Source organism: Camelina sativa, chromosome 4, assembly GCF_030686135.1.
Source record: "Camelina sativa cultivar CO46 ecotype springtype chromosome 4, ASM3068613v1".
Lineage (NCBI taxonomy): Eukaryota > Viridiplantae > Streptophyta > Magnoliopsida > Brassicales > Brassicaceae > Camelina > Camelina sativa.
The window spans coordinates 21,788,206-22,213,331 of NC_141883.1; the positions used below are offsets into that span (position 1 = coordinate 21,788,206).

Consider the following 425,126-nt stretch of genomic DNA (forward strand, 5'->3'; position numbering starts at 1 on the left):
AATGCATGTTTTCTTGTAGTGAAACACATATTGAGATGCATGAGTATTTGATAAACACTCAGTGAGGCAATCCTCCCATCTACTGGGCTATACACACAAGCAACAATGATTCCAATGTTCCAAACAAACAAAAAACAAAACATACAAACCAGAAAATCAAACATCATCTCGCTGGAAGGGAGGTGTCGACCGACACCAGGCAAGTGTCGACCGACACTGGCCTTGGTGTCGACCGACACTACCCCACAGTGTCGATCGATGCCTAATTTGCTGGGCAACAATCTCAAAGCACCGATCTCTCCTACCAGAGACTCCATCTCCTGCTCCTGAGCCGAAGCTACCCTCTTCCGGCTCAGAGCATTTGCAACCGAGTTAGCCTTACCAGGGTGGTAGGCTATCTCCAAATCATAATCCGCCACCAACTCCATCCACCGCCTCTGCCTCAAGTTCAGCTCGGGCTGAGTGAATATATACTTCAGGCTCTTATGATCTGTAAACACCTGCACCTTTGCACCATAGAGATAAAATCTCCAAATCTTCAGGGCAAAAACTACAGCACCCATTTCCAAATCATGAGTAGGATAGTTGCCTTCATGCTTCTGCAACTGCCGCAAAGCGTAGGCAATCACCTTCCCATGCTGTATCAACACACATCCCAAACCAACTCTAGATGCATCTGTATAAACTACATAGGGTTCTCCCTGCTCAGGCAAAGCCAACACTGGCGCATTAGTCAACATCTCCTTCAGGCTTGCAAAGCCCTCCTCATACTCTTGTGACCAAACAAAAGGAACATCCTTCCCTGTCAACTTAGTCATAAGACGTGCTCTGCTCGCAAACCCCTGCACAAACCTCCTGTAGTAACCTGCCAACCCAAGGAAACTCCTAACCTCTGTGGCATTTTGTAGTCTAGGCAATCTCTGATAACCTGAAACTTCTTCGGATCTACAGAATCCCCATCTGTAGACACAATATGACCCAGAAAACCCATCTCACGCTACCAAAAACTATACTTGCTCAACTTAGCAAACAACTTCCGCTCCCGCAGCTTCTCCAGAACTGCTCTCAAATGCACTACATGCTCCTCATGACTCTTAAAGGAAACCAGGATGTCGTTAATGAAAATGATGACATACACGTCTGGAAACTCCTGAAACACGCTGTTCATCAATCTCATAGACGTTGCTGGCGTGTTAGTCAACCCAAACGGCAACACCACAAACTCATAAACCCATATCTCGTCAATCTACTTGACGAACACCACCGACGCCCCCCACGGTGGAGTGATAAGACGAAAGAATCCTCTATTTACTTCCTCAGCTCTACTAGACTAATAATCAAGTATGCTGACATCAACTCACCACCATATGAAAATCAACCCCTCTTGCCAGTCCAAGAACCTCTAGTAACTTGCCTCTAAGGGAAACTTCCTCAAGATGGCTTAATCAAAAATTAACTTTCTGCTTAGCAATTCTCCACAGCAAATCATCAATATGAGCGTAATAAAACAAACAAGTACCATACGTTCGCATATTCTGATTCACTGCATCAAATGCTTTGCAGGCCGCTAACTCAAACCACTTGACTTATTCCCTCCAACAAGCTTACCAAAACCTTGAATCTAGCAACCCTTTCCATCTCCAATGAACTTCATCCAACATGGTCGCAATGATTAATTTATCCTGCCATGAAGGCTTCTCGTGAACTTATGTATCTGGCAAACATGCCTTTCCCGGCACATACTTGCTGTAACTCCCCTTCCCGAGACTCCAGCACCACCGGCCGCACAATCTTGGCGCAACAGCCACACATACGTGACCGCTCCAGTCATAAAACCCTGACCCACTGGTCAACACATCCAAAACCCGAGATTAAACCACCATCACTCTCTCGAGGCCTACCTTCAGTCATTATGTTTATACTCACGTCCTAGGCATAGCTTGCTCCCAACTCTTCCACCCTTAGGTCGCAACCTTCGAGTCATACCGATCTCACTCTCAGACCACCGTCTTCGAGTTATACCATCTCACTCTTGGACCATAATCCTCAAGATCTCGGTGTCAGAGGACTAATCATCCCCTCAGGAGAACATCATCCCCTCTGCCACTCTCGGAGCCCACAGCCCCTCGAGCTATCGGTATTCTGGGAAAACCACCATCCCTTTAGGAGAAACAATCCTTAAAGACTATAAACATCTTTCGACAAAAGGTACTTCCTGTGGTACAAGTATAACATTACAATGTTACACCTACCCACACAACTTCTAATATCCAACTGGATTACCCACGAAATAGAGAAATATCTGCTCCAACTACATATGTCCATCTATCCGCTTCTCTAGGCTCGATACCTCTCACGAAGAATCTCGCATCGGTCATCTACCAATGCTCCATCCTCCTAACATAAGATGGAAAGTCCTCAACATCCGCAGCCCTCGGCTGCACCCCGCCACATGCGGCACAACTGGAGCCTGCACTAGTACCTCTCTCGGTAACCGCTCCGACAGTACACCAACAGATCCGCCAAGCGATCATCTCGACCCTGGGCTCCACCTGCTGCAACCCCACACCTTGGTTCCCAGCACCCCCGACACGCTCACCAATTAACCCCCTCTGGTCCATCCTGATATGCTTGCGACCCTCAGACGTACCTCCTCATGGAACTTTTGACCACATACTAGCTGGCCTCGGGATCCGTCCGACCATGACCACAACCACGTCCCCGTCCACGACCAACAACTCAAACACCTTTAGCCACTGCACTTCCAAGAACAGAGGCTAACAAGCAATCTTAACATAATACAAAAACACAAAAACCAAAACTCACCGTGGAATCACATTGTAGGCTCAAAGAAGATTTTCTAGGAGTCCATGACACACACAATTGACTAACTCACATAATCAATCAAGACATGCAATCCCAAACATCTACAGCACAAAGCCTAGTGAACCCAAACCTAGAACCGTAAAGGCTCTGATACCAAATTGAAACGACCCGACCCGTTTTTTTTTTTAAATAATAAATAATAAATATATAAATATAACATAATAATAAACAACTAAGCTAGTGGTCCCATACCCACTAGCCACCTAACCACAATCACATCAAACAGCAGAAATAATAAAACCAACAAATAAACAATAAACCAATAACAAATATCAAATAAACCGTAATAATTCTAATATCATAAACTAAAGATTCAATCAACATAAACCAGAGAACCAACAATCCTAAACAACATTCTAGGACTCAACTCTAGCAACATCCTCCTCTTCATTGCCATGATCCCACAGTCACACTTTGCCTCTATCTGCACCACAAACACGATGAGATGCGTGAGTATTACCAGAAATACCCAGTGAGGCGATCCTCTCATCTACGAGCTATACACACAAGCAAATCAAGAGTACAACTCCAAATAAAATAAAACAAACCAACCATTAAACTGAACTACTAATAACACTTTCATCACACCTACACATCATCACACAAAATAAATCATACAACCCAATCGCTTAGATAAGCTCATGGTCACGCACTCACCTTAACAAGTGATTCAAAAAAATAACAACAACCAAATGAGAGGCTCTCCAATATCCAAGAACAACAAAACTCGCTCCTACAACCGATCACAACAATAAACAAACATTGAAAACAATCTGCCAGAAAAATCAGAAAAGAACAACCTCACAAGTGAAACCACGAAATCAAAACGAACCGTTAACTTTCTAATCCCTCCGGTGGAAAGCAAGGTCTATACGTCCCGAATCTGCCCACAAAATTTCAGCATGATCGGATCTCAGATGGAGCCGCAATCGATCCCGAAGCATCTGCTGGTCTCAATCCGCGACTGAAACGAAACGCCCCACGAAACTGCCAATATCTCTTAGAATATTAACTCAAATTCACTTCTGTAAAAAAGAGAGTGTACGAAAATCTCTTAGCTACAACCCTACCAAAAATCAATACCTTTCGAAACGTTTTGAGTAATCGGATATTCGTTCTCCCAAAACTTGACAGTTCTGTTGCTCTCATTACTCTAAAGAAAAAGCTTCATCTCCTTCTCTTCCTCCTTTACACTAAACAACCAAGAGTTCTCTCTCTTTCTCTCCTTCTCTCTCATAACAATGTCTACAATAGCAAAAACAGGAGAGGAAGCCTGACTTTGAGAAAGAGATTAGGGATTTTTGGTTTAATTAGATGAAACCAGAATTTAATTAAACCAAAATCAATTAAAATTCTTTCCATTAGTTTACTCAACACATCCTAAACTCTAATCCCGGAACACGGATGTTACAATATGTGTGGATGGTTACACAAATCTACTATACAATTATATTAAGTAGAATCAATCACTTCAGAATTATATTCTTGATAATTAAAGTCCTTTGTCAATACTCCTTCATGTTTCACCTTAAATGTTTTTTCTCCTTGACACCATATGTAGTAACAACATTTGTTCTTTTTACCGCCTGCAAACATATATATACATATAAATATTAAAATCATGTGTGACAAAAAAATATTAAAATCATGCGTGACAAAAAATATTAAAATCATTTATACATTAGCATTTTCACGTATTTTTTTGGTAGGAAGTACCTCCAGGTATCTATATTTGTATCTTTATGTATCATTAATAATATATAAAATGAAAATATCAATTTAAAATTTCAAATCTTAATTAAAGATATTACTATTTTTCATAGTTATGATAGTCTTAAGATATAATTTCATAAAGATAAACAAGACATTTTGTTGTTAAATGGTTAGGATTTTGTCAATGATGTAAATGAGAACCCTTTTTAAGGATGAAAAATATTAGAATACTAAAAGCATAAAAACCTTAAAAGAGTAGTTCAAAATAGAACAAAAACGCCTCACATATATTTTCTTGAGTTAAACATGAATTTTTGAACTCTGTAAAAAAATAGAATTCAACATAAATTAGTTTCATATTAAAAAAAGACTTGGAAAAGAAGTATGCATACTAAATACTTTATAAATTCAAACAATTGATAATAATTGATGATTTTTCATTATTTTATCTGATAAAACGACCTTCAGTATATCCCCACTGGTTTGAAAAAGCTTGACATCATGATTCGGATCTGTCATCGTTGGTAGCCATTTTGATATACAAAATTAGATATTTCAAGTAGGATCGGGTACAAAGCTCTTTGTCTAACGATGCTTATATTTATAGTGGAGGTCAGCGGTTCCATTAATAGGATAAATGCAATTGATACCATATATTTTCATAACAAAATTGTTATTTTTGTTCCTATATTTACAATTATTTGAATTGAAAATGTCTATAATTTAGGTGATAGTAATTAATATTGTGTGCACATTTGGTAAGTAGATATATATTTCTAAAGATTTTGAATTTGATCCTAATGACTCATATCCTAAACAATTCAAATATGGTTGATATTTAAATTCGTAACTGTTAAGATTCGGATTTTGGAAATTTTGAATGCTAATTATTGTTGTTTACTTGTTTGAATGCTAATTATTTTTGTATGTTGTAAATGTTGTTTACTTGTTTCCCCTTTTGTGCTATTTGGATACATGTTTATCTTATACAGTTATTCTATTAATTGTATATGTTTGGCTCTGAGTTATATATATCTTTATTCTATTTTAAATGACATTTCATGAAATAATCTCTTAATCTATGTCTACTTATTAAAAATGCTTCCCCTTTAATATTATAGATTAGGTAGTAACCCGTGCTATAGCACGGGACAAATGTTATGAATTTTAAGATTTTGTCGCCATTTTCAACATATTATGAATTAGTGTGTTCTTATTTTTTACATTTGATTTCAGTGAGAATGATATTGACTCTGACACATACCCCCTTTCATTCTTATCTAATTAACTCTGGCCTATAACCTCTCCTCCTGGGTATCTAATAATCTTGGTACTGTATTCTCCTGTAGTAGCTGTATTCTTTATGTTTAGTTTTTATAAATGTGTATATATTTTTTTATTTTTTTTAGATTTGCTATATTTATAAATTGTGAAATATTAGATAAAATATTATTGCTTATGTTATGGAGGAAACCAAATTTGTAAGCTCTGAAATCAATTAGTATAAATCCTATTTAGTCTTAGGATATTTTTGTTTCTATTTTTGAAAATAATTGAATTTTATTTTATTTGATTGCATAAGAATCAAATAAACTCGTAATCAAGGGGATGAAATATTAGAAGAATACCTAACATTTAAAACGAAAGCCCATCTTTTCAGTGAAGAACTAGAGTTACGAAGCCCAATAAGGATATCAAATAACTATTGAAGAATTGTCGGGTTATCGATCAGATGCGCGGAGCTCCATCTAATTTGGATCGAGTAATCGATTCCAGCTTTTTTAATCACGAAATTACCCCTTCCAATTTTAATTAATATTTTCCTTTTTGCATAATTGAGTAGCAATTTAAATAATAAAATCAGAAATTTTGGAAGATTGACTTCCCTCTCTCCTTTTCTTACACATGTACGCTCACCTACACCTATGTGTGTATGTTCTTTTTTTTTTTTCTTTTAATTATTTCTCTTCCTTATCATATATAATTTACAAAAACTAAATCAAATTTACAAATTCTATTATAAAAACATAGATCTTCCACACATACCATGGTTCACATTATGAAAAATAGATCCAACTAAATTTTTGAAAATATTAAATAGAATGCAATAGTAATTTATATTATATCATTCAGTATATAAACTGTAGCTATATTACATGTAATTAATAAATACTATTCTAAAAATAATTTGATTAGAATTTATCAGAGTTTGCATGCTTTTGTAAATGTTGGTTCGTTGCTTTGTACGGAAACACAATATAGATGAACATTAGATCATGGATGAGCAGTCGGTGCAGTTACAGAAAAATGCAGATTATAATGAGAAAATTTAGTGTTAAACTAAACAGTACAAGATTTTTTTGTTCTTCTGCATAGAATGCAAATAATTATTTTCAACTACAGTCTATAGTGATATAACGTATCGTACAAAGGGTTTGTGTTGCAGTCGATCATTCGGCGTATTTATGTTCATCTCACAGTGTCCAAATTGATCTTTAGTGGGACTGTGGGGGTGGGGTGCCTGAAAAGAACATGTTCGACTAATATTTTTATTATCCCATGATATAAATCTAAGCATTAATATCATATGATAAAATAAAGCAAAAATACAGATGATGTCTTTTAGTTGTCTGCGGGAAAATGTTTAAAAGATGTTGTAAAAATTTGATATTGCGATTTAAATATTAGTTTAAAAAAAAAATTGACACTCATTATTAGGCTCATTATAAACAACCTCTACGCATATCTTTAAGGCTTTAAGGGCAACCCGAATGGGGGATTTATTTTAGGGGCTCTTAAATTGTTTATTCATATATTTTGTAGTTTGAAATGATTAAGAACTTTGGATTTGTTAATTAAAAATTTTTCTCCTAATGGTGGGTTATTATTTGAGTTTCTTAATTAAATTTTTTTCTTTTGAAAATAAAAAATTTAAATTAGAATATGAAATGATTGTATTTGAGATATATGTTTATAAAATTATTGCATTTCATAAAATTTAAAACATATGAAACATTAAAATATAATAAATGACAAGTAAGTCGGCGACGAGGGTAGCTTAATATCGCCGGCGTTTGATGATTCAGTGGCCAGATCCTCCGATTGAATCTCCTCCTAATCGCCTCCGCCGATTCAATCTCCTCCGCTTCGCATCTCCTCCGATGCCCAAATCATCTGATTCCATATCTTTGATTCTATCTCCTTCATTGTCAATTCGCGTCTTCCATCGAGAGAGAGAGGGAGAGAAAGAAAAAAAAACTATCGACCATCAAATTTTTTTTTTATCTTCTATTAATCGGTTGCCCAACAAAAATGTAACATGTATGGTCTCTTATATCAAAATCGAGTCTTATTTATATCAAAATCGAGTCTACTAAATAAGAGATTCTCTTATTTTTTTTTCTTTTATCTGATTTATTTTTTTTCTTCTTCTTAGTTAAAACTCCTCTTACAACTCCCCGTTGGGGATAACCTAAGGTATGCAACATATGTAGTGTTGTTGAAAATTAGTAAGTTGCAATTATGTTATGTGACATAATGTATGTAGTGTTGTTGAAAAACTAGTGAAAACTGATATGTATTTAAATAAATTAGGTAGCGTAGCTAATTGTGTTAACAATTTGGGAAATTCTCTATATTATAATATGCTTCGTCCTTGGTTAGATGAGATGCAGAAACACAAAATATTGTCACTGTAACAGAAAAAAACATGAGAACAACCAAGTTAAGTTATCATACCTTGGTCATCTTACTTTCATCCCTGATCTTATTTAGGCTTCCACTTTCCTGTTCATTGTCCACAGGAGAAAATCGAACCATTTCAGCCAACGAGACGATCGTGTCTCCTGGAAATGTTTTTGAGCTAGGTCTTTTTCGCTCTGCCTCTGAGCATACTCCACATTGGTATTTGGGTATATGGTACAAGAACGATCCTAAGAAAACACGTATATGGGTCGCCAACAGATATAAGCCTTTCTACTTATCAGTAGGAACACTCCAATTCTCCGACGATGATCTCGTTCTTTCAGATGAGAATAATTCTCATTCTCATGTCTGGTCGACCACTATTAACAGAGGAGGCGTGAGATCTCCAATGGTGGCACAGCTTCTTGATAACGGAAACTTCGTGGTGAAAGACTCCAATAACGACGAGCCGGATGGGTTTTTGTGGCAGAGCTTCGATTTTCCCACGGATACATTAGTACCGGGGATGAAATTGGGAATGGATCTAAAAACTGGAACCAAGGAAGCCCTTACATCCTGGGATCCTGATATTCCGTCAAACACTGGTTATTCCTTCCAACTTGAAAACCAAGCAGGGCTCTATGAGCTTTTTCTAGTGGTGCAAGAAACTTCGAAGCATTTTTACCGGAGCGATCTGTGGGATGGAATACGCTTTGGTGACATACCGCTTGAGTTTTCACCTACCTACGTAAGCTCAGTTTGGGGGAACGTCTCCTACGTCGGTTTCGTAATGACAGGCAAAAACAACAACTCAAGATTGACATTGGCAGGAGATTCACTTGAGCTATTCACGTGGATACCTGAAACAATGCAATGGATCTCGTCTTGGTATCATAATTATGAAAAACATATATATCAAAGATGTGGGCCTAATAGTTACTCTTCGAAAAATACGACGTCGGGCCTGCAATGTAATTGTATAAAAGGGTTCGATCCAGCTTTGAATGAGAACTGGGCGTTAATGGAGGTGGGTGTCAAAGGAAGACGCGACTGAACTGCACCGGAGATCAGTTTTTACAGCTAAAGAATATGAAGTTGCCGGATACTAGAGGTGTAACTGTGGCTGTAGGAATTGAAAAGCAAAATTGCGAGATCCGTTGTCTTTCGAATTGTGTTTGTATCGCGTACGCTTATGTCGGTAGAAGAAAAGGCCAGGTCGGTTGTGTCATGTGGACCGGAACACTCGACGACTTCCAAAACTACGGTGTCGGTGGTCGAGACCTGTATGTGAAAGTGGCTGCTATAGATCACGGTGAGTCCATCAAACCTTTTGAAATTTAAAAATACAGTTTATATCTAGTTACTGATGAGTAAACTATTTTGTAAATCCCATGATCAGATTCAGATCTCTTGAAACCTTGTTCGGTAATTTCATAACTAGATATATTGATCTAATACTAATAATAATAATAATAGTAATAATAACACCACGAAGTTAGTCGACCACAACCTGTTAGATGAACGAGAGAGCAAGAAAGTTTGTTAACAAACGAATATCAAAAACTCATTCTCATTCAACTTAATCTCAACATTTTACATTTACTTCTTATATATGCATTACATTGACTAAACCGGGATTAGCAACATAAACCAGTTTCATCTATACTCTAATACAACCCTCTCATAAATTGGTTTGGGCCTAAAGTATAATTATACAATTTGGTAAGGCTTATAATAGAACAAATTTCGATTATTATTTTTGTTCATTTGTAGTATAGAACAAATTTCGATTAATTTTTTTGGTTAATTTGTATTTTTTATTAGGTGATGATGAGTCGAAGACGAACAACAGTACAAAAAGTAAAGGTATGGACGCGTTGAAGGTTACATTCATCACTATTATTGGACTCGTTGGAGTGGCACTAGCTACATTCGCCACATACTACTGTTGGAAACGGCACAAGCGAACCATAATAACTCATCATGGTACAGTATATATATTTTTAAAAACTTTTTTTTTTGTTGTAACTTTATTATTATTTTTTTCTTTGATTGTTTTCATGTTTTTTTAATGCTTAGGATCAACTAATACAACGGTAATGAACGAGGTAGCAGGTCAAACCAAATTTGACTTAATGAGTTTTACTGATGTTGCTGAAGCAACCAATCATTTCTCCGAAGCTAATAAGCTTGGAGAAGGTGGTTTCGGTGTAGTTTACAAGGTTAGAAAAACCAATTATAATGGATGACTCGAATCTTTCCATCAATAATTCTGATTAAAATTATGTGATAATAGGGAACATTGCCTAACAAGACTACTGTGGCGGTGAAAAGATTAGCTATTACATCGTCACAAGGAATCAACGAATTCAAAACCGAGGTACAAACTATATCGAACGTAATACACAAAAACTTAGTGCGCTTGCAGGGGTGCTGCTTGGAGGATCGAGAACAACTTTTAGTCTACGAATATTTGAAAAACTCCAGCCTCAATTACTATATTTTCGGTTAGTATTTATATATATACTTTTTTATTTTAAATGAATTTAAAATACCCTATCCACTTTGAAAACTAACCTATTTCTTGTTGTGATCGAAAGACAAGTATATATTTAATAAAAAATAATATATATATATATATATATATATATATTAATTAACATTTTTGGCTAAACATGAGACATTTAGCTATATAAAATTTTAATCAACATTTGAATAAGCTCAGCTCAAAAGTACTATGGCCCATGTGGCATTTTTTTTAGTCCTATCCTATACATTAAAACAACTTGAAAAGTTGGACTATATTTAAATATGTTAGGCCTTGAACAAGAAATAAAATAGAAATATTATATAAGAGCAATGTTCTCATGCACCTTCCTGCACAGCCCATAAAACCGCGCCTGAATTTTATGTTTCTTAGAAGCATTGAACTTGAACCAAATAAATTAATGTAATATGTTTTGTGATGGATAGATAAAACTCAAAGCTCGTTACTTAATTGGGAGAAAAGATACTTCGTCATCAAGGGTATTGTCTGTGGGCTATCCTATCTCCACAATTATGTGACACCGGCGATAATTCATAGGGACATCAAACCGAGTAATATCTTACTCGGTAAAGATATGATCCCAAAAATATCAGATTTTGGGATGGCCAAACTTCTTGATTCTGGTGACACGAAAGCTACGACCAATAGAGCAGTTGGTACACGGTTAGTAATCAAAACTAACTCATTATGATATATACTGTATTGTCTTTGAAAATATAAAGTCTTTGTCGTAGATAATATTTCTTTTAGAAAATAAGAAGACACTCATAATTTCGAATTTTCATATCCATACTACATTAGCGGTTATATGTCCGAAGAGTACGCGTTACATGGAAAAATGTCGGAGAGATCAGATATATTTAGCTTTGGGGTCACCCTTCTTGAAATCGTAACTGGGAAGCGGAACATCGAGTTTTGCAACTATTACCATGGTGATAGTATGCTTGACTACGTAAGTAAGACTCAACCTTATACAGTATGTTTTAATACCAAAAAGGTTACAAAAATTTTAAATATGTGGTTTGTTATCTTGTAAAAGGTATGGAGGCACTTTGATGAGGGGAACAGTTTACAGGTTGTTGATCCGAACTTTGTAGATTGTTCACTGGTTGAAGAGGAGGTCGTGAGATGTATACAAGTTGCTCTACTCTGTGTTCAACAAGATGTAGACGACAGACCAAGCACAGAATCCGTCGCTTTAATGCTCGCAACCACGATGATGGAAATTCCTATACCAAAGAAGCCAAACTATTTTTATGCTAGATTTCTCAGCGACATGGCTTCCTCGTCGACGGTCAAGGAGTCTACATCCATAAATCAAGTTACCTTATCGTCCATCATAAGTCGGTGATGTGATATAAACAAGATATTGAAATAATATTATTTTGTAATGTCTGTATCACAGATATATATTATTCCGAATTTTATAAATTATGTCATATGTTATCGTGTGATGCATAGATTCTATTTACTAGCTTAAATAGTTTAAACAAATAATTAAGTTTTTGGTAAGAGACTTGTCAAGCTTGGAAACAAAATAATATATATATATATATATATATATATATATATCGAGTTTTATTTTAGAAAATCATGTAACATCAGATGTATAACGAATCCATTCTAGTCTTATTGAGTTTTTTTGCTCTGTCTTCTATTATATGAAGGGTTTTCAAACAATTTGCTAGTTTCATCTTTTACTTGTCACTTTTGTTATTCACAAGACTGATTCAAAGGAAGCTGGGAAACTATTACCAAATGATGCCTTAATTATGATTGGCACAGTAGTGATGATGGTGCAATAAACCTTTAGTCCCCAAGGGAAATGCACAACTAGCCAATCTTGTCAAGATCCTCTTAATTAATTAATGAGTATTGTTCTTTCCGCGGAAGAACCAGATATTGCTTGCATCCGTTCTCAGGTAACTCTGTTTAGGCCACTTGACTCTGATCATTGATCCCAAGGTACTTGTTTCTGAATTTGTTTGAACAACCAGTTGTCTTTCATTAGCATGACATTAACTAATTTTCCAGTAAGAGCCTACACCAACTTTAGCTACAAAATAACATTTCCAGGCGTCCAATTATACAAGAGCTAGAGATGTGTGCACGTTTACAATTATCTCACAATCAAACCTCAGGATAGAGCTTTCAATTCTGTAAGCTGTAAAGAAGAAGTAAAAAACATTTTGTGTGAGAAATCTCAATTGCATCCACAAAAACCAAAACGGAAAAAGAGTATGAACTACACTCATGTATGTCTCTCACCAGTCCTGTAAACCATCGGTGTTTCACTAGTTTATTAATGATTTCCCGAAGAAAAGGCAAAAAGCAAGAACACATGCCACACCAATATACAATGTCCCTCTCTATCTTGACGTCAAACACACAAGTAAGCTTGCTTTTGGACCCCTTCAAATCTCTAAGAGGGCAGTATATTATTGGTCTTACATAAACAAGCTTAACTACGAATGAGGTGAACACATGGTCTGACTGTATTTGGCCAACAATCATCTACACCACAGTTTAGTGCTATTTATGGCAGCAATTGGACAAGTAAACAAAATCAAAAACCTACCAACGGAGATTTTCTACCAGAGAAGCCTTAAAATAAAACATAAAACCTAATCTCTAAGAAATACTATATACCCCTAGAATTAAGATGAAGATAGAAAAATAATAAATTTTAAGAAACTGGTGGAATTGATTTAATAGTAATGTATATATATATTAACATTTTCACAGCAGTTTTAATAAAGAAGGCTTGAAGTTTAAAATTATTTACAAAGAATGTCATTGTAATTAAAACCTAAAAAAAATTGAATAAAGCAAAAATTAGGATAATCTTTCCATATCCATCCGAAAATCTTAAATCGGGTATTATGTTTCTAAAATTATCTCGATCTTCAATACTATTTAAACAAAACAAACCACATTTAATATTTTAAGATTATAGAAACTAGAATATCTTAATTACATCTTCGATTTTGATTATATGGGAACTGGAAATTATAGAATTATTAGCAACTGGAAACCAATATATTCACTTATTCTTAATCACTGGTATATTACTCGCATATTCTATATAAGCTTTCTAAATCTTACTCAAACATTCCGAAATTGTGAGATCTTGAAAATATTATCTACTTTCTCGACAAGTTTATCTCTAATCACTCACCTACAACCCTAAGATCTCCTTATAAGTTTATAAACACTGCTCATTCACCACAGCTCATAACACCAAAAAAAGAAACACACAAGCAGAAAATCTTAACTATTATCATTACTGCTTTGTTTACCTTTCTAATAGACGTTCGCTTATTCAAACTATGTTTTTGTAAGGATTATTCATTTCATTACTTAAGTTATTGATTTACGCTATACTCTCCTATATCCAAACCACATTGTTATATATGAGTTATTTTATTCAGCAACAATCAATTTTTTGTTTTTTTTTCCATTAACAATCAGTTTACATTTCTGAAATTTAGACGTTTTTATACAACTTAGGCAATGAAAATTGGTTACTAATTACCATTGCATCCCTAGCTTGATCAAAATTATTGAGCTATTACGGCTGATTTTGTTGTGTATTACCAGCCACCTATCAAATAAATGCATCTTATTAAAAAGTGTATTAATGATAGAAGTGCATATTATCTAGGGTAGTTCAACATCTAATTGTAATCGAATAAGTACATCAAAGCTGAAGCTGAAAGATTGAGTGGAAAATATAAAAGAAAATCATATATAAGACCATATCAACCATTCCAGTCACATTCAAATCCAGGTCTAACACTAGACACTCTCAACATATAATTCTATTACATCAAGTGTATATTCTCTTACGTACCTATGTGACTTCCAATTTAGAGCTTCTGTTCTGAGACAAAATCAAGTCTAGAATTTGTCATTTCGTAGTGTACAATCTATCTCCCATTGTCTTCGATGAATATACAAATAACAACATCTCTTCCGTAATTGCTCATTCTATACATTATATTTTTTTTTGGACAAACTAAGCTTTATATTAATCTCTTATAACAAACTAAGCTTTATATTAGTCAAAATAGGAGCAAACACAACACTTAATCCACAAGCGGATTACGACAAAATATTAAACCCCTTAAAAAATTGTCCTCACGGTTAAAGTCTATGCGGATTACAGGTTTTAGCAGGGTACGTCTGCGGTTTGGCATGTCGTCCAAAAGACCACAAATATATGATTAAAATTAATATATTATATATAAATAATATTTTTACATAGTTATGTAAATATAATAGGTGAAATATGTGATAATGTGAGAAATTTTAATTTATAACAATTAAGATATTTACAAAATATCATTATTATAAGTTATTTTTTTGTCGTTGCCACTAAATTTTTAAAGAATACTTAATATAAATTTAGGCAAATTTAGGCCGGGAACATGCTTGGTAATAACTTTAACAACCGCGGTTTTAGTGGGTTGACTCGCTGCAGTCCAAGAAAAAAATATGGATCAACCTGTTTGACACCTCTAAATACATAATTATTATAAACAAACAAGTACAACTTAATAATATAAAATGATATTAATACCAGTTCTATAACAAAAATAAATCTTCATGCGATATACCATAAATTAAATCGGAGAATTAACAATCAAAATACAATTATACAATCTTAAACATCAAATAAAACGTATAAAATTAACTAATATTTACAACTTGAAATTTAATGATTTTAGTAAAAATATAATTTCGCGGTGTACCACGGTTTAAAATCTACTTATTATTTGATGTATACAGTATGCAACCACTATGTGCATAAACACTATTAACCGTTATTGGATTAAATGAGTGGAAGTGACACGGTTTCTTTCTGCTACACTAACATTTTCTCTAAAACTACTTTTACAAGAATTGAGTGATCCACACGTTAAGTCAGTCTTTGTTTACTAATTCTTTTATTGTTTTCGTTCGACGCATGGATCGGATCATTCATTTGTTTACTAAGTCAAATAAACCTCATGAACAAGTCATTGGAGCCCATTAAAACTCTTTTACTTTTCTTCTTCTTTTTTATTTGTTATTGTATAACTTAGCAACTTCCACGTTGTAGGCAATGGGAAGGATCCTCGCTACTTCCTTGCGTCCATTAGTCTTCCGTTCCCACTTCCCACCAATCATACATAAATTCTGAATGTGTTTTTTTGGGGGTTAATTAAAGACAACTCAAAAACTAGAGACAGACACACCCAAAACTAAAGATGAGCTCCTCTGACTCTTCTTCCGCGGAATCCCGTCTGGCCACGGCTAAGACGGTTCTCACCACCGCGGCTTCGGTGGCTGCAACCGCAATGCTGGCTCGATCGCTAGTCCAAGATTATTTGCCTGACGAGGTGCACAACTACATTTCCTATGGCTTCCGCAGCATCTTTAGTTACTTCTCCTCCCAAATGACGATAATCATCGAAGAATTTGAAGGTTTTGCTCACAATGAAGTCTTTGAGGCTGCAGAGGCCTATCTAGCCACCAAGATCTCTCCTTCAAACAAAAGAATCAAAGTGAGTAAACACGAGAAAGAAAACAACTACAATGTCACCGTGGAGCGTGACGAGGAAGTTGTGGACACCTACAACGGCGTCAAATTCCAGTGGATCCTCCATTGTCGCCATGTCGAGTCCAAGCACTTCCACAACCCACGGGATCTAAACTCCACGCTGAGATCTGAGGTCCGATCATTCGAGCTTAACTTCCACAAGAAGTTCAAAGACATAGCTCTTGAATCTTACCTGCCATTCATGGTGAAAAGAGCCACGTCGTTGAAGCAAGAGAAGAAAACACTCAAGATCTTCACTCTCTCCCCTGAAAACATGTATGGGAATTACTCTGACGCGTGGACCTCTGTTACTCTTGACCATCCTTCTACCTTCAAAACTCTAGCAATGGATTCAGATGTCAAGAGAAATGTGATGGACGATCTAGACCAATTTGTGCAGCGGAGAGACTACTATAAGAGAGTTGGTAAAGCTTGGAAGAGAGGTTACTTGCTGTACGGTCCACCGGGTACTGGGAAATCAAGTTTAATCGCAGCCATGGCCAATCACCTCAACTTTGATATCTACGACCTAGAGTTGACTGCGGTTAACAACAACTCTGAGCTCCGGCGGTTATTGATTGCCACTGCTAACCGTTCGATTCTTATTGTAGAAGATATCGATTGTTCACTAGAACTCAAAGATAGGACTAGTGACGAACCTGACGAAATGGAGGATCCACGGTACAAAAAGGTGACGCTCTCTGGATTGTTAAATTTCATAGATGGTCTATGGTCAAGCTGCGGTGACGAAAGGATCATAATATTCACAACCAATTACAAAGAGAAACTCGACCCAGCGTTGTTGAGGCCAGGGCGTATGGACATGCACATTCACATGTCCTACTGCACACCGAGTACTTTCAAAGCTCTTGCTTCAAACTATCTAGAGATCAAAGAGCACCACCTTTTCAGCAAGGTCGAGGAAGGTATTGAGGCGACAGAGGTTACCCCAGCAGAGGTGGCTGAACAGCTTATGAGGAATGACACTGTTGATAAGGTTCTTGAGGGTCTGATCGAGTTCTTGAAAGTCAAGAAGATCGAAAACGAACAAGATAAGGCCAAGAAAGAAAAGCAAGAGTTGGAGAACAAGACAAAGACCACCGAGGGAAAAGATCATTCGGTAGTCAAGAAAACCGAAGAGGTTGATGAACAGCAAGTGAGGAACGACCGTGTTGATAAGGTTCTTGAAGGTTTGGTCGAGTTATTAAAAGCCAAGAAGATGGAGAACGACCAAGATAAAAGCCAAACATGAGGAGCGACATGAACTTGGCAGAATATATCAATACCTTAATTATTAAAATCGCCTGAGAAGAATCGTTGATTTGTCTCTCTATTTTGGGATGATCCAACATTACAAAGGAGCTAAATTAATAGCCAAAAACACAAGGATTAAGTCATATAATGAATGAAGTTCATATGATTTTATTCCACTAAATTAAGTCGATCATTCAGTAATAAGAATTTCTCACTAATCAGAAAGAGATGTCTTTTTATTCCAACTCCAAAGACTTGCAGTTTCTGGAAAATACATAATCGACTAAAGTTACTGTCTACCAACACTCTACAGTTTCAGATTTAGACCTAAGATTTCAAGAATCGGTCTGATAAACCAAGAAATCAGAAAGTAAAATTCAAAGCATAAACCCCCTTGATTAGAGATCTAGCAAGTAGGCAAGAATAAGGAAAACACAGAGTAAGAAGAACCAATAATGCAGACAAGGAGACAAAAAATTGACTTAATACTTAACCTACCGCGGAGTCCGAGTGGAATCCCATTTGTTATCAAGTCTGCAAAATCAACCACTCATAGCTCCTCGGATCCATATGATCCAAGACGGCTTTGATTTCTAAGGTACCGAGTTTTCTTCCACTTTTTCTTGATATTAAAAGGGCTATAATTTTAGCACACTACACAATACGTTGACTAATACTTTCTTTATTAAATGGGCCGTACATGTTTTAATTGTTCTTCTTTTTTCTCTATATATTACTAGGTAGGACTGAGACCTCCTGCGAGTATTTTAAAAAAATAAAATTAAAATTAAAATTATACATTATGAAATTATTTAAATGAAATAGAATAGTTTGAATACATAAACTTTTACTAAAAACACAATCATCAAAATGAAAACTTATAACAAAAAATATTATGTAGAATAGACGCAACTTTGCAAAACATATTGTTTAAATTATTATAAATATAAGATATTTTTACAAAGAATTATGGTATAGAGCTAAAATTAAAAAAAAATCTATACTAACAAAAAGTATGAGCTAAAATCTCATAAGACCGTCCACATAAGATTTTAAACAACCAATAGAAATTTGACGTATCACTTATTAATATTTTATACAATTTCCAGAATTTTCTATATTAAAAATTATTTTAAACAACCTATCATGATTTGACATATCATTCATTAACATTTTTTAAATTTACAGAATTTTTTAGAAAAAGGAAAATTTTAAATTTATGGAAATCAAAAAACTAAGCACAATATCCCACATCGGCTAGAAATTTTTTAGACAATAGTTCAGAACCAGTATAAATAAGATTAATATGCTTCCAACAACGAATGAGCAGGAAAGCTTGATTTATCATGTGTCCAAGTTTAAAAGTTTTATTTGGTTTGATCTGGTTTTTTATTTGATCAAATTAAAACTTTAAACAGTTTCAAAAAAAAATTATAATATTTAAAAATTTTAAAAGTTGAAATATTATAAATATTGAAACTTTTAAAAGTTCTTAGCTTTTCAAAAGTTTTTAAATATTATAAGTTTTAAATTTTAAAAGTTTAAAATATTATAAATATTGAAAATTTTTAAAAGGTTCAAATTTTATATTTCGCAACCTTTTAAAAGTTTAAAATATTATAAATATTGATGCAAAACATAAATTATCTTATTTATCTACATTTGTGCTTTTGATTTCTTATGAGCTGTAAAACATATTTTTGTGTATGATTTTATAGATGAGTTGATATTCTTTCATTAATTTTTTATTTTTGGGTCTAAAGAAGAAGGATTGACATTGCAAGACCTTAATTTGATGTTTGAGTCAAATTTTGAGGTTTAAAGAAGAAAGATGGACGACAAACACACATGTTTTATTAGCTATACATAGGCATGACCAGAGTTACGGTTGTCACAGTTAAGGTTTATTAACCATCGGTTATGGTTTTGTAACCTTATACTAATAAAAAGTATGAGCTATAAGCTCCTAATGCCGTCCACATAGGATTTTAAACAACCAATAGAAATTTGACATATCACTTATTAACATTTTATACAATTTCCAGAATTTTCTATATTAAGAATTATTTTAAACAACCTATCATGATTTGACATGTCATTCATTAATATTTTTTAAATTTACTGAATTTTTTAGAAAAAGGAAAATTTTAAATTTATGGAAATCAAAGAACTAAGCACAATATCCCACATCGGCTATAAATTTTTTAGACAATGGTTCAGAACCAGTATAAATAAGATTAATATGCTTCCAACAACGACTGAGCAGGAAAGCTTGATTTATCAGGCATCCAAGTTTAAAAAATTTATTTGGTTTGATCTGGTTTTTTATTTGATCAAATTAAAACTTTAAACATTTTCAGAAAAATATTATAATATTTAAAAATTTTAAAAGTTTAAATATTATAAATATTGAAATTTTTTAAAAGGTTCAAATTTTATATTTCGAAACCTTTTAAAAGTTTATAATATTATAAATATTGATGCAAAACATAAAGGGGCATTCTTAAAAATGTCACTTTTTTCATGTGCCCTTTTTAAAAATACCCCTCCATATTGGCCATTTTGAAAACTACCCCTCTTTATGTACAAAATGATCAAATTACCCTTTTTTGAGTGACAGCAAGAATCTACAGTCATCAAAATCGAAAATATTTTCCTGCCAAAAATTTTAAAATTTATACCTTATAAAAACATTGTAAACGCTATTAAAAACCTTTCAAAAGTGTTTACAAGGTGTTTAAAAACCTTTTAAAAACCTTGTAAATGCATTTAAAAACCTTGTAAATGCTTTTTAAAAGCTTTTACAAGGTGTTTAACAACCTTTTAAACCCTTTTAAAAACCTTATAAAAACCTTGTAACTGCTTTTAAAAAACCTTGTAAATGCTTTTAAAAAAGCCTTATAAAAACCTTGTAAATGCTTTTAAAAACCTTATAAAAAGCGTTTACAAGGTGTTTAAAAATCTTTTTAAAAACCATTTGAAAACCTTTTAAAAACCTTATTAAAACCTGGTAAAATCGTTTACAAGGTGTTTAAAAAACCTTTTAAAACTCTTTAAAAAATCTTGTAAAACCTTTACAAGGTGTTTATAAGGCTTTTATAAGGTTTCTACCTTATAAAACCTTTTAAAAACCTTGTAAATTTTTTTTGGCGGGAATTTTTTTTGTCAAAAATTTTACAAAAAAACTTTTGGCGGGAAAATATGTCGGAAATGTTTTTGGCGGGAAAATTTTGTTTTGCTTTTTATTGATTAAAATATTTTTCATCTAAGGATAAAATGGTCATTAAAAATTAAAGGAGGGCAAAAATAAAAATGGCTAAAAAAGGGATATTTTTGAAAAAGGGGTAGATCAGAAAGGGTATTTTTAACAAAAAGGGTATTTTATCTTATTTATCTACATTTGTGCTTTTTATTTTTTATGAGCTGTAAAACATATTTTTGTGTATGATTTTATAGATGAGTTGATATTCTTTCATTAATTTTTTATTTTTGGGTCTAAGGAAGAAGGATTGACATCGCAAGACCTTAATTTGATGTTTGAGTCAAATTTTGAGGTTTAAAGAAGAAAGATGGATGACAAACACTCATGTTTTATTAGCTATACATAGGCATGACCAGGGTTACGTTTGTCACGGTTACGTTTAAATACGGTTACGGTTCAAGCGGGAACTGTTATATACGGTTATAGTTATTTGATAATATGATACAGTTGATATTATTTGATGATATAATATAATTGATATTATATATTTATAATTAATATGTTCTTATAGTGTACTCATATTTCTATATATCATATGATTCATATTAATTAAAAATTATTAGTATGTTTTATTATGTTTCTAAAATATTATAAACCAAGTAAGGATTTTGGTTTGAGAAGTTTCTAAACGCGTGGATCTAAAACAAAATAAGTATATGGATAAAATTGTCAATAATTGGGTGCATGTGTTGACTATGTTGGTAATCATGAATTTCACAAATTTTATGAGAAAAGAAATGATTTTGTTCTTGAGTTTGATGGGTTAACAAGTTGTGTAGTAGTCTAAAAAATGGTTTTCAGTGGAAGAATGTGAAGAAGTTGACGAGGAAGAAGAAGAAAAAGAGTATAACGAATAACCAAACAGTAAAAGTTACAATGACAATAAACACAAAATTTGACAATGAAAATGACAAGAAAGAATATGAAGAATAAGAAAACATTGAATAAAAAACACGAAAACATAGGTGGTAGCGATCAATTAAATATGAAAACGAGTTAAATTCATGATTATAAAATTGTTTCATTTTTTGTGGTGGTCAAAGAAAATGGTTTAGGATATGTGAGGTCATCAGTTTGATTTGCCTCGTGTGGACGTCAAGTTAACTTTATGATTTTTTTTTATCAGATTTGATTTTATAACACAACTGATTTTTATATTTTTAAAAATTGTGTATCTGAAATTTATTTTTTTCTATAGTACTAATTTTTTTTATGAGATAATATTTTATTACCGCAATTAATCATATATAATTTTTATCAAAATATATCAAATAAACCCACGCGTAGCGTCGGTTCAAAACCTAGTCATTATGAAAAAGTGATCCTTAATGAGAATATTGAACTAATGGTTATAATGAGTAATGTAATTTTCTATTAAAGAACTATAATTAAAAATATATTTAATAATGAGTGAAACAGTATCAACAAAAAATTAAAATTAAAATACACTACTCTTAAGAACAAAATAAAATAAATTTTAAATATTAAAATAGTTTTTAACGAAAAGTTACGTTTAATAGACGCAACTGTAAATTCTATATTAAGTTTTATTGAATATCTATATTACTATAATCATTTCTAAAATTTTAGTTAGATTATAGAATAACATTAAATATTAGATATTAATATTCAAATTATTTAGATTTAACATAAGATGAAAAAATTGTTTAAAATAAAATGAAAAAATTGTTTCAAAGAACAATGAATTGTAAGTTATTGATGAATAGACAAATATATAGAGAGTTCAAAAGATATGACTATTTAAATAGACACACCTATTAGAACGAAAAATTGTGATGAAAAAATATGAATAAAATATAGTGAAAAGACACAACTATACAATGAACAAATACAACTGTTTGAGTTTTTAAGAAAGAACAAATAAAACGAATTTTTTTTATAAAAATGTACTACGAAAAGTCGCAACTGTTGTTTTTATTTATTCAGATTGTTATTATATTTTTTAAACGGAAAGTTAAGATAAATAGACACAACTGTAAATTCAATATTAAGTTGAAACAAATTTTTCATTTTATGTTGAATCTAGATAATTGAATATATTTTATAATCCAGCTAAAATTTTAGAAATGATTATAGCAATAGAGATAAAGAGACAAATATAAGGATTTAATTCTCTTGTGCCCCTATCCCAAGAATTCTTTTCTACGTATCCACTTTAATTCTACATACCACTCTTCTTTAATGAAAGGACGAAACTACCCCTCTAACAATTTTTAAATAAAAATCAAACATCTTAATTATACCAGTTGTACCCGTTGCACCCTAGTTGTACACGGTACACTCTAGTTGTACTCGGTACACCCTAGTTGTACCCAGTTGTACCCCGCATAGTGGGATTCGAATCCTGGGCGCGCGCACGTGCGCATGGAGCTCGCAACCACTGAGCTACTATGTTTTCGTTGAATACTTACTCGTTTAATTATATTAAACCTTTAACAACATTCATTAAGGGTAATATTATCTTTTTAGCATTGAGGGGTTTTTGAGAAATTGTTTTGATGAAAAGGGGGTATGAGATTGTAAGAGTTCAAAAAGCATGACTATTTAAATAGACACACCTATTAGAAAGAAAAGTTGTGATGAAAAAATATAAATAAAATATAGTGAAAAGACACAACTCTACAATGAACATATACAACCGTTTGAATTATAAAAAAAGCAAAGAAAAATATTTTTTACGAAAAGGTACTACGAAAAATCGTAACTGTTGTGTCTGCATTTGATTATACCTACAAACTCATATAAACTGCTTTTAAATAAAATGCATCTTTACTACCATATTCAAAAGTCAAATCCAAAAGCTCATTATATAATCTATCAAACTCTTGGAAAAAGATTCTAGGTATAAAATTAACTAAAAGTTGTAAATTAGATTCATCATTCTAAAAATCTTTTGTTAAATCAAGAATTGGAGGAATCTCTTTACTTTTAAAAGAATGAATGCTAGAGAATAATTTAGAGGGCTGTAAAAACCGTTGAGATTGAAAATTTTTATTATTTGGTGTCATGGCAAAAAAAAACAGTTCAAAATGACAAACATATATAGATTTCAAAAGATATAAATATTCAAATAGACACAACTCTACAATGAACAGTTGCAACTTTACAAAAAAACCGTTACAATGAACAATCATAACTTTTTGTAAAATATACAATTTATTTTTCTACAGATTTTTTTTGAAAATTATCCAAAAAGTATGATTGAAAAAACACAACTTTTGGTGACATTTATTCAGATTACTATTATATATAGGTATTTTCATTAAAATTATATATATGAAAGCATATTTATTACCATATTGAAAAGTCAAATCCAAAAACTCACTATGTAATCCATCTAACTTTTGGAAAAACACTCTAGGTATTTTCATTAAACTTTTATATTTAAAATTAACTAAAAGATGTAAATTAGTTTCATCATTCCAAAAATCTTTTGTTAAAAGAATGAATGCTATAAAATAATTTAGAAAAATGTATAAACCATTGAAATTGAAATTTTAGTTGATTTTGTGTCATGGCAAAAAAATGAAAACAGTTCAAACAAACAAATATATATAGATTTCAAAAGATATGAATGTTCCAATCAACACAACTTTACAATGAACAGTTGTAACTTTTCATAAATAACCGTTTTAATGATCTATCATGACTTTTCAGAAAATATCCAAAATGTACGATTGAAAAAACACGATTGTTGGTCGCATTTATTTGGATTGTTATTATTATATAGATTTTTATCATCTTCCTTTTTTCCTTAATTTTCTTTTTGTGTTATTTCCTTTTCGTGTTTATATTCATCTTTTTTTTGTTGTCAATTCCTAGCTATTATATAAAGAGTTTTTAGAAGTTCCTCCTCGTTGAGAGAAGACGTTCTAGTTCACGGTTCACTGAAGAAAACCTTTTCTTCTCACCCAAGGAACTTGGCAAATTAACCTAAGAGAGATACGATCGATCGAACTGGTTCGTAATTAGTTTTAGAGATCAGGTCTCAATGGCACTAACATCCCCGACTTGTCCACCTCGTGTGCATGTGGGTATGGGTATCGGTAGACACAAGACACTTGGAATGTCAAAACGACCTCGAATTGTTTCGGTTTACGCTGCAAATTATCCAGATATATTTGCACAAATCCTAGAAAAAACCAAGTCGGTACAAGTTTCGAAAGTTCTCACCACCGCAACTTCGGTGGCCAAAACCGCGGTGATGGCTCGATCGTTAGTCCAAAACTATGTGCCTCACGAGGTGCGACACTACATCTCAGATGAATTCCGCCGCCGCTTCGTTCTTGACTTTTCCTCTCAAATGACAATAACCATGAAGAATATGAAGGATACGTTCGCAATGAAGTCTTTGAGGCTGCCAAGGCCTATCTAGCCACCAAGATCTCTCCTTCCAACAAGAAAATCAAAGTGAGCAAACACGCCAAAGAAAAAAGCTACGACGTCACCGTGGAACGTGACGAGGAAGTTGTGGACACTTTCAACGGCGTCCAGTTCCGTTGGGTCCTCCGTTGCCGCCATGTTGAGTCAAACAAAGTCAGATCTGAGGTCAGATCGTTCCAGCTCAACTTCCCTAAGAAATTCAAAGACATAGCCCTTGAATCTTACTTGCCATTCATAGTGAAAAGAGCCACGTTAATGAAGCAAGAGAAGAAAAAGCTCAAGATCTTCACTCTCGACAGAGGCTGGTACTCAGGCACGTGGTCCTCTGTTACCCTTGACCATAAGTGTGATGGACGATCTAGACAAGTTCGTAAAGCGGAGCGACTACTATAAGAGGGTTGGTAAAGCTTGGAAGAGAGGATACTTGTTATACGGTCCACCAGGCACAGGGAAGTCAAGCTTGATCGCAGCCATGGCCAATTATCTCAACTTTGATATTTATGACTTAGAGTTAACTGCGGTTCGCGACAATTGTGAGCTCCGACAGTTGTTGATTGCCACTGCTAATCGTTCGATTATTATTGTGGAAGATATTGACTGCTCGCTCAAACTGAATAATAGGACAGCTGATGAATCTGATGATGAAGAAGAAGCTCCTGTGAAATCACGAAAGAAGAAGGTGACACTCTCTGGACTGCTAAATTTCATTGATGGTCTATGGTCAAGCTGCGGGGAAGAACGAATCATAATATTCACACCAAACTACAAAGAGAAACTCGACCCGGCCTTGTTAAGGCCTGGACGTATGGATATGCACATTCACATGTCGTACTGCACGCCGAGTGCTTTCAAGGTTCTTGCTTCAAACTATCTAGAGATCCAAGAGCACCCGCTTTTCACCAAGGTCGAGGAATATATTGAGGCCATAGAGGTTACTCCAGCAGATGTGGCGGAACAACTTATGAGGAATAATGACTCTGTTGATAAGATTCTTGAGGGTTTGGTCGAGTTTTTGGAAGCCAAGAAGATCAAAATGGAACAAGATAAGGCCAAAAAGGAACAAGATAAGGCTAAAAAGGAAGAGCAAGAATTGGAGGAGCAACTAGCGAAGGACAAGGAAACCAAAAACAAGAAAAAAGATTCGGTTGTGAAGAAAAAACGAAAAGGTTGATGAATAAGCTAATTCTCTGTTTTTTTTACTTGGAACATTTTTTTTTCTTTTATTTTTTAAATAAACCTTTCCTATTTATATGCGTACTCTTTATTTCATGAAAAAAAAAAAAGTTTCTAGCTTTTTTCTAAATATTAATGGTTTATATGTTCTATACATTTTTATATATTAATTAGTATCAATAAGTTTTGAATGAGAGACATTTTTATTAATATACTATTGGGATTAGGAAAGAAAAAAATGGTATTTTGGAAAAATAAAACTAATAATAGTGTGTTTGAAAATTTAACTTATTTTAGTGGTATTGATAAAGAAGAATTGCCCTTAGAAGAATTTGAGCCTATTAATTTACTCTATAACCATTCTAACCATTAAAAGGTTATATAGTTTGTATTTTGTTTATTAATGGCTAATTTATCCCTACCACCAATTCCTATCATCACAATCCGCTACCACCAGCAGCCACTGCCCACCGTCAGTCGTTAGATTCCGGCCAACTCCTCCGGCCACCTTTGGCTCCCACCCACCGCCAATTGTCGGATTCTCGGCCAACTCCTCTGACCACCTTCAACCACCACCCCTCCATCTACCGCCGGCCACTATTATCTTCCACTAACACCAAAATTGTCATTTTCTCTACCCTTCCTCCTATTTTTCTAATTTATTTGAAAATTATGCTATATTCTTAATTAGTTTATTAATTTTGGTTATACACCGAATTGACTCTTGCCTTAACCAAACAGTGAATTTCTTTTTTTGAAAAAAGAGAGTTAATTTGTCCAAAAAAAAATAGCTTACGTATTTTAAGAAATTATAAAGTCATTGCGACTATACTTACTAAATGGGCCGTAGATGTTGGCCCACTATACACAATTCGATTCACAAAATTGTAAATAATCATCTTCATCCCTAATTTTCTGAGAGGTATCGTGAAAGTTCGTTCAGTGATCGCAGAAGTGCTGCTGGTATCAATTTTTTCTTTTTGAATTGCTAGAATTTCAATTTTAGTTATCATCATAGCATCGTTTGATCAATCGAATCAGATTTATTTACCTCGTAAACCTTTAAGTTTAATCCTTCCTTAACCCTTTGTTTTTTTTAGGTTAGTTGTTCTGGTTTAGTGGCTCTGATTTTTTTTTTTTGTTTTCTTATTAAACTTAGTTATAAAGAGAGATTGAAAGGGAAATGAGTTCCTCTGCTTCATCCTCTAGTGAATCTCACTTAGCCACCGCCAAAACAGCTCTCACGGCGGTTGTATCAGTGGCTGCAGCCGCGATGCTAGCTCGATCAGTGGTTCAAGAATACATGCCAGGCGAGGTTCATGAGTTTATCTCTTACGGCTTCCGCAGATTCTTCAGCTACTTTTCTTTTGATATGACTGCTGTGATTGAAGAGTTCGGAGGTTATGAACACAACCAAGTGTTTGAGTCTGCGGAGGCTTACCTCGCCACCAAGATATCTAATTCCACTAGAAGAATCAAAGTGAACAAGCATGAGAAACAGAGCCATTATAGTGTCTCCGTCGAACGTGATGAGCAAGTTGTGGATACTTTTGACGGCGTCAAGCTCAGTTGGATCCTTGTTTGTCGCCATGTCGACAAAAAAGATTTTCGTAACCCGCGGGATCTAAACTCCACTTTGAGATCTGAAGTGCGTAGTTACGAGCTCAGTTTCCGAAAGAAGTTCAAGAACGTGGTTCTTGAATCCTACTTGCCGTTCGTGGTGGAACAAGCTGCTTTGATGAAACAAAACCGTAAGACTTTGAAGATCTTCACCCTTGATTCTTACTCGGTGGAGTGGACCTCTGTGACTCTCGACCATCCTTCCACGTTTCGCACTCTCGCCATGGATCCAGAGGTGAAGAGAAACTTGGTGGAGGATCTCGATAGATTCGTGCAGCGGAAAGGCTTTTACGGGAGGGTTGGAAAAGCTTGGAAGAGAGGGTATTTGTTGTATGGTCCACCCGGTACTGGCAAATCAAGCTTGATCGCTGCCATAGCTAATCACCTTAACTTTGATATCTATGACTTAGACTTCACATCGCTTAAAAGCAATGCTGAGCTTCGGACGTTACTTATGTCTACTGCAAATCGTTCCATTCTAGTTGTGGAAGATATTGATTGTTCAATCGAGTTCAAAAATCGCACTACTGATGAGGACAACGACGATACCTTGTATAAAGCGGTGATGCATTTTTTGGATATTCACTATCACTTTAATGTTTGTATGTCTTGCTTCTTAGCCTAAACTCATAATTAACTAATGTTGTGGTTGGTCGTTTTTCAGGTCACACTCTCTGGTCTATTGAATTTTGTAGACGGACTATGGTCAAGTTGTGGTAACGAGCGGATCATAGTGTTCACAACTAACTACAAAGAAAGATTGGATCCAGCATTGTTGAGGCCAGGGCGTATGGACATGCACATTCACATGTCGTATTGCACACCAGCTGCTTTTAAGGTTTTGGCTTCAAATTATCTCGAGATTGAAGATCATATAACTTTCGAACAGATTGAGGAATTGATCCGAGAAACACAAGTTACACCAGCTGAAGTAGCTGAACAGTTGATGAGGAGTGACTCTGTGGATAAGGTACTCCAAGGACTAGTTGAGTTCTTAAAAGCTAAGAAAAGTTGTAAATGACGAAGCTAAAGGCCAAAATCATCAATTTAAAATTTTTGAGTAGTTAATTTAGTTTTTTTCGATGTTAAAAACAATTTTTACTATTGTCTTCTTACGGATTTTATGAAGTCAGAGATTTATTGAATTTATCAACTATAAATCCTATCTCCGACAAAAGTATAAAGAAAACGAGTTCGGTTGACTCTTGACTTAAAATTGTGAAACCGTTGACTTTCAAATTCGATAAAGTTTCTTGTAAGCTCATTCCTGAAACCAAAGTTTGCAAAAGATCCAAAGATCAGGAGCTTCAGATCCTAAACGGCTAAGTCACTTCCTTGTAAGTGTTCTCTTACCATGAGATAGACTTTACTTTGGTTAGATTCATTTCAATTTTCTAAGGATTCTACATGGTTCTTGAGAAACTACGGAATAGTTAAAGACTAATCCAGTACTGAGATTCTATTAGTCGTTGGTGGATTGATTTTTTAGAAAGTTCGATCTAATGAAACACATAACCGATTATATTATTGTTTGGAAATATTTCTGAAAGTTGCAGGTGTCTGAGAAAATGGTGGACGCTGTTGTAACAGTGTGTCTAGAGAAAGCCTTGAACATCCTCGAAGAAAAAGGCCGAACCGTATCTGAATACGGAAAACAGTTAAAAGTTTTGCAAGTTGAGTTGAAATATATGCTGTCTTTTCTCAAGGATGCAGAGAGGAAGAAGAGAACTAATGACGTGCTGCGTGACTTCGTGGTGGAATTACGAGAGTTGGTTTATGAAGCTGAGGACATACTCGCGGATTGTCAGCTTGCGGCTGGTGATGGTGATGGTGTTGATGACGGGAACGAGCAAAGGCCCTCCAACGCGTGGCTTTCGCGGTTTTATCCTGCCAGGGTTTCGTTGCAGTACAAGAAAAGCAAACGTTTGAAAGAGATCAATGAGAGGATAAAGTCGATGAAGAAGCAAGTGAAGCCTTATTTCGAATTCATAACGCCGAGCAATGTTGGAAGAGATAATGGAACTGATCGGTGGAGCTCTCCGGTTTATGATCATACTCAAGTGGTTGGTTTGGAAGGAGATAAAAGAAAAATCAAGGAATGGCTCTTTCGATCAAACGAGAGCGAGCTATTGGTAATGGCCTTTGTTGGGATGGGAGGGTTAGGTAAAACTACCATTGCTCAAGAAGTGTTCAATGACAAAGAGATTGAACATCGTTTCGAAAGAAGGATATGGGTGTCTGTGTCCCAGACTTTTACTGAAGAACAGATCATGAGAAGCATATTGCGGAACTTGGGGGACGCGAGTGTTGGTGATGATCTTGGAACATTGCTGAGAAAGATCCAGCAGTATCTCTTGGGGAAAAGGTACTTGATCGTCATGGACGATGTATGGGACAAGAATTTGAGTTGGTGGGACAAGATCTACCAAGGACTGCCTAGAGGACAAGGTGGTAGCGTCATTGTGACAACAAGGTCAGAGTCTGTTGCGTTAAAGGTTCAGGCCAGAGACAAGACTCACCGTCCACAGCTCCTCAGTTCTGATAACAGTTGGCTGCTGTTTTGTAAGGTGGCATTTGCAGCAAATAACGGTACTTGTGAGCGTCCCGAGCTAGAGGATGTTGGCAAGGAGATTGTGACAAAATGCAAAGGCTTGCCTTTGACAATCAAAGCGGTTGGTGGGTTGCTTCTGTGCAAAGACCATGTCTATCATGAATGGAGACGAATAGCAGAACATTTTCAAGATGAGCTAAGAGGAAACAGTTCTGAAACTGACAATGTGATGTCTTCTCTGCAATTGAGTTACGACGAACTCCCTTCCCACCTTAAAGCATGCTTTCTCACGCTCTCTCTCTATCCGGAAGACTGTGTTATACCGAAACAGCAGCTTGTACACGGATGGATTGGAGAAGGTTTTGTCATGTGGAGAAATGGAAGATCTGCAACTGAATCTGGAGAAGACTGCTTTTCCGGGCTCACAAACAGGTGTTTGGTAGAAGTTGTTGACAAAACCTATAGCGGAACCATCATCACTTGCAAGATTCATGACATGGTTCGTGATTTGGTGATCGAGATAGCGAAGAATGATTCCTTCTCTAACCAGGAAGGCCTCAACTGTCGTCACCTTGGGATTAGTGGAAACTTTAATGAGAAGCAGATCAAAGTTAATCATAAGATGAGAGGCGTAGTGTCAACAACTAAAACAGGTGAGGTGAACAAGCTCAACTCAGACCTAGCCAAAAAATTCACAGATTGCAAATATCTTCGGGTTCTTGATATCTCAAAATCGATATTTGATGCTCCTCTGTCTGAGATTTTGGATGAGATTGCGAGCCTTCAACACTTGGCATGTCTTAGTTTGAGCAACACACATCCGTTGATCCAGTTTCCTCGTTCCATGGAAGATCTCCGCAATCTACAGATTCTAGACGCAAGCTACTGTCAGAATCTGAAACAACTTCAACCTTGCATTGTTATTTTCAAGAAACTCCTTGTACTTGACATGACGAATAGTGGATCACTTGAGTGCTTCCCCAAGGGCATTGGAAGTCTCGTGAACCTCGAGGTACTGTTGGGATTTAAGCCAGCCAGGTCCAACAATGGGTGCAAGCTCAGTGAAGTGAGAAATCTCACAAACCTCAGAAAACTTGGTCTTTCTCTGAGTCATGGCGATCAGATCGAAGATGAGGAGCTTGATTCTTTGATAAACCTTAGCAAGCTTATGTTCATTTCGATCAACTGCTACGATAGCTACGGCGATGATCTCATAACCAAAATAGATGCGCTCACTCCTCCACACCAGCTCCATGAGCTTTCTCTACAGTTCTATCCTGGAAAATCGAGTCCATCGTGGTTGAGTCCTCACAAGCTTCCGATGTTGAGGTACATGTCAATATGCTCAGGCAATTTGGTGAAAATGCATGAACGGTTTTGGGGAATTGAGAATAATACTCACTGGAGAATCGAAGGTTTGATGTTAAGTTCATTGTCGGACCTAGACATGGACTGGGAAGTGCTGCAACGGTCAATGCCCTACCTCAGGAGCGTTAACGCAAACTGGTGTCCAGAGCTAGAGTCTTTCCCGATCGAAGATGTCGGCTTTAGAGGCGGAGTGTGGACGAAAACACCAACGCACAGAACCTGATGGCACATTTCAAGCAACTAGATCAATGTTTTATTAATCAGCGAAAATAAGTTGGTGTATTACATACCTTAATACAATGTAATGTAGCATTTGACCGTTTGGATTTCATATCAAAGTTTTCTTTTCTAATAAAACATATAACAAAAGAGCAAAACGGCAAAACAGAGACTAGCAGCAATGGCAACTGCTTGCTCAGTCAGAATCAGAGTCCAGATTCTCTGAGGACCTGACAGACCGCCGTATGCTCTCTTGGTACTCGGCATCTTCATCATCTTCCTCTTTCTTCTTCATGCTGAGCATTCCTGTTAAAGATTTGCATAAGCAACAGTTCTCTAACTGAGCTGTAATTATAAAAGAAAAGTGGGTGTGAGGTTCTGCATACCCTTTTTAACCAGAACGTTCTCTAGTTTATTCGTGGTGAAATCGTCCTTGGTGCCCAGATCCTGGAACCCAACTAGCCTATCCATCGCGACACCCTTGCTAATAATGATAAAGAAACACATACTTTATCAGCTACACACCTAACAACAAACCCTGCATGTAAGAATGAATAGAAGAAAGAGGCGAGACCTGAAAAGCACAACGCAAGGCAAAGTCTTTATAGCAAGCTTCGTGACAAAGAAAGGAGCATTCTGCATTTATTTCAACCAAGCATTAGCTTCACAAAGGATTCGTCAAAAGCCATTTCCTTTTCTCTAACTTTAATCAAGTGGCTCACACTAACCTCTGCGTCTACTTTAATGAACTTTGTGTCCACATGTCTAGGCGCAAGAGTTTTCAGATGCTTGTCCATAATCCTACAATGATGCAGTGAGTGAATATCTTATGCTTACAAGCTCACATATTAGAAGACGAACAAAAAAAAATAAGCTGATGGGAGATCTTACTTGCACCGGTAAAATTCCTTGTGGTAGAAATGACATATCACCTTTTCACTCCTGGTGACTTCACCCAAGAAATCTCCTTCGCTTACCTCTCGATATTCACCATGTCCTTGTCTTTTAAACGCTTCTCTCTTCTCAACTTCTCTCTGTCAAGTTAGAATCTTAGAAGATTTAGTTCATACAGATACCTACACAACTAATTATACAGTGCGATGCCAAAGTTATAACCTTTAGTGCTGCAATCCTATCAGCGTGCAATCTTTCTAGCTCTGGATCCTACAGAACATAATAAACAAGTAAGTCTACTATAGAAGCTTAAAAAACTCAATACACCCAAAACAAAATAAAACAACCCAACAAGCAAACTTTGCACTTACATCCATAAGTTCATCAAGATCAACCTCTTCATTAACAGGTTTTGATCCTTGCGCCTTCTCATTTGCAAGAACTTCCTACAAATCCGTATGAATAAATCATCAAAAATATACAAGTACTCTACTCACAGGTTATCTACACAGCCATAACTCATCAAAGTCTATCACTTTGACAGACATCAAACAAACACCATTTCAACAATGAATTTGCTTTCAACATAGATGAATCAATTCTGTGAATATCATATACGTAATGAAATAAACTTACCAAAAGCATATATAATTGAACAATCTCCAAAAAAAAAATGAGAAAAAGGTCACTACGAAATTGCATTTGATGGATTTAAACCAAAAACTCAAAAGATAAAAATTATTTACCTTTTGATAATTTCTAGCAGCTGCCGCCATTACATTTCCGAATGCTAGATTCGAAAGGGTCGATTTGACTGCATCCGGATCCATCTTTTAGCCCCCAAAAAATTCTGGAAACTCACAACACGAATAGCATCACCAACAATAACAGAAAAAAAGATTAGGATTCAGAGAGATAGAAGAAAACTAAAAGATCCAAAGACCATACCTTTTTCAATTCCTTCCTGATGAGAAGATGAAAGAAACACAGCTTGAGAAATCAAAAGCAAAGCTTTTTTAGTTTTTTTTTTTCTAACAATTTCAAATCTGGAGCGGAAAAAAAAAATCCCAAAATCTAAAGATGAACACAATAACAAAGGTAAGTTACAAGAACCAAACGACTGAATTTCGTTAAGGATGATAAAATGTGAATTAATGGGCCTTCCATATCTAAAGGCCCATAAGGCCTAGCTAAGCTAGTATTTTTCTATGTCGGTCGCTAACCACTACAACGCTACGCCGAGTCGCCGACGTCTTTTACATGCCATGTGTCGCACTCTTAATCAATACGGATTTAATTAATGACACTTTTTATGTCGGCCAACACAGATGGGAGTCAAATATCTATAATGAATCGGATGATCGGTTCCTATCCAAAATGAAAATTGCGGTTCTATAAAAGTATCATACAAGAGCTCATTAATCTTCATCCATCAAAAAAACAAAGTTTTCTATATATCTAAGAAAAGAGTTACAAGTTTATATTTTAAGAGAGTCGAGGAAAGAAAATGGATTCTTACCAGAACCAATCCGGAGTGCCAAAGAAGGGAATGACTGAGAAAATCATGGAGAAACTCCCAGGTCATCATGCACCTCATCACACCGGAGGAGCCAACACTGCTTATGGTGCTACTAGCGCTGGCGGTGTTCACCACCAGAAGCAAGGTATGACGGAGAAGATTATAGATCAGGTGACCCCAGGCCATCATGGAACTCATCAGACTGGTTACGGTGCTACACACACTGGCGGTGGTGTTCACCACGAGAAGCAAGGGATGACGGAGAAGATTATGGATCAGGTGACGCCAGGCCATCATGGTGGATCACACCAGACTGGAACCCACACGGGTTATGGTAACACTGGCGGTGTTCACCACGAGAGGAAAGGGATGACAGAGAAGATTATGGATCAGGTGACGCCAGGTCAGCATGGTGGATCACACCAAACTGGAACCCACACGGGTTATGGTAACACTGGCGGTGTTCACCACGAGAAGCAAGGGATGACGGAGAAGATCATGGAGAAACTTCCAGGTCATCAGGGGTCTCACCAAACTGGTACTCACACGGGTCATGGTGCTACACACACTGGTGTAGTTCACCACGAGAAAAAAGGTATAGCTGAAAAAATTAAAGAGCAGTTGCCTGGTCATCATGGAACCCATCAAACTGGAACCACTACGAGTTATGGTAATACTGGAGTTGTTCACCACGAGAAAAAGAGTACGATGGATAAGATCAAGGAGAAGCTTCCTGGTAGTCACTAACTAGAATCATTTTAAGTTTTAACAAGTTGTTTAATTTGAGAATAATATTTAAGTATCTGTATTGTATTGTTTTTTAATATGATGGTTTTAAATAAAGCGCGTTTATGCGTATATGTAAGTGATTCGGTCGTTGATTAATATGGAGTTTCCACTTTTGATTTCGTTTATATATAGTTGGTTTTTATGTTTTGATGATATGTGAATTATTTTATCGAAATTGAACATTGTGATCAGGGGGAATGAGCTACTCTGTGACCCAAAAAAACTAAAAAGCCGAAGATACTTCAGCAACTAAAGCTGAAAGGAACTTAGAAGAAACTAGACATGTGTAAAAAAACCATTGAGAGAGCAGACAACCACAACCTTTTACTTTAAAAGTGGATACAAAGTAGAGTAATCATTTTGGTAATAATGGTAAGTATGTATGAGGAGTTAAAAGTACCAAATTTATCCATTGACTTGTATATCTCTCTTACTCTACTACTCTAGTACTCTCTTTTGTTTTCTCCCACAGGTAACAAACACAAATTACTAATTAGTTTAACTCAATTAAAAACAAAGATGAATTTAACAAAACTTATTCGTTGTTCTTATTGTTACATGTATGTGTAAATGTGTTAAAATCTCAAAATTTAAAGATTGAACATCAAAGGTGGAACAAGAAACACAAAACGAAACGATGGCGTTAGCAATATGGAGTGTTGTTTTATTGCAGGACCATATAGTCCAAAACAAGCTATTTATTAAAGGGATTAATTAAACGAGGTGGGTGGATTAGTAGTAACGGACATGTGTCATACCAACCACAATTGACAATACCAACGTCTTACGTAATCGCCATGTGTCTCGCTCGTAATCAACACAGATTATTTTAAATATGTGTGATTATGATCCCTATCCAAAGTTGCGGTTCTATAAAAAAAAATCATTCAAAAGAGTCTGAATCTCGTCAAGAATAGTTTTGTTCTATAGCTAAAAAAGAAAGTTGAATTTTCAATTGTAACTTGTAAGAGGAAAATGGAGGCTTACCAAAACCAGTCCGGAGCTCAGCAGACTCACCAACAGCTTGACCAATTCGGTAATCCAGTTTCAGCCACCACTGCAGCTCCGGTCATCGCTGAAGGTGGTGGTTTGAGTGGCATGCTTCACCGTTCAGGAAGTAGCTCTAGCTCTAGCTCGGTACGTATACTTCTATTTTCCGCAATTGCTTTTGCAATATTTAGTGTACTTTTCCTATATCACCAAAATATAATAAGCTGTTTCATTTAATTCGACTTCACCTAATTGTTTCCAAGAATATCTATTCTAAAAAAGTAATTTTCAAGAAGGAGCGAGAGTACTTTTGCTTTGCTTATATCAAATACATACGTGTAAAAATTAAAATTTTATAATATTCGCAACCTTCCAACATGAGTATTTCGAATTTCAAATATGGGAAGTGTTGCAAAAACGTTTTACTTTTTTTGTTGTTGTTGATGTTCTACTAATTAACACGTGTGTGTGCATGCATGCATGAAGGAGGACGATGGACTAGGTGGAAGGAGGAGGAAGAAGAAGGGAATAACGGAGAAGATTAAAGACAAGCTGCCGGGTCATCATGAGTCCAACAAGACTTCTTTAGGTTCCACCACGACGGCCTATGATACCGGCACCACCGTTCACCACGAGAAGAAAGGCATGATGGAAAAGATCAAAGAGAAGCTTCCGGGTGGTCATCATTAGATGCATATGGTATATGGTACTATTTTCATTTCACAATAATGTTTTAGTGTGGCTCTTAGTAAGAACAATGCATATGACGTACTCTTTTAACCCAAGGGTCGTTACGCCTCTATATGGTTGTTGAATGGAATAAATATAAGCCTCTCTTTTTCGAATCATTTATGGCTCAAGCCTTCTATTGTTTCAAGTGATACAAATTTAGGTAATGTTAGCACACGGGCCGATTCACGATTCTTATCGACATATTTCCATTTAAAATAACAAAAGTGATATTAAAACACGAAATATATCTTGGAAGTATGGAAACTATATAGATGTAACGAACATAATATGTGTGTTGTACGTAACATTCATACCTGTCACACCTTCCTCTATAAATTATTCAACCATGCAATCATCACTTCCCAATCATCCTTAAGAGTCCCATTGAATACAGAAATGGTGAAGTCAATGGTGTGCATTGTTCTCGCTCAATTCTTACTTGCTGCGCTCTTACCTCTTTCTATGTGTTATCGAACACATGAATGCACAAGCGCGGCCTCTCTCTCCCCTTGGTTTTACGACAACTCCTGCCCGAAAGCACAAGCCATCGTTCAATTTTTCGTCGCCAAAGCATACTCCATTGATCCTCGCATGGCTGCCTCACTGCTTAGGCTCCATTTCCATGATTGTTTCGTCAATGTTTACAAAATCTGCTTTATATTCTTCATATATAAAATGTTTGACGTAAATAAGGAGAAATGTTCAGTCTTAATATATACATAATTTGGTAATTGGTGCAGGGATGTGATGCTTCCGTCCTTTTGGACAGTAGTGGAACCATAGAAAGCGAGAAACGATCAACTTCAAATCGAGACTCTGCTCGAGGTTTCGAAGTCATTGACGAGATTAAGTCTGCCTTGGAATATGAATGTCCTGAGACAGTTTCTTGCGCCGATATCTTGGCTCTCGTTGCTAGAGACTCCGTTGTAATTGTAAGTCAATCCTCCTAACACAATCATTACGATTTATAATTGTAGCGTGCGTAATTGTAACAAACACTCGTTGATTTTGTAATAATCTACACTAGTCTGGTGGACCGACTTGGGAAGTATATCTTGGAAGAAGAGATGCAAGAGAAGCAAGCTTGAGTGGTTCCATGGAGAATATTCCTTTTCCCGACTCCACGTTACAGACAATTGTCAACATGTTCAACCTTCAAGGACTCGATCTCACTGATCTTGTTGCCCTCTTAGGTATAATTCTCGTAATTTTTTTTTTTTAATCGTTGTTGCTTTAAGTATATTGAGTTAGTATATATATGTTTCATGAAGCCATTGATTTTAATAATTGAAAGAATAAATAAATGATTAAAATAACGATATGTGTGATTGTTATTGGATATTTAAAATTTTAACTTATCTAAAGAGAAAAACTAATACATTATATTATTGATAAATTATTATTTCTCAGACTTATAAGTATGATTCAAATTAAATGTAGGGAGTCACACGATAGGAAACTCGAGGTGCTTGAATTTCCGACAAAGGTTATACAACCATTCTGGAAACAACGACCCCGACCAGACTTTGAATCAAAACTACGCGTATATGTTGCAGCAGGGATGTCCGATTTCGGGGGAGGACCAGAAACTCTTTAATCTTGACTACGTGACGCCTACTAAGTTTGACAATTACTACTTCAAGAATCTGGTGGACTTTAGAGGACTCTTAAACTCTGATGAGGTTTTGTTCACGCAAAGCAGTGAGTCCATGGAGATGGTCAAGCTTTACGCGGAGAATGAGGAAGCCTTCTTTGAGCAGTTCGCCAAGTCGATCGTGAAGATGGGGAACATCTCACCGTTGTCGGGGACGGATGGTGAGATCCGGAAGATCTGCCGGAGGGTTAACCATGATGTTTGAGTGAGTTTCGTTATTTGATAGTTTAAATCATATGGGTAAGGGGTCAATTAACATTAGTCTTGATTTGTGTAGTTTTATTCTAAATTTTTAATTAACTTATGAGTTTGGTGCATGGTTTACCCAATAACATATTGATTTTTATTGCAACTGAATTTGCTAATGAATTTTGGAATGTTCCTATTCTCAACAATGAAATTTTGACGTTACAACTCCATTAGGTACCATTTCTTATCTCGAATTTATGGGTGTATAACTAAAATCTAACTAAAGTATCGGGTTGTATTTAAGAGGTCTTCAAAACTTAAGGGGGTGCTGTTGTACTAAGAACTACGTTTTGATTTAATTGGGCCTTTTTAGATTTGGTGGGTCTTAGCCCGAGAATAATCCTTACTGACGACCGCAATCCTTTTTTCTTTTTGGTTACAAAAGCTCAGATGAATGAACCAATTCATTTTTTATTTTTACAAATGGAGTTGGAGTAAATGTAACACTCTTGCTTCATGTTATTCATAAGAAAGACTTACGAGCTTTTTATACTTTAAGAACCATTATTATTGATGAGATCACACTCAGGTTTCAATCTTGGATACACATTATAAGTAGTTTACTTAAGAGTAGAGCATCATGGTTCTTCTATAAGGGGCCATAAGAACGGCCTGAGTTTACTCTGTTTTGCTTAATTTGTTTAAGAAGGAGAGAATCTCTTGAGACACTTGTTGAGACTTCTCCTGCTGGATGAAATGATGACCATCCTCAATAACAACAATCTCAAGGTTAGGTACAACACTCTTGAACATCTCTCCTTTTACATACTCTATTGTTCCATTGGGTCCTTCATTTCCTATATCTTTGTCTCCCGCTATAAACTTAGTAGGAACTAGGATTTTGGAGTCTTGCCACGGCGCCAATATCTCCCAGTTCCTGTAATTAAACATTCTCAATACTTGTTTTTGTAACATAAAGACTGTAGATAAAGTGAGAGAAAGAGAGGGAGAAGTGAACAACTTACAGATCCATGGCTCTGTAGTAATTCAAAGGGCCTGTGAATCCAGATCTTTGAAACTTGTCTGCATACACTTGAATCTCTTCTTCAGTTATCCAATCTGGTATAGTCGATGGTATCTCAAGATGATCTATGATCTCTGTACCAGGAGGAGCAACTACGTAGTCTGTTCTTGTCATCAGTAAGAACTTCTTCATTACCGTCAAGCAATCATGCTTGGCAAATGCAGCCTCAGCTCTTCCTGGTTTCTTTTATAAACGAAACCAGAGAAGTCGAATCAACGATGACAATTGAGTACCATAATAGTAACACTATAACATCATAAATCTTGGAAGTAAAATTTGGGTTTTACCTGAAACTGAGAGATGTATAACCCATCTCCAAAACTTTTGAAAAAATCTGAAGGTTTGAGTTTTGGATCTCTTGGAGTATATGGAACAGAGAGACTTATGTAACCTTTGACTCTGTCTGGTCTAAACAAGCACATACACCAACCTATGATCGCTCCCCAGTCATGCCCAGCTACAAAAGCCTACAAAAGTAAACAATAACATGTAAGCTTTTCTTTTCCTGAGATCTATCTATCTAAATCTAAAAGTTGGATTCTCAAGAAGATGATCACTTATCACCTGAGCAGTGCCGTAGTGGTCGAGCAAACCGATGACATCAGCGACGAGGTGGCTCACTGTGTAAGACTCGTGGCTAGGAGGAGAATCGGAGTCAGCGTAGCCTCTGAGATCTGGAGCGACCACGTGGTAACCTTTGCTCGACAAGAAATCGATTTGGTGACGCCACGAGTACCATGTCTCAGGGAAACCATGGAGTAACAGAACCAAAGGCCCTTCTTTGTCTCCTTTCTCAGCAACGTTTAACCAAATCCCGTTGGTCTTGATCTTCTTCTCTCGAACAGAGCTCGTCATGTTTCTTGTCGTGATCGTTGTAAGAGAGAGAAGAAAAATCAGCGACCAAACTGAAGACTTTATTACAAGAGTTGATAAATCGATGTACACGTGTCGTGGCGGCGAGTGAGACCAGGCCTCTAGATATGTTACACGTGGATTTCGTACGTCCTGAAACTGAAATCCTTGCGTTTTAGTTTCATGAGTTGCCTTAAGTAAAAAGGATGTCTACCAACGAGAAACACATGACTGAATATAAAGAACAGAAACGTCAAGTAACTCTCAGTTCTTCAGACAAAATGAGGAGTTAACTAACTCTTAAAAGAACACACGCCAAACACAACAAAGAAGAGTAATTCTAACTCAAGACAAGAAAAAGAGATTGTCATTTGGGATTATTTCTGTGTTTGATTCAATGAAAGCAATCTCAAGAAGACATTGACTTCTTCTTCTCTTCTTCGAGCTGCTGAAGTTCAGTCAGTCTTTCAGCCCAAGCTCGGTCTCTTGCAACAGCAGCCATCTTACGTTCCACTTGCTTGATTCTCTTCTTCCTCTTTGCCTCTTGCACCAGCGCTTGCCTCTTCTTTTTCTCAGACTGTGAAAACATTAACGACAACTCAAACTTATCAGTAAACGAAATCTCTCTCTTAGAAGAAAACCTAAAAAATAAGGACAATTGCAGATTTTTTTTGCCAAGAAATGGAAACAAAACAGAGATACACCCTTTTATTTTCCCCCTAGGCTACTTATGATTTCTCAGCTTTTTCTCGTGTGCACAATCTATGGATTCTCAACATTCCAAGAGATATTTCATCTAACAATAAGTAGAAATAACAGCCTAATAATATCAAACTATGTAACAATCATAAAGCTATCAAATTTCTAAAATTAAATAAAAGAAAGAAATCAAACCTACCAGTATAAAGGCACGACGCTGCCCTATGCGCTTCTTCGCATTCCTTCTCTTTACACTGCCCTTATTAGGATTGCTTGAAGAAATTGGCTCGCCAGGTGTATATTGAACATATGCATAAGGACCTGCAATGTCCTCAAATCTTGTAATTTATCTATACAATCCCAACCACAGATCCTCTCTCTAGCTATATCAATTTTATCAGTAACAACACAAGTTGAGCTTTTAACACAATCACAATCCACTAAAACCACACCAGATCAACACTAAACCCACGAAATACTAATCTCTAAACAGCATAAACAAAACACGCCTATGAAGATTACACTAACTCCGTTCTGAATCACACAACACAACAACACTCAATCCCAATTTCACAAACAAAGCATCAATTTTTGCATCCCCAGACTAAAAATGAACAAATACAAACCATAAAAATTCGATTTTTATGGTACAAAGCTAGTCATCAAAGACAAAAAATGACAAACCTAGAGGTTTCAATTTGGATCTTTTCCTCTTGGGATGAGTCATGGGTCGTCTCTTGGGAAGCCGAGTATCAGTTAAGCTTAAGCTATGGAAATGGTTGGTCAATGGAAACCATGGTAACCTCAAATGAGTCGTCGATCCACCGAAGAAGGAATATAACTCAGGCTTCGCAGCTGGAATCGACGCAGACGAGTAGTTAGCGGCGGCGACACGCGAAACTAAGGTTCTCGACAATGGTCGAAGTATCGATCTGATTGCTCCGAAACCCATTTTCACCAAAGCATCAGCGAACAGATTCCGATCCGAAAAGCTGATGAATTTAACCGATCAAGCTTCGCAAATTTCACCGAACGGAGAAGAAGAACTCTTCGCTGAACCCTGAATAGCCTACTCAAAACACTAATGGGCCTTATGGGCCTATAAAGTCTGATTGGGCTCACAGTATGTCACGCACATCAAATTAGTGATTTTGTATTCGATTACTGTCTATAATAATTGATTTTAAATCAATAAATAGTAGAGACTAGATATTCACCCGCGGTACACCGCGAGTCTATATTTTTTCATAAATAAATAATATAATTTATTCATTATATAATCTATAAATGTAATTATAATCTTTTATAATTTTAAAATATACTATAGCTTGAATAAATTAATTATGGATTGTATAGTTTCATGTAAATTTTTTGCTTTATTCTATAAGGAGAATATCCTTTTAATTTACTTGAGTCAACAAATATAGTGTTATGTGATTAGTTACTTTTGTTTACAATATAGGAGTAATAGTTTTTTTTTATTAAATATTTTATAATTATATGTTTATACTATAATTTTATTTGGTAATTTAGGTTGTTTAATCCATATATCATTTTAACAAAGTTGTATTTATAGTTGTGCAATTTGATTGAAGTGGTGGAGTATTTTTTGTTTGTATAGTTGTATACTTGTATTTATATCAATTGTTTTTTATTAGTATTGATCAGAAATATATAAAATAAAATATTATATCATTGTTGTATGGTCAGGCTAATATTTTGGACTCCTGTCTTTTTGTACGAAAGGCACAATTTTTTTTTTTTTTTTGTCTCCACCGAGTGAAGCAAAAGGTCTCCGTCAAAAATTATGTCTGAATTTTTTAAACCTTATCATCTTCCTCTATCTGGTTTTGGTGGATCTGAGAAATAAGTCAACAATTATGTCTGTATTTTTTTTTCCTTATCATCTTCTTCTATCTGGTTATTGTAAATCTGAGAAATCAGAACTTCGTTGATACTATTAATCTGTTATTCGAAGCTTTCATCTCCATAATTTCATATCGGTTTCATCACCAGAATTCAAGAACTGAGCAAATTATCAAATAGTTCCAGGTTAATTAATCTGTTCTCTCTGTCGTTTTTGTAAAAAATTGTTTGCGAATTTTATGTTGGGTATCACATGTCAATAAGATTGGTTGTTAATCAGATTGTAGATCTGCAAATTTGGAAAGTTGCTAGGTGAGGTTTGCGGCATCGACGATTCAACTATTATAATGTGTTCCAGGTAAATTAATTTGTTATTTCATATCATAAATAAATTTCTTTGTTTCCGATCAAGGTTTTGTTTTTCCCATGTCATATCATATTGATTGTTTATAAGTCAGTATCTATGGCGTAAATTGTAACCTGAATTCTAGCCTTTCCAATCTAAAAACCACGGTATTCAGTGATTAGTTTCTATAAAATTCATTGCAATTTAGAAGACTTAAATATAAAGATACCTCAAGAGAGTTTTTCAACTCTTGAATGTTTTTCCTTGGCAAAGCATAATAATCTTCATTTTGAACAGGTACAATCTCCAAATTAGGTACTCTCGCACGGTACGTGAGAGTAAGGCCATCACTTGGCAGACTATTAAAATAAACAGTTATTAATATATATAGGTAATGATAAACCAAAATAAGTAACACTATTGTTAGAAACAAATTGGCATACGCTTGTTTGAGAATGTTAACTTCATGTATCTCAGGATTAAGATGGACTTGAGAAGCATCAAAGGAATTAGATAAATTTCTAACACCTGTTTGAAAATAAGATCTTATCATCGTATTGCTATTTGACTTAGATGAGTTTAAATAATGATGAAGTCTTTACCCTTGTAGGATTTTATCTTCACAAAGCGGAGAACACAAATGATGATGCTTCCATCAGAATGTTGACATGATCTGAAAACCCTCTCGGCAAAGGAACCCCATAAGGTACATGTCATCCTCTCATCTCTATACAATAGAAGAAGTATATCGATTAGATAATATATTTATGTATAGATAGTATAAGTATCAATATATATAACTTCATTGTGTAAGACATAATTACGTTTCATCTCTAAGCTCGAAGTCAAGCCTTGTGTTTGGCTTATTGTTGGCTTCCAGATTCTCCAACTCACCAACGCTTACAATTTGGCCAATAGCATCTGAAAATTATAATATGGTTAGTAAATCATTTTTACTGGAAAGTTGTAATGAAATATAAATCTATATATACTTACCAACCAAAATATTGGGATTAGCTTCCCCACTTTGGATCTTCCGAAACTTTGTTAATGACAGGAAGGTAGAGTCAGATACAGGATCACTCTGCAACACCAAAGTTCCGGTGATGAAGGCCATCTTGTACAGATGGGTAGTTGGTCTGAACTGACCAGTTGCGTAGCTAAGTCCGAAAGTCTCAATGAAAACCCAGTTACCAACAGGGAGCCTATTCGCATACTTGGTAACCAACTCCTTCTTAACTGATGCATGAATTTTTTTGCCCTACAATGTGTAGATATAAAGTAATGTATTAGTTGAACCAAGGGAGAATATGTGGATTTGTTTCATTAGCAAAAGAATTAGAGAATTTGTTCTTACCAGAGAATCTGAGACAACCAACTCAAGAGATTCACCAGTACTTTGACACCATGCATGGAGTACCTTCACTTGTACCCTCCAGGCGGTCTTGTAGGGTCTAACATCTTTTAGGAAGGCAAAAGTAGCAGCCATCGGTTGAAGAAAAGTGTTTATGGTTTCTTGCGAGTATTGTATGAATGTGGTTGCTTATGTTAAGTCGGTTTGGCAAAGAAGTCATATTTATAGGATTATGATTAGGTCGAGTAAATGAGATTCGTTTAAGGAGATGAAATATTAGAGTTAGCGAATAATCAGGGAGATAATGAGTACAATTTCGATTTGATAGAATATTAGTGGAATATGAGATATTTTGGTTGTAAATGTTGTTTCTTTGTTTTGATATTGAAGATATGTTGGATGTCAAAATATTTCCAAATCAAGAAGATCAAACGGAAATCTCGACGTCCATCAAATCGAAGGCGAGTTAAACTGTTTCGTGCAGTTTTATGGAAAGATAAGATTGAAATTAAGTATCCGAATTTGATTTCATTTATTTTGTAATTAGTTAATTCAAAAAATTTAATATAATGGCAATTTTGTAAATAGGTGGCAAGTTCAGGATTTATTTGTTAAATGTACTTGCAAAATGTATATATAGATATATAGATATTATTGTCTCCAAGTCTCATTAAAAAAATATTGCGAGAATTTATGTGTATATTCCTTAAAAATAGTAGTGTAAAAATATGTAGCTGGAGGAGGAGACTTGAATTGTAATTTTCATAACCATTTTAGAATTTGGGTTTATACGTATACTACATAAGGAAATAAAATATTATACCAGTAACGACATTAACTCGACATATGGAACCATTTTAGTAATATATAGATATAGTTACCTTATAACAACAGATTAAAAATCCAAATGAAAATCTTCAATCCATTATAAATATACACCACTAGCTCTCGTTCATTTTAGCATAAACAGCTTCATTTTTTTTATTTTTTTTTGTCACGAGTTTACAAGAAGGTGACCAAACATGTTTTCGTCAAGTCGTACAAAAAACCTGGTCCGTTTTCAATCTATCATTCGATAATCATATCATTATGTCTCATATTATCATTTGCTAGTTCGGTTCGTTACATATTCGAACGTTTACTTGCAGACTTGTGGGTTTAAAGTGAACACCAACTCCCCTGAATGGCACAAGAGCATGACGAAAATCCTTAAGAAAATCAGAGGTTAATTTGGTTCTTTCTTCTATCTATAAGCATATATCGTATGTTTTTGGTCGACTCAATTCTCTTTTTGATCATAATGGTTTAGGAGGGAATTTTTGGATAGACGTGGATGAAGGAATGGCATACGTAACGGGTCAAGGAGATCCAAACAAGCTACTAAAACTTATGGGTTCGAAGAGAGGCAAAGATGCTGAAATGGCGTTTGTGAAAACCGGAACACATCATCATCGACCTCATCATGATCCTAACTTTTGCAACAACTATCCAAGTTCTTTCTTTGGTGGGCAATCAGCAACGCCATATTGGCCAGGGTACTATCCACAAGGGCAGGGAATGGTACCTTTTCAACAATACCCATTCGGATATAGTAACTACGGTTATTATTAAACCTTTTGCAGAGGATTTTTTTTCTATTACATCGAGATGGAGCAAAACCCTTTATTTATTTTTTACTAAATTAGGGTTTTAATTCTGCTTGTATCCGAAAATCAATAGTTTTTTGTTTTCGTTTTTTGAAACTTTAGATGCATGGATATTCTCTCTGCGTTTTATTATTATCAGCGGAAGAGAATCTAGGAGAATTGATTTTCTCTTTTTCTTTTTTGTTTTGGTGTTTTAGTTTATTGTATGAATCCGATGATATTCATTGATGTTAAGGTTCTTCGTATAAACTTTTAAAGAATGGTATGTTTCTGTTTCAAGTTTTTGCATTTTTTCCTTCAAGCTTTATGGATATATTAATTACGGATTTGCTAGGTGTATTTGCGGATGCAATTTCTCGTCTTTCCTTAGATGAAACGAATTCATCAGACTAAAGTTTCCCGGTAACATTATCTTATTTATTAATTAGTACCAAAAGATACGAACAAAGTTCCTATATACTATTCACTGTTAATTAGTGGATATATACTTATTGTCATTCGTGTAGATCTTTGGTAATTTATTACCATAGGGAAAAAAAATCCAATCTTGAGTCATAAGGGAACTTCAATGATGTTGCCCAAAAAAAAGCCTTCGATGGTCTTACTGTCTTGGAACCCACATGTTTTCAGGTTACTCGGTATCCAAACATTTTCCTCATCTTCATTGCTCAAAGTCATCTTACCAACATGAGAAGTTACATTCTCTTTGGGAGAAAGCTCTCTTCTTATTTACGCAAATTGCTAGAAATAGATTTCAAGGACAGGTGTAGCGGGTATAGTTTTCTAATACACATTAAAGTATAAAACCAGTAAAAGCAAAGAGATTTGCAGATTCAAATATTTCACTAGGCACAATATTATTAGATGAGTTTAGACCAGGATCATAAGAAAGGGCGAACGACTTATAACATCTCAATACTAGTAAAGCAATTAATTCAACATCTTAAGATATAAAGACTGGTTAAAGCTATAAATAAATGCTTAAGAAAATGTTAAGCCAAGTGTTTGGTAATGGTAGACTGAAGCTCATCTTTCCTGGCCCCAACAACCTTGTCCAGAATATTCCCTTCCTTCAAGAACATGAAGGTTGGCATCGCCTCTATCGCCCAGTCACTCGCCACCGACTGTTCCAACAAAAACATAAAGGATTGTGATAGAAGAAACCAAATTTTTCTCAAGAAAAAGGGAATTTTGTTTGGTGAATATACCTTCAATTCATCAATATCAACCTTGAGAAAAAGCACATTGGGGAGCTTCTTAGCCAAATCAGCAAAGAATGGAGCAATGAAACGACATGGTCCACACCAAGAAGCCGTGAAATCAACCACCACCTTCAACAATTTACCATTTCATGAATCATATCATAAAAATTGAAAACATTACATGTATCTACAGGTAACATATTTCTGGGGGTCCCTAAGTTTCACAGAAACATGTATAGTGACTTGTACTCTAGTCATTATGATCTATCCATTACATAGCGTCAATATGAGAGAGATCAAAGACTCATAAAGCAAATCCAAACAATCAAAATCTCAAGTCCATACCTCAACAAAAAAAAAAAACTCAAAATATTTGGGAGAAGGAAAATTACAAGAGTTTTGGAGTCGTTAGCCTTCTGGAGTTGCTCGTTCCATGACTCAACGGTGTGGCACGCGATCACTTGTCCCTCTTCCGAAGCCATCTTCTCTCCGTCTCTCTTTCTCTGCTCTGTTCTGTTCTGTTTACAATTATACTTAGCAAGCGCTCGCTCACTTTTCACATATGTATCTCGTAGAGTCGCCTTACAAATCATAGTTTTTGCCATCAATATTTTTCTCTTTCTCCTTTATTCGACGCGTGATTTTGTTTCCCATAATTACACCCACCAAATTTTTGCTACTTTCTTTTTTTATCCAAATCAAATATTCACACTTTACTCCTTAGATTTATACTTTGTAACAAATTAACACACAAAAACGAAAATTGCAAGTAAAAAAATATTCTGTAGACATGAGTTGTCTGTACACAACCAGCCTTGGTCAGTCCCATTCCGACAAAAAGTTCACACATTCAAACCCAATTTCTTCAACATCATTCATAACTCTCTAACCAGATACTTAGATAAATCCAAAGCTACAGCTGGATTAGTTTCTTGAAACAATAGGTTCCCATGATGAACCAACCAATAAGCAAAACCGATACAATAGAGCAGGAAGCTATGAAAGTCCAACCACCAAGAAAGATTCCTAAAGTATAGACTATGACTGGAGGCAACAAGGACTTTGCTATAGCCGCTTTGCTCACCCAACGTCCCTTAAAGAACACAAGTGCCGCGAGATTCACCACGTTCCACCCGCCTGACCTTACCCCTAGACGGTTCAGGTTGTTGGCTACGAAAGAATGACAGTTGCATGTGAATATGTTATATGCGTGGTGTTGGTACTCTTGTGTGGCTTTTCTCAGTGCACCATCCCATGTTGGCTCTTTCTCATCATGACTCTCTTCTTCTTGCCCATATCTGCTCTCACCATTGAACATACATGAGCCGGAAGAACAAGAAGGATCCTGGTAATGTTACTACAGTTGTTAGTTTGCATCAAAAGTGGAAAAAAATGAAAAGCCAGCTTCTTGCAAAAACGAACCTTTTCGGTTTTGATTAGAATATATCGAGAAACAGATCCAAATGCGAAATTATCAACACAAACAAAATTAGGTCCTGCAAAGTCGAGGATGACACCGTCTTCTCTGCAAATACCCACATGGCCAATGAAGGGAACAAACCACGAAATGAAGGGGAGAGGTGTCCAGACAATGCAGCATGGGAACCTGTCCCTTCTGGGATCAATTTTCATGGAATCTGCAAAACCAATCATCATCATCCGATGTTCTGAGTCTGCAGCTGCAGCTGTCTCTCCTCCCATTTATCAAACTCCAGGTAAGGTCTATTAATTTGATTCTCTGTTCACAAAACAACATGTCCAGTGATCACCAGGTAAGTAAGTGTAAGTAAGTAAGTAAGACTCAATACTGGGATAGGGAATCATCATCATCTTGGCCTATAACAAGATACACACAAGTGAACTCTATTAGAGTTATAAACCAGAAGAACGATTTCCCAATAGTTGCACAACCTAGTAGAAGTCAAGATATTGTACCAAAATCAATTCATTCTTCTATCAACACATTGAGCTAATACCACATCTTCTACACTATATGATGAATCCATAGAAAACACCATTGAAGATGCAAACGAGTCAACAACATCGAAGCATCTCATAGACCTGGATTACGAAACTTAATTCATACTAAAGAATAGATCAAAAACGTACCAGTTCAAGCGATAACAACGAAGATAAATCGGATCCAAAACACTGCCTTCTCGTTTAGAAGAGTGATTCGTCACTGCCTTTTTTTTTTCTGGGAATTTTGTTTTGTTTGTTCTTCTCTCGTTCATACGAAGATTACGAACGATGGGTAAACTAAAAGAAAGAATGTGTTTGGCTACTTGTTTAAAGTAATTCTCTTGGGAGGATATCTTTAACCTGTTACAAGGATAGGAATATCTCGACTCTCTCTCGTCGCGAGAAAATAAAACGACATAACGTTTTCGTCAACTATTAAATAAAAAACGGCAGGCTGTTTAGCTATGTTAAAAAAACGTCTGATATTAGAATACGACGTAGTTTTCGAACCTCCCGACTCATCATCATCGCTCTCTTTAGGCTTCTTACCAACTGATGCAAATCTGCCATTGATATATACACACATCTGCTCGTGGAGGTTAGGCAAAGAAAGATGAGGAAACGCGATTTGGCAATTTTGATGCTCTCTGGGTTTGCAATATTCTTCACTCTTCAGGTGATTTACACATTAAAATCGTCTTCTTCTTACTCTTTCTTAATCCACAATTATAGCATGATAACTTCGAGAACCCTTGATCTATCTGTTTACTAGAGAAAGCTTTGAATTTTCCTCTGTGGGTATAATTTTAAAAGTCCCAATTCAACCCATAAGTGATGGTTTTGTTTAGCCTAGGTTGTACAATTTTTTTCAGATGGAATCATCTATTGAGTTTGATTGTTGATTATTGCAGCACGAGGGTGATTTTGCGTTCAAAGAAGCATGGTTTCATTTGTATGATGAGTACCCAGTCAAATACGAAGCTGATCGTCTCCCACCACCTATTGTTGCTGATCTTAATGGTGATGGTAAGAAGGAGATCCTCGTTGCTACTAACGATGCTAAAATTCAGGTAAATTACTATTTGTTTAAAGTAAACATTTTTTTTTTTCTGATTTCAATCAATGATGTGAGGTAAGCTTTAAGTGCTTATGCGTTTCTCTTTTTTTATGTGTTTGATTTAGGTCCTGGAGCCTCATTTCAGGCGTGTGGACGAAAGTTTTAGTGAAGCGCGAGTTCTTGCGGATATCTCTCTTTTGCCTGATAAGATCCGTGTTGCGTCAGGGAGACGTGCTGTGGCCATGGCCACTGGTGTTATTGATAGGTACTATAAAGATGGAACTCCTCAAAAGCAGGTTGTGGTCGTTGTTACCGCAGGTTGGTCTGTGCTTTGCTTTGATCACAACCTGAATAAGCTCTGGGAAACGAATCTGCAGGTTTTTTTCTTTTTTCCTTTAATCTTCTTCATTCTTTGTCTAACGTTCCGCATAAATGTTTACCTCTGTTCAGTATTATTAGTTCTCCGTTTACTTATCTTTGCTCGTGGAATGACAGGAGGATTTCCCTCATAATGCACACCATAGAGAGATAGCGATTTCGATAAGCAATTACACATTGAAGCATGGTGATACGGGTTTGGTTATTGTTGGTGGACGGATGGAGATGCAGCCATATGTATGTTGGAGGAAAAAAATTCTTCTGTTGATTACCTTTCTATCTTCCATATATTTATTATCCATTGATTATTCTTTTCGTTTTAGAATCACATGGACCTGTTTGAGGAACTTGGCATGACAGCAAAAAATGCTGAGCAACACAGAAGAAGTGCTACTGAGAATCAGGTACGACTACGTGATAGCTTCCTTGGACTGTTTCTTAGCTGTGTATATCTGTGGTTTCTGTACGCATTTTCTCTAGAACTGAACATTTATGAAGAAAGAGCTACTCATTTGTAGTTATGCATATTCTGATATTCCACTGTGCATAAGAACTGTGTTTGGACTGTTTAGAAGAACTTTAAGCTTCCTTTCAGGCCTCTGAAGATACTGGAGCGATAAACTTGCGTCACTTTTCTGTCTATGCATTCGCTGGCAAGACTGGCGTTCTTCGATGGAGTAAAAAGACTGATGTTAGTTATTTATTCTTTTTGGCTAACTTCTTTCTCTACAGATTTCTTAACTATATTCTTACCTGCAACAAATTTGGTTGTCAGATTGATAGTATATTTTCTTTCTTCTCATCTAGGATGTTGAAGCTCACACCTCAGATGCATCACAGTTAATTCCACAACACAATTACAAGCTCGATGTGCATGCTCTAAATAGCCGTCATCCAGGAGAGGTAAACTCGTTTTCCATTGATCATTGAGCGATATAGTTAACCGTATCGTAGTTCTTTCTTAAGAGATTTCTATTGCAATATCATAATATGAAAGCTTTGCTGGACTGAAGTTTGAGTGCAGGGAATTTAGAGAATCAATTCTTAGTGTCATGCCCCATCACTGGGTAAGTCTTATGCCTCAAACTATGTACTTCGTTAGTGTAATATGCTTAGAAAAATTGTTTCAAAGTACATCGTTGTCTTTGCATCAGGACCGACGTGAAGATACATTATTGGAGCTTGCTCATTTCAGGCGACACAAGAGGAAAACATTGAAGAAGCAGGCTGGTAAGTCCACGGCTTATCCGTTTCACAAACCTGAGGAACACACACCCGCTGGAAAAGACTTGTCGAAAAAAATTCCAAAATTGATTGGGAAGGCTGCACGCTATGCTGGCTCGGCAAAACCCAAGAAGGTGCAGCTCTTGTAAAACATAAACTACCCACATGAAGAATACCAATATTTGTTTATGATAGCAAAGCAACATATTGATGCAGGGTATGCAATACATTCCGACTATAACTAACTACACGAAGCTTTGGTGGGTACCTAATGTTGTTGTGGCTCATCAAAAGGAAGGGATTGAAGCTATTCATTTGCCTACTGGTCGAACTCTTTGCAAGGTAGGTCCTAGTAGCTATGCCTTTAGATCATGAACAAACTTATTATTTCACATACCCATGATTTACGTTGTCAACTTATTTAAATTCGTCCTGTCTCCAGCTTTCTCTACTTGAAGGTGGACTTCACGCTGACATAAACGGAGATGGTGTACTCGATCATGTCCAGGTACACACATCAAACCTACTACCGCTTTCGGTTCATTGACCTTCTTATGGATCTTCAGTTTAACGAACATAAATTCTGTATGTCCACCTTAGACTGTCGGAGGCAATGCTGGAGAGAGAACTGTAGTGAGCGGATCAATGGAAGTGTTGAAGCCTTGCTGGGCTGTGGCAACCTCAGGCGTTCCCGTCCGCGAACAGCTCTTCAACGTGTCCATCTGCCATCACTCCCCATTCAACTTCTTGCACTACGGAGATTATTCACGACACTTTGCCCAGGCAAGAGACACATCTACTCTCGAGATTGCAACTCCCATTCTCATCCCTAGAGATGACGGACATAGACACCGCAGAGGAAGTCACGGAGATGTAATCTTCTTGACAAACCGTGGAGAGGTACTTTTTTACTTTCTATATATGACGACCCAATCTCTTAATTTCTTGAACTTTGAATTTCGTTTGATGAGCGCTCATCGCTGCTCCATATCAGGTGACATCATACACGCCTGATGTGCATGGCCACGACGCAGTCTGGCAATGGCAGCTTCAGACAGAAGCCACATGGTCGAATCTCCCGTCTCCATCAGGTTTAACTGAATCAGGGACCGTGGTCCCAACTCTGAAACCGTTCTCGTTGCGCATTCATGATAACCAGCCTATGATCCTTGCGGGAGGAGATCAAGCAGCGGTCATCATCTCTCCGGGAGGAAGTGTATTGGCTTCCATTGAGTTACCGTCTCAGCCGACTCATGCACTTGTCACTGATGACTTCTCGAACGACGGTCTAACGGATGTGATTGTGATGACATCAAATGGGATTTACGGGTTCGTTCAAACCAGACAGCCAGGGGCTCTGTTCTTCAGTTCGTTGGTGGGATGTCTCTTAGTAGTTATGGCAGTTATTTTCGTTACACAGCACTTAAACTCCATTCAAGGGAAGCCTCGACCTTCCTCTAGCTTTTGATAGACACCTACCTCCTCATAGAGTTTTCTTCCTCTGGACAGAAGTTAAACCGGCCGGTCCGATTAGCAGCGCTTCACCCTAACCGGTTTTGGTAAACCAAACAGGGAACTGTTGTACCGGTGTAGATACAGTGCCTTATTTCCTCCTGGTTTCGGCTGTATAACTTTATACTATGTAGAATTCGGAGTAAACATGGTAGAGACGAGTGTAGGACTTAATTTTTCTTTCAGTTTTGATGAATTGTTGTGACATTTTTAAATTAAAAGAAAACTTCAAAACGAAACAGATTTACCGTTTACGTTTCTTTCGAAATATATCGTAGTTAATTTTTCATGGGACTCATCGTACAATTCGATATTTTAAAACAAAAGAAAACGAAATAGGTTAAGTAAAAATAAATAAGTAGGCTTAGCTTGGCAGTAATAATTGATGCAGCGATGTGGTTAAAAGTTATAGATTTTTGGACCACGCTAGTGGTAACAATATACTACTCAATTCTCAAATGGGAATGTGGGAGGCATGAGTGGCGTAATGATTTACATAAATAATACTCCAAGCTACGAGAAGCCATCGTTCGTTATACAGCAAAATAATGTATCAGATATTAAAGAAAAGGCATACATTTGCCAAATTGCTTATTTTAAGAAAAATGTAAGAACCTCACCCAGAGTAAATTAATATACTAGATGGTTACCTATACGATACGATACGTAGATGATATGTATTTTTAATTATTTATATATTTATATTATTTTGTGACTATGATAAAATCATATATATATACATATATAAATTATTTGATTGTTTAATACAGTAAGTATAGTTTACATTAAATTCTATATAAATATAAATTGTAGGTGTGATTGTTTATATATGGCAGAAATTAGTTATTTTTTTGTTTTTTGAAACGTTGAATAAATATTAACAAAAATAAGCAAAACATATGTAAAATATGAACAAAACATATGCAAAATATGAACTAAACATAAGTAAAATATTTTTACGTATGTGTTTTTATAACATATAAAATAAACTTTCATATATCATATCATCTATTTTTTATTGTCGCATTAACATTTTGTTAGTTCATTAAAAATATATTCTCGTATAAAATTTAAAACAAGTTTTCAATTTTCATGTGGTTTTTCATTTTACTTTCAAACATCTAATACATTATATAATATTCTATTAATACAAATAAAAGATTAAAAATATAAAATAAGAAGAATTAATAATTAATAAAATATCATGAATTTTTAAAATAATTAGCTTAAACATATTTTCAAACCAAATACATAATCTAACTAAAAAGATATATGATCTTATAATTTTTCTTATTTTGTGGCCTTGGGCAAATGCCCTTTTCATTATACATGAGGCACGTCACTGTGTAAATAGCCTGTGGATATTTGGATATATATTTATAGATAAACTAATTGTGAAAAATATGTAATGAGGAACGAAGAAGGTGACGGGAAAAGCATATTTCTAATAAAAGCATGTAAAGAGGTTCACGAGATCACTTTATATGGGCACTACTCTATTTCTGTTCTCTTTTATGGCCCTTTTTATCATCCCTTCATTTACTTATGAACTCTATTACGTTTTCCTAATAATTAAACTCACTTTTCGCCAGAAAAAAAAAACCCCCCTCAATTGTCATATAGATGGAGAGTTCATGAAAATATTCAACCCACTCCCAAAATTAATCAATAATACAAGCCTCTGTTTACCAACGTTTGTATGTATGCATCATGCATGTGTACGTATTGTAAAACGAAATCTTAAAACATAATTTACCATAGTTTTATATAGATTTGGAAATTAATCTTCGAACCCATTACTCCCATATAGTAACGTACGTAGCTACGTACTAATACTATAGAAGTCTAACTGAAGAAAAAATAATCGTAGAGTTCTGATCAGGAACAGTTAAATAAACAACATGTGTTTGATTTATATATGCCCTAACGAATGATCTAGCTAGGGTTTGAATTTCTTTAGAAAGTACAATAATATAATATGAAGATAATTAGTGGTCCTTTTTTTTGCAGCCTCTATGTGTGTTTCTTTTCAACTTTGATCCACACCCTTGGTTTCTAGTGTGGGGACTTGTTATCAGCCACGATCACAACCGATCCGATCCACTGTCTGGCCATCTTTTTCCACATTCCATGGTCCAGCCCCTTCAGGTCGATCTTACTGGTTGGTTAGCCAATGTTGACCAAGTTGATTTGGTTTGGGTTGGCTCGGTGTTTCCTAACATAGACGAGTAACCATCACTATTGAGCGTGTATATATTTCACAGCATGTATGATACCTAACAACAAGATGCAAACAAACATTGCCGTAAATGCTCTGAAAAGATACTGTCAAATTAAGAAGCAAACTCGTGTTTTGATTTGAATCATGAACATAACAGGATATGATAAATTCATCATGCTTAATATCGTTGTAACAGAAAAGTGTACATTCAAATATGTCTGAAATGTCATCCATCAACTATTTATTATATAGACTATGATTGATGAGCCGCTAAATCACATAATTACCGAATTATTTTTTTCCAATCACAATTTTTAGAATCACGATCAACATTTAAAGACAAAAAAAGGTTATGTCAATTTGAAATTTTTTAGTTAAATCAATGTTTGTTTTTTTCTCTATATATCATTTCATTGGTATATGTTTTTTTTTCTTTGATGATTTCATAGTGTTACTAATCAAATATACTCTCTCCGTTTCATAATATAGGATGTTTAGTGAAGTGACCTTGGTGCAGTGGCCAAAGGTAAGTCCTTAATGCACAAGGCACCATCACACCCGGGATCGAGTCCCGGCTCTTACGAATGTAGGAATTTGGCTAATGGGCCGGCCAGTTGTGGCCCATAATGCAGAAATGTTGAAAAAAAAAAAAAAAAAATATAGGATGTTTAGAGAAGTTTTTTTGTTTCATAATATATGATGTTTTCAAGTTTCTGTGTAACTTTTAGATTAGTTTAATACTTTCTATAATGCAGTATTGTTTGTGATTGACTAAACTTTTTTAAAGTGTTGATTTCTTAATTTGCGTGCTTTACTCAAAATATCTTATATTTTGAAACGGAGGGAGTAATATTGACTTTAACAATGAAAAGTTTGGAAACTGATAAGGTGGGTCTAGTAATGCGAGTTGAAAAAAACCACGATACCTTTAATTATACCAATAACAAGCTATCAAGTATTTGTTATTGGTTAAAGAGAAGTTGATAAATAAGTTTGGTTTAATGAAACGTAAAATCAAATGACACAACAGTTTATAACGAGTGTATACGTGTATGCATGTGCATGACATGGTGCATGACATGGTAAGACGCCATAACTTCAAATCTTGGGGACCCAAAAAGAATTCGATTGGTTGTTTACTTTTTTTAAGTTCTTAAATGAAGAAAATATACGATATTATACATAGAGAGATACATGTAAATATATTTATAAATGTATGTATACGAAGTGAAAGTGAAGTGGGGGCCAAATGGAAACACAATCCATGTGAAGAAGTTTCAGCTTCTGATTAGATATGGAATTGAAACGAAAGCGAGAGAGAGAGAGAGACTAGACAGAGAAACAGAACATAACAGAAACTAAACCAAGTTCGCAACTTTACATTCTCCATCTTCTCACTCTCTGTCTACAATAACTACTCTTGCACCAAAGAGAATGTAAGAAACTAAAAGCTCATTTTTATGTATTGGCTTTTGCCTTGGAAACAAAATATGAAAAAAGTAACCCACCTAATATTTTTCTTCTTTTATTTTTTTCTGTTTGTTTCTTTGGGTTTATAAAAGGAATAGAAAATAGATATGTGGGAGCAATAAATGAGATGACAGTGAAAGCATGGCTCATTGTAGAAACACTGTTCTCTCCCTGTCTCTGTAAGAAGGATCTGTTAAGTAGCAGTGATGAGAAGCCACCAAACACTATACTCCAAAATCTCTCTCTACACTTAAAATAAATGCTTCAAACCAAAACAATGATGTTTAATTACATATAAATTATCTACAAAAGCAAATGTGTGCATGCCACTTTATATTGGTTAAAATATTTTATACAAATAGGTCGGTATAACTTTTTGAATAATATACGTTCCAAACGAAACCCTAACTTGGTTTCACGAAGATCTCTCAAGTGCTTAAATGCTTAAGTTAATTAACTCTTGCGAGTGAAGTTTATGGTCAATTGTGGTAAAAGTCCTCGGATGGTTTATACATACGTCGTATAAATGTCATAGTATACGTATGTTTGTGAGAATTAAATAGGGAACTAAGGATTAAAAGACAAAGAAAAAAAAGAATTAAAAGACAAAAAAAAAAAAGAGGAAGACAAGTTACACAACACAGGGCTCGAGAAGAGACAAGACTCTGCGGCTTCTACCCTTTTTTTGGGGACTCACTATTCTTATCATTCACTCCCTCTCCTTTTCTCCTCCACGTCAACTCTGATTCCCACCCATCCTACTATATATTTTCTTAAATTATTTTCTTTTCTTCTCAAATCAAAGAAACTTTGAGTAATTCTCTTCGTTTTTTTTTGTTTATTACTACTATTATATATGTAGAATTAAGAAACCAATTATCAATATTTTTAGAATGGAATTATGTTCGAAACCCCTTATCTCGTTATCTTTGATTTTAGGTCGAGTATCACTCATTCCTTTTTTTTTGTAAAAATGAAATTTAATTTTAACTTCTTTTTGAACATCTTTGTAGGTTATTTTCGCACGTATATATATAGTCAAATGTCAAATTTACATTTAACTAACTAATTAATTTTGCTCTCTAGTTACTAGACGTAATATTTCATATAGTACAAGAAAAGCTGGTTCTAACTCCATGGAATTTGAAACTTATTTGAGGGAAGAAAAAGTTTTGTTGGCGATTTTGGAGTAACTGATGATTGACAGAAAGGGCCTGGAGAATTGAATGATAAGCAATTTTGTTTTATATAAACACTTGTATCCCCAAATAAATTGATAATAATATATATAACGACTTTGAAAAAAGAGAATGTTATGGAGAGAAGAAAAAAAAAAGAGTGGTTAGACTGAAAACGCGTGCAGAGAAGCCACGGCACAGTCTTATAATCCCTTCTCTTCTTAATTAGGGTATCCCAAATTGTTCTCTGTTCTACACAGTATTACAGTATTGCTTATATATTAATTATACAAATACTTTGTTATGCATACGTGCAATGTTGACAGGTATAATATAGTAGTATGTGTTAAGTGCTGTTTTGATAAGATCCTAAGTTTTGTCATAGTCCAAATCTACTACACACGATCACAGATGCATAGGCTTCTCATATAAAATTTTATACAATTAAAAATCTTTTTTGTGAAACTCCGTTGTGGAGTATATTTTGTGTGTTGGGTGCTGGTTGGTTCTTCTGCCTGAAACTATTATTCGGAAATGATGTTTATAATTATTTGACATTTATAGATTTGTAATGTAGCAAATGAAGAATAATACACTACGAGAGAGAGAGAGAGGAAAAAGGTCATTGTCTCGATTGTAATGTATCATACATTACGTATCCATCACAACCCCTTGAATTAATTGAACCCCTCTCTATTTATCTTAAAAACTATATCGATTACAGGTTCATACATCCATGAATAAACGTAACCGTAATCTTCAAATCAAAAAGCAATAAACACCATTCGATTATTACCTTAAAATTATTGGATTTAGAATTAAAATCGAGAAGCGGTACGGAAGGAAGCATAGGGCGGCGAGACGGTGCTTTTAGCCTGTCTCAAAACTATTCACTATTCCCATTTTTGATCTTAAATATCTTGAAATGTCTAGTTTAACCTCTTCTACATTAGTCAACTCTCTCCACCCTTTTGGCAAATCCCTTCATAAACGTCCCCATCTTTAATTTAACTTTTCTTTATGTCCTAACTTTTTTTTAAAGAATTCGTATGACACCCATCTTCGCTAGATTTCGGATTTATCGTGACATAATTTTTCGTGCCGTTATTCTCAGGCAATTCAAGGATATAAGTATAAAAAGACTCTGGTAATTATAATAATTAGGATCCATGATGCTCACGGCACGGGCATAGAGATGTGTTTGTCTGTATATACTTGTATAAACATTAATATTTATACAAAGATAATGAAGTAACAACATAGGGCACCTCAACAGAATCGTACGTTTGTCTCTACAAAGAGAGAGTATGTTTACGTGCATTTTGATTTATATACTAAAATATTATGATATACACTCCTACATGTTCATTTATACATAAATGTGTGTATAACATAATGTTTCTTGTTTCCTCGGAAACATGGACAAAAGCATCTGCTTTCCAGCTACAAAACTTTAGACACTTAATTTAAGCCACAGGTGCACCCAAATTGATATTAAAAAAAAAAAAGAAAGATTATGGGCATATGGATAATTAGAAAAACTAGTATAATACTAATCAATGCCAATTAAAATAGTTAGTCTCACTTAATCAATGCCGATAATTGGCATTTTGTTTACTCACTTGTAATCCAGTGTGATTTCGAAACCTTGAATCAACTTTTCAGGTCTTTTTTGACAATACTAATAATTTTGCAGCGTTTGATACATTAATATACTCCGCTGCAAATTTTGACAAGGTTTAGTAGTCAAAAAATGAAATAAAAATGAAAGGACCTATGGACTTTTGACAAGGTTTTGTAGTCAGTTCTAGTAGATCATGATGATTAGGAGGAGGGTCTAATTAAATACTAGGTCCCAAAATATAGAACTATCTTAGGATAATCAAAAATATAATTCTGATACCGTAACGAATCAGTATTAGTTCAATTATTTTCTCCTTTTAAGGAAATATTTAGTTATTTAAACATTTTTCCACACACAAAAAAAAATTGAAGCGTGTTTCCCGGAAGAAAAGGACAAAGAAGGATATATACATTTTGTGCCAACGTCGCAACATAACTACCGTCCGATAACAAACTGAAGTATATCAACGATGATAGATGAAGTGTGGCCATTATTTTGGTAGCAAATAAAAGTGAGGATAGGAAGCAAAACTCATAAAAAGATAGAAACAAGATAATATTTTTGCAAAATCCGGAAAAAAACAAAGGAAGAAGAGATGAGAGAGAGAGAGAGGAGGAGACAGAGAATTAAATTAGAGGGATAGCAGAAGAGAGAGAGAGATTATTAAGGTCATGGCGGCGTTGCAGAGCGCAAGAAAGATGATTAATTAAACCTCTCTGATCTCTCCTTCTTCTTCTTCTTACTTCTTTACATCTCTCTCTGTGTGTTTCTTTAATATTCTCTCTCTCTCTCTCGTACCGACAAACAAGTTTTGCTTTTTATCAGAGTCTCAAGAAAAGCTATTCCCACTTCAATACAAACCCAGAGAATGAAAAAGCCCTAGTAATCCTCTCTAAGATCTAGAGTGAGCAAGTAAGAGAGAGTAGAAGCTAGAAAGAAAACAAAAAAGAGATAGGATCTTTGGCTTTGGGTTTTGTTTCATTTTCTTGATTGGAGAGAGTGGGAGTGGTGGTTATGGGTGGTGGTTGTGAGGGTGAATGGCGGGTTTTTTCTCGCTAGACGGTGGTGGAGGAGGAGGCGGAGGTGGAGGAAACAACCAAGAAGATCACCGTAGCAACACTAACCCTCCTCCGCCTGTATCAGAGGCTTGGCTCTGGTATAGAAACCCTAACGCTAACGCTAACGCTAACGCCAACGCGAACGCTCCTTCTTCTTCAAACGCTGCTGCTTTGGGAACACTTGAGCTATGGCAAAACCACAATCAACAAGAGATCATGTTTCAGCATCAGCAGCAACATCAGCAAAGGTTGGATCTCTACTCTTCTGCCGCAGGCTTAGGCGTTGGGCCTAGTAATCATAGCCAATTCGATATCTCCGGCGAAACTTCAACCGCCGGCGCCGGAAGAGCTGCGGGGTTGATGATGATTCGTAGTGGTGGTGGAGGAGGAAGTGCTGGTGTGAGCTGTCAGGACTGTGGGAATCAAGCGAAGAAAGATTGTGCTCACATGAGGTGTAGAACTTGTTGCAAGAGCCGTGGCTTCGAGTGTCCTACTCACGTGAGGAGCACGTGGGTTCCTGCTGCCAAACGCCGTGAGAGACAACAGCAACTAGCTACGGTTCAGCCTCAAACGCAGCTGCCTCGCGGTGAGAGCCTTCCCAAACGCCACCGTGAGAATTTGCCGGCAACTTCTTCCTCTCTTGTCTGCACTCGCATACCTTCTCATTCAGGTATATGTCACTTCAATATGATATATTTTATTATTATAAGGTCGTAAAATAATGAAATGCAAGCAGCATTTTTATAATTTATATAAGTAAACGAATTGGGATCAGCTTCAAGAACCTACAGAAACTCTATAATGACTATCAGAGATTTTCCTAAAATATGTGTTTTTTTTTTGTGATTTGAATTGTGAAAAAAATACTGTATTGGAGTAAACACTGACTATTGGATTGACAGGAACAAGCTGTTCTCATCAATCTTGAAATCTGTGTTCTTTATTTTCTCTAATATTTCCCTGCTCTTTCTTTTCCGTATAATAAATTTTGGAAGAAAAAATACGAATGTTAATGTTTTATTCAATATGTATAATTAAAAAAACATGCGATTACGTACCTCTTTAATTACATTTGTTTTCTTTCTCTAAATTCTAGGGCTAGAAGTTGGGAATTTCCCGGCGGAGGTGAGTTCACCGGCAGTGTTTAGATGCGTGCGTGTGAGCTCAGTAGAAGATGGAGAAGAAGAGTTTGCTTACCAAACAGCTGTAAGCATTGGTGGTCATATTTTCAAAGGCATTCTCTACGACCACGGTCCTGGCAGTAGTGGTGGTGGAGGCTACAACGTTGTCGCCGCCGGTGAGAGCTCATCCGGTGGTGGTGGAGGTCAGCAGTTGAATCTCATAACAGCTGGCTCTGTGACGGTTGCTACCGCTTCTTCCTCTACTCCAAACCTCGGTGGTGGCACTGGCAGCACCTCTGCGGCTGCAGTCACGTACATTGATCCAGCCGCTCTCTATCCAACTCCGATCAACACATTCATGGCCGGTACACAATTCTTTCCCCACCCAAGATCATGATGATGAGAATCTGACATAAAGCAACATAACTCTTTTGAATTCTTAGAATAGAATTAGGGTTTATAAACGTTAATTGTCGGATCATGTTATATAAAAAAAAAGGTTTGCAAGAAGTGGGAAAGTGGTCTGTTTATGCTTCTCCTTCTAGACTCTCAAAAAGTTGTTGCAATTTTAGGGTTTTAAATGGAAATTCAATTCAAATAATATATACCATTGTCTTATTATATGATTTTGTGAGGATATGGACAGTGTTGTGTATATTATTTAAATGTTATGAGCACAATATTGCTCTTGTTGTCTGGATCTTTGGTTCATTAATGTGTCTGTTTCTTGTTTGTGTAACAAGCAACCTTAGAATCCGGGGATAATGTTTCTAATCTTTATATCATCTTTTGTATCTTCTTAAAACCAATAGTATAAGAATTCATTACATGTGTACATATATTACACAACAATTTTTAATATTTTTTTCAACCATGGTTTTCGTTACGGCAGAATATGGTCTGCCCATCCCATGCATTTATTGGTTTTAAAAGTGTATTATTATATGTTAGTTACTAGTAATTGATGTATGCCATAATTGAGATGTGATAGAATCAGAGAAGATGACTAGTGAGTATATATTTATGTTAGAAGAGCGACATGTAGAGATGTGACATGAGGGTGCGTTCTACAATGTACGTTAATCCCAATTAGTTAATTCTCCATGCCCTCCATTAGTCCTTTGATTACTAAAATAGTAAAATGTTGCAGGCTAAGTCTACACATAGGTTTTTATAATTTTTTTTTTCACATTTTACTTAGAAAATTAATACTAACACTCTTTTTCTAATATGTTGTTTGTTAATTTGAATGTAGCTTTCGGTAAAATAATTATAATAATCCCAATATCCCATTTGTCTTTATATGAGTTAATAAAAATGTAATATAAGAGAATTTTAAGAGTTTATTGTAAGAGTATAATTGGATATAGCTATTCTGCATGAAAAGTTGAAAAGTCTCAAAAAGCGATGGAAGATTATTTCTGTTTTTATATAACTTCAAGCATAAATGAACATATTTTACGCTTCGTTAATGTTCATACATACACACATACAAATTAAGCTCATGAAATATATTTTGAATGTACATGTATGTTTAGACCTCCACACACACACATATGTAAAATATATAGAAATCGAGAGAGAGAGAGAGAGAGTTTACAGATTCTCATGATGGATGCGTAACCAATATAATAGGTATTAATTAGGTAATGCAAAATATGGAATGCAATGCCATCAATTTCAGAAGAACATGTTTGGCTACAGAAACCTATTTTTACTCGTTTCTCTCTTTTTCTTCAATTAATCCACTTTTACTCATTTAATTACAAAGAATCCCTTCTTTCACAATTTCACATTTTGGTTTAGCTTTCTTGAAGTATGTAACATGTAATGATGTGTGTTATGTGTTGTGGGAAGAAAATGTGGAACCGATCGAAGAGATACAATTTTGAAACGTCATTTTGGCTAGCATGATAGTGGAGTGTTCGAACGATAACAATGATATTAATAATCGATATTGTTAGTTTACGTGTGAGTTTGTAGATTTGTGGAGTTGGTAAATTAGGTCCATTCGAATAGTGCTGCGGTCCAATCGGCCGACTCGTTCCGACTTTTACTCCCTGCCGTATCCCACAGCTTGTCATATCCCACAGATTTAATTCATTTTTCATGTAATATACAAGTATAGACATAGTTCTATATATTGTGTTCTTATATATATATTAAAAATATGTAAATTTGACGTCTTTTATTTGGATATTTAAATATTTTGTGAAAGAAAGCCAAAAAAAATGCTGGCAAAATCCGAAGCCTAAAAATCCAGAATTTGTCATTGTCCAACATTTATTAATCCAAAGCTTCAGGTTCCACTCAAAAGAAAATAAATTAAAAAAAAAAAGAGAGAGTAGTATTTGGTTGTCTTTTGGACCTTTGATGAAATTGGAGCATTGATGACAACAAGCAAAATACTATACAAATTTGCAATTTAGCAGGACGAAAATGAGAAAACTGAGATATAGTGGACCAATAAACAGAACACATGTGTTAACGACAGGCTGACATTTGAGTTGTGTTTTAGTGGGGAGAGAACCGATTCAACCGAACCAACCGTAGTAGGATTACGAACCTCAAGCCTCAAGGTCCACAACACTGCACACACATTTTATTAGCATCTCAAAAGTCAAAACCATCGTTAAAATAAGTAGTTTTGCGTGAAAATTATACTGATAATTAAGGTATTAAATATTACCACTATATAGTGAATCAAACATTGGAGACGTTTAATTAAAAGAAATGGATTTTTTTTTTAATATTTAATCCAATTCAGACAAACAAAAATAATACAAGAGAACTAAATTTACCGAACAACAGAACTCAATCAAACAGTTTTTGTAATTTTTTTTTCTCAAGATTATATGTTTTGATTATAATAACATGTATACTCAAGTTAAACGACCTTAGAATCCATTATGTAAAAAAAGAACGATCTTGCCATGTTTTTAAGATTTCCTTGACTAGGCGTTACCACTTAGCAGTAGTTAAGTTACATGGCTTTTTTTATTTTTTCATGGACAACAAAATATGAGGAGACACAGAGACCATATCTAAATTTAGAGACACGAAATTGAAAGTCCCATGTCCGACTCTGTAGGATCTTTGATCCAGTCTTGTCTCTTCACAACCTCTCTTTCTCTTCTTTTTCTTCTATTTTTACTTCCTTCAACTCCCATTTTACTCCTTCATTTTCTTTTCTTTCTTTCTTTCTCTTCAGTATACGTAAGACAGGAAAAGATGGCATTTGGAAAGGGACGTGGCAACAAGCGAGCTTCGACGTCTTCCTATGCGTCGACCATTACAATGATCATCTTTGTGGCTCTATGTGTTATAGGTGTGTGGATGCTTTCTTCCAATTCTGTTATTCCACCGCAGATCACACAAGGTTCCACTCGAACGGTCGTCTCAGAGACGGAGAGGAGTGATGTGTCTGCCTCTTCAAACGGTAACGATGAACCCGAACCCACAAACAAAGAGTCTGAAGAGCAACCGGCATTTGAAGACAATCCGGGAAAGCTTCCAGACGATGCCGTAAAGTCTGAAGACGAGCAGCGGAAGTCAGCCAAAGAGAAGAGCTCAAAGGCAGGAGGAGAAGAGGGAGGAGGAAGACAAACTGATCAAAAACAAGAAAACCAACAGAAGGATGAAAAGGTTTCCGAGGAGAGAGAGAAAGATAATGGAAAAGAGAACAAGGTGGTGCAAGAGAATGATGATGGTCAGGTGAAACAAGTGGTCAAGGAGTTTGAAAAGGAACAGAAGGAACAACGAGACGAGGATGCTGGGACTCAATCTAAAGGAACTCAAGAGCAAGAGCAAGGACAGGGGAAGGAACTGCAGGATGTGGAACAAGGAAAGAAACAAGGGCAAGATATGGAACAAGGAACCAAACAAGGGCAAGAACAGGATTCAAATGCAGACGTGACATTCACAGATGCAACCAAACAAGAACAGCCTATGGAAACGGGGCAAAGCGAGACATCAGACAACAACTCAAAGAATGAAGAAAATGGACAGCAACAACAAGAGGAGCAAAACTCCGGGAATGAGGAAAACGGACAACAAAACGAGGAGAAGAACACGGTTAGTGAAGAAAACGGGAAGGAAGAGAAGAGTATGAAGGATGAGAATGGCCAACAGGAAGAACATAATACGGCAGAAGACGAAAGCGGAAACAAAGAAGAACAGAGAACATCTAAAGACGAAAACATGGAGCAACAAGAAGAGCAGAAAGATGAGAAGAGACAAGAGGGGTCAGAAGCGAGTGGGTTTGGCTCTGGAATACCCAAAGAATCAGCAGAATCACAGAAGTCATGGAAGAGTCAAGCAACAGAATCTAAAGACGAGAAACAAAGACAAACATCTGAATCAAATACTGTAGAGCGTATAATGGATGGAAATGCATGGGTGTTGTGCAATGCAACTGCAGGTACTGACTATATACCATGCCTAGACAATGAAGAAGCAATAAAGAAACTACGGAGTAGAAGACATTTTGAGCACAGAGAGAGACATTGCCCAGAAGACCCACCATCGTGTCTCGTCCCCCTTCCAGAAGGATATAAGGAGTCCATCAAGTGGCCTGAAAGCAGGGACAAGGTAAAATATTCTATTCGAATAAGATTTCGATCAAGTGAAACTGGATAGAAATGTTAACTCAAATATGATCTAGTAGATATGGTACCACAATGTCCCACACACAAAGCTAGCAGAGGTGAAAGGACATCAGAACTGGGTGAAGGTTACTGGCGAGTTCTTGACGTTTCCCGGTGGTGGAACACAGTTCATCCATGGAGCTCTCCATTATATTGATTTTGTTCAGCAGGTGAACTCATTTCCTGATTTCAGTATAGCGTTATAAACCTGCACCAAGTAAAAGATAGAAATTTTCATTAAATGTTATGCTTCTTTTTTTTTACTATGGCAGTCTTTGAAAAACATTGCGTGGGGTAAGCGTACTCGAGTCATATTAGATGTTGGATGTGGAGTAGCGAGCTTCGGTGGTTTCCTCTTTGAAAGAGATGTTATAGCCATGTCTCTAGCACCAAAAGATGAACACGAGGCTCAGGTCCAGTTTGCTCTTGAAAGAAAGATCCCAGCCATTTCTGCAGTGATGGGCTCTAAGCGACTGCCATTCCCGAGCAGAGTATTTGATCTTATCCACTGTGCACGTTGCAGAGTCCCATGGCACAATGAAGGCGGCATGCTTCTTCTGGAACTTAATCGGATGCTTAGGCCAGGAGGTTATTTTGTATGGTCAGCAACTCCAGTCTACCAGAAGCTTGAAGAAGATGTTCAAATCTGGAAAGGTAAGGTCTGAACAAACGTTCTCCTACTTATTTGTTTCATTGGAGCTGACATTTCACGAGTTCTGTAGAAATGTCCGCGTTGATAAAATCCTTGTGCTGGGAACTTGTGACAATCAACAAGGATAAGCTCAATGGTGTTGGTGCTGCAATCTACCAGAAACCTGCCACAAATGAATGCTATGAGAAAAGAAAACACAACAAGCCTCCGATGTGCAAAAGCAACGACGATGCAAATGCTGCCTGGTATGATTGATTCCACAATATGCAAACATAACAAAAACATAAAGTAAGTATTGAAAAAAGCCTTAAGGCAGTAATAGAAACAAAGAAGTCTCAATACTTGAATGCAAATTTCAGGTATGTACCCCTACAAGCATGTATGCATAAAGTACCAACCAATGCGGTCGAGAGAGGGAGCAAGTGGCCTGTGAACTGGCCCCGTAGGCTTCAAACACCTCCTTATTGGTTAAACAGCTCTCAAATGGGGATTTATGGGAAACCAGCTCCTAGAGATTTCACTACAGATTATGAACATTGGAAACATGTTGTAAGCAAAGTATACATGAATGAAATAGGAATAAGCTGGTCTAATGTGAGGAATGTAATGGACATGAGAGCTGTCTACGGAGGGTAAGCATCAACAGAAGAAAACTACAAAAGATTCAAACAAAAATCTCAGTCACCAAAACTAAACCTTTTCTTTTCTAACTACAATGTCAAAATTGCAGATTTGCAGCAGCTTTAAAGGACTTGCAAGTGTGGGTCATGAATGTAGTCAACATAAATTCACCAGATACACTACCTATAATCTACGAAAGGGGTCTATTCGGAATATATCATGACTGGTGTGAGTCTTTTAGCACATACCCTCGAAGCTACGATCTCTTGCATGCAGATCATCTTTTCTCCAAGTTAAAAGCAAGGTAAAAAAGCTTTAACTCATATCAACTCTTTTTGGTAATTTTGATCAGCAATCTTGAAAATATTCTCTGTTTCCTTTTGAGAAAGGTGCAACCTTGTTCCAGTAATGGCAGAAGTGGATAGAATAGTAAGACCAGGAGGTAAACTCATAGTTCGTGACGAGTCAAATGTGATAAGAGAAGTTGAGAATATGTTGAAGTCATTGCATTGGGATGTTCATCTAACCTTCTCTAAACACCAAGAAGGAATATTAAGTGCCCAAAAAGGTTTCTGGAGACCAAATACTTCTCAATGATAAGTTCAGAATCTGCATTTGAAAATAGCAGAAGTGTCAGCAGCATTATACTACATTTATCACACCCATATATATATATATATATATATCTATAATCCCAAAAAAGATTCTTGCTTGTTGCAAGAATTGGATAAAGAATTGTCCAGTATAAGCAATAGTGTTAGTAGTCTTCTTAAACTATAGACTAATTAGAACAACTTTTTTTTTCCACCTTCTACATATAACATGGTTATGATGATCTTCTTCTCTAGTAAAGGCTATGACTTTGAATCATTCACTGGGTAAAAGTAAAGACACACACCAAATAAATGAAATTTGTTCCAACAAGTAGAAACATAGCAGTAGAAGAGAGTATGAATATGATGGTTTATAAACTGATCAAGATTTTATCATAAGCAAACCACAAGCCCAATTCACACCAAATTCAACATATTCCCAACTTCTCTTATCACATTGGACTATTGAATCTTAAGCCCAAATATTAATTCAATAGAGAGGTGAGAAAGAAGAGAATCTGACATAATGGGCAATAAGAGTTGTACATTTGAAGCTTCGTCGTCATTCGCAATCGCCGAGTACTCTGTACAACCCGTTTTGAATTGAAGAAGACGGTATGAGAAAAGCCATTGTTACACAGACCTCCAAAGTCGTAAAATTTTCAGAAAGCCCAAGCCCAAGCCCAATTATGGATGTTATTTGGGTAACATAATCTTAAAACTTTACCGTTTAGCTCGTATTCATCTCCTTGTTTTCCACTTTTCCCAGTAAACGTATACGCTTCGAACTTCCAAAAAAAGTACAGATTTTTTATACGTTTTTGCCGGTTGGGTAAAAAACTTCTCCAACCAAAGAATAATAATCAAGGCTTAAAAAAAAAAAAAAAAAATCTTTAGAAAAAAATTGGTTCTTGGGAAACGAAAAGATGAGAATTAAAGAAGAGAAACGAGCACTTTTGGTTTAGTACTAGTAGGAGAGGGGAGAAAGGCTTGGGGTTGGGGGCACTATCTCATATTCAATGCTTTACCAAACTCACCTCTTCTTCTAAATATTCACACTTTACCACCACTACTACCACTACCCTTCCTTCTTCTTCACCGACTTATCTCATCTCCTCTCTCACACACTCCGTCTCTCGTCTCAGGTAAATTCCAATTTCTTGTCCAATTTTTAGGGTAAAAATGAGAATCTTTCTTTCTCCAGAGAGTTATTTCTTCGTCGCATTGTAGTAGTAGTAGTAGTACCCAGACTGGTTTGAAATTGACATGAAAAGAATAAAACTTTTACTTTGTTTCTGTCTTGTGAGAGACTTCTTTGTCAAAAATCATGGTTCGTTCTTTCCAAAGTTATGGTTCTTCTTTTTGGCTTTTCATTTTTTATTTTTATTTTATTTTTTCTGTTTTGAATTGGGAAATTAAAAGGAACGGTTTTTTTTTTTTTCCTTTTTCGGGGGGAGTTTTTTAAGTTTTAAGATAAAAATTTTGGTGAGAGTTTTGATATCTCTGAGGAACGAAATTACAAAAAAAAATTTAGGTTTTTTTTGTTTTTGGTAATAGGAAAAAAAAATGGAGAGTGTTGTTGAATTGGCGGCGTTGAAGAACAGTAGTAAAACCCTCACCAACGGCGGCGCTCAAAATGGCGATGATTTCTCCGTCGACGATTTGCTCAACTTCTCTAACGAAGACGATGAAGACGCTCTCGTTGAGGATGAGACTGACTTGAAGAAACCCCAACGAAAAAGAGGTCTCTCGTCTGACGAAACTACCCTTCTCATGAGCAACGATTTCTCCGCCGTCAATTTCCCCACCACCGAGCTCGCCGTTCCGGTAAATTTTCAATTTCGTTTTTTTTTTTTTTTTTTTCATTTTCACAAACTTTATCCGTAAAATTGAAATGTTAATTTCTTTGTTTTTTTTGGTGGGGTTTAGATGGATGATTTAGCGGAACTTGAATGGTTATCAAATTTCGTAGACGACTCTTTCACGCCTTATTCCTCGTTGGCTCCGACGAAGAAACCGGTTTGGTTAACCGGGAATCGAAGACGTTCTGTACCACCGGTTAAGGAGGAGACTTGTTTCAAAGCACCTCCACCTCCGGTTCAAATCAGGCCCAAACGAGCTAGAACCGGAGTCACCTACTGGTCTCATGGTTCGCCGTCTTCGTCTTCGAGCTCTGCGACGTCGTCTTCCTCTGGTCCTCCTTCAAGCCCTCTATGGCTCTCCGGTTTTGATTTGGATTTGCTTGATGAACCAAGGGTTAAGAAACAGAAGAAGACGAAGAAATTAGCTGATCAGACGCAGACGCAGACGCAAACGCAAACGCGGAGGTGTAGTCATTGCGGCGTTCAGAAAACGCCTCAGTGGAGAGCAGGACCAATGGGAGCGAAGACGCTGTGCAACGCGTGTGGTGTGCGTTTCAAATCGGGTCGGTTGTTACCCGAGTACAGACCCGCTTGTAGCCCGACGTTTTCGAGTGAGCTTCACTCAAACCACCACCGTAAAGTCATTGAGATGCGTCGGAAGAAAGAGACCTCCCAAGAAGAGGGTGATGATGATGATGATGATGATGGAACAACCGGATTGAATCAAACGGTTCAGGCTGTACCGAGTTTTTGAAGATTGTATTAGACCAGAATTAGGATTCGACCCGGTTCAGATTTAGCACCAGTTTAGTTTTCTCATTAGCTATTATTGCGTTTATGTTAAAAGGATTGATCGATTATGTATGCTTTTTTTTTTCAATTTGGGTTTTGTTCGTTGTTAGTCGCAGACTCGCAGTAGGTTTTTAGGAATTTAGTAACTGGTCAGGTTTAATACCTTTTTTAAACTCTTAGATTGTTTACTTAATGATCTCGTTGGTTCCTTTTCTATTTATAATCTTTTGTTGACTGATGATAATTATCAAAGCTCAATTTGAAACCCTAATGAAATTTTGAATGAGAAAAGCCTAATTTAGAGGAGGCTGGAATATAGGGTTAGTAGTAACTCCATATTTTGTTGTTGTTGTTACTTTGTTATTACCCATCACATCTTTTGTATCAATCAAAATTGACATAATATGACTGAGAGAATTGGAAAATGAAAATTACTTTGAAAATCGTACTGGGCACACTCTCTTAATTTTTTGACTAACTTATTACTCTGCGTATTTTTGGAGGTTGAATACGACTACCAGTGACGTGCAATATATCCAATTTTTGCAATATGATAAGATTCGTTGACCATATCTTTTGAGCTTATCACGAAAATTACCAAAAGATTAGTAGACTTTTTAGTTGTTTTAATTATCAAGCTTTTACGTATCAAGTTCTTTTTTTAATGCTGCATAGTGCATAATATGTAAACTAGTACTACATGTTTCAAAACTATAAATGTACGAAGCTAAGGTAACCAATTAATTTACCAAAGTATTGATCATTATATAATGAGATGTAGATTTCGTACTGGTTTTGTGTGTATTGACTTCATATGCCATTATCTAAATTCAAGCTTACATAATGCATTTGAAATTATTATTTTGTAAATTGCTACATTTAAACCCCAAATTAATCGAAAATGAGGGATGTTTTACAAGCATGGAAATGAATGGGTAAGTTAAATAACAAAACGTGTATGAGCTAGCGTAACGTATATACATTATATTCAACGTAAGTATAGTAATTTCTCCAACTTTTGTGAAACATTATATATACAGATATATATGTTCCTTGCATAATTTGTATGTAAAAACAAATTAGACGAGACTATGATCTCTCAAGTCTCACCCCATGTTTTCATCTTTGTGAAAGAGAAGCGCCCCAGACGTGTGTTAAGGTTTGTCTCCCCAAACACGTAATAATGCATATTCCACAAGGAAGCTTCCTTGCAAGTACCCATTCGCCATTCCCAAGTTTAGTGGATGTAGAGTAAAGATGTACGTAGTACTTAAGGCTTTAAAACGTAGACGAGATGTGGTTTATCTATCTAGTTGATATATACAACATTTTTGAGAAGATGAAATCGTCAAATCGAAAGAGAAATCTGTAGTGTGACCATAGTGATTGCTGACTCTCTTTCCCATTTCCTTTGTCACAAGAAAGTTTTATAGATATCATATAGAAGTGCCACATCTCTAAGTTAAAACCTTAACTTCATTGTCCTTTAATTTGCTTCCACTATCTAGAATATGAATATAAAGATCAAATATTCACCTCTTTATTAGCTTTAGAAAAACTAACTCAAACAACTAAAGCTTTTGATCTCTCTCAAATTCATAAGTTATGTCACAACTTTGACATCTCCTTATATATAAAAACTCATTCCTAATCCTATTAGGAAAACCTATGCTTAGATAACTCCTAAGCACAAATCAAACTTATCTCTTAACCATAACTCGGTTAGGATAATGACACTTCTTTCTTCAAGCTTATCCAACATTCTCCCCTTTAAGCTTGAAGTCCTTCTTAGCTCCTCCTTGAACTCCAATGTAGTCTCTCATGTTTCTGAATTTGTTCTTCTCCAGTGCCTTAGTTAGGATGTCTGCTTTCTGTAGTACTCCAGGAACATGCTCTACATCAACCTGTCCATTTTCAACACACTCCCGTATGAAATGGTACTTACGATGAATGTGCTTGCTTTTACCATGAAACACAGGGTTCTTGGTAAGAGCAATTGCCGATTTATTTTCAACTTGTATCGTCACTTTCTCATTATCTATTCCGGTAAACTCAGCAAAAAGATCTTGAAGCCATATGAGACCTGCTTAGTCGCTTCTGTGGTCGCCATAAATTCCGCTTCACAAGAAGAGAGTGCTACAACCTGTTGCTTCTGAGTACACCAAGTGATCAAACAGTCATTGAAATAAAACATGTGTCCGGTTGTGCTTTTACCATCATCTACATCCACGGCAAGACTGCTGTCACTAAAGCCTATCAGACCAGCTTTAGATCCACGTTTGAAGAACAAACCATGTGAAACTGTTCCACGTAGATATCACAGAACCTGTTTCAAAGCGGTTCCATGTGACTCTCTTGGATCCTGCAAGTACCGGCTCAATACACCAACAACAAAAGAAAGGTCCGGACGGGTGTTTAGCAAGTACCGAAGACAGCCAATGTTTCTCCTATAAGTTTCTCCATTTATGCGATTCTCATGCGGTGCTTTTGACAACTCCAAACCAAACTCCATTGGTATAAGAATTGAATTGCATTCACTCAAACCTGCTTCCTCCAAGATTTTCTTAGCGTACTTTTCTTGCGTCAATCTAACCCCATCTTCTCCTTGTAGAACCTCAATACCAAGATAATAAGTAAGCCTTCCCAAATAACTCATTTCAAACTTACTTGACATATCCCTTTTGAACTCAAAGATCAATTCCGAACTTGAACCAATAACGAGAAGATCATCCACGTACACTGCAACGATGAGAAGCTGCTTCTGCACTATCTTTCTGTATAACGTCGGTTCTTTGGAACATTTTTCAAAGTCAAGCTCTAGCAAAATTTGATTTAGCTTAGTGTTCCAAGCCCGAGGCGCCTGCTTCAAACCATACAGAGCCTTATGCAACTTTTAGACCTTTATTTCACACCCATTTGTTATGAAACCTTCAGGTTGATTAACATAAACACTCTCTCTTAATTCTCCATGTAAAAATGCAGTCTTCACGTCCAAGTGATGAACTTCCCATCCGTTCGAAGCTGACAAAGCAATGAGGAACCTTATGGTTTCGATTCGTGCCACAGGAGCAAAAACTTCATCAAAATCCACACCATGCCTTTGCACATAACCCTTTGCCACTAGCCTTGCCTTGAATTTGTTGATGCTGTTATCAAAGTTTCGTTTAACCTTGAAAACCCATTTTAAGCCAATTGGTTTACATCCCAGAGGAGGATCTACCAAACTCCATGTTCTATTCTTGGTTATGGACTTAATTTCTTCTTCACATGCGTTTCTCCATACCTCAAACTTGACTGCTTCCTCATATGTTGCAGGTTCCTCATTAAGCATCAACAAGAGATGTTCTCCCTCAAACTCTGCAACTAACACATAATCTTTTAAGTACCCTGGTTTTTCAGTTAGTCTCTCGGATCGTCTCAAAACTTGTATTGGTTGTGGTGCTTCTACATTATCTGAGTCATCTATCTCATCATCGACCTCATCATCATTAACATCTCCTCTGTTTTCCTCTGTAGGTTCGGTGACTGAATTCTCTGCAACTCCATTGTTTCCAAAAACACCAAAGTTAATCGTGAACGAACCAGGTTCTTCTTGACTCTCCTCAGAATTATTCCACTTCCAGCTTCTACTTTCATCAAAACAAACATCCCTGCTTACTGTTATTTTCTGGCTTGTTGGATCAAGAAGTCGATAAGCTTTTGTACCAGGTTCTGTCCCAAGATACACAAGCATCCTAGATCGATCATCAAGCTTTCGAAGATGCGGAGCTTCAACCTTGGCATATCCAATGCAGCCAAACACTCTTAAATGCTCAACATTTGGCCTTTTGTGCTTGAATGCTTCATACGGTGTTTGATCAGTCAAAGATCTGGTTCCAACTCTGTTGATAAGATACGTCGCATGTCGTACAGCCTCACTCCAGAGATAATTAGGCATCCTCATATGCTTTAGAATGCTTCGAGTCATGCCTAATAGTGTTATGTTCCTTCTCTCCACTAAACCGTTTTGTTGAGGCGTGTAAGGTGCCATTAGATGTTTGTTAATTCCCTTTTGTAGACAAAAATCTTGAAATTCTTGAGACATAAACTCTTCTCCTCTGTCTGTTCGAAAAGTTTGGATAGAAGTTCCTGCTTCATGTTCAACGAGTGCTTTGAAGCTCTTCAATTTATCAAACGCCTCACTTTTCTCCCTTAAGAGGACTGTCCACATGTATCGAGAATGATCATCAATTAGTACAAATATGTATCTCTTATGCGCAACAGTAGAAGGTGAAATTGGTCCACTGAGATCCCCATGAACAAGCTCAAGTGGACATGATGCTCGAAAAGATGTAGATTTTGGAAACATGTTTCTAGTTTGCTTTCCGAACAAGCACGATGCACAAATCTCTTTGTCTCTCGAAGCATTCGGTATTCCAACAACCAGATCCTTTGATACCATCGTTCTTATGGTCTCGAAGTTGACGTGTCCAAGACGAGCATGCCAATCCACTGAGTTTGTAATACAACAGTCCCCGATTCTTCTGTAGTAGCAGTCTGCAAACATCTTGTGTTATCAACCTCTAAGATAACTTTGTACAACCTGTTCATTGACCTGTTTGCTCTTACTAAGAGATTTCCATCCTTTTCATGCAGAGTGAGGTAGTTTTGTCTCATTCTGACATCACAACCAGCTTCAGTGGCCTGTCCAAGGCTTATGAGATTGCTTCGAAGATCCGGTATGTAGTAAACATCAGTTAAAATTTTCTTTTCTCCGCCTTTTGTCAAAAACAGAATAGAACCCTTTCCCTCTATATTGACTCTCGAGTCTTCACCAAAACGCACCTTGCCTGTCACAGAAGGATCAAGTTTGTAGAACCAAGCAAAATTCCATGTCATATGGTTTGAAGCACCATTATCTAAGTACCACAACTTGTCTGAAGATGTATCAAGTTCTTTCGGTTTTACTTTCTTCTCATTGAGATAGACTACCTCATGCATCATAAGGGATTCAGCTTCACGTGTATCTTCTCCTTCTTTGTCTTCTTTGTCTTGTTCCTCTTGAATCTTGATGAGTTTTAACAGTCGATCTGGACAATCCGAAGCATAATGCCCAATCTTATCACAACGATAACATGTTATCTTGCTCTTGTCTCTTGATTGATATCCATACTCCTTCTGCTGAGAACCGTAATCTCTTTGTTGATAAGAGAAGGATCGTCCGTAACCTCTTCTGCGACCTCTACCTCGTCCGCGGTTAGCTCCCCTGCCTCGACCTCTTTCATGGAAATAAACAGGGGACTGGGACTCTGAATTAAGATACATGAGTTTGTTTTGTCCCTCTTGCGATTCTTCCTCCTCATGAATCCGTTCCACATAAGTTTTCAACCTGCCAACAATATCTCCAAAGGTTGTCGTGTTGAGATCGAGAACCTGCTCCAAGGATGCAACTATATGTATAAACTTCTTCTTCGGTAAACTGTTAAGAAACTTCTTAACAAGTTTGGATTCCTCAATGTTTTTCCCCAAGGAAGCTGATTTTGTAGCTATTTCCGAAAGCTTAGCAACAAAATCATCAATTCTGTCTGTTTCTTTCATTCTAAGTCTATCAAAGTCAGCTGTTAAGGTCTGTAGTCTCGCTTCCTTAACTCTGTCGGCCCCAAGGTTTCTTGTTTTAATTGCGTCCCAGACAGCTTTGGAGGTTTCTAGGTCACCAACTTGTAGAATCATAGATTCTGGTATGGATTGAAACAAGAGAGCTCTTGCTAAATCGTTTTTGTCTTCTTCATCTGATTCAGGATCAATCGTCTCCCAGACTTTGTTAACCCAGAGTGTTACCTTCATTCTCATGGCCCAAACGGTATAGTTAGTATCGTTTAGCATTGGACATTGTATGGATGATGATGATGATGATCCTCCTTCCTTCAAAGCAGGGTTCGTTGTTGCAGTTAATTCACTCATGTCTCGAATGAATCCTTTCGTAATAGAACAAAACCTTTAGATATCAAACCCGGTTGCTCTGATACCAAATCTAGAATATGAATATAAAGATCAAATATAAAACACCTCTTTATTAGCTTTAGAAAAACTAACTCAAACAACTAAAACTTTTGATCTCTCTCAAATTCATAAGTTATGTCATAACTTTGACATCTCTTTATATATAAAAACTCATTCCTAATCCTATTAGGAAAACCTATGCTTAGATAACTCCTAAGCACAATTCAAATTTATCTCTTAACCATAATTCGGTTAGGATAATGACACTTCTTTCTTCAAGCTTATCCAACACACTAAACTTGGGAATGAGTAATTGCAGAGAAGTTTCCTTGCCAAAGCTGAACCACGTGTTTGTGGAGACCAATGTTAACATTTTTTTTCCTTGACAAGGATGAAAAGCTCTCCGAGACCAATCTTAACATTTGTCTCGAGCTTCTCCTGCACAATGATGAAAAGCTCTCTTTGTTTTCAAAGGTGAGATCTTACTCTCTTTTAATTTGCTAAATTTTTTTTATAAGAAATCACAAGTTTGTTATTGTTTACATACAAATAATACAATTTTACAAAGGATCCAGCAAAAAACAAGTTTTGTTTTCAAAAGTTTGAGAATGTACTATTATTATTTATATGTTGAAGTGAAGGTATACATTTTGTTTATACACTTTTCGTTTTAACCAGTGGGCACAAATTAAAGACGTTGTGCAATGCGTTTCAAATGGGGTCGGTTAGTACCCGAATACAACAGACCTACATACATGTACGTAAAAGTTTGATGTATACAAGTTTCTGTGTCACAAATAGAATTTTAATTTTATTCCGCTGTGCAGATTACAGATATGGATCTTAGCGAGTTGTCATTATTGTCACGTAAGAAACCTTTCACTTATGGAAGTGATTCACGCATTTGCTTGTAATTATTGCTGGTTTGATCCGGTTTTTTTTTTCAGAACCTTCTCATATAAGGAATTGGTTTCCCAGCTATGTTTCTGAATTGCAAACAAGTGATGAAGATTGTTTGTCTCCTATAGACAACTGTGAATCTACAAATGTTACAGACTTACCACCGTATACATCAAAGGTATAGCTAGTATCTTTCACCATCAACAACACCAGCGGTTTTTCAAATAATGACATATTCAGTAAATATCTTTGTCATTCATTTGCTCAGGTTAAAGATAGATTTCAGCTGCAGGTTAGAAAACAGATGTTTGTAATGCTGCTTGCTAAAAATAAAAAATAAATGACATTCTTTTGATCAAGGCAGATGACTAAATTTGTGTTCTTTCTTGTTCTTAAATATTAAAAGGATTTCGGTGATGACACTCACTTGGAAGAAGACAAAATATCCAGTACTTCTCTAGAAACTATGAGGAAGGAAGAGTCTGCACAAAGAAGCAATGATGGTGAAATCATTGCCTTAAGGAACAGTGTGAAATATCTAGAAACGGTTGTGGAAAATTTGCATCACCATATCATTCGTTTAGTTGCTAACAATGGCAAGAAAAAAATGTAATGATATAAGTTTATAAGTATTTTCATATTTTCTGTAATGACTTATGTAATTGGTGATGACACTTATGATGTTAGATTATCATTGATATAAGTTTTTAAATATTTTCATATTTTCTGTAGTGACTTATGTAATATTATGTAATTGGATGTGTTCTTAACATGTTAGATTATCAATGACATTTTCCTCTTCACTTGTCTGGTTATTTTATGAAAATGCTCTAAGCGTTTGAAACATCTACATGTTTATATGCAGGCGCCACTACATCACTACCAATAACGACAAGACCATTTTGCTTACTACACGTGAACATGTCTATTTATTACTGTTTTTTCGTAGCTTTTTGTTACACTTTTATTAAATACATTTTGTGACGACTTTTGTTGTGTTTACATTACCTACAACAAAGTTTGCCACAAATTTTGTAACAAATTTCCTACAAATTTTTTTTTTCACCATTCATTACTATATACCTACGATTAGCTACAAGTTTGCTACAAAATCTTCCACCTCAAAATTTGTCACTAATTTGTAACTGACTGTGGATATATTTTGCTACTACTAAATTCGTAGTAATCACCCGTGGCTATATGACCGAGTTTTACTAGTGTTCCCCAACATTCTCTAGTGAATTTTCCATTCCAGCACCGGATTTAAACTTGATTTCTGTTCGTGTACGTAGTTGCAGTTAGATTTTAGTGACTGGTCCAACTAGCTTTAATTTAAAACTCATATATATATATCGTTTTGTTTCGCATTTAAAATGTCAGTTTTCTCTGAATCTCCTTTAATGTTAAATCCACATTAATACATAACTCTTTTTTTTTTTCTTTTTTTTTCAACTAACAATTTGAATATTTCATATTTGAATGGGTATGGTATCATGAACCATGGAATGAAAATGAAACCGTTCGAAATTATAAATAAGTGACACTAAGACATGGGGACATTCGTCGACACCCATTGATCTACTTCATAATTTAAAGTTGGTTAATATCACAACGTCATGATATCACTGTCGGTTCCTGTAATAAATATCGAGAATCCGAGAGTTGTTTTTTAATAACTCCATTTTGGTATATAGACTAATAGTTATCATTTATCAAATATATTAATGTTGGAGCAAATGGATCATGAAGTGAAGGTAGCCGTTGGATTAATTAAGAGCTTTAGAGCCATTAGATTTGAAAGTTTGATTCAGTGTTTGTTAGTTGGTATTAGTGTATGAAATGGGACCGAGTAAATAGGCTCACGTCTGTTGCTCTGTTTCCACTAGCGTCAGTTTCATTTGCACGTTTGTTTCTTGCTTTGTAAGGTTATTTATAGTCATGTCTTTCCTTTGAATGAAGTACGTTTTCAGCAACAAGCCTTAGTACTATTACAAATTGGTATCAGAGCTCTGTTATTGTGAAAACTGAGCGAGAGAGAAAAAAGCACGTGAGTGAAAATGGGAGATGAGAAAATGAAGTTGCCTCAATTCGATGGGCATTGGGATCACTGGAGTGAGGTTATGGAGAACTTCTTTATATCGATGGGGCTGTGGAGTACGATTGAAACCGGTTTTGAGGAGTCATCATCAACAACGGTGCTCACGGCAGAGCAGACACATCAGCTGGAAGAAGTCAAGAAAAATGACCACAAGGTGAAGCACTATCTCTATCAATCGATTGATAGGGTGACGTTCGAGCAAATCTTGGACAGGAGAACCTCCAAGATCATTTGGGAGTTAATGAAAAGGAAGTTCGATGGAAATGATTGGGTGAAGAAGTCTCTGTTGCAAAAGCTGAGAAAGGACTTTGAAGTTCTGGAAATGAGAGAATCTGAGAGTGTGAAAGAGTATTTCACAAGGGTGCTAGCAGTTACTAATCAAATGAGAATTAATGGGGAGATCATGAGCGATTCTAAGGTGGTGGAGAAGATTCTCAGGACAATCAGCGAAAAATTCATGTACGTTGTAGTGTCTATTGAGGAATCTAAGGAGATTGAGAAGATCAATCTCGATGAGCTAGAGAGCTCCCTCACTGTTCATGAACAGAAGTTCAAGAAGGTTGACAAAGCTGATGATCAAGCTCTGAAGGTGACTCATGGTGGAACTGGATCATACCGTGGAAGAGGAACAACACCAAGAGGAAGAGGTCGTGGCAGAGGGAGAGGTCGCGGTAGAGACAAGAGCACGGTGGAGTGCTACAAATGCCACCGCCTAAGACACTTTCAAAACGAGTGTCCAATGTGGGATGAAGGAGCAAACTATGCTGATTTCGATGAAAAAGAAGAGATGCTCTTGATGGCCTACATCAAAGAAGAAGATGAGAAAGTCAACACTGAGGAAACTGCAGAAAAGGCACTAATGGCGTATGCAAAGAAGAATGAAAGCATGAGAAAGAGAGCATGGTTTCTCGATTCTGGATGTTCAAATCACATGAGTGGAGATCGAGACCTATTCTGTCTAATGAATGAAGATTTCAACCATACTGTGAAGCTGGGGAACGACAAGAGAATGCAAGTTGTCGGCAAAGGCAATGTGAAGCTGGCTCTGAACAATGTAGTGTACACAATCACCGATGTATACTACATACCAGAGCTCAAGAACAACCTGTTGAGCCTTGGACAACTTCAAGAAAAGGAGCTGACAGTCATCATACAGAAGGGAATCTGCAAGATCTTTCATGAAGAAAAGGGTCTCTTGGCAGTAAGCCAGATGAGTTCCAACAGAATGTTCATCCTGTTTGATCAGAATGGTGAGACAAGTCAACAATGCTGCTTCCAAGCTACTACAGAGGACATACCAAAGCTCTGGCATGAGCGCTATGGGCACCTCGGTCACACGGGGATGAAGACGCTGCAGAACAAGAGTATGGTACAAGGACTACCAAACTTCGATGTTCAGAAATTCACCTGTTCAGACTGTCTAGTGGGGAAGCAATCAAGGAATCCTATTCCTAAGAAGAGTTCATGGAGAGCCAAATAAATCCTTGAGCTGGTGCATTCTGACATATGCGGACCCATCACTCCCATGACCACAAGTGGTGTGAGGTATGTTCTGTGCTTCATAGACGATCACAACAGGAAAGCTTGGGCATATTTCTTGAAAGAAAAGTCAGAAACATTCAACTGCTTCAAGGAGTTCAAAGCGAAAGTGGAGAATGAAACAGGAAAGCAAATCAAATGCCTGAGAACTGATCGGGGAGGGGAGTTCACATCAAACGAATTCTCTGAGTTTTGCAAGAAGGAAAACGTTCGAAGACAGCTCACCACTGCTTACACTCCGCAGCAGAACGGAGTAGCGGAGAGGAAGAACCGAACCGTGATGAACATGGTGAGATCCATGCTGTCAATGAGAAAGGTACCAAAAATTCTCTGGGCAGAAGCTGTCAACTGGACCTTTTACATTCTGAACAGGTGTCCCACACTCGCTGTTAAGAATGTCACACCACAAGAAACTTGGAGTGGGATCAAACCAAACGTGGAGCAGTTGAGAGTTTGGGGAAGCTTGGCACATGCGCATGTTCCAGATGAGAAGCGAGGGAAGCTTGACGACAAAAGTACTCCATGTGTGTTATTGGGATTCTCGGAGGAATCAAAGGGATATCGCCTGTATAATCCAACAACAAAAAAGATTGTAGTGAGCAAGGATGTGGTGTTCGAAGAAACAAAAGGTTGGTGCTGGGATGAGAATCAAGATCACACTGAGTCTGAGTTGAAATGGAATGATGATGATCAGCCATGGGGAGAAAATGACAGTGACGGAGAAGAAGAAGTTGCAGAACCAGTGACTGTTGCAGAAGAAACTCAAGAGCAACCACATGCAACAGTCAGGGAGGGAAGAAGACAGACGAGACCTCCTGGTTATCTCAGAGACTACATCACCAACAATGACGATGCTGATGCAGACGATGAGGTAAACATGGTTCAGCTCAACTCTGATGATCCTTCAACGTTTGCAAAAGCTCAAAAGTGCATCAATTGGAGAAGGTCTATGGATGCAGAGGTTGAGTCGATTGAGAAGAATCGCACATGGGAACTATCAGACTTGCCTCATGGAGCAAAATGCATTGGGGTAAAATGGATCTACAAGACAAAGCTAAACGAACTCGGAGAAGTAAGCAAGTTCAAAGCTCGTTTGGTGGCCAAAGGGTATGCACAAGAACACGGAATAGACTACACAGAAGTATATGCTCATGTTGGACGCATGAACACCATCAGAACCATTGTCTCAACCGCAGCTCAGAAAGGTTGGGATATCTTTCAACTGGACGTCAAGTCAGCTTTTCTTCATGGTGTACTCGAAGAAGACATCTACGTTCAACAACCAGAAGGGTACGAGATAAAAGGCGAAGAAGGAAAGGTGTACAAACTGCACAAAGCCCTGTATGGACTGAAACAAGCCCCTCGGGCCTGGTTCAGTAGGATCGAGGAGTATTTCACCAAAGAAGGGGTAAAAAATCCGAAAAAGAAGAAACTCTCTTCACCAAAAGCAACAAGCAAGGTAACCTCCTTATCTTTAGTGTATATGTAGACGACTTGATTTACACTGGAGATAATGTGGCAATGATGAAGGAGTTCAAGCTGTCGATGGAAAAAGAATTTGATATGTCTGACCTTGGGAAGATGAGATATTTTCTAGGGATAGAAGTGTTGCAGACAAGTCAGGGGATTCACATTTCTCAAGCTAAGTATGCTCTGGAGGTCTTGAGGCGCTTTGAGATGGAAGATTGCAACGGAGTTCGCAATCCGATAGTGCCTGGATTCAAGATTGACATGGATGAGAGTGGTGAAAGGATCGATGAAACATTCTACAAGCAGATCATCGGGAGTCTCATGTATATCACAACAAAGAGGTCGGACCTGCAGTTTGCTGTAAGTTTGTTGAGCTGCTACATATCAGGACCAACAAAGATGCATCTTCAAGCCGTCAAGACGGTTCTGAGGTATCTGAAAGGCACAATGGACTATGGGATCTGGTACATAAGAGGAAAAGGAGAACTAATGGTGTATACTGATAGTGACTTTGTCGGTGACGTTGACAGCAGGAAGAGCACCACATGATACGCTTTTCTTATGGACAACGCGGCTGTAGCATGGCTGTCAAAGAAGCAGCCGATAGTCACACTCTCCACAACAGAGGCAAAGTATGTTGCTGCATTAGCTTGCGTCTGTCAAGCTATATGGTTCAAGAGGATTCTAGGAGAATTGGGCTACAATGTGGGAGGAAGTACTACCATCTACTGTGACAACACCTCGACATTAAAGCTTTCAAGGAACCCAGTTTTTCATGGAAGGTGCAAACACATAGGAGTTCGATTTCATTTCTTGCGTGACATGGTGAAAAATGGAGAGATACAATTGGAGCATTGTGGTTCAGAGGAGCAAGTGGCCGACATCTTTACCAAACCTCTGAAGCTGGAAACCTTTGAGAGACTAAGGAGTGAGCTTGGAATTTGCTCAGCAAGTGATAAGCTAAGTTTGGTTCACCAAGCTTAGTTTAGGGAGGTTTGTTGGAGCAAATGGATCATGAAGTGAAGGTAGCCGTTGGATTAATTAAGAGCTTTAGAGCCATTAGATTTGAAAGTTTGATTCAGTCTTTGTTAGTTGGTCTTAGTGTCTGTAATGGGACCGAGTAAATAGGCTCACGTCTGTTGCTCTGTTTCCACTAGCGTCAGTTTCATTTGCACGTTTGTTTCTTGCTTTGTAAGGCTATTTATAGTCATGTCTTTTCTTTGAATGAAGTACGTTTTCCGCAACAAGCCTTAGTACTATTACAATTAACACAAGATCGATTGAAATCCGTAGTTATTTGAATAGAAACGAGGAAATCCAAATTTACATGGAAGCTTTATTTTAGAGGTAGGTTTATTGTTGTTACGTTTCTACCAAAAAAATTGTTGTTACTTGTTAATAAGTAATAACCATCACGATCACATTTTCTGATCTTGTATAAAACTGACGTAATATAAACTGAAAAACAAAAATGAGACTACTGAAACGTACTGGGCACACTCTCTTTTCGACTAATTTATGACTCTGCGTGTATTTGGAGATTGAATGCGACTTTTAGTGACGTGCAATATATCCATTTCTTGCAATATAAATCAAAATCGTTGAAATATACTACTAGTAAGGTTTTACATTTACCATATTTCTATAAACCTTGGGACTGGTTTTGTTTGACTAAGCTGTTGGATAAATTAAAAAGCTTTTACTTTTATCATTTCATGAATGCCGCATAACATGTAAACATAGAAACCGTACAATTCAAAGCACTAATTCATTACCAAGTTAGTATTAAGTAGAAATGTAACTTACTGATTTGTGCTAGTGTACGTTAACTTTTTTTTGTTTTAGGGTCGTTATTGCACTAGATATATTGCCACTACCTAGATTCAGTTGAATTTTTTTTAATACCAAAATATTAAAACTTCCAAGGGAAAACCAATTATTCAAAACTAGGCATATTTTACAAGCTCGGAAGCTAAATGCGTGAATATTAACACATTTTGAAGATATTGGAACATCTTCATACAAAGATACGAAATGTGGAATGATGTCTTACCAAATTGCTATACTTTGAACATAATACTAATTGATGATAATTGAAACTTATAAAAAGAGGACAAAACCAAAGAGAGGCGTGGGGGAGTCACGTGATGAGCATTTCCCACCCGATTCAACTATTTTAGCTTTTATATTAGTGTGGTCCATTGTCTCTAATTAGTTCTCGCATCATTAAGTTTCAACAAAACAAGCTTTAACACTACTAGCTATAATTCCACATAAAATTGGTATATTTTTAAAAGTTCGACTATAAAAAGAGAGTAATAGATAGATTTGGTTCGACTCGAGTTGTGTGCCCAATTGTTGGGAGACCCTTGATCCAAACAACGCATGTCACATGTGCCTGTGCCACTTTCTCATCCTTTGACATTATTTCTTTGGTTCGCTTTACGTTTCCATGACTCCCTCGTCTACTGATAAGTAGTCAACAACAACACCCAAAACTCGCCTAATCTATTGACTTTATAAAAGGCCGTAGTAGTAAGCAGTACACGCCTTTCCTCTAGGCTACTTCATCATCGCATCGCAGCCCTTGGCTCTAAAAGCTCTCGTCAACGTCGAGTATGATTTTCTTTTTTCGAGAGTTATCGACTTTTGTTATGTCATGAGGGAGAACTAACAACTTATACATCTCACGGGACTTGAGCTGGCCCCCTATACATTAAGTTTGTTGCATCTGTCCCATTGAAGTCTTTTGTGACCTTTTTCCCGTGAAAGTACATCATTTACGTGAAGGGTTCAAATTTAGTAGACTGGATTAGTCTTTATTTCTTTCACATAAAAAAAAAAAAAGAAGAAATAAAATTACATCAAACATACAAATAATGAACAAGATATGGAAGCACAGACCAACATATCATCCCGTGATTAAAAAAAAAACAGCAAAGATGATGAGTTGGTCTTAACACCGGCACACCGTGGGATAAAGTTACATGACGATCCGGAGGACAGCAAGACCAACGGCTGAGATGGATACAAGTGTACCAATACAGTACTTGATCACCTCGTACTTGGCTGCTTCCAACTGAGCTCTCAAAGTGTGAATCTCCTGAGAGGTTGAAAACAGATAAGATAACAAAAACATTAACACTTTCTGCTGCCAAAAACAAACAAAGGCACATAAACTAGAGGTGAGAATACTTACACGGTCAAGCTTGTTTGTAAGGTTACAGGTTTCGGCGTTTTGATTTTGTAACTCATCTCTTATCCTCCTGCGCCATCATATAGAAATGTCACAATTTTAGAAGATTTTAAGACCTAGGAACAACCTTTAAAGGAACAAAGAACGAAGGTAGTCGTTTCTCTGACCCTTTTTCAAGATTTAAGTCCAACCGTTGTCCTGCTGTGACTTTGTCAATCTCGTGTCTGCAATGTTACTGCAACCGTCAGTTCACTGATCTAGTCTATAGCAGAGCCAAACCTTAGAGGTTTATTAGAGAGCTGACCTTATATCAGAGCGGATTCGCTCTATGTCATTACGGAGTTTCTCATTCTCGTGTTGCAGCAAAGAGAAATGGTGGTCCTATACATAACAATCATTCAGAAACCAAGGTGTCACTATAAGAGGTAGAAGAGCAGCGGTATTCAGAGATTGAGAGCAAAGTACAAAATTGTTCACTGAAAAGTGAAAACGCAACTTACCAGTGAACTGTTAATCTCACTTTTGAACTTGGATAAGTTTGATTCCTGCGTCATTTCAGCCTACCAGAGACGCAAGAAGATCAAAGTTAGACCGAATTTAAGCTGCTATAACCGGTTCTTACTCTTTGGAAATTGATGTTAGAACAGAGGCTTGTCATAACAGAAAAAACTTACTTTCTGCATCTCTCCCTTGGAGACAACCAACTGTGAAACAACACCTAAGCTATCGTTAAGAACTTCAGTTATAGCAGCGGTTATTGCCTCAGCTTGCTTTGAAGGCAGGCCTTGTGCTTCTAAGCTCCTAACCTGAAAATAAATCACATACCAAATTCTTATTCTCCTTTGAAACTATATATCTAAAAATAACGACTAGCCATTTTTGCAACATAGGGAACTCTGTGAGTCTGGTCTTAAATCGAACCATTCTATTGTCTCATTTCAAAATCAAGGAAAATACACAAATTGTTCTACAAAAATTTCCTGTTTGCACAATCTTGCCTAGGAATTGACTAAGAGATGAGACAATTCAAAGCAATTTGTGTTAAAAGAGAGACCAGGAAAGGGCTATATTACCAAGGTTTCCCATTGGGTTTGATAAGCTGAGATATGAACTGTATGAGTCAGGTCTAGAATATAATCATACTATCGTCTCATTTCAGAATGCACAAATTGTAAAATGAATCGTTTCACAGAGAGTCTCTTGCCTAGGAATTGACTAATAGATAATAAAAAAAAAAAGACAATTCAAAGCAATGAGACATGGGAAACAATAATGATCTAAAGAAAGAATCAGCAGATCACTATAGGTAAGTAAAACGAACAGAGCAAGAAATTATTACCAAAGCGAGTGTATCGACAAGAAACAAACGCTTCCCATTGGTTTTGATAAGTTGAGAGATGAATCTGGCGTGGAATTGTCTGTAAGGTGAATATGATACTAACGGCAAAGAAGAAGAGGAACGAATCTCGTGGTGATCGAACAGAGTCTTGTCAAATGTCGGGTTTGGAGAACCACCGATTGATCTGAGGGTTGACATGTTTACTACACCTGAACTAGTTCCTCCAAGTCGTGCTAGCCGGAGATAATTCGCGTAAGCAGCCATCACAAAAAAATAAAAATAAAAACTGAAAATTTCCCTAAATTGATTCGCAAAATTGAAACCTTTCGATGTTAATCGACCCCAAATTTTGGATCGGGAAATAAATAGCTGTTGGAAGAAAGATCAATAATAACTAGAGGAAGAGTTTCCCAATCGGGTAGGCATGCAATGGTCAAAAGGAAAAGTTTAGAGAGAGAGAGAGAGAGAGAGAGAGAGAAAAAGAAGAAAACTTGGAAGATGGGTTTGGTTAGTAATTTGTTCTTATGAATATTCTGTTCTGTTCGTGGTGTCATCCATGGAAATCGCAGCACCATCAAAAGAAACAGACGGACGACGATGAATCATGATAGTTAGAAAAAGCGTGAGCCTTTTTTGTCTTTCCCTAAATGGGCACGTTTCCCAACTCAACCTCTCCTCTACTTACTCCACGTGCTAATTTATCTCTAAACTAAAACTTCCCACACTTGACCCTAATATGCTTTATCTCTGAAATGAGAATGTTACATAAAAAACTGATAAACTAACTAAATTCGTCATTACCTCACTTGGTTGTTAATGTTCTCATTTGAGTAAAAGAGATAAAGCATTCTTGCAAGAGGTCAAATCTTATGTTTAGTCTTAGGTTAAAAAAATACATAGGAAACTAACTGATAACCTACTAGATTCGTCATTACCTCACTTGGTTGTTTATGTTCAAATACTGTAGTTCATATTTTATGTTCTGTCTCAGGCTAAGACTCTTAGCAATCGAATCGTTTGAGATTTCATCCAGAATAAAAGTGGCATAAGAATATTATCAGTAAACCAAAACTGAGGAAGGTGTACACACTACTGTTCTCGTAGCCATAACTAATCACTTTGGGACATGGCCTGCTTAAAGATATCAATACAGCCATTTTTTTTTTTTGTTGTTGCTTTTATTTTTTGATAATTTAAGAGAAGCCAAAAAGTGTCAAAATAAGATTCATATCCTGTCGTCTGTCACCTGTGCTTTTTTTTTTTTTTTTTTTTTTTTTTTTTTTCTTTTCGTTTTTTGGATTTGTCTCTCTCCACATCTAATGTAAAAAGTTTCTTCATTTTGGTCGCTTTCGATATGGGTCCAAGGAATCGTCCACGGTCTCTTTCACATAGTTACCAACTCTCTTCATGTTCTTCATCACCCCTGATGCTACAAGGCTTGCGTTTCTCGTGAACCTGATACATTCCCACGGAAATGAATATTGTGTGTCACAAAAACAATGCTCATTTCATGACTCACATACAACGATCTATGGTAGATAAGAGTAAGACTGATTAGTTAAACTAATTACTGAAGTAGACCCAAGAGTTACCTAACTTTGAGGTTTCGTATTCACGCACAATCAATTAGGCAGTCAAGTCAGATATCAATACCATCCATTAAGCAACAACAAGTCAAATCTTAAAGGTAGACTGTCTCCAGCTAAAGCAAAAGCTCTTTGCTTACCTGGTTAAGAAGCCGTTTTCTGTGTTTGTGGCTGGCACTGGTTTATTGTTCTGGTGCTGAGGCAGATCCCGAGATTCTATACAACAGAAAGACAAAAACAATGAGGAAACAAGAGACAGGACTCAGTTACATTGCCGTGAACTGGTGAATAAGAGCAGAGTCGGTGTACCGTTTCTATTTTGAACACGGGCTGGAACTGGAACAGGAACAGATGAAGTATTGCCAGAAGCTGCTTTTCTATCTGCTAGTATCTGCAATAAACATAAGAAAACAGAGATTGGAAACAGTACCAAGTAGACCACAATCCTTGCGAGTGGAGTTTATCAAGTTCAAAATATGTATTCAGTGTTTGCAGAAGATGATACTGTCTTTCAAAAATAATGCATACATACACATGGACCAACAAAAAAAAACAAGCAGAGAAAAGAAACTAAATAGATTGACAAGACAGCCTAACAACCATGGGCATAATTATCTAACTCTCAAAAGCAATGTAACGAATATTCGGAGAAAAGGGATATGAATGACAAACCTCAAGGCCGACACAAACAGGAAGCTGAGTCTTTGTATGTTGCTTAATGGTAGATGAGTCTTTCTCAGTCATGTAGACGGAATACCCCAAACAGCCATAGTAAAAATCTGCTAAGGTCCTCCCTTCTTTAGAAGCTTCAGCTTCAGATTGTCCAACAACGTAATCAGGAACTACAAAGTTATGAAATATAGTCATTACTGAATGCAGAAACCATGAGAGCCAAAACAAAGAGTAATAACAAAACACCATCTCAATTCAGAATTCGTGATACAAAATGACAAGCTATAGCTATAGTAAAGCATACAGGCTTTGTTCTGAATCAGAATCTATCTCTCAACCAAATCATAAAACTAATTGCAAGGATAAGAACCAAAACTAGCCGTAACCAGTTTCGGCGATAAGTAAAGGTTTCAATTACATGGACACTAATATAGCAGAAGCAGCCATAGATAGGTCTCGGGTTCTCAATTATACAAAAACCAAATTAGGGAAAAAAATTGAGAAGCACAGCGATCAATCAATACCTTGACGGAGAGTGCGAGGGATTCCGACGCAGCGAGGGTTCTTAGATTTGGATTTGAGAGTGGATGAGTAATAGAGATAGCCTTTGCACGATCTTCCTTTCTCCAGAGATCCTCTCTGTTGTTCCGGTTTCTCTTCCATTACCGTCCTCGTCACTTCTTCGCTCGAGCCTTCGTTCATCGTCAAAACCTTCCCCTTCGTTTCTTTTTCGCGAAATCTCTCTCTAACTCTCTCGCTATGTGTCTCTCTATCTATCGCTCATCCTCTCAAAATTGTCGTCCGATCTGCTCGCGGGGTATTGTTGTATTACGGCGGTGCCCTCCATTTTCTCGTTCCCATTTTTTTGTTTTTTTATTTTCTAAAATTAATTATTCACTAAACTATTTTGACATGTTAAAATAAAAATAATGGGCCGAGATCCATTAAGACATTGATTTCGAGATATCCGAAGTTATATGCAATCTGTGTATTTCTTAGCTAAGTCTGAGTCGAGCTTGTTCACTTCACCTGTCTTAGTTGTTGACACTACGCCTCTCAGCTTATGATTAACTTTGATCTGCTTCTCATCAAAGTTTCCACTAATCCCAAGGTGACGACAGTTGAGGCCTTCCGGGTTACAGAAGGAATCATTCTTGGCTATATCGTTCACCAAATCACGAACCATGTCATGAATCTTGCAAGTGATGATGGTTCCGCTATAGGTTTTGTCAACAACTTCTGTTAGACACCTGTTTGTTTATGAGCCCCCGTAGAAAGAAAGCAGTCTTCTCCAGATTCAGTTGCAGAGCTTCCCTTTCTCAACATGACAAACCCTTCTCCAATCCATCCGTTTACAAGCTGCTGTTTTGGCGTATAACACAGTCTTCTGGATAGAGCGAGAGCGTGAGAAAGCATGATTTTAAGATGGCAAGAGAGTTCGTCGTAACTCAACTGCAGAGAAGACATCACATTGTCAGTTTCCGAACTGTTTCCTCTTAGTTCATCTTGAAAATGCTCTTGCTATTGGTCTCCATTCATGATAGACATGGTCCTTGCAGTTGTGTTTAAGTGGCTAGCCTTGTACCATAAAAATCGAATATTGATGGCTTATATATGTGTTCATTTAGGCTTCATTTTTAGTCCGGGTGCATTAATTTGAACTTTTTTTTTGAAATCGGTATGAGTGTCGTGTGATTCAGAACGGAGCTAGTGTAATCTTCATAGGGGGTTTTGTTTATGCTGTTCGAACATTTTATCATTTTATGAGTTTAGTGTTGATCTCGTGTAGCATAATTACTGTGGAAACTGATTTTGTTAAGCTCGACTTGTGTTGTTACTGAAGAAGTGATATATAGCTAGAGAGATTCTGTGGTTGGGAAAATGGTATTGCATAGATGTATAACAGATTTGAGGAAAATGCAGGTCCGTATGCATATGTTCGAACTTGCTATATCTCAGCCCGCTCTTGACATGCCTGAGCTGCTATGGAAGGCATACATTTATTTTGAGGTATTACAAGGGGAACTAGACAGGACACAAGCGGCTCTTGGACCGTATAAAGCATTACAAGGTGTGGCTTAATTTTGCAAAGTTTGAAGCTTCTGCTGCTGAAGACAATGTTAAACTTGAACACTCCAGAAGGATTCCCGACAAAGACAACCATACCACAATGTTTATCTCAAGATTCTTGAAGCTTAGAGTTGTTCTGTTTTCTTACTACTTTGTACTTCCTTGCTCATCTGTTCGACAAAGCACTCATTTTAAAAACATATGAAGGATCAGATTGCATTGGTTTTACTAGTAAATTTACACAGAGTTTATAGGTCACCCAACTAGCCTGCATTTTATTGAAAGTCTTGCTGAGAGGTAAAGAGCAAACAAAGAAGAAAATGGAATATTCCAACTTTTCCATACGTATAGCAGAATCTTCCTCGTGTTCTTCCTACATAGACTAGAGTCTGGAGACAAGACGGAAAGCACAGTATGTTTCCAACAACAACAACAACAACAAAAAAAAGGGTCATTCTATGGAGTGGAACAGAAAACTGTCATTCTACTGGAGTCTGGTCTGCTGGATTTTGCACTTGGACGAAGCTCTCGGAAGCTTTAGGAGATCACTCATGAACTCTTTGCTAAGCTTCTTCCACGAGCCAACCTGCAGCAGTTGCAGAGATGTCAACTTACCCAAAAAATTCTTAAGATGCTCCAGTTCAGCCACTGTGCCTCCCTCCGCTAAGTTTATCTTCAAAACTTCTATATTTGATGAAGGTAGATAAGAATAGTTTGACAAACATCGACAGACATAGTCAGGCTCTTCCCCACAATGCAACCCTCCCTGCAGAAATCATTCATTTTCTGTTTATATGGTTCTCGGGGAAGGTTATAGAGACTGGAGAATGCGTTTTGGATCAATAGAGTCATACCTTGATGATGAGAATATTCAAATTTGGAGCCTTCTTCAGCAAGAAAGGAAGAAATTGCCAGCAAAATTCAACGTCCACATGGTTAAGGATCAGCAGGTTTAAGCATTCATATAGTGGGAATGATCTGTGGAAGAAGTTTAGTGCCTGAAACAATACAAAACAATTACGTAAGTTCAGGAAAAAAAAAAATATGTTAACTAACAAGAGAGAGTAAGAAAAAACAATTAACCTCAAAACTGAAAGAAGAGGATAACTCGAGTATCTTCACATGTCTTATCCCTTTGATAAGATTTTCAGGATTGCTGGAATAGACATCCTCATCATCTGGATATAGTCCATCCCATTGGGGATTTGGCACCAGTCGAAGATTGAGTTTAACTTCAACAAGTGAGTGGAAATTAACAGTAGGGTACTCATGCGGCACAAAATCACTGTAGTCCAAGTAGGCGAGACTTGGAGTGTTGAAAAAAATTCTCTGATCATGAGGCCCAGCAAACTCAGGGGAGAAGACACGAGCGATAGAAAGCCTCTGAAGACTCTGGCTAGACAAAGTGCCTGACCATTCCCAAGTTTCCCAGTACATACCATCTATGATTAGTTCCTTAAGCTCAGGGGAAGCAAAAAGAAGCGCCTGGAACGCACAATCATGAAGATCATAGAAGCGAATAGAGTCAAGACAGAGAGTCTCAAGGGCTGGTAGCCAAGCATTCTTAGGAAGAAAATCGATACCAAAATCTGTTCAAGATATATTGTAATTTCCATTGATGTAAACAGTTGCTTCTTCTGTCTTCATGAATCTGCAAACGATTTGGAGTCCTTTGGCCAGGGGAGCACATTTTAAGTGTAGAACCTTTTCCCAAGACAGGACCACACCGTTTGTTGAAAACTGACTCCATCAATGCATCCCCGTGTTGTGCCTGCAATTCCTCCTGCACGAAAAATATTCAAAGATGTAATGTGAATATAAATAAAGAAAACATTTACTGTATTCAAGCCTGAAATAACTCACATGTACGGTAAAAAACAGTGCGCTCCTCCACTTCTTCATGGCTTTCAGCACCTCAGGTTTCTGATGATGCAACCATTTTTTAAAGCTTCCGTCAAGAGTTTCTTTCCCAAGGTATGCTGCAAAGGCAATCAACCGGAAGTATCTCTCCAAGTACTCAGTGCCACGGTTAAATGCAGCACTTCTTACTCTTGGCTCATAATTTTGTCGGTTGAAAACCTTCCTGTACTGCAGAACAGCTTCACGGATATTTTGTATATCGGAACATCTATCAATCACAGCATCTAACGCCTCACGAGATTCAACTCCATTATCGAATAGTCTGGTGATTTTCCACAGCAGAAGGAAGTCGTCTATTCCAAATACACGGTCGTCTAACTCGCGTTCCTCCTCAGCTCTTTGTTCTGAACTATAAGTTCTTCTTTCATCATCCACAATTGGATAGGCAATATAAGTAGTACCATGCAGAACCTTAATAGGTCTTCCAGAATTGATGCGGAGCTTCACTAGACAGGCAATGACAGTTCCAGTGGTTGTTCTACCATTCCCCATCTGTGAGTGACATGTTGAAGTGAAAAAAGGAAAAAAAAAATGTTGTCAAGTCGAACAGAAAAGCTCAAGAGGAATAATAATACTTAGTATAAAAGAAAAAAAAATACAAAGGCAGAGTTGGAAACTCAACCTGGCAATTGAAGACAAAAGCAGTGTCGCTAGCAGCAGAAGCAATATTCGATGTTAAGGTGTCAAAGTCTGAGCTTTTGAGCGCTTTACCATCAGTTATAGTACACGCGCATACTTAATCGGGAAACCATCAGCCTCTAAACGTTTGTAGACCTCGAGGGATGTTCGAACAGAACCAGCATCCACACGTTCCCATAAGTAAAGAATTTGTCCATCTTCGGCTTCGTGAATGACCATTATGGCACCCTTATATCGCTTGGCTTCTGTCAGAATATCCTCTTTCAGACTAGCCTCCATTCCTTCTACTGTCTCCCGATCAATTCTCTGAACAAAGGTATATCTCTAAGCTTTTCAAGCAATTCATAAGAGTTAAAATATACAGAAAAGAAAGAAAGAAAAAACACACACAGATTATATTACCTTATATTCTAGCATGTTCTTGTATGGCCTTTCAATGTGACGTACAACAAACGGTTTACCATTGATATACACAACAGGTTCTTCCCTCATGTTGTGCCAAAAAACCGGCCGGATACCTTTTAAACTCCAAACCCTTTTAATGACGGACCCAATACCAGCTATAGTTGGACAGCCAACACCATATATAGGGAATCCTCGAATCTGTCTAAAGTTTGGTGCTCCATGAATCCTCTCTCGTAGACCACCAAAATGAGAAGCAGAACAGTAATCAGTCTTGAGAACCGTTTGACTTGACAAAACTGTCCCATTTCTAAGTGCAGCAAGGGCATGAGGGCGGCCATCAGTAGCTGCATATCCAAGGGCACCAACAGGATCTCTCGAGCAACTAAAACATAAGGAAAAAATAAATGAGTTTTCTTGAACTGCTTCTGCGAGACCTGAGGCACAACCATATATACAAGCAAGCAGATGGGCAGTGGCGGAGCCAGTGGCCAACCAGGTGAAAAATAAAAAATAGTTGAATTTTGGTGTATATAAAAAATTGATCCTTACCTAATAAGACAATTGACCGAGGTAAAAATTAGTCCAACAAGATTATTGACCCATGTGAAACTATAATGTAGTTATAGTCTTATGAACAATATTAAGCCCAATAACACTCTTTGTAGATATATTTATATTGTTAAGCTCATTCCTATAAATTAACCTAAATATTTAACATCTAATTTGTTTTTTTTATACACTATCGTAGTTTTTTTTATAACACATTAACACTATCGGAAGTCTAAAAAAAAATAAGTTAAATTTATGTTTTTTTTTTAAAGAAAATTATGACCCTGGTGAATAAATTTTCTGGCTCCGCCACTGCAGATGGGTACCTGAGAAGAATGCTATAAAGCTCTGGCCTAGCTCGCATCCAATCAGTAAAACTGACACTGACATGGCTAAGCGAACCAGATTGGAGGAAATCACCCTCTGAATGCAGATATACAGTAAAACATATAAGGAAGTAATATCTTTCCAAGTACTCAACAAAAGATGTGAGTGATGCATCTATCTTCTTTTCATCGAGGTGATGCCCTATGAGTCGACGCGAAATGCGATCGTGATAGACTGCAATTGTCACTCGTAAGTTCTGTAAGGTGATTAATGAATAAAATTAAGATCTTCTATCCTAAGTGAAAACCTATACGATGTTACAAAACCTACAGATTTTCTGATACTTGGACATAAAAATTAAAATAAACAAAAGATACCTGCACGGAACCACATTTGTCGATGACTTGGTCAACTAGCCTTTTGCCTTCTACACCACCCTGGAGTCATGAAAGCTGTAAATAGTTAGGGCAAGTAAGACGATCAGGTAAAGGACAAAAAGAAAGGGACAAAATACCTGTAAGACTCGTACCAAACTTCTAACAACTGCAAATTCCCCACAACGGAGTTCATACACAGAAGGGGGCAGATTAATAGTTGATTTTTCACCGTCGTTAAAGATTCTCCCAGAAGAGTTGTTTCTTGGGAATCTCCGATCTTTTGTTCCACAATAATATACCAAAGAAAGAAAGAAAAAACGACAGGTTAGTAGAGTCTTGTACAATAATGCACCAATCTGTTGGGACTCGTGTCTTGTTGTTTACGGATATGTTCCAGAAAAGGAGCCTCCTGAATCTTACATAAATGCATATATATAAGAACAACAGAGTATGAGTATGGGAGAAGACTAGGGTTGAGAGGTGTGATTATTAATTTGGCTAGTCTATACTGTTTCATTTCTTTGTGGAATATAAAACAACTCGATAGAATCGACATTGCAAAAGGCATCAAAAGTAAGCAATTCAAAACTTGGTAATATTTGTTTCAAACGATTTTTTTTAAAAAAAAAAAAAAAAAAAGAGAAATTAATTATTCATAGAAACAGCATTTGAGTGAGACTCTCTCCTCATCTTCTTTGTAAGTTCAGTGGTCGAAGTAGATGAAGTACCTGATGCTCCAATTCGTTTGTAATGGACGAGCGTTGCAATAACCATTCCAGTAGTTGTAAGTCCACTTCCCATTTGACAATTGAAAACGATCTCTGTATTAATGTCAGCCTGACATATCTTGCTAAACTGCAAGCACAAGTGCATATTAATATATATATACAATGGGCAGGAAGATAGAAAGTGATGCACCTAGTAATGGAATGGAAAGAGATAAGATCATATAAAAAAAATAATGATACGAGTCGGAGGAATCTCAAAGACTGGCCAAAGTAACCCACAAAAATGCTCTAAGCTTAAGGCTGAAAATGTACCAAAGCATCAAAATCAGTTTCATTTGATGACTTTTCATCCGTTACGGGAAGGCGTTCATAATGGACAAGGTAGACTTCAGCTTGCAGTTCATGGTAAACCTGGATCCAGAGAGTGAGCGTATAAGCAAAACAAAACAAAAAGAGAGAGAGAACAATGATGTGAACCTGTGGAAAAATCATTTAAAGCAAAAGATAAAGGGGTGCATTCTCTGTATGATACACATAAGATACTTCATACCAAAATTACTCTCTCGGTGGGCCCCAAATTTCTCTCTCGAAGGCGAAAAACCTAAAGCAAATCTCAATTCACTTCAACGACTACGCCGCCGTCGTGTAGTCGTCACTGACTGAATCCGGTAATCTCTTCTCCGGTGAGCTATCTAGTCTCTCCTCTTTGACTTGATGGATTCTGTTGCCACTGATTCTGGTCAGAGCTCCGTCGCTTTGAACTCTCCTCTCGCGACGGAAGATGTAACTCAAACCTTGCATCACTCTTCTCCGCCTCTGACAGCTCCTGTCTCTACTCCTTTTGTTCCCACTATTGGAGCATGGGCAAAACCACCTAAGATCATCTCAGAAGTTGTGCCTTACCGTCACGAAACTCTAATTCCAATAGAAAGAGGCAAATCTGATCCGGCTTTAGACATCCTTCCTCCAGCGATTAAAGAGGATGGAAAACTACGATTTCCATGGGCAGCAAAGATGGACCCTTCCATCCGAAATCTCCATCGAACAACAACACCAACTTACATGGAAGATGGCACCCCCAAGGTACACATTCCAAATCATGTCTTGTTGAGAGGGCTTGAGAATCAACAAGAATGTGTGATAGGTCAGTTTAATCGTTGCCTTACACCATCTGGAGGTCTCATCAATGCAGTGGCTAATAGAATTTGGGGGAAAAAGTGTAAAATTTTTTCACGAAAACTTGGGGAATCCTCTTGTTTGTTTCATATTCCGGATGCACCAACTAGAGCCTGGGTTTTACAGCGTGGTGTATGGCACATTGATGATTGCATCATGTTCGTTGCTCCATGGACTTCTGCTGATACATTAGCTCTGCCAGAGATCACATCTGTGCCGGTCTGGGTTACGCTAAAAAAAATCCCTAGTCGTCTTTACTCGCACTGGGGAATCAGTTGGATAGCTTCAGGTTTAGGTGAACCTATGGCTACTGATAAACCAAGGTTGGATCCGTCTCTAATGGGAGTGGCTAAGCTCATGGTTGAAGTTGAGCTAGAAAAAGGATTTCCAGATAGAGTTGTTGTCGAGGACAAAAGAGGCAATGTCTCTATAGTGGATGTGGAGTATTCTTGGCTTCCATCAAAATGTAGTAAATGTGGGTTTGTAGGCCACAAAGAAACTAGATGTCTTCTCCTCTCTCAAGCAGCTGCTGCAGTGCTAGGTGCAGGTTCTGTTTCTGCCTGCACTTATGTCTCCCCTACTCACTCAGTTGAAGCTGCACTTGGTGAGACTATAGTCCGCACACCCTCACCAGCCTTTGTGGCTGGGCATACTACTACTACAGTTGAAGCTACTACCATCACCACTGCCTTATGCAACCCCATTCCCATCAACACTGAAGTTGTATTGTCATCTTCTCCAATGGTATCTGTCCCATTTTCAACACCTTGTTCAAGTTCCTTGCAAAATGAGTTTGTGCAGGAAAATATTGTAGGAAGTAATCAACTTGCTGACTTCGATGTTGGAGATTATGGTTATGAGATGGGTGATGAATCCTCTCAACATACCCGAGGAGGAAGGACAATCAAACCTACCCAGAAACTCCAAGATCAATGGATTACGGTCAGAGGACGAGGCAAGCGTGGTCGTGGTGGTCGAAGATGATCGATCCAGAAAATAGCTAGGGGATTAACTTTCCAGTTCCCACTAGTTCTATCTTTCTCCTTTTAGAATATGCTTCATTGTATAATCTCCCATTGCTTTACTTTCAAAAACTATATGATCTACAAATCATATCCCTGTATTACTTTTTTATGCATTTTAATTGAAAGCCTTTTAACAAAAAAAAAAGATACTTCATACCAATACCAATGGCGTACCTCAAGTAGCGTCTTCAAAGAATCAGGTGAAGTTGGCTCCCATTGGTCCAGCATCTGACCATCTGGCGGTTCATCAGTGACGAGTATCTTATTCCCACACCTGCAAAGCAAAAATTGGTCAAACACATGCCAAAAGCAAGAAGAATGAAGTGTGCAAGGGGAAAGAAATGTAGTAGACCTAGACGACTCCATGAGGATATCTTCTTTCAAACGTGCTTCCATTTGCTCTAGACTTGCCCTGTTTCTGTTGAATCCCTGATCAGAAGCATAAAAGCAAAGATTAAAAGCAAAAACAAACAAAAGGTTCTGTTCCATCACGACAAAGGGGAAGCTCTTTTTTGGTACCTTGTAGTCAAGTTTGGTGAAAGGTTTCTGAGCATCACGCAGAGCAAATGGTCGCCCATTTATGTATATCACGGGTTCATCCATAAGACAAATCCAAAGAACTTTGCTGTCTTCGATATGCCTTAGAACTTTTCTAATCTCAGTCTCCGATATGCTATCAACGCCATGTACAAGAACTATATACAATTCTAGAGAATCAGATGTGAGTGGAAACCCCCCATATCTCACCTGAATCAAGAATTCAAAAGCAAGGGGGGGGGGGGGGGGGGGATCGGATCGGAGATCGGAATCAGACATCGGAAAAGCATAAATTGATCGTGAACCTTGCGGTAGTTCGGAGCGGCTTCAGAATCGCTCAAGAGAATCATTGACACTCCCTCTGTCGCGAGCATCGCTTTTGATTTCTTTCTTTTTTTTTCGTTGTTGATTGTAGAATTCGATGACTGTAGAATTCGAAGACAGTCACACGCTTATCTTTCTTTTTTTCCGAATCTTGCTATGTTTCCCTACGCCTGGACAAAATAGTCTCATCCGACCCAAACCCAAAATCTAAAAATACTCTAAATATTCGACCGGTTGACCTGCGACCCAAACAGTTCTCCGGTTTGGGTCCACTACTAATAACCGGAAATCTCAAAACCAGTAAAACCTAGAAAAAACCGCTATAAATCTAGTAATATATTAGTAATATTTATAATTTTAATAGTATAAATGTCTAAAATATTCAAATTTTTAGATATTTTATATATATTTTTTGAGTATTTAAACTATTTTTTAATAAATTTGGCTAAAATATACTCTAAATATTTGGATAGGTTGGGTATTTTTGAATAGTTTGGACAAATTTCGATACTTAAATTCTGAGTTCTGAGAACTTCAGATAATTCGAATCCAAAATATCCGACCCAAACCCAAAGTCTAAAAATACTTTAAATATTCGACCGGTTGACATGCAATCCAGACAGCTCTCCGGTTCGGGTCCACTACTAATAACCGGAAATCTCAAAACCAGTAAAAACCAGAAAAAACCCGCTATAAATCTAGTAATATATTAGTAATATTTATAATTTTAATAGTATAAATGTCTAAAATATTCAGATTTTTAGATATTTTATATATTTTTTGAGTATTTAAACTATTTTTTAATAAATTTGGGTAAAAAATACTCTAAATATTTGAATAGTTTGGGTATTTTTGAATAATTTGAATAAATTTGGATACTTAAATTTTGAGTTTTGAGAACTTCAGATAATTCGAATCCATAATATCGGACTCAAACCCAAAGTCTAAAAATACTCGAGTAGATCCTATACCTCTAAAGCCGAAAACTCGAAAATCCAAAATATCCTATCTGAAAATACCTATGCCATTCTTCCTTCTTTTCAAAAATACTGAAATAAAATAAAGATACACCACTTTTGTCTTTTTGTTTTTTTTTTCTTCATGTGATTCACCTTTTAAGTTTTTATTGACTTTAAAGTGTTAATTGACTTTTTTTTTTTTTTTATTCTTCCTATTCAAAGGCATCTGACCGAAAAAAAAATAAAAAAATCCCCATTTGGCTATTAGCCCAACAACTCACATGATATTAAGAATTAATCATTATTTTCCTTTTACATAGTTTTCTCTTTTTTCCTTTTTTTTGCCTGTAGCAAATTCTAATTTACATAGGGAACAATAATTCCTTTATTTCTTTTCCAAAACCAAAACAATAACAAAATACTCCTATCAGTTCGGAAATGAGTTGTTTGGCTTGTGTCACACCTTTTTCTTTTCTTTTAATGCTTGATTTTGTTTATAATATTAAAGGAGAAGAAGAGTATGACAAAGATAACAAAAGCCAAAACGAGAAAAAGCAAACCAAACAAATACTTAAAACAGAGGATCCAAATCAGTCAGTCGAATCTTTAAACTTTATTTATTACAAATAACTATTTTTAATCATAGTTTTTTTTTCATATTAATTTGATTTGAATCAACTTTACAAGTGACCATTACATATTACATTGCTATAACTATATATTTTAATATTATAAATTCATATTTGAGTCCTCAAATTTAGTATTAGAAAATGAGCATATATACTTCAAATAATAATGTATATGATTATTTATCCTTTAATTATGATAACTATATTGTTAATGAAACATTTTATATGTGAATCATATTCAAATTATGGATCCTAAATATCTTGACTATAACACGCAAAACATTGTATGTGTCTCATGGTTTTGGAAAATTGATACGATTTTTTTTGTAAAATCCTCTACAATCAATTTCAAGTTTTCAACCCATGATTTTATTTTAAATCTTTCTATTGTTAATTTTTAAAATATTCTAAACCATTACATAAAAGTCATTTAAAATCTCAAGTCACACGCTTATCTTTCTTTTTTTTTTCTTTTTCCGAATCTTGTTATGATTCCCCAAACTTGCCTCATCCGAAAATCCAGTAATTTATTAATAATATTTATAATTTTAATAGTATAAATATTTAAAATATTCACATTTTTAGATATTTTATATATATTTTAAGCATTTAAACTATTTTTTAATAGATTTGGGTAAAAAATACTCTAAATATTTGGATAGGTTGGGCATTTTTGAATAATTTAGACAAATTTAGATACTTAAATTTTGAGTTTTGAAAACTTCAGATAATCCGAATCCAAAATATCCGATCCAAACCCAAAATCTAAAAATACTCGAGTGGATCATATATACCTCTAAAGCCGAAAAATCGAAAATCCAAAATATCCTATCTGAACCCAAACAAGTATCCGAACGCGAACGGATACTCGAACGCCTATGCCATTCTTTCTTCTTTCAAAAATAATGAAATAAAATAAAGATACACCACTTTTTGTCTTTGTTTTATTTTCTTCATGTGATTCACCTTTTAAGTTCTTACAATGTTTTTAAAACCGGACTGGAAGGTGAACAAGAAGTCTTTCGGGTCACTGGATCAACCGGTCGGACCGGTTGAACCACGAGTCAATTAGTTTATTGGTTTGTTTACCTTTTATAAATATCAGATTTATTAAAAGCACTAGTTCAATAATACTACAAGGTTTTAGACAAGCATTTTTTAAAAAATCATGATTGAGTAACATTTGGCTTGTCATTTTAACACAAACCATTCCAATTATATTATATACACCCTCTTACATATTTATTTACATTTGATTAACTACATTCAGTTATTTGATTCCATATACTCATCTTTTAACTCATACATATAAATTAACCAATAATGCTATAAAAAAACAAATAAAAACAAGACTTAAGTGATAAAATATCTTATACAAATGATTTAGGTAGTTTTGGTTAATTACTCTTGGTACTAGATATTATCAAGAAAATCAATACTTGATTGAAAATTCACGAATAGGAGTAGTTTGTATTTTATTTCAATTAAAAATATGAATTTTCTTTCTAAATTTGTTTTATGACCAAAATATTGGCTGTATCATGGTTGATTTAAATATTTTAATTAGATAATTACGACATAGAAGTAAATAGACAGTAAATCAACTCTTGAGCTTTCTTTGGAATCAAATAACCTAATGTAGATATATTTAAAACAGTTATAACAAATATTTAAGACAATGTGTTCAATCAATATTTTAGAATGATTTGTTAAAATAAAGGAGGAAATCTAGTGTTAAACATACTCAATCAAAAGTTGTTTAAAACCTAGTGTGTTACTGAACTAGTGATTTCAAAATATACTTAGAACTCCACTATTATTTGAAGAAACAAAAATAAACATGTGATTTTCAATGATATTTAGGTATTTTAGAGGATCTGATTATTTTAAAATACAAGATTTAGTTAGATCCATGGCTTGTAATTGTGTTTTAGAAGATTTAACAATAAATCATAACAACATTCCAAAATTACCAAAAATCAATTTCAAACTTATTAAAGAGGTAATTAAAAATATGTGGTTGAATACATCCTCTAATCATCTTTTTAGATTTAGATGATTTTGAATTTTTTTCATCCTAATTTTTGTTGATTAATGATTACTTTTCATATACATAATGCACATAGCATGTACATAAACATCGTCAATTTTGGTAATCTTCACGTAGTATTTACCATAAAGTATAGAGAGAAAGAAAAAAAAAAACTATGTATTTTTCTTTTTTATTTGAGCAAAAAAAATTATTCCAATATGTTGATTGAATATACCCACTTACATATATATATTATTTGCATTGTTTGACATATAACTAAATATTCATTCTCAGCCTTTTGGCTATGTCGAGCCTCCCGTATGATTTGCCCGGCTGTGATTTGCACCATTGCGGGAGTTTTGTTCTTCACTCGCATAGGTCTTGAAAGCTTCACTTGCGTATCCATCCTAGTCGTGTAACCTAAGCGACGATCGAAATCTTTGAAAGAGGTCGTCATGATCAATTCCCTTTAAACCTAATTTAGGATCTGTGTTGACAAATATAATATGCTCTGGTTACCTATCTCGAAGAAAATCATCAAATTCAAACAAGCAAATAATAAAAAAAACAGTTTTTTTCCAACGAGAAAACTAAAAATTGTGAAAACATTTTTAGTAAACAATTAACTTGTGTTGAAAGCTGGAATTGATGAAAGGAAAAGAGATGACTTAATTAAAAGAAACCTAGTTTTTTGAATCATGTTTGGATTTCTAAAAAAACCTAATACACACATCTTTAATCTGTGCGTTTCTCTGCTTATCTAAACACAAAACTTAGATTGTCTTTTGTTCCTTTTTTTGAATCTGCTTACAAATGGAAGAAGCTTAAAGTTGCTGCTTTCTGAGGATTACGATTGGATTGAAGCTTTTTTTTTTTTTTCTGTAAATAAGAGTTGTTCTGTACATCCTTACTTTACTCATCTGTTCCAATATATAACAGTAACTTTTATCATCCAAGCAAAACTCTAAACGATTTGCTTTCTGTTTCTGTTTTTTTTCCAAGAAAGAGCCAGCCACAGCTAATTTATGTTTACAAAAAAGGATGTTCGAGATGTATTAAATAACAAATAAAACAAAATACAAGAAATGTGAAAAAAATTCAAGGGTGCCAAAAACTACAAGATGCACCCTTTTTGCAGTTTCCACTCTCATAGAATTTACAAATTTTCAGCCCTTTGGGCGGATGCGCTGCGTACGAACCTGATCCATGGGCATAACCATGGCTATGGCTGTATGGCCACTGCCGGTTATTATGACTGTTGTGACCGTTGTTCAACCACTGCCGGTCCCTGCTGTGTCCGCTGGATCTCTTCTGCTGGCTCCCTCGTGGACTGCACTCGGTGTTTCCTCGGGCTGAGTCATGATATGACAGTGCCCTAGGGCTTGGTTCCGAACCCGACTTGAGAAGCCTCTCGACCACTGGTCCAGCTTCAACTGTGGTTTCTGATCCCAGTCTGAGAGCTGTTGTCGTTAGAGTCAGGTCGTGAGTTATTGAAGCTGGAGCTGGCGCTGGCGGTGCAAAAAGCAGGAGCTCTGGACCAGCGGTTCCACAGTGGCTGAAGGGAGTGCTTACTTTTTCTTCTGTGCCCATTGAGCTTTTCCCGGCAGAGACATTTTCGAGAATACTCGCCTGAGAGACATCCATTCTGCATGTTTCAGGAGCGAGGGACATGCGTGCCACAGGGTTAAAGAAATCTTTTTCTGGTCCTTTTGTCAAATCATCGTCATCATCGCAGTGAAATGTTGAGGTAGGTGAAGAGGGCAAACCGTTCTGCTCCATTGCTTCAACTTCTGCTAATAGATCTGAAACCGATTCATCACACTCGTCAGGGTCAGCAACAATGGCCGGCCACCCAGATGACTGAGCCACTTGGGTGTTGTCTGAAGTCTGAGTAGTTGTGGCATGATCAGCTACCAAATCAATTGGCTTTACAGACGGTGCAGCTAAAACAACAGCATTCTGCTGAGTTACTTGAGGAAGCAGTCCTCCAGTTACCACAACACTTGACGTCGTCGTAGCAGAATCGGTGGTAGATGTGGTGGTGGTGCTCCATGTGACACCAGACGGTCCTTTGACCAGGACACATGAAGACAGAGACTGAATAGTCTCCGCCGCTTGAGCTTCCAAGTCTTCAGGGCTCGACTTAGGTGTAGGACTGGGGAAATCAGGGAAATGGCTTTCTTGATTCAGGTTTGGTGCATGAACAGAACCGTTTATGTAAACAGAACCACCATTTGATCCATCCTCCACAGTATTAGTTGTGCTATGGTTACCATCTGCCCGCACAACATTGGATAGATCAGATCCTTCTCTTACGTCAGGAGTAACCACGTGTCCTGTCACAACAGACATTGACGCCGGACAACTAACTTGAGGCTGGGGACAAACAGAATTACCATCCTCTCCAGAGCAAGCTACAAGAGCCACAACTTGTTTCTCTTTTGGATCGTCAAAATGGGCACTGACAGTATAGGGAGAGGAGGTTGCACTGGTGTTAACTGGCGTATGATTCTTCTGAAGACAGTTCACATCCATGCCAGAATCATGCGGAGATGGTTTTGGTTCTTGGGGAAGCGAAGAGGAACTTGGCAAAGTACTTGCTTTATCAAATCGTCCGGCAAGAGCATCAGTCAGAAGCACAGACTCGTCTTGATTCTCATGCGCTTTCCATATCCTAAGATAAGGGGGAAAATGGCCACTAGATTTCCATCTGCGGAGCTGCACCATAGAAAACGGTCCCTGGGTCTTTCCTGTTGGATCTCGATAATGCCATATTTCACTCTCTTCGTCATCTTTACCAGTTTCCTGCAGTACCCAGAAATTTACATGACGTGAAACCAAAATAGAAAATCATGAGAGGTTACGTTACGAATGTAAGGTGGTATGTCAAACCTGGATATTTGATGAGTTGTTGTGGACCTTAGAACAATCATCTTTCTCACTATGCACAGCATTTCTGCTTCGCAAAATTGGTGCATCATATTTTTTCTGTGCATTATTTCCCATGTTGTTCAAGATAGCCCCATTCTTGAGTGGACCTTTACTTTGTGCCGTTATGTGATTATCTGCAAATAAAAAGCATCGAAGATTGTAAATAGCATCCAACAATCAGGAATATTCATTAAGATAATGAACAAGTAGCTGTTGACATCCTAGGTTAAGGTGGGAGACCTTGATTCCTTGTACCCAACCCTGCATCTTCTGATGATGCATGACTTGGATCCATGCTTGGATCTGTATGAACTTCTGGGACTTCCTGCAGACGCCGCTGACGTTCCTCTGGTGATTTTAGAAGCTCTAGCTTTTCTACACATTCTCTAAGCGTGGGCAATAGTTAAGAAAAAATTGATAAAACGCATCATTCCATGCAATCCGCATCAAAGTCTAAATGGGAAGACCGGGGTATTTGTCAAGCTGTATACTACCCAAACTGAATTATTCTTTGCGCGTATGAGCAGCATGGTCAGTTTTCAATGAATTATTTCATCAACGACTCCTCAAAATATTATATATCAAGCAAAATTGCAAAGAGAAATAGCGCAATGAAATGCAACAAATATAGTATAGCAAAGTTCAAAAAGGATATTCCTTTCTATGACCCTTCTCACTGGCCCGATCACGAAGATGATTGAGCTTTAATGTCTCAGCTTCCAGAGACTACATCCATAAGAAACACGGTAGTGGACAATAAAGAACTATGATAATGAGGATCTTCAATATTTAATACGAAAGATATATGCTGTTTATAATGAATTTACCTCATTGATTCTCATGGCTTGCAGTGTTGCTGCCGTCTTCAAAATGTCACCCTGCCACCAAAACAAAAAACACATGTTTCCAGCTTAGGTAAAATACACAATTTTAGGACGAGAAGATATCATGTGTGCATTCCTACCACAGTCAGACGTTTATTGAGGCCATTTTTTATGCTCTGCCGCAACCGTTTGCACTCATCCTGAAAACCATGGTTATACGTACATTAACGATAAAATTTAACCGTAATTACTAGAGCTACCAAATAAGATGGGTTTTACTCTTTATTCACAAGCAGAGAAAGATAGAGAAACCGATATTTTAGAGAGGACCATATTCACCTCTGTGACATTCTGGTCTGATAATTGATCAATCGAGATGACTTCTCTCTTGTCTAAGTTCAGTATTTCTAGCATAACATCTGTAGTCTTTGGGCCAAGTTGGTAGGATGCTGTTGCCTTGCTTGTACCTGTTGGATAAACACAAAATCAGATGAGATCTTACTATTAAAACATTTGGGTCACTAATACCCATTCTCCTTAAGAAAGCATTAATATGACCATTAATCAAGTACCTACAACTTGAACGAGCCTGTGAATATCCAGCTTCTGATCGCTGCCAGATACCTTAATTCTCAAAATTGTGCCTACCACCTTTTCGTGAACCTTGTTGATATCATCAAGCAGAGACTCCAAATATTTACGTCTTAAATATATCAGGTTGATATTGTGAACATCAATGGCTGCATGTGCATCCAGATTTTCATTTTGTACTCTGCCATCAGTTTTCCTACGCATCTTCCGTCTTCTATCCTCTATTTGGCTAGGTACAGTATGAGTACTTTCACCATTCGTGGTTTTATCATCTTTCTGTTTCTCTTGAATAAGGACGTGAGACTCGAGAAGCTTGAGCATTTCAAAGTGACCCACTCGCGGTTTTCCAAACAACTTCCCAAGCATCGGGTCACAAACGACTTGGGACTTCTGAAGAGGATCTCTAAGATCTTTTTGCTTAATATAGTCAAGCACAAGACCCTGTACATCGAACTGTGAAAGAACAGATGTATCGCCATTTTTCATGAACGACACAAACTCGAGGAGTTCTCTTGTTGCCCAGCACGTATCTCCAGGAGCCTTCTTTAGGATATTGTTTGGCTTTTTTCCATCCACCTTGCTGGGTAAGGTGGGGGAATCACTGGTCCTTCTTCTTTTCGTTCCATTCACTGCTACATCTAAAACCCTGTTATTGGTCGGATCATTGCGTGACTCCACTTTAGGAGCAGTGTTCGAAACCTCCTTCCAAGGATTATTTGCTCTAGTAAGCTCATCGACAGTTAGAGACAGATCTTCCTTCAGGCAAAGCCAATATACCTTGAATAGATACTCCCAACTGAGCTTGTCATCAAAATCCACCTTAACCTAAGAAACAACGGAAACAAATTTAAGCTGCATACATTATGATAGAGTAAAGAGGATAATATAAAAGATAAACACTCAACTTTCTTAAGAGTATTAATGAAATACACCCGATTATCCCAACATACCCTACTGCCCTTGTAAGAGTTAATTAAAAGCTAGGAAGCCCATGACTAACAACTTTGGAAAAACTCCCATCAATCCATTAGATATCTCGTAAAATAAGAAATCAATCAACCCCAAATCTATAAATCTCCATGAGTATATATGTGATTAATTGCTATCATATTACCTATTGTGTCGAAACGTAAGTGTCATGTGCATGACAAACAACGAGGGATTTTAATCGGGTTAGTATATATGGAAACTCTTAGTATCTTAATAAAGAACAACCAAAGAAATGTAAAGCCCAAACAAGACTTAAATCAACAAACCATATTCCTCGTTTCTTCTTAAGGTAATTGTGGCAGGTTGACAAATGTTTAACTGGCGCCAGACCAAATTATGCTGCTATAAAGTATTGAATGGAAACTATAGATTTGTGGAGGATTGTCTTACCGCTTCATTATCTCCTTGAGCAATATTCTCAATCAGCATGACAGGCTTAATACATGTGCCACAAAGACCCATGTTACCTCTCACAATCACATAGTCGGCATCTTTAATGCACCGCTTACAAACAGAAAAAGTGCACGTATAACACATGTAACTGGAAGCCTTCTGGCATGTACCACATATGTGCCAACCTGAAATGAATTGAGCGAAACATCATACTCCGAAGGAAGTTCACGTCATCATGTAAGGTATTCGAAACAACTACATCTCAGAACAATCAGTCTCTAGATTGCTTGCTGACATCAAAGACAACATAGTAACATCATAGACTATACGACATACCACAATTCCATTTCGCCGTTGTTCGAAAGAATGCCTCATCTCTCTTAATACAAGCTGGATGGTATGCCTTGGGACAATTCCTGAATGCACAAAACAAAGCCATCACAAACTTGTAAATAACTCAAATCCCGTTACTAAAACCTCCATAAATAGTTAATAGTACCCTCTTGCTAGCAATTGAGTATCTCTAACCTATGGCATTAACCAACACATAATAAATGAAATCTCAATGATAAGATAAAGAACATAGTTATTGAGAATCGTTAATATACCATAAAATGTCCAATAAAACTTAACTAAATTGAGTTCTTCTTAATGGTAGCTTACTCAAACATACCCCGAATCTTCCTATGAAGCATACTATCTAACAGAATTATCAGTGTAAACTGATAATCACTTACCGGCGATCACAGAGAACGAGGTCTCCACCGTCGAAGCAAATAAAGCAAACATCTTCTTCCTTGTCGTCCTTCCGCAACGGCGGCGGCGGCGGCGGTGGCCGATTATGCAACGGCGTATTAGCCTGAGACCTCGGAGGACGCCCCCGTTTTCGTTTCACAGGGGCAGCTTCATCAATAACTTTAACCTCTTGCTCAATGGACACAGGAACAGCAACCGTCCCAGAAACCGTCGAGGCGGATACAGAGAGAGTAGAAACTTGGTTAGCAGCACCGATCTCATCACATTGATCAACTCTCATAAGATCGATCCCCCTGACGGAAATCTCTTCTCGACCAGCCAAAGAAGCCAACTCCGGCACGCCCCGCTGGAGTTGCTTCTGCTGATTCTTCATGATTAGTCACGAATTCGAAAAAAATATGAGCAGTACTTGCAGATCAACTATTGAAATAGAAACCCTAATCTGAGGTTCTTTGGGGATTTTGGCGATGATGATGATGACGATGATGGAGGAGTATGGGTAATGGTGTTTAGAGACGAAGACTAGTGGGGGAGAAAGAAAAAAAAATGAAATAGACTTTTGTTTTTGCTTTCTTTATCTTTTTAATTTTTTTTTCTTTTCTACTTCTTAGTTCTTCTTACTGTGTGTTATGACCATTTTTTATAGCTAAAATTTTTTTGTCACTTCTTTCTGCTTTTAGAAAAAATCAACAATACTGATTCCAAAAAACTACAATTCCTAAATACCAAAATTGATAGATTTTTTTTTTCTATATTTCAGTTAAATTTATAAAATCCATTGTTGGATTTCCTAATTTAAGCCTTTAAATACCAAATAACATTGAGTTAAGATTTTACAGCTAATTAGGTAGACAACTATTTTATTTTATTTTATTTTGACAGAGGTATACAGCTAATTTATTTTATTTTCACATTGGTAGACAACAATTTGTAGTGTCCAAGTTGGCAAATATATATGGACCATCATTTTATTGTATGTATTTGAAAAAAGCATGATATTATGCAAAATACAATGGTATCATATACATTAACCTAAAATTATCAACATTTACGTAAACCGTACCTACATAAAGTTGTAGCGCTAAATTTGGTAAAGTATATTGTGTATATTCTCGTCTGTTCTTAAGAAAAACTTTGATGCGAGAACAATGTAATTTGTTAACATTTCACCAAACTAAGTAAAATTACTTCGAACCAAAAATGTTAATTAGCAAATAACCGTCTACAATTTGGGTATCTAGTATGAATTCAACCAAGGTATCAAGCATCCATGATAATGATATAGATTGTGTCTACTCAAAATGTTCAAAGTACCCTCTTTTGGGGGGTCACCAGTTCAAAGTACTTTCTGTGTATTCATTTTTTTCACACAAAATAGAATCCCAAGGGTGAAAAGCAAGTACCCCAAAAACATGTATTTATGGAAAACATAAAATGTAGCCCAAAGGAGTGTAAATCCCATAGGATATTTCATGATTTGGTCATCCATGTTTAAATAACTTCATTCACCACACTCACATCTTATTGTAGCCAGGTAGGCTTTTTACCTTTGTTGGGCATTGTTCACGTGCATGTTCGACTTGCCTTTTGTTATAAAGTTTCGAACTTTGATATTTTCTTTTAAAATATATATCCTTTTTGTAATTTCTAATAGCAAAATGTTATATAGACATTACGAAATGTTACATAATCAAATTATCGGTGTGATCTTGAGTATGTTAAAAAGAAAAGAAAAAAGACATATATTTGGTAGAAAACGGTATTATATGTCTTTTGGCAGGAAGGAAAAAAAAAACTGCATTATGCATAATACACCATGACCATATTCCATATATATGGTCCATGCTTTCCTACGTTTTTCAAAATTTGGTTAGTGATGTAACTACTAAAATATGCAGCCAAATTATGCAGCATTAAGTGTCCACAGATCAAAGTCATATCTCGATTTCAGGCTCTAACATTTTTTGGTAAGTAATGTAACTACTAACGTTTTTCCGACTACGTGAAAATTCATTACGAAATTGAATAAATTTCTATTACTTATATATTCAAAGATTCAAACAAAAAATGAAAGAAGTATGTATACACTGTTTTATTATGCTTATAACAAATTGAATCAATGAGAGATAACAAAAACATTGAAACGATGTGTCATGGTAGATCAAATTTTTCATAAATAAATTGAACAAAATTTATGTACAACCAACCATGATTATGTTAGATTGAATGATCACTAGCAAAATTAATGTTCTCATAAGTTTATTATAGGTGTGTAGTGTCCACAGAACGAGGTCATATCTCGATTTCAGGCTCTAAATTTTTTTGGTAAATGATGTAATTACTAACATTTTTTCGACTACGTGAAAATTCATTATGAAATTGAATAAATTTCTATTACTTATATATTCAAAGATTCAAACAAAAAAAATGAAAGAAGTATGTATACACTGTTTTAGTATGGTTATAACATATTGAATCAGTGAGAGATAACAAAAACATTGAAACGATGTGTCATGGTAGATCATATTTTTCATAAATAATTGAACAAAATTTATGTACAACCAACCATGATTATGTTAGATTGAATGGTCATTAGAAAATTTAATTTTCTCATAAGTTTATTAGGTGTGTGTAGTGATAATTGGTGAGAAAGTAGTACATTAGAACCTCTATAAATTAATACTCGCTATAAATTAATAAATTATTTCGGTCCTGAATTGGACCGGTGTAAAAAATGACACATTTCGATAAATTAATAAGATAATAATTTTTTTGGAAACCCTATGTAAAAATATGGTCCCATCAATATTATAGATTAATAATCAAATAATATCAATATATATATATATATATATATATATCTAAGAAAATCTAATAAAATATGACTCTATTGTTGTTTGCATTCTTATTGGAGCTTATCTCTCATTTTTTCATTGTTTTCTTCTCAAACCGCATCCAAAAATTGTGGAGAGTTCTAAATGCGATAATTGTTTTTTTACATGTAATTGCTTATAAAATTACCGCAATATCTTCTTCGACTTCATTATTACCATGAATGATATTAGTAGCAATTTCTTCTAAACTTTAAATTTCTAACATTTATCATTTTTACCTAAACTCTAAACTTAGCAATTACGATAACCAAGTTTATAAATTAAGAAAATCTTTAAAAATATGAATGATAACAAAATATCTTATTTTGTAATATAAAGTTTTCAAAATTATAAAAATTAAAAATCTCTTCATAAATTAATAATTATTCAGTTATCGATAAATTAAAACCTCTATAAATTAATAAAATTTGATGGTCCTGACTTTATTAATTTATAGAAGTTTTAGTGTACTATGGGGGAAACGAGCTATTTCCCCCCAAGAACTATCATATCTTACTGTATGGAACACGAGCTATATATCCCTGTCAACTATTCTTGACACCTATTTCTCCCCAAATCGAAAGTTTTACACTTATATCACCCCGAATTTAAATTGTGTTGGTTTAGCTTTTGAACCCAATACCAAACCATATAAACCGAAAATTGAACCATTGAAGACCCGATTCCTTACCCTGTTAAGACCCATGAACCCACAAATCCCCAATTTTCAAAAATCACGAACCCTAAAATCGTTTTCGGATTGTTCTTCTTCTTTCTTCTTTTCTGGGTTCCATTACCAAATTTGAGATTCAGAATGAGCAATTCGACCGAATCATCCAGTTCTCGTGCGAGAGGAAGAGTGTTCGGTGTGCCAAAGAGTTGTTGGTGCGGGGAAGCTGTTGTAGCTTTGATCTCGAAATCTGATCCGAATCCTTACCGGAGATACTACCGTTGTAGTTTTGCTGCAACAAATAAGGTAAAATTTATGCTTTTATCCTCTTGTCTCATGATTTTGGGTGGTTCTAATAATTGGGTAATGGTAGCTTCGGAACGATGAACATGTGTTCAAGTGGGTCGATGAAGCTTTGCTGAATGAGGTAGATGCATTGGCTATGAAGAATGCTGGCCTTGAGCAACAATTGAAAGAGCTTAGGACAGAGAGGTTGGAGTTTGATACTCTGGTTTATGAGAAGATGGAGAAGGAGGTCTTGGAGAAGGTTGAAGATGGTTTAGGTGAAGCCAAATCATGGAATAAGAAGATGATGAGTGTTGTATTGTTAGTCTGTATGGTCATGATTGTACTAAGCAAAGTAGTTGGTTGAACAAATGGTGTATGGTCATGTTTGTTTGTTTGTCAATGATTTAAGACAATGAAACCTTTTGTGTCAAAGACGAAGCTACATTTGTTGTGTTATAAACGATCATCGAAAGACCAGAAATTAATTGTCATAAACGATCATCATTTGAAACGAAATAGATCATACAAAAGAGTTAGGAAAGGCAAGAGTATATGTGGTCGAAAATACAACATGAGCAACCACAAAATTCACCATTGGAGACAAAAGACACTAAGCGACCTAGGGGAAGAAAAGAGTTCATGTGGTCGAAAATATGTATCTAGGCAACCACAAAATTAGCACCCTAGTAATAAGTAGGTTCTTGATCAAGCTTGAGTGAGTGATCCTTGACTTGGTTCAGGTTGAGTAGGCTGTCGAGAAGGCTGAAAAAACATGGCATTAGAGTTAGTAATCAAAAGAAAAGTTAGAAACTGAAAACAACAAAGCAATATATCATACCTGAGCAAATTCAGACTTATGGAATCTAGAGTTATGGTTAGCTTCCCCACAAATGCCACAATGCATTATTCTTTTTTTCTGTTTTGGTTGCTTCTTAGTAGGTGACTCATTGACACTCTTCTTCCTTTTCTTGTCAGCCTTGGTCTGTTTTTCCTCAGGTGGTTCTGCATACACCTTATTCCCATTTGTACAAGGCCAAAACTTGCCTTTTGCCTATCGGACATCAGGATGAATCCATCACCATCGTTTAACACAAAGTCTTCTTTCAACAACTTAGCAAACCATAACCAATTTTCATAGTTCTCAACCTTGAAAACTCCCCATGCTATTGGATATATACCATTGTTTGCATCTCTGCCTAAAGCTACCAATAGCTGACCCTTAATCTTATTCTTCAAAAAGCAACCATCAATTCCTATGATCGGCCTACAAGTCGCCATCCATGTTCTTCTTATGTTGTCAAAACAAACATAGAACCTGTTGAACATGTCTTTACCATCATCATCCGTAATACATTCGACCTCAACATGTGAATTCGGGTTTGCTTCCATAATCTCAGCTGCATAATCTCTTAATCTATGGAACTGCTCATCATACTCCCTCTCAATCCACTTTAAAGCTGTCTTCCTAGCAGCTTGACACTGAGGCCTAGTGATACTGATCTTCCAATCTGCCTTTACAATTTCTTCAATCTTCCTTGGCATGAAGAACTCAGGATCATCCCTAATCTTATCAACAAACAACCTAGCTATATGCGGCACTGTTAACATCTCACACTCTCCATTTGGAATACAGCTATGCTTATCGATGAACCTATTGATCCTCCACATCTTATCATTTGACAGAATTGACGCATAAACCTTCCACTCACATTTAGATCCATCCTCATCATTAACACCAACACATTTAAACCCTATTTTCGCTTTATCATACCTGTACTGCTTCAGATTTCTCCCAGTTTTGAGAACATAATCGAGAACCGCCTCCTTGAAAGCCACCCCATTGAAAAACGCCTGCTTGTAGAACAACTCCCCATTACCACGCCTCATATTCGTACGACCTCTTACCGGACCATTGTCACCGTCGTCTTCACTCTCCGGGTACACATCGTGGCGGATTGGAGGTTCATCGACAAACTCCTCAATCATCTGCTCGATGTGAAATTGGTCTCTATCTTCACCTTCTTCGTCGTAATCAGGCGTTGGGCCGCCGGGATCTCTCTCGATTAACGCCATCAAATCGATTGAACTCGGATTTCTCTTTTTGGGGATTTCTCAATTTAGGGTATTTCTCTTTTTGGGGATTTCTCAATTTAGGGTTCTATCGATGATTTTGGGTTTCAAACAATGTTTAATCGGGTCAAAACCACTAAAAATCGAAAACAATCGGGTCAAATTATGGTTAATTGGTTATCTCGATAAATTTGGGTCAAAATAGGTTTAATCGGGTCTAAATTGGTTTAGGCTTTTCGTTAGACGGTTAAGCAAATAGTAAACCATGACAAACCCAAGATTAGGTGTAATTAGATCTCGAACTTTTAATTCGGGGTGATATAAGTGTAAAACTTTCGATTTGGGGAGAAATAGGTGTCAAGAATAGTTGACAGGGATATATAGCTCGTGTCCGTAGTTCGGGTTCCATACAGCAAGATATGATAGTATATTTTGGTTGATACACGGACGGGTCAACAACAGCCCAAACCCGACCCGGAAACCCGTGAAGCAAAAGTTTTTAAAAGGAAATGTGCGAGACGAACTAAAGTGGACCCGACTTAATTCAGAACTTCAGAAATCCAAAAAGAAAAAAAAAAATTATTCTCATTCTCTTCAAGAAACCGAATCCAACAAATGAAGGATTACTCAAAGATCGGCGATAAACTAGTGATGCAAAGACCTAGACGAAGATGCGAAGGAACCGCCATGGGCGCCACCGTGTTCGATCTCCGTCCCGGCGTCGGCATCGGACCTTTCCATATCGGTAATTGCAATTCTCTCCAAATTTGTAATCTCTGCTACTTTTCCTTTAGTTTCTATGATTCGAAACAGAGTTTATCATCTACGCTGTGTCTATTGGAGTTGGAAGATAGCAAAATCGATTTTGCGATCGGAGATTGCGTGTTGTTTTGGGAATTGTTTGATTACATCGCGATGAAGTTCTTTGGTTTGAATATTCGATAAATTGCTGCGTTGTTTGATAACTGTTGGATCATCTTTAGTATCTAGCAAACGTTGTGTTAGCTTGGGTTAGTTCTTTAGCATACTGTTTCGTCTTCCGATCAGTTTGACCGACGATCATAAGTTTTGTCTTCAGGAATGCCGATTTGTGAAGCTTTTGCTCAGATAGAGCAGCAGCCTAATATATATGACGTTGTTCATGTTAAATACTACGATGAGGTTTGTACTAATTAATACTAATTCATTGCTTATATTCGCCAATTCTTTCAACATATCTAAACTTATATCTGTGCTGGGGTTTGTATGATTTTGTTGCCTCATGCAGGATCCTTTGAAAATGGATGTTGTTATTAGCTTCCCAGATCATGGGTTTCATCTTCGATTTGATCCCTGGTCTCAGGTACAATTCTTTCCGTGATCGGAGATTGCATGTGTATGATTTAACCAACTTCACCGCTTTATAAGCTCGTGGATACAACTATTAAAGAGTAGAGAACATCAGAACAATATCTTCATGTTTTTTTACCTACAATTGAGTATATTTTTAATTGGAAGTTGGAACAAACTTAGCTTTGTCTTTTGCTGTCTGTTAAAGAGACACTCTAGTTTATTATTCTTCCAATTTGTTTGCAGAGGTTACGCCTTGTTGAGATATTTGATGTTAAGCGGCTTCAGATGCGCTACGCCACTTCTATGATTGGGTGAGTCAAGGAATATTAATTTCTGGGTTTGGTGTAATTTACTGTTGTAACCACTGTCTGTTTGCTTGTACTTCAGGGGTCCATCAACACTGGCCACTTTTGTGGCTGTTTATGCACTTTTTGGACCAACCTTTCCTGGGATTTATGATAAAGAAAGAGGGATATATTCTCTGTTCTACCCGGTTAGCAAGAAATAAAATATGATCACACTGTTTTCCCGTAAATGTTTGAATCATGCTATCAATGTTTAACATTTTTACTATGGCAGGGGCTATCCTTCGAGTTTCCAATTCCTAACCAATACACGGACTGCTGCCATGATGGAGAAGGTATGCTCACATAGTTACTTGCCTAGATAAATTATGTTATGTTGATTACTTTGTTAGGTACCTAACTTCCTACACTTTATTTTCTCCTATACATAGCGGCACTACCATTAGAGTTTCCAGATGGCACCACACCAGTAACATGCCGGGTCTCTATATATGACAACTCAAGTGACAAAAAAGTTGGTGTCGGAAAGCTGATGGATAGAGCATCTGTCCCTCCTTTGCCATCTGGCAGCTTGTATATGGAAGAGGTCCATGTCAAGGTTTGGCTTATATTCAGATAGTTACTTTCCCTTTGTGTGTTTAATAGCTCTTAGTCTAACATAATTAGCAGTAGCCGTCTTCGCATGACTCAATTAAATATTTATGCAGCTTGGCAAGGAACTATACTTTACTGTTGGAGGCCAGCATATGCCTTTTGGTGCATCACCACAGGTAAAATTTGTACCTTATCATATTGAGCTTCTTCTTTAGAACTTATTATTTTATGCTCTGAGCAGGATGTATGGACTGAACTAGGTCGACCATGTGGGATCCACCCAAAGCAGGTGATCTATATCCGACTCTCTAAACTTGTTTGTAGATGGTGAACAGATGCTTACATTAGCTTCTCTTACAATGGTGCCTGTATTAGCTGTCAGTTCAGTGCCTAATTGGACATTTAGATTTCTTATTCTGAATGTCCTTTGTTTTCCAGGTAGATCAAATGGTTATTCATTCCGCGTCAGATCCACGACCAAAAACAACTATATGTGGGGATTACTTTTACAACTATTTTACTCGTGGTTTGGACATCCTCTTTGACGGAGAGGTAGGAAACTCATCAAAGTTATATGTTCCCTTCATATGTTTTCGTTATTCACGACTCTTACCTTTTCTGCAGACTCACAAAGTTAAAAAGTTTGTTCTTCACACCAACTATCCCGGTCATGCTGATTTCAACTCATACATAAAGTGCAATTTTGTGATTTCTGGTACGTAATGCAAATGAAGCAGCTCATGTCAGTCAATTATGCTTTACTCAGATATATGCTGTCTTACTTTTCCAACAAAACTACGCTCTCTTGTTGCTTTGCAGTTGGGGAGGATGCGGCAGAAGCAAACAGAGGTGGAAACAAGATCACTCCAAGCACTAATTGGGATCAGGTTAAGGTAAATTAACTTCAGACCAAAGTGATATAAACATAACAGAAATTGAATGATAAAGCTAGTCTATGTTAGGCCTTGACCAATTGTCCCTAAACGTTTTTATTGGTGTAAAATATCTTAACCAATCCCACCATTGCGGGATCCTATTGCATAATGGAAAGAACCTTGTGAGGAAGCATTGAGGAAATGATCAAATGGATTATTACTTTGAGCATAATTCATGACTGAACTGAACCATCAGTAAAAGTGAGAATCATAACAAATTGAGGAAAACATTTCTCTCATGAAACCTGGCTTTCACCTTTAGGAAATACTTGGGGAATGTGGCCCAGCAGCTATCCAGACGCAGGGGTCAACAAGCAACCCTTTTGGATCGACTTATGTGTATGGCTATCAGAATGTTGCTTTTGAGGTGAGGCATTTATTAGTAACCAACCTTATATCAGTAAATTATGATCCTTGTTGTATATTTGCAAATTGTTAAAGTGACAGTTTATGTTGGGTTAAAATATTTGCAGGTGATGAAGAATGGTCATATAGCCACTATAACTTTGTTCCAGTCATGATGTATACTGGTGAGGTATGTCGATCTTGAGTTTGCCCATACATATTAATATTGCAAAGTTATGATATTGTAGACAAAATTTGCTCAAATTAATTTGTCTTGTGTTAGTTATATGCTACTGAATGAACAAAGCTTCTCACATGTGGAATATCAATCAATGTCTTTGTAGGGGGCTCAAGATCTTCCATCAGACTCTGTAAATCTAACGTCACAAGAAGCTACGAAACTTATGGATGATACCAAAAAAACTACAAATGTCTGAAACAAAATGTTGTACAGTAGTACGTTTGGCTAGTTACTATCACGGTTATAATAACAGTTACTCTGGTTTTATTCATTTATTCAGACAATGACTATATCCATTTATTAGATATATTTAGCCTCATCAGTTGAGTAGTTTGTGGTCTTGATAAATTAAAGATTCAAAAAATGACATTGAAAAATAAACAAAAGCCAAAAACCAAAAACCAAAAAAAGGACTCCGTCGCCGGGATTCGAACCCGGGTCTCTCGGGTGAGAGCCGAGTATCCTAACCAGCTAGACTACGACGGACTGTTGACTAGTATTGACTTAACTTCAATATAACTTACTGGCGTAGCCAAGGTGTCTTCTTCTGCGATATCTCTTGGACTCTTCTATCCGTTGCGTGAGTCGTGACAAAGGTTTTGTGAATGGTTCCAGGAAAGAAAGGGGAAGTGGAATTGTGGATTGTATTCATCAGCGATACGTCTCTTCTCCTCTGGTACTCTTTTCTTTCTTTCTTTTGATTCTCTTCTCCTTCCGTTTCGTTTCGACTTATGTAGAACTCCTAAGCTGCTTTTTAATTGAGAATTGGCTTTTGGTTCAATCCATGGGGTTGCGAGTACTTGAATTCTCAAATAGTTCCGATTTCTCTTTCGTTGGATATTAGTTATTCGTCTTTAGCTGCGCTAATTGGATTTGGAATGCATAGTAGTAGTATTGGCGATTGGTTTAGGGTTTATGCCTGATTTTTAATTGATTTTAGGGATTGAGGTTGGTGGTGTGAGGGAAAGCTTCGGTATAGTTAGAGATGAATGCTTCCGGGTTAACTGTTACTCCGCCCAGATTTCACCTTCGATGGCGTTCAGATCGTTTTGGCACAACTCAGAGAAGCTCTCAAGCTTTTACTGTTCTAAGTAAACTTGATAATCGAAACTCAGCTTGGCGTAATCTTAAAAGGTAGTTTTTTTTTTTTTCCTTTTTTTTTGTTCGAATAAGCATATGCTAGTTCTTTCTTCATGGTTATCTATCTGAAATGCTCTTTTGCACAGTTCTTGTTTGGCTCTTCCTACACAACGAAGCAATGCTATGATCGTCCGTGCTATGAGTGCTTCCTTTGGTGATATGGCAGATGATTCAACTGGTAATACATTATTCTGAGCTCTGCATAATGCTAATTTAAGCTTTCTAGTTATGGCCACATACTCATTACGCGATAATCTTGGGTTAAGCTTGTAAACCGTGCTTTTTGTGTAACTTAGTAGTGATAGTTTGGTTCTTTTGAATTGATCTAGCCGTCTATAGACGAAGCAATACCTAGCTAGTAATGGAATGCGTAATTCGTAGTTAAAAACTTGAACTTGACAGCAATGATTCAAGCCAGTATGATTAATGTTCCCAGCTAATTTCATAGGTTCAGCTGTCTTCCCTCGGATCAATGTCAAAGACCCTTATAAACGGCTTGGGATAAGCCGGATGGCCTCGGAGGATGAGATACAAGGGGCGAGGAACTTTCTCATTCAGCAATATGCAGGGCACAAACCCAGTGTTGATGCAATCGAATCAGCTCACGACAAGATTATCATGCAGAAGTTTCATGAGCGTAAAAACCCGAAGATTGACATATCGAAAAAGGTCCGCCAAGTGAGGCAGTCCAAAGTGGTCAACTTTGTTTTCGAAAGATTCCAAACTCCTGCCACTGCAATCCTTGTCAAAACAGCAGTCACGTTTGCAGTTCTTGGCGTTCTAACTATTTTGTTCCCTACTGAAGAAGGACCGACCTTTCAGGTTGCGTTATCACTAATAGCTACCTTTTACTTCATCCACGAAAGGCTGAAGAAGAAGCTCTGGACTTTCCTTTACGGGTAAATAAGCTGATCTAAATCATAAAAACATTTGCTGCTACCTTCTTGATTTAAATTCGCACCTGATCAGATTGATGTTGTGAAACAGGGCTGGAGCTTTCATCTTCTCCTGGCTGGTTGGGACATTCTTGATGGTATCTGTGATCCCACCGTTCATCAAAGGACCAAGAGGTTTCGAGGTCATGTCTTCGCTCCTAAGCTACGTTTTGCTTTGGGTGGCTTCGAGTTACCTCCGGTAGCGTTGTTCTAGCTCTGTTCTTTTTCCCTTTTTTGGGTCGCAAAAATCTCAAATTGTTATCTCGGATTAAATCAAAACAGACACAAAAAGAGAAAAATGCATCATCTTCTTGTGACATAGAAAGTGATATGACTATTTTTTGGTCTTGGAGTTGTTATTTCGCCAACTTTGTGACTTGCGCTTGCCGACTAATTTATTCATGTCTCAGTCTCGATAGGGGTAATTGTTTGTCTTATTTTAGCCTCGTTCCATATTTGAGATCTTCCTGCAATGAGATTGAGATGAGATGAGATGAGATGAGATGAGAAAATAATGTTTCACTTTATGAAAAGTGACTAACATAAAAAAAAGAACTTTAGTTATTGACAGAGAACAAAAAAGTTATTACTGTATTAATCATGACGTTACTTTTCGTTGATTCCGGAAATTAGTATGATTTGTAGTACTACTAGTAATAGACTCTCTCTTTGTTAAATGAAAAATAGGAAACATCGCCTCAAACATGTGCTGTCTCATAATAACTATGGCTGCATGGGTTTGGTTTGGTCCATGGCTTCATTATGTGCATAACCCTCTTATTTAGTATTTCTGTCTCTAATTTATGTATATCTCCCCAAAAAAAATTAAAAACACATTTTAGATGAAAACATTTGTCAGCGTCACGATTAAATACTTGTTTTATTATCTACATGTGTATAATCTTTTTGTGCAGTGTACCTTCCAATTTATTGAACGTTTTAAAAAACTTATAAAGTTTGGCCATCGCAAAGGTTAGTCGTTTCAAATATATATATACGCTAATATTATCTACTTTGGCTAGATTGGATTATTGGTTTAACGAGGACTGGTCTATAGACGATATTTTTTTTTTATCAAACCACTTTTTATATGTACTTTAGATGTTAGTAAGAAAAAGCAAACGCACATGCCTTCATGTGCTCTGCTTTTATATTTTTATTTATTTATGTAAACTCATCAATAGTGAACTCAAAATTCGTTTTCAATAGCTTAAAAACTCAAACAAAGTAAATAAATGATGATATTATTATACAAACTGTTGCTTGGGAAATCATATAAAATCTTTAGTGGCTATGATGTGATGTGCTATAAAGATAAAAAAATAAAAATGTGTCTTCATCAATAGGTGATGTTAATGATGTAAATAATCAACAACTTTAGACTGATGCCTACCAAAAAAAAAAAAAACAACTTTAGACTGATGATGCTGGTCTTACATATTATTACTATTTCCTTTTATTTTAGTTGATGTTTAAGGTGTTTTACATATAAATATACAGTATTCATTTAATTTACTTTTTACATCAAATCATCATTTGAGAAAATAAATTCAACAAATAAAAAAAATATGATATAAAATATGACTGGTCAACGATATTTAATTTTTGTATAAAAAATTGAAAACATCATTTAAAATAAAACAAAAGTTTTTTTTTTTGTTAAAACTTAAAACATCACTTAAACGGAATGAGAATTAGATAATTATAGTTTTATCTCCCCGGATCCTTTTTAAAAAAAATCAATGTTTATAAATGCGCATTATTATTATTTTAGAACAAGAAAGAAATTGCCTAAATACTATTCTTATTCTTTATTAAAAAAAGTCTGTGGATAATAAAATTGAGACACATATTTGTGACAATATTTATTAAAAGATCTTAGATAAATTGTCTAAATTTTTGTTCAAAAATAAAATAAATTGTCTAATTAACCAGCAAACAACAACAACAGGAAGGAGTCTACCAAAAAATCATTAGCCTGCTGCTCTCTACATTATGCTTTCTTTAGCTAATTCCTTAACTTTCACCAATGACGAATGAACAAAACCCAAAAAGAAAAAAAAAAAATAGCCATTAACGATTTAAACAGCTCTGCACAACCATTCCGAATTTTGTTTTTGGAACACCTGAATTATTTGTTTTGATCGCTGTAGGCTAAGCGAAACAGGTCGCCTGAGATAATCTCTGCTTTCTCCGAATCGCATCGTTTCCTTAATGCTGCTGTTTCCTCCGTCGTAATCACCGTCTCGTTCACCTTCGCTTCCGCCATTGTTCTTCATCTCCTCGCGTTTGCTTCTAATTTCCCCTACATCCTACGCCGATTCGTAGGTGAGAAAATCCTCGTTGTTGATTCCTCTTTTAATTTCTCCTCGATTCGTAGTTTTGGTTATGAATTTTTGCGAGATTCGTTGATTTTGAAGTTGTTACTGTGAGTCGTGTGAGCCGGTGGTGTTAGGGAAACTTCGGTTCCGACGACGCAATGTCACACTATTGAATAGAATTAAGAAAAATCTGATGATTAGTGCTGTTGCCTCGTATTGTTTATTATTATAATTACTTTCTTGGATCTTACGGCTAAATTTGTGTTTGTTCTTTGTTGTTTTCATGTAGGCAGGTGTAAGTTAGTCAGAAGCTTTGTTTTCAGCTCACTGCACATGGAGTTTACTAAAGAGTCTTGGCACCACATTGAACATATTCTGCAGAAACGGCTGTGATTATTATAATATCTTTAGTTTATAATAATCTCTGGAGGTAACTGATTTCTTTAGTTTGGTCTTTGTGTGATTGTCTGGAAAAAAAATATAAGCGTAGGCTTGAAACTCTTTTTGACAGACTGTTTAGGATGGGGACCATTGTAGAAAACACCAAATCCTCTGCACAATCTTATTATGAAAGTTCGTTTGTTTATGTCTCAGACAATGTTGAAAACGAACCACGTTGTTGTTGTTGATTTTGGTGTCCTTCTTTGTTGATATGTTTTGGATATAAAAACACGTAGATAGAGTCAGAGACATGAAAATATACAAGTTGACTAAACTAGACTCATGATATTTCAGTGATTGAGTTTGTCCTCTTAATTCCTGTTCGCTCTCTGTATATGTATGACATTGTTGTTGTTTGTTCTTGTCTTGGTTTCTTTTGGGGTAGGATGCGGGAAGGGAGGTGACAGGTGAAGATGGGTATAGGAGAAGATCAGATGAAAGGACCAAGTGGTAGGGAAGAGAAGATTTTTGTTTCTGTTCGTCTGAGGCCATTAAGTGTGAAAGAAAGGGTTAGGAATGATGTGGCAGACTGGGAATGCATCAATGATGAAACGGTTCTATACAGGAGCCATCTTTCTATATCCGAGCGTTCTATGTACCCCACTGCGTATACATTTGGTAAGGCTTTCTCATTTTTTCAGCTTCTTGATTCAAGTTAATCCTCAGATTCTATCTTACTGATCCTTCGTATGCCTCTAGACAGAGTGTTTGGCCCTGAGTGTTGTACCAGGGAGGTGTATGATCAAGGGGCGAAGGAAGTGGCTCTCTCTGTTGTTAATGGGGTTCATGGTTAGGAATGTCTCGTACTGCTTTATTTTTATAGTCTTTATCCACTTTGACTCATGTTTAATACAAATGGTCACAGCTAGTGTCTTCGCATATGGGCAAACAAGCAGTGGAAAGACATACACTATGAGTGGAATTACTGATTACGCCTTGGCCGATATATATGATTACATTGAGAAGGTAAAGTTAACAATATCATAGTCTTTATAGTTATCTTACCTCATTATTTCCAGTTCATTCAGTAACTGTCACCCTTTTCAATTTTTATGTGTTTTCTGCAGCACAAGGAAAGAGCATTTATTCTGAAGTTTTCAGCCATGGAGATCTATAATGAGTCTGTAAGAGACCTCTTGAGTACAGATATTAGTCCACTCAGACTTCTAGATGATCCTGAGGTAAATGTTGGCGTTGGCATCTTATGGAATTGGTTATGCATAATCTTACTTTACTGGTCATTTACTTTGGGACAGAAAGGGACCGTTGTTGAGAAGCTCACGGAGGAAACTGTGCGGGACTGGAATCATTTTAAGGAGCTTTTATCAATCTGTATTGGTATTGATTTTCCAAATGTGTATCTAAATTAATACCTTTGATGCTTTGGTCGCAAGTTTTACTAAGTATCATCTAATTATTGCAGCTCAACGACAAATTGGAGAGACAGCTTTAAATGAAGTTAGTTCCCGCTCTCATCAGATTCTGAGATTGGTAAGGCATTTTGCTGTTTTAGATTAACGATGCAACACTGCAGTCTTCAGGCTGCCTTTGGGAACTTACTTTTGATGATATCTTTTACAGACTGTTGAAAGCACAGCACGTGAATATTTGGCGAATGATAAATTTAGTACACTCACAGCAACAGTGGTATGTACTTTGAATCTTCCATCTTGTATTATCCTAAACCAAAAGATTCATAGATAAACTAATTATCCTGCAGAATTTCATTGATCTTGCTGGAAGTGAACGTGCATCTCAATCATTATCTGCTGGCACAAGGTTGAAAGAAGGTGGTCATATAAACCGAAGTTTACTAACACTAGGAACTGTCATTCGAAAGCTAAGGTTAGCTTGTGTAGTACCTTTAGCTTCAATGAAAATTCTTTGACTTGTGTGCCACCTTCATCTGCTCTTTATTCTTTCCCTGTATTTGAAAATGGTTGAGCACCTTTTCATTGTCTTTGAGAGTTGAGTTCCCAAGCTGAAATATAGGGCTTTGGCCCAGTAGCACCACTTTACCAAGTTATTACTTATTAGCAGATTGCTATTATTAACATCTAACGTATGCTTTTAAAACTAAGTGGGCTCTTTTTACGTTACTAAATTATGTGGCTAGCTTACTGCAGTAAAGGAAAAAATGGGCACATTCCATTCAGAGATTCAAAGCTGACACGCATACTTCAGACTTCCTTGGGAGGAAACGCCAGAACTTCCATAATCTGCACACTGAGTCCTGCAAGAATACATGTTGAGCAATCAAGAAATACATTGTTGTTCGCAAGCTGTGCCAAGGAGGTGACAACAAATGCACAAGTCAATGTTGTCATGTCTGATAAAGCTCTGGTTAAACATTTACAGAGAGAGCTGGCTAAATTGGAGAGTGAGTTGAGCAGCCCTCGTCAAGCTCTTGTTGTGTCTGACACAACTGCATTGCTGAAGGAGAAAGACCTCCAAATCGAAAAGGTAATGCGATTTACTTCACTCAACCTGCCAACATATCTATAAATCAGCTGCTGTATGAGAGTTCACTTCCCCAATTATCTTTTTGTGACAACCAACTTTTGTATTACTAGTAGCTCATTCATACTGGTGATCTGATAAGATATTCACTATAGAGACTTTATGTTCTTTTCATTACCTACAGCTACATAAAGAGGTATACCGACTAGCACAAGAATTAGAGCGGGCGTATTCTCGGATTGAGGATCTTCAACAGATTAATGGAGAAGCACCACAAAAAGAGATATTATCAACAGACTCAGAACAGACAAATGTACGTTAATTGTATTTTTTTAGTTTTACCAAAAGCATGATAAACCTATCAAAAGCCCAATTTATAATCTTGTTTTTGTATTCCTCCAGGTGGTTATGGGACGTCAGTACCCCAAGCTGCGGGTGCGTAGTTCATGGGAGTCTCTAAATATAACACCAGAAAGCCCTCTATCAGCGCGAGCATCCATTATGATGTCCCCACAATCAACCGAGCATGGTTCTGACGAGAATGTTTTCCAGCTTTCAGACTTTAGGTTAAATTCTGGTGCAAGTAGTCCAGCCCAACACCTTCCATTTGTAACTCCTGGGAAATTCACTAAAGTTCGACTTAATATTCGTGGGGCAGAAAATAAAAACGAACCGCACAGTCGCAAGAGGGAATCTGCAGATCAGTCTCGTGTTCAGGAAGAACGATTTCATGAAATGAACGAACCAAGTGAGGTAGATTCTGAATATCCATGCACGGAACTTCGAGCCATAGAAACAGAAAGTCCCTGTATCACCATGTATCCAGAGCCAAACATGCTTCCAGACCGATGCAAGGCTGTGAGTGCACTTCCGATATGTGTACCAGAGTCAAAGAACTTAAGACCACCAACAGAAACTGAAGAAGAAGAAGATGATGAAAGAGTAAAGGAAATCAGTAGTGTCTCTATCCAATCAGCGGAAAAAAGTGAACCCATCAGAGTCTCTCCACACTGTGTTTTGTCACTTACTGACGAATCATTTCCTCATCAGTCTTCTAACCTCAGAAGAGACCCTACAGATCAAGATTTTGTCACTCCGTCTCCTGAAAAGCCTCTAGCTAGGAATCTTGAGAGAGATTCACAAACGGCAGGAGGCATGGGGCTTACTAGAAGCCGAAGCTGCGGAGCAAGCTTTGTATCGAGCTCGTTCTTTTCTGTGTCTGAGATAGATGCTAACAGACCACCAGGCTGGTATCAGAATGAAAGAGCTGAGAGCAACCTGAAATCGTACAACAACAAGAGGCCGCCATTGCCAAAACATATTAGCCGGATGAGCATGCCAGCAACTTGGTTCGAGAAAGAGTTCAGCCCCACACAAAGAATGCCAGCTTCTTTAGATGATGTTAATAAGAGAAAGTCATCACCGAATGGATCACAGGTTTCTCCCTCTAAATCTCATGTGTATGCACGCCAGACAAGTGGTAAAACTTTACTCAGCCAAGGCGAAGGTGAAGAGACTATTCCTCAGAGGGACAAGCGAATCATTCATCTATCGGTTAGTTTTACTAACTTGGTCAAGCAGAGCTTGCCTTCGTTTACCTGTACTTGATACGACCTTTAAATATTGTCTTTATTTTGAGGACCACCTCTATTATGTGGCAGATGGAGGAGATAGAGCAAAAGTTCTTGGCTTTAAGATCGTCAAAGAGTTTCAAGGACGCTGCGGTTGACCCCATACAAGACTATTTAACCATGCCATTGGACTGGCCGTTGGAGTTCAAGAGACTCGAGATGGAGATAATAGAGCTATGGCATGCTTGCAACGTTTCCTTGTCACACAGAAGTTACTTCTTCCTTCTCTTCAGAGGAGATCAGAAAGATTGCTTGTACATGGAGGTTGAACTCCGCAGGCTCAAGTACATCAGAGAAACCTTTACCCACAATAGCAAAGCCATTGAAAATGGACGCACCCTAACATCAATGTCCAGGTATATACAGTATATTCACCCAAAAGCACATTACCTTTATTTGACTGTTTAGATCAAGAATGTATTCGTTTTTTTTAACTGTTTGGGCCGTGAAACAAAATAGCCTGAGGGCGTTGAACAGGGAGAGGTACAAGCTGAGTCAGCTGATGCAGAAGAAACTGGCGAAAGAAGAGAGAGAGAACGTGTTCTTGAGATGGGGCATTGGGCTGAACACAAAGCACAGGCGGCTCCAACTGGCACATCGTCTCTGGTCAGAGAGCAAAGACATGGATCATGTCCGAGAGAGCGCCTCCGTTGTGGGAAAGCTCATGGGGTTCGTGGACATGGATTTGGCGTCCAAGGAAATGTTTGGCCTCAACTTCTCACTTAGACCCCGTCCTAAGAAATCTAGCCTTTGGAAACGCAGTGTTTTGTCGCTCTCTAATTTGTAATTAAAATATCAAAAATCCAAGTGATTCATTCTTGAGCACTAAATTGAAAGTGGTGTGCCTTCTGTAAGTAGTACATTCACAAATGTAAATTGATTTGGGTCTGAGACTGAGATTGAGCAATACCAAGTCTAAAATGACAAATGGCAAAAATCATACAAAATATGTTTGTGCCCTCTAACTATTTAGAGTCAGGTGATACTAAAGTCGTAACGCAGACATCTCACTGAGGAAAGCTCTTGTGTTTATCTTCCGGTTGCAAAGTCCATGCAGTTACTTGTGTGTCACATTTTCATTGAACTAAGAATGCTTCACACTTTCTCTCAAATGCCTCGCCTTGAACCTGCCCTTTGTATATCCCTTTCTCTGTCAAATGCTTCATGTTCTGTGTAAGTGATATCTAAGCAATGTTTGTGTTTTGTAGATTAAGAGCCAGTTCCAAGGGTAGACTAAAAGAGTCGTTTCTGTTTAAAGTTCGGTTAGAGAGAGATTCATGAATAGAAGAAGAGAGGTAACAATACTGTTTTATAAGATTCTTTTTCGCCCTTTCATACAAAATTCACTGCGCTATATCCTCAACTCATTGAGGGGAAAGCAAATTGGATAACTTAAAAAAAAGCAACAAAGAAACTAAAACATCGACAAAAGAAAAAACAACAAATAATCATCAAAGCAAAAAACGAAATGTAACTGATTAATGTAAAACCCCTCCCTCCTCTTTGTATATTGTTGATCAAATCAAGGTTGCTGCTGAGCATCCATGTAACCAGCATCAGCAAGCACTTTCTCCCTCTTAGCAAGCTCAAGATCTTCATCCACCATCATCTTCACAAGCTTCTCAAACCCTACTTGTGGTGTCCACCCCAACACTTCCTTTGCCTTGCTAGCATCTCCTTTGAGGTTATCCACTTCAGCTGGCCTAAAGTACCTCTGGTCAATCTCAACATGGTCTCTCCAATTGAGTCCCAAGTACCCAAATGACACCTCAAGAAACTCTTCCACTGTATGTGCTTCCTCTGTTGCAACAACGTAATCGTCTGGCTTCTCTTGCTGCAGCATCAACCACATTGCCTCCACATAGTCCCCTGCGAATCCCCAGTCCCTTGCCGCCTGCAAATTCCCAAGGAAGAGCTTCCTCTGCAGACCAACCTTGATCCTTCCCAAGGCTCTTGTGATCTTCCTGGTCACGAAGTTCTCACCACGGCGCGGTGACTCGTGATTGAACAAGATTCCGTTACAGGCGAAGAGACCGTACGCTTCCCGGTAATTCACAGTGTACCAATGAGCAGCGCATTTGGAAACTGCGTAAGGAGATCTGGGATGAAACGGCGTCGACTCAGATTGTGGAGGAGGAGTTGACCCGAACATCTCCGAAGATCCGGCTTGGTAGTACTTGATGGTCCGGCCACTGTCGATGGTGTAAGATCTGACGGCTTCAAGGAGACGGAGAGCACCGGTGGCGACTACATCGGCTGTGTAATCAGGGATCTCGAAGGAGACAGCGACGTGAGATTGAGCAGCTAGGTTGTAGACCTCGTCGGGCTTGATCACATCGAGCCAACGGCGAAGGGACGAAGCGTCGGTGAGATCAGCGTAGTGGAGCTTCATCAGAGCTTTGTCGACATTGTGTGGATCGATGTAGATGTGGTTGATCCGCTGGGTGTTGAAATTGGACGATCGACGGATCAGCCCGTGGACTTCGTAGCCTTTTTTGAGAAGGAACTCCGTCAGATACGATCCGTCTTGGCCGGTGATTCCGGTGATCAGAGCTACCTTCCTCGGCTGAGAAGGCGGCATTTCAACGGCGGTGACGGCTTCGGAACTGGATCCGTTGTTTTCTGACGCCATTGTTTTGGGTTTTTCAGATCTGGATTCAGAGAGAGAGCTCTGCGTTGAATCGAGCTGTTGAGTTTAGTTGGATTTAAATAGGAGTCAGAGAGGTTGAAGACGAAGGGGTGTTTTGGTCAATTTGTGATAAGGCTATTTTGGTAAATCTGTTGGGTCTTTGATTTCATTATTGACTGATTTGAGATATTTTTCCTTGTTTCTGTCTAACACGTTAATGGTTTACTAATTTTGTGGTCAATGCCATCAATATATTACTTATAGAATTTTCTTGCAAACTATTCAATATTCTATATATTTTTCAATATATTCATATCATTTGTAAATTTTCCAAAACAGCTAGTCAAAACTATTTTAACTTTTATTTTGTCACATAATAATTGCAAAAAGAAAAGTATTGGTTTACTTATTTTGTGGTCAAAGCCATCAATATATTTTGGTTTTCACAAGTATTAGAATTTTCTTGCAAACTATTCAATATTCTATATATTTTCAATAAATTCAAATCTTTTGCAAAGTTTCCAAAATATTGTTAATCAAAATTACTTTAATTTTTTTTATCACATATAATATAATAATTACAAAGAAAAAAAATTGTGAAAACAGTCAAATTAGATATTTAAATATTACGTTTTAACAAAGAAAATTCCAAAATTGATACGTTAAGAAAATATGAAAACGTCATATTTTTGTATTGAGGAATAAAGAGAAAACCGTCATATTTTTGTATTGAGGAATAAAGAAGTCGGACTGTTTTTATTAATTAATTTAATGCTAAATATAACTCCTATTTTAGTAGAGCTTTTAAGTATTTATACTGATTTGAAAAGATTTTTAAAAACATTCTATATTGAATACATTTTTAGGCTTAGCAGTGTTGGTGTGTTGGATTGTGGAGGCAAATAGACTTAGGGTTTGAATGGTAATTGCGGCCAGGGCGGCCAAATCCGTCTGCGATCTGGACCACTCTATTTTTGGGGCGGACTACAGACCGTTGCGGACTAACTCTATTTGTATGCAAAAGCGGTCCGCAGTTGGTCCACAGCGGTCTTGTTTCTGTTTTATTTGGACCGCACCACTGCATACTATATTTGCTGAATGGTAAATAAAAAGTGGTCCAATCCGCAGACAGATTTGTTCGCCCCAACCGCTACAACCATTCACACCCTTAAAGTTGGAAGAGATCATGGATTGATATTAATCGACTCGATCTCCACAAGAAGTTGTTCCACATATTAGAAGCTTTATAATATTTCTCGGCTTATATACGTTTATCCTAGTTAATAGACAAAACCTAAACGTGTGACAATTGATTGTTGTGTGGTTATAAAAACAAGAGAATATATATACTTACTTCTCGTATATAAGCTTCTCGTAAGTATATTCGTGACGTGGTCGATGCATGGTACCATTTCTATCAAGCGTCGTTCCTACTGTTATGTTTGGTTCATTGCATGTTAAAACAAAAGTAATTTATGAACTTAGTGGAGTCTCTAGTCCTTCAAAAACAAAAACAAACTCAGTGACAGAAATATAACATATACTAGTCCTACGTACTAGGATACTACTACTAAGATTCAATCATCAAATTCTTCAATCATCACTCTCTCCTCCAATTCCTTCATCTTCTTCCTCTACATGTTTTTTACCTTTCTTCCGCTTCTGATTCGGACTCTCACGTTCATCCCTCTTCCTCTTCTTTTCTTCCCACTCCTTATACCGGGTACCTTAATCATCAGCACACTTGTTAATTGGATATTTAAGTTAATGTTGATGTAATGTAAAAGAGGATGAACATCAGATTACATGGCACCCAAGTTTTCTCTCTCGAAGAAATTTCCTGCGACAACCCTAATCCGCCGCATCTTGTCTCTCCGGTGTCCGGTTACGACCGGCACCGTGAGAGGGCTCTAGGATACTTGGTCCAAAACCACCCCTGCACTTGAAGACGCCGGTGAATTGATTCGGCTCTGTTTTCTCGTGGCGAGTGTCGAAGGTCCGCCGTGCGCGACGGCCGTTTTCGGTGGCTAAAATCTCATGTCTCTGCCTCCATTGCTTGTAGACGGCGGTGGATCAAGGTGGAGGCTCTGATTTCCGGTCCTCGCATCTCAATCGGCAGAGCAAACTGTGTTTGTAGATCTGTTTTCAGGTCGCCTTCTTCCTGGTGTGTCCGGCGGTCGAGTGTGCTACCCTTGGCTATGTCGTGGTGTAGCGTGTACACTTTGCTCGGATTCTTTTTCCAAGATCTATCTTGGTCTAACCGCCGCGTTTCGGCTCGTGTCTGCCGGAGGTAAGGGTTTCTATGTGTCGGTTTGTTTGCTTTGAGGACAGCTTACTGCCACACGCTTGAAGCTTCTGTCCACTCCGTTCGTGTCGATTTCGTGTGTTGGAGTTTGATTCGGGGGGCTTTCTTTGGCTTTGTGGATGATTCGATGCCTTGGTTGGTGTTGTTCATCGACTCTCTTGAGCCTCTGATGCCTCAGCCTCTCATTTCTGGTTCTCCTTCACATAGGTTTCAGAGCATGGCTACTATTTGGTTGCGTTTTACCTCATCTTTTTCGTGAGTCTTGACTTAGGAGAATGATGTCTCTGTCGGCATCTTCTGCTTGAGGACAGTAGCAGGATTATTAGGAGCTTGCTTTCTCCTTGCTGGTTAAGCTTCCTCATCGAATTAGCTGGTCTTATGCTCCTTTGTGTAGCTGCCGTGGTGTTTGATAAGTAGAGGAATTAGTTATCGGTGATAGCTTGCTTTTCTCTCCTTTTGAGAACTCCGTAGGTATACCAATTTATTTGGTTTGGTTCAAGGCATGTTTATGTTGTGGCTTCCTATTGTTTTTGCCATTGTTTGAAGATTGCTCTGCTTTGCGTACTCGCCTCTTCCTTGCGTCTTGTTTGTGCTATAGAGAAGCTAGTAGGGCTATTGGCTTATGGTGTAGTATTGAATGGTTTTATTTTGCTCTGAGCTGCTGACTTTGAGGATGAATTTGGTTAGAGGGAACTTGCACCTTTTGCATTATGGCATGTGAGGTTCCGTTCTGAGAAAGCTCATGGATTGAAACGAAGAAACAATCTCACATAACGCAGGGAGAGTTTGTGATCGATGTTTTGGAGTTTTACCGTTGACGGCTTGGTCTTTGGCCTTTTGCAAAAGATTTCTATAGCTAGTTATTAGTCGTATTGAGGTGTCTTACAATCTGCATCAGCCCTTCTCCTTTTGCAACTCATTCGGGAAGGACATTATAAACGTCATCGCTTCATCTTGTTCCCAAAGCTTCTTGGCTTGGTTGAGTAAATGGACCGAAAACTTGGTTTAATTACCGTATTATGCTTTCATGTTTTTAACCTTTTTTGCCATGAAACCATATGTATAGGTTTCAATTCTTTGAATTGTAACCTAAACTTTTTTCATTTTCAATGAAATATTTACAATTTAGCAAAATAATGTAAAAGAGGATCCTTTAGATACTAACCTTGTTTACCTGTGGCATCAAAATACTTTTTGTCCATATCAATCAGCTTTTTCTTATGTATTTCTTCCTTTGCCATCTTCTCTTGTTCCCTTGCCTTATACAGGGGACCTCGTTTACCCGTGTCATCCTCCTCGATCAGATAGTTCTGATACGGCTTACCTAATCATCATAACAATTTCTCACATGAATTCTTGGTAAGTAAATTTTCAGGAGGATTTAAATAAACTCACCTTGTTCACCCTTGGCGAGAAGTTCCCAGTCTATTGTTTTCTCAACCGCCCCAGTCAATTCTTTCTCGGCGTTCTTGTCGTGAGCGAGGATTGCGGTATACTTCGATGCAGTCAAATCTCGAAGGCAAGAGGCAAAGCGGACATCATTGGATATGAGAAGAACAGGGATTTCGGGATTCTCGAGGAAAAACTTATACATCAACTGCTTGATAAGCTGATCCGGCCTTTTCTCTAAGATATGAAAAACACAGTACGTAGATTATTAATTTTGAGAAGCTAAGATAATGAAAATATGAGTTACTACTTACGTTTTCCTTCTAAAGGAGGCTCAGCGGATATGAATGTGATGCGTCCTTTTACCAGATCTCTCCGCTGATTTATCTTCTTTTCAAAAAAATCAGGCTTGTGATAAACAGTCATGTCCAACACGCCGGCAAAACCGACAAGCTTAGGCAGTAAGCTGTCTATATGATTTCTAAGTTTCAGGCAAGAGGTAGATGGTGGAACAGGACATGAACCTATGTCATAGAAGGTCATCATGGGAGAGTTTTCATTCAAAGGAAGAAGATGATCTGGGTGAGGAGGAGAGGGAGGTTGCTGTGGGACGGAGTCCCCTTGAACCAGTACTTTGAGGGCAGGACAACTACAATTATCCATTGAAACCACTTCGAGAGGAAGAGAGAAGAAGAGACAGAGAGATTTTTGGAGAGATCGATGGTGGGCACTTCTAGGGTTTTTCAATTATTATACATACTACGTAGTGTTATGGCAATAATTTTTATTTTTATTTAAGTTAATAATATAATTGAGTAACTTTTTTTAATATGGAACGACGTCGACTTATTAGCCTTTCACAACGTCGGTTCCGCCTTTTCCATCAAAGAACCCAAAAATTACGCTCTCATTGCTAGCTATCTTCTGTGAACGACGTCGACTGTTATACGTTCGCGTGATGAATCTTGTAGAAAACATGGAACAAGATATACATAACCATGTTGAAATTCATGAGAGCACTAAATCTGAAAATGTTTTTTTTTAAATACTTGTGAGATATATCCGGATCGGGATACTACGCAGCAGAACCAGGTTTAGCTCTCTACTACAAAGTTAGATTGTACAGTCAGATCAGGACGCATATGCTTAATAGTTAAACTTGTCAATTTGTCATTTAGGACAATTTTCTTTTTCTCCTTACACAAGCAAACACAACAAACGGTAGCTAGCTCATAGCATTTTTTTGGCTCTGTTTATAGTCTCTCTTTCTCTCTATTTTCTTCTACATGAATCTTTGTTTCAAAAGAGTATCGAATCTCTCACAAACACAGACACACAGACACACACACTCACACATCAGACACGACACGAATGAGATTAGTCGCTTATTCGGCAGAGCCTTTTCCCCCTTTTGCTTGGCTTAAGACCACACATACTCTCATCCCTTCTTAGTAAACATACATTTGGATCCGACTCAACCCTACGCAACGTGGCATTGCAAGGTTGATTGTTTCGGCTTATGCAGAACCAGCTTGTTCGCAGAGGTCTAGCAGATCCAATGTCTGCAACAAACATAACAGTCAACACATAATCAAGTCTCAATAAACCTCTATATGTAAAAGGATCATTACTTATATCAGTTGATGATGATCATAATGCTTCCACAAGAGCTTAAATAATTTTGTTCCAGTCCCAGTTCAAGGTTCCAATTCCACATGATGAAACACAATATAGACTTTTTGTTTTGAAGAAGGTTAAATATCACCGTTCAAAGAGGACATGACTTTTTGCTTTCTTCTCTTTATAATATGATGTAACAATTCAATCACTATTTATATATGCACTTATTTTTCTTGTTTTTGACATTCACCATAACGTATATGGACACGCACCTCAAGAACAGAGAGCTCAAGGCAGAATTTTGGACCATCATAGTGCTGAAGAACTGGCCTGAAGGAGTCCTCTTCCAAGGCTTTGCATATTTTCCTCACTCTGATCCTCACCTTGTTACGATTTAATAGAAAGAAGTTTAATTGGTACAAGATAATCAAATAAAGACTAAAACAATGAAAATCACTGTGATTTAAGTTTCACCTGAGCCGGGAACCTTGACTCTCCTTTGCACTTTTTGTCTTCCCAAGCAGTAGCATCAATACTAGTACCTCCAAAAGTTGTTGCCTGAACAAGGAATCATGTCATGGAATAATTTAGTGAATGGCAGAATCAAAAACCATTGTTACGACAGAAGAAGAAGCACGAGAACAAACCTCAAAGATGCCATGAAGCTGGTGAGTGGTGTAGTTGTAAAGAAACAAAGGCAATCCAGGTGTTATTGCTCGAACAGAGTCTCTGTATCTTGGAGCTAAATCTGATCAAACAACATTTATATGAAATGCAGAGTTAAAACCAAGCAAAAATTATATTTACTTGCAGTCTGAATTTCAGTAAAACACTGAGGTATTGGAGGAACCTACCGAAGAGGTGAGGTGTCATATCGGCCTCCTGCATGGTATCATTTTTGCAAATTCAATCAAAGTATAAATAAAATGATACTATATATTAATCCATGTTTATACTGAACAAACTATGTTTCAATTATTCAATGAAAGAAAAGTAAAATAATCATCCTAAAATTAAATTACAAAATTAGTTTAACAATATTAGCATCACTTATTTTACTTATTGATGTTAATTTTTGTATCATTTTAAAGTGATGTTAATATAAATTAATAATACATCGATTATTTTAGTGATGTAAATTCATATATTTGTATCAATATTTTGAAAGAGATACAAACTGATATTGATTTTATATAAACTAATGCCACATAAAACAATAATACTATCAGTTATTACAATTGATGTCAAATTAAAATATTTAGATCAATTTTAAGTAATTAGTAATTTAAACTAATATCATATAATTAGTTATTGATACAATTTTAGTGATACAATTGACCCTTTTTGTACACATATAGCCTCGTGAATCGTGTTGGAGTGGTGGACAATATGTAATCTCCACGATTTGTGTTAGGAATCTTAGGGCATTTACAACGGGAGAACTCTTCCAGTTACTCAAAACAAAAATATATATATATATTTTATTTAATAACTAATAAAGAATTCACAGGTGTAGGATTATTTTAAGTAACGTTTCTTCTGTAAGGAATTTGAGAACCGTTCTTCCTGCTTCTCTCTCTCTTTTATATTATTTTATTATTTTTTAATAAAAAAAATTTGTGTGAATAACTGGGTGAGTAACACCACTGCAAATGGTCTTAGTTATGCTACATCTCATCCTAGTTCTTTTTCAATTTCAATTGATTTGTCAAGATATGCTTATTATATTTATCTTGAATTTTTATTCTTTCAAGTTTCAACAACATAGCTAAGTGATCATTTGGCAACCCTCCTCCAATATTCTTGAATTTATATACCTAAATGAACTTAATCAAAAATTTGATTGATGTGACATTTGTTCAATTATTTTTACTAAATCACTAAAAAAAGTTAGTTAGAATAATTATATTCAACTCCTCTTCCCACATATTTTTTGAAGTGTAACGTTGACAGTGCTTGGAATGCTCAAAAATAATGTGTGTGGAGTGGGGTATGATCTGGTCATTCGTCGATGTGAATGATTTGGTGAGATGAGTTTGGAGCATACCGTAAGCTAATTCGGTGCTTCAAACAAATGTGAATTGTAAACCTTGTGTTGGACTATCTTATGCATCCAGGACAGGACTTAGGTTCGAAAGAAGTTATTTCATGTTCGACCATATATATAGTAAAGAATATAGTTGATGGGGATCAGATTACAAGTCTACAAATGATTGGGATCAACGGAACAACAAACATGCCACTGATCCAACGCAAAGTGTTTGTTGATATATGAAATCGACAATGTAAATAATACGAATATTCTTTGGGATAAATCGGAACTGGTCCTTTTATTAACGTAAAAATTGAAGTGATGGGTTTACAGGAAATGACAATCAAAGAGCTAAGTGCAATTAATACGAAAATTATTGCTTTTCTCTCTCTAATTGCCCAAAAAACATTCCCTCCACTCTGACAATGACCTCTGATATATATAGTGGACCAGTGACCTAGGGCTTCTTCTGTCTCTTTGTAAAATTACGATTTTGTCCTTGCGGCTTAATGGGCCAAATCCAAGACTTCAGGCCCAAAACATACTAAGATCTTCTGTTTGGATTTCTGTAAATGTTGGGGGCGAAACCAATATCCAACAGTGTTGACTTTAACATAACACCTGTGCATCCCAGTTCGAATAAACAACTTTTAGCCTGGAACAACAGATTACCACACAATACAATGTTAAAAAAAAACACTCGAGGAGAAATGGCGTAAAGGATATGATCGTACAATTAGTTTGAAGAGACCAAATTAAAAAGATCAAAGATGCCACTTGTTCAACGAGGAGTAGTGTTGACACTGAGATATCACCAAAGTAAAAGCATATAAATATTAAAAAGGTCGTTGGGAGTCTATTCGGAATGTAATTATCTTTCCAGTTATTTTAGCTAATAAGAAAGGTTCAATTCGGGGACAATGGTGAAACGGACAATTAAGTAAGCGATTGAGCAAGTGTTGTTTTATTTAGTGATCCCATTGGGTTAGATGTAAATATGCGATTAGCTTACTTTGGTTAAGTTAGCCGGTTTAGTATATGGTTTAGCATACTTGTATATAACACAAATTGTACAGCTATTTTGGTTAAATGAATGAGAAAAATATCTTTAACAAACTTCTTCTCTCTCGTTTGTAATATGGTATCAGAGCCATCAAAGCTCAGATTCACCTCAAATTTTTGATCCTTTTTTTTCGTTGAACTTATTTTTCTTCGTTTCTGAGCTCATCTCTTGCTCCAATGGTGACCGTATCTCGTGCGAATCGAAAAATGGGTAAAACGAAATCTCAATCGAGCTCCGCTGTTCGAAGATCACAAAGGTTAAACTCCGATGTTGATGATTCAGCTCCGATCACTCTCTTAGTAACCGATCCTCAGGTTTCCGGGCTTTCGTGAGCTGTCACATCGCCGATCTTTGCTGATCCATCTCACTCTCTGTTCCATCTACACAGCGCAGATCATCCAGGTTTGAGTATCATTTCTCTTCGTTTGGACGAAACGAACTATGATGACTGGAGTTTTGCGATGCGTATTTCTCTTGATGCTAAGAATAAGATAAAATTTGTTGATGGACGCTTGCCTAGGCCTTTGATTATAGACCCTAACTTTGATTTGTGGTCTAGATGCAATAGCATGGTTAAGTCGTGGTTATTGAACTCTGTTTCTCCTCAGATCTATCGTATTATCTTGCGTATGAATGATGCTACAGATATTTGGAAAGATCTCTATGGTCGTTTCCATATGACTAATCTCCCACGCACTTTTAATCTGACTCAAGAGATCCAAGACCTTCGTCAAGGTTCTATGCATTGTCTGAGTATTATACTCGTCTCAAAACTCTCTGGAATCAGTTGGATGGTTCAGAGGAACCAGATGATCCTTGTGTTTGTGGGAAAGGTGCTCGTCTGCAACAGAAGGCAGAGAGAGCCAAAATGGTGAAATTCTTGGCTGGTCTGAATGAATCTTATGCGATTGTACGCAGACAGATCATTGCAAAGAAGGCGTTACCTCCTCTGGTAGAGGTATACCATATCCTGGATCAAGACGACAGCCAGAAAGGGTTCACCATTCCCACTGCTCCCACAGCTTTTCAAGTCTCACAAGTTGCACCTCAGATGGTTTCTTCTTCACCACTTTCCTCGGGTGTGATGTATGTCCAAAATGGTCCAAACAAAGGACGTCCGATATGCTCTTTTTGCAATCGTGTGGGACACATTGTTGATCGGTGTTACAGGAAACATGGTTTTCCTCCTGGCTTCACTCCAAAAGGGAAATTCAATGAGAAGTTTCAGAAACCTCCGATAGTTACAGCTCAAGTCTCTTTATCTCCAGTTTCGGATAAGACCTCAACTAACATGGAGAATTTGATTGGAAATCTTTCTCCTAATCAGCTACAGAATATCATTGCTCTCTTTAGCTCTCAGCTACAATCTACATCTTCTGGAGCTATTCCTGCTGCTATTGCGAGTACTTCTCAAACTCCACAGACTCCACAGACTCCACTTGATCACCCTGGTATCTCATTCTCTACTCACACATACTCTTTTATTGGTATTCTGGCTGCTTCGAAACATACACTGTCCACAGACACATGGGTGATTGATTCTGGTGCAACTCACCATGTGTCTCATGACAGAAATAGTTTTGTCTCTTTGGATACTTCTGTGGAAAGTTTTGTGAACATGCCAACAGGACAGCATGTTAAGATCAATGGAGTGGGAATGATTCGTCTAAATAAAGATTTACTCCTCATGAATGTCTTGTTTATCCTATAATTCAGATTGAGTCTCATCAGTATCATTTCTTTGACTTCAGATCTTGGTTCTCGGGTGATTTTTGACACTTCTTGTTGCGAAATACAGGATCCTACCAAGGGGGTGATGATTGGTAAAGGTCGTCGCATTGGCAAGCTCTATGTGCTCGATACAGAAGCTTCTTTAATAAATGCAGTGGTGGATATTGGTATGTGGCACAAGAGACTTTGTCACCCTTCTTACTCAAGATTGGATGTGATTTCTGAAGCTTTGGGAACTACATGACACAAGAATAAGAAGCCTGCTTATTGTCATGTATGTCACTTGGCAAAGCAGAAGAAGTTATATTTTATATCAGAAAACAACATTTGTAGCTCAACTTTTGAGTTGTTACACATTGATGTTTGGGGACCCTTTACAGTGGAAACAGTTGAAGGTTATAAATATTTTTTGACCATTTTTGATGATCATTCTAGAGCAACATGGATTTATTTGCTTAAGGCCAAGAATGATGTTCTTACTGTCTTCCCTGCTTTCATCAACCAACTTGACATTTCTAATGCTTTCTTGAATGGTGATCTTGATGAAGATATATATATGCGACTTCCAGAAGGGTATGCTGAGATTAAAGGGGACACTTTGCCCAAGAATGTTGTTTGTAGGTTGAAGAAATCTATTTATGGTCTCAAACAAGCTTTTCGAAAATGGTTCTTGAAGTTTTCTACTTCTCTTATGTCCTTGGGTTTTGCAAAGTGTCATGGAGATCACACTTTGGCTGCAAATGGTGATTAACAAACTGAACCAGCTGAATAGATTGAATAACTATGGGCTGAATAAAAATAAGTTGAACCATCAAAATGAGCTGAAGAAACTGAATGAGTTGAAAAAGCTGCAGAGAAATAAATTAGTATGCTAAATGGTGACCATTAAGTTGAATAGCTGAATACAAAAATATAATATTAATAATATATCTATAATAGTATCTGAAATTATATATTTAAATATAAGAAATATTTTTAAAAAAAACTAATATATTATTAATTCTTATTTGGAAAAGAAATATTTTATTACAAAATATTATATAAAATAAAATCTAACATTGCTGACGAAAACTACGTCGACTTGTAGACCATATTTGCTCAGCAATTTGATCGCGGATGATCTTCATATAGTTTTCATCGTGTGTTTCTTCTTTCACTCCAATACCTTGATCATCATTCACATCATCATTAACATTTTGCTGCCCATATGAAACATCACTATCTTTATTCTTGCGAATAACTTATGAAGTCCCATTGTAGCAAATATAACACGTCTTTGTACTGCAATATTATACCTTGATAAACAATTTACACAAACTAAAAGAACAGTGATACAAGTTCTTGAAACGACAAGAGAATAGTGTTTCGTGTGAGTTTATTGTCGACCATAATACAAACAAGTTATTGAAACGAAACGAAACGACAAACTAACAGTAGCTTAGAATAATGTTTGATAGCTAATCAAGTTATTGAATCTAATAAACTTCAAAATACGTAGAGAAATATACCTTTCACTCATGGCTACAATTGTTTATGAAGAAAGGTGTTTAGCTCATAATTATTTTTTTCTAAAGATAAATCGTGATGAGCGATGTATATATACGATCAGATTTAGTTTTGATTTAATCAATAAAAATATGAATTATTCGAAAGAGTTTAAAATTGAGCTGATTTTGCGTACTAGAATATTTTTTATTCCTAACAAATAATGCTAATTTAAATTATTTATTTTAATATTGAACATTAAATAATGTGAAAAAATTTGCAAACAAAAAAATATAAGTTGGTGAACGATTCGTTTGTTACAATATTTCAAAAAAAAAATATATATATATATATATATATATATATAATAATTAAAAACTATAAATATAATTTAAAAAAACAGATTTTTAAACTCAAAATCTTTGAATTTCCTAGATTATTGAAATAACAATCTAGATTTCGAATATTGTTTTGTTAAATGATATTTTTTAAAAAGCCAAAAATATTAATTCAAATATATAAATTGAATAAATTTTTTTTTTTTTTTAGTTTTCCATCTGGTTCAATCTGTTCATCTCCTATTTTATGGTTGAACAATTTTCAGCCAAAAAATGCTATTTTCCAGCCAGAGAGTGGGACCCAATAAATTTGAGTTGAAAACATTTTTATCTTAAATGGAGAAAGCTGAACAAGGTTGAAAAGCACGTTCAACTCTTTCAACCAGGTCGAAAAGTACAACCATTTGCAGCCTTTGTTTGTTAAAAGTTTTGGAGATGATTTCATTGCTGTGTTGGTTTACGTTGACGACATAGTTATTGCTAGTACCACAAAATCAGGTGTGACTCAGTTAACTGCAGCTTTGAAGCAGAGTTTTAAGCTATGGGAGTTTGGTCCTTTGAAGTATTTCTTGCATCTTGAAATTGCTCGAAACTCTACTGGCATATCCATTTGTCAACGCAAATATGCTCTTGAGCTTCTGACTTCTTCTGGCAACTGTTTATAACTCAGATCCCTTTTTGCTTTGAACTCTTTTTGTACCGACACCCATCTATGGATAAAATCTGCGTGACGTATAACTTGCTTGATTAAGAAATGTAAATAAGAGACAGTTTGTTTTCTAGGGGTTTCTCATCTTAATTACGTCCCCGGGGAGAAGTATAAAATTGGAACCCTTATGTTATCAGATTCAGCCCTATATATTAAAAAAAGAGAGGCAGAAGCCTCTATCATCCGCAGCCGCATCTATCATAATTTATTTACTGGTCTTCGTCGTGTACTCGTGTCTGAATCCTCCGTCGAAACCATGTCTTCTGTGGCCAGCAAATTCTCCAGTAAGCAGCTTTCTCTCTCTGTCATCGATATGTAGTATTTAAACTAGTCGATCTGTATATGATCCACTATGGTTGTTTTCATAGTGAATCTAATCGATGAAGTTTGATCCACTCACAGTTGTAATCGTTTTGTTTTTTTATACTTTCTCATGCATGGTATTGTTTTAGGCTTTTGCGTTTTTCACTTGACAGCGGCTGAGACAGGCGTCTTATGGGACCTTTGACTATTTTCCGATCCCTGTTGGTCTCAGTCCTGCGTCTATCTGTGCTAATATTAAATATCTATCTACTAGTATTAGAATTTTCTTGTTAACTATTCAATATTCTAAATATTTTCAATATGTTCAAATTCTTTTGAAAGGTTTCCAAAATCTTGTTAATCAAAATTACTTTAAATTTTTGTATCACATATAATGTAATGATTACAAAGAAAAAAACTGTAAAAATAGAATCAAAATATTTAATATTACGTTTGGTGTAGTCAGATTATGAGATTAATAAAGAAAGTTCCAAAATTGATACGTTAAGAAAAATGAAAAACGTCATACTTTTGTATTGAGGATTAAAGAAGTCAGATCATTTTTATTAATTAATTAATTTTATGCTAAATATTACTCCTAGTAGAGCTTTTAAAGTATTTAAGTATTTATACTGATTTGAAAAGATACCTCCTCTGCTACCTTCTTCCCTCTTCTTTTCTTCCCTCTTACTCTTCTTCTCAAGTTTTTCTTCTTCTTCTTGTTCCCTCTTCCTCTTCCTTTCTTCCGCCTTCCTTTCTTTCCACTCACGATCTTCTTTTTCTTCCTTCTGCCTTGTATCTTTCTCTCACTTGGCCAACCGGGTACCTAATAAGTAGGTCATCACACTTGTGTTAGTTGGTGTCTAATAAGTTCATTGTTAAACATAAAAGAGGATGTAACCTGGTTTATAATAATAAGTTCAGAGGATCTAACCTAGTCTTTGCGTTTTTCTACAATACTCCTCGTCAGCTTCCCTCAGCTCATTCCTCCTCTTTTCTTTAAAAGCAATATACTTGGGACCTCGTTCACCCGCTTCCTCAAAATGCTTTCTTATCTCCTCTTTATCCTTTCTCTCCTCCTCAGTCAGATACTTGAGGTAAGCCATACCTAATCATCAATCATCATCATCTGGTTAATTATGCAATTGTTAGATAAGTTTATTTAAGTGAGGAATACTAACCTTTTGGACCTTGGGCGAGGAGTTCCCAATTTATCTTCAGTTGAACCGAAGAAGACAATTCCTCACTGGCGTCCTTGCCGTGAGCCAGAATTACCGGATAAGTCAATTTAGTGATGTCTCGGAGGCAAGAGGAAAAGCAAACGTCATTTGAAATCAGAAGAACCGGGAGTTCTAGCTTTATGATAAAAGACGTATAAATCAAACGTTTGATGACTTGATCTGGATAGTCCTGGTCCTGACTTTTCGCTGAGAAATGAAAACCAATAAATTTGTTTTTTTTAATCAATTTTCAGTAGATTTGAGATTGAAAGTTATCAGAAAAATGAAAACAGTAAATTATTACCTCTTCCTCGTACAAGAGGGTCAACAGGAATGAGTTTGATACCTCCTTTACCTCCTTTACCAAGCTCTTGTTTCTGCCTCTGCTTGATCCTGGAATCAAAGAGACCGGGCTTGTGGTAAGCCTCGATCTCTAAGGGGCCAGAGAAACCACCCTTGATGGGTAGTAAACCACCAACACCACCAAGAAGGGGTAGTAAGCCGTCCGTCGATGTTATTCTTTAGAATCAAGAATGAAGTAGACGGTGGAACGGGAGACGAACCTACATCATAATAGGCCATAACTCTCTAAGGGTCGTTTGCTTGAGTAAGAGGACGATCCCGATGAGTAGGACAGGGAAGTGACAGTGGAACGTCGAAGTTGCTGGCTGAGAAGTCCTCAGGAAGGAGGTCGTCGTTAACCAACTCGTGTCATTTCATTGGTTCGTCAATGGTTTCAATGAGCTTGTCAGCGGTGCTTGAATCCACGTAGGTGTGCATCAATTGTATTCCACTCTCCATAACCAACTTCATCACGGTTACATAATCTTGGTCGGTGGTGGCGATGAGCAATGCGGCTGGCTCTTTATGTCGAAGAGCAAAAGAAAGCATGGCCTCCTTCATGGCTATGTCAGAATGGTCAAGGTCATCTTCATCTAACATTCGATACAAACAAAATCAATTTGAGATGTCACAACTAACAAAAAAAAAAAAAGATTAATATGGTCACGGTCATCATCATCTAACATTCCATACAAACAAAATCAATTTGAGATGTCACAACTAATAACAAAAAAAAAGATTAATATGGTCAAGTTCCATTATAGATCTATTTTTTTGGGTAACTTTTGTACATAATATAGTTTGAGCAATGTACTTTGTTGTTCTCATATAATATACTAAACTAGATTAAGACCCGTGCTCTAGCACGGGTTAAAATTCATTTTATTTACGTTGTAATTTTTTTATAAAATATAATTTATATAATTATTTTTAAAAGTTTTTTGGATAAAATATTATGCAATAAAATTATATGCTAAATATAATGACTTGAAAAAGACACTTATTTTGTAAGTTTTATATTGTTAATGATTCTAGATAAGTACCGTGCTATAACACTAGTTAAATTTTATTTTATACAAATTTTTTTATATTTTCTATTTTAAAATAAAATTTTAATATGTTGTATTGGTTTATGTACGTGAAGTTTTTTCAACAATGTATATTCTACCTCATGACTTGAATGTCATTATAAGACATAATTTTGTGAATTTGGTTTTTAAAAAGTGAGTTATTATATTATGAGTAATTTAATGTATTGTTATACTTTTTGTTTTAATATATTTGGTTTTTTAAAATTCTTGCATATTATAGTAACATATTATTGACATTGTTATAACAAACCAATTTAGAGTTTTTATAGTTTCTAACTTTTATATCAAGTTTCAATATTTTAAAAATATTTCAAAATAAATTATTTAAAATTTATTCTATTATATGAAATTATAAAATTCAACAAAAAAATATGATATTAAATTTAAATATTCAAATTTTGACTTGTTACTCAGTAGAATTTTTAATTCAATAGATATTATTTTTAAAGAATAATATTTCTAAAGCTTGAATATTTTATAGATTGAACAATTTATATTTGTGTTTAAAAATTCAACTTATGGTATATCCGGAAATAAAAATATTTTTTAATTATAAGAAATAATATGATAATTTATTTGTTTCACAAAATAGACTCATATATAAAAATAAGAGGTGAATTATAATAATAATTAACAAATTAATATGTTAAGTTAGATATCAAAGATTTTATTTGATGAATAATTTAATAAAGAAAATTAATATGGTAAGTTAGATGATATCAAATGATTCTTTAGAATATTCTCTTTAAGATTTTTGGAAACAATAAATCCAAACTATACAAATAATATAAAACTTAATCTATAACCTATTTGTAACCAACTTATTAAAATTATATAGTCTACAAAACAATGTTGTGTATTTCCGTTTTATTATACATGAGATATATACATAGTACTCCCTCCGTTTTTTATTAGTTGTCTTTCTAGAGTTAAAATTTTGTGTCATAGTACTTGTCGTTTTAGATTTCCAATGCAAATGTTTGATAAATATTCTAATTTATACAACTGTTTTAATATTTTAACCAATAAAAAAACTAGAAAATATATTTAAAAGGAATAAAACAAAAAAAATTAATGGTTTTTTTAATCTGTGTGAAAAAACCTTAAACGACAACTAATAAAAGAACAGAGAGAGTATATGTATTGCCTTTTATGTCGTGAATTATGGATTAAATTATTTGAAATTAAAACTCATTTTTTGATTATAATCTAATTTAGAACTCATTTTTTATTATAATCTAATTTAGCGATTTAATATTTTTGAAATATGTATGTAAGAGATATACATAACTTCAAAATCGAATTATGTATTGAAATTTAGAGAATATTTGAAATACATAAACAGTATTATTTAGTTACCTTTAAACAATCGTCTATAATTTGTAATGAATACATATATATATATATATATATATAAAGGAGTAATCATTAGTTTTTTTTAATAGTATGATAATATGTTGAAACATATAAAATAATTTATTAAGTCGTGTTATAAATCTTATAAATTTATTTTATAATTATTAAAAAATAATCAACCAATAATATAGAGAAATATATATAACTTAAAATTGAATGTATTGACATTTATAAAGAAAAATAAAACCAAAAATAATATATAGAACGTGATAAAATTACAACAAAATAATAGATATTTTTTTCGTATTATTTGTGTAAATATATATATATATAATGGCATAACAAGTAATTGCTTCCCTTGTGGAAAAAAAAAAAAAACAAGTAATTGCTTTCCTAATCCTCTTCTATAGACATCACCTACAAAAAAAATATAGAGAAGAAACAGTTTGATTTCTCCATCTAAAATCTGATTAAACGATCACCGATTGAATTTACTTTATAAAAAAAAACGAATTTGGGGGTTTTAAGAAATATGGAGAGATCGAAGAAACCAAGGAAGGTTTCATGGCCACCAGGTCCTAAGCTTTGTCAGGTATATATATATATATATGTTCCCATGGTTTTTATTTATTATAATCCAGCTTTGTAACTTTTCAATCTTGATTCCCCAAAATTGATTCATCCGTCTAATCTCTCGATTGCAATTTTTAGTCAAATTTGTGGAAACTTAAAATTTTGAATTATGAATTCGCCTATCGAATCCAACGAATTGATACCGATCTTGATGAAGCGGTGAAAAACTGTTTAATTTGAATTATTTCAAATCCAATCGGAAGATAAATTGAATAATTTGGAATTGTTTGGGTGAAGAAACAAAGTTTGTTACGTTGCTTTCACGGCTCTTGCTGGCGGCCTCTTTGTAATTTATGGTTGAGCTTTAGTTTTCTTACACAAGAGAGATCATCAAGTTTTGAAACACATGGTACTGGGGTGGATATGCATCAATTCCATTACTCTGCAACTAATAAATTTACAATCTTTGTGGTTGGATTGGTTCATTCATACACCTACGAAGCATGAGAGTGGTTTAGTTAGTTACATGATTTTGATAACACAGATAGATGATGAAGACTCTCAGCTTTCTTCTAACTAATGTGTGGATGTGGATTTGGACAGGTTAAGATGTTTCGAACTGAGGAATGTCCGGCCAAAGTTGCTTCTCAGCCTCCACGTCATCTTAAGCTATCATCATCTCGAGGACCAGACCTTCCACCTGGTTTTGAAGGAAACCACTATCCAGTTAAGCCTAATGTTTCAAACATTCCTCGCATCAAATGGAAACGACCTCCTCAGGTAAAAAATTGAATTATATATATATATATATATATAATCCAGAATCAGCGGTAATCCCTTATTAAGCAAGCTTTTGTATCTGATTTTATTATAATTGTGTTTCTTGGACAAAAACAGTTCTCTATCAGTGATGCTTGGCTTGTTGGAGGTGGTGGTGAGAGCACAGAAAGGCAAACTGAAAACTTGAGGATTTCTAAAGTGCTGCAAGCTATCTATCCGCATCGCTCTGCTATCCCTTCTCGGTATTTTCGTTTGCCTTCTTTTTCTTGCATTAGACCTCTTTCTTTGGTTATTCCACATTTTGTTGGTTGTATTATTATCCTGCTGATCGTATTCTCTTTTCACGCAGACCCTCTGTTTCACCCGTTGTAGAAGCTGAATGCTTTGATGACAGCAAAACTCCTGCCATTCGTCTCACTCCAATTGAAGACGAGTCTGATTCTTCAGAGGATTCATCACACAGTACGGTTGTATCCGGTTTTACCGCAAGTAAGCAAGGTCAGTTGGAGACTAAACCTCCCTGTTCTACCCAAGAACGGGCCTCTGGTCTTACTACTGGTCTTGCTCCAGACTTGAGTCTTGCTGCTTCTGCAGCTCTGTCTGTACTGATGAAAACCAAGGAACAGGGGAGTATGGTTGATACTGATCTACTTATCAAGTTCCTCAGCAACCCGAAAATGATCAATAATCTGATCACTGACACATCAGGTAAATCCTCTGAACCTAAGAATCCGCCCGTTGACACTAACATCAACTCTACTACTAGACTTGTTCCACAACCTGTCACCGCCTCACCCATGGTTAGAAAGCCGCAGCCTGTAATAATACCTCAAGAACATAGTGTTGCAGCGTCTCCGTATTTTACTAACCCTCAGAGACGAGTATCTCCTCCCAAGCCTGGAACTGGAAACATTTCCCCACCTAAGCCTATAAATGTTGAACCGTCTAGTATACCAATGCCCGCTCATTTCCATGTCAGTATAACTAAAGAACAACCTCTGCCTGCTCGGTTCCCATCGAGTACTCTGCCAATGAACCTTAACCTCCACAGACCTCCTCAAAATGTTTTCTCAGAACCAAAGGTAATAGTAAACCCTCAATCCCAACACCAACCGAGTTACGCATTCCGTACTTCTGAAATGAACAATGTTCAAACATCAATTGGACTTGGAAGGGGTCCTCAAACCGGTTTCAATTCTTATCCAATGAATATAAACCGGGGAGATGTTAATGGTAGACCTAATCCGGTAGTACAACCTATGAAGGGTTTAGACTATTTCAAGAATCTTATAAGGGAACATGGGACAGATAATCATGAAACTAATCAATACATTTCACAAACTGGAATATACAATGGACGCATTGATAATAATAAGATTCAGAAACAATGTATCTACTTTGGCACTGCGAGTGGATGTAAGCTGGGAGATAGTTGCCTCTATGTTCATGACCGATTTAGGCCCAACTTTGAGGCAGAGGCTCCGAGGGCTAAGAGAATGAAGTTTGGAAGGTATGAGAAAAATGGTTTTTGAACATAATTTTGACTCTGGTTCATTCCAAATCACAAGAAATAGATTGCACTCTCTAGTCTTTGTCTATCGCTGATTCAGGAACAAAAAAAGAACTGAGGTGATATCACTTCCAATTTTGATCAGTGCACCAATTTTTGATTCATTTAAAAAAAGAGGGTTCTCTTTAGAGCGTTTAATGATACACCAGTCTAAGAGGTTGAGAAAACATTCATTTAAATCATGATTACAACATTAATTTGCGTCAGAATTATTTGAGAATTATGTCCAGCAATTATTAAAGAAATAATTGATAAATAGTAGACCTCGATAAGTGAAAATTATACTATGTAGTAAAAGAAACACCATCAAGATGCCCCCAAAAAAATCTCATAAATTAAATAATTCAAAATTCTACCTCTAAACGGCAGATTCAATACGAAGCTCATAAGCTTTCAACACACAAAAAAAAAACTAAACGTAAACGGCAACAATGGAATGGGGTGTTAAGACTTTAACAGAAATAAGCAAAAGAAAATCAAGAAAGCAGAGAAGAGTGTGTTTCAAGTCAAGTCTAGTAGTCTGCCTTGGCTGCTAGTGTGGCAGCTGTACCTCTGCGACGACCAGTTCTCCTTGCAGCAATTTGACCAACCTTAGCACCAGCAGATTTATCACGCCTGACCGTACTGGCGTGACCAATGTGCTGATGGTTTCCTCCTCCGTGGGGATGTTCCACTGGGTTCATGGCAACACCACGCACAACAGGCCAACAGTTCCTCTTCACTCTGTACTTGTGGTATGCATTTCCAGCCTTGAGAAGTGGCTTCTCTGTTCTTCCTCCACCCGCAACTTGCCCAATCATGGCTCTGCACCCACTTGGCAAAACCTTCTTCGCTCCAGAAGGAAGCTTAATCCTTTTTATATATGGTAAAAACAGATCAATATATACATCAATCTTGTTAAGTGCCACTCAAGTCAAGTTATAAAATGATGTTCCAGTAATATAATTAGGGTTTAGACATAATATAACTATAGTACGCAACTTAAAAATGAAGATTCCGATTTTAACAAAGGACTCAAGGAGGGTTCTTAACTTTGCATTTGGAAGCATGCAAACTATTAACTGATTTGGAGAAATTACCTAGTGGTTTTGCTGTCAGAATTGTGAGCAATTACGATGGCGTAATCACCAGAAGCCCTAGCAAGAGCACCACGGTCGCCAACATGGAGCTCGACGTTGCAGACAACAGCTCCCTCCGGGATAGATCCAAGCGGAAGAACGTTTCCGACCATAAGATTAGCCTTCTTACCACAGTAGAGGTATTGTCCGGTGTACATACCTTCGGCGGCTACGAACAGCTCCTTCTGCTTCATGTAACGGAAAGGATGACGGAACGCGACGCGAGCGAGAGGAGCACCACGCCCAGGGTCGTGGATGATCTCCGTCACCAATCCTTTGAGGTAACCATTGCGCTCGCCGTAATCGAGGCTCCGGAACTTAGCTGGACCCTTGCGGTGGTGAGTGTGGGACTTGAAAACGGAACCAGCACCCTTACGCTGAGCCCTAATCACACGACCCATTTTCCTTACCGCCACGTAACCTACTTTTTGCCCTAGGTTGTGTAGCCTAATTTATAGGGGATGTTCTCATAACAGAAACCCTAATTGTCGTGGGCCTCCATGTAACCTTAGTCTAATTAAAAAGCACAGGCCGTACTTATGTTAACCCAATTTGGTTATTTAAAAAGTTTACTTTTTACGATTTTAATTTATTTTGTTTTATTTTGCAAAAGATTACTTTTTATCATGTCAGAAAAATCAGATTATATGCGTCTGAATTTTCGAGTATTTTCTATTAAGGGCATGCAAGGAGAGGAGCTAGAGCGAGCTATCTATATGTCAACACTACAACTCGTTTAGGCACATAGTACTTTATTGTAATGCTTCAATACATAGTTCATTTCATTAATTTGTTGTTTAATCTTTGTGTCAAAACTCAAATCTAGTATCTCCTCCAAAATTATAGTCTGTCTACAGTCTACACCATTGAACTCTTAATGTAACGTTAATTACCAATTATATATTTGGCTTACAAGTGACAATAGATGCAAATCTCCTTTTAAATTCAAAAAAAAAAAAAAAAAAGACAATAGATGCAAAATTAATAATTAAATAGTTGTTTATAATAAGTTATTTCGATTTTGTCCAAAAAAAATAAGTTATTTCGATTATATCTATGTATATCTTGTTTTATTGTTTATATATGCTTAATTATGAGTTAGCACCGCCGCCGGTATACAAGTATAGACGTATATTACAAAAAGAAAAAAAAAATATAGAAATATTGGATTATCAAAGCCAACACGTACGTCGTCAATCGCAGGGCATGCCATTTTAATAAATCAACTTGCATGCTGCTTAACAATATATACGCATGACTAGTGCTAATTTTTTTTTCGTTTAAAAAGGATGAGTTGTTTAATCATAAATTAAAACCAAAAATACTACAGAATAAAATCTTTGATAAATATATAGTATAGTCATGTAGGAAGCCCATTTTCATGCTTGTAGTCTGTCATATATTCCATAGGCACCTGCGTCGCGTTTACTTGTTTTGTGTGTTTATAACACTGATTAAGATCAGAATTTCTCCACCTAGTTTGTAATATCGTTAATTACTATGTTATTTGCATAGCATATGTAAAATAGGAACAAAATTAAAAGTTGGATGTAAAAATTGATATTCAGATCGATATTGTTGGCCCCATAATAATATGACTCATATCGTTTCATGAACCATGAGTAATACTAACACTGATTATAACATGTCAAAATTTGACATTTTGTTATTAGTTCATGATGAAATTTCAATGTTTTTATTTATTTATTTATATGCCATTAAATACAGAACTATTTGAGAGGTATCTTTGGTTTCATGATCACTACTGTGGTATGCGATCGATGTCAAAGAAAAATTCTAAGTCAGTATGGTAACTAGTAAAGTATATTTGTGTGCATAGAAGACGTACTACGTTTTGCGATATGTTATCTTCCTTATACCCATCAAGCAAAATTGAAGAAGCATATATAGTCCTCAGCAATCGAAACTCGAAAGTTACACGGTTATATATGAAAACTAGACCAGATATATATAGCTCAGGTTACGCCTCGATCATGAGTGAGTGTATATATTGTAGATATAGCCATCGTTAGACCCAAAATTGAAGAAAGGTGGAACACAACAAGATAAGCTATCATAAACAAAAACTTCTACATTAATTATATTGACTTAATTAATCCTCTCATCAAGTGAGGAAGAGTAAGAGGCTCAAAGTATAACTAAGACCTAGCTAGCTAGTAAGATGTGATGGAGTCTAAGAGAGAGAGAAATATGTTTTGGTCACAAGGAATAGTGAGGCCTCTCTCTTGCCTAAACCCGAACTCTTCCTCCGCTGCTTGCAGCATCATCTTGAAGGTTGGGTGATTGAGGAATGTGATGGGGACGACATGGCGGTCTCTGGAGTGGCCCACGTAGACAGCGAAATGACCCTTCTTGGGGACGTGTTCACTGCTCTTCTTCCCCAAGCTTGAACATCTCTTCAGCATCTGCTTCAGTGACTTACTTGCTTGCTTTATCTCCATTGTATTCTAATATATATACTCTCGTTGTTTACAATACTAATGAATGAGAATGTCTCCAATTATGTTTCTGTTTCTTTTGACTCCTAGAGAGAGAGATATAGCTAGTGCCGAAAATACACATAGGATATATATACTACAGATCGAGGCAAGTTTGACTGGATAAATCCTTCGTTCGGAATTGGAACATTATTTTTTTGAAAACGATGGCGAGTTTTCTAACACCAAAAACGATTGATTAAGAAACTTTAGTGTTCTAATTATTTAGTATTAAGCCTAATTAATACCTATTACAGACACACAAACATCATCACGTACGTTACCATATAATATACAATTCTTTTGTGCAGGAACTAAAAAACTACAGAAGATATATAGTGATAAAGATAGACCAAAATGAATGAAACATGTTACATAAATATTTATTATATATATTCTGTAAACGCCAAAAAAAGAAAAAAAAATTTATGTAGTTCAAAAATGGTTAGGCCTTAAACGGGCGACTCAATGCGCGAACGCCTAAAATGCCTAATTCGAGTTTATATGATATGATTCTAGCTACGCACTTACAATATAAATGCATATAATATATATATTTGCTATTAGGCTATTAGCCTTCCACAAAACTACTAAGGGCCAAGGGGTATTGGCTCCCGGAGTTACTCGTGTGGATGTAGGTTGGGGACTGATGATTTCTCTAAATGCTTGAGGACCAAATTTTCATCTCGTAAATTGGTCATCCTCATCCGTATACGCCTTTTAGCAACAAAACCAAGTTTGGATAATCTAAGATTAATTACTCTGGCTTTCGCCTTGGGATTTTACACTTAACAAAAAGAAAAAGAAATTCACAAAACTCTCGTTTAAAATCAAAATTTAATATATATCCCAACAAGACTTTGTGGATAAGTAATTAATTGTTTAGTAATATGTAACAAAATCTAAGTTGAATGAATCCCCCCCCCCCCCCCCCCCCCAAAAGTAAAAACAATGAATTTGGGGATATTATTTCTTTAACTCGTAAGGCACGCATATAAGTACTAAACACGAGATGAGGATCTCGTAAGTGGTTAACTAGACCGGTTTCTTGCAAAGAGCCAAGAAGCCAATGGAGCCAACTGCTTCATCTTCTTCGTCTGTTTCTTCACCATAGCTTTGCTTTTCTCCTCTTTTCCCACAATCACCTTTGTTAACAATGGTGGGTTCGCAAACTTCACCGAACGCCTCTTCTCCAGACGATCATCGTATACTTCATTTTGATCATACCGGTTCATCTTGATCTCAGTTATGTTGTCCCGTTCGTTAACCGTGGATTCCTCTATGAATTTGAGGTCATCATCTTCGACTTGAGGATGTTCTGGAAATTTTCTGAGTGAGTTATTAAGCTTTTCCTTAGTGGTTTCAAGCTCTTGTGTGAGGGTTTCGATAAGCTGAGACAAAACCTTGTTCTCTTCCTCAGCTTTCTTAAGACTCTCCTGCGCTTCAACCAGCTCTTCTTGGATGCTTTTATTACAACTGCTTCTCTATAATAACCAGACGGTGGAAAATTATTGCAAACAAATCATTGATATATATATAAACATGTATTATACGATTAATATATGCAAAAAACTATGCATTTGATTATAGATAAGAGACCTCTACGTAATTATCTCCGAGAAGGATTCTCTCGTCGAAGAGAGTGACGGCCTCTTTAACAGACCTGAAAGGAGCTCCGGTTTCGATCTCTGCGCGAACCATTACAGCTGATTAAGTGATATATGTTTATTGCTTTAGTTTGTATGAGTTGGTCCATGTCATGAAGAAACCTCAGCTTTTTATAAAGAGAAAACCAGTCACCAATTTCCAAAAAAGATTTCACCTGTTGGTTGTTGTCACTTAAAACGGATGGTGACTAGATTAGTGGACTAAGATGAAAACTGACCACGTTAATGACTAAATCAATTTAAAGAAAGAAAGAAAGCACCATAAGAAGTTTGTTCTTTCAAATTGATTGTGATATAAAATCGTAATCAAATATCTCATTCCATAGCTTATACTATGTGATGGTTCCACCATTACAATATATAATCATTTTATTTTAAAAATGTAACACATTACCGACGAAAATTTCCACCAAATGACAAAAAAATGATGAGAAAGTTGTTAAGTATATTTTCGTGGTGCTTACTTTTTTCTTTATTATATTGAAATTAGAACCAAAAATGTCTTGGCGTTTACTTCACACTAAAGAAGAAAGTTTTTGGGTAAATAGAACAACAAGTAGAGAAAGGTTCGTTGGAACGTCCTTCTTCTGTTTTCTCATGTGTTCTGTTAGTTTTCTTTTAACTTGCTACCACCACCAAATCATTCATCTTCATCTCGACAACGACTTGTCTCCTATTTTTTCACTCACATAAATGGGCCTTTTGGACCTAGAAATTACAGATCACTACTTCGTGACCGATACAAAGCAAAGCCCAATAAGAATCAAGATTACAAATGCAACACTTCTTTGACCTCTACGATCTTCTCATCATTACTGTTGTACATCAATCTGCTACGTTTCCTTGCAAATTCAGCTTGAGTCTTCTTCTCTCCTTTACACAGTCCATCAACATCTTCTTCTGACTTGTCCGTGGTGAAGTCAAACATCAAAGAACGAGTAATTATGCTCATACTCTTCTCTTCTTTCTCTTCATATATCTGAGAGGTTCTCAATTGTTCAGCAACAATCGGGGATGCGATCTTAATCTTGACATCGTTACTATCTGAGAAGTTTGGGGATTGGGGAGTGTTTGCTGGAGTTGGAGCGAGAAGTCTCATTGGAGAAGTGACGAGATGGATAAAAGGACGAGTCTTTATTGAATAGATAAGCTCTGTTTCTTCTTCTTTAACCTTGTGTAAGAGGGTTTTGACTTGTCCTCTCAAAAGAGCTTCACCAGACCCAGGCGTGTTCTTGATTCTGCTGCTTCTTCTTTTAACCATGAAACCTGAAGGAGGCGTCTGCAACGCTAGACCCACGATCGGTGAATCGTTGGTTATGTCGATCAGCGCAGAATAAGACCTATCCTCCTTGTTTCCTCTGTTCGAATCCTCTGTTTTGTTTAAGAGCCAAAAATGAATCAGAGGGTGAATATGAAAACAACAACTGATAAGAAGACTAATCAAGAACAGGAGATAAAGAATCACTGTTTAATGGTTCAAGGCTTCAAGAAACTAATACTAGAAGTGGAAAGAGGAAACATACTTGATGAAAAGTGAGTTATAGAGTCAGAACCAGAGTTGTTGATTGCAAAGATAGCCTGCGATCTAGTGACTCTTCTTGTTGATGATGATGATGGAGTCTCCATTGGATAATTTGGACTTGTTCTGGTAGACTGTATTGAAGGAGAGAGAATCTGGGAAAGAAGTATGATGAAGATGAGAAACTTGTTTAGGTCGCAGTAAAATTTTTATAGGCATGTGTGATAAAAAAATGTTGCCGTTAGAACGTGTTTTTTTTTTTTTCTTTTCTTTTCTTTAATAGACTAGCCGTTGTGTTGTGTGTGGCTCCTCCTCCTCTCTTTAGGAAGTGGAGGTCCGTTTTCTCATGGCAAAAAAGTAGCCGTCTTTGTTATGCTGTATGGGCCTTTCACGAACAAAAAGGGCTGCAATGATTAGATTAGTCCACCTCTGTTTATAATTAAAAAAAAAAAAATCAAAAAGTCAACTTAGACATCTTAAAGTTAAATCCGGGACGGAATCTCGGCAACTTGAGCCAAGGGGCTTCCGTCGGGGTTACACCCACGGATTCCACGATCCCGTCGGGAAGCAGAAGCCAGTCCCGGGTATGGATCCACTCCGAAAATAACGGAACGAACCGACCCGGACAGCACTCAATGATGTTGTCCTCCTCGAGAACTCCCAACGGAACTGATCTCTCCGAAATACGAAGGATGCTCGTCGTCCTGATCGATAGGTCCCAAAGTCAAGACGCGACCAATCGAGCTCTCACGAGCCGGATCGAGCGACATGAGCAAGAGCTCGCAATCTGCGGAAATCCCGACCTCCCTCGGGAAGCCACGCGCCCTCCGGAAACGAACTCAACCGATTCCGCGGAAAGAGCGCTACCTCGAACACGCCTCGACTTCGAAGCGGTCCACGTTACCCCACCCGGGATCAGGACGCTACCTGTATTCGCATCCTCAGAAAACCCCCGAGTTCTGGGCTTGTCAATCTTAAACGACGATACGAGCTCACGAACAGCTGACCAGCCCTCAGTCGGGTACGTCGGCTCAGCGGCACACGATGTTAGAACCCCTAGTGCTCCCGAGAACCCCCCGGAGAGGACAAACCCATCTTTGACCGAGGCACTCGTAAGCGGGCTGCCACGTCATATGACAATCGGGAGTTTCGGTCCCTCCGGTCCCCCAAGGAACAACGCAATCAGCGCTCAATTCCTTACTGAATACATGAATAAGGCAAGCGCTGAGATGGTTCAAATCCGTTCTAAAGTCCATCTGGCCACTAGCGCAGCGCCGAACATCGATCGCGTGATCGCGGAAACAAGGCGCACCCCGTTTACCGACCGGGTCGCGAAAGTTTTTCTTCGAGACGTGGGTAAGCTATGCTTGCCCGAATACGCGGGCACCTCGGATCCCGGAGCGCACCTCCGAGCTTTCAGACTAGCAATAACCAAGGCCTACCTCACCGACGATGAGTGTGAGGCCGATTACTGTCGATATTTCGCTGAGAACCTAGTCGGACCGGCACTCGAATGGTTCGCTTTCTTGGAATCCAATTCCATCGACACCTTCGATCAGCTCGCTTCCGCTTTTTTGAAGCAATACTCGGTCTTCTTCCAAGCGAAGGTTACCAAGTCCAACCTCTGGTTGTTGGTTCAGGGGAAGGACGAGTCGCTCCGCGAGTACATAACTCGCTTCAAGTCAACCAAAGCCAGGATATCGAATTTGAACGACGAGGTTGCCCTAGCGGCCCTCCGACACGGCTTATGGTACACTTCAAAATTTCGGAAGGAGCTCACCGTTCGACAACCCCCATCGCTCGACGATGCTCTTCATAGATCGATCAATTTCGCCATAGCCGAGGAAGAGCGGGCCGCCATGGCCGAGCTTCATAAGTCGGCAAAGGCACCCTTCAATCCTCCTAAGAAAACCTTCCGGAGAGAACCGCTCGAACCCGGTCTTCACGCTTTCGCAGTCGACTCCTCACCTAGACCAAAATACCCAAACTTTGATCCCGAGAAGTTCTGCAAGTATCATAAGATACAAGGACACTCAACTGAAGAGTGTAGAACCGTAGGACGCCTCCTTGCGAGAAAACATGAAGCAGGGTAGCTCGGGGAAATCGACCTCGAAAAAGAGGGAGAAAAAAACAGAGAAAGCTGCAAGTATCTTTGCGGTTGGATTAAAAGGCTGTAGGGGCAATTGTTAGGGTTGGGTTTCGACGGTAGGCAGGCCCATAGGAGAAGCCCAATAAAGGTCGGTTGTAGTGATCGTTGTCAGGTCCGTTATGAGCCCAGGAAAAGGATCCGTTTTGGAGGCGCGTCGAGTCAACTGCGAGACTGCGGGATCACGAACCAAGATCTTCAGAAGAAATAGTTAGGATATTGTTTTGACTTTAAATAATAGAACTTAGGTTGAGGAAGGACATGTAACCTTGATCAAGTACAAGAGAAATATTCAATACAAAAATTCAGTTCGCTGTTCTTCATTGCTTTTTATTGATTTAAACTGAAAGTTTATCCAAATCTCGTTTCATTTCCAAATCAATTTATTTGTTGTTTATCGCATCAACAATTGGTCAAACACACATTCACTACTTATTTATCCTAGCTAAGTAAAGTTATGAGCAGGTAAATTTATCCTGTCTCGTTTAATTTCTAAACTACAACTCACCCCACTTTAAATATCCAAGTTGATAAACTAGTAAAACTAAAACCCAATACTCTCTACAAATCCCATCATTTTACCTTGTCAGCCCAAGGAAAAGTTTGTGATAAAAATATAGGTTTAATTCTCTCCTCATTCCTCAATGGGATTTAGTAATAGCCATGCAAAAATTAATGATGATTGGGATTTTTTTGTAACGCAAGCCCCGTACCAGAACATGTGTCTCGGCCACGTGACTTCTCCACTGACCACACAGCCATTTCTCAGATGTGGCTTTCTATCTACCGTTAAAAATGTAGATGTATACACAGTCTACTTTAAGGTGTAAACGAAACTCTAACGTCCGTATTATGCAATAATAATGTGATACATTGGAATGTAGCTAGAAAACAGAAAGAGATTTTGAGTTTATAATTCTTTTCGTTAGAAAAAAAAAATGTAAATACATGTGTTCTTTTTATTTGAAGATACATACAATGTAGTTGGTTGAGTATAACTTGTGTTCTAGAAGAGAAGAGAGAGTAGTACCGTGGTAGGTAGCTAGCGACCTCCTCGTTCGTCAGTGATCACAAGCTTTGAAAGGTTTCTCAGCTACCACTCTCTTCCTATATATTGATTACATCTTCTCTCTCTCTCTCTTCGTCTCTTAATATAGTCTTTTGTCTTGTTACTAAAATGGCTCCAGGAACTCTGACTGAGCTCGCCGGAGAGTCTAAGCTCAACTCTAAGTTCGTCCGAGACGAAGATGAACGCCCCAAAGTCGCCTATAATGAGTTCAGCGACGAAATCCCGGTGATCTCTCTCGCCGGTATCGACGATGTTGATGGTAAAAGAGGAGAGATCTGCCGTCAGATCGTGGAGGCTTGTGAGAATTGGGGCATCTTCCAGGTCGTTGATCATGGCGTCGATACCAATTTGGTGTCGGATATGACTCGTCTCGCTCGTGACTTCTTTGCTTTACCTCCGGAAGAGAAGCTCCGGTTTGACATGTCCGGTGGTAAAAAAGGAGGATTCATCGTCTCTAGCCATCTCCAGGTACGACCCATATATATATATATAATCTTCTAGGTGAAATACGTAATCATGTTTTAATCTTGTAGTTAAATACGAAATAATTAAACTGTAAATGCAGGGAGAGGCTGTGCAAGATTGGAGAGAGATCGTGACGTATTTCTCGTACCCGGTGAGAAACAGAGACTACTCAAGGTGGCCAGATACGCCGGAGGGATGGGTGAAAGTAACTGAAGAGTATAGTGAGAGGCTGATGGGTTTGGCTTGTAAGCTTCTTGAGGTTTTGTCTGAAGCTATGGGTCTTGAGAAAGAGTCACTTACCAATGCATGCGTCGATATGGACCAAAAGATAGTTGTTAATTATTACCCAAAATGCCCTCAGCCTGATCTAACCCTGGGACTTAAACGCCACACTGACCCTGGAACCATCACTTTGCTGCTACAAGACCAAGTCGGTGGATTACAAGCCACACGAGACGATGGCAAGACGTGGATTACGGTTCAGCCTGTTGAAGGAGCGTTTGTCGTCAATCTTGGCGACCACGGTCATGTAAGTACTTTCCCAAATCTATCCATTAATTTATATTGGGTTTTTTTTTTTTTTTTTCCTATTCACTTGGTTAATTTGATTTTAAGTTTCTGAGCAATGGGAGGTTCAAGAACGCGGATCATCAAGCCGTGGTGAACTCTAACTCGAGCAGACTATCCATAGCCACGTTCCAGAATCCAGCTCCCGACGCCACAGTGTATCCACTTAAAATAAGAGAAGGAGAGAAAGCAATCTTGGAGGAGCCAATCACGTTCGCAGAGATGTATAAGAGAAAGATGGGAAGAGATTTGGAGCTAGCTCGCCTCAAGAAGCTAGCTAAAGAGAAGAAACATGACCACGAGGAAGCTGCCAAACCTGTCGACCAACAAATCTTTGCTTAGAAATCTTCATTCCTCGGTCACTTTGTTGCGTTTGGTTCGTTCCGGTTCTGTTTTGTACGTTTGGTGTGTGTTTTGTGGTAAATCATATTTTTAATGATAATTAATGCACTTTTATTATGACTAAAAAAAAGTGGTAAAATAGATTTGATGCGTGTGGATTCAATTTGATTGGTTTAAAGTTTAAACACAAAATCCTATTAACGTGTGTCTCCCTCGGAAATAAAAAAAAATCTATCAAACCCATTTTGTTCTAATCAACGACGACCGCGACGGAGATGAATAATCCTTCACACGGTGGTGACGAGAAGCAACGGCCGGCGATGTATCCGGTAATCGATCAATCAATTCCTGATAATCCTTTTGCTCAGACGAATCCTTACCCTTCTTCCCCTCACCTATATCCTTCTCTCTCGTCGCAAAATCTCGGACCTAATCTCTTCCCTCACCACGGAGATGCATCCGGAAACCAGTCACCATCTGCTCCGCCTCAGGCGACGGAGGAGGTTCTAATCCGTGTCCCCGGGGCTATTCTCAACCTAATCGACAAATCCTACAGCGTCGAACTCGCGTGCGGTGATTTCACCATCGTTCGTATCATCCAAGGGGATAACATCGTCGCGGTTCTAGCCAATGTTGGGGATGAGATTCAATGGCCGTTGACGAAGAACGAGGTTGCGGCTAAGGTTGATGAATCGCACTATTTCTTCTCGATTCATCCGCCGAAGGAGGAAGGACATGGATCTGGGTCCGATTCGGATGATGATATTCTTAATTACGGTTTGACCATTGCTTCCAAAGGGCAAGAGAATTTGTTACTTGTGCTTGATCAGGTTTTGAGAGACTATAGTTGTTTCACAGAGCAGAGAATGTCTGAAAAGGCAAAGGAGACGGGTGAAGAGGTGCTGGGAAGTTCGGTTGTGGCGCAGACTTCGCCGGAGGAGCTTAAGGGTGAGAGGAAAGACGTTGTGGAAGGTCAATGTGCGGCGTATTGGACTACGCTTGCGCCTAATGTTGAGGATTACAGTCACAATACTGCTAAAATGATAGCTTCCGGGTCTGGTAAGCTGATCAGAGGGATACTGTGGTGTGGGGATGTAACTGTGGAGAGACTCAGGAAAGGGAACGAGGTTATGAAGAATAGGCTAAGTCGTGCTGAGAAGGAGAAGGATGTTAGCCCTGAGACACTGAGGAGAATCAAGAGGTATGGTTTGATCTCGAAAATAACTGGACAGGAACCTAGTAGGAATTTTATCTGGCTCTTTGTTTCATGATCATTAGAAAGCTGAGTAGTAAGAGGAGATGCTTTTGTTTGCAAAAGACCAGTTCTTTGAGAAGAGATGAGAATCTCTTGTTTAAAATTTTAATTACAATGTGCATTCTTCACGGTATTATTTCTCAAATTTTATGCTTTTGCTAATCTCCCTCGTGTTGTTTCTATGTGAAGGGTTAAGAGAGTGACACAAATGACAGAGAAAGTTGCGACTGGTGTTCTTTCTGGTGTTGTCAAAGTCTCGGGATTCATCACTGGTTCAGTGGCAAACTCGAAAGCTGGAAAGAAGCTTTTTGGCCTTTTGCCTGGAGAGATTGTTCTCGCATCCCTCGATGGATTTAGTAAGTAAATTATTTCTTTTTGGCTTCTCAAATTTTCTATGCCATGCTTGGAGTGTCATGGAAATTTCTTAGCTCGCGATTTGCCTTGCTTTCTTTCATCTCACCAGCATTTAGAATTATTCTTGTTTATCCGAGACTTTTGATTGTTGTTACCATCATTCCCGAGTCTTTTCGTATATACCTTTCTCCAGCAGTCCCTTGATATGGTGTTTGGGTCTGCTTCTTGCCCTGAACATTATTCCTTTTGGGGTGTTTGAGTTGAAAGTTACCAAGTGATTTGCAATCCTTCATTTGCCTTATATGTCGAGTCCTCTTTCTTCTTTAGTTATGGGCATAGATTTTGGGTCGCATCTAAATTGTACATGGAAGTATCTTCTTTTGGGCTCTCTTCTAATAACATGATACACTCAAAACCTGCTGCTTCTTTTGTTGAGGCACATGGCATTAGTAACATTGCCTTCTTTGCTTCGTGTTTAATTACCTGTTATATCTCGTGCAGGCAAGATCTGTGATGCTGTTGAAGTGGCTGGGAAAAATGTAATGTCAACTTCATCAACTGTCACAACAGAACTCGTCAATCACAGGTATTGATTAGCAAAAGGCATATGAAAATAGTCGTTTATCTCAGCAGGTGATCAAAGAAAGTCACCTATTGGATTTACGTTGTGAAACTACAGGTACGGCACAAAAGCAGCAGAGGCAACCAACGAAGGGTTAGATGCAGCAGGACATGCTTTTGGAACCGCATGGGTTGCTTTCAAGATCCGAAAGGCACTTAACCCCAAAAGTGTCTTAAAACCTACAACATTGGCCAAGTCCGCTGTTTCTGATTTAAAGGCTAAGAAAGGGTCCAAGTAAACAGCCTCTTAATTCAACTGTTCATCTATACTTTGCATTTAGTTTTCCTTATGGAAAAGTATATGAAGATTGACTAAAATGTACTCAATATTTAGTTTTCAATGTGTATATTGTGATTCTATGTAAACTATATAAACAGTTTCTTCTAATCTCCTCCCACATATACATCGAGAAGAAATACAATGCTGCTTTATTGAAAGCTTGTACTATTTCATACCGCTACGGCGCTACCTCTTATCTCTTTTGAATTCCAACATTGTTTACTGTTTTCTAATGAATATCATGAAAAACCATGTTAGGAGTTTTAACAATTTTGAACAATTGGGCCATGTTTTTGGGCCTTGAGGCAACTAATAAATCCAGTGATAATTTTTGTGATTGGCTGGAAGGTGTATTTTACCGTGGACCTGTCCGCAGGTGATTAAGCTAGAACTGGGAATCTTGGCTTGTCGCCTAAGTTGGGAATCGTTTGTTAAGTAACAAAAAAAAAACGAAAGAGAGGTTTTGAAGAAGGGAGAAAGAACGAAACACTCACAAATACCCCCAGGAAAAGAAAATAAAAGAGAGGAGAAGAAAGGTGAGAGATGGCGAGATACGATCGAGCAATCACAGTGTTTTCCCCAGATGGCCATCTATTCCAGGTCGAGTATGCCCTGGAAGCCGTCCGCAAGGGTAACGCCGCCGTCGGAGTCCGCGGCATCGATACTGTTGTCCTCGCCGTCGAGAAGAAATCCACCCCTAAGCTCCAGGATTCTAGGTATTGTTCCGATCTCTCCCGATTCAAAGTTGTTTTTAGTCCATTTGCTTTGTTTTCCGCACTTTAATTTTTGACTTTTAATTGCTTTCACCTGGATCGCTTGATTTGCTCAATTGCTACTTAATCTTGTTGTCAATACTGAAACCCTTCTGAGTGATACCTGAATTTGGGATGCTGTATCACTTTGTAATTGGGAATCTAGTAATGTTAGATCGTAGAATCAGAGCTGAAACCCTAGTTGATGTTTTCTTCTTTACGAGTGTTGATTCATTCTGTTTCAACTATGGTTATTATTAGCATGTCAGATCTGGCTGATGGTCCTTCCTAATCGCACGAGTTTTGATATATTTATTGTTTTTTTTTTGTTTTTTTTTTTGTTTCTTACAGATCAGCTAGAAAGATTGTGAGCCTTGATAATCACATTGCCTTGGCTTGTGCTGGGTTGAAGGCAGATGCCCGTGTTCTGATAAACAAAGCGAGGATAGAGTGTCAAAGCCACAGGCTTACCTTGGAGGACCCAGTCACTGTTGAGTACATCACTCGCTACATAGCTGGGCTTCAACAGAAGTATACTCAAAGTGGTGGTGTCAGGCCTTTTGGTCTTTCCACTCTTATCGTTGGTTTTGACCCTTACACTCGTACACCCGCGCTTTATCAGACTGATCCTTCTGGTACCTTCTCTGCTTGGAAGGCTAATGCTACTGGGAGAAACTCTAACTCTATTAGAGAGTTTCTGGAGAAAAACTATAAAGAAAGCTCTGGCCAAGAAACTGTTAAGCTTGCTATCCGTGCTCTGCTTGAGGTTAGTTTATCATATCATGTCCTGTTCTATAACTAAACTAAGTAGGTTTCTTTTAAGCTATTACTGCAGTGCCCTGTTGCTAAGCTTAACAATGAGATCGTACCTATTGGTTTATTCCTAGCCTAAGCTGCTGATGTAACATGCTACACTTAGAACCATATGTATAATTCTCCATTTTTGAAAGGTGGCTTTAGGTTGGATGCAAAGCTTACAAAAATTGACAGTGTTTGAGAATGTGAAAGTCTTCGAAAATATAGAAGATCTTACTAATTTAGTTGGATGATAATGTTGGATGAGCTTACTTAGTAGAAGCACAGGTAGTGGATTTTGTCAAAAGCTGATAGGCTTTGCATTTTACAGGTAGTTGAGAGCGGGGGAAAGAACATTGAGGTTGCTGTAATGACACGAGAGGAAGGTGTTCTGAAGCAGCTAGAAGAAGAAGAAATCGATATTATTGTGGCTGAGATCGAAGCAGAGAAGGCTGCTGCAGAAGCGGCCAAGAAAGGCCCTGCGAAGGAAACATGAACCAGTTCTTACAGTAGCAGTCTCAGACTCTGAGTTGTAATGTTGGTTCAAAGTCAGATATTCAAGGGTTGGAGAGAAATCTGGACCGCGTGAAATGGTTTGGTTTTGTTGGATTACTAGTTTATTTGACATTTGTTGCTTTACATCATAATTAACAATTTAGCAGAGTACGAAACTTAGCCATTTGTCACTAGACCTATGGCTTGTTCAACATGCTTCTTAGAGGATATTGCATTTGCACTCTAGTAGCTTTTCAAGCATTGTTGTAGGTTTCTCGTGGAGGCACGGTTTCTTACAAAACTTGTCCCTCTCTTCTCTTATTTTGTCAATTCTAGAAAAAAATTTCCCTTCATTCTTGTCTCTCCATTAACTTGTTCATCTGTAACAAATGAATAACATGAAGAGAACAACATAACAAAGCGGAACCAATGAACTTAACCTAAACGTTTAATAGCAAAATATCGTAGTCCTGAAGATACTAATGCAGAATCGCAATGTTATTGAACCATAAGAAATGCCATAGGCAGTCAGCAGTAATACCTTCATCTCCTTAAACGTGTTCATAAATTTTAGTTTACAATCAACCATCCGGCAATCAATCACAATGTCGGTATGACTTGTAATTTCGTTGAGAAAAAAAATTCGCCGTTGCCGGGGATCGAACCCGGGTCACCCGCGTGACAGGCGGGAATACTTACCACTATACTACAACGACATTGTTGTTTGGTTTACTACAAAAACTTTTTTATACGAATATTCATCCAAACAATTGGGTTTTGACTCCACCAAAAACTCTCTTCTTCTCTCTGCCGCCGCGCTCTCTCTCTCTCTCTCTCTCTCTCTCTCTCTTTCTGTTCCCTCTCTCTAGTCTCAGGTTAGCTTTTTAAGGTTTCTGCTACATCAATAGTTCCTTTCTGCATCGTCCTTGTTGTTTCGTTTGTAGGTTTAAGTTATCTCCTACTTCCAAGGTTTGTATTTCGATTGAATAAATACCTATTTATCTCTCCGTCATAGTCGAAACTTTTAACCTAGATTAGTTAGGATTTTCATCGTATCTAGTCGGCATGTACTGATTGCGTCGAGGGCCATATTGATTAGTTCAAATGTTAAAGCTTTGAACTTGGAATTGTTCTTCGGGGTTTGTCGTCTAGGGTTTCGTTCAATATCACTTCTTCAATTTGAGTAATTTATCTTTATTAGGCAGGTTTGAATCAGAGTAGGAAGGGTCTTCTTACACTGAGGCGTAAAGGATGAAGCTTGACGTGAATGTGTTGAGATATCTATCCAAAGATGATTTTCGAGTTCTCACTGCAGTCGAGATGGGAATGCGAAACGTGAGTGGTCTCATTTTGCTTTTATTTTATTCTTAAATTGAATGAATTTTAGGCTTCAGGGTTTATTGTATTACCTCTGAAAATACTCTGTTTTAATTCGTGTTTTGCAGCATGAGATTGTTCCTTCTGAGCTTGTGGAACGCATTGCTTCTCTTAAGTATGTGACTCATCTTGATGCTTTTAGATGTTTCCATTTTTTTATTAAGCTTATTTCTTCATTTTGGTGAAACTTATTGTGTAATTTGACATACCTTTTATATTTACAGACATGGAGGCACATACAAGGTCCTGAAGAACTTGCTTAAGTATAAGCTCTTGCACCACGATGCCTCTAAATGTGAGGAGTTATTATCTCTGAAGGCATTAATAGTTATTCTTGATATGTCTTATGAGGATAGGCAGTCTTAGGAAGTTGCAGAATCTCTAAAGTTTATTGCTTTCTTTTCTTATCTTTTGTTCTAGATGATGGATTCAGACTCACCTATCTTGGGTATGACTTTCTTGCTATTAAGACATTGGTCAACCGTGGTATATTTACTGGTGTTGGTCGTCAAATTGGGGTCGGTAAAGAGTCAGGTATGTTCCTTTCCGACATATTTTATTTATTGGTTTGTCGATAGATAAAGTATCTATCGGTGGCTGATTTATCTTGTTTATTGGTTCCTTACATATAATAGACATATTTGAGGTCGCTCAGGAAGATGGAACTATTCTGGCAATGAAGTTACATAGACTAGGGAGAACCTCCTTTAGGGCTGTCAAGTCTAAGCGTGACTACTTGAGGCATCGCAGTAGTTTCAGCTGGTTGTATCTCTCCAGACTAGCGGCTCTCAAGGAATTTGCTTTTATGAAGGTTATATGCCTTGTTCCACTAATGTAAAACTATTCTTGTGGGTGTATCATCTTTTATTACATTTAACATAATTTTTGCTTGGTTTCCGGGTGAGCAGGCTTTGGAAGAACATGACTTTCCGGTTCCCAAAGCTATTGACTGCAATAGGCATTGTGTAATCATGTCCCTTGTGCAAGGTTACCCCATGTAAGGACCTACCTACATATTCACACAAATAAAGTTTGTTATGATTTTATGCTGTTGGTCATCATCTACTGATGTTCTTTTGGCCAGACATTAATTTTAAGCTTAGACTTAAGGAGTTTGCATAGGATTCAAGTTTCTTAAACACTCACTCACTAAGAAACATGTACAACCTTGCTGCTGTGAATCACATTTGTTCACATTTTCATTTATGATAGGGTTCAAGTGAAGCAATTACAGAACCCTGAGACAATTTTCGAGAAGATCATTGGCATTGTTGTTCGTTTGGCTGAGCACGGGCTAATTCATTGTGACTTCAATGAATTTAACATCATGGTAAGATAGTTCGATTTATCTAGTTAAGTAATGCTTTCTGTACATGTTCGTTTTATCCTCTGCTTCTTAACAATTTTCATTGTCACCTCTTGTTTTATATTTATATATTTTAGATTGATGATGAAGAGAAGATAACAATGATTGACTTTCCACAAATGGTATCTGTTTCACACCGAAATGCACAGATGTATGTGATGTCTCATCTCTGCACCATGCCTCAGTACTCTCTTCCAACTTTCCATGCAGTGTTCTTGGTTTGCTTATGACTTTTGTCTTTCAGGTACTTTGACCGTGATATCGAGTGCATCTTCAAGTTTTTTAGAAAAAGGTTAGTTAACAGTTTGATTTTTTTTCTTAATACATAAATTTGTTCACAATACCTATTAGCAGATACTCTCTCCGTTGCTGAATCCATGTCATGATTGACCCCCTTAAATTCTCAATTTTTGTTTACACTGGTCTTTTTTTCCAGATTCAATATGATTTTCCATGAAGATAAAGGTGAATCAGATGAGACGGAGGTGGATGAGAACAGCAGACCATCTTTTTACGATATAACTAAAGATGCTAATGCTCTGGATAGAGATCTAGAAGCTAGTGGGTTCACAAGAAAGGAGCAGAATGACCTCGATAAAGTACGTGAGCCTATGACCTTAGTTATAACACTGCTTATATGTCTTTAACCGATTATTTACTTGGTTTTGCGTATATTTTTTTGAAGTTTAGGCAGTCAAGTGTGTTGTGTCAGTTGTGTTATAATATGCAGTACTTGGTGATTTATTGAATGGAATATATAGAATGAACTTGTGGTTTCTCTCTTGTGTAGTTTATTGAAGGCGGGGTGGAGAAGAGTGAAGATTCTGATGAGGATGAGGATGAGGAATCTGATGATGAAGAGCAGACATGCGAGTCCAATGAAGAGGAAAACGTTGATGAATTGAAATCATTACAGTTGCAAGAGCAGGTATGAAATTTCCAAGTTCATGATATAAATATTCTAGGTTCACTAAACATTGTCAATCTCAAATTTTTTTGTTTTTAATATCGAAGTATATTAAACTTGTGTGCCAAGTGGAAATGTTCTTACATTGTATGATTGGCATGATGTAGGAGCAGAAAAGTTCAGATGGTGTTGAGGCAGAAGTTAAGTGTGATGATACCGAGAAAGGTGAAAACAGTGAAGACAAAGATGATGCTGAAAGCGATGAGGTTAGTATCTTCCGTGTAAGTAAATCAAGTGAGTATGAACTAATGGAATCACTTAACAAAATCAGTGTTACTTCCTTTGTAATACAGGAGGAGGAAGAGGATGATCCAGAGCTGGTCAAACAATTGGGAAAGCAAAGACGCAGAGCCATGGCAGCAGCCAGAGGAGGTAGAAAGTCGCAGTCGTCAAGAAACACATACAAGGACAAAGGAGGCCGATCCCAAAACTCCAAGATTCACAGCAATATGAGCGGCTGGTGAAAAAAAAAAAAACTTTTTACAGCAATTTTGATACACAAAACTTTTTTGTGAAAGATACGGTAAAAAAACTCCAAACTATGGGCTTAATGGGCCGTAGTATGATGTAAACGAGCCCATCATAATTGTTTTTTTCTAGCGACTTTTCTTGATTCATCAAGATTTTAAAATTGAACACAAACCAATGTACTGAATCTACTGATGAAGAGAAATCTAAACTATAATGGATATGTATCTTTATAAAATCATATCAAAATCTTAGTTTGTCCAAATTTGTTTGATTTTATTTCAGCGGGGTGAAACCGGAAATACATGAAAGTCAAGGGAGTAGTAGATGATAGAGATAAAACGCTCCCCCAGTAATTAGCGGAAATAGAAAATAATGCAACGCAACGGCTAGTGACCTCAACGGTCGAAAATTTTAAATCTTTTATAATATTTCGGATCTCTCTCAACCCTTCTTGTTAAATCTAAACCTTGATCCTACATTACTCTTCCCTCTGAGATTCCCATATTGTCATCTTCTTTCTCTTCTTCTCCATTTGCTCCAAAAATGATGAGAGATGTATTCAGGCCGACCAAATCAGCCCCGTGCTCTCCTGCAAAGCCACTTGGTATCTCGCGTACTCAGTCTGAATCGTTTCATGCTATCCACAAAGTCCCTGTAGGAGACAGTCCTTATGTCAGAGCAAAGAATGTTCAGGTGATTATTACTCTATACATATCCTTTTGTTTAGATCTGAATTCTACGGAATATGAATTTGTGTGTTTTGTGTTTCATTTTGCAATTTTTTTCTAATGATGAGTTGTCTATGGGATTAGTTGGTGGAGAAGGATCCAGAGAGAGCAATTCCTCTGTTCTGGAAGGCCATTAATGCTGGAGATAGAGTGGACAGTGCTTTGAAAGACATGGCTATTGTGATGAAGCAACAAAACCGCGCTGAAGAAGCCATAGAAGCGATCAAATCTCTCAGAGTTAGATGTTCAGATCAAGCCCAGGAGTCTCTGGACAATATCCTCTTAGATCTCTATAAGGTTCGTCCTTTACACATAATCCCTTTTTTTTCCCTCTGTTTTCATTTTTGCAATTGGCTTTAATTTTGTATTGAAATGGATTTGTTTGTTGTTGCAGAGATGTGGGAGATTAGATGACCAGATTGGACTTTTGAAACACAAACTCTTTTTGATACAAAAAGGTCTCGCCTTTAATGGTAAACGAACCAAAACCGCGAGATCTCAAGGCAAGAAATTTCAGGTCTCTGTGGAGCAAGAAGCCACCCGGTTACTGGTAAGCAGCAATAATTCATTTCAAAATGTGTGTAGTAATATGTTTCAGCAATTGCCACTTTTTGTGTTTATTCTGAATTGGATTGAGATTGGTTTTGAAATAGGGAAACTTGGGATGGGCACTGATGCAAAGAGACAATTTTGTGGAAGCTGAAGATGCTTACAGGAGAGCTTTATCGATAGCACCAGACAACAACAAAATGTGCAACCTTGGTATCTGCCTTATGAAGCAAGGAAGGATTGATGAAGCCAAAGATACTTTACGACGTGTGAAACCAGCGGTCGTGGATGGTCCTAGAGGTGTGGATTCTCATCTTAAAGCATACGAGAGAGCGCAGCAGATGCTTAACGATCTTGGATCTGAGATGATGAGAAGAGGAGGTGATGATAAGGTTGAACAAAGAAGGCTCTTTGACGCCATCTTTGGATCTTCCTCCATATGGCAACCCCAGCCTTGTAGTGAACAGAACGTGAAACCAAAATCGAAGCCTGCTTTGATCAACGATGGATACGGTGACGAGAACGCGAAGGTGAGTGTGAATCCAGTTGTAGTAAACCCATTGAGGGTTGATGCGAAGCCGTTCTTCTCTTCAAAGTTGATCATAAGTAACAACGAGAAGCTGAAGAGAACGAGATCATCGAGCCAAAACATGGGAGTAATGAGTGGTGATGATCATGAGGTAGAGACAAACACGAAAAGGAGACTGTCGATGGAGAAGAAAGCAACAGACTGTGGATTACCAGACAACAAAGACTTTGAAGATGCGATCTTGGCTGCTGTTTTAGGGACAGAAACAAAAGTGGACAAGAAGAGGCTCAAGGTGTTCCAGGACATCACTTTGTGCATCAATCAGAGTCTCTAACCAAAAATCTATTTATTATTTTATCATTCTAATTCTTAAGTTTTTAGTGACTGAAGCAAAAAAAAAAAGGAGATGAGCTTAATTCTTCTTTGGTAATTTATCAATGTTTTTGTCAGCTTTAATGTTTGCTGCCATTTTTTTTTTTTTCACAATTATTGTCGTCAACCAAAAATCTATTTATTATTTTATCATTCTAATTCTTAAGTTTTTAGTGACTGAAGCAAAAAAAAAAAGGAGATGAGCTTAATTCTTCTTTGGTAATTTATCAATGTTTTTGTCAGCTTTAATGTTTGCTGCCATTTTTTTTTTTTTCACAATTATTGTCGTCATTGATGATTAATAATGAAAGTTGAAGTTATTCACTGTCTTCTACAACTATTGTTATTGATTGTGACCTATAGTAAGTTTTGTAGATGCTAGAATCTAACGAGAGTTAAAAACATGAGTTACTCTCTCCCATTTATCTATTCAAATCTGATTACAAAATTACCATTAATCCAGTGGTTAAGTCTTTATTCTTTTGATTCACACACACCACTCTCATACAAAACTAGTGTGGTTAAGAGAGTAGAGAAATTAGGGGAAATTAGTACTATCCGTTGAATCAATTTTGGCCCCTTCTGCTCCCCCAAGTTATAGAAAGAAACGCTTGCCCACTTGTCAACCTCTTTTAATTTGGCGAAATACAGCCGTTGTAATTGTCTTTACTTCCGGTTAGTACCCCTTGTGCCCTTATTTTAACACGGCAAATGAAACGGTGTAAAAAACACGTAATAGTAATTTGTTCTTTTCCTTAATCTCTCTCTCTATTTGAAATTAAGGCATTTTTGGTATGAGCATTAATTCGAGTCATGTACACTTTGACTGTCAGAAAAAGGCAAAAAGTATATTATTGTAAACAGAATTTGATATATCCATAATCTATTACTACTATATGGTACATGGCTGTAAAAATTTGAAGAAACAAAGGTTATTGTGGTCAAACAGACTGTTTTTGGAAGAATAGAAAAAAGGAATTGATTTTATTGGGGCTCTCCGACCAAAGCCAAATGTGAGTGTGTGAGGTTAAAACTGAAAAAAAGAAGAATCTCAAATTCCAACTACATTCCACAGGGAAGCCAAAGTGGCCTTCACTAGCCTAAACAAAAACAAAAAAGAAACCCTTCAAAATCCTTTCTTCTTTTTTTTTTAAAAATGAACCAAAATCATCAAACTCAACATCTAAATCCTAAAGTTAAACTCTTTGAGTTTTAGATCAAGACAAAGTTTAGATCTTTTTTTTTTTTTTTTTTTGACACAAACGAGGTAAGCTCACTTACATAGAAGAAGGAAATGGTTTGTGGGTAGAGAGAGAGTGTGAGATTTGTTGGGATAAGAACAGAGAGAAAAAGAAGAGTTTTTTTGTGTGTTTTGGAATGCATGGTTGAAGAAGAAAGACCCATTTTTTAACTTTCATTTTCAGACAAGAAGAGTAGTTGAAGAGATGGGTTGTTGTCAGTCAAGGATAGATAGCAAAGAGATAGTGTCTCGTTGCAAAGCAAGGAAGAGGTACTTGAAACAGCTTGTCAAAGCTAGACAAACTCTCTCTGTCTCTCACGCGCTTTATCTCCGTTCTCTACGCGCCGTCGGCTCTTCCCTTGTCCACTTCTCTTCCAAAGAAACTCCTCTTCACTTCCACAACCATCCTCCATCTCCTTCTCCTCCTCCACCACCTCCGCCGCGTCCTCCTCCTCCTCCTCTTAGCCCTGGCTCAGAAACCACTACTTGGACCTCTACCACCAATTCATCCGCTCTCCCTCCTCCTCCTCCTCCGCCGCCGCCTCCACCTCCTCCTCCTCCGCCTTCTTCTACATGGGACTTCTGGGATCCGTTTATACCGCCGCCTCCTTCTTCCTCAGAGGAAGAGTGGGAGGAAGACACAACCACCACCACCGCAACAAGAACCGCGACAGGAACCGGAACTGGTTCTGACGCTGCTGTCACGACTGCTCCGACGACAGCTACTCCTCAAGCTTCGTCTGTAGTGAGTGGATTCTCTAAAGATACAATGACAACGACGACGACGGGGAGTGAGTTAGCAGTTGTGGTGTCGAGGAATGGTAAAGATCTAATGGAGATTATTAAAGAAGTGGATGAGTATTTCCTTAAAGCTGCAGATTCTGGTGCTCCACTCTCTTCTCTCCTTGAAATCTCAACCTCCATCACTGCCTTTTCTGGTCATACCAAAGCAGGTGAACAATCAAGCTCTTGTCTTCTTCACGATCACTAAAGGTGGCTGAGTGATTTTGATTTGTGTGTGTGTTTGTTTGTGTCTATCTCCAGGGAAAATGTACAGTAACTACGAATGCAATTTGAATCCGACGTCGTTTTGGACAAGGGGATTTGTTCCTAAGTTAAACGAATACAGAACCGCAGGAGTAGTAGTTGGAGGAAACTGCATTGTTGGTAGCCATTCATCTACAGTGGATAGACTCTATGCTTGGGAGAAGAAACTTTTTCAAGAGGTCAAGGTATTCATTCATTCATTGATTAAGTTTCAATCTTTTGAACAATTTAGAGTTTGGACGTATTTGTGTGGATGTTTAGTTTCGTGGAAGTATGTTTTATTCTCCAAATTCAATTTTTTATTCACTTTGAAGTTTGAATCTTGAAATTGGTTTGCTTAGTTTTTCCATCCAAATATGGATAAATGTTTTTTTTTTGGAATTTGTTTTATTCATGTGTGTGGCATTAAAAGGCTTGTGGTGGGTCCAAGCGTGAGCAGATAGTGTAAGAGACCCACGTGTGTACTTAATTCTAATAATGAATCTTGTGACACTGACACAAATATATTGCCAAGCAGAGTCAGTGATTGAGTGAGTGTGTTTGTTGTTCTGTGAATGTGGGTTGTTACAGAATGCAGAGAGCATAAAGATGGAGCATGAGAAGAAATTGGAGCAAGTGAGGAGGCTTGAGATGAAGAGAGCTGAGTATGTCAAATCTGAGAAGGCTAAGAAAGACGTTGAGAAGTTAGAATCTCAGCTCTCAGTTTCTTCACAAGCCATCCAAAGTGCCTCTAACGAGATCATCAAGCTCAGAGAGACCGAGCTTTATCCTCAGCTCGTTGAGCTTGTTAAAGGGTTAGTTGTGTGTATACCATTGCTTCATTTCCCTTCATTTGGTCTATGTTATGAACAAAGGTTCTTGTATGATGTACTGTAGGCTAATGTGTATGTGGAGGAGTATGTACGAGAGCCACCAGGTTCAAACTCATATTGTTCAGCAGCTTAAGTACCTCAACACCATTCCATCCACTGAACCTACATCCGAGCTTCACAGACAATCAACTCTTCAGCTTGAGCTCGAGATCCAACAATGGCATCATTCTTTCTGCAATTTAGTCAAGGCTCAGCGTGACTACATCCAATCTCTCACAGGTTGGCTCAGGTTAAGTTTGTTTCAGTTCAGCAAGAATCCACTTGTTAGGAGTAGCTACGAGTCAAAGATCTACAGCTTCTGTGAGGAATGGCATTTAGCTATCGATCGGATCCCTGATAAAGTAGCATCTGAAGGGATCAAAAGCTTTCTGACTGCAGTCCATGGAATTGTGGCTCAACAAGCCGACGAGCATAAGCAGAAGAAGAGAACAGAAGCTATGTTAAAAGATTTTGAGAAGAAATCAGCTGCGCTGAGAGCGCTTGAGAGCAAGTATAGTCCATATTCAGTGCCTGAGAGCAGGAAAACGAACCCTGTGATAGAGAAGAGAGTAAAGGTTGAGATGCTAAAAGCAAAGGCAGAAGAAGAGAAAAGTAAGCATGAGAAGTCAGTGAGTGTGACCAGAGCCATGACTCTAAATAACTTGCAGATGGGATTCCCTCATGTGTTTCAGGCAATGGTTGGGTTTTCAAGTGTGTGTATGCAAGCCTTTGAGTCTGTGTACAACGAAGCTAAGAGCATAGGTGAGGATCAAGAGGAGGTCAAGAGGTTGCTCCCTTAGAGAATAACAAATCTAAGAAATTGTTTTACCATTTGCTCTTTGTTTTTGCTTGTTCCAAACCAACCTTTTGGTAAAATGTTAGGTTGAGTTTATGCTATTTATATAATCTTTTTGAAATTGGTTAGAAGACTTTTCACTGAATCATTCCTTGAAACTTCATATCGTCAACTACTTCTGATCCATGTACAGAGCTGTAACTAACTCTCAGCTCTTGGCACACTTCCATTGAAGCCAGGCCAAGCGCATGTCACATTTCAAAGACAAGAATGTCTCCCTTACACTTTGGTTATTGAAGGACTCGAGTGCTGCAAAATAGACATCCTCAGGTACGCCGTGAATCCGATCTAGCTCTCTGATACACTCGGAAAGAGAGAACCTGCTACTCAGCTGCATCAAAGCAGTAGTCCGCAGCTTCGATGCAGCTGCCATTTCAAATGTAGCATTGGCAATAGACGCCTCCACGCCTCTGCGCCTTCTCTTAGGAGTAGGAGAACACACTGCAGCAGTATCATCATACTCAGATGAACACACTACATGTTTCCCATTGGTCATGGAATCTTCTGCGAATATCTGGCAGAGCTGCTTGTAGATAGGACAACCAATTGTTCTTATGTCCTCTGCATCTGGATACTCCTGAGTGTTAAGATACCAGAAAGATCAGCAAAACAGAAGAGGATGAATCAAAGTGAAGTATGAGCATATATAGGGTTAAAAAGACAAGACCTTTACATATTGGTCCCAAGCTTCATCAGTGGCGATAACAGAACCAGTGGATTCATCAAAAACGAAGTCATCTCGAGATAGTAGTAACTTAACAAGTGCAAATTGGCGTTTGAGAAGAGCGAATCTGTTCTTGAGATGTTCTTTATCCCATTGAAGACCACTTGTTTTGTAAAACTCAGAGGATATAAAGTTCCAAGCTTTATTTGGGAGAGAATTGTTCACTCTGTTTCCTTTAAGGACTTGATCGACTAATAGATCTGCGAGTAGCTTCGTTAGGAAAGGCGTCCACTTTGGTTGCTGCTGCTGATGATGATGATGATACTGCTCTTCACCGAAGATTCGATTCGCCATCGTGAAATTCAGATGTAGGCCGATTGGGAAACCCTAAACCTAATCGATCATACAAACAGGTGATGAAGAGAGTGGCCAAAAAGTATTCAGAAAGGGAGTTGGCGATGATATGTCTGATTTGATTGAAAGACCCCTAAAGTCATAATTATTCACATGATTGCCCCATTTACAAGAAGTGGTACAAACCTCATCCAAGAATCATTGGTAGATAAAAAGCGCTGGTGATATAATGGTCTTTGAATGGCCATTGATAGATATTGGTATCTGAAAGACTGAAAACATTGATATCATGTGAATATGCTCTGGTAATTTATGTTGCATCCTACCAGGTATACAGCTGACCTAGCTGCATTAACTTATGCTATATATGAAAGTGAAACGATCATGCATTCGTATATGTAGGCATCATAATACAGTCATGCATTCAGATTTTGTCCTTTTTTTTTTTTTATGCACAGTGTTGAGATCCAAGGAAAGAAGTCTCTCCTCAGTCTTAGCTTGTCCATACTCTTGTCTTTGCATAACTTTTGTAATCCTCCTTATTGATGCTTATCAGCCTATTGAGTAGATTATACTAGTACTCATTAGTGATCTATGTGACAGGCATAGCTTTCTTTACTTCTCTGATCCGTTGTTTTTTGCAGGCCGCATAAACTGGCTTTGTATATAGAGAATGCTGCATGGAGAAGCTGTTGCAGCTGGCACGGTATCCTCCTCTGAGTCGGCATCATTACTTCTTTAGGTTAAATTTAAGTTATACTCAGGTGACGGCTATAGACATCCTAAAACAAGCTACGCTGCCTGAAACCATAATAGTGATTTGAAAAGAGTTCAGGAAAAAAAAAGGATTACATTTTTACAAGAGAACAACAATGTCCCAATGCAAAAATGTTCATGTCAAATCATAAGGAGGTGACCTACCAACCTATAATTAACTTTGGGAAATTGTTTGTTTGTTATAGTTAGTTAAGGACATTGCTTAAAGAAGAAATCAAGTTTAATGATAACTTAAACACTCACATGATTTGTATACGCAACAGAAGTAAAGAGAGAGAGAGAGAGAGAGAGAGAAATTCGTTTGGGCGGCAGAAGAAGACAAGTCCCTACAACACAACAAAATCGATTGGTAAGTTTTGTAGTATTGTTTTGAAAAGGCTATTAAAAGAGGAAATCCACAAATAGTCAGGTAAATAGAGAAAGAAGAGAAAAAAGGTTTTTGATTATTTTTGTGCCAGCGGAAGGAACGTTTCAACTCCATTTTTCCCGGCCAAAGCTAACTAAACAAACTCTTGGTTTTTCGTTTTTTGTCTTCTCATTTTTGTTTTTTTGGTTTTATTGCTTTTTCCCCTCTTTCTTTGGGTAATAATAGGGTTTTCAATTTTTTTGGGACAAAAGTCCGCTCCTTTCGAATCCGCAATGCCCAGATGGTCGATTAACACAAATATCAAGAATTTCCTATTCCAGGCCTGTGTTCTATAGTTCTCAAGATCTGAAAGGCTCAATCTTTTTGTGGATTTTCCCTGAAATTATAAATCTTTTGAGGGGGAAATGAGTGCTTCGAGGTTCGTAAAGTGCGTGACGGTTGGTGATGGAGCTGTCGGAAAAACATGTTTGTTGATTTCTTACACAAGCAACACTTTCCCTACGGTTCTGTCCAATTCTTTTCGCTTTTATGTTTCCTTGTTTCATTAGCACAACAACATCTCATGTTTCTTGTTTTTTTTTTTTTTTTTTTTTTTTTTTTGCAATATACAGGATTATGTGCCTACCGTTTTCGATAATTTCAGTGCAAATGTTGTTGTTAATGGAAGCACCGTGAATCTTGGATTGTGGGATACTGCAGGTTCTTGAATATATCAACTATATCTTGTTTTGAAATTTCAAGAAATGGTTTTTTTTTTTTAAACAAAAATTTGGATCTGAAGATTTTGAAAAATTGGGTATGAAAAAACAGGGCAAGAGGATTACAACAGATTAAGACCACTGAGCTACCGTGGAGCAGATGTTTTCATTTTGGCTTTCTCTCTTATCAGTAAAGCCAGTTATGAAAACGTTTCCAAAAAGGTAAAGAATCCATCAAACATTCTTTCATATAATTGGGATCTTCACATAGTGAAATCGAACTCTCTCATAAAAGTCACGATGGTGTGTTTGCAGTGGATCCCGGAGTTGAAACATTATGCGCCTGGTGTCCCCATCGTCCTTGTTGGAACAAAGCTTGGTGAGATTTTCAATTGTGTTTTCTCCTTCCTGATCTCTGCCTTTGCTTTTACTAGTTGTGACTGAGTAGTTTGTGTTGCTCCTCCTCCTCTCCAGATCTTCGAGATGATAAACAGTTCTTTATCGACCATCCTGGCGCTGTCCCGATTACTACTGCTCAGGGAGAGGAGCTGAGGAAGCAAATAGGAGCACCTACTTACATCGAATGCAGTTCCAAAACTCAAGAGGTATATATTGGCTAGTCCTACTCTTTAGGCAATTTTTCTTATGTCAATGGCTCAATGCTAATGTTGATTATGTGAGCTTGCAGAATGTGAAGGCGGTGTTTGACGCAGCCATCCGAGTGGTGTTGCAACCGCCAAAGCAGAAGAAGAAGAAGAGCAAAGCGCAGAAGGCTTGCTCCATTCTATGATTGGAAATCTCTGTTTTTTATGTATTTGGTTTTGGTATATTAATGTTCTAACAATGAATGAATCAATATGTTAATGGACGGGACACCCTTTTTGTTCTTAATATTGATGGAGTTTTGTCTGAATCATTGTCTTTTTTTGCTTCTACAATTCAGTCCTATGCGCAATTTTATACACACACACACCCCGTGTTTTGAGATCGTTTCAGTCATAATTTGTTTGTTAATGTTTAAAACTTTGCAAACATGTTTATTGGTAGAGAGTGACTGTAACTAGGAAAAGAAAAGTATGATACAAGTTTTATTTCTTAAGAAGCCATGATTATTGATGATGTGCCTAAAAAGAATGCAGGAAAAAAAAAGGTCATTCAAACCATTCCATTTTGATTTTCTCGTATTTCTCGCTCATGCCACCATCTTGCTGTCTCTGAAACTCGATGTAACGTAGAGTGCTATTTATGAACGACTCTGCGCCTGACTCAACCTTCTTCGTCTCGCTTCTGATTAATTCAGCTAAGCTCTTGATTGTATCGCCTGTTACTTCTGTGTTTCCTTTCTCCAAGAAGTAGAGATACCTGCATTCACTCATAAAACCATTAAGAGAAAGTGGTAGCAAAGTACTCAATTACAAGCATTTTGTAGCATATACAGGTGCAACTAAAACGAGTAACTTACTTGTTCAGAAGTTCAACATATAGAGCCACCGACCCAGTGCTACTGGTACCACGGGATGCGTTGGTCATGTTTTGAACAGCATCTGCAATTCTTTGTGCCCTTATCAAGCAAAGCACAACCCTGGTCTCCCAACAAAATGACTAACTCTCAGTATGCCTCAATTGTTTCCCTTCATAACATTGAGATTTTACAGTATACAATCATATGTACATACCTCTCTCCATCTTTCAGGTTCTCGCACTCATCAGCCCAGAAGAGATGCGCACATTCATAAACAGCTCTACACTGATCTGGCTTCCTAAGGAGTCTTGCAGAGTACTACAACAACATAATTTAGCCTTGTTAGTTTTCAATGTAGCACTCACTTACTCAACTGATTTGTCAGGAAAGATACCCCTGTCGCCTTGTGAGTCAGAATATCTCTGTTCTCTACACTAAGTACACGCATCCGCTGGAGTGTCCCTATTATTAAACGTAGTGCTGTTACTTGTGCCTTTGAATCCTAAAACACCCAAAATTAAGCAACGTTAAGGACTTCCTTGCAGAATTGCATGTAGTCTACTAAGAAATATACTTACTGAAATTTCTTCTTCATACAGAAGATATGCCTTTGTGAAGAACTCATAAGTGACCGTTTCTAACTCACAGTCATTTGCTGCCTGAGGATTAAATAGCAAGAAATTTTTCAGCTCATGCACTACATCTATTGTTGGTTTTGAACTTTTGATAATGGATACACCAAAGGATCATATACCTGAGCACATTGCAAGTAGAGGCGCAATGCCAAATCAGGTGCGGAAACATCAGATAGAGCTTCCACGGTCTGTAAAAAGTTGAGATTCAAAATCGACTGGCATCATTATTCTGGCAAAAATAAATACTATGTTTCACTGGGACAAAGCCAGCGATGTTAGCAAGGCACTGTCCTCACTACTTTATAACAGTCAATATGTATGTACACTTGCCTCACTTAAAAGCTGTAGAATTCTCTTTGGTGTTGCTGATGCATCATCTCCAAATGGGTTTTCATCTCCACCTCGCAGTCGCCGAATTAACTGCACATGTTTGTCAACACAATATGAAAAGTTCCAAATTCAAACAAATGTCTATTAAATCCATAACAGAACTGGAAACGACACAATCATTCCAAAAAATTTAATTGAACTTAAATTTTCCAATTTGGAGATGGAGTGAAGAAGTGATCAGTAAAAAATAAACAGACCTTGAGAGCGGAAAAGACAAGGGCTGGTATGGTTAAAGGCAAACGTTTAGGTCCTCCAGTCAGGATGTGCTTCCTTACTGTGAAAATAATCTGTAGTTGGGTAAACGAATTTAGAATCGTACACACACCACAGGCCACATTGATAGTAACACCTCAATTAATCATAACACACACCTTAGACATTTCTTCTGGATCATCATTGTAGAGGTTGTGAACAAGCCGTGCAACAAAGTTCTGCTCTTCCTGGAAGTCTTCTTCATCAATCTAGAACTCAACATAGTTTCAAGTTTGAAAGTGTAAGTTATCTAAAGGAAAACAACTCTTTCGAGTGACTAGTATACTGTATAGACAAATGCAATAAGAATTGACAAACAAAGATTCTAACACCTCATTATCAATTGTTCCGTCAAAATCCTTGATGAGACCCTTTGCCAGTTCAAACAATGCATCGACCTGTAACAAACAATAAAATGAAACTCCACATCAATAGAGAATGCTAAAAAGAAGAAACTGAATCGAGGAAGGAAACAAATACCTCATCAGCAGTAGAAATGTGAGTATTGTTTTTCAAAACGCTCTGAACTATAATAATTGCCATTGTTTTGTTTGTCTCATGGTCAAGGTATTCCATTACTCGAGGATAGTTGGTAAGCTTCAAAATAGTTACAACATTATTATACTTCTCCAACGGAGCCCTAAGAAACGCGACGATCTGCTTTGCTGCCTTGTCATCACAAAGCTTTCCTGTGGCAGATAGTTGGGTAACACAAGATCCCTAAAGAAAAAGAGAGAGACAACAATGCGTATTAGCAACAATCAGAACTGCTTTATGCATTTAAAAAAACTACTACACATGAATAAACTTAACACGCTTATACATGCTCAGAAAGCATTATACCAAAACTTGGTCCACATAGTCCAGACGATCCGAATAGACATGGAGAGTAAATTTCAGAAGAAACAAATACAATGTTACAGATCCTGCGGCTGGCAAGTCCACCTGTGCTTCTACAACCTGAATCATAATATAAGATGTAGAATCAATCAACTGTTTATATATACAATTGTGAAGAGATTATTTATGTGATACAATCAGAGGCAGGTAGGGAAACATAAATTACACAATAACATCGCAACACCCTGGGGATTAAGCAAGATTTTTCAGCTGTTTCTAATACTAGCCACCCAAATAAATAAACTTATATTCAAGTGTCAATTTCAGTTATCCTTTTGACTTCATAAATTAGATGCAAGACTTACCTTCCCAATGGCATAATTGAACTTTGAAAAGGCTTCTACTTGCAGGAAATTAGGCAATGCTTCCACACTAGATGCAGCATAGTTTGAAAGCCTTTCCATTAGACCAGAAAGGACCGTCTTGATATCAACAGACGGCTGAAAAACAAAATGACAAAAAGGAAAAAAGGGGAAACATGTTCCGATGGGATGAGGTTGATTAACAGTCTGTTCTTTTTTCGTTTTAAACTGCATATGAAGAAGTAGTCGATTAAATGAAAAAAGTACCTGAAGTTGTGGACAAACACCCAATAAAACATCGAGAGTTTGAAGATGGAAATCATCAGGAAATACTTGAATAATGCAATCCATTAGGTAGCACTGAGCAAGTTCATCCTTACAGTTGACAACCTTTAAAACATAGTGATAAATAATTCATATACCGCAACACGTAGACGGAAGCTTGGATGCTGAAATTATCTAAAGAAAGAGAGAAAAACCAGACCTGCTCCAGTATTCTAGGAAGAACAGTATCTCTGTAGATTCCAAGGTCAACACCTTCCAACTGACTCAATACATGAAGGTTCTTCCCAACCTAATCAGGCAGTAAAGAGAAGAAAAAGGTGTCTTTCAGAAAATAATTAGAACCATTGCTCGCAAATTTTCTAGATGAGAAGAATGAGCTACAAGTTAATGGTATTACAAGATCACGTAGTTCATTCCTTTCTTTCTCCCGTTTCTCCTTCTCCCGACTAGATCCCTGGATACCCGAAAGTCTCAACTCAGGTTCAGTTCAGTAGGGAAAATTCACACAGAGTAGACAATAGCATATGACCAGACATTAGACTCTCACCACATGCAACCATATTCAGCATATACAAGATGAATATGAGAGCAGAAATATATCATTAGTATTCCAACCAACCTGATGTTGCATGCGGACCCATAATTTGTTCATCTCGGTAAAATTCTGAAGCACAAACTCTAAAGCATTCATTTGTGCATTACCATCTCTGCAGAGAAAAGCAAAACACTTGCCTCTTTACATGTGTTTCCTAATTTAAAACAAAAAAAAAAATGTGCTAAAGACTAAGTTGTGTGACCTTTACCCTTCCAACTCAGAACCAATGCTGGGTAACTTATCCCTAGTAACTTGAGCAAGGTAACTTCTCAAGAAAAGACCACGTAAAGGATGTTGAACAGCTCGACACATTTCAACAAGATCCTTAAGTATATCCGTAGTAGTAACGTCCTTGGATTTGATATATACAGATCCTATAGTACAGAGAAGATACCTGAAAATTCGATTGATGAGTATGTAATGTATCTATAAAGCTGATCGAATTCAGAGAGTGTATAAGACAAAATGTATATTATATACTCTGAACTTACAATCTTGGCAAAATGTTACCGGCGTGCTGGACTAACTCGTACAGCTCTGCAAAGGAGCAACCACGTCCCGTCTCTTCCTTAAAGAATATCTCCAATGTCCCCAGTTCATTAAAAACTCGCATATCTGTACGAATCAGATCGCAGTTAAGGAAATTAAATTGATACACAAGAGCTGCTGATCCCCCCCCGGATTGCAAAATTTGCGAAGAAGGTGAATTAACTCACAGAGTTCATAGTATTTATGAGGAGAAAGCTTGGAAGTACGAAGCTCGCTGAGCATCTGAGCAGAAAATTTGAGAGCGTCTTTGAGATTGTTGGAGTCCTGCCATGGTAATCGCGAATTCGTTAGAATTTAGGGTTCCAATGCCGATGGAAGATCCCGATTGGAATAAATTGATTGACGAAGAAGAGAAAAGAGGAGAGGAGAGAAATACAATAGCGCGCTGCATGTAGAAAGCATTTTGCTTAACGGCGGCGTTGGCGGCGGCGAGCCACTTCTCATCGTCCTCGGCGATCATATTTGTTTCTCACTACTTTACTTACTCGTCAGATAAAAGTCTCAATTTTGACCCAACATTTGTTTAGAGATCGTCCCTCCCCATTTAATAAACTTGTTATTATTCTTTGTTCATTAACCAACTTTACCTTTTTTTTCAACGCTTGCTTTAAAATACATGCTGACAAAAAAATGTTGTTACTTTCAATTTCGTAAATCGATCACATGATTCACACTTACTTCAAATTGAATGTGCTATATAAAAAAAAGCTTTTCTCAAATCTAAGAATTGGCAAATCTGACCCCAAAGAAAAGAAAAAAACAAATGAGACAGGATCAGATACAATTTGAGAAAACCATAACTTTTCTCCTCTTTCCATTCTAAATCAGAAATTTTACTACTCTGTCTACAAAAACAGACCAACTCATGCTCATTCCCAAGAACAGCTTTCAATTTTCATGACTTCATAGCCTGGAGGATCTGGCAAAAGTGCGCTTTGATTTGGGGACTAGCTTCTTATTATGGCCCTGTTCTTTTGATGATCGCTGAGATAGCGACTGCGACTGTATAAAACGACGGTGAACATAAAAAATATGAAAGCAAAACGACAATTTAAAACTGTAAAAAAAAAGTAACACCGGAAAAAATGGAAGTGAGATTGGAAAAACGGGAAGCGTGATACAGCGACTGTGGAGTCGTCAAAAAAACCAGCGATTAGAAAATATTTTCATTTCATCAGTTCCAAAAAACTCAGCGACTGATTTTTCAAAAAACTGGGTCGTCCTTTCAGCTTCCCCCTCTTTAATTTTCGGTCGCAGTCGCTATTGTAGCGATCGATAAAAGAACAGGGCTTATGTCAGTAAATCACTGATTTCTCTAAACTAGTCTCTTTGATCACATTTTTCTGCCTCTTGGCATCCTAGTCTTAGTCCATGGACTATCTCCTTCAAGTCCACAAGGCCACACCCTGGTATCCGTCCTATTTTCCTTTCCTTCACGATCTCCCTCACTCTATCAACATCCTCCCACCGTCCTGTAACACAGTAGATGTTCATCAGCAAATGGTTATACTTGTAGTTCTGAGGATCCGTCTCTATCAGGGACTTGGCAATGCTCTCCCCTATAGACGGATTTCCTGTGAAACGCGATGAGCTAAGCAAGTTAGCCCATTTTGCAGTCTCTGGCGTCATATCTTCCTCTGGCAGATTCTTCAGAGTTTCCTCTGCTTCTTCAGGGAATCCAGCGCTGGAGTAAAGATTAGCCATGCACCATTGGTGTCCAAAGTTTGGTTTGATCTCAAACTCATCAACCATCAGGGTGTAGTAACTTTCTCCTCGAGAAACAAGCCCAGATCTAGCACAGCCGCAGAGAACACCAACAAATGTTACTTCATCAGGCATGAGCTTACCATTGATCATAGCTTCAAATAACTTGAACCCATCTTCAGGATTCCCGTGTAGACAATGTGCCACTATCATCACATTCCACGTAACTTTGTTCCTACGGGATACACTATCGAATATCCTACGTGCTAAATCTACTTCCTTGCACTTTCCATACATGTCAATCAGAGCTGTATCAATAACTACACTCGAGTTCAGCAAGGTTCTTCTTATCAATGAAGCGTGAACGGACCTACCTTCCTTAAGTCTAGCTGATCTACCGCAAGCATTCAACAACGAAACCAAAGTACTCTCATTCCCTTGCAACCCTGCTCTAGCCATCTCACGAAACAAACTAATGGAAACTCCAGGATTGTTAGCACTCAAATAAGCACCAATCATGATATTCCAAGAAACCATATCTTTCTCAGGCATTTCATCAAACAACTTGTGCGCATACAAAAGATCACCATTCATCACCGCCCCCTTGATTACAGAGTTCCAAGACACAATATCTCTTTTAGGAATTTCAACAAACAGCTTCTTCGCAAGATCCAAAGCACCACAAGAAGTATACATATAAATCAACGAGTTTTGAACATTCAAAACTCGATCGCATCCATGCTTCACGGCTTGCCCGTGACACATTTTGCCAGAATCAATGCAAGACGTCTTCTCGATACAACTAATCAACGAAACGAAGGTGTAACTATCAGGAAAAAAACCAAATCTCACTACATCGAAGTAAAACCCCAACGCTTGTCTCGGAGCAGAAGAGACCAAATACGCCTTAAATACGGAATTGGTACAGTCGAGCTTCCCAATGCTGCGGTGTACCGATACGGTGTAGCTGGAATCGCCGAAACGAGAAGAACACTTTAACAATCTGATAGCCCAAGAAGAATCCCAGAAGTTACCAGAGGTGATAAGCCTAGCGTGGACTTGGAAGAGGTGTAGGATAGTATTGGAACCTTCGACAAGTTTGAAACCCTTAAGCAGACCCAGACCCGGGACAGGGGGGATGAATCTGGATGTGACGAATTGGCGAATAGAAGAAGCTTTTGCCATTCATCTCCAGCTTGGAGGATCCTTAGATTTGAGTCAGGGTTGGATTCAGAAATCGCCATTAACCCACCACGATCATAGCTATGTCAAAAGGACTCGGAAGGTGTCAGGTGTGTCATGTGTGCGGCGAAGGAGAAGAAATCGTTTAGAGTAAAACCTTACCAGAACCTTCTGAACAAGCCGGAGTGTTCCGGTTTTGCCGGATTAAAGTCAAACTTGGTTCGAGTGGATATGATTATTATTTTAAATAGAGTTTGCCATCAGAATAACAAAATTCAGGTGCATATATGCAAATTTGTTTTAATAGAAGATAATGCAATTTTTTGAAGGTTAAAAATGGTGTGAATTGAGGGATAAAGGTACCTCATCTGTCACGACCTAATTTTAGTTTAGATAGGAGTTTCAAATCAATTTTTTTTTTTTTTTTTTAATGGGATACAGAGACATTTACCTATACAAGCGAAACTGTTTTTAAAAGCAAAATTGAGATATATATCTATGGAGTCTTCTTATCTTCTTGGTGTTTCTTCTGTTGGAATCATCAATGTATATATATCTGAATCAGATTGAGTTTTTAGAATGTGATGTGCATGAAGAAAGAAAACAAAAGAAGGTGATACGTAGAGAGAAAAAGAAGGTGAGAAGTAAGGGTCTGGTGTTGGTGTGTGAACATAAAAAAAAAGAGAGGTTGTGTTTTAACGTACATTGTAATCCATTAAAGGCCTTGCAAATCACGCAACAGGGACGACCAACCCCTTTTTTTTGTTTGTCTATCCAAAACACACACGCCTCTCTTCACTCTTGTTAAATTGATAACGGCCAGACCAAATTGCAGAGAGAATTAAACAAAAGAAGAAGATGAAGGTTCTAGAGAAGTGGTTGGCCTTGATGTACCCAAGAGTGCAAGAAGGAAGAGAGGAAGAGTGCTGTAGTGTGTGTCTGATGAGAATGGAGGAAAAAGATCATGTCAAGTCTCTACCTTGTTCCCATGAGTTCCATAGTCTCTGCGTCGACAGATGGTTCAATGTCAGCCGCAAGATTTGCTGTCCTCTTTGTCGCTTTTCGCCTGCTACCATTCTCCTCACGGATGAACTTCTCCTCTGGTTCTCCTCTTTCCATTTCTGATTCCTTCCTGTTTTTTTTCTTCTTCTTGGGATTTAAAACACCTTTTTCTCTATGTAATTCCCCTTGATTCTCAGAACAAAAAAGATGAGAAAGTCTTGTAAATAAATTGTTAATTGCCAATTTTACATCTTCTTGATCACAACCGCCAAAACAAAAGCAATGTGATAATCACATATCACATATCTTTTGATTCCAAATTTCTACTCTCTCTTGTTCCGGAGATCCTCTGCTCCACAAATGTTGATGTGTGAAATAGAAAATATAGATAATACAAATATTCTTTGGGATAAATCGGAACTGCTCATTTTATTAACATAGAATTCAAGAGAAGGGTTTACAGAAAATACAATCAAAGCTCTAAGCGCAATTAATACAAATGTAAATGCACTTTTCTCTCTGATTGCCAAGATTTCGGATCCAGAGCTCTGACAATGACCGCTGGTATTTATAGTGGGACACTGACCTAGGGACCCTTCTGTCTCCTCCGTAAAATGACCATTTTGCCCCTGCGGCCAAATGGACCAGATCCAAGACTTCAAACCCTAAACTTCTTAAGAATCCTCTGTTGGGCTTCCCGAACTGTTGGGGGCAAAGCCCATATCCAACAATGGTCCTCCCCTAGTCCGATGTGCGATGGCTTGCTTGAGCCCGTCATGTACAATTTTCTGTCTCTAGGTCCGTCTTGCAGAAAAAACAGAAGATTGTTGAGAGCTTGAAGGCCTTCCAGAGGGTTCCTGAATGAATAGTGCATTGCGCACGTCTTTCAAGGAATCCGGAAGGTTCCGAGATGAATAGTGCATTGTGCACGTTTTTCGAGGTGTTCAGGAGGTTCCAAGATAAATAGTGCATTGCTCACGTTTTGAGATGAATAGTGCATTGTGCATGTTTTTCGAGACATCCGGGAGGTTCTGGGATAAATAGTGCATTGCACACATTTTTCGAGGCATCCGAGAGATTCCGGGATGAATAGTGCATTGCGCACGTTTTTCTAGGTTTCTCGGATTTTAAACGAGAGTTTTACGTGTTTTCCACGTTTACCGAGGTGCGGGAAATAGAGAGCTTCAAAACTAGGGTTCTCCTTTTTACCTCGGTCAACGCACTGGTCCTCTCATATATATATGTCCCTTTGACCTAGGTTTTACTTAATTTTGCTTCTTCTTCACAAGGTAAATTTCTTCTCTCTCTCTCCCTTATCTCTTTACTTTAGACTTTTTGTGGTTATGTGGACCTTGATTCCGCCGACCATGGTTTCTCGCCGCCGACCATGGTTTCTTGCCGCCGACCAAAGCTTCCTTGCCGGGAGTGGGTCTCTACCACCGGTCACAGCTCCCTCTTGCCTCGTTCTTCCGTCACTGTGCGTTGTCAACCACTTCCGTCGGCCGGTCCGCTTTTCACGGTGTTCTGCGGCTTTTCCTTAACCAGATCTAGCCGAGATCGTGAGGCATCTCGGCCTAGATGTCGTTCGTCCTCGCGCTGTGAATCGACGGTTTCCTACCTCACCGACGATTCTCCTGCCGATGATTCTCCTACTTTGAAGGCTCCCTACCTCGCCGTAAATGGGGTCTTCGTACAGGACGAGATGCTCGCATCCAACATTGTACGAGACTAAATCCGGTGCATTAGAGCTGTTACGTTTGTCGGGCTGCCGCGAGCTGAGTCAAGACGAGACCGTGAGGCGTCTTGCCCATGCTGTCCTATCTTTGGTGTCCTTGCTTCTTGCCGCCGCGCCGCTAGATCTGGCGAGATGTCTTGGTGCTAGGCGTGTTGGAGTCGCCATGTGGTGGGAACGTGTACGGAAGCTATGGTGATGGCGTCATGGTGTTGCGAGTTCGTGTGTGAGATTGAGCGGGTTGCTGTGTTGTGCGTATGCGAGTAAGATACTTGGTGAGCTGGAGATTTTGACGGCGAAGTGGCGAGCTGGAGATTTTGACGGCGAAGTGGCGAGCTGGAGATTTAAACGGTCAAGATTCTGTATGTGTTTGTGCCACTGCGAGTGAATGTTGGCGTGATGGCGAGGTGAAGATGTGCTCGATGATTGTCCAATCTGCTTGTTCAAAACTCTGGCGAGACGGAGGTTTCTCGGCGATGCGGTGGCGAGGTCGATGATGGTCCTGCGAGATACTCATAATGGCGTCGTATTAGAGAGATGGTGAGAAGGCAAGATCAAAATTCTCGGTGGTGAAGTGGCGGGATCGAGATCATGGTGAGCTTGATGATTTACGAGTACGAGACCGTGCTTCAGAGTTAGTGAGGTTGAGACCTTTTCGTACGAGACTATGGCGAGATGGTCTTCGTACGGGGACTAGATGGGGACTTTTACGCGGTACGCGGTATGCAGTACACAGTACGCAGTACATGGTGCACAGGACGCAGTACGTAGTGCGCGGTACACGGTACGCAGGATGCAGTACGCAGTGCACGGTACGCAGGATGCAGTACGCAGTACGCAGTGCACGGTGCAGGACGCAGTACGCAGGACGTAGTACGCGGTATGCAATACGCAGGACGTAGTGCGTGGTACGCAGTACGCATGATGCAGTATGCAGGACTCAGTGCGCGGTATGCAGTACGCATGATGTAGTATGCAGTATGCAGTGCGCGGTACACAATGCGCGGAACGTGGTACGCAGTACGCGGTACACAAGATGCAGTGCGCAGTGCGCAGTACGCAATACGCGGTGCGCGGTACGGAGTACGCAGTTCATTTGGGTGTGTTCGTTCTATTCGGAATCTGTTGCGCTTTCGATATGTCTTTGCTCCCATATTGATCGGTTGCTTGGTTGGTTTTGCAAGGTCTTGCGCTATGGTTTCTGGAGACGACGTCTTCGGTGCCGTTCCGGAGGAGTCTGGAGATGGTCAGTACCGTGCGCTAGAGAGAGGTCTTGACGAAACTGGAACGAGTTATCCTTCCTAGTGGGACCCGTTGGAAGGAAGAGGTGTTGTGACAGATCTCGCGGATTTGACGGAAGAAGATGTTAGGGAGCTCGAAGAGATGTTCCCTATGGACAACCAAGCACTTACTCTGATTCCCTTTCCTTCAGGTTAGCGCTGCGGGAAGGTTCTCGGGTACGAGGAGCGTTATTGCTTAGAGCGTGCCGCTAGACCGCTGGTCGTAGGCCTTGCTGCAAGAGACGGGACTTCAAGACGTCGCAAAGATCGTGCTAGAATCACCGGACCGGACCATCAAACAGGTGACGATGAGCGCATCGCCCGTGATCCAGGACAGAACCTATGCGAGGATAAGTCCATAGCCTGCATGTAACACCCCCGAACCGCCGTACGGCCGGACAGGATTGCGGACGGCACCGAGACGCTACTTGTTTGGGAACCGCACCCTGGTTGATGTGACCCCGGACTACGGACGTGAACCACAGACGTACGGATGGAACAAACCCAGCAGAACGATTCGAAAAGTACGACTCGGTTGGGCCGTGAGCGGATGGAATCGGCGGTCAGAGCGATGTACGGAAGGAAACGGCGCAAAGGAACGACAAGAACGGACGGAGAGAGACTCGCGAGGAGATGCTCGACTCGTTTGTCTCTCGGATAGATGGAGATAGACGTGGAATGAGGTAGCGACACACAAGGGATGGATCTCCTTGCGATACGGCCAAACTAGTAGCTAACGAACCCGGTTCGTGCAGCTTCTAGGGTTTCGTTTCAATCACTGAAAACGAGAGAGAAGGATAACTTCTGGTTCTTAATTCTTAATAGTCTGCCTTACATGATAGGGTCTAGGCCCTTTATATAGGGCCGCTTACATAGAGGAACTCTCAAAACCCTAAACACGTGGGTGGAGATAAAACGCAGCGTTCAAGACATAGTTTTTAAAAGAGAAATAAAACTAAGGATAGAATGGCCACGCGGCCGAAGTGGTCCATGGCCATGCACTAGGGTCCATAGCCTCGTTAAAACCCCCTTGGTAAACCACGTAGGGACAAAACCAAGGTGGGAAAAAAAGTACTACTTTCCCTAATGACTTGGAGGTCTTCACCCTTGTGAGATGGTGAAGACCGTTAGAAGAGCCTCGGTTGGCTGCTTGTCGGGTCGGTTGGGGCCGCGGTCGAGTTCTGCTTGTTCCTGGACGAAAGCTTGGACAAAGATGAGGCACTTCTTCCTTGCGGTCCTAGCTGCGGTCCGGCTCCTTGTTGTAGCTCCGGGCATCAGGTTCGGTGCTTGGGCTGAGGGCCGTCTACTTCCGGACGCAGTCGCGTCCTTGGTTCCTTGCGCGCTCCGGTCCTCGTCCGTGTCCGTATGCTGGCCATCGTCCCGGGTTCCATCATTCCCTCCCCCTTGGAAAGGTTCTGCCCTCAAAACATCTTCCTCGGTACCTATATCAAACGGGGCCAAGTCAGAAACATTGAAGGAGGTCGAAGTCAAATACTCACCGGGCAGTTCAAGGCGGTAGGAATTGTCGTTGATCCTCTCGACGACTCGGAACGGTCCATCTCTGCGGGGGCTCAGCTTGTCCTTCCTCTTCTGCGGAAACCGTTCTGGCCGTAGGTGCAACCAAACCCAGTCGCCTTCCTTGAAAACCATGGTCTTCCGGCCCTTGTTGGCTGTCCGCGCATAGTGTTCGGTACGCCGCTCTATGTTGGCCTTCACTTTCGCATGTAACTGTTTGATAAGCTCGGCCTTGCTCGCGCCATCTTGGTTCACTACTTCTCCGGTCGGCAAGGGTAATACGTCCATAGGAGTCAGCGGTTTAAACCCATAAGCGATCTCAAACGGCGATTTCTGGGTGGCCGAGTGCGTGGCAAGGTTGTAGGCGAACTCCACAAATGGAAGGCATTCGACCCAAGTCTTCCTGTTACTGCCGATGGTGGTCCGCAATAGTGCTCTGAGGGTGCGGTTAACCACCTTTGTTTGGCCGTCCGTCTGCGGATGGCACGCGCTCGAGTACAACAGCCGCGTTCCAAGTTTTCTCCATATTGTCCTCCAGAAATGGCCGAGGAACTTGGGCTCGCGATCGGACACAATGGTGCGGGGGAGGCCGTGTAGCCGCACTACCTCTCGGAAGAACAGGTTGGCGATGTGCATGGCATCGTTGGTCTTGTTGCATGGTAATAAATGGGCCATTTTGGAGAAACGTTCCACGACCACGAAAATAGCGTCCTTCTTGTCACACGGACTAAGGCTCTCTCGGACGTATCCTTGCTCCATGAGTTCGGATACTTGGCGTTCAAGCTCCTTGGCCTCTTCGGGATTCACGCGGTAGGCAGGACGGTTCGGGAGCTGGGCTCCGGGTACGAGGTCGATCTGATGCTCAATACCGCAAAGTGGTGGTAGACCGTGCGGTAATTCATCCGGAAACACGTCCTGGTACCGTCGTAGGAGCGGTCTGATCATCGCCGGGACGGCGTCCTGCTCCGTACCTATACTCACAACATCCTTAAAGACCATCAATAAGACTTGACAAGTGGAGTCACTAAGTGATCTCCTAACCGTACTAGCATTAATCAAGAAGTTCATTTTAGTGCTCGGTTCCTTAGTCATTTTCGATTGCAGCTCACAAACTTGTGTGGGACTCAATGGTTTTAGGCAAATACGCTTGTTATCATGCACAAAGGAATATTGGTTGGTGTGGCCACAGTGAGAGGTCCGCTTATCAAACTGCCAAGGACGCCCTAAAAGGAGGTGGCTAGCTTGCATCGGAACCACGTCACACAAGACTTGGTCTTTATAGGGGCCTACACTAAACGGGACCGTGACCTGTTCGGTGACTGAGACCATGGCCTTGTCATTCAACCATTTGAGTTTGTAGGGTTTAGGATGGTTTGTGGTACCAAGAGAAAGTTTCTTGACCATGTAGGAACTTGCCACATTGGTGCAAGATCCACCATCAATGATCAAGCCACAAACCTTCCCACTTACAGTGCATCGCGTGTGGAATATGTTGTCCCGCTGGTGCGTATCGTCCGGACACTGGCTAGTATTAAGGACCAGTCGGATCATAAGCAGCTCTCCCTCGTCAGGCTCGACGACGGCTTCCTCGACCTCCTTAGCATCGTTCGGCTCGTCAGGGTCGTTGTCGTCCTCGGATTCAAGCTCCTCCGACGCGGTAATGGTCATGGTACGAGGATTGGGACAATCTCGGGCGTAGTGGCCTCGACCTTGGCACTTGAAGCATATTATGTCTCGGCTACGTCCTTCGGTCGGTTGCGGCCTGGGGTCGCTACGAGAGTCCTTGTTCTGGTCCCTTGGTTTGAACCGTGAGTCATTGGTGACGGCCTTGGACTTCTCTTGTCCGCGGTGCCCTCCCGGTCCTGGGGACGAGTTTGGCGACCAACTAGGCGTTCCTTGAGCGCGAGAGCGGTGGATGGTGTTGGCCTTTCTCTTGATCTGCTGTTCGACTTGCATTGCTAGGTGCAAGAGTTCATCGAACGAGTTGTACGATAAACGTTCTACCTTCCGCGCAATGCGGTCTTGTAGTCCGTCCAAGAACTGGGCCATCAATCCTTCTTCGCTATCTTCGACCTACAGCCGGTTGCGAAGATGCTCGAACTCTTCATAGTAGTCCTCAACGCTCTTGGCTCCTTGGGACAGCTTGCGGAACCTTCGCTGGAGCTCGCGGTGGTACAGCGGTGGCACGTACCGGCGTCTTATCTCGTTCTTCATGGCCTCCCAATGCGGTAAGGCGCGTTCCCCGTTCCTCCTTCGGTCAGCTTCGGAACGATCCCACCACGTAAGGGCATGGTCCGTGAACTGGGCGGCTGCATAGGCGATCTTCTTGGGTTCGGGATAGTTGTAACAGGCGAATATATGATCCATCCGTCCCTCCCAGTCGAGATATGCCTCCGGATCAACTTTTCCGTTAAACGTAGGGGCCGTGAGTTTGTGACCCGGTTCGACCAGACGGTAGGGTTGATCGTCCTAATGCTCGTCCCTACGTCGAGGGCGCCTACCTTGGTAGGGTGGGCCATCGTCTTCTTCGGACGTCCCTCCTGGATCCGGTTCAAAGCATCGTTGGCGATCTTGGACAGGTGGTCCATGAGCCGCGGGTTGCCGTTGCCCATCCTTGATCCGTTGTAGCCGGTTCCCTAGCTGGGCTAGTTGAGTCCGGATCTCGGCTAAGACTGCCCCGATTTCCGGGGGTGGAAGCGGCTCTCCAGGTTGGAGAAGTGATACCACCGGCGGTCAGTAGTGGGTACTGCGGCGGTTGATAAGTCCTCCGGCGTACGGTCGTATCGGACGGTAGCAATCGGTTCCGTCGGTCGATCCGTGACGCGTGTCCGTTCAGAAAAGATCCTACACAAACGAATGAACGCGTGGGTTCTCTGTTTGATAGGTTCAACAAATCGGACAAACCTTGGACAGCTAATGATTGGAAAAAGGTAAAGTAAAAAGCAAAAGTAAAAGCACTACAAGACAACCTAAGACTAAAACAAAAACGGACCTCACGCGCTGGGACTCTACTCGCTACACGTGGCCTTTAGGCCACCACTAACAACGACCAAGTAAAAGAACACAACTTTATGGATCTAAACTACCCTAGCGAAGAACACCTCAAGAACACTAAAGACCTAGCAAGAACAAAACCTTATACAAGCGGACTAGTTCCTAAACAAGACTCAAACTTGACCGTACAAGGACGTAAGAGAAGGAAAAATACGACCTTGTGAGGAACTTTCGGCTTTGATACCAACTGATGTGACCCCGGACTACGGACGTGAACCACAGACGTACGGACGGAGCAAACCCAGCGGAACGATTCGAAAAGTACGACTCGGTTGGGCCGTGAGCGGATGGAATCGGCGGTCGGAGCGATGTACGGAAGGAAACGGCGCAAAGGAACGACAAGAACGGACGGAGAGAGACTCGCGAGGAGATGCTCGACTCGTTTGTCTCTCGGATAGATGGAGATAGACGTGGAATGAGGTAGCAACACACAAGGGATGGATCTCCTTGCGATACGGCCAAACTAGTAGCTAACGAACCCGGTTCGTGCAGCTTCTAGGGTTTCGTTTCAATCACTGAAAACGAGAGAGAAGGATAACTTCTGGTTCTTAATTCTTAATAGTCTGCCTTACATGATAGGGTCTAGGCCCTTTATATAGGGCCGCTTACATAGAGGAACTCTCAAAACCCTAAACACGTGGGTGGAGATAAAACGCAGCGTTCAAGACATAGTTTTTAAAAGAGAAATAAAACTAAGGATAGAATGGCCACGCGGCCGAAGTGGTCCATGGCCATGCACTAGGGTCCATAGCCTCGTTAAAACCCCCTTGGTAAACCACGTAGGGACAAACCCAAGGTGGGAAAAAGAGTACTACTTTCCCTAATGACTTGGAGGTCTTCACCCTTGTGAGATGGTGAAGACCGTTAGAAGAGCCTCGGTTGGCTGCTCGTCGGGTCGGTTGGGGCCGCGGTCGAGTTCTGCTTGTTCCTGGACGAAAGCTTGGACAAAGATGAGGCACTTCTTCCTTGCGGTCCTAGCTGCGGTCCGGCTCCTTGTTGTAGCTCCGGGCATCAGGTTCGGTGCTTGGGCTGAGGGCCGTCTACTTCAGGACGCAGTCGCGTCCTTGGTTCCTTGCGCGCTCCGGTCCTCGTCCGTGTCCGTATGCTGGCCATCGTCCCGGGTTCCATCACTGGTGGTCCGGTCGAGGGACAGGAGCTGCAGCTTCCCAACCAGTCCTCCTGGACGCGACTCCGCCCGCGGCCAAGGTTCGCTTAGGCTTTGCAACCCTTGCGTCCCACGCGCGTTGTGTTGACCCGGACAAGGCTGAGTAACATTTGCAACTTGCCTTATTTTCTCGAAAACCGCATATATTACTTTAATAAATCATTTTATTGAAAAAAAGTCATCAAAGCAATATACATAGGTACTCGGATAACTTTGCAATATCGTTTAGGAAAATACTGGGTTTTACAAAGAACACAGAAAAACCCTATCCGGTACCATAAAGTTTGCTCGAGCTCTAGACTCACTTAGGCTTCTTGCACAACAAAAATATTATCATGAGTAATCTAAGATTACTCAGTGAGCCTGGGCACCCCTTTCCTAAACAGGATTCTACTTCCCCAACCCGACTACCCCAACAGGAAAAGGAAACAAGCAAGGCAAACAAGCCAGCAACAATCAAAGCTAAAGAATTACATGAAAGCATACGCTAACATCATGCAAGACTAAGCAAACAACATGCAATGCTAAGCTATCAACATGCAAGACGAAGCTATCAACATGTAAGCAAGCAAACAATCAAAGCAACACAGCAAAAACAATAGCGGAAGCTATAAACAACAACCAATCGAGAGAGATTAGAACGACACGACTTTACTCAGACGATCTAGAGATACTTGAGATATTTTAGACTCTTTCACCTATGGGTACTTGAAATATTCTAGACTCTTTCAGCTCAACAACAAACAAGACATCTAGAGTACTAGAAGGAATACTTGAGATATTTTAGACTCTTTCACCTATGGGTCCTCGATAATCTGTTTCGTTCCAAAACAATTCCCATGCTGAGACCACGAAGGTAACCAGCATGAGCCCCCACAAAGGCTACATCGTCATGTAGCGGTCACGCTAGTAGCTAGCTAGCCGTGACATTGTCCCGCACGAGTGGTCATCGGGAACTCTCGCGAGACAAAACGCAATTGGAACAAAAGATCGACTACACTATTCTAGCTAGGACTCAAGAAACAAATTCAGGAGACTTAGCTAAAATACACCAAATAACTCAAGCATGAAATCAAGCAAAACAAGCAAGAAAATCAAGCAAGAGAACATGCAACAATCAACAAGCAACTAGAATGATAATTCATGTACTTAGATTGTTATTCATGCATGCAATCCATTTATACAACTTAAGCAATTAATGCAACAAGTTCAAAATATGCATGCAATCATATTTTAAGCAATTTAACCCATATAAATACTTTAAGTCCTTTTTACGCAGGCAAGCTAACCTCACCAATATACTTGTGCATGTACTCGATTTTATGCAAGAATTATTGCAAACAAAATCTTTCCAACTTAACCATGCATGCAACCTGTTTATCCAAATTTTAAGCAACTCCAATTACTTAACATGCACCCAAGTTCATTTTCTCATGGTGATCCCCAACTCAAATTCAATGTGCCTTTAAACATGAACTTAGCATGAATCCTACCATATTTCGCATGCATCAAAATTAAACTGATTCTAACATGAATCTGGTCTAAATGCATCAAGCAAAGATCTAAAGATCCATGCTGTGTCCCATACACAATTACCACAGAACTCACCTTGGGGCAACGGATGATGGTTGGACTTCACTGCACCACGGATCAGACAACTCCTTCTTCTTGCAACCACAACAACTCTTCACAGCTCTTCTCCAATTCTCTCCTTAGTCCGCAACACTTCTCTCCTCTTACCTCAACAGCTTCACCCTCTCGAATCACTCTCTCTTCTCTTCGATTTGAGAGCAAAAATCGCAATTTTGAGTGTTTAGGGTTTTCGAAAATGAGAGAGAACGATCTCAAGAGTCCTATTTATAGGTCGAGCATCCCCCTTTCTTCCCTTAGTGAGATTTGACAAATGGCAAGCATGAGCTTGCATGGGGCGCATGTAAGTCACTCGCCAGCCACTTGGCGCACATGACCTTGCATGTGGTGCGTGAAATGCACTCTCCCTTGCATGAAATTTGATTGGTCCAACTCTTAGAGACATAATGATTATGCCGCCATTAGTACTTTATTCTTCAAACCAAAACCGCACTGTCCTACCGTGCGGCACGTACGGTATCGCCCGGACATCTCTCGGCCATGGTTCGGTCTCGGTCCAGATTGCGTTTGGCTCCTCCGGACTCCCTCGGTCGTCTCTTGGACAACTTTCGGCTTTCTCTCTCGGGTCCTTCATGTCTTTTCTGGTACTTCCCTCGGACCGCACCGTCCTTCCCAGTTCCTCTCGAACCGTACTGGTCTTTCGGTTACTTCTCGGTCCGTACTATCCTTTCTGGTACTTCTCAGACCGTCTCTTCCGCATACGCGGTTTTCTGCGTAAACTATCAACTCCCGATCAGTCTTAAGGTCTCGATCGTACATCCGACCACTCTGGTCTTGGCTTGGTCATCCTCCGATTTGTGCATTTTTCCTCGGACTTCCTTCGGCCATTCTCCTTTGTTTTTCTTCCTCTTCCTCTTTAATTCTTTTCCGGGCCATTTCCTCGAACTTTTATTTTCGGGATTTCTACCCTTAGTGAGGGTCATTACACCGCGTGTTTTACCTCTTCGGGATGCCGAATAACCTGCAGCTTATATTACCAAGTATCGACGAAGGTCGGTGGGATTGCCCAGCCGGTCACCTCTGCGACTACGTTGATTTTTTTGCCGAGTGCGGCCTGTGGTTCCCCATTCCCGAATTTCTGACGAGTTACTGTGCGTGTCTGGAGATTGCATTTTCGCAGCTGTCGATCTTCACGATCCGTAACGCAGTAGGGCTTACGATAATTGGCAACTATATGGATATCAAGATGAGTGCCGACATGTTCAAGCTGGTCACTCGATTTACGCATGATAGTTTGGGGCTATGTTGTACTTGCTATACGCCAGGTCTCACGAATCATGCGTGGCCAGAAGAGCCATATTCACGATTGGCGGAGGAAGTTTTTCTTCGTAGAAAAAAACGATATTTCTGTCGAAGATCCCGACACGACCTGCCCTCCTGCTTAGAACTTTACTTCCGGTAGCCACTACTGGGTTGGGTTCGTCTTCTTTTGATCGTCCTAACTCTGTTTTCTGATTCGTTTGTTTTATTTTCGCAGGCGATCCTCCACCTTCTACTGCGTGCAATTCTGAAACTGTTGAATAAGCTTCTGCTTTTCTTTTTAGCGGGACTTTGCGGTGGCCGAACGTTCTTTCACACTTCAAGACTTGTAAGTTTTTTGTTAGCCTACCTTCGTCTTCAGGCTTGTGTGCTTTCATGCCTAAGGCTCTTATTTATTCTGTAGGTTCACAGACCCGATTGCAAATGGGAGACTGCCCGATGCCATGCTACGCTGACTTGTTCGATGCCGAATATGCTCCTGCTGTCACAACCGAGGTTGTTGCACCAAACGCCGAGGTCGGAGCGGAGGTTGCTACGGTGGAGCATGAGGATGGCATGGTGGCTGTCCTCGAGGGTGACCCTAGTCGTAGAACTCGTGTAGCCGAAGTTGTTGCGACTCGTGTTGCGAAGAAGGCTTCTTCAAGGCCCTGTGGGAGCGCTCCTGCACCTGGTGGTGGCGATCGTACTCGAAAGAGGGCGTCGCGCTCGAGTCCTCGAAGTGATGTTGGAGGAAACCCTAGACGTAGCCACTTTGTAGAGGATGGTCGTGCGGGAATTGATCACTCGTTCTCCTTTCGCTATGATGTGAAAGACCTGGCATTTTACGGTGACTCACGGGCTTGTGCGGATCTTGCCAGCAAGATTCATGGGGACTTTGTCCCTCTCCCGTCTCTTGGCGATTTGACTTGTTCATCTGTGTACGAAGATTTCGTTTGTCGGCAGATTTAGGTTCGACTTGACTTTGACTAATGTTTTGCTTGGTTGTAACTTGACTTTCTTTTCTCGATGTCTCAGGCAATAAGCTGGACTAACCGTCTTACGGGCGAATACGAAGATAAAGTGCGTGCGGCTAAGAGAGAGACTGCGCTCGTTCAGGATGTGCTTGTTCAGGCCGAGCGATCGAGCAAGGATAATGCAGCGCTGGTCAAGGAGCTGACGGCTTCGCTAAAGCAATCCCAACGGAAGCTCACTTCTGAGTCGAAGCGACTTAGGAAAGCGAGAGATGAGTGCGGTGAGGAAGAGCGTGCGAAGGCTGCTGTTGTGATCAGGACACATTGCGAGCGTATTAACCACCTGAGGAGGCATGTGATTGCATCACGCGAGAAACAGCCCGACTTGCTCCTTCTTAGCCAGGTGACAGGGACTACACAGTGTCTAGAGACGTTGATCAAGAGGGGCGTTGCTATTCTAGAAGATAGGATGGTTCGTCTTACTGCTAGCGAGGAGGAGTTCCAGGCGAAAGTGAACCGAGTCGCAGTGCATCCGCTCTTTGACAGTGATCTCAAGCCATTCCCGGAGGCTGCTGGTTGAGGGGGTGATGATGCCGCAAACGAGTGATATGTCCTCGTCTTATTGCTTGTTTTTGCTTTTGATTTCCCTTTTGTTATTGTGAACTTGATCGCTGATTGCTTTTGTATTTCTCCTTTCGGTGTTGCAAACTTTGTTGTTTCTGCTTTATGGATGATTTCTGCGCAAAAATTGATTATTGCCGATTTTCATTCCCTTCATTATGATGAAGTTGCTTCTGAATGATAGCACAAAATTTGATTATTGTGTACAACAGAGATGCGACGTTTTGGTTGTTTACAGGGCATATTTTGCAGTGCAGAACGTCTCCTGGCTTACCCTGGATATGTTGTTCCCCAAAACTTCTCGAGTAGACAAGACGGACTTGTCGTACTGTTTTAGGTGCGGTAAGCGTGACCGGCTTACCATGTGGGTGCTGCAGGAATTGCGGGTGTGCGAGTCGGGGTCTCGGCTTACTCACTCTGGTTCCTGCTAGCTATTTGCGAGTCTGGGCTCGGCTTAAAATGTCGTACCGAAGTTAGGACGTGGATTATTTCACCACTTCACCCATGCGGAGCGCGTTTTAGAGCTGTGCGCCTGACCAGGGCGTCAGAATAAGAGTCTATAGATTGCTCAAAAGCGTTTCGTTGTGAAACTTTTATTTTTTATTTAAGTTATAGTTGGACTTCGTGAAAGGCTGCCTACGTACCCTCGAAAGGGATCAAATCATTTGTAGTTCGGATTACATGGAAATGCTTGGTAGATCGAGCTTTTATTTTATTTTTTTATTTTTTTTTGGGAGGGATGCAACATGAGGACTTCGAGAAGGTCACCCATCCTAGTATTACTCTTGCCCAAGCACGCTTAACTACGAAGTTCTGATGGGATTCAGTGCATTAGTGCTGGTATGATCGCATCCATGAAAGATAACAATTCATTTCCAGTTGTGGCTTCGATGAGCTGATCAATGCGCAGAAGGGAAAAACTGTCTTTCGGACAAGCTTTGTTGAGGTATGTGAAGTCGACGCGCACTCTCCACGTACCATTCTTCTTCTTAACCACGACCGGGTTACTCAGCCAATCTGGATAGCGAACTTCTGTGATTGATCCTGCGTCAAGTAGCTTCCGTACCTCGTCATTGACCGCAGTTGTGCGTTCCGCACCGAGCTTGCGACGCTTTTGCTTAACGGTCTGTAAGTTGGATTGACGTTGAGCTCGTGGAATCCCCATGGTGGGCGCCAAATTATTGATGTGTGAAATCGACAATATAGATAATACGAATATTCTTTGGGATAAATTGGAATTGGTCCTTTTATTAACGTAGAATTCAAGAGAAGGGTTTACAGAAAATACAATCAAAGCTCTAAGCGCAATTAATACGAATGTAAATGCACTTTTCTCTCTGATTACCAAGATTTCGGATCCAGAGCTCTGACAATGACCTCTGGTATTTATAGTGGGACACTGACCTAGGTTCCCTTCTACCTCCTCCGTAAAATGACCATTTTGCCCCTGCGGCCAAATGGGCCAGATCCAAATCTTCAAGCCCTAAACTTCTTAGGAATCCTCTGTTGGGCTTGCTGAACTGTCGGGGGCAAAGCCCATATCTAACAAGAAAGACGAGGACTGTAAATGATTTGTATCATGTTATCATGCAATTCTATTTCTCTCTTGTAGTGTACTAGCCACTTTGATCCACCTTTGCCGACTCTGACTTATTACCTTAAAAAGTCAGTCAATTATTGCTCTTTTGGTAAGAATTGGAAGAATATGTTTTCTTAAATTAGTCTGTTATGACTCTTCGGAAAGTATAAAGAAAAGGAAACTTTAAAATTTGTTATGATTCTATTAGTGAATCTAAGTTTCTAATTTCTATTATGTATATATATGAGTTATCTCTCTCTCTTGACAATTAGGTCACACGATCGACGATGTCAATGAATCTGCTTCCATCTGATTTGGAAGAGGAAATCCTCTGTAGAGTTCCATTCAGATGTCTTGCCAAGTTCAGATCTGTATGCAAGCATTGGAATAGTATGATTATGGACGAGAGACTCATCCTTAAGAACTTGTCACGTACGCGCATGAGCTATAGCGGTGAGCATGAGTTTATAATCACCCATAATGCGTGTCTTTCTTCTTCCGTGAGCATTAAGGAGCAGCAAAACGTGGTAGATTCTCCTCCGTCTTTGGTGACCAAAAACCTTAGCCTTAAAAGAGTTCGTCCAGCACGGCGTGTTAAGGTGTACAAGATCGTGCAGTGCGACGGTCTCTTGTTGTGTGTCATGGACAACCAGCTTTTGGTTTGGAACCCTTTACTGAAAGAAACGAGTTGGGTCAAATGCGGCAGCGACTTTCACGCATACGATGATGCGTACAGCCTTGGATACCTCAGCCCTTGTGATTACAGGATCTTACGGTTTCGATGTGCTAGTAATTCAAGAAACAGACCTCCAAGAGTTGAGGTCTGCCAACTCGCGTCTAAGACATGGAAGGTTATAGATTATCCGATCAGTACTTTTGATTGGGTCCTTAAAATACCCTTGTCGATACTCTCTTTGAGAGGAACTCCTTACTGGATTGGTTTCCGAGAAGAAGACCATACAACAACAGCCTTCGTACAAAGCTTTGATTTTGCCAAAGAGAGGTTTCAACCGATAGATCAGCTACCGTTCAGGTATGAAGAGTTGAATCCTATTGCAATGGAGATATTTAAAGGAGACAGGCTCTCAGTGTTGGAGCAATGTCACAAAACAAGGAAGATATGCATATGGGTTAAGCATTGGCTCTTACCTTCTTGGAGTAGATTGATGGTCGTGGCTATACCACATTTTCCGCTGTTACATCCACCATCAAGTCGTGTTTCCACAGATTTTTTTCTTGACAAAAACGGTAGGCTCGTCGTAATTTGTGTTGAGTTCAATGTCCAATATATTTATAACATTTACAGAGTCATGGGCGAGAACAACGACGAGTGGCAAGTTTTTGAAACAGACAATGCTGCGGAAAATAGTATTTATTGTTCATGCAGCTTCGTTCCGAGTTTAGTCAGGCTTCCAGGGTTTTTGAAGCAAGACACAAGTCGGATTCGTTGGAAAAAAAGTAGATTCAACTAGTCTTGCTTTTTGGTTGTCCTTTTTGCTGGGTTTTGTGCTTATTGTTGCTAATTCTGTTATTTAAAAGTTATGATTTACTATTTTACCTAGACTTCGTTCCCCATATTTTTGATTCGTGTATTTACCCATTCTCTAATCAGATCATTTGGAACATTTTGAGAAAGGCTAAACAGATCGTCAAATTTCTGAGAGATTTGTAAGAACCAATAGACAAAGGCCATAACATTGTTTTGACATCTCTATCCTGCAAATTTGCAATTGCTTCAAGCACTCTCACATATCCAAGACATTTTACATAATAAAAACATAGTACACTGTAACAGGGATCCAAGATTACCACTCTTAAATGATAGACCAATGAACATTGTTTTGCTCATCAAAAGAAGATTATTATTATACGAACATAAAATGGTCAAACCAACACAAAACGAAAGGTTTCTGTGAATCAGAGGAAGGCCATAAGAGGTAGGAGAAGTAGGAGTTCAGCTGCAAGAGGGCTGAGGTTGGCTGCACCGCCTGTGCCAGGGTTTCTGGTGGAGTTACGAGGATCGATCAGTGGCGATGGACCAGAAGTAGCAGGAGGAGAAAGAGTCGGTGGTGGAGTGGATACACTTGGTGGAGGAGCTTCGACCTCTGGTGGAGTTGTAGATTCCAAGCTTTCATCTTCAAAACCTGCCATTAACACAAAACACTTCATTATCAATGCTTCGTTCCTAGGTATATACAGTCACTTACTGATTTGATCACTTACAATTAGACCGCTTCCAACCCAAAATCATTCTCTCCCGGTCGAATACAATGCGGTAGCCTGACATCAAGTTCTCTGAAACCACCAATATGTGAAAATGCATTCAACACATACTCTTTATTTTTCTCTCTGCTTCAATTATAAGCATTGAATGCGTTGCCGCGTAAAACTCAGTTTTGGGAATACTTACGTCCGATAATGTTAAGCTTGAAATCCACGCTCTTCAGGATAGCCAAGCAGTACATGGCGGAATCGTCCTGTTTATAAGGTTGAATACAAAAAGCAAATGTATATGAATACGCTAATCCATGAAACTTTGTGAAATTGAAGGAATGAAAAACAATAAATATCTTGCCTCATTCCACACTGTGAAAAGCGGATCTCTCAGAGTCATTTGGGATCCTCCAGCAAAAGTCATATTTACTCTAGGGAATTTAAAGCTTGTAGTATTTGGACTGCATGCAAAGAGGAATAACATCAGAATGCATATGTGAAACAGAGACATGCTATTTTACAGATTACTTAGCTAGTTAACTATTACATACACTACTGTTCTCTTCTACATTCAATGTCCCCCTATATCTTATTTTATAGGCGTTATTCGTTAGAAGTCCAACACATTTTACTGAAACGGGTAAAAGCATATGAGTGCATGCATGACCTTGTTTCGTAACAGAACTCAAATGGAATCTCAGGATCAATCGGGCGTCGCTTGTCCTTGACATTATCGTGAAACTACAAAAGTAAACGAATGAAAGGTCATTTAATGTAACAAACGCAAGCTTGGAGGAATGACGCCCACTGAAAGATTACAGATACGAGAAATCTAATGATTTAACGGCACAAAGTTTCTTGAAGAATAAAAACTTCGCTTAGATACGGTATTAGTACAATGAATCTGGCCAGACAGCATTATAGTCGATAATTAGTCTGATCTAAGGCACTTACAGCTTTGGTAATAAGACCGTATGCTGGCTCCAGTAAGTGTGTAAATGATGTGCCAGTATCGAAGAGAGCTAGCATCTGAACCCCGAGAACATCTCCCCCCACTGATACTTCGGTCACATTCACAGCATATGTCGGACTAAAGAAAATCACAGAAGACAGAAAACAGAATCGTTATAGATAATACAACAAGTTGACAAATTTTTAAGCCTTGTCAAATCAAATTGGAATTGACAACGTACTTTGCTTTAATAGGAACTAGTGGTGTCTCTAGCTGGTCCGTGTAGCCTCTGTCACCAAAGCTGATTCTTCCGATAAAGTCAACAATATTCCCGAAACACATTGAGAAAGAGTTCGCAGTGATATTTGCTTTTGCCAGTACACTCGGAACTGAGTAATCTTTCATACCAAGCCCAAGAAGACCATTCACAGCCACACTTCTCCGGTACAAACCTGTCTGATTCTGACCGCAGCTGCATCACAAAGCCATGTGAGTTCCAAGAGAGGCAAAAAAAAAACCTTTACTTTCTAGTGACCAGCTTTCAAACTAAGTTCAATCTCATCGTACCAATATATAGATTGCTTGACGGATTATTTCACGGCTTTTAACACGAAATGAGCATACCTTTAGAGGTTAAAATAGCGGCACAAGGGTTTTTGATAAGAAAAGACATATAATAATGAAAAGAAATTGATTACTTACCCAAGCGTGATATTAGCTTTGACAGGCTCTAAACCCTCGTCCTCTGTGACCAAATGCAATACATCCTGTAACAATGTCCCTGTAGTGACGGTGGTGCTAGAGTAGGGAATCTGATAAGGGCAAATACTTGTAGGAGAAGAACATCCTCCTGATCCAAAACAACGCTTGTCACTGCATCTAATGCTTGAACTTGTAGTAGATGCATTAGGACTGTATAGATTGAGTGGTAGACTCTGTGTCAAAAAAGAGACAGTTAGGGGAATATAAAAAAAAAAAAAAAAGTATGTGCTTTCGAGAGGAGAAAGGTACCCGTGGAAGCCCAACGTCCTCCAAGTCACGGATACAAGAGGAACCGCAATTGCAAGGCAACCAAAACAAATCGCTGCCAGTGTCCAAAGCCACCAGGAACCAAGTGGCCGGTGTACCAACAGAGACATTGGCGTAATGCAGGCTGAAGCCACATGGATATACAAATCATATTCAACAAGCCAAGGAGTTAAAATATGGTTGCATAAAAAAAATAAAACGAAAGGAGAAGAGGCATTACGATCCTAGAAGGTCGATTGTAATCGTGCGGTTACCCCGCATGAACGTGACGGGAGGTTCTTCGTTGTTGGATGCAAGACCTCGACCTCTGATCAACCGATCACGGTGGGCCAAAAGCTTGAAGTAATTCAAACTTCCCTTTTCCGGAACTAAATCGCCAAACCCAAGAGTTTGCTTGACCGTATCAGAGAACATGTGATGAACTTCGAAGCTGAACTTCCTAGAAGCCTCACATCTCTCCAAACCCCAACACACCACTAACACAGACAATAACACAAACACTTGGCGTGCAACGTCCATTACTTCAATCTCAGAAGTTCTTTTCCGAGAATACAAAAACACCTCCGGAATAAAACTCCGGTTGCTTCCTCAGATAACGAAATACAACGGGACAAATCCCGTATATGTAAGGAAGCAAAACAAAAAAAAAAAAAAGTCAAAAGGTTGACTAGTTCGCATTGTACCAGACATGCTGAGAGAAGCTGATTTGATTCTTCGGAGTAAAAATACTTGTTTAATCGGACTAGTAGCCATCTTCGTCTTCTTTCCCTGAAGCTCAAGGTTGACAAATGCAGAGTCTTTTATCCGCTGGGAGACGACTTCTCGACTTAGCCGTTATATAGTCAACTCTTTCTTTTTACGAAAAAGTCCCTCTAGTTTTGGTATTTTTCACTTTACTCCTTGATTCCGTATCAGAGTTGACTTTGACATTTACAAAATCACCCCTTAAACAAATCTTCTAATATGCTCCACGCACTTTGACAATTTACATAACAACAATAAGTCAATAACATTGAAACAGGGAGATAAGCTTATTGAACATTGTTTTGCTCAACAATCGAGGTTTAATTATTATATGAACATAATAAAGTTGTCAAACTAACACAAAAACAGTTTCTGTGAATCAGAGGAAGGCCAAAAGAGGTAGGAGTTCAGCTGCAAGAGGGCTGAGGTTGGTGTCACTTCTTGATTTGGTCACTTATTACAGTTAGATTGCTTCCAACCCAAAATCATCCTCTCCCGGTCAAATACAATGCGGTAGCCCGACATAAAGTTCTCTGCATTCCACCAAACATACTCTCATTATATGCATACAGCATACACAAATTTAATTGTGCATCGGTTATTGAGATACTTACGACCAATGATGATGAGATCTACACTCTTCAGAACATTCAAGCAGTAAATCACAAAACCCTCCTGTTACCCATGTTGATAAAGTTTAATTTTGGTAGACGAATGCATGCTTTCATGCTCCCGTACAAAATGAGATAATAGTATTTTGTAAATGTCCCACTTGGATGAAAGGTTTACAAAATACCCTTTTGGTACTGCTAATCTATATCTTTTCCTAACGAGACAAACAAACATGTTTGACAAAATGCATAATCTCCTCCTTCCTGCAATTGTGCCACGCACTTTGATATATCCAAAACACTAATGTAGCAAAACCATACATATGTAACAGGGAGATAAGATTACCACTCTCAAACCAATGAAATATTGTTTTGTGCACATCAAACGAAGATTATTATTGAATGAATGAACATACAATGGTCAAGCCAACACAAAACAAATGGCTTCTGTGATTCAGAGGAAGGCTAAAAGAGGTAAGAGAAGTAGGAGTTGAGATGTGACAGGGATGAGACTGGCTGCACCGCCTGTGGAGTTGGGAGGGTCGAATGGGGGTGGTGTAGCAGAAATAACAGGAGGAGGAGAAGTAGGTGATGGAGCGGATACAGTTGGACTTGGTGCTACAGTTTCGATCTCTGGTGGTGGAGGAGTCGTTGATTCCAAGCTTTCATCTTCAAAACCTGCCCATGACATTAAACACATCATGATCAATTATATTTCTATTCCAAGGATATATACAGCCACTTCCTGATTTTGTCACTCACATAGAGACGGCTTCCAACCCAAAATCATCCTCTCCCGATCGAATACAACGCGGTAGCCCGCCAAGAAGTTCTCTGCGATCCACAAATGTTCTCATTATATGTATATGGATATATACAGAATTTGTGCATCAGCGTTGAGATACTTACGTCCAATGACATTAATTTTGAGATCTACGCTCTTCAGAACACCCAAGCAGTACATTACATTACCCTCCTGTTACTCATTGTTCATATCCAAAAATCAAAATGTAAATAGATACGCTAGTACATGAAAGAAAGAAAGAAAGAATTAAAACCATGTCTTACCTGAGTTCGTGCCGTGAAAAACGGATTATTGAGCATGATTTTGCCTCCTCCTACAAAAGTCATCTCTACTAAGGGGAATTTTATGCTTCTGGTGTTTGGGCTGCATGTGAAGATGAAGAGCATCAGTATACAAATGTGATACAAATTAGTCCATCTTACAAGTTACTTAGCTGCTTTCAATTCCTAATACTTTAATATTTGTTCTATAAATTCAATCCAGCTTGCGTTAAAAGTCCAACACATTCTACTAAAGCAGGCAAAAGCATCTAATAACTACGCTGATAAGAGTGCGGGCATGACCTCAAGTCGTAACAGAACTCAAAGGGAACCTTGGGATCAACTGGGCGTCGCTTGTCGTCAACAAGATCGTCAAACTGCAAAAGTAAAAGAACGAATGTCATTGTGATGTAACAAACACAAAGCTTGGAGGAAAGGATTTTCTTCTAAGAAATCTTCATCTTAATATCCACTGCAAAAGTTACTGATTTATCTAATGATTTAACAGCTCAATATTATCTAAGAGGAAAAAAAGTTTGTACATACAGCTGTGGTAAGGTCACCATATGCTGGCTCCAGCAAGTGTGTAAATGATGAGCCAGTGTCGAATTTTGCAAAAAAGCCAACGTCAATAGGATCTCTCCCTACTGATACTCCCGTCACATTTACACCATAAGCCGTACTAGTTTTCATTTTGGATCAAAAATGTCAAAAAAGTAAATATAATGGTGGATAGAAACGGAATCGGTATAGATACTATACATCAAATTAAAAACTATAGGCACTGTTTTGACTTCGTACCTTGGTGCAACAGAAATGAATGGAGTCTCCTCCTGATCTGTGTAGCCTTTGTCTCCAAAATTAATTCTTCCAACAATGCCAATGACACGACCGAAACACATTGAGAAGGAGTTTGCGGTGATATTGGCTTTTGCCAGGAGGCTAGGAACAGAGTAATCTTTAATACCAAGCCCAAGAACACCATTCACAGAAATATTTCTCCGGAACAGACCTGTCTGCTTCTGACCGCAACTGCATCAGAAACACGGATTCAGTTCTTTGGCATTTCCTTAGTTGCTTCCGAAGTCATTTCTCAAACAGAGGACAGTTGATGGAGCTATACCTGAATGCTCAGAAGACCTCAACATTTTTACATGTCCGGATTTCACACTATATTCAATATTGGTTTTGCTATGCACACCATAGCGTTAACAGGACATGAACAGTGTTTTAGAGGTGCGACAGCGTCCATGAACGTTTTTGGTTAAGAAAATACAGAGGAGAAGAGTCATTTACTTACCCAAGCGTTACATTAGCTTTGACAGGCTTTAAATCCTCATCATCAGTGGCTAGATGCAATACATCCTGTACCAATGTCCCTGTGGTGGCTGTGCTGTTAGAGTAAGAAACCTGATAAGGGCAAATACTTGCAGGAGAAGAACACTTTCTCGATCCAAAACAACGCTTGTCACTGCATCGAATGTTAGAACTCGTAGTAGATGCGTTGGGAGTGTATAGATTGAGTGGTACACTCTGTTTCCAAAGAAGAGAATACAACAAGAGTAAAGCAAAAAAATAGTTTAAAGAAAACATGTCAATCTGCTTTCAAAAGGGGAAAGGAACCTGTAGAACTCCAACGTCTTCCAAGTCGCGGATGCAAGTGGTGCCACAATTGCAAGGCAACCAAAACAAATCGCTGCCTGTGTCCAGAGCCACCAGGAACGAAGAAGGTGGTGTTCCCACAGATATATTAGCGTAATACAGGCTGATACCACATAAAGAAATACAAATCAAATTCAAGATTAAACAAGAAAACGAATTGTTGAGAATTCAAGATGAGAGAAAGATGCATTACGCTCCCAGAAGCTTGATTGAAACAGTGAGGTTTCCTTTATCAAAAGTGATCGGGGTTTCTTCATTGTTGGAGGCAAGACCTCGACCCCTGATCAAACGATCACGGTGGGCCAAAACCTTGAAGTATTCCAAACTTCCTGTTTCGGGCACTATGTCGTCAAGACCGAGACTTTGTTTGACCTTATCAGAGAACATGTGGTGTACTTCAAATCCGAACTTCCCAGAAGAAGCCTCACATCTCTCGAAACCCCAATACACCACTAACACAGACAATAACACAAACACTTGGCGTGCAACGTCCATGACTTCAATCTCGGAGCTTATTCAAGAAAACAAAAACACCTCCGGAATAAAACTCCGGTTGCTTTCTCAGATAACGATATTTACTCCGCGCGTATATGTAAGGAAACTGAAGAATTGAACCCAAACAAAAAAAGTCAAAAGGTTGACTCGTTCGCATTGTACCAGACATGCTAAGAGAAGGTGATTTGATCCTTTGAGGTAATACTTGTTTAATCGGAGTAGTGGCCATTATTTATTTTTTGTATGTTCGTCTTCTTTCCTTTAAAGGAGAAGGTTGACGAGGGCAGACAGAGTTCTCTAATCATCAGGAGAGTGAGAGAGACGACTTTTTGAATTTAGCCGTTTATATATAAAGTCTCTTCGTCAACTCTTCTTTTTTTGCGAAAAAGTCCCTTTACCCATCTTTTTTTGCATTTAACTCCCTTTATTAATTTTTCTTTTTTTTTTAACGAACGTTTACTTTCAAATTTTGTTTGAATATCTTTGGTTATTCGCTCATAATAGAGTTAGCCAATATTGTTGTAGTTGACCTTTTTAATCATGCCTCATTAGATTAATAGTTGTATATATATATCTCCTTTATAATAAAACGAGAGTATACTATATAATTTTAATAAGTTAGTTACAAATAGGTTATATATTAATTGGTTACAAGTTAAATATTGGGTGCAATTTTAATTTATTTCCAAAAATCTTAAGAAAATATTTTAAAAAATCATTTGATATCATCTAACTTACCATATTAATTTCTTTTATTAAATTATTTATCCATATTAAAATCTTTTGATATCTAACTAAACATAATAATTTGTTAATTATCATTATACTTCACCTCTTAGTTTTATATATGAGTCTATTTTGTGAAACAAATAAATTATCATATTATTTATTATAATTAAAAAATAGTTTTATTTACGCATATACCTAAGTTGAATTTTTAAATACAAATATAAATTGTTCAATCTATAAAATATTCAAGCTTTAGAAATATTATTCTTTAAAAATAATATCTATTAAATTAAAAATTCTACTGAGTAACAGGTCAAAATTTGAATATTTAAATTTAATATCATATTTTTTTGTTGAATTATAATTTCATATAATAGAATAAATTTTAAATAATTTATTTTGAAATATTTTTAAAATATTGAAACTTGATATAAAAGTTAGAAACTATAAACACTCTAAATTGATTTGTTATAGCAATGCCAATAATATGTCACTATAATATGAAATAACTTCAAAAAACCAAGTATATTGAAACAAAAAGTATAACAATATATTAAGTTACTCATAATATAATAACTCGCTTTTAAAAAACCAAATTTACAAAATTATGTCTTATAATGACATTCAAGTCATGATGTTTAATATACATTGTTGAAATTACTTCACATACATAAACTAATACAACATATTAAAATTTTATTTTAAAATATAAAATATACAAAATGTTGTATAAAAAAAATTTAATCAGTGTTATAGTACAGATATTTATCTAGAATCATTAAAATATAAAACTTACAAAATATATGTCTTTTTTCAAGTCATCATGTTTAGCATATGATTTTATTGCATAATGTTTTATCGAAAAAAACTTTTAAAAACAATCACATAAATTATATTTATATAAAAATTACAATATAAATAAAATTAATTTTAACATGTGCTCTAGCACATGTCTTAATCTAATCTAGTACCTAATTTAAATTAAAGGGTTGTTGGCTTATATTACAAACTAAAACTCAACTTATATACATAACAAAAAAAAAAATAAGATAAGCTCTTTTTTTGTATGAAGTCAACGGACTAGGATGGCATTATGAACCATGCAGTCGTATAGATTAGAGAAGTTGAATAATTATTCCCAATTTCCTAAAGTCTTCTAATTCATGTTTTTTCCATTTTTTTTATATGTGTCCTCAACTCCTCATTACTTAAAACATTTCGAATATCCCATACTTAGACTTTTGGGTATTAAAATGTGGGAGAGGAAGGAATGAATGTTCTCATGCTCCCATGTTAAGATATTGTATTTATAAATGTCCCACTTGGGTGAAAGGGAACATGGGGCCAGAAGATCAGAATGTAAGATTTCTAGGATAGATGAAATTTAAAAAAGTAGAAACGAAAACAAATTAGCTTCTTTGCATATATAGTAGATGTACTCGCTCACTATCACAAACATATAAAAGAAATGAAACAAATGATGAAAAGTGAAGAAGCAGCCAAAGGGTTTAAACGGGTGGAAGGGTTAACGGTTCTTGGAGATGGCGTTGGCGGCAGCGATGGCGGTTTCGCTGGAGCGCTTGGTCCCTTGGAACCAGAACCGTTAGCATCATTACCTGAAAAAATGTCCAGAAGTAACTGGTCACCAACATGAATCTATATATATTTGGTCAAGATAAGTTAATTAAGCTATGACATACAATCAGATTCTTTCCATCCCAAGATCATTCTCTCCCGATCATGGACGATTCTGTAGTTGGTCATGAAGTTTTCTAACATAGAGGAAAATTTGATGTGATTAGGATCATTGGTTAAAACAAACGTGCAAGAAGATGTTTTTTTGGTTGGAGGAAAAGAAAAGAAAAAGAAACGAACGTCCAATGATGTTGAAGTCGGCATTAACTTGCTTCAAAACGGCCAAGCAATAGACTTGAAAATTACCCTGCAGTGACGTGAATGCAATGGTGATTCATGTATTAATATCTTACTAATGATATTTGGTAAGATGAGATGTGTACATTGGAGGTGTCGAAGACAAGTATGGGGCTGAAAATATCATAAGCCGCTCCTCCTTTCAACTCAAAGCTAATTGAAGGAAGCTTCTCTTCATCTGAACTGCAAACAGCAACACACATATGCATCAATACTCCTTAACATTTTCTTCTTAATTAAAGTATATTAACGTACAGAGAGATGAAACTGCAAAACACAACACTTCGAAAGATAGTCAACGTACGTTGATGTAATAATGTAGCAGAACTCAAAGGGGCTATCCACATTTGCCGGAAGTCGTTTGTCTGGTACAGAGAGATGAAACTGCAAAACACAACACATTACTAACCAACTAGCTAGTGGACTAATGTGTCGTTGTTTTAGACACAATAAATGCAACCGTAAACGCAAACAAACAATCTATGCATGAATCTAAAGAGAATTCAATACAGTTAGGTAGGTACATTTGTGGTTAGAGAAGTGTAGTAAGGCTCCAGAAGCCATGTAACCGCGGTCCCGGAGTCAAATATCGCGCTGAATTCTGTTTCCACCGTCACACTTCCTACCTTGAACTTGGTGATGCTCACATCGTAAAACGGCCTGTGTTCAGATCATGTTAATGTACCTTACATATGAATGTACATATTGGAAATAATTAAATAAAAAGGTGTAATCAAGGAGAGTTTACGGAGAGAGGGTGCCACTCAATGGAGTCTCAAGCTGGTCAGAGCTGCCTTTGTCTCCGAAACTGATTGTTCCTTTCCCTTTGAGACCAAAACACATTGAGAAAGAATCTGTGATCACTCCGGCTTTAACCAACATGTTTGGAACCGCTAGGTCGTCTATTGCAAGTCCCATTATACCATTTACAGCCACTTTTTGGAACAACCCTAGTTGGGACTGACTACATCTGCCACCATTACGTAATTTGTCTGTTAGTTAGTCTTAGAAATTTCACATATAAAAGTAAGAAAAAAATCTAAAGTAATATATGAAAGAGAACAGTCAATTAGTTTTGAGCTTGAACACAATGCATGAAGTTAGAAAGATTTACAAACCCGAATGTGATTCGAGCCTCTCTAGCTTCTCCTTCTTCTGTGCTCATATGGATCACATCCTCCACCAACACACCTGTGCTTCTGCTTCCCGGCGAGAGATATCGAATTCTGTAAGGACAATCGCTGAGCGGAGAAAGGCATCTGTTTCTTGATGTACAGAGTGTGCTATTGCATGTAACCTTTGTGCTTGATGTTGATATGTTTGGGTTGTAGATGTTAAGCTTTATCCTCTGTGTATACATAAAATTTCTTTAAAATATGATCGAGTTTTAACGTCATAACGTAACATTCCAAGGACCAAGATAACATATTACCTCGCCTTGGTCAGTCTCCATGGTCCGAATGCAAGTAGAATTGCATTTGCAAGGTAACCAGAACAAATCACTTCCCGTGTCTAAGGCCACCAAGAACCATTGAGGCGGTGTTCCTACCGTCACATTCGCATAATGTAGACTGACCATTAAGAATTAAAAAATAAAAAATAAAAAATATATAATTAAAGGTCTATATATTACTAAATTGAGAAGCAGAGGAGTTTCAAAGAATTCCATACAAACTGATTTCTTGGGTGGAGTTGCCTTGAGCGAAAGATATAGTTGTCTGATTGTTATTGGATGTTAGCCTCCGACCTCGATCGCGGTGAACCAACGCCTTGTAGTAGTCAAGGCTGCCCATTACAGGCAAGCCATGACCACCTAGAACGGTCTTGACCTGCTCTGAGAATCTATGATGAATTTCAAAGGAGAAGGATGCTGAGACAGAAGAAGCCCATCCCAAACTCATAACGCAGAAGAATCCAAACTGAAACATCCATCTCAACTTCCCACTACTCCAACCCATTCTCCGGTCTTTCTGTCTCTCTGTATGAATCTAAAGTTATAAGAAAACTTTAGGAAGAGATGTATTGATTCTTGCTAGTTTGAATTTCTTTTACTACACGAAGCTTTCTTCCTTTCCATAAGGTCAACGTTTTGTCTGGTGCTTGGTCTTTGTCAACGGGTTTTAAAGATCGTTATTGAAGGATTATGTTGCCAACGAAATTCTTGTATTTAATTCATTTTTTTGAACATCAACTCTCTCCTATTTAATTATTAGGAATATACTATAGAGAATTATCATAATATTTCTTATTTTTTCTTAGTCTTAATAAAGAAAACCACAAGTAGTACTACATTGAATCGTTGTGTGTTGTGTTGTGTGGCTATTTGTATAATTATTTGGTGGAATTGTGTGAATAGAGAGACGTGGAGGGATGTTTGTTTGTTCCATCAGTTTGGTGCTGCCGGTACACATTATTAGGCTATGGTTTAAAAAATGTTTGTCTATAAGGAAAACAAAGGGGTGATTTTGTCATATAATATAAATAAGAGGATGGAAATGCAAATGCTGATAAAAGTATTGAAGATAGAAACCGTTAGATTCATGCACACGTGTCAGGTTCGTCATGCACGACTCGAATTGTTTCTTCTTATTAATCCGGCTTTGTATTTTTGATGAAATGAGATGAGAGCTCTCAGATTATTTGGTTACGAAAAGAACTGTTGAGAAAACTGATAGACAGTGCCGGCTTAGATAGGGGACAAGGGGTGCAACCGCTCCGGGTTCATAGATTAAGAAGACAAATAATGTAAGATTAAGGGGCACAAAAAAATAAATAATGCAAGATAAATGGATACAAAAAAAATGCAAGATAAATGGACACAACAAAATAATGTAAGATAAAAGAGGCAAAAACAAAATTTGTAACACAAAAATAATTCATTAAAATATGTTTTAATAATTTATTTTTACGAGTCAATAACCAAAAAGACTCTTTATCTTCTATAATTATCTCAACTGACTCTAACGTAGAATGAAAATAAATTTTTATAATCTTATCAAGTGTTTATATATTATCAAAATAAAATCCATATTTTTTTTTAACATATAACAGAGGTTAAAAAAAAATTTGGTCTTTCATTCAAAAAACAAAATTGCCCAGGGCCCCTAAAAACCTTGAGCCGGCACTGCTGATAGAGAGAGTACGTATAACTCCGGAATTTTACACATACGATTATTATACGAACAAACTACAAGTATCGGTAGATAATAGGAAACACAAGTCATGTATAAAATTAGACGAATGTTTAGAAGACAGAATAAGGCTTAACAAACTACAAAAAGAAAAGAAAAAAAGAGAGAGAATGTTGGAAACAACCAATTATAAACATCCAACCTATCCACGTACGTATATAATTTACCATCCTATATATATATATATATATATATATATATAAGTCTCTACATTCATTGTGTACGTAGTTAATTAATTAGTGCCCTTGAACTCAGTGAGAACTCTCTTCTTGATCGAGAATATATCCAATTACATATGTTTTAGGATTTTGACAACCCACCTATCTTTACTCGAAGATCGATTGATATGTCAGTGTAGTAGTACTGTACGTAAGGAGTTGATGTTTTCTTTTTTCTTTTCTTTGTTTTGTATGTGGCTGATAAGGTACGTAGCCATGAAAGATGTGAATGTCAAGCCTTGGTTCTTGATAAATTGGGGAGAAGATCGAGGCAGTGAATGAAACGTAGGTCGTGTACAAGAGGATTCCCTGTTCTCCTAAGTGGAGACCCTGCGTACCACATTGACTCTACTGTTCCACCTTCTATCGGCTGCACCTACCACAATTAATATTTGTATTTACTTAACACTCAAGATCCATGCATGCACGTTTGGAAATATCCAATATATCTAATAGAAATGATGGTGACCTTATCAATTATGCTGATTGCGTCGCTTCTTCCCTCCGTACTTTGTTGGCTGATTAATGCACAAACAAGTATATGAGTACTGAATCATCGTGATAAATTTCAAGAATCATAAAAACTAAGTAAGAGGATATAGGCTTCGATTGTTTTAAAAAGAAATACATATCTGCATTTACGTTTATAAAAAAAGAAGGAAATTTAGCAATTTAAAACATTCTTATTTAAATCAAATTAACCACAAACACCAAATGTAGAAACACAAACAAACGAAACAAGAACTAGAGCATATAATGTTACCAGGTGGAGGAATGTAGAGAACACGAGAGAGGTTTGAGAAAGTCAGGAAGAGAAGGACACACACGGCGAGGCTTAGGGCAAAGAGGCTGCTTCACTTCCGAATGATGTTGCATCGTTTCTATATTATCTTATTAATCTGGTTCAAAGAACAGGTAGTTTATTTAACTGATGTTTTTGTAATTAACTGGAGTCTGAAAAGTGATTATTGAGTGTGAATCTATATATATACAAATGTATAGTTCGTTAAAGAAAGAAAATGAAGAATTTGTAGTGATGAGTGAGAGCCAGGTTTGGTTATACTCGGGCAAAACTTGTTTTTTTAAGAGAACGTGATCAATTTACATGTGGGGGTCTTTCTATGATTCCTTCATTTCTTGGTGAAGAGTGAAAGTAGGGTTGGTGTTCTTGACTACTCCCCCTCTTTTATTGCCTCTTTTTTTTTAGAAAGTAATGTTATTATGCACATGTAGTTTATTTAAACTGAAGAGTGAAAGTAATGTTATTATGCACATTAACTATTTTCTATTAGCAATTAATATATATATATATATATATAATCCATATATATGGATTAATTTCTTATAGAAAATAATTAATGTGCATAATAACATTAAACATTTAAACTATATTTTTGATATTTTATTTCTTCAAATGTAAACTAAACCTCAAGCTATATATTATACCTAATTTTTTATGTATTCAAACAACTCTAAAAGCATATATCGTAGTACACACATCCACATATTTCCAAATAGAAGTTATTAGTTGGTTTGTATCTTCAAAATGCTTGCTATCTATCCTTACCATTTATAGTAAGTTGGTTATAAGGCCCAACATACAAATCTAAAGGCCCATGTTCGAAGAGAGGAAGAGAGGAAGAGGAGGATCGAAAGGGAGGGGGGAAGCACATGGGAGAGAAGTGAAGGGGAGGGAAAAGAAGTGCAGGTGAAGGTCAGGTGCAGGTGGAGATGTTTATGTATGAGTGCACACGTATGTCTTATTTTAGACAGCTAACGTTTTTTAAAATCATCTCATTATATCACGTGTCCCTCTTTCATATCATTCACAGATTTATATATCTTTTTTTTTTTTAACTATCCATCTTCTCCCAATCTAACCAATACATTACAAAACAAACACTTGTCTTTCTTTCTTTCCTCCTCTTTCATCTAATCTAATATCTGCAACACTTTTTTTTTCTTAAAAAAGCAAGCATTACGCCTCCAAGTTATAAGGAAGAGCCGTCGAATTCAGAGTTGGAGTGGGGTTAATAGATAGAATTATTAGTTATTAGGGATAAATCATAAGTAATAGAAAGATAAAGGATCGTTTGTGAAAATAAAAAGAGGTAAGAAAAGTCAATTAGAGGAAAAAAGAAGGGTTAGGTTTAGAAAATCTGATCCAGTAATTGAGAGATTGGATTGTCTGGTTAGAAGCAGTGGAGCCCTTTTTTTTTCTTCTTCTTCTTCTCTTCTCTTTCGCCTTCTTCTGGAAGAGAAGGTCGACGCTACTACTTCTTTCTTTCTTTCTTCTGGATCTGATTTGGGAATCCATCAATCTCTCTTTCTCTACCATCGATCCTTTTAGATCTCACCTGTAACTCTAGTATCGTTCGTGTTTTGCCGACCTTTTCATTTACTTAAACCCTTCAAATCCTTTTGCTTGGATTATAAGATTTGCTTCTTATTGAGATTCCCCTTTTGAAGAGTTTATCTGTTGACTGGAAAAGTCTGCGACTTTTTCTTCTTCCTGTTGTTGTTGTTGTTACATCAGCTTCTTCAGAATCTCAGGTACTACTTTTCTCCGAGTTTGAAAAAATTAAAGTTTGGATTTTGTTCTGATCTTTGTTGAATTAATTATTCCCTCTTGCTTATCTGATCCATTGACCAATTGGGTTTTTTTAGTTTAAAAAGTTGGGTTTTTGATTTCATCTTTTACTCTGATTTTTGTATACTCTGTTCAGATCCTTACTTTGAACTCTGTTTATTGCTTTTGAATTGCAGATTCTTAAAACCTTTGGATTGTTTGTCTACTTTGTTTGTGTTTCTGTGCATCCCTTTGACGGATGTGGAGGAAAAAAAGGGTTGCCCTGATGAAATGAGGGATGTTATCTACGTTAATGAAACTCTTGAGTGCTTGTCTGTGGCCGTCTTCTTCTTCTTCCTCGGGCAAGTCATCTGATTCGACAGGAAAACAAGATGGATTGCTTTGGTATAAAGACTCTGGTCAGCACCTCATTGGTGAATTCTCCATGGCTGTTGTTCAGGCCAACAACTTGCTTGAGGATCAGAGCCAAGTTGAGTCTGGTCCTTTGAGTACTCTTGACTCGGGTCCTTATGGAACTTTTATTGGTATTTATGACGGTCATGGCGGCCCTGAGACCTCGCGATTTGTTAATGATCATCTTTTCCAGCATCTAAAGAGTGAGCTACTGAATGATATATGGATACAATACAAGTTTGCAAACCAAACGTGTGGATTTTAAAAAATGTTCTTTTGAATTTTGTAGGATTTGCAGCAGAGCACGCTTGTATGTCTGTGGATGTTATTAAAAAGGCGTATGAGGCGACTGAAGAAGGGTTTCTAGGGGTTGTGACAAAGCAGTGGCCAACTAAGCCACAGATTGCAGCGGTTGGGTCTTGCTGCCTGGTCGGTGTTATATGCGGAGGGATGCTTTACATCGCTAATGTTGGGGATTCCCGTGCAGTTCTTGGAAGGGCTATGAAGGCGACAGGAGAGGTTATTGCGCTTCAGCTCTCCGCGGAACATAATGTGAGCATAGAGTCTGTTAGACAGGAGATGCACTCCTTGCACCCGGATGACTCGCATATTGTCATGTTAAAACACAATGTGTGGCGTGTTAAGGGACTTATTCAGGTATGTTTCTCAATGTGTGGCGTTGAAGGTTTTAGATTTTAGGGTTGTAGGATTTAGTTTTTTCCTTTCAGGTACATGAGTATGTTAGTAAATCATTCGTTAAATTGATATGTTGTTGTCTTTGTCTAACTAAGGCAAACCGGAGAAAAACTGAATTAAATGGCCTTGAACGTCTTGCTGGTTTCTTGAAGCCAAGACGATAGAATTCTAATCAAAAAGAACACGTTTTTCTTACTTTTATCATGTCAACCTTTTTTCCTGTATGGAGATAAGGTCTATCCATTGAATTAGACTGTACACCGAAAAGCCTAGATTTGTAGTTTCTTTGACTTTGACATTGCCTACCAAACCCACCAACCCAAGAAAGTCAGAGCTCGGGTTGAAATTGAAATTGGTGGTAACTATAAGCCAGTTTGTGTATGTTCCTACATTTAGATGTAAGTTTTATAATAGACTTACTGAACAGTTGAATCCGTATCTATCGCTGCATGTAGACACTAGACACTAGGTGCAAACGCCTAAATATGTTATGTTCATTTGCCATGTCAAGATAAACCCTGGAGATCAAAGTTGAAAAGGATAAGATATGTTTGTTTGCTTTGTAGATATCTAGATCCATAGGTGACGTGTATCTTAAAAAGGCGGAGTTCAACAAGGAACCATTGTACACAAAGTACAGACTCCGCGAGCCATTCAAAAGACCGATCTTGAGTGGGGAACCAACTATAACGGAGCATGAGATCCAACCGCAAGATCAGTTTCTGATATTTGCTTCTGACGGACTATGGGAACAGCTGAGCAACCAAGAAGCTGTTGACATCGTTCAGAACCACCCACGAAACGTGCGCGATACCCATTTCTTCTTTTTTACCGTTTCAATATAAACCTATTACACCAGAGATTGACTAACTCTGTCCTTTGTTGTGGAAATGAATGCAGGGGATAGCACGGAGACTAGTGAAAATGGCACTGCAGGAAGCGGCAAAAAAACGAGAGATGAGATACTCTGATCTGAAGAAGATAGAGAGAGGAGTGAGGAGGCATTTCCACGATGACATAACTGTGGTCGTCATTTTCCTTGATACGAATCAGGTGAGCTCTGTCAAAGGACCCTCTCTCTCCATCCGAGGCGGCGGTATGACCTTCCCCAAGAAACTCTAAGATGCTCTCTCCACTTTTAGGTTCCATCTTTTGTAGTTATATATATAAAAAAAGTCACTCTGGTTGGTATAAGAATGTATAATTTTAACGTGAAAGCCACACACTACTGACGTTTGGAACTCATTCCAGTAATTATTAATTTTTATTTATTCTGCGAAACTTTGTGTAACGATGTAATTGTTGTTGATGATGAATGAATATGAATGTAGGCCTTCTTCCGTCATGTATTTTGTATTTTTATTTTACTATACAGAGGTGCTTGAAAGTGATTTGTATTCTAAATATGTGAATGAAGCCAAGAATCAGTTTATAATGAAATCTCAAATCTGCAATAGATATGACTACAGATCATCATCATCCTTCAGAATACATATGTTCCCGCTTCAGGTTTCCCCATTTTTACACTCTAGAACTTGCACCTTATCAGGTTGTATCTTCTGCTCCTGTCGAGAAAATTCTAAACATGTGGCGACATTATATGCATTGATTCACCGTAAGAAGCCATACATATTGCACGTTTTTGTCAGTTTACTCTAAAAAGAAGTTGTTAAATTCGCTTATCCCTTAATTGTAGCTTATCCTGTTCTACTTGTTCTGATGGCAAGTTAAAGCTTTATATCTAGGAGCTTAAAATAAACTAATGAGACATTGACATCAGTTTACTTATGCAGGCATTTACTTTTTCCTTTTGGTTTTGTCAATGGAGAAACCTAGGTACGCTGTAGATCATGTTCTGCAGCCATGTAGAGAGAAAGGTGGCCCGAAAACTCGGCGTGAGTACTATTAGATTCTTGTACATATTAGTAGCTTAGTGTTATTTTTAATGCAACAACACTGATATCAAGCTACTCAATGGTAACGGATCATAAAGTGAACTATTGTAAAACAGTGATCTAGAAAGAAATAATGAAGCGTGTTGATGAGTAGTAAGAGATATGATTTGATTTTGTAAGTCAAGAAAATATAATTGGGTAGAGAGAGAGAGAGAGAGAGATAAAGTGTGTCTTCTGCATAAAATTTATGGCAATGGTGGACCGGAGGGGTTAATGTAGTAGCATGAGAGAGAGAAGTAAATAAGGGTGCAAAAGTTTTTGCCTTCCCACCAGTCCTAACCAGACAAAAAAGGGTGTTCGTTTTAAACAACAAGCTCTGCTGTTACAATGTGACATTAAAACTGCGAATCTTTTCTCTTGAGAATCATCAATGGAGAGAGAGAGAGAGAGAGAGAGTGAAGGGTCATATTAGGGTTCATAACTTGCTTAAGGGGTTGTAAAAAGCAGAGGAAAGAGGGGGGCCTAGAAAGAAAAGATAAAAAAGCAGTAAGAGACTATTAAATGTTGCAGGCAGGCCAGCCAGTGTCCCCTCTCTTCTGCGAGATTCCCTCAAAATTTATTACAAAAGCATCTTCATCGATGTTCTTTTAATTCTTCCTCAAAATCTTTTTTTTTTTCGTTTTTTCTTTTGAATTTTGTTATGAACCTCCTCAAGATAGAAAGACAGAGGAGGAGACAAAGGAGTATAGGTTCTCATTGCATAGCCAATTTAGTTTTGAACGATGGATATATGAAGTATGAAGAGAGAGAGAGAGAAGAGAGTGAAGTAGGGAGTAAAGAGGGTGAGCCAGCTTTTTGTGCTTTGGTAGTAGATGAGGTTTTAATGCTCCATACCTTCCATTTCCTTCTCTCATACCCTAATTTAATTCCTCTCTCCCTTTATAACTCCCCCACAGACATTCTCACTTCTCCTCCTCACACTTCACATCAAACTAACACACTTCTTTCTTAGTTTTTTTTCTATTCATTTTACAAAGATGGCTTCCTTTGATGATCAACACTTAAGCATGATAGAGTCCCTTTGATATTGGCCTGGTTCACTCAGATCTTCGTGAACACCACGCACGTACATTCTATAGATTATCTGATTGAGCCGCGCCAATATCTCAGTGCTCTCTCGTACCTCTCTCTTTTGGACTTTGTCATCTTGTTGTAGATCGACATTGTATGATTTTTGCTTATGTTTGTTGAAACGGATACGGTTGGTTGTTGTTTTTTTTTTTTTCTGTAATTACCTAGGCGATGTAGACTCTTTAAGGTGACTGATCTTGCTTATAACTTTCAGATTCATAAAAATCAGACAAAACAGTGCCGTCTCAAAGGAAGCCTTTCCCTTTCTTCTTTTCCAAGGTATCTATCCAAATACTCTATATACGGATCTTTGTAGAATGTGTATATTGTCTACTACTTACTCATCATAATTTTGAGACAGAATGTGTCAGCAAAAGTGATCTTGTTTATTAGTACAAATGCAGGGTGTTAGAGAGTTAGCTAGTAAGTACATATATAACAAAGTCACAAACCGGTGAATTAAGTAGAAAGGACAATGATGTATAAATGTCACAATCACAAGAGGTTTTTTGAAAAAAAACAGGGCAAAAAGCAGAGAAGAGAATCAATGGGAGAGAAGCTGACGAGCACGAACCCTAACCTGCAAACGAGCAAGAGCATGCATACAATGTAATGCTATTCGAGCTTGTCTCCTCACAAGCACTCCTCTCGCCACCGCTTGTAACTTGACCAGACTCTTCAATGCTCTAAACGCTCTTCTTGCCTGCGCGCAATGCTCAACCTTTTTTTAGCTTTTACCAAATTTATAGAGATGAGATATTAAAAGAAAATGAGTTTGTTATATATATATTACCAGGTGACCTCTGAAAAAAGCTTGGATTTTAACAGCGGCAATATCTTGTTGAGTAGTTTCTGGAGCTGATGATGATGAACGAATGATAGTGATTCTGCTGTGAGATCGCCTGAGAAGTTTCTTCCTTACAACGCCAAACAATCGTTTGGAATTGGCCATATGTTTATTCGATGTTGGCTGCTTCCTTCTTCAGTTCTTTGGTTTGGTTTTAAAAACAGTAAAGGTGAAACAACGTTCAAAGGAAACGTAAAATGTGAATTAAAAAAGACAAGTGAAGACGGTGGCTTTAAGGGAAGGACATGATGTGCTCTCCTCATATCCCCTTTAACTAACGAACGTGCTCGCATGCTCCTCCTCCTCTCTTCCCACTTGATTTCGTTTTGTTTATTACTTCTCAAGAGTCAAAACAGAAGAATCTTACATATACAATCATCGAATTTATAGATAATATATGTCACAAATGAATCACAATTTATAAGGAAATGTCTTTTGCCAATTTTGTACCCAAAAAGAAAAGAAAAATGTCATTGGTATATATTATACTAGTAGTACTTACTCTATAACACCAACTGGATAGTAACTCGTACTACAGCACGGGACAAAATATTTTCATATAAATTTTGAATTCATAAAATGATTAAAATTATATTAACACGGGTGGTTCCGTCTCATTCTCTCATTTAAGGTTCCGTCCCATCCTTTCATTTCCCAGTCCCGTCCCATCCTCTCATTTCCCAACTCATCCCCTCTCGTCCTTTCTCATCCTATTTCATCTTGTCTTGTCTCATCCCGTCTCTTTCCGTCTCGTCCCGTATCCATCAGAATTTTTTGTCTTATGTTCGTTCTCTTTTAAATAATTACTCGTTAAACAATATTTATTAATAGAGACTGGGTAAGAAATTTAGACGGGATACCAGAATGCTCCGTTGATTTTTTTATTTAGTTAGTTGAGATTATCCAAAAAAATATAATTTTCAAAAACTATATTTTATTATTTTCGAAAATACCATAATTTTTAAAGTGTCGTATTGTCAATCTTTATCCAAATTAGTGAAAGCTTGATACTTGAAATTATCTACTTATATTTTTTGATTTTGTACTTTAATCTAAAACTTATGTTCCCTTTTAAAAATAAACTGATTCAATATATTATTTTCATTATTCGAATTTACCCGTTTCAGTATACATATACTGGAATTTTCTCAAAATTTAATTATTATCTTTAAAGTATATGTACTTAATTAGTAAATTAAATTACTTCAAAAAAAACACTGGTAAAACATATATTTAGTCAAATAATAAACCCTTTTCGGTTGGAAATTTATAATTGTATAATAGTAGTATTTTTCCATAAGAAATTTTATGTCCCATAACCATTTTATTTTAAATAATTATCAATATAATAATGCTATTAATAAATTTTGGCTAAGAAATTTAGATGAAATACATGTATTCTCCATTTGTATTGATATATCATGGTTTTTAGGTGTTTTTAGCCATGATATAAGTCTTATTTATAGAGTCTTTTTGGTATTTTTAGAATCTTTTGAGTCTTTATAGGATTTAGCATGGATGGGAGCATAATGGAGTTAAATAGGAGGATTTGGAGTATAATCAAGCATTGAGGCTGAAGCTGCGAAGTTGGGAGACAAGTTCAAGAGTAAGCATCGATCAATGCAGCCATAGTGTCAGATCGATGCTGGGCTAAAGAAGAAATTGGAAGTTTTCCCACAAGTTTTGAAGATTTACAAATCTGCCCCAAAGTTTCAATATTTGCATCATTAGTCTCCATTCCTGTTTTAGGAATATATATATGATTTTTATGGTCATTGTTTAGACCTAAGCTTAATTTTTCCCTGCAACTTTTGAGAGAAATCCCTGAGAGATTTTTAGAGAGCTTTAGGAGAGAAGAATCAAGAGTCTTTCCCGGAAGCATTCATTGCCATGTTCTGATCCACCGGATGCCTGAGATCCGACACAGTCAAGCTAATGACTGAAAACAAGCGCTTAGTGGGAGGCAACCCACTCTTAGGTTTTTCTTTTCCACTTTGAGTCATTTTTATTCTTGCTTTGAGTCAGTTTGAATTTGTATTGAATTATGAACTTCTATCTATCATGTTGCGTTTAATCTTGTGTTTGAGTGATTCTTAGCAGTGCTAACATCCAGGAGTGAGAGGAACACAAATTAATCGCAGCTAACTCAGGAGTAATGTTCGAACTCTTGAGTCAAATTTGTTTTATTGAGTCAAAAATTTTGTTGGGAACTATGATTTTTCTTTTTAGTGTACTGCCTTGGTTGATTAATGCTGCAGATTGAATCCAGAATCCGACTAATGAAAAATCCAATGGCTGACCAGTAAACCAGTGACATCCGAATTTCCAACAGAATCCATAAAAGGCTGAGGTAATTTCTGCGCTTTTCTTTTTACCTCATCAAGGAGATTGATGTTCATAGAGCTTGACTCCTGGTTCATACCTGACAAGTAAGATTTTAAAAAAAAAATGGTACTCCTCTCCCTTATTAAAGTTTGAAATATTTTTCCTGAGAGCTTTGTTAAAAAAAAAAAAGAAAATAAAATATGAGATGATTTTGATCAGTTTAGAGAGGTAGGTAAATTACTTGTGACCTCATTATTCTACTCTTGAGTCAAATGATCACACAAAGCTTGGAAGCGAGGGGTAGGTAAATTACCGATGAACCCATTATTCGCCTACAACTGTGAAAAAAAAAAAGCGAAGAAGATAAAAAAAAACAAAAAAAAAAACAAAGCAAAGCTCTAAGGAAGATTAAATAGAATAAGTCTGGGGGAGAGAAAGAGTACCACATGTGGTAAAAGATATGTCTCGCTTGTTATGGTATTGTACGAGAATGAGTCTAGAAGGTTCTTGACATTGATTAAATTGATGAGACCCACCGATGAAGGCTTAATGGAGGAAGTAGTGGAATTTGGTTTGAATTTGGGATGCTATGAAAGTCAACGGAGAAGTACATGGTGGTTCGATTTGGATTTATCTGCTAAGCATATGGGTTATGGTTTTGAGATCATGGCGTTACTCTTTAAAAAGAAAATGAGTTCCTGCGTTTTCAAACCTCTTTCACAGGTCTAAGTTTATGTTTTGCTTGAGGGCAAGCAAAGGCTAAGTCTGGGGGAGTTGATAGATCATGGTTTTTAGGTGTTTTTAGCCATGATATAAGTCTTATTTATAGAGTCTTTTTGGTATTTTTAGAGTCTTTTGAGTCTTTATAGGATTTAGCATGGATGTGAGCATACTGGAGCTAAATAGGAGGATTTGGAGTATAATCAAGCATTGAGGCTGAAGCTGCGAAGTTGGGAGACAAGTTCAAGAGTAAGCATCGATCGATGCAGCCATAGTGTCGATCGATGCTGGGCCAAAGAAGAAATTGGAAGTTTTCCCACAAGTTTTGAAGATTTACAAATCTGCCCCAAAGTTTCAATATTTGCATCATTAGTCCCCATTCATGTTTTAGGAATATATATAGGATTTTTATGGTCATTGTTTAGACCTAAGCTTAATTTTTCCCTGCAACTTTTGAGAGAAATCCCTGAGAGATTTTTAGAGAGAAGAATCAAGACTCTTTCCTGAGAAGATTCAGAATTCCTTTTTCTTCTTCTTTAATCTCTTAATGCTATCTATTTTATTAATGATTTGTGTTCTTGCAATTATGTCTGAGTAGATCTGCTTGTTAGGTTTAGGGTTTTTCATTAGGGATTTCATGGATTGTTAGATTGATTAATTGTTTGGATTCATTATCTTTCTTGTTCTTCACCATAGGTTGTTCCTAATGCTAGATCTTTGATTAGTCATCTGGATTTAGATCTTAGGATTATTGATTGATATGAGAATATAATTGATTTTCCTAACAAAAACCTTTGGTGAGCAAAATACATATTTACAAAGAGATTTGATTTAGGGATTTCGTGAACTTATCTAAACTTGATTTTATTGCTGGTTTTTAACTTGAATTTTGCAAAGTGATTTGGATTTTCGGGTTTTAAAACTTAGACAATATTTGCAGTGATAACTGATTTATTTATAATTGTGTTTAGAGTTCAAGAACGGTGCTTAATTATTGAATCCTGCTTAATTAATTAAATTGATCTGATTTTCTATGATTTCCTGAGAATTTCCCTAGGCCTAGCGTTTAATCCATCTGAATTTACAACTCTTTTATTTTCTATTTTTGCATTGTTTTTAAATTAATATTTCAGTTTAGCATAATTAAAAGATTATTAAATCTATTGTGTGATTTAGAGTCCTTGTGGATATGATCCCTAAGTACTACAATTGATCTCTTAATTTGAGAAAGTAACTCAGGGTTAAATTTGAGCATATCATGTATGTTTAATTTGTATCTTTAGTAGAAATTATAATTCTCAAATTCTTAAAATATTTTCAAAAATATCCAAAATTCTCAAAATACCCGTCTCTAGGTAGTAACCCGTGCTACAGTACGAAACAAAATATTTCATACAAATTTTAAATTCTTAAAATGACTTATATTAACCTGGGTGCTATAGCACAAATGCATTATTTTCATGTAAATTTTTAAAAAAATTAAATCTAGACGTATTTACTTCGGAAAAGGAAACACGTCCCGTCTTGTTCCATCCCCTCACGTCCAAACCCATTCCCTCTCAAACCGTCTCATCCCGTATCCATCATAATTTTTTTTTATATTCGTTCTCTTTTAAATAATTACTCGCTAAACAATATTTACTAAAAGAGATTGGGTAAGAAATTTAGATAGGATACCTGATTTCTCCATTGAATAATTTTTTTTAGTTAGTTGAAATTATCCAAAAATTATAATTTTTAAAAACTATATAATGATTGAAAGAGAAACACATAGCAGAGATGTTATCTACTACACTGACAATTCTCTAAAATTCCATTAATGTGCTGCAATTAAACAAACCCAGCTTACCCAACAAATAAGATCTTAATAGAAACAAATGATTTACTGATTCAGATTAGAAACACATTTAAGAAGTCATAACACCTTGATTCTTGATACTGTTAGTTAGAAAAAAAGAATACAAAGAAAAACAAACTGATGAAAGAGAGTATACAAAAAATGATTATTCAAATGAAGCATACCACCGATCACACATCTTTTAGTGCAACCCATCATGGCTCTTTTGACGCTTGTCCTCTATGTATGCGTAGTGCACAAACTCGTATAGTTTTCCCGTGATGTTTAAATAATTTCTTTAGACGTTGTTGTGTTAAATCTCTTCAAAATCTCTTTCATGTACAATGCCTTGACCTGCATTCATTCTACACAGCACAAGCTGAAATGAGTGAGAGCAATAGATCAAAGTGAAGATTATAAAATATGAATCATTGAAAGGATCACAGAAAACACATATTAAATAACAAAAAGCTGAAAACTCACTCTTGGTTTCTTGTCAATCTTATTATGTCTTCCACTCTAAACACTCGACCAATTGTAACACTTTCATTAGTTTACCCTTGAAAACCCAAAAAGGCTTATATAAGAAAACCAAGGTTCATTGAACCGTTTTTATAATTCCTTTAGTTATAAGCTTAAACACAAACAGATTTTCAGGAGGATGTACTTCAAATGGATAATATTATACATAAGTCATGTTTATGAGAATGAAGCGGTGGTGTCTTACCTTTTATGAGTTCATGATCAGTAACTTGAAGAGCTTGTTCAACACGACCGTTCTTATGTTTATTCTCTTCTTTATTTCACCTGCTTTCACACTCAAAGTAGCTTCAGCTTCCCACCAATTATATTATCATATACCATATATACACAACACAGTTTGTCTCTATATTAACTTAAACATATATGGTGATGGATTGAGACTGTATACAGTTGTGTTACGTAGTAGTAAGAGGGAGAAAAAGAAGTGATGGTGATGATATACTTGATAACTCTCCAAGAAGTTCAAAGCAAAAGAAGTAATTAATAACAACTTATCTGAATTTATAAAGTTTCTTATGGTAAGTCACGTCCTTTCAAATATTTTCAGCCTCCAAACCTCATCACCCAAAGCAAGTGGATAATGTTCCTTGTACACCGTAGAAAATAACCTTTTAGCAAAAGAGAAACAAAGATTCTGATAAATCAATGACCACTTCAGTATCATTGAACCGTTCTTTAATTCTTTAGTTTATAAGCTAAATAACTTACCTTAGAAAGAGATGTACTTCTCTATCTCTGGTTTGTGTTTAGAAACAAACATTTCTAAATTATCATGAGGATATACCAGCTTCCTATATCTGTACACAATCACATGAAAGTGATTAAAAATATTACACTATTTTTAAAGAGAAACGAAAAGGTTGTAAGACTTTCATACCTAAGTAGAAATGTTTGGTTATTTGTTGTGCGACTTCAATTTCCAGAATAAGACCATTGTCATCCAATTCGAGTAGGTTGGTTCGAAGAGTATCATCATATCCTTGACTCTCTACAAAAACAATAAACCAATAATCCTCTAAAAAAATTTGAACACTCTTGAGCATATTTAGCCACGCTTCAAGTAAAATCCAAGTCATATTTCGTCCTAAAGAAGTCACAATTTTTTTTCTGTTCCAATTAATGCTTACAACGCCATTTTCCATGTCCTATGCAAGTCCTCTATCCAATAATTGTGGGATCTTTAGCATGAAAAAACAGTGCTTCAGAACCATACCCAAGATCTCAGTCTTATATAAAATGGATAATACAAAAATAGAAGATCTCTTACCATAGTGATTTTGTTATTTTTCTTTGGTGTCTTAGCCAAACACTTCGTAGAGGAAGATTCATCCAGTTTCTCACAGAAGGAGATGAAGAAATCTGCGACCTGCAAATTTAAGAAAGCAAAAGGATCTTACAGATAAACATAAACAATTTGATTCTGCAAAAAATAAATGATCATATTAGATCGAGTGAGAAGGGTCATAGAAATTTTCAGAATTGGATAACTAAAAGCTGAAAAACTCAGTTGCTAGTATCTATGTCAAAAATTTAATCAGAATTACTCATCCATAACACAAACAGAATTTAGAAATTGTTTTAAAATTCAATCAATAAACATGGGAAAAGTTCAGACAATTAGTAAAGAAAACAATACCCATATCAGCAGTAAAATCACCAGCCACAACCTATGCTGCACGGAAACGGGGACGGGGACGGGAAACGGGAAAGTAAATATTTAGGGGTATGGGTACGGCAGGGGTATATCAGTTTTATAATATATAAAATATAAAAATATCCATATATTAGTAAAATAAAATAAATAAAGTCACTTATAAAAAAAATTTCATGAAACAAAACATGACTATAATATATTAAATAATAGTTAAAATAAATTATTCTTTGAGAAACTCATTCTCAAGATCGGGCTCATCTAATGAAAGATTAGCAAATTACAAAAATCCGACATCTTCCATGGTATCATATGAATCTCCACCAACATCCCACATCTTGGTCTTTTCATCCTCATATTGACCAGAATTCCTTGATAAGTGGCGTAGATTGTTGTGGATGTAAACCAAGTCTTCAGCACGGCTTGGATTTAACTTATTTCTTCTGAGTGAGTGAATAAAGTTGTAAGTACTCCAATTGCGCTCAGCACAAGATGGTGAACTAGGTTGACCAAGCAATTTAAAAGCCAAAACTTGGAGACATGGAGTATCAGCACCAAAGTTAGCCCACCAATGAATGGGTTCCATAGTACCCATTCCTACAATGCATGATAAATCTGCAAAATGACCAGTCCTCATGGAGAATAATGCATACTCATTAAGAACCTTAGTATGCTCATCATCATTAGGAAACAATCTTCGAAAGCATTTCATCCTCTCACGAGAGATTTCACCATCTGTATGGGGACCTTTTCTTGTAGCATCCTCATTAAGCCATACATCACTATAAAATCTGCAACAAAAGAAAACTATTATATATTGTCAATGAAATAAAATAAAAAAGTTAAACACATAATTTAAAATTTACCTAGGATTTCAAGAGTGAGCTAGACAATGTAGGGGAGTGTTATTCTTCGTCCAACGAGCCACTAAGATCTCGTAAACAACAGTGTAAAAGACACTATATTCAGACATTTGACGGTTTTCTTTCTTGTAGATCTCAAGCTTCACCTTCTCAATCATAGAATCCCACATCTCATACACCAAATGAAGGCATGGCTTGTCAGTGTCACAAAACCTAATCATATCATATATAGGTCTTGTGAAATCAATGATATAAGAAACTTTTTCCCACCAATCATCATCCACAATCTTCTCTTTAACAAAGCTTGCTCTCCCCCAATTATCCTCTTTATAAGTAGACCACTCCTCACTTATGACCATAGCTTCAAGACCTCTTTTGATAAGCTTCAATCTCTTAAGCATCACAATGATGGAAGCAAAACGAGTATCAGCAACTGATAGTAATTTAAGAGGACTGAACTTGTTGAACATTGACAGCCTCATGTTGTTGTTCATGATGAAATTTTTTATTGCCATCGCATCGTCATGAATTATTGTTATCCAACTGCATTCATCATATGTTACGACATTCGTTTCCACATTCTTTGCTGCACATATGTTCTTCAAGGCCAGATTAAGTGTATGGACAACACATGGTGTCCAATAGATGTGAGGAAACATGCATTCAATAATCTCACCGGCCGCCTTACAATTTGCTGCATTATCAGTGATGATTTGCACGATGTTTTGATGACCCACCTCATTGAGAACCTCTTTCATCAAATCAGAAATGAAGAATTTATCTTTCACTTCGCCAAAACAATTCACAGCCTTGAGAAATATAGGACCACTAGCAGAAGTAGTAATGAAATTAATCAGAGGTTTTCTTGTAGGATCACTCCAACCATCTGACACAATCGTCAATCCTTTTTCTTTCCATGTTAGCTTTAGTGGTTCTAATAACTTCTCAACATGAGTTCTCTTTTTCTGTAGCAAAGTTGTCCTCAACTTATTATAACCAGGAGGCACATAACTATCAATGTTGTGGGAAGCAGCAAACTGGTAGGACCTGTGATAATGCTGATTTCTTGCAAGATTAAATGGCAATCCTCCTGTGTAAAACATCCTTGCAATTTTCTGATCTAACTGGTCTCTGATTTCAATACCAAATGCTTTCTCAATAGGGGAGATGACAGACTTTCTTTTTTTAGAGCTAAAACTTGTTTCACAAGGTAAAGGAACCTCTCTAGCTCCACTCTCGTTTTTCTTCTTCTCAAAATCGTCTTCTAACCCTTGCATCTTTTGTCTTTCACTCTTAGTTACTTTCGGACAAGAATTTACACCAGCGTTTTTCAATCCAAGCAGATGTGCTCTCACTCTCGAATAAGATCCCCCCTTGGTTTCATTACATATTTTACACTTAAACTTCCAAGTTCCTCATGTTGTTCCTTGCTTCTGAATTTTAGTCACGTAAGCCCATAATGGAGCTTCACCGTTTTGACTAGATCCACTATCAATATCGACATTATCACTGTTTTCTTGAGTAGCCATATCAATAATCAACCTACATATAAATATTAAAAAGTTACGTAGACGTAAGTTAATAATCAACCAACGCTTATAAAATATATAATCAAACAATATAAAATATATAAACGTAAGTTACGTAACTTATCAACTACTATGTTTATAAGTTTCGTTGTTTCGATCTATAAACACTGATTAAACAAAGATTTGACTTATATTAAATTATTAAGAAGCTTGAGAGTTGAGACAAACCTTTTGCAGAGCTAAACAGAGAAGTTTGTCTTCACAAAAAAAAAACAGAGAAGTTTGTGTGTTTTGGTTTTGCGATGAACGACGTTGACGTGAAGTAAGAATGCAAAAAGATGAGATATATATAGCATTGATATTTGTAAACTCTAATTAGACAATATTTAAAAGGTTAATTTTCCTTTTTTTTTTGGACAATGGAAGAAAAACAGTTAAATTTCCTATTTTACAATAGAAACATTTCAGAAACGTTATTGATTAGAACCGTTGCCGTCCCCATAAATTGTTGCCGTCCCCACCGTGTGCGAAACGTCCTGGAGACGTTTCCATGCCGTTTCTTCGCCGTTCCCGTACCTGAAACGTTTCCGAGATGGGAGACGTCATGGAACTGCCGTCCCCGTGCTTCATAGGTTGTGGGCCACAACATTCTCTGCAACTTATAGATAAATCAAAATGTCACAACATATGACATATACATGTGCCCCAACTACAAAATACGGAATTCTAAAAATGCATTTAACACAAACTCCCTTGATCCGTGGAAGAAATTAGCTTTCACATGAAAGTTCCATAAGTCGATTATTTACCGTTGTTGCTTCACTCAATCAGTCCCCAACGTCGAACTGGCTCAATGGCTCCCTGAGAAATCCAAATACATTTAGTTTTAGATCCAATTATTCACTTTAAAAAATAGAATAAAAAGTGACAGAGCCGCACCTTTGCTTATGGTTCCTAATATGTTTAAACATAAGTATCTAAGCATAACGGAGAGTGTTTACAGATTTATATGCAGAAGATACAGACTTATAACTCACCTGTTGTGCCAATCATGTCGTCCACCATTACACTCTCTTGCAGCAAAACGTTTAGTCTTGATTTTCCCAAGCTCCAGATCAAAATAGCAATAAATCTCCTGTATCATCATCATAAAAAAACTACATCCAATGAACATACGACAATATTACAAATCATATTCATCCTAATCGTTTCAAAATCAAGCATACTATCCTTTAAAATTGAGAGAGAATCAAGCTCAAAAGATCTAATTTTGCCCAAACAATGACTTGAAATCAAAATAGATCTTACATATCTATTAGTGGACGTACGATATAATAAGAAGCAATTAGGAAGAAAAAAAAGGAAGAGAGAGTGTCGATATTTTTACGTACTGCTTTGCTGCCTTTGCTTTCTCCTTGGTGAAGCTCAATCCCAGAACATCATCGTCCACTCTTCTGCTAAAAGCGAGAGAGGCGACAGAGAAAAGAAGTTTCGGGGTTAGGGTTTTGTTTCTTACAGTATTTTAATATTGACAGAGTAATGGACGGCTAAGATTAAAAAGATTCAAAATATACGGTCAGGATTAAAAAAAAATTAGGCAATGAACGACTGAGATTATAACATAAAACCGGGTTAGATTACCGGGTTTATATGATCCGCGTGTTTATCCGTTTTTGTGAGAGATAAATAACGTTTTTGTCCTTTCTAAAAAATACTAAAATGGTCATAACTACAATGGCATTTCATTTTAATTTTTTACAAAACAAAGGTTTATTGGTTAACATGTTTTTGGATTAATAGTAGGGATGGCCATCCCACCCTACTACAACTATACCGACAATACATCATACTCTTCTGACAATGTTCTTTGATCATCACTTTATCTAATTAAATTTAGACTTTGAGAATGTAATTACGCATCGATTGCTCATTATTATGCTAAGTTTGGGTCTTTTGACCCGCCGATAAGCGCAGTTATGGTTTCATCCAGCCTCTTGTTGAGTGTTGACTCTGATAAACCATAAGTGGACATATATCCCAAAATCTTCAAACATACCAAGTCCATTACACCTTTTTATTAGTAATGGTGAGTTGTGAAATCTTTCTTAGTTAAGTTTTGAAATTTTGAAAGAAACAAAAAAAAAAGTAACTCTTTATGAAAAAAAAACTTAACAAACACTATTAGGCCCGAGATAATTATTGGGCCTAAGTTTACAAAAAGGCCCAACTAAAGACTGTCACTTCCTTCCCTACTTCTGTCATCTCCTTGCCACTAAACAGTAATTAAATTAGTCATTAGGCAAATAATATGTGCAATTAAATTAGTCTCCCCTCTCTCTCTCTCTATCTCTCTCTCTATCGCTTCTTCATAAAACTATCTTCTTCAAAGATTGCATTTTTTTTTTTTTTTTTTTTGAAGATCTTCTTTTTGGCTTCTTCTTGAGCGATTTCTAATTTCACTGTCTCTTCTCTCCATTTCCGCCCACAAATGTTTGCTTGAGAGAGATAGAGAGAGACAAAAAGGAGAGTCAAAACGATGGGCGTATGTTGCCCATTCCTTCAACCGTGGGATCGAGCTCGGGACCAATTCTTCATCAACCTTCCTTGTCTCTCCGATCCTGGTTTACCCCAATTCCCTCTCTCTCTTTTGTTTTAACGATCCGTGTTTCTGATTTCAGTAAACTAATTTTGTTTTTTTTTTTTATTTGCTTCTTCCATCTAACCAACCACACCAGTTCGAAGATCTTCTCTGCTTCTGAAATTGGCACTAGTGTTGCTCCACCTCGTCTTTATCGCCTTTCTCTTCTTTTTCGATGCAGAGTTTCTCGAGAAAACTAAGCGAGATCCATGGTTTTTATCTCCTTCCTTCCTTCTTCTTCAATCACTCCAAAACATTCTTCTTCTATTTAGAGAGCTTAATTGTTTTATTATCTTCTTTTACTCTAAACAGGTACATGGCTTCTTATTTCTTGCTGTTTTCTGCAACGCTTCTGCAGTATTTTGTAACTTCTGGCTCTTCACCTGGGTACATATATATATATCGAACTTCTGCCTAAATGTGTTCCATTTTTGATTCTGCAACTGAAATTTTTTGACTTTCTTTTTTGTTTTGTCTTTTTAGGTATGTTGTTGATGCAATGAGGGATGTTTGCGAGACTAGTGCAATGTACAGAAACCCACCTACCACCTCAATGTAAGACTTGTTATTTTGTTCTTGTCCTCCACATGCTCTTTTTTGAATTTTGATGGAACAAGTGTGATAGACACTGGGATTGTCTGTATATAAAAGGAGAGTGATGATAAAGTAAGTAAAGGGTCTTTTGACCATTTGGTTAGTAGTGGGGAGCCTTTTTGCTAGGGGTTCTTGTTTTTGATTCTGATTCTGAAATATAAGAAATGCAGTTTCGTTACTTGATTCTTATCAAAAAAGTGATGGAATTGAATTCTACTTTAACTGTGTCTCACTGTTGTGTTTATACTTTTATTATTATTTAAGCGAAGACAACATGCTTCCAGAATAAGTGAGAGCTTAGTAGTTACTGTGGAAGGAGGATCAGCCTCAAGTGTCAGAAGGCCTCCAACGCCTTGGGGGAAGTTAGTTGTGGACTTGTACCCTCCAGGAACCTCCATAAGGTACATATATAAACTTAAAACTTATAACTAATAACAATTAGTAGAAAGGAGTGAACTAAATTGTTTCGTTTATAACTTGCAGAAATTTGACATGCGGCTATTGTCATGTGGAGCAGGTAACATTTGAACCTTGTATGATTTAGTTGGCCACTGTAGTTGTATTGTTTTCTACCTCTATGTTCAAGTTTCCCTTCCCTTAATCTTTTGCTCAAAACATGTAATGCTTTGCAGCCTCCACGAACCAAACACTGTCATGATTGTGATCGATGTGTTCTTCAGTTTGATCATCACTGTGTTTGGTTAGGAACATGTATAGGCCAGAAAAACCATTGTAAATTCTGGTAAGCCTGCAAAAGCTGAACCATTACTGTTACATTGTCCAATAACTAGCATAGTTGTGCATCCGAATTTTGGTTTTTAGACCCCGTAAATGCGTTTCTATGATACCAGGTGGTACATCTGTGAAGAGACAACTCTATGCGTCTGGACGCTCATCATGTACGTTGACTACCTGAGTAATGTAGCAAAACCTTGGTATGATACTTCTTCATCTCCCTTCCGTGTTTTGTCCAATTTCTTCTCAGGCCCTTTGGCCGCTCCAACTCATTAAAACATGAATTTTAAATGGAAATGTGAACAGGTGGAAGAATGCGATTATCATACTGCTGCTTGTCATATTGTCGATCTCCTTGATTTTTGTGATGCTTTTATTGATTTTTCACAGGTGGGTGTACACATTTTGTGTGGTACTTTTCACAATCTCATATCTTTCTGTTTTTTTATTTGTCTAACTGCTTCTGTTTCTATTTCAAAACTGATTTCTTGCAGCTACTTAATTCTGACAAATCAAAGCACCTATGAACTTGTGAGACGAAGACGTATTCCATACATGAGGTATTAAATTTTAAATAAAACGAGAACATTTGGTTCTTCTAGTTACTTTAGGGATCGGTTTGTTTGCCTGATACTAAAGCTGTTGGTTATTCAGGAATATTCCGGAACGAGTGCATCCTTTTAGCAAAGGAATTCGGAGGAACGTATACAACATCTGTTGCGGAAACCATAATCTAGACTCACTTCCTACTGCGTTTGAACTCGAGGATAGATCAAGACCTTATACTTGCATCGATATGTTGAAATGTCGCTGCTGCTAAGTTTTTTTTATATATATAGTTTTATACAGTACAATTACCTCCATTGTTTCAGTGTCCAAAATCTATGTAAGGTAACATGTTTCCTTTAAAATTTGGATGATGTTGTATACATACATGGAATCCAATTAATGAGTTAATTATAAATGCAAAGAGAGTATATTCAATAGTGAAACTCTAGCTTGGATCATACGTCTGTACAATCTTTCAAGGGACTCCTCCAGATCTTCAACCGCAACATATACGTTGTCCAAGTTGGTCATCATAGACTTGATCCGATCCTTCTTTATCTCTTCTGCCAAGCTGAATCTTCGCAGCTCTTCGTCCATCATCTGAAATTCGTTTCTGTGTCCAGTCCTAACTTGACCACTTGTACTAGCAACGTTCTTGATCACCAGTTTGGTGACCAAGGCCCATTTGGAAGGCCTGGGATTTGGTACAGCTGTAGATAAGGACATCAAGACTGTCCTAAAGGAATGACATGTTTGGGAACAAACTTGTTGGAGCAGTGTGATCAAGGGATGAGCGGACTCCGTGGAGGTAAGGCCGGTTTGTTTGAGCACCAAGAGTAGCTTAGCAATATCCTTATGAACAGATTTCCTAGAGCGGATAAAGGCTTTGACGTGGCAGCGTATGGTAGAATCTCCACTGTGTCTCTTCCGCCTGAAAGCAGAACGGAGGTCGCGGAGGCCATCCTTGATACGGCAAGTGATGTCTCTTAGCTTGGAACACAAATCAAGGTGTAAAAGGGAGAGATCAAGAAGGTTGGTGAAGAAAGAGTGATGAGGGAGTAGTAGTGAAGAAGGTGAGTCGTTGAAGAGATGAGAGACAGAGTCGTAGAGATGTGAGAGAAGCGAGAGGCTATTGTTATTATCTGCAGGAAGCTTATTGAGGAGTTGCAGAATCTGGTTAAGACCATGTGGGTGTATCCGAGCTGGTAAGCTACAAGACCGGATGTGGTAAGAAGTAGCCATTGATGATGGGATTTTTTTTTTTTTTTTTTGAGATGGAGAGAGAGCTTTAGCTAGATAGAAGTTGAATATATATATAGGGGAAGATGTGTAGAAAGGTCAAATGAAATAGGATTAAGGGTTGTTAAAGTAAAAGCTACGTGAAGGGGATAATGTTCCTTTGTTCCATCAAAGCCCACTTCGTGTTCTTTTTTATGCCTTACTCTCACTTAATTTATGATCTTGACAGAGATGTCATTAGAGTTCGCTCAATATGTACCTAATGTGCTAATTTCATGTCTTTGTATATATTTAGAACTATTTTTTATTCTTTGTTGAAGGAACAAGTAACAAGTAATGTGATGTGCACCCACTTAGATCTTTGATTAGGCGAGAAGAATCAAAACTAAGATCTTTTGTCATGCACCTCCTCAACTTTGGGCATTCGTAAACACCGTCATGCATGGATATGGTGATTTTTTCTAATTACTTAATTAGTGAGCAAATCTTCTCTCTTATTTGTGTGATCAAAGGAAGATATAACACATCATCTAAACACCAAATAATTTTACATTGAAAATGATTGATGAAAAGATGGTGGTTGGATAATACTAAATATGGGACCGTGTGCACGAGTGTCTTGTTGAAAACTTCCAGAGGAAACGATATCAATATATACACAAATTAATAATCAAATCACAATCAAGCACCGCTTTCCTTTTCTTAACTAATCTGAATTCATGAACTTGACTTGTCTCTATCAAAGTACAGCCTGCAACTATACATCTCTCATCTCTAATTAGATTTACATATTCCAAATATCTCTACTCTTGTAAAATATCTAGCTACTACTCCTAACTATTAGGCTTTACATAATAATATCTCCCGTGTCTTGGATATGTAACTTTTCTCTTTTCTTGGATATGCAACTTTATTTGGTCTACAAGAAGATATTTCATTTGAGATATTTTGTTCGATGCCATGCAATCAAGTTGTTGGTTTCTACGTGTATAACGAATTAAACTCCATGCACACTAGCCAACTAACTTTTTTCCCTTGTTTTACATATTCAACCACTATAATAACCAAGAAATATGTAGAATAAGTTGACACTAAGGTAGCATCGAGCGACGTTTTAAAAACCGACAACCCTAAGTTTAGGTATTGCGAGTTAAACGTCGATAGACAAGAAAAAAGTTGGGCCATGTGAAGTCACGTTACTCTTGGATGGACCCTTCATTTACATAAAAATAGCAAAACTATTAGCATTACACTTATTTCTCATAATTGTTTTGTTTGGGGTTTTGTCATTTTGTGTAATTATTGTGCCACCCAATTGCCATAATTAGTGAGCCAATGCCCCCATCACCTCACCTCTCTATTGCCTTCTCTCTCTCTACTGTCGCTTCCTTTCTTCTTCAGTTCTTCTCCAACTTCAATAAAATATCAACAATATGATATCATGATATTATGATAGAAAATTAAAGAGGTATGAAGAAGCCAAATGCTTTTGTTTCATGCCCCCATGTTTTTTTTGTTTGTTTATTATTATGCTCCATGTTTTCTCTTATGTATTTGGGTGATACAAAAGAAAGACCAAACTTTTGATATATATATGCCCATTCTTTTCTTAGTAAGAAAGATGAGTAAAAGCCATGATTCCAACTATAATATAATAGTGTACCTCCAGTTGATACTAAATGCCGTTTAAGAAACTTTTATTTAACATTTTCAATTTATTCCTACAAATTCAAGATCTTGATTAGGGAAAAATATATATAATATACTAATATAAGATAAATACATACTATTAATTAATCTTAAAATGACATCTATAATGAGACATAAAATATAATTTTGTATAGAAATGTGTTAGTTGTTTATATTTATTACTAGTGTTTATATTGTTTATAACTTATACATGCATCTTATTACTATTAGTGAAAACAATATTGCCAACCAGGTTGCAAAAAAAAGATTTATTTATGGTTTTTGTTATAAAAACTTTTCAAAATTTTCTAGATTTATTATTGGCTTTATGATTACTTAGAAGAAGAGTACAATATAAAATTGGAATGGGGTCGGCCTCGTAGCAGCCTTGTACAGTTGCCTGTATCGCTGTGTGGGGACAAGAAGAATCAAAGATCCACTCCTCTCTCTTTTTAAAAAAAAATCATTAACAAATGAAGGGGTTAACTAAATCACTAGCCCATCCGTAATTAAAGATCTTGATCGTGTTTATGACGACTTTATCATCATTGGTTGTATCAAAACTCAATTATTAAAAAAATAATGTGCACGGGGGAGGATACTTCTACGCCAATGGTAGACTGACGCATCATCAATATTTTCTCATAACATGTAAGTGTACGGACACAAATCTAACAAAGTTCTTATCGTACCTTCCTTAACTTTGTTCTGTTGAGTTTCTTAAGCATTGAAAAGTGTCTGATTTTTGTAGCTATATGATTTGCTGATTTACAATTACAAAGGATCCATTAATTTCTTCATTATAAGAATCTGTATGTATTACTATTTGTGTATTGTGTACAATTAGAGACTAGCTAACTAAACTATGAGTGTGTTGTAAGAATGTTAAGCAAATAAACTCTATATTGGACAAGTGACTTGAAAAGAGAATCAAGTGCAGCTTCAAGTCCTTCTGTTCTCTCTTCTAATCTCTCTAACATCTTCTTCATTTCCTTGGAGTTATCCCCATCTGAACGTAGAATCACATCCATGTTATGCAACTCGCTCATCACTGACGATGATGATCGATGATGACCACCACCGATCAGCTTGGAGACGAATTTGAGAGAACATGTCTTTGACTTCATGGCGGATGTAGTAGACAGAAACATGAAAAGAGAGCGGAAGATGGAGACAGCGAGCTCGGTGGTCTCAGAGCCTTCCAACTTCTTGAGGCCAAGAAGAAGCTTGCTAGTCTCTTTCTTGGTCTTTTTCCTGAAGGCAAAGTACTCTTTGACCTGGACTTCCATGGATTTGTCTTTTCTCCTGAGTGCAGATTGAAGGCTAAGGAGATGCTCTCTGAGTGTAAGGATTAGGTTTCTCACTGCATCGCAAGAGTCTAGTAACGTGGCTGACACGTCAAGAGAACGTTCAGCTTGAGCTGTGGGAAGAGAGTGATTGAGTTGGTGAAGGGAATGGTAAAGCTCAGAGAGGTTAAGCAATGAGACTTGAAGAGATTGAGAATCAGATGAGTTTTGGAAGAGATGAATTTGAGTGAGAGCAGCTTGAAACTTAGCAGAAGGATGGTGAATTCTTGATGGAAGACTTATAGATCTAATAGGCATTTGGAGTTTGGTTTCAGGAAATGCCATGTTTCTTGATTCTTCTGCTGAAGAAAACGAAAGATGAGAAGTTTGGTATATATATGAATGCGAGTGAGGGCATGTGCGTTAAACATGGGATATTATATTTGTTAAATATATACAGTGACTGTTTCGTCAAGCCACGATGCACATGGAGGGTGGTGAAGGAAGCTTTCAATGCTCTGTTTTATGCTCTGTTTTGAACGTGAAACAAATTCTAGAGGACCATAGATAGAGCCATAACTAGATGTTGCCTTTGTGATTCCCATTTGGATAGCCGGAGAGAGTGGGCTTTGTCAGATGGAAGAGACATGGAAACATTTGTCGCAGAGACCATTTTCAGATTTCAACTCGTTCTTGTTTCATCCAATTGCCAAGTTTTGTCTCTTATTATCTATTCACCATTGGTTCCCGAGACGGTTATTAAGTGGAAAAAGATGTCACAGCACTATAAAAGATACTACTACAAAAAAATATTGTTTTACATTTTCAATGAAATAAATTAAAATGAATTCCAATTTTATTCTTATAAAGTGCGTTTAATTACGTCAAAAATATAGAGAAATTTGCAGAGAGTTACGTTACTTGGAAAACAACATATTTTATTAATATATATTTTTTTTAATGTCGTCTTAATTTGTCTGAAAAAAACAATTATAGAATGACACTTAATTAATTTAAAATCGACAAAAATATTATATTATGAATGATCCTAATCATGATTGTTTATACCACAACTGTACATACTATAATTTAATGATGATTAGAATTTAGGAGGGCGGTTCAATGTTTTATGCCATAATAATGGACGTTTTATTATAAAGTTTTATAAAAATTTGATTGCAAAGGCTGTCACTAGATTCGTGATCAATTGGAAACATTGTAGACTGAGAGGGACAAGATTACGAGTTAAGATAATGGTCTGTCTCCGTTGCCAGAGCTATGCTTATATGATAAATTTGTTTATTTAGGAAAAGAAAGTATCATTGTGGATCGTATGTAAACGATATAATGCAAAATCACGGGACGATGTAATGTACGGGGAAATCTTAAAACTAGTACGTCTCCGACAAGAGATCTGCATGGAATTTGATACATTGAACCTCTCGTCTCAAAGTGTTAATATCACACATCCTTCTCTGTCAAAGCTAGCCGCTCTTTGCGTAAAACTCAACTAAAAAGTATGTATCCAACAAAATATAGTTATACTCCACGAACTTGTACTATCGAATGGACCACACATACTTTGGTCAGGTCGAGAACTAGAGAGATTTGTAACGTGTTCTTCCATTTTACATGGTGAAGTTACGCTGTTTCTAGTAGAAGTCGTAGAGACCAACAAAGTAGAGGTTCTTGCACGAAATCAAATCGAATTTTTCTTCTCGATGAGAAATGAGGAGAAATGAGGTGAGTGAATAGGATTAGGAACATACCTGTTCATGAGCAATGAATTAAACCGGTCATGCGGGTCTGAAACAATCATGAAGAAGATGAATATGTAGCAACATCATCAAAATTCATTGAACTTTTAGCATATCTATCTAATCAGGTAATTTATACAATACAACTAGACCTACTTTAATGTTGATTATAAAACTTAAGAGGGAGTGCTGTTCCATGTTTTGTCCCCTCATTCACTAAAGACGTCTTATTAATTATAAGTTTTTTTAAAAAACGATTGAGTGCTTCAACTTCAAGGCTGCCATTGGATTCATAGATCATATGATCAATTGGAAGCATTGTTGAGGGAGAGAGACAAGATTATAAATCAATATCATGGCTTGTCCCCGTTTATAGAAAAATGTTATGGCTGTATATAAAACTTGTTTATTTAGAAAAAAAAAGTAGATCATGTACGGGTAATTTTTATTATTGTACGTTTCAGACAAAAGATCTTCCTAAAATTTGATACATTGAACCTCATCTCAACGTCAATATCTCCACCACATCAAAAAAAAAAAAAAAAAAAAACTACTCATTCAGAAAATGGGTTTGATAATGTAGGCCCAAATATGACTCTTTGTTTTAACGGTCAAGAGAAACGGGTCCATACAATCAATATTGGGCCAATAGTTAAAGCCCATAGATTAGACTAATCGAGCGGTGGGTATTAGTTACGTAACAATAACATACACTACTATCAATGAAAGGTGTTCTTGATTCTTGAACCACTTCAAGATTTCAGTGTTCATTGTTTTTTTTTTTGTCCACAAACAAACCCAATCCATCTACAATGCTTGTGTTCTTCTCCACTCGTTTTCTCTTCTTCTCCATCTTCGTCCCCTTCCTCATCTCCATCGTTCTCTACCAACTCGACTCATTCGACCCGGTTCATTTTCCCGCTGACTCACTCATCTCCTCTGCTACCTCAATCCCGCCGCTTATAAACGACAGATTTCTCACCGGAGCTGAGTTTATCGGCGTTGGTCTTCTCAATAGCCCTGAAGATATCGCTTACCATAAGGACTCTAATCTCATCTACACTGGTTGTGTAGATGGATGGGTGAAACGAGTCAGTATCCACGACTCGGTTAATGACTCTGTTGTTGAGGATTGGGTCAATACAGGAGGTAGACCGCTCGGTATTGCTTTCGGACTCCACGGTGAAGTCATTGTCGCAGACGCAAACAAGGTTTTGGGGATAGTTAATAAACTGAAATCGAATTTTTGAAAAACTCGAAAACTCAGGTGAGTTTGTTTGTGTGTGTTTAGGGATTGTTGAACATAAGTGATGACGGGAAGAAGACTGAACTGTTGACGGATGAAGCGGAAGGAGTTGGATTTAAGCTGACGGATGCAGTCGTCGTTGCAGATAACGGAGTTTTGTATTTCACTGATGCTACTTATAAGTACAATATCCATCAGTTTATCTTTGATTTCTTGGAAGGCAAACCACATGGACGTCTCATGAGCTTTGACCCTACCACACGTGTTACACGTGTCCTCGTCAAAGACCTCTACTTTGCTAATGGCGTATCTTTGTCTCCTGATCAAACTCATCTCGTCTTTTGCGAAACCATCACGTATGTGCGTTGAATTCTCTAAGGTTCGGACTTAAAAAATCAATTGGGAATGAGTTGATTGATTTATCGATATCTCTGTTTATATAGGAGAAGATGTAGCAAGTATTACATAAATGAGGAGCGTGTGGAGGTATTCATTCAAGGCTTACCAGGTTATCCAGATAACATCCGGTATGACGGAGATGGACATTACTGGATTGCATTGATTTCGGTAATTTTATACAAATTTCGAAATCTTTTCTTTAAAGTTTTCTTTTGTTTGTTTGTTTTGTATCATCTTGTTTTTGATCAATGTGTTTGTGAAAACAGCAAGTAACAACACCGTGGAAGCTCTCGATGAAATACCCTTTCTTAAGGAAACTCATATACATAGCAGCTAAGTATGGCGTGGAACTACTGTCTATAAAGAACGCAAGCGTTATGCAGGTGGATTTGAATGGGAATCCCATTGCATTGTACAATGATCACCCATTCTCTCACATAACAAGCGGAGTCAAGATTGGAAACCATCTCTATTGTGGGAATCTTTTGCATTCCTACATTACTAGACTCGATCTCTTGAAATACCCTGCACAAAAGAAGCTATGATGAGCCTGTACATCATGTTTATAAGGGAATAAGGAACTACTTTTTAGGAGTATTCACATGTCACAAAATGTAAGCTCATTGTCGTCTCTCTCTCAAAGATATTATTAGTAGCCTGAAACAATGTATACCAAAAAAAAAAAAAAAGAAAAAAAATTCTACACATTAAAAACCGGGCCGGATGATATAGGCCCAAATATATTAGTTAAAGCCTACGAGATTTCAAATGGTTAACGTAAACGGACCGTACTAACCTACTACGGAACAAAGTAGTCAACGATTTCAGATTTCTCACCAACGATTTTGATCAGTCATCATCAAATCAATCAAACGTATTTGATATTTCTATAATTAACTACTCCAAAATTTGGTGTCTTCTTCTTAACCATTTTTGTCAACAAACCCAATCCAATTGCAATTTGCAAATGCCTGCTGTAATATTCTCCTCTCGGTTTCTCTTCTTCACCGTCACCCTCCCTTTGCTCGTTTCCATCGCTCTTTACCGACTCGACACCTTTGACCCAGCTCACCATCCCGCTGACTCACTAGTCTACTCTACTGCTTCAATCCCGCCGCTTATCAACGACAGATTTCTCACCGGAGCTGAGTTTATCGGCGTCGGTCTCCTCAACAGCCCCGAAGATATCGCATACCATGAAGACTCTGGTCTCATCTATACTGGCTGTGTTGATGGATGGGTGAAACGAGTCAAAGTCTCCGAGTCGGTTAATGACTCTGTCGTTGAGGATTGGGTTAACACCGGAGGTAGACCGCTCGGTCTCGCTTTCGGAATCCACGGTGAAGTCATCGTCGCAGACGCTTACAAGGTTTTTTTTTTTCGTTTTTTTCGAAATCGGATTTTGAAAAGTCTCAAATCGTGGATTTGATTTTGTATGTAAAGGGACTGTTGAATATTAGCGGTGACGGGAAGAAGACGGAACTGTTAACGGAAGAAGCCGACGGCGTTAGGTTTAAGCTGACGGATGCAGTCGCCGTTTCAGATAACGGCGTTTTGTATTTCACAGATGGTTCTTATAAGTACAGTGTCCATCAGTTTATTTTTGATATCTTGGAAGGTAAACCACATGGACGTCTCATGAGCTTTGACCCCACCACACGTCTCACACGTGTGCTACTCAGTGACCTTTACTTCGCTAACGGTGTCTCTATGTCTCCTGATCAGACCCATCTCGTCTTCTGTGAAACCCCCATGTCTCTCTCTCTCTTTGTCTAGTACATCTCTATCTTTGTGCAGTAACTGAATCCTCATGATCTCAAGTTTTTTTGTTGTTGTTGTTAACAGAAGAAGATGCAGTAAGTACTACATTAATGGAGGGCGTGTGGAGGTGTTCATTCAAGGCTTACCAGGTTATCCAGATAACATTCGGTACGACTATGATGGGCATTACTGGATTGCAATGCCTTCGGTATGTGTGTCAATTGAATTCCTTTTTTTTTATTAGACTCAGTTAATTGAGTTTTGGTTTAGGTGATATGTCTTGGTCATATTTGGTATATGTGTGTGTACTTTCTCATTTGTCTTTGGTTTTGGGAATTGTATATAACCATCATTAGACCAGAGAGGGCTATAATAACCAACTAAATATATGATGATTATGTATCATCTTTTGTTGATCACTGTTGTTATACCCTGCAGGGAGTAACAACGCTGTGGAAGCTTGCGATGAAATACCCGTTCTTGAGGAAAATCACAGCCATAGTGGCCAAGTACGGATACGAACCTATGTTCATGGAGAATGCAGGCGTTATGAAGGTGGATTTGGTTGGGAATCCTATCGCGTACTACCATGATCAGACACTCTCTCACATAACCACCGGTGTCAAGATTGGGAACTATCTCTATTGTGGAAGTCTCTTGCATCCACACATCACCCGACTCGATCTCTTGAAATATCCCGCACAGAACAAGAAGCTTTGAAACCACAAAGGAACTGTAACATTCACTGTCACAAAATGTAAACCATACAACCTTTTAGGCCTGTAATGAATATAGTTTAAAAAGCCCACGAGGTTTCCACTTTCCACTATAGAATGGTTTAGTAGTTTACCAAACACAACTAACAAGGATGATTATTGTTGAGTCAACAATGATCTGCGATCTCATCATCGTCAAACCAAGGTGTTTTTAATTGTTTTTTTTTTTTTTTTTTTTAATTATAATAATCTTCATCATCAATCACACTACAAATTTTGGCGTGTTCATCATTATTGTTCCACACAAACCCCAAAACCTGTGTCTCTACAACAATGCCTGTCTTTTTCTCCTCTCGTTTTCTCTTCTTCTCCATCATCGTCCCCTTATTTATCTCCATCGCTCTGTACAAACTCGACACGTTCGACCCAGCTCCGGTTACTTCAGATGCATTCACTTCCTCTACTACTTCACTCCCGCCTCTTCTCAACGAAAAATTCCGAACCGGAGCTGAGTTCATCGGCGTCGATGTTCTCCATAAACCCGAAGATATCGCCTACCATAAAGACTCTGGTCTAATCTATACCGGCTGCGTAGATGGATGGGTGAAACGAGTCAAGGTCGCCGACTCAGTTAACGACTCGGTCATAGAGAACTGGGTCAACACTGGTAGTAGACCCCTCGGACTCGCTTTCGGACTCCACGGTGAAGTCATTGTAGCAGACGCCTACAAGGTTTCGGATCTTTGATTTTATTACAAAGCCTAATCTTAAAATCTCAAATCTTAGGTTTGACTTTTTTTGTTTGTTTGTTGTGTAGGGACTGTTGAACATAAGCGGTGACGGGAAGAAGACGGAACTGTTAACGGACGAAGCGGAAGGGTTGAGATTTAACTTGACGGATGCAGTCGTCGTTGCGGATAACGGCGTTTTGTATTTCACAGATGCGTCTTCCAAATACAATCTCCATCAACTAAATCTTGAGATGTTCGAAATGAGACCTTATGGTCGGCTCTTGAGCTATGATCCCACCACACGTGTCACACGTGTTCTTCTCAGAGACCTTTACTTTGCTAATGGCATCACCATTTCTCCTGATCAGACTCATATCATCTTCTGTGAAACTCCCTTGTATGTGCATAATTATCTAATCAGTTTAACATTTCATTTTTATTGGCAATGAGTTGATTTTTATTGGTATGCGCGTTATATAGGAAAAAATGTAGCAAGTATTACATAGATGAGGAGCGTGTGGAAGTATTCATTGAAGATTTACCAGGTTATGTAGATAACATCCGTTACGATGGAGAAGGACACTACTGGATTGCAATACCTACGGTAACAACTATACAAATCCTTTCTCTTATATATATATATATAACTTAATAGATTGATAGGAGCTGTTGTATGATATTGATTTGGATTGTTGTTGTAGGGAGTAACAACGTTGTGGAATATTTCGTTGAAGTACCCGTTCTTAAGGAAACTAGCAGCTATGATGGCTAAGTACGGTGTGGACGTTATGTTTATGGTGGATGCAGGGGTTATGCAGGTTGATTTGGATGGTAATCCCATCGCATACTACCATGATCCTACACTCTCTCACATTGCTACTTGTGACAAGATTGGGAAATATCTATATTGTGGGAGTCTCATGCATTCCCACATGCTCCGAGTTGATATCCAGAAATATCCTGCACAGAAGAAGCAGCTTTGAAGCATCTAGTTTTTTTTTTACAAATAAGGAAATATTCCATATTAGGATGAGTGTACATTGTCACAATATGTAAACTCATGGTCCTTGAGAGAATTAATGTCTTTTAATGTTTTTTTTTGTCTCTCTCTCATAGATGTGTATGACATTGATTCCAAGAGTGTGATTGTGACTTGCATTGATTTTTCTCTTTTCTTAAGATGATTTGTGGCTAAATTAAAATTGATCAGAAGATTATTGTTAAGAAGAGACTTAGTGAGAAATGAATCCGAGTCTAATTAAGTAACAACAGTCTGTGAAATAGTATCATAATAAGTGGTAGGAAGTAGGAATCGAACCGAGGACCTGTGTAGAAATCTAGCTGGCTTGGAAAGGTACATGTGATGTGGTCGCGCACTAATAAGGAGGATTCAGGGAGTCATCAAGACTTGATCCAACGATTAAACGCTAAAAATCATTTGCACGTTCTACGCAAACTCCATAATTTTCAATTTCCTTCTTCGTCGCAATTTTTGCTGACGTTTCTCGGCGAAGCTTCAGATCTCCCTTTTCCCCAAGCTCAGGTGATCTTTTCATTCATCTTCGATTCGTTTTCTGTTAGAAGTTCTCTTCTCCTTAGCTTTTCCCCTACACGATTTAAGATTTTCCTGTTTAATTTGTAGTATGGAGGTAGCTGATTCTCGGAACAAATTACATTCTCGGCTACGTTTATGGGAATTTCCCGATCAGTATGTTATCGAGCCAGCTGATGGTTCAGGCGCTCAATGTTTGGATATTAGTCGTCTCGATGCTTCCATGAAGCTCATCGGTTGGTTTTTAAATTCTTGATTCGTTTTTTTTTTTTTTTTTTTTTTTTTTGGGTGCTTTTACTGGCAATGGTTGATGATGTCTTATCCTCAGATCAAGTTCCAGAATGCAATTCCGTGCGTGTCCCTAAAATCCATGCCATATATGGTGTGGTTGGGATGTTGAAGCTCCTTGCAGGTTAGAAACAATTATCATGTTGAAACGATTCTGTATACAGATAGACTTTGTGTATGCTTAGGGTGTTTCTGGTTAATTTCAATTTTAGATCTGAAACATATCTATCCGAGAGCGTTTTTATTTATTTATTAGATTGCATATTCTTTCACTTCAGGATCATACTTGGTGGTTGTAACCGAGAGTGAACGTGTTGGCTCGTTTCTTGGCCATCCTATATTCAAAATTACAACCCTTAAGGTTCTTCCTTGTGATCATTCACTTAAAAACTCGCCTGAAGAACAGGTAAAACCATTTGCGCCTGTTTTGTTGTTGTTGAATATGTATTAGTATTATAGTATGTAATGATGGATATCAAAATCTCAAAGCATTGTATCAATTCCGGCAGAAAAAGATGGAGACTGAGTTCTCCAAGCTGCTAAGTGTCGCGGAAAAGACAACTGGTCTCTATTTCTCATATGAAGTTAACTTAACACTGAGGTAATCAGCTCATTTCCTTCTTCCTTATGATGTTTTTGTGGTTACACATTGATGTTGAAACTTACAGATGTTGTACTTCTGCACTAAGGCATGCTGCACAAACCAGTTTTATCTAAAAATATCTGACATTACTCTAAAAATAGCTTTCCTTTTAAGTTTGATATTTATTTTTGCGATTTCAGCTCACAACGCTTGCATGATTTGGGTGTTGAGTCTAAGTCACTTCCTCTGTGGAGACAGGTGACCAATATAGCTCCTTTTGTGAAAATTATCAAACTTTGGAAGCATTAGTTAGTCTTTACTTGCTGCATGTCCGTGGCAGAACTGAAAATAACTTCTACTGGTGTTGCGTTCTTTTTGACAGGCTGAGCCGAGGTTTCTTTGGAACAATTACATGCTGGAAGTATTAATCGATAATAAGGTGTGTATGAGTGTATCCCTGAGGTTCTTTAAATTTATCACATCCCCTTGTTTTCCTACTTGCAGAATATCTTACCCTTGTTTCATTTGTTGTCTTAAATTTGCAGCTTGATCAGTTCTTGCTTCCAATAATTCAAGGGAATATCCTTTTTTCACTCCCTTTTTCAACAATATCCCTTGTTTTCATGGTTACATTTTATTATAAAATGAATTTTTCCTTAACCTGTAATCACGCTTTAATAGTTTTGAAACTGCCATTGGACGAGATATTGTTGATGTTACTCTGATTGCAAGGAGATGCACTAGGAGAAACGGTACATATCTCTATGTGCTATTTTTACTCTTTATACTTTGATTGCAAATTGTTTGATAGGTTTTATTATTCTGACATGTAGCGTGAATGTGTAAGTAGGTTGCTGGGACTTCAGTTATTTGTTTTACTACTAGGACCTTTTTACCAGAATTAAGCAAAAAACCTAGATATTGACAGAACTTGCTGGGACTTGTTATGAGAATAGGAAAGTGCGATGGTTGGCACCTTAACATCAGTTTAGACTTATTTCTATTAGATAGATAGGAGACATATATGTCCTTGTCTGCAGGAAAGTTAGATGATGGGTATTGTGTTGTGACTGTTTCACCCTCTTATCTTGGATCATTTACAAGGTACGCGTATGTGGCGAAGAGGAGCTGATCTTGATGGCTATGTTGCTAATTTTGTGGAGACTGAGCAAATTGTACAGATGAATGGATATTCGTCATCATTTGTTCAGGTGGTTTTTACATGCTTGCATATTCTATTTTCCCTTGTGCTTCAAATCTTTGGTCATTTTGTAGATACATTATTCACATACTTTTTTGCATATAATTATCCCCCGAGATTGAGTTATCCACGAGCCCACGATTGAATTCGTAATGTTATTTCAACCCCTATATATGCAGGTCAGGGGATCCATACCTTTTATGTGGGAGCAAATTGTAGATCTGACTTACAAGCCGAAATTTGAGATTGTCCAACCTGAAGAAGCTGTAAGTACTAATTAACTAACCACTTGCTCTTTGGGTACTTTAAATAACTTGTATTGGGTGCTTCTCTTGCAGACACGGATAGCTGAGCGGCACTTTTTGGACCTAAGGAAAAAATATGGATCAGTTTTGGCAGTTGATCTTGTTAATAAGGTACAGTTATGTGACTGTGTGGTACAGGTCATATTTGTGCATTGCATAAATCTACTTTAACTTTTATTCCTTAATATTTCTCTAATCAGCATGGTGGCGAGGGGCGCTTAAGCGAGAAGTATGCTAGTGTTATGCAACACATAACTGGGGATGATATAAGGTAGTCGATCTGTTCCTCTAATGTGCTTTTAGAAAGTTTGCTTATTGTCTTCAACTCATTAAAGAGGGTGCCTTATCTTGTAGATATCTGCACTTCGATTTCCATAAAATCTGTGGGCATATTCATTTTGAGCGCTTATCAATTCTGTATGAGCAGATCGAGGGGTTTCTCGAACAAAATGGGTATGACTTTCTTGGACATTTCTAGTTAATTAATCTTGAAATCTGAGTAAGTATAAATAAAAAATGGAATGTCATTTTGAGTTACCTGAATTACACAGGTACTTTCTGTTGAATGAAAAGGGTGATAAAATGAAGGAGCAGCTTGGTGTTGTCCGATCAAACTGCATAGACTGCTTAGACCGTACAAATGTCACCCAGGTTAGTCATAATACTATGCTGCTGCTCCTCTGATCTCATTAACATTTGCTCATCCATGCTGCATACTTCCTGCCAAGTGCAGAGCATGATAGGTCGAAAGATGCTAGAACTTCAACTCAAAAGGATCGGTGTTTTTGGTGCTGAAGAAACCATAAGCTCACATCTGAATTTTGATGAACGCTATAAAATATGTCAGTCTCCTATCTTTGTAGGAAATCTGATATTGCACTACTTAGATGTAAAGTTTGAATTTATACGTGTTGCTTATGTGCTTTTCGCCTTTCAGTATGGGCTAATCATGGTGATGAAATCAGCATTCAGTACTCTGGTACTCCTGCACTTAAAGGAGATTTCGTCAGGTACTTTTGCGATATGTTTAATCTAGGAGTGTTTTTTAGATGTACTCTACATGCCATCTAATGTGTCTCTAACCGGCTCAATACTAGGTATGGACATCGGACTGCCCATGGTGTCGTTAAAGATGGTTGGAGCTCCCTTGTACGCTATTACCTGAATAACTTTGCTGATGGAACTAAGCAGGTCAGTGGCTTTTCATTCTCAGCAACGAAACTTGTATCATCTAATTATGTTCAGTTGTATACCTAGAACTGTGTGCTACTACTTGTTGTATCACTTACCCCTGTAACTGGAATGTGTCCTGACTCTAGTTAATATGGCTGTGTGCAACAGGATGCGATTGATCTCCTGCAAGGGCACTATATAGTTGCTGTGAGCCGAGACATGGCACCTGTGCCTCAAAAGGGAGGCCTTGAGGCTGTAGCTGTAAGCGTTCATCAATGAACTATTTTTCACTTTCTTAGCACACAAAGAATTCTAGTCTTATAACGAAGTAATTTCATTTCTCAGAACTTCCCAGTGGCATTGTTCGTGGTTCTGATCAGTTTCTGGTTTGCAACAATGTCTCTGAAACAAGGTAAGTACTGTATGATCTTTCTTTTGCTGAATAGTTAGATTTTCTGTCAAACTTAATCTTAAACTGTGTAAATTTCTGAGCAGTTGGGAGTGATTATAAGCATAAGCACTTGTTCTTCTCATTGCTGTGGACGGGGATTTGTGTGGGCATAACTGCACTAGTGAGGGCCAATGGTCGGATCTTCTGCAACCGGCCTCGTCTGCACAAGCCCAGATCCTGATTTATTTTCTTCACTGGGGTGACCATTGTGATCACATGGAGCTCAAGTCGGAGCCAAAAGTTTTCTCTTTTTGTTATTTCATTGTATTAAAGTTGGACCTTGTGACGCCAGCTAGAGGCAATTGTCTCAGGTGGATAGCCCTTAAGATTTAACACTCCCACAACAACCATCAATTACTCGATACAGTTACACATGCTTCTTCATATTCGTTCTTTCTATGATTCATCGTTCCGAAAAATGGTTTTCCAAAGACTCCAAAATTCAAATTGGCGTGTAGGAATTAGAGCAAGAGAAGGAACAAGCAAATCTATCTTGTAAATAATGGGCTGATTATTCGTCAAAGAGTGGTTAGAGCACGAATATAACATCCAAGTTCCCCGCCAAACCTCAGCTCCCTATTTTCAAATTTTGTTCATTTTGAGTTTCTGTATCGCAATGAGAGCGGATGCCGGATGCTAGCTTACCTCTGTTGATCACTTGATCGTCTGATCCTTAAGTGACTTGTCTTCTTCGACCGTGCTCTGTCTCATTGCAGAAATTATCATGCTGCTTGATAGACCAAGCCACCAAGGGCAGAAGAGTCATGCATATTATAGGTAGTTTCTGCCGTTTCCTATGCGCATCTTTGGATATTTTCTGCGTTTGTTTCTAAGAGATTTAGGTACTGCATTGTTGCTTGATCATATTTTGATATTTGGTTAGCTAGAGGAAGGAAAGTGGGAAAGAACACAAGGATCCAAACAAACCAAAGAGGCCTCATCAGTAGTTCAGGTAGCAATTTCAATGAAGCAAATCCAGGCAATAACCATATCCGAATGTTTTGCTTCATTTGTTAAATTATGAACCAAATATGAATCATTTAAATATGGTAAGATCTACAGTATAAAAAATGGGTCAAATTCCTTACAAAAAGAATAATGGAATCAATCAAAACTTGGAAAAACCAGAGAAAAAAAAAGCACACAACCTCTAATCTCTGACGTTTCCTATCAAAAGAGGAAACAAAAAAAAAGAATAAAGCAACTCTCTTCTTACCTTTTCTCTCAACTTGCTCAGTTTCCTTCACAACTCGTTCAAAACGCCTTTGAGGAGATCCAATCCCTCTGCAGAGATGCTCCTCCTCTTATGCGACTTAGGGATCTCAATCCGAGGAGGCGGTTCCAGAGAGAAACAGACAACCACTACAGTAAGATTATCACAGCTGTTGCGTTGAAGTGCCTCCTTGACCTGAGCTTGAGAGGATTTCTCAGGATCATTATGCTGCATCAGCTCCCTCCTAACCATTGTCACAGCACACTGGCTGCTCATCACATCCCAGAGTCCATCACATCCCATTATAAGAAACTCATCCTCCTCAGTCAGCACAATCTCCTCCAGCTCAGGCTCACAGCTAAGCGGACAGAGTGAACCTTTAGCTCCCTTAATGTGCCAATCTCCTAAAGCTCGAGCCACAGAGAGCTGCCCGTTAAGATAACCATCATAGATAACACCACCAAGCTTCTCAATACGTAGCCGCTCAGAAGTACAGTTGGGCTTGTGGTCCTTTGATAGCTCAATAGCTCTGCCACGTTTCCCCAACACCGCTCTGGAGTCACCAGCGTTCGCAATCAACATGGTCTTGTCCAAGATGAGAGCAGTGAGTGCAGTGGTACCAGATGATCTATCGAGACAAGAAGCATCAGCTAAAGCATGATCAGTCTTGACGAAAGCACTCCTTGTTGCCTTCTTAGTGCTGGTTGGGAAATGTTTGTCTTCCATTACAAGCTTCATAATGTTATCCTTTGTGAATGATGCAGCATCAACACCTCCATGTCCATCAAACACCTTCCATATAACACAACCAAATTTTTTTAAAACAGAGCATATTTTTGGACTTTGATAAAACAGATCTTTTATATATACCCCATAGAAAGCTCCAGTGGATTAGATCTTTTAATTGTCGGTTCGGTTCGGTTCGGTTTCGGTTAGTTTGGATATAGATTTTTACTAACCATTCGGGTATTTGAAGAATTTCGGTTCGGTTCGGTTTAGTTTTTTTCGGTTCAGTTTCGGTCGGTTATTTGGTTATCGGTTATTTTGCCCAGCCCTACAGTGGATGATCCGAAATGCTCTGTAAGATCATCCACACAAATGAATTCATCTTCCATAGATTGCTTCGGTCCTTTATCAGACCAGCTTCCAGATCTGAACACAGGCTGGAACGTTGAGTTTACTCCTTCAGGAGATTTTGCACCAAATCTCTCATCTCCCTCCTGGGAACAATCATTAATTTTGACAATGTAAGATCACATGAGATCCGATTTCCAAAAGATTCACGTCTGATCTTAGCTACATTATCTTTATAATAAAAAAAAAAAAGCAAAGAAGAGAATGAACCAACGGAATCGATCAACCAAGCAGTGCTATTGCAATGGCGCATTGCAGAGATGTTGTTCCTAGGAGGTTTGCCAGAGGAGCTGAGGTTAGCCATTTTGTCATCTGTAACGTCCAAAGTGTTAATCATCGGAGAAACTTCAGTAACCGGTGCCATTTTTCTCCAGATTCCGATCAAAGGCTTTCTTTTTTTGTCAAAATCAAAATCAAAATCATCTCTTTTTTTTATAAATAGTAGCTATAGCTTTTTTTTTTATTGTTTTGTTTCCTTCTTCCTCCTCCTTATTTTACTCGCCAGTTAGCTCTCTGTCTGCCACGTGTGCTTTCAATTCCAATTTTTTAATATTTTAAAATTGAATTATTTTTTTTATTAGTTTCTTTCATATTCTTCCGTCTCCTTCATCTGCATTCCAACACAGAGCAGTAGGGCTGGGCAAAATAACCGATAACCAAATAACCGACCGAAACCGAACCGAAAAAAACTAAACCGAACCGAACCGAAATTCTTCAAATACCCGAATGGTTAGTAAGAATCTATATCCAAACTAACCGAAACCGAACCGAACCGAACCGAACCGACAATTAAATGGTTAACCGAAATATCCGAAAACCTAGAAGATATCAAATATTATATACTTAATATTATGCAAAACTATAAAATAAACTTAAAATATAAATTATTTCTAGATTCAAAACAATTAAATATTTTAAATAATCAATATATGTAAATGTTATTATTTTGAATTTACAAAGTTAAATACTATTTTGTAAAATTGAATCAATATTTTTCCCTTTTTTGTATTTTTGTTATTGTATATTTGGTTAATTTTGGTTATATTCGGTTAGTTTTGGTTATATTTGGTTTATTTGGTTAATGTTAATATAATTTATGTTAGTTATGGTTATTTATTTAAATAACCAAACCGAAACCGAACCGAAAGAAACCGAACCGAACTAAACCGAAATTTCATAAATATCCAAATGGTTACTATATTACTATATCCAAAATAACCGAAACCGAATACAACCGAACCGAAACCGAATGGTTAACCGAATGCCCAGGCCTACAGAGCAGTGTACTGTGTTGCTTTGAGCGAAAGATGGAGGCTTTCGTCTGGGTCTTACTCTCTCAAGCGAACCCATTTCTTCTTTGTGTCATCGGCATTGGAAAGTGGTGGAGTTTTGACCAGTTAATTGGTCCAGAACCCTAATGGCACTCTTCTATCTCGGTCTCTCTTTACATTGCTTCTCCGATTTTTGTTTGTTTATTTCTAATTTACAGAGGATTACAACATTTTTTTGTGAATTTGGGTCATTATCCTAGTACAATTAGCCATTAAACTATTGCAAAACTCGCCTTTTTAGGGTTATTAGATAGCAAAAGGTGTAGACTTTAAAGAACAAATTAAAAACAAAAAAAAGGTATTGACTTTAAAGGTTTGTTTATGGCGCACAACTCGATTGCGTTAAAGCTGAGATTTTCATCTGAGTGGTCTTTTTGGTATTTGAAGGAGCTTCCGACTTTGATTTGGAAAGATGAATTGATGGTTCAACTGAGACAGAAGGATATCATTGAGTGAGAATCTGTGAACACGGTCTCCACTTTGCACTTACTACAATGGATGGGCACTCAATTACTTGCTCTACGGTTCACTCACCCTTAATGAGAAAGCGAAAGGTCTAGCATATCTCTTCTCTCAACATTCCCATTCATTCTTTCAGTTCTGGTCATTTTAGTGACTCCATAACTTGACCTTCCTTTCTTTTGACGTTGTGAAACAGAAATCTATTCTAATTGAGAAGATGAAAGGTGGTTTCTGCATATGCTCATCATCTCCGAGGCAGTTCCTTTACAAGGACTCACCACAAATGTCTCCAGACCTCAAGTTGTGAACATCGGCTCGGTTTACACATTCAGTTCCACGTCGGTAAAGTTGTCAAAGTTGCTATGGATGCTGCTTTTGGAGGTGGAAATGCCTACCCTCAGCGTTCTTATGACCACTCCATTCAGGACCTGGACCATCATGGAACGTAAGTGAGACTGCTCTGTGATTGCTGGATGGTTATTATGGGTGACTGCTCCTTTTTATATGTTTCGTTCATCGATAGTTAAATCAGTCTTTTTATATGATTGCTGATTTATATTCCTGCTTGGATGGTTCCGCTATTTACTTTAGTTTCTAGTACTACAGCATGTAAGCATCCTCATGTTCATATCCGGTTTACTGACTGATTGTTTTATGTTTTGTTTCATATTGAAAGCACTACAGTTCATGGAGTCTGAGACAGTGGCCATAATTGGCCCTCAAAATTCACCCGTGTAGTAGCTCACGTGGCAGAGAGATTCCCTGGAGGCTTGTCTGAGGAGCTGAGATTCGCCATTATGTCATCTGCAACCTCCAAAGTGTTAATCATCGGAGAAACTTCCGGTGCCATTTCCAAATTCCGACCAAAAGCTCTTTTATATGTAAAAAATACCTTTCTTCCTTCTTCCCCCTTATTTTACTCACCAAGTAGCTCTCTGGCTGCCACACGTGCTTCACATTCCACTAAAGTTAAATAGTAAAATTATTTGTTTATTCGTTTCCCGTTCTTTCCGTTTCCTTCCCCTAACATAGAGTAGTGTAAACACAAGCTTGTGTAAACACATAGAATAATGAAGGTTGTGTCTGGTTTTATTCTTTAGCAGACCCATTTCTTAACGTCGGCATCGGTGGAGTTTTGATCAGCCTTTATATCAATTTCCAGAACTCTAATGGTACACCTTCATCTCTGTCTCTCTTTCCATTGCTTCTCCAATTTGTTTTGTTTCTTTCTAATAAACAGAGGATTATGAAAGTTTGATGTTGTACAATTACTCGCTCTACCAATTCCTAACGCTTAATGAAAAAGTGACAGGTCTAGCATATCTCGTTCTCTCAACATTGCATCACTGCTTTCAGTTCTGATCATGTTTGCTTTGTATTAGTGGTTATTTATGTGTAATAGTGGTCATATAAGTGACTCCATAACTTGACCTTCATCTCTTTTTTTACTTTGTGAAACAGGAAGCTGCTGAATTTGAGAAGATGAAGCGGTTTCTGTTTATGCTCATCATCTGCCGTGCAGTTCCTTTACAAGGACTCACCACAAGTGTCTCTGCGAGACCCCAAGTTCTGAACATCGGCTCGGTTTTCACATTCAATTCTCACATCGGTAGAGTCGTCAAAGTTGCTATGGATGCTGCTGTTGAAGACATAAATGCTAGCCCTAGCGTTCTTAACAATACTTTACTCAAGATCATCATGCATGACACAAAATTCAATGGATTCATGAGCTTCTTAGAACGTAAGTGAGACTACTCTGGGATTGTTGGATGATGATTTTGTGTTTGTCTGTTAAAAGTTTTATCATTTCCTTTCTTTACTTTGGTCATGGATAATCAAAACCGTCTCTTCTAATCGTATTTAACTTTGATTTCATCCGTCTCTTCTTTCTTGGATGGTTCTGCTGTCTAGTTAAGTTTCTAATACTACTCATGTCTAAATTCTGGTATTCGGTTTCCTGACTGATTGGTCTATGTTTCACATTAAAAGCTCTACGGTTCATGGAGTCCGAGACAGTGGCCATAATTGTCCCTCAGAGATCAACAACCGCCCGTGTAGTAGCTCACATTGCAACAGAACTAAACGTTCCTATACTATCCTTCACTGCCACAGACCCTGCTATGTCTCCTCTGCAGTTCCCTTTCTTCATCAGAACTTCACAGAATGATGTCTTCCAGATGGCCGCCATTGCAGACATTGCTCACTTCTATGGCTGGAGAGAGGTGATAGCCATATACGGGGATGATGATTATGGCCAAAACGGGGTAGCTGCTTTGGGCGAGAAATTGGCGGAGAAGCGCTGCAGAATCTCATACAGAGCAGCTTTGCCCCCCAAACCTACCAAAGAGAACATCACTGACTTGCTGTTTAAGGTAGTGTTGAGTGAGTCACGGGTCATTGTCGTTCACGCTTCTTTCATCTGGGGCCTAGAGTTGTTCGATGTGGCTCAGAATCTTGGTATGATGGGCACTGGTTACGTGTGGATTGCTACCAACTGGCTCTCTACAATCATCGACACAGACTCTCCTCTGCCATTGGACACAATAAATAACATTCAAGGGGTCATTGCAATGCGCCTGCACACTCCCAACTCTATCATGAAGAAGAACTTCGTTCAAAGGTGGCATAATTTAACTCATCTTGGACTGAACACTTATGGACTGTATGCTTATGATACTGTATGGCTGCTTGCTCACGCCATTGATGATTTCTACCAAAAAGGTGGAATCGTTTCCTTTTCGAAGAATCCTACTACATCTGAGCTCGGGGGTGGAAAATTGCACCTTGATGCTCTAAAAGTCTTTGATAGAGGACAAATATTTCTTGAGAGCATCTTACAAGTTGATAGAATTGGCTTAACCGGTAGGATGAAGTTTACTAGAGACAGGAACCTTGTAAATCCAGCATTTGATGTGCTTAATGTCATTGGCACTGGTTACAGGACCATTGGTTACTGGTATAATAATATAGGCTTGTCTGTGACGCTGGCTGACGAGCTAGACAACACATCTTTTTCAGGACTGAAGCTTCATAGTGTTGTCTGGCCGGGACAGACAACAAAAGTTCCCCGTGGATGGGTGTTCCCGAACAATGGAAGGCGTTTGAGGATTGGAGTTCCAAAACGTTACAAGTTCGAAGAGGTTGTCTCAGTCAAAACCAACGGGATGATCTCTGGCTTCTGTGTTGATGTCTTCATTGCTGCTCTCAACTTATTACCTTATGCAGTCCCGTTTGAGCTTGTAACTTTTGAAAGTGGTCATGACAATCCAAATAACTCTGAGCTAGTGCGCTTGATATCAGCTGGGGTGAGCACATAAGCACTCTTTTAAAACTTGTTTTGATGATCGCTCTGTTTGATGGGTTTTTAATTACATATTTTGTGGCTCAAACATCTTTTTCACAGGTCTATGATGCAGGTGTTGGTGATATCACCATTATAACAGAGAGAACCAAAATGGCAGATTTTACTCAGCCGTATGTGGAGTCGGGGTTAGTGGTGGTGGCTCCTGTTTGGAAGTTGGGTTCCAGTGCTATGGCGTTCTTGAGGCCGTTCACACCTCAGATGTGGCTTATTGCAGCTGCGTCTTTCCCCATAGTCGGTGCTGTCATTTGGTGTCTGGAGCACAAACAGAATGACCAGTTTCGAGGCCCTCCTCGTAGACAAGTCATGACTAGTTTCTGGTGAATAGAATAAGCTTGAACTGGACGTACTCAATTCCAAACACTATACAATTGTTTCACGTTTTTTTCTCTGAAATATTTTGCTGTCTTGCAGGTTCAGCTTTTCAACTCTTTTCTTTTCGCATAGTAAGTGTGCTCCTTCATGCCCCCTTCTTTTTTTCGCTGTTGCTTTCCATTTTAAAAACTGGCAAGGTGTCCAATGTTCTCTGCTGACTTTTTGCAGGAGAAACTACCACCACCAACCTTGGAAGAATAGTTTTGATACTATGGCTATTCTTGGTTCTCATAATCAACTCAAGTTATACTGCAAGCCTCACGTCAATCCTCACAGTCCATCAGCTGTCTTCGCCAATCAAAGGCATAGAAACTTTGCAAACAAACCATGATCCTATTGGGTATCCAAAAGGCTCCTTTGTCAGAGATTATCTGATTAACGAACTCAGTATCCATGAATCAAGACTTGTCCCTCTCGTGTCTCCAGAGGAATATGATAATGCCTTAAGAAGTGGTCCAGGAAAAGGTGGTGTTGCTGCTATTGTCGATGAACGTGCTTACATAGAGCTTTTCCTCTCAAACATATGTGAATTCGGCATAGTTGGTCGAGAGTTCACACAGCACGGATGGGGATTTGTGAGTATCTTTCTGAGTACTGAATTTAAACAACTCTCAATTGGTCTGAGGACAAACAGTAGCCTGTAGAATATATATATATATATAATTTGATAACGTGATAGTGATGATGATACATATTTGTCACTGTTCAGGCATTTCCGCGTAACTCTCCTTTGGCTGTAGACGTCTCTGTGGCGATTCTGCAGCTATCAGAAAATGGAGATATGCAGAGAATTAGAGACAAATGGTTGCTGAGGAAAGCTTGCTCTCTGCAAGGCGCAGAGATAAAAGTACATAGGCTGGAGCTTAGTAGCTTTTGGGGATTGTTTGTGATGTGTGGAGGGACAGGCGTTCTTGCTGTTGCAGTGTATACAGTGTTGATGATACGTCAACGTCCTGAAGAGAGGGGTTGACCGCTAGAAGAAGCATCCACTCCTTTCTCTCCTTTGTGAGAAAGAAAGAAAAAGACGCCAAGGCTATGTCATCTAGGGAGAGGCAGCCTGAAGATATCTCTGTCAGTGGTCCGAATGGGAGCAACTAACGTGTTTCCAGCTCTAGTACGTAACTATATAATAACCTCTTTGTTGCTAAAACTTGAGATCAAAATTCAAAACTGTTGTAAATAATAATCATGTCGATTAGTGAATGATCATGATGTGTTCGATTATCTCTACTCTCTAGCAATCTTCTTTACCTTTAATTGTAAAAGTTTGAAACACTACTAACTAAAAATCTGAAATCTACCAATTCAAATTATCAACTAAAGAGCTACAGGTCTTGAATGAATTAACTGAGTGTTGTGTGTGATTGGACATAAAGGTTAAATCTTTTATTAGTTTCGTAATATCTTCCTAGTAACACAGTGCAGTACTGTACAGAAAAGCTTGAGCGAAAGATGAAGGTCGTATCTGGGTTTTATTCTCAAGCAACCCCAAATTCTTTTTGGCGTCGTCGGCATCTGAACACAGTGGAGTCTTGATCAGACTTTGAATCATTTCTCACAACCCTAATGGTACACTTTCATCTCTGTCTCTGTTTCCATTGCTTCTCCTACTTTTTTTTGTGTCTTTCTAATTAGCAGAGGATAATAAGATTTGATTTTTGTGAATCTTTGGTCTCTATCTTACTAAAATTAGCCATTAAACAATTGAAAAAAACTCGCTTTTTTAGGGTTTAGAAAGCAAAAGGTGTTGACTTGAGAAGTTTGTTTATGTTGTGCACTAAATCTAATTCGCAACAGCTGAGATTTTTTTTTTTCATGTATCTAACATTTGAGTGGTATGTTTGGTATTTGAAGGAGCTTCTCACTTTGATGAGGAAGTAATCATATGATATTGAGAGTGGGTTGGGCAAAGATGAAGGATATAAGTAAGTGAGAGTTGAATCTGTTGAACACCATTACATAAAGTGGATCTCCACTATAATGAGCACTCAATTACTTGCTCCACCATTCCCTCACGCATAATGAGAGAGTGACAGGTCAAACATATCTCTCCTCTCAACATTCCATTTCTGATTATATTTTGCTTCGTAATGGTGGTTAATTTCAGTGAATCCATGTCTTGACCTTCATCTCTCTTTTGTCACTTTGTGAAACAGGAAGCTACGGAAATTGAGAAGATGAAGTGGGTTTTGCTTATGCTCGTCGTCTGCTATGCAGTTCCTTTACATGGTCTCACCAAAATTGTCTCTGCTAGACCCAAAGCTGTGAACATTGGTGCGGTTTTCACATTCAATTCTCTCATTGGTAAAGTTATCAAAGTTGCTACGGATGCTGCTGTTGAGGACGTAAATGCTAGTCCCAGCATTCTTAACACCACTACACTTCGGATCATCATGCATGACACAAAATTCAATGGATTCATGAGCATCATGGAACGTAAGTGTGGTTGTTGAATCATTATTTTGTGCTTTTCTGTAGAAAGTTTAATGCAAAAGGTCTCTTCTCTTCTAGTCTTCCTTACCTTTGAATCAACTTTTTATGCTCGCTGATTCATTTTTATGTCTTCCGCTGTCTACTTTAGTTTCTAACACTACAATATGTAAGTATCCTCATGTCCGCTATATAACTGATTGGTTTTATGCATCATATTAACAGCTCTACATTTCATGGAGTCTGAGACAGTGGCCATAATTGGCCCTCAGAGATCAACAACCGCCCGTGTAGTAGCTCATGTTGCAACAGAACTAAAAGTTCCTATACTATCCTTCTCTGCAACAGACCCTACTATGTCTCCTCTACAGTTCCCTTTCTTCATCAGAACCGCACATAATGATCTTTTCCAGATGGCCGCCATAGCAGACATTGTTCAATTCTATGGTTGGAGAGAGGTGGTAGCAATATATGGCGATGATGATTATGGCCGAAATGGGGTAGCTTCCTTGGGAGACAGGTTAGCGGAGAAGCGCTGCAGAATATCATACAAAGCAGCTTTGCCCCCAAGACCTACCAGAGAAAACATCACCGACTTGCTGATTAAGGTAGCTTTGAGTGAGTCAAGGATCATTGTCATTCACGCTTCTTTCATCTGGGGCCTAGAATTGTTCAATGTGGCTCAGAATCTTGGTATGATGAGCACTGGTTATGTGTGGATTGCTACCAACTGGCTTTCTACAATCATAGACACAGACTCTCCTCTGCCACTGGACACCATAAATAACATTCAAGGGGTCATTGCGCTACGCCCGCACACTCCCAACTCTATCATGAAGCAGAATTTTGTTCAAAGGTGGCGTAACTTAACTCATGTTGGACTGAGCACTTATGGACTGTATGCTTATGACACTGTCTGGCTGCTTGCTCAAGCCATTGAAGATTTCTTCCAAAAAGGTGGAAACGTTTCCTTTTCGAAGAATCCGATTCTATCTGAGCTTGTGGGTGGAAACTTGCACCTTGATGCTCTAAAAGTCTTTGATGGAGGAAAGATGTTTCTTGAGAGCATCTTACAGGTTGATAGAATTGGCTTAACCGGTAGGATGAAGTTTAATAGAGACCGGAACCTTGTAAACCCAGAATTTGATGTGCTTAATGTCATTGGCACTGGTTACAGGACAATAGGTTACTGGTCTAATCATTTAGGCTTGTCTGTGGTGCCGGCTGACGAGCGGCAGAGCACATCTTTTTCAGGACAGAAGCTTCATAGTGTTGTTTGGCCAGGACAGACAACAAAAGTTCCCCGTGGATGGGTGTTCTCGAACAATGGTAGGCATTTGAGGATTGGAGTTCCAAATCGTTACAGGTCCGAAGAGGTTGTCTCAGTTAAAAGCAACGGGATGATCACTGGCTTCTGTGTTGATGTCTTCACTGCTGCTCTCAATTTATTACCTTATGCAGTCCCGTTTGAGCTTGTAGCTTTTGGGAATGGACATGACAATCCAAGTAACTCTGAGCTTGTCCGCTTGATAACGACTGGGGTGAGTGCAAAATCACTTTTGTAGAACCTGTTCTGTTGCTGGCTCTGTTGGTAGTTGTATTTTTACATGTTTTGTGGATCAAAATATTTTTTACACAGGTCTACGATGCAGGTGTTGGTGATATTACCATCATAACAGAGCGAACCAAAATGGCAGATTTTACTCAGCCGTATGTGGAGTCAGGGCTAGTGGTCGTGGCTCCTGTTCGGAAGTTGGGTTCCAGTGCTATGGCGTTCTTGAGGCCGTTCACACCCCAGATGTGGCTTATTACAGCTGCGTCTTTCCTCATAGTCGGTGCTGTTATTTGGTGTCTGGAGCACAAACACAATGACGAGTTTCGAGGCCCTCCTTGTAGACAATTTATCACAACTTTCTGGTGAAAGCAGAACAAGCTCCAACTGGATGAACTCTATTCCAAACACTCTACAATCTTATCAGTTCTTTTCTCTGAAATATTTTGCTGTTTTGCAGGTTCAGCTTTTCAACTCTCTTCTTCTCGCATAGTAAGTGTTTAATTGTTTTCCATTTTTAAAACTTGCAAGAAGGTGTCCAATGTTATTTGCTGAATTTGTATAGGAGAGACTACCACCAGCAGTCTGGGAAGAATAGTGCTGATAATATGGCTATTCGTGGTTCTCATAATTAACTCTAGTTATACCGCGAGCCTCACATCAATCCTCACAGTTCATCAGCTGTCTTCGCCAATCAAAGGCATAGAAACTTTGCAAGCAAACCATGATCCTATTGGGTATCCAAAAGGCTCCTTTGTCAGAGACTATCTGGTCCACGAACTCAATATACATGAGTCAAGACTTGTCCCTCTTAGCTCTCCAGAGGAATATGATAAAGCCTTGAGAGATGGCCCAGGAAAAGGTGGTGTTGCTGCTGTTGTTGATGAACGTGCTTACATAGAGCTTTTCCTTTCAAACAGATGTGAGTTTGGCATAGTTGGTAAAGAGTTCACAAAAAACGGATGGGGATTTGTGAGTATCGTTTTGAGTTTGTTATCACTGCATATACTTGTTTAATGGCAAAGAGTAGCCTGCAATATATTTCTGAATTTGATAAAGTTATAGTGATGAACTGATGATGATATGTATTTTGTCTTTCCTACTGTTCAGGCATTTCCGCGTAACTCGCCTTTGGCGGTGGATGTGTCCGCGGCAATTCTGCAGCTATCAGAAAATGGAGATATGCAGAGAATTCGGGACAAATGGTTGCTGAGGAAAGCATGCTCTCTGCAAGGCGCAGAGATAGAAGTGGATAGGCTGGAGCTTAAGAGCTTTTGGGGATTGTTTGTGGTGTGTGGAGTGGCATGCATACTTGCTCTTGCAGTGTACACAGTGTTGATGATACGTCAGTTCGGACAACAATATCCTGAAGAAGCAGAGGGTTCTATCAGGAGAAGAATCTCACCATCCGCACGTATCCACTCCTTTCTCTCCTTTGTTAAAGAGAAAGAAGAAGATGCCAGGGGTCGGTCCTCAAGGGGAAGGCAGCTTGAAGATATCTCTGTTAATGGTTCAAGTCGCTGCAACTAAAGTGTTTCCAGCTAATTAAATGCAACCGAGAGATCTTATAATGGCTCTAGTATGTACTAATCTCTCTTTTTGTTGCTACACATGAGATCGAACTCTGTTTGTTTTTAATGTCATGGTGACTTTGAGTAATATATCTAAATCTAACAATGTACAAAAACTAACACTTCTAAATGTTTTCTTCTCATTTCATGGTTACAAAGGTAAAAAAAAAACTCGCAATTTGCAGGTAAAGCACCAAGAATTTAGCAAAACTTATACAGCCTGAGGAAGCATTTATGGAAGCCCAAGCTAATGAATGGTATGGATCTGTTCTTATTAATGTGTTCATCAAATACAGCAAGAACATTGGAAAAAGGTAACATAGAAAATAAAGTCATCCATCAGAGAGAAATGAAGCTGCAGCGTCTTGCTGTTTAGCACCGACAGAGAAGAACTCAGAGATAACTTCAAGGGGCATACCCTTGGTCTCCGGTACCTTGAGGTACACAAAAACCCAAGAGACAGCACAGACAACTGCATAAATGCCAAAGACTCCCGCGAGACCAAGGGATTTAAGCATGACGGGGAGAGTGTAAGTGACGATTATGTCACAGATCCAGAAAGTGAGGGCACATATGATGATGCAGAGACCGCGCACAGAGGTAGGGAAGATCTCTGAGCATAGGATGTTTGGGATTGCTCCAAAACCCATCACAAAACAGCTTAGGTACACTGTAACGCTGGCTGTAGATATCAATGCATTTGTTGTACCTCCAAGCTTCACCAAGCTTCCTATCACCAGTGTTACCAGTGACAGTATTAGAACAGGGATAGTGGAAAGCAGCAGAGACCTGCAATCATGCTTTGGTATTGTTACTTTTTAAAAATTATACCATTCGGCTGAAAAAATGAGAAGGAAAAGCAGAGAGAACTCGCCTTCTGCCAGCTACATCCATTAACCTCATGGAAACAAGAATGCAGGGAAGCATCAAGAGTGTGGTCAATGCGCTAATGAGGAGCGATGCAGACTCTGCACCTAAGCCAAGGTTTGTCAAAAGACTTGACACACCTGTTTCTTTTAATATTTGAGGTGTGTAATACATCACTCCATTTATTCCTGCAAACTGCAAACATGCTTCGTTTCCTTATTTGTTTTGCGTTTTTAATTTTTTACAGACAAAAAGGTATTCAAAAAACATTACATGTTGCAGTATCTGAAGCCCAACTCCAACTATCAAAGCTCTCTTAACCCCTGGCTCCATCAGCTCCCTCCAGCCTGGACCATCCTTAACCTTCTGTGGCAACATTGCAGTCTCTCCTATACCTCCAGGCATCATCGAAGCTTGGCTCACAAGTGCAGCAGCCTGAACGTATCCATTCTCCTGATCAGGAACATCAGCTTCTGGTTGGAAGGAGAGAAGCGATCCACGTCGTGAAAAAGGAATGTTGTTGTTGTTGTTGTTCTTGTTGTTTGCAGTTTCCTCGTGTATATACATTCTCTGTAGCCCTCCATTGACTCTTTGACCATCTGCACCAACCTTGTCATTATACTTCCACGCCAATTGCCATCCACCGCCTATGCTTGTAGCTGTTGCTGTCTCACCCACGTTTGCCATAAACAAGCTGCTCTGTCGCCTCTGCATGGTCCCAATGGTCCGCTGGTTGCACTCATCCGGCTCAGTAGTTGGCGAAGAAAGCAGAGGACTATTCAAGTTTTCATCTTGGTCAGAGCTATCATCATTGTTTCTCTCTGGATCCCACTGGCACTCCTGCCTTCCCGTCAATCCAAGTATACTTCCCATATTGGGGAAGACCATGCTGCGCGTTGACGAGTTCATGTTCTCAGAAGGGATTTTTTCATGAACGCTACCAAAGAGAGTGACAAGGGGGTCCATGAGGGATCCACCACGCTGTAACATGCTGCCGTGTTGGGACGCCAATGCGAGAGAACTTTGTCCTTTCACTGGTTTAGCCATCCATGACTGTCCATCCTCTGGACCGTATAGTTTTATCTGATCTTTCCTCGGCCGTTCATGTCCACTCTCGCATTCCTGGTTGTCCGGTCCAATAACATATTCTTCTATCGACGTGTCTTTTCCCACACCAAGCCCTTCAACCAGCAGAGCAAGCTCGCCTAGAATCATACCCCGAATTAGTCTACGTTCAAAGTCGATAATCTAGAGGGTCTTTAGTGTTCATCAAGACAAACCTGAAACATCTTCTCTGCCACGGAGTCTCTGCAAAACCTGTCTAGCTTTATTCATTCGTCCTTTGCTGACGAGCCACCTTGGAGATTCAGGTAAGAAGAAAGCCGCAAGTACAAAGTAGGCAATGGACGGAATTGACAAAACCCCGAGCATGAGCCTCCAACTCGGAGATGCTTCAAGGGACATCCCAAACACAAGACAATACGACAAAAACATCCCACCAGATCCACAGAATTGTGGGAAAGTGTTGAGTAATCCTCTGATCTCAGAAGGTGCGGTCTCAGAGATGTAGATTGGGACAAGAGTGACAGCTAGACCGATCCCAAAGCCATCAAGCAGCCTTGCGAAAAGGAGGACATAGACATTGGGAGACCAAAACATAACGATGCTACTGAGAAAATAGAGAAGAGAAGAGAGTATAAGCATGGAACGCCTTCCTACTTTGTCAGAGACAGGACCAGAGAAAGTTGTGATCAAAGTGGCTCCAATGAGAGACATTGCAACGATCAGTCCTTCTATCTTTGGTTCTTTCTCCAAATGAAATTCTTTCTTTATGTAAATTACAGCTCCTGCCACCAAAATAGAAACAACATCACACACGCTTTCGATCGTATAGTTCCATGTTAAAAACAAAAAATTGGAGAAAGAAAGAAAGAGAGAGACCTGCAATGGTGGCATTGTCCCAGCCCTGCAACATATTCCCTATTGCAGCGGCTAAAGCAACAAGAACTACACTCCTCATCTTCTTTTTTTAGAGTGATTTTACTTCCTAGTGTTGATAGAACATCATGCGTCTCCTCCTGATCCGTACAGAACACTTTAGTGTCCTAGATTCATTTCTTTTCACGAACCTTGTTTAGTCTGATGGTTAATAAAACGAGTTGTTAGATGATGGGTTTGTGTGTTTGTTTCTTTTGAAACAGAGGAAAAAAAAAACAAGTATTAGAGTGATTTAACAAATGCAATGCAGCATTTTGAGAAGTGGTAAAAGAGTGCTTGGTCAAGAAGAGAGATCAAAGGAGAATGTGACACTTCTATTTTGACCGCTTCTTCTGTGTGTTTACAGTTTAATCACTTGATTTACACCCCTACGTTAATCGTGAACTTTCAGTCTAACCTCCTGTGCTTAAAACCTCTAATTGCAGAATCGGGCCGAGTAATGCGCAAGGCCCAATTAACTATTGACTCATCATTAAAATCGGACCGGATATTAAACCGGTCTTCTTACTATTTGGTTTTAACGGGTTTGTACGGTTAGAAGTCGATGCCGGTTCAATAATAACATAAAACCCAAACCGACTCATCGTCTTCTTCATCCCGCAACTTCCATTAATCTACTTTCCCAATTCTCTCTCTCTCTTCGTCGGAGAAGGGTCCTGTGGAAACCCTAGAAAAAACGCAGGTAAGTTCTACTATACAAATTCAAAGTGAGATCTCGATTTATATACTCTATTCTCTTCTTTTGATCGGAGATCATCGTATTATATGGTTTCGTTAATGCTGTTTCGGGTTTGATGATCTTGTGTGCAGAGATGGAAAATTCGAAGGTTCCACCGTTTCTTGAACCAAAGAGGAAGAAGATGCCTACTCTAAAACAACCCGTGACCCAATTGCCACCACGAAGCGTGAAAAGAGCTTTCACGAAGAACAAATCTGACCAGGTTTATGCAATTTCGAATCAACTAGAGATGTCTCCTAATTCAGATTCATCTCCAGGAAACGAGTACAGAGCACTGAGACGCAAGTATTTGATGCTGGAGGAAGATAGTTTCGCATTGGAGAGAGAATTAAAGGAAGCTGAGGATGAGGTTAAAGCACTTGAAGATGAGAAACTTGAGCTCTTGGACAAACTCGTTGTTATGGAAGGTTTAGTTGATGCTCCTTAGATTCAAAATCCTAGCACTTTTCTTTTCTTGTTATTGGCCTATTCCTTATGTACAAGCCCCCGCCTTTATATAGTAAGTACTAAGTAGTAACATTGTTTCTGATTATATAAGTTGTTGTGTTTGGAGGTTGGTATTGATATCTCTGAACCTCACTTTGCTGTGCCTTTCAAGGTGATCAATACTAATACAATGGTGTTTGAACTAAAGACATAAACTTTTATACTACTCTTGAGTCAAGAATCCATTTTGATTCTTCTCCCAGAGTTAGTTTAAATTTTGGTGACCAAAATCCTCCTGACTCTAGTGCTAAATTAACCCCAAACCGTGACCAAAATGTTGTTTGCACCACGTGTCCTTCATCCACGTAAGGATGATAGATTAGATATTTATATTCAAGAACTGTAACGTGTGGCTGAAAAATACGCATCACCGCTTCAGACTCTCTGTTTTAGAACAAAGTCAAGTGCTTTGTTCATGTCGTTGGACTCCTTAAGGGCATACATGGCCGCGTCTCTAACATCTCTTCCGACCACTTTGGGTCTGAACCATGGTGATGAGTGTTGCAACCGTTCACCTACCAAATCACCATTTCCACGCCATCAAAATCTGGCCGCGAAGAGGAGCGTAATTGGTCACTCGTTGCATTGCGAACTTAGTAGTTCAGTGAGGAGATTGGTCGTGACGGCGGCGACGAAAGGATCTAGAAAATCTAAAGAAAATGAACCGTCTTGGGCGAATCCTGACTCGGATGAGCCACCTCCTTGGGCTAGAAATGAAGGTAGTTCTTCTACGTCCCAAGAGAGCTTTGAGGTTCCCTTCTATGTTTATCTGCTAGCCTCCGCGATTACTGCCATTGCTGCTGTATGCTTCTTCTCTTCTTTTTTTTCACTGCCATTTTGTCTTTTAATTGCCGATTCAATGTCAAAGATGTTATCTTTATGCATCTTTTTGGCCACTGTAGATTGGTTCTGTTTTCGAGTACTCAAGCAAGAATCCTGTTTTTGGGGTCTTGGATTCTGACAGCATCTTTTATACTCCTGTGCTTGGATTCTTTGCTCTTACTGGAATCCCCACTTCTGTGAGTTCCTTGTCTCTCTCCTTTCTTGTGTCCAAAATTTGATCCTTGTGTTGTTTCGTCAGCTGAAATAGAGTTGGTTTTTTTGCGTGTCAGGTATATCTGTGGTTTAAATCCGTTGAAGCTGCTAATAAGGAAGCTCAAGAACAAGATAAAAGAGATGGCTTTCTTTAAGAGAGACCTTTGTGTGTGATCATTCTGCAACTCATACTGTGATTGTTGTCCTCCAAATACTTTGAATATATAATTCTTCATTTTCAATGGAGCTCGCTTCTGTACACTATTTATTGCCTCTTAAATTATTATTTTCTCAACAAAATGTCATGTTCCAATGAGTAAATGCTGCAGCTAAGTAGAGTAAACTAATGTGGAAGTTGCCTGCAATCTAATTGCTCATCTCAATTATCCCATGTAAATGGATGCATCTTGGTTTAGACCACATGGGATATGGATCAACAGGCAATCAAAGAGTTGTATATGCGATCACTGATCACCCTGCCATTTAAATGTGTGGAGCTGATGGTAGTGTCACTTCTGTTTGCCTTAGTTTGACCCTCCTTGACAATGAGTTGCTAGAGAGATCCAACTTTTTATGGAAAAGATGTTGCTTACTTTCATTGGAGTCACAATATCAGTAGAATCCTTGGCGCTTGAAGAAATTATCAGGTGAAAAAGAGGGGTTGTGTGCTTTGTTTGAGCAAAGGCTCTTTCCGGGAATGATTACACACAATCTCATGTGTTACCAGTTGAACCATCATAAGGCAAAGCACTAGGCTCAACTAAAATTATCTATTGGTATGCAAAAACTGTTAGAGCATACTTACCAAATAAATGCCATTTGGCCCAAAATAATTACTAAGAAGTACTTATGATGAGCTATAATGCAGTCTTAAACTTTGAAAACTCCAACTAGGCAAATTATTACGGATCAATCGAGAAAGGATGAATCTTCTCGGGCTCTTTAAAGACGTGTTGTTTTAAATAGCTAGGTGGTTATAAAATTGGTTATTTGGGCTCCCCCAACTGAGAAGATTAGATAGATCTGATTAGAATCTTCGATTTCTTCTTTGAAGCGGACAAACCAAAGAATCCGCCGGAACTGGGGAGATATGGGTGGTTCCAGAGAGTTCCGAGCTGACAAATCTTCAGACCAATTCCACTCCACCATCGCCATGGCTATCTGGCTTGGCGCCATTCACTTCAACATCGTTCTTGTTCTCTTTTCTCTCATTTTCCTCCCTCCTTATCTCTCTCTCATTTTACTTGGGGATGAGTATGATCAATGCTGCTACTTCTCCTGGAAGTTCTTCGAATCCTCTTGATTTAGTTTCTGGTCCCAAGCATGATACTTCCATGGTTAGCGAATGGTCAACTGAAGAACAATACAAATTGGAGGATGGCCTTGAGAAGTGAGCCTTTTTTTTTTTTTTTTTTTTTTGGCTTTTTATGTCCTGTGAGGGAAGCTGAGATATTATTTTGTTGTTGAATTTTTGTTATGACCTGAAGGGTTGATTCTGTTTATTGCAGGTACAAGGATAAGCCAAATATCATGAAGTATATTAAGATTGCTAGTACTTTGCCTGACAAAAGCGTTCGAGATGTGGCTTTGCGTTGTAGATGGATGACAGTAAGCATCTCTCTGTTCACATATCTGCCATTTTTAATTTTTTTGTAGCTCTGTTGTGACCATTTTGCTGCAGTCATGTAGTTCTAAGCTTATACCATGCTATATGTGTGTATCAAAGAAAAATGACACCCAGGGAACAGTTTCTATATGTTCCATTTCGTACATATAATAGAGCATACATAGATTCTTCCTAAACTTAAACTACACTAGACAGAATGAAATGGTTTTCCGTAGGATGGAAGTTTTCGTTGTCGTTTCAGTTGTATTACTTGAGTTCTTGGGATGAGAATATGGGAGATAACAGTCTTTGAAGTTGGAGTTTTGATATACTGAATGTTTTTTTTTGCACAGAGAAAGAGAAGAAAATCAGAAGAATTAAATTGTGGAAGAAGAACAAGTTCTAGCAAGGTATGTTGTTGATTCTTGCCATTTGCTCAATTTTGATGAGTGAGACTTTTGAACAACAATTGAAAGCGACTTTGATTATCTTTTGATAAATTGAGGTTTTTAGTCCTAAGGTGCTTTCTAAAAAGATTTATATATCTTCAGGACAAGCAGGTGGAATCGTCTTCTAAGTCGAGCATACCCTCTGTTTTGCCCCATAACATGGCTTCGTACCCTTTCTCAATGCCCTCTACAACAATTACATGTGAAGGTTAACTTCTATCTTTTATCTGAGAGATTTCCATCCGAATTTGCCTATTCCAGGTCTTTTTTTATGACATACATCTAGTAAAGGAGTATAATGCCTGCTGTATGTTTATATCGTGACACTCTATTGAAGTCCTCTCTCTGATCCTCTTACCTTGTAAAGATGATTCCTTTAAGCTCTCTTGCATATGGATTTTGGTTGAAGTGGCAGTAAACTTTAGTCTTGCCTATTTTTCCTTACTGATTCTTTCATTTTTCTGTCTCAGATTTAAGTGGTTATGCAATAAATCTCTTAGACCAGAATGTACGAGCTTTTAGTCAAATTAGAGCTAATCTCTCCTCGTATCAGGTAAGTTCTAGATTACCTTGTTTAAAGGAGTGGAAATGTGTTGTCGCTAAAACCGCTCTGTCCTGATAATTGCAAACAGGTAGAGGATAACCTAGGTCTCTTTCGTCAGGCAAGGAACAACCTTATGACCATCCAAAATGAGTAAGTTGATACTTTTTAACATTTTCTGTAAGTTGGGTGGACCATGGTGTACTGATATCTTGATTTGGCAGCATGGATAAAATGCCTTGCTCGATGCCAGCATTGCCGGTCAAAATCAGTGATGATCTCTCGGTGAGTAATTCAACTTTGATAAGTTAATAGGCTGCTCACTTTTGCATTAACAGTCAAATTGTGTTAATTGTCAAAATGTGCACATCACCCTTTTGCTTGTTTACTTTTGACCTTACTGTAGTTCGACTTCTAACCCCAGCCAGATCTCTGGTCTAAGGGCTCAAAGTATAGAATTATTGTGCTCCTAATTAGCTGAGTGTCTTAAGACCAGTTGTTTTCAATGTCTCTTGGACAAACTCGTTGTTATGGAAGGTTTAGTTGATGCTCCTTAGATTCAAAATCCTAGCACTTTTCTTTTCTTGTTATTGGCCTATTCCTTATGTACAAGCCCCCGCCTTTATATAGTAAGTACTAAGTAGTAACATTGTTTCTGATTATATAAGTTGTTGTGTTTGGAGGTTGGTATTGATATCTCTGAACCTCACTTTGCTGTGCCTTTCAAGGTGATCAATACTAATACAATGGTGTTTGAACTAAAGACATAAACTTTTATACTACTCTTGAGTCAAGAATCCATTTTGATTCTTCTCCCAGAGTTAGTTTAAATTTTGGTGACCAAAATCCTCCTGACTCTAGTGCTAAATTAACCCCAAACCGTGACCAAAATGTTGTTTGCACCACGTGTCCTTCATCCACGTAAGGATGATAGATTAGATATTTATATTCAAGAACTGTAACGTGTGGCTGAAAAATACGCATCACCGCTTCAGACTCTCTGTTTTAGAACAAAGTCAAGTGCTTTGTTCATGTCGTTGGACTCCTTAAGGGCATACATGGCCGCGTCTCTAACATCTCTTCCGACCACTTTGGGTCTGAACCATGGTGATGAGTGTTGCAACCGTTCACCTACCAAATCACCATTTCCACGCCATCAAAATCTGGCCGCGAAGAGGAGCGTAATTGGTCACTCGTTGCATTGCGAACTTAGTAGTTCAGTGAGGAGATTGGTCGTGACGGCGGCGACGAAAGGATCTAGAAAATCTAAAGAAAATGAACCGTCTTGGGCGAATCCTGACTCGGATGAGCCACCTCCTTGGGCTAGAAATGAAGGTAGTTCTTCTACGTCCCAAGAGAGCTTTGAGGTTCCCTTCTATGTTTATCTGCTAGCCTCCGCGATTACTGCCATTGCTGCTGTATGCTTCTTCTCTTCTTTTTTTTCACTGCCATTTTGTCTTTTAATTGCCGATTCAATGTCAAAGATGTTATCTTTATGCATCTTTTTGGCCACTGTAGATTGGTTCTGTTTTCGAGTACTCAAGCAAGAATCCTGTTTTTGGGGTCTTGGATTCTGACAGCATCTTTTATACTCCTGTGCTTGGATTCTTTGCTCTTACTGGAATCCCCACTTCTGTGAGTTCCTTGTCTCTCTCCTTTCTTGTGTCCAAAATTTGATCCTTGTGTTGTTTCGTCAGCTGAAATAGAGTTGGTTTTTTTGCGTGTCAGGTATATCTGTGGTTTAAATCCGTTGAAGCTGCTAATAAGGAAGCTCAAGAACAAGATAAAAGAGATGGCTTTCTTTAAGAGAGACCTTTGTGTGTGATCATTCTGCAACTCATACTGTGATTGTTGTCCTCCAAATACTTTGAATATATAATTCTTCATTTTCAATGGAGCTCGCTTCTGTACACTATTTATTGCCTCTTAAATTATTATTTTCTCAACAAAATGTCATGTTCCAATGAGTAAATGCTGCAGCTAAGTAGAGTAAACTAATGTGGAAGTTGCCTGCAATCTAATTGCTCATCTCAATTATCCCATGTAAATGGATGCATCTTGGTTTAGACCACATGGGATATGGATCAACAGGCAATCAAAGAGTTGTATATGCGATCACTGATCACCCTGCCATTTAAATGTGTGGAGCTGATGGTAGTGTCACTTCTGTTTGCCTTAGTTTGACCCTCCTTGACAATGAGTTGCTAGAGAGATCCAACTTTTTATGGAAAAGATGTTGCTTACTTTCATTGGAGTCACAATATCAGTAGAATCCTTGGCGCTTGAAGAAATTATCAGGTGAAAAAGAGGGGTTGTGTGCTTTGTTTGAGCAAAGGCTCTTTCCGGGAATGATTACACACAATCTCATGTGTTACCAGTTGAACCATCATAAGGCAAAGCACTAGGCTCAACTAAAATTATCTATTGGTATGCAAAAACTGTTAGAGCATACTTACCAAATAAATGCCATTTGGCCCAAAATAATTACTAAGAAGTACTTATGATGAGCTATAATGCAGTCTTAAACTTTGAAAACTCCAACTAGGCAAATTATTACGGATCAATCGAGAAAGGATGAATCTTCTCGGGCTCTTTAAAGACGTGTTGTTTTAAATAGCTAGGTGGTTATAAAATTGGTTATTTGGGCTCCCCCAACTGAGAAGATTAGATAGATCTGATTAGAATCTTCGATTTCTTCTTTGAAGCGGACAAACCAAAGAATCCGCCGGAACTGGGGAGATATGGGTGGTTCCAGAGAGTTCCGAGCTGACAAATCTTCAGACCAATTCCACTCCACCATCGCCATGGCTATCTGGCTTGGCGCCATTCACTTCAACATCGTTCTTGTTCTCTTTTCTCTCATTTTCCTCCCTCCTTATCTCTCTCTCCTGTATATACCCCTCTCTCTCTCTCTATCTCTATCTCCATCTCTCTCTCTCTCTGCTTTTACAGGTCTCAAATTAAACTCTTTTGAAATCCTCTGTTTTCAGGGTCTTGAGCTTGCTCTCTCTGTTTATCTTCATCCCAATCGATCACTGTAGCAAATACGGTCGTAAGCTCGCTAGGTTCTATTCCTTTTATCTGATGATTCAATCTCCGATCGTTCTTGTTGTTATCGAAGTCATCATCTTTTGGTTTGACCAGGTACATATGCAAGCACGCATGTAATTATTTCCCCGTCTCTCTGTACGTTGAGGATTACGAAGCTTTCCAACCTAATCGTGCCTATGGTTTGTCACTATCTCCTTCTTACTCCATAAAGTATCAAACTTTAAAGATGGGTTTGTGATATCGTTGACTTGTTATAAACCTGTGATGCAGTCTTTGGTTATGAACCACATTCAGTGTTACCGATTGGAGTTGTTGCGCTTTGTGATCTCACAGGGTTTATGCCTCTTACTAAGATCAAAGTTCTTGCTAGTTCTGCTGTGAGTTATGCTGCTTAAGTCTCTTTGTGTATTCTTAAAGCTTTGTACCTAAAACTCAATTGTTTTTCAAATTTGATTTTAGATCTTCTACACTCCCTTTCTAAGGCACATATGGACATGGTTAGGGCTCACCCCTGCTTCTAGAAAGAATTTTACTTCCCTTTTGGATTCTGGCTACAGTTGTGTTCTTGTACCTGGTGGTGTGCAGGAGACTTTTCATATGCAACATGATGTTGAGGTAACTTTATTCTAGCTCACTTAGTAGCATTCACTTTTGCTTTGCTGATCTCTGATATATATAATAGAGTTTATAAACCGTAGAGGAAAGGGTGTGTTTCCTGAAACATTCTGTTGATTTGCTTATTGAGCTGTATCTCAACATTACAGAACGTCTTCCTTTCATCGAGAAGAGGATTTGTGCGCATAGCCATGGAACAGGGGACACCTATAGTTCCAGTTTTCTGCTTTGGTCAGGTAGGGAAAAAGAGTTTTTCACAAGGTGCTTTGCTCTATGTAGTTATCTATCTTCATGCACCTGAAACTCTCAAACTAATTAGTTGAACGTTTCTAGTACTTAACATTTTTGTGTTTCATGTATTTGTTACTTCCACAGTCACACGTGTACAAATGGTGGAAGCCTGATTGGGATCTCTATCTTAAACTATCTAGAGCAATCAGGTTTACTCCGATCTGCTTTGGGGGAGTTTTTGGGTAAGCGTAAGCCTTTTTGTGTTAGTTCCTTTTACGTATATCTTTCCTATAAAGATCTTGAAAGAAGTTAACAATTCCCATTCTGTTTTGTAGATCCCCATTACCTTATCGACAGCCTATGCATGTGATAGTTGGTAAACCGATAGAAGTTACAAAAACTCTACAGCCAACTGATGAAGAGGTTAGTCACCTTCTTGTATATTGTTTTGAAGCTTCTTCTTAGAGTGATGGAATCAAGATGTAATTGTCGACTCTGGTTCTAGCCTGTTACTGCGTAGAATGCACTTGTAAGTTTAGCATTCATCAACTTATGGTATTATTGTGCATCTCAGATTGCTAAGTTTCATGGCCAGTATGTGGAAGCGCTTAGGGATCTGTTTGAGAGTCACAAGGCCCGAGTAGGCTATCCTGATCTTCAATTGAACATTCTTTGAACAAAATCTCCAATGGAAACTACTTGTGTATTCTCCTTTATTATTTGTTACCTTGGAGCCGGATTTGGATTTAATATACACATGTATGTCTTTAACGTAGACTGTTGTAGTATTGGAATACATCTCTTGCTATATAGCTTGTAAACCAAACAGTGTTTTTTGTAGAACGACTCTTCTCGGTTTTAATCAAATTGACATTTAACCCAAAAAATAGTACTTATGTTTTTCCTCGACTTCTGAGTTCTGACAAAATAAAACTAAGATGTTTATAAATCCCTCTAAACAAATTAAAATCAAAATGTAGTAAAGCTCTAGTGATGAGAATGAGTCTAATACATAAAAGATCATTCGAATTCAAACACAAGGTGGCATGAACCGGAAGCCCTGACCACACCATCTAATTCGTTGCGCATCCTTCGTCTTCTTGCCAACTTACAGAGCCTTTTCGATTCAATGGGATCCGTGGAGAAAGTTGCCTTCTTCAGCTGTGTTGCATTACTTAGAATGTAAGTAGCCACTTCTTTCTCTTCTTCTCTTCCCCAATTGCAGTTTCTCCACACCAATGTCTCGAGAAGGGACAGCAAACATTCAGGGACATACTTTGGTTGATTCCATTTCCCTTGGTCCGTATATTGTTTGTCAAATTCTACATTATGCTGACGAGTACTGGTACAATGCTACCAAAAAGGGAGATACAATGTGCATCATTATTAGTGACTTCAAAATTTACCCAAACAAGAGACCATCAACAATAGCTAGCTAACTGATAATAAAATGTCTTACATCAATGAGCTTGAGGACTCGTAGTTTAGGAGAGCTATCAAGCATGAGCGTAAGTAGATTCCACCACTCCAATTTATTTGTACACATCTCTAGATATACCAGCTGATAGTACATAACTTCAGTAGGACATGCAATCTACTCATGAGACAATTGTTAGTATCTACAGAAACAAACAGATAAACATCAACAGCGACAAGAAGGAGAAAAACCCGCAAAGTTACCTTCAAAGGTGACAAGTCCAAGGAAAGGCGTTTGACTGACTTGACAGATCCCAAAATCTCCTCATTGACTATGTCAGAAACGTTTCTAATACTGGCTTCAACTAGCTCGGATGCATTATCAATCAGGAAATACTCATAACCTTTTGAATTTTCAATTTCCAAGTATCTCAAACAAGGAGCCTTTATCACATATCCCCTATTCTTTTCCGCACTATCGGAATCGTAAAGTGATAGTTTCTTCAAAGATGGTGCATCAATGGTGAAACGCATTACGGAATCATTACAATCACCTCGATGGACGACCAAATGTTCAAGATTAGGGCAGCTAGAGAAAAGGTTACGAACAGATTCATCGCCTTCGTAGACCACATATCGAAGGTGAAGAGTTCTAAGGGACTTCATAGAAACCGGAGAAGGAACATCAAGAATAACGTAATTCATGAGTTTCAACGTCTCAAGTGTATCAAAGCAAAACAAGCTACTTGGAAGTCTGACACTCTGGCCATGGTGGTGAAAGGAAAGATCGAGTACGAACTCACGGACATGGCGTGAAAATGCAATCGTAGCCCATACTCCGATATAAACATTATCAATCTGATCTCCGACTTTGAGATGCAAACTCTCTAGAATCGGAGCTTCATGTGAAAGCAAAGACTTTGAAACATTTTCAGCAAATTTGTATATGTTTCTATTTCCATATGATACAAACTCGAGCCTTGGTACCAACTTCCAAAGAGAACGCCATCGTTTAGACAGAACACTTGTGGCTATCACAGTTTTTGTTGGAAGCGAAGAGAGTATCTTGAGAAGTAATGCATCAGGCAACTCATTGATCCCGTCCTGACTCACAAAACCTAGCCTTTTCGAACTTTCACCACTATCAAAGAAGAGAAGATTTAAGAGTTAGGGTTTGGAGCTTACATTACTAAAAGAAGAGTTCATGAAGGATGGATGAAGCAGAGTAAAGAAACAAACCCTTGTTCCATCACTCGCTTTGCCTTCCCAAGTTCGTTCCCAGTGCTATCGTATTACAAACAATCCAAACGCGAACGCAATCCTAACAGTTAAAAAACTTATAAGGCTAGCTCTCTTGGAATCAGAATAACACTGAATCTGTGAGACAAAACGACGACGATGAGATAGAGAGCAAGGGGAACGATGACGACTAATTGAGAAAAATAGGGTTTTTTTTTTTAATTAAAACCGGTTTGGTTCTGGAGGAATTATAAACCGAACCGAATTCAATAGAATCAGTCAACCACGGTTACTTTCGGGTTTGGTTATCAAATCCAATTCAATCAGCTCTACAAAAAAAATGATACCGATCCGGTTAAATCAGTAGTGATTAGAATTTAAGAAACAGACCCTGTTCCCGTTCTAATTATACATGTCAAAAGATCACTGGAACACAAGGTGGCATAATTGTGAAGCTCTAAGTCTAACCACACCATTCATCTCATTCTCAAAACCTCTCTTTGGATTCAATCCTTTCAATGAGACCAACGAGCAGAGCCAGGGCCATTTGTTGTGAAATATTTTGGCAAGGACCGAATCAAAGCAAACCGAATAAAATAAATAGAGATAAATGTAACAGTTAGATAACTAACTTATTTCCGTGCATCATATCGTGACACGTCTAGTTTACACGTCATAAGACGATCAGCTTTAGTTGAGTTTTCTTTGTTCACATTATTGGGTTTCAAGATTACCCAAAAAAAAAAAAACATGTTAAAGTAAATTACAAGAAAACGACATGAAAACTAAAACCACACGGAATGAAAAATGCCTCTTGAAGCTGACTCCCTTTATAAACTAAAACATAACTACCCCCCCCCCCCCCCCACCCAACCTACCGTATCCCACCACTTTCTTATTACATCTCTTTCACTCTTGTCAACTCTTTTTTTAATTATTCAAAAACCAATATTTTGAAACATTCTCTATCTCTCTCTCTTTTTGTTTGTATCTGAATTCTGTTTTCTTTCCTCTGTTCTTCGCCGTGTGTTTTAAACCGTCGATGAGCGATCGGAGTCTGAAAAAGTCTCTCACCGGAAAAAGCAATCACCCGGCCGACGAGAATTTGGATCTCTTCTCAGTCAACCGTGAGGCCTCTTTGGATGGTATGATCATCTATCATTACTCCATTGACTTGTCTTTTGCTTTTCTACAACAACATGCACACATCGAAATCGTTCTTCCTTGTTGTATTTTGATTGCTGTCACGCTTTAGCATTCCAAGGGAAACAATTATTTGTAATCTGTTCATTCGCTTTTCCACAATTTACTAGATTTATGTGAATTTAGGTACTAAGATGGAGGATGATATATGTTTAAATCGATGATGCACCAATAACACTCAACAAAAGACCTTCTATTTCAATCAATTACTATGGTTTTCATATTAATGCGGTGTAGCGTGTTTGAGTGTTTCTATATATGTGGCATGCAGTTTTGCTTAAACTAGGAAAAGAACAAGCTAAACTTGGTAAGCCTGAAGCTCATGATGTGAAGAAACATGGAAACGATTCGTAAGTTACTTTTGTGTAATAATCCCTCATTTGAATTTCATACACAGTAATATTTCCTTAAATAGACAATGTAAATAAGTTGTAATATTTGTTGCTTTCAGGCTTTATAACATTTTTGAAGTGCCATTGGGTACTCTCTCTAGATTGGTTCTAGAAGCTAGAAACACAACTTTGAAGGTTCAGTCCATTTCTACTACAAAGGCTGGCTTAAGGGTAATGATATATGCTACAAATCAGCGAGTTAGCTATTACATGTTTATCATATATTTTAAAGAAGTTCATATAAGATGTTTAACTAATCTCATTCGCGTAGGGCGAGAGTGACCCATCTTCAAGACCAACTAGAAGCGGTTCAACTATTCGTCCCTCCAACATTCCAACTCTCAGATCCTCTTCGGCCCCCAAGAAGACGACAACAACAACTTCAGCTTCAGCTTCGGTTTCTTCTCCAAAGAGAACTGTCTCTCGATCTTTAACTCCGGTATCACGCAAAACACCTTCACCTTCTTTAATTCCTTCAACAACTACTTCAACCACTCCTTCCTTTAAAAAAGCTGGAGACGCTCAAAGATCAAGATCGTTGACTCCAAGGTCAAAGCCTGATATTGCAGCAAATTCAGGTCCAGCTTCAAGTAAGACCAATGTGCGTTCTGCTTCTGTGTCATCACGTGGATGTGTACGTCGTGATGGATGCACCTCAACAACACCTCAGACACCGCCAAGACAAAAAGAAACAGTCACTCTAGCGTTTGGCAGACCAGTGGGGAATGTTAGTTCGCCAAAACGGAACACTTCCCCGGATGTTACAAGAACAAGGCCTAAAGGACGCTCTGCTTCTCCTTCTCAGATTCCGACTTTTTCAGGCGTCACGCACACAACAGCAACTCCCAAGTCCGTAAAGCCATCCGCAACTGTTGCGGATTCAACTAGGTCAGGAAGGAGATTGTCCAGAGCTTCGGTTCAAATGGCTATCAATCACTTGGTAACGTGCTCTTGTCATTGTCATTTAAAACGTCTATCATGGTCAATAGTATAGTAACGTTTTGTATGAGGTTTCTTTTGACGATAATAGTGTCACTTCAAATGCAGGACGTGACACGAAATGGTAAAGTTGGAAAAAATGCGTATTCAAGCACAATGTTGTACCCACACAGCATCAGATCTTCTTCTGCGGGTTTAAGAAAGCAGTGTGGTAGTAGTACTGAAGGAAGCTGCAGCAGCAGCAACCATGAAGAGGAAGATGGAAGAAGCTTCACGAAAGAAGGAATTAACACAGAGAATAAGAACGACAGTGCTCGTTACGATGCACTCTTGAATGTTAAAGATGTGAAGGATACAAACTGGCTACTCAACATTGATGATGAATCTCATCATTCTCTCATCTTCGATAATGCTTTCGACTCTCCTCCTGACCTCTTCTCTCCTCTTTGACTCTTTTTTTCCTTGTTTGTTTGTATTCCTTGTTTGTTATACTAGTTTTATTTTCAAAACAAGAGAGCTGCTTGGAAAAATAATCTTGTTTCACTCTTTTTAACATTTTTTATGCAATCAAGAGAAGAAAAAAAATAAAGGAGATATTCTAGTCGTTTGTTTCTTTCAAAGTGTTGCTTGTATTATTGGATCACAGAAATATACAGCTTTGAGCTAGGTTAATAAAACAGAGAAGTGGTGATTGATGTACTAGGTTACATTTTGTGTCGCAATTTAGTTTACACTCATTTGGTTTCACACTTTCACTCTCTCGTTCTCGTAAGTGGGTCGTCTGGTTTGTTCACACACAAGAGTTCTGGCTTGTAATGGTTAGTAACGATGCATTCCATTACCAAAAGCGTTATAGACAACAAACCAAATAATACATTGACCCGATTCATGTTTAATGTTTTGTAGAAAGAAGAGAAAAAAAAACAAATACATTATTTTTTACACTCTCCATCATGGTAGTATCAAATACACAAAATCCAAAATTCTAAATAAATAACAGAAGAGAATTATAATAAATAGTTAAGAAAAAAATATAAAAGAGAAACGGACCGTCTCCATTTTGGATGGAGCCGGATTAGAAAGGTAGGTAGTGTGTACCGTGTTTTAAAGACTCTCTAACGTCCCTTAGGATTCATGATCTGAGAAAACACAGCACTTGGAGTGAGTCCATCTGAATCTTCGCTGGCCAAACTCCGACCACCGATGCTCATGTCTATTCCACTGCTCCTCGAGTCCTTTACATTCCCTTCATACACATCAGAACTCTTGTCGTTCTTCCCTTTACAGTTGCCATCATCGTACTTAATCTCATCCATGTCCATGTCACTGCATATTCCTTTCCCGCTCTCCTCTGCGCTTTCTTGAAGTTGCAACGCAAATTCTAAGTTCCACAGAACATCTCCCATTGATGGTCTCTCAATGCCCTGATCTAGTACACACTTCATCGCGGTTTCAGCAAACTTCTTGAAGCACTCCGGTGTGATCTTGCCCTTTAGATATGGATCAACGATCTGGTCAAGCATGCCTTTCTTGTAGCAGTATGGTGCCCACTCAGCTAAGCTCACTTGTTCCTTTGCCAGTGTCGGGTTCAAGGCTGGACGTGCGCATAGGGCTTCGAAGAGAACGACGCCAAAGGAGTAGACATCGGATTTCTCAGTCAGTTGCTGCCTTCTGAAATACTCTGGGTCAAGATAACCGAAACTTCCTTTCACGACCGTGCTTACGTGTGTGTGGTCTAACGTCGGACCAGTCTTGGATAGACCGAAATCAGAGACCTTGGCCACCCATTTCTCATCCAATAGAATGTTTGTTGTCTTCACATCTCTGTGGATGATTGTGTGTTTTGCACCAGTGTGTAGATAATGTAAACCTCTGGCTGCCCCAATGCATATCTCAAGACGTTGCTTCCACGGAAGAGGAGAATTCTGAGTTTTGTAGAGATGCTCTCTCATTGTCCCATGAGCCATGTAATCATAGACTAGAATCATTTCGCAGTTCTCTTCACAGTATCCAATCAGGGACACAAGGTGACGGTGTCTAAGCTTCGAAAGCATTTCAATCTCAGTCTGGAACTCGTGTACACCTTGCTCAGACATTGGGTTACCTCGCTTGATAGCTACCTTTGTAGTCCCACCATCAATTTCTCCTCTGTAAACCTTTCCAAAACCTCCAACACCAAGCACCCGGGACTCATCAAAGTTCTTAGTGGCTGACTTGATCTCAGCAAAAGAGAAGTGACGGCATAGATTCGACGGAAGGGATGAGGCATAACTTCCTGTTGTGTTTGTCTTCCCCGAGCCAGCAGAATGTGAGTTCCCATAGAGAGACAGTGGAAGCCACCCTGATGTTGCATCACTTGCAGGCTGGTAATCACCACGCTTACGTCTGCGGTAAGCACCAAACACACAGAAACCAATGATAAGTGCCAGAACAAGCGCACCACTGGCTGCGCCAGCAACAACAGCCGTATGGCTCTTTGACTTCTTAGAACGCGCGAGTAGGACTTTCGATGGATCAGCAGTCACCTGTGGACCAGGTATAGGATTGGGACCTGCAAGATTACCATCAGAGGTATTCATCTTGAATATCTCAAGTCCATTAAGAATAGCATCATAATACTCAGGCTTGTTAATCGTGTTTGGATGAAGAGCAAGCCACAGATCCTGCTGTCCCTTTCCATCAGGAAGATTCACCACGTAATCTTTATGATACGCAATCCCGTTACCTGACGTCCAGCCAGCCACATCAGCTTCAGGCTCAGCTGTTTGATTGTTGAGGTAGATTATAAACACACGTTGGTTGATCTTAGTGATGTTAGGAGAAACCTCACAGAAATGGAGCCTGACAAGGTAACTAAACCCAGAGTCAATGCTGAAAATCCAAGTGAGATTGTAGTTTTGATTGATCTGAGCAGTCGGACCCATAGACCTAGCCGTTGAATAAACATCCACAGGAGCAACATAAGTAGGAGTCCCCGTAGGGTACTTAATGGTCATGTTGGGATCAGCAGTCTCAGGAATCCCAAGTCCAGCACCAAAGATATAAGGCTGATCATCATACCAGGATCTGAACAAACCCGTATCAGCAGAAGGAGAGATATCGTTGCCTCCAACGTTGAGCCTATAGACATTCTCAAGAGCAGTACTGTTATCAATAGTAACAGAAGTAGATGTTCCAACCATGGACAAAGTCCCATCAGTACTACTATAGATATCAGGCATCGAAGTCACCTCAATCCCATTAACAAACGCGTACGCATTAGCCGGACTCGTCTCCGGTGTGAACGTCATGTTCAAGGTTCCACCTTCAACATGGACAACAAACTCCTTGACGATGAAAGCGTAAGTCAACGCTTCGGCGGTCTGAGCAGCGCTGAAGTTCTTGAGAAGAGTGTAAGGACCAGAGGAGACGGAGAAGAGCGAGTTTGTAGCGTTGAGACCATCGTAAGAGTTAGGGTAGAAGTAAAGACGAACGAACTTGCGACCTGACGCGACGGGGAAAGTGTAAGTGAAAGGAGATCGGAAAACTCTAGCCGTCATGTAAGGAACTTCGGGAACGGAAGGATCTTGTGTTAACGCTGGAGATGTTTTCGAGTCTCCTGAGGGAGAAGACAAGAACTTTGATTTGACATCGGGGATCCATGTACGTTTATCAGTGTCTTCGAGATCAGAAGCGCCACCGCAGTTTAATAAGATCTTCTCTGTGGGAGAGTAGTCGATAGCTGAGATAAAAGAAGTTGTTGCAGAGAACAGTAGAAGAAGAAGAAGAGAGAGACGGATTCGTCCCTCCGTGATCTTCTTCATCGATCAAAGAACAGTTCCCCTGGAAATGACTTCTTCTTCTCAGATCTATCAATGAAGACAAGAATAAGATCAAAACTAGGAAATATTCACAGATCTAAAAATGGAAAGAGTTATGTTCGTTTGATTACGGAAATTAAGGTTAAAAATTGGAGTTTGAACTGAGTAGTTAGGAGAGTGAAGTGAAGAAGATGATGATGAAGAAGAACATACCTGAAGAATCGGGGAAGAAAAATCCCTAAGCGATGAAATCGGAGTTTTTTTGGAGAAGACAGAGAGAGATATTTGGGGGAAGAGGAGAGAGAGAAGAGAGTTGAAGAAGGAAAAAGAATTAAATGAGTGGGAGAGGTTAGTATTATTATTATTATTTCGTTATTATGACGACGACAGCATTGTATTGTTGCCTCCCTCTACGCGTTTACGTTTTTTTTTTTAATCTTTAAAATTAGTAGTATTTTGCCCAAAAAAAAAAAAAAAAAAATTAGTAGTATAAGATTAATTTTAGATATAACTATATATAAAGATATAGTCTTCTAGGCCTTGGTTTTTTAATCAATTGACGCCGGCCTGAGGAGAATGTTGAAAGTGACGATAATGACCCTTGGGGAAGAACAGCTGGAATTACATGTCCGAGACCATCGTAGGATAATGTTGATTGGTATTGTGGTATATGGTGGTGTGAGATACTGGATGACAGTTCATGATTTAAGAAAGAGAATTTTTTTTAGAAACGCGTATGTTTTATGTGTTCGGTGGTGACGACCGCTCGTGGCTGAGCTGGTTACACTCTTTGTTTATACTGTATTATACTACTAAAAACGGAAAGAGTGGGGTTTGTTTTGATTGCAACTCTTTTGTTAGTTTACTTACGTAATCATGGGCTTTTTCTTTTATTCTTGTTCCAGTTTAACCTCATTTGGCCCAGATATAAGTGGGCCTTCTCTATCTAAGTTTCTTTGTACTGATATCATTGTTCAAGAAAGCGGTCTAGGCGCCGTCTAGGCGCTAGGCGCTCTGCAGACGTCTAGACGCTTAGACGACCGCTTAGATCACCTCCAATTACATAATATTATTTTAGTATATATATTTTATTTTTAACTGCATATATTTAAAATTTTAAGTATTATATTCATATACATATTTATAAATGTTCATATATTATTAATTTAAATTAAATAAATGTATTTGTTCTAAGTTTGGTTTATGATTTATTATTATTTATTTCTTCTAACATATTTTTTTGCATAATTTTATATATAATATCATATATATAATGTTTCATATTGTAAACGTCTAAACCGCCTAAAAACGCTTAAACCCCGACTAGGCGTTCTAGGCGTCTAGCGCTTTCTTGAACACTGACTGATATAGAGACATATATAAGAATGTACATAATCTTCTTGATGTTACAAAAAAGTTTCCAAGAGAGTGACAACACTGGAAAAAGAAGGGAAAGTATCGAAGTACAAAAACTATAACAGAACCTGTTCGTATGCATGATACAAAATTTTGAAACTAAAAAAATTGGAAACACAACAACGCAGGTTTTTTTTGGTTTGGAGGACTCTAGTATAAAATTTGACATTTCAACTTAGTAACGAAAAAGAATTTTTAATATATATATATAGGTGCATATTGAGTATACACATTAACCTTTTGTAGTTTTCTGTCTTGTCTTCTTCTTTGCAGTAAACTGTATCCAAGTTGTTTTTGACTCTTCTGTAGTAATAGTAGTATCCACTGATTATAACACACAACAACTCTCTCTAGTCGTCCCAGTCATGATCCCATCCATCCCGGTTTGGAGCCCTTGCTGTCAAGCCGTTGGCAGAGATGCTGACACTCTTTGCTGCACCACCGGGGGATTTCACAGCATTATTCTCATCCCAATCATCATCCCAACCCTCGTCCCAGTCTGCTGTCTCCACATCATGGACCCCTGACTCGTTTCCCAAACCTGGCTCTCCGCTCAATTCTAGCTCCCGGTAAGGCACTCCACTGCCTGCACGGCGATTCTTCCGGCACATACACAATCCCCAAATTCCCCCCAAAATAACAACAGAGACTATTAAGAAATAGGCACCGTTGATGGGCGTCACTAGCTTGTCGTACGAGGGAAAGCGGAACGGTAACGTGTTTGTTTCTGGTGGGTACATATGAAGCACACACTCTCCTTTCCCCGCATCTAGTATGATCTTGTTTGTGTCTCCACTAATGGATATGTTTACCTGTGCAAGTGAAAAAAAGATCGACTCAGTTTTCTACCACAGAATACTTAGACTAACATTTGCATTGTATCATCAAATATCACAAATATATTCCAGACTTCTAGTGATAAATATATCAATGGATTCAACTCGGAAGAACATCGAAAGACATACCCTTTGACTCTGGTGTTTAGGCAGTTTTAGCTCTTGCATAGAGTTAACCGGAAGAACAAATTTCGCTTTTAGAGATTTTTCACCTTCATTTTGAACTAGAATCAACCAGTTAGCAGAACCTGCAACGATAAACACACAATTTTAAAATGAATATTCAATCAACCCAAGCAAAACCTACCGTACAAAACAGAACATACAAAGCAGAGACCTTACAAATTTTAGGGGGAATAGCTATTATGTGTAAGAAAGTTTCATGTTGTCGAAATCACAACATTTACAAATTAACACAACGTACTAATGTCAAATATATGCTAGTTTTTGTCGTTGAATCTGCAACGAGGAGGATTTCCAAATAATGTAAAACATATGCTAATATGATCCCTAATTTCATAAAGACAATCTCCACAACATATCCAACCATTTTCATGAACACCTTTATGCTGCAAACAAATATGCCTATGACTCAATAGGAAAACACTACTTATATCGTTGCATTGTTCAACAAACAAGAAAGCTTGAAACCAAGAGTGCCGAAATCAATATAATAGACAAGAAGGAGCAAATAGTACCTTTATCAATGCTCAAAGTGCAAGCCACCAATGAATTCTCAGTTGTACACAAGTTAGAATTTCCTGCACAGGTCTCTACACTGCCAGACTCTGAGCTCCCCTTATTAACGTCATTCGCCTTTTCAGGATCTTTCGGCAAAGGTGGACTCTCCTTAAGTGGCTCCGTCTCATTTTTCCCACTCTCCAAACTTTTCGGAGGCGGTGCCATTACAGCCGGTAGTTTCCCACTATCCTGGCTATTATCAGTTACGTTCGCTGGAGGCGGAGGAGGGCTTAAAGGCTCTGTTGAATTCAACACTTTTGTATCATTCTTCTCATTTACAGGTTGCACTTGCGGAGGAGGACTCACTGAAACAGGCTCTTTCGGATTAGGATCCGTCGAATTACTAGCCGGCAAAGGAAGCTCTGATGAGGTAACATTGGGTTTAATAACAGTAGGCAACGGAGGAGACTCCTAAAAGAAGTAACATAAGAGTAGTAAAGTCAAATCACATTGTTCAATCAAAACCTTATATGAGAACAAAAACAGAGAAAGGAATCGGAATTTTTACTTGTTTAGTGGTTGAATTTGAAGTAGACGTTACATTGGAGATGAACAAAATCAATAGAAGAAGATGTGACAAAACCCAACTTCTAGTTCTATCCATCGCACGCAATTAGGGGGGGCGGTCAAACCCTAAATTTTATGATGAGTCGATCGGTTGATCTGTTAGCAAGTGGCGGTTCTGATTCGATCCAAAGATTCTTACCGGATTTGAAACTTTGCAACAGAAGCTCATTATTTTCAGGGTATCAGTGGTCTGGTGGACCAAAACGCATCGCAGATTCGTGTGGATCACACAGTTCAGGGGCGGCGATTGCAAAAATCACCAAGCTTCAATTTCACGATTGGAGAATATAAAAAAACACAGTGAGACAGATGGATGAATCGATGTGATCAGATTTGTTGGTTGTTCAAGATCGATGAGGACACGAAGAGTTTGCTCTTGTCTCGTGTCGTGTTGGTCGTGCGTGTGTGTGTGTGTCTGAAATTAAAATTTGGATCGAAATCGGAGTTTCAGTTTCACGATCCCTCCACTCCACGGAGCCGTCGGAACAAATCATCTTTGGGCCGTAATTTTTAAAGCCCATTATCTATGTAACATGAGTTTATGAGGCCTGTTAACTAATTTTTATTTTATCAATCTAGCTAACCGAACCTGTTACCGAACAAAACTTACTTGCAATTTTTGTTGGAGAGTGAGTGAGTGATCATATTTGTTTGAGTCGTTCGTTAGATTAAGAAATAAGAGTTACAAAACCTTATCTTTAATTCATAAATCCCTCAATCTTTATTTATTTATCTAATTCAACTCTTTGTTAGCCATATATTAACATGTCTTTGTCGCAACTTCAATTTTATCGACATATCCAACGTCTTGCCACCTTGGCAACTTGCCTAAATGATCTCCATTGGTGTATCAGCCTCTATGGCCACGCGTTAAGTGAATTCTTCTCTAGGTTATCTCTCCGACAGCGCACAACAAAAACAATGGGGACACGTGAGGTTAATTCTTTGTGTGTCCATTACATATGTGATATGTCTTTAATTTGTATGTTCTTTTATGCGGTTGTGTATTTTGGAACTTCCTACAACCTCTTGATCATATATATGTATGTACGATGTTAAACAGTAAATCTTATGCTGGTACATATACGCATTATATCCTTAACTTCATACGTAAAGATCCTCGCTATCGGTAAGCAACAATATAGCTAGTAGCTACATTATCTTAATTAAGCATTTCAGTTTCAAACATGCTTTTGGTCTTAAAACTTCCACATCTTTTTTAGCTCTCTACACTGTGATTTCCATCATTAACAAAGCTATTGAGGCGTATATATGACTGAAGCTGTTAGCTATTAACCAGCTAGCAGTAATTATGTTCGAGTAGGCAGACTATTTTCGAGAGAGAGAGAGAGAGCTCCGTTGTCGTTATTAATATATATATGGTTACATTACGTATAGAGATGATAGATAAATAAACAAAGTTCTAAAATGGGAGATAACAGCAGACTTAATACATTATTATTTAGGTTAAAAAGCTGGCAAACTTTGATTAGTCGTACTCGTACATCTGAATATCAGATCAATGATCAGCTAGCCTCTTTTACACGGCAGTCGATATACTGCAACATTCGAACAACAAAAACAAATATCTATCATCACTTTGGTTATTACTAAAATCCAAATGCATTTATTCATACAAGCATTTTTTTAAAAAGAACACCTTATAATTCAATCTTCTCATTTTCCACAACATTTGAATTTTTACAAAAATGTTGTTATATATTTGATTATGTGAAATTATACTTTAATAATATTTTTATATGTTAAAAAAAAGGTGTTGTATTAGTGTTTGAATTTTTCTTTATTTAATAACTTCTAAATGTGTTTGTTTTTTTTTTAATAGAGAAAAAAGTTTGACCAAAAACTTTAAAAGAAAATAAAATAATATTCCCTCTGTTTCATAATATAGGATGTTTAGAGAAGTTTTTTTGTTTCATAATATAAGATGTTTCCAAATTTCTATGCAACTTTTAGATTAAATTTATATTTTATATTATGCAAATTTGTTTATGATTAGTTAAACTTTTTAAAAGTAACTATTTCTTAACATGCGTGTTTTCACTAAAATATCCTATATTTTGAAACATAGGGAGTTCTAATGATTAAATAGTTAGTTGAATTCATATTATAAACTCCTAGATAATATTTGGAGTCAAGTGTAAAATAAAATTTTATAAGATTTCTTTGAATAAAGTTTTTAAAAGTATTTACATGCCAAACAAAACAATCGTAACATAAAACAAAAACGAAGTTATGGAGACGTACTTGTCACAATTGGTGCTGAAACTGATGGGGTAGGGAACTGAAACACCACAAGTGGTAGGAAGTGAGGCCACAAGGTCGGTATTGAGGCCTTTGATTTCCTTACCCGCTACTTTAAGGCACTCACATACTTGTTTGCGATCCGGTGTGGTATGAGCCATTTGGTACAATGTTTTGACTCCCACGCAGCATGCGGATGGCAATGGACCACTGTTGACCAAATAGTTCACGCACTGTGCAAGTGTGCTCGTCACTGTCCCACACTGGATGGTTGACTCCGTTGGGGGTAACATGTAGACTGTAAGGACAATGAGGCATGTGATGATCTTTGGAGCAAACGCCATTTTTGTTTTTATTGCTTTTACTTTGTTGAGGTCGGTAGGGTTTTTATAATTGTAAAAAAAACTCATGAAGGTCATGCGTACCCGTTAATTATGCTTAGTTCCATATGCATGTCAATTTAATGAAAACTATCTATTTTTTTGTTAAGATTGGAAAATACACATATTCCAATGTTAATATATACTATACGTTGCTTTCCCGATCTTCGCTTAGTTGAGTTTCAAGAAGATGTAACGTCAGAAAACTTGATTCAACCCGGGACGTAATAAATAGTTATCTAGGCAAATTGGAAATCACAAATTTCGAACAATGGCACAATACCTAAAGAGACTAACTTCTGGTATTGTGTTAAAATAATTTTCTTCTAGATGAATATTAAAATGAACCGATCTTGTTACGAAATCGTATATCATATGATCAATACTCCTAGATGAATATTATTGTTTCTGAAATAATTAGATAACAAATTCATGAAATTGAAAATTATTTATGATCAGCAGAGAAGAAAGTGGAAACATTGCTTCTTTTTAACATCAAGCGGAAACATTTATAGGTCATCTCAACTAAATTTCATAAAGAGATTTAAAGTAGTGATTTTGAATATACAATACATGTGTGTTAATTTGGGGTTTATCTAAAAAAGGTCCTAAAGCTAAGCACATATTCCTTCCATTTCAAAATATATAATGTTTTAACTAAGCACAAGTTTTTACTTTTAACAACTTCAACCAATCAGAAACAATACTGCATAATACAAAATACTAAACTAATCTAAAAGTTGCATAAAAACTTGAAAACATCCTATATTATGAAACAAAAAACTTCTCTAAAACATTTTATATTTTGAAACGGAGGAAGTACTATCTATGAAGCCACACGTGACACGATTCAAAGAGAATAAGAAAACTATTATGACATATGTGGTCGAAATTGATGAGCAAGTGGCAGTTCAAGAAAATGAAAGAGAAAAAAAAAATGCATGGAAATGGTCCAGGTAGAGATATTTATGGACCTCCAAAAACATCAAATGGTAAAGAGTTGGAGATATCAAACGAATATGACAAGAGAGGAAAGCATGGAAAACAAATACACGGCCAAAGAGATTTGTAATGTTTATTATTGAACAGGGACTCTTGGAGGCTATACGGTTACAGGTACTTGGAGAAATCTACAAGTCGTACGTAGAAAGACTCGTAGGATATTTATCCGCATTATATTGAGAATCAATTTCCATCATAAAACCTTTTTCATGCTTGGAACAAAGGCTCTAGGAAAGATCGATTTTTTTTTTTTTGGTAAGTTTTCTAGTTGTTCATTAAAAATAGAATAATAATAACGTGCTCATTTACACTGCATGTAGCCCATGTAGGGTGACTAGGGTCGATCGACTTATATCACATATATATGAAACACTCAGTCACTCATCACCGACGAAAAGATTGCAAAGTAAACTAAAGCGTGAGAAGTGTAAATGAGCAAGTTGTGAGAGTGTGAAGAAGTAGATAAGGATTGATTAGAGAAAAGTGAGTCATGAGTTTTTCCTCATATACGATGATTTTTTTTGGCAAACACAAAATTTTGAGGATATTTAATGTAACCGAACCTTATTTCAGGGTATCTAATATGCTTTTAAAACATACGAATTATAGTCTATATTGGACTAGCTATCTTACAATATTATTGATCATAAAGTATTTTTATCTATAATTAAGTCAACTAATAAATAATCGTATTAAAAGAACCTAGTGTACGGAACTATTGCTGCGGAGAAGGGATCGGATGCATTCAAAATTTCAAAGGATGCATTCAAAATTTCAAAGCAGAACGTGACCAAGTGAATGGCAAGAGTTTGAAAACAATACATATCGTAAATTCCATTATATCATTAGAGGAGTACATAACACAGACGACCAATTAAATGGACCGTCTCACTCGTATACAAAGAAAGACATGAAAACACAAATGCTAAAACACAGCAACAATAACAGTAAAATGATACACTCGTCTCGTATAGTGGCATCTAATTATTTTTTTAATACTCTCTCGTAGATTATATGAAAAAACATTCAACGTCTATGCCTTGTTGATCACCTGACGCTGCAACAAAACCAAATGTATCAAACATATTATGTGGTTAGTAATTTAATATCAATCCATGAAAATGCTAACAAAAGTATCTCAAGTAACAAAAAAAATGTAATAAATAGAGTGAGAGAAGATTACGTGTTACAGTTGATTCTAGCGCTGATGGGGTAAGAGATCCTAACACGGCAAGCACCAGGAAGACGAGCAGCACGGCCTGCGTTAAGTCGGGAACCCAAGGCTCTAGCTGCTCCCTGGATACAACGACAAGCTTGTTGGCGGTCACGGGTGGTACGAGCCATGCTGTTGAGCCTCTGAACACCAGAGCAACACCCTCGAGGAATGAAACCGCCTCGGGTCAAATAGTTATAGCATTGACCCAAGTTGCCAGTGACTGCGCCACACGAGATGGCTGCGTCAGACGCCATTGGAGCGGCCACTAACATGCACACGATCACCAACGTTGACAACTTCATAAGTCTCTCCATATCTTAAAACTTTTGATTTCTCTTTTTTGTTTGTTTACTTAAGTAAGTAATGAATTGGATGATGAATAATGCTTATGAAGGTTTGGTTTATATAGAGAGAGCTTCGAGCGCAAATGCATGAAAGAACAAGAGGTGAGGGTTGGTTGGTGGTTGGTTTCATTTATTGTATTGATTCTCTTATTTATGTTCATCTTTGGCATTTGTAATTAAATTAATCTAAGCCAATTACTACGTAGTCACCGTTTTGTCAGATCTATCTACATTACTATATAAAAATGTAGTCCATTCTTGTATGCACATAATTTTTTTTATGATGACCAATCGTTGTTCTACATATGTCCAACTTAACAACGCGTCAACGTTGGTGGTAGTGTTAGATTCAGGGGACTGAAACAGAGTCGTGATTCTCTTGTGCAGATGATAAACTTTTGTCTTGGATCCCTCAGCCTATAGAAAATTTAAGATAGATAGGCAATAGTATATCAATTAGCTAGTCCAGTCTGGTCCGTTACGAATTTTGTCCGAGCATTTTTGAAATCTAGTTTGACCCGAGCTGAGCTATACTGTAAAACCAGTTCTTTCCTTTTAAACCAATCTATATTAACATTTTCACGGCAGTTTTGACAAAGAAAGCATGAAATTCAAAACTATTTACATTAAATGCCATTATAATTAATCTCTTTTAAATAATTAATAATTCAATCACACACAAAAAAAACAATTGCAAAATCAATATTTGCATATACGTATAACACAAAAAATCAAATTAGAATTCTCCATTCATTTATTTCCATAATTTTATCATATTAACCTTAGTCTATTTCTAATATTCCAAAATCTCCTCCACACTAATTTCACATATCATTAGAAAATTAAACATGTTATCTATCCATATATACCCCAAAAATATAGAAACTGAGGTTTTTTTTTACGTATCATTAAATATACTAGAACTCAGAGCCCCCGCGATGTCGCGGAGGAAGTATTTTAGAAAAAAAAATTAAATTTAAAATTTAAAATTATACATTATGGAATTATTTGAATGTAATAGAATAGTTTGAATACATAAACTGATACTAAAAACACAATCATTAAAATGAAAACTTATAACAAAAAATATTATGTAGAATAGATGCAACTTTGCAAAACATATTGTTTAAAGTATTATAAATATAAGATATTTTTATGAAGAATTATGGTAAAGAGCTAAAATTAAAAAAAAATCATTATGAAAAAGTGATCCTTACCGAAAATATTGAACTAATGATTATAATGAGTAATGTAATTTTCTATTAAAGAACTATAATTAAAAATATATTTAATAATGAGTAAAACAATATCAACAAAAAAAATAAAATTAAAATACACAACTCTTAAGAACAAAATAAAAAAAAAAAAATATTAAAATAGTTTTTAACGAAAAGTTACGTTTAGTAGACGCAACTGTAAATTCTATATTAAGTTTTATTAAATTTCTATATTACTATAATCATTTCTAAAATTTTAGTTAGATTATACAATAACGTTAAATATTAGATATTAACATTCAAATTATTTAGATTTAACATAAAATGAAAAATTTGTTTCAACGAACAATGCTTTGTAAGTTATTGATGAAGAGACAAATATATAGAGAGTTCAAAAGATATGACTATTTAAATAGACACACCTATTATAACGAAAAATTGTGATGAAAAAATATGAATAAAATATAATGAAAAGACACAACTCTATAACGAACAAATACAATTGTTTGAGTTTATAAAAAGAACAAATAAAACGATTTTTTTTACAAAAAGGTACTACGAAAAGTTGCAACTTTTGTTCTCATTTATTCAGATTGTTATTATATTTTTTAAACGGAAAATTAAGATAAATAGACACAACCGTAAATTCAATATTAAGTTGTATTTTTCTCTATTGCTATAATCATTTCTAAAATTTTAGCTGGATTATAGAATATATTCAATTATCCAGATTCAACATAAAATAGAAAATTTGTTTCAACGAACTTGTTAGTTAGTGATGAAGAGACAAATATAAAGAGAGTTCAAAAAGCATGACTATTTAAATAGACACACCTATTAGAACGAAAAGTTGTGATGAAAAAATATAAATAAAATATAGTGAAAAGACACAATTCTATAATGAACAGATACAACCGTTTAAATTTAAAAAAAACAAAGAAAAACATTTTTTTACGAAAAGGTACTACAAAAAATCGCAACTGTTGTATGTGCACTTGATTATACCTAGAAACTCATATAAACTGCTTTTAAATAAAAGACATATTTATTACCATATTCAAAAGTCAAATCTAAAAGCTCATTAATCCATCTAACTCTTGAAAAAAAGACTAACTAAAAGTTGTAAATTATATTCATCATTCCAAAAATTAACTAAAAGTTGTAAATTATATTCATCATTCCAAAAATCTTTAGTGAAATCAAGAATTGGAGGAATCTCTTTACTTTTAAAAGAATGAATTTTAAAAGAATGAATGCTAGAGAATAATTTAGAGAGGTGTAAAAACCATTGAGATTGAAATTTTATATTATTTGGTGTCATGGCAAAAAAAATGAAAACAGTTCAAACAGACATATATATATATATATATATATATATATATATATATATATATTTCAAAAGATACGAATATTCAAATAGACACAACTCTACAATGAATAGTTGCAACTTTACAAAGAACCGTTACAATGAAAAATCGCAACTTTTTGTAAAACACACAATTTAAATTTTCTACATATTTTTTTCGAAAATTATCCAAAAAGTACAATTGAAAAAACACAACTTTTGGTGGCATTTATTCGGATTGCTATTATATATATGTATTTTCATTAAATTTTTATATATGAAAGCATCTTTATTACCATATTGAAAAGTCAAATCCAAAAACTCACTATGTAATCCATCTAACTCTTGGAAAAACACGCTAGGTATTTTCGTTAAACTTTTATATTTAAAATTAACTAAGAGATGTAAATTAGATTCATCATTCCAAAAATCTTTTGTTAAAAGAATGAATGCTAGAAAATATTTAGAAAAATGTATAAACCGTTGAAATTGAAATTTTAGTTGATTTTGTGTCATGGCAAAAAAAATGAAAACAGTTCAAATAGACAAACATATATAGATTTCAAAAGATATGAATGTTCCAATCAACTTAATTTTACAGTGAACAGTTATAACTTTTCATAAATAACCGTTTTAATGATCAATCATGACTTTTCAGAAAATATCCAAAAAGTACGATTGAAAAAACACAGTTGTTGGTCGCATTTATTCGGATTGTTATCATTATATAGATTAGATTTATAATTTTTATGATCAATTAAATTAATGTAAGGTTTCCGATTTTTGTTAACAATTATTCCCCCTAATCGCTACTTTCCAAAACAATCCGACCAAGTTGTGTTCATTCCAACAATAACTTTTATCAAATCTAGAGAATATGCCTTATGTTTTCTATAATTTATTTATGCAATAAATATTGAATATCAACATTTATTTCAAATTGCTATATTTTCTAAATTTAAAGTTTGCTCATCAAGATTGTCTCGATTACTAACAAACATAATCCTAACTATATGCTACATGTATAAATAATCTAACAATAGACCCAAAAAAAATAAAAACCTAACACATTAAGGTTTAATCTTCGTTAACATTTTGTAACTCCATATTCTTGGTTTATTTTTAATACTTTGTTCTAGGCTGATTTACTTTGTTTTTGATTTGTCAGGAAGCCGCCGGGTGATGAACTTAATGATAGTGACGAGACATAAAAAAAAACCAAAATGGTGAGATCGATCTTCTGCTCAATATTATCTTTATTTTAGGTTTCTGATTGTTTCTTGATGAGATTCATATTTTGTGACACTACAGCACGAGTTAGAGCATGCGGGACCCAATGGATGGGGACGATACAACGGATAGAGAGCTTCATCGTGAGATAAAGATAGATCCAACCAAATTGGTAGCATACAACGTAAAACAAAATCAAAATGTCTATTGTGCACCACCAAAACAACATGACAGTTAGAAGAAGGATGTGGATGAGCGGTCTAGCCACATCAGAAAGAGGTGCAAAGACCCGCAGGAGGTCACGACACAAACTCAGGGTTGGATAGGAGTTTTGATCTGAATACACAATCTCTCGACATCGAGATAAAGCAGGATGAAATGACTATTATTTATAAAAAAAAAGTTAGGGCCTTCTCCCCCACCAAATTTACTTTATGCAATCAAGAATGTTTTTATCTTTTTCTTTGGTTATTTTTTATATGGTAAAATGGCAAAAAAAACTATGGACATTTTTGTTGCAAAAAACTATGGACTTTTTTGTTAATTTTTTTTAGAAATTATTATATATTTTGTATGTAGTGTACTTTTAAAAATGTAAAATTGTTTGCAAACAGTTTTTTGTTATCATCTTCAAAAACCTATGCATGAACTTTAGAAGCACTATAATTTTAATTTTTTATTAATATATTTTTAAAATCGAAAGTTAAAAACCTAATAAATAGTAAATAAATATATAGACACATATATACACCATGGGTTAAATCCTAAGTAACCAATATTAAGTCAGTTATTACTAAATTTAAAATTTTAAAGAACACTAGGTTTTGAATCCACGCTACGCGTGGGTTTATTTGATATATTTTGATGAAAATTATATATGATTGGTTACGGTAATAAAATATTATCTTATAAAAAAATTTAAATTAGTATTAAGGAAAAAAATGAAATTTCAGATACACAATTTTTAATATATAAAATCAGTTGTGTTATAAAATCAAATCTGATAAAAAAAAATCATGAATTTAACTCGACGTACAGGAGAGGCGAATCAAACTGATGACCTCATATATCCTAAATCATTTTTTAACTCGTTTTCATATTTAATTGATTGCTACCACCTATGTTTTAGTATTTTTATTCAATGTTGTCTTATTCTTCATATTTTTTCTTTTCATTTTCATTGTCAAATTTTATTATTTATACTCTTTTTCTTCTTCTTCCTCGTCAACTTCTGCACATTCTTCCATTGAAAAACTTTTTTTTTAGACTACCACACAACTTGTTAATCCATCAAACTCCAAGAACAAAATCATTTCTTTTCTCTTAAAAAAAATAAAAATAAAAATAAGGGTTGACAAAAAAATAAATAAATAAAATAAGATAAAAAAGAAAAAATTAGTGAAAGAATATCAACTCATCTATAATCATACACAAAAATATGTTGAACAGATCATAAGAAATAAAAAGCATAAAGTGTAGATAAATAAGATAATTTTTGTTTTACATCAATATTTATAATATTTTAAACTTTTAAAGGTTTCGAAATACAAAATTTGAACCTTTTAAAAAGTTTTTAAATATTATAATTTTTTAAATTTTAAAAGTTTAAAATATTTATAATATTTAAACTTTTAAAATTTTTGAATATTAGGATTTTTTTTTTGAAACTGTTTAAAGTTTTAATTTGATCAAATAAAAACTGGATCAGACCGAATCAAAATTTTAAACTTGGACGCCTGATAAATCAAGCTTTACTGCTCATTTGTTATTGGAACCATATTAATCTTATTTATACTGGTTCTAAACAATTGTCTAAAAAATTTCTAGCCGATGTGGGATATTATTTTTATTTCCATAAATTTAAAATTTTCCTTTTTCTAAAAAATTCTGGAAATTAAAATGTTAATGAATGACATGTCAAATTCTGGTAGATGGTTTAAAATAATTCTTAATATAGATTATTCTGGAAATTTTTAAAAAAATAATTAGTGAGATGTCTAATCCCTATTGGTGGTTTAAAGTCCTAGGTGGACAGTTTAAGCTTATAGCTCCTACTTTTATTTAGTATAGATTATTTTTAAAATAAAAATTAATGAAAAATTATAAATAAACACTTAGAGAAAAATTGCATAAATCATTGTATGCGAGTTAGTAAATGTTTTATGATACATAAACTTCACTGTACGATAGAGCAATTCTTTTTTTACGGTTGTTAACACACAATATTCTTTAGACTGAACTAAAACGAGTTAAACAAAAATGTTATGCCATCATCATTTTATTATTTTGAATATTAGACATATCTAAAGTTGATTAAATTAAGTTTATGTAAAAACAAATGGTCATATGGTATTTCGCGGGTTAAATCATAGAATTACCAATCAAAATATAATTGTACAATCTTAAAAATTAAAAAAAAATTACAACTTACAGTTTAAGTTCTTAATTACGAAAAAAATAACTAGTGGTGTAGCGCGTGTTAAGTCATAAAATTAACAATCAAAGTATAATTAAACAATTTTAAAACTAAAAAAACTAATAAGTATAATTTAAAATTTAAAACTTTTAATTAAAATACATCGTCATGCAGTGTACCGCGGGTTAAAATCTAGTGAGATATTATTAATCATAAATTCATAACACAAGAACGATTTAAAAGCCTAATCACTTAGGCTAAGCCATTTTTAAATAAAGAAAGAAAACTGTTCATCTCACTCTTCTTCAAGCACACTCCAACCTCTACACCACCTGGCTCGTCCCTCCTCTCAGACATAGAGAAGGCTTCATTGCGGTCAATGGACACAACCTCAGTCTTAACTGGTTTGCTCCAGCCAAAATCCGACCCGTACACCCCTAAACGGGTGGACCCTGCCACAGATCCAAACTGTGCACCTTGTTTCTCATTTTTTGCCCCCTCCAAGTAGTGTCATTGATAAGCGAAGGTAGCTAACAAATGGGGAATGGTTTTTGGAAAGTATTATAGATCGTCTCACATTTTTCATGTAACAAAACAATTTATTCAAAAATACTGCTTTAAACTTTGTTCTATTGGTAAAAAAGTTTTAATGGGAAGGTAAATTTTCCTTATTTTTTTAACCAAAACTTTCTCCTACTTTCCCCTTTTTCAGTTTGGAATAGGTAAGATTAATATTTTGACCCAAAAAAAATGTAAGATTAAGATATGTCTTCTTTTTCTAATATTGTATTTTAATTTTTTATTGTAGTATTTTTAGAATGTTTTATTTAATTTATATTTTCATCTTTGATTTGAGATTCATATATTACTATGCTTATACTTTTCTATTATTTCTTTAATTATGTAAAATTAATTTTCTTCAAATATCTCAACCTTGATCGGTTGGTCATAAACCTTTTTTTTTATGCAAACATAAGTGTTACCATTCATTCAATCCCAAAGGGAGATAAAGTGTAGAACTTTATCAACCTAATGGTTGGATAAAATAGGCTAATCAAAGACAATCTTACAACAAATATAGAAAGATAGATTAGAAAAACATAAACAGTTTTTGATAGATCTATAGGAGTTCGGAGATAGAGGCTACATCATGATGTGTTAAAGACACTTCCACAAATACGTTGGGAAATTTAACATTAGTTTCTATCAAAAGATTTTGTGACGTTGGAAAAAGGCTATTAGTTTCATTGGTTATCGTAGTATGCCATTTTGAGATAGCTAAAAGACGTGAACATGTTCACTCCACACATGAGGAGGGTAGAACCAAGGTTTTCTCCATGGTGGAGGAGGTTGGACGCATGCAAGGTTATCTTCCCAAGGAAGGAAGGCGGAGCCAAGGCTCTCTTATGGTTGAGGAGATTGGATGCAATGTTCTCTCCATAAGGAAGGAGGGCAGAGCCGAGGTTCTCTACATGGTTGGTTATACACTATTGTGATGATACATCATTCATCTGTATACTATGTAATATATTTTTATTTGAGAAGTTTCTTGAACCAACAAATTTAGTGATTAAAGAAAGTATGCAAAAGTGAAAATAAATAGACATATAATAGTTGACTTAATGTGTTTATATAGATATTTTCCAAGGTGGTGGTAAATAATATATTTGTAACATACAATATACTTAGGTGTAAAAAAATACACCTAATGGTTGGATAAAATAGGCTTATCAAACACAAGCTTACAACAAATATAGATAGATAGATTAGAAAACCATAAACCATTTTTGATAGATCTATAGGAGCTCGGAAATAGAGACGACATCATGATGTGTCAAAGACACTTCCACAAATACATTGAGAAATTTAACATTAGTTACTATCAAAAGATTTTGTGACGTTAGAAAAGAGCTTTTAGTTTTATTGGTTGTCGGAGCCTACCACTTTGAGATAGCGAAAAGACGTAAACATATTCTCTCCACATATGAGAAGGGCAAAGCCAAGGTTCTCTCCATGGTGGAGGAGGTTGGACGCATGCAAGGTTATTTTCCCAAGGGAGAAAGGCGGAGCCAAAGTTCTCTTCATGGTGGAGGAGGTTGGATGCAAGGTTCTCTCCATAAGGAAGGAAGAAGACGGAGCCGAGGTTCTCTCCATTGTTAGGCCATACGCTATTGTGATGATACATCATTGATTAATATATTATGTAATATATTTTTTATTCGAGAAGTTTTTTGAACCAACAATTTTAGTGATTAAAAAAATTATACAAAAAGTGAAAATAAATAAAATATAATAGTTGGTTTAACGTGTTTATATAGATTTTCTAGGTGGTGGTAAATAATATATTTATAACATACAATATACTTAGGTATAAAAAAATACACTTTTAATAGTAACATCCATCAAAAATTTGTAAATTAATATAAATCAGTGTATTATAGCAAAAAAAAAAATCATAAAAAAATTTCAACAAATTTTAATATATTTTTCTTAAATTTAATTTTATTTACAAAATTTAAAAACCAGCACATCGGGATAGTTCCAAATTATGTCTTTTAACAATTCTAGTTAAATCAAATTGCCAAATTGAAAATTGAACTTATTATAAATTTGTCAAAGTTTTGACGTCTATAAATCATATAGAACATGTCGTTGAACGTCTTAGAAATTAGATTTTAAGAATATAAGTTGATGCAATGATTTTGTAATCTAAATCACAGAAACGTAAATCTATTTAACCAAAAAGGTTACAACTTACAAGGACAAAGTTTTTCTTTCGACTATTCATGTTCAATAAAAAGCTCTTCTTTTCTCTGGTTCTGTTTTAAGTAAATCAGGTTAATCCTAGACAGAGAGAGAGTTGAAAGACCAATTCCAAGTATCTAAAACTGCATAAACATACATATACTTTGACTATGACTCACTCCACCTTGCCAAATTCGCCAACATTTGTGCCGGTGCTCTCCACAACCGTCTCTCTTACAAACCTACAACAACATTTTTAAAATTAGGTTCAAGAAAGAGAGATTTACATGTGAACTGGAGAGGACAGGAACACCGATTACCTCGCAAGCTTCTCTCTTGAAGATTGTAAGACGTACATGGAGAGTACGAAAGAGAATGTGAGAGCTGATCACAAGTAGACAAAAAATACATAAGTGTATCAGCTTATTATCCCTTCACTAATCAATTTCTTAGCAGGAAGAGAAAAAAAAATTACCTGAGCCAAAGAGGACGTAAAATCCTGAGGATACATCAATCTCTGACTGCTCTTTCCTGCATCACAATACAAAGTGTCTCAGCCATGTATCAGTAACATGATGTTCTTTAAGCCTTGTGACTCGATCGTATACACAAAGTTATTAGCATTGAGAGAGAAGAAAAGCTGGACGAGGAGAGCAAAATTAGTGTACCATGTGTATCTAACAAGAACATGTTTTGGCCAGTGTTGAGGATCCCAGAACAGTGTGCGGACCTCCGGGTGTGTATTCAAATCTGTTCATGGGTAAAATCTCCAACTTAGATAAATTCTGATGTTCTCTTTTAAATATTTGAAGTAACAAAATGCTACTCTATGACATGGAGGCAGAATTGCAACTTGAAAAAACAGAGTAGAGAGTATGAATTTCATTCCTCACAAGAAATTTTCAAAGCCATTATTAACACATGGTTCAGGCAACTTGTACGAAATAAAGAAACCATGACGCATAGATGACCATAAACATGTAAAGTCAATTTAGTAATGCCACCACATAAAAAGACTTAATCTGTCTGTGTAATAGACGTACACATATGAGCAGAAAAAAAAGGAAACTATAAAGCAAACTGCCTATATATTAGCACCCAGTGTCTCCAAGAAGGTGAAGATGTTTTCACTTTCACCAGATACTGTAAGACTCTGGAAATTAAAAGCAGTGTAAAACTAAATCCAAGTTATCTACGGCCTAGGACATGGGCTACAAGCAACCAAGCATCACAATCTCGAGAAGCTACAACCTACTATGGCACTGATTCTTGAAGGGTTTCAGATACGAACGTAATACTTAGCATATCTGGTTAGGCCAGATAGTATTAGAAAGGGAGACACCTAAATCAGGACACGATATACTTAGATAAGGAGTATGACTTACAGCTATGGGGCATATCAATAACTTCAGCTGTGACTCCAAGCAGATCACCTCCAGAATATCTCTGTGCAAACGGAAAAAAAAAAACAAGCCGCACCTAAATATCCAAAAACTGGCAGTTTTGCTGGGTAGCATATTTATCTAGTAAGTCAAAAGCATATAAAATGACTCAAAACCAATGTCAAAACATACCAAATTTACATCGATCATCGGAACTTCTGAGCTCTTACGGTTTATCACCAAAAGCCAGTGAATCAGAAATTTCTCACTTCCAACTTGGAATTTTCTGCATGTAAAAATCCGTAATCACACATCAGACACCTAATAACTCTTTAACTCGCACATGACTAATGTACAAATAAGAAAACAAAGTCGCTATATAACATCTGAAGAACACAATCTGCAGCAAGATAGAACTAAAAAAAAGCAAATAAATTTAGCTTACTCTAATCAAAACATATGAGAAATGGTGAAACATCAATGTAAAGTCATCATTTCCCTATTGACCAGCAAGAATAGAAATTGCTAGAAACCAGTGATGAACTTGTCAAATTAAAACTAAAGGCACATCAATCTCAATACAAAAGCACCAAATTCAGCTATACAAAATCTTCAATTAAACTGTTATTAATATGAACACCACCTGAACACTCACATCTTATAAGGATCAGTTCCTGTATAGCCAATTGGTTTCGCTATGGGGATCAACACCTACACAATTTGGCAAAGAAAGAGAAGTTTCAATCTGAATTCCAGAACTATGCCATCAAATGTCTTAAACTAAACCTATTCACACACAGTACCTCGCGATTAACGGCGAAGATCGGGCAATGTTTTCCGATCACATCATGCCAAGTCGTTCTCGACTGCCACAGAATCAAACAGATCCTTTAGTCTCACATCAAATTCTATAAGTAATCAATCTCAGCTAATAAGTTAAAAAGAAGAGTAACGAACAGAGTGATATTGCCCCATCTTGCTCATCCGGACGATATCTCCAGGTCGGTAAGCACTGGAGAGAATCGGAAACGATAGAGATATCAGAAATAGAGCTTGAATAAAAGCGTTCCAACGTCGCGATCCTAACACCGCAGCCATGCCCGCCATAACTTCGCTTCTTCGGCGAGGCTTTGTTGCCGGTAAATTGTCTTCGTCGGGAGATTTAGAATTGGAAGCGGAGGTTGAGAGATTATTAAAAAAAACGACTGTAAAAGAACTCTCTCTCCTCCGCGGTGTTATTGGGCCACAAACATCAGGCCCAGCTTAAATTGTTGGCTCAGTTTTAACCAGCACTGTACTAAACTATAATATGGATTTTTTTTTTCTTTTATTTTTCTGACTGCTTTAAGCTTTTGAAAGTTTACAATTTAGCAAAAAACATGTGATTCGAAGTTCGAACCTTGACCAATAGTTTGGATCCATCGATACAATACGAACTCAGCTAAAAGATGATTTATTAACACATCAAAAGTTGCACCCAAACAAAAATAAAAAGTGTACAGACAAACAAATAAAGTTGTGTAACGGCAGCCACAACTTCAGCATTTTGAACAGCTTCAATGAGTATATGCGTTCTCGATGTTATCAAACGGCTTAGGTTTGATTTTTGTCTTTTTAGAAAAAAAATATATATTTTATGTATTTTCATGTAGTCAGTCAATTCTATGGTGATTTCCATTATTAGATGGAACTATGTAAGATAATGAATTTAAATTTATTGGTTTGACCAAAAAAAAAAAACACATTACATTCATCAAGGTGAGAAATTCTTATAACTTTGTTTTTTCTTTTATTTTGGTCAAGACGCCAAATAAAATTATATTCGGAGAGACTGACAGATGATTAAACTTAACGGACACATAAAACACAGTTGGATCTTCTTGCTACCTACACTAAATAAATAGCTTTGAAAGCAATGGTACCTCCAAAAACAATTAATATTACATGATTGAACTCCTAAACATTACATCTTTAAAAACATAATCATCTATGATAATTGGGTATTTCCAACAAGAAGATGTAATACATTAAAAGTTGAAAAGAGTATTATTTACATGTATATAAGTGTAATAAATAATATGAGAAAATTAATTTAATTGAAAAAAATAAAAGAAAAACGCGCGAATGTGTTCGTTAAATCTTTATAAAAGGAATTTATATTTAAAATTTTATAAACGAACTTACGAATTTCAACAAAGAAAATATGTTTGATACCAAAAAAAAAGCTACACAAAACTTAAAGGTAGGAACTAAAGCTTTTTTTATGTGGCAATTTTTCAATTTTAGAAGGACAATAGACTTTGATATATTTATATCCCAACTCGTGTTATGTTTTCAAATTCTTGTTTAATAAGAAAATAAACATTTTTGTATCTTACGAAATTTTGAATTTTGTTTCTAGGACGGAGGAAAACTAAAGATTTTGATTTTTTTTTTCAAGAGAGGACGTTAATTAGAGTTTCCAAATTAATTAAAATACCATAATTATTGTAGGTGAGTTTTTTGATTTTTGCCAATTATATTGTGATACGTGGGAAACACGCCAAATAAAATTATATTCGGAGAGGCTGACAGATGATCAAACTTAACAGACACATGAAACAAAGTTGGATCTTCTTGCTACCTACACTAAATAAATGGCTTTGAAAACAATGGTACCTCCAAAAACAATTAATATTACATGATTGAACTCCTAAACGTTACATCTTTAAAAACATAATCATCTATGATAATTGGGTATTTCCAACAAGAATATGTAATACATTAAAAGTTGAAAAGAGTATTATTTACATGTATATAAGTGTAAATTTTTTTTATGAAATAAATAATATGAGAAAATTAATTTAATTGAAAAAAATAAAACACCACAACAAAAAATAATAATTAATAACAATTATTAAAAAGAGCGCGAATGAGTCAGTTAAATCTCTATAAATAGAAATTTATATTTTAAACTTTTTACTAAAGGTACATAATAAAATAACGTATGTTCGGCACAAAAAGATAAGCACATCTAACTTACTTTTAAAACAAGACATCAACAAATTAAGATTAAAAATAATAAAAGAAAAACACGCTAATGTTCAAATGATAAATGAACTTACGAATTTCAACAAAGAAAATATGTTTTATACCCAAAAAAAAAAAGCTACACAAAACTTAAAGGTAGGAACTATTTGCATAGTAAAAAAAGCTTAAGCTAATCCATAAAAAAACATTCAGAAAATCTTTGACATTTCTCTAGAGACATTATTGATATGAATCACATCTCTTTTAAAAACTCAATGAAAGAATATCTGAACTTTTACAATTAAATTTGACAACAATAACTTCCTGCAAAACCAGAATCAATCACTACTAATCCAAAGTTCAAATGATGTCTTAAGGAATTTAATGCTGGTCGTTGTTTCTAAATACTGCATCGTTAAGGTAAAATAAAAAGGCACACAAAGGGTTTGAAGATACCTACACAATAGTAAGACAAAATTTGGGGTTTTTTTTTTTTTTTTTTTTGGGGGTGTTGGAGTGACCAGAAGAACAAAAAAAAAAAAAAAAAGACAGATAAAAAGAACATTAATACAACAAAATCGGTCCTCAACAGTAATCACTTGGGAGAGAGAGATCTTTCAAAACCTAGACGAAGAGAAAATAAAATAAAATAAAAATCTCATCTCTTTCTTCATCTTCTTCTTCTTCCTCTCTCGATTCTTTCATCTGCTTCTTTGTTGTACTCGCCCTTGTTCGTTCTCAAGAACTTCAATCTGATTTTTTCAATTTCTTGGTGGGGGAGGGGCGTAGTTTACAACCAAAGTGATTCCCTTGTTTTGATCAATCGGGGTTCTTTCTTTCTTGTATCAAATTTTTCTTCTTTTTTTTTTTTTTTAGGTTTTTGTTTGTGTTTCCATGGCTGCGGATCTCGATGATTGTTCTGTATCGGAACAAGAGAGTTCGTCCTCATTGTCACCACCGCTTCCGCCGCCTCGGTCTCCCTCGAATCAACCGGAGTTTTGGATGAGAGTCGAGGAAGCCACCCGTGAAATCATAGAGCAGGTTCATCCAACACATGTCGCCGAGGATCGAAGAAAAAATGTCATTATGTTTGTTCAAAACCTACTCGGAATGAAACTTGGATGCGAGGTAACAAACAATTTTTTTTTGAATGTTGGAACTTGGTTGTATCGGCGATGTTGTTCTGCATTTTATTGACTTCTCTTGATGGCTTGGCTTAATACTTTTCATCAAAGTTGATAGCTTTTCTTTTAAGATGATGTTCTAAAGTCATCTACTTTTTTGTTTGTTGGTTTAAGTGGTGTGCCTTCTCGCACACCTTTCTGTGTTACTTAACCAGAGATTCTGTGATGTTTGTGGCTTATAACTTTAATTGACTATGGATGTGGTTTGCAAAGTTGTGATTTTTTTTCTTTTTCTTATGCTGGTATGTGTCTTTCAGGTGCATTCTTTTGGATCAGTCCCCTTGAAAACGTATCTTCCTGATGGAGACATTGATCTCACAGCTTTTGGTGGACATTTACTCGAGGAAGACCTGGCGGCTAAAGTTTTCTCTGTACTTGAGAGGGAAGAACGTACTGGGACTACCGATTTTGTGGTCAAGGATGTGCAGTTAATTCGGGCTGAGGTTTGTTTTACCTAATCTCTGTGTTATTCAATTCCACAAACTAGCGTCTACCATGAGTTTTCCAAGTATGTGTATGGTGTTTGTTTGTTTGTTATCTCCTCAAGTACCAAACTTTTTTTGCAGGTTAAGCTTGTTAAATGTTTGGTGCAAAACATCGTGGTTGATATCTCTTTCAATCAGATTGGTGGGATATGTACGCTGTGCTTTCTCGAGAGGGTAATCTCTTCTCTTTAGGTTTATTTTATCAGCTTGATACATTTATGTACAGCAGAAGTTGAATGTTGTTAATCTGTCATAATGAGATTGTTTTTACCCAACTGCATGATGAGTTTTCTGGTAGCTAAATAGATTTTCTGGGATATTGCAAATTGTTTGCTATATTACATGCATGCAATAATTTGTTTGAGGCTTATTAATCTAGAAAAATATTCATATCAGCATTTTTTAAAGGATGCGATTGTAGATGACAAAGATTTGCTTCTAACATATTGATGTTGACGACTTGATTATGCAGACTGATCACCTCATTGCAAAGGACCATCTTTTCAAGCGAAGTATCATACTCATCAAAGCTTGGTGCTACTATGAGAGCCGTATTCTCGGGGCTTTCCATGGATTGATATCAACATATGCTTTGGAGACGTTGGTCTTATATATCTTCCATCTCTTCCACTCATCATTGAATGGTCCACTAGCAGTAAGAGTCTTCAGCAATTTCTGAGGGATACTTTATTGTTTAGTCTCATCTTGATTTTCTTAACCTTTTTTCCCATAGGTTCTATACAAATTTTTGGACTACTTCAGCAAGTTCGACTGGGATAACTATTGCATTAGCCTGAATGGTCCCGTCTGCCTTTCCTCTTTACCAGAAATTGTTGGTAATCATTTCCTCTAGTCTGTGGAAAATTGAGTTCTTTTTGCGATTTCAGTATCTGCAATTTCTTTCTCTAATTTCTGTAGTTGAGACTCCGGAAAATGGAGGGGAAGATCTTCTGCTGACCAGTGAGTTCCTTAAGGAATGTATGGAGATGTTCTCTGTACCTTCACGAGGATTTGAGACAAACCCTCGTGTGTTTCCATCAAAGTATCTTAATATAGTCGATCCGCTTAAAGAAAATAACAATCTTGGACGCAGCGTTAGCAAAGGTTGACTGCTTTCTTTTCTCCAACCATCACAGTTTTTTTTGTCCTGCTGCTATCTCTCTCTTTATTGGATTTAGATGTTTAAGCAGGCTTAGGACAGTAACATCTGACATGTCATTGTCCAGAGTTTTAGCATTATAGAATATTTATGGTGGTTTTTCCTGAAATTCTTGGACTAGGGTATGTAGCTTTTAAGTGGATGCTAAAACTAAGATATGATATTCTAGCATGCATTTTCACCCCGGAAATGAAGAAATGTATAAACATGGGATAAACCTCTAAACTTTGGTTGCTCTAGTAATCCGTTGATTTTATGCTCTGACTCTCTTGGAAATGGTTTTATCGGCGATGTTGTTCTGCATTTTCTTCTCTTCTCTTGATGAATTTTATTTTGTCTTACTCAGGTAACTTTTATCGTATACGAAGTGCATTCACATATGGTGCTCGGAAGCTTGGGCAAATCATTTTGCAGTCAGAAGAAAACATAAGTTCTGAGCTTCGTAAGTTCTTCTCTAACATGCTACATAGGCATGGGAGGGGCCAGAGGCCCGATGTCCTTGATGCTGTTCCATTGGTAAGGTACAACAGGTACCGTGCTATATCGCCAGCTTCAACTGTCAACCATTCCCAAGAAGGCCAAGTGGTTGATGAATCAGAGTCCTCCAGTTCATCTGGTGCTGCTGGAAATGGTAGACATGACCAAGAAAACTCGTTGTATGCAGGAGTAAGTACAACGAGTACAACTGGACATGATTTAAGCAGATCACCTGGTGAAACAGCCCCATTAGTTTCAGAGGAACGATTTGCAGGAGACGCAAAAGACTTGGCTACTTTGAGGATCCAAAAGCTTGAGATTTCTGTTGATTCAGTGAAACCTCCGTGCCTTAGTGATAAGGAAAGTGTCTCTCCTTTAAATGGTAAGCACCATTCTCTTCATCAGATGAGAAATGGAGAGGTTTTAAATGGTAACGGGGTGGGTAAACAGCATGTTGGTCATGAAGACATGCATCTCCATAACTCGGGTCATTGTGTTTCTGGCACTCGGAATAGGCTGTCTGACCTCTCAGGCGATTACGAAAGTCAGCTTACCAGTTTGCGATTTGGGCGTTTTTGGTTTGAGTGTGTCCAAAATGGTCTTTTCTTTCCAGTATCACCTCCTGGGCTGTCTCAGGGGCCAAACAACAATTCATGGGATGTAATTCGGCATGCTGTGCCATATAGGCAGAATGGGCCTCCTTCAGTAAACACCAATGGAGTTGCTCCGAGACAGGTTTTCTTTCATGTGAACCCTCAGATGATTCCAGGTACTGGTTTTGGTATGGAGGAATTACCTAAGCCAAGAGGAACTGGAACATACTTCCCCAATGCGGTACTTACTTATTCGCCTCTCTCACATCACTTACAGACAAATGGCCAAGCTTCTGATGTCTCTTTTATGCAGCACCATTACAGGGATAGACCGTTCTCACCAAGAGCAAGAATGTCACACCAAGTTAGGTCGCCTCGTAACAATGGCCGAGGCATGCTACATGCACACTCAGAAATGAATTTTCCTGACAGAAACACCCGTGAGAGACAGCTTCATCATCCGAACCAAACAAATGGTTCATGTGATATGAGTCAACCTGATTCACTTGAAAGCATTCCTGATACCAATGGCTCTGCGAATCATCCATATGAAAAGGCTCCGGATTTTAGGCCTACGGAGCCTCTACCAGTGGAAGTAGTCTGCCCTCCTGAGGGCAGCAAGCAAAGAGATAGCATTGGAGGTCATCATAATCGGCGTCCCAAATCTATACCCTCCCCTCCACAGGAAGATCGGTACAGTATATGTCTCTTACCCTTGAAAACATATTGTCTTTCATTGAACTAGCACCATTGATCATCAAAGCCACTATCTAATTCACTGTAGTAATGTACATGTAGGGTAACGCCTACACAGTCATACCATTTGACGGATGATCATGAGTTCCCTCCTTTGTAGCTCTGGTGTCTGATTTACAGACACATGCTCTCTCTCTCTAGACCGTTATAGGAACAGGTATAGCTTTCTAACTTGGTTTGTGTCCTAAGTTATTTGTTTTGTCCTCCCGCAAGAAAGAAAAGAAGAATGGAGCTGTGGTTTTTTTTTTCTTTTTCTTGTATGTTATCTCTGGTGCTATAGAATTATTTATATGTATCTTTATCAAAATCTCAAACTCGCTGTGGACAAAACCTTTGCAGAGCTTTTGTATTTTCAACTTAGACAGGTTTGCTGAGTGTATTTATAGGATGTTTTTCATTCCAAAGTCGCTCTTATCTTCATGATTTTTTCTTCTTGTTTCTTGTTGGATGATAAAAAGCAACAAGATTTTGGTCATTATAGGTTTGTTTGTCTTCTTCTAGTATAAAACCCATTCCTTGAAAGGTACCACCTTAGATGAATCCTTGAATATTGGGTACGATTGGTGACGCAAAATAGGAAATATTACGGTAACCGTTAAAAAAGCTTAGTGATCAAATTATTGCTTTCAATCGAATCCATCAATGGTCAAAATCATGAGTAGTGAATGTATTTCTTTTCTGTCTGTGTATAGATTTTAGTTGATCCCCCAAATCTGACTAGTTTTTTTTTTAATATTCTCTCTCACAATCAGTAGTGCTGGATTTTTGCAAATCACTTTCCAAAAACTTTGAAGTTGAATACTGTAATAGGGGAAATAGTCAATGAATGAAAAGTAAGAAAAGGGTCTGTCCGTGTCAAAGTAACGCAATCATCGGTTTCATACATTACTATCAAACCACTCGTCTCCTGCACAAACATACTTAACGTTAAGTCAAAATCTCGTTTTGACTTCTCCAAACACACACAAAACATCGATAAAGGGCAAAAAGGAAGAGGTTGAGCTAAAAAAGTTCTTCTTTTTTTTTTTTAAAGGGAAACAGGATCATCATCGATGGTGAATACAAAGTGTGGGCATAGTTTTTTCAAATTCAGAATTGTCTAATTTGGCTCCCTCTTTTCACTTGTCTTCTCTTACAAATTCTCTTCCTTTCCCGAGAAAAAAGGAGTCATTTTTTTTTCCTAACTTTTGTCCCACTTTGATCGGCAGCAGCCACATATTCGTCTCTCTTTTTAACTTTTCCCACCAAACTTTTTTTTTTTTTTTATATTAATTTGTTGTTCTCTGGGTGTGGTGTGGCCCTTTTGTGTGTGTGTGTGTGGGTTTGGTTTGGGAATGAAGGTGCGTAAGGTAAGAAGACAGATGATTGCGAAAGAGCGGGACGAATACAAATTACGTCAACAAGGTCTTGTTGTTGAAATGGCTTGTGTTGTTGTTGTTTTGCTCCTCTGTTTTGATTATTATTCCAGACTCTTTTGGTTGCTCTTCTTCGGCGTCTTCTCCTACGAGAATCACGAAGGAAAACCTAACATCTTCTTCTTCTAGCACCTCCTTCACCCTTCTCTCTCTCCCTCTCTCCTTCTCTCTTAACTCTCTCGTCTGTTATTGCATCGCGATCTTTTTTCTTTTTTTTTGTTTCCCCCAAAGTTTCGATTTTTTTTTCTTTTTCTTTTCCGTGTGAAAAAATTTCCCCAATTTGAGATTCTGATAGATCCGGTGGTACAGAGTCATGTCTATGGAGATTTCTTCCGCCGGAGCTTCCGATGATTCGATCCCTTACGTTGAGACAGATCCTTCCGGTCGCTACGGGCGTGTAAGTTTCTCTCTCTTATACGATTTTTGCTTGTTAACTCTTCGCCGATTGGTAAAGTTATTGTTCTGAATTTGATCAATCCCTAAGTTTGATCTCTCTCTCTCTCTTTCGATTGTCTTTCTGAAAAAATGTTTGGACTTTGGTACTCTCTGCTCCATTCAAATGTTGCCATTGCTTTGGTGATATGCTGTGGCTTGTAGTTGTTCTCTGATGACATTTGCTTTGATCAGAGCTTTTTCCTCTGTTTGCATTTTCTAGAGTTGTTGTCTCTTTGAAGATTTTGTTTTTGTTAATTACTGAGATTGCTTCTTGCACATTGGGTTGATTCTCCTACTTTCTAATGGTGTGCAGTTTAAAGAAGTACTTGGCAAAGGCGCAATGAAGACGGTTTACAAAGCATTTGACCATGTTCTAGGAATGGAAGTCGCATGGAATCAGGTTAAGCTCAATGAGGTCTTCAGATCGCCTGAGCCTTTGCAACGCCTCTACTCTGAGGTTCATCTCCTCAAGAATCTCAATCACGAATCTATTATCCGCTACTGCACTTCTTGGATCGATGTCAACCGCAGAACATTCAACTTCATCACTGAGCTGTTCACATCAGGCACCCTTAGAGAGTAAGGAGAACCTTCTAATCTCATGCTTTCTACCAAACAAAAACTTCAACTTCGTGTCTGTGCAGATTCCCATTTTAAAGGAACCTTGTAATCTCTCTTACATCTGCAGGTATCGAAGGAAGTATCAAAAGGTTGATATCAGGGCTATCAAGAGCTGGGCACGCCAGATCTTGAATGGTCTTGCTTACCTGCATGGACATGATCCTCCTGTCATTCACAGAGACCTCAAATGCGATAATATCTTCGTTAATGGCCACCTTGGCCAAGTCAAGATTGGTGACCTCGGATTAGCCGCAATTCTCCGTGGATCACAAAATGCGCACAGCGTCATAGGTATTCTCTCTTCTTTTTGTTTCCTCCATGTTCTTAAACAGAATTTTGTGAGTTCCAGAGTTAACCTCTGCCTTTCACTTAAATATACTATTAGGAACGCCTGAATTTATGGCACCAGAGCTATATGAAGAAGATTACAATGAGCTTGTTGACATCTACTCATTTGGAATGTGTGTCCTAGAGATGCTTACCGGTGATTATCCTTATAGTGAATGCACCAACCCTGCCCAAATATACAAGAAAGTTACAGCGGTAAGCAGAGTGCCTGAGGCTCATCTCAATCATCATTTATCTTTGCAAAAAAATATTTTGATATGTTAACTTTGCTTTGATGCGGATTTGATTCAGGGGAAGTTGCCTGAATCTTTCCATCTAATCCAAAACATGGAGGCCCAACGTTTTGTTGGTAAATGCCTGGAAACTGTGTCAAGAAGATTGCCTGCAAAGGAGCTCTTGGAGGACCCATTCCTTGCCGCAACTGATGAGCGAGATTTAGCGCATCTTTCTAGATTGCCGCCACAACTGGCTATCCAGAATTTGGCTGCAAATGGAACGCTGTTAGAGCATCCGCCGTCAACGAGTGATCCAACTAGAACGACAGATATGTCTATAACAGGAAGGATGAACTCAGAAGACCATAATATCTTTCTTCAAGTACAGATTTTGGATGGCGATGGTACGTTAAAGTTCTACTTACTAGAAATTTCTTGTCTGGTTTGTTTGGTACATGAATATTGTTGGGTTGCTAGAAACTTGCTCATCTGAACCGAGCTACAGGATTTGGAGCAGCTTAGTATTAGCTGTTGATCATAGGAAATAAATGAACTATTAGCTTCTGATTTTTGGGTAACCTGAATGGTGAAACTTTGATTTAAGAATCACCAATGGAAAATGTTTTTATGAAAATGTTTGGCTGTGTCACAGGTCACATGAGGAACATTCAATTCCCGTTCAACATATTAAGTGACACACCTCTAGAAGTAGCTTTGGAGATGGTGAAAGAGCTTGAGATCACTGATTGGGATCCTTTGGAGATCGCTTCAATGATAGAAAATGAGATATCTTTGCTCGTCCCCAACTGGAGGGCCAATGACTCTTCTATCCGGCACGAAAGCTTTGGTCATGAAGATGAAGAGGAAAATGAAGATGCAGAGGAAAGAACGCGCCTTTTCTACTCTGCTTCTTCCTCTCACGACTCTCCTGTAGCAGTTGAAGACAACAATGACGGTTCTAGTAACGATGTAATGGACGGTAGTAGCAGAAGCTCTAACAATTGGTTGAATGCTTCAACATACCACTACTCACCTGCAATTGATGATGATCAAAGTCAGCATCAGCGGAGACGAGTAAGGCTACAACAGAAAATGAGATCGCTGGTGGACACGAGAACACAGGTGCTACACCGATCGCTCATGGAGTTGATCAACAAGCGCCGTGGGCGTGGCTTCGACTCGAACTCTAACGAGCTACAACATCAACCGTCATCCACTAATTTCATTCGAAGATGTTGATAATAGGATTTGAGAGAGCCTTTTGTGGCGCTTTCATGATAAAAGACAGATCTTCATATTGGTACTAGCATTTTGCTTTGATGATATTATATGAAACTATTGTTTAGAGTCCTTTGCATATATATGATATATTCTTAAGGAAGTCTTACCTTTGCATATATGAAACTATTAGGTTCATCATAATATATGTCTGACTCATATTGATGAGATCGTCATACATATATGGAAGTGTTTTTGTTTCTTTAATCTTGATACGGAAGTTGTTTATCTTCTCGTATCAAATGTAGTGGCAGTTGAACAATTTAACAAACGAAAATGCAAACGTAGCAATAAAGAAAGAGATACTTGTTATTTGTAGTGAACTTAGATTGGTTTTCCTATTCGTTGAAAACTATAACATTTACCTTTAAATACTATATATAAGATGACATAATCTATGAAATGGTGATTATTATACAGTTGATCATATAAGAATAGGCAATATTTAAAAGAAATTTGCGTTAATTAGGTTATCTAACCGCATGCATCCAAACAAATCACGTATTTAAAAACTTAATCACAACTGCACATTCTGATCTCATCTTCATTCAACACTAACTAAGACTTTAGAGACAGGGAGAGAGAAGAGCAAAACAATGGAGAGCAAAGGGCCATCGCCAATAGTTCCACTTGTGCTTGTGGTACTCTTCGGATGGATCTTATGCGGCTCATACGTTATCACTCTATTAGAGGATTATATATTACCATTCTTACAAACCGGAACATTCATCGTAGGAATCTTTCTCTTGCTTCTCCTTTTGCTTCTACATGTCTTATCTTCTTCTTGGATCTCTCCATGGCTCCCTTCTATTCTCCTTTTACCATCTCCTCCCTCCACGACTTCCACTGACTCAGACAGCTTTGGCCTTGGATCTTTTCTTCTGCTTTCACTTTTTTTCATCTCCTTCTGGTTTTTTCAGTCACTCTCTAATTAGTGCTTGTTCTACTTGTACATATATAGTTTCTCTCCACTCCATGGGAATTGTATTTGCTTGATTGTTCATGCAAAATATTGCTTAGGTATATGTTGTACATCTTATAGAAAAGACTAGATGGATCATGCAAAGATTCCAACATATAATATTTGAAGAATTTTATAATTTATGTTTAAACTATTAACTACTGCATTAGCCTTGTTTTATTTTCCATATTTACCAAAATTAGTAGCCTCGTGGTTTGTCACCACAAAGTTTATGTGTATTACATGCTATATATATTGACAAAAAATTCAATACAACACATTTAATTACATGACAAAAGCCACGACTGCGTGATTCGATCCGAATCCAAATTTGGAAGCTCCGACATATGTTAAATTGGGAAACAACCCATTCACTCTAGTAATCTATATCAGTAACCAACTAACCATAATGTAACCATTGTGATATCATCTGCTTAGACATTACCAAGGAAGAATACTGTATATATATATATATAGTCAGTAACCATAATGTGACCAATGACGATAGGTTCCACATTAACATTACCAAGGAGGAAAATAAATCCAAGAAATACAAAAAAAAAGTGTCAGAGCGGATACTATTGATTACATCTGCATATACTAAAGTTTGGTTACCCTCCACATATAAATACTATTGATTTTGATAACTTAGGAAATGAGTTAGGACTTGCATAAAAGAAACTGAATTATCTTGATGCAAAAAGTTAGTGATTGTGGCTGTCGTCTTTGCATCCAACCTCATTAACGTACCAAAATACTATGTTACTTTCGTTATTTTAAAAATATAATCATATGTAATATTATTCGATTGGACTTTGAACCTACTTTTTGACAATTTTTTCTCTTATATGTGTATATATGTTTCTGGCATCCCATAACCATAAGTTAGTTGAGCTCACTGCTGACTTCTATTTTTTCCCCACAGATAAACGTGGGTGACATGTACCTTTTTTAGGAAATTTCTTAAGTACAAGACGTATGAAGATTTTTTTTGAAAAAACTATTTTTTTTTTTTTGGATTATACGTATCTTGTACTTTCAGACATGTGATGATTTTGAGACTTCATTTTGTTCTTTTGGATTTTAATCAAGAAAAACAATTTTAGCTATATTGTTCTTTCTTTATAATAATAGCTTGTACGCCTTCGCAATGACCTGTCAGCAATCGCACCATTCATTTGTTTCGTACTCCTAATTATATCGCACCAGAAAGAATTTTGTGCATCTCTTGATAGGCAAAAAGGTCGCTGATTGCTTAGCCACGCTAGACGAGGAGACTTAATTTTGGTTTTCCTCATTTTGTATTAACTCCGTTTTAACTTTGTCCTGAAAAATGTTAAAAAATTTGGCCATGCTAAGTTGGATTTTGAAACCTTATCTTACAGTTCTCCCAGATCCCTTATTTTTGTCCATCTCCCACTCTATTGTGGTCCAAATCAAGAACGTGTATACACAGTATACCAACTGTTGTTGGCCCCAATCATATGAGATAAAGTATTAATGTGTACGTCTTGTTTCTTATATGTCAATTGTCAAGTGTCACTCATTCATTTCTAGTTCCTACTATTTAAAAATAAACGATGTGATTCTTGCTAATCCGAAACTCGATCAATGACTTCAAAGTTTGTTTCTAATCTTCAAGAAGGAGACTACTTCTTCTCTCTAATTAAAATTTGTTAAGCATATTCAAAAACGGTGAAACTTTGGACTTGGTCTAGGTCTCTCGGATTAGGACATCTCTTGGTATGTTTTCTTTTCAGGTTTTATATATTTGTATTATACTCAAATTGATGATAAAATAGTAAAAGCGTGTAAACATATATAATATAGAAAAGACTCATGAAGTAAACAAACTAAATGATCGAAACATGTGTGACTGTATATGTGTTCGTTACTTCGAACGATATCAATCAAAATGATGACTGTGTTTGATGATGAACAAATTAAGATCATGATCAACTTATAGTTTAGAATTAGGAAGAGGCAAAGAATTGATATCAAAAACTTTAAAGATGAAACGAGAAGGATGAATAGAAAAGTGAGTGTGAAGAAGAGAACCAACGGTCGCGATGAGGTCTCTCTTTACTTGTTTGGTGATGCCTCCCATCGACACAATCTCTCCATATGCAGCTGCGTCTTTGTTCCCACCAAACACTATCTCTACTGATCCTTTCAAAACCACCATCACTAACTGCAATGTACATATATATTTCGTTTATTTAATATGTTAACATATAAAATTTGGAAGATCCACGTACATCTTCACAGCACATAAAGGTCAAAATCTTTTAGGAAACAAAATCTTGGCCACATGCTAGTATCTAATATTCATAATTTCTCATTAGCATAGATCGATGTTTCCTTTTTTGTACTTACAACTAATTAACTTCTTCTTTTTTCGGGTCAAGTTTGCATATATATAAAAAATAACTATGAAGTTGACTTTTATTTAAATAGAAATTTCGAATCAATTTACGTGAAAAATGTAAACAATGCTATAGCATCCCAAAAAATTAAATAATATCATCTGCCTTCCGTTTTTTCATTATTTAGAAAATTCAAGGATCACTCAATTATTATCTTAGAGAGTATTTTCCAACAGGAAACAAAAAGAACTCTATCCATTTTGAAATATTGTCTTCTTTACAATAAAATAAAAAGGAGATATTTGAGTCTTGATGGGGAAAAGTAATAAAAATGATAGAAAAGACACTAAAATAATTTTCTTTCGAAAAAAAAAAAGACACTAAAATAATTTTCTTTTTTAGTTCATGTGAAAGGCTCTTGACTATTGAGTTTTCCATAAAGTGACAAAAGTTCATCTGAGATATAAATAAAAACGCATTTTCAGGTCCGTTTTTTGGGTTTAAAATCTTTAAAAGAGAGAGATTTTTTTTTTTTTTTTTTTTTTTTTTTTTTTTTTTTGAGAGATTAAACTTTTGAGAGAGGTCTCTTACGTTCTGAGGTCGTCCGACGATAGAAGCAATGGCCTTGGTGACTTCCGAGTAGAACGGATCGGTTTTAACGCCGTCGAAATTGACGTTGGTTGTAATGTAAAGACAAGGCATTTTCTCACGCCCGTTTCTTGATTCCGTTTAAGCTTTGTTTCCAAGAATCTGAAGAAAAACAAAAAGAGGAAGGGATCAAGAGAGGATTTTGTATGGTGTTTGGGAGCTGTGGAAGAGAAGATCTCACATGGCCACTTAAATATATAGGGTATAGAACTAAACTATCGGCTCCAAATTATTGTATTGCATTATTTTAAAAATGCGGTTTGATATGTGAACAATGGTTGACATAATATCTTCCGATTTCAAATCTGACAACTTGACGTGACTCAATCAATTATCGCAGCTACGTCGCCCTCCAAGAAACTTGGTTTCATACCATATTGGACCACACACTTACACAAAAGAACAAGTCCGTAATTTAGAAATATGCATGTTATTAAAAAGAAAAAAAAAATGTTGTAGCTAGATCAAAATTTTGTTAAACTCTGTTAAAGTTTAGTGTTATTAGTTTGTGATTTGTAAAAAACCATTTAAAATCTTAATAAATTTAGGTTATTGGATTCATACTTTTATATTGTCATTAAAAGTTTTGTGTTATTCAATTAAAACAAAAGAATTTAGTATTGTTAATGAGTTCAATTATTATGTTATTGGTTTAAGATTTGAATAGAGTTTTAAAGATTTTAAATGTTATATAGAATCTGATGTTATTAGATCAAAATTTTGTTAAACTCTGTTAAAGTTTAGTGTTATTAGTTGGTGATTTGTAAAAAATCATTTAAAATTTTAACAAATCTGGGTTATTGGATTCAAACTTTTATAAAGTCATTAAAAGTTTTGTGTTATTCAATTAAAACAAAAGAATCTAGTATTGTTAATGAGTTCAATTATTATGTTATTGGTTCATGATTTTAGACACTTTCTTTACAAAATAAAATTATGGAAAATATCATAAAAATACAAAGATTTTTTGGAAGACTTTACAAGATTTTAGAAAACTAATCAACAAAATTCTCTAGCAATCTTTAACAATCTTTCACTTATACACTTTTAATGATTTTGTTGAATTTTTCAAAAATCTTCATGAATCTCAAACCAATACCATCCCTTATGTTTTGTTGTAAGTGGGATTAATTAATAATTGGGTTTCCTCCTTAAAAGGTTAGATAATAGTTGAAATATAATTAATTTATTAAGTCAGATGATACTGGATTAAGATGTATATTAAGATACTCGTTTTGGATCTTTGACCATTTCTCTTATTTTTAATTGTGTTTTCATACATCCATGTGCTGCGGACGTAGCGCCGTTACTTCGCCTTAAATGAGACATGTTTATTTTTCAAACTGTCACTATTCTATAACGGTTGGCTACAAATTATCTACGTACTACTATCTGAAATTAGTCTTATCATTTTGAAAATATGGAAAACGTTTTATAAATTTATTACCTATTTTTGTTTTAGTAACGACTAACGAATAAATTGGTTACGTTTTAGTCTGACAACGTTAGGACTTCTTATGATGAATTGTGAGCAGCTTTTCCATCGATGTTGTTAACTCATGATATGATTTTCGAACTAATAAACATAGTGGTTCGGCCTGTCGGACCAGTGAACTCGTGATCCACTCAATAATTCGGTTAGGTATTAGTTATGAAGTCCAAATTGTAACGACTGGATAAACTCAATAAAAACCGAGAACCCCGCTTAATGATCAAACCGTAGAGTTCTGGTCTCTGAACCGTCGGGATGTCTTTGCGACCTTGCCTATTGCTTTATCACTTGTGTTTCTTCCTCATGTGTTCTTATTTTTCAAACTTTACGGCACTTTTGGTTTTTTTTGGACAATGTTACACAGAAGAAGAAATACAAAAGCCATCAGTGACTGTGTGAGGGTTAGAAAAGAGGGAGGGACAAGGACCAAACAAAGTTAGGTAACATGCTTAGGCGGTCCTCAACATAAATAAACGAAGCTTAGGGTTAGGACCACTAGACATATAATGCAATAGCCAATTATGAAGCCACAATGTTTTAAGTAGCAACTTTGGTTGACACACTGAGGCCTTGAATGGCAATTAGATTCTACAATAGTTTTTGGATTTTGTTTTTCAAAAACCAATTTTTTTTCCATTCAAGATTTTACACCAAATAGATTCCCAAAAAAATAGAAAAACTAGTTTTTAGATTTTCTTTACAAATATTTTATAAGATAATTGATCTCAAATAATTGGGTTGGATAAAAAAATATCTGAAATCCACCAACCAATAGAAACACAACACATTTTCTTATCTAAATATTATCCTACAATTGAAAAAAAAATTAGAAAATAAACCAATAAAAACCTGTCACGCTTTTGCGATTCAACTCCATTGAATGGCTTCAACATAGTTGTCTCCACCTCGTCACTTTTTTTCTTTTTCAACTGACCATTGTAATGCTTCAACTGTTGAATAATTTATTCAACTGCTTAAATTTTTACCATTATAAGTAGTCTAACAAAAACTAGAATCCACATAATTAAAAATTTTAGGAAAAACTTATGATTTTTTTTTATTTTTATGTCTCTTTATGTAAATATTTTTTAAAATAACAAAAAAATAATTTTATTACAAAAACTAAAATCTCTAAAATCAAAAACCAAAAACCAAAAACCATTTAAAATCCGTCTTCCATTCATGCCCTAAAAGAAGATTCACAAAAAAACATTTTTTTGGCGTGGTGTGGGGGCTTCACAAACCCACGGGCCGGGCTTGGTTGCACATGAGAAAATTGTTGCTTTTTTTTCTTCTTTAAAATTTTATTTTCGTGGACTAAATGGATTTTTTTAAAAAAAAAGTCGTTGGAAGAAAACCAAATTGATAATAGAAAAAAGAAAGTAGCAAAGTTGTCGAAACAGGGACAGAGGCTGTCTTTAAGGCAAAATCCCGTATGATTAAAGTGTACGTAATCGATTAGTGTTCCTCTGTAAGCACCACCAAGTCAAAAGTAAACTCCAAAGCCAAAGGTTTCTATTTTCAAACATTTGTTAAAGCAAAGCATGTCCACGGGAATTAGCACATTGAGGTCCACCATGTTATCAAGAAACGCCAAAACATTTTGATAATTTATTGTCTTCAAATATATAGAGAATTAAAATACTGATTTTTTTTTTTATTTAGAGGTTGACAAAAAAGAAATATATAAATAAGAATAAAGATCGAAACTTTTTGAAATAATATAAATACATTAAAAACTAAGAAAAGGATTGGAAAATCAAAATTATTTTACAAAGAACATGTGGAAAGTAGAAAAAAAACTATTAAAAAATCATAAGTTTAATAGAATTGTTTCGATGATATTATATGTTTGTTTGTAATTTCGATTTTTTTTTTATGAAAAAAGGAATATGTCTGAGAATTTTTGTAGTGTTCATATTCAGTTTTCTAGAAAACTTAGGAAAGCGAAAGTGGCCTGGCATGGTTTTGTATTTTTCCTTTTTTAACATATGATCATAAATACTATGTGAAAGGAAAACAAATACTCATTAACAAAGGTTAGGGATAATGATGAGTTGACAACAAATCAAGGTAAGGAAATGCTATTACATTTGACAATTCCGATATACTGTATGAACGTGTTATTGCGAATTTCAGTTACAATATATGATGGTCCAAACGCTAGTTGCATTTACACATGTTGGTGATAATTATTCGATTAGATACTGTTCGTGAACGTTGTTAGTTAATTAAATGTTTAATTTGTAGGTTATGGGAATGAACTGGAAAGTATAATAAAGTTGAACCGCATGGGTGGAAGGATGATTGTTTTTGGCTAAGTAATCTCTCTATTAATTTATTTGCTAATTGATCGGATCCCCAGATATTCTCATAATCACTCCCTCTTATTACGTTGAAACTTGAAACAAAGTGCTGAGCCTAAAACTCCTTTCGCTTTTTAGAATCTAGAGGAGGGAACTAACAAAAACAATAACGAACTAATAATAGTATTAAGGTCTAAATATGCGACTATCAATATTATGCCTGTGGCCGCGAGTCTTTTGTTTTTGGGATTACTTTGGCCATAACCCTGTGTTAACTATAAATGTTGAAGGTAATGATTTTATTAAGACATGTAAGACTCTATATATATATACAAAGTAGTAGAGGTCAAGCCTACTATACCTAATAGTAATAAAGACTAGTGATACAAAATACGTAATTACAGGGAATTAGTAATCACAGTTAAGAGGAGATATCTTATGTACATATTTAGCTTATATGCCCCCTCAAGATGGAGGATTCTTGGAGACACCAATCTTGGAGCAGGTATGATGAAAACGTGATCGGGAGAGTGGTTTGGTAAGTGTATCGGCGAGCTGATCATGAGTTGAAACATGTGCAACACGCAACATACCCAACTGAACCTGATTTCGAACAAAGTGGTAATCTAAAGCAATATGCTTCATCCGTGAATGGAAAACCGGGTTGGCACATAAATAAGTGGCACCAACATTATCACAATAAATGACAGGAGTCAAGTGGAGATCAACCTTGAGTTCAGTGAGGAGAGAACACAACCATCGAACTTCGGCAGCAGTGTTTGCAACAGCACGGTACTCCGCTTCGGTAGAGGAGCGAGCAACCCCATGTTGCTTCTTTGAGGACCAACTGATTGGATTCTTTCCAAGATAAGTAATATAGCCATTAGTTGAAACATAATCATCAGTATCACCAGCCCAGTCAGCATCAGAGAAAGCATGGAGGACAAGAGGAGAGTTCTTATAAAGAGTAATGCCATGTGTTGTTGTACCCGCAAGATAGCGTAAGACCCGTTTCGCAGCTATCCAGTGTTCCTTAGTAGGCTTGTGCATGAACTGAGACAGCCGATTAACCGCAAAGGTTAGGTCTGGACGGGTGAAAGCTAAGTATTGTAGACTTCCAACTAGTGAGCGGTATGTAGCTGGTTCGGCCAAGGGAATACCATGAGGAGTAAGCTTGGGACTGGTTTGCATTGGAGTCAAGACCGGTTTGCAATCTGTCATGTTATACTTGTGAAGCATATCCATTATATATTTCCTTTGCATAAGATGAATACCCATTGGTGAACGAGTGACTTCGACGCCAAGGAAAAAATGCAAATCAGTGGGATCTTTAATGGAGAATCTCTCGGCCAGACAATGCAAGAACTGAGCAACAGAATCATTGTTATTTCCAGTAACAATGATATCATCAACATACACCAGAACATAAGTGATAGTATCACCCATGTGATGAATGAACAGCGAAGTATCAGCGAGAGAGGAAACAAAACCAAGATGAAGGAGATAGTGTTTGAGAGATGTATACCAGGCGCGGGGGGCTTGTTTCAAGACATAGATAGGCTTGCGCAGGCGACATACAAAGTGTGGACGGTCTTGATCAACAAACCCTTGAGGTTAGGCCATGTAAATTTCCTCTGTCAAATCTCCTTGTAGAAACGCATTATTCACGTCAAGTTGCTTAATTGGCCAAGACTTCTTTGTGGCAATATCCAGAACAAGGCGGATTGTCGTTGTCTTGATGACGGGACTAAAGGTTTCTGCATAATCAAGCCCATATTGCTGTGTGTAGCCTTTTGCAACCAAGCGTGCCTTATATCGATCAAGGACCCCATTGGAGAGATATTTTGTTGTGAAAATCCAGCGACACCCAACTAAATTCTGATGCTGTTCCGGTGGAACTAAATCCCAAGTGTGATTGGCGATTTGAGCATTATATTCAGTTGAGCAAGCTCGCCGCCAATTCTCGTCCTTCATCGCCTGTGTAATCGTCGAGGGCTCGCGAACGGTGGACGTAGGACCTGAAACATAGAATGATTGTTTTTCTTTTGGTTTACGGATGTTGTTTTTGGTCCTGGTTTGCATTTTGTGGACATTCTGGTTCGGTGGGAAAAATTGGTTGTTCGGCTGGTTGAGTTTCGGTCTGGTGGTTTGTTACGGAGGTTGAAGAACGAGCTTGGTGTGGATTAGGGTTGTGCGATAGTGACTCTGTCTCAGTTGTGGGTTGCAACCGATTTTGGACTTGAGCAGTGGGCTCAGATGTTATTGGGCTTGTCTGAGTCACGGGCCTTGACTCATTTTCTAAAAGAGCAGTGGGCTCAGATTGTTGAGGAATAGAAGAAATCGATGGATTAAGAGACGAAGAAGACAATACCTATGTAGTTGCAGAGATCGAAGGAGGGTGAAGAACCGAGCTTGGGGGTCCTGAGAGAGGTGCCGAACTAGAATGTCGAAGTGGAATGGATGTTACAGAAGGCGGCAGTGAAGGATTCATATCATCGACAGGAGTCGTCGGCGCAACCGCTTGAAAGGGGTATCGGGTCTCGTCAAATTGAACGTGCCGAGATGTGTAGATTCGCCCAGTGGGTATATGAAGGCAATGATAGGCACTTTGTGTCGATGGATAACCAAGGAAGACACAGCAGAGGGAGCGATCATCTAACTTGTGAGTCGCGTATGGTCTCAACCATGGAAAACACAAACATCCAAAAACACGAAGTTTCTGATAGTTGGGTTGGTGACCGAAGAGTTTCTGGAACGGAGAGAGCATTGAGAGGACTGTCGTTGGCATTCGATTGATCAAGTATACAGCTGTTGCAAAGGCATAGGTCCAATAACTTTTCGGAACCGAGGCTGTGGTCAGAAGCGTGAGACCCGTTTCGACAATGTGTCGATGTTTCCTTTCAGAGAGACCATTATGCTCAGGAGTGTGTGGTGGTGAGGTGAGATGAGAAATACCACTGACTGCAAGGAAGTCACGAAGCACTAAGAAATCTCCACCGTTATCTGAAAATAGAGTACCAATACGAGTTTGAAATAGATTTTCTGCAAGAGATTTGAATGTTATGAAAGTGTGTTTAACATCAGATTTTCGTTTTAAAGGAAACAGCCATGTATAACGGGTAAAATGATCAACCAAGACAATGTAATATTTGTAGTTATCAATGGATAAGATGGGTGACGTCCATACATCAGTAAAGACATATTCAAGAGGTCTGGTAGAGATTATTGAGGAATTTGTGAAAGGAAGCTTATGGCTTTTATTAAGAAAACAGTCAGAACAAGAAACTTGTTCTTTATTTGAAGCTGAAACTGGAATAGAAAAAGCAGAAACAATGGAATTTAAGATAGCAGTAGACGGATGACCCAATCGAGAGTGCCAGGTGGAGAGAGTAGTTTTCGGACCAGATGCAGACAGGAGAGCCATGGCTTGCAGTTGTGACACCGGCCACTCGTAGAGATCATTTCTAGTTCGTCCTTGGATTAAGAGGACCCCCGTGCTGAGATCCTTCACCTGAAAGAAGGCCGGGAAAAAGTGAACAGAGACACCATTAGCGTTGCAAAGTCGATATACAGAGATTAAATTCTTTCGAATATGGGGAACACATAATACATCCTTTAGTGTTAATGAGCGAGAGGTAGAGGGAAGAGATACAAAACCAGTGTGTGAGATGGATAAGTTGGAGCCATCGGCGAGCATCACATCATCTCTACCATTATACGGCTGAGGTTGAACCATATTAGCGAGATCCGATGTGATATGATGGGTCGCACCGGTGTCAAGTAGCCATTGATCCGGCGAGTATGGTGCATTGGTAACAAGATTTGCACGAGACTGCCAAGAACGAAATGGAGTGGAGGAGCCAGGTTGAGATACGGCATGGACCGCTTGCAGCTGAGGACAACGCCTCGCACTATGACCTTGCACATAGCAAAATTGACATTTGCCTAGGTAGGGTTTGACACCTTTGTTGTCGGAGCGACCAGGAGACTGTTGGGGAGGCCAGTTGGTACCATCATGACGAGAACCAAACGATGAGCGAGAGCCTGTTTTTGTGTTGCCATAGGAGTTGTTGGCAAAGGATGATTATTGTTGCGTTGTTGAACGTTGTTGGCGGAGATCGGAAAAAACAGAGTGTTGGGCTGTGGTGGAGACAACACTGAGTAACTTGGCTTCTTGATTGAGGAGGCGTTCATGAACTTCAGTCAGAGAGGGAGGTGTGTCTTTCCCTTCAATCTGATCGACCACCGTTTTGTAGTCTTCCGGGAGACCATCAAGGATGAGTTCAATGGCATCTTCATGATCGTACGACTTACCGAGAATCGCAAGTTGATCAAGGCGGTTGGTGACGCCCTGAACATATTCATCAATGGATTTTGGCCCCTTGGTAAAGTTTTTTAGTTGAGTCTTCAGTTGTTTGATGTGCCCACGACTGGGCTTCGCATAGGTGGAGGCAAGCTTGGTCCAGATCTGGGACGCGGTGGTGGTGCGGGAGACAAGGGGTTGAAGGGTGACCGTAATTGTGCCAATCAAGGCACTGTAGATGAGATTGTCCTGACGACTCCACTTGACGAAGTTAGGATTTGGCTGTCCAGCAATGGTAGCAGCAGGGACAGTAGCAGCAGCATCAAGGTGACCGGAGAGGCCATGACCGTCAAGAAACGAACGGACTTGAAGACTCCACATGAGGTAGTTGGAGCTGGTAAGACGAGTAACATGAGACATGTTAATGTTGAGAACTGATTCGGTATTAAGAGGAACAGTTTCAGGATTGACAACAGCCATTGATGAAGAGGAGAGATAAACAAACAAGGAAGAGGAGAAAAGTGAAAGAAAAAAAAAATTTGTTTTTGTTTGTAGGAGCGAGTGCTCTGATACCATATAAATGTTGAAGGTAATGATTTTATTAAGACATGTAAGTCTCTATATATATACAAAGTAGTGGAGGTCAAGCCTACTAAACCTAATAGCAATAAAGACTAATGATACAAAATACGTAATTACAGGGAATTAGTAATCACAGTTAAGAAGAGGAGATATCTTATGTACATATTTAGCTTATATTAACTACAATTCTGAAGCCTTGATGTTGGACTCCTTTTATATTAAACTACAATCATATTAGACCTAGTCTCAACATCTTATGGTTATTGAGAAGCCGATTTAGAACGGCAGTGAAAAGAATGGTTTGGTCGAAACATGGGGCCGGGTGGCCCGGGTTAAATGATAAATACCAGTTGTGAAAACGATTTGAATCATAAAACTAGTTTTAAGAAAAGAGAGCAAAGCATTTATTAGTTTACTCCTTGCTTCCACTCAAGAATCATCAAGTCACCATCAATGGGTGGGTTCACATTGGCTAAATTATGAAAGGTGAAGAATCTCTATAAATGCTTTAGTCTCTTTTCTACCTCTTAACATTAGCTAGATAAGTAAGTATGTAGATAACCAAAGAAGATCAAGTTTCCAACGCATTTGAAATGACCGTGAACAAGGAGATACATAGAAGATAGAACTCGATGCGTGTAGCGAGCCTTTCCTACACCAATAAGACCTCTAGTGTTTTTTCAGACAAGTGTGTGTTTGAACTTTGAACGTGAATGGGAGAGTGAGAAATAAAAACACGAAAAAGGTTTTGGGGACCCATTAGGTAGACTTAGATGAGATGACCACAAACAAACACGCCCCAATCCCATTCTTCTCATTATTATCACCTCTTCCACACGTTACCCTCCCTCTCTGCTCAGAGAACTCACGCTCCTCCCCCTAACGCACGTGACTATCACGCTCCTCCACCTCCTAAAAAGATCTTCCCAATCTTATTGCTTGTATATTAGGCCGCTATAATAGTAATTCATATTCACATATAAAAATTCAAATTAAAACATTTTTTCATTGATTTTCAAAAACATTTACTTTATTGTTTTTATATGGTTAATAATCTAAATCTTTTTTTGGTTAAACATTACTTTATCGTTGGAATTGGAAAATAGTAGATTGCTTTATCAGAAATTTTATAAGTAATTTATATTGTAAAAAGCCGCGTTATCTGTTCAAAAATTCAGAAGTCAGAGTCACGCCTATTTCTTTCTCTCTCTCTCTCTCTCTCTTTCCCGTCACTCTCACTTTTCCCCTCTGCTCCTTATTATTACATCGATCCTCGTTGTCTCTCCTCTGTTTCTTCAATATCTCTCTTTCTTGCCAACCCAAAAACAAAATCAAGAAAACCAAAAAAAAAAAGAAACTCAAGAAAGAAACAATGGATGCTTCATTGTCTCCAAGCCCATTCGATCACCAAAAAACAGAAAACGCAGAGCCAAAGAAAAGCTTCATAACCTCACTCATCACTCTCCGTTCAAACCACTTCAAAGAAGACACTTACTTCGTGACAGAACTCAAACCAGCCGAGCAAAAATCACTTCAAGAACTCAAAGAAAAGCTCTCAGCTTCATCTTCCAAAGCCTCTTCGATGTGGGGAGTTCCACTCCTCGGTGGAGACGACAAAGCTGACGTTATCCTCCTCAAATTCCTCAGAGCAAGAGATTTCAAAGTAGCAGACTCTTTAAGGATGCTTGAGAAGTGTTTGGAGTGGAGGGAAGAGTTCAAAGCAGAGAAACTGACAGAGGAAGATCTGGGTTTCAAAGATTTGGAAGGTAAAGTTGCTTACATGAGAGGCTACGACAAAGAAGGACACCCAGTGTGTTACAATGCTTACGGTGTGTTTAAAGAGAAAGATATGTACGAGAGAGTGTTTGGTGATGAAGAGAAGCTTAACAAGTTTCTTAGATGGAGAGTTCAGGTTTTGGAGAGAGGTGTTAAGATGCTTCATTTTAAACCTGGTGGTGTTAATTCCATTATTCAAGTTACAGATCTTAAAGATATGCCTAAAAGAGAGCTTAGAGTTGCTTCTAATCAGATTCTCTCTCTTTTTCAAGATAATTACCCTGAGATGGTTGCTACCAAGGTAAAAAATTTCTCAATATTTTCTCTAATTTTCCTGTGATTTTTGTTTCTTTAATGAGGTTCTGTCTGAATTTATGGTACTGTACTTGTGTTGTCTGAAAACCCCTCGGAATTGTAACTGTTTTTTTCCCCTTCATGTGCTTTTGCCCTGATTTGCGTGTTAGGTTGCTTGTTATTACATTTAAACAGAAGCGAATCTCATTTCAAGAAATCTGAAATGTGTTAAATGCTTATTGGGGAATCAAAATCTTTAAATTTTTTTTTACATTTTTGCTCTATATCTTTGGAAACTGTTGGTCTATTTGTGTTTGTGTTTTTACAAGTTCCGGTTTAAATTTTGAAAAATTTGGATAGAAGAAGTATGAATGGTTTTTTAGATGTTTCTGTGTGTCATTATTCTCTGTCTAGTCTATTTTGGATTCTCTTTTTGTCTTACTTTTCGTAATACTACCTCCCCTAGCTTTGTCGTCTACTGCTACAGTGTTAATTGAAGCATTCTTTGTGTGGCCGTACATTGATGTTATTATAATCAGTCTCTATTCTCGAGTACTACATAAACATTGCATAATATCTAAGCAACATATCGCTCATATTGAGATTTAAGACCACATTAAGGCTCAATAAACTATTCAAGTTTTGATGAATATATATTTTTTGACATTTCAGATATTCATCAACGTGCCTTGGTACTTCAGTGTAATCTACTCAATGTTCAGCCCTTTCCTGACTCACAGAACAAAGAGCAAGTTTGTGATGTCCAAAGAAGGAAACGCAGCCGAAACACTCTACAAGTAATTTACTTAAAAACTCTCTAACCATTCTTATTTCTTTTATGGCTATTATAAACTTTTTTTGTTTAAATATATGCATACCATTGTTGCTATTTCAGGTTCATAAGGCCAGAAGATATTCCAGTGCAATACGGTGGCCTTAGCCGTCCTACTGACTCCCAAAATGGACCACCAAAACCTGCGTCTGAATTCTCCATCAAGGGCGGTGAGAAAGTTAACATTCAGATCGAAGGCATCGAGGTAATAATACTAACTAGCATTTTACAAAATGGACAAGTTAGTGAGAAATGATTAGGTGAATACTGAAATGTGTGGATTATTATAAACATTACAGGGTGGAGCAACCATAACATGGGATATTGTAGTAGGAGGATGGGAATTAGAGTACAGTGCAGAGTTTGTTCCAAACGCAGAAGAGAGTTACGCGATTGTGGTGGAGAAACCGAAGAAGATGAAAGCTTCAGATGAAGCTGTATGCAACTCTTTCACAACAGTAGAAGCTGGGAAACTCATTCTCTCTGTTGATAACACTCTGTCTCGCAAGAAGAAAGTCGCTGCCTACCGTTACACTGTCAGGAAATCTACTACAGCGGTCTAAGAAACCGGTCAGAATATTGGTTTCTTTCTTACTACTTAATTTTTGAGTGTGTTGAGAGGGTTTGTTTTCTTGGGTTTGGGTACTAGGGTTTGTTATGCTTTGCTCAACGGTCGTGTTGAACCGGATATCGAAAAGATTTGCCACGAGAAAGAGATCATATGTATAAAGACAATGATTGTATGACATTTGATGTTTGGTTTGATATCTTCACTAAAGATTTAAATGTAGCAATCATATAGGTCATACGTTTGTAAGCTTATTTACTCCTTGTACTATTTGAAGACCAGTGGTCCATTGCTTATGTTTGCTGCATTCTCAGTGACAGTACTGAGTTGTTTTGCATCACAAGTTGAACAAAACCATGGAATTTTAGAACAAAAGTCTGAATCTTGAACTTTCAAAAGCGGGACCCAAACTTGAAAAATCAATCATTGCAAGTTTGCAACATATTATAGTGTACCAATCATTGAACAAACTTGAAGTGTTCAAAGTTACTCTGATTGATTTCCTGGAAAGAAAACGTACACCTCCACCCCTTACCCAAATGAGCTGTTTCCTTCTTCATCAACAATACTTCGTTAATACCGACTTGCACGGACGAATGATGAAAAGTTTACGGACGGAGGAACGGAGTGAGACAGAGACAACAATCTGAACATATCATCGTGACCACCGCCACAAACTACGAGTCAGCCCATTTATCCACGTATTTCTAGTCAGGTACTGCTACCCCGGCCCAATATAAAGTTCTATTTGAATGTGAGGTTAGGCAATTAAAAGTCAAAGTCTTTTTTAGTCTTGTGTATTTTTTCTTTTCCAAACAACGGCAGGGCAGATCGGAGACTAGCATGCTACACCTTTATGCGGTTGTTGTCGATAGAGTTACAGGGGCTAAAGATCGATTGTCATGGGGTGAAACTTCTGATGGACGCTTCACGGTGAGTTTTGCTTATAGTCTGGTAACTCGGGATGTGGTTCAGGGTCAGAATATGAGCTCTTTGTTTGATCGGGTGTGGAAGGTTGTGGTCCCGGAGAGAGTGAAAGCTTTTTTTTGGTTAGTTGTGCACCAAGTGTTGATGAGTAATGTTGAACGAAAACGACGACATCTGGGAGATTTGGATGTCTGTCCTATCTGTAAGAGTGGAGTTGAGACTATTATACTTGTTCTTCGGGACTGTCCGGCCATGGCTGGCCTGTGGCTTCGTCTAGTCCTGCCACAAAGCAGACAAGCGTTTTTTGCGCAGTCACTGTTGGAATGGGTTTATGGGAATTTGTGTGATACGTCGGTGGCGGGTGTAGGTGCTTGGTCGACGAAGTTTGCTTTGGCGACGTGGTGGTGTTGGAAGTGGAGGTGTGGTAGTATCTTTGGGGATACTAGAAGGTGGAGAGATTGTGTAAAGTTCATAAAGGACTTGTCTAAAGAGGTGTTCGCTGTGCAAGTAGAGAGTTTGAGACAGCTGGGTCAGGTGGCTCGTGTGGAAAGGTTGATTGGCTGGTTTGTCCGTCCTAGGGATGGGTGAAGGTGAACAGGGATAGAGCATCACGGGGTAAACCCAGGTCTGGCTTCTGCAGGAGGTGTGTTACAAAATTCAGAGGGAGAATGGTGTGGAGGCTTTGCATTGAACATTGGCCATTGTACTGCACCTCTCACAAAATTATGAGGCGTGTACTATGGTTTGGTTATGGCTTGGGAGAAGCGTTTAACGTGGGTTGAATTGGAAGTGGATTCTGAGATCGTGGTTGGTTTTCTCAAGACAGGGATATGGGATTTGCACCCAGTGTCTTTCCCGATACCCTTGTGCCATGTCTTTATCACTAGGGATTGGATAGTCCGGATTACTCATGTGTATAAGAAGGGTAACTGTTTGGCTGATGGGTTAGCTACCTATACATTTACCTTGCCGTTGGGGTTTTATTCTTTTCCTTCGGCTCCTTTTGAAGTTGGTTCGATTTTGAGTGATGACGCTTTGGACTGTACGCCAAGGCGAGTTATTTTGTAATGCATTTGTTTTTGTACTTTTTAATAAATGAAGGGGGGTAAAACCCCTGTTCCCTACCAAAAAAACAACGGCAAGGCAGATGCGAGATACAAACAGGAAACAAAAAAAAATAGTTTATACTATCTTACAAAAATTTGAGAGACTTTCTATTTTAAAATCTGAAGAATACAATGAGGAAATAGTAGAATGTAAAAATCTAGAGTAAGAGAGAGTTAAATTATAAAAGTAAAAAAAAACCGAGAAAATCAAAATAAACAATTCAGAATCTTAAAACGATATATATTCTTATTATACAAGAACAATAGGTAAATAAATGGTGAAGAACTTGGACTTTTGTACAATGTTGTTGTTCTGACATGATCGCAACTCTTTGGTTAGGGACATAGGAGGTTTCCACGATCGAACATCTCAAACCATGACCTACTTTAACATAAGCAAATCAATTCCTATTAGTTTTTTTTTTTCCTTTTCAATCCACAAATTTAGAGGAACTCAGAAAAGCATCCTTGTGGTATATTTCATATTGATAACATAACACACGTTTCGTTTTTATTTCTTATGAATTTCAGGATGGTTGGAGATAAAAGAGCTTTAACGAAAAGTGAATAATAGACCAAATAGTCAAATGGTTATCGAAGAAAGCGAATCGTCGGTTTCAAGAAATGGAGGCTACAAAATTTTTATACTCCTCCCATTACTTTCCTCTTTCTTTAAATAAAGAACACAGTGGTCTAGCTGTGGGTTTGACCATTGGTAACCAATCTTTACTTCGTGATAAGTATATTTTCTTATATTTATTTTGATCTGAGTTAATGATTCCACAATTACGCCATAATCGCATCTAGTTTTTAATATTTTCATTGATCTCTCACCTCATATGTGTTACAACCCAATACACCCTTGCATTTCATTCTATATTATATCGCCAACACCGAACCTTAACTTTATTAAAGCAAACAAATAAAAACATCGAACCTTTAGCTTCGACCCTAAAACTCAATTTGCATTTGAAAGTTTGCGTAAACGAAACTGTATCAAAACAAAGTATAATAATACGTTACTGCTTAATATGACAAATCAGGAACAAATTCTAAGTTCGTCCAAGAGATTCGGATTCTACGAATTATAATATTTATTGAATTACTATATTATTTTCCAGAGAATTTTTCTTACAAAAAGATCTCATCTGTCGCTTTACTGTTTTCTTTTCATAATGCAGATTAATCAACAAACTCTCAGCTTAGTTCTTTTTTTAGTTTACTCTGTACTTATTTAATGACGTAAACATACCCTTAAGCATGTAAAGAGTCTAATTTACTATGGCTCAAATTATTTGTTTATCATTACTCTCGCAGAGTTATCAATTTTAAAACTACATATTTATCCAACTGACTGTTGTCAAAAGAAAAAGAAAAAACTTATATCAAACTGACTTGCATATGCGCATGATCTTTCATAAATTAACCACTTGGCTAAAAAATTCGATTTGTTAAATTTGTCTTTTGGACGTTATATAAAGCCAGGTAATTAAGCTCACATATCCACAATTAGTACTAAACAGTTGTAATTTATATAAATAAATCAAGTAATATTTGTTAAAATTTTCCGAATCTGTATAATAATGTCATCATCGCTTATATATGAGACAAGCTTTTACTTTACTGTCCCGTTGACATCTACAAATAAAACCATTGTTTTATTCATTCACCAGCTATTCAAACCAAAAAAAAAAAGATAACACAAAGATTTACTACCAAATCCACTTAATTAACAGTGCAATTAGAGAATTAAAAACACACACACATTTCATCACAACCCAACACAGTTTCTCGCAGTCGTAACACCACCGTCAACGACAAGGTTATGTCCATTAACATACTTGGACTCATCACTTGCCAAATACAACGCAGCCTCAGCTATATCAGTCGCTCTCAATGTCTCTCCTTTCAAATTAGCCATACTCCTCACAAACTCCTCCATCTCCTCCACGTCATCCCCATCCACGTCACCGCCACTCGTCTTACACCACGCGTTCACCAGCATCGACGTGGCAACACCAAACGGAGATATACAATTAACCCTAATCCCATACTTGCCTAGCTCACACGCTGCGTTCTTGGTCAAACCAACTATGGCATGTTTCGAGGCCGTGTAAGCGTGTGGTCCCATACCACCCATCACACCTGCCACACTAGCGGTGGAGATTATGCAGCCTCTGAACCCTCTGTTGACCATGACACGTGCCGCGTGTTTCATGCCGAGCCCTGTTCCTCGCACGTTCACACGCATCACGGTGTCGAACTCGTCCGCGTCGAAATCTAATATGCTTTTGTGTTTCTTCTGGTCGCCGAGAACTCCCGCGTTGTTGAATAGAATGTCGAGCCGACCGTACCGTGCAACGGTTTCGTTCACGAGGTTTTCCACGTCAGCTTCGACCGAGACATCGCAGCTAATGAATGCCACGGTCGAGGTGGTTAAGTGGGATGAGAGTGACTTAGCCAGGGAAGAGCCAGCTACGTTGTCCATGTCAGCAATCACCACCGTAGCACCATGTCTAGCGAATAGTATGACGGTTGCTTTGCCGATCCCGTGTGCTCCTCCGGTGATGATAGCTACTTTTCCTTCCAACCTATACAACATTATCAGTTCGTAAGAATTTTGAGAATTGACCATCACTAGTGACATAGACTAATACACTCATGATTGTAAGTTCGTCCAAACGAACAATGTAGTAACGAATTACTAAATATGTACCTCTTAGGATATAAAGTTGTATTCGTTTCCTCCGTGATTGTGTCGTGGAGGGAGTGAAAGGTCTGCTCAGGGATCACTTGGGCCGGCATGGCGGATTTTTAGAAAGGGAAGTAGAGGTGCTAAGAAAGAAGTGGTGAGAGGGAGATTATTTTGAAGCTTAAAGTGGAATTGATTAGTAGATGGACACACATCTCTGGTACTATTTATAGGGATACGAAAGTGAAGTTCCGAACCAGTGTGAAACTTCCAATTATGCTCTCAAGTTTTTGGAATCTTTCTAAAATAATAATTTACAAAGTACGCAAAAGCTAACAGATAGAAAGAGAAATAAAATAAATATTCTAATATGTAAATTGGATGCTTATAAAAATCTGATGAACTTGAAAATCTTCTATAGTAATCCAAACAATATTTGTATTTTTGTGATACTTTTTATAACTTTATTTTATAAAGAAATTGTATAAAATCATGAACTAATAACTGAATTCATTAACAATCCTAGATTATGTTGTTTTAATTGAAGAACACAAAACTTTTATTGACTTTATAAAAGTCTGAATCTAATAACCTAAATTTGTTAAGATTTTAAATGACTTTTTACAAAGCGCAAACTAATAACCCCCACTAAAATCTTGATCTAATAAGAACAGATTCTACATAACATTTAAAGTCTTTAAACTTCTATTAAAATCCCAAACCAATAACCCCCACTAAAATCTTATAAAGTAATCCAAACAATTTCTGTACTTTTGTGATACTTTCTATGACTTGATTTTGTAAAGAAAGTGTGTAAAATCATGAACTAATAACTGAATTCATTAACAATCATAGATTCTTTTGTTTTAATTGAATAACACAAAACTTTTATTGACTGTATAAAAGTCTTAATCCAAAAACCTAAATTGTTAAGATTTTCAATGACTTTACAAATCACAAACTAATAACACTACACTTTAACATAGTTTAACAAAATCTTGATCTAATAAAAACATATTCTACATAACATTTAAAGTCTTTAAAATCCTATTAAAATCTCAAACCAATAACTCCAACTAAAATCTTGTAAAGTAATCCAAACAATTTTTGTATTTTTGTGATACTTTCGATGACTTTATTTTGTAAAGAAAGTGTGTAAAATCATGAACCAATAACATAATAATTGAATTCAATAACAATCCTAGATTATTTTGTTTTAATTGAATAACACCAAATTTTTATTGACTTTATAAAAGTCTGAAACCAATAACCTAAATTTGTTAAGATTTTAAATGACTTTTTACAAATCATAAACTAATAACACTAAATTTGACAGAATTTAATTTATATGTCTTTAATATTCTATTAAAATCTCGAACCGGTAACCCCACTAAATTGAGTTTAAGACACGTCTAATAAACTAAATTTGTGTCAAGCCGGATCTACTTATGATATCTGTGTATTAAATTAATCACCACAATCTCGAAACTAATGCAAAATAAATTTGGAACAATATCATATAATTATTGATGATTTGATGTTAGAAAGAATCTAGAAGAAAATACTAAATAGTACTAGTACTGATTAGATATGAGATCTAGCTTCTAGGTATTACGCTGGCAATGAAAAAGTCATAGTTATGTACGACTACGAGATCGATATCTCTTGTAATTAATTACCACAATCCACATCATCCTAAATAAAGGTGTTAAATTAGGGTTTGATATGGGCTTCTAACTCAAAACCAATTGGCAATGAATGGAGAGACCCTAACTCTTTATATATTACTCAAGTTCTTTTACATTTATCAGATGTGGAATCTTTTCTCCACACTCCCCCTCGAGATGATGGCTCTTTTAGCCATTAATCTCGACAGAATCCATCACTCCCCCTCAAGATAATACTCTTTTTTTTTTAGCTATCTCGATGGAATTGAACCTTCTTTTGGGCCATCAATTAATGGGGTGATCGGACCTCTATCCGGGCCGGACTAGTTAATGGGCTAACCTGTGTAGGTTATGATACCATGTTAAAAGAATAATGCGGCCTTGAAACATGACGAAGCTTCATGACCCATACGACCACAAGTAGTACACTTCCGGTTGGGATCACGGTTTCCTGGAGTAAACCGAGAAGTAAATTGTCGAGTTAAATCACGAGTAGGAACTGTACCAGGTTGAGGAGAAGAAGGAACTTGAGCAGAAAATCCCATCACCGGAACGTCATTGGTAACACTGGAACGAATCGTCTCATTCTGAGAAACGGTTTGATACACCGTGTCGAGATCGGGAAGAGGCGTGATAGCACAAATCTGTGAACGAATGACACCATGAACAGAGTCATCGAGGCCGACAAGAAAGTCATGGATGCGGAGAGTCTCAAGTTCTTTATTACGAGCAGTGTTTAAATCACACTCACACTTGCCGCAACTGCATCGCTTAGAGTTCATACAATCTGCAATACCATCCCACAACTTTGTAAGACGTCCAAAATATTCATCAACGGTGGAGCCGTTCTGTTTACAAGTCGCCAAAGAATTTCGAAGCTGTTGTAAACGAGCTCCACTCTTAAGAGAAAACCGTTTTTGAATGATGTCCCACAGATCCTTGGCCACTTCGCGAGTCGAGATGGTAGTTCGGAGCTTTGGTTCGATCGTTTGTTTTATCCAACCAACAAGTAGGTGGTTGTTCGCTGTCCAGTCTTCAAATTCAGGAGCATCCACAGCCGGTTTCGGTATGTTGCCGTTGAGGAAGCCAAATTTCTTCCGAGAGGAAAGTGCCATCCATAGGTTAAGTGCCCACTCTTCATAATTCAAACCCTTAAGAAGAGGCTGAGAGATAATTGCGCCAGGATTATCACTTGCAGTGAGGTCGTATGGAGAGATAGTCTTATGCTTAGGGTTTGTAGTGGCGAGAGCCATTGTTGAATCAAAGAAAAAAAAATGAGATTTGCCGAGAGGCTTATGAAGAATAAGAGTGCTCTGTTTTGTAACGTAAAAACAGAGTAAGAGCAAAAAAGAGAAAAATTTGAAAGAGATGCCGAAAGGCTTCGTAGAGGAGGAGAAAAAAATAGTAGGGTTTTAGTTTTCCTGTTCTAATACCATGTTAAAATTAGGGTTTGATATAAGCTTCCAACTCAAAACCAATTGGCAATGAGTGGAGAGACCGTAACTCTTTATATATTACTCAAGTCCCTTTACCTCTATGAGATGTGGGATCTTTTCTCCACAAAAAGGCTCAAGTAAGATATACTTAAATGTTACCGTACGAACACACTATAAAGTATTGGGAGACTCATAGTCATAGTTTTATGTACTTTCACGAAAGTCCTGATTTTCAAAATGCTGAGTGTACCATCAGAAATAGTACTTGTTTAATGGTTGTTGTATGTTGGGAGTTAATTGACCTTAGTTTAGGTAAACTATATCAAACTTTAGTTTTAACAACTCTATTGTTTCTCCAGAGATGTGAAACGGTGGTGGCGATGGTCTGGCAAGATTCCGAATTCTAGAATATATACGACTTAATTAGTCTGTTCCGATCCCTTGTTAATATCAATTATAAAAAAGGCTTTTTAGTATGATGTTGCATATATAATAACATGTGTGTATGTAAATGTACGCAGTGTAATTTGATCGATCAATTGCGTCTCGTACAATATATGAAAGATGCCGCCTGACGTACGATGAACCATTGGACCACTTAGCTTTATAATTTGTTGAAGTGTTAGTACTTCATTTTAAATCAATCTTAATTTAAACATAGACTAATGCAAAACTCGCTAAGCAAATCTTTGAAGATCGAATCATATGTGTAGTATAGCCTTTTCAATCATACCGGGTTAAAATTAAAATAAATATAGTGTTGATAACTTATTGTTGTATCACATAGAAAAATGGAATACACAGCTCAACCAAACCTTTTCCTTGTTGTCATCATCTTCATCTCGATGCACCTAACATGAAAAAGTTTATTGTTCTGTGTACAAAATTTAATACGGAACTTTTTAACAATATTCGAAAGTCTTTTCGGGCCTTTACTTGTGTTGAAGCCCGTTAGAGTTCAATTAATGCTATAAGCCTTGTACGCCTGTTTAAACCGGTTCCTGAATCTTCTCAACGGGGAAAGCAACAAGCTTCCAAGTTCTAAGTCCACCTACTCTAAATTGGGAGCTCTAGATCATCTAGTTTCGATAAAACAGATGATTCAATTTTCCAAGTATCTTGAGCTTTTGGGAATACATACATGCGCGGATGCGCCAATAAAAGATGTAAATACTCCTATTGTCTTAGGCATGCGTTTCCGTTAACATACCTTTCAGAAAATGAACTGTCAACTTAAAACTCAAATTATATGATCATATATTCATATAAGTACATGAAACTACTCTATGTTGCATAACAACCACATTGTCGATTAAATCAGAGTCTGATACTGTTGCCAGGACGCGAAAACAAGCTATAACTAACAGAGGAGAAATATGAAACATTTATAGTCTGAAACAAACTAAAAATTACCATTAAAAAAACCAATGAAAATCAAAACGTTCAGTTTGCACCACATTGTTGACTGTTGACTAAATAGAAAAAAAGCAGTCCTAGCACATGTTGACTAAATGTTCTGAAACACCTCCTTGAACACCACATTCTTGGTTTCTTCCTGGGGCATCCCTTCTGTATCATTGATAAGAACTTCCAAACCGGCACTGGACTTCACTTTGGATATGGCAACATACATCTGTCCACGAGAGAACACTCGTTTTGGTAGATATAGACCAACTTTGGAAAATGTTTGCACTTAACCACTTTCATCTATAGCCATCGCGAATGCAAGTTTCAAAGGAAACTGCCTACGCCTCATTTTGATTGGAAAACTTGCTTCTGTTGGGTATGAAATAATCCTAGGGATCAAGACTTTCTCACCAAGCTTATTACCTGATATAATCCTAGCCTCAAGCACAAAAGTTTCCAGCCGAGTAATTTGAAGTCTTGTCCCCTTACATAACCCACCGTAAGGATCAAGGTCCTTAAGTAACATGACGGGAGCACCAACCTTTAGTCTCAACTTAAAATCAGGCAATCCTGAAGCTTTGATGCTATTCAAAACTTCAGGAGGGTATAACATGTCGTCATCCGGGGTTATGTGAGATGGAGAGATGCTATCAGCGCTGTAACATTCTTTCTCTTGACCTGATAATAATACAATGAAGTCGTAGTAGTTAGTATGTGCATGTAATGACTATGTATTAAGTGGAAATTAGAGGAAAGCATTAAGACTCGATCAGTACCTGGTAACTGTGAAAGCATATAGTCATTAATCTGATCAACGTCATTTGCATGACACAAGATAACCTTCTCTTGATAAAAACCAGGATTAGTTAAGTACTGTGCAAAAGATTCTCCGTAAACTTCATTCACTATGGTTTTGATAGGATCTTTGCATTCAGTTATCAGCAAATCTTGAGGGATATCAATTTCGGTTTATATTAATTTTTTGACCGGCAATATACTTCATGAACATTTGTTTGTTATACTTTGTTTGTTTTGTTTAGTGTTTGAGATTTTGTTTTGATTTATAATAACTGATTTTTAATTATTATAACAGAAAATAAAGGATCTAAATACATAATAAGTCATTTATACGTTATGATTAAGTAACATTTTTCTTAATGATTTAATTATTTTATACAATCTTAGTTAAATGAATTTAGTTTTATATGTCAAATATTGTAATAGTGTTGACAAATAATAAAATGAGGATTTATCCCGTATTAACACAAATTTAATGATATTTTATTAATTCCAACATGCTCTCTTTTTAATTCATCTACTATATAACCATATTATTTAGTAGTTTAAACTTTTAAAATTTTACTTATTCGTAAAATTTTAAAATTTTATAAAGTTTATATATATTAATTATAATATTTAAATAAATGTGAATCGAAATTCTTTTTTACATTAAGAATCAAAGTTCACAGGTTTTGGAAAACAAAATAGGAATCAAATTGTTGTTTTCTTTTTTTTGCAAAGGATTCAGTGATTGAATATTTTCAATACACAATAGAAGATATAATTAAATATATTATAGTTTTTTTTATATATTTATTTTGCTGTAATTTTTTTAGTTGGAATGAAATATAAAATATTGAGGAAACAAAATTTGAAGTAATGTTATTTTTGGAAATTTTTTAAAAATTAATTTTGTGAATAAGTTTTTAAGGCATACCCCCAAAATGTTTATATATACTTATATAGATATAATAAACCTACCACTATTCCACTAAACCGTAATCAACAATTCAACCCTTGGGTCACAATTCGTGGGCCGAAATCTAGAAAGCCTTAGAAGTTAGAACCCTAAAAAGTGACAGATTTATTTTTTTTGGAGGCCAGGGTGTTTACACGCATAGCTGACATCACCACTAAAATGGTGTAGATGAATTTAATTACACGTAACAGACAATGATAGGGATCGCCACTTCTCGTGGTCCATCTTTAAAGCCAATAACATCAACTATTAGTCCAACTAAAGTTATTAGTACTTAACAAATCTCACCTAATTACCCATCATATACCTGCTTTACTTCCCCACTCTCAACTCTCCTACATATAAAAGCTTAGTCAATACATTATCCTTTTCATCTATAGAGCAACCAATCATCGTTTTGATACTATCTTATGCTTGTAACTCGAAACAATTAGCTTTTGATAGAGAACACTCATATCTATTACATACAATCCACTTCCAATATGTTAAACTCTCGACTAACTAGATTTTTAAATAATAGATGTACATATATATCTTATTTTGTTACAAACAGAAAGGAAATAATTCCCATACTGATTTTTTTTTTTAACTACTATAAATAAATAAATCCTACATTTGTTGTATTTGTGTGTCAAGACCCCACATGGACAGCCTGTGGAAGACCAAGCGTGCATCTTCTTCTGTTCTCTTGCTTTACTATTAGAAACTTTTTAAGTTAACTATACCAATAAGTGGAACAGCTGAAAATATCAGTTTACTAATCTGTGTCTAGCTTTAGATAACATTTTCGAGTAAAATAACATGAATACCAAATATAGGAAAAATATAAAACAAGAACAATCCAAAAACACAACAAAACAAAGGCAACATGAAAGCAAAACCCTTTTCCCTGCAAAAGTGTAGAGAGAAAAAACACACTCATACCAAACTTTTCCATTATCATCTTTCCTCTTTTCCCAGACATATCCGAAGCTCAACAGCAGCCGCAGAAGCATATTATGACCATGATGATGAAGTTCTATACGTTCACTTTCTTAATCTTCTTGTTCTCTATGCTCCAAGGTCACTGCAAATCAGATATCAACCTTGGTCATTCTCTAACGCTCACTTCTCCACTAGAATACGCTCCCGGGTTAATGGGGAAAGCTTATATAATGGAGACAGAATCATCATCATCAACAAGAGAACCTGGTTTTAAAGCCGCGTTAACGATGGGATCAAGCGACAAAGATGATGGAAAATATTTGTGTTCCCTCCAAGTCTTCCTTGGAGATGTAAGAGTTTGGAGCTCAGGGCATTACTCAAAGATGTATGTTTCTAGCAAATGCATCATTGAGCTCACAAAAGATGGAGACTTGAGGCTAAAGAGTAGCAATAAACACGTTGGATGGCGAAGTGGAACCTCAGGACAAGGCGTTGAGGTATAAAATTTGATTCCTTTGAAGAAAAACATCATTTAGAAAAAGACAAAGACATGTTATAAAATTTTGTTATATATGGAAACAAACATTTTGCAGAGGTTGGAGATACAAAGCACAGGGAACCTAGTGTTGCATGATGCTAAAAATCTGATCAAATGGCAAAGTTTTAATTTCCCAACAGATGTGATGTTGAGTGGTCAGAGACTAGACGTAGCTACGCAACTAACTTCATTCCCAAACGACTCAACTTTGTTCTATTCATTTGAAGTCTTACGTGACAAGATTGCTCTGTTCCTCAATTTGAACAATCTCAAGTACTCTTATTGGGAGTATAAGCCTAGAGATAGGAACAAAACAGTCAACTTCGTGAGATTAGGGCCAAAGGGTCTTGACCTATTTGACGATAACAGCCACATAATCGGAAGAATAGAGCAACCGTTGAGCAGATTCTTGGCGCTTGGGAACAAAACCGGTAATTTGGGACTCTATTCGTATAAACCGGAAAAGGGTAAGTTCGAGGCAACGTTTCAAGCTGTGAGCGACACTTGTGATCTACCTGTATCATGTAAACCATACGGAATCTGTACATTCTCAAAGTCTTGTTCTTGCATTAAGGCCGTGAGCAATGGAGATTGCAGCAGCAACGTGGAAGAAGCGGTTTCGGTGAAGAGGTTATGTGATCACGAGATGGTTGAGCTAGAAGGAGTGACTACAGTGCTGAGAAACGGGACACAAGTGAGAAACGTAAGAAAAGAGAGATGTGAAGAGTTGTGTAAGAAAGATTGTGAGTGTGCAGCTGCGAGTTACTCTGTTTCTGATGAGAGTTGTGTCATGTATGGGATTGTGATGGGTGTTAAGCAGATTGAGAGAGTGAGTGGTTTGAGTTATATGGTTAAGGTTCCAAAAGGAGTGAGACTGAGTGGTGAGAAACCAAATGTTAAGAAATGGGTTGTGGCATTAGTTGGAGGTATTGATGGTTTTGTTATTTTGTTGCTTCTTTCTGGATTGGTTTTTTATTTCATCCGGAAGCGTCAGAAAAGCTCATCTCCGCGGCTACCGCCGCAACAGCCGCCCAATACAGATTCTTGATAGTTTGCTTGGAGGATTTCAGATTAATTTTGTGAGTTTGTTGCACATGTAAACATGAATACCATTTATATAGTTAAAAGCGGTTGACACATGAAAATTATAGAAAATATATTTGATTTGAGGCATTTTTTCAAACTGTAGGCGAGAGCATATGCCTCAAATCTAGGATTTCTGAAGGTTCATATTCAAGATTCAAGAATATGGGAAGCATTAAGCATTAGGGGTGAGCCAACTTTCAGATAAATCCTTTTTTTTTTTTTTTGTGCAAAACAGATAAATCCATTTATAACCAACTTTTTTAGTTTTTTCTACTAGACCTCTAGTTAGCTTAACTTTTTTTTTTTTTTTTTTTTTGTTAATCAATCATATTAACTCTTCATTTGACATAAACGTTCAAAAGTCATTAGGTATTGGATATTTTATAGAATTTGATTTTTACTGTTAGATTAGGTATTGGATATTTTATAGAATTTGATTTTTTTTTCTTCAGGATATATAATACAATCAATGAGAATTAGTCACAAGACAGAGCCAGGAGGCATGAACGGCTCTTGTCTTTTTGTGATAGATGTCGCTTCTTTTTAACGTCCAACGGTTAGTTGAAAATACAGTGTCATTTAAAAAACTCAGACTTTCATTATGTGGCCCTGGCTTTATTTACCGTAGTAAGTGATCCCCACCACAAAACTCCATCATTGACGCAGCCAACTCCGCCACAACTCCCTCTACCATCCAACGGTCCAAATATTCTTTTACTTTTTCCTTAATTTTGTTTCTTTTTCTCTTTCTCTAGCAAAAGTTCTCATAAAAAGCTAATCACATTTTATATCAACACTAAGTAGCATATCAACGGTAAGTGAGAAAGACAATTTCAGAAAGGAAAAAATATTACTAAGACCACATTTTATATTAAATCCAACGGCCTAAACGATTCTTTCACTGAAACAATTTTTTTTAATCTCACTTGCACAAAGATTCATTATCACCGGTCACCGCCCTCTTTAGAGAAGATTAATGTTTCTTCTTTAAGATAATAAGATTGGATTAGAAAAAGTGTACTGGAAATAAAGACAAAACTAGTAAGCATCTGAGAAGACAACGGATACTTGTAGCTTTTTTATTCAACTTTAATAATCTCTTACAAACAAGAGACCGTTGAGATATAGATTTATAGTCTTTTTGTTCACACTAGTTTAGTATCGAAGTAAACAACAGATTTGGATTGTGATCACTCTCTCTCTCTCTCTCAATCTCACTATTTCTTCTTCCCTAGTCCTTGTCTTTAATGGCCGAAACCCTTGAACCAACCCTCGTCGGGGAAATCGACACTTCTGCGCCGTTCGAGTCGGTGAGAGAAGCCGCCACTCGCTTTGGGGGCTTTGGTTTCTGGAAACCATCTTCCCTTAACATCTCCGAACCTTCTCAGGTCTTATTTCTTATCCCTTCTCCCGTAAAGTCTCTGTCTTTCTCACTGATTTTGTCAAGCTCTTTGGTTTTTTAGGGGTTTTAATTGAAATGGGTTACTAGATTTATCTATTACTAGTCTTTAATTGTGATGCGAAAGTTTCGATTTTTTTTTGTTTGGGTTTCAGAACGATGTGGACGAAGCTGGTATGGTTGCGAAAGCGAGTGAGTTAGAGAAGGAACTGGTTGAGAAAGAAGGAGAAACTTTAAAGGTGTTGAAGTTGCTCGAGTCGACCAAAGCCATTGTTGAAAAGCTCAAATCAAAGCTACAGAACAAGGAAGATAAAGAAAACTTTGACATGAATGTTTTCAAGGAACTGAGCCAAGCGAAGATGGATCTGTGCAAGACTACTAAAGATTTGGCTGCTATTCGCGAGTCTGTTGAGTTACTGAACAAGAGACTGGAAGAGGAAAGAGCTGCACTTGAGAAGACACGAGAGAGACTAAACTCTGAGAATGCAGCTGAAATATCCAAGGAGATTCAGAGATTAAGCTACGAGGCTTACGAGTTTTGTAGAACAGGAGAGAATGTTCGGTGTGCGGTTGATAAAGCTGTGGTGGAGATTGAACAAACGAGAAACAAGATCGAAGCTGCTGAGATGCGTTTGATCGCTGCTAGAAAGATGAAGGAAGCTGCTAGAGCGGCTGAAGCAGTTGCTATTGCTGAAATCAAGGCGGTTACTAGAAGGAGAAGAAGCAGCAGAAGAAGAGGAAACAGAGAGGAGACTCTGCAGGAGGAGATTCTTGAGACGATTGATGAAACAGCAAGAGAAATTAGAAGCAGTAGGAGGACACTTGAAGAAGGTTTGGAGAAAGCGAACACCGTGAAAATGGAAGTAGAGGAAGGAAACTGGCGGTGGACAGAACGGAGGAGGAGATCATCATCATGTTCAGCTAAGCTCAAGAACCCTTTTCTGATGGATGTAAATGGTCTGAATATGATGATGAACGGTGATGGGACATCATCCTCAGTTGCTGTCATGAAACCAACAATGTCTATTGGGCAGATACTTAGTAGGAAACTACTTCTTGCGGATGAGTCAGCGATGATGATGAACGGGAGAGTTTCGTTGGGTCAGATTCTTGGAAAGACTAAACTTGGAGATAGAAATTGTGAAGGGAAGGAGAAGGTTAAAAGGCTTAATGGTAAGAGGAAGCGGTTTGGATTTGCAAATTTGTCTGTGATGTTGAACAAAGAGAGTAAGAAGAAGAAGAAGAAGATAGCTTTGAACTTAATGTGATGAGTAGTCATTGAAATTTTCTTATCTTTATCTTAGGAGTTGTTAGGTATTTGTGAGTCTTATGGTAAGCAATATTGTGTTTCTATTTGTTTTCGGTGTGTTACTTACTTGTTCATGCTAAATAGTGAAATGAGATGTGATTTGTTTTTAAATGAAGCATACTAATCAAATTTATTGGACTATAGAGAGTCTCAGTTAAGCATTAAGTCTGAAACAAGACATGTCGACTAAAAACGTCACGATCGAAACAACTTCTTGAAGACAACATTTTCAGAGTCTTCCTGGGGTTTGCCATCTTTCTGAGTGATAAGAACTTGGGTAACACCAGTTGTGGCCTTCACTTTGGATATGGCGAGGTACCTGTGTCCATCACGGAGCACTCGGCTTGGTAGATATAGACCAACCTTGGAAAATGTTTGGCCTCGACTCTTATCTATAGTCATGGCGAATGCAAGCGTGAGAGGGTACTGTGTACGCCGCAATGAGACAGGAAAACTTTCCGCAGCGAACATATGCGTCTTAGGGATCAAGAATTCCGCATAATAATCCATAGGTGTTGTAAATTTAACCGTAAGCAAAGAATCACCCACCTTAGTAATTTGAAGTCTTACCCCAGTAGATAACCCACGGCTAGGATCAATGTCCGCAAGTAACATGACGGGAGCACCAACCTTTAGTCTCAGAACCTGCTGAGGCAACCCGGGGACTATGCAGCTACCAAACATTGACGGAGGTAGCTGCATAGAAGTAGACTCGCACGATGCCCGAGATAACTTTATGATAATTTTAACATATACTAGGTCGTAGCGTGGGTTTATTTGATATATTTTGATGAAAATTATATATAATTGATGACGGTAATAAAATATTATTTTATAAAAAATTTTAAATTAGTATCAAGGAAAAAAAATTAAATTTCAGATACACATTTTTAAAAAATATAAAAATCAGTTGTGTTATAAAATCAAATCTGATAAAAAAATCATGAATTTAACTCGACGTCGAGGCAAGGCGAATCAAACTGATGACCTCACATATCCTAAACAATTTTTATACATGGTGAAACTAAATACTTGAAATTCAACAGATCAGAAAAATGGAACAATTTTATCATCATGAATTTAACTCGTTTTCATATTTATTGATCACTATGACCTATGTTTTCGTGGTTTTTATTCCATGTTTTCTTATTCTTCATATTCTTTCTTGTCATTTTCATTGTCAAATTTTGGGGTAATTGTCATCGTTACTTTTACCGTCTGGTTCTTCGTTATACTATTTTTATTCTTCTTCCTCGTCAACTTCTTCACATTCTTCCACTGAAAAACATTTTTTTTAGACTACCACACAACTTGTTAACCCATCAAACTCCAAGAACAAAATCATTTCTTTTCTCATAAAAATAAAAAATTAATAAATGAATATCAACTCATCTATAAAATCTTACACAAAAAATATATTTTACAGCTCATAAGAAATAAAAAGCACAAACGTAGATAAATAAGATAATTTATGTATTACATCAATATTTATAATATTTTAAATTTTTAAAAGGTTTCAAAATATAAAATTTGAACCTTTTAAAAAGTTTCAATATTATAACTTTTAAAAGATTCTAATATATTTTTTGAAACTTTTTAATGTTTTAGTTTGATCAAATAAAAAACTGGATCAAACCGAATAAAACTATTAAACTAGGATGCCTGATAAATCAAGCTTTTCTGCTCATTCGTTGTTGAAAGCATATTAATCTTATTTATAATGGTTCTGAACCATTGTCTAAAATTTTTCTAGCCGATGTAGGATATTGTACATAGTTCTTTTATTTCCATAAATTTAAAATTTTCCTTTTTAGCTCCTACTTTTTATTAGTATAGATTTAAAAATTTTCTTTTTCTAAAAATTCTGTAAATTTAAAAAATGTTAATGAATGACATGTCAAATTCTGATAGGATGTTTAAAATAATTCTTAATATTGAAAATTCTGGAAATTTTAAAAAATGTTAATTAGTGAGATGTCTAATCTCTATTGGTGGTTTAAAATCCTAGGTGGACAGCTTAAGAAGCTTATAGCTCCTACTTTTTATTAGTATAGATTAGATTTATTAAAATATTTAAAATTTTATATTTTGTGTTTCAATAAATTATCTTATGTTTGTTATTTGTTTTTTTTTTAAATAAGTATTCACAGTCACTTAAAATGAATGACTATTGATTAGTTAATCATTAAACTCAACTTTTTTTGTTAATATGAAAGGACTTTAAAATATTTAGTTTGTATCCCATAATATATAGAGCTCTTTATGTTTTGATGCACAATCAAGACGTACAAATATTTTTTACGTTGGGAAAAGAACATTGGTTACATATTAAATAAAATGCAGCTGGGCATGAACATTATGTGTTAATTTGTTCGCTTTAACATAATCTATAAAAACATCAATATCTTCTAAAAAAGACACCTCCAAGAAGGACGAGACAGTAGCTTGAATTTCTCAAATAACTTCTTCTTGAGCCGAAACGCATGTTCTTCCTTCATTCTCTGTGTAATTAATTCAATTAATTAGATAACTAAAGGTAGCATAAATAATTTTGATATTTATATATTACCAGCATGATTCACACATGCTTGAAAGTTTTATTATTATCATTTGAATGTTTCAGCAATAAAATATTTTAATCTTAATGAATTATACAAATGACTCCAAATGCATTTGTGTTGTAGAAGTTGAGTTCTTTCTGTTTCTTGATTAATTGCATTTGGAAAAGAAAGTTCTCTGTTAGATAATTCTATATTTTTAACACGTACTTTATATCTATTAAACATAGTAAATGCAAACTGATTTTTGGTTTAGAATTGAGTAAAAAAGTGTTATTAATATATATTGATATATTATTAATGTGTGTATATATATATATATACATGTTGTATTATACTCAAAATGACCAACGAAAAAGAGTAAAAACATACCATCATATTATCGAGTTACTTTTTTTAGTGTTAACTATATAACCTAAGAGAACATAAAATAATTATTCACCAGACAACCTTTTTTTTCTTCTTTGTTTTATTTCTAAAATCATGTGATGGATGGAAGAAGTGATAACTTAAATCTTCCTATTTCTCCAAGATATTGTTATTCAATTGGGATTAGCTTAGGGTGATCTTGGATCTTTCGACTTGATAAACACATGGTAGAGGTGAGCCTTGTTAAATGCGTATTGATGAAACTTGCACACATGGTCAAATTCCATTGCCTTGCTCTGCTTGCGGGTAAGCACTATCATCACATCATCAACAATCGATCATGGCTAGGAAAAGTAAAGGAACATATGAGAAGAGAAAATAAGTGCATACATAGTATAACCCAAACAATAATGTTGTGAAAAGAAATTAGATATTAGTTATATTTTAAGGAAATAATTAAGACTAAATTGTGTAAGTAAATAAAAACTGAATTTGGAAGAATCACATGGCTTTGGAAACCCATATCATGAGATATATATCACCTAGACGTCCAAATCTTCCTCGACCCTAAACCCTAAAGCATCGCAAAACCTTTCTCATCAGAAGTCATAACCTATAAATAAAATAAAGGACCATGGAATTGGTTATCAGAAAGAAAGTTAATAAATACATACAAGCACTGTTGTAACGTTAAGGAACAAATTTTGAAGTAATAGTATTCGAAACAGTTAATATTTGTTTAAACTCATTTTCATGGGTAATACATACAAACACACTTGTATAAAATATAGCATGGGTAATAAGTAGCATAAATATTGTGACTAAGATATAAAATCTATTAGAGTTTATGAATTATGATCTAAAACTAAAATTTTAATATTAAAAATTTATCAAATGGATAAAAAAAAATCACAATATTGATATACAAAATAGGCATTCGAAACAACATTTACCAACATTTATAAGTGAGAGTGTCTTATTTGCCTAAGACCTTCTTCATCTAACTCTTTCTAATGGATAACCACATTTCACATGTTCACTTCTATATATGCTCCAAAATTTCGACTCAACTTATTTATTTCAAAACCTACAAATGTCTCGTAAAGGAAAAAGTTAAATATTACTATATTTAGAAAATTATGTGAGAGGTAGATATGATGTTTGATGAAAACTTTGTCTAGCTATTTATAGATAAATTTGTAGTAGTATGAGAGGTTTTTCAGTTTTTTTTGGTCAAACATCATGGGAGTTATGGTTACATTCAAAAGAATAAATATATCATAGGTTTTGTTTGTGTGTTTTTTTTTTTTTTTGTAAAACACAAATTAGATTGCAATTAATACATTAAAGTATATTCATATGATGAAATATTTGTTTTAATTTTTTTTTCAAACATCATGGGAGTTACATTTTAAATAATTAATATGCAATAAATTGTGTTAATGATTACTAATAAAGAAAAATAAAATATCATATTGTTTTATATCTTAAATTGTTTTAGAATAAATTGATTTGATCTTTTGGCACAAAAACTGTGAAACAAATATTATAATTTTTTTGTCAACAAATAATTATTATAATGTTATAATATTTTTATATCTTGAAATTAGTAAATAATTTAATAACCATCACATTATATTTTTCCGAAATTATGATATTAATATTTAAATCTTTAATTATCGGAAATCTATTTTGTCCAAAATTTATAATATTAATATTATTTTTATTTGCAAAATTATAATGTTATGGTAATTACATAAAATATTGATAAATGATACCTATGCATTATAATGTTATGTTAATTATATAAAATATTGATAAATGATATCTATATATAATAACTAAAAGGACATTGCATAAATGCCAATATATTTTTTAGTACTGAAATATCATTTAAATTTAGTAAATATAAAAAATAATGTATGTACTTTTGAGAAAAATAAATTAAAAAAAATTAATAATTAAAAAGTGAGGATAGATGTCGAAAATATATGCTGCCAAATGTCGTCGTGTTATGCAAAATTAGGAGAAAACCTTCTCATATTATATAAGATTGGGTTTCTTGATTCATGTTCAGGAGCAATACAGTCATCGCTGTAACATAGTTTCTCTTCACCTTATGTTATGAAATTTAAACAAATCGGTAGTTAGGTGGCTATATATAGTATGGAAGAAGAAATGTATATATATTTATTAAAAAAACCGGGATATTATATTACCTGGTAAAAAGTGAAAGCATATAGTCATTAATCTGATCGACCTCCTCATCAGTATGACACAAAATGACCTTGTCGCGACAAAACCTAGGATCATAGGAGGACGCTGGAGCAAAAGAGTCACCATAAACTTCCTTCACTATTGTTTTCATAAAATCAGGGCACTCAATATTCGACACCTCTTTAGGGATATCAATATACGCGTCACCATCGTCGATCTTTTCATCACTAGTAATATCCATAAGCCATTTAGAGAAAGCTTCATTTATTCTCGTGTGAATTTTTGTCCCCTAGATAAGATAGAAATTAATTAAACAGACAATATTAGAGCCAGGGAACAATATCGATCGATTAATTACTACTATGTATCAAAGTAGCCAATCATTATGCTAAATATATATGTAAATTACGAAACTTGCACGCATGTTAAACAACACTAGATCTCTAACCAAAAATATGATAATTAATGATTTGATGAGCGTATAGTATGATAAATTTAATTCAGATTCAAACCATACCGATGATGATTCGAGTAAAACCATCTCGATCGACTCTCCTAATCTTTTCGTCACTCCCTCCTTCCACATCCTCATTAGCTGCACTTTGATCTTCCATGGCGTCTCATCGATACGAGCAACAGAAGAGCAGGGTTTGATAAATAGGGCCATTGCAGATCTTGACTGTCGTACAACAGAGATAAAAGAGAGAGATAGAGGCGATATAGTAAATTATAATTAAGGGTTTAGAATAGGGACATGTAAATTTGAGATTTGGGTATATATACTATATACAAACCCTATTTCTATTTATTAATAAGTATGTTTTAGGAAATTTCCATAAATAAAGTCTATAGAAAGAAGTTGATATATTCCTAATTACTTACACATATATGTTCTGTTTATACTAGTAATGTTATATTTAGGGTTTAAAGTCGTATATCCTAAAATTGTATCAACTTCGTAATTAGATGATGATGGAGTATGTAGAAAGCTTGAAGAGTGGAAGCTGTAGAGAAAAAATCATAAGAGAGAAGAGAGCGCTGGAACAACAGCATAGAGTCTGTAGAAGAAATGAAAGAATTTTCCTAGTAACTACTGTGTTACCGTGAAGAACAAGAAGACACTTGTTTCAAGGTGTGTATTGGTTCAAAGGATTAGTTTTCGATGTGTATTGGTTCATACTAAATACTGAAATTAGATGTGATATGTTTTTAAAAGGTTCAAATTTTATATTTCGAAACGTTTTAAAAGTTTAAAATATTAGAAATATTGATGTAAAACATAAATTATCTTATTTATTTACGTTTGTGCTTTTTATTTCTTATGAGCTGTAAAACATATTTTAGTGTATGATTTTATAGATGAATTGATATTCTTTCATTAATTTTTTTTTATCTTATTTTTTTTTATGAGAAAAGAAATGATTTTGTTTTTGAAGTTTGATGGATTAACAAGTTGGGTAGTAATTTAAAAAAAAAAAGTTTTTCAGTGGAAGAATGTGAAGAAGTTGACAAGGAAGAAGAAGAAAAAGAGTATAACGAAGAACCAAACGGTAAAAGTAATGATGACAATTAACACAAAATTTGACAATGAAAATGAAAAAAAAGAATATGAAGAATAAGAAAACATTGAATGAAAAAACACGAAAACATAGGTGGTAGCGATCAATTAAATATGAAAACGAGTTAAATTCATGATGATAAAATTGTTTCGTTTTTCTCATGGTCAAAGAAATGGTTTATGATATGTGAGATCATCAGTTTGATTCGCCTCGCCTGGACGTCGAGTTAAATTCATGATTTTTTTATCAGATTTGATTTTATAACATAACTGATTTTTATATTTTTAAAAATTGTGTATCTGAAATTTTTTTTTTTTTCTTAATACTAATTTAAATTTTTTTATAAAATAATATTTTATTAGTGTCATCAATCATTTATAATTTTCATCAAAATATATCCAATACATCCATCCGTGGTTGGATAATTGCTTGTGGTGTGAGAACACCTTCGATTATTACGCAACCCGACCAATTCGACGAATCTGATACATTTTACTCATTCCTTCTTTTTCTTCTTCTTCTTCTTCTTCTTCTTCTTCTTCTTCTTCTACTTCTACAACACAAGATTCTTTCTCTTCCAATCATTTGCTAAACTTTTCTGAAAATACAAAAAAAAAAAAGAAGGTAAGAACCATCATCATCTCTTACTTGAAAGATTCATTCTTTTTTTTCTAGTTGAATCTTCTTCTTACTTTTTTTGTGATTCTAATCTCCGGTAATATAAAAAGACTCTTACTTTATGAAATCTTCTATTTTTCTCATCTTGTGGTGTGTTTTTCACCAGGAATTATGACTAGTCTCAGAGCTGGAACGTTGGTGGTTCTTCTTTTGTTGGGTTTGATCTTGGTTTCTGACGCTAGATCTTTCGTTGACTCCACCACCACCCTCTCAGGTAAAGACCATCTCTACTCATTCATGCTTGATTCTATATCAAACAAGCTTGCTCTTTTATGGTTTAATTTTGATACTTCGTAATGAAAAATAATTGATTTATGTGGATGGGGAGTTGAAGTAGATGAATGGTTCAGATAGTTTTGTTTAAGATTTTTCAACTAATCTTTTTTTTTTTTTTTGTCTTTTGGGTAGAGCAAGTTTCCAACAAGGAAGAGGTTTGCACTCTGTGTGAGGAATATGTTACTGATGCTCTCACCTACCTTGAGAAAAATGTCACACAAGCCGAGATCATTGATGATCTTCACGAACGTTGTTCCCAATTGCGCGGATTTGCGAAGCAGGTTCTCTCCTTTTGCTTGATGCTGAACCTTACATTTTTTTCTATATATTTTTGCTTCAGACTGGTTTTGTTTTGTTAATACAATATATTCAATTGTGTTGAGTAATAGTATGTTTTGATTTGGTTGTTGCAGCAGTGCATAACTTTGGTTGATTACTATGTTCCTATCTTCTTCTTACAACTGGAGTCGTTTCAACCTCACTATTTCTGCAAGAGGTTGAATCTTTGTGGCAAAGTGGTTGCTCTTGTTGAAGATGTCCGTCAGGACAGTTGCGGTGTTTGCCACAAGACTGTTTCTGAGATTCTCATCAAACTTCAAGATCCTGACACACAGGTTCGTAGTAACTACAACATGATGACTTTGTCTCTTCTCTACTCTTATCACGGGATTTATTTTGTCATTTATGCATTCTGTGTCATAGACTCATATCACACTGATCACAGTCCAAGCTGCTATGCACTTGTGTAGTCTAGTTTGCTTTGTTATTATTTTCTAAGATCAGTCTCAAACAGTTAAATGTGAAATTCTCAGGGATCTTTTTAGCGAATCCTCGTGAAGACTTTTCTTATACTGATGATGAGTTTCTTATACTGACTTTGTTTTTTATCTTCGATTAACCAGCTGGATATCGTTGAACTGCTTCTCAAGGGATGCAAATCGTTCAAGAACTACGAGAAGAAGGTTAGAATGATCAACTCAAAATCCATGATGACCTTGCCTTAATGTGTTTATCATTCAACCATTTCTTTCTGTTTTTATGGGGTTGGTGTTCTTCTTAAACTTGTTGCAATGCAACTGCGTGATCACATAGTAGTTAGTCGAGGCTTTTGTCAATTAACGGAGTTGTGTCTTGTGTTAATTACAGTGCAAGACGTTGGTGTTCGAGTATGGACCTCTGATCCTAGTAAATGCAGAGGAATTCCTAGTGGAAAACGACATCTGCACACTCTTGCGCGCGTGTCCAGCTGAGACATCGGTTCTAAGGCAGCCAGTGTTGGCGGATTCTTGAATGTTAGAACGATGCCATAATAGGATTTACACACGAGCTGCTTCATAAGAATTGTTGTAGTCTTGGTGCTGTCTATATGTTTTGATGGATTCAAAACACAACCTCGAACATGTCTCTTTGCATTTGTGAATATATAATGATCGCTACAAGAATTTGTAACTCTACCATAATAATATGTTAGTATTCTATTCTATTCTATCCTTTTCTTTCTAATACAGGTTTGGCAAACTGAATAGATTAAGGGATCCTCTATTTGTTTCTCCTGACATGAGGTGTTTCTGATATTATAGATTTAGAACTGACGAGAAACAGAGTAATTGGTTCAGTTTATGGAACCTGCAGCAACCATTTTGTGTTTTCCTTCTGAAACTAAGTCTTGACTTTAAATTTGGCTTGGCCTAGAAGTTCAGATTAGAAAGTCAAATCAACACCTATCCTCACTCTAGGTTCGCAAATACTCGTACCCGTTCTACTTCGCTAGTTCTTCTTGCAGAGACCTCTTCCCGACGATGGTAACAAGGCAAAAATTATGTGAAATGGTAGAAGACAGCATAATACTATATTGATTAAGAACTGAAGAGAGATGGAATTACAAAAGAAAACTAGATTAAATAAAAACAGTCAAAAGGTACCTACGATTTATCAAAGCTAGACTTGATTAACAGACATACCAACGTCTACAACTATTAACTAAAGAACATAAACGCATAGATGACATGCCCTATTGCTTTTTACCTACTCCTTGTCACAATTATTTGACTCTCCTAACTCTTCTCTTCTTCTTCCTCTGTCTCTTTCATTTCCTCTTCCCCGATGTTGTTACCATGCGCTTCCTTTTGACAGCAGCGGCATAGACTCGTGATATGAGAGATGTTTGACTTGAGTTGATGTGCATCATTAACGCTAAGATCCTCTACATAGTCAACAAAGGCAAAAACTTCACCACGATTCTCAATTGCTTCAAGCTCAGCTCCAAAACATTGGATTTCAACACTTTGGAGAGTGTTCTTTACGGGATTGAAGTAGAACACATAGTAGGGTTTACATGTATATTTCATACACAAAACAATGTCACCTGTTGCAGTCAGTCCAGCAACTGAAAATTCGCAGGACGCAAGGATATCATTGTGCGGCAGAGTGTAGACATACTTCACCCATTCCGGTATCTCAACATCCTCTAGAACCGACATACACAACTCAACGGTATGTCTTCCATCAGCAGCGTAATTGCAATAAATCACACCTAATTTACCCTTAGAGTTGACCAAACTCAATCCAGTAAGATCCTCAAGATGATCATTAAAGCATGATGCGTCGATAAATTTGAACTCCTCAGACCTCACATCAAAGCTAACTATCACAAAAGATGGTTCAAGAAAAAGAAATGTTTGAGCTAAGTGATACAAAACCCCATTGATGCATATCCCTGCAGTGGAAGAGCGACGATACCGATAAGCAGGGACATCCTTATACCTCCACTTGAGTTCTCCAAATCCTAATGTTAGAATGAAAGGATGATCCAAAACCTTGAATTGCTTATCAATGGGATCAAACCCTAAAAACCCTCGAGACCTGGTGTACTTGATGACTTCTAAGCCCACATACAATCCCGTGATAGGGTTACAAATCAAAGGCGTGTTCTCATCAACGATCTGCACAGTAGGGAAAAAGATCAAACCTGAGGCGTAGCTACAAATGTTATGGCTTACGTCTCCTGAGAATTTGGTATGATAATCCAAATGAAGCGAGTTTCTCATATCGGTTATGTGGCTGACGCGACGAGAAGAAGTCTGATAGGATCGAGTTTACTCTTTTAGTTATCTCCTTAGTAATAGGAGAAGTAGTGTCTCCATTTCCCACTTTCTTATTTCCTTGTTTGTAGGATCGTGAGCGATCAATGCTATTTGTATTTAAAGACATGTACTTCAACAGAGAAGTTATGAAGAGAAAATTGTAGTAACTTGTTCTAAAGTCTTTGAGAACCAAAGTGTTCTTGTCCTTTGTTCTTGATAACATTGATTGTCCTAAATTGGGACCTATCATTTGGTATCAGAGCAATTACTCTTGCTTTGAAGAGTGACCAAAATTAGCATCACTGCTAACATTTGGTATCAAAGCACTTCTATCCATCTTGTTGACGGCATTCTTCGAGAACCAACGTTCAACAAAACACCTTCAACTTTCTATTTCATACAAAAATATGGGAAGCAACATGGAGCTAACTGCTGATTTTGGGGCCAGTCTCGGAGAAGTACAAGATGTGCTCTTTCGTGAACTGCTTAATGTATTTGAGAAGATGAAGATCAATATGATGAATGAGATCAAGAAGGCGAGACAAGAAATGATGGATGAATTCAAGAGTCTTCAAGAGAGCATGAGTCGTCCGGTGGGAAAAACCAGAAGTCTCAAAGCTATTTGTGAAAGAGCCAGCAAACAAGACGAGAAAGCCGACACGGTCACGTCGCAGGTTCTGTCACCACTCAAACTGTCAGCGGTTTCACCACCAAAGTACCGACGAGTTCAAACAGTTCTGATCAAACGACACGGACGTCATACTCCTCGGGACAGAAAACGAGGAAAGCACAACCGATGTAATTCATCTAAACACAAATCCAGAGTTGGTTGTGCCCAATCTCAGAAACAGTGTCCACTTCCTCCATCTCCTTCCTTATGGTTGAGATTCCAAATCACAACTCATGTGCTATCTAGTGTTATCGAGAAAGTTTGTTCCTTAGTGTTTAGAATTGGCATCAATGGGAACCGACCGTTCGATCGTGGAAGAGGCTATATTCAAGAAGATGCACGAACATTTGTCAAGAACCTTGAGGACAAGGTTCTCTTCGAAGGTGGGTGTAATGATAGGATCGAGTTTACTCTTTTAGTTATCTCCTTAGTAATAGGAGAAGTAGTGTCTCCATTTCCCACTTTCTTATTTCCTTGTTTGTAGGATCGTGAGCGATCAATGCTATTTGTATTTAAAGACATGTACTTCAACAGAGAAGTTATGAAGAGAAAATTGCAGTAACTTGTTCTAAAGTCTTTGAGAACCAAAGTGTTCTTGTCCTTTGTTCTTGATAACATTGATTGTCTTAAATTGGGACCTTGTCCTTTCTCGATACCAAATGATAGGTCCCAGGACAATCAATGTTATCAAGAACAAAGGACAAGAACACTTTAGTTCTCAAAGACTTTAGAACAAGTTACTGCAATTTTCTCTTCATAACTTCTCTGTTGAAGTACATGTCTTTAAATACAAATAGCATTGATCGCTCACGATCCTACAAACAAGAAAATAAGAAAGTGGGAAATGGAGACACTACTTCTCCTATTACTAAGGAGATAACTAAAAGAGTAAACTCGATCCTATCAACGTCCCACTTGTTGTATTGATATCGTTTGACCGCAAACAAGATACGAGGACGAGTCGAGGACCTGGCCAGGAACAGTTTGGTGAATTCCGGACTGCGAAGCGTAGACGCCCAGTGCTTAGACAGGGTACGAAACCTAGCGACCGACTTCGATGGCAATCTCGTGAATATCTCGAGGATCAGATCAATTGGGAGCGATTCCTTGTTTCTTCCTCTTCCCATGACTCGCCGGAGAAGGATATAGGGTTTTAGGGATACGACGACGACGGCGACGACAAGGTTGAAAGTTGTGCTTTTTTTTTTTTCTTTTTCTTAGAGTGGAGTATTGAATTAGAATTTTAAAAGATTCTCGTTTTTTACTAAAATCTTGTGTTATTCAATTTGTAATTTTTAAATCACTATCCAAATCCAGTGTTATTCAATTTAGAATTTTTAAAAAATCAGTCAAATAACTTAGAATATCTTGTTATTCAATTAGACATTTATACAAATCTTATAAAATCAAGTGTTATTCAAATTTGATACAATTTTTTTGTAAAAGTGTTTAACATCGATATTAAAAGATTTTGGATAGTTCCTTAGTTGAAAACTAGTGAGAAATATGAACGAAACAATCTCACCTCTATATGTGTTATTTTGAAGGATTTCAAAAAAAAAAAAAAAAAAAAAAAAAAACAAATTCTCAGCTTTGCGGCACCACTAGTAGGAGCTACGGCTGGACCGTCGAACTCAGATGGCGAAGGAGCTGGAGAGAAAGCAGAGTTACGAGGAGTGACGACAACTAGGCGTAGCTTCTTACCCTTTTGACAGTGACCCTTTGTTCCACTGATGAAGTAAACCGGACCGGATTGGTCTAGCTTCACCTTTGTGTTCCCGTCGGTGTAGCTGGCTTTAGGGCTCATGATGTCACACTTCTCGTAAGCTTCTTCTGTCACTTGGAGAACAGAGTCTTTACCGCCACTGTTTAGGATATGATCGATAGCTCGTGAGGAATGTACCTTATAAGCTATCTTAACTTGTGCCTCCCTCCTGGGCCGCAAAAGAATGCTGAGAGTATATGTGCATATCATGATCATATCAACTTTCAAATGGACTGGGTGCAATTTTTACAAATCCGAGCGGTTCGGCGGAGGAACCGCTGATTTGATCAATGGTCTTAGCAACTCCATTATTGTTGCAAATGATGAACGCTTCCATGGCTCACTGGCAACCAAACATACGCATAAACATGAAGTCTATTCAAGGAGGAAAACAAAAAAAGAAGGATTCAAAAAAGAACTAAGAAAATCTTAACGTACTTGGTCCAACAACCCTCGATTATGGCTGCTACCTGAGGATTCAGATTCCGCAGGATCTCAAGCCGTTTACACTTGAATCCAACCGCAGTTACAACCTATGGATCATTTTTTTTTTGTTGTTATGATCATATAGCATGTTATGGAATGCAGAATTGAGCAAGTTTCAAATGCAAATTACCCCATGGTTGTTGCAATGTAGCAAGCTCCCACAGGATGACCCCGAAACTGTACACATCTGACTTTTCATTAAATGGCTCATCTTGCAGGACTTCTGGTGCCATCCACTCAGGCTGATACAACAAAGTCATTAAATTATTTAACTTCCACTGGACAAACAATTATTTCGGACCAAATAAGAGTCAAGTAGTTGAGCTTGTTTTAGCTTTAAACAAACTGAACATACAGTTCCAGCTGCTGACTTTGATGAAAGGAACGTGCTCGCCTTTAATCGTGAGAGACCAAAATCACAAACCTGAAATTTCAAGACAAACAGGGGAGTTGGAAAAATAATGTTTTGATAGACAGCTTGAGAGTGCTGCTAATTTAAATTACAGCAGGTTAATGCCTTTCTGCAGTGTCCCCAAGATGATTTAATATATAAGCAGATCTCACAACAGGGATGGTATATACTGAAAATCAAAATCAAGGCATTGGACACAACAATTTCTAATTCAGATTCAAACCTTGACTGTATATATTATAAGCAGATTTCACAAGAAGAATGGTATATACTGAAAATCAAAATTAAGGCACTGGACACAACAAATTATAATTCAGATTCAAACCTTGACTGTATATTTTTTGTCGACCAACAAATTTGGAGATTTCATATGCACAATAGGCGGATTGCGATTGTGCAGATAATTCATTCCTTTAGCCTGCAACAAAGATTTGGAAAGAATATTCGATGTTAAGAAACACCAAGATCAGAAGGTAATCAACTTAATTTGCACCCATACATACCACATCATATGCCATACTCAGGCGACGTCTCTCATCTAATTGCTCCCTTGCTCCACTTTTATGCAAAAGTCTGTATAAACTACCTCTGTTTGAAAGATACCATGTATTAGCGTTATTGTAGGCTAAAAGTGTACACTAAACACATTAACCCCTCAAAATCCAGGTAACTGTACCTTGACAAATATTCAGTCACTATTGAAAAAACTCTTGTTCTACGGTTTTCAATGAGTTTTCTTTCAATATATTGACCTCATCATAAGATTCAACACCAGTACACCACCACCCTCTCTAATGCATTTTCTTGATTCATCATTCCTCTTTATCGTGTCCACTCAAAATTTTCAAATAATTATTTCTACAGTTTTCGTCTGCAATATTAACATATCTGAAAAATCATATTGGAACCACAGACCTGACTTTTGTGTTTGAGAAGTCGATGAACCTATTTGTCTTTGTGTGGGAATCTCTTAAAATCTCCCAATATATCTCACCAAATCACAAACTATTCTTCTTTTCTAAAATAAAAATAATAACAAATCCACCAAAGTATCCTACAATTTCATTAAAATCTCTCAAAATCCAAAATTTCCTAAATCCTACAAAATCTTTTAAAATTCTAATTTCAATACCCCCTCTTAGTATTGAATTCGTCTGAGAAATGAAGAAGCAGAGAGTAAATGTTATGGGCCTTTGGGCTTTTGCATACTTCTAATTGCGCTAAGCCCATTTATATATTCATTGCCGTAGTTTTTGGTTGTTCTCACGTGCCAATGAAGTATATATATGTTGGTAGCTAAACTAGATTCTAAACATTATGTGAAATACAAATACGTTTTTGGTTGTTTTGACGTGCCAGCTGTAGAAATAAGCTTGAGTAACTTTAGTTATGGAAACTCCAGGTACTAGTTATCGATATTTAAAAAAAAACAAAAACAAACAAAAAAACCAGTATTTAATTTTTGGTCACTGGTGATTACAAGACGAACAACAAAATGTATAGGGTATATAGGTACTTGCAAAACAAATAGCGCACCAATAGGCCGAAAGAATTCTCAATATTCAGGTTTTGTTTCTGGACAGATAATTTAATTTTTTTAACATGGAAAATAAAATGTTAATTTCTGTGATTTACGATTTGTTACCGAAATCAAAAAGGAATGTATACAAGTTTTATTAAACACATCTAATTACTTAGTTTTCTTCTGTGGTCAACTAAAAGAAGGTTTAGAATGATCAACTCAAATCCATAACCTTGCCTTAATGTGTTCCTCATTCAACCATTTCTTTCTGGTTTTTGTTTTTTTTTTGCGGTTGGTGTTCTTCTTGAACTTGTGCAACGCAACTGCGTGATCACATAGTAGATAGTCTAGACTTTTTCTCAATTAACGGACTTGTGTTGCTGTGTATCATTAACGGTACATAAGAATGTTAGAACGATGCCATAATAGGATTTAAACACGAGCTGCTTCATAAGAATTGTTGTAGACTTGGTACTGTCTATATGTATTTGATGGATTCGAAACACAACATCGAACATGTCTCTTTGCATTTGTGAATATATTGCTATAAGAATTGTAACTCTACCATCATGATATGATTGTATTCTGGTCTATCCTTTTTTTTTTTCTAATTCAGGTTTGTCAAACTGATTAGATTTAGGGATCTCTATTTGTTTCTACTGACATGTGGTGTTGCTGATATCATAGATTTTGAACTGACGAGAAACAGAGTAACTGGTTCATTCTGAAAAATGTGGTTCAGTTATGGAACCCATTTTGTGTTTTCTTTTCTGAAACTAAGTCTTGACTTTTAATTTGGCTTGGCCTAGAAGTTCAGATTAGAAAATCAAATCAACACCTGTCCTCAGTCTAGGTTAAGCAAATACTCGTACCCGTTCTACTTCGCCTGTTCTTGTCGCAGAGACCTCTTCCCGACGATGGTAACAAGGCAAAAATTATGTGCAATCGTAGAAGAGAACATAATACTATATTGATTTAGAACTGAAGAGAGATGGAATTATACAAAGAAAACTAGATTAAAAATAGCCAAAAGGTACCTACGATTTACCAAAGCTAGATTTGATTCTACCAACATCTATAATTATTAACTAAAAAACATAAAACGCATAGATGACATCGATGCATATCCCTGCACAATTATCTTAGCCTTATTGCTTTTTTTACATACTCCATGTCACAATTGTTTGACTCTCCTATACTCTTCTCTTCTTCTTCTTCTTCTTCTTCTGTCTTCATCTTCACTGACGTCTCTTTCATTTCTTCTTCCCCGATGTTGTTACCCTGCGCTTCCTTTTGACAGCAGGAGCAGATAATCTTGATATGAGAGATGTCTGACTTCAGTTGTTGTGTATCATTAACGGCAAGATCCTCTACATAGTCAACAAAGGCAAAAACTTCACCACGACTCTCAAATTCTTCAAACTCAGCTCCAAAACCTTGGGTTTCAAACACTTTAGAGAGTGTTCTTTACGGGATTAAAGTAGAACACATAGTACGGTTTACATGTACATTTCATATACAAAACAATGTCACCTGTAGCAGTCACTCCAGCAACTGAAAATTCAAATGAAAATTCGCAGGAAGCAAGGATATCATTGTGTGGCAGAGTGTAGACATACTTCACCCATTCCGGTATGTCGACATCTTCTACTTCTAGAACCGACATACACAACTCAACGGTACGTCTTCCATCAGAGTCACCAAAATAGCTATTAATCACACCTAATTTACCCTTAGAGTTGACCAAACTCAATCCAATAGCATCCCCAAGATGATCATTAAAGCATAATGCGTCAATAAACTTGAACTCCTCAGACCTAACATCAACGCTAACTATCAAAAAAGATGGTGCAAAAAATGTTTGACCTAAGTGATACAAAACCCCATTGATGCATATCCCTGGAGTCGAAGAAGGATGATACAGATCATAATCGATCTCCTTTCTCCTCCAGTTGAGTTCTCCAGATCCTAATGTTAAAATGCAATGACGATCCAAAACCTTGAATTGCTTATCAATGGGATCAAACAAAATCAATTTCTCAATAAAATTAAATTAAAAGATTTATATATTTAGTTAAGAAACAATAATATCTCAACTTCAATATCGATTTCTTAATACAATAATATTGGAAAGAATAATAATGACCCGACTAATTTAGAAAACTGTAGATATGAAATCTATGCCGTCTATTTCTCTGAAAATCAAAAATGGGAAACAAAATCAAACTTTACATTTATTGTCAACGATTAAAATATATTTTAGACTAAATAATGTTTGGTTATGGAAGAATTTTAATCAAATATTAAAGTAGAATATTTCAAACAAATAAAAAGGATTTTTTTCCTCAAGCAATGTTTTACCATTTATAAAGATTGTGTTTGATTGCGATCATATAATTTCTCTAATAGCAAACAAATATTAAATACTCAAATCTTATAAATATTTTTAATTAGTTAAATCATAATTTTCGGACTAACTATTTCACAATCTTAAAAAGATATATATATATATATATATATATATCATTTTTTATGTTATCTTTTTTTACTGCAAAAAAATGTGTCATTTAAAACTTCACAAATCACAATCCACCGTATACCCAATATGATACCATCATTCTTAAAAAAAAAAAAATTGATACCATTGTTTACCTTTTTTTCTTAGTTGTGTATCTTTTTTATTAAAATAATATTTTATTTTTCAGTTTGTTTTAAGTTAATAATTATGTATATATTTAGTTATCTATATATTTAAATATCCCACTTTTCAGTATTTCATATAAAGTATATCAATGATTTTTTTAATTTCACAATTAACATATTATCAAATTTTAGAGATTTTTAAAAAGATCTAAACAAGAAATTTGAATTAAATTTTTGAAATCAAACGAAAATCACAGTTAAAATATTCCAAAATTATAATATACAATCTCAAACAAGTCAACTATTACTAAAATCACGATTTTAAGATCGAAAAACCTGATATATATGAGATGGGGTTTTCTATCGAGAAATAAATGTACCACTTTTCTCTGTTTTTTTTTAAATGTCTTTGCTCGTAATAAAACAAATCCAATCATTTTTTTTGTCTAAACGATTAAAAACAAACTAGAATTGGACTCGTGCTAAAGCCCGGATTAACATTTATTTTATTTATTTTGTAATTTTTATTTAAAGTGTTATATATATGATTGTTTTTTTTTCTCAAACACTATGCCATGAAATCATATGTTGATTATAATTTATGAAAATAACAACTATTTTGTAAGATCTATTCTAGTAGATCTAGATTTTGATCCGCGGTACACTGCAGTTTAAGTTATTTGATAAAAATATTAATTTATGTTTGTTAATTTTATTTGATTTGTTTAGTTTTTAAAATTATATATTGTATTTTGATTGTTAGTTATATGACTTAACCTACACTAAACCGCATATCAATTATTTTGTTACAGTATTAATTGATTGATTTAATTAAATACGTCTATTAATCTAATATTCATATTGTTAACAAAATAATGAGATGACATATTATACGTCTATTAGTCTAATATTAATGACATTTTAAGTTTATATTAATATCTACTCAAACATGTTTGGTCATATAACCCGTCGTGTGATATTTTAATTCGTTATACACCACTGAAAAAACTTCATAAAAATCTAAATATATTTTTAAAATTTAAAATGTTTTAATAAATTTTTTTGTTTTTTTAGAAATTTAACTACTTATAATATTTGAACTTCTTATAAAGTTTAAATATTATGAATATCTTAAACAGTTATAAAAATTAAATGTTTTAATAATTGAAATATTAATAATCTTTAAAGTTTTTAAAAAGTTCACAAAATAATGAGATGATATTTTACCCGTGTAGCACCGAATTAATGACATTTTAATTTTCTCTTAATATCAACTCAAACATGTTCTGCCATATAACCCGTCATGTGATATTTTAATTCGTATGTATTATTAAAATTTAAAATGTTTGAATAAATTTTATTATTTTAGAAATTGAAATACTTATAATATTTGAACTTCTTATAAAGTTTAAATATTATTCATATCTTAAATTTTTTATAAAAAGATAAATGTTTTAATAATTGAAATATTAATAATCTTTAAAATATAATTCAATTACCCAAAATTATAATTATTTTTAATATTTCAATTAGTTTTATACCTAAATATCAAAAATAGTCAAAGTATTTAAAATACTTTGTTATATAATTCAAAATTTAGCTAAATTAATTTCAAAGATTTTTTTCGGGTACTCGGTAGTTTGGGTACTAATCGGGTGCTCAAATTTGTAACTCGAATCGACCCAAAGTCGATAGTACCCGAACCAAACCGAGTCTATATATCCAAAAGTACCCAATATATTGTATTTTTCGAGACCCGTTTACGTGAACCTGATCGGGTAATACCCCAACCTGAACGAGTTACCCGAATATTTAACCTACTAAAAATAGGTTGACAAAAATAATTCGTATATACATTATATATTGAAAATCAAACTTAGCTTTTGAAATTAATCTCGCACGTACGTACGGGTTCGGACTATACTATTATAAAAAGAACCAATAGTATGTTAGGGTATTTAGTCGTTTGGTCACTTGTGATTACAGGTATACTTGCATAACAAATAGATCATCAACAGTTACGCCGAAAGAAATATTCAGGTTTTGTTTCTGGACATATCATTTTTTCTACAACATGGCAAATAAAATGTTAATTTCGGTGATTTTCGATTTGTTACAGAAATCAAAAGGGATGGATGTATTATGTATACTTTTCTTCTGCGGCCATCGCTTTAAATATATTTAATTCTAAATTTAACCCAAGAAATTTTTACACTGTACAACGTATGTATTTTTGTTTTGTCAAACTCTTACGTATGTTTTGTCAGAAACTTTTACATATAACCTAACCACGAGATATATCTAGTGAGTTGTGGGTGCACGACTGGTACCAGGACTGACGTGTTCAAAAGTGTCAAGATTAGTAGTCACTGACGTGGCTACCAAAAGGTGTCTAAGATTTTGACCAAGTCATAAGATTAAATTCGTGAATTTAGTGGAATAAAATTAAAAACCCAACTGACACTAGCTGAGACAATTACAATTATAATGAATGATTAGAAACGGTCGGAGTGACTTTATAGCCGTTGTTGGTCATGTTTCTCTCGCTTACCGTTCTTTTCTTTGGCGCAGGACCAAAGACCAAGAGCAAGTGAAAAAAAAACTAGCCGTTACAATAAACATAAACTAAAACTCTTTGTCTTTGTCTTCTTCCTCGTCACTCCAACCATAATATTAATTAGTCTTTTGCTACAACACTCCCTCACTCTAACTTATTCATTCCCTCTCTCACTGAACATCTCAATCTTCTCTCTCTCTCTCTCTCTCTTTCTCTTTGGTTGTACTCCAAAAAAAAACAGAGGAAGGAGAGAACAAACCAAGAACTCGAAGCTCCCTGCTCTTCTCATCTTTCTTCTTCGCTTTCTATTTTCTTTTATTTTCTTTCTTCTTGATTCTTTTGAAATGAATTATCTTTACAAAAGCCCCTTTCGAATTTATAAATTTAGTCTCATTTTGTGTCTCTCACTCTTCTCTGCTCAAGCTGTTGCAGGTGGTGGTGCTGGTCACTCTTGGGATGGAGTCGTGGTGACTCAAGCCAACTACCAGGCGCTCCAAGCGATCAAGCATGAACTCATTGACTTCACCGGAGTTCTCAGAAGCTGGAACAACTCTGCCTCCTCTCAAGTTTGCTCCGGCTGGGCTGGGATCAAATGTCTCCGGGGTCAAGTGGTCGCCATTCAGCTCCCTTGGAAGGGACTCGGTGGCACTATCTCTGAGAAGATTGGACAGCTTGGGAGTCTCAGAAAACTTAGCTTCCACGACAACGTTATCGCCGGTTCGGTTCCTCGTTCCCTTGGCTACCTCAAGAGCCTCCGCGGGGTCTATCTCTTCAACAATCGCCTCTCTGGTTCGGTCCCAGCCTCACTCGGTAACTGCCCTCTTCTCCAGAGTCTCGATCTCAGCAACAACCATCTCACTGGAATCATCCCGGCCAGTCTTGCTGAATCCACGAGGCTCTACAGGCTCAATCTCAGCTTCAATTCACTTTCTGGTTCCCTTCCAGTTAGTGTAGCCAGATCATATACCCTCACTTTTCTTGATCTTCAGCATAACAACCTCTCTGGTTCTATACCCGACTTTTTGGTTAATGGCTCTCACCCTCTCAAGACGCTGAACCTTGACCACAATCTCTTCTCTGGAGCTGTTCCTTTGTCTCTCTGCAAGCATAGTCTGTTGGAAGAGGTTTCTTTAAGCCATAACCAGCTCTCAGGTTCTATTCCCAGAGAATGTGGAGCTCTTCCACACCTCCAGAGCCTTGATTTTTCTTACAACTCAATCAACGGAACCATCCCAGACAGTTTTTCCAACCTTTCATCTCTGGTTTCACTGAACCTCGAAAGCAACCACCTCAAAGGCCCAGTCCCAGATGCCATTGATAGACTGCACAACTTGACAGAGCTTAACCTCAAGAGAAACAAGATCAATGGGCCAATCCCAGAGACAATAGGGAACATATCTGGAATCCAACAGCTTGATCTGTCAGAAAACAACTTCACAGGTCCAATCCCGTTATCACTAGTCCACCTGGCGAACCTTTCTTCATTCAACGTCTCCTACAACACCCTCTCTGGTCCTGTTCCACCTATTCTCTTCAAGAAGTTCAACTCAAGCTCTTTCGTGGGTAACATTCAGCTCTGTGGCTACAGCTCCTCAAATCCATGCCCTGCTCCTAATCACCATCATCCCATCACTCTTTCACCTACCTCATCACAAGAACCAAAAAAGCACCACAGAAAACTCTCGGTGAAGGATATAATTCTAATCGCCATCGGAGCTCTTCTAACCATTCTGCTTCTATTATGCTGCATACTACTCTGCTGCCTGATCAAGAAACGTGCTGCACTGAAACAAAAAGACGGGAAGGACAAGATCTCAGAGAAAACAGTATCCGCAGCTGCTGCAGCAACAGCATCAACAGGAGGAGAAATGGGAGGAAAGCTAGTTCATTTCGATGGTCCGTTTGTATTCACAGCCGACGATCTTCTCTGTGCCACAGCTGAGATCATGGGAAAAAGTACTTACGGCACAGCATACAAGGCCACATTAGAAGACGGCAATGAGGTCGCTGTGAAGCGTCTGAGAGAGAAAACAACCAAAGGAGTCAAAGAATTCGAAGGAGAAGTCACAGCTTTAGGCAAGATCCGTCACCAGAATCTTCTTGCACTAAGAGCTTACTACTTAGGACCTAAAGGAGAGAAGCTTCTCGTCTTTGATTACATGTCAAAGGGTAGTCTCTCTGCGTTTCTTCACGGTAAGCAAAGCAAAACAAAACAAAAAAAACCCAAACTTTAACTTTGGATTTGATAAAGTTGACATTTTTATTGATCTAATTGATTGAATCTGACAGCTCGAGGACCAGAAACCCTAATTCCATGGGAAACAAGAATGAAGATAGCAAAAGGAATCAGTCGTGGATTAGCTCACCTTCACAGCAACGAGAACATGATCCATGAGAATCTCACAGCTAGCAACATTCTCCTCGACGAACAAACCAACGCACACATCGCCGATTACGGTCTCTCAAGACTCATGACCGCCGCAGCCGCCACGAACGTAATCGCAACCGCCGGAACATTGGGATACAGAGCACCGGAGTTTTCGAAGATCAAGAACGCAAGCACTAAGACTGATGTCTACAGTTTAGGGATCATCATACTGGAGCTTTTGACTGGGAAATCTCCAGGAGAGCCAACGAACGGGATGGATTTACCTCAATGGGTAGCTTCGATTGTGAAAGAAGAGTGGACTAATGAAGTTTTTGATTTGGAGCTGATGAGAGAGACGCAAAGCGTTGGTGATGAGCTTTTGAATACTCTGAAACTGGCTTTACATTGTGTTGATCCGTCTCCGGCGGCGAGGCCAGAAGCGAGTCAGGTGGTGAATCAGCTTGAGGAGATAAGGCCGGAGACTGATGTGGAGATGGAGACGACGGTGACTGGATCTGGTGGTGAAGGAGGTAAAGAGTTAGGGTCAAATGAGGAGTAAAAGAAAGTTTTGGGGGGCTTATAGAAAAGGAATAAAGAAGAAGGGATCTATTATACAAATACCACATTTATATTATTTTTTCATTATTATTTTTTTATTCAAGTAATTTGTATAGAACAAAATTTGGTTTGAAGTTTGTGCTAGTAATGTAATGTGATTCAACTATTCATTCTTTTTGGTTCTTCAAGTAATACAATAATTGATTTTTTTATTCATTCTTTGTTGGCTATTTGTATGTTAGACTTGTTGAAAAATACAACATATAAGTTGCTTTAAGAAATTTGTCCAAAAAAAAAAAAAGTTGCTTTAAGAAATGAAATAGTTGTAGACTCAAAACTAGATATATGAAGATGAAACAGAGACATCATAAAAACACAAAGCAAAAAATATCTTTTACAATAGAAAAGTTTGCAATTATTTATCTCAAAACATTTCACTCTTGTCTCTCTAGTATCACCATTATTACTCCATATATCAAAACATTACCGATAAATGATGGATAAAATTAAACATAACATATCCGTCGAGAACGTCGATGCTCAGACTCGGTTTGAGGTTTCGACTTCAACGATCTCAGTCTCGGTCTTAACCATGTTGGGTAGTTCCTGGTCAACATGTGGAGGAGCAGAACGAACATCGAACAACTCCCACAATTTTATGAGATCCGCTGGTCTCGGCTCATTTGACAGTACCTCCATGAAAATTTTCTATAGGTAGTTATTTTTCCCTGCAACATGTGAAGTAAATCCATTATTTAACCTCAATATTATATTACAGTACTATGAAAAAAAGATAAGAACAAACTAAGAAAACTGGTCGACCAGTCACTCTCTAAATGAATTCAAAAACCTTTTTGTTGTTCAATGATGTGATGATATCTAACCAATGGAGAAGAAACTAACGTATTTTTGTTTCCTAAATTTTTTTTTTATAGTCTATACTCTATAGTAACAAATTATTAATATACTATTTTGATAATTTTAGGTGTCGAAAATACGATTTTTTTATTTCTATTTTTCTTTAAATTCTAAACATTTATCCGTTTGCATACATTTTAGGTAAATTATTTAGTTAAATATATATTACGTAAAAAAAACTTTACGTAAACTAATTCCTATTTGAATATTATCATAACAAGACTATGTGACGATATAATTTACGTAAAATGGCCTTAAAATATCTCTCATATTATGTTTTATGGGAAAAAAATTTCCTATTTTGATGATTCATATACTCTTTTAAGGATTCTATAGAGAAAAAAACCTTATATGGATATGCATCATAGTAAATACTTTATGGTACATGAAGAAACAACCCTAAAGACAGGACACTTAGTTAACAGAAAAAACATCATAGGATAAAATTATAAGAACATCTAATCCCATACTTGTTACCACGACTGAATTTTCCGAAACTATTGAAGTAGTAGGTGGAATCTATATAAGTTATAGAGATGATGAGAAATTGATGTGATGCAAATAATATATCAACAAAATAAAAGAGAAAACAGTTAAGAAACTTGGTGAATTTATATCTTATATTATATTTAAGTTGAGCATTTAAGTATGTATATCAATAATAAAAAAATGTAGTCTCATAAAATGGAAATACACTAAACATTGGAGAAAACTAGTTTAGCATAAGATTTAAGAGCGGAATCTTAATACTTGGCTATTCATTTTAAATAGCAATCCTAGTCAAGATGCTGCTCAAACGGGGACTTCCGGTTGTACACACACTGACACACATGCTTGTTAATGTGGGTTGGAAGAGGAAGTAAGGAACCACCTCCTCATCGATTGTATTTTCTCTTTTAAGTTTTGATTGTGGTCACTACAAGGCTACACGTCTACCCGACTCCATTTATCTTGGGATTAAATCGTACACAAGTCCTAAATCACACAACGGGTTGTTCTTATAGGATAGTAGGCCTCTATTTATGTAATATGTAAGGAAATGTATAGATTCAACGATGAATACACATCCCCTTATTACTTTGCATTCGAATATATAGGTGTACCTATATGAGAAACAAAGTTTCATGTCGAAACTTTTACGGATAGAAATGGGGAAGATCTCGTCTCCAAAAATTGATTTCATTCTTAGGACCAGAACTTCCCCATTTCTCAAGCATGTCACATTTATTTTTACACCCTATAACCATGTGGTTTGGTCTTGATTTATCCAGCTTTCTTTGCAATATGCAACTTTGAGTCCATAGCATACACATCAACCAAGATAGCACAAACCATGAAATCACAGCCGCACTTTAGAACTAAGCTCCGCCCTACAAACTATACCCCTAGTTACCAAATCCTAAGCCTTAAAACCTTAAATCAATAACTAATATCTATAACCGAAATGGGTTGGTTCCTTAACAAAAATCTTTTAATAGATTTGACTTTATTACAGAATAATGGCAGCAAACATACCGTAAATCTTTGTCATCTGGGAGGTTGAACAATCCGCCATGATCCCTTCTGTTAAGAATAATACTGTAAGTCGTTAATCATCCTCAGTCACAAACGTATTAGTAATTTTTGTGTAATTTCTTTTTTCCAATAAACATGGATCTTTGGACCAGCTTATCTCTGTCCACTTCACTTGGGTTGGGTCTGTCAAGAGTATGATGCATGTAGGAAAACAAAAATAAGCTTTGCTCTTAAGAAAATGATTTGAAATTCATCTACACTTTTTTTATATATTTTCATAGCTTTTAGAGTCATAAGAAAATGGGATTTGAAATTACACTGAGCTTTCTTTCGTTTATGATTTTTTTTTTTTTCTGAAACTAACAAAATTGAAAGATATTAGTTTTTAATAAAATATTTAAGATTAAATTGAACACCTAGTTTTTATCTGGATAACCAAACTGCAAACACTAACAAATAAGAAAAAAAAATACCTTCAGCTTCAATGGTTTCTTTAGGACTTCTGTTTTCATGATTTTTTAGTTCCTTGACAGGAGTCTTTTTCACCAGATAAGTATAGAGTAGTTTACGGACCTTCGTCAATGTTTTGCTCACATTCTTCTTCACCATTTTTTTTCTTTCTTTCTGACTGTATAATTTGGAGATTGGACTTTCTCGTTGACAACAAATAAATAAAAAAGAAGGTGTTGTCTAACTTAAAATGCTAAAATGGCTGGAGCATGTAGTAAGCATACTAAGCAAAAAATGGTTCCGCAACTCTTTATATGTTAAAAAGGCTGAAAATGTACTATAGAAATTAATTTTTTTTTGATATTCTTCCTTATATGGTTTTCTTTTCTTTTGCTAAAAAATATTTTTAAAGAGTTAATAATTATTAGATAAAGATATGTGTCAGAATGATTTGAATGTGAATGGCTAGAAATAAACATGTAAATGTGACTATGTAGTTTCTACTAAGTTATTGGCTTAAAAAGCATATCAGAGTGTTATTATCACTATGTCAAAATAACCATAGATAAAATAACTAAAGATATTTGAAAAGTATGAAGGATTTACTCCATATTTAGTTATTCTCCATATTTCCAATTAAAATATTGCAAATAAATAGTAAAAATATGTCTTTCCTGTTCTAACTTCTTACTATGAATTATAACAAATAAACCAATTCTACATTGTTCCATTTATTTTATTTTTCCTTTCTTTAATCTTTTGTATTTGAAATCATAAAAGCCTATTTTTATATTGTTTTTGTAGATTATTTCTTTCCTGAAATTGTTTTTCTTCTATGTTTAGTCTATTTGTAGTTTCTATGTATTTTAATTAAGTTTTAATCTTTTTGAAATTATTATGATATATATTAATCTCAATTTTAGAGGACTCGCTATTAATTTTTGAAACATCTTTGATTCATTCTTCTCTTACTCTTACTTTCTTGTTCCATGTTTGCCTTCAATCACCACAACATGAAAGTACTGTTATAGTTATTCTCTATTCCCCTTTCGTCATTAGTTATGAATATAGATTTCAATTGGTTTTGGATATAGATGTCAATTGGTCGGTCTGTCCGTAGACACAGCCCAACATATCCTTATTATGGACGGGTTAATTGTCACGTCCAAAACAAAACGGTCTAAAGCCTGTTGGAGAGGATTTTCGAATTCACACAAACACACACACAAAATAACCTCGTGAAGACGAATATCAAACTTACAAAACAGAACAGCAAAAATAACAAAAGAGATCGTTGTCGTTATAGTCTTCTTCAGTCAATCGCGGAGTGGATCAAAATGGCTGCCTCGTCCGTAGTTGGAACTGCATCTTCTGCTTTTACGGAACAAAAGTCATATAAAGCCAAGTTAACAATGATTAAAATCAGTTTTAGATGCCAAAATCTAGGAATAATTTAATGCCATTATATTTGATACAAGTCCGTAAAACACTATTTTATTGTTTGATCTACCACTAGAGTTCCATCAAAGTGTGTCTAACTAATGGAATCAAAGCCGAGACTACGGCAGCACAACAAACATGTTCACTATTTTTCTCGGAATAGCTTATAATGTGTAAACCTTGGTAATGAAACGTAAGCGTACCTGGCAGATGAGAAATAATCTTGTCTAAGATTCCAGAACTTGAGCTCTCTTTTTGCTTCTCCGTTTCATCTTCACATTCAACTTTTTGAATGTGCTCGCCAGATTTGCCGTCTACTACTGTTGTTGTTGCTGCATCAATAAAGTTGAATATCAGATTGTTCAAAATCCCACCTTTAGCAGCTCTTTTCTCTTCTTCTTCTTCGTGTTTATCTTGGTTCTTTTCTACGAGTTCTTGTGGATACATGAGCCTTTTCTCTGCTTCTGGTACGCCTTCTTCCATATTTTCTTCCTTTTGTTTCTTTCCTTTACCATTGGTTCCACTTTTCCTTTAGACATTGCCATTTTTTCATCAAGCAAAATAATTTTATATGATTGTGTTAGCAAACAGTGAGACAATTTTGGCTATCCAAACAAATGAGATAACATTATTAATTAACTAAAGTTTGTCTTTTTGCAATACGTCGGTAGAAAATCTAGAAAGACCGACACGTTTACTGTCCTAACAAGCGGTCATGTGTTTTTACACGTACCTCGTAACTTGTTGTGTACCATATATCTCCTTACACGTGTCTACTAAACCATAGTTTATGTCTGATTCCCAACGAATCCACATGTCCCCTATATGTTAAAAGGGATGATAAATTTGTGTGCGATATTTTACCAATTTGCTAGTTTTCTGTTTTTTGTCACTACCATTTTGCAAGATTTTTTACTGTATTAACTAGCTACTATTCATTATTATGTGGTTTTAGATAACTTAGGAGTTCTGAAAACAAAAGATTTTGGATTGTTTGACAAAATTAAAGAATTAGGATTTAAAACTTGGTGTAGGTTGTAAAGTTGTGTGCTTAAATCTTAATTAGTCTTTTATTCTTTTTTCTTTTTTGGGGGTCAAAACTATCAAACCTAGTCATAGTACCAAATTAGTCTAACAATCTTCGCATAGTTGCACTTGCACATCCTACCGAATCATTTAACTTCAATAAAACTACCCAAAACAAAGAATCAATGGATCAAAGTTGAAACGATCTGTAAGTCTTTATGGCCTATTTTTAAGATAGCATGAAATCTGGACAAGCAGTGTTTTTTTGGTAACAAAAAGCTTCAAAGATTTATTTGTGGATTTTTTATAACAAAAGTAAAACATACTTTAATTAAAGCTAGGTGCATCAATTTTGGCTAAAAAGCCTTTTATTTTGTACATGCTTATTTTTTTGTTGTTTAGTCTTATAAACCACCACATTTTACAAGAAACCAAAAAGGTGTGTCACAACAACATATAATTGAAAAATGGTAAATAGTCTAATTAATAACAGTTCCCTTAATAACAACAAGTACCTTAATTCCAAACTAGTTATCTTTTTCAATAAACTTGGGTTGCAAGTGGATTTGGGAAGAAGGAGAAAAAGCGTTTTTGAAGCCACAGATTCTATGCTTAGTGCTCCAAGGCAGCAACACATGCAAGCCACAAGCCTTGGGCGAAAAACAAGACTGCCTCACCGTTGCACCACTCAAATATGGGAGCTTCTTCTTCCTCCTCCTTTGGCTAGCCGCTGATGTCACGGCTGCTAAAGCCGCTGCATCCGGTAGAAACCTCTCTATTATGTAACTTGGTGACATTTCTTCGCTTCGCTCTGTGCTCTCCATTGTTAAGTATCCGTTTGAGTCACCTCCTCCGCTGCTTCCATCATCCGATTCAGAACTATCTTTTGGGAGTTCGACCATGTCTATGGCTTGCGTGAGAGACAAGACATCGACCATGTCTTGGTTTGTTTGATGGTAACGTTCGTGATTGTCACGTTTCTTCATTCGCAACAATCTAGCTGGTGTTAAGCCCTCACTGGCGTCATCAAAGTCGTCGTTTTCACCATTAACCTGTGATGTAGATCGAAGTGATTAGTAATGAAAGGACTGAAAACCCTAAAACGGGAAAACAGAGGAAACGTTATGGTTTTAGAGAGAATGATAGAACCTTTAATCTTCCAGGAGGTAGTTTGAGACGTGGTGTTTCAGATTCAGGGTCATTTTTCAAATGAGACGAGTTCTTGGGCATCCCAGGAGCGGTCTCCCAGCAAAACGGAACTGAAGCTTCAGGAAACTGACCAGGAAGCTTCTCTTGGGTGACATGTCGTTTGGTCGACAAGAATGGAGCATTGAAGTTCAACCTCCGGGATCGGTTCATATCCATCATCTCTTCAACCGTAAGAAACAAAATCATCTGAGAGGGAATAAAAGGTGTTCCTTGTTTTGAGAATGAAGAAGGAAAGTAATTGTGAATTTGGGAGAGATGGATCTTTGTTGTCTTGACACTCTTTTTTAAAAAACCTTTGTTAGCTGAAAGTTGAAATTTAATGAGAAGTTGTTGAAACTTTGAAACTTTCTCGTGGGTGCAGAACCGATATTTGTGGCCTTTTTATTGGGTTCACAGGCGAGAAAGAGAAAACATTAAAGCTATCTCAGAGGTTGAGAAATAGATAAGCAGAAGCGTTTTAGAAAAAGTTAGTCTTCCAATCATGTGGTTATAATATCGATAATGAAACCAAACAAGAACTTTAAAAAAACATCACAAAGCCAAAAGTATCTCTGCCACAGCAGCTCAACACCAGAATCACCTGGATCAAATTAAGTGATAAACAGAGCAAGAATGTTTGTTAATGTTTGTGAAACAAGTTGAAAATGTATGAATGAATAGTTTCTTTGTTTTCTTGTTTCAGGAGGATAAAGAACACATCCCCGGATGAAGAAACATGTAAAAAAGATCAAGAAGTTACAGATACAATTACATAATTCCAGTAAAAAAAATTAAATAAAAAGAAAGAAAGAAGCAATAATACATCTAGAAATAGGACAGAAGAAGAAGTCCAATTTCACCAGAGGTAAGTTCTTCGTGGTTTCCCTTTCTTTTGGCAGCAACAAACACTCTCTGCACTACTTATATAGTATCCTCACCCCCTCCCCCAATAACCAAAATTATAGAGAAAAAAAAATATATAGAAGTTTCTATTTACATGGCAATGCTTGCTTTTTTCCCTGGTTCACTCAAACCGAGCCTTGTTTGATTTTGCTCAGTTTCTGTTTTGTTTTGCAGAAGGAAAATGAAACAGTGTAGAAGCATACCAGGAGGGAAGAAGAGAAGAGATTTTGCCCACCAAAACCAAAACGATTGTTTTGTTACTACTTTTGGTCGTTTGGTTCACGAGCTTTTTGGTAGAGCTCCAGTGTATCTGCATGACCTGGATCAATACATAATGCTGCTTCACAATCTTTGATAGCAGCTGCTCCTTCTCCCATTGAATCATAGAATGCTGCTCGTAGATGTAACAGCTGGAGATCTGGTTTAAATGATATCGCCCTTGAAAGCTCGTCTATGGCTTCACTTTCTTTGTGGTCGTCCATAAGAACTGCAGCAATCAAGAGTTCATTATTAAGCAAAACGAAACTTAAAGAAAGCTTAATTACTCTGGTCTTATCAAAGCAAATTGAATACAATACTGATGAGAACTGAGGCGGTAAAACTGCTTTTCTTAGTCACATTCACCAAACCAAAGAAACTGCATATCTATTCACTCTCAGTTCTGTTTCTAACTCCAGAGAGATGATGGAAACCTCAGTTGTTTCATGTGTCGGGTCATAAATTCTGATTTCTGTTTCCATCGCCACAAAAGCTAGGTTCTAAGTTTTCTAACATTTTTGTGCGTCTAATAATAAACAACAACAGATAAAGGAGAATAAACTAGAACTGGTTGTGTCATTAGCAACAAAAGATGAGAATAAACTAGAACTGGTTGTGTCATTAGCATACCTGCAGCTCTGTATCTGTAAGGATAGGTTCGGAGAGGGTCAAGTTGTGTTGCCAGGCTAAGGTCGCTCTGTGCCATCTCGCGGTCACAATATTCAGAGCGCTTCTCATAGGCCGACGCATTGTTCTGAGCCTTCTCTATTAGCTTTGTCATCTCATCATAAGCAGCTTTCCGTTGGTTTTTCAGGTGATAAACACGTGCGAGACCTTGGTGAGCTCGTGTATGCTTGATGGTGAGCGCATTTGTATAGCAATCAGCTGCAAGATCCAGCTTCTCACAATCCACATATACGCTCCCCAGGTTGTTCAAAGCCTGCAAGATACACCAAAGCAGAATTCATAAATTTACATCTCATTTGATTTAGTGGGATAATCTTTTGACCAAATGTACTCAAAACGGTTTTTAGGGCAGTTGGTTCCTAAGATGCAATCACATTCCACAAATTATTGCAGACACCAAGTGCAAATAATTTAAACTGGGATCCTGAAACTATGGCTTTCTGTAGGATGATCCAACAAGTAAACCCTCTAAACAAAGAATTGACTTATCAGAAATCGAATTACACAAATGAATACTGTTGAATTCTTTACTTACTTGTCCTTTACGGAGACCATCTGAGGGGCATTTAAGCGCTTCTTGAAGGAGTTGGATTACGTAATTTGAGGAATCTGGGTCAAGAGTAGAGTCCGCAAGGGCATAAGCTTTGAGGAAAAATGCTTCAAAAGATCTTTGTATGGAAATGGACTCCTCCGCTTTGGCCAGGGCTTCCTCACGGTGGCCTGTATCATACAGTATCCATCCTTCATACACAAGTCTCTCATGCTCCGACTTTGAATGGTTTCGAGCCAGCCTTAGACTACGCATAGCTGCCTTTTGACAATTTAGCCTGTCAGTATGTAACCAGCACTTGTTAAAATCAGTTAGAGTCTGACACAACATGCACCATAAGAAAAAACTTAATTCATTGAGAAGCGCAAAGAGAGATTATACCGTAACAGAAGAAGAGACTGTCTAAACCGTAAAAGACTCTTCCCAGGATCATTTGCAAGCATATGATGAACAACCGCTAGAGATCCAATATCATCCACAGAAGACCAACGATCATAGAGCTGCATCCAGCAGTCAGCCTGGCTCCACTGCTGGGCTAGCGGACGGAGCAACTCCACCATATGATCACCATGGATCTTCCCGTTAAACATCATAAAATTTGGCTCCAATGTCAATAGCGCCCGGATATCTTTCAAAGCACCCTCATAATCCTCCATACCTATAGAAATCCATGCCCTCATTTCCAGACAGTCAGGAGAGGCCTTGAATCCAAGAATCTTGTTCAGTTCTGCGATCGCAGCTCCAAACTGGTTCTCTTCCACCAACGCCACTGCCCTGAACTTGTAGGGGAATGACAAAGTCGGGTCTAACTCGGTAGCTGTATCCAAATCAAGCAGCCTTTCTTTACCATTGCAATACAAGGACCTCTCCTGGTGCATCCACCCAGTAGCCGTGTGATCTGAAATCAGTGAGTTGATGATCTTATAAGCTGAGTATCTATGATCACGCTTGAACTTAGACCTAGCAACGCCCACGAGGGAGTAAAGATGACCAGCCTCAGCCGCTACGTTAAACCATCTCTGAGCATCCTTATATTCTTTCCTTTCCAGCATCACCACCCCTAATTGGTGGTAAGCAAGCTGTTTCTCCCAGTTTTCTACTGCGCATTCAACCAAACGTTCTAAGAGCATCACAGTTGTGTTAGATTTCATATCATCTTCCATCGCGATCTGGCTTAAGAAGAAGTACAATGAAAAAGAAGCGTGGCCAAGAGATGCCAGTCTTTCCCGTCCCTCGGCGCTGCAGAAGATCTTTATAACATTCGGATTATGCATAGAGCTCGGCAACTCCCTGAGAAAAACCTGAAGACAAGCTGCCACCAGAAGGTACGCAGCCTCTTCTAATCCATACTCAATCAACAGCATTGCCTCGTCCAGTGAATTAACAAGATGTGCCAAATGCAAATCGCAAGCAGATTTCAACTCATCGCAGCAGAACCGATTCGCCAGCCTAAGAAGCTCCAAGACAACATTAGGAGGGAAGTTATCCAACCTATTGGTCCTGCTGAAATTCTCTGCAGCTCTCATTCCTTCAACAGAGATTCCATTGTTTGTAAAGTTGATCGTCGATCGTTTCATCTCTCTAAACCCACCGTACAACATCGCCTTGAAAGGTCTCGACAAAGACGCGATTTTGTACCTCACACAACGAACCTCTTCATCACCAATACAGAAAGACATATCATAATCCACTTCATCAGAAGTAGAACATCCAGGAACATCATCATCATTCATCATCTCTGATCTGGAAGAACTAGAAGCTCCAGAGCAAACACATGGATCATAAACAGATTCCGGATCATACCCTGAAACAAGAGTGGCCTTTGGACATTCCAAATTCCTCCCACAACAATCCATAGAAGAGGTACCGATCAACTCATCCTCCCTCCTCTCAAACCGAAGCCACGAAGCTAACACGACTTTGGCGTGAACATCCACGGCGTGTTGCCTAGACGACCGGAGACTCCGCCGGAACAGTTTAGGATCAGAAATCCCCCGGAATATAGCGCATTGCTCTAAATACGCCCCAGATTTCTCGAACTGTGGACAAGCTTCGATCCTCCTATAAACTTCAGCCATCTTCTCAATCAAATCAACAAATTTCAAACAAGGATCGATCTGAGGCTCAAGCAGATCCGTCACAGGGAGTCCACAAGGGAGAAGAAACTCCGGGGAGACGACGGCGTTGGCTTGATTCGGAGGTGGATAAGTCCGGCTCGATTTGGATCGGACTGAATTAACACGAAGATGATCCGAAAGGTGTTGTAAAAGCTTATCCCCAACTCCTCCACCACCTCCTCCGGTGCCGCCGCTGCCTCCACCGCCGCTATTACCAGGAGGAGGAGGCGGAGGGGGAGCGGAGGGATTAAGAGCATAAACTTGTGTACCTTTACAACCTTCTGCAAGCTTCAAACTTCGCATTGTTGTGAACAGATTATGCTGCATCTTCAATCAAACCAAAAAACCAACAAAACAAAAATACAAAATCACAAATTTTATCCAAAGATCTGAATTTGGAGTCAAAAAGCTTAAAGATTTACAGAAAACTTCTCCGTCACCTTAAAAGAACAATTCAGAGGATTGGATCACGGAAGCCAATCCAAAAAAAAAGTCTCGGTTTTTTTAATCAAAACCCAATAATAAAAATCGTCTCTTTATCAAGAAGAATTAACAAAGTTTTGTTGTTGGTTTCTTGTCTTCCTCAACGAAGCTGCTTGTCTTCTTCTTCTTCCTCTTCTTCTTCTAGGAAATCGTGTTTTTGCAGTGTAAGTTTCATCGATCCGGTTCGTTTTTTTTTTTTGTTTTTGTTTTGGTTCCCACAATACTAATTTTACGAATCTTCCCGTAAAAATAGAGAGAGGTGGTAATTTAGAGAGGAAGAATCTTCCTCCGCTCGATCTCTCTCTCTCTCTCTCTTTTTTTTTTCTTTTTTTTCTTAACCAATCTGTTTGAGAGAGAGGAGAGGTCATTCATGCGTTCTCTAATAATGCATAATTAAATCTAAATATTTATTTAAGTATATAAGTGTTAGTTGTTTGTGTGGTAGCTTTATTTAATTCAGGTTTTTTTTTTGTCTTCTTGTTAGTTTTTTTTTGGAAAGTAATTTTGGTTAGTTTATTTATTTCCATTCAAAGCTTTATAAATTAACCAGGGATCCTACTCTTAAGTCTTAACGTTATCAAACTGCCATTTTCTTTGATTTCTTATATTTTTCGCCGCAGTTTAAAAAAGGGTTGAATGAATTTTAAATATATATATATACATATTAATTTAAATATTAACGAAAGTACTAAGACCTTTTAATTTACTTTGAGAGTTTTAATCACCACTTACTTTAGGATGCTTGTATGTTACAATTGTTTTTGCCTTTTCTCTCTATTTGTTTAGTCTAATTAAAATGTGTGATCTGACTTCGTTTGTGTTTCTTTTTCTTTTAACCATTTTCTCCGGCTATATTGTTTGAACTTTTTTACTTTTGATGTTTCTTTTTGCCTTTAGCAAATCATTTGATGGTTGAATATGCTTCTTTTATCTTAGCACAAGTAACTTATAACATAAACTAACGTCCTTGGTTGATAAGATTTATCGAGCAATTAGAAGAGAAAATGAATGAACTAGTAAAAAAAATATTTCACTTAAAATAAATGGAAAATACTACAAATTTTCCATCTATTAATAAAGTAGCTGGATTATTTTTCAGCTTAATTACTCTGCTTGGTGTTTTAGTTCATTTTTTTAGCTAAGTCTATCAATCAAAACCCTAGATAAATTTAGTGTTTCATATTAGTATCATACTGTCATTGTTGCGTTACTATTTGTATTTAGATATAATAGTATGCATGTCATAAACAAAAATATATATATAAAATATTAATTATATTCATCAATGTTATTATATTTGAAATTAAAGACAAATTAATCAAAGACTCCAAAGTAGGATTTTGTAGAAGAATATATATATATATATATATATATATCCATCAACGTTTTGTGTTGTTATTCTACAAAAATGCCAACTTTTGTTGTGTTCCCATTTGACATGAATGTCAATTGTAATTTGTAAAGGCTTCACATTAATAAAACACTAGTAATTTTTTTTTTGTTAACTTGCAAGTAAGAAAAAAACTTTCGTTAGATAATTATTTCCATCGCAATTTCAATAGCCGTTTTTTAACATGTTTTTAGAAATTAATGGAGAAGTTTTTTCGTGAATATAATAATTAATGAACAAATTCATTCAAACAACATATTTGGCAGTTTATTGTGCCAAAAAAAAAAAAAAAAATCATCATAGATCTGTCAGAATCTTCTCATAAACAAAATTTTCTGCAGAGATTCGTCGTTATCATTTATATATTCATCATCTAAAAAGTCTCTTTCAAATGTTGAGGCTACCACATACCCGCGGGTGTGCGTGTCCATAATACACACAGTTACATTTTTGTTTTAAAGAAAAAAGAAACACAACAAATACATTCATTGCTCATATTTTCGTCCAAAGCTATGTTACTGATACAAAACGTAAGAAATTATCAATCAATATAGAATTCTATTATCAATAAAAAAATTAATAAAAAATTCAGACAGAACATAATAAATTGTCGAGGAAAAAATAAGTATTATATGTGCTGTTAGATAGCCGGCAAATGGCTTTTGCCACCCACATCAAGCGGCGAAGTCATGTCAACACGTTTTACGGTTAATTTCGTTTATATATAAATAGCTTAATTAAGGAAGTAATCGTAATTAAATCTGTGCTAAGAGCTATGATTAAGTCCGATATTGTCTAGGGGTTGATTAGTTTATGTGATGGCACACGAATATTATATTCATACATATAAATTCCATATAATTGAAGAATGAAACTTGTGGTCATGTGGGTGAGACAGCTAAGAATGTCTTTTTAGTTCTTTTGGGTAATAATAAGAAGGTTTTTTATTTATCCGATCCTAAAGCACGGATCGTACTATACTCTTTGTACATTACCTTATTACCCATCCAAATATATATTCACTTGTCTATTTGTGTAATGTCCCCCACACCAATTCTCTCTTTTTGGTGAATTTGTTTGTATCACAACTTGTGAATCACATCACAATTTTGAGTGACATATGGCAAAAGCTCCAAGGTCTAGTAAAATTTCAGGCTAGCAAGCAATGTTTCAACCTAATAAGTTATTTAGCCATACAACAAATATCTTTGATTTTCTTGGAAATCTCATATATTATATGATTTCGAATCTGGATAGTAAACTATGGTATCGTTTGATTTTGTATTGAGTTTGGATGATCAACATCCATAACCCATTCCGATTCGTTTGACCAAACCCGATGAACTTATTCATTTTTGAAACTAAATAATATACGAATTGCACCATTACTCATTTGGTCCATCAAATACTTGACAAAACTACACAAATTGGGTAATCGATCTAACCGTACCAGATCAATTTGGTACATCAAATTCAAATGGGTTAACACCGGATTAATTTGGTACATCAAATTCAGATGGGTTAAGTAAACCCAATCCACACATTACTCGTTGAATCCATTTAGGTAATCCGATCGAACCATACCGGATCATCCATGTTTCACATTCCTATATGAGAAAACGTGTAGTCTATAAGTGACTGAAAATACTGTAACAGTAAGCATATAACATATCTGCAACATGAGCTCTATCAATCTAACTTAGGGATAAAACAAAAGATGTACCCAGACTGATACTACCATATTTGATGTAGACATTAAAGGTTGAAAACCGATATCTTTTTATGGTCATTTTTCCAATTTAACAATACCAAAAAGATAAAACAGTAGCAATAATAATCAATTTTTTTCCCTTTATGGCAAAGTACGTAGTAACAATAATAAAATGTCAATCAAACCTCTCCCAATCTTGAGTTACATTGGCAGAAGGCGAAGCTGGCGGAGGAGGGTTCAAGCTTCCCACACCGTTTCCGTACGATTCCCACTCAGTGCTTACAGCTGCGGCTTTACTCTGATCCACAAACGGATTTGAACATCTTGCCTTCAACTTGTCCACACTCTCCTGCAATATTTGCACCCTACGCACCTGCCAACACAAACCCAATCAATCCATATCTATGTTCAACGCCTCAATATAGACTTATGATAGAAGAAAAACCTCAAGCAATTCAACGAAGCAACAACACAAACGTTCCAAACCTTAAGGAATCCAAAATGTACTTTTACCACCATACTGTCTACATGTACAATGAACAAAAACGATATATGGAATCCTAATGGATCTTTACCAAAGTCTACAACTCATCTCAATGCCACACAAGTATTGTAGTATCCCATGGATATAAGTAATATATGTCTAAACACTCATATATCTTACACCTCTATCAAGACTCTTTATCGGGTAAACATGTTCATTATGCACACAAGATGAAAAACGTAACAAAGTAAAAAAAAAAAAACGAACCTCTGCCTTACGCTGTAACCTAGCATCTCCTTCTGCATTGATGCCATCCAATTTAAGCAACTGCCTCATGAGAAGCTCAGCAGTCATATCAAACTCCTTTACCGCAACTTTAGTCCCTCCATTCACAGCAACTTCTAAAGCAACAACCTAACATTTTCAAAAAAACAAAAATTCGCTAAATCACAATCCTTCCTTATTACCTCTCCTACAGTAACAACCAAAAAAGACACAGCCATAAATTTCTCTCACCCTATCTGAAAGCTTATCGACCTCTTCTGTGACTGCGAGAATTGCAGCAATCGCCTTCTTCGTCTCTTCAGTTACCAGAGGAGGCTGTTCAACTTGTTGTTCCACTCTCTTGTTCTGATCCTCAACAAGGACAAGCTTAGACGCATCCTTAACACCAGCAGCTTGCAATTGCTCAGCATCGTCTCTCTCAACTCCCCTGAACAAGATCTTGAGTTCAGTAGCTTCCAATCCAGTTTTCTGAACAATAGCTTTCTTCACATCCCCTGTTATATTATCCACATTCGAGCCTAAACATATCAATCTTAACTAAACATAACACAAACTAGATTTAGCAAGAAAATTATCATAAACTCCTTGATATCAGAAACGGATCCGGAAAAGAGCTGAAGCATTGTTTTGTTACCGAAAGTGGCGTGAACAGAAACATGAAGATCGTGGTGGGAGGATGAGCCATGGGAAACGCTGATTCTGATGGTTTGAGAAAAGGCGGCGGAAGCAGAGTCGGGATCCTGGGGAGGAGGAGGAGGTTGGTCGGAAGGAGCAGCGTCGTCGTCTCTTCGTTGGACGAGCATACCACCAGGTCTCACCTCCCATTCCGATTCGTCGGTTGAGTTATGCATCATCGTCGTTTCGAAAAAAGGAATTAGTAAGGAGTATGAGAGAAATTGAGAATGAAAGTAAAACCCTTGGGAGCAAGAAAATTAGGGTTTTCTCTAAGGGTATTTGTACGAAACGATGATGATGATGATGATTCACATCACATCACCGCTCAAGCCATACAAATCCTACTCCTGGAACACGGCTTTTCATTTATTTTTTATTTTCCTTTTTTCCGTAATTAGAATTTCTAAAAGACTTATTTGAGGTGTGAACAACTTTTGGATTTTTTGTTTGTTTGTTTGTACAGTATTCAGATATTTTCATATTTTGGTGTTATAGCCTATACATATGATGATTTTTCAAAATAATTTGTGATATGGTTTATGGTTATCTGTTTTGGACTTCATACAAGTGTAAGTATGTTTTTAATAATTTTAGCTTACAGAAAATAGTTTGATTACCGGTTTTAGATCCAACCGACTGGCCCCTGAATGGAACACCAGCCAGTCCTTGAGTTGTACACGACTGTGCCGAGTTTAAACAGAATTGTGCCAAATCTGGTCGGCAAAACCGCCACAAATACATTAGAGAGATAAGAAGCAAATAGGAAATATGGTCTCGTTCCCTAGTTGATTGTCAGTTTTTTGAATGACGGACGGCTCAATCATAAATCACCCACAAGATAATTGTCATGCACTGAGAGAGACTTATGCATCTACGAAGATGCGGTTGGGATAAAAATGCAGAAGCCATAGAGGAACGATTTATACCACAACTATACTACTAGTTGGTGATCAAGCACCAAGCCAAATACAGGTGCCAACACAAAGGCCAATCTAGCCATGATTCTAAGGCTAAAAATTCTTAAGATGCAAATTTCCAGTGGCAATAGAGGCAGTGAGGCACCGAAAGTACAAACTTGAAACCTTCAGAGCCAGGAATTGCCTAGTTGGAACATAAGATGCATTAAAGGAATGTCTAATCTTCTTCGAGATTGTCAACAAGCTCGACCCATATTTATATAACAACGAAGTAAGAACTTAGAACAACCAGAACAGCAAACAGGAAATTGTGGAAGAAGTTCCACTCTCTTGTCTATAGCACCTAGTCATGATTAGAATAAGGTCACACAAGCTACTACTTTGGTGATACGTTTACAATTATTGGCCAGTGACCAGTGACCTGGTCAAGCTGATGATAAGCTTCACTAAATCAATCTAGTCTGTGAGCAGAAACAAAACATCCGACAACACAAGGAACCAGGCAGCAAATTTGATCCTTCATCAAAGTGTTCTTTATTTGATCAATATAACAAGAAAATGAATTAGCTTAAGCTTTGCAGGATCATACAAAGCTATTGTATAGTGTATCACATTTCTGCTCCTAATTCTCGAATAGACACAAAACTCAAATCTCTGTTTTCCTGGAATAACAATTCCAAATCTTCCTACTCTTTTTCCGGAAACTATAATCAAATATAACATTATACGTTGAACCAATACCCACCAAATGCTCCAACTTGGGAAAAATTGTGATAAAACTCAAAAAGTTTTATACTCAAAAAGTTTTATACCAATCTACGAAGCCACTTCCGCAGCTTGTCCACTCGTCGTTGCCGCAGCTTGTTCAGTAGTCGTCGTCGTGGCCGCAGCTTCAATAATCTTCTTATTCTTCTCAATCGCCGCCGCAACCTCCTGTGGCATATACTTCTCGTCGTGCTTAGCCAAAACTTCAGTAGCCGAGAAGAAGCAATCGAGATTCCTAGCTTTCTTCGAAACAGCTTTAGTAGACACTTCTTTCCTCACTTCATCAGTATACGGCTTAATGAATCCTTCAACCACAACTGAGTGACCTTCCCTAAACAGATCCGGCAAAGATCCTTTATACCTAACCAAAATATCTGTAATCAGATCGGTGATCACAAACTCCATCTCCTGAGACGCCGCAGGCTGCGCAACGCTGCCTTCTAGAACCAAACCGCCGAGTCTGAACTTGTTCTTTGTTGGATTCTCTGCGAATTTCTCCATAGCGTCAGATGGAGTTAGGTAGAAGACGAGCTGGTCCTGGAATTGGTTAAGGACGATGACTACGAATCCGGCGATGCAGCTGAAGGTTAACGCGTAGGTCCAGAGCCGGCGATTCTGCATCTGACGCGCTTTGGCTCCTATGTCGATTTTTTTAGGACGAGTTGGACCACGATGAGCGATGGAGAGAGATCGGAGGAAGGTTAAGGATGATAATCTCGATGGATCTGGTGAGGCGGTGGTCGATGAATAAAAAATCGGGGATTGTGATTCGAAAGATGATGAGATTTGAGGATTTTTTTGGATTGATCGGAGGATCTGAGAACTTCGACGGAACAACAACCTAGCCGCCATTTTTTTCTGAATTTTTTTGCCGGAGATATTGAAACTTTCCCTCGAGAATTTTCTCGTGGAAATCAAAATTCCCGAGAAAGGTTTATGGGGTTTTCTTCTGGTAAATGCAGAAAGAAGAAACCACAAGCCAAGCCGCCCCACTGATCTATGTGGACCACGTCAAGAACGTTTGATTGGTTTAGAGGGTTTTAATTACAATACAGTCAACCTCTATATATAAATTAATAATAAGGTTGGCACAATGAAAATTTATTAATTTATAAAAGTTTTAATTTATTAATAAATTAATAAAATATTAATTTATAAAGATATTTTTTCATTTTTATATTAAAAATTTTCTATTACAAAATAACATACTTTTATTATCATTCACATTTTTAAAGATTTTTTTTAATTTATAATCTTACGATTACGATGAATGTCAATTGTTTAATAGATTATCTAGGTAAAAATGAAAAATGTTAGAAGTTTAGAGTTTAAAAAAAATTGTTACTACTATCCTTCATGTTAATGATCAAGTCGTAGAAGATATTGCGGTACTTTTAAAACCAATCACTAAATAAGCAATTATCGCAATGACTCTTCATAATTTATGGATATGATTTGAAAATACAATAATGAAAAAATTAGAGATGAACTCTAACAAGAATGCAAATTCAAGAATAAACAAACAAAAATAGAATCATATTTCACTAGATTTATATATATATATATATATATATATATATATATATATATATATATATATATTAGTTTATATGATTATTAATTTATGATATTGATGATACCATATTTTTACATAAAATTTCTAAAAAAAATATTATCATATTATTTTATTGAAATGTGTCATTTTTTATACCGGCCCAAATTGGAACCAGAAGAATTTATTAATTTATAGTGAATATTAATTTTAAAAGTATTAATTTATAGAAGTTTTACTGTATTTAACCACCCGGTTTAATCAATCAATTTCAAACCCAAGCAAGGCAAAAGCTGGTATTGTCTTTACTTCGATTTGTGTGTAAATTAAAAAATTTATTTATTACTAATCTGATGAGAAAGAAGTTAAAAATACTGATGATACTATTCCGACGACCAGATCAATTTTGAATGGGAGTTAATGGTTTGTTTGGTTAGCATTTCTTTTTACTAGAAATGGTAGAAACATTAGAATTCTTCACAATTCTCACTAGGCGCAATACCTAACAACACATTCTCCTGCTTGACAAAGCCATTGGGATGATACTTGTTGCTTAGGATTCTCGATTAGAATTTGTGTGTTCACTTTAACAAGTTCCTGTTTTTTTGTTTGTAGAAGAGGAAGCATTTATCCATGTTCAATTATCATAGATTTTACAGCTTCGGCACAAACAAAAATTGTTAGAATCTCTAAAGGGTGAAATTTTTGTATATACAAACGAGACCACCTCATAAACTAGAGACATAAGATATTGTACATACGATCACAATTCAAGCCGGTATTTTTTAATTTGCACTTGAGCTTAAGCTTTTGATATGATCAGTATGCTAACTAATTGGCTAACGGCTACCAGTAACTATGTTTTAAAAAAAACAGAGCAATAATGATGATGAACATACTGAAAGTTTTTGTGCATAAAAAAACACAAGGTTGATAAAGTAACTATTTTTTCTTGTTTTTTTTTCTTTCCAGAAGAGACTCTTTTGAAACCCAAACATACAAAGAAAGAGGTACCTCAAGTTCCAAAAATTCTTTAAAAGAAAACAAAGAGAAATCTTCCTACTCATTCTTGAGCATTACTAGTTGCATCCATTGGCTCAGCCTCTGTTGAAGCCTCCCCTTTCTCTCCTGCCTTCTTGGCTGCAAAACACCAAAATGAATCCTTTTTCTCAACATGTTTTTGATCACATCATATTTGGTAAATGTTAGGAAACTAATTTCAAAGTTTCTTACCTTTCTTCTTCTTTCCACCACCTTTCTTCTTCTTGATACCCAAGGCTAACCATCCTTTGATCTCAGGGTCCTCAATGGTCTTCGTAGGTTGAAGCTCCTGAAGTGTATGTGAAGTGATCCTATCCGATCCATTTGGCATCAGCAAAACAGTGAATTTGATCTGGGCAACAAAATCCCCTGTTGAAAAACCAAACATATCATGAGCCCCGCTGCTATGAGATTAAAACGTTAATAGATATAAGAAAACCTTAATTATACTTACCAGATTTCTCATAAAGGACAGGATATGGTTGCAAATGACCATGGTTCACACACTCCACAAGTCCAAGACGTGCCCTTTTCTCCTCCAGTGACCTGTATTGATCGTACTCTCATGCAACGTTAGTAGGTGCGATGAAATTTTGGAATATATAAGTTGCGTAAGAAGGTACAAAAGACACCTTGCAGTGAATGGCATATGGGGGAAGTTCTGTTTAATTTCGCTGATTATGAATCTGGAGGCCTTCATCTTCAACTGATAGTTAACAGTCTCATCTTTCTTGTAAATAGTGGTTTGCTTCTCATCAATTAGTTTTGGCTGCAAGTTTGAAATATGTAAGAACAGGCTTCAACAATAGTCATCAAAATGAAATAAACAAAAGCAATTACCTTGCCATCACCAGTGCTTGCCACAATGTCGATTGCATAGACTTCGTTCTCTTCAAATTCCACTTCTTCAACAGTTGCTTCTGGACTGGCTACACTTAGGACAACCTTGTTTCCATCTATCACATGCTGTTTCATCTGGTGGGAAAGAACCCCTTCAACAATTTTGCAGTCATAAGCTGCAGCCACCTTCTGAATAGCTTCAGTTACATCGGTGTTCTGTCATAAGAAAAACAGGATACCAATGTCAGGATTGAATGATTAAACAGGAAATTAGCAACTCATACAAGAAATTCTGTTACAAAAAAAGTAACAAAATTCCAGGAACCTCCTCCGAAAACAATTTATATAAAAAAATCGGACCAAAGAGAGGCACAATAAGACAAAGTTCCCATGCCCAATAGTGAGTCCAATAAAGCATCATACAAAAATTCAGAATAAAAAAATCCCATCAGAGTAACTATGACAAAAAGCATCAGTTGGATAATATCCATAGCCATCAATAGGTGTTCATCATCTGGGGTTTGCAAAACCTTGACAACCATTCAGAAAACCATATATACTGCCAGCACTACTAGCAGCCTATAATTTAACTCTCATGTAAAAGTAGCACCATGGTTACCTTCTTTCCAGGACGTACGAGCCTCAAAGCAACTTCAGCTGCAGTATTTGCGGCAGTAATGACATCAGCTTTACGTCCACTGACAGGCCCGTCTTGAAGCACATGAGTGTGGCCAACAAGAGCAATGAACCCATCAATATGGCAACCCATATCACTGCAACGTACAAAAGTCAAAACAGCATCATAAATAACACAGGTGGAATCATACAGAAAAATCATCTAAAAAGGGTATTACTTTAAAAGAGAGCTTACATTTTGACCATATCACCGTCTTCCAACACAGTCTCATCACTGGCAAGCGGTGAGAAATGACCAACAGTGTTGTTCACAGAAATGCATGTAGGGAAAGCAACACCTCGCTCAATCTTCTTCTTAGCATTCTTGTACATGCTCGCTGTTTGCCTTTTATCCAAAACAAACCGAAGAAATAACAACAAACACATAAACATCTAAAAGCAATCAAGAGGTCGAAATCTACATTAATAACATAAAACCAGAAACGAAGGAAAATATCAAATTGAGTAACAGAGTAATAAAATTCCTCACTCTTTGATAAAGGCATCTCCTTTCTCACAGATATCAACGATCTTAGCTTTTGGTTTGCATTCAGCTAAAACGACCTGCAACGCCTCTGCAATTCAAAACCCAGAAGCAACAAGTACTCGATTAAAGCTACAACGTGAAAAATAACCTAAACCGAAATGAGAAGAAAAGGAGAAAGAGAGAGGGCATTATTACTGTTAACGATCTCAGCGGCGCCCTTGTACTTGGTGACGACTTCAGGAGAGGTGAGACTCAGCTCCTTCTCGTCTCTCTCATCGTCCGAACTCATCTCTGATAACTCTCGACGAATCGAATGAAAGGGGAAGCGAAAATGTTAGGGTTTAAGGAGGAGCGATTGGGGGAAAATGGTGGAGAAGCGTAAAATGTTAAGTGTTGGCTCAAATAAAGGTGCTAGGGTTTTCGCTTTGTGTACACTCTCTTCAAAACGGCGCCGTTTACGGATTAATCCTCTCTTTCGGTTGTTTATACGTTACTTCTTTTATTCCAACATGGGCCGAAAGGGAGCTGTTTCAGGATTAGCCGGCCCAACTAAGTTCTGTGGGGCTGCATCGGTTAAAGAATTGTTTTTTTAATATACTGAGGTTACATGTTTTAAGGTATTTGTAAAGAATTTAGAGAAATCGTTACAAATATTTGTAGATATTTTTTTTCACAAATACTTTTTTTTTTTAAATATTCATTTTTTCCATTTTCACATAATAATTACAGTAACTTTTAGATTTTTCTTTTAAGTTTAAATTTTCTATTTTACATTTAAGGTATTGTTTTGAAGGATAATATTTGGAGTTTTGGGTTTAGAACTTAATCATTTTGTTTATAGAAAAGGGTATTATTGAAAAGGACAATAAAAAGGGTATTTTTGCAAAAAAAAATATAGAAATATGTATTTTTGCAAATGCCCCTTTAAATTTTTGTATTTTAGATTTTAATGTTTTGTATTATTTTAAAATTTAATTCTTAATATTATTTTTAAATTTTATAAAGTTTAGATATCTATTATCATAAGTTTTTTGGTTTTTTTTTTATAAAATTTGAATATATTTTTATATTTTTATTATAGTGACATCTACCTTTCTACCTTTCCCATCTATATTTGTAGTCATACCTGCAAAATAATTTTTGAATAAATTAATTTTTTGTTTTGTAGATTCAGAATTTGGTAAAAACTAAGTTTGAAATAAATAAATGAAAGGTAAGTATATACCAAAACAAAAATTTGCTATTTTCATGTCATTTTTGGTGTCAAGAAAATATTGTATGTCATTTTTGGCGTCATGAAAATATTTTAGCGTCATGATTTATAGAAATGATATTGTATGTCATTTATACAATATCATTTCTATAAATCAATATTTGTTATAAATTAATATATTTTTTTGGTCTCAAGTTGGCTAGTGTAATTTTGGACATAATTCTATAAAATAGTAAAATAATATTTTTTTCAAAAATCCTTTATAAAAATATGATCCATCAATAGTTAATAATTATATAAAATATATGTATATATATACACACTAATTTTTGTTAGAATTTATTTCTAATATTTGTACTATTTAAAAACTTTGAATATTATCCTCAAAATATGATAATTATTATTTTCATTTTATAAAAATATTAATTAAATTAATTAAATCTTATTTTAAACTTTTTTGATAAAATACTCAAATTAGGAATGTCTGTATTAATTAATAATTATTAATTTATTGATAAATTAAAACCTCTTTAAATTAATAAATTTGTATGATCTCAATTTTATTAAATATTAATTTATAGAAGTTTTATTGTATATATCTCGTCAAATGATGGCTGCTTAGTATATATATATATATATATATTTTGAAAACTACTTATATGAGAATTTGTTAGAAATATCTCTTTTTGGGATACTTTTTTTTGAACATTTTCTTTTTTATTATTTTCTATGTAATTATAGTATGTTAAATTAATTTTTAAATTTTTTTTAGATTTATGTTTTTATTTTAAATTTAGTATAAAATTTTAAAGATTTATAATTTAGTATTTAGAGTTAAGGGCGTAAAATTTATATATATATACATGACTTCTATATAATATATATAATCTATGACTTCTACTTGGTCCAAAATATAAATATATAATGACTTCTACAAATAACGTATGCACACTACTTATCGAAGCTACTTCTCTTCTTTCTCGTCCTAACTATTATCCGTGATCGATTATGGCTTATGTTCTTTTAATAACACTTTTTAGGTTCTTCATATTAATAATAAGAATATTATAAAATGATAAACGATGAAACATCGTTATATATGTCAAAGTCCAAAATATATATAAAGAGAAGAAAATAAATTTGTTTTTGCATTTATATGTTAATTTGAATACACACAGATTTCAAATCAATAATAACATTATCTAATTGACATACGAAAATAAAATTATATCTGATATTTTTACCATGTAAACCACATTGAACAAGAAAATCTCATAATGTGGGTTTATTATCTTAGATTTAATGGGAAAAACATAAAATGGATTAAGGTTAATTGGAGTCGATCGTGTCAAGCAGCTCTTTAATAACTGTAGCAAGTAGACTGAGTAAGCATCAACGTGTCATCTCCACATAGCCCACTCTCTCGGGTCTCGCCGCGTCTTCTCTTGCACGTGGCACTTCACTTTTTTTGTTTCCTTTGGAACCCAAACGTTTCTATTTATAGGAATTTATTACGTCGTCCGAATCTGAGTCGGAACATACAACCGAAGTACATTTTAAAATACTTATCTTACAACGTTCGGTTTTTTTTTCTTTTGAACATGGCGTCAAAGCAACTTAGCCGAGAAGAGCTCGATAAGAAGGCGAAGCAAGGAGAGACCGTTGTCGAAGGTGGCACCGGCGGCAAAAGCCTCGAGGCTCAAGAGCATCTTGCTGAAGGTTTTGCTTTAAATTACAACTTTCCACTTCTTTTTCTTTACTTTGGTTCTTAGTACTGCTCAAATATGACAATACGCGACCCATCAGATAAGTTAATATCTTAATATAATTAAGGTTATTCTATAGCATAAAAGTGTAGTGTAAAATCTTTTCATGTTATGTCGAATATGTGTTAGGAAGGAGCAAGGGAGGGCAGACGAGGAAGGAACAGCTAGGGCATGAAGGGTACCAGGAGATAGGCAGCAAAGGAGGAGAGACAAGGAAGGAGCAGCTAGGACACGAGGGTTACCAAGAAATGGGACATAAAGGAGGAGAGGCGAGGAAGGAGCAGTTAGGACGCGAGGGTTATCAGGAAATGGGACATAAAGGAGGAGAAGCCAGGAAGGAGCAGTTAGGGCATGAAGGTTATCAGGAAATGGGGCGAAAAGGAGGACTCAGTACGATGGACAAATCTGGTGGAGAGCGTGCGGAGGAGGAAGGGATTGAGATCGACGAGTCCAAGTTCACCAACAAGGGGAAGTAGCTATAAGCTACCGGAGTGTCCGCTGCCAGTAGTCCGTAGTGTATAATATGAATAAGTAACCTCTAGGGTTTGTGGAGGGCAGCGAGGGTTTTAACTAGGGTTTGTTTTAATGTATTCCGTTTAGTGTTTTTCTCTCATGTGTGTGCTATAACTAGGTACGGTTTGTACTAACGGCAGGAATGTATCGCTCGAATGTTTTGGAGTTTTTTGGCGAGGGTGCAATCAAATGAAATGCAATAGTTTGAAATTGTCGTTTTTCTTGAGTCGTTTATTACACACAGTGATAGAATAATGTGTCCCAATAGCGAGAACCTTCGAAGCCTTACGCTGATCACGTTTTTAGCTCCGCGCAGCTGTGAAGTCCAAAGATGCAGTAACAGCACAGTATTCTTTCATTTGCTGTGTATGTTTAGAATCGACACAAAACTATAAAAATAGTTGAAAACACTAAATTTGTTATATATAACCTAAGTGTGTTTGTCACTCTCTCGAGGAGAGATGATTAAAGCAACCACAGGAACTGTAGAGAACCTCCACCCCAATCGTAGAGCTAGAAGTGAACAAGAAACAGAAAAGAGAGGGCGCACTTAATGGTACATCGATTACAATTTAACGCGGTTCAACTAATGATACAACAAGAGTTGTTTCTACTGATGGCAGATAATTTTACAATTATCTTAAAAACTAGTTGATGCCACCACTTTCTCACATTTGTGGTTTCAACGCCTCTGATTTCCCCGAAAACTCCATCCATATACGTTTTTTCAATGTTGCGATGCTAATGCCGTCACGAATATGCCAAGTACCAAGAATGGCTGTGCGCTTGCCTGTAATCAAGCAACTTGTAATTAGAAGAGACCACTAAGAGATATTAGCAGTCTTGAGTGTAATTAATTCCCATGTGTACACTTACATGACTGACCTGGTACTTGACGTCATATTTGACAGGGTCCTTGAGAAAGTATTTAAACTGCAGTTTGAAGAAGAGTGTAGCAATCAGACGAGTGACAAAAATGTAGTTAATTAGTATTTTGACATTGTTTACGTCTTTGCCTGGAACACAATCTGAGGTATGATCAAATCAAGCAACGCCAATGCATAATAAGGTTTGCCAGATGCTAATAGGTATCCTGCAATCAAATAGACTCTACCTTTTATTTGGTGTTATAACAGTTACTGTGTAACACAGCCACTTAGCAAAGGTAATGTGTATGCCAGGGAAAAGTTTCTTGTAAGCTCTCTATCTGGCTACGTTCGGCAACAATCAAATCTAGGAAGGAGGAATTTCCATAAAATTAAAAAGAGTGTAGGTGATGCAAATGTGACCATATAAGTTTTGTTTAGTTCATGACGGTGTTGGACATACGCGTTTTAAAAGTATGGTATGAGAATCTACCAAACACACAGATGAGACATAAACATGGATGCCTCTTCATTAGCTCATATCTCTAGAGTCTATGACCCCCCCCCCCCCCCCCCCCCCCCCATGAAGACAGAAGATAGAAGCTAAAGTGTTGGCTCACATAAGGTGCTAGGGTTTTCGCTTTATGTACTCTCTCTTCACAAACGGCGCCGTTTACGTTACTTCTTTTATTCCAACATGGGCCCAAAAGGACCTGTTTCAGGATTATCCGGCCCAACTAAGTTCTGTGGGGCGGCAAATAATTGTTTCTTTTTAATATACTGAAGTTACATGTTGGTACTGTTAAAGAAATAATTTAGAGAAATGGTTAAAAATATTAGATATCCCTTTTCAGAAATACTCATTTTCTTTTGAAATATTCATTTTTGCTATTTTTTATATAATTAAAATATATTAAATTAAGTTTTAGATTTTTTTTAAGTTTTGATTCTCTATTTTACATTTAAGGTATTGTTTTGAGGGGATAGAGTTAGTATGTGGAGTTTAGTGTTTAGAACTTAATCATTTTGTATATAAAAAAAGGTATTATTGAAAATAGACAATAAGACTGTGTATTTTTGCAAAAAGGGTATAGAAAAAGGTATTTTTGCAAATGTCCATTAATTTAGTGTTTTAGATTTAAATGTTTTGTAATATTTGAATACTTAATGATTAATATTATTTTTAATTTTTATAGAGTTTAGATATATATTATTATAAGTTTTTAAGTTTTTTATACAATTTTAATCAATTATATATATATATATATACAATTTTTTTTATTATAGTCTCATCTACCTTTCCCCATCTATGTTTGTAGTCATACCTCTACAATATTTTTTGAATAAATTATTTTTTTGTTTTGTTTTTTTTTTTTGTGTTAAAGGGTATTCAATTTTATAAATAAATGCCCAATAGATTATTTCCGGATTTAGACCCATTACAATCCCCAAAGGGCCTAAACCACATACATCAAACCAAGTAAAAACTGTAAATCAAAATTGACCTGAGTTTAATCACGAACTGGAATCAAACCGGCACTCGTTTACCATAATCTCCAACTGAAAAACTCAGTTGAAGCCGTCAACCATACTATTGCGGATCTCATCAGAATAGGTCCTCCGACGTGCCTGGACGATTTTTTTTTGTTTTGTAGATTCAGCATTTGGTAAAGAATAAGTTTGAAAGAAATAAATGAAAGATACGTATATATCAAAATCAAAATCTGCTATTTTCATGTCATATTTGGTGGGCGTCAAGAAAATGTTGTATGGGTTAATGTCACATGGGATAATCTCGTTTGCATGTATTATATGGATTATACCTTCATCAATTTTAAGGATTGAACATCATGAAAATACTTTGTGGCAGTGTTTAGATTAGGTTGATATAAAAATTTGAGATTCTTAAACTGCTTGTCTTTGGTAGTATTACATTTAAATATAGAGATAATAATTTTGGAGATAGAAAATTTTACTTGACAAAAAGAACATGATATTTCATCTTTTGTGCAATATTTCATATATTTTTGCCATTATAATGCAAATAGTTATGTAATTGTGTATTTTCATATATTTAAAATTTATTTAACATGTATTTTTTTTGTACAATCACAATATTTTGCATGTTTATAAAGTAATTTCATTTAAAAAAATTATTAATGTTAGTTTAAAGCGAATGAAAAATGGTGATATTTGTTATTAAAACAATCATAAAAGCTTACATTAAAACACTCATAATGGCTTACCTCTATGAAAAAGGTGATCTTTGTTATTAAAACACTCATAAACGCTTACCTTTGCTAGTGCTTAAAACACCTATACAATATTTCATTTAAATATATTGACATAAAGCTTCTGAATTAGGAATTTTAATTAGCTACCAGCCTGATACAATCGGCCGAAAAAAATTGGCCAGGAAATTCTCGACACGATCATAAGTGATTTAAAATAATAATACAACAATAACTAAATTTATAGATTCGATGGCGTAAATTTACTCTCACCTAGCTTCAAGATAGTAAGATTCTACGCTATTTTCGACGTATCCTAATGTCATGTCTTTGGAGAACACACTGAGTTTAATCACCAGTTGATCATCACTATTTGTATCGATTATGACTTAGGAAAATAATTTTCTTTTTATATTTATATGTTAATTTGAATATGATTCATTGATAATACACAGATTTCAAATCAATAATAACATTATTCAACTGATATACAAAAATATATAAAAAAGAATTACTCAAAATACCATATTTTAGGTTTTTTCAAAAAATTCTATATTTTAAGTTTTTTTTTTGAATACGACATTTAATTTTTTTTCAAAAATACTTTTCCAAAAATATTACAAACACAAAAAATGAATTTTAAGTATGTACAATTTATTTTTCTAGGTTTGGATTGATAAATTTAAATTTAAAATATAGTTTTTAGGAGATAGGGATTTATGGTTTAGTTTTGAATATAAAAACTTTATTTTAAATAGATGGTTCTATTGAAAAAAAACCACTTTAGTAATATTTTTGGAAAGTAAAACTAAAACTAGTAATTATATCTGATATTTTTACTATGTAAACCACATCAAACAAGAAAATCTCATAAATTGGGTTAATTATCGTAGATTTCCTGGGGAAAACATAAAATGGATTAAGATTAATTGGAGACGTATCAAGCAGCTCATTAATAACTGTTGCAAGTAGACTGAGTAAACATCAACGTGTCATCTTCACATAGCCCAGTCTCGCCGCGTCTGCTCTTTCACGTGGCACTTCACTTTTTGTTTTCTTTGGAACCCAAGCGTTTCAATTTATAGGGAATCTATTACGTCGTCCGTATCTATGTCGGAACATAAAACCAAAGTAAGATCATTTTAAAATAATCTTACAAGTTACAACGTTCGGTTTTTTAGTTTTCAAAATGGCGTCAAAGCAACTTAGCCGAGAAGAGCTCGATGAGAAGGCGAAGCAAGGAGAGACCGTCGTCCAAGGTGGCACCGGCGGGAAAAGCCTCGAAGCTCAAGAGCATCTTGCTGAAGGTTTTATCTTAAATTACAACTTTTCAACTCTTTTTCTTTACTTCTGTTCTTAGTACTGCCCAAATAAGGCTAGACCCATCAGTTACGTTAATATATCGTAATATAAGATTATCCTATTACATAAAAGTTTTGCCTAAAATCTTTCATGTTTTGTGTCTATTCCACTTGTTAGGAAGGAGCAAGGGAGGGCAGACCAGGAAGGAGCAGCTAGGACATGAAGGGTACCAGGAGATTGGCAGCAAAGGAGGAGAGGCGAGGAAGGAGCAGTTAGAGGTCTAAACCAGAAGTGAACAAGAAACAGAGAAGATAGGGATTGCAGATGTCGTTTTTCACTAGGAATTCCTCTGCATTTACTAGGATCAGAGGTCCATACTCGAACACCAACGTCTTGCACTGTAATTAACACAAGACACAACTCCGTTAATTGAGAAAAGCCTAGACTAACTAGTATGTGATCACGCAGTTGCATTGCAACAAGTTCAAGAAGAACACCAACCGCAAAAATTAACAGAAAGAAATGGTTGAATGATAAACACATTAAGGCAAGGTTATGGATTTGAATAGATCATTCTAACCTTCTTCTCGTAGTTCTTGAATGATTTGCATCCCTTGAGAAGCAGTTCAACGATATCCAGGTCTTATCTCCAGCAAACATGTAATGTTGTGGTGCATGTCTTGACTTTCTTCGTTACTTTACTAAGCGCAGCTTTCACTCTATGATGCCTCTTCACTTCAAGTAATTAAGAAACAACCTCGTTGACTTCAACATTATCACCTGTGGTGATTCACCACAACTAAAAATTGGTTAATATTTAGGAGAAAACCAGTATGCATGATCGCGAGATTTTTTTTTTTTTTTTTTTTGACCTCAATCGCGAGATAATTAAAGATGTGTCATTGACTAACCTAATTAAAAAAAATTAAAATATGAACATCTAGGTTTAGAATATATAGGTAAAATCAATATTACAAATGGTACCAAATAGTATTACATGAAATTGCGGCTTTCCAGTTTTGATTTTATCGACCGAGTAAAATCAAATTCTTTGACCATCAAATTGAGATTATAGTGTCTGAATCCCTCCTTTATGCACAACTTCATATTCGACAGTGTAATCACCCATCGAACTACGACCGTTCTCGTCACAAACTTTCATTCTGATATACAAGTTTCATCGCAAATCTTAGAATTCTACAAAGAAAAACCTATTCAACCTATCTTTGTATCCACACTTGTACGAATCTAAAATCTGACAGTTCTCTCTTCCGAGCAGGGCATTGGATATACGTTTGCTGGGATATATTGATATTTGTAGATTTATTAAATAAAATACGAAGAGGTATGGGTGCTAACGTCAATGGTTGACATTAATTTGGAAGAGGAAACGATATATTGTATTCAGTAATATGGAAACTAAATATATCGATATATTTGGGTGCTAAACATTGGGCGATAAACCTTGTTGACGTGGCACTGTACTAAATCATTATGATGTGTTTAATTTCGCTGACGTGGCAGTTCAAAAATATTTTTTGAATAAGAATCATATTGCCTTTTAGGAATGGTTTCGTAGCTGCTCCAAAACTTGTTTGGCCGATGGTCGATCAGATGGTTCCGTAGCTGTCAATTCAAGAATCAAGGATGCTTGTCTTGGATGAGCTTTTGACCACTCCGCGGGTAGTACTCTGTCAGTCCCAATATCTGTGCACACCCTAATCCTCTCATGCCCCGATTCGCCAAATTTATACCACATCTCAAACAAAATAATCCCGAGGCTAAACATATCAGCCTGCAAAACAAATTGTAACTTACTCTCCTTTTTAATATTAGAAGACCAGATCACTAACTAAATGTATACACAGCACAAACCTTTTCACTTATCTTCTTCTTCTTTGTTTCATCCACTGCCACTGCCAAAACCTCTGGGGCCCTATAGACCCCTGTTCCTGGTTGACCAGAACAGCTATAAGAAGTATCTTCACTGATAGGCCCCACAGTTGACTTTTCAGTTGACTTTGCTGAAAAGGTAAGTTGATTATTTATATAACGTGTATCAAAATATGAAACACGAACAAACATAATCAAATGAGATGTTGTACCTAATCCAAAGTCGGCAATCTTCACTTTATCTTCGAAGTCAAGGAAGATATTTCTAGGATTTATATCTAGATGGACGACACCCCCTTTGTGAATATGGTCTAGAGCAACTACTATCTGTTCGAACGCTTGCCATACAAAATTTCCTTGGGAGAAATCATATCTGTCAAGAAACTCACGTAATGTCCTAACAAAAAAAAGATTAAAACACGACCTAAGCTGAGGAATGATAATATTAATAAGACAGATTTGTATTTAAACAGCCAGAAGCTTACAGTGGACAGAATTCCATCTGTATGTACTGACAAAAAGCTTCTTCGTCAGGTATATTTGCGGAAGACGATTTGTTTGAAGATGCAGTTGCCGAGGAATTCTCATGTGTGAGGGAATTAATAAATCCTCGTTCACACCATGTGTCATAGCAGGTCACGACGTGAGGATGGTTCATCTTTTTTAACACACGAACTTCCCTACAAGAGATGCAAGTCATTAAAAAAAACTAATATGATTAGAGTAAAGAACTTAGAATAGGTTGTATTTGTTCTTACTGCACAGCCTGGGAATTTAACTCTTTTACGCCCAATCTAATTTTTTTCACTGCATAAAACTTTTCTTCTTTCTTGTGCCAGCAAAGGGCTACATGAGCGAAACTGCCACTCCCTGCCATAAGTACATTTAAACCATAAGTCATAAACCTTTAATCCAAGACATTTAAACAAGGAACAAGAAAAAAACTATGTAAGCATACCAATCACTCCCATCTCTTTAAATCTGTTGAAATATGTTAGAGAACCACGACCAATATTCTTTTTTTTATCTTCAGGTTCCTCATCACGAATGATTGTTGATACAAAGTTTCGAGCGGCGTTTACCATCTCAGATACCAAAAGGGGAACATCAACAGCAGATTGGTCTCCAAAAAGAGAAAAAAGACTACGCGCGTCAGCAGCACTAAATCCCTTTTCTGATGTTATACGAAAATCTCCTGCATATCCAGGTGAACATCTACAAGTAGGATTCCCGTTACTAAATGATAGTGATTCAAAAATAACAATTAAGTAAACTAATGGAGTTAATCTCACCTAATTTTAAGAGATTCTACTCCCTCTTCAATACACCCCAATCTCATGTCTGTGGAGGACAGACAGAGATTAATCAGTAGTTGGGAACCTTGAACAGTTTTGTAGATTACTCCAGTTTCGGCTGCAAAACACACAAAAATGAATCCTATTTCTCAACATGTTTTATCACATCATATTTGGTAAATGTCAGGAAACTAATTTGAAAGTTCTTACCTTTCTTCTTCTTCTTGATACCCAAGGCTAACCATCCTTTGATCTCAAGGTCTTCAATTGTCTTCGTAGGTTGAAGTTCCTGAAGTGTATGTGAAGTGATCCTATAAGATCCATTTGGCATCAGAAAAACTGTGAATTTGATCTGGGCAACAAAATCCCCTGTTGAAAAACCAAACATAATATGAGTCCCGCTGCCATGAGATTAAAACGTTTATAGATATACGAAAACCTTACTTACTTACCAGATTTCTCATAAAGGACAGGATATGGTTGCAAATGACCATGGTTCACACACTCCACAAGTCCAAGACGTGCCCTTTTCTCCTCCAGTGACCTGTATTGATCGTACTCTCATGCAACGTTAGTAGGTGCGATGAAATTTTGGAATATATAAGTTGCGTAAGAAGGTACAAAAGACACCTTGCAGTGAATGGCATATGGGGGAAGTTCTGTTTAATTTCGCTGATTATGAATCTGGAGGCCTTCATCTTCAACTGATAGTTAACAGTCTCATCTTTCTTGTAAATAGTGGTTTGCTTCTCATCAATTAGTTTTGGCTGCAAGTTTGAAATATGTAAGAACAGTGGCAACAGATGAAGCTCCAACAATAGTCATCAAAATGAGATGAACAAAAGCAATTACCTTGCCATCACCAGTGCTTGCCACAATGTCGATCGCATAGACTTCATTCTCTTCAAATTCCACTTCTTCAACAGTTGCTTCTGGACTGGCTACACTTAGGACAACCTTGTTTCCATCTATCACATGCTGTTTCATCTGGTGGGAAAGAACCCCTTCAACAATTTTGCAGTCATAAGCTGCAGCCACCTTCTGAACAGCTTCAGTTACATCGGTGTTCTGTCATAAGAAAAACAGGATACCAATGTCAGGATTGAATGATTAAACAGGAAATTAGCAACTCATAACTGTGGCTCGTTTGAAAGCCAATCCATAACAATGAGGGCCTTTATCCAGGAAACTCCTCCGAAAACAATTTATATTAAAAATCCGATAAGACCAAAGAGAGGCACAATTAGACAAAGTTCCCACGCCTAATAGTAAGTCCAATGAAGCATCATACGAAAATTCAGAGTGAAAAAATCTCATCAGAGTAACTATGACAAAAAGCATCAGTTGGATCACATCCATAGCCATCAATAGGTGTTCATCATCTGGGTTTTGCAAAACCTTGACAATCATTCAGAAAACCATATATAATGCCAGCACTACTAACAGCCTATAATTTCAACTCTCTGTGTAAAAGTAGCAATATGGTTACCTTCTTTCCAGGACGTACGAGCCTCAAAGCAACTTCAGCTACAGTATTAGCGGCAGTAATGACATCAGCTTTACGTCCACTGATAGGACCTTCTTGTGTGTGGCCAACAATAGCAATGAACCCATCAATATGGCAACCCATATCACTGCAATGTACAAAAGGCAAAACAGCATCAGAAACAACACAGGTGGAAACATACAGAAACATCATCTAAAAAGGGTATTACTTTAAAAGAGAGCTTACATTTTGACCATATCACCTTCTTCCAACAGAGTCTCATCACTGGCAAGCGGTGAGAAATGACCACAGTGTTGTTCACAGAAATGCATGTAGGGAAAGCAACACCTCGCTCAATCTTCTTCTTAGCATTCTTGTACATGCTCCCTGTTTGCCTTTTATCCAAAACAAACCGAAGAAATAACAACAAACACATAAACATCTAAAAGCAATCAAGAGGTCGAAATCTACATTAATAACATAAAACCAGAAACGAAGGAAAATATCAAATTGAGTAACAGAGTAATAAGATTCCTTACTCTTTGATAAAGGCATCTCCTTTCTCACAGATATCAACAATCTTAGCTTTCGGTTTGCATTCAGCTAAAACGACCTGCAACGCCTCTGCAATTCCAAACCCAGAAGCAATAAGCACTCGATTAAAGCTACAACGTGAAAAAACCCTAAACCGAAATGGGAAGAAAAGGAGAAAGAGAGATTACTGTTGACGATCTCAGCGGCGCCCTTGTATTTGGTGACGACTTCAGGAGAGGTGAGACTCAGCTCCTTCTCGTCTCTCTCATCGTCCGAACTCATCTCTGATAACTCTCGGCGAATCGAATCAAAGGAAAGCGAAAATGTTAGGGTTTAAGGAGGAGATTGGGGGAAAATGGTGGAGAAGCGTAAAATGCAAGTGTTGGCTCGAATCAAGGGTTTTCGCCTTGTGTACTCTCTCTACACAAATGGTGGCGTTTACGGAATAATCTTTCTTTTTGGTTTATACGTTACTTCTTTTATTCCAACATGGGCCGAAAGGGAACTGTTTCAGGATTAGCCGGCCCAACTAAGTTCTGTGAGGCTGCATCTGTTAAAGAATTGTTTCTCTTTTTTAGAATTATATTGTTTTAAATATATAATCTTTGCATTTGTACAATAGTAGTATGAAATCTAAATATGATTTTCAGTTTGATTTTAGTGTGGTTATTATGCGTATATAATCTAGACATAGTTACTTGGAAACGAAAAAACATCTCGTCCCGTTCCATACATTCTCTTCCCATCTTATCCCGTATCCATTATAAAGTTCTTTCCTATGATCGTTCTCTTTAAAATAATTACTCATACACAAAGTACCCATTTTTAAGTGGCTCATTTAACTGTCGCATAGTCAACACTTACCCAAATTAGTGAAAGTTTGATAGTTAAACTTATGTACCTATATTTTCGATTCCATATTTTATCTAAATTTTACGTCCTTTTTTTTTGGAAAATTGTTTGAGTATACTGTTTTTCATTATTCGAATTACTTGTTTCAGTTGGCATATACTATTTCTTGTCATAATGTCATAAATAGACTGAAATTTAATCAAAATTTAATTATGGTTTTCGAAAGTATGTACTTAATAATAAACCCTTTTAGATTATTATGCGTATATAACCTAGACGTATCTACTTTGGAACGGGAAACATGTCCCCTCCCGTTCCATCACGTCGCATTCCATCTTGTCTCGTATCCATCATAAAGTTCTCTCCTATGATCGTTCACTTTTGAATAATTACTCATAGACAATATCTATTATTAGATATTTGGTAAGAAATTTAGTTGGGAAACCTGAATTCTCCATTAAATATTTAATTTTTATTTAGTTAGTTGAAATTACCCATAATCCTTATAATTCTCAAAAACTATTTACCTTTTCAAAAATATTCAAAATTCACAAAGTACGCGTTTCTATGTGGCTCATTTACGTGTCGCATAATCAACAATTACCCAAATTAGTGAAAGTTTAAGACTTGAACTTATTTACCTATATTTTTCGATTCTATATTTTTATCTAAATTTTAGGTCCCGTTTTTTTAAAAAAATTGTTCAAATTTTTCATTATTCAAATTACCCGTTTCAGGTGGCATATACTATGTCTTTTCCTATTACCATAAATTGAATGGACTTTAATCATAATTTAGTTATAGTTTCTGAAAGTATATGTACTTCATAAATAAATAAAATTACTTAAAAAAAACATGGCAAAACATTTATTTAGTCAAATAATAAACCCTTTAAGTCATAAATTTTTAACTATATAATATTAGTATTTTCTATAAACATATGGTTTACGCAGCTCCAGAGTACATCCAAACAAGAACATTTGAAATTTGAAATTTGGAGTACATATAAAATACCACATTTGATTTTTTTTTTTCAAAAATACCACACTTTAAGTTTTTTTTCTTTTCAAAAATACCACAAAATATTTTTTTTCTAAAAATACTACAAACACAAAAAACTGAATTTTAAGTATGTAAAATTTATTTTTCTAGATTTGGGTTGATAAATTTAAATTTAGGATATAATTATTAGAGGATAGTTTAGTCTTTAAGATTAGTGTTTAGTTTTGAATATAAAAATTTTAGTTTAACTTTGTGGTACTTTTGAAAAAAAACTATTTTAGTAATATTTTTGGAAAATAAAACTAAAAATAATAATTTGAAAAAAAAAACTTATTTTATGAGAATTGTCCAACATAAAATTATATCTGACATTTTTACTATGTAAACCACATTAAACAAGACAATCTCATTATGTGGGTTAATTATCTTAGGTTTCCTGGGGAAAACATAAATATGGATTAAGGTTAATTGGAGACTGTGTTAAGCAGCTCGTTACTAACTGTTGCAAGTAGACTGAGTAAGCATCAACGTGTCATCTCCACATAGCCAAGTCTCTCTGATCTCGCCGCCTCTACTCTTTCACATGGCACTTCACTTTTTGTTTCCTTTGGAAATTGGAAAATGGAACCCAAGCGTTTCAATTTATAGGGAATCTATCACGTCGTCCGTACCTATGTCGGAACATAAAACCATAGTAAGATCATTTTAAAATACTTATCTTACAAGTTACAACGTTCGGTTTTTTAGTTTTCAAAATGGCGTCAAAGCAACTTAGCCGAGAAGAGCTCGATGAGAAGGTGAAGCAAGGAGAGACCGTCGTCCAAGGTGGCACCGGCGGCAAAAGCCTCGAAGCTCAAGAGCATCTTGCCGAAGGTTTTGTCTTAAATTACAACTTTTCCACTCTTTTTCTTTACTTCTGTTCTTAGTACTGCCCAAATAAGGCTAGACCCATATATCATAATATAAGATTATCCTATTACATAAAAGTTTTGCCTAAAATCTCTCATGTTATGTGTCTATTCCACTTGTTAGGAAGGACCGGCGGCAAAAGCCTCGAAGCTCAAGAGCATCTTGCTGAAGGTTTTGTCTTAAATTACAACTTTTCCACTCTTTTTCTTTACTTATGTTCTTAGTACTACTCAAATAAGGCTAGACGACCCATAAATACGTTAATCGATATAATAATAACAATTCGAATAAATACGACCAACCATTATGTTTTTTAATCGTACATTTTAGATATTTTATGAAAAGTCGTGATAGATTATTAAAACGGTTATTTATGAAAAGTTACAACTATTCACTGTGAAGTTGTGTTGATTGGAACATTCATATTTTTTGAAATCTATATATATTTGTCTGTTTGAACTGTTTTCATTTTTTTTGCCACGACATAAAGTCAATTAAAATTTCAATCTCAAGGGTTTATACATTTTTCTAGCATTCATTTTTCTAAAAGTCAAGAAATTTTTCTAATTCTTGATTTAACAAAAGTTTTTTGGAATGATAAATCTAATTTACAATTCTTAGTTAATTTTAAATATAAAAATTTAATAAAAATATTTAGAGTATTTTTCCAAGAGTTAGATGGATTATATAGTGAGTTTTTAGATTTAACTTTTCAATATATTTATACCTAATCTGAATAAATGCCACCAAAAGTTGTGTTTTTTTTAATCGTACTTTTTGGATAATTTTTTAAAAAATATGTAAAATATTAAAATTGTATGTTTTACAAAAAGTTGCGATTGTTCACTGTAATGGTTTTTTTGTAAAGTTGCAACTGTTCATTGTAGAGTTGTGTTTATTCGAATATTTGTATCTTTTGAAATCTATATGTTTGAACTGTTTTCATTTTTTTGGCCATGACACAAAATAATATAAAATTTTAATATCAACAGTTTTTACGGCTTTCTAAATTATTCTCTAGCATTCATTCTTTTAAAAATAAAGAAACTCTTCCAATTTTTGATTTAACAAAAGATTTTTGGTATGACGAATCTAATTTACAATTTTTAGTTAATTTTAAATATAAAAATTTCTTGAAAATAACTAGAGTTTTTTTTTCAAGAGTTAAATGGTTTATATAGTGAGTTTTTAAATTTGACTTCTTAATATGGTAATAAATATGTCTTCTATATAAAAGCAGTTTATATGGATTATTAGGTGAAATCAAGTGCAGACACAACATTTGAGATTTTCGTGACACTTTTTTCATATAGTTTTTTTTAATTCAAACGATTGTATCTGTTCATTGTAAAGTTATGTCTTTTCATTATATTTTATTTATATTTTTTCATCACAATTTTTTAGTCTAATAATTATGTCTATTTTAAATAGTTATGTCTTTTGAACTCTCTTTATATTTGTCTTTTCATCAGTAACTAACAAATTCGTTAAAACAAAATTTTCATTTTATGTTGAATCCAAATAATTAAATATTAATATCTAATATTCAACGTTATTCTATAATCTAACTAAAATTGTAGAAATGATTATAGCAGTAGAGAAATTTAATACAATTTAATATAGAATTTATAGTTGCCACTGTAACTTTTTGTTAAAAAAATAGTTTAATATTTAAAAATAAAAATAACAATCTGAATAATACGAACAACAGTTGCGATTTTGCTTAGTACTTTTTGTAAGAAAATTGTTTTTATTCTTTTTTTTTAAACTCAAACAGTTGTATATGTTCATTTTAGAGTTGTGTCTGTTCATTATATTTTATTTATATTTTTTTATCACAACTTTTCGTTCTAATAGGTGTGTCTATTTAAATAGTCATGTCTTTTGAACTTTCTATATATTTGTCTTTTCATCAATAACTAACAAATCATTGTTCGATGAAACAAATTTTCCGTTTTATGTTTAATCTAGACAATTTGAATATTAATATCTAATATTCAACGTTATTCTATCATCTAACTACAATTTTAGAAATAATTCTAACAATATAGAAATTTAATAAAACTTAATATAGAATTTATAGTTGTTTTGCGTCTATTTATCGTAACTTTTCGTTAAAAACTATTTTAATATTTAAAATTAATATTATTTTGTTTTTAATTATAATTATTTAATAGAAAATTATATTTACTCATTACAACCATTAGTTCAATATTCTCAGTTAGAATCACTTTGTCATATTGATTTTTCTAATTGTAGCTTTACCATAATTTTTCATAAACAAACCTTATATTTATAATACTTTAAATAATTTTTTTTGGCAAAGTTGTGTCTATTCTACATAATATATTTTTTTATAAGATTTCATTTTGATGGTTGTGTTTTTAGTAACCGTTTATGTATTTAAACTATTTTATTACATTCAAATGATTTTATAATGTATAATTTTTAATTTTTAATTTTTAATTTTTTTTTTTCTAAAATACTTCCCCGCGACGCAGGGGGGTCTAAGTCCTAGTATATGGTAATATAAGAATAAGATTATCCTATTACATAAAAGTTTTGCCTATAATCTTTCATGTTATGTGTCTATTCCACTTGTTAGGAAGGAGCAAGGGAGGGCAGACCAGGAAGGAGCAGCTAGGACATGAAGGGTACCAGGATATTGGCAGCAAAGGAGGAGAGGCGAGGAAGGAGCAGTTAGGTCACGAGGGTTACCAAGAAATGGGACATAAAGGAGGAGAGGCGAGGAAGGAGCAGTTAGGTCACGAGGGTTACCAAGAAATGGGACATAAAGGAGGAGAAGCGAGGAAGGAGCAGTTAGGGCACGAGGGTTATAAGGAAATGGGGCGCAAAGGAGGACTGAGTACGATGGATAAATCTGGTGGAGAGCGTGCGGAGGAGGAAGGGATTGAGATCGACGAGTCCAAGTACACCAACAAGGGGAAGTAGCTACCAGCGAGCCAATAATCCGTAGTAGATAATCTGAATAAGTAAACCTCTAGGTTTTGTGGATGGCTGCGCAGGTTTTAACTAGGGTTTGTTTTAATGTATTTCGTTTAGCGTTTTCTCTCATGTGTGTGGTTTAACTACGTACGGTTTGTACTAACGGCAGGGTTGTACCACTCGAATGTTTTTGACTTTTTTTTGGCGTGGGTGCAATCAAATGAAATGCGGTGATGCTTTGAAATTGTTGTTTTGTTCTACTTTCAAGTTCTTTATTGCAGCTATAGTAAAATATGTCCCATAGCAAGGGCCTCGAAATGTTAATACTGCACGTGGAGAAGCGTTAAGCAGATAAAGTGTTTAACAAACATAGAAGAACTTTCATACATTCATTATCTGTTACAAGTGTAGTTCCTTAGTCTTCCCATAAGACTCGCAAGTGTAGGACCCCAGAACTTCTCGTAACGCCCCTCACTATTTTGAGGAGGGATGAGTAACAGCAACCACAGGAAGTGTAGACAAACGACACCCCAATCGTAGAACGCTAGAGGTCTAGAACAAGTAGTGAACAAGAAACAGAAAAGAGAGGGCGCACTTATGGTACATCGATTACAATTTAACGCGGTCCAGCTAAAGATACAACGAGAGAGTTGTTTCTACTGATGGCAGATAATTTTACAATATCTTAAAAACTAGTTGATGCCACCACTTTCCCACATTTGTGGTTTCAACGCCTCTGCTTTGGCCAAAAACACCATCCATATACGCTTTTTCAATGTTGCGATGCTAATGCAGTCACGAATATGCCGAGTACCAAGAATGGCTGTGCGCTTGCCTGTAATCAAGCAACTTCTGGTTAAAAATACCAGTCAGAGATATAAGCAATCTGAGTTTTTATTCCCATGTGTTCACTTTGATGACTTACCTGGTACTTGACGTCATATTTGACAGGGTCCTTGAGAAAGTATTTAAACTGCAGTTTGAGGAAGAGTCTACCAATCAGAAGAGTGACAAGAATGTAATTAATTTTAATGTGACACTGTTAACGTCTTTACCTGGAACACAATCTGAGGAATGATCAAAGCTAGCAACGCCAATGCATAATAAGGTTTCCCAGATGCTAATAGGTATCCTGCAAAGCAAATAGACATTTACTAGTGATGATCTCTACCCTTTATTTGGTGCTATAAAACACAGCCATTAGTAAAGGTAATGTGTCTCTCAGGGAAAAGTAGCTTGTAAGCCATTAGTAAAGGTAATGAATATCTACCAAACACACAGATGAAACATAAACATGGATGCCTCTTTCTTAGCTCATATCTCTAGAGTCTGTGACCCCCATGAACAAAATAGAAGATATGGAAGCCAAATCACAACTGAAGAAACTATTAATACTACATACCGGCAACAGAGAGCTGAGTAACGTCTATAGCACCAACGCATATCCATTTTGCAGTTTCAGTGCCAAAAGCTACTGGGAGGGATTGAAGTCCTAATGCTCTGTCACCTTCAACACTTTTGAAGTCATTAACAATGGCTATTCCCAACTGCATTATTACAAAAGTACAACAACATGAAGCAATAGCAGGTTATATCAGATAACGTAAAAAGCATCATAAAAGGACGTAAGAAGAGTACCCCAGCTATGCTGTACAAGAGTGTTAGAACAACGACGTCTGGTGTAAGAGTGCCAAACAATGCTTGGCCAGCCCACCTATCAAATCAAGTGAGAAAGAAACAATCAATTCAATGCTTGGCCAGCCCACCTATATTAATGCACGAGATATCTCACCATGGCAAACTGATATAGCTTGCTCCAAGAGCAAAATTTCCAACCCATCCATTTTGTTTTAGCTGCAAGAGTCAATTCATATATCAATAAAGTCCTAAACTCCAAAACTTATCCACAAAGAATGTCTTGTCATTAGAGGAGTGAAAATTAAGACAAGAACTTACCTTAAGAGGTGGAGCAGAGTATATATAAGATAGCAATGATCCTCCCAAAGCAAGATAAAACACAGTGGGAGTTGTATGCCCTGCCTGAAGAAGGAAGATTTAGTAAATCTGATGTGCTTTTTATAACTGTACAAGTTTATGTCAGAACCGCCAACTTACCCACACATCTAATATACCAGCAATTCCAAGACCTCCCAATAATAGCACCCAGAATTGTGTAATAACCTGCATTGAAAGAGTTGTAAACAAGAAGTACACAAATAAGAATCATAAAAGGTGATCAAAGCTCACACAATGTTCTCTATCTCAGTACCTCTTGCTCTGATATAGCTCCAGATGGAATTGGACGATATGGCTCATTAATCGCGTCGATATCTCGATCATACCAGTCGTTGATTGTCTGTAAAAATGAACAACACATCTAAGTTTATGCAGCACTAAGAACATGCATTACCATAAGCACTACTCTAGATTTTTGTCTTGTCAAAACCAAACCTGTGTATAGCCAGTAAGACAGGGACCAGACATCACCATACAAAGAATCGACTTAGCAACGTCCTCTGGGGTCCAGTGAAAGTTCCCTGCAGGAAGCAAAAAAAGTTAAAGAAAGATGTGTTTTGAGCAAACCAAAGATTTAGTCATGAAAGTAAAAAACTTGATGAACAGTGATGTGTCAAGACAAACCTGAAGCAGCAGCGCCACAGACGACTCCCCAAACCAATGGAGGCCAAGTGACTGGCTTTGTAAGCTGAAGTCGAATCTTCCATTTATTCTGAACAATCAAATTCAACTCTTTTTTTAGCTAACAAACAACATTTTCACATAATTTGGTAGCTAAACGTTAATATATATACAAAGGTTATGTTATGAGAGAGGGATTACTTTTAATAGAAAAGACCTAAACTATGACAAATTACACATCATTATGCACAGATATGATAAATTTATTCTCAAATTATATCAATTTCAAAACCCAAAATTAAAAAAGATCCAAGAAGAAGAAGAAAATTACAGTTTCTTGAGACGCTCCTTTGATACCGAGAAGCTGGTTAATGCTCGAACCACTACCGGCTGGTGCCTTGTCAGGCGTCTGAGATTTAACTGCCGTCGTAAATTTCAAATCCTCTCATGTGTCAAATTCAGTTAAAAAACTTAACAAAGAAAAAGATAATTCAAAGAATTTTTTTAAAAATCAAACCTTTATCCGTATCAGTCTCCGCCGCACGCACAACAAATCTCCTCCCTACGAACAAAAAAAAAAAAAAAAAATCAGTAATCGAAGACATTGGCCAGCAGCATCAATCTAACGGAGTGTAAAGTACCCGGTGATCCGAATACCAAGGACGACGAACCAGAACGCCGACGAGTGAAGTCGACGGAATCGGGATTACGGAGAGAGAGAACTCCGACTCTGTCGACGGAGGTAACTCTGGATGAATGGATGGAGGAGACGGTGTTGAGAATCGAAGTAGTCATAGAAACGTCGGAGGAGAGAAGAATCGTCGTCTCTGGCCGGAGATGGTGTGAGTGAGCTTTTTTTTTTGGCTCTTTTGCTGTTTCGGGAAACAAGTGGTTGTAAGTCACCGGCGATAAGCCTACCTACGTAACAGTTTTGGCGGCCTTTGATTCAATTACTGCCACGTGGCACCATCCTCTTTGGGCAGTACTACTGGTTTCATTCTCCAGTTGTCGGGCGAGTAAGATTGGGTTTCTTCTCCAGAAATCTAAACCGATCCGAACCAAAACGCTTACACCTAATTAAACCAAAGAATATTGGGAAATAGGCACTCTAAGACCATCTTTACTAAGCCATTTTTTCTTGGGTTTAGGCCCCAATTCATGAATAAACAATCTATTTAAAATCTATTTACATGAGAATCGATACTTGCTGAAGCACTTTGAGCAACCCTTAAGAACCGCGACGTGGCTCATTATGAATGGCTGATCAAAAAATATAAAATCAATTTTTTTTCTCCTCATTTTTGCTTCTTTCTTGTCTCTCTCTTCTCATCAGACACAAAACGGCGAATCGCCACGGATTGATACAACAAACCGGAAAATCAGTGGATTCACCTCGAATCCTTTGATTTATCCGGCTAAAAGTGGAGGGTTGGTGGTTGAGGAAGACGATGGCCACTCCGACCGACTTAAGTGTGAGATGTGACGCTTCAGTTCTCACGACGACCTACCTCCTTCTGCGACATCGACGGCTGCGGTTACTTCTGATGGCTCTTATGTGAACGACGAGGTCCACCGGGAGACGAATCAGACAGAGAAGGTTTGTATTCTCATCACTTAATTATTGATCTCGTTGTTAATGTTAGGGTTTAGGTAAAATTCGATTTGATTGTGAGAGTGGGTACTGTTTGATGTTTAATTGGTTTGTGATTTGTATGGAGGGTTTACGGTTGGGGCTTAAATCGATTGTTTGTTTGATTTACCATAGATTTCCTTGTGTTGTGTGAGGTTGAAGCTTTGTGTTTTAGATTGTTAAGGGATGAACTGTCTTTGTGTTTTAGATTGTATAGGTAATCATGCTTAAACTCTCCTAGTAGAACAAACAATAACACTTTACGATTTATGGTGCTTTACAAGACAGGGAACTTTTGTTGTATAGGGTTTAACCGTTTGTTGTCTTGTTTGATTGTTGTTCAGACTGTTGTTCTATGATCAAAAGGTATGAACTTCTC

General features: G+C 37.0%; 99 protein-coding genes, 5 long non-coding RNA genes, 2 other non-coding genes and 11 pseudogenes across 162 annotated transcripts; 55 read left to right on the forward strand and 62 right to left on the reverse strand.

The window, feature by feature from the left end:
* The first annotated feature begins 8,308 nt into the window (after window positions 1–8,308).
* LOC147946072 (S-locus-specific glycoprotein S13 pseudogene) lies at window positions 8,309–9,337 on the forward strand (annotated as a pseudogene).
* LOC104783996 (receptor-like serine/threonine-protein kinase SD1-6) lies at window positions 9,286–12,325 on the forward strand. Its single transcript, XM_010509079.2, has 7 exons — window positions 9,286–9,595; window positions 10,108–10,269; window positions 10,363–10,505; window positions 10,580–10,790; window positions 11,257–11,494; window positions 11,633–11,783; window positions 11,871–12,325. The coding sequence occupies exons 1-7, from the start codon at window positions 9,373–9,375 to the stop codon at window positions 12,180–12,182; spliced, it is 1,440 nt and encodes a 479-aa protein (XP_010507381.2). The 5' UTR covers window positions 9,286–9,372; the 3' UTR covers window positions 12,183–12,325.
* A 3,483-nt stretch (window positions 12,326–15,808) lies between these two features.
* LOC104780923 (protein HYPER-SENSITIVITY-RELATED 4) lies at window positions 15,809–17,914 on the forward strand. The gene has a single exon (XM_010505465.3). The coding sequence runs from the start codon at window positions 16,084–16,086 to the stop codon at window positions 17,665–17,667; it is 1,584 nt and encodes a 527-aa protein (XP_010503767.1). The 5' UTR covers window positions 15,809–16,083; the 3' UTR covers window positions 17,668–17,914.
* A 7,029-nt stretch (window positions 17,915–24,943) lies between these two features.
* LOC104780924 (protein HYPER-SENSITIVITY-RELATED 4 pseudogene) lies at window positions 24,944–26,506 on the forward strand (annotated as a pseudogene).
* Window positions 26,507–27,350: 844 nt separating this feature from the next.
* On the forward strand, window positions 27,351–29,288 carry LOC104780925 (AAA-ATPase At3g50940). Its single transcript, XM_010505466.3, has 3 exons — window positions 27,351–27,471; window positions 27,668–28,690; window positions 28,793–29,288. The coding sequence occupies exons 2-3, from the start codon at window positions 27,692–27,694 to the stop codon at window positions 29,147–29,149; spliced, it is 1,356 nt and encodes a 451-aa protein (XP_010503768.2). The 5' UTR covers window positions 27,351–27,471; window positions 27,668–27,691; the 3' UTR covers window positions 29,150–29,288.
* On the forward strand, window positions 29,277–32,404 carry LOC147946073 (disease resistance RPP13-like protein 4 pseudogene; annotated as a pseudogene). 2 transcript variants are annotated; one of them, XR_015596991.1, is made up of 2 exons: window positions 29,277–29,465; window positions 29,685–32,404. The product of XR_015596991.1 is annotated as a disease resistance RPP13-like protein 4 pseudogene, transcript variant X1 (transcript). The 2 variants fall into 2 exon arrangements; XR_015596992.1 differs by having other exon boundaries at window positions 29,293–29,465; window positions 29,679–32,404.
* Window positions 31,269–34,313, reverse strand: LOC147946074 (thioredoxin domain-containing protein PLP3A-like). Of its 3 annotated transcripts, XR_015596994.1 has the most exons (11): window positions 34,109–34,274; window positions 33,907–34,010; window positions 33,532–33,606; window positions 33,383–33,430; window positions 33,158–33,300; window positions 32,995–33,067; window positions 32,841–32,902; window positions 32,653–32,750; window positions 32,338–32,572; window positions 32,082–32,266; window positions 31,269–31,956 (listed from the first exon to the last, which is right to left on the reverse strand). XR_015596994.1 is itself a non-coding variant. In XM_087510497.1 (9 exons), exons 2-9 carry the CDS (start codon window positions 33,988–33,990, stop codon window positions 32,463–32,465), a joined length of 693 nt encoding a protein of 230 aa, XP_087366623.1. In that variant the 5' UTR covers window positions 33,991–34,010; window positions 34,109–34,313; the 3' UTR covers window positions 32,278–32,462. The 3 variants fall into 3 exon arrangements, 1 of the variants encoding a protein (XP_087366623.1); XR_015596993.1 differs by having other exon boundaries at window positions 31,269–32,266; XM_087510497.1 differs by lacking the exons at window positions 31,269–31,956; window positions 32,082–32,266 and having other exon boundaries at window positions 32,278–32,572; window positions 34,109–34,313.
* Window positions 34,314–34,453: 140 nt separating this feature from the next.
* On the forward strand, window positions 34,454–35,593 carry LOC104780928 (uncharacterized). The gene has a single exon (XM_019244709.2). The coding sequence runs from the start codon at window positions 34,668–34,670 to the stop codon at window positions 35,424–35,426; it is 759 nt and encodes a 252-aa protein (XP_019100254.2). The 5' UTR covers window positions 34,454–34,667; the 3' UTR covers window positions 35,427–35,593.
* Window positions 35,594–36,231: 638 nt separating this feature from the next.
* Window positions 36,232–37,306, forward strand: LOC104780929 (dehydrin Xero 1-like). Its single transcript, XM_010505470.2, has 2 exons — window positions 36,232–36,605; window positions 36,945–37,306. Exons 1-2 carry the CDS (start codon window positions 36,444–36,446, stop codon window positions 37,146–37,148), a joined length of 366 nt encoding a protein of 121 aa, XP_010503772.1. The 5' UTR covers window positions 36,232–36,443; the 3' UTR covers window positions 37,149–37,306.
* A 135-nt stretch (window positions 37,307–37,441) lies between these two features.
* On the forward strand, window positions 37,442–39,196 carry LOC104780930 (peroxidase 36-like). Its single transcript, XM_087510496.1, has 4 exons — window positions 37,442–37,829; window positions 37,931–38,122; window positions 38,218–38,383; window positions 38,631–39,196. Exons 1-4 carry the CDS (start codon window positions 37,479–37,481, stop codon window positions 39,047–39,049), a joined length of 1,128 nt encoding a protein of 375 aa, XP_087366622.1. The 5' UTR covers window positions 37,442–37,478; the 3' UTR covers window positions 39,050–39,196.
* A 381-nt stretch (window positions 39,197–39,577) lies between these two features.
* Window positions 39,578–41,039, reverse strand: LOC104780932 (epoxide hydrolase 1). Its single transcript, XM_010505475.2, has 4 exons — window positions 40,682–41,039; window positions 40,405–40,584; window positions 40,059–40,300; window positions 39,578–39,970 (listed from the first exon to the last, which is right to left on the reverse strand). The coding sequence occupies exons 1-4, from the start codon at window positions 40,970–40,972 to the stop codon at window positions 39,712–39,714; spliced, it is 972 nt and encodes a 323-aa protein (XP_010503777.2). The 5' UTR covers window positions 40,973–41,039; the 3' UTR covers window positions 39,578–39,711.
* Window positions 41,040–41,180: 141 nt separating this feature from the next.
* LOC104780931 (uncharacterized) lies at window positions 41,181–42,821 on the reverse strand. Its single transcript, XM_010505474.3, has 3 exons — window positions 42,353–42,821; window positions 41,868–41,989; window positions 41,181–41,546 (listed from the first exon to the last, which is right to left on the reverse strand). The coding sequence occupies exons 1-3, from the start codon at window positions 42,618–42,620 to the stop codon at window positions 41,379–41,381; spliced, it is 558 nt and encodes a 185-aa protein (XP_010503776.2). The 5' UTR covers window positions 42,621–42,821; the 3' UTR covers window positions 41,181–41,378.
* A 547-nt stretch (window positions 42,822–43,368) lies between these two features.
* On the forward strand, window positions 43,369–45,924 carry LOC147946075 (uncharacterized). Of its 7 annotated transcripts, none has more exons than XR_015596988.1 (7): window positions 43,369–43,720; window positions 43,815–43,892; window positions 44,178–44,218; window positions 44,491–44,586; window positions 44,761–44,818; window positions 44,898–45,100; window positions 45,625–45,924. It is a non-coding gene; the product is annotated as an uncharacterized LOC147946075 (long non-coding RNA). The 7 variants fall into 7 exon arrangements; XR_015596986.1 differs by having other exon boundaries at window positions 43,373–43,720; window positions 44,178–44,271; window positions 44,358–44,586; XR_015596990.1 differs by having other exon boundaries at window positions 43,373–43,720; window positions 44,178–44,271; window positions 44,358–44,586; window positions 44,938–45,100.
* On the reverse strand, window positions 44,460–45,369 carry LOC104780934 (replication protein A 70 kDa DNA-binding subunit A-like). Its single transcript, XM_087510492.1, has 4 exons — window positions 45,238–45,369; window positions 44,877–45,141; window positions 44,705–44,801; window positions 44,460–44,607 (listed from the first exon to the last, which is right to left on the reverse strand). Exons 1-4 carry the CDS (start codon window positions 45,367–45,369, stop codon window positions 44,460–44,462), a joined length of 642 nt encoding a protein of 213 aa, XP_087366618.1.
* A 332-nt stretch (window positions 45,925–46,256) lies between the features above and the next one.
* On the forward strand, window positions 46,257–46,929 carry LOC104780933 (uncharacterized). Its single transcript, XM_010505476.3, has 3 exons — window positions 46,257–46,286; window positions 46,383–46,458; window positions 46,544–46,929. The coding sequence occupies exons 1-3, from the start codon at window positions 46,257–46,259 to the stop codon at window positions 46,843–46,845; spliced, it is 408 nt and encodes a 135-aa protein (XP_010503778.1). The 3' UTR covers window positions 46,846–46,929.
* A 775-nt stretch (window positions 46,930–47,704) lies between these two features.
* Window positions 47,705–48,731, reverse strand: LOC104780935 (thioredoxin H1). The gene is made up of 3 exons (XM_010505478.3): window positions 48,475–48,731; window positions 48,089–48,211; window positions 47,705–48,004 (listed from the first exon to the last, which is right to left on the reverse strand). The coding sequence occupies exons 1-3, from the start codon at window positions 48,685–48,687 to the stop codon at window positions 47,873–47,875; spliced, it is 468 nt and encodes a 155-aa protein (XP_010503780.1). The 5' UTR covers window positions 48,688–48,731; the 3' UTR covers window positions 47,705–47,872.
* A 94-nt stretch (window positions 48,732–48,825) lies between these two features.
* Window positions 48,826–50,373, reverse strand: LOC104780936 (protein RTE1-HOMOLOG). The gene is made up of 3 exons (XM_010505479.3): window positions 50,192–50,373; window positions 49,505–49,820; window positions 48,826–49,427 (listed from the first exon to the last, which is right to left on the reverse strand). Exons 2-3 carry the CDS (start codon window positions 49,781–49,783, stop codon window positions 48,996–48,998), a joined length of 711 nt encoding a protein of 236 aa, XP_010503781.1. The 5' UTR covers window positions 49,784–49,820; window positions 50,192–50,373; the 3' UTR covers window positions 48,826–48,995.
* A 108-nt stretch (window positions 50,374–50,481) lies between these two features.
* LOC104780937 (uncharacterized) lies at window positions 50,482–54,454 on the forward strand. Its single transcript, XM_087510493.1, has 13 exons — window positions 50,482–50,720; window positions 50,956–51,114; window positions 51,227–51,478; window positions 51,597–51,716; window positions 51,803–51,883; window positions 52,075–52,170; window positions 52,287–52,382; window positions 52,493–52,546; window positions 52,634–52,837; window positions 52,920–53,045; window positions 53,146–53,211; window positions 53,304–53,603; window positions 53,698–54,454. The coding sequence occupies exons 1-13, from the start codon at window positions 50,658–50,660 to the stop codon at window positions 54,169–54,171; spliced, it is 2,091 nt and encodes a 696-aa protein (XP_087366619.1). The 5' UTR covers window positions 50,482–50,657; the 3' UTR covers window positions 54,172–54,454.
* A 6,750-nt stretch (window positions 54,455–61,204) lies between these two features.
* Window positions 61,205–63,587, forward strand: LOC104780938 (protein SHI RELATED SEQUENCE 1). The gene is made up of 2 exons (XM_087510494.1): window positions 61,205–62,436; window positions 62,863–63,587. Exons 1-2 carry the CDS (start codon window positions 61,746–61,748, stop codon window positions 63,282–63,284), a joined length of 1,113 nt encoding a protein of 370 aa, XP_087366620.1. The 5' UTR covers window positions 61,205–61,745; the 3' UTR covers window positions 63,285–63,587.
* Window positions 63,588–65,967: 2,380 nt separating this feature from the next.
* Window positions 65,968–69,676, forward strand: LOC104780939 (putative methyltransferase PMT27). Its single transcript, XM_010505485.3, has 7 exons — window positions 65,968–67,477; window positions 67,554–67,703; window positions 67,806–68,187; window positions 68,256–68,430; window positions 68,545–68,817; window positions 68,916–69,110; window positions 69,196–69,676. The coding sequence occupies exons 1-7, from the start codon at window positions 66,119–66,121 to the stop codon at window positions 69,401–69,403; spliced, it is 2,742 nt and encodes a 913-aa protein (XP_010503787.1). The 5' UTR covers window positions 65,968–66,118; the 3' UTR covers window positions 69,404–69,676.
* Window positions 69,677–70,177: 501 nt separating this feature from the next.
* On the forward strand, window positions 70,178–72,269 carry LOC104780940 (GATA transcription factor 6). 2 transcript variants are annotated; one of them, XM_010505486.3, is made up of 3 exons: window positions 70,178–70,544; window positions 70,957–71,226; window positions 71,329–72,269. In XM_010505486.3, the coding sequence occupies exons 2-3, from the start codon at window positions 70,966–70,968 to the stop codon at window positions 72,013–72,015; spliced, it is 948 nt and encodes a 315-aa protein (XP_010503788.1). In that variant the 5' UTR covers window positions 70,178–70,544; window positions 70,957–70,965; the 3' UTR covers window positions 72,016–72,269. The 2 variants fall into 2 exon arrangements, with proteins under 2 accessions (XP_010503788.1, XP_010503789.1); XM_010505487.3 differs by having other exon boundaries at window positions 70,243–70,544; window positions 70,934–71,226.
* Window positions 72,270–78,347: 6,078 nt separating this feature from the next.
* LOC104780941 (uncharacterized) lies at window positions 78,348–79,663 on the forward strand. 2 transcript variants are annotated; one of them, XM_010505488.3, is made up of 6 exons: window positions 78,394–78,506; window positions 78,711–78,789; window positions 78,860–78,899; window positions 78,980–79,110; window positions 79,201–79,224; window positions 79,339–79,663. In XM_010505488.3, exons 1-6 carry the CDS (start codon window positions 78,424–78,426, stop codon window positions 79,543–79,545), a joined length of 564 nt encoding a protein of 187 aa, XP_010503790.1. In that variant the 5' UTR covers window positions 78,394–78,423; the 3' UTR covers window positions 79,546–79,663. The 2 variants fall into 2 exon arrangements, with proteins under 2 accessions (XP_010503791.1, XP_010503790.1); XM_010505489.3 differs by lacking the exon at window positions 79,201–79,224 and having other exon boundaries at window positions 78,348–78,506.
* Window positions 79,664–86,796: 7,133 nt separating this feature from the next.
* On the reverse strand, window positions 86,797–89,312 carry LOC104780943 (protein FMP32, mitochondrial-like). Its single transcript, XM_010505491.3, has 7 exons — window positions 88,575–89,312; window positions 87,910–88,041; window positions 87,736–87,795; window positions 87,540–87,616; window positions 87,403–87,459; window positions 87,239–87,305; window positions 86,797–87,142 (listed from the first exon to the last, which is right to left on the reverse strand). Exons 1-7 carry the CDS (start codon window positions 88,836–88,838, stop codon window positions 87,023–87,025), a joined length of 777 nt encoding a protein of 258 aa, XP_010503793.1. The 5' UTR covers window positions 88,839–89,312; the 3' UTR covers window positions 86,797–87,022.
* A 294-nt stretch (window positions 89,313–89,606) lies between these two features.
* On the reverse strand, window positions 89,607–91,728 carry LOC104780944 (uncharacterized). The gene is made up of 5 exons (XM_010505492.3): window positions 91,357–91,728; window positions 90,833–91,002; window positions 90,470–90,551; window positions 90,301–90,376; window positions 89,607–90,029 (listed from the first exon to the last, which is right to left on the reverse strand). The coding sequence occupies exons 1-5, from the start codon at window positions 91,532–91,534 to the stop codon at window positions 89,909–89,911; spliced, it is 627 nt and encodes a 208-aa protein (XP_010503794.1). The 5' UTR covers window positions 91,535–91,728; the 3' UTR covers window positions 89,607–89,908.
* Window positions 91,729–91,839: 111 nt separating this feature from the next.
* Window positions 91,840–93,138, forward strand: LOC104780945 (uncharacterized). Its single transcript, XR_015596995.1, has 2 exons — window positions 91,840–92,305; window positions 92,756–93,138. It is a non-coding gene; the product is annotated as an uncharacterized LOC104780945 (long non-coding RNA).
* Window positions 93,139–93,149: 11 nt separating this feature from the next.
* LOC104780947 (uncharacterized) lies at window positions 93,150–101,096 on the reverse strand. The gene is given in 17 exon segments (XM_087510498.1): window positions 93,150–93,668; window positions 93,757–93,900; window positions 93,986–94,387; window positions 94,486–94,685; window positions 94,766–95,314; window positions 95,445–95,545; window positions 95,548–95,767; window positions 95,864–96,248; window positions 96,742–96,998; window positions 97,120–97,179; window positions 97,257–97,396; window positions 97,848–97,974; window positions 98,160–98,258; window positions 100,223–100,322; window positions 100,401–100,477; window positions 100,568–100,743; window positions 100,891–101,096. Coding segments are annotated over 14 exon segments (2,436 nt in total). The 5' UTR covers window positions 100,652–100,743; window positions 100,891–101,096; the 3' UTR covers window positions 93,150–93,668; window positions 93,757–93,900; window positions 93,986–94,350.
* On the reverse strand, window positions 93,387–94,339 carry LOC104780946 (F-box/LRR-repeat protein At3g58980). Its single transcript, XM_087509479.1, has 3 exons — window positions 93,986–94,339; window positions 93,757–93,900; window positions 93,387–93,668 (listed from the first exon to the last, which is right to left on the reverse strand). Exons 1-3 carry the CDS (start codon window positions 94,337–94,339, stop codon window positions 93,387–93,389), a joined length of 780 nt encoding a protein of 259 aa, XP_087365605.1.
* LOC147946076 (uncharacterized) lies at window positions 98,384–100,132 on the forward strand. Its single transcript, XM_087510499.1, has one exon. The coding sequence runs from the start codon at window positions 98,562–98,564 to the stop codon at window positions 100,005–100,007; it is 1,446 nt and encodes a 481-aa protein (XP_087366625.1). The 5' UTR covers window positions 98,384–98,561; the 3' UTR covers window positions 100,008–100,132.
* Window positions 101,097–105,458: 4,362 nt separating the features above from the next.
* Window positions 105,459–111,629, reverse strand: LOC104780948 (zinc finger CCCH domain-containing protein 44). Of its 2 annotated transcripts, none has more exons than XM_087510495.1 (11): window positions 110,996–111,629; window positions 110,595–110,674; window positions 110,256–110,443; window positions 108,861–109,700; window positions 108,624–108,751; window positions 108,425–108,484; window positions 108,288–108,338; window positions 108,116–108,186; window positions 107,701–107,852; window positions 107,422–107,594; window positions 105,459–107,334 (listed from the first exon to the last, which is right to left on the reverse strand). In XM_087510495.1, exons 5-11 carry the CDS (start codon window positions 108,696–108,698, stop codon window positions 105,628–105,630), a joined length of 2,289 nt encoding a protein of 762 aa, XP_087366621.1. In that variant the 5' UTR covers window positions 108,699–108,751; window positions 108,861–109,700; window positions 110,256–110,443; window positions 110,595–110,674; window positions 110,996–111,629; the 3' UTR covers window positions 105,459–105,627. The 2 variants fall into 2 exon arrangements, with proteins under 2 accessions (XP_087366621.1, XP_010503797.2); XM_010505495.3 differs by having other exon boundaries at window positions 108,857–109,700.
* A 3,072-nt stretch (window positions 111,630–114,701) lies between these two features.
* Window positions 114,702–115,209, forward strand: LOC147946077 (uncharacterized protein At4g04775-like). The gene is made up of 2 exons (XM_087509480.1): window positions 114,702–114,863; window positions 114,931–115,209. The coding sequence occupies exons 1-2, from the start codon at window positions 114,702–114,704 to the stop codon at window positions 115,207–115,209; spliced, it is 441 nt and encodes a 146-aa protein (XP_087365606.1).
* A 108-nt stretch (window positions 115,210–115,317) lies between these two features.
* LOC147946078 (uncharacterized) lies at window positions 115,318–115,829 on the reverse strand. Its single transcript, XR_015596235.1, has 2 exons — window positions 115,684–115,829; window positions 115,318–115,607 (listed from the first exon to the last, which is right to left on the reverse strand). It is a non-coding gene; the product is annotated as an uncharacterized LOC147946078 (long non-coding RNA).
* Window positions 115,830–115,847: 18 nt separating this feature from the next.
* Window positions 115,848–117,200, reverse strand: LOC147946079 (uncharacterized; the record flags this gene model as incomplete). Its single annotated transcript, XM_087509481.1, has 1 exon — window positions 115,848–117,200. A coding segment is annotated over exon 1 (1,071 nt), but the record flags the coding sequence as incomplete, so codon positions are not given.
* Window positions 117,201–117,438: 238 nt separating this feature from the next.
* On the forward strand, window positions 117,439–120,972 carry LOC104780949 (PHAF1 protein At3g51130). The gene is made up of 15 exons (XM_010505496.3): window positions 117,439–117,660; window positions 117,994–118,076; window positions 118,183–118,257; window positions 118,491–118,558; window positions 118,635–118,740; window positions 118,827–118,887; window positions 118,984–119,150; window positions 119,260–119,322; window positions 119,388–119,435; window positions 119,585–119,698; window positions 119,771–119,861; window positions 119,966–120,039; window positions 120,344–120,448; window positions 120,555–120,616; window positions 120,771–120,972. The coding sequence occupies exons 1-14, from the start codon at window positions 117,531–117,533 to the stop codon at window positions 120,600–120,602; spliced, it is 1,233 nt and encodes a 410-aa protein (XP_010503798.1). The 5' UTR covers window positions 117,439–117,530; the 3' UTR covers window positions 120,603–120,616; window positions 120,771–120,972.
* A 73-nt stretch (window positions 120,973–121,045) lies between these two features.
* On the forward strand, window positions 121,046–123,110 carry LOC104780950 (protein CHAPERONE-LIKE PROTEIN OF POR1, chloroplastic). Its single transcript, XM_010505497.3, has 5 exons — window positions 121,046–121,343; window positions 121,608–121,801; window positions 121,894–121,985; window positions 122,256–122,706; window positions 122,795–123,110. Exons 2-5 carry the CDS (start codon window positions 121,653–121,655, stop codon window positions 122,943–122,945), a joined length of 843 nt encoding a protein of 280 aa, XP_010503799.2. The 5' UTR covers window positions 121,046–121,343; window positions 121,608–121,652; the 3' UTR covers window positions 122,946–123,110.
* On the reverse strand, window positions 121,081–121,153 carry TRNAE-CUC (transfer RNA glutamic acid (anticodon CUC)). Its single transcript has one exon. It is a non-coding gene; the product is annotated as a tRNA-Glu (tRNA).
* Window positions 123,111–124,609: 1,499 nt separating the features above from the next.
* On the forward strand, window positions 124,610–130,542 carry LOC104780951 (kinesin-like protein KIN-7G). 2 transcript variants are annotated; one of them, XM_087510501.1, is made up of 15 exons: window positions 124,610–125,070; window positions 125,353–125,493; window positions 125,890–126,122; window positions 126,208–126,293; window positions 126,370–126,470; window positions 126,572–126,685; window positions 126,761–126,842; window positions 126,928–126,995; window positions 127,086–127,151; window positions 127,225–127,349; window positions 127,631–127,967; window positions 128,149–128,277; window positions 128,367–129,518; window positions 129,626–129,951; window positions 130,055–130,542. In XM_087510501.1, the coding sequence occupies exons 5-15, from the start codon at window positions 126,417–126,419 to the stop codon at window positions 130,380–130,382; spliced, it is 2,781 nt and encodes a 926-aa protein (XP_087366627.1). In that variant the 5' UTR covers window positions 124,610–125,070; window positions 125,353–125,493; window positions 125,890–126,122; window positions 126,208–126,293; window positions 126,370–126,416; the 3' UTR covers window positions 130,383–130,542. The 2 variants fall into 2 exon arrangements, with proteins under 2 accessions (XP_087366627.1, XP_087366626.1); XM_087510500.1 differs by having other exon boundaries at window positions 124,644–125,070; window positions 126,204–126,293.
* A 335-nt stretch (window positions 130,543–130,877) lies between these two features.
* Window positions 130,878–132,404, reverse strand: LOC104780953 (GDP-mannose 4,6 dehydratase 2). The gene has a single exon (XM_010505499.3). It carries the CDS (start codon window positions 132,225–132,227, stop codon window positions 131,118–131,120), a length of 1,110 nt encoding a protein of 369 aa, XP_010503801.1. The 5' UTR covers window positions 132,228–132,404; the 3' UTR covers window positions 130,878–131,117.
* Window positions 132,405–133,635: 1,231 nt separating this feature from the next.
* LOC147946080 (uncharacterized) lies at window positions 133,636–136,652 on the reverse strand. The gene is made up of 3 exons (XM_087510502.1): window positions 136,233–136,652; window positions 134,031–136,155; window positions 133,636–133,951 (listed from the first exon to the last, which is right to left on the reverse strand). Exons 1-2 carry the CDS (start codon window positions 136,579–136,581, stop codon window positions 135,911–135,913), a joined length of 594 nt encoding a protein of 197 aa, XP_087366628.1. The 5' UTR covers window positions 136,582–136,652; the 3' UTR covers window positions 133,636–133,951; window positions 134,031–135,910.
* Window positions 136,653–137,269: 617 nt separating this feature from the next.
* LOC109132606 (B2 protein-like) lies at window positions 137,270–138,426 on the reverse strand. Its single transcript, XM_087509482.1, has 5 exons — window positions 138,393–138,426; window positions 138,186–138,286; window positions 138,013–138,096; window positions 137,811–137,921; window positions 137,270–137,480 (listed from the first exon to the last, which is right to left on the reverse strand). Exons 1-5 carry the CDS (start codon window positions 138,424–138,426, stop codon window positions 137,436–137,438), a joined length of 375 nt encoding a protein of 124 aa, XP_087365608.1. The 3' UTR covers window positions 137,270–137,435.
* A 2,383-nt stretch (window positions 138,427–140,809) lies between these two features.
* LOC147946081 (uncharacterized) lies at window positions 140,810–142,249 on the forward strand (annotated as a pseudogene).
* A 7,310-nt stretch (window positions 142,250–149,559) lies between these two features.
* Window positions 149,560–152,157, forward strand: LOC104780955 (zinc finger CCCH domain-containing protein 45). The gene is made up of 4 exons (XM_010505501.3): window positions 149,560–149,800; window positions 150,385–150,561; window positions 150,679–150,803; window positions 150,911–152,157. The coding sequence occupies exons 1-4, from the start codon at window positions 149,741–149,743 to the stop codon at window positions 152,091–152,093; spliced, it is 1,545 nt and encodes a 514-aa protein (XP_010503803.1). The 5' UTR covers window positions 149,560–149,740; the 3' UTR covers window positions 152,094–152,157.
* Window positions 152,158–152,364: 207 nt separating this feature from the next.
* On the reverse strand, window positions 152,365–153,666 carry LOC104780954 (large ribosomal subunit protein uL2y). Its single transcript, XM_010505500.3, has 2 exons — window positions 153,211–153,666; window positions 152,365–152,983 (listed from the first exon to the last, which is right to left on the reverse strand). Exons 1-2 carry the CDS (start codon window positions 153,648–153,650, stop codon window positions 152,644–152,646), a joined length of 780 nt encoding a protein of 259 aa, XP_010503802.1. The 5' UTR covers window positions 153,651–153,666; the 3' UTR covers window positions 152,365–152,643.
* A 1,757-nt stretch (window positions 153,667–155,423) lies between these two features.
* Window positions 155,424–155,711, reverse strand: LOC104784000 (protein SMALL AUXIN UP-REGULATED RNA 16 pseudogene; annotated as a pseudogene).
* Window positions 155,712–156,570: 859 nt separating this feature from the next.
* Window positions 156,571–157,739, reverse strand: LOC104780956 (WEB family protein At3g51220). The gene is made up of 2 exons (XM_087510504.1): window positions 157,347–157,739; window positions 156,571–157,231 (listed from the first exon to the last, which is right to left on the reverse strand). The coding sequence occupies exons 1-2, from the start codon at window positions 157,446–157,448 to the stop codon at window positions 156,779–156,781; spliced, it is 555 nt and encodes a 184-aa protein (XP_087366630.1). The 5' UTR covers window positions 157,449–157,739; the 3' UTR covers window positions 156,571–156,778.
* A 324-nt stretch (window positions 157,740–158,063) lies between these two features.
* Window positions 158,064–159,226, reverse strand: LOC104780957 (uncharacterized). 2 transcript variants are annotated; one of them, XM_010505506.3, is made up of 2 exons: window positions 158,938–159,226; window positions 158,064–158,785 (listed from the first exon to the last, which is right to left on the reverse strand). In XM_010505506.3, exons 1-2 carry the CDS (start codon window positions 159,038–159,040, stop codon window positions 158,184–158,186), a joined length of 705 nt encoding a protein of 234 aa, XP_010503808.1. In that variant the 5' UTR covers window positions 159,041–159,226; the 3' UTR covers window positions 158,064–158,183. The 2 variants fall into 2 exon arrangements, with proteins under 2 accessions (XP_010503808.1, XP_010503809.1); XM_010505507.3 differs by having other exon boundaries at window positions 158,968–159,183.
* A 2,658-nt stretch (window positions 159,227–161,884) lies between these two features.
* LOC104780958 (naringenin,2-oxoglutarate 3-dioxygenase) lies at window positions 161,885–163,776 on the forward strand. Of its 2 annotated transcripts, XM_087510506.1 has the most exons (4): window positions 161,885–162,163; window positions 162,267–162,616; window positions 162,714–163,142; window positions 163,229–163,776. In XM_087510506.1, the coding sequence occupies exons 2-4, from the start codon at window positions 162,509–162,511 to the stop codon at window positions 163,520–163,522; spliced, it is 831 nt and encodes a 276-aa protein (XP_087366632.1). In that variant the 5' UTR covers window positions 161,885–162,163; window positions 162,267–162,508; the 3' UTR covers window positions 163,523–163,776. The 2 variants fall into 2 exon arrangements, with proteins under 2 accessions (XP_087366632.1, XP_087366631.1); XM_087510505.1 differs by lacking the exon at window positions 161,885–162,163 and having other exon boundaries at window positions 162,207–162,616.
* On the forward strand, window positions 163,755–166,190 carry LOC104780959 (senescence/dehydration-associated protein At3g51250). Its single transcript, XM_010505509.2, has 4 exons — window positions 163,755–164,723; window positions 164,967–165,133; window positions 165,633–165,717; window positions 165,811–166,190. The coding sequence occupies exons 1-4, from the start codon at window positions 163,798–163,800 to the stop codon at window positions 165,989–165,991; spliced, it is 1,359 nt and encodes a 452-aa protein (XP_010503811.1). The 5' UTR covers window positions 163,755–163,797; the 3' UTR covers window positions 165,992–166,190.
* Window positions 166,191–166,354: 164 nt separating this feature from the next.
* On the forward strand, window positions 166,355–168,427 carry LOC104780960 (proteasome subunit alpha type-7-A). Its single transcript, XM_010505510.3, has 3 exons — window positions 166,355–166,748; window positions 167,136–167,550; window positions 167,911–168,427. Exons 1-3 carry the CDS (start codon window positions 166,576–166,578, stop codon window positions 168,073–168,075), a joined length of 753 nt encoding a protein of 250 aa, XP_010503812.1. The 5' UTR covers window positions 166,355–166,575; the 3' UTR covers window positions 168,076–168,427.
* Window positions 168,428–168,718: 291 nt separating this feature from the next.
* On the reverse strand, window positions 168,719–168,790 carry TRNAD-GUC (transfer RNA aspartic acid (anticodon GUC)). Its single transcript has one exon. It is a non-coding gene; the product is annotated as a tRNA-Asp (tRNA).
* A 35-nt stretch (window positions 168,791–168,825) lies between these two features.
* Window positions 168,826–172,517, forward strand: LOC104780962 (serine/threonine-protein kinase rio2). 8 transcript variants are annotated; one of them, XM_010505511.3, is made up of 14 exons: window positions 168,826–168,949; window positions 169,276–169,409; window positions 169,520–169,566; window positions 169,676–169,746; window positions 169,872–169,985; window positions 170,087–170,262; window positions 170,360–170,448; window positions 170,664–170,781; window positions 170,895–170,968; window positions 171,062–171,109; window positions 171,254–171,416; window positions 171,608–171,745; window positions 171,892–171,990; window positions 172,078–172,517. In XM_010505511.3, the coding sequence occupies exons 2-14, from the start codon at window positions 169,326–169,328 to the stop codon at window positions 172,246–172,248; spliced, it is 1,392 nt and encodes a 463-aa protein (XP_010503813.2). In that variant the 5' UTR covers window positions 168,826–168,949; window positions 169,276–169,325; the 3' UTR covers window positions 172,249–172,517. The 8 variants fall into 8 exon arrangements, with proteins under 8 accessions (XP_010503813.2, XP_010503817.2, XP_010503816.2 ...); XM_010505515.3 differs by having other exon boundaries at window positions 171,898–171,990; XM_010505514.3 differs by having other exon boundaries at window positions 168,838–168,949; window positions 169,280–169,409.
* Window positions 172,518–172,537: 20 nt separating this feature from the next.
* LOC104780963 (protein POLLENLESS 3-LIKE 2-like) lies at window positions 172,538–174,757 on the forward strand. Its single transcript, XM_087510511.1, has 5 exons — window positions 172,538–172,948; window positions 173,068–173,280; window positions 173,378–173,533; window positions 173,637–174,441; window positions 174,608–174,757. The coding sequence occupies exons 1-4, from the start codon at window positions 172,799–172,801 to the stop codon at window positions 174,393–174,395; spliced, it is 1,278 nt and encodes a 425-aa protein (XP_087366637.1). The 5' UTR covers window positions 172,538–172,798; the 3' UTR covers window positions 174,396–174,441; window positions 174,608–174,757.
* A 736-nt stretch (window positions 174,758–175,493) lies between these two features.
* Window positions 175,494–182,200, forward strand: LOC104780966 (rac-like GTP-binding protein ARAC11). Of its 4 annotated transcripts, none has more exons than XM_087510514.1 (9): window positions 175,494–176,626; window positions 176,718–176,905; window positions 177,291–177,514; window positions 177,597–178,350; window positions 181,201–181,288; window positions 181,400–181,509; window positions 181,603–181,666; window positions 181,762–181,892; window positions 181,976–182,200. In XM_087510514.1, exons 1-9 carry the CDS (start codon window positions 175,879–175,881, stop codon window positions 182,075–182,077), a joined length of 2,409 nt encoding a protein of 802 aa, XP_087366640.1. In that variant the 5' UTR covers window positions 175,494–175,878; the 3' UTR covers window positions 182,078–182,200. The 4 variants fall into 4 exon arrangements, with proteins under 4 accessions (XP_087366640.1, XP_087366639.1, XP_010503825.1 ...); XM_087510513.1 differs by lacking the exons at window positions 175,494–176,626; window positions 176,718–176,905; window positions 177,291–177,514; window positions 177,597–178,350 and adding exons at window positions 179,733–179,774; window positions 180,090–180,357; window positions 180,486–180,571; window positions 180,910–181,092; XM_010505523.3 differs by lacking the exons at window positions 175,494–176,626; window positions 176,718–176,905; window positions 177,291–177,514; window positions 177,597–178,350 and adding exons at window positions 180,436–180,571; window positions 180,910–181,092.
* LOC104780965 (L10-interacting MYB domain-containing protein-like) lies at window positions 178,480–179,704 on the reverse strand. Its single transcript, XM_010505519.3, has 2 exons — window positions 179,095–179,704; window positions 178,480–179,004 (listed from the first exon to the last, which is right to left on the reverse strand). Exons 1-2 carry the CDS (start codon window positions 179,443–179,445, stop codon window positions 178,576–178,578), a joined length of 780 nt encoding a protein of 259 aa, XP_010503821.1. The 5' UTR covers window positions 179,446–179,704; the 3' UTR covers window positions 178,480–178,575.
* Window positions 182,201–182,277: 77 nt separating the features above from the next.
* Window positions 182,278–187,804, reverse strand: LOC104780967 (vacuolar protein sorting-associated protein 35C). 2 transcript variants are annotated; one of them, XM_010505524.3, is made up of 21 exons: window positions 187,034–187,804; window positions 186,825–186,921; window positions 186,600–186,723; window positions 186,317–186,502; window positions 186,133–186,220; window positions 185,911–185,967; window positions 185,713–185,802; window positions 185,496–185,618; window positions 185,232–185,366; window positions 184,870–184,986; window positions 184,507–184,746; window positions 184,359–184,424; window positions 184,146–184,235; window positions 183,972–184,061; window positions 183,715–183,804; window positions 183,504–183,572; window positions 183,328–183,408; window positions 183,144–183,251; window positions 182,964–183,067; window positions 182,750–182,869; window positions 182,278–182,649 (listed from the first exon to the last, which is right to left on the reverse strand). In XM_010505524.3, the coding sequence occupies exons 1-21, from the start codon at window positions 187,115–187,117 to the stop codon at window positions 182,439–182,441; spliced, it is 2,370 nt and encodes a 789-aa protein (XP_010503826.2). In that variant the 5' UTR covers window positions 187,118–187,804; the 3' UTR covers window positions 182,278–182,438. The 2 variants fall into 2 exon arrangements, with proteins under 2 accessions (XP_010503826.2, XP_087366638.1); XM_087510512.1 differs by having other exon boundaries at window positions 184,850–184,986; window positions 187,034–187,254.
* Window positions 187,729–189,694, reverse strand: LOC104780969 (pentatricopeptide repeat-containing protein At3g51320 pseudogene; annotated as a pseudogene).
* A 621-nt stretch (window positions 189,695–190,315) lies between these two features.
* Window positions 190,316–190,810, forward strand: LOC109132687 (putative E3 ubiquitin-protein ligase RHA1A). The gene has a single exon (XM_019244717.2). The coding sequence runs from the start codon at window positions 190,402–190,404 to the stop codon at window positions 190,666–190,668; it is 267 nt and encodes an 88-aa protein (XP_019100262.2). The 5' UTR covers window positions 190,316–190,401; the 3' UTR covers window positions 190,669–190,810.
* Window positions 190,811–194,658: 3,848 nt separating this feature from the next.
* On the reverse strand, window positions 194,659–197,121 carry LOC147946082 (uncharacterized). Its single transcript, XM_087509483.1, has one exon. It carries the CDS (start codon window positions 197,119–197,121, stop codon window positions 194,659–194,661), a length of 2,463 nt encoding a protein of 820 aa, XP_087365609.1.
* A 4,769-nt stretch (window positions 197,122–201,890) lies between these two features.
* Window positions 201,891–203,731, forward strand: LOC147946083 (uncharacterized). The gene is made up of 3 exons (XM_087509484.1): window positions 201,891–202,206; window positions 202,605–203,131; window positions 203,216–203,731. Exons 1-3 carry the CDS (start codon window positions 201,891–201,893, stop codon window positions 203,729–203,731), a joined length of 1,359 nt encoding a protein of 452 aa, XP_087365610.1.
* Window positions 203,732–204,508: 777 nt separating this feature from the next.
* Window positions 204,509–204,626, reverse strand: LOC147946084 (5S ribosomal RNA; annotated as a pseudogene).
* A 1,006-nt stretch (window positions 204,627–205,632) lies between these two features.
* Window positions 205,633–206,823, forward strand: LOC104784003 (putative F-box/LRR-repeat/kelch-repeat protein At1g11620). Its single transcript, XM_010509087.2, has one exon. It carries the CDS (start codon window positions 205,639–205,641, stop codon window positions 206,821–206,823), a length of 1,185 nt encoding a protein of 394 aa, XP_010507389.2. The 5' UTR covers window positions 205,633–205,638.
* Window positions 206,824–207,101: 278 nt separating this feature from the next.
* LOC104784004 (aspartyl protease family protein 1) lies at window positions 207,102–210,355 on the reverse strand. Of its 2 annotated transcripts, none has more exons than XM_087510516.1 (11): window positions 210,230–210,355; window positions 209,767–210,129; window positions 209,529–209,670; window positions 209,220–209,452; window positions 208,759–208,989; window positions 208,520–208,655; window positions 208,233–208,306; window positions 207,927–208,026; window positions 207,762–207,828; window positions 207,575–207,646; window positions 207,102–207,495 (listed from the first exon to the last, which is right to left on the reverse strand). In XM_087510516.1, exons 2-11 carry the CDS (start codon window positions 210,063–210,065, stop codon window positions 207,269–207,271), a joined length of 1,581 nt encoding a protein of 526 aa, XP_087366642.1. In that variant the 5' UTR covers window positions 210,066–210,129; window positions 210,230–210,355; the 3' UTR covers window positions 207,102–207,268. The 2 variants fall into 2 exon arrangements, with proteins under 2 accessions (XP_087366642.1, XP_087366641.1); XM_087510515.1 differs by having other exon boundaries at window positions 209,767–210,133; window positions 210,230–210,349.
* An 868-nt stretch (window positions 210,356–211,223) lies between these two features.
* LOC104780970 (aspartyl protease family protein 1-like) lies at window positions 211,224–214,438 on the reverse strand. 2 transcript variants are annotated; one of them, XM_010505526.3, is made up of 10 exons: window positions 213,822–214,438; window positions 213,590–213,731; window positions 213,267–213,499; window positions 212,768–212,998; window positions 212,513–212,648; window positions 212,270–212,343; window positions 211,970–212,069; window positions 211,811–211,877; window positions 211,664–211,735; window positions 211,224–211,579 (listed from the first exon to the last, which is right to left on the reverse strand). In XM_010505526.3, the coding sequence occupies exons 1-10, from the start codon at window positions 214,121–214,123 to the stop codon at window positions 211,356–211,358; spliced, it is 1,581 nt and encodes a 526-aa protein (XP_010503828.2). In that variant the 5' UTR covers window positions 214,124–214,438; the 3' UTR covers window positions 211,224–211,355. The 2 variants fall into 2 exon arrangements, with proteins under 2 accessions (XP_010503828.2, XP_087366643.1); XM_087510517.1 differs by having other exon boundaries at window positions 213,090–213,499; window positions 213,822–214,437.
* A 1,807-nt stretch (window positions 214,439–216,245) lies between these two features.
* On the reverse strand, window positions 216,246–218,899 carry LOC104780971 (aspartyl protease family protein 1-like). Its single transcript, XM_010505527.2, has 10 exons — window positions 218,456–218,899; window positions 218,217–218,355; window positions 217,903–218,132; window positions 217,533–217,754; window positions 217,309–217,444; window positions 217,089–217,168; window positions 216,871–216,967; window positions 216,728–216,794; window positions 216,553–216,624; window positions 216,246–216,468 (listed from the first exon to the last, which is right to left on the reverse strand). Exons 1-10 carry the CDS (start codon window positions 218,740–218,742, stop codon window positions 216,302–216,304), a joined length of 1,497 nt encoding a protein of 498 aa, XP_010503829.2. The 5' UTR covers window positions 218,743–218,899; the 3' UTR covers window positions 216,246–216,301.
* A 1,117-nt stretch (window positions 218,900–220,016) lies between these two features.
* Window positions 220,017–221,245, reverse strand: LOC147946085 (uncharacterized). The gene is made up of 3 exons (XM_087509122.1): window positions 220,957–221,245; window positions 220,663–220,711; window positions 220,017–220,563 (listed from the first exon to the last, which is right to left on the reverse strand). Exons 1-3 carry the CDS (start codon window positions 221,067–221,069, stop codon window positions 220,426–220,428), a joined length of 300 nt encoding a protein of 99 aa, XP_087365248.1. The 5' UTR covers window positions 221,070–221,245; the 3' UTR covers window positions 220,017–220,425.
* Window positions 221,246–221,864: 619 nt separating this feature from the next.
* Window positions 221,865–225,217, forward strand: LOC104780973 (putative protein phosphatase 2C 46). Its single transcript, XM_010505529.3, has 5 exons — window positions 221,865–222,746; window positions 222,960–223,379; window positions 223,466–223,833; window positions 224,439–224,675; window positions 224,773–225,217. The coding sequence occupies exons 2-5, from the start codon at window positions 223,061–223,063 to the stop codon at window positions 224,992–224,994; spliced, it is 1,146 nt and encodes a 381-aa protein (XP_010503831.1). The 5' UTR covers window positions 221,865–222,746; window positions 222,960–223,060; the 3' UTR covers window positions 224,995–225,217.
* Window positions 225,218–227,319: 2,102 nt separating this feature from the next.
* Window positions 227,320–227,982, reverse strand: LOC104780974 (protein IQ-DOMAIN 20). Its single transcript, XM_010505530.3, has 2 exons — window positions 227,692–227,982; window positions 227,320–227,601 (listed from the first exon to the last, which is right to left on the reverse strand). The coding sequence occupies exons 1-2, from the start codon at window positions 227,848–227,850 to the stop codon at window positions 227,443–227,445; spliced, it is 318 nt and encodes a 105-aa protein (XP_010503832.1). The 5' UTR covers window positions 227,851–227,982; the 3' UTR covers window positions 227,320–227,442.
* Window positions 227,983–232,635: 4,653 nt separating this feature from the next.
* Window positions 232,636–234,903, reverse strand: LOC104780975 (uncharacterized). Of its 2 annotated transcripts, XR_002037728.2 has the most exons (8): window positions 234,807–234,903; window positions 234,438–234,536; window positions 234,298–234,348; window positions 234,048–234,158; window positions 233,879–233,967; window positions 233,355–233,778; window positions 233,111–233,186; window positions 232,636–232,992 (listed from the first exon to the last, which is right to left on the reverse strand). It is a non-coding gene; the product is annotated as an uncharacterized LOC104780975 (long non-coding RNA). The 2 variants fall into 2 exon arrangements; XR_002037727.2 differs by lacking the exon at window positions 234,298–234,348 and having other exon boundaries at window positions 234,807–234,898.
* A 198-nt stretch (window positions 234,904–235,101) lies between these two features.
* LOC109132520 (uncharacterized) lies at window positions 235,102–236,961 on the reverse strand. Its single transcript, XM_019244163.2, has 2 exons — window positions 235,793–236,961; window positions 235,102–235,612 (listed from the first exon to the last, which is right to left on the reverse strand). Exons 1-2 carry the CDS (start codon window positions 236,959–236,961, stop codon window positions 235,102–235,104), a joined length of 1,680 nt encoding a protein of 559 aa, XP_019099708.2.
* A 2,533-nt stretch (window positions 236,962–239,494) lies between these two features.
* Window positions 239,495–242,166, forward strand: LOC104780976 (protein S-acyltransferase 10). Of its 2 annotated transcripts, none has more exons than XM_010505531.3 (11): window positions 239,495–239,834; window positions 239,949–240,063; window positions 240,164–240,238; window positions 240,335–240,406; window positions 240,715–240,846; window positions 240,929–240,962; window positions 241,078–241,187; window positions 241,297–241,380; window positions 241,487–241,570; window positions 241,675–241,740; window positions 241,835–242,166. In XM_010505531.3, exons 1-11 carry the CDS (start codon window positions 239,750–239,752, stop codon window positions 241,998–242,000), a joined length of 1,023 nt encoding a protein of 340 aa, XP_010503833.1. In that variant the 5' UTR covers window positions 239,495–239,749; the 3' UTR covers window positions 242,001–242,166. The 2 variants fall into 2 exon arrangements, with proteins under 2 accessions (XP_010503833.1, XP_010503834.1); XM_010505532.3 differs by having other exon boundaries at window positions 240,730–240,846.
* On the reverse strand, window positions 242,066–243,057 carry LOC104784007 (uncharacterized). The gene has a single exon (XM_010509090.3). The coding sequence runs from the start codon at window positions 242,969–242,971 to the stop codon at window positions 242,138–242,140; it is 834 nt and encodes a 277-aa protein (XP_010507392.2). The 5' UTR covers window positions 242,972–243,057; the 3' UTR covers window positions 242,066–242,137.
* A 2,392-nt stretch (window positions 243,058–245,449) lies between these two features.
* On the reverse strand, window positions 245,450–246,374 carry LOC104784009 (uncharacterized; annotated as a pseudogene). The gene has a single exon (XR_015596176.1). The product of XR_015596176.1 is annotated as an uncharacterized LOC104784009 (transcript).
* A 2,021-nt stretch (window positions 246,375–248,395) lies between these two features.
* On the forward strand, window positions 248,396–250,059 carry LOC104780978 (protein STRICTOSIDINE SYNTHASE-LIKE 4). Its single transcript, XM_010505533.3, has 4 exons — window positions 248,396–248,911; window positions 248,992–249,302; window positions 249,390–249,513; window positions 249,612–250,059. Exons 1-4 carry the CDS (start codon window positions 248,513–248,515, stop codon window positions 249,888–249,890), a joined length of 1,113 nt encoding a protein of 370 aa, XP_010503835.2. The 5' UTR covers window positions 248,396–248,512; the 3' UTR covers window positions 249,891–250,059.
* Window positions 250,060–250,171: 112 nt separating this feature from the next.
* On the forward strand, window positions 250,172–251,935 carry LOC104780979 (protein STRICTOSIDINE SYNTHASE-LIKE 6). Of its 2 annotated transcripts, none has more exons than XM_010505534.3 (4): window positions 250,172–250,714; window positions 250,789–251,099; window positions 251,191–251,314; window positions 251,545–251,935. In XM_010505534.3, exons 1-4 carry the CDS (start codon window positions 250,313–250,315, stop codon window positions 251,824–251,826), a joined length of 1,119 nt encoding a protein of 372 aa, XP_010503836.1. In that variant the 5' UTR covers window positions 250,172–250,312; the 3' UTR covers window positions 251,827–251,935. The 2 variants fall into 2 exon arrangements, with proteins under 2 accessions (XP_010503836.1, XP_087366645.1); XM_087510519.1 differs by having other exon boundaries at window positions 250,260–250,685.
* A 28-nt stretch (window positions 251,936–251,963) lies between these two features.
* On the forward strand, window positions 251,964–253,717 carry LOC104780980 (protein STRICTOSIDINE SYNTHASE-LIKE 7). The gene is made up of 4 exons (XM_010505535.3): window positions 251,964–252,554; window positions 252,640–252,950; window positions 253,034–253,157; window positions 253,255–253,717. Exons 1-4 carry the CDS (start codon window positions 252,156–252,158, stop codon window positions 253,534–253,536), a joined length of 1,116 nt encoding a protein of 371 aa, XP_010503837.1. The 5' UTR covers window positions 251,964–252,155; the 3' UTR covers window positions 253,537–253,717.
* Window positions 253,718–253,746: 29 nt separating this feature from the next.
* Window positions 253,747–258,525, forward strand: LOC104711689 (phosphoinositide phosphatase SAC7). Its single transcript, XM_087510518.1, has 21 exons — window positions 253,747–254,096; window positions 254,196–254,341; window positions 254,434–254,517; window positions 254,672–254,799; window positions 254,903–254,994; window positions 255,177–255,234; window positions 255,359–255,415; window positions 255,522–255,555; window positions 255,648–255,728; window positions 256,081–256,187; window positions 256,357–256,443; window positions 256,516–256,593; window positions 256,683–256,753; window positions 256,837–256,935; window positions 257,034–257,133; window positions 257,216–257,324; window positions 257,420–257,492; window positions 257,580–257,673; window positions 257,824–257,916; window positions 258,001–258,067; window positions 258,151–258,525. The coding sequence occupies exons 2-21, from the start codon at window positions 254,197–254,199 to the stop codon at window positions 258,285–258,287; spliced, it is 1,794 nt and encodes a 597-aa protein (XP_087366644.1). The 5' UTR covers window positions 253,747–254,096; window position 254,196; the 3' UTR covers window positions 258,288–258,525.
* Window positions 258,526–259,115: 590 nt separating this feature from the next.
* Window positions 259,116–260,883, reverse strand: LOC104780982 (putative protein phosphatase 2C 47). 2 transcript variants are annotated; one of them, XM_087510521.1, is made up of 4 exons: window positions 260,668–260,883; window positions 260,377–260,539; window positions 260,190–260,203; window positions 259,116–260,111 (listed from the first exon to the last, which is right to left on the reverse strand). In XM_087510521.1, exons 1-4 carry the CDS (start codon window positions 260,815–260,817, stop codon window positions 259,350–259,352), a joined length of 1,089 nt encoding a protein of 362 aa, XP_087366647.1. In that variant the 5' UTR covers window positions 260,818–260,883; the 3' UTR covers window positions 259,116–259,349. The 2 variants fall into 2 exon arrangements, with proteins under 2 accessions (XP_087366647.1, XP_087366648.1); XM_087510522.1 differs by having other exon boundaries at window positions 260,664–260,856.
* Window positions 260,884–263,288: 2,405 nt separating this feature from the next.
* LOC104784013 (glutamate receptor 3.6-like) lies at window positions 263,289–267,206 on the forward strand (annotated as a pseudogene). The gene is made up of 7 exons (XR_015597002.1): window positions 263,289–263,418; window positions 263,708–263,987; window positions 264,236–265,551; window positions 265,650–265,927; window positions 266,022–266,053; window positions 266,151–266,557; window positions 266,692–267,206. The product of XR_015597002.1 is annotated as a glutamate receptor 3.6-like (transcript).
* A 151-nt stretch (window positions 267,207–267,357) lies between these two features.
* Window positions 267,358–274,293, forward strand: LOC104780984 (glutamate receptor 3.6). 8 transcript variants are annotated; one of them, XR_015596996.1, is made up of 10 exons: window positions 267,358–267,551; window positions 267,837–268,018; window positions 268,139–268,418; window positions 268,638–269,953; window positions 270,052–270,329; window positions 270,425–270,456; window positions 270,530–270,936; window positions 271,075–271,543; window positions 271,695–272,519; window positions 272,650–274,293. XR_015596996.1 is itself a non-coding variant. In XM_010505539.3 (9 exons), the coding sequence occupies exons 3-8, from the start codon at window positions 268,160–268,162 to the stop codon at window positions 271,492–271,494; spliced, it is 2,712 nt and encodes a 903-aa protein (XP_010503841.2). In that variant the 5' UTR covers window positions 267,358–267,551; window positions 267,837–268,018; window positions 268,139–268,159; the 3' UTR covers window positions 271,495–271,543; window positions 271,721–272,519. The 8 variants fall into 8 exon arrangements, 2 of the variants coding, with proteins under 2 accessions (XP_010503841.2, XP_010503844.2); XR_015596997.1 differs by having other exon boundaries at window positions 270,530–270,886; XM_010505539.3 differs by lacking the exon at window positions 272,650–274,293 and having other exon boundaries at window positions 271,721–272,519.
* On the reverse strand, window positions 271,767–274,736 carry LOC104780983 (monosaccharide-sensing protein 3-like). The gene is made up of 5 exons (XM_087510520.1): window positions 274,344–274,736; window positions 273,683–274,249; window positions 272,676–273,607; window positions 272,410–272,597; window positions 271,767–272,324 (listed from the first exon to the last, which is right to left on the reverse strand). The coding sequence occupies exons 1-5, from the start codon at window positions 274,420–274,422 to the stop codon at window positions 271,868–271,870; spliced, it is 2,223 nt and encodes a 740-aa protein (XP_087366646.1). The 5' UTR covers window positions 274,423–274,736; the 3' UTR covers window positions 271,767–271,867.
* Window positions 274,737–274,941: 205 nt separating this feature from the next.
* On the forward strand, window positions 274,942–275,772 carry LOC104780985 (uncharacterized). Its single transcript, XM_010505543.3, has 2 exons — window positions 274,942–275,082; window positions 275,211–275,772. Exon 2 carries the CDS (start codon window positions 275,213–275,215, stop codon window positions 275,564–275,566), a length of 354 nt encoding a protein of 117 aa, XP_010503845.1. The 5' UTR covers window positions 274,942–275,082; window positions 275,211–275,212; the 3' UTR covers window positions 275,567–275,772.
* A 125-nt stretch (window positions 275,773–275,897) lies between these two features.
* On the forward strand, window positions 275,898–276,960 carry LOC104780987 (uncharacterized). The gene is made up of 3 exons (XM_010505544.3): window positions 275,898–276,427; window positions 276,528–276,644; window positions 276,738–276,960. Exons 1-3 carry the CDS (start codon window positions 276,041–276,043, stop codon window positions 276,813–276,815), a joined length of 582 nt encoding a protein of 193 aa, XP_010503846.1. The 5' UTR covers window positions 275,898–276,040; the 3' UTR covers window positions 276,816–276,960.
* A 579-nt stretch (window positions 276,961–277,539) lies between these two features.
* On the forward strand, window positions 277,540–279,905 carry LOC147946086 (uncharacterized). Its single transcript, XM_087510523.1, has 7 exons — window positions 277,540–278,050; window positions 278,169–278,268; window positions 278,620–278,676; window positions 278,818–278,923; window positions 279,186–279,268; window positions 279,348–279,409; window positions 279,481–279,905. The coding sequence occupies exons 1-7, from the start codon at window positions 277,911–277,913 to the stop codon at window positions 279,566–279,568; spliced, it is 636 nt and encodes a 211-aa protein (XP_087366649.1). The 5' UTR covers window positions 277,540–277,910; the 3' UTR covers window positions 279,569–279,905.
* Window positions 279,731–281,207, forward strand: LOC147946087 (uncharacterized). Its single transcript, XM_087510524.1, has 3 exons — window positions 279,731–280,674; window positions 280,775–280,891; window positions 280,985–281,207. Exons 1-3 carry the CDS (start codon window positions 280,288–280,290, stop codon window positions 281,060–281,062), a joined length of 582 nt encoding a protein of 193 aa, XP_087366650.1. The 5' UTR covers window positions 279,731–280,287; the 3' UTR covers window positions 281,063–281,207.
* A 497-nt stretch (window positions 281,208–281,704) lies between these two features.
* LOC104780989 (diacylglycerol O-acyltransferase 2) lies at window positions 281,705–283,865 on the forward strand. Its single transcript, XM_010505546.3, has 9 exons — window positions 281,705–282,146; window positions 282,247–282,321; window positions 282,401–282,486; window positions 282,578–282,684; window positions 282,767–282,922; window positions 283,072–283,158; window positions 283,298–283,395; window positions 283,489–283,576; window positions 283,728–283,865. The coding sequence occupies exons 1-9, from the start codon at window positions 281,998–282,000 to the stop codon at window positions 283,827–283,829; spliced, it is 948 nt and encodes a 315-aa protein (XP_010503848.1). The 5' UTR covers window positions 281,705–281,997; the 3' UTR covers window positions 283,830–283,865.
* Window positions 283,866–284,007: 142 nt separating this feature from the next.
* On the reverse strand, window positions 284,008–285,981 carry LOC104780988 (F-box/FBD/LRR-repeat protein At3g51530-like). The gene is made up of 4 exons (XM_010505545.3): window positions 285,809–285,981; window positions 284,834–285,710; window positions 284,613–284,747; window positions 284,008–284,506 (listed from the first exon to the last, which is right to left on the reverse strand). Exons 1-4 carry the CDS (start codon window positions 285,817–285,819, stop codon window positions 284,174–284,176), a joined length of 1,356 nt encoding a protein of 451 aa, XP_010503847.3. The 5' UTR covers window positions 285,820–285,981; the 3' UTR covers window positions 284,008–284,173.
* A 688-nt stretch (window positions 285,982–286,669) lies between these two features.
* Window positions 286,670–288,946, forward strand: LOC104780991 (uncharacterized). 2 transcript variants are annotated; one of them, XM_010505550.3, is made up of 5 exons: window positions 286,670–286,953; window positions 287,283–287,361; window positions 287,463–287,574; window positions 287,675–288,343; window positions 288,451–288,946. In XM_010505550.3, the coding sequence occupies exons 1-5, from the start codon at window positions 286,851–286,853 to the stop codon at window positions 288,790–288,792; spliced, it is 1,305 nt and encodes a 434-aa protein (XP_010503852.1). In that variant the 5' UTR covers window positions 286,670–286,850; the 3' UTR covers window positions 288,793–288,946. The 2 variants fall into 2 exon arrangements, with proteins under 2 accessions (XP_010503852.1, XP_087366652.1); XM_087510526.1 differs by having other exon boundaries at window positions 286,731–286,953; window positions 287,259–287,361.
* Window positions 288,947–289,197: 251 nt separating this feature from the next.
* On the reverse strand, window positions 289,198–292,822 carry LOC104780990 (receptor-like protein kinase FERONIA). The gene is made up of 2 exons (XM_087510525.1): window positions 292,356–292,822; window positions 289,198–292,190 (listed from the first exon to the last, which is right to left on the reverse strand). The coding sequence occupies exon 2, from the start codon at window positions 292,143–292,145 to the stop codon at window positions 289,458–289,460; it is 2,688 nt and encodes an 895-aa protein (XP_087366651.1). The 5' UTR covers window positions 292,146–292,190; window positions 292,356–292,822; the 3' UTR covers window positions 289,198–289,457.
* A 667-nt stretch (window positions 292,823–293,489) lies between these two features.
* Window positions 293,490–296,372, reverse strand: LOC104780992 (uncharacterized). The gene is made up of 4 exons (XM_010505551.3): window positions 295,644–296,372; window positions 295,093–295,546; window positions 294,524–294,642; window positions 293,490–294,370 (listed from the first exon to the last, which is right to left on the reverse strand). Exons 1-4 carry the CDS (start codon window positions 295,737–295,739, stop codon window positions 293,909–293,911), a joined length of 1,131 nt encoding a protein of 376 aa, XP_010503853.1. The 5' UTR covers window positions 295,740–296,372; the 3' UTR covers window positions 293,490–293,908.
* Window positions 296,373–297,034: 662 nt separating this feature from the next.
* Window positions 297,035–298,332, reverse strand: LOC104780993 (non-specific lipid-transfer protein 12-like). The gene is made up of 2 exons (XM_010505552.3): window positions 297,968–298,332; window positions 297,035–297,261 (listed from the first exon to the last, which is right to left on the reverse strand). The coding sequence occupies exons 1-2, from the start codon at window positions 298,306–298,308 to the stop codon at window positions 297,243–297,245; spliced, it is 360 nt and encodes a 119-aa protein (XP_010503854.2). The 5' UTR covers window positions 298,309–298,332; the 3' UTR covers window positions 297,035–297,242.
* Window positions 298,333–300,154: 1,822 nt separating this feature from the next.
* LOC104780994 (non-specific lipid-transfer protein 5-like) lies at window positions 300,155–301,028 on the reverse strand. The gene is made up of 2 exons (XM_010505553.3): window positions 300,530–301,028; window positions 300,155–300,403 (listed from the first exon to the last, which is right to left on the reverse strand). The coding sequence occupies exons 1-2, from the start codon at window positions 300,874–300,876 to the stop codon at window positions 300,394–300,396; spliced, it is 357 nt and encodes a 118-aa protein (XP_010503855.1). The 5' UTR covers window positions 300,877–301,028; the 3' UTR covers window positions 300,155–300,393.
* Window positions 301,029–309,828: 8,800 nt separating this feature from the next.
* On the reverse strand, window positions 309,829–312,669 carry LOC104780995 (uncharacterized). 2 transcript variants are annotated; one of them, XM_010505554.3, is made up of 9 exons: window positions 312,199–312,669; window positions 312,045–312,107; window positions 311,897–311,952; window positions 311,434–311,527; window positions 311,245–311,305; window positions 310,528–310,609; window positions 310,335–310,390; window positions 310,180–310,243; window positions 309,829–310,101 (listed from the first exon to the last, which is right to left on the reverse strand). In XM_010505554.3, the coding sequence occupies exons 1-9, from the start codon at window positions 312,346–312,348 to the stop codon at window positions 310,035–310,037; spliced, it is 693 nt and encodes a 230-aa protein (XP_010503856.1). In that variant the 5' UTR covers window positions 312,349–312,669; the 3' UTR covers window positions 309,829–310,034. The 2 variants fall into 2 exon arrangements, with proteins under 2 accessions (XP_010503856.1, XP_087366653.1); XM_087510527.1 differs by having other exon boundaries at window positions 311,885–311,952; window positions 312,199–312,488.
* Window positions 312,670–314,524: 1,855 nt separating this feature from the next.
* LOC104780996 (uncharacterized) lies at window positions 314,525–319,308 on the forward strand. 4 transcript variants are annotated; one of them, XM_010505555.3, is made up of 9 exons: window positions 314,525–315,378; window positions 315,692–315,877; window positions 316,001–316,093; window positions 316,392–316,574; window positions 316,653–316,755; window positions 316,838–317,023; window positions 317,425–318,389; window positions 318,462–318,841; window positions 318,947–319,308. In XM_010505555.3, the coding sequence occupies exons 1-9, from the start codon at window positions 315,145–315,147 to the stop codon at window positions 319,002–319,004; spliced, it is 2,388 nt and encodes a 795-aa protein (XP_010503857.2). In that variant the 5' UTR covers window positions 314,525–315,144; the 3' UTR covers window positions 319,005–319,308. The 4 variants fall into 4 exon arrangements, 2 of the variants coding, with proteins under 2 accessions (XP_010503857.2, XP_010503858.2); XR_015597004.1 differs by having other exon boundaries at window positions 314,683–315,378; window positions 318,473–318,841; window positions 318,933–319,308; XR_015597003.1 differs by having other exon boundaries at window positions 314,683–315,378; window positions 318,473–318,841.
* A 507-nt stretch (window positions 319,309–319,815) lies between these two features.
* LOC104780998 (putative serine/threonine-protein kinase WNK5) lies at window positions 319,816–323,319 on the forward strand. 3 transcript variants are annotated; one of them, XM_087510528.1, is made up of 7 exons: window positions 319,816–320,308; window positions 320,629–320,716; window positions 321,068–321,333; window positions 321,443–321,666; window positions 321,761–321,918; window positions 322,015–322,342; window positions 322,591–323,319. In XM_087510528.1, exons 2-7 carry the CDS (start codon window positions 320,633–320,635, stop codon window positions 323,175–323,177), a joined length of 1,647 nt encoding a protein of 548 aa, XP_087366654.1. In that variant the 5' UTR covers window positions 319,816–320,308; window positions 320,629–320,632; the 3' UTR covers window positions 323,178–323,319. The 3 variants fall into 3 exon arrangements, with proteins under 3 accessions (XP_087366654.1, XP_087366655.1, XP_010503860.1); XM_087510529.1 differs by having other exon boundaries at window positions 319,996–320,253; XM_010505558.2 differs by lacking the exon at window positions 319,816–320,308 and having other exon boundaries at window positions 320,362–320,716.
* Window positions 323,320–323,910: 591 nt separating this feature from the next.
* LOC109132599 (uncharacterized) lies at window positions 323,911–324,286 on the reverse strand. Its single transcript, XM_019244353.2, has one exon. It carries the CDS (start codon window positions 324,115–324,117, stop codon window positions 323,911–323,913), a length of 207 nt encoding a protein of 68 aa, XP_019099898.1. The 5' UTR covers window positions 324,118–324,286.
* A 1,697-nt stretch (window positions 324,287–325,983) lies between these two features.
* Window positions 325,984–327,380, reverse strand: LOC104780999 (uncharacterized). The gene is made up of 2 exons (XM_010505559.3): window positions 327,135–327,380; window positions 325,984–326,368 (listed from the first exon to the last, which is right to left on the reverse strand). Exons 1-2 carry the CDS (start codon window positions 327,243–327,245, stop codon window positions 326,138–326,140), a joined length of 342 nt encoding a protein of 113 aa, XP_010503861.1. The 5' UTR covers window positions 327,246–327,380; the 3' UTR covers window positions 325,984–326,137.
* Window positions 327,381–336,845: 9,465 nt separating this feature from the next.
* LOC104791411 (patellin-6) lies at window positions 336,846–339,554 on the forward strand. Its single transcript, XM_087510531.1, has 4 exons — window positions 336,846–337,951; window positions 338,617–338,741; window positions 338,840–338,981; window positions 339,076–339,554. The coding sequence occupies exons 1-4, from the start codon at window positions 337,247–337,249 to the stop codon at window positions 339,337–339,339; spliced, it is 1,236 nt and encodes a 411-aa protein (XP_087366657.1). The 5' UTR covers window positions 336,846–337,246; the 3' UTR covers window positions 339,340–339,554.
* A 3,376-nt stretch (window positions 339,555–342,930) lies between these two features.
* On the reverse strand, window positions 342,931–344,416 carry LOC104781001 (short-chain dehydrogenase reductase 2a). Its single transcript, XM_010505561.3, has 2 exons — window positions 344,094–344,416; window positions 342,931–343,968 (listed from the first exon to the last, which is right to left on the reverse strand). Exons 1-2 carry the CDS (start codon window positions 344,180–344,182, stop codon window positions 343,149–343,151), a joined length of 909 nt encoding a protein of 302 aa, XP_010503863.2. The 5' UTR covers window positions 344,183–344,416; the 3' UTR covers window positions 342,931–343,148.
* Window positions 344,417–346,098: 1,682 nt separating this feature from the next.
* LOC147946088 (uncharacterized) lies at window positions 346,099–346,989 on the reverse strand. Its single transcript, XM_087509485.1, has one exon. It carries the CDS (start codon window positions 346,987–346,989, stop codon window positions 346,099–346,101), a length of 891 nt encoding a protein of 296 aa, XP_087365611.1.
* Window positions 346,990–348,665: 1,676 nt separating this feature from the next.
* LOC104784017 (uncharacterized) lies at window positions 348,666–361,460 on the reverse strand. The gene is given in 6 exon segments (XM_087510536.1): window positions 348,666–349,060; window positions 349,063–349,257; window positions 349,356–349,546; window positions 358,080–358,095; window positions 360,946–361,027; window positions 361,256–361,460. Coding segments are annotated over 6 exon segments (675 nt in total). The 5' UTR covers window positions 361,406–361,460; the 3' UTR covers window positions 348,666–349,019.
* On the forward strand, window positions 351,105–352,955 carry LOC104781002 (G-type lectin S-receptor-like serine/threonine-protein kinase At5g24080). Its single transcript, XM_010505562.2, has 2 exons — window positions 351,105–351,759; window positions 351,856–352,955. Exons 1-2 carry the CDS (start codon window positions 351,337–351,339, stop codon window positions 352,846–352,848), a joined length of 1,416 nt encoding a protein of 471 aa, XP_010503864.2. The 5' UTR covers window positions 351,105–351,336; the 3' UTR covers window positions 352,849–352,955.
* LOC104781003 (WEB family protein At3g51720) lies at window positions 353,339–355,705 on the forward strand. Its single transcript, XM_010505563.2, has 2 exons — window positions 353,339–354,274; window positions 354,441–355,705. The coding sequence occupies exons 1-2, from the start codon at window positions 354,134–354,136 to the stop codon at window positions 355,551–355,553; spliced, it is 1,254 nt and encodes a 417-aa protein (XP_010503865.1). The 5' UTR covers window positions 353,339–354,133; the 3' UTR covers window positions 355,554–355,705.
* Window positions 361,461–362,675: 1,215 nt separating the features above from the next.
* On the forward strand, window positions 362,676–364,737 carry LOC104781004 (uncharacterized). 2 transcript variants are annotated; one of them, XM_087510534.1, is made up of 6 exons: window positions 362,676–362,921; window positions 363,082–363,189; window positions 363,384–363,532; window positions 363,665–363,865; window positions 364,154–364,213; window positions 364,398–364,737. In XM_087510534.1, exons 2-6 carry the CDS (start codon window positions 363,087–363,089, stop codon window positions 364,539–364,541), a joined length of 657 nt encoding a protein of 218 aa, XP_087366660.1. In that variant the 5' UTR covers window positions 362,676–362,921; window positions 363,082–363,086; the 3' UTR covers window positions 364,542–364,737. The 2 variants fall into 2 exon arrangements, with proteins under 2 accessions (XP_087366660.1, XP_087366661.1); XM_087510535.1 differs by having other exon boundaries at window positions 362,689–362,921; window positions 363,668–363,865.
* Window positions 364,738–365,068: 331 nt separating this feature from the next.
* On the reverse strand, window positions 365,069–368,433 carry LOC104781006 (F-box protein At3g57580-like). Its single transcript, XM_087510532.1, has 2 exons — window positions 367,913–368,433; window positions 365,069–366,331 (listed from the first exon to the last, which is right to left on the reverse strand). The coding sequence occupies exons 1-2, from the start codon at window positions 368,129–368,131 to the stop codon at window positions 365,306–365,308; spliced, it is 1,245 nt and encodes a 414-aa protein (XP_087366658.1). The 5' UTR covers window positions 368,132–368,433; the 3' UTR covers window positions 365,069–365,305.
* A 54-nt stretch (window positions 368,434–368,487) lies between these two features.
* Window positions 368,488–368,979, reverse strand: LOC147946089 (early nodulin-like protein 15 pseudogene; annotated as a pseudogene).
* LOC109132521 (serine/threonine-protein kinase CTR1-like) lies at window positions 368,963–370,414 on the reverse strand. The gene is made up of 7 exons (XM_087510533.1): window positions 370,344–370,414; window positions 370,171–370,255; window positions 369,993–370,085; window positions 369,611–369,679; window positions 369,366–369,497; window positions 369,208–369,302; window positions 368,963–369,112 (listed from the first exon to the last, which is right to left on the reverse strand). Exons 2-7 carry the CDS (start codon window positions 370,183–370,185, stop codon window positions 369,016–369,018), a joined length of 501 nt encoding a protein of 166 aa, XP_087366659.1. The 5' UTR covers window positions 370,186–370,255; window positions 370,344–370,414; the 3' UTR covers window positions 368,963–369,015.
* Window positions 370,415–372,217: 1,803 nt separating this feature from the next.
* Window positions 372,218–373,804, reverse strand: LOC109132522 (F-box protein At3g57580 pseudogene; annotated as a pseudogene).
* Window positions 373,805–376,733: 2,929 nt separating this feature from the next.
* LOC104781007 (probably inactive leucine-rich repeat receptor-like protein kinase IMK2) lies at window positions 376,734–379,531 on the forward strand. The gene is made up of 2 exons (XM_010505568.3): window positions 376,734–378,582; window positions 378,679–379,531. Exons 1-2 carry the CDS (start codon window positions 376,734–376,736, stop codon window positions 379,314–379,316), a joined length of 2,487 nt encoding a protein of 828 aa, XP_010503870.1. The 3' UTR covers window positions 379,317–379,531.
* A 3,758-nt stretch (window positions 379,532–383,289) lies between these two features.
* Window positions 383,290–384,220, reverse strand: LOC104781008 (uncharacterized). Its single transcript, XM_010505569.3, has 2 exons — window positions 383,842–384,220; window positions 383,290–383,569 (listed from the first exon to the last, which is right to left on the reverse strand). Exons 1-2 carry the CDS (start codon window positions 384,119–384,121, stop codon window positions 383,511–383,513), a joined length of 339 nt encoding a protein of 112 aa, XP_010503871.1. The 5' UTR covers window positions 384,122–384,220; the 3' UTR covers window positions 383,290–383,510.
* A 786-nt stretch (window positions 384,221–385,006) lies between these two features.
* LOC104781009 (uncharacterized) lies at window positions 385,007–386,218 on the reverse strand. The gene is made up of 2 exons (XM_087510539.1): window positions 385,814–386,218; window positions 385,007–385,716 (listed from the first exon to the last, which is right to left on the reverse strand). Exons 1-2 carry the CDS (start codon window positions 386,057–386,059, stop codon window positions 385,192–385,194), a joined length of 771 nt encoding a protein of 256 aa, XP_087366665.1. The 5' UTR covers window positions 386,060–386,218; the 3' UTR covers window positions 385,007–385,191.
* Window positions 386,219–386,518: 300 nt separating this feature from the next.
* LOC104781010 (ethylene-overproduction protein 1) lies at window positions 386,519–391,271 on the reverse strand. Of its 2 annotated transcripts, none has more exons than XM_087510537.1 (5): window positions 390,808–391,271; window positions 388,632–390,694; window positions 388,236–388,527; window positions 387,644–387,953; window positions 386,519–387,242 (listed from the first exon to the last, which is right to left on the reverse strand). In XM_087510537.1, exons 2-5 carry the CDS (start codon window positions 390,692–390,694, stop codon window positions 387,016–387,018), a joined length of 2,892 nt encoding a protein of 963 aa, XP_087366663.1. In that variant the 5' UTR covers window positions 390,808–391,271; the 3' UTR covers window positions 386,519–387,015. The 2 variants fall into 2 exon arrangements, with proteins under 2 accessions (XP_087366663.1, XP_087366664.1); XM_087510538.1 differs by having other exon boundaries at window positions 388,632–390,688; window positions 390,808–391,239.
* A 2,321-nt stretch (window positions 391,272–393,592) lies between these two features.
* On the reverse strand, window positions 393,593–395,867 carry LOC104781011 (BAG family molecular chaperone regulator 4). Of its 2 annotated transcripts, XM_010505576.2 has the most exons (5): window positions 395,355–395,867; window positions 394,952–395,214; window positions 394,703–394,849; window positions 394,137–394,324; window positions 393,593–393,847 (listed from the first exon to the last, which is right to left on the reverse strand). In XM_010505576.2, exons 1-5 carry the CDS (start codon window positions 395,572–395,574, stop codon window positions 393,829–393,831), a joined length of 837 nt encoding a protein of 278 aa, XP_010503878.1. In that variant the 5' UTR covers window positions 395,575–395,867; the 3' UTR covers window positions 393,593–393,828. The 2 variants fall into 2 exon arrangements, with proteins under 2 accessions (XP_010503878.1, XP_010503879.1); XM_010505577.3 differs by lacking the exon at window positions 393,593–393,847 and having other exon boundaries at window positions 394,001–394,324.
* A 963-nt stretch (window positions 395,868–396,830) lies between these two features.
* Window positions 396,831–398,111, reverse strand: LOC104781012 (cytochrome c-type biogenesis protein CcmE homolog, mitochondrial). The gene has a single exon (XM_010505578.3). It carries the CDS (start codon window positions 397,927–397,929, stop codon window positions 397,129–397,131), a length of 801 nt encoding a protein of 266 aa, XP_010503880.1. The 5' UTR covers window positions 397,930–398,111; the 3' UTR covers window positions 396,831–397,128.
* A 1,402-nt stretch (window positions 398,112–399,513) lies between these two features.
* On the reverse strand, window positions 399,514–402,131 carry LOC104781014 (ERBB-3 BINDING PROTEIN 1). The gene is made up of 9 exons (XM_010505579.3): window positions 401,868–402,131; window positions 401,676–401,760; window positions 401,382–401,531; window positions 401,130–401,283; window positions 400,511–400,726; window positions 400,303–400,439; window positions 400,125–400,216; window positions 399,863–400,039; window positions 399,514–399,769 (listed from the first exon to the last, which is right to left on the reverse strand). Exons 1-9 carry the CDS (start codon window positions 401,959–401,961, stop codon window positions 399,693–399,695), a joined length of 1,182 nt encoding a protein of 393 aa, XP_010503881.1. The 5' UTR covers window positions 401,962–402,131; the 3' UTR covers window positions 399,514–399,692.
* A 2,266-nt stretch (window positions 402,132–404,397) lies between these two features.
* LOC109125043 (uncharacterized) lies at window positions 404,398–405,382 on the forward strand. Its single transcript, XM_019244725.2, has 2 exons — window positions 404,398–404,604; window positions 404,781–405,382. Exons 1-2 carry the CDS (start codon window positions 404,487–404,489, stop codon window positions 405,125–405,127), a joined length of 465 nt encoding a protein of 154 aa, XP_019100270.1. The 5' UTR covers window positions 404,398–404,486; the 3' UTR covers window positions 405,128–405,382.
* A 308-nt stretch (window positions 405,383–405,690) lies between these two features.
* On the reverse strand, window positions 405,691–424,272 carry LOC104781015 (chlorophyll synthase, chloroplastic). 5 transcript variants are annotated; one of them, XM_010505580.3, is made up of 15 exons: window positions 424,167–424,272; window positions 423,759–424,102; window positions 423,635–423,679; window positions 423,449–423,537; window positions 423,121–423,208; window positions 422,932–423,017; window positions 422,750–422,836; window positions 422,596–422,661; window positions 422,437–422,520; window positions 422,273–422,334; window positions 422,119–422,194; window positions 421,883–422,027; window positions 421,536–421,612; window positions 421,406–421,453; window positions 421,046–421,315 (listed from the first exon to the last, which is right to left on the reverse strand). In XM_010505580.3, exons 2-15 carry the CDS (start codon window positions 423,910–423,912, stop codon window positions 421,253–421,255), a joined length of 1,170 nt encoding a protein of 389 aa, XP_010503882.1. In that variant the 5' UTR covers window positions 423,913–424,102; window positions 424,167–424,272; the 3' UTR covers window positions 421,046–421,252. The 5 variants fall into 5 exon arrangements, with proteins under 5 accessions (XP_087366667.1, XP_087366669.1, XP_010503882.1 ...); XM_087510542.1 differs by having other exon boundaries at window positions 423,789–424,102; window positions 424,167–424,201; XM_087510541.1 differs by lacking the exon at window positions 421,046–421,315 and adding an exon at window positions 405,691–405,954 and having other exon boundaries at window positions 423,759–424,186.
* On the reverse strand, window positions 409,790–410,195 carry LOC104781018 (uncharacterized). The gene is made up of 2 exons (XR_766848.2): window positions 410,144–410,195; window positions 409,790–409,961 (listed from the first exon to the last, which is right to left on the reverse strand). It is a non-coding gene; the product is annotated as an uncharacterized LOC104781018 (long non-coding RNA).
* Window positions 410,941–415,212, reverse strand: LOC109125160 (uncharacterized). Its single transcript, XM_019244726.2, has 15 exons — window positions 414,960–415,212; window positions 414,777–414,861; window positions 414,484–414,632; window positions 414,241–414,385; window positions 413,604–413,819; window positions 413,382–413,518; window positions 413,204–413,295; window positions 412,962–413,120; window positions 412,749–412,869; window positions 412,415–412,671; window positions 412,215–412,326; window positions 411,942–412,136; window positions 411,669–411,853; window positions 411,439–411,587; window positions 410,941–411,358 (listed from the first exon to the last, which is right to left on the reverse strand). The coding sequence occupies exons 3-15, from the start codon at window positions 414,567–414,569 to the stop codon at window positions 411,125–411,127; spliced, it is 2,088 nt and encodes a 695-aa protein (XP_019100271.2). The 5' UTR covers window positions 414,570–414,632; window positions 414,777–414,861; window positions 414,960–415,212; the 3' UTR covers window positions 410,941–411,124.
* Window positions 424,273–425,126: the final 854 nt, after the last annotated feature.

Bases quoted from the DNA above. Each gene is read 5' to 3' on its own strand.
- LOC104780936 (XM_010505479.3), bottom strand. From the start codon at position 49,783: ATGGGAGGAGAGACAGCTGCAGCTGCAGACTCAGAACATCGGATGATG. The intron at 49,428-49,504 runs GTTCGTTTTTGC...TAACATTACCAG, and splicing joins TTCTAATCAAAACCGAAAAG to GATCCTTCTTGTTCTTCCGG.
- LOC104780994 (XM_010505553.3), bottom strand. From the start codon at position 300,876: ATGGAGAGACTTATGAAGTTGTCAACGTTGGTGATCGTGTGCATGTTA.
- LOC104780984 (XM_010505539.3), top strand. From the start codon at position 268,160: ATGAAGTGGGTTTTGCTTATGCTCGTCGTCTGCTATGCAGTTCCTTTA. The intron at 269,954-270,051 runs GTGAGTGCAAAA...TTTTTTACACAG, and splicing joins TCCGCTTGATAACGACTGGG to GTCTACGATGCAGGTGTTGG. The intron at 270,457-270,529 runs GTAAGTGTTTAA...GAATTTGTATAG, and splicing joins AACTCTCTTCTTCTCGCATA to GAGAGACTACCACCAGCAGT.
- LOC104780957 (XM_010505506.3), bottom strand. From the start codon at position 159,040: ATGGAGACTCCATCATCATCATCAACAAGAAGAGTCACTAGATCGCAG. The intron at 158,786-158,937 runs GTATGTTTCCTC...TAAACAAAACAG, and splicing joins TATAACTCACTTTTCATCAA to AGGATTCGAACAGAGGAAAC.
- LOC104780937 (XM_087510493.1), top strand. From the start codon at position 50,658: ATGAGGAAACGCGATTTGGCAATTTTGATGCTCTCTGGGTTTGCAATA. The intron at 51,115-51,226 runs GTAAATTACTAT...TGTTTGATTTAG, and splicing joins CTAACGATGCTAAAATTCAG to GTCCTGGAGCCTCATTTCAG. The intron at 53,212-53,303 runs GTACACACATCA...TGTCCACCTTAG, and splicing joins GTGTACTCGATCATGTCCAG to ACTGTCGGAGGCAATGCTGG.
- LOC104784007 (XM_010509090.3), bottom strand. From the start codon at position 242,971: ATGGCTACTTCTTACCACATCCGGTCTTGTAGCTTACCAGCTCGGATA.
- LOC104784003 (XM_010509087.2), top strand. From the start codon at position 205,639: ATGTCAATGAATCTGCTTCCATCTGATTTGGAAGAGGAAATCCTCTGT.
- LOC104780971 (XM_010505527.2), bottom strand. From the start codon at position 218,742: ATGGGTTGGAGTAGTGGGAAGTTGAGATGGATGTTTCAGTTTGGATTC. The intron at 216,968-217,088 runs GTACGTTGACTA...TGCTGTTTGCAG, and splicing joins TGCTACATTATTACATCAAC to TTCAGATGAAGAGAAGCTTC. The intron at 216,625-216,727 runs GTTCGTTTCTTT...CCTCTATGTTAG, and splicing joins CGACTTCAACATCATTGGAC to AAAACTTCATGACCAACTAC.
- LOC104780973 (XM_010505529.3), top strand. From the start codon at position 223,061: ATGTTATCTACGTTAATGAAACTCTTGAGTGCTTGTCTGTGGCCGTCT. The intron at 223,380-223,465 runs GTGAGCTACTGA...TGAATTTTGTAG, and splicing joins TCTTTTCCAGCATCTAAAGA to GATTTGCAGCAGAGCACGCT. The intron at 224,676-224,772 runs GTGCGCGATACC...AAATGAATGCAG, and splicing joins TTCAGAACCACCCACGAAAC to GGGATAGCACGGAGACTAGT.
- LOC147946076 (XM_087510499.1), top strand. From the start codon at position 98,562: ATGGATTCTGTTGCCACTGATTCTGGTCAGAGCTCCGTCGCTTTGAAC.
- LOC104780985 (XM_010505543.3), top strand. From the start codon at position 275,213: ATGGAAAATTCGAAGGTTCCACCGTTTCTTGAACCAAAGAGGAAGAAG.
- LOC104780965 (XM_010505519.3), bottom strand. From the start codon at position 179,445: ATGGCGAATCGAATCTTCGGTGAAGAGCAGTATCATCATCATCATCAG. The intron at 179,005-179,094 runs GTCTTGTCTTTT...CTTAACACTCAG, and splicing joins CTTGGGACCAATATGTAAAG to GAGTATCCAGATGCAGAGGA.
- LOC109132521 (XM_087510533.1), bottom strand. The intron at 369,303-369,365 runs GCTCAATTCTGC...AATGATCCATAG, and splicing joins GTAATTTGCATTTGAAACTT to GTTGTAACTGCGGTTGGATT. The intron at 369,113-369,207 runs GTACGTTAAGAT...TTTGGTTGCCAG, and splicing joins ATCGAGGGTTGTTGGACCAA to TGAGCCATGGAAGCGTTCAT.
- LOC109132687 (XM_019244717.2), top strand. From the start codon at position 190,402: ATGAAGGTTCTAGAGAAGTGGTTGGCCTTGATGTACCCAAGAGTGCAA.
- LOC104781014 (XM_010505579.3), bottom strand. From the start codon at position 401,961: ATGAGTTCGGACGATGAGAGAGACGAGAAGGAGCTGAGTCTCACCTCT. The intron at 400,217-400,302 runs GTGTCTTTTGTA...CGATCAATACAG, and splicing joins CATATGCCATTCACTGCAAG to GTCACTGGAGGAGAAAAGGG. The intron at 400,040-400,124 runs GTAAGTATAATT...GTTTTTCAACAG, and splicing joins TGTCCTTTATGAGAAATCTG to GGGATTTTGTTGCCCAGATC.
- LOC109125043 (XM_019244725.2), top strand. From the start codon at position 404,487: ATGGCGTCAAAGCAACTTAGCCGAGAAGAGCTCGATAAGAAGGCGAAG. The intron at 404,605-404,780 runs GTTTTGCTTTAA...AATATGTGTTAG, and splicing joins TCAAGAGCATCTTGCTGAAG to GAAGGAGCAAGGGAGGGCAG.
- LOC147946085 (XM_087509122.1), bottom strand. From the start codon at position 221,069: ATGCAACATCATTCGGAAGTGAAGCAGCCTCTTTGCCCTAAGCCTCGC. The intron at 220,712-220,956 runs GTAACATTATAT...TGCATTAATCAG, and splicing joins TCTCTACATTCCTCCACCTG to CCAACAAAGTACGGAGGGAA. The intron at 220,564-220,662 runs GTCACCATCATT...TGGTAGGTGCAG, and splicing joins CAATCAGCATAATTGATAAG to CCGATAGAAGGTGGAACAGT.
- LOC104780954 (XM_010505500.3), bottom strand. From the start codon at position 153,650: ATGGGTCGTGTGATTAGGGCTCAGCGTAAGGGTGCTGGTTCCGTTTTC. The intron at 152,984-153,210 runs GTAATTTCTCCA...ATATATAAAAAG, and splicing joins TCTGACAGCAAAACCACTAG to GATTAAGCTTCCTTCTGGAG.
- LOC109132599 (XM_019244353.2), bottom strand. From the start codon at position 324,117: ATGAAAAAAAGTGAAAGCAGAAGAAAAGATCCAAGGCCAAAGCTGTCT.
- LOC104791411 (XM_087510531.1), top strand. From the start codon at position 337,247: ATGGATGCTTCATTGTCTCCAAGCCCATTCGATCACCAAAAAACAGAA. The intron at 337,952-338,616 runs GTAAAAAATTTC...TTGACATTTCAG, and splicing joins CTGAGATGGTTGCTACCAAG to ATATTCATCAACGTGCCTTG. The intron at 338,742-338,839 runs GTAATTTACTTA...TTGCTATTTCAG, and splicing joins GCAGCCGAAACACTCTACAA to GTTCATAAGGCCAGAAGATA.
- LOC147946086 (XM_087510523.1), top strand. From the start codon at position 277,911: ATGAGTATGATCAATGCTGCTACTTCTCCTGGAAGTTCTTCGAATCCT. The intron at 278,677-278,817 runs GTATGTTGTTGA...ATATATCTTCAG, and splicing joins GAAGAACAAGTTCTAGCAAG to GACAAGCAGGTGGAATCGTC. The intron at 279,269-279,347 runs GTAAGTTCTAGA...AATTGCAAACAG, and splicing joins CTAATCTCTCCTCGTATCAG to GTAGAGGATAACCTAGGTCT.
- LOC104780983 (XM_087510520.1), bottom strand. From the start codon at position 274,422: ATGAGGAGTGTAGTTCTTGTTGCTTTAGCCGCTGCAATAGGGAATATG. The intron at 274,250-274,343 runs GTCTCTCTCTTT...TTTTGGTGGCAG, and splicing joins GGACAATGCCACCATTGCAG to GAGCTGTAATTTACATAAAG. The intron at 272,598-272,675 runs GTAATGTTTTTT...GCATGTTTGCAG, and splicing joins GGCTTCAGATACTGCAACAT to TTTGCAGGAATAAATGGAGT.
- LOC104780956 (XM_087510504.1), bottom strand. From the start codon at position 157,448: ATGGTTCGCGCAGAGATCGAAACCGGAGCTCCTTTCAGGTCTGTTAAA. The intron at 157,232-157,346 runs GTCTCTTATCTA...TGGTTATTATAG, and splicing joins TCGGAGATAATTACGTAGAG to AGAAGCAGTTGTAATAAAAG.
- LOC104781007 (XM_010505568.3), top strand. From the start codon at position 376,734: ATGAATTATCTTTACAAAAGCCCCTTTCGAATTTATAAATTTAGTCTC. The intron at 378,583-378,678 runs GTAAGCAAAGCA...TGAATCTGACAG, and splicing joins TCTCTCTGCGTTTCTTCACG to CTCGAGGACCAGAAACCCTA.
- LOC104781002 (XM_010505562.2), top strand. From the start codon at position 351,337: ATGACCATGATGATGAAGTTCTATACGTTCACTTTCTTAATCTTCTTG. The intron at 351,760-351,855 runs GTATAAAATTTG...AACATTTTGCAG, and splicing joins CCTCAGGACAAGGCGTTGAG to AGGTTGGAGATACAAAGCAC.
- LOC104781011 (XM_010505576.2), bottom strand. From the start codon at position 395,574: ATGATGCATAACTCAACCGACGAATCGGAATGGGAGGTGAGACCTGGT. The intron at 395,215-395,354 runs GTAACAAAACAA...ATAATATAACAG, and splicing joins TTCTGTTCACGCCACTTTCG to GGGATGTGAAGAAAGCTATT. The intron at 394,850-394,951 runs GTGAGAGAAATT...TGAAAATGTTAG, and splicing joins TCGATAAGCTTTCAGATAGG to GTTGTTGCTTTAGAAGTTGC.
- LOC104780944 (XM_010505492.3), bottom strand. From the start codon at position 91,534: ATGAACGAAGGCTCGAGCGAAGAAGTGACGAGGACGGTAATGGAAGAG. The intron at 91,003-91,356 runs GTATTGATTGAT...ATAACTTTGTAG, and splicing joins CCCTCGCACTCTCCGTCAAG to TTCCTGATTACGTTGTTGGA. The intron at 90,030-90,300 runs GTAAGCAAAGAG...GGAATGTATCAG, and splicing joins GAAAACGGCTTCTTAACCAG to GTTCACGAGAAACGCAAGCC.
- LOC104781004 (XM_087510534.1), top strand. From the start codon at position 363,087: ATGACTAGTCTCAGAGCTGGAACGTTGGTGGTTCTTCTTTTGTTGGGT. The intron at 363,533-363,664 runs GTTCTCTCCTTT...TGGTTGTTGCAG, and splicing joins TGCGCGGATTTGCGAAGCAG to CAGTGCATAACTTTGGTTGA. The intron at 363,866-364,153 runs GTTCGTAGTAAC...TCGATTAACCAG, and splicing joins TTCAAGATCCTGACACACAG to CTGGATATCGTTGAACTGCT.
- LOC104711689 (XM_087510518.1), top strand. From the start codon at position 254,197: ATGGAGGTAGCTGATTCTCGGAACAAATTACATTCTCGGCTACGTTTA. The intron at 255,556-255,647 runs ATATCCTTTTTT...ACCTGTAATCAC, and splicing joins GCTTCCAATAATTCAAGGGA to GCTTTAATAGTTTTGAAACT. The intron at 257,674-257,823 runs GTCAGTGGCTTT...TGTGTGCAACAG, and splicing joins TTGCTGATGGAACTAAGCAG to GATGCGATTGATCTCCTGCA.
- LOC104780941 (XM_010505488.3), top strand. From the start codon at position 78,424: ATGAAAAGCTCTCCGAGACCAATCTTAACATTTGTCTCGAGCTTCTCC. The intron at 78,507-78,710 runs GTGAGATCTTAC...CGTTTTAACCAG, and splicing joins AGCTCTCTTTGTTTTCAAAG to TGGGCACAAATTAAAGACGT. The intron at 78,790-78,859 runs GTACGTAAAAGT...TCCGCTGTGCAG, and splicing joins TACAACAGACCTACATACAT to ATTACAGATATGGATCTTAG.
- LOC104780963 (XM_087510511.1), top strand. From the start codon at position 172,799: ATGATGAGAGATGTATTCAGGCCGACCAAATCAGCCCCGTGCTCTCCT. The intron at 173,281-173,377 runs GTTCGTCCTTTA...TTGTTGTTGCAG, and splicing joins TCCTCTTAGATCTCTATAAG to AGATGTGGGAGATTAGATGA. The intron at 173,534-173,636 runs GTAAGCAGCAAT...GTTTTGAAATAG, and splicing joins AAGAAGCCACCCGGTTACTG to GGAAACTTGGGATGGGCACT.
- LOC147946087 (XM_087510524.1), top strand. From the start codon at position 280,288: ATGTCGTTGGACTCCTTAAGGGCATACATGGCCGCGTCTCTAACATCT. The intron at 280,675-280,774 runs GTATGCTTCTTC...TGGCCACTGTAG, and splicing joins CGATTACTGCCATTGCTGCT to ATTGGTTCTGTTTTCGAGTA. The intron at 280,892-280,984 runs GTGAGTTCCTTG...TTTGCGTGTCAG, and splicing joins TTACTGGAATCCCCACTTCT to GTATATCTGTGGTTTAAATC.
- LOC104780995 (XM_010505554.3), bottom strand. From the start codon at position 312,348: ATGGCGGGCATGGCTGCGGTGTTAGGATCGCGACGTTGGAACGCTTTT. The intron at 312,108-312,198 runs GTTCGTTACTCT...ATTCTGTGGCAG, and splicing joins AGATGGGGCAATATCACTCT to TCGAGAACGACTTGGCATGA. The intron at 311,306-311,433 runs GTATGTTTTGAC...CCGTTTGCACAG, and splicing joins CGATGATCGATGTAAATTTG to AGATATTCTGGAGGTGATCT.
- LOC104780962 (XM_010505511.3), top strand. From the start codon at position 169,326: ATGAAGCTTGACGTGAATGTGTTGAGATATCTATCCAAAGATGATTTT. The intron at 169,986-170,086 runs GTATGTTCCTTT...TACATATAATAG, and splicing joins TGGGGTCGGTAAAGAGTCAG to ACATATTTGAGGTCGCTCAG. The intron at 171,991-172,077 runs GTTAGTATCTTC...TTTGTAATACAG, and splicing joins ATGATGCTGAAAGCGATGAG to GAGGAGGAAGAGGATGATCC.
- LOC104780935 (XM_010505478.3), bottom strand. From the start codon at position 48,687: ATGGCAAAAACTATGATTTGTAAGGCGACTCTACGAGATACATATGTG. The intron at 48,212-48,474 runs GTAATTTTCCTT...AAATTGTTGAAG, and splicing joins CTAACGACTCCAAAACTCTT to GTGGTGGTTGATTTCACGGC. The intron at 48,005-48,088 runs GTATATTCACCA...TTGTTGGAACAG, and splicing joins TTGATATTGATGAATTGAAG to TCGGTGGCGAGTGACTGGGC.
- LOC104780940 (XM_010505486.3), top strand. From the start codon at position 70,966: ATGGAGAGTGTTGTTGAATTGGCGGCGTTGAAGAACAGTAGTAAAACC. The intron at 71,227-71,328 runs GTAAATTTTCAA...GGTGGGGTTTAG, and splicing joins CCACCGAGCTCGCCGTTCCG to ATGGATGATTTAGCGGAACT.
- LOC104780928 (XM_019244709.2), top strand. From the start codon at position 34,668: ATGGATTCTTACCAGAACCAATCCGGAGTGCCAAAGAAGGGAATGACT.
- LOC104780978 (XM_010505533.3), top strand. From the start codon at position 248,513: ATGCTTGTGTTCTTCTCCACTCGTTTTCTCTTCTTCTCCATCTTCGTC. The intron at 248,912-248,991 runs GTTTTGGGGATA...GTGTGTGTTTAG, and splicing joins TTGTCGCAGACGCAAACAAG to GGATTGTTGAACATAAGTGA. The intron at 249,303-249,389 runs GTATGTGCGTTG...CTGTTTATATAG, and splicing joins GTCTTTTGCGAAACCATCAC to GAGAAGATGTAGCAAGTATT.
- LOC109132520 (XM_019244163.2), bottom strand. From the start codon at position 236,961: ATGCAAGGGTTAGAAGACGATTTTGAGAAGAAGAAAAACGAGAGTGGA. The intron at 235,613-235,792 runs GTCTGAATATAG...CTTTTGTTGCAG, and splicing joins AAGAAAGAAAACCGTCAAAT to ATTTTATAGTGATGTATGGC.
- LOC104780948 (XM_010505495.3), bottom strand. From the start codon at position 111,387: ATGAAGAATCAGCAGAAGCAACTCCAGCGGGGCGTGCCGGAGTTGGCT. The intron at 108,752-108,856 runs GTACTTGATTAA...TTTATCCAACAG, and splicing joins CAGGCTCGTTCAAGTTGTAG to GTACAAGCAAGGCAACAGCA. The intron at 107,853-108,115 runs ATATCCTTTTTG...ACTATTGCCCAC, and splicing joins GAGAAGGGTCATAGAAAGGA to GCTTAGAGAATGTGTAGAAA.
- LOC104780933 (XM_010505476.3), top strand. From the start codon at position 46,257: ATGTTTTCGTCAAGTCGTACAAAAAACCTG. The intron at 46,287-46,382 runs GTCCGTTTTCAA...GTTTACTTGCAG, and splicing joins CAAGTCGTACAAAAAACCTG to ACTTGTGGGTTTAAAGTGAA. The intron at 46,459-46,543 runs GTTAATTTGGTT...ATAATGGTTTAG, and splicing joins AATCCTTAAGAAAATCAGAG to GAGGGAATTTTTGGATAGAC.
- LOC104780950 (XM_010505497.3), top strand. From the start codon at position 121,653: ATGAATGCTTCCGGGTTAACTGTTACTCCGCCCAGATTTCACCTTCGA. The intron at 121,802-121,893 runs GTAGTTTTTTTT...TCTTTTGCACAG, and splicing joins GCTTGGCGTAATCTTAAAAG to TTCTTGTTTGGCTCTTCCTA. The intron at 122,707-122,794 runs GTAAATAAGCTG...GTTGTGAAACAG, and splicing joins CTCTGGACTTTCCTTTACGG to GGCTGGAGCTTTCATCTTCT.
- LOC104780982 (XM_087510521.1), bottom strand. From the start codon at position 260,817: ATGGCACCGGTTACTGAAGTTTCTCCGATGATTAACACTTTGGACGTT. The intron at 260,540-260,667 runs GTTGGTTCATTC...GATTGTTCCCAG, and splicing joins CTGCTTGGTTGATCGATTCC to GAGGGAGATGAGAGATTTGG.
- LOC104780923 (XM_010505465.3), top strand. From the start codon at position 16,084: ATGAGCTCCTCTGACTCTTCTTCCGCGGAATCCCGTCTGGCCACGGCT.
- LOC104780949 (XM_010505496.3), top strand. From the start codon at position 117,531: ATGAAGGATTACTCAAAGATCGGCGATAAACTAGTGATGCAAAGACCT. The intron at 117,661-117,993 runs GTAATTGCAATT...TTTTGTCTTCAG, and splicing joins CATCGGACCTTTCCATATCG to GAATGCCGATTTGTGAAGCT. The intron at 118,258-118,490 runs GTACAATTCTTT...ATTTGTTTGCAG, and splicing joins GATTTGATCCCTGGTCTCAG to AGGTTACGCCTTGTTGAGAT.
- LOC109132606 (XM_087509482.1), bottom strand. From the start codon at position 138,426: ATGCAGGAGGCCGATATGACACCTCACCTCTTCG. The intron at 137,922-138,012 runs GTGAAACTTAAA...AATCGTAACAAG, and splicing joins AGTCAAGGTTCCCGGCTCAG to GTGAGGATCAGAGTGAGGAA. The intron at 137,481-137,810 runs GTGCGTGTCCAT...TGTTTGTTGCAG, and splicing joins TTGAGCTCTCTGTTCTTGAG to ACATTGGATCTGCTAGACCT.
- LOC104780967 (XM_010505524.3), bottom strand. From the start codon at position 187,117: ATGATCGCCGAGGACGATGAGAAGTGGCTCGCCGCCGCCAACGCCGCC. The intron at 185,968-186,132 runs GTTGGTTGGAAT...TCGGGTATCCAG, and splicing joins GGGTCCGCATGCAACATCAG to GGATCTAGTCGGGAGAAGGA. The intron at 185,619-185,712 runs GTCTGGTTTTTC...TATGTTTTAAAG, and splicing joins TTCCTAGAATACTGGAGCAG to GTTGTCAACTGTAAGGATGA.
- LOC104780955 (XM_010505501.3), top strand. From the start codon at position 149,741: ATGGAGAGATCGAAGAAACCAAGGAAGGTTTCATGGCCACCAGGTCCT. The intron at 150,562-150,678 runs GTAAAAAATTGA...GGACAAAAACAG, and splicing joins AATGGAAACGACCTCCTCAG to TTCTCTATCAGTGATGCTTG. The intron at 150,804-150,910 runs GTATTTTCGTTT...CTTTTCACGCAG, and splicing joins CGCTCTGCTATCCCTTCTCG to ACCCTCTGTTTCACCCGTTG.
- LOC104780925 (XM_010505466.3), top strand. From the start codon at position 27,692: ATGAGTTCCTCTGCTTCATCCTCTAGTGAATCTCACTTAGCCACCGCC. The intron at 28,691-28,792 runs GTGATGCATTTT...GTCGTTTTTCAG, and splicing joins ACGATACCTTGTATAAAGCG to GTCACACTCTCTGGTCTATT.
- LOC104780979 (XM_010505534.3), top strand. From the start codon at position 250,313: ATGCCTGCTGTAATATTCTCCTCTCGGTTTCTCTTCTTCACCGTCACC. The intron at 250,715-250,788 runs GTTTTTTTTTTT...TTGTATGTAAAG, and splicing joins TCGTCGCAGACGCTTACAAG to GGACTGTTGAATATTAGCGG. The intron at 251,100-251,190 runs GTCTCTCTCTCT...TGTTGTTAACAG, and splicing joins GTCTTCTGTGAAACCCCCAT to AAGAAGATGCAGTAAGTACT.
- LOC104780930 (XM_087510496.1), top strand. From the start codon at position 37,479: ATGTGTGTTGTACGTAACATTCATACCTGTCACACCTTCCTCTATAAA. The intron at 38,123-38,217 runs GTAAGTCAATCC...AATCTACACTAG, and splicing joins CTAGAGACTCCGTTGTAATT to TCTGGTGGACCGACTTGGGA. The intron at 38,384-38,630 runs GTATAATTCTCG...AATTAAATGTAG, and splicing joins TGATCTTGTTGCCCTCTTAG to GGAGTCACACGATAGGAAAC.
- LOC104780960 (XM_010505510.3), top strand. From the start codon at position 166,576: ATGGCGAGATACGATCGAGCAATCACAGTGTTTTCCCCAGATGGCCAT. The intron at 166,749-167,135 runs GTATTGTTCCGA...TGTTTCTTACAG, and splicing joins CCTAAGCTCCAGGATTCTAG to ATCAGCTAGAAAGATTGTGA. The intron at 167,551-167,910 runs GTTAGTTTATCA...TGCATTTTACAG, and splicing joins CTATCCGTGCTCTGCTTGAG to GTAGTTGAGAGCGGGGGAAA.
- LOC104780946 (XM_087509479.1), bottom strand. From the start codon at position 94,339: ATGTACTGGGAAACTTGGGAATGGTCAGGCACTTTGTCTAGCCAGAGT. The intron at 93,901-93,985 runs GTTAATTGTTTT...GTATTGTTTCAG, and splicing joins CCTCTTCTTTCAGTTTTGAG to GCACTAAACTTCTTCCACAG. The intron at 93,669-93,756 runs GTATGACTCTAT...TGATTTCTGCAG, and splicing joins TGAATATTCTCATCATCAAG to GGAGGGTTGCATTGTGGGGA.
- LOC104780931 (XM_010505474.3), bottom strand. From the start codon at position 42,620: ATGGGTTTCGGAGCAATCAGATCGATACTTCGACCATTGTCGAGAACC. The intron at 41,990-42,352 runs GTTTGTCATTTT...AGGACATTGCAG, and splicing joins ATCCAAATTGAAACCTCTAG to GTCCTTATGCATATGTTCAA. The intron at 41,547-41,867 runs GTAGGTTTGATT...ATGTTTTCACAG, and splicing joins AGCGTCGTGCCTTTATACTG to TCTGAGAAAAAGAAGAGGCA.
- LOC147946083 (XM_087509484.1), top strand. From the start codon at position 201,891: ATGCCGAATAACCTGCAGCTTATATTACCAAGTATCGACGAAGGTCGG. The intron at 202,207-202,604 runs GTCTCACGAATC...TTTATTCTGTAG, and splicing joins TTGTACTTGCTATACGCCAG to GTTCACAGACCCGATTGCAA. The intron at 203,132-203,215 runs GTTTGTCGGCAG...TCGATGTCTCAG, and splicing joins CATCTGTGTACGAAGATTTC to GCAATAAGCTGGACTAACCG.
- LOC147946080 (XM_087510502.1), bottom strand. From the start codon at position 136,581: ATGGATAATTGTAGTTGTCCTGCCCTCAAAGTACTGGTTCAAGGGGAC. The intron at 136,156-136,232 runs GTAAGTAGTAAC...TTCATATCTTAG, and splicing joins GCCTCCTTTAGAAGGAAAAC to AGAAAAGGCCGGATCAGCTT.
- LOC104780999 (XM_010505559.3), bottom strand. From the start codon at position 327,245: ATGCCTTGTCTTTACATTACAACCAACGTCAATTTCGACGGCGTTAAA. The intron at 326,369-327,134 runs GTAAGAGACCTC...TGTACATTGCAG, and splicing joins TCGTCGGACGACCTCAGAAC to TTAGTGATGGTGGTTTTGAA.
- LOC147946088 (XM_087509485.1), bottom strand. From the start codon at position 346,989: ATGGCTCTCGCCACTACAAACCCTAAGCATAAGACTATCTCTCCATAC.
- LOC104781009 (XM_087510539.1), bottom strand. From the start codon at position 386,059: ATGATTTTGTTTCTTACGGTTGAAGAGATGATGGATATGAACCGATCC. The intron at 385,717-385,813 runs GTTCTATCATTC...TCTACATCACAG, and splicing joins TACCTCCTGGAAGATTAAAG to GTTAATGGTGAAAACGACGA.
- LOC104780992 (XM_010505551.3), bottom strand. From the start codon at position 295,739: ATGGATAGAACTAGAAGTTGGGTTTTGTCACATCTTCTTCTATTGATT. The intron at 295,547-295,643 runs GTAAAAATTCCG...TACTTCTTTTAG, and splicing joins CAAATTCAACCACTAAACAA to GAGTCTCCTCCGTTGCCTAC. The intron at 294,643-295,092 runs GTACTATTTGCT...TTATCGTTGCAG, and splicing joins CACTTTGAGCATTGATAAAG to GTTCTGCTAACTGGTTGATT.
- LOC104780980 (XM_010505535.3), top strand. From the start codon at position 252,156: ATGCCTGTCTTTTTCTCCTCTCGTTTTCTCTTCTTCTCCATCATCGTC. The intron at 252,951-253,033 runs GTATGTGCATAA...CGCGTTATATAG, and splicing joins ATCTTCTGTGAAACTCCCTT to GAAAAAATGTAGCAAGTATT. The intron at 253,158-253,254 runs GTAACAACTATA...TTGTTGTTGTAG, and splicing joins ACTGGATTGCAATACCTACG to GGAGTAACAACGTTGTGGAA.
- LOC104780974 (XM_010505530.3), bottom strand. From the start codon at position 227,850: ATGGCCAATTCCAAACGATTGTTTGGCGTTGTAAGGAAGAAACTTCTC. The intron at 227,602-227,691 runs GTAATATATATA...CATTGCGCGCAG, and splicing joins CTTTTTTCAGAGGTCACCTG to GCAAGAAGAGCGTTTAGAGC.
- LOC104780953 (XM_010505499.3), bottom strand. From the start codon at position 132,227: ATGGCGTCAGAAAACAACGGATCCAGTTCCGAAGCCGTCACCGCCGTT.
- LOC104780934 (XM_087510492.1), bottom strand. From the start codon at position 45,369: ATGGCTGCTACTTTTGCCTTCCTAAAAGATGTTAGACCCTACAAGACC. The intron at 45,142-45,237 runs GTAAGAACAAAT...TACACATTGTAG, and splicing joins TGGTTGTCTCAGATTCTCTG to GGCAAAAAAATTCATGCATC. The intron at 44,608-44,704 runs GTAATTATGTCT...TCTATTGTATAG, and splicing joins TTCGAGCTTAGAGATGAAAC to AGATGAGAGGATGACATGTA.
- LOC104781001 (XM_010505561.3), bottom strand. From the start codon at position 344,182: ATGCCGGCCCAAGTGATCCCTGAGCAGACCTTTCACTCCCTCCACGAC. The intron at 343,969-344,093 runs GTACATATTTAG...AATGTTGTATAG, and splicing joins ACAACTTTATATCCTAAGAG to GTTGGAAGGAAAAGTAGCTA.
- LOC104781012 (XM_010505578.3), bottom strand. From the start codon at position 397,929: ATGGCGGCTAGGTTGTTGTTCCGTCGAAGTTCTCAGATCCTCCGATCA.
- LOC104780993 (XM_010505552.3), bottom strand. From the start codon at position 298,308: ATGGCGTTTGCTCCAAAGATCATCACATGCCTCATTGTCCTTACAGTC.
- LOC104781010 (XM_087510537.1), bottom strand. From the start codon at position 390,694: ATGCAGCATAATCTGTTCACAACAATGCGAAGTTTGAAGCTTGCAGAA. The intron at 388,528-388,631 runs GTATAATCTCTC...ACATACTGACAG, and splicing joins CAGTCTCTTCTTCTGTTACG to GCTAAATTGTCAAAAGGCAG. The intron at 387,243-387,643 runs GTATGCTAATGA...TGATTGCTGCAG, and splicing joins TTACAGATACAGAGCTGCAG to TTCTTATGGACGACCACAAA.
- LOC147946077 (XM_087509480.1), top strand. From the start codon at position 114,702: ATGAGCAATTCGACCGAATCATCCAGTTCTCGTGCGAGAGGAAGAGTG. The intron at 114,864-114,930 runs GTAAAATTTATG...GGGTAATGGTAG, and splicing joins GTTTTGCTGCAACAAATAAG to CTTCGGAACGATGAACATGT.
- LOC104781008 (XM_010505569.3), bottom strand. From the start codon at position 384,121: ATGGAAGAAGGCGTACCAGAAGCAGAGAAAAGGCTCATGTATCCACAA. The intron at 383,570-383,841 runs GTACGCTTACGT...CCGTAAAAGCAG, and splicing joins GATTATTTCTCATCTGCCAG to AAGATGCAGTTCCAACTACG.
- LOC104784004 (XM_087510515.1), bottom strand. From the start codon at position 210,299: ATGGCTACTAGTCCGATTAAACAAGTATTTTTACTCCGAAGAATCAAA. The intron at 209,453-209,528 runs GTACCTTTCTCC...TTTTTGACACAG, and splicing joins AGGACGTTGGGCTTCCACGG to AGTCTACCACTCAATCTATA. The intron at 207,496-207,574 runs GTAAGTGATCAA...TGTTAATGGCAG, and splicing joins GGGTTGGAAGCGGTCTAATT to GTTTTGAAGATGAAAGCTTG.
- LOC104780939 (XM_010505485.3), top strand. From the start codon at position 66,119: ATGGCATTTGGAAAGGGACGTGGCAACAAGCGAGCTTCGACGTCTTCC. The intron at 68,431-68,544 runs GTATGATTGATT...TGCAAATTTCAG, and splicing joins GACGATGCAAATGCTGCCTG to GTATGTACCCCTACAAGCAT. The intron at 68,818-68,915 runs GTAAGCATCAAC...TCAAAATTGCAG, and splicing joins ATGAGAGCTGTCTACGGAGG to ATTTGCAGCAGCTTTAAAGG.
- LOC104780943 (XM_010505491.3), bottom strand. From the start codon at position 88,838: ATGGCTGCTTACGCGAATTATCTCCGGCTAGCACGACTTGGAGGAACT. The intron at 87,306-87,402 runs GTCAGAGAAACG...ATGATGGCGCAG, and splicing joins GACTTAAATCTTGAAAAAGG to GAGGATAAGAGATGAGTTAC. The intron at 87,143-87,238 runs GTAAGTATTCTC...TCAACCTCTCAG, and splicing joins TTACAAACAAGCTTGACCGT to GAGATTCACACTTTGAGAGC.
- LOC104780938 (XM_087510494.1), top strand. From the start codon at position 61,746: ATGGCGGGTTTTTTCTCGCTAGACGGTGGTGGAGGAGGAGGCGGAGGT. The intron at 62,437-62,862 runs GTATATGTCACT...TCTAAATTCTAG, and splicing joins TCGCATACCTTCTCATTCAG to GGCTAGAAGTTGGGAATTTC.
- LOC104780959 (XM_010505509.2), top strand. From the start codon at position 163,798: ATGAATAATCCTTCACACGGTGGTGACGAGAAGCAACGGCCGGCGATG. The intron at 165,134-165,632 runs GTAAGTAAATTA...TATCTCGTGCAG, and splicing joins CGCATCCCTCGATGGATTTA to GCAAGATCTGTGATGCTGTT. The intron at 165,718-165,810 runs GTATTGATTAGC...GTGAAACTACAG, and splicing joins ACAGAACTCGTCAATCACAG to GTACGGCACAAAAGCAGCAG.
- LOC104781003 (XM_010505563.2), top strand. From the start codon at position 354,134: ATGGCCGAAACCCTTGAACCAACCCTCGTCGGGGAAATCGACACTTCT. The intron at 354,275-354,440 runs GTCTTATTTCTT...TTTGGGTTTCAG, and splicing joins ACATCTCCGAACCTTCTCAG to AACGATGTGGACGAAGCTGG.
- LOC104780990 (XM_087510525.1), bottom strand. From the start codon at position 292,145: ATGAAGAAGATCACGGAGGGACGAATCCGTCTCTCTCTTCTTCTTCTT.
- LOC109125160 (XM_019244726.2), bottom strand. From the start codon at position 414,569: ATGCATTTCTGTGAACAACACTGTGGTCATTTCTCACCGCTTGCCAGT. The intron at 414,386-414,483 runs GTAAGCTCTCTT...TGTACATTGCAG, and splicing joins GAAGGTGATATGGTCAAAAT to TGATATGGGTTGCCATATTG. The intron at 412,327-412,414 runs GTATGCTTACAT...TACTTATGGCAG, and splicing joins TAAAGAGATGGGAGTGATTG to GGAGTGGCAGTTTCGCTCAT.
- LOC104780951 (XM_087510500.1), top strand. From the start codon at position 125,918: ATGGGTATAGGAGAAGATCAGATGAAAGGACCAAGTGGTAGGGAAGAG. The intron at 127,350-127,630 runs GTTAGCTTGTGT...AGCTTACTGCAG, and splicing joins ACTGTCATTCGAAAGCTAAG to TAAAGGAAAAAATGGGCACA. The intron at 128,278-128,366 runs GTACGTTAATTG...GTATTCCTCCAG, and splicing joins CAGACTCAGAACAGACAAAT to GTGGTTATGGGACGTCAGTA.
- LOC104780958 (XM_087510505.1), top strand. From the start codon at position 162,257: ATGGCTCCAGGAACTCTGACTGAGCTCGCCGGAGAGTCTAAGCTCAAC. The intron at 162,617-162,713 runs GTACGACCCATA...CTGTAAATGCAG, and splicing joins TCGTCTCTAGCCATCTCCAG to GGAGAGGCTGTGCAAGATTG. The intron at 163,143-163,228 runs GTAAGTACTTTC...TTTGATTTTAAG, and splicing joins ATCTTGGCGACCACGGTCAT to TTTCTGAGCAATGGGAGGTT.
- LOC104780970 (XM_010505526.3), bottom strand. From the start codon at position 214,123: ATGGACGTTGCACGCCAAGTGTTTGTGTTATTGTCTGTGTTAGTGGTG. The intron at 213,732-213,821 runs GTAATGCATCTT...ATGTGGTATCAG, and splicing joins TCAATCAAGCTTCTGGGAGC to CCTGTATTACGCTAATATAT. The intron at 211,736-211,810 runs GTAAGTATCTCA...TGTGGATCGCAG, and splicing joins CAAAATTAATGTCATTGGAC to AGAACTTCTTGGCGGGCTAC.
- LOC104780989 (XM_010505546.3), top strand. From the start codon at position 281,998: ATGGGTGGTTCCAGAGAGTTCCGAGCTGACAAATCTTCAGACCAATTC. The intron at 283,159-283,297 runs GTAGGGAAAAAG...TTACTTCCACAG, and splicing joins CAGTTTTCTGCTTTGGTCAG to TCACACGTGTACAAATGGTG. The intron at 283,396-283,488 runs GTAAGCGTAAGC...TCTGTTTTGTAG, and splicing joins TGCTTTGGGGGAGTTTTTGG to ATCCCCATTACCTTATCGAC.
- LOC104780966 (XM_087510514.1), top strand. From the start codon at position 175,879: ATGGGTTGTTGTCAGTCAAGGATAGATAGCAAAGAGATAGTGTCTCGT. The intron at 178,351-181,200 runs GTCAAGAGGTTG...TGCAATATACAG, and splicing joins TAGGTGAGGATCAAGAGGAG to GATTATGTGCCTACCGTTTT. The intron at 181,667-181,761 runs GTGAGATTTTCA...CCTCCTCTCCAG, and splicing joins CCTTGTTGGAACAAAGCTTG to ATCTTCGAGATGATAAACAG.
- LOC104780987 (XM_010505544.3), top strand. From the start codon at position 276,041: ATGTCGTTGGACTCCTTAAGGGCATACATGGCCGCGTCTCTAACATCT. The intron at 276,428-276,527 runs GTATGCTTCTTC...TGGCCACTGTAG, and splicing joins CGATTACTGCCATTGCTGCT to ATTGGTTCTGTTTTCGAGTA. The intron at 276,645-276,737 runs GTGAGTTCCTTG...TTTGCGTGTCAG, and splicing joins TTACTGGAATCCCCACTTCT to GTATATCTGTGGTTTAAATC.
- LOC147946082 (XM_087509483.1), bottom strand. From the start codon at position 197,121: ATGGCCCAGTTCTTGGACGGACTACAAGACCGCATTGCGCGGAAGGTA.
- LOC104780988 (XM_010505545.3), bottom strand. The intron at 284,748-284,833 runs GTAACTTTGCGG...TCTCATGAGTAG, and splicing joins TGGACTTGTCACCTTTGAAG to ATTGCATGTCCTACTGAAGT. The intron at 284,507-284,612 runs GTAAGACATTTT...CCTTTTTGGTAG, and splicing joins GAGTCCTCAAGCTCATTGAT to CATTGTACCAGTACTCGTCA.
- LOC104783996 (XM_010509079.2), top strand. From the start codon at position 9,373: ATGAAGTTGCCGGATACTAGAGGTGTAACTGTGGCTGTAGGAATTGAA. The intron at 10,791-11,256 runs GTTAGTATTTAT...TGTGATGGATAG, and splicing joins CCTCAATTACTATATTTTCG to ATAAAACTCAAAGCTCGTTA. The intron at 11,784-11,870 runs GTAAGTAAGACT...ATCTTGTAAAAG, and splicing joins GTGATAGTATGCTTGACTAC to GTATGGAGGCACTTTGATGA.
- LOC104780929 (XM_010505470.2), top strand. From the start codon at position 36,444: ATGGAGGCTTACCAAAACCAGTCCGGAGCTCAGCAGACTCACCAACAG. The intron at 36,606-36,944 runs GTACGTATACTT...GCATGCATGAAG, and splicing joins GTAGCTCTAGCTCTAGCTCG to GAGGACGATGGACTAGGTGG.
- LOC147946074 (XM_087510497.1), bottom strand. From the start codon at position 33,990: ATGGATCCGGATGCAGTCAAATCGACCCTTTCGAATCTAGCATTCGGA. The intron at 32,903-32,994 runs GTTAGTGTGAGC...AAATAAATGCAG, and splicing joins TCATTAAAGTAGACGCAGAG to AATGCTCCTTTCTTTGTCAC. The intron at 32,573-32,652 runs GTATGCAGAACC...AATCTTTAACAG, and splicing joins GAACGTTCTGGTTAAAAAGG to GAATGCTCAGCATGAAGAAG.
- LOC104781006 (XM_087510532.1), bottom strand. From the start codon at position 368,131: ATGGGAAGAGGAAGAAACAAGGAATCGCTCCCAATTGATCTGATCCTC. The intron at 366,332-367,912 runs GTTGATAGGATC...CGATCCTATCAG, and splicing joins ATCAATACAACAAGTGGGAC to ACTTCTTCTCGTCGCGTCAG.
- LOC104780932 (XM_010505475.2), bottom strand. From the start codon at position 40,972: ATGACGAGCTCTGTTCGAGAGAAGAAGATCAAGACCAACGGGATTTGG. The intron at 40,301-40,404 runs GTAAAACCCAAA...CGTTTATAAAAG, and splicing joins TATACATCTCTCAGTTTCAG to AAACCAGGAAGAGCTGAGGC. The intron at 39,971-40,058 runs GTAAGTTGTTCA...GTTTAATTACAG, and splicing joins TACTACAGAGCCATGGATCT to GAACTGGGAGATATTGGCGC.
- LOC104780996 (XM_010505555.3), top strand. From the start codon at position 315,145: ATGGCTGCGGATCTCGATGATTGTTCTGTATCGGAACAAGAGAGTTCG. The intron at 317,024-317,424 runs GTTGACTGCTTT...TGTCTTACTCAG, and splicing joins TGGACGCAGCGTTAGCAAAG to GTAACTTTTATCGTATACGA. The intron at 318,390-318,461 runs GTACTTACTTAT...TCTTTTATGCAG, and splicing joins GAACATACTTCCCCAATGCG to CACCATTACAGGGATAGACC.
- LOC104781015 (XM_087510541.1), bottom strand. From the start codon at position 423,912: ATGACTACTTCGATTCTCAACACCGTCTCCTCCATCCATTCATCCAGA. The intron at 422,335-422,436 runs GTAAGTTCTTGT...TGACTCTTGCAG, and splicing joins ACTCTGCTCCACCTCTTAAG to CTAAAACAAAATGGATGGGT. The intron at 421,454-421,535 runs GTAAAGACGTTA...CTCAAACTGCAG, and splicing joins TTCCTCAGATTGTGTTCCAG to TTTAAATACTTTCTCAAGGA.
- LOC104780976 (XM_010505531.3), top strand. From the start codon at position 239,750: ATGGGCGTATGTTGCCCATTCCTTCAACCGTGGGATCGAGCTCGGGAC. The intron at 241,381-241,486 runs GTATGATACTTC...AAATGTGAACAG, and splicing joins AGTAATGTAGCAAAACCTTG to GTGGAAGAATGCGATTATCA. The intron at 241,741-241,834 runs GTATTAAATTTT...TTGGTTATTCAG, and splicing joins AGACGTATTCCATACATGAG to GAATATTCCGGAACGAGTGC.
- LOC104780991 (XM_087510526.1), top strand. From the start codon at position 286,851: ATGAGCGATCGGAGTCTGAAAAAGTCTCTCACCGGAAAAAGCAATCAC. The intron at 287,362-287,462 runs GTAAGTTACTTT...TGTTGCTTTCAG, and splicing joins AAGAAACATGGAAACGATTC to GCTTTATAACATTTTTGAAG. The intron at 287,575-287,674 runs GTAATGATATAT...TCATTCGCGTAG, and splicing joins CTACAAAGGCTGGCTTAAGG to GGCGAGAGTGACCCATCTTC.
- LOC104780998 (XM_087510528.1), top strand. From the start codon at position 320,633: ATGTCTATGGAGATTTCTTCCGCCGGAGCTTCCGATGATTCGATCCCT. The intron at 321,334-321,442 runs GTAAGGAGAACC...TTACATCTGCAG, and splicing joins ACATCAGGCACCCTTAGAGA to GTATCGAAGGAAGTATCAAA. The intron at 322,343-322,590 runs GTACGTTAAAGT...GCTGTGTCACAG, and splicing joins ACAGATTTTGGATGGCGATG to GTCACATGAGGAACATTCAA.